Source organism: Bos indicus, chromosome 13, assembly GCF_029378745.1.
Source record: "Bos indicus isolate NIAB-ARS_2022 breed Sahiwal x Tharparkar chromosome 13, NIAB-ARS_B.indTharparkar_mat_pri_1.0, whole genome shotgun sequence".
NCBI classification, from domain to species: Eukaryota; Metazoa; Chordata; class Mammalia; order Artiodactyla; family Bovidae; genus Bos; species Bos indicus.
In genome coordinates this window covers 31,320,324-31,783,700 of record NC_091772.1, presented here as the reverse complement: position 1 = coordinate 31,783,700, position 463,377 = coordinate 31,320,324, and the positions used below count along the sequence as shown (strand labels likewise).

The window sequence follows — 463,377 nt, the reverse complement described above, 5'->3', positions numbered from 1 at the left end:
ACAAGGAGACAAGTGTTAAGGTATTTATTTCAGGGACTTCCCTGGCGATCCAGTGGCTGAGACTCTGCCCTGCCAATGCAGGGGACCTGGGTTCAATCCCTGGTCAGGGAACGAGATCCCATGTGCCGCAACTAAGACCCAGTGTAGCCAAATAAATACTTTAAAAAACAGTATCAGAAACATAAAAGATATTTTTTAAAGATACTTATTTCAATATTGTTTGCAGTAGCAGGAAGTTGATCTCCCAGGTATCCTTCTCTAAGGGAGTACATGAGTTAATTTTGATAAATACATAGTATGGAATACAGTGCTGTCAATTAGAAGCAACTTACTGATGTGTATAGAACTAGGATAAATCCTTACAATACAGCATAAAGGGGAAAATAAAAGTTATAGCACAATGCCATTAAAATATGTATTAGAGCACATACACATATATATATTACATATACACATACATATATATGTACATGGAGAAGGCAATGGCACCCTACTCCAGTACTCTTGCCTGGAAAATTTCATGGACGGAGGAGCCTGGTAGGCTGCAGTCCATGGGGTCGCCAAGAGTCGGACACAACTGAACGACTTCACTTTCACTTTTCACTTTCATGCATTGGAGAAGGAAATGGCAACCCACTCCATTGTTCTTGCCTGGAGAATCCCAGGGACGGGGGAGCCTGGTGGGCTGCCGTCTATGGGGTCACACAGAGTCGGACACGACTGAAGTGACTTAGCAGCAGGACCATATATGTACATGCATATTCAAAGACATATATTAAATGCTAGAAGAGTGCCTAATTAGGAGGGGGAAATGGGACTGGATTTAGGGATAAAATGGGAAATAAAGGGATAAAATGAATAAAAAATACAAGGAAAGGACCTCGCAGGGACAGCAGCTACCAAGTAGGCCATAAATGAAGAGCCTGATTAACAGCTCACAATCCAAGGCAAAATTAAAGTAACACAGAATGAATAGCATATTAATTTAAAAAGAGTAAAAGTTCTAAAATAGCATAGCATATTTTCTCCTTTGTTCCAAGCGGGAGAGGACAGACATCCTGTGGTAGAAAAATAGTAGTGCTAAGGAGGTATGTTTTACAGAAGGGGAAAGTGAAAGTGAAAGTTGCTTAGTCCTGTCCGATTTTTTGCGACCCCATGGACTGTAGCCCACCACTAGGCTCCTCTGTCCATGGAATTCTCCACTCAAGAATACTGGAGTGGGTTGCCATTTCTTTCTCCAGGGGTTTTTCCCAACCCAGGGTTTGAACCTGGGTCTCCTGCATTGCAGGCAGATTCTTTACCATCTGAGCCACCACAGAAGGGGAGACATGGTACAGATGAATAGGGAAAAAAAAAAAAAAATACACATATGGAAGTGAACATTTATATGGTGCCAAGTACTATACTGCCCAGGTTTGATCCCTGGGTTGGGAAGATCCCCTGGAGAAGGGAATGGCTACCCACTCCAGTATTCTGGCCTGAAGAATTCCATGGACAGTGGAGCCTGGTGGACTACAGCCCAAGGAGTCACACAGAGTCGACTAACAAGTACTGTGCTGGTTACTTATATGTGATATCATGTTTAATAAGACAAGCCTTTGATACATATGTTCTTATTCTCACATAACATACAAATATAGAAGATGAGACTCAAACAGGTAAGTAGCTTATGTAAGGTTACATTGTAAGAGTAGGGCTAACATTCAAACTTCCATGTTTGACCTTAAAGACATATGTTCACCAGGAAGCCATCTTCACAGTCAAGATATTATACATATCTATTATCCCAAAATGTTTTCTTATGCTTCTTTTACTTAGCATAATAATATTAAGATTCACTCATGTTGTTTGTGTGTAAATAGTTTATTCCCCTATTTATTGAATAGAAATCTATAATATGGATGTACAACAATTTGTTTATCCATTCACACCCATTGATACATGTTTTAGTTGTCTCCAGTTTTTGGCTGTTACAAATACTGCTCTCCTGGACATTCATGCACAAGTCTTTGTGTGGACACATAGTTTCATTTCTTCGGCTCCAGTATCTAGGGTTGGAACAGCTGAGTCTGTGGTCAGTGTATGTCTAATAGTTTTTAAAAATACCAAACTGTTCTCCAAAGTTGTAACACTTCATGTTTCTATCAGCAGTCTATACCAGTTGTGGTTACCTTATATCTTTGATAAAATTGTATATGTTCAGTCTTGTTTAAATTTTAAACATTCTGTTGGGTATATAATTGTTTCTCCTTATTTTAATTTGAATTTTCTTTATAATTATCTTTTCAGGTGTTTATTTGCTTTCTATGTATCTTCTTTGGTCAAGTGACTATTCAAATATTTTGACCATTTTTTGATTGAATTGCGTTATTATGAAGTTCTAAGAAAATTCTTGATACAAAGCTTTTGTCAGATATGTTTTGTAACTAGTTTCTTTCAGTTTGTGGTTTACCTTTTCTTAATAGTGCCTTTTAAATAGCAAAAGTTTATAATATCACTAAAGTTTAATTTAGTGATAATTTAATTTTACAGTTTGTGCTTCTTGTTTCAAATTTAAGAGTTCTTTGACAAACCCATGGTCACTAAGATTTTTTCCTGTTGTCTTCTAGAAGGTTTATACTTTGACTCTTGTATTTAAATCTTGAGTCACTTTGAGTTAATTATGTGTGTGTTCATAATGTGAAGTAAGGGTCACTGGATTTCAACTATAAAAACTTAATTACTTTAATTTTTATAGTTGCTTAAGGTAACTAATATGAGACCTATTTTTGTTTTTAACGTGGGAGTTAAGTGCTGTAGATTTTCCTCCAAAAAGTTTAGCTGCTTTCCACAAATTTTGATACGACATGTTTTGTTCTTCATGGAATTCAGAAATAATTTCTGACTGACTTTTCACTTCTTTGCACTGAATGTTATTTAGAAATATGTTATTCAGTTTCAAATATTTCTGGATTGTTCCAGATATACTACTGTAGATTACTTTAGATTAATTTCAGTATGGTCAATGAATATACTTTGTAAATCCACTTAACTTTATTATGACTTTTATGGACCAGAAAATGGTCTTTCTTGGTAACTTTTTCTCTGTGCACTTGAAAAGAATGTATATTGTGATGTTGCTGGGTGGAGTGTTTTACTAATGTCAATTAGATCAGCTCAGTTGATATTATTGTTTACATCTTCCGTATCTTTCTTTATTTTCTGTGTACTAGTTTTGCCAGTTAGTGAGAGAAGAGTGTTAAATCCTTGACTGTAACTGTGGACTTAACTATTTCTTCTTGCAGTTTTATCCATTTTTTCTTTGTGTATTTTGTACCTCTATTAATAGGTGCTTAAATGTTTAGGGTTGTTATGTTCTCTTGATAAATAACCTTATTATCTTTCTGAAATTATCCTCTTTATCCCAAGTAATATTATATTCTCTGAGATCCACTATGATACTATTATAGCCACTCCAGCTATTTTTAGTTATATAATTATCATCTCTCTTAGCATATCATTTTACCTTGAACTTATTTGTTTCTTTATACTTCAAGTTGTTTTCTTACAGACAGCAAATTTTGGTTCTTATGTTTTTTATTTAAACTGAACATCTGCCTTTAATTCATGTGTCTATATCATTTAGATTTAACCTCACACATTTTACTTCTACATATATTATAAACTGCACTGTGCTATATTGTATTCTTTGTTTTAAACTGTCAGTTACCTTTAAAAGTTTTTTTAAAGAAAATATTTAGTATTTACCCACATACTTATCATTTTCAGTACTCTGTATTTTGTGTAAATCTGCATTTTCAATGAATATTTTTCTCTGAAGGATTTTCTTTAATATCTCTTATAGGACTGGACTGCTGGTGATAAATTCCTTCAGTTTTTATACAGTTTTTGAAGACATGTATATTTCCCCATTGTTTACAATCTTTTTTTTAAAACTGAATTGACAGTATATGTTCTTTTAGTATTTTAAAGATAGTACTCCTCTCCCGTGTGGCTTGCATTGTTTCCAATGAGAAGTTCGTTGTCATTCTTACCTTTGTTCCCACGTACATGATGTTTCGTTTTTCCATCTGGTTTATTTTAATTATTTCTGTCACTAGTTTTAAGCAGTTTTATTAGTATGTGATTTGGTATAATTTTCTTTTTTGTCCTTGAGTTTCTTTGAGTATCTTGCATCTGTGGACTTGCCAGCTTTCATGAAATTTGGAAAGTTTGGGCAGTTACTCAATTATTTTCGAATATTTTTTGTCTTACCACTTTATTTTTGGGGAGGAGGGTCTGTTTTTCTTTGGATAGTTTCTATTCCATCTTCAAATTCACTCCTTTTATTTTACTGTTTCTAATCTGGTATTAATCTTATTTAGTATATTTTTCATTTTAAACATTGTGGAAGCTTTGTGTCTTTTTATACCTTTCATGTCTCTATATAGACATATACCTTTCATGTCTATATTTAGTGTGCTTGTGTGTTTATTTTTATAACTTCTGAAACATGTGCTGCTGCTGCTGCCGCTGCTAAGTCGCTTCAGTGTGGGATATACTTATAACCCTTTCAGTGTCTTTTTCTACTAATTCTATAATCTTTGTAATTCTTGAATCTGTTTCTACTGAGTTGTATTTTCCTGCTTCTTCAAATATCTGATGTTTTTTATTGAATGCCAGACACTGTACATTTTGTTTGGGTGTGTGTTAAATATTTTGGTATCCTATAAATGTCTTAAGATCTTTTTCTGGGAAGAGATTAAGTTACCTATAAAGAGTGTGTTCCTTCTAGAGACTTACTTTTAGTCTTCATTAGTTGGAATCATAGCCACACTTATCATAGACTCTACTCAGCGTCTCATGAATTACAAGATTTTCCTTTCTATTTGGTGGGAACGTGAATTATTCCTGGTCTTTTGAGTTTTAGGACTTTTTCCTTCTCTTTTCTGGTGATTCTCTCCCCAGATTCAGGTAATTTCCTCCCTTAAATGTGCTTGTCACTCCTCAGCTGTAGACCAGAGAACACCGCAGAGATTTCTCTCTATGAAGCCTTCTCCACTCTGTATCTACCTTGGCATCCCCAGGCCCCTGAATCTATAACATCTGTCTACTCAGAGAATCCACTGGACTCTACTTGAGTTTCCCCTCCCTCTGCTGTGGCCTAGAAAGCATTTGGCAGTAAGTTAGGGGAATTGTAGGACTTGCCTGATTAATATCCCCTTTTCTCTAGGATCACCATCTGGAGTTGCTTAACGTCCAGTGTCTGAAAACCGTTGTTTCATTCATTTTGTCTGTATTTTAGTTGTTTCAGACAGGAAGTTAAATCCAGTACCTGTTACTCTGTCTTATCCAGAAGGAGAAATTCCTGTATGATTTTATTTTTACATATAATTGACCAGGGAATTTTTGCAGAAAATTTTTGCCTGTGGACAGCAATTTGTTATATATATATATATATATGAATATTGAAACACTCCAGTCAATAACGTTTGGATAACAAAAGACAAATTAATACATAAATACATATCTGGTCAATAATATGTTTATAGTGTTTGCCACCTGTCTTTTCTTGGAGTTTCTGGGAATATTTTTGAGGATTTCCCTTTGCCCATCTGAAATTTGAGCCTGTTTTTAATTTCTTTTAACTTTTTATTTTGTATTGGGATATAGCCAATTAACAATGTTGTGATAGTGACATCAAAGGGACTCACTCATGCACATATATGTATCCATTCTCCCCCAAACTCCCCTCCCATCCAGGATGCCACGTAACATTGAGCAGAGTTCCCTGTGCGATACAGCAGGTCCTTATTGGTTATCCATCTTAAATATAGCAGTGTGTACATGTCAATCCCAGACTCCCTAACTATCCTTTCCTTTCCCCCAATCCTTCCCCTGGCACCTATAAGTTCATTCTCTAAGTCTGTGAGTCTGTTTCTCTTTTGCAAATAAGTTCCTTTGTATTTTTAGATTCCACATATAAGGGATGTCATATGGTGTGTCTGACTTACTTCACTCAGAATGACAGTCTCTAGATGCATCCGTGTTGCTGCAAATGGCATTACTTCATTCTTTTTGATGCGAGCCTGTTCTTTTAAACCCAAGGTGCTATAATAGACTACCAAGCCAGTGATATCCCATGGAACTAATTTTATTATGAGAATATAATTAAAATATTTAATTCAGTGGTTATTATACACTTGGCACCTATATAAGAATTTGGCTTATGTTATCTTATTTAAACCCAATCTGTGAGGTAGATTATATTGTCTCCACTTCATATATGAGAAAACAGGCTAACAGAGGCTAAGAAACATGCCCAAAGTTACATAGTATACAGATATCAGAGTCAGTTTTCAAGTTTAGGCTGTATAACCTAAGCTTGTATATTTAATTAATATTTTAATCCTCTCTTTAGTTTATTATGGTTGATGTTGTTTTGTTTGGAAAAATGAAAGTATCTAAAATTTTTAAATTTTAGAATTTTACCTTCACTCCTTTGGGTCTTTCTTAATTGTGTTATTCTTCTTGATAAATTCTAAATTTTTACTTTTCTAAATTAAGGAATTATGGCTCAGGCTTACACTGTAAATTTTAACATATTCTACTATATTCATTTTAAAGTTTATTGGGACATATTCAATATGTTAAATTCCCCTGAATTCTTTTTGAAATGAGCATTTAATGTGATTAATTTCTATTATCAGCCTGATTCTATTTTATTTGCTTTGAGGTATGTGTATGTAACTGTGCAGTGAAATCCAATAGTACCAATGCATTATTATTCTATTCCTTGTCTTTTGGGACCTCAAGGAGATTTAGAGTTTTTAGCCCAGCTATAAAAATGTGTTTGTTGGAGACTAGTATCATCAGTTTTATATGATATGGAAATGCAAGCAATCAGAAATTAAGGCTGTTAAAGATTTGCCAAAGTTAATTATTAGCAAAGTTAACAGCAGGTACTCAGTGTTCCAGGCAAGCAGCACCTTGAGCCTGATATCATTTACTGAAAGCTTGTGTTGTATCAAACACCGTACATAAAACTTAACTTGTGTTGAGAATTCTTGCAAGGTTGCAATGGAGCTGTCAATCTGATTTTCACAGGTTAGAAAATGACTTAGGAAGATCAGAGTGCTTTCAGCTGTAAATATCAAAAACCTCACCAAACTGGCTTAAATTCTGTCAAATTCTTGGCCACAGATATAGAAGTCCAAAGATAGGGCAACCTAAGAACTTTGGTTCTGGCTTCATTTCCCTGGGAGAGCTTTAGTCTGGCTCACTTCTGTGTGATGACTTCATCTTAAGACTGGCTGTTGAACAAAGCAGCACAGCAGGCTGCATTATATGTGCATCTGTACACCTGTACATACCCAGAGAAGAGGAGTCACTTCTTTTTATTTGATATTGGCATATAGCTGACTAACAATGTTGTGATAGTTTCAGGTGTGCAGCAAAGGGACTCAGCCATACGTATACATGTATCCATTCTCCCCCAAAGTCCCCTCCCATCCAGGCTGCTGCATAACGTAGAGCACAGTTCCCTGTGCTATACAGTAGGTCTTTATTGGTTATCCATTTTAAATAAAGCAGCGTATACATGTCAATCCCAAACTCTTTATCCCTTCCCCCAACTTTCCCCTTGGTAACCATAAATTCGTTCTCTAAGTCTGTGAGTTTGTTTCTCTTTTGTAAATACGTTCAATTTTTATCATTTCTTTTTAGATTTCTCATATAAGGGATGTCATATGATATTTGTCCTTCTCTGTTGAGAGTCACTTCTTAACATTGTCCCAGAAGATAGAGGAAGAGCTTTACCCAAAGCCCCAGCAAAACTTCCCTTGTTTCTCGTTTGTTCAGATTGGTCGCATGTACATTCCTGAGCCAATCATTGGCAGAGGGAATAAAGGGAATTTAAAGTTAACCTTTTTAAGAAGTCCTATGCCTGGGAAGCGTGGTTTTGAAGGGAGACAGGTGGTGTGTCTGAGAAAATTCAGAGTTTTGTTGGGAAGAAGGAAGAAAAGATTTTGGATGGACATCTAACCATATTTGCTGCAATCTTCCATCTACTAAGTGGCTGAACTAGAGTTCAGGCCCAGATAGTATGACTCCAAATTTCACATTCTTTCTCTCAAGCTCTGGAGACTTTTAGTACACCATCCTGCTGATCAAAGAAGAAAGAGACTTGTGTGACATTTAAAATTTTTTCATATTATCAGTTACTGGCAATTAGATGCTTTCACTTCAGGAGCAAGCCTTACTTGAATGATGCCTTTTCCATTTTCCTTTTGAACACAGATCCCTCTTCTCTGTTACTGAAAATGTAGGCTCCTGTATTCTTTATTTGTTTTACTTGTAAGACAATGACTTGATTAATTTTCATCCCATATGTGAAGTGAAATGTTTGCTCATGTGTGAAGTCTTATAAATAGCTATTAAGACTTTTTACCTTAGAGTAGACTTTCTGTGCTTCCTGATTTTGGGGTAATTAGAATATTTTAACAACTTTGTCTAAAGAACCCAAACCTGATGGCTCCCCAGAACAATATTTACCCATTAATTATTTACCCAAGTTGCTCTTCTAAGAATCATGAAATTTCCTATGTATCAGCAGCACCATAGTGGTTCTGGTCATAGAGTCTAGTAATAAACATTTCTGAAGAGAAAGCTTCCTTCCACTTGGTACCTAAGGCAATGAACTGAAGCAATAGTTCATTGAACATTTATTCTTAATACTAATATGTCCTAGTTTACCCAAGTAGTTCTAGTTTATCCCCCTTTATTCTCAGAGATGTCCATTTTGAATGTAACATAGTACCAAGTTCTTAGAAATTAGAATTTCATAACAAGATTGGGTGGGGCTGTAAACCATATAACTTAGTCAAAAGTTTAAAGTTCGAGTTTCAAAAACTTAGAGATGTAATATTTCCACCTCCCTGGAATATTGTTCTGGTGACAAAAAGGATGCAAATATTCTGGAATAGACATTATAGGGGGTGATGTAACATTATGAATATACTTAGTGCCACTTAAATGTACAGTTGAAAATAATAAATTAAACTTTAAGTGGACATTATATCATGTGCAATTTAGTATATGTAACAAAAAGTACACATTAAAAATGGACTTGGAGGGGAGAAAAGGAAGGCTTCGGTGATGCTACTGGAACTGGGGCTGCTTGTCTGGGATTCAAGAGAGCAGTGCTACCTGGTCCCATTGGAGGATAAAGTTCATGGGAACTTCACATGCTAAAAACTCCACAGTTTCAAGATAAATTCTAAAGTCTAACAAATTTTCAATCCATTCAGTCTCATTTAATAAGTATCTTTGGACATAGGTAGTTGTTTTATAATTAAACAGAGCACTTCAGTAATAGTCCACTTTATAATGGTTGTAGTTAACAAAAGTTGAATGCCATTGAGCACTTACAATTTTATTAAGGATAGCATCAGCATATTTTATTATCATAGTGGATGTCATGTAGGTGGGCCCTCAGCTAGTTCTAATTGACGAAACCAAAAATTTGTGATCAAGCATTAGCAGTAAATAACGTTTAAGATTTGTGTCATTACTAACTTTTTTGAGTTATTGTTTATTTCATTGAGTTCTTTGAGGATGTTACCAGCATTATTTTCATTTTACAGATGAGAACATTGAGGTTTCCAAACAGCAAGTAACTTGAACTGGATTATACAGCTGATAAGCAAAAGACAAGAGAAATGACCTTTAAAAATTTTTTTCTTTTGAATTATTTCAGCTTACAAAAAATGAACAGAAATAGTAATCCTTCATGTGCAATCCAACCATTGATTTAAGGGTAAAGTGAAGCTCTCATGATCCTTTACTCTAAGGTAGCATGTATTTTATAAAAACAAAAGGATAATTTAATTAGTAATGAACTTCAGGAAGCAAATTTCCTTCTTAACCAATATGTTAGATTGTCCCCCCAGTTTATGAAGAACAAGACTATTATTTATATACATAATCATTGAGTCCGTGTGTGGATCTTGATTCTGAGAATAATGTTCTCTAGTTCTTGCTGTCCTTTGGCATATTTATAGTCAAACAGCAAGTGCTACTGTGACTTGTCAGTAAATGTAGTCTAAAGACCGTTCTAATAATAAATAATTATTATTATTAGAATTCACTTTGAGTTGGCTTTTTAACAGCCTATATGGCCTCTGGAGGAGAAGGCAATGGCACCCCACTCCAGTACTCTTGCCTGGAAAATCCCATGGACGGAGGAGCCTGGTAGGCTGCAGTCCATGGGGTCGCTGAGGGTCGGACACAACTGAGCGACTTCACTTTCACTTTTCACTTTCATGCATTGGAGAAGGAAACGGCAACCCACTCCAGTGTTCTTGCCTGGAGAATCCCAGGGACAGGGAGCCTGGTGGGCTGCCGTCTATGGGGTCGTACAGAGTTGGACACGACTGAACCGACTTAGCAGCAACATGGCCTCTGGATGCAAATGAGGATAAGAGATGGGAGTCCACAGGTTTCTTCTTCCACAGTTTTATTCAGTAAAGTTACTGCTCTGAATCCAAGCAGAATCCTTGAGTCTTCAAATGTCTCTGACCCCTGTAAGCCTTCAGAAAATGTGAAGGTGGTTCATTTTGTCTCTGGCTTTCTAAGGGTTATGACAAAGACTGGAAGATTTTATGGTTCCCCAATCTTCACTCCCCTTCCAGAATGGTGAGCCTGGTTTAAATATTTCCTTGAGCAGGGAACTCTGAAATCTCCTAAAACATTCTAGGATGTTTTCCTTCCTCTCTGTAACATATGTCAGAACCAGTGCATTGTGACCTAGATGACTTCATAAAATATTCTGAGTCAAGCCACATGTTTACTACTATTTTGTGATCTCTCAACATTGCCACTATTGCAAGACAAGGCCCCAGAACAATCCAACTCTGCACATAATTCATCATAAGTGACAAATTGAACTTTTAATTCAAGTTCCTCAGTAGATACAGGGTACATGTGTCTGTATGGTATCAGACACTTAGAGGTATGATTTGTCAATCTCTGAGATACACAGAGTTGTAAAGCACTTTTTATTTAATAGTGAGCAGTGTAAACTGGCATTTTTTCTTTAAATATTTTAATAAAGTATAGTTGATTTACAATACTATGTTGATTTCTACTATACAGAAAAGTGGTTCAATTATACATATCTATACATTCTTTTTTATATTCTTTTCCATTATGGTTTATCCCAGGATATTGAATATAGTTCCCTGTGCCATACAGCAGGACCTTGTTGGAATAGCCTACATCTGCTAACCCCAGCCTCCCAATCCTTCCCCTGCAACCCCTTCTTGGCAACCACAAGTCTGTTCTCTATGTCTGTGAGTCTGTTTCTGTTTCATAGATAAATTTATTTGTGTCATATTTTAGATTCCACATACAAGAGATATCGTATGGTATTTGTCGTTGTCTTTCTGACTTATTTCACTTAGTATGATATCTCTAGGTCTGTCCGTGTTGCTGCATCAATGGAATTTCTGATGCTAAACATCAGTCTAACCTCAGACACTTCATATAAGGTAGATTCCTGAGAAGAAAGTGATATTTTATTTTTCATATATGTAAGATCTCAAAGCTTAAAGCTGTCCTTATCTTTGAGTTTCCAGTGTTTCCATTCCATATCAGACCCACTGAATTTATGAGCATGATTCCATCCCCCTAACTAGCAATTGCCAGGTCTCAGAAAAGATCTCAAGGATGTGTACTTATAGGAGTTTTCTGCCCTTCCTCTGAAGTTCTTTACTTTATCCCCCCCAAAATCAGCAAATGAGGGAAGAGTATTTTATCCAAGACAAGAATAAACAAACCAAAACAGGAGATTTTAGAAGCAAGGTAATCTTGAAATGATTTTAGATACAGCTAATTATTAATATTTCTTCAAGATGCCTTAAAAACTTTTGGAAGTAGTTGCCTCTAAACTGTAAATAAATATTTTTTTCTTCGACATTAAATAATCTAAGAGCTAAAATTAGTCCAAACTCGAGGAAAGAAGACTTCAAACTACAGTAAGAGAACATGTTGTTTTTTACTGTTAAATTTGTCTTAGGATGAGTTCTGTGATACTGCTTTTTTTTTTTTTTTTTGTCAAGTAACCATACACAGTTCAACTCCTGGGACTTCATGATAAGGACATTCTTTTACAAAGCTGTCTTTGATGGTCAAATACCATTTTCCTCCATTTCCTTTCTGAAATGTGTTGAGGTTTTAGTTCTCAAATGTAGTTGCTATAAGAACTAATTTTTAAATGTAGCATTGTTTTATGTGAGATCTAATGTCCCTTTCATTAATTTGCCAAAAGCTAGTAAAACATCTATCATGGGCTGTTTATAGGGATGCGAATATGGGACAGCTTGTTCTTTAAAAATTTAGATTCTTGGGACTTCCCTGGTGGTCTGGTGGTTAAGATGCTGTGCTTCCACTGCAGGGAGCATGGGTTCTATCCCTGGTGGTGGAACTAAGATCCTCAGAGAACTAAGGTCCCCTATGCCACATGACATGGCCAAAAAATGGAAAAAAGTTCAAATTCTAGGAGAAGGACTAACTTGTTAAAGAATTACAGTATAATGCAGTGAAATGCCCAGAGAGCTCTAGAAACACAGAAGAGGTGCTCTAACTATGCCTGGCTGCTGATTGGTAGATGAAGGTTTAAAATCCACGTAAAGGCACACGTCCAGGAATAACCAGAGGTTATGGACTCTTGCCAACCTTAAATTTATACTTATCTGCTCTAATACTTATTAGTAGCACAGGTGTTCATTCTTTTCAAAATGAATTGATTTTAATCCCACCCATGAAAGAGAGGCTCTGATATGGGTTTCACTTTCTTAAATTATTTTTTCTCCTCTCCCTTTATGACCCCGGTTTCGTCATCTCTAAATGTGAGAATAATAAATAATCAGGACCACCACACATGGCTTTGGAGGCTGTACACGGCAGCTCAGAGAGACATTATTTACATGGACCAATTGTGGGTGGCGCCCCCTGGAGTTTCCAGCTGGTATTAATAGTACTACCTACAGGGCCGTGGGGAAGGTTTTTCGTTTTTTAAAATATTGAATTATAATTGGTTTACAATATTAGTTGCAGGTGTATAGCATAGTGATTCAGTATTTTTACAAATTATACTCCCAAATTATCATAAGATAGAGGCTATATTTCCCTGTGCTGCAGGATACCTCCTTGTTTCTTATCTATTTTATACACAGTAGTTTATATTGCTTAATCTATCTTGCCCATCTCCTCTTCCCTCTCCGCAGTGATAACCACAAGTTTGTTTTCTGTATCTTTGGGTCTGTTTCTGTTTTACTATATACATTCACTTTATTTTTTAGATTTCACATATAAGTGATACTGTATGAAACTTGTGTTTCTCTGTCAGACTTATTTCACTAGGCATAATATTCTCTAGGTCCATCCATGTCGCTGAAAATGGCAGAATTTCATTCTTTTTATGGCTGAGTGGTACTCCATTGTATATATAGCACATGTTCCTTAATCATTCATCTACTGATAGACAGTTGAGTCGCTTCTGTATCTTGAATATTATAAATAGTGTTGCTGTGAGCATTGAAGGGCATGTGTCTTTTTGAAGATTAGTGGTTTTATTTTTTCTTGATATCTATCCAAGAGTGGAATTGCTGGATCATATGGTAGTTCTGTTTTCAGGTTTTTTAGGAGCCTTCTCCACACTGCTTTCCATGGTGGCTGCACCAATTCACATTCCCACCGGCAGTGTACCAAGCTTCCCTTTTCTCCATGTCCTTGCCAACATTTGTTATTTGTGGTCTTTTTGATGATAGCCCTTCTGAGAGGTATGAGGTGATATCTCATTGTGGTTTTGATTTGCTTTTCTCTAGCAACATGGAACATCTTCTTATGTGCCTGTTGACCATCTGTATGGTTTCTTTAGAAAAATGTCTGTTCAGGTCTTCTGCTCATTTTTTGTTTGATTTATTTGTTTCTTTGATACTGAGTTGTATGAATTATTTAATATTTTTAATATTGGCACTTTGTCAGTCATATCATTTGCAAATATTTTCTCCCATTCCAGAGGTTGTCTTTTTGTTTTGTTGATGGTTTCCTTTGTCATGCAAAAGCTTTTACATTTAATTAGATCCCATTTGTTTTTTTGCTTCTACTTGTTTTGCCTTATGGGATGGATTAAAAAATATCACAGCAGTTCATGTCAAAGATTAAATGATCTATGTAAAATGATAAGCGCAGTGGTAAGAACATAAGGATTCACTACATGTAGCCATTGCTGCTATTATTTATTATATTATTATTATTTCACATGCATTCTTTTTATATCTTTTAAAAATGTGAAATGGAGATGGGTCAGTGAAGAAATCCAAAAGCTGTTGATCATCAAATATAACTCTAATGAAATAAAGCCAATATTATGTGTTTTAAGAAACAACTCCGCACTTATGTTTCCATCACAGTTTTGACATGATTAACGTGACATTAATCATGACAACACTGTAAACTGTCTTATACTTTATTGTGGTGTATAAATGATTGTCTTATATTTTTTTATTTCCAAGTGGAGAAATTGTAGTAGGTGCCTAGAGCTTCTCCTACATTATTTTTGTTACAGTATAATCTACTCCATAAGTTTTAGAAATCTATACTTGAATTAAGTTATTTTTCAAAATAAATTAATAATAACTAGCTTCAAAGACATATTAGAATGGCTGAGTTTTTCACATATTAATATTTGAAAGAGGCAAAATGCATTGGTGCTGCTTGCTTTTAAAATATAAATCTGATATTGTTAAAATATTTCAGTAATTATGTTTTGTGCTTAAATTCTTGAAGAGCTATGAAAATGCATTTGGTTCATTATTGATCATTTCCTTACAACTCTGTGCCTATTTACTGATATTTTATTATCTGTGTATAATAATAATAAAGATGTGCTGAACATATTTTTGTGCTTTCATTGATGTAAATTCTAAAACAGAATATTTGTCTAATGAATTTTTCCAGGTATTTAATTTCATGAACTATTGTTAGGCAGAATATATTTACTCTCTTGCCATTTACATTTTAGGAAATTTCTGACATAAAGTACATCCAAGAAAAGTACATAAATACTTTTATCTGAAAATTATAAGAAAAAGTTAAATGAATTGGGAATGTTAGATACTTATTTAGGGTAATGATAGCAAGCATCATAAACAAACCTCAAGATGTGTAACGTTTCAAACAATACTAAAGTTTATTTCTAGTTTTTGTTAAGTCAATAGTAAGTGTTCCTTCCTACACTGCTTGTGGGAATGTAAATTGGTATAGCCAATGTGGAATACAGTATGGAAGTTCCTCAAAAAGCTGAAAATAGAGTTGCCATATGATCCTGCAATCCCATTCCTGGGCATATATCTGAAGAAAACTATAATGCAAAAAGACACATGCATCCCAATGTTCATTGCAGCAGTGTTTACAATAGCCAAGACATGGAAGCAGCCTAAATGTCCATTGGCAGATGAATAATAAGATGTGGTACACATATAAAATGGAGTTATTACTCAGCTATTAAAAAAGGATGAAACAATGAATGAGAAGGATGAAACAAAAGAATGAAACAATGCCATTTGCAGCAACGTGGATGGACCTGGAGATTATCATTACTATGTGAAGAAGTCAGAAAGAGAAAAACAAATACTGTATGATATCACTCATATGTAGAATCTCAAATATGACATGAAAGAACTTATCTACAAAACAGAAACAGACTCACAGACATGGAGAACAGACTTGTGTTTGCCAAGGGGGAGGGGTGTGAGAGAGGGATGGACTGTGAGCTTGGGATTAGCAGATGCAAACTATTATATACAGCTTGGATAAACAACAAAGTTCTATTGTATAGCACAGGGAACCATATTCAATGTCCTGTGATAAAGCATAATGGAAAAGAAAATGAAAAGGAATGTCACTATGCTGTACAGTGAGAATTAATACACATTGTAAATCAACTATGCTTTAATAAAATAAATTCTAAAACAAAAAATAATATGTGTTCCTGATTGGTAGGAAACTCACCTCCAAATAGTAATTCTAAGACTCTGACTCACTGCATTTTGCATTCTGCTGTCTTCAAGGCATGTTCTCTAAATTCACCCATCCACATTTATTTAGAGAAAAAGACAAACATAGAGAAGTGCAGATTTGAGTACTTTTTATGGGCCAGATCTAAATATGGTGCCCAGCACTTTTGCTCACATATCATGGGCATAGTTACCTGGCCATACCTAGGCAGAAGAATAAGAAGTGTCATCTTTCTAAGAAGGAAAGAGATTTGGGTGAGCAGCTGAAAGTCCCTACAAATCAGACATCTTTTGGCATACTTTTCCTCCACACAAAGAATACACTGTCTCCTCAAAGAAGCACAACCCAAAATATCATATACACATGATTTATGTAATATATGAAATATATAATATAAATAAAAATTATAAATTATATTATATAAATATATTAAATGTAATGGTTTTATACATATAAGTATATATTTATATGTAAATATATATATAGTTCATATTGTGGAATTCCTCTTTGGGGGATATATTGCTGTTGCAGTCTACTTCTTACACATCTAAATTGAGGAGATGAAGGACTATATTAAGGAATAAACAATCAAGGGCATTCTTTTACTCTGGGCTCCTAATAGTTCTTTGGCACTGTGACTCCTTCAAAAACTTAAGAAGCCTCTAATTTTTTTTTTTTTTTTTTTTTACTTCCAGTTAGTTATTTGTATTAGAAACCAAACCCAAGTTCTTTCCTGAATGTCATCATCAAGACTAATTTTTCTGCTTCCTCTCTTGCCTCTTACTCTCAACTTTTTTGGGGTTACCGGAGGCCACAAGGCACAGATATAGCAGGCTGGAAGGCTGGGAAGAACATCCTGTGGAAGAACCCAAACAAACTTCTTGGCCAACCCATTATATAGTTGTGGTTGAAACTTTTCACATTCATAAATATAATACTCAGTTTATTTAGTGATTGTATAAATAGCATAAGCATGTAATGAAATCTAATGTAATCTCCATTAGATGATATTTAACTGCCCTTATTATAATAGTAATCTGAATTTTATAGGTGATGAAAATGTATTATCCTCATCTGGGCATACACACACATGATCCCTATGGCCCATTAACAGTGCCACTGAGAAAGAATTTTCTAGATTACTTGGAAAGTGTGTTAGCATAAATTAGAACAATTATGTTTTCTACCAATTTCCTACTATTTGCCTCTATTAACGTACTTTAAAACCTCTCTCTGATATTTGTCTTTATTGCAAGCGTATTTCCATTTTACTCATAGGAAAAGTGACATAATAACAATGGATCATTTATTGAATGTAATTGATCTGGCATTTTACTTAAATCACTTAATGTTCACAATTACCCTCCTATATAGCTACTGTCATTCCCATAGTGGGCATGGTTATTTTGATTTTATTGGCAGGAATTTCACTTTAAATCTAAAAAAAAAAAAAGGAATTGACTGCAATTTATAATCTCACTCAAGAGCAATTTAGACCCATGTGTGAGTTAAACCAAGAAATAGAAAGCCATTGAATGTGGAGACAGCCACTTCTTTTTTAATTTAATTTTTATTTTATTTTATATTGGAGTATAGTTAATTTAGTGTTGTAATTTACAATGTTATATCAGTTTCAGATGTAAAGCAAAGTGATTCAGTTGTACATACATATATCCTTTCTTTTTTCAGATTCTTTTCCCATGTATTAATAGTTAAATACAGAGTATTGAGTCGAGTTTCCTGTGCTGTACCATAGGTCCTAGTCTCTTTTATATATAGTAGTGTGTATATGTGTATGTCATGTACACACTACTATATATATAGTAATCCCAAACTCTTAATTTATCCCCTCCCAACTTTCCCCTTTGATAAAGAGACGCTGCTCTTAACCCCTATCCTGAGACAGCCACTTCTTCAATCTTTGCTCCCTGGTTCTCAATGACATTGACTTTTATTTTTCTAGGGGTCCTGGTTTCCTTTCTCTCTGTTGTCTTTCTCTGCTTCTCCTTGCACGTGCTACCCCTCCCTTCTCTAGTTCCAGCCACAAGCAGAGACTTGTAGACTGCTACTCTATCTGAAGGATAACTTCCAGAGAGGAAATCTGATGGTCCAGGTTTGGTCAAGTGTCCACTCCAGGCATTAGGCCAAAACCTGGCCACTGATGCCCCAGTTCAATAAGGGGCAAGGAAGGGGCTTCTGTGCTCCAGAAGACATAAGCAGATATGCACTACAGCCACCATTCTAAAAATAAGGAAACTGAGACACCCAGAAGGTAAACAATTTAGCCAAAGCTGCTAACAAGAGGGGAGGCAAGTAGGATTTCAACTGACCTCCTTGTGAATCAGACACTCATATTGTTACATTTTGCTACTGTGCTTACCCTGCAGAGTATGACTCAGTACTTCCTTGAATCACCATCTTCTACTTTCAGTATCTTTATTCAGGTGATAAACCCTTAATGAATAAATAGTCCATTATGGTCATAATAATTATTACTAGAGATCTTAATAATTTTTCAGTGACCTGGTCTTCTCCTTTAGGATTTCTCCAACACAATCACACGCTGAAGATATAAAGTAAAAACTTTAAATTCTTTCTATTACCCTATAACCCCATGAAATTCAGTTTATTTCCCAGAAATTCAGTGCCAAAAAATGTTTAATTCATCAATAGGCAGAAATGTGACACCCTTTGAGTAAATGATATGGTTCCACATGAATCCCATTTATCCAGTGATTGTGTAAATAGCATAAACATGTAATGAAATCTAGAGGCTGGTTGTTGGTTATTGTTGGAACCTTGTAATTCTTACTTATCACCAACATGGAGGAATGCACTTTGAACCATCTGGTTTCCTAGTTAGGACACTTCTTTCCTGCAAGGGAAAATCAAGGTGAACATAGAGGGAAATGTTAACTGTCATCAGGAAACAGAGCTTGTATGATTCTGGGAAAATAAAAGTAAGAAGGGAAAAACCAGGTAAAGGATTGTGTTAAAAATGGTTCCACTTTTAATCGAACAAGGAGAGAAGTGTTCTGTGGTCCTTGAACCTGTCTAAATGGAAACAGGCTGTCCCATAAAATCAGCACGGATTCATATATATGATGGCTTTTTTATATGGATTTACTAGCCTGTAGGGCCCTTTTGGGACCGCACCGCCATCTCCAAAGCTCATTTCAATCAGACCCACGAACGAGAGGTGAAATGATAATGTTTCAGGCCATGCAGGTCTTCAGCTCAATCTTGCCATCAAGAGATTTTCTTCAATATGTTATTTGACTTCATCCACTCAGCACAGAACAAATATTTGAGGGATGAAGGAAGAGAACACAGTCATATTTTCTTAAGGGTGATTATCTTTTAGCTGAGAATAGCTATCAGGGGACCGACATTTCATAATCACCACAATCTCCTAATAACTTGCACTGTGGCTAAATCAGATTTGCTCTGAAATGAAGGATTAGCAGAGTTTCAGGTGCTGAGATAGCAATTTGATGTAAGCTGCTATTTTCTGCAGTTTAAAAGAGGTGAGAGTGGCCAGTCGAATGCAGAATGCTGACAGCTGCTTGGAAATGGATCTCTTCTATTGGATGATTCTTTCTTGTATGCAGAATGCTACTCACAAGCTACAGACTCAGAAGGTCTAACGGTTTGCACAGCTCCTTAGACTGCCATATTGGGACTCATGTAGAATTTAAACCACACTCTTCAGATCTTTAACCTGGTGATTTGGGCTAGTAGAAATTTGCAGTTTCTGATTTTCAGAGATTTCCGAAGATGTTTGAGTTTTCTCTGGATGCAGTACTCCTTGGTTCATAGGAAAATTAATTTCTCGCCTATATGAGATGGAGACAACTTTACACACTCAAATAAACATGCGGTAGAAGAGATTTCTTCCATATACTTGCTTTTGCTTATAGAGCCTCCAGGATTCATAAACCTCAGCTCACTTTTTATTGTAGACAACTAAGAAAATTTTAGCCTCTATCTCTTGAATGAAATGGGTCTTCTGTGTTATAAATGATTTAGTGAGAACTAAAAAATATTTATTTATTCTTGACTTTGTGATATGATGCAAGTGATGGGGAGAAATGAAAGAATAAATGCTTCTTTTAAAATAAAATAACCCTCAATAAAAAGAGTTTTGAGTTTTCCTTCCCACTTTTCACATGCTAGACATTATAATTCTATGATACTCCTGTCATTCTGAAATATAGTGTTCAAAAGAAATCTTTCTTTCAATCCACAGATGTTATGTTTAAATGTATGTAAATCACCTTTTGTGTTTTTTTTTAAAGACTTTTTTTTCATGTGGACCATTTTTTAAGACTTTATTGAATTCGTTAGGATATTGCTTCTGTTTCATGTCTTGGTTTTTTGGCCCCAAGGTATGTGGATCTTAGCTCCCCCAGTGGAGATCAAGCTTGCAGCCTCAGCATTGGAAGGCAAAGTATCAATCAGTAGACCACCAGGGAAGTCCCTCACCTTCTGTGTTTTTAACTGATTGTGAATGTTAGTAGCAAACTGATAGCAGTACATGCTGCAAAGAGTCCTTTGACTGGAATGACTAATACTGACACCAGGTTGTAAAAAACAGTGATCACTTCTTACCCTTTCTTTCTTTCTAGGAATCTTTCTGGGTGGTAATTCTTAGTAATTAAAAGAACAACTTTTATATTTTGACTTAAAAGGAAAAACTAACTCTACACCCCAACAATACGGACCCAATATTTTTTGAAAGGACTGTTGAGAGGGCAGATCATTTGGACTGGCCAAGGGTGTGTGCCAGTAGTCTCTTCCCACAGACGGTATCACATGCCCACAAGGAACTACAGACTCACCTCATTTAATTGCACTTCATTATGCCTCACAGATTTGCATTTTCTACAAGTTGAAGGTTTGTGACAACCCTGCCTCAAACAAGTCTATCAGTGCCATTTTTCCAACAGCATTTGCTCTCGTTGAGTCTCTGAGTTGTTGTCACAACATTTAAAAATTTTTTTATTATTATTCTATTTGTGACGGTGATCTGTGATCATTGATTTTTGATGTTACTGTTGCAAAAAGATTAAGACTGACTGAAGGTTCAGAGGGTGGTTAGCATTTTTCTTTTTTTTAGCAACATAGTATTTTTAAGTTAGGGCTTCGGGGATAGTGGGCAAAGAATCTGCCTGCAATCCAGGAGACACAGGAGACATGGGTTCTATTCCTGGGTCAGGAAGATACCCTGGAGGGAGGGCATGGCAACTCACTCCAGTATTCTTGTCTGGAGAATCTCATGGACAGGGGAGCTTGGCAACTACAGTCCATAGGATCACAAAGAGGCAGATACAACTAAGCAACTGAGCACATTTGTTTGTTTTTTTGTTTTAAACTTTTTATTTTATATTGGAGTATAGTTGATTAGCAATGTTGTGCTATATTCGGTTGTACAAATACATGAATATATTCTTTTTCAAATTTCTTTCTCATTTAGGTTGTTACATAATATTGAACAGAGTTCCCTCTGCTATACTGCATGTAGGTCTTTGTTGGTTATCCATTTTAAATATAGCAGTGTGTACATGTCAATCCCACACTCCCTAACTGTCCTTTCCCCACATCCTTCCCACCCAGTAACCATAAGTTCTATGAATGATAACTTAGAAAAAATAGTCTCAGTAGGTATGGAACATGAGCACAAACAATGAGATAGTTTCTTAAACACAGACTAAAATTTGTATTTCAAAATGAGCATTCTCAAACTTAGTTATATTTAACTTTGATCTTCGTGGAATATTTTTTTATTTTTTTAAATTATTTATTTTAATTGGAAAATAATTACAATATTTTGATGTTTTTCGCCATACATCAACATGATTTGGCCACAGGTATACATGTGTCCCTCCCATCCTAAACCATCCCTCCCCACGCCATCCCTCTGGGTTGTCCCAGAGCACTGGTTTTGGGTGCCCTGCTTCATGCGCTGAACTTGCCCTAAGTGGGCGTTTGTTTTACATATGGTAATGTGCATGTTTCAGTGGTGTGCTCTCAAATTATCCCACCCTTGCCTTCTCCGGGTGAGTCCAAAAGTCTGTTCTTCACATCTGTGTCTCCTTTGCTGCCCTGTATGTAGGATCATTGGTACCGTCTTTCTAAATTATATATATATGCTTTAATATACAGTATTTGTCTTTCTCTTTCTCTTTCTGACTTACTTCACTCAGTATAATAGGCTCCAGGTTCATCCACCTCATTAGAACTGATGCAAATGTGTTCCTTTTTATAGCTGAGTGATATTCCATTGTGTATATCTACCACAACTTCCTTATCCTTTCATCTTCGAATGGACATCTACGTTGCTTCTGTATCCTAGCTATTGTAAATAGTGCTGCAGTGAACATTGGCGTACATGTGTCTCTTTCAGTTCTGGTTTCCTCAGGGTGTATGCCCAGCAGTGGGATTGCTGGGTCATATGGCAGTTCTTTTCCCAGTTTCTCCATAGTGGCTACTAGTTTGCATTCCCACCAACAGTGTAAGAGCATTCCCTTTTCTCCACACCCTCTCTAGCATTTATTGTTTGTAGACTTTTTGATGATGGCCATTTTGACCAATGTGAGTTGATACCTCATTGTGGTTTTGATTTGCATTTCTCTAATAATCAGTGAAATTGAGTTTCTTTTCATGTGTTTATTCTTTAGTGAAACATCTGATTAGGTCTTCTGCCCACTTTTTGATTGGGTTGTTCATTTTTCTGGTATTGTGCTGCATGAGCTGCTTGTATATTTTGGAGATTAATTATTTGTCAGTTGTTTCGTTTGCTATTATTTTCTCTCATTCTGAAGGCTGTCTTTTCACCTTGCTATAGTTTCCTTCATTGTGAGCACATTTTTAAATTAAGGTGTGCACCTTGTTTTTTTTTTTTTTTTTAGGTATAATACTATTGCAAATTTAATAGACTACAGTAGTCTGTGTGTAAATATAACTTTTATATGCTGGGAAACTAAAAAATTCCTGTCACTCACTTTCTTTGTGATATTTGCTTTGTTGAATAGTTTGAAACTGAACCTGCAAAATCTCCTGTAGGAGGAAAGTGAATTTAATTTATTCAAACTAGAAATATTTATCAAGTACTTTCTGTAGTCTGTATCAACTCTACATCTAACTTGAACTCTTAAAAGGTGCATATAAAATGTTGATAGATGTATAAAATTAATGTTATATGTGTATAGTGTCAGATGGAACACTGGACTGAATGGACTGGGAAACATGGTAGAAATTAAGTGCACGCTACTATGCTACAGACTGTGGAACTAGCTTAACCTCATACCAATGTCAAAGAAGAGAAAGAATTTAAGAAGCAGGTGAAAACTTCAACTCCCAAGTAAATAGGAGCATGTAGTTGGGTCAGTAAGCTGTGTCCTCAAAAGGCACTAAAGGCAGCCAACTGAGTAACTGCAGTCACTGAGGAAACCTTGACTTCACACCAGGAGGCATTATGTATCAAAGAAGTGGTTATTAGCACTGAAATAAATTACAGTTCATTTCGAGTCATTTTCGAGTTCAATTAGGAGTCTCTAAACACCTGCAAGTATGTCACAACTTTGTACATTGATGCTATGAAAGTGCTGCACTCAATATGCCAGCAAATTTGGAAAACTCAGCAGTGGCCACAGGACTGGAAAAGGTCAGTTTTCATTCCAATCTCAAAGAAAGGCAATGCCAAAGAATGCTCAAACTACCGCACAATTGCACTCATCTCACATGCTAGTAAAATAATGCTCAAATTCTCCAAGCCAGGCTTCAGCAATATGTGAACCGTGAACTTCCTGATGTTCAAGCTGGTTTTAGAAAAGGCAGAGGAACCAGAGATGAAATTGCCAACATCCGCTGGATCATGGAAAAAGCAAGAGAGTTCCAGAAAGGCATCTATTTCTGCTTTATTGACTATGCCAAAGCCTTTGACTGTGTGGATCACAATAAACTGTGGAAAATTCTTCAAGAGATGGGAATACCAGACCACCTGATCTGCCTCTTGAGAAATTTGTATGCAGGTCAGGAAGCAACAGTTAGAACTGGACATGGAACAACAGACTGGTTCCAAATAGGAAAAGGAGTTCGTCAAGGCTGTATATTGTCACCCTGTTTATTTAACTTATATGCAGAGTACATCATGAGAAACGCTGGACTGGAAGAAACACAAGCTGGAATCAAGATTGCTGGGAGAAATATCAATAACCTCAGATATGCAGATGACACCACCCTTATGGCAGAAAGTGAAGAGGAACTAAAAAGTCTCTTGATGAAAGTGAAAGTAGAGAGTGAAAAAGTTGGCTTAAAGCTCATTCAGAAAACGAAGATCATGGCATCCGGTCCCATCACTTCATGGGAAATAGATGGGGAAACAGTGGAAACAGTGTCAGACTTTATTTTTCTGGGCTCCAAAATCACTACAGATGGTGACTGCAGCCATGAAATTAAAAGACGCTTACTCCTTGGAAGGAAAGTTATGTCCAACCTAGATAGCATATTCAAAAGCAGAGACATTACTTTGCCAATAAAGGTCCGTCTAGTCAAGGCTATGGTTTTTCCTGTGGTCATGTATGGATGTGAGAGTTGGACTGTGAAGAAGGCTGAGCGCCGAAGAATTGATGCTTTTGAACTGTGGTGTTGGAGAAGACTCTTGAGAGTCCCTTGGACTGCAAGGAGATCCAACCAGTCCATTCTGAAGCAGATCAGCCCTGGGATTTCTTTGGAGGGAATGATGCTAAAGCTGAAACTCCAGTACTTTGGCCACCTCATGCGAAGAGTTGACTCATTGGAAAAGACTCTGATGCTGGGAGGGATTGGGGGCAAGAGGAGAAGGGGACAACAGAGGATGAGATGGCTGGATGGCATCACTGACTCGATGGACATGAGTCTGAGTGAACTCCGGGAGTTGGTGATGGACAGGGTGGCCTGGCGTGCTGTGATTCATGGGGTCGCAAAGAGTTGGACATGACTGAGCAACTGATCTGATCTGATCTGATCTGAAGAATAAATCAGATACAGAGGTTATGCTCAAGTCCCTAACTAGCTAGCTGAGGAAATAAGATACATAATAACTAATTCACATAATGATGGGAAGTGAGATATGGCCTATGAGATATAAAGTGTGACACCCATGGAACGCTGCCCAAGTCTTCCCTCAGACCTTCCTTCTGGAAGTAGTGTGTGCAGAGGACCCACTACTGTTCTTCTATTCAGTCTTCCTTCCCCCTTCTTCTCTCCCCTCTCATCACAGGTACCAGACTCAAATCGTGGTCCAAAGTCTGCTGCCTTCTTGTGACCTCATTTCTTCACCTTTCACAGAGGATTCTCCTAATAAAGTTCTTGCATTTCTAATTCTATCTTTTATTGTGTGTGTGTTGGCTCTTCATTGCTGCATGTGGGCTTTCTTTAGTTGTGGTGAGCAGAGGCGGGGCACAGGCTTGTCAACACTGATTACACTGATTATAGCAAGATTCCTCAGTGAGATTCCATGAGTTATCTTTCCCACCAGGATGCTAGCAGACAGTTTACTTCAGTTTAGGGAGAATTAACTTCACTTCATGGGAAATAGATGGGGAAACAGTGTCAGACTTTATTTTTGGGGGCTCCAAAATCACTGCAGATGGTGACTGCAGCCATGAAATTAAAAGACGCTTACTCCTTGGAAGGAAGGTTATGACCAACCTAGATAGCATATTCAAAAGCAGAGACATTACTTTGCCAACAAAGGTCCGTCTAGTCAAGGCTATGGTTTTTCCTGTGGTCATGTATGGATGTGAGAGTTGGACTGTGAAGAAGGCTGAGCACTGAAGAACTGATGCTTTTGAACTGTGGTGTTGGAGAAGACTCTTGAGAGTCCCTTGGACTGCAAGGAGATCCAACCAGTCCATTCTGAAGGAGATCAGCCCTGGGATTTCTTTGGAAGGAATGATGCTAAAGCTGAAACTCCAGTACTTTGGCCACCTCATGTGAAGAGTTGACTCCTTGGAAAAGACTCTGATGCTGGGAGGGATTGCGGGCAGGAGGAGAAGGGGGCGACAGAGGATGAGATGGCTGGATGGCATCACTGACTCGATGGACGTGAGTCTGAGTGAACTCCGGGAGTTGGTGATGGACAGGGAGGCCTGGCGTGCTGCGATTCATGGGGTTGCAAAGAGTCAGACACGACTGAGTGACTGAACTGAACTGAACTTCATTTCTCCTCTTCTCCCTATTCCAAAGATAAGGAAGCTACAAAGTTGCGAAGTTCCAAAAATTGCTAGGGGCAGCCAAGGGACAAAGTGAAGGGAAAACATTCAACCAATGATCTCAGCCTGTGAAATACACAGGTGTAAGCCTTTGAGAAGGAAAGCATTAGTGGCTGGAACATCACTCTTCACTAATTTTCCTAAAACATTAATCACTTGCACAACAACCTTCAGTGGCTTTCCCTTCCCAAAAGAAGGTCTAGGGAGCACTAGAGTTTCAAAGTGCTCCTCACCTCCAAAAAGACATGTGTGGGGAGTTGTATGGTTAAATGAGATCAAGAAACATTTTGTACCACATCCTACTCTAGCTCAGAAAGTTCCAAAATAAAGGAAGTCATTCAGCTTCATTGATTCGAGTGTTTCCTAAACTTAATTGATCACAGAGTACATAATTCAGCTACTTCAAATAAATATTTCATAGAATTCTTGATTTTTGAGAAATTTCAGCTTAGAAAAGAAAGCAAAATTTACTGCATGCCCCCAAATGGATAAATAAATAGATATTTTTTGACATTTAATTTTTAACATTTTAAAATACTCTTTTCCATTATAGCTTATCATAAGATATTGAGTATAGTTCCCTGTGCTATACAGTAGGACCTTATTGTTATCCATCCTATATATAAAAGCTTACTGGATAGATGATTTTTTTTTTCAAAAAAAGGTTTCTGTTATTCTACTCATAAATAATATATATTCATTAATGCCCAAAATGGAAGGAAGAGAATTGAAATCTTCTCCTGACATCCCATCAACCTCCACCATTTAATATTGGACACTTTACTTTCACACATCTCTTTATAAATCCACACATATAGAAAATAATACAGAAATATCATACATACTATTTAACCTTGGACACCCCATCTGTCTCTCTCCCTCTCCTGCATCTCTCTCTGTCTCCCTCCCTGCTTTCCCCATTCCTCCCTCCCACTGTCTCTCTCCTTTTCTCTCACATACTGGCATTGCCCCATTTCTCCCCACCAGCTGAGTAGTGTTACAGATTTCTGTATAATCTTCTGCACTTTTCTCCATGCTTTTGTATAAACACAGACACAAAGTGGTTGTACAGGGTATGAAAGTATCAACATTTCTTTGACCACTTTGTATTCTTGGCACCCTTGTTGAAGATTAGTTGACTGTATATGTGGGTTTTTTCCCCCTGGGCTTTATATTCTGTTCCACTGGTCTATATGTCTGTTTTTATGCCAGTGCCATTCCGTTTTAATTATTAAAGTTTTGTAATATATTTTGAAATCAAGAAATGTGATGCTTCCAATTTTGTTCTTCTTTCTCAAGATTTAGTCTTTTGTGGTTCCATATGAATTTTAGGATTATTTTTTTCTAGGAAAAAAAAAGCCCTTGAAATTTTAATAGAGATGGCATTGAATCTGCATTGGCTTTTGTATAGCATAGGACATTTTAACAATATGAAGACTTCCAGTATATGAAGATAGGATGTCTCTCCATTTATTTCTCTAATTTTTCTCATCGGTGATTCATAGTTTCTAATGTACAAGTACAAGTCTTTCACCTCCTTGGTTAAATTTATTCTTAAGTATCTTATTCTTTTTTATTGTAAAAGGTATTGTTTTACTGTTTCTTCATGATTCATCCTTGATAGGTTGTATGTTTCTTGAAAATTTCTTCTATGTTATTTTTTTGGCCCTATTTTATTTTTAAAATTAATTCATTTATTATAATTGGAAGCTAATTACTTTACAATATTGTGGTGGTTTCTGCCATACATTGGCATGAATCAGCCATGGGTGTACATGTCTCCCCCATCCCAAACCTCCCTCTCACCTCCTTCCCCATCCCATCCCTCTGGGTTGTCCCAGTACACCAGCTTTGAGTGCCCTGTTTCATGCATTGAACTTGGACTGGTCATCTGTTTCACATATGGTAATAAATATGTTTCAATGCTATTCTCTCAAAGCATCCCACCCTCGCCTTCTCCCATAGAGTCCAAAAGTCTCTTCTTTATGTCTGTGTCTCTTTTGCTGTCTCGCATATAGGGTTGTCGTTACCATCTTTCTAAATTCCATGTATATGTGTTAATATATTGTATTGGTGTTTTTCTTTCTGACTTACTTCACTCTGTATAATAGGTTCTAGCTTCATCCACCATTAGAGCTGATTCAAGTTGTTCTTTTTAATAGCTGAGTAATATTCCATTGTGTATATATACCACAACTTTCTTATCCATTCGTCTGCTGATGGACATCTAGGTTGCTTCCATGTCCTAGCTCTTGTAAGCAGTGCTGCAATGAACATTGGGGTACACGTGTCTCTTTCCATTCAGGTTTCCTCGGTGTGTATGCCCAGCCGTGGGATTGCTGGGTCATATGGCAGTTCTTTTTCCAGTTTTTTAAGGAATCTCCACGCTGTTCTCCATAGTAGCTGTACTAGTTTGCATTCCCACCAACAGTGTAAGAGGGTTCCCTTTTCTCCACACCCTCTCCAGCATTTATTGTTTGTAGACTTGTGGATAGCAGCCATTCTGACTGGCATGAGATGGTATCTCATTGTGGTTTTGGTTTGCATTTCTCTCATAATGAGTGATGCTGAGCATCTTTTCATGTGTTTGTTAGCCATCTGTATGTCTTTTTTGGAGAAATGTTGTCTATATTATTTAATTTGTTGGTGTGTAATTGTTCTCAATAGTCTCTTAGAATCCTTTTTCTTTTTTGTGTGTGGCATCAGTTATAATGTCTGTTCTCTTTCTTTCTTGATTAAGCTCATGAGACTTTTTTATCACTCTCTTGGAAGAACTGTCTTTGAGATACATTTAACCTATTATTATGTATTTTTTGCTATTTCATTTGCCATCTTAATTCCTTTTTATGCTCTGTCTTTTATCTATTTCCAATTTCTTAAAACTCGTGTTATATTTCTTTATTTTATAATTGTGGAGGTATATGTGTGGAAAAGTGGTAACTTAGCAGGTCTGGCTGCTCAAGTTGTGCACATTCCCAAGAAAGATTTGCCTTCAGGAATGGCCCTTGGCGAAGATGAACTCTAAACCCTTAGAATATTCTGCCTAATCAGAGTGTTTTTACATGTTCAGGGCATTGGACCATGCAGTACCAGTTTAACCAGATAGTTTATCCTAACAATGTGATTTTTTTATGAATGCCTATTTTTGCTCTGAAAGGCTGGAGTCTGAGTAGCTGAGGTCAATCATGCAAGCACGATGTGCTTGTGTTTCTGACTTTCAATAAAACCCTGGACGCCAAAGTTCAGGTGAGCTTTCCCTGGTGGACAGCAGTTTGCACGTGTTGTTACACATTGGTGCTGGGAGATGAAGTGCCTGTGTTACTCTAAAGGGAGGGGACACATGAAAGTTTGCATTTGGTTTCTCCTGGACATCATCCTGTATGCCTTTTCCCTTTGCTGGTGTTAATCCAAATCTTCTCCCTGCAATACCTGTGTGATAGTTTGTCTGAGTTCTGTGAGTCCTTCTAGTGAATCATCCAGCCTGAGAGTGTCCTTGGGGCCCCCCAACACAGCATTCAAGGTTATAATTCCTCTGAATACAGTTTTCACTGTGTTCCAGAGGCTTTAGCATGCAGTGACCATCCTTTCATTGCTTCCTCTATCATTCAGGATTTCATTTTGACTGTTCTCTTCTAGCCAAGATATATTTAGAAGTAAATTTCTTATTTTCTGAGTCATAGGGGCATATTCTAACTTTTTCTCATTGGATGATTATTAGACAGTGTGATCTTTAAAATTTCAACATTTGTGAATGTTAAGTTTTTTCCTCTTTGTATGCAGTACATTCATAATCAAACATTATTTCTTTAGTATTATATGAAGATAGGATGGGACTTCCCTGATAGCTCAGTTGGTAAAGAATCTGCAGGAGACCCCACTTCAATTCCTGGGTCAGGAAGATCCTCTGGAGAAGGAATATGCTACCCACTCCAGTATTCTTGGCTTCCCTTGTGGCTCAGCTGGCAAAGAATCCACCCACAATGTGGGAGACCCCAGTTTGATTCCTGGGTTGGGAAGATCCCCTGGAGAAGGGCAGTATTCTGCCCTAGAGAATTTCATGGATTGTATAGTCTATAGGGTCACAAGGAGTCAGACGTGACTGAATGACTTTCACATATGAAGATAGGATACTATTACTTTGTATTAATATTTTGGACACTCTCTTTTGCCACTGTCTCCCCCCATGTACAAGAAACATGATAAATTTAGAATATATTTTACTTAACTCTCTCCTATTGTCAACTCCCAGGTTTTGCTGAATATGTAGCTTTTTAGTGTACGACAGTCATTAGCATTTTTGTCCCATTGTGTGGAAGAAAGAAACTCTGTGCTGAATATGGATCAGATCTACCAGAGGCAGCTTGAATTATTTCTATAGCTGTGGAAAAAAGAACCGGTGAGGGGGTGGGGAAAGCTTTCTGAAAAACAGGAGGACATTCAATGTGGTGGATTCATTATCACAAGGCCAGATAGTTCACATCCTGAGTGATAGGTTTATTTTTCCCAAGTCTTGATGAGCTAATTTACAACTGAAGTGAACAAAATCAATTTCCTATAACAATGTTTTCAAGATTTGTGGTTAAACCATTATATTTACAAACCTACTTGTCAAATACTTATATTTCTCGAGAAGTTTTGTTTTTTCTCTTAATGATCTGTAAATGTCAGGACAGCATCTCTTCCAGAGTTAGTTTAATCTCAGAGACCTTGGATCTTTCTAGGTAATTTCCAGCACTGTTTGTTTAAAGTATCTTGTAACTACCAGGATATAAATATTTTTCATCATTCTCCTTATGTTGCTAAGAAAAGCAGTATCAACATAGCCCTTGAAGAGTTATGTCATCAAAGATGACTTTCCTCTCAAGGCTTCTTATCAATTAAAAGTATAAATTAGTTTTCTATAATTAAGGTCAGTCAAATGAAGTCTCTAATTTCTAATCTTAATATTCGACCAGTCTTCATTTAGATTTAATGATTTATAAATTTGAAGGTTTTCTACTGATTACTGTTTTCTCTTTTCATCTTTCTGATCTCTATTCTGAATGTCTTATTATTTGACTGAAAGGTTTTTTTTTTTCTTAAATATTATCCTTGGATGAGTTTCATGGAATATGTTTTAAGCCTTGAATATTCATAAATATATTTTCCTCTATGGGTGAATGGTATCTTAGATGGAGGTGTTTCTTGGATTGCAGAGGTGTTCTTTTAACCAAAAGTCTACAGCCATCTCCCATGTTCATTCTGCAGATAAACTTTATGCTAGTCTGGTTTGTGTGTGCGTGTGTTTGAGTGTGTGTGTGTGTGTGTGTGTGAAAGAGAGAGAGAGAGAAAGAGAGAAAGAAAGAGAGAGAATTATGATTTTTCCTGTCTAAAATCTTGTAAAAATTTTAGTTTTAGACTTCAGGAATTTTGACAAGAAATGCAAATAGGGATGTCTCTAGAATTCTTACTTATTGAACTGTAGACTCAGTTAATTGGGTAGGTAAAATAATGGCCTCTGTAAGATGTCTCAATCACCAAAATCTGTGACAGTCTTATCACATCAGAATTAAAGATGTAGGTGGAATTAAGGTTGCTAATCAATTGGCCTTGCAGTGGAGAGATTATCCTGGATTATCTGGGTGGTCCCAATGTGACTACAACAACTCCCCTAAGTGAATGAGGGCAGCAAGAGGGTCAGAGTCAAAGACTGAAAATTTGACTATGCTGCTTTGAAGATGGAGAAAAGGGCCCAGAGCTAAGGGATGTAGGTACCTCTAGATGCTGGAAAAGGCAAGGAAACAGATTCAGCCTCCTTAATTTTAGCCCAGTGAGCTAAAATTTGATTTCCAGAACCCTAAATAAATAAATTATTATTGCTTTCTACTAAACTTGTGATCATCTGTTTCCACAACAACAGGAAGTTAATACAGTTGAGCTTGCATCAAGAGGAAAACAATCCTGCCTAAGCTTTTTCCTGTTGTCCTGGTCAGAGGTTTTGTTTCTGTCTTCCAGGTCTGCTTATGGTTGGCAGGTGCCAGACTGTGGAGAAATAGTTGGCAACTATAATTAGGAGGAGGACTTCCCTGATAGCTCAGTTGGTAAAGAATCCTCCTGCAATGCAGGAGACCCCGGTTCAATTCCTGGATTGGGAGATCCCCTGGAGAAGGGAAAGGCTACCCTCTCCAGTATTCTGGCCTGGAAAATTCCATGGATGGAAACAGATGATCACAAGTTTAGTAGAAAGCAATAATAATATATTTGTTTAGGGTTCTGGACTGTATAGTCCATAGTCCATGGGGTCGCAAAGAGTCAGACACTACTGAGTGACTTTCATTTTCATTTATAATTAGGAAGGGAGGGCAGCAAGAAATCACTCAAGTGTCACCTTGCTATTCTCATCATTGGAGTTTCCTGGTGGTACAGTGGATAAGAATTCGCCTGCCAGTGGAGGGGACATGGATTCGATACCTAGTCCAGGAAGATCCTACATGCTGCAGAGCAACTAAGCCTGTGTGCCACAACTACTGAGCCATGTGCCTAGAGCCTATTGTTCCACAAGAGAAAAGTCACTGCAGCAAGAAGTCTGCACACTGAAACTAGACAGTAGCCCCCAGCTGCTGCAACTAGAGAAGAGCTCGAGTGGCAGCCAAGACACAGCACAGTCAAAAAATAAATGAAAAAATAAAGTTTAAAAAAATTCTCATTATTTACCTTTTCAACCTTGTGTCCTGCCATCTCTAGCGCAATACCTTCACCTTAGGCTTCATTTCTTTAGTCAAGCTAGGCTACTTACTGTTCTTTTGCGTCCTTCATTTGAATTTTAATATTATAATAGGTTATAAATGTAGAGGTTGCAGGCAAAAGAGAAAGAGAGAGAAAAGAACTAGACCAGAGATACAAACAAAGCCATAGTCAGGTATAGCTTTTGTCATCTGGGAGGTAAAACTAGTACAATTACGGATCAAAGTGACACCCCCAGAACTCTATAGACAAAGAGGTCCTCTACCTGCAGTAAACAAATAAATTAGTCGAATAATTAACATGACCGATGGTAAAACCAAGATGAGGCTCAAGAAAAGAACTGACTGGATAGGGATAAAGCCAAGCCTGAGACTTCCAGTCGGGAATTAAAAGGCAACAGATCAAATTAAGTAGTCCAGCATACCGTTTAGATTTTGAATTTGCTTGTTAATTAGAAGCCTTGCTCTATTTGGCAGTAATTACTCATGGCTGGAAAATTTGCAAGATGCAGTAGTACTCATTTAATGGACGAAATGCACTTCTCTAGCAAAAGTGTGTGACACCAAGGGCAGAAATATGATAGAAGGCAGAGGAATATGTCCCAGGATGTCAGACTAAAGGAAAACAGCCGTTTAAGAAATGCATGTAGGGCTTTCCTGGTAGCTCAGTGGTAAAGAATCTGCCTGACTGTGCAGGAAACATGGATTCAATTCCTGGTCTGGGAGGATCCCACATGCTGTGAAGCCACTGACCCCGTGTGCCACAAATACTAAGCCTGTGTTCTAGAGCCCAGGAGCTGCAACTACTGAAGCCCATGAGTCCAGAGCTTGTGCTCCGCAGAAAGAGAAGCCAGCTCAATGAGAAGCCCATGCACCACAACTAGAGAGTTGAGTTCAGTCAGTTCAGTTGCTCAGTTGTATCCAACTCTTTGTGACCCCAGGGACTGCAGCACACCAAGCTTCCCTGTCCATCACCAGCTCCCAGAGCTTACTCAAACTCATGTCCATCGTGTTGGTGATGCCAATCAACCATCTCATCCTCTGCCATCCCCTTCTCCTCCCACCTTCAGTCTTTCCCAGCATCAGGGTCTTTTCCCGTGTGTCAGTTCTTCTCATCATGTGGTCAAAGTATTGGAGTTTCAGCTTCAGCATCAGTCCTTCCAATGAATATTCAGGATTGATTTCCTTTAGGATTGACTAGTTGGATCTCCTTGCAGTCCAAGGGACTCTCAAGAGTCTTCTCCAACACCACAGTTTAAAAGCATCAATTCTTCTGCTCTCAGCTTACTTTATAGTCCAACTCTCACAACCACAAATGAGTACTAGAAGAACCATAGCCTTGACTAGACAGACCTTTGTTGGCAAAGTAATGTCTCTGCTTTTTAATATGCTATCTAGGTTGGTCATACCTTTTCTTCCAAGGAGCAAACATCTTTTAATTTCATGGCTACAGTCATCATCTGCAGTGATTTTGGAGCCAAAGAAAATAAAGTCTCACTGTTTCCATTGTTTCCCCATCTATTTGCCTTGAAGTGATGGGACCAGATGCCATGATCTTAGTTTTCTGAATGTTGAGTTTTAAGCCAGCTTTTTCATTCTCCTCTTTGACTTTCATCAAGAGGCTCTTTAGGTCCTCTTCACTTTCTGCCATAAGGGTGGTGTCATCTGCATATCTGAGGTTGTTGATATTTCTCCCAGCAATCTTGATTCCAGCTTGTGCTTCATCCAGCCCGGCATTTGGCATGATGTACTCTGCATATAAGTTAAATAAGCACGGTGACAATATACAGCCTTGACGTACTCCTTTCCCAATTTGGAATCAGTCTATTGTTTCAAGTCCAGTTCTAACTATTGCTTCTTGACCTGCATACAGATTTCTCAGGAGGTAGGTAAGGTGGTCTGGTATTCCCATCTCTTGAAGAATCCACACAGTCAAAGGCTTTGGCATAGTCAATAAAGCAGAAGTAGATGTTTTTCTGGAACTCTCTTGCTTTTTCTAAGATCCAATGGATGTTGGCAATTTGATCCCTGGTTCCTCTGCCTTTTCTAAATCCAGCTTGAACATATGGAAATTCTCAGTTCACGTACTGTTGAAGCCTGGCTTGGAAAATTTTGAACATTACTTTGCTAGCGTGTGAAATGAGTACAATTTGAACATTGCACTAGTTTGAATGCAGTAGTTTGAACATTCTTTGGCATTGCCTTTCTTTGGGACTGGAATAAAAACTGAGCTTTTCCAGTCCTGTGGCACTGGTGAGTTTTCCAAATTTGCTGTCATATTGAGTGCAGTACTTTCACAGCATCATCTTTCAGGATTTGAAATAGCTCAACTGGAATTCCATCACCTCCACTAGCTTTGTTCATAGTGATGCTTCCTAAGGCCCACTTGACTTCACATTCCAGGATGTCTGGCTCTAGGTGAGTGATCACACCATTGTGGTTATCTGGGTCGTGAAGATCTTTTTTGTACAGTTCTTCTGTGTATTCTTGCCATCTCTTCTTAATATCTTCTGCTTCTGTTAAGTCCATACCATTTCTATCCTTTATTGTGCCCAGCTTTGGATAAAACTTTCCCTTGGTATCTCTAATTTTCTTGAAGAGATCTCTAGTCTATCCCTTTCTATTGTTTTCCTTTATTTGTTTGCACTGATCACTGAGGAAGGCTTTCTTATCTCTCCTTACTATTCTTTGGAACTCTGCATTCAAATGGGTATATCTTTCCTTTTGTCCTTTGCCTCCATCCATAGTTCTTCAGTCACTCTATCTATCAGACCGAATCCCTTGAATCTTATTTGTCACTTCCACTGTATAACTGTAAGGGATTTGATTTAGGTCATACATGGGTGGTCTAGTGGTTTTCCCTACTTTCTTCAATTTAAGTCTGAATTTAGCAATTAGGAGTTCATGATCTGGGCCACAGTCAGCTCCCACTCTTTTTGCTGACTGTATAGAGCTTTTCCATCTTTGACTGCAAAGAATATAATCAATCTGATTTTGGTGTTGGCCATCTGGTGATATCCATGTGTAGAGTCTTCTCTTGTGTTATTGGAAAAGGGTGTTTGCTATGACCAATGCATTCTCTTAGCAAAACCCTGTTAGCCTCTGACCTGCTTCGTTTTGTACTCCAAGGCCAAATTTTCCTGTTACTCCAGGTATCTCTTGACTTCCTACTTTTGCATTCCAGTCCCCTATGATGAAAAGGACATCTTTCTTGGGTGTTAGTTCTAAAAGGTCTTGTAGGTCTTCACAGAACCGTTCAACTTCAGCTTCTTCAGCATTAGTGGTTGGGGGATAGACTTGGATTACCGTGATATTGAATGGTTTGCCTTGGAAACGAACAGAGATCTTTCTATTGTTTTTGAGAGTTCATCCAAGTACTGCATTTCAGACTCTTTTATTGACTATTATGGCTACTCCATTTCTTCTAAGGGATTCTTGCCTGCAGTAGTAGATATAATGGTCATCTGAGTGAAATGCACCTATTCCAGTCCTATTTTAGTTTAGAACCTATTTTAGTTCACTGATTCCTAGAATGTTGATGTTCACTCTTGCCATCTCCTGTTTGACCACTTTCAATTTGCCTTGATTTATGGACCTAACATTCCAGGTTCTTATGCAATATTGCTCTTTACAGCATTGGACTTTACTTCCATCACCAGTCACATCCACAACTGGGTGTTGTTTTTGCTTTGGCTCTGTCTCTTTGTTCTTTCTGGAGTTGTTTCTCCACTGATCTCCAGTAGCATATTGGGCACCTACCAACCTGGGGAGTTCATCTTTCAGTGTCTTATCTTTTTGCCTTTTCATACTGTTCATGGGGTTCTCAAGGTAAGAATACTGAAGTGGTTTGCCATTGCCTTCTCCAGTGGACCACATTTTGTCATAACTCTCCACCATGACCCATCCATTTTAGGTGGCCCTACATGGTATGGCTCATAGTTTCACTGAGTTAGATAAGGGTGTGGTCCATGTGATCAGATTGGTTAGTTCTCTGTGATTGTGGTTTTCATTCTGTCTGCCCTCTGATGTATAAGGATAAGAGGCTTATGGAAGTTTCCTGATGGTGAGAGAGTCAATTCCTATGTAGGCTGATAAGAAGTCTGGGGGTCCCCAAGGAGAGAGGGGTCTGGAATTCTCAAGGAGAAGGAAAGGACAAACTTTTTTTCCCTCTACATTCCTTAGGATTATATAACAATAATGTATCCTGCTTGAAGACAGTCTCTGGAAAAAAACCTTCTGGTAATCCTGTTATCTTAAAATGTAAATTATGGGAGTGGGTCTAGTAAGGTCTTTGCATCCTCCAGACATTCTTTTGATTCATTGTAATAACTAATTAGCTAGCTAGCTAGCTAAGTCGCTTCAGTCGTGTCCGACTCTGTGCGACCCCATACATGGTAACCCACCAGGCTCCGCCATCCCTAGGATTCTCCAGGCAAGAACACTGGAGTGGGTTGCCATTTCCTTCTCCAATGCATGAAAGTGAAAAGTGAAAGTGAAGTCACTCAGTCATGTCCGACTCTTAGCGACCCCATGGACTGCAGCCTACCCAGCTCCTCCATCCATGGGATTTTCCAGGCAAGAGTACTGGAGTGGGGTGCCATTGCCTTCTCCAATAACTAATTAAAAGGTATATAACTCCATTGCTAACACTAGCGAGGGGGTACTCTTTCTGTCCCCTTCTGATGTCTATGTCAGAAGCTTTCTCTAGCCCTTTTATACTTAAATAAAACTTTATTACACAAAACCTCTGAGCGATCAAGCCTCGTCTCTGGCCCCTGATTGAATTCTTCTCCTCCAGAGGCCAAGAATACCGGGTCTTTCGTGATTGAGCAGCAACCTTTCAATGGGAGAGACTGACTGAGGGGGAAACTGGGTCTTGTTCTGATGAGTGGGGCCATGCTCAGTAAATCTTAAATCCGGTTTTCTGTTGATGGGCGGGGCTGTGTTCCCTCCCTGTTGTTTGACCTGTTGTTGTTTGACCTCCCTGTTGTTCATTACCTCCAAACTATGGTGGAGGTAATGAAGATGATGATGACCTCCTTCAAAAGGTACCATGCAGGTACTGCTGCACTCAGTGCCCCAACCCTGCAGCAGGCCACGGCCGACCCACACCTCTGCCAGAGACTCCTGGACACTCACAGGCAACTGTGGGTCAGTCTCTTATGGGGTCACTGCTCCTTTCTCCTGGGTCCTGATACACACAAGGTTTTGTTTGTGCCCTCCAAGAGTCTGTTTCCTCAGTCTTGTTGAAGTTCTGGCAGCTGTATGGTGGGGTTAATGGTGACCCCTCCAAGAAGGCTTATGCCATACCCAGGTCTACTGCATGCAGAGCCCCTGCCCCTGCAGCAGTCCACTGCTGACCCATACCTCTGGAGGAGACACTCAAACCCAGTTCTGGCTCAGTCTTTGTTGGGTCTCTGGGTCCTGGTGCACACAAGGTTTGTTTGAGCCCTCTAAGAGTCTCTGGCGGGTATGGGGTTTGATTATAAATGCTATTTTTCCCCTCCTACCATCTTGCTGGGGCTTCTCTTTTGCCCTTGGACGTGGGGCATTTTTTTTGATGGAATCCAACATTCTCCTGTTGATAGTTGTTCAGCAGTGAGTTGTAATTTTGGAGTTCTTGCAGGAGAAGATGAGCACACATCCTTCTACTCTGCCATGTCTCTAGAGAGTAGCTCACTGCAACTAGAGAAGGTCTGCATGCAGCAATGAACACCCAGCACAGCTAAGCTATCTTCCTACAGCTTTAAGTCTTTGAGTCAAATATTTTTATTTTTGAGCATCTTTCTACAGTCACAGAGAACTGTTTATTGGATATTAATGTGCATATCAAATTTCAGATGCTAATAAAACAAGATTGGAGTAGACTATAAATGTGATGTCTCAATGAAGCTTTCATTTGCTTGCTTTATGTTTCATCTCATTTTTATTCATTTTTCTTTATCAATTCAAATACATTTTATATTGTCTTTATTTTCATAGGAGAGCCCATGAGGTTTGGGTAATTATTCTTCTTTAGGGAAAAGCAAACAATAACTACAACATATTCCTTAATTTACCCAAAAATCTTGTGTAAAGAGAAAGTAAGTAACATGTCTGAGGGCATTAATATAACTCTTGGAGATAAAAGTCCTGAAAAATAATTTTCACAAACTTCCAAGTAACCATCACTATGCTTCATTTTTCTCTCTTTAACAAGAAACAAATATATAAAAATGGAATCTATCATAAGGTTAGTGTTTTAGGAGTATTGTGATCCTGTCAGTTTTATAAGAGAGAAATAGGACAACCTTTCACATTTTTAAAGTTCTTTTGAGACGATTTGAAATAAAGTACAAGAATGTTAATGGACTGTATAACTTTGACATGTTGAAAGTAATAGACATTCTGGGGTTCTGTGAGAGGAATGGTGTGTTCCAGGGCCAAGTGTGTGGAAGTGAAAAAATTATTTCACAGCCATATCTAGTGTTAGTTTACCTCCAAATTTGAGATACTCATCATCCCGAGACTTTCATATCTACAGCTCCAGACAGCTGTAAGGAGCAAGAATCAACAAAAAGACAGAGATAAATATAGAATGATTGTCTTATGTTTAGACCAATCATTGGGTAAGACCTCAGATTTGAAAGTAAATAATCTAAGACTAATAGGATTTATTTTTTTTAATTTTCCATCATGTTTTATTATAGAATATTGAATATAGTTCCCTGTGCTATACAATAGGACCTTGTTGTTTATCCATCCTGTATATAATAGTTTGCCTCTGCTAAAACTAATAGGATTTAAATGTTAAGTTGGAGAACACAGGATGAATTTTAAAGAACAAAATTAAAATTCTCATTTCTTACGATAAGGTGTAAAATGCTTATGAGTGAAGTGTTAGTCTCTCAGTTGTGTCCAACTCTTTGTAGCCCCATGGACTGTAGCCCACCAGGCTCCTCTGTCCACGGGATTCTCCAGGTCAGAATACTGGAGTGGGGAGCCATTCCCTTCTCCAGGGGATCTTCCCAACCCAGGGATTGAACAGGGGTCTCCTGCACTTCTTTACCTTCTGAGCTACCAGGGAAGACCCAAATCTTTATATGTCTAAATAAAAGAAGATTACATTGTTATTTTACTTGGAGTTTTTCTGATTCAGCTTCTTTGGGGAGCATCAAAATAAAGCGGGGATTTGAGTCCTGTCAATAAACTGGACTTTCTCCATTTGCAAAATAAAGAGCCCAAAAAACTGTGAAGATCATCTCTTCCAAACTTAGAAATTCATTTCACTTGTAAATCAAACGGCCCTCAAGTTTGAGGGAGCAATTAGAGGGTTTGGAGACAGGAAATAGTGTTTTGACTGAGCCAGTTTTCCTACTTATAATGCTATCATTTGGATTTAATCTTCTGGCAGTGTGGTTTATTATGCAGTAGACTTTAAGATGTTCTCAAAATTTTGAATATTTTTATGGAGTTCTTGATATGCTAACTGCAGGTTGTATCATGGTAAAATGGTTTTTATTTCTTAGGTTAAAATGGAGCTCTTCTTGAAGAAAGAAAAACTCAGCCCATTGATATTTTTTCACTCATACCTTAAGCCCTGCACCATCATAGTAAAACATGCCTGCTTCATTTTTTTTTTTTTTTGTATCAGGAGTGTTATGCTATAAAATACCTTTAATTATCCAGATAATAGAGCAGCAGCGGGATCTGATTGGAAATGGGGCTGTCCAGCTTTCCCATGTGCATTTGACAGGAAAAAACTGCCGACCCTAGCCATCCCCTCAGCTAAATGGATTTTATATCATTTCTGGGATGTTTTATGTACCACAATCACATGGAACTTGAAAGGGACAGAAAAGTTTGCTTGCGCTGGCAAATCTCTCCGTCCTGGATTATTTAAATCCCTCTTCCTCGGTCATTTCCTTCTGTGAGTTTTCACTCTTCAGGGGGTCATAAATCAGTCTTTTCTTTCTGATTTACTGATCATCAATAATAAGACATTAATGGGGTGTGGAATGTTATTCTTTTGGTAATTTTATGTATTAATATGTATCACCTCCAGAATTCCCTGTAGTCAGTGGTTGAGAATCCACCTGCCAATGCAGCGAACTTGGGTTTGATCCCTGGTCTGGGAAGATTTCACATGCCTTGGGGCAGCTAAGCCCACGCACCACTACTGAGTTGTCACCACCACTGACAACTACTGAGTCCACGGGCCTAGAGCCTGTGCTCCACGAGAGAAGCCACCACAATTAGAAGCCCATGCGCCACAACGAAGAGGAGGCCTGCTTGCCACAACTGGAGAAAGCCCGTGCACAGCAATGAAGACCCAGCACAGCCAAAAATTAATTAATTGGTTAATTTGAAATTAAAGCTATTCATGTCAATGTACGGCAAAAACCACTACAATACTGTAAAGTAATTAGCCTCTAATTAAAATAAATTAATAAAGAAAAAGAAAAGTAAAGCTATAAAAATACATTATCACCTTAGTCAGCCCACTGGGGTGGTTTTTCCTATCTTGCAGAAGGGGAAACTGCCCCTAGGTGAGGTTCAGTGTCCTCCACAACAACCCCACAGATGATGGATGGCGGAACCAGGACCAGTGTTGAGTGTTTAAGATGTCTACTAGAAATTGCCTGCAACATCATTGGTGTTAATCACTGTTGACTTGGGTCTAAAGCTTTAGCTTTCTAGTAGCCTTTTCTCCAAAGGAGCACTGCTATCTCATACAAGAGGGTTCTGTTTCATCTCTCCTCATAATCCAACAACCAGAAGTCTTCATCCTAGAGGTCCTCCAAAAGATCCTAAATTCTTTAAACCACAGAAAAGCTGTCCAGAGGAGAGCCAACAAGCCACCCGAGAGATGAGTTTGATGTAGAAGTATAGGACACGATTTGCTGTATGAAACGACCACATTAGCAAACCAGGCACAAAGCCAATGTCATGGTCTGTGCACGGGTTGGAAAAGAATGTCCAGGCATGAGGCAGAATGAGAGGAGAACAGAGTTTATTAGAGCTGGAGACATTGTTAGAACAGCAGACCAACCTTGGGGAGAGCTGACCCTTTCGTGGGTTAGTAGCCAATTTTTGTAGCCTCAAGACAAAGAAGGGTGGCATTAGGTGATTGGTTAGGGTGCAGTAGGGTAATAGGGTGGGTATTTTTACCTAATACGGGGTCAGGGAGTTGGCCAGTATAGAACAGAGGGCTCATGGCAGTGGTTGCTCTGGGACTCAGTTCCAGAGATGACCTTGGTACAGGATTCCTCATCTGTGGCCTTGGTACAAGGTCTTGTACCTGTGACCTTTGTATAGGGTTCCATAGCTAATGAAGCCACTAGAACTTGGTTTACCATTGGAGACTGAGGCTCTTCACAAGTTGTCTGATTTCCATTCTCCTGCTTCAAGAATCTGCATTTCTCCTGGTGGAGTGGTGAAGCATTTCCTCTTTAGGAAGGCAGCCTGCTTGTATCATCATGCCATGCCCTTTTGTGCTAGATGGTCCCATTAAAGGGACTCTCTGTCTCCTGCCACTAGATTGTCTCTTGTCTTAAGAGGTATCACCTTAATTGTTGTGATACATGCACACTTTGCCAGTAATGGTGAACTGTACAGTTTTCAAAAAGATGTGTCACCGTTATAAATTTCCTGCCCTACTCTGCTGTTCCTCACATATAGCTGTGTAATAATCGTTGACTGATTGGTGATTCATCTAAGATTCTCCAGCTCCTAGTGGCAGGCACAGACATAGGAAAAGTTTTAAAGATTGAGAGAGAGGTAATTGTTCTGAAATCAACTCTGCAGTCTACAAAAGTGAGGTCAAGGGAAGCCAGTTCAAACAGCTTTCTTTTTCTACAAGGATTGTTTACTTATCTAGAAGTGTCCTTATAACAAAGGATCCATCCATGGGAAATGATTCTCCTTGGTATTTTTAACTTGTGAAAGCTTATCTCAGAGTTAATATCTTGACATCAATTTCTAGGAAACAGCAGCTCTGAACCTGGCTACGCTTCAGACTTTGCAGAACACAAGTAAAAATGAAAGAACCATTCAAGGAAAGGGTTCCTTGAATAGTTCGTGTCATAAACCATCCTGTGAGACACGAACTGAACTTCCCTGAGGCCTGAAAGCTCTAAAGCTGACCTCTAGGCAGTTAGATATTTATACCTGCTAGAGTCCTCTATTAAGGCGGAAAGAATGGAAAAGAAATCAGATGAAGACGAAAATCTGGCTAGTTTGCTAGAGATAGAAAACTAACCTTTTTTTAAAAATCTTATTATCCATTTTGAAAACCTTGAGCAGAATTTCTTTTTTCAAAATGATCATTCCTTCTGATAAATTCCATTTCTAGGAACCACAGTATATGATATACCAAATTCATGAAATTCAGAGTCCATGAAATTTAGAGATGAACTTTAACTCTCAGATAACAGTCATAGCATTGCCGTTCCTTGTTAAGGAAAAGAGGAGCAGTAAGGAAACCGTATCTATTAAGATCTCACTGGGGAAAAAAAAGACCTTATTGAGACTGGCTGTGTGCTAAATATTTTCATACGCCTTTGTCTTCAAAGTGAAGAACAAGGCTTGAAGGGAGAGAACAAGCGGGTGGGGGGCAAACAGCACAGCATGCCTGCTTGAGTTTATAGCTTTATTGCAAGGTACAGGGTATAATCTTAAACCATAGAACAATCTTTCATAGTCTTCCCTTCTCTAAAATACAATTTCTATTTAGACAACCAATGGTCCTTAAAATGTCTCATCAAGGAAACTGCAAAATATGTTTCAAACGTAGAATTGTTTTCCCTTTCTTTTTTCCAGGTAATAAACACTTGACATTTAGGGAATGCAGTTCTAAATTTACAAAGCACATAGCCCTCTTCAGCCATGCTCACTGTCTTGTAAGGTGCCAGTCAAGTCCATCGATTTATCTTATCGAACAGATTTTTGTTTATTAGTGCGGCAGTATATTTTTAGAAGGATGTGAATGCTTGATTCACAGAAGGTGAAGTGGTATTCAAACTAAAATTTTTAAAGAAAAGATAACTACTTTTTAATTCTTTAGCATTTTCTGCATAGTTCCTCTTGTATATTGCACAGTTAGGAACGTTGGTGTGAATTGTGTTTGCTCGGCTCATCACAAGAGTCTTAGCAGTGGCTTTAGCAAAGAAAAAAATGTAAAAAGGATATTAATCTCTCCTGCAGTTAGTGCTAAGCAGCAGAATTTAAGTCTGGTTGTCTTCAACCTGAAGGGAACTTACTGGGATGAGAGCAGAGCTGGAGGACCTAGCTTGGAAAACAGCCAAGAAGCACAGAAGCGTGAGAAAGCTAGGCAGTAGGAACCATACAACAGGTCACACTGGAGTCTTGGACATGACTGAGCAATTGAACTAAACTGACTGATGGGTGATGAGGCCATGGCTATGAACTCTGGCCATCTCTCTGTTTTCCTAATCATCACTGAGATCCTGACAGTCAAGGAGAGTCTTGGTTCCCTGACTGCTTTGCTATAGAAAGAGGAAAGGCCTGGTCATGTAGGCTTCAGGAGAAAGATTTCCATACTATGGGAGATTTCCTAAAAGGGAGGATAGGAACTTACTTGGTGGTCCAGTGGTTAAGACTGCATCCTTTCACTGCAGCATTTCTATCCTTGATCAGGGAACTAAGATCCCACATGCCACATGGCACAGCCAAAAAATAAAAATAAAATCTAAGAAAAAGTATGCTAGTAGAAGGGTAATGTGGCTGTTGGACGACTCTTTGGATGGCATGTGTCCCCAGAATTTAAGGACAAGCTGATCTACAATGGCGACTATAATATATGCTCACATTTCATCTTATCTCCATTCCTCTGGCAGTGGCTGCTACCCTATGACCAATTAGAAATAAAAGAAAAGCGTAGATATTATCCAGTTCAGAGTCTTCCTTTTACAGTTCAAGTGAAGTTCTGACAGAGGGTGACTTGCCCACCGTCACTTTCCAGGAAGTAGCAGTGCCAGGAGTTGAACCCATGCCATTCAAGGCCACCAACAATGCCTTTATCAATTGGTCATGGTGACCAAGCCACAACCGTCCAATGTTAGGTTGCTATTTTAGTGGTGAAAACATGAAACCTTTTCATGAGCTCACTTAAATAGTACCTTTTGCCTCATAAATCTCTATTATTAATAGAATTTCAGAGTCAGGACACCTGAGTTTATTTATTTTGCCAACTCCACGGTCTTAAACAAGTTACTTAATCTTTCTGACCCTCTGTTCCTCTGTCCATGAAAAGTGCAAATATAGCCATCCTTACGACATTGCTGTACGAAATAATTGTGATAATATGTAGGAAAACTTGCTGTATGCTTTTAAAAATGGCATGTGACTAAAATGCAGTTTAATTGGTTAGGTTAATTAACTGGTTATAATAATAATTTTTGAAAGCCTGGCTCACACAGTTACCCTGTGACCAACAGATGGGGCCATAATTCCTGTCTCCATTTATAATTTACTAGCCCAAGGATATTATTTGATTTGCCTAAAATGCTGTGTATGGAGGTAGAGAAGTCAGAAAAATGAGTTCTAAAACCCAAGTCTTCTGATTCAGAATACAGTGTTTTTACCATTGACAGTAGTAATGAATAATTTTAAGGGCTTTTTGTGTCGGCTCTACTAACATCTCTAATCCTCAGACCACCCAAGTAAGCTGTAATTTCCTTGTTGTTCAGTTGGACCCTGATACCCAGGGATGTTATATAATGGTGCTGGAAGTTATCCCAGCTGGAGGTAGAACCGAGATTTTAAACCGAAATCTTGCTTTCTCCAAAACCTCATTCTGTGATATCCCATTGCCTGTTCTTTCTCCAAAGTGGCAGCACTATAATTATAAAACAAAGAGAAATGACAGCTGTGCTATTTTGTCATTAAAACAATAATAACAGTATCATTTTTCAAGCAGTATATATGCTAAGGCTTTATCTGTATTATAACATTTAACTTTTGTAGTATACTCTGAGAAAACAAGGGCTTAAACAGGTTTAGGAACTTCATCAAGACCTTGCAGATGGTGGTCAGGTGAGCTCCCCTGTGACTCCAAGGCCCATGATCTGAATCACTCACTGTGGCCAGGTTCTGCAGAAGCCCAGAATTACAACAGAACAAATTAACTGCTGGGCTTTAATTTGTCACACCTCTCTTATGGGGGTAATTTGATCAGAATCAAATGCCTCGTCTCTCTTATGAGAAGTGAAATCCATAAACTAGAAAGGTGTGAGAATGAAGATTTCACTTTTTCTACATCAGCCAAATTCATCTTCATTCAGAACATTTTTGTGCACTCTTCGTCCACGTATTGGAAAGAATGAAGTTTTCAGAGATATTTACCCGTATCTAAAAATTTTCTCACACCCTAAAGGAAGATAAACTCAAAATAGTTTAAAGGCCTAAATGTAAGCCCTAAAACAATAAAACTCCTCAAAGAGAACATAGGCAGGACAGTCTTTGACATAAATTGTAGCAATATTTTCTTGGACTGGTCTCCTAAGGCAAAAGAAAAAAAAAGCGGAAATAAATTGGACTCAATTGAACTAAAGAGATTTGGCATGGCAAAGGAAACCATCAATAAAACAAAAGGACAACCTACAGAATGGGAGAAAATATTTGTAAATGATGCAACCGACCGGGGTTAACATCCAAAATATATAAACAGCTCATACAACTCAATAAAAAAAACAACCCAATCAAAAAATCGGCAGAAGACTTGAATAGACATTTTTCTGAAGGAGACATACAGATGGGTAACAGGCCCATGAAAAGATACTCACCATCGCTAATTACTAGAGAAATGCAGACCAAAACAACAGTGGGCTATCACCTCACACTGGTCAGAATAGCTGTCATCAAGAAGAACACAAATAAATATCGGAGAGGATATGGAGAAAGGGAACCCTCATACACTGTTGGTGGGAATGTAAACTGGTGCAGTCCCTATGGAAAATAGTATGAAGGTTGCTCGAAAAACTGAAAACAGAGCTACCATAAGATCCAGCAAGTCCACTCCTGAGTATATATCCAGAAAAAAAATGAAAACACTAGTTTAAAGAGATACATGCACCCCAGTGTTCACAGCAGCATTATTTACAATATCCAAGACACAGAAACAACCCAAGTGCCCATCAACAGATGATTAGATTAAGAAGATGTGATGTATTTATACAATGGACTATTACTCTGCCATAAAAAAGAGCGCAGTGCAGATGAACTTAGAGAATACTATACATAGTGCAATGTCAGAGAAAGACAATTATCCATCATATGATGTCACTTATATGTGGAACCTAAAAAACAATACAACTGAATGTATGTTTAAAACAGAAATAGACCCACAGACATAGAAAACAAACTTATGATTACCGAAGAAAAGAGGAAGAGGGGAGGGGCAAATCAAGGATATGAGATTAACGGATACAAATTACTGTATATGAAATAGATAAGCAATAAGGATATACTGTATAGCACGGAATTATACCCATTATCTTGTAATAGCCTGTAATGGAATATAATCTGCAGAAATACTGAATCACTTTGCTGTATACCTGAAATTATTGTAAATCAACTATACTTCAATTTTTCTTTCAGTTTTTTTTTTTTTTTTTTTTGATGTGGACTATTTTTAAAGTCTTTATTGAATTTGTTACAATATCATTTCTGAGGTTTTTTATGTTTTTTTTTTTTTTTTTTGACGGCAAGGCATATGGGATCCTAGCTTCCTGAGGAGGGATAGAACTCTCACCCCCTGAACTGGAAGGTGATGTCTCAACCACTGGACAGCTAGGGAAGTCCCTATACTTCAATTAAAAAAAAGAGATTGCTTGGAGAGGAAGGCAATCAATAGAGGCCATCTCAAAACTCCTGACCACCAGAGGGCGGTAGACCCCACAGATCCTCGCTACTCTATAGCGCTGGACCAGCAGCAGCATCACCTGGGAGCTGGCTAGAAATTCAGTATCCCAGGCCGCGTTTCTAATCGATTGAATGAGAAGCTTCATTTCAACAAGATTTCCTGATAACTTGTATGCCAGTTAAAGTTTGAGAAGCACTCTCCCAAATTGTAGCTTGGTCAATCAAGAACCAAATAGCCCTAGAAAGTTTCCTGTTCTTAACATATGATAGCAAGTCCATTATTGAGTATTTACTGTGAGCAAGGCATTTTGTGTCCACTGCCTCTCATTGTCATCCCAGGCAGGTGTTCTTAATCCTCTTTTTATCTGGGAAGATTGAGATTCAGAGAGATTAAGTAACTTCATAGAAACTACAAAGCCAAATAGAGGTACCTTGGATTTGAACACAGATATATCTTCCGGCTGAGCATTATTATTTTCCATTGTTCTTGCTACTTTTTGAAGTACTGTTTGAAAAGGCATGTTTTCGGGTCATAAAAAGATAGAAAGGAATTCGGTTCATTTTACACTTGCCTTGACTCTGCTGTTCTCTTCCTTAATGTTTCAAGTATAAGGGTTCTATCTATCTGGTAGATAAGAGGACTATAATAAATAATAGGAAAATTCAGAAATGTTTTTAATGGTCATAATAAATTCATCTTTTACTTAAATAGTTCTGTGTCCAGTGGATATGTATCCATCCCTCCATTTCCATATAGCTCAATGTGGCCCTCGGACAAGCCCTATGATTTCTAGATCTACCAGTAGATGTCAGTATTTCTTTGGACACCACAATGGCCATTTGGGTTTTTGCCTTACCATTCTGTCATCAATGAATGAGTTTTGTTATTGTTGTTTGTTTGCTTGTTTTTACATTTTCACTCACAGCAGTCTTCTTAGCCTGGTATCTTCAAAGGTGTTAATGGCCCAGAAGCAGTTTTCTCTGTCTCTGTCTCTCTGTCTCTTTCTCTTACACACACACATGTCTTTTTATGGAAAAAATTCAAATAAAGGGTTTTATCCCAAGGAGCTCTTCCTGTGCCAAGGTTGGGAAAAAACATTTGAGGATACTAAAGCTAGATTTAATCGAGCTTCTGGCTTGTCAATCAAACCCACTCCACTCTCCAGGAATTAATCAGCTACTGTCATGTTCAATGCCAAGCCAAAAAGAACTGCCCCTTGAAAAAAGTGACTCAGAAATCAGCAGGACAGACAGCTCACTCTAAGTACTTTCATCAGAGTTACCTCGGGTAAGACCGTTGCCTCCTACCAAGGTTTTATTTATTTCTCAAATTATATTTTATATGCAGATGTTTTCTGGAACCTGTTTCAGAACTTTATTAAATGTGTAAGAAGGCTGAATAATTTATCAGGTGAACAGAAGGCTGGAATTTAAGTAGATGTGCATTTGATTTTAGACGCTGGTGTTTGCGTTGTGTGGCTTCTCCTGCCAGCAGTAGGTGTGCTACTAACAATTAAACACTTCCCAGCTGAGGGCTTTTTCTTGTCTGCTTTCCAAAATGATTTGGCTCCTTTTTTTACTTTTGCTTTAGATTAGCCACAGAAAATCATTTGACAGGTATCTGAAGAGACTAACTTCGCTAACAAGGGAGGTTATTAGTAGCTTCTTGGTAAGAAAAAAAAAGAAATCCTGAGAGGGATTAAATAAGAGTAACACTTTCTGAGTCATTAGGTGCTAGACAAGTTAAAATACCAGGAAAATACACTATAGCATTCAGTTTGGCACCAGGTAAGGACTTAATGGTTCTCTGGATTTCCCATATTCTGTGTGGAACATTTAAGCCCTTCAGAAGCCTAATTAGCAAGCATTTTAGTTTACATTGCAAAAGAGGACATGATCAGCTGTTAGCTGGCAAATTTTGAAGCACTTTAGGGTTACTTCATGATGTCTGATCTATATAGCAATTATATAGATGGATGGTGAGAGTTACTCTCTTCAAGAAGTTTGGAAATGGAGCTAGTTTAGTATTTTTCAGAACTCATGTATTTATAAGCTAGGTTTTGGGGTTTTGTTGTTGTTCTTAGTATTCAATAGTGGTTGAGAGCACACACTTTGTTTTTTGTTGTTTTAGCATTTTATTTTTTATTGGAATATAGTCAATTAACAATGTTGTGATAATTTCAGGTGGCAGCAAAGGGACTCAGCCACAGATACACATGTATCCATTCTCCCCCAAACTCCCCTCCCATCCAGGCTGCCATCTGAGAGCATAAGCTTTGGATATGGATTAAAGTCCCAGCTTTATAACTTACTGGCTGGATAGCTTTGCATTACTTAACTTTTCTGTAAACCTCAGTTTACTCATCTGCAAAATGGGGATGATAAGCCTAGTTAATAGGGTTATTGTGAGATCTCCAAAATCCAACTAGAAAAACATCTTTGCTCTAACTTCACCCCCTACTCTAGGGATTAGTTTTAGAGATTTCTGGGATAGTTGACCTGCCTAAGATTTGATATACTCATTTAATCACCATATATCAAACGTATACTGTGTGTCAGGCAAGTGTGTGCTGGGTATTAAACATATGGTAGTGAACAAGGAAAAAGGGATCCCGTCTGCCATGGAATTTACATTCAAATAGGGGATGGAGAAAACAGATCAACAAGCACACAAATATACGATAACATTATTCCCTGGTGGCTCAGATGGTAAAGAATCTGCCTGCAATGCAAGGGACCTGGGTTCAATCCCTGGGTGGGGAAGAGCCCCTGGAGGAGGGCATGACAACCCACTCCAGTAGTCTTGCCTGGAGAATCCCCATGAACTGAGGAGCCTGGTGGGCTATGGTCCATAGGGTCACAAAGAGTTGGACATGACTGAGTGACTAAGCACAGCACAGGGGACACAGAAAATGGATCAACAAATGCACAATATATAATAACATTATAGACAGTGAAAAGTGTAGTGGAGAAAATAAGGAAAAGGAACAGAAAGTGAAGAAGAAAGTCTCTTCAAGGAAGTGATCTTAAAGGAAAATGATCATTTAAAAACTTTAGCAGGGCCTTCATGAAGCTAAAGAGAGGCCATTAAGGTTCTTAATGGCCTTAAGAACCCTAGAGAAAGATGCTTCAGCAATAATTCCTGTGGCCTTCCCTGACGGTCTAGTGGTTAGGACTCAGTGCTTCTACTGCCAAGGGCTCGAGTTTGATCCCTGGTCAGGGAACTTAAGATCCCACAGGCCATGCAAGGTGGCTCCCCTCCACCTCCCCAAAACAACAACAACAAAAATGTTGATAAGTAAGTAATGGATTTCTTTACTCACATGCACACAAAACCAGGACATAGTCTGAAAAAGAAGAGAATGAAAGAGGGGCAGACACTGCTCTGTCTAATAATGGGATAGTTTCTTCTCTTTGGAGAGTTAGAGCATCTTTGCAGGTTAGGTTGCATCCAAGGAAATATTCTTTAACAAGAATTATTGTGTGGTCCTCGGTGAGGTGACCATGATGGTTCAAAACTCCCTTCAAGAAAACCTACTGTGGAACATAGTTGATTGTCTCCATCTGTCACTTTTTGAGGTCTACTTTGGAGTCTCCATTCATTTTCAGTCAGTGCTACCTTTAGGCCATTCCCAGACAATGACTGAGCATAACATGTGTGCTGGAATAGGACCATTTGTTGGATGCAGTACTTCTCTAAAAGATAACTTTTGCTCAAGACTCCTCATTAGCCTGGCCAAAATTTTTCTTAGAGCAGCACTGTAATCAAAGGCTCTTCTTACTCAATTCTTCCTTCTCTTTCTCCTTTCACAGATGCCAGACCTGCTTTGTAGTTTGAAGGTTCTCCCTCCCTACTTCTCTAGCTCCCTGTGTCCTTCATAGGTATTTCATCCAATAAATCTTTTGCATATCCATTCCTTTTTTGGCTTCTACTCCTTGGAAGATCTGAACAGACAAAGTTGGGACCAGGAGTGGTCAGAGAAAACAGGTGGTAAGATGAAATTTGCAGGCCAGGGCTCCATGAGGCAGACACAAGAGCTAGGTTTGTTAACAGACCTAAGGATGCAGACATGAAGGGTCCTGTAACCATTAGTAGCTATGAAGCCACAGTTACCATCATGGCTGGCAAGGTTGGAAGGGAAACTAAAGAGATTTGACCCACAGGAAATGGTGGAGATGGTTAATAGACCCTGGCTTCCTTATGAGCAAAACAGACAGTTACCCAACAAAGATGCTTCTTAATTTCTCCAACTCAAAGAAGGCAACAATGGAGGAAGAAAAGGCAGATCACCCATTAAAATGTCTTTAAGGTTTTTTTGATGTGGACAGTTTTTAAAGTCTTTATTGAATTTGTTGCAATATTGCTTCTGTTTTATATTTTGGTTTTTTGGCCTCAAAGCATGTGGGAACTTAGTTCCCTGACCAGGGATCAAACCCACACCCCTGCATTGGAAGACAAGGTCTTAACCCTGAACCACCAGAGAAATCCCCCATTAAAATGTTTTGATATCTTGCTCAATTCTGATTTGAGCCAGTGTTCAGATCTAGAACTCGTTGACTCTAAAGGTGGTTGGGGCCCTAGAGAAAGAACCCTGAGATGCTTCAGCAATAATTCCTGAAATTATCCCCAAGTCTTTCCTCTAAAAGGACCTCTAGTCATTTACTTAAGTGACTATACTCTGAGAAAGAGGAATAACCTGATTTTTTGAGGGCTTTTGGACACAGGGCATGAATTGACAATGGTACCGAGGTCTGAAGCAGTTTCATGGTCTCCTTGCTGGAATGAAGGATTATGGGGTCCAGGAGACAAATAGAGTCCTGGATAAAGTCCAGCTCACAGTGGGACCACTAGGTCTACAGACTCACCCGCTGGTCATTTTCCTGACCCCTGAGTATGTCATCAAAATGGACATCCACGGCAGTTGAACTGTGGCCTGAGAAGTGACAGCTATCATGGTTAGGAAAGGCCAAGTGAAAATAACCTCCTCTCCATTTTCCCAGCCAAGATATTAAGTCACAAACAATTTCATATCTCAGAGGGATGGCAAAGATTCATGCCACCACTTGAAACCAAAAGAATGCTAGGGTGGTGATGTCTATCACGTCCCAATTTAATTCTCCAGTATGAGCCTTGCAGAAACTCACAGGATCCAGGAAAATGACTGAAGACTATAGCGTGCTCAGCCAAGTAGCAGCCCCAGTTTCATGTATTGTGCTGGATAAAGCACTTTGGGATTGACTATTTTGATCTCACAAACTAGTGTGAGATCAAACTAGTGTGTGTTTGCAGTCCCACAACATTGTAAATCAACCGTACTTCAATTTAAAAAGTTGTTTATTTTGAAAAATGCATACTTCTCTCTCCTCTGGGCAGCTGGTTGGATGCTATACTTTATCTTCTTAAGCTTTGGCCTGAAGACAATAGTCCATCCTTGGCAGGAACATACTTATAACATTTTTTAGAACTTACACACACACACACACACACACACACACACACACAGTATTTGAAATTCAACTTTGTGTCATTTTGGTGGGCTCCAATTTTATGAACTCAAAATTTACTTACAGAGGTTATTTAAAAGAAAGTCCATTCACCAAATAATGTTAACACAGAGTTGTTTTGGAATAGATCACCTCAGATTTTTTTTCTGATCAACCATTTTAGACGGTTGTTCCCACTGCAAAATCTTGTTGCTGATTTTATCGGATACCATAAAATCTCATCAACACGGTACTGTCAAGAGGACTTCATGGTCAGCCAAGAAATGTACTGAAAGCCAGGCATAGGTCTGAGTACATCAAATTGTTGACCAGAACAAACTGGCACTGCCTGGATAACATTCTGCTTCAGCTATGCTCTGTCAGTTTGAAGCAAAAGAACTCAGTCACTTGTGGGCTTGAAAGGGCTTGAAAGGTGACTGCTCAGAACAGCAGGAGGGATTTGCTGAAGGACATGGCAGTTGGAACAAAAAATTGCCTGTTTTTGCCAAACCCCAGAGGGAGAAACATTTTGAAATATATTCTGCCTGGAGCTGATTGCATAGTTTCATAGACAGTTCACCCAATCTACCACCTGGGGGCAATCAACCTCTCTCTCCATATTTCAGTTCAGTTCCGTTCAGTCGCTCAGTCGTGTCCACTCTTTGCGACCCCATGAATCGCAGCATGCCAGGCCTCCCTGTCCATCACCAACTCCCGGAGTTCACTCAGACTCACGTCCATCGAGTCAGTGATGCCATCCAGCCATCTCATCCTCTGTTGTCCCCTTCTCCTCCTGCCCCCAATCCCTCCCATCATCAGAGTCTTTTCCAGTGAGTCAACTCTTTGCATGAGGTGGCCAAAGTACTGGAGTTTCAGCTTTAGCATCATTCCTTCCAAAGAAATCCCAGGGCTGATCTCCTTCAGAATGGACTGGTTGGATCTCCTTGCAGTCCAATTGCTCTCCATATTTAGTTCTCCCATAAACCACTTTATGACCAAAGAACCACAGAGGGAAAGAGTGATTGTCTGGAGATGGTGAGGAGCACATTCAATGATCTTACTCTACCCATAACCCTAAACTGTGTAGATGTGCTAAAATGTGTGTCCTTAGTTGCTCAGATGTGTCTGACTCTTTATGACTTCATGGACCGTAGGCTGCCAGGCACCTCTGTTCGTGGAATTTCTCAGGCAATAATACTGGAGCACGTTGCCATTTCCTACTCCAGGGGATCTTCTCAACCCAGGAATTGAAGCTGTGTCCTCTGTGTCTCCTGCACTGACAGGTGGGTTCTTTACCACTGTGCCCTGGGAAGCCTGTGGTCCATATTATCCATCAGTCAATTCAGTTACTCAGTTGTGTCTGACTCTTTGCAATCCCATGGACTGCAGCATGCCAGGCTTCCCTGTTCATCACCAACTCCCAGAACTTTCTCAAACTCATGTCCATTTCATCCTCTGTTGTCCCATTCTCCTCCTGCCTTCAATCGTTCCCAGCATCAGGGTCTTTTCCAGTGAGTCAGTTCTTCGCATCAGGTGGCCAAAGTATTGGAGTTTCAGCTCCAGAATCAGTCCTTCCAATGAATATTCAGGACTGATTTCCTTTAAGATCGACTGGTTGGATCTCCTTGCAGTCCAAGGGACTCTCAAGAGTCTTCTCCAACACCAAAGTTCAAAACCATCAGTTCTTCGGCACTCAGCTTACTTTATAGTTCAACTCTCACATCCATACCTGACTACTGGAAAAACTATAGCCTTGACTAGATGGACCTGTGTTGGCAAAGTAATGTCCCTGCTTTTTAATATGCTATCTAGGTTGCTCATAGCTTTTCTTCCAAGGAGCGGACGTCTTTTAATTTCATGGCTGCAATCACCATCTGCAGTGATTTTGGAGCCCCCAAAAATAAAGTCTCTCACTGCTTCCATTGTTTCCCCATTTATTTGCCATGAAGTGATGGGACCAGATGCCATAATCTTAGTGTTCTGGATGTTGAGGTTTAAGCCAACTTTTTCACTCTCCTCTTTCACTTTCATCAAGAGGCTCTTTAGTTCTTCTTCACTTTCTGCCATAAGGGTAGTGTCATTTGCATGTCTGAGGTTGTTGATATTTCTCCCGGCAATCTTGATTCCAGCTTGTGCTTCATCCAGCCTGGCATTTGGCATGATGCTGTCTGGGGAGGCCTTACAAATAGCTATGAAAAGAAGAGAAGTGAAAAGCAAAGGAGCAAAGAAAAGATATAAGCATCTGAATGCAGAGTTCCAAAGAATAGCAAGAAGAGATAAGAAAGCCTTCTTCAGCGATCAATGCAAAGAAATAGAGGAAAGGAACAGAATGGGAAAGACTAGAGATCTCTTCAAGAAAATTAGAGATACGAAGGGAACATTTCATGCAAAGATGGGCACAATAAAGGACAGAAATGGTATGGACCTAACAGAAGCAGAAGATATTAAGAAGAGATGGCAAGAATACACAGAACTGTATAAAAAAGATCTTCACGACCAAGATAATCACGATGGTGTGATCACTGACCTAGAGCCAGACATCCTGGAATGTGGAGTCAAGTGGGCCTTAGAAAGCATCACTACGAACAAAGCTAGTGGAGGTGATGGAATTCCAGTTGAGCTATTTCAAATCCTGAAAGATGATGCTGTGAAAGTGCTGCACTCAATATGCCAGCAAATTTGGAAAACTCAGCAGTGGCCACAGGACTGGAAAAGGTCAGTTTTCATTCCAATCCCAAAGAAAGGCAATGCCAAAGAATGCTCAAACTACCGCACAATTGCACTCATCTCACACGATAGTAAAGTAATGCTCAAAATTCTCCAAGCCAGGCTTCAGCAATATGTGAACCGTGAACTTCCTGATGTTCAAGCTGGTTTTAGAAAAGGAAGAGGAAACAGAGATCAAATTGCCAATATCCGCTGGATCATGGAAAAAGCAAAGAGTTCCAGAAAAACATCTATTTCTGCTTTACTGACTATGCCAAAGCCTTTGACTGTGTGGATCACAATAAACTGTGGGAAATTCTGAAAGAGATGGGAATACCAGACCACCTGATCTGCCTCTTGAGAAATTTGGATGCAGGTCAGGAAGCAACAGTTAGAACTGGACATGAAACAACAGACTGGTTCCAAATAGGAAAAGGAGTACGTCAAGGCTGTATATTGTCACCCTGTTTATTTAACTTATATGCAGAGTACATCATGAGAAACGCTGGACTGGAAGAAACACAAGCTGGAATCAAGATTGCCGGGAGAAATATCAATAACCTCAGATATGCAGATGACCACCCTTATGGCAGAAAGTGAAGAGGAACTAAAAGGCCTCTTGATGAAAGTGAAAGAGGAGAGTGAAAAAGTTGGCTTAAAGCTCAACATTCAGAAAACGAAGATCATGGCGTCCAGTCCCATCACTTCATGGGAAATAGATGGGGAAACAGTGGAAACAGTGTCAGACTTTATTTTCTTGGGCTCCAAAATCACTGCAGATGGTGACTGCAGCCATGAAATTAAAAGACGCTTACTCTTTGAAAGGAAAGTTATGACCAACCTAGATAGCATATTCAAAAGCAGAGACATTACTTTGCCAACAAAGGTTCGTCTAGTCAAGGCTATGGTTTTTCCTGTGGTCATGTATGGATGTGAGAGTTGGACTGTGAAGAAGTCTGAGTGCCAAAGAATTGATGCCTTTGAACTGTGGTGTTGGAGAAGACTCTTGAGAGTCCCTTGGACTGCAAGGAGATCCAACCAGTCCATTCTGAAGGAGATCAGCCCTGGGATTTCTTTGGAATGAATGATGCTAAAGCTGAAACTCCAGTACTTTGACCACCTCATGCGAAGAGTTGACTCATTGGAAAAGACTCTGATGCTGGGAGGGATTGCGGGCAGGAGGAGAAGGGGACGACAGAGGATGAGATGGCTGGATGGCATCACTGACTCGATGGACATGAGTCTGAGTGAACTCTGGGAGTTGGTGATGGACAGGGAGGCCTGGCGTGCTTTGATTCATGGGGTTGCAAAGAATCGGACACGACTGAGCGACTGAACTAAACTGAACTCTGCATATAAGTTAAATAAGCAGGGTGACAACATATAGCCTTGACGTATTCCTTTCCCAATTTGGAACCAGTCTGTTGTTCCATGTCTGGTTCTAACTGTTGCTTCTTACCTGCATACAGATTTCTCAGGAGGCAGGTAAGGTGGTCTGGTATTCCCATCTCTTTCAGAATTTTCCACAGTTTATTGCGATCCACACGGTCAAAGTCGTATCCGATTCTTTGTGACCCCATGGACTGCAAAACAATAATTTAAAATTATCCATATTTAATTGGAATATGGATAATTAAATATTATCAGGATATTTAATATTGTCCATATATAATGCAGGATAATTAAATATTATCCATATTTAATTGGAGTTGAAAGATGGAATTTGTTGTGCTGGGGAAAAACAGGCAATAAATGGGAAGAGAAAGCCTTTTGAGATTCTCAAGCATAGTACAGGCTTTCTAGATTTTACTTTAGACTATATAATATAAAATTCATTTCATTCAAAAGATTCATGCACCCCAGTGTTCACAGCAGCATTATTTACAATAGCCATGTCATAGAAGCAACCTAAATGTCCATTGGCAGAGGAATGAATAAAATAGATGCCATACATATACAAAGTGGAATATTACTCAGCCATAAAATGAATGAAGCAATGCCATTTGCAGCCAACATGGATGGACCTGGAGATTATCATACTAAGTGAAGAATGTCAGACAGAGAAAGATATCATATGGTATCACATGTATGTCGAATCTAAAATAATACAAATGAACTTGCTTACAAAACAGACTCACAGATTTCAAAAGCAAGCTTATCGTTATGAAAGGGTGGATAAATAAGGAGATTGGGAGTAATATATACACATTACTATATATAACATAAATAATCGACAGGGACCTACTTCAGGGAACTCTACTCAATACTCTGTAATAACCTAAATGGGAAAACAATCTGGAAAAGAATGGATACATGTATATGTATAACAGGCTTCCCTGGTGGCTCAGCTGGTAAAGAATCTACCTACAATGTGGGAGACCTGGGTTCAACCACTGGGTTATATGTATAACTGAATCACTTTGCTGTATATCTGAAACACACAGCATTGTAAATCAACTGTATCCCAATGTAAAAATTAAATTTTAAAAAATTTGTTTATAGATAGTGAACTATTAGGTATGGAATTTGTGAAGTGTCAAATCTTTGATAAATCATAAAGGGACATTAAAACCATCCAGTTATCCTCTCTTTTCCTCAAGTAAGTATACATTGCTTCAAGTTCAAGAAGACAGTGACTGAAAGACAAGATTGGGTCTCATTACAGAAAGGCTTAGGAAAAAGCTTTGTGTATACAATGGTGCATCTCCCCTTTAAGGGTCCTTTTCAAGATGATTTTCCAATTAATGTATGTTAGAATAATGCTCACTCTGTCATAAAGCGAATATCCATGCACTTGTTATGAACTGAATGTTCATGTCTCCTCAAAATCTGAAACCCCTAAACCCCAATGTGAAATATTTGGAGGGGCCTTTGGAATTAATTAGGGTTAAATGAGGTCATAAGAATGGAATTCTAACAATGGGACTAGTGCCCTTGTATGAAGAGAACAGAGAAATAGCTCCCAATTTCCTTCTCTCCTCCCTCCCTCCCTCCCTTCCTCTCTTTCCCTCTCTCTGTGCCATATGAGGATTCAGGAAGAAGATGGTCATCTGCAAACCAGGAATTGTGCTCTCACCAGAACCAGTTCTTGATCTCGAACTTCTCAGCCTCCAGAACTGTGGCATAAATGTTTGTTAAGACCCTCAGTTTATGATATTTTGTTATAGCAGCCCAAACTAAGATCCATGTTTTTTTTTAATTGGAGTCTAATTACTTTACAATATTACATTGGTTTCTGCTGTACAACAATGTGAATCAGCTGATGGTGCTAGTGGTAAAGAACTGCCTGCCAATGCAGGAGGCATAAGAGACATGGGTTCAATCCCTGAGTCAGGAAGATCTCCTGGAGAAGAGCAGGGCAACCGTGTCAGTATTATTGTCTGGAGAATCCCATGGACAGAGGAGCCTGGTGGCCTACAGTCCATGGGGTTGCAAAGAATCGGACATGACTGAGCATGCGCACGCACACACACAGTGTATATATGTCAATCCTAGTGGAGACAGACATCAAGAGAATATAATAGAGCATCCCAAATAATCCCGTGGATCTCAGGGAGGGAAGGAGAGGATGAGATCCATGGGTTTATTTGGGATACTCCATTATAGTCTCTTGATGTCCGTCTTCACACTGGTACTACACCATTATATTTTACTTTACCCCATCTGGTAAGACATATCTTTCTAATGCAGTGTTTATCTTATCTCAGAGAGAATCTTATTTCTTCTCAGCCCATTGCTTTTCTTTGCACATAATTTGTCTGTAAATAGTTTGGAGTTTTCTAAATAAGCAATAATATTGTTTGCAATTAATGACAGTTTCATCTCTTTTTCTATTACTATGTCTCTCTTTTTCCCTATAGTACAGTATTGGATAGGAGCAGGGATAGAGGTATCTTTGTTTTTCTTGATCTTAAAAAGAAGAATAATTATATTATTTCACCATTGTTTTTTATGCTTACTCTTGGTTTCTAATAGCTATCTCATATTGAGATAAGAAACAGCCTGTACAATCTTATTTTTGTAAAAGTTTTTATAATAATTAGAGGTTGACCTTTATGGATTTTTTTTTTAATCTATTAAGTGGATCTTATGATTTTCTCCTTTAGTATGTTAAAATATTAAACTCTGTTAATCAATTTTTAATATTAAAATAATCTGAGCTGTATTCAACATTTATTATTTTTATAGGTTTAGAATACATAAATATGTTTTTAGAATATATTGCCCGATTTGTATAAAATAGCATCACTGACTCAATGGAGAATAATTTGAGCAAACTTCAGGAGATAGTAGAGGACAGAGGAGCCTCATGTGCTGCAGTCCCATGGGGTGGCAAAGAGTCAGACATGACTTAGCGACTGAATAACAACAAGGAAAACACATCACTTCCATTTCCTGGTTCAAGGAACATAATTGACTGATAGCCCCACTATCATCCTTCTGGATTCACCACCACATTTGAGTCAAGGACACACTTCCCCTGGACTGCTCCCAAACCAATGACTGAACACGGTAAAGATACTAGCACTGATCCATTCTTGTGGGACAGGGACACCTCGAAGCAGCCCCGACTGACTTGTGGACCTTCCCTAGGCTCTCCTAAAACTTTCTTAAATCTGCACTGCATCCGAGACTGCTCCTACTATTCCATCCTTCTCTTTCCTTTCACTATTGTCATGCCTATGTTGCAACCTAAAAGCTCACATATCTCTTTCTATGTCTCCCTATTTATCCGTCAGAATAAAGCTCTTGCACACCTGATTCCATCTTTGGTTGTTCAGAGAACGTCAGCCGACACAAATTGGGTTTGCTGATGTTTTGTGAGGATATTTACATCTCTATCCATGAATAATGTTGACCAGTAGTCTCTACTGGGTTTTGTCTAGTTTGGGGATTAAGATTGTGCTGTATTCATATAAATAGAAAAGTTTCTCTTATTTTTATGATTTGAAGTGTTTGTGATGATTTGGAATGTATCCATTACACGTTTGGTGGAATTCAACTGCTGGGAATCTGTTCTTAATGTTTTCTTTTAAGAAAGATTATTCAGATTTTCTTTAACATCTTAAGTCAGTTTTGATTGGGACTTTTGATTTCAAACTCTATGGCAATCTGTATTTTCCAAAGATGGCTACAACATTCTCTCATTCCACATGCTGTTCTCTAATATGACCTTGCCAGTCTCACCTTGAGAGGTGGAGTCTATTTCTCCACCCTTGAATTTGGGTGGTCTCTGTGACTGATTTGACTGATGGAATGCAGTGGAAATTATGCTGTGTTATTTACAGACGTATTTCTTATCAAACCTGGACATTTGTGTGTCCTGGCTCTTAGCAGTGAGTCACACGGTAAAAAGTATTTCTATCCTCAGACCATGCTGTTAGAAGCCTAAATCATGGATTATGAGACGATATATGGAAAATGAAAGAGGCCATGGAACACTGAAGGAAGAGACTTAAGAATGAAGAAGTCATATTCTATGTCAAGTCCAATTAGGGCTTCAGATGACCCCAGCCTTCGATACCACCTGACAGTAGTTGCAGGCTCCCCAGCTGAGCCTGGTCAACCCACAGCAAAATGAATTATTGTTCTGAGCTGCTGAGTTTTATAATTGTATCATTCCTAGTGGCAACTGATAGCTGAGTACCCATCTTCTCCATGAAAATGACTGTAATAGCTGGAGTAAACATATATACACACTCATCCATGCAAGCAACTGTGTAAATGTTTTGAGGTCAACCAATACAGTCAAGAATGGAGCTTAATGGCTATATCCCTTGGGAGAAACAAAGATTCCAAGGTGAAACCCACATTCACTTGGTTTTTCCCATGAAGGCAATGTCAAAATGAGGGAGATACCGCAAACATAAAATGGTATTTTTTCTGGGCTAGGTTGACGGAGAAACATTCAAATTGTTGGCCACCTCCAAAGCTGTATATGTTCAGGGTGAAATTTCAAGAAACCCAGCAGAAAATAGCAGCAGGGAAACTAAAAGCTGGGCATAAATTTCAACACCTGCATAGTTCTGGAGAAACTATGTTTCTGCCAAAGTGGAAGGGCTTTGGGAAACACATGCAGGCTGTAGCTGAGATCCAGAAATGCCCCATCCTGAGGCTAAGGATCACACCTGAGAGATGAGGACCAGCACTAAGATGATGGGGTTAAAATAGTCGAGGACTAACAAAAGTTAAAACCAAGTCTTACCAGGATCAAGATGACATGCAAGTACTCTATTTGCCTATGAAAAGAAGACTTCTCTTCGTTTTTAGAGAATGAAAATATTGTCCAGAGCCTAAACAAGCATCATTTAAAATCTTCAGTATCCAGTAAAAAATAATGAGGCATGTTAAAATAATCAAAAACCCAAAACAAAAACCCAAAGAGAAAACAGACCCTATAAACAAAATAATACGTGATTCACATATTGACATTAGCAGACAAAGACCTTTAAACCAACATTACGAAATAGTGTAATTACATTTAGGGCTTCCCTGGTGGTCCAGTTGTCAATAATCTGCTTTGCAGCATAGGGGATGCATGTTTGATGCCTGCCTGGGTGACTAATATCCCACATGCTGCAGAGCAACTACTGAGCTCACCTGCCACAACCAGAGAGTCCGTGTGCTGCAATGAAAGATCCCACATGATGCAGTGAAGCTCCTGCATGCCACAGCTAAGATCCGATACAGCCAAATAAATGATATAATTTTCAATTAATGCGATAAAGGAAAATAGAGAGAAGTTTCATATTCTGGAGAGACAGGGGCCCATGTCAAGTTAAGAGCAACATCAAAGACTAGAAGCCACAGTCTGAATGCCAAGGACAGAACAAGGCCCTTCTCCTGGTTAGGTCAGCCTAAGGAGAGCTGAGTGGATGTTAAGTGACCTGTGTAGCCGCTTTACAACATCTGTGAAGTAAAATGCATCCAACACCTCATAACAACATCCCCTGTTTGCTTTAGTCAGTTCAGACTGCTATAACATAATACCATGGACTGGGGACTTAAACAACAGAAATGTACTCCTCACAGTTCTGAAGGCTGGAAGTCCAAGATCAAGGCACCGGCAGATCTGGTGTTTGATGAGAACCTGCTTCCTCTAGATCAGCAGTCCTCAACTTTTTGGCACCAGGGACCAGTTTCAAGGAAGACAATTTTTTCATGGATCTGGGGTCGAGGGGAGGGGCAGGGATGGATTTGGGATGATACTCATAATAAGGAGCATGCAACCTAGATCCCTCTTATGAGACTCTGATGCCACCACTGGTCTGAGAGGAGGCCGTAATGGGGAGTGGCTGTAAACACAGGTGAAGCTTTGCTTGCTCACTTGCTGCTCACTTCCTGACATACAGCCTGGTTCCTAACAGGCCTGGCACTTGTCCACAGACCAGAGCTTCGGGACCCCTGCTCTATAGGGCTTCTTTTTGTATCCTCACAGGGTGGAACACAGAATAAAGGGAAAGCAAGCTCTCTGTGTCTTTTTATAAGGGTACTAATCTAATTCAAGAGGGCTCCATTCATGAATTACTTCCCACAATTAATTAATCACCTTCCAAAGGCCCCACCTCCTAAAGCCATCACACTGGAGGTTAGGATTTCAGCATATGAATTTGAGGAAGGGACATGACCATTCAGTACATAGCTCTGTTCTTCTCCAGTTAATGGGTAGACTATTAACTCAATAAGGGAGCTGACTTTGTGATTGTCCAGCCAACACCCAGTGAGCGCCTGACACATACAGGGAACTTGAACTTCCTATGAGTCTGTAGCTTTAGACTAGTCTTCTTGGACTGAAGAGAATCTTCATCTGAGAGCAGCCTATTAGATTCTGTTGACTCCCCCAGAGCCTTCCATGGTTGTCTGCTCACCTTCTACTGTGCCCTAAAAGAAATACTAGCCTTATAGGATAACTGTGTGGAGCAAGTCTCCAGAGCATTTATCTTGAATTGTTCTCTACCATTAGGGGGTGTTTAAAAAAAAAAAAAAAAAAACAGAGACATTGATCAGTCACATGTGGCCACAAATCTTTAAGCAGTATATTCACCATCAGTGACTTTGCAAACTTAGGGCCTTTTGCAGACCTCCATCACAGACCTATTTCAAATACAGACAAGGAGAATGGTCTCCCAATGTTTAACAGTGACCCTGTTAAAGGCTGAATTTGTGTCTTTGTCCCCAGGTACCCCACCCCCAACCCATTCTGCTATTCTTAGGTTGGTGTCTTAATCCCCCATTAACTCAGAATGTGCCTGTATTTGGGCTTTAAAGAGGTGATTCTGATAAAATGAGGTCCTACAGGTGGTTCCTAATCCATTATGATTGGTTTCCTTATAAGAAGAGATAATCTAAGGGGAGAGTTCTCAGAAGAAACCAACACTGCTGGTAGCTTGACTTTGGATGTCCAGCCTGCAGAACTGTGTGAAAATTCATTTCTGTAGTTGAAGCCGCCCATTCTGTGGTACTTTGTTATGCCCCGCCCCAGCAGATATATGGAGACCCTTTTTTCAGCTGAAGCCTGGCAGGTTGGAGTGAGAGCCTTCTTTGGGGCAAAGTGTCTGCTTCAACCTTGTTTTCTTCAGAAAGAAACCAGGGGAAGCTACTGTCCCCCTGCCCTTCCCCCTCACCTCACACCCACCTCCCCCTCAGTCCCACAGCCTTTGGAATGAGATTGTCTCCTAGCTCCTTTGTCAGAGGCTGGTCATGGGGAGGTGGGGCTCACATCAGACTTGCTGTAACTGAGTCACACCGTTTGTCTCAGTCTCCAGCCACCTCTTCCATCTGTCACGATGGTGAGAAACCTCAGAAAGACTTAATTTTCACATTATTTCTGCAGACTGCACCATCCCCTTGGTCACTTTCTGGAGACTTCACACTTTATGCATCATTCTCGTCTCCCTATCCCCTACTATTTTTTTTTAACCTCCTTTAATCTAATGTTATGCATTAAAGAACCAAGCATTCATCTTTGTTTCATTGTACGTGGTGAGAACATCCTTTCTTTCTATTAGTTTTTCAAAGTGGAAGGTAAGGACAACGCTAACAGTAGGACTAATGATAAAAAGTAAAAAGACTTACATAGATTTGAATTCCTATAAGGTGGGCCCTGGGGTTTTTTGGTTTTTCTTTTCCACGAAAGGCTGGTTTCTGACAGTTGGAGATAAGGGAGATGAGCTCATCTTTTTCAGTTTCAGGGAGGTGATTTTTAGAAAGACCTGTAAGGGAATTTTGAGGATGGGGAGCCCACTAGTCTCAAGATACTTGGCAGAACTTGTCATCTTGGTTCCTTTTCCCCAGGGGTGGGGTTGGGGGGGGGGGACACAAGGGAAACTAAGCTTTATTTATTTGTTAATATGAAAGTTATATGCTTGAAGGAAACCAGTGTGGGCCTGGTGTCTTCCCTGCATGATCCTCATAAGCCAAAGGTAGGGTACAAATGATGAGACAGGAAAAATATGGCTAGGAGGCTGAGAGGGATGTGATGAAAATAGCTACAGAACAAAAAATCAAATAAAGTTTCTTCAGGGTCCAAGCACCTGGATATTTCCTCTGGTGATACATATGTCAGTTGTTCAAATATAGGGGTAGGGTGAGGTATGGGGTGCAGGACCACTCCAGGAATCACAGCAGTAATACCTTTTCCTGTGATATTATGCTAAGGGTAGGATGACCAATAGGTGGAATCTATTGTTCAAATTAGTACACTTGTGAGCCTGAAAAGGGGGCATTATTAATCAGTAAGCATAAACCAAGACCATCCCACACAGACTAGGATGTAAAGCAACTTGACTAGGGGTCACTTCCCAGGCCAATTCTTTGTTTACTCACGCAGTACCCACCATAAAAAAATGATGAAAATCACAGCTAATGTTACTTAGCACAGTGCCTGGCATTTGAGTAAACAAAGTGTAAACCATCTTACTTTCTCCTCCATCAACTCTATAGAGAGATAGATGTAAGCACTTAAAAATTACAAGGAGGTACTTCCCTGATAGACCAGTAGTTACGACTCTGCACTTCTGCAGGGGGCGTGAGTTCCATTCCTGGTTGAGGAATTAAGATCCCTCATGCTGAGTGGCCAAAAAAAAAATAAATTATAAGGAATGCCTATTACAGCATTCCTGGAGAAGAGATAATCACAGTAATACAGGAAATTGGGACTTAAAGAAGTCTAGGAACTTCTTATTGAGAGGAAATTTTCCTCCAGAACACACAATGGGCCATTAGAACTCATATTGCCTCCAGGCCAAACCCGCCCTCTTTTATTTATCTAACTTTATCCCTCTTCCTAAATTCTGCTCACATTGTGTGACCTATAGGAAGCTTTTCACGACCAAAGCACTTCATGCTCATTGTCCCAGATTTTGAAAGCTGATTAGAGATCAGCATCATTCTACCACTTGTTAATTTTATCACCCAAGGAACAGGTAAGAATTTTCCTTTATTGTGTGTCTAACATCAGTTTCTCAAGCACAAGTCTTTAAACATATCTGTAAGTAGATACGTGTTATATTAATACATTTGGGCTTCCCAGGTAACTCAGTGGGAAAGAATCTTCTAGCCAATGCAAGGAGACATAGTTCCATCCCTGGGTCAGGAAGATCCTCTGGAGTAGGAAATGGCCGTCCACTCCAGTATTCTTCCCTGGGAAATCCCATGGACAAAGGAGCCTGGAGGGCTATAGCCCATGGGGGTCACAAAGAGTCGGACGTGACTGAGCTCACGCATGCATGCAGATATATACATTTAGGCATCACATATAGATATACACACAGAAAGCCTGGGTAGTTTCTGGTGTTGAAACTAAATGAATTTGTTCCATTTCTATGCTGCTAATGGAAGATGCAGCCCTTACATCCTGGCTGTTGTCTACACTTTAACCCCCATAGTAGAGTTTGTGCCACTCACGCTGCACATACCAGAACGCAGTTTTCATTTTAGTCAGGTTTTTGTTTTGGGATGTCTGTTTGTTAGAACTGGACTCACACATGGATATGGACCTGGCTGAACTCATTTTATGAAAAGACCTAGTGTCATTGCGAGTTATTTTATAACATCTATTTGTAAGTTTAAAAAGCAACTGAATTGCAAAGAAGCAAGATCTACCTAAAATGACCAAATTTAAAACTCAGTTTCAAGCATAAAGTTGAATTTCTCAAGTTAACCTAACCTTGATTTTGTGGCAGTTTGACCAATAAATACTTGGTCCAATACTTGACCAAAAAATACTTAACCAAAACATAAATATTCTCATGAAATTTAGTGAATTATTTAGATATTATCAAATAAGTAAGATACCACCAGAGTTTTCCAAAGATTTATTGAAGCAGAAACAAGTTGGTCAGATACTTGATGGAAAAAAGCAGTTTTAATGGTATTCAAAAATACTTTTTAAAAAGTATTCTAGCACAAGGCGTCTTCAGTAAACTAGATTATGTTGTAAACTTTTTTCTAAATCTTTTACGGGTGTTGGTTCAAGAACTAGGGCTTATTCCTATTCCAAATCTATCTTGCGCTCCTGAAAAAACTGCAGAAAGGCACTTGAAAGCTGTTTCTTTAAGATATGGATTTTTTTTTTTCCTTCTTGCTGGTAGTATTTTGCTGCACGAAGTATGTGCAGTTTTTATTCCAGATCATCGTGATGCTGGGAAGTTTCGTTGATAACCTGTTAAGAAAAATAGAACTCAACTCAAATACAATACTACATACTAATGAAGAAATGATCCCATTAAGCCTGTCAAAGAAAAATCCTAGGATATGGATATCATTTATGGTGAAAATTGGAAGATTACATTGGTTCTTTATGAAAAGGCTCACAGAGTGGGGAGAGAGACATATGTAAGATGCTCTTCACCTATAGGCAAAATATGTATCCAATAGGATGCTATGACTTAAAAATACTATGTGTGTGAAGAATGCCCTAATAATTGTCAGCAGCAAAACTTACAGTTAAAGAATACTAAACTGTATAATAAGTACATTTGATGTGCAAGGGAAGATTACTTGAAGATTACAATACATTTGACCTTGTCTTTCCTGGCACAGAGAGGTAATGAGAAACTACTTAGCCATACGCCATGTCTTTGTATCACACCGTGACAAGGCCTAGGAGTGTCCAGGGAAGGCCCTATGTGCAGGATCAAAACATTCCTAATATTGACATAGTCGATATGAATTCATGACATAGTCTCATGAATCTAGTTTAGGAAATAACGTAAGGAAACAGTACTCCTATTTCAAATTAAGCACCAAAGTAAATCACTAATTTTGGACAAAGGCAGACTATTATCTCACCCTCGCAGCTAGGAGCCAAATAATTAGTTGGATGTGGGTACTGGCTGGAAGAAGTACTATGCTCCTTTTAGGAGACATGACTGAAACTGAAACATCCCAAATTAGCTAGCTGTATCTGACACAGATTTATGGATTTAAAGGCTTATCAATGCTGGCCTAAGATTATTTCTTTTTGATTTAAAGATACCAACCTGTCCATCTCTGGTTTCCACCGTCTTAATCAGAAGTGTCCTTTTTGAGTGAGTGTCAACCAGAGGGAGTGAATCCAGATTGGTTTCTGAATAAAGAAAATAGGTCCAAAATGAGTAAAAATTAAATTTTTAAAAAGAAACAATTTTGTCCAAAAATTATGTTTTTTGTTCATGATTGTTTAAGGCACTATTCCCAAAATAATTCTAAAAGATTATCACCAGTTTTCAAGCCCAGGGGCTAATGTTACTGAGATATCAGGATGGGATGGACTGTTTTAACATTTATTCCATCAGGAGGAAGAAAAATGGAGTTTCAATTTAACTGGAAGTACAGAATATAAAACAGTATTTGTTTGAAAATTATGGCTCTCCTAGAGAATTTTCCCTTTATGGTATTTTTCAATTTTAAAAATGAGTGTTTTATAAGCAGAATGGCTACAAGCTGCTAAAATGTTTCATAGGGAATTCCCAATGGTTAGGACTCCATGCTTCCACTGCAGGAGGCCCAAGTTCAATCCCTGGTCGGGGAACTAAGATCCTACATTCCACAGAGATTAGTCAACTAAATAAATAAATGAATAAAAATTTTCATAATGGATAATCAAATGCTTACCCCTCAGGTTCAGGGAAGAAAAGTTTGGAAGAGGCAGAGAAATCCTATAAAAAGAAAAACAGTCACATTTTTCATAAACAATGAGAAACAAATTTATACAGTTATTTTCATCAATTAAGAAAATTTATGCTTATAATTCATTGGTGACGGATTAGCTTTAGAAGAATTAACCCATGATTGGTCCCATTAGTACATTTAAATATTTTACTCCAAGCGTTTCCTACAAGGGACTGGAAGTACTGTAGCATGACTACTGGTTTTCACAGAATCAACTGCAGGTTCAGACCCCAGTTTAGGTGATTAACTAGAACAAGGAACTCAGTCTCTCTGAATTGAAGATTTCTCATCTGTAAAAAGTGGTCAGGAGCTACCTTGAAGTTCTGAATATGAAATGAATGGTGCGTGTACCAGCCCAGGGCAGCTGGAATTCACTCACAGGAGCCCTGTTCCCTACCTGCTCTCCTCTCCTTCCAGCAGCTTCCTGTAGGTGGCGATCTCGATGTCGAGCGCCATCTTGACATTCAGCAGGTCTTGGTATTCGCGCAGGTGACGAGCCATCTCTTCCTTCATGTTCTGAATCTCATCCTGCAGGCGGCCAATAGTGTCTTGGTAGTTAGCAGCTTCCACAGAGAAGTTCTCTTCCATTTCACGCATCTGGCGTTCCAGAGACTCGTTCTGCAGGAAAGATGAGAAAGGTGGCTGGTGTTATTTCCCAGAAACAAACAAAAACAGCTATTCCCCCAACCTCAGCGGTAAAGAATCCGCTTGCCAATGCAGGAGACTCAGGTTCGATCCCTGGGTTGGGAAGATCCTGTGGCAAAGGACATGGCAACCCAATCCAGTGTTCTTGCTTGGGAAAGGCCAAACGGAGTCACCATGAGTTGAAAACAACTGAGTGACTGAACAACAACAATCCCAACCATTCCAAACTATCTGCAATCATTTCCCCTCGTAGCAAATGGGAAAAACTCCAACTTTTGGTGGAAAATAATGTACCAGGTTCCTTCCTAGTGGAAACAATAATATAGGTAAATTAAAACCTTGGGATCTCCAAGTTCTTTTTGAATGAATCTGAACTAATTATTTTCTTGGGATTAAAATGCCAATTTTTCTCCCTTTGAACAAAGTTTTCTTCCAAGAGCACCCTCAGATTGGCCACCTGAATGGCTACAAGCTGGTGATCTGGCTTCTGTTCAGGAAGTACGATACTCACAGTCCCTTTGAGCGCATCCACCTCGCAGGTAAGAGTCTGCACCTGCCGGCGGTACTCATTTGACTCCTGCTTGGCCTGGCGCAGGGCATCATTGTTGCGGTTAGCAGCTTCAGAAAGGTCAGCAAACTGTCAGGGAGGAAGCAGAAACCCGGGTCAGCCACGGGCCTCATCCACAAATCCTCCAAGATTCTACGTGGCTTGGATAAATGAGAAAGCTTAAAGATGGTGAACAAAGAAATAAGTAAATAAGGTATGATGCCAATCAAATTTTACACTCAAAGTTCCAAACTCAACATCTTCCAGGATATGTTTAAATTTGTTTTGATAACCAGAGAAAATGAGGTGGAAGGCGGATGTTGAGATTTTCAAGCATAAATTCACTCTGCTGCCCTCATTTGCAGAGGGTGGAGGTCAAGAGCATAGTTTGGGGGTTACCTGGAAGTAGGGTGACAGATGGCAGTGGGAAACGATGGGGGAATGTGCAAAGCACAGCAAGACATAAAACTTGAACAAGAAGAAAAGCCAGCTAAACTAGGGAGCTAAAAGGTACTTAGGAACCACAGACAGGTACAGCAAACAGAATGGTTTCCATTTGTTCTGGCCACACTATCTTGTTTGTACCTTGGACTTGTACCATTCCTCAGCCTCCTGAAGGTTCTTGGCGGCCACGCTCTCATACTGCTGACGGACATCACGCAGGGCAGCCGTGAGGTCAGGCTTGGAAACATCCATATCGATTTGGACATGCTGTTCTTGAATCTGGGCCTGAAGCTCCTGGATTTCCTGAGGAAAGAAAGATACAAGGTCAGCTGTGCCAAGTACGGGAGCAGCTTCACCCACAATTGTTCACAGACAGTGACTCTTCTTACCTCATCATGCAGTTTCTTCAAAAAGGCAATCTCTTCTTGCAAGGATTCCACTTTACGCTCCAGGTCAAGACGTGCCAAAGAGGCATTGTCAACATCCTTTTGAAAAGAAAAAAAAAAAAACAGGACATGGAGGAAGATGCTATGAAGTCTGTGGCTTATCCTATTTATTCATTTTAAATGAACCAAACTTAGCCTCTTTACTATGAAAAGGGCATTGACAAATTTTATAACCTTTAAATAAGTTTGTAAATCACCCAGGGCTCCAATATACTGTTTTCTTCTCTTCATTAACCAACTTGAATTGTGATCCATTGAGTTGTACTCAAGGTGACCAATAAATATTTAAAAATAAATAACTGTATGCCAGCATGGCAGGCTGCAATCAATCATTACTGAGTTCATAGTTATCAGTGAAGTTTTCATTACTTTTTTAAATCTAGAAAATCAGTGTCACAGGATTTTAAAATTTTTTGAGGCAGGGGTAACATGGAATAATATTGATAGAATAACAGGAGCTGATCAGATTTCACACCTCCATGTGTACATGAGAACACAGAACAGAAATTTGTGCTCCTGAAGTTTCAGCACATAATACCTAAGCTCTCTTTTTGTCTCCTCAAATCTTCTGAAATTTTTTCTCAGGATCCCGAGCAATTTATCTGACATTCAAGTTACAAGCCTAGATCTTTACTACAATTCAAGATGTACACTGGCAAATATGTAGTTCAGCTAAATAAAGAAAAAGAAGTGTAACCCTGAACTGTATTTGCTTTGCTTTCTCTGGTAGATTTTTCTCCTGAAAGTCACCTATCTCATCCCACAAGGGTGTGTCCACATCTTTTTCACTTAGTACTATGTCAATTCAGTTCTTTAGCCTGTTTAAGAATGACTAATCAACATGCACATACTATATGTAAAATTTTTATTGCTCTGGTCTCCTATGTTTTCACCATGTGTAAACTGGTGGAAAGATTTTATTTCCCCTCAGGGAATGTCTTGAGGATTTTTATACCTCTTATCTTGTAAGCCAACTTCCCTAGCATCTCAGCTGGTAAAGAGTCTGCCTGCAGTGCGGGAGACCTGAGTTCGATCCCTGGGTTGGGAAGATCCCCTGGAGATGGGAAAGCTACCCACTCCAGTATTCTGGCCTGGAGAATTCCATGGACTGTCAGACACGACTGAGCGATTTTCACTTCACATATCTTGTAAGCAGTTATATTTGGAGTTCAGGTTAGTCTTAAAATGTAGACCTGTTTCTATCACCTTCATGGAAAAGTAAATGAGAAAGGGGTGATAATAAAATGATCAGTCTTGGGAAAAAATCATTTTTGCTTGTTGTTAATCACTGCAAAAGATAATTTACTATTCTCAATTTTCAAAAGTTCTATGTGTTATTATACTTCTTTGAAAAGAATATGAGTGGTTTTATTTAATCCCTAAATAGGAGGAACAATTTATACTAATATTATTTTATATGAAGCTACTACCGGGGAAGAAAACATTACAGACATGATGATCAGAAATGCTCAATGACTGAAATAAACCACACATTTCTGTGTTTAATTTGATAAATGCATTTCTGCTTCAAAATGTATTCTAGACTATCTGCCTGAGGGAGCTTTTAGAGCCAGTCCCAGTGAGTATTCAGGAGAAAAAAACTGCTGGCAACTAGTCTTCTAAAGTTGGGATCCAACTTTAAGTTAAAAATCCTTAAAGGCCATCTATCTTTGGAGCAAGAAAACCATTTTTCTTAAAATCCTATCCTTCATTTTTAGGTTTATTCTTTATGGAGAAAATGCTAAAGAATACAAGGATTCAAAAAAGGAAGGCCTTTCCAAATGTGAGGTAGGACTTCAGCTTTAAGAACTTTTCACATCACATACTTCGAGTCTGGGCCAGATATTAGATAACGGGATGTTAGCAAATACTTGTGTCCAATTAGAACAGTGCTTGCATCATTACATATTCAATAAGAATGTAGCCTGTTGCAAAGCGTCTCCAGGAATACAAAGACTCCTATTCTTTCTGACCAGAGCCACCACACTTGCCAGAATGTCTGTATCTACATTCCATAGTGAAGCCCATAGAAACCATTAATACCTTTCAGCCAAGGGGACAGATGGCTCCTTTTCATCCTTATTAGATCACAAATTAGTTGTGCATAGCAATACTCTGTCTAACCTTGGGGCCACAATAGAACTTGCCGGCAAGAAAAGAAAATTTCTGGCTGAAGTTCAGTTACACTAAGTTTCCGATCCTCCCATCCATTTCACATCTAAAACTACAGGGCAGAATTGTGCTTTTTGTGGCCTTATAAAAGGTAGTCAACTTTGGCAAAACCGCAACCTAAATCAAACTGTAACTTTTCAAAATCAAAATATCAACGTGTTGCAAACACGAAACGGAAAAAAAAATCATTTCTTGGGAAAAGAATCTTGAAACAAATTTAAAAATGTTTAAAGACCATGTCCTACGGAACGGTTTAATCATTCAAGGGCTTTTATCCAGAACTGCGGTCTCTCTGCCACTAGGGGGCTTGGCGCGCAGACGTGAAGTTTTGTATGATTCAGACTTGGGTTAAGGAACTTTTAGAATTGCCCATGGGTTGGCTGGGCGGGTGGCGTCCGGTGGCTTCGAGTAGGAACGGAATCTACCAACCTGTCTGAAAGACTGCAGAGTGCTCTCGGCTTCCTCTCTCTGAAGCATCTCCTCCTGCAACCTGCAACAGTTTCAGATTAACCACAGGGGAACCGGGAAACCGCCAGGGGCGGGGCGACCACACCCAAACACCCAGTCGTAGCGCAGAGACCCAAGAGTTGCTGCGCCACCTCCGCGCTCAACCAGCGACCGCGGCTTAGACCTGCTGTCCTAGGCAAGTTTTAGCGGGACCTTGGCCTCTGCGTGGAAAAGCAATCACTGCCGCCACCCCGACCTGCGAGACGCCCGCCACCACCCCACCGCGGAGGAGACTCTACAATCCCTTTGTCTCGCTCCCTCCAAGGCCCGTTGGCTGGCAGCCCGCCAGAGGGGGCCAGGAAACTTTTCTCAAAGTTTGGGGAAACCGCGTTCATCCTTTTCTAGGGCTTTAGCAGCAGCAGCAGAGTACACAGTGGTAGTTTTAAAAAGTCTGCAACTTGAAACGTGCGGTCTTGGGCAATAAGTAGGGGTAGAGGGAAAATGCTAACTTGAAAGATCTGGTTCAGGGCGGGGCCCGTACCGCTTAAGCCACAACCCTGCTCCCTCGCTGTCCCCCCGGCAGCCGCCGCCCGGGCCACATCCCCAAGGGCGTGGCAGCTCCGGTATCCACTTCATCCCTCCCTCAGCCCCGCGTGGGCGCCTCCTTACTTCTCCCGGAGCCTCATGATGTCTTCGGCCAGGTTGTCGCGCTCCACCTCGACGCGGGCTTTGTCGTTGGTGAGCTGGTCCACCTGCCGGCGCAGCTCTCGCATCTCCTCCTCGTAGAGGTCCCCCAGGCGCGACTTGCCCTGGCCCTTGAGCTGCTCGAGCTCAGCCAGCAGGATCTTGTTCTGCTGCTCCAGGAAGCGCACCTTGTCGATGTAGTTGGCGAAGCGGTCATTGAGCTCCTGCAGCTCCACCTTCTCGTTGGTGCGGGTGTTCTTGAACTCAGTGTTGATGGCGTCGGCCAACGAGAAGTCCACCGAGTCCTGCAGCAGCCGCACGCCTGGCACGCCGCTCCGCAGGCGCACGGCCGAGGAGCGCGTGGCGTACACGCCACCCGGGGACGAGGTGTAGAGGGTGCGGCTGGTGGTGGGGCGCAGCGCGCTGCCCAGGCTGTAGGTGCGGGTGGACGTGGTCACGTAGCTCCGGGTGGAGCTCGGCCGGCTCGCGGTGCCGGGGCCGCCGAACATCCTGCGGTAGGAGGACGAGGACACGGACCTGGTGGACATGGCTGCAGAGGGTGGTGGTGGACTGGGCGACTGCGGTAGCACGGACTGGCTCCGGAAGGAGAGGCGAGCGCGAGGGCGCGGTGGGTGTGGGCAGAGGGAGCGCTGCTGCGTCTCTGGCGCGGGGACACCGGAGCGAGAGTGGCAGAGGACAGGACCCCGCGCGGGGCGCAGTTTTTATAACCGCGTTAGGTAAGAGGGTTCCCTCCCACTGCCATCTCGGCGACGGAGTGCGCCAGCCAATGGGGAAGGCTGGGCGGGGGGTTGGGGCGGGGGCGCCCCGGAGCCGTCCTCCTCCCCCATCTTCCCCAACGGGGACTGAGCACAGTCCCGTTACTTCTTAGCTGGGCTGGGACTTTCAGGGGCTTTCCTGATGGTGGCCCGAGCTCTGCTCACCTCTGGGTGCTGATAAAGGAGGGGTCGCGCAGTGGTGGAGGGGGAACCCGCCAGGACTGGACCAGAGGGGTCCCGGGCTCCGCGCCAAAGAGATGTAGGAGGAGGCGCGCGGGTGGGAGGGGCGCGCCGCAACTCGGTTGCACTTTACTGGGAGAGAGTGAGTGCCGAGCCCCGCGGGCCAAGGAGCAGGAGGAGGGGGAGTGCAGGATCCCGCAGAACTGGAGGCGTGGAGAAAGAAACAAAGAGGGCCTGAGATTGGAGCGCGAGGTGGGGGCGCGCACAGCTCTGGACTCAGGGCTCGGGCCCCGCACAGGAGTGTGTGCACAGCCTGCTTCGAAAGGGGATCCGATGCGGACCCCGTCTCTCTTAGTCCTCTTGTCTTGGGAATTACTGTTCAGGGACCTAACGGGCTGGGTCCCCTTTGGACGGTGCGCGCTTCGAGGCGGCGGCTGAGGAAGGCCCGGGGGAGAAGGGTGGGGTCGCTGAGTCACTACACCCGGCTGTCCCGCCGAGGGCTCGTAGCGGTACAGGGAAACCGTTAGACGGGATTGACTCCAGCCTCCCCGGGCCCGCGCGCACTGTTTGTTCGAAGTTTTACACAACTTCGAGCTGGGCCTCAGCTTTCTCGTGAGCAGTTCGCCTGCGTGAAGACTAGCGCGCCCCTGAGTTCTTAAGAACTCGCCAAAGCCAGATTTTGCTCCGATGTACAGGCTTCTCTGTAGAAAGAAACTTCTGCACACATACTGTAAGCGCCGAACGCGGGTCTTGGGCATCACAAATGCACTCCGGGGAAGTTCTTGCCAAGTTCCCCCTCACTCTTCTCTCTGGTCTCCTCTCGGCTCTCCCCCTCCCCCCATAAAACCACACCCGGCTTTTAACAGGATCTGGAAGTTTGGGGTGAAGGAGGAAGCTCTGCGTCCGCAGCTGCACAATCAAATTGATCTCTGGTTTTTCTGCTGTTGCGGAAGTCATTCAAGGTATAAACCTGCATTAATTATAAGAATGAATTAGGTGATTCTTTAAATGTTTAATTTGATGAATGAAAGGCAGTTAGTTGATTAGATGATTAGTTAGAAAGGCAGTTAGTTAGCCTCAGATGATAGAATGTTTGCAGGAACTGGATTTATGTGTTCATTTTTTGTTTAGTGATGATGCACCCTGCAGGATTCTGGTGTCTTGTCGGGGAAAAGTCACTGGTCCGTTGGTCGATTTTCCAGAAGAATTCCTGCAGTTGGACTTAAAGTGAGAGAAACAAAATTGAGTACCGGGCAAAATGATTTGGTGTAGGGTGCCAAGGGAGTGCTCAGACTCCTAACACCAAAACCTTTCTAGATAAATCCCTCAACTAGGTTTTTGTTGCAATGTTCGTAGCACGAAGAACATAATGGTTACCCGCAAAGAGAGACAAAGAAAATCCAAGACAGTCTTTTAGTGATACCTACAGCAATTTAAAATTCAGAGGTTTTTTGTTTGTTTATATTTACAAGACTGAAGGAGTATTGAAAGGATTAACCCCCAAACCACTGTTAAAAGCATCTTGATTCTGTAGTGAATGGGGGGGGTAGGGTAGGAAGAGGTAAATCCTTTCCTCTGATTTTTGTTTGTTTATTTGTTCTGAAAGGGGAGTACTGAAGGTTACCTGGCATTTAAGAAAAATAGTTTAGAACCAAATGAAGGGTTTATTTCTGTACAAGCCTCTTTTAGGCAATATTTTGTTTACCACATTTCAGTTCTGTCAAATCGAGCTGACAAGATTGAGCAGCAGAAGCCCTGGTGGTACCGCTCCCCTGTTGAGGACATCCTTAACTCTCTCCTTCTCTGGAAGGCTGCGGGTCCCTCCTGAGCATTCCTGGGGCATGGCGCCCTGACAGACCCGCTCAGGCTCTGTGTTACCCTCTTACTCTCTGAGAGTCCTTTATTCAAGCCACTGCTCAACAAATGTCACCATTGTGAGTTTGCATGGAACCTTAGGATGAGAAAAAAGCCATCTCCCTCTGGGGGAAGGGAGGGTGAATCTTACTCCCTCCTAAAATGCTGATCCCAGGGCAATGCGCTGGTGCTGTCAGAGGACGCTTGCTGTCTGACTCACTACGGAAAATGAGGGCAAGGCCCTGGTGCGGTGTGGCAGGGTGCCCTGTTGGTGACCACAGCAAATTCCTCAGGCCTATGGTGGCTTCCTCTGGGGTGGCCGCTGGCCCTCCTCATCATCTCAGGGGCATCCCTTCTCCTTTCTAACCTGTCCCCTATCTGTATTCTCAGGATTGTGATATGTTCACTTGCTGTCTTGAGTAGACTGGGTGACTTAAGCAACAAACATTTATTGCTTCCAGCTCTGGAAGCAGAAAGTCCAAGATCAAGGTGCCAGCCAATTTGGTGTGTGATGAGAGTCTGCTTGCTGGTTTGCAGATGACCTCCTTGTTTTGTCCTCCCTTGGCAGAAAGAGTGCAGGTTGTGGTCTCTTCCTTTCTTATAAAGGACACTAATCCCACCTTAGGGGCCCCACCCTTGTGACCTCATCTAAACCTAATTACCTTCCTAAGGCCCCAACTCCAAATATCCACACACTGGCGATTAGGACTACAATATATAAATTGTAGGGGCCAAAAACACTCAATCCATAGTACTTGCCATACAGCACGTGTACACACACACACACAGATATACAGGATCCAATATGTCCTTCTCATTAGAAATTGCCATAGCTTGGGGTGGACTGTAGAGTGTAGAAAACTGAAGGTTACTGAAACACTTCTACTCAATTCATGCAGAATGCATGAGACTTTGGAAAAATTTTATTTCATTCTGAGGTAAATTATATACCACCCAGGATAGTGCCTCAACCAAGGGAGGATGGTCATCCATGGAAGGAGTCTATCTTTCTGAACTAATATCCTTGAACATGGTAACTAATCCTGCTCTATCTGCACCCCTGTGTTCTTAGTACCTTTTGGAAGTAAACAGTGCACAGATATCACTTTCTTGGTTTTCATATTTATTTTTTGATTGCTGTGAAAATCTATCTCCAGAGTATTTTTGAATGCTGGACTCTGAAGCATCTTCAAACACTGCGTGCTGCAAGTTGTCTGTAAATAAGGACACAGTGGACCAGTTTGTAGGCCAGGCATAAACATGACCAAATCTAAAGTACTCAACAGTGATTTTGGAATTTGCAAGCTGTGGTGATGTCAGTTGAATTGGGCAATTTGAGCTGACAGACCAGCCAGCCATGTGGAGAGGAGCTTAGTGGCCTGTGGAGGCTTTAGGAGAGCTGGGTGGCAGGAGGTCGTGCCAAAAGAGACCAGCTTCTAGCTGGAGCGCCTGGACGGAATGTCAGCAATGAGAAGATGTCTAATGTGACAGGGTGAAACCATGGCAAAATCTAAAGGGTGTGGTATTAAAGATAATAATAATACTCAGTAATGTTAGTGCTTTAGTTTTTGTGTCTATGGGATGACAGGAAACTTGAATTCGTTTAATTTAACTGAATGCTCTTCTAGCATACTGCAGGATATAGTAGATGGTCCATTTTAAAGACTAGGCAACTAAGAAGCAAGCCAAAAATCTGCCCATGGTGATATAACTAGCAGTGGAGGCAGGAAAGGGGCAAGCATTTTCTTTTAATTTTTATTGGAGTATAGTCACTTTAAATGTTGTGATAGTTTCTACTGTACAGCAAAGTGAATCAGCTGTTGTTGTTCAGTCACTAAGTTGTGTCCAAATCTTTGCCACCCCATGGACTGTAGCACAGCCAGGCTCCTCTGTCCTCCACTATCTCCCGGAGTTTGCTCAAATTCATGTCCATTGAGTCAGCGATGCTATCTAACCATCTCATGCTCTGGCGACCCCTTCTCCTTTTGCCTCCAATCTCTCTAAGCATCAGGGTCTTTTCCAATGAGTCAGCTCCTTGCATCAGGTGACCAAAGTACTGGAGCTTCACCTTCAGCAACAGTCCATCCGATGAATATTCAGGGTTGATTTCCTTTAGGATTGATTGATTTGATCTCCTTGCCATCCAAGGTACCTTCAAAAGTTTTCTCCAGCACCACACTTTTAAAGCATCAATTCTTTGGTGCTCAGGCTTCTTTATGGTCCAAGTCTCACATCTGTACATGACTACTGGAAAAACCGTAGCTTTGACCATATGAACTTTGTATCAACTATACATATACACATACCCCCTCTTTTTTGGAATTCCTTCCCATTTAGGTCATCACCAAATACTGAATAGAGTTCCTGTGCTATACAGTAGGTCCCCATTAGTTATCTGTTTTATGTATAGGGTTGATAGTGTATATGTGTCATTCCCAATTACCCTTTCTTCCCATCTTCTTTACCCCCTTGGTAGCCATACATTTGTTCTCTACATCTGTGTGTCTATTTCTGCTTTGTAAATAAGATTGCCTATACCAGAGAAGGCAATGGCACCCCACTCCAGTACTCTTGCCTGGAAAATCCCATGGACTGAGGAGCCTGGTGGGCTGCAGTCCATGGGGTCCCTAAGAGTTGGACAGGACTGAGCAACTTCACTTTCACTTTTCACTTTCATGCATTGGAGAAGGAAATGGCAACCCACTCCAGTGTTCTTGCCTGGAGAATCCCAGGGACGGGGGAGCCTGGTGGGCTGCCGTCTATGGGGTCGCACAGAGTCAGACGTGACTTAGCAGCAGCAGCATACCCGTTTTAGGGGCAAGCATTTGAATTGAGCCCTTTCTGACTCCAAGTGCACTTTTCTCATTGGCTTGATGACATTTTGCTTGCTATTAACTAATTTAATTCACAAAAATTATTTAGGGGCGTACTGTGTTTCAGGAGCTGTAGGAATAGGATAACTACCAGGTTATGTTGTGAAGGAGCAGCTTCCTAAAGGAATTTGACAGATCCTTAGAATATCATGTTTTACATTATTCAAATGATGAAACAGTGGTTCATAATACATAAGAAGGGAGTTTGGTTTTCACTTGGCTCTAAATTTTTACCTCGAGAGTGAAATATTTTCACCTAGATTTCTTTCTGTCTCTTCAAAGACATCATTTTCAAAGTTAGACTTAACTCATCCCACACTCTAAACCCCATGAACTACTACAGCTTCCCCTTCGAACTTCCCTCTCTATATAAGGCAACACAGCGAGCTAACAAGACTGGAAACTTTCATCCATCCCACTTCCTTACCCTTGGATGGCTCAGATCCCATGGGTGTCCTGTCCACTGCTTTCTGCACCCTCTCCTCTCTTACATCACTGTGACTCATGTCCAAGCCATCATATATCTCATCCCTGCAATACGGCAATTGGCTTCCCTTCTTCCAGGCTCTGCTTAATCCCACCAATGTGTCTGACTTTGAACCAAAACCTCTTTTTCTTAATAACTGCATGCTTAAGACTCCCTAAAGCTGCAAAGTGAATGATTCATTCCCTTGTTAGAAGGTAAACTCCATGACAGTAGAGACTTTTCTCTCTTTTGTTCACTATCTTATCTCCAGTGCCTACAGAGAAGCCTGGCACATTTATTGAATGTATGAATTAATGCATGAGTAGTTCATAGAGGAAAGGAGGAAGCGGGAGAGAAGAAGAAGGAAGGAAGGGTGGGAGGGAGGGAGAAAGAAAAGGGAGAAACAGAAGGCTAATACTAGTGCTGGTCTTTTTACACATGACCTCCTCTCATCTTTCCAGGGTATTATGATCCACAGCTTTCATTAACACACTCAGAACACATGTGTCGAATGTTTACCATGTTCCAGGCATCCTACTAGACAGTGGAGAATGTGGACAAGGCAGGTATAATCCATGTGCTCTTCGACGTAGAGCTGGATCCACGTATGCATGTGTGTCGTACAGAGAGACAATACTTAAGGAACAAATCAAACAATTACAGTTTGTAATAAATATAATGAAAGAAACATTTTTTTTTTCTTCAGAGGAGGTTGAGGCTCATCGTTTGACAGTGGCCTTTGAAAGCCAGGCTAAGTATGCCCATTCATCCTTACCTGCCACTGCTCCCCACCAGACAGTAATTTCAATGAGACCCTAAGCTCCTCTCTGTTCCATGAATACAGCTCATTTCCCCCTACCCTCACATCTTTTCTTATATTCCATTCATCAGACATAGGTACTTGTTTTTTTCACTGCTTGCAATGTTTCTTAATATATTCAGTAAGTTAAGAAACTTTTCATGCCTCTGGGGAGCTCATAGCCTTGAGAAAAAGTCAGGAACCACATGAAAGAGCTATATTATTAATACATAGCAGAGTGTGCTCAGTGAGTGCTCTGATGGAGGTATGAATAAAATGCTGAAGGGTTTATATGGAGACATGGTCACATCTATTTGGGTAAGATCAGAAACTGTATTCAGAAAAGATGACGTTTGAGGAGTGAGTGTGATTTCTACAGCTTATCACAGAGGATGCAATGCTGATGAAAACTCATAAGCAAAAACTGTACAAGTGTCCAGGTTCTGGGGACATGCAGGTAATAGTAAGAATCCCTCTCTGGCTGATTATGGAGCAGTTGTAAGGGAGAAAGGGAATGGAAAGCTGATATGGAACCATGTGTTGGAGGACTAAATGCCAAGGAAAGGAGTTTACAATTAATGTGGTGGGTAGTGGGATTTCATTGCAACTTTTGATGAGGAGAAAGACATGCTTGTGGCTGTGTTTTAAGAGGATTTTTCTGGCATATTGTGGAAGATGAAATGGGAAGAGCAGTCTGAAAGCTGTTTGCAATAGATTGTGTGAATGGTAAAAGCCTGATCTTGAGGGGGGTACAGTGATGAAGAAGGAGGGTGATTGTTAGACACTGAAGTTAGGAAGAGGGCAAGCAAGTCGAGGGCTCTGAGCTTTCTGGACTGATTAACTAAGAGCTGCTGCTGCTGCTACTAAGTCGCTTCAGTCGTGTCTGGCTCTGTGCGACCGCATAGACGTCAGCCAACCAGGCTCCCCTGTCCCTGGGATTCTCCAGGCAAGAACACTGGAGTGGGTTGCCATTTCCTTCTCCAGTGCAAGAAAGTGAAAAGTGAAAGTGAAGTTGCTCAGTCATGTCTGACTCTTTGCGACCTCATGGGCTGCAGCCTACCAGGCTCCTCTGTCCATGGGATTTTCCAGGCAAGAGTACTGGAGTGGGGTGCCATTGCCTTCTCCGATTAACTAAGAGAATAGATGCTTTATAGATGGAAGATATTTTAGGTGGAAAATTACTCTGAGATGAACGATAATTCACTCAGATCCATTTACCTGGAAGTACTTCCTTTCTGTAGTCTACATAGAGCAAAACCTCATGAAAAAGGTAGGGTATGGGGACTTTACTGGTGCCCCAGTGATTAAGACTCCATCTTCTAATGTAGTGGGTGTGGATTCAATCCCTTGTTGGGGAAACTGAGATCCCATGTGCTGCAGGATGTGGCCAAAATTTTTTTTGACGTTCCAAAAAAAAAAAAAAGGTGGGATATGAATTGGGTCATGCAGTTTACTCCTTACAATAGTTCTAGTCTGTTCACATAAATCAGTACTGATTCCCTTAGATTGTTCATTATATAATTTGAGTGTGTTGGTCTGCTTTCCACCCGTTGGTACAAAATTGGGAGCTTCTTCAGTTTCCTCTAACATAGTTTTGAAAAGTTCAAAGACTTGGAATGCCTTCCTGTCCATCACTTTTATGCCTCCAAAAAAGTTCCACAGAAAAAGAAGCTTGAAGACAAACTTCTAGAATTTTCTTTGAAACTTTTTTTGGGGGGAGGCAGATGATCATTTCCCTTAAAACTATATAACTACAAAAATATTATGGAATTTGAGCTTCGTACAGATTAAACATGCTTTTCTCATATCACAAATGATGAAAAATTGTTCTGAAACACTATTGTAATGTATTCATCTGTTACCTCTAGACCTTTAAGAGATTATACATATTTGTGTTTACATATATTTTGTACATACATATGTAATTTTGATGTCCTCAAAGCCTAGGGCACCATCTCTAACTAAAGAAAGAGAAGCTGGTGAGGACGTGGGAGGGACAGAGGGTGTTGACTGCCGCGTAGAGGAGAACACCTAGTGCAGAGCAATCGTCCAAACCCATGTTGGACAAAGACATGAAGCCAGGCTGTCGCTGTTGGTTCATGGGGTCCAAAAAGCGAGACAGAAGCAGCCCACGTATAAAAACCCGGACCTTATTGGAAAGAGAGCTAAATGATAGCATCAGAGTTTAGTTATGGGCTGAGTGAGACCTTAAGAGAACAAGCAGGTTTTGCCCTGTGTCCTATGATGTTGCCCGTTTTCATCAGAGAGAAGGAAGTCCTGCCAGTGTTAGAAAATCGGCCAAGTTGCTTTGGCATCATAGGAATTCACTCAGCTTATTTGGAGGAGGTCATCAAGTTCCTAAGGGATAGACTTTGTTCAGAAGATATTTTGGTAATGGGTCTAATTATAGTAACTTTGTTTAATAGCATACTTCTCTTTGAAAGAATTGAAGAATTAAAATAATTTTGAGTTCACCTTTATGATAACCTATGAAGTTGGGAAAGAGATCCTGACTATCTTATAGCCGTAGTCTCTTTGCGTATTTGGGAAGGATTAAAGAACCCCTTCCCACCTATCTCAAAACTAATGAATTGACCAGTCTTTCCAAAAATCTGGAGAAGCTTTAGCACTTCCATGTCACATTCATTTAGCCAGCAAAGTGATTTTTTTCAGAATCTTGAATATTTAACTTTGACTATGTTTGATAAACTCAGAGTTTAAAATATACCCCATCAAACTTTGGTCTCTGTGTGTGTTGAAAAAGATCAGTATGATTTGTCAGAGTTAGATATGAAAATCAGGGGGCTTCCGTGGTGGCTCAGTAGTAAAGAACCTGCTTTCCAATGCAGGAAACACAGGTTTGATCCCTGTTCTGGGAGGATCCCATATGCCATGGAGCAGCTGAACCTGTATACTGCCAACTACTGAGCCTATGCTCTAGAGCCTGGTTCCCTAAGTACTGAGCCCACAGGCCTCAACTACTAAAGCCCACACATCCTAGAGCCCATGCTACAAAACAAGAGAAGCCACTGCAACGAGATGCTCATGTACCTTGACAAAGAGCAGCCCCTGCTCATCATAGCTGGAGAAAGCCTGCCACAGCAACCAAGACCCAACATAGCCAAAAATAAATAAATAAATAAATATTAAAAATTTGCTGCATGTCTCAAGAAACTCAAACAGGGACTCTGTATCACCCTAGAGGGGTGGGATGGGGAGGGAGATGGGAGGGAGGTTCAAAACGGAGGGGTTATATGTATCAGATCAGTCGCTCAGTCGTGTCCAACTCTTTGCGACCCCATGAATCGCAGCACGCCAGGCCTCCCTGTCCATCACCAGCTCCTGGAGTTCAATGAGACTCACGTCCATCGAGTCAGTGATGCCATCCACCATCTCATCCTCTGTTGTCCCCTTCTCCTCCTGCCCCCAATCCCTCCCAGCATCAGAGTCTTTTCCAATGAGTCAACTCTTCGAATGAGGTGGCCAAAGTACTGGAGTTTCAGCTTTAGCATCATTCATTCCAAAGAAATCCCAGGGCTGATCTCCTTCAGAATGGACTGGTTGGATCTCCTTGCAGTCCAAGGGACTCTCAAGAGTCTTCTCCAACACCACACTTCAAAGGCATCAGTTCTTCGGCGCTCAGCTTTCTTCACAATCCAACTCTCACATCCATACATGACCACAGGAAAAACCATAGCCTTGACTAGACAGACCTTTGTTGGCAAAGTAATGTCTCTGCTTTTGAATATGCTATCTAAGTTGGTCATAACTTTCCTTCCGAAGAGTAAGCATCTTTTAATTTCATGACTGCAGTCACCATCTGTAGTGATTTTGGAGCCCAGAAAAATAAAGTCTGACACTGTTTCCCCATCTATTTCCCATGAAGTGATGGGACCAGATGCCATGATCTTTGTTTTCTGAATGTTGAGCTTTAAGCCAACTTTTTCACTCTCCACTTTCACTTTCATCAAGAGGCTTTTGAGTTCCTCTTCACTTTCTTCCATAAGGGTGGTGTCATCTGCATATCTGAGGTTATTGATATTTCTCCCGGCAATCTTGATTCCAGCTTGTGTTTCTTCCAGTCCAGCGTTTCTCATGATGTACTCTGCATATAAGTTAAATAAACAGGGTGACAATATACAGCCTTGACGAACTCCTTTTCCTATTTGGAACCAGTGTGTTTTTCCATGTCCAGTTCTAACTGTTGCTTCCTGACCTGCATACAAATTTCTCAAGAGGCAGATCAGGTGGTCTGGTATTCCCATCTCTTCAGAATTTCCCACAGTTTATTGTGATCCACACAGTCGAAGGCTTTGGCATAGTCAATAAAGCAGAAATCGATGTTTTTCTGGAACTCTCTTGCTTTTTCCATGATCCAGTGTATGTTGGCAATTTGATCTCTGGTTCCTCTGCCTTTTCTAAAATTAGCTTGAACATCAGGAATTTCACGGTTCACATATTGCTGAAGCCTGGCTTGGAGAATTTTGAGCATTACTTTACTAGCGTGTGAGATGAGTGCAATTGTGTGGTAGTTTGAGCATTCTTTGGCATTGCCTTTCTTTGGGACTGGAATGAAAACTGACCTTTTCCAGTCCTGTGGCCACTGCTGAGTTTTCCAAATTTGCTGGCATATTGAGTGCAGCACTTTCATAGCATCATCTTTCAGGATTTGGAATAGCTCAACTGAAATTCCATCACCTCCACTAGCTTTGTTCATAGTGATACTTTCTAAGGCCCACTTGACTCCACATTCCAGGATGTCTGGCTCTAGGTCAGTGATCACACCATCGTGATTATCTGGGTCATGAAGATCTTTTTTGTACAGTTCTTCTGTTTATTCTTGCCATCTCTTCTTAATGTCTTCTGCTTCTGTTCCATACCATTTCTGTCCTTTATCGAGCTCATCTTTGCATGAAATGTTCCTTTGGTATCTCTGATTTTCTTGAAGAGATCCCTAGTCTTTCCCATTCTGTTGTTTTCCTCTATTTCTTTGCATTGATCGCTGAAGAAGGCTTTCTTATCTCTTCTTGCTATTCTTTGGAACTCTGCATTCAGATGTTTATATCTTTCCTTTGCTCCTTTGCTTTTCGCTTCTCTTCTTTTCACAGCTATTTGTAAGGCCTCCCCAGACAGCCATTTTGCTTTTTTGCATTTCTTTTCTATGGGGATGGTCTTGATCCCTGTCTCCTGTACAATGTCACGAACCTCATTCCATAGTTCATCAGGCACTCTATCTATCAGATCTAGGCCCTTAAATCTATTTCTCACTTCCACTGTATAATCATAAGGGATTTGATTTAGGTCATACCTGAATGGTCTAGTGGTTTTCCCTACTTTCTTCAATTTAAGTCTGAATTTGGCAATAAGGTTATATGTATACCTATGGCTAATTCATGTTGAGGTTTGACAGAAAACAAAATTCTGTAAAGCAATTATCCTTCAAATAAAAAATAAATGAAAATCAAAAACATGATGATGAGGGGGAAAAAACCCAATACAAAAGAATCATATTTATATTCTCCTAATTACAAAAAAAGACAAAATATTAGAAAAAATAAACAAATCAGAGTAACCCTAAATGGAGCCATGTGACAAATGAAAGGACATATAAGATGGTGTAATGATAAAACTAAGCAGGGCAAAAGGATTAAGAAAATTCATTAGAATGATACAAAATAAGTAAAGAAAGAACATTCTGAGTTAACTGTAGCAGAATAAAGGGATTGGCAGCCCTCTCTGTAATTCTGCTGCAATGGTTTCCAAAAGATTGAGTAAGACTTTGTATCTCTAATTAGCCAAGTACTGGAAATATACTCTCTAATGGGAATCATATGGCTGTGTGGAGTAACTACAAAAATATGATGAGATTTGAGCTTAATATAGATGAAATATACCTTTTGGATCATAAATCATGAAAAACTTCTGGAACAATATTGTAATTTATTCATCTGTCATCTCTAGAACTTTAGGAGGTTAAAAATGTGTGCACAGAATACAATGCAGTCATATTTGCATGTCTAATCAGGGTTTTTCTTTTGCTGACTTTGGGTTGGTTTTCACAGTCCTTGATTAGTGAACTCCAAACAATGTTAATGATAACCAGGCATGATTTTGATGTTGTTCCTAGAATCAGAGTGTGGCCCAGATGGGAACGCTAGTGGTATTCATAATGATAGGTTACGTATATTGAGTGCTTTCTATTTGCCATGCGTTAACTTATTTAATCCTCACAACAACCCTGTTAGATGTATGAAGAAACCATGCAGCCACAAGACCCCTTCCGATTCAGAGAATAGGGTGCCCTTAATGAATCATCAGGACATTGATGGGCATTTTCGGGGTTTTCTGTGGAGATCTCATTTCTTAATTCTGACTCAGTTCACCAGAATGAAGCAATGATTATGACATATCATCCCCGCATGCAGTGAGATGAATGAAAATCTTTACCCACATTTGCTAGTGGAAAAGAGAGATGCTGACCACATTTTTGGAACACATCACCTCTATAAGTAGAAACAGCTTTTCCCCATACTTACTCTATTAGTTCACATTTTAGGGAGATTTATTAATGTTTGGAATATTGTATAGTCCAAGAATAATGAGAGACGTGTGAAATGAGAGATTTAGTGAACTACCCAATGACCGAAATTATTTTTTAACAATTTTTTGGAGTGTAATTGCTTTACAACATTGTGTAAAGTTTCTGCGATACAACAAATGGATCAGCTACATGTATACATACATCCCCTCCCTCTTGAGCCTGCCCACACCCTCTCCGTCCCCTCCAGGTCATCACAGAGCGCTGAACTGAGCCCCTGTCTTCTGCAGCGGCTCCCCATTAGTGCGTATGTGTCCCTGCCACTTTCTCCATCCACCCCACCGTCCCCTTCCCCAGTATGTCCACAAGCCCATTCTCTGTGTCTGCCTGTGACCAAGATTCTTAAGGCCAAATTCAGGCTATATTACTGATAACACGTAGGACCTTACCACCCAGTTTTAAACATTTCTTGCACAATATTAATCTCACTGCTGTTGCAGCTCAGATTTTTCCAAGAAATGCACACTTACACCACTCTCTGTTAAAACAGCATTGTTAAAGTGTTTGCTGTGGGGACAAGGGTGAGAACAACAAGCATCACAGCCGCATTGTAGATAGAAGGGGAAAGGATGTGTGAAAACATGCGAGCCTGATGAGATCTTAACTCAGCCGTGGCACCATTACCTAATAGATTGAAATGTTCCGAACAGAACCAGTGACCCCATTCAGTCAGTATATTTAGGGTCCTCCTGGGGGCCAGGCTCTCTGCTGGGCTCTAAGGACTCAGAAATGAATAAAGCATCTTCCTTGTATTCAGAGGGCATCTAATCCACTCTTGTATTCTCTGTGAAATCCTTCTGTCTAAGTCTTGAGTAATCGTTCTGTCACTTTGAGGCCTAGTTCAGTAGTTTCAGTAGTTCAGTTGATGTCCCCCTCAAGTCAGAAGGAAATAACAGCCACTTTCTCTGTGAAATCCATGGAAATGTCGAGTTTGCTGTTTTGTTCTCCCTGATAAAATAGAGCATAATGACTAGTTGCTGGGTTGCTACAGAAAACACAGGCCCCAAACGGCAACCGGGAAGAAAGAGTACTTAGCAATTAAGTAAAGGAAATGACTAGTGGGTTCGAAACCCAACCCACTGCCCGTGTATTTCTTAGCAGTCAGGCATCTGAGTTACTTAGGCAACTGTTATCACTAAGGAAGTAGTTTTGGTGACTCATGCTCATACAGAATAACTTCTTTGCAAGTCTGTGTATTCAGTGACCCTACCATTATCCTCATGTTTTCCCTTCTCTTAGCACTGGGACATAAAAACCACATTTGGATGACTTTGGTTTATCACTTAGAAGTGTTATCCTTCATCGGCTGGCTCATATTTTGAAATGTGATGGACACGAAGTGATTTGCAGGCAATAGTTCCTGCAGTATGTTCTTATATTAAAGGTAGAACTAACAGCTTTTCTAAGCAGAAATATTATATCTTGTTGTTTTTTATTGAAGTATAGTTGATTTACAATGTTGCGCCAGTCTCTGCTGTATAGCCAAGTGACTCAGTTATGCACATATATACATTTTTTTATATTCTTTTCTATTATGGTTTATGACAGAATATTGAAAATACTCCCTGTGCTGTACAGTAGGACCTTGTTGTTTATCCGTCTTATATATACTAGTTGGCATCTACTAATCCCAAACTCCCACTCCATCCCTTTCCTTCCTCTCTTCCCCTTGGCAACTGTAAGTCTGCTCTCTATGTCATGAGTCCGTTTCTGTTTTGTAGACAGGTTCACTTGTGCCATATTTTAGATTCCACATATAAGTGAATCACATGGTATTTGTGTTTCTCTTTCTGACTGCCTCACTTAGCATGAGAATCTCTAGTTGGATCCATGTTGCTGCAGATGACCTTATTTCATTCTTTTTACGACTGAGCACTATTTCATTGCTTATAAGTCCCACATCTTTATCCCTTCGTCTGTCAGTGGATGTATTGATTGTTTCCATATCTTGGCTATTGTGAATAATGCTGCTATGAACATAGGGGTACATGTATCTTTTTGAATTATAGTTTCATCTGGGTATATGCCCAGCAGTGGGATTGCTGGATGATATGGTAACTGGTTTTCTAAGGACTCTCCGTACTGTTTTCCATAGTGGCTGCACCAACTTACATTCTCACCAAGAGTGTAGGAGGGTTCCCTTTTTCTGCACCTTCTCCAGCGTTTGTTATTTGTAGATTTATAAGGAACTAAAAAGCCTCTTGATGAAAGTGAAAGTGGAGAGTGAAAGAGTTGGCTTAAAGCTCAACATTCAGAAAACGAAGATCATGGCATTCGGTCCCATCACTTCATGGGAAATAGATGGGGAAACAGTGGAAACAGTGTCAGACTTTATTTTGGGGGGCTCCAAAATCACTGCATATGGTGACTACAGCCATGAAATTAAAAGACACTTACTCCTTGGAAGGAAAGTTATGACCAACCTAGATAGCATATTCAAAAGCAGAGACATTACTTTGCCAACAAAGGTCCGTCTAGTCAAGGCTGTGGTTTTACCAGTGGTCATGTACGGATGTGAGAGTTGGACTGTGAAGAAGGCTGAGCGCCAAAGAATTGATGCTTTTGAAGTGTGGTGTTGGAGAAGACTCTTGAGAGTCCCTTGGACTGCAAGGAGATCCAACCAGTCCATTCTGAAGGAGATCAGCCCTGGGATTTCTTTGGAGGGAATGATGCTAAAGCTGAAACTCCAGTACTTTGGCCACCTCATGCAAAGAGTTGACTCATTGGAAAAGACTCTGATGCTGGGAGGGATTGGGGGCAGGAGGAGAAGGGGACGACAGAGGATGAGATGGCTGGATGGCATCACTGACTTGATGGACATGAGTCTGGGTGAACTCCGGGAGTTGGTCATGGACAGGGAGGCCTGGCATGCTGTGATTCATGGGGTTGCAAGGGGTCGGACACGACTGAGCGACTGAACTGAACTGAATAACATTTCTTGTCAATTATTTTTTATTTATAAGAAAGTACTATTTAAAATACTAGTCACACTTTTGACAAATAACCTAGAATACCAAAGTATTTTATACCATAACACAAAATGCCTTTGTCTTTCCCTAGAGAGATACAAAATGGAATTCCAGTTTACACTGAAAGCTTTCTAGAGATGATAATCACAAAAATAAAGGACCCCTAAGACAACTCCTTTAGTCAGCTTCTCTCTTCAGATTTTTGATCTACCTGTTTGATGTTCCAACCATATTTGTTTATGGACAATTGATATTTTTTTCTGTTAAAAGTAGTAGAGATGGTGTAGGGAAAAAAATGAGTTAATGAAAAGAGTTATGGATTGATGTGTTTGGAGAACTGTGTGGAAGAACTTACCGTTGACAGAGAAAAACCAAACAGAACTGGGAGCCAGGTGTCTGCGGTGATTGGGGTCAGGGTGTGACAGCCTGGCTGGGCCTCCAGGTTTTTCTGGTAGCCTCAGTAGTGCCAGCTTTCAATGTGGTCAGCCTCGGGCTCACCTGGGTTGTTATTATGTCTTTTTTCCTAACTCCAGAAACCATGCCATAAGTTCAAATTTAGACAGGATAACATTAGCTGTTTTCATTTTGCTTTCAATCTAGTCGTTTTCTGTTTTTAATTTTGTGGCTGGAAAAGCTTGAAAAAGGCTATGAGTCATGACAAATGTTTCTTTTTCCTCCAGATAGAAGCCTTAGCAGCTGAGTGCTTTTCTGTGGGAACCCTTTAAGGGACTATTTGGGAGAAATACTTGTCCGGTGGTTCTCTTAAAGTGTGGTACCCAGACCAGCAGCAGCATCACCTGGAAATCTGTTAGAAATGCCACCTGTCAGTCCCCACTCCAGATCTGACAAAATCAGAAACTGCGGGGCGGTGGGGGGGGGGGGGGGGGGCGGGTGTCCAGCAATCTTTGTTTTAACAGGACTTCTAGATGTTTCTGAGGAGTGCTAAAGCCTGAGAAGCTCTGTGCTAGTGAATTGGTAGTATTTGGGGCCATAGAGAGAGTGAAAAATATAGTGGTTGGAAGGTGGGAATATTTATGAGTCTTTGCTTATGATGAGATGAAGAATAGATAGGAAAGAATGCTTTAACTTTTGGAATTAAAGAGACCTGGAACTTAATTAGCTGGATTAATTGCTTGCATGAATCTTTGCCTTCTCAGAGAATAGAGATCCTGATGACTTGGTTACTGGGAAATATATTGGCATGGTTCTAAAGTTCTAGAATAATCTCTCTAGTGAGAAAAGGCATGCCTTCCCATTTTAGGACAGAAATTCAACTCAGTTTTGTAAAACCCTATAAGATTCTTGTATTCCATTGACTTGGCCAGCTCAGTTACTACTTGAGGCCCTAGTTTCTACATCTGAAAACTATATGCATTGTTACTTGCCATGAATTATCTCATTGAAATGAAGTGAGGGATTCAGTATCTGAAAGAGGATTTTGTAAGGCATTTTGGTGACTGAAAAATGCAAAGCCTAAAGATTAAGAGTGATTAATATGGATATTGATGCAAATATGGGTTGATATATCAACTACCCTTTGATATGTGCTCCCTTTAGTCTTGACTCTCATGTATTCATTTTTGGTGTTAAAACAGTTTTTGTTTGTATTTTTTAAAATATTTATTGATTTGTATTTATTTATGTGGCTGTGCCGGGTCTTAGTTGTGATATGTGGGGGTCTTTGATCTTCATTGCAACACGTGAAATCTTTTTAGTTACATCATGCAGGGTCTTAGTTCCCTGACCTGGGATAGAACCTGGGCCCCCTGCATTGGGAATGTGGAGTCTTAGCCACTGCACCACTAGAGAGGTCCCTAAATCATAGTTTTTAAAAGCTTTAATCTTCATTTCCTCATCGAAAACATAGTATTCATGATACATACTCATAGGATTATTGTGAGAAGAAAATCAGATGAAAATATGAAAAGGCAGCTTTTAAAGCTCAAACATTACAAATTTCTATGTTGTTGTTTTCATTGTTGTTATTTCATGTCCGGATTGAGAAAGCTTTGTGACTGTTGACAGAATGATATCATCCAGGAGTTTGCAGTAAGTGTGTACATCAGCAGATTTTATGGTTACAAACAATAGCTATGTTTACTTTTCTACTCATTCTCCTTCAGTGGAATGTTCCCATTTTCTCATGCTGTGGGGGAGATCCACATATGTTTTATTAAAGAAAGCAAGCCTGGTGTGTTTTATCCTTTGAACTGACAAGCCACATATCATTAATTCTTTTCAGGTCAAGCCATCTGGGTGAATTGCCAGTCCTTTACTTATTCGCAACAATGGATAAACCTCAGTTTCCTCATACGTAAAATGGGATGCCAATAGTAGAGATCTGTGACGCTGAAATGAGAAATGTATTTATAAAACACATCGCAGAGTGCCTGGCACAGAATAAACACTCAATAATGTGAGCTGTTGTTATGACTGTCATGATTAAACAGTAACATGAAGAAGAGGAAGAAAGGTCGTGTCTGAAAGTCAAGGGCAGGAGAGGATAAAAAGACAAGGGAGGAAGCTTTAAAAATGGTCTGATCATTTTGCAAATGACAAGTCAAGCAATTGCCATGATTTTCCTGGTCACTTTGATGAAAATCAAACACTTCCTTGGTTGTTTCAAATGAGAAAATTAATCTTGGTTGTTTATAATGTCCATGTTCATGTAACAATCAAAATCACAGCCTTACTTGAAAGTTACGTGTCTTCCCAGCAAGGAGCTGTAGGAAATGGGAGTCCTGGTTTCTCTCTGTGTGTGAAGTGCTATCACTCTTTCCTCAGCTTGGTAAATAGAGAAGTAAAGTTTGGAGGAGAAAATAAAGTTCTTACTTGACAAGGACTATTGATGAGGCAGTGCTTACACCTCTCCATTTGGCATGTGTTAATTTTTAAAATTATTACTATTTTTTGATGTGAACCATTTTTAAAGTTTTTATTGAATTTGTTGCAGTATTGCTTATGTTTTGGGGTTTTTTTTGGCCTTGAGGCATGTAGTATCTTAGTTCCCTGACCAGGGATTGAAACTGCACCGGCTGCATTGGAAGGAGAACTTCTAACCACTGAAGTGGTTGGCATGTGTTTAAAAGTTCCGGACATGTGCTTAAAACTGGCCTTTTTTCTAGTGGGTGCTTCTTTGTCTTCCAAAGTAACATTGACCTGAAGAAGTGAATTTGTATTTGGTCATCCGCAGCCTCTAGGAGTTGTATTTTGTTTTTTAAACTTTTTATTTTGTATTGGAGTATAGCAGATCAAGACCATCCCCATGGAAAAGAAATGCAAAAAGCAAAATGGCTGTCTGGGGAGGCCTTACAAATAGCTGTGAAAAGAAGAGAAGCGAAAAGCAAAGGAGAAAAGGAAAGATATAAGCATCTGAATGCAGAGTTCCAAAGAATAGCAAGAAGAGATAAGAAGGCCTTCCTCAGCGATCAATGCAAAGAAATAGAGGAAAACAACAGAATGGGAAAGACTAGAGATCTCTTCAAGAAAATTAGAGATACCAACATTTCATGCAAAGATGGGCTCGATAAAGGACAGAAATGGTATAGACCTAACAGAAGCAGAAGATATTAAGAAGAGATGGCAAGAATACACAGAAGAACTGTACAAAAAAGATCTTCACGACCAAGATAATCACGATGGTGTGATCACTGACCTAGAGCCACACATCCTGGAATGTGAAGTCAAGTGGGCCTTAGAAAGCATCACTACGAACAAAGCTATTGGAGGTGATGGAATTCCAGTTGAGCTATTTCAAATCCTGGAAGATGATGCTGTGAAAGTGCTACACTCAATATGCCAGCAAATTTGGAAAACTCAGCAGTGGCCACAGGACTGGAAAAGGTCAGTTTTCATTCCAATCCCAAAGAAAGGCAATGTCAAAGAATGCTCAAACTGCCGCACAATTGCACTCATCTCACATGCTAGTAAAGTAATGCTCAAAATTCTCCAAGCCAGGCTTCAGCAATACGTGAACCATGAACTTCCAGATGTTCAAGCTGGTTTTAGAAAAGGAAGAGGAACCAGAGATCAAATTGCCAATATTCGCTGGATCATGGAAAAAGCAAGAGAGTTCCAGAAAAACATCTATTTCTGCTTTCTTGACTATGCCAAAGCCTTTGACTGTGTGGATCACAATAAACTGGAAAATTCTGAAAGAGATGGGCATACCAGACCACCTGACCTGCTTCTTGAGAAACCTATATGCAGGTCAGGAAGCAACAGTTAGAACTGGACATGGAAAAACAGACTGGTTCTGAATAGGAAAAGGAGTATGTCAAGGCTGTATATTGTCACCCTGCTTATTTAACTTATATGCAGAGTACATCATGAGAAACGCTGGGCTGGAAGAAGCACAAGCTGGAATCAAGATTGCCAGGAGAAATATCAGTAACCTCAGATATGCAGATGACACCACCCTTATGGCAGAAAGTGAAGAGGAACTAAAAAGCCTCTTGATGAAAGTGAAAGGGGAGAGTGAAAAAGTTGGCTTGAAGCTCAACATTCAGAAAACAAAGATCATGGCATCTGGTCCCATCACTTCATGGGAAATAGATGGGGAAACAGTGGAAACAGTGTCAGACTTTATTTTGGGGGGCTCCAGAATCACTGCAGATGGTGATTGCAGCCATGAAATTAAAAGACGCTTACTCCTTGGAAGGAAAGTTATGACCAACCTAGATAGCATATTCAAAAGCAGAGGCATTACTTTGCCAACAAAGATTCATCTAGTCAAGGCTATGGTTTTTCCAGTAGTCATGTATGGATGTGAGAGTTGGATTCTGAAGAAAGCTGAGCGCCGAAGAATTGATGCTTTTGAAGTGTGGTGTTGGAGAAGACTCTTGAGAGTCCCTTAGACTGCAAGGAAATCCAACCAGTCCATTCTAAAGGAGATCAGTCCTGGATGTTCTTTGGAAGGAATGATGCTAAAGCTGAAACTCCAGTACTTTGGCCACTTCATGCGAAGAGTTGACTCATTGGAAAAGACTCTGATGCTGGGAGGGATTGGGGGCAGGAGGAGAAGGGGACAACAGAGGATGAGATGGCTGGATGGCATCACCGACTTGATGGACGTGAGTCTGAGTGAACTCCGGGAGTTGGTGATGGACAGGGAGGCCTGGCGTGCTGCGATTCATGGGGTCTCAAAGAGTCGGACACGACTGAGCAACTGAACTGAACTGATAGCAGATTAACAATGTCATGACAGTTTCAGGTGGACAGCAAAGGGATTCAGCCATACTTATACATGTATCCATTTTCTCCCAAACTCCCCTCCCATCCAGGCTGCCACATAATACTGAGCAGAGTTCCTTGACCTGTACAGTAGATCCTTGTTAGTTATCCATTTTTAAATACAGCAGTGTGTACACACCGATCCCATAACTCCCTACCTATCCCTTCCCTCTTCTTTCCCCTGCTGACAACCACAAGTTCTTTCTCTAAGTCTGTGAGTCTGCTTTCTCTAGGAAGTACACCCCTTGCTGCTCTTTGCTCTGGTGCCTTCTTTCCAGCAAGTCATCCTTGAACAGGATCTAAGACAGCTAGCTCTATGTTGCATCAAATCTAGTCCAAGGGAAATACTTTACCTTCAAAACCTCAAAGAGGGTTTGAACTTTTGCAATCCCTGGGTGGCCCTTTGAAGCTCTTTGCCTTACGCTTGCAAGTAAGCAAACAGCCCTGTAGACCTTCTGGTCAGATCCATGCAGCATGCTGGCTTTCTCCAAAAACCTTCATCTTCAAAAATCTCCTTGTACACTTCCATGTGTAAAATCGATAGCCAATGGAAATTTGCTGTATGACTCAGGGAAATCAAACTCGGGCTCTGTAACAACTCAGAGGGGTGGGAAACAGTGGGAGGTGGGAGGGAGGTGCAAGAGGGAGGGGACATATGTACATCTATGGCTAATTCATGTTGATGTATGGCAGAAATGAAACCAGTATTGTAAAGCAATTATCCTTCATTTAAAAAAAGTAACTTGAACTCGTTCTGCCTTTGACATGGGTACATGGTTTTAAGAGTTACATAACCTTCCTGGCATGCTTCCTTTGATAATGTTGCTTTGTATCGTGTTTCACTTTGGAATGTGGTGTCTAGTTTTTGGTATTTTAGTCAAAACTTGGCGCTTTAACTCCTGCTCAAGGTAAAAGGGAATAGGATTGCTTAGGGAAAGCTTTGACATTACAGACCGTCACCCCCAAGTTACTGGGCCAGCAGAGGAGAAGGTGGGTTATAGATGTGAGTGTTGTGCTTGGGAGCTTCATGAATACCCACCCTAGTCACAAAATAAAGCTGTAAATGTGCCTCAGTGGTTTTCCTCATAGAGAGTTGTTTGTTTTTTTTCTTTTAAGTAGCTGGCATGTCACTCAGGACTGATATATATTATTGCTTTGGAAAATAAGCATTTATCTAAAATGTGTTTTAAAAAAATAGTGTTTCCAAGGAATTCCCTGGTGGCACAATGGATAAGAATCTGCCTGCCAATGCAGGGAACATAGTTTTAACCCCAGGTAGTCCAGAAAGATTCTACATGCTGCAGAGCAGGTAAGCCTATGCACTACAACTACCAAGCCTGCACTCTAGAGCCCGCGAGCTGCGACAGCTGAAACCCACAGCTAGAGCCTGTGCACCGCAACAGAGAGCAGCCCCCAGCTCACCATGACTAGAGAAGGCCCTCACACAGCAACAGACTCAGTGCAACCAAAAATAAATTAATTAAAAATATAGTGTTCCCATGAAATTAAAAAATGATTAACTTTTATCAATTGGGGGATGATCCTAGACTCCCATGTATACTTAAATAAACTTGTCTCAAAACAAATTGTTATTGTTGTTCAGTCGCTAAGTCGTGTCTAACTCTTTGCGATCCCATGGGCTGCAGCATGCCAGGCCTCCCTGTACTTCACCATCTACTGGAGCTTGGTCAAATTCAAGTCCATTGAGTTGGTGATGCCATTCAACCATCTCATCCTCTGTCTCCCCCTTTTCTCCATTTCCTCAATCTTTCTCAGCATCAGGGTCTTTTCCAGTGAGTCAGTTCTTTGCATCAGGTGGCCAAAGTTTTGGAGTTTCAGCTTCAGCACCAGTCCTTCCAATGTATATTAAGGATTGATTTCTTTTAGGATTGATTGGTTTGATCTCCTTGCAATCCAAGGGACTCTAGAGTCTTCTCCAACACCACAGTTCAAAAGCATCAATTCTTTGGCGCTCAGTCTTCTTTATGGTCCAACTCTCACATCCATACATGACTACTGGAAAAACCATAGGTTTGACTGTACAGACCTTTGTTGGCAAATTAAACAAAATATATTCTGTATGGTGTTTAATTTTTTTTTTTCCTTAGCATTTCAGGCATAACTTTTTAAAATGTGAAAATGCGCATAAACGTATGTGTACAGATATGTGCAGCTCTGAGATCATGCCGCAAATGCCCGTGACTGCCTTGTGGTAGTTTTGGAGATGGGTATCTAAGTAGAATATGAATATGGACTTGTCATTGGAATGTCATGGAAGCCTCCTGGGTTTGTTTGTATAGATCCTAGATAATTGTTGTGAAAGTTTTACAGTCCTATTAAGACTTGCTGAGAATATGAACACTTGATATATTGGGTACTTTTCTCTAATAATTCCTGACTCCAATTTGGTTATTTTTTAAAATATGCCTGATTGGCAGGACAGATTCAAGGTAATCAAATCCTGAGATATGAAATACCTAGCTATGCATCCATCCATCCAAGGGAACTCCTGAAATATTAGAATTTAGTACAAAGTTTCCCTTCATTAAAAATAAATAACAACAATAATAAAAACCTTGGTATTAATTTGAGTTGAAAAATAAAGCTGAGTCTGTATTTTGGTTTCTAATTAGGAAAAATAAGAGGAAGATTTTGTCTTGAAATACTTTCTATTTTCTTTATTTAGTTAGGCATTGAGGTATAATTGCTTTAAAATGTTGTGTTAGTTTCAGCTGTACAGCGAAGTGAATCAGCTGGATGTATACATATATCCCCTCCCTCTTGAGCCTCCCTCCCTGCAACATCCTGCCCCTCTAGGTCATCACAGAGCAATGAGCTGAGCTCCCTGTGCAGCACAGCAGCTTCCCACCGGCTAGCTACTTTACATATGGTAAGCATATACACATCACTCCCAATTACATCTTTATTATAAGTATATGGGGACAATATTAGTGAGGTCAGAGCCGTACACCTTAGTGATGTTTTCTTTCCTCTCCTCTCATTTTGTCTTTCCTCCCCTCCAAGGTCCTCCTTTCTTTATTTTCTGGTAGTGGGTGATGTGCTCAAAAAGAGATGAAAGTACCTGGAAAGAGTCTCTGGACCGTGAACTCTGAGCCAACTTGAGGATGTGGGGAAAGAACCAAAAAGGAAAAAAAGAGAAAGAGAGATGGATTCTTCTCAATTTTGTGCAATGCTGTCATTTAAACAGAATTTAGGATTTAAACACAGCCTGTGCATCAAGTTTGGTGAGAAGATGGTGTACCAGTAGGCTTGAAAAGGGAAATACATAATAAGTGTTACATTAACAGGTTTTATTAAATTGGAAGCATCAAAATGGATTTATGACTTTAAAAAGCCCCCCCACAAAAGCTGAAAGAGTGGAAAGGGCCCCTGCTATCACACTGACTAAAGCTAGAAGGGATATGGGAAAATCACAAGCTTCTTGTGGCCTGGATTTCCATCTCTTCTGCTCTTCTTATGGAAAGGACCTAAGAATAACTGGTACCAGATGTTGGGAAAATATTGAAAGGAGCTTAGAATGGGAAGGCATGGCTAAGAAATGTTTGCAAAAGAAGAGAAATTGTGAAGCTTTCTATCAGATGTGAGAATGTATTATAAAGCTTGAGTAGTTACAAGTGTGGTTCACCCACTGACTTTTCCAAGAAGGAATGCCCTGTCCTCCCTCATGCCCATTCTTCCCCCTCCCGCTCCTCCGCCTCTCCTAGCCACGCCTCCCATCACAGTAAATTAGAATATGGTATGTAGAACCAGAAGTCTTACAAACCAATGTGAAAGGGGCAACTAGGTTTCTAGATGAAAGTTAGGTTTAAAAATCTCACTTTGCATACTGTATCAAAATAAATTTAAAAACTGAAACATAAGGAACAGAAGAACATGAAAGTGAATTCAGCTTATTTTTTCTAAGTAAAGGACTCTGGTGTGGTGCAATTCATGGGGTCGCAGAGTCTGACACGACTGAGCGACTGGACTGAACTGAACTGAACTGAACTGAAGCCTAAAAAGACATAGATAGGGTAAGTCACAAAGGAAAAATATGTGTGTTAGGCTGTAGAAGATTAAGTACTTTTGTTTCATATAATTTTATAAACCATATTTAATGGCAAAAGTGGAACTGGAAAGTGTTTTTATGATACATGTGGTTGATAGTTTTAAAATTAACAACAAAAATAACATTGTGATAATTCAGTAAGAAATGCCTATGAACCCAGTAGAGAAAGGACAAATATCACAAATCATTGACAAAAGAAAAAACTACAGATGACTAAGAAACATAATTAATCCTAAACATATAAAAATTCAGGTTTTTGTGTCAATCGCAAAAAGGGGAAATAAAAATGATATAGTCATTTTTGACGTAAAAAAATGACAAAGGTTACAACTAGCGACACTTCATAAGGATATAGCAGGGTACTATTCCAGCCACGGCTGATGGGAATTTGGGCTCTGCAGTCTTTCTGGAGATGACTTTTAATCAGCTGCCTCAAAGACTTAGGTCATAAGCTTTTATGACCCAGATAACCATGATGGTGTGATCACTCACCTAGAGCCAGACATCCTGGAATGCAAAGTCAAGTGGGCCTTAGGAAGCATCACTACGAACAAAGCTATTGGAGGTAATGGAATTCCAGCTGAGCCATATCGAATCCTAAAGGATGATGCTGTTAAAGTGTTGCACTCTATATGCCAGCAAATTTGGAAAACTCAGCAGTGGCCACAGGACTGGAAAAGGTCAGTTTTCATCCCAAACCCAAAGAAAGGCAATGCCAAAGAATGTTCAAACTGCTGCACAATTGCACTCATCTCACATGCTAGCAAAGTAATGCTCAAAATTCTCCAAGCCAGGCTTCAACAGTAGGTGAACCAAGAACTTTCAGATGTTCAAGCTGGATTAAGAAAAGGCAGAGGAATCAGATCAAATGGCCAACATCTATTGGATTATCTAAAAAGCAAGAGAGTTCCAGAAAAACATCTACTGCTTTTTTTACTATGCCAAAGCCTTTGACTGTGTGGATCACAATAAAATGTGGAAAATTCTTCAAGAGATGGGAATCCCAGACCACCATACCTGCCTCGTTTGTATGCAAGGTCAAGAAGCAATAGTTAAAATCAGACATGAAACAACGGACTGGTTCCAAATGCTTATTTAGCTTATATGCAGAGTACATCGTGTGAAATGCCTGGCTGGATGAAGCACAAGCTGGAATCAAGATTGCTGGGAGAAATATCACTAACCTCAGGTATGCAGATGATACCACCCTTAAGGAAGAAAGTGAAAAGGAACTAAAGAGCCTCTTGATGAAAGTGAGAGTGAAAAAGCTGGCTTAAAACTCAGCATTCAGAAAACTAAGATCATGGCATCTGGCCCCATCACTTCATGGCAAATAGATGGGGAAACGATGGAAACAGTGACAAACTTTATTTTCTTGGACTCCAAAATCACTGAAGATGGTGACTGCAGCCATGAAATTAAAAGATGCTTGCTCCTTGGAAGAAAGCTATGATCAACCTAGAAAGCATATTAAAAAGTGAAGACATCACTTTGCCAACAAAGTTCTGTCTAGTCAAAGCTATGGTTTTTCCAGCAGTTACGTATGGGTGTGAGAATTGGACCATAAAGAAGGCCGAGCTCCGAAAAATTGATGCTTTTGAACTGTGGTGCTGGAAAAGACTCTTGAGAGTGCCTTGGACTGCCAGGAGATCAAACTAAAGGAAATCAGTTTGAATATTCATTGGAAGGACTGTGATGCTGAAGCTGAAACTCCAATACTTTGGCCACCTGATGTGAAGAACTGACTCACTGGAAAAGACCCTGATGCTGGGAAAGATTGAAGGCAGGAGGAGAAGGGGGCGACAGAGAATGAGATGGTTGGATGACATCACCGACTCGATGGACATGAATTTGAGCAAGTTCCTAGAGTTGGTGATGGACAAGGAAGCCTGGTGTCCATGGAGTTGCAAAGAGTCATACACAACTGAGTGACTGAACTGAACTGAACTGATCCCACTTTTTGATTTGATCTGGTAAACATATAAGAATGTGTGAATATTAATATGTAAGAATTTGCATCTTAATATTCAGATATTACACTCACTCTTGATGTAGAAAACTAAAACCTCTTAAATGTTCAATACTGGAGAATAGAAAAAATGATTGTTTATGTACTACAGAAATGAGGCAGGAAAGATAAGAAATAAGGCACAAAAGTAAAGTGTTAAAAGTGGTTGTGTTTTAGGTATAAGGATAGAATCAAGATTTTATAGAAGGGAATATCTTTTCCCTTTCTTTTTCTTTTGTAATTTGTTTTCCTCCTCCAAATTAGCATGTATTATTTCTAAAATTCAGAAAAAATAAAGATCACACTTAAATATATATACCTCTTTGATATATGCATAATGAAGTACAGAACTGGTAATGGTAAAATGTTAGATGAAAAAAATTAGGGTATAAAGTATGTATACAATAAGTTTATGATTTTATAAAATATAATTAGTACAAAGACTAGCAGAAGAAACATCAAAATATTAGCCATAGTTCTCATCTGTGGGTTTCAAATTTTCTTTTTTTATATATGTCCTGATTTTCCCAATTGTGGGTAATGGGTGTAAATGTTTTATCCCTAGTAGAAAAGAGAAACAATAATCAGAAGAGAGATTCTTGTAGTTGGCTTGAGCTTTCCTTACTCTGGGTATTTTTAATATATGTTTACCAGGTCTCTTTCACTTTTAAAAAATATTTATTTATTTGGCTCTGCCAAGTCTTAGTTGTGGCATGTGGGATCTTTAGTTGCAGCACGTGGGATCTAGTTCCCTGACTGGGGATCAAACGCAGGCCCCCTGCACTGGGAGAGCAGAGTCAGCCACTGGACCACCAGGGAAGTCCCAGGTCTCTTTCACGTTTGGTGATAATCAAAAATTTGTTTTCCAAATAGTGGTGTCTCATGTCTATAGGGAACAAGAAATTTGATGAAACTGCAATCTGAACCTTTTGGAATTTAAAACTATAAATTCGGTGAGGATATATATAGAGTGCTCTTTGTTGCATTCTTTTCCCATCCTGTGCTGGGATTTAGACCTAAAATGAAAGAAGTGAAAAAAGATATGACATGCAGATTCCAGACATTCCTTCCTAACCAGAAAGATTTTTAACTGCTTATGAGAATTTTTTCCTCAAATATGCCAACTCTTCTATTTCATGTATTATTTGATGCCTTCCAGACTTTTTGTTGTTGTTGTTAAATACTGATACAATCTTCTAATTTCTCTTCCTTTAAAAATGTGCTTCTGTGATTTGCAAATAAATCTGTTAACTTGGAGAATATTGGTTTATGTGTCACTGAGAAAATCATGTGATGTTTTCTCTTTATTAATCTTTGTAATAAACCAGATTATTGAAAAGACAATCTGATAGGTCTAAAATAGATTAATAAGCATTTTAAACATTCATAAAGTTCTTTGAAACCTATAGGCCTATATTATCATATATAATTGATGTTATTCTATTATTAAAACTTACTTTCACCATCTACTGAAATATAGTCTATTTTACTTATTCCTAGTCTCCGAGTGACTAAACATAGAACAAATCCTTTTAGGACTTGTACTGTATTTTAACTTAGCAGTAATTACCTTAGATGGAAATGAAACACTAATAGTCTTGATCTGCAGGACTCAGTTCAACTCTAGAATATAAAGGTTAATGGCCTCTGGTGCATTCCAAGGGTGAACAGAAAGTTTGGAGGATAAGTTGGACTCATATAATGTTTACAGTAGTGACTTTGAAAGCTTAGAAGGTCAATTTTAACAATTTTAAATAAATATGAAGTTATTTTTCTTATATAGTGAGTAAATATAGTAAGTGCAGTCTCATGAGGCTGTTATTATATTTCATTTATTTTTATCAATATTGGATCATCTGAGAACTATTCTAAGTTTCTGTTATGTATCTAAACCACTACCTAACTAACAAGGGTAAAATGAAAAATCCTTGTGTATGATTTTTTCTCTGTCTTTAGTCCTAGTAACTGTAGCAATTTTTTAAAAAAGACTATGAAGAAGAAGCAGTGTATATGTGTGTGTGTGTGTTTTCCCTTTTCTTCTTCCTGATGCTTCTGGTTTGTGTGACTTGGTTACCTGAAATAGTCTGAGTATTTAGATACAGTACTAGAGAAGAGGAACACAGTAATAACAGCTCTGAAAGGCATTACATTTGAAAGATATGTATGTATTATTTATTTATTTGCCTGAGCCAGATCTTAGTTATATCACGAAGGATCTTCCATCTTCAGGATCTTTAGTTATAGCATCTGGGATCTTTTTTTTTTTTTTTTTCCTTTTTCTTTAGTTGCAGCGTGTGGGATCTAGTGCCCTGACCAGGGATGGAATCTGGGCACCCTGCATTGGGAGCGCAGAGTCATGGAAACTGGACCACCAGGGAAGTCCATGAAGGCATTACATTTTTATTTTTTTTTATTCCCAGCGTGAGTCTTACTTTCCCACCTGATAAAAATGCTATAATAGAAAACAGTAAAGAAAGACCTCTTGTTAGATAATATGTAAATTAGTCTCCTGGTAATATATATAAATATAAAACTTTTTTGAAAACTAAGAAAATAATTATATGTAATTGTTAGAATTACATACAGTGGGTTATATCTTCCATTATGATATAATTTGTTATTCAGCTGTTAACAAGTTTCAAACTGGACAAAGTGACAGGCAGATTCTTTACCCCTGAGCCACTAGGGAAGCCCTATGGTTTCTATGCTTCTCAGCAAAAAATCTATTATGAAATTTCCTTTTGATTGCAATTAAAAAAAGAAAAACCACACACACTTGTTTTTTTCTTTTCTTTCTTCTCAGATAAATGTAAAACAGTATTCACAATCCAACGTCAGTAGACTATTCTTCACAGCAGAAAAGTACTGTTCTTCCAGACACCAGGAAGTTCATATTTTTTCCATCTGTACTTTTTCTCTTAGAAATTTATCATGTCATTGATAGAACACACCTGCTGTTTCCTGTTTTGTTTCATTTTTCCTTTGTGAAAGGCCACGAATAAGGTGTCTGGACCCCAGAGAAAGAAGATGAAGGTTTGGCCACAAGGTTTGCTTTTCTTTGTGTTTCTTTTACTCCATATTTCAGGGGAACTTATTTTAAATCAGTGTTCAGCATGCAATAATTAAGCAATTGCTGCATGCTTCTTCAACACTGTCCAGTTATTGATGGGGTGCCCATGAAAGTCATAGCTTCAAGAGACTGTCACTCTTGAGAAATTCTGATCAATAGAACTTTCTGTGATGAAGGAAATGATCTCTTTTTTTTGTTTGTTTTGTTTTTTGCTGTGTTACTTGTAATTTGCCTTGGTGACTGATGAACTAAATATTTAATGTTTAATTAAGTTAGTATAAACACAAGTCACCAGATGTGGGTAGAGGCTGCCCTACTGGCCAGTGTAGCTCTAAAGAAACAATGAAATTGTATAAAATAGTCCTATGCTTAGAGAGAAGAAGATGTTAAATTGTTTTTTATTGTTGGCATTTTTTATGGTCAGAAATAGCAGATTTTAAGTTTTTTTAATGAAAAATTCTTTAGTACCTGGCACAAAGAAGAGTCAATAAATGAGTGGATAGTATTAAGTTTCACCTCATCTCCATCCCAGGTTTTACCTGCTCTTGCATCCTGGGTGAGGTCACGTTAACATTTTTTTCCCCTAAATCTGCCAGCTCTGTAGACACACCTTCACAGCTGCCGTGATCTTTCTGGGAGTTAAGAGGTAAGAGGGGGGCTTCTCTTAGGACATGTGCTGCTGTCTGTCTTCTGACTACCTGTGATTAGACTGTGCTCAGCAACCCCTCAGTCATGCTTATGGCTTCCTGAATCTAGCTTTATTTCATGCTGCTCCAAGCCCTGGCAACCCCAGGATGCTCTCACCTGTCCCACCGGAGCCCTTAGATACATCTGTGTCCGTCTGGAGCACTCTATATGATGATCTGACTTTGTCTGGGCCCCATGCTCAGTTATGTCTCCTAAATCAGGCATCACCACACTGGAGTGTGATTGACTCCAGGGGTCAGAGTCACGCCATAGGATCCACGTAAAGAATGTCATAGAGACACTGTTCATCACACATACATCTATGCACTGGGCACTGGGCGATGGGGCTTCCCTGGTGGCTCAGTTGGTAAAGAATCTGCCTGCAATGCAGGAGATCTGGGTGATCCCTGGATCGGGAAGGTCCCCTGGAGAAGGAAATGGCAACCCACGCCAGTATTCTTGCCTGGGAAATCCCATGGACAGAGCAGTCTGCAGGGCTACAATCCATGGGGTCACAAGAATCTGACATTACTTAGTGACTAAACCACTACCAGGCACTGGGCAAAGTGCTTTTAATTCTTGTAGAATCTCCACAGCAATTGCATGTTCTATTTTTACACATCTTAGATGCACTGCGGCTCAGAGAGGTTAAGTGACTTAGAGGCAGAGCTATGATTTCTTTTTAAAAAAATTCTTTTATTTATTATTATTTTGGCTGCGCCATGTAGGATCTTAGTTCCCTGACCAGGGATGGAACCCACACCCCCACACTGGAAGCTCAGAATCTTTACCACTGGACAGCCAGGGAAATCCAGAGCATTTCTTTTCTGCACTCTTTGGCTTCCAAGTCTGTATTCTTAACCACAATGCAGTTCATTGCAAAAGAGGGAGAGTTCTTCAAAATCAGTGCAGAGGGCCAATCGAAAAGAAGCTAGATTTTGGATGACTATAAAGAAGGCTTTTCTAATAATTCAAGCGCTTCACCGCCAAACACCTTACTCTGTGAAGTGCCCTGTGCGCCTTGTTAGCAGCTCACAAGCTTCTTGCTGGCAGATCAAGAACTGGTAAAAGGCATTCTGAAATAAGTGTCTGGAATAACCACTTGCGGTGGATAAATTCTCTGGGTCTTTCCATTTCAAATTTCATCTAAATATGGTCTCCTCTCTTGAGGGCATTTATTGGCAATTTATTCCCAGATGACTATTTTTAAAATTGTCCATGCAGTTCATAAAGACCATTCTTTTTCTGTGTAAAACCAGAATGTAATTTATTCGTCACTCAAAGTGGCATAAGCAGGCTTTTCTCTCCCTGTAGGCAATCCAATATAGAAACCCAGATCACATTTCACTGAGGAATAAAGAATGGCCTGGATCGTGGAAACTCAAGGATGGTTGCAAAAAACATTTCAAGCATTTGTCAGGCTTTATTTAATTTTGTTAGAAATTAATGATTGGTGACAGGTAGGAGATGAAGAATAAAATGTCATTAGATTTCAACTTAAACAACAAGCCTTTAAATAATTGAGAGTATGCTGTTATTATTTTACTTTACCCCATGGCAATCCACTCTTAGTACTGTTGCCTTGAGAATCCCACGGGCAGAGGAGCCCGGCAGGCTGCACTCCTTAGGGTCGAACTGAGTTGGATATGACTAAAGCGACTAAGCAGCATGCCCCTTGATATTCTATTCTGCCCCGTAATTATCTTTGATATACTTCATATGTGCAAGATGTTAACCATCATTTCGGTTTTTAAATTTTTTTTAAAATTTTTATTTGGAGTATAATCGCTTCACAATGTTGTGTTAGTTTCTGCTGTACAACAGTGGGAATCAGCTGTATGTATACACGTATCCCTTCCCTCTTTGGTCTCCCTCCCACCCCACCATCCCACCCACCTAGGTTGTCACAGAGGACCAAGCTGATAAAGCAGGATAAAGCAGCTTCTCAGTAGATATCTATTTTTAAATATTTCGGTTTTTTGACAAAGTGTATTTTCTGTTTTGAAGGAAAATGCACTGACTATCCTAAAAGTTCAACTTTTGATGTTTATTTGTATTTTCGAACTAGTGTTGAGCTTCTCTGATTAAAACATCAGCTCCATTGGACACGTCACTGAGGATAACTTAATCGGAAACTATAAGGTTACATAGCCAATCTTCTCCTCTAAGAACAGTTGAGAAAGAGTAGTCAATATACATTTTTTTTGTTTTTGCCACACTGCACGGCATGTGGGATCTTAGTTCCCTGGCCAGGGACTGAACGCGTGCACCCTGCATTGGAAGGTGGAGTCTTAACCACTGGACCATTGAGGAAGTCCCAATATATATCTTCTTTTTTCTTCTTTATCTGTCCATCCCACATTCCTCCTTAGCTACGCTGGATTGTGGCACCCCCAGCTCATGCAGCTTGTGCCAGGGTTTGGAAGACAGCACATACATGATTCACTCCGAGGGGGCTAACATCTTACAGGTGCTTCCATGGAGACTGTTGTAAATTGTGACTGTGGAAGAAGTTTCTGTTCTTGAAATGATTGTCACTGTGATAAGTTTTAGAGAGGAAGTATCAGGTAAAGAAAAGATGTGGCAGATAGGAGCTAGATGTGGCAAACTGGGCTAGAATGAATTGAATGGGTTGATAGGAACAGGTAGGATTTGTATTGCAGAAGACTGGGAGGCAGATGGATTGCAGAATTGAAGCAAGTTGGGGGTTTCCAGCCTGGGAGTCTAGAAGGAAGTGTCTGCTTTAAGTGTGGGTCTTGGAGAAGGCTAGGGTTTCTAGGCAGGGTGAAGAACAGAAGCAGGAAAGCTCAGAAATGGAGCATGTTTGGGCGATTGTGAGTACTCTAGGTTGTAGTGGCAGCAAAGAATGGGAGAAAGCAAACTTAGGGCAGAAAAGTGAGTCTGGAATTACATGGTGAACACCCTGAAGGATCAGAGTGAACATTTTGTAATCAGGCTGCATGGGGATGGGGTTCTACCATCTTTTCTCTCACAAAGTTGGTATTTTTCATGAACTCTTTCCTGTACTTGTTCTTCCTTCTTACAATGTAACATCCTTGGTCATATTTATTTTGATTTATAGCACTAATGCTTAACAGGTTCTAGATTTCATATATTGATTGTTAACTATATATAAATCACTGTAACTGCATAGCTCTATTTATATAGAAAGATACTAATATATACTAATATATATATTTATGGCACTGTATTATGTAATAAATATTAGAAAAGTTTGTTTCATGCATTATGAATGTTAGCATGTATAACATCACATGATGTTAGCATGTATATGATTTCTATAGGCTTAGTTGGTTTAAAAGTATATTTGCTTATAGCAGATTTTTAAAATGTGTTCTTTCAAGATCATTTCAGTTTGAGCAGATAATTAACATGTGGCCCAATCAGGACTCACTGCTTCAAATACTAATCCAGCTACAGAATTTTAGAACTAGAGGGCCCTCAACAATCATTTCCTCTTCTTTCTTCTGTTGTATTTTACAGATAAGGAAACTGGGCTCACCGCCAAGGCACACAACCAATTATTGGCAATGCCAGGGCTAAGACTGTGTTCTCTGATATCTTTCTACCACACTACCCCTATCAGTGGCAAATAAGAAAACACTCAAAGGCCAATACACATGTACCGTTAAAATATTTCATAGGACACATCAAAATGGATGTCAGGCATATAATTGAGACACAGTAGCCATAGTTTGTTAATAGTATTGCATTAGTACATGTAAAAGTTTCTATCCGATCAGTTATTTCAAGTTCTTGTGGTGGTTCAGTCATGAGTCGTGTCCGACCCTTTGTGACCCCATGGACCCTCCAGGCTCCTCTGTCCATGAGGTTCTCCAAGCAAGAATACTGGAGTGGGTTGCCATTTCCTTCTCCAGGGATCTTCCCAGATCAGCGATCTAGCCTGTGTCTCCTGCATTGGCAGGCAGATTCTTTACCACTGAGCCACCAGTTTTTATTTCTGTGTTTGAGTTATTAAGTCATGTCCGACTCTTTGCAACCCCATGGACTGCAGCACGCCAGGCTCTTCTGTCCTCCACTATCTCTCTGAGTTTGCTCAAACTCATGTCCATTGAGTCAGTGATGCTATCTAACCATCTCATTCTCTGTCGCCCCCTTCTTCTTTTGCCTTCAATCTTTCCCAACATCAGGGTCTTTTCCAATGAGTTGGCTCTTCGCATCACGTGGCCAAAGTATTGGAGCTTCAGCTTCAGCATCAGCCCTGCTAATGAATATTCAGGGTTTATTTCCTTTAGGACTGACTTGTTTGATATTCTTGCAGTCCAAGGGATTCTCAAGAGTCTTCTCCAGCACCACAGTTCAAAAGCATCAATTCTTTGGCGCTCAGCCTTCTTTATGGTCCAACTCTCACATCCATACATGACTACTGGAAAAACCATAGCTTTGACTAGACGGACCTTTGTTGGCAAAGTGATGTCTCTGCTTTTTAATATTCTGTCTAGGTTTGTCATAGCTTTCCTTCCAAGGAGCAAGCGTCTTTTAATTTCATGGCTGCAATCACCATCTGCAGTGATTTTGGAGCCCAAGAAAATAAAATCAGTCACTGCTTCTACTTTTTCTCCTTTTATTTGCCATGAAGTGATGGGACCAGATGCCATGATCTTAGTTTTTTTAATGTTGAGTTTCAAGCCAGCTTTTTCACTCTCCTCTTTCACCCTCATTAAGAGGCTCTTTAGTTCCTCTTCACTTTCGGCCATTAGGATGGTGTCATCTGCATATCTGAGGTTGTTGATATTTCTCCCAGCAATCTTGATTCCAGCTTGTGATTCATCCAGCCCAGCATTTCGCATGATGTACTCTGCATATAAGTTAAATAAGTAGGGTGACAATATACAGCCTTGTCGTACTCCTTTCCCAATTTGGAACCAGTCTGTTGTTCCATGTCTGGTTCTAACTGTTGCTTCTTGACCTGCATACAGGTTTCTCAGGAGACAGGTAAGGTGATCTGGTATGCCCATCTCTTGAAGAATTTTCCACAGTTTGTTGTGATCCACAGAGTCAAGGGTTTTAGCATAGTCAATGAAGCAAAAGTAGATGTTTTTCTGGAACTCCCTTGCTTTCTCCATGATCCAACGAATGTTGGCAATTTGATCTCTGGTTCCTCTGCCTTTTCTAAACCCAGCTTGTACATCTGGAAGTTCTCGATTCATGTACTGTTGAAGCCTAGCTTGAAGGATTTTGAGCATAACCTTGCTAGCATGTGAAATGAGCGCAACAGTACGGTAGTTTGAGCACTCTTTGGAATTGCCCTTCTTTGGGATTGGAATGAAAACTGACCTTTTCCAGTCCTGTGGCCACTGCTGAGTTTTCCAAATTTGCTGACATATTGCATGCAGAACTTTCACAGCATCATCTTTAAGGATTTGAAATAGTTCAACTGGAATTCCATCATCTCCACTAGCTTTGTTTGTAGTAATGTTTCCTAGGGCCCACTTGACTTCACATTCCAGGATGTCAGGTTCTAGGTGAGTGACCACACCATCTTGGTTATCTGGATCATTAAGACCTTTTTTGTATAGTTCTTCAGTGTATTCTTGCCACCTCTTCTTAATCTGTTCTGCTTCTCTTAGGTCCTTACCATTTCTGTCATTTATTGTGTCCATCCTTGCATGAAATGCTTCCTTGATAGCTCCAATTTTCTTGAAAAGATCTCTAGTCTTTCCCTTTCTATTGTTTTCCTCTATTTCTTTGCACTGTTCATTTAAGTAGGCCTTCTTATCTCTCCTCGCTATTCTCTGGAACTCTGCATTCAGTTGTTTATAGCTTCTCTCTTCTCCTTTGCCTTTAGCTTCTCTTCTTTTCTCAGCTATTTGTAAGGCCTCATTAGACAACCACTTTGCCTTCTTGCATTTCTTTTCCTTTGGGATGTTTTTTGTCACTGCCTCCTGTACAATCTTACGAACCTCTGTCCATAATTCTTCAGGTACTCTGTCTATCAGATCTAATCCCTTGAAACTTTTAGTTACCTCCACTGTATAATCATAAGGGATTTGATTCAGGTCATACCTGGATGGTCTAGTGGTTTTCCCTACTTTCTTCAATTTAAGTCTGAATTTGGCAATAAGGAGCTGATGATCTGAGCCACAGTCAGCTCCTGGTCTTGTTTTTGCTGACTGTATAGAGCTTCTCCATCTTTGGCTGCAGAGAATATAATCAATCTGATTTCGGTGTTGGCCACCTGGTGATGTCCATGTGTAGAGTCTTCTCTTGTGTTGTTGGAAGAGGGTGTTTGCTATGACCAGTGCGTTCTCTTGGCAAAACTCTATTAGCCTTTGCCCTGCTGCATTCCGTATTCCAAGGCCAAATTTGCCTGTTACTCCAGGTGTTTCTTGACTTCCTACTTTTGCATTCCAGTCCCCTATAATGAAAAGGATATCTTTTTTGGGTGTTAGTTTTAGAAGGTCTTGTAGGTCTTCATAGAACCGTTCAACTTCAGCTTCTTGAGTGTTACTGGTTGGGGCATAGACTTGGATTACTGTGATATTGAATGGTTTGCCTTGGAAACGAACAGAGATCATTCTGTCGTTTTTGAGATTGCACCCAAGTACTGCATTTCGGACTCTTTTGTTGACCATGATGGCTACTCCATTTCTTCTAAGGGATTCCTGCCCACAGTAGTAGATATAATGGTCATCTGAGTCAAATTCATCCTTTCCAGTCCATCTTAGTTCGCTGATTCCTAGAATGTCGACGTTCACTCTTGCCATCTCCTGTTTGACCACTTCCAATTTGTCTTCCATAGACCTAACATTCCAGGTTCCTATGCAATACTGTTCTTTGCAGCATTGGACTTTACTTTCAGCACCAGACACATCCATAACTGAGTATTGTTCCCACTTTGGTCTAGCAGCTTAATTCTTTCTTGACCTGTTCATAATTGTCCTCACTCTTCCCCAGTAGCATATTGAACACCTTCAGACCTGGGGGAAGACACAAGGGAAGCCATTAGTACAACTCAATTTCTCCTAACAATAGTGAACGTGTGTGGGACTTCTCTGGCAGTCCAGTGGTTAAGAATCTGAGTTTCTAATGCAGGGGGCACAGGTTTGATCCCTGGTTCAGGAACTAAGATCCCACATGCCTTATGGCATGGCCAAAAATAAATAAATAAATAACATTCGGTGGTAATGGGAACAATAGAAAACACTTCACAATGAGACCATTTCTGCTCCTCCCAATATCTGTGTTTTCTTAGTTTGTAATTGAGCTTCTAACAATTTGGTGATTAGATCATCTTGGAGAAGGAAGGCCACAGCACTTGAAGGGCCATAATTGTAAGGGAAGAGGACCCTAAAAGGCCTTCCTGGATTAGACCTCTTCCCCCATAGCCTCTGCTTTAGCTCCTCTCTGAAGAACCCAGATGATTAGTATCTGATGTATATTGTCTGAGTTTTTCAGATCCTGAAACTACCACAAAGTGGAAGAAAGTAACTACTTGATGATGATGAGCACTGGCTCCAGACCTTCTAGCACCTAAAGACTGACCACCATCAAACAATCTGAGAATGGTGCCCAGCCCTTACCTTGCCTTTAAAACTGCTTTGCTGAAACCCTTAGGAGAGTTCTGGGTTTTTGAACATGCGCCAGCTGTTTGCTTTGCTTCACCCTGCAATAAACCTTTTTCTGCTCCAAACTCTGACACTGTGCATCAGGCATGTGAAATTGCTTTCGATAACTTAAAAATAGTTCTAAGTTACATTAACAGCAGTTCCTATCTTGGGGCTATTTTCCAAGTTAAAATAGCTTGCCCCAGAGCTCCCCTGTATTAGCTCAAGGGGACCTCCGGGGCACCTGTGCTGGTTTCTGCCCCTGTAACTCTCAGATCTTCTCTGGGTAAGAGGCTGATTTAGTTCCCTCACTCAAGCTAAGGCCCAACCCCAGGCATGAGGTACATGTTCAAGCCTAATGGAAGAAGGGTTTGGACGCTTCTGGCTTTCAAAGAGGGAAAAGCAGCAAGCCTGAAAAGTGAGTGTTTGTGGATTCTAACCTCTGTTAATTGACTTTGAGGCACAGGCCCTCTAGTGTACCCAGGATTTTCTTTTTTCCTCTCAAGGTACTTTAGAAGGAAGATGGAGAGTAAATCAAGCAATGGAGTGGCTTTCATTCTCTTGGGATGCCTTGGTGCTTTCTGTCCCTTGTCCACCTGCCTACCCTTGCCAGTCCCTGAGCCCCAAGGCTGCCCTGTGAAGACCTGAGCCAGAGGCTAGGAAGTAAAGTGAAGTGAAGTCGCTCAGTAGTGTCCGACTCTTTGTGACCCCATGGGCTGCAGCCTACCAGGCTCCTCTGTCCATGGGATTTTCCAGGCAAGAGTACTGGAGTGGGTTGCCATTTCCTTCTCCAGAGGATCTTCCCAACCCAGGGATTGAACCTTGGTCTCCCGCATTGTAGGCAGACGATTTACCATCTGAGCCACCAGGGAAGTCCTAAGAGGAGGGAACTGAAAAGCCGCGGAACTAGAGATGAGAGAGCGGCGGGGCCGGGGGGAAGGAGGAGCCACGGGACCGGCAGGCCTAGCTCCAAGGAGGAGGCGGTGGCGGCGCGGGAATGGAGCCCTTGCGGGCCCTGGAGCTCTACAGCGGAATTGGGGGCATGCACCAGGCTCTCAGAGGTGAGACGGTACAGGGCGCCACTTCATCTGCGAGTCGGAGCTGGTCAGAGTTCGGGCTCTAGGGAGGGGCGGAGCGGCGAGGCACTAAGGGCGGAGACTGGAGGGGAAACGGTCTGTGGGGGAGGGGCGGGAGAGTTGCTCGGTTGTCTTGGAAACCGCCCGCGCGGCGCCCCAGCTGTCCCTTGGGGAGGAGACTCCCTTCCTCCGCCCGGTCCGAAGGGCGGGAGGGGTACCTGCTGGGAGTCGTGATCCGCATGGCTTGGCTGTAAAGTCGAACCAAAATGGTGCCTACCGAGCGGGAGGGGCGAACCCCCTGCCCTGTGCCAAACCCCAGTTCTGAGTGAGGCTGTCCCCGAGAGGCCTGGAAACTCTGTCCTTTACCCTCGAGGAACTCACACCGGGGGAGGGGAGGACGCTGGGCAGGTTCCTGGTGGTGAGGGCTTGGATCTTCCAAGTGATAACTACAACGCGAGGTAGAAGTTAGTGAACACTAAGTAGAACCGAAGGGGAAGTCTGGAGAAAACAATCCTAGTCAGTTGTGATGGTTGAAAAGAAACATTTTGTTACTTCTGGTCTAGATACATTTAGGCTCCAGAAGACTGAGTTCAAACTTCGTTGAAATGTGACCTTAACATTTTTGAACCTGTGTCTTGGTTTTACAATGTGACAAGTATTTCTTTCAGAGATGAAACGTTAGGAACCTTAAAGAAAAATTGTTTAAAATGTTTAATAATGCCTGGTACATTGTAACCACTCAAAATATTATAAATATTGTCCTCATGTACCTCTTGCATTTTGAGGTTTTAGATTTGTTTGGTGCTAAGTTGGAACTGCAAGGTTCATGTCGGCTGTTTGCACTCAGAAATGTTTACTGAACGAGCCCCTCTTCAGTTCCGGGTTCTATGCTAGGCACTGGAGTTGTAGAGTGACAAATAGACATGGAACGTATATGTTTATTCTTAAATTACTATGACGACCACAAAACTGAAACCTCCCTGCTTCCCTTTTTTAGTACCAAGGGTAACACGAGACTAGTACTGTAAGATACGGACAGTATGTCTTAAGTTGAGCACGTAAATTTTCTAAGCATATATATTGAGTGAATCTAGAAGAGATTAGTGATGATTAAATTTTTATTACCAATTATTTGATGGCTCTCTGTGTTCAGTTCTCTATGTAAAGTAACAAAATTTACCAGCGGGAAAACAAAACTAGCATTACTTGTGCTCTTAGTTAATTTTCTAAGATTGTCAGCATTTTACCCCCCTATCTTAAAGCCCCTTAAAGGTTACTTAGTGCTGTAATTCAGCCACTCCTTAAATGTTGGATGTTAATCCACCCCCCGCCCCCAGTTTTTGCAAGTTTAAATGTGCTGCAATTAATTATTGAGCATTAATCTTGGTTTTCTCTTTAGCATGTTTTCTAGAAGTCAAATTAATTAATGAAAGACTATGTGCTAGTTACTAAGTCAAAAATACTGAGAATTTTTGGACTTTTGGTGATACAGCAGGTTGCTTTTCAGAGAATTTGAGTGCCTCCTTCAACTACATTTTCCTCAGGATTTGTATTATCCATTTTTAACCTTTGTGAATTTGTTAGGGGAAGTTGTGTAATTTTAGTTTGTGTTTTTTGGGAGTTAATAAATGATTAGATATTTTCCCCCCTACTAGCCATTGCAACCTGAATTTGTCTATACATATTTCTATTACTACTGCTACCATCCCAAATCTAAGTTATGTCATCTCTCACTTAAAATATTAAAATAGTTTCCCAACTGCTCCCCTACTTTCTTCCACTCTGCTTCCTTGCGCCATCCTTTCTCCATTTAGCAACAAAGTGATCTCTTACCTGGTAAGCTGGATCGTGTCACTCCCTGGAGTCAGTGGTCTCCCTCTGAGGTTAGAATCACAGTCCCCTCTTCGTAAAAGGCCTGTGAGATCTAGCCTCCGTCCACCTCTTCAGCCTTATCTGCCAGTCTCGCCTGCTTCTCTTTTCCAGGCTTCCAGTTCTTCTTTCTCTTTGTTCCTCAGACCTTCAGAATTCCCCTTATGCTCTGGCCTTAGCTTTTGCTATCGTCTCCACCCAAGTGCCCTAACCTCAGGCTTTCATGCTGCAGCTGCATTTTGTCTTCCGCAGCTCAGTAACATGTGGCTGCTTCAGAACAGCCTTCCTCTGCTGACCCTGGGATCCACAGTACCCCTCCTGTGGCCTCTCCACCTGGACGTTCTATCATCTTTTGACTTGAGGTTGGCATATTAGGGATATTGCTTCTTGTCTTTCAACATTCATTTATTTGATGTACTAAAATTAAATTTTTTTTCTGTAATAAAATACGTTGCTGTTTTCCATGGGGTTTTAATTAATATATAATAATGCAAACTAGTAACAATGGTGGTTAGCTGCAACAATTACTAAGGAGTTTTTATATGTCATTCCCTTCTCCAGTGGACCACATCCTGTCAGACCTCTCCGCCATGATCCGCCTGTCTTGGGTGGCCCCACACGACATGGCTTAGTTTCATTGAAACAAGGCTGTGGTCCGTGTGATTAGATTCACTAGATTGACCACTTAAGTATTCTTGCCTTGAGAACCCCACGAACAGTATGAAAAGGCAAAATGATGGGATACTGAAAGAGGAACTCCCCAGGTCGGTAGGTGCCCAATACACTACTGGAGATCAGTAGAGAAATAACTCCAGAAAGAATAAAGGGATGCAGCCAAAGCAAAAACAATACCCACTTGTGGATGTGACTGGTGACAGAAGCAAGGTCCGATGCTGTAAAGAGCAATATTGCATTGAAACCTGGAATGTTAGGTCCATGAATCAAGGCAAATAGGAAATGGTCAAACAGGAGATGGCAAGAGTGAACGTCGACATTCTAGAAATCAGTGAATGAAAATGCACTGGAATGGGTGATTTTAACTTAGATGACCATTATATCTACTACTGTGGGCAGGAATCCCTTAGAAGAAATGGAGTAGCCATCATGGTCAACAAAAGAGTCTGAAATGCAGTACTTGGGTGCAATCTCAAAAATGACAGAACGATCTCTGTTCGTTTCCAAGGCAAACCATTCAATATCACAGTAATCCAAGTCTATGCCCCAACCAGTAACACTCAAGAAGCTGAAGTTGAACAGTTCTATGAAGACCTACAAGACCTTTTAGAACTGACACCCAAAAAAGATGTCCTTTTCATTATAGGGGACTAGAATGCAAAAGTAGGAAGTCAAGAAACACCTGGAGTAACAGGCAAATTTGGCCTTGGAATACGGAATGCAGCAGGGCAAAGGCTAATAGAGTTTTGCCAAGAGAACGCACTGGTCATAGCAAACACCCTCTTCCAACAACACAAGAGAAGACTCTACACATGGACATCACCAGGTGGCCAACACCGAAATCAGATTGATTATATTCTCTGCAGCCAAAGATGGAGAAGCTCTATACAGTCAGCAAAAACAAGACCAGGAGCGGACTGTGGCTCAGATCATGAACGCCTTATTGCCAAATTCAGACTTAAATTGAAGAAAGTAGGGAAAACCACTAGACCATCCAGGTATGACCTGAATCAAATCCCTTATGATTATACAGTGGAGGTAACTAAAAGTTTCAAGGGATTAGATCTGATAGAGTGCCTGAAGAACTGTGGACAGAGGTTCGTAACACTGTACAGGAGACAGGGATCAAGACCATCCCCATGGAAAAGAAATGCAAAAAAGCAAAATGGTTGTCTGGGGAGGCCTTACAAATAGCTGTGAAAAGAAGAGAAATGAAATGCAAAGGAGATAAGGAAAAGATACAAGCATCTGAATGCAGAGTTCCAAAGAATATTAAGGAGAGATAAGAAAGCCTTCCTCAGTGGTCAATGCAAAGAAATAGAAGAAAACAACAGAATGGGAAAGACTACAGATCACTTCAAGAAAATTTGAGATACCAAGGGAACATTTCATGCAAAGATGGGCTCGATAGAGGACAGAAATGGTATGGACTTAACAGAAGCAGAAGATATTAAGAAGAGGTGGCAAAAATACACATAAGAACTGTACAAAAAAAATCTTCATGACCAAAATAATCACGGTGGTGTGATCACTCACCTAGAGCCAGACATCCTGGAATGTGAAGTCAAGTGGGCCTTACAAAGCATCACTATGAACAAAGCTAGTGGAGGTGATGGAATTCCAGTTGCGCTATTCCAAATCTTGAAAGATGATGCTGTGAAAATGCTGCACTCAATATGCCAGCAAATTTGGAAAACTCAGCAGTGGCCACAGGACTGGAAAAGGTCAGTTTTCATTCCAATCCCAAAGAAAGGCAATGCCAAAGAATGCACTCTGGCACAATGCACCGCACAATTGCACTCATCTCACACGCTAGTAAAGCAGTGCTCAAAATTCTCCAAGCCAGGCTTCAGCAACACGTGAACCGTGAACTTCCAGATGTTCAAGCTGGTTTTTGAAAAGGCAGAGGAACCAGAGATCAAATTGCCAACATCCGCTGGATCATGGAAAAAGCAAGGGAGTTCCATAAAAAACATCTATTTCTGCTTTATTGACTATGCCAAAGCCTTTGACTTGTGGATCACAATAAACTGTGGACAATTCTGAAAGACATGGGAATACCAGACCACCTGACCTGCCTCTTGAGAAACTTATGTGCAGGTCAGGAAGCAACAGTTAGAACTGGACATGAAACAACAGACTGGTTCCAAATAGGAAAAGGAGTACGTCAAGGCTGTATATTGTCACCCTGCTTATTTAACTTATATGCAGAGAACATCATGAGAAATGCTGGACTGGAAGAAGCACAAGCTGGAATCAAGATTGCTGGGACAAATATCAGTAACCTCAGATATGCAGATGACACCACCCTTATGGCAGAAAGTGAAGAGGAACTCAAAAGCCTCTTGATGAAAGTGAAAGAGGAGAGTGAAAAAGTTGGCTTAAAGCTCAACATTCAGAAAACGAAGATCATGGCATCTGGTCCCGTCAGTTCATGGGAAATAGATGGGGAAACAGTGGAAACAGTGTCAGACTTTATTTTGGGGGGCTCCAGAATCACTGCATATGGTGACTGCAGCCATGAAATTAAAAGACGCTTACTCCTTGGAAGGAAAGTTAGATAGCATATTCAAAAGCAGAGACATTACTTTGCCAACAAAGGTCCGTCTAGTCAAGGCTATGGTTTTTCCAGTAGTCGTGTATGGATGTGAGAGTTGTACTGTGAAGAAAGCTGAGTGCCGAAGAATTGATGCTTTTGAACTGTGGTGTTGGAGAAGACTCTTGAGAGTCCCTTGGACTGCAAGGAGATCCAAGCAGTCCATTCTGAAGGAAATCAGTTTGAATATTCATTGGAAGGACTGATGCTGAAGCTGAAACTCCAGTACTTTGGCCACCTGATGCGAAGGGCTGACTCATTGGAAAAGACCCTGATGCTGGGAAAGATCGAGGGCAGGAGGAGAAGGGGACGACAGAGGATGAGATGGTTGTGTGGTGTCACCGACTCGATGGACATGAGTGAGCACACTCCAGGAGATGGTGGAGGACAGGGAGGCCTGGCGTGCTGCAGCCCATGGTGTTGCAGAGTTTCAGACATGACTGAGTGACTTAACTACAGCAGCAATAGAGTACCAGAGACTCATAAGAAATAGAAATTAATCTCTCACAGTTCTGAAGGCTGGGAAGTTCAAATCTTCATGATAGCATGGTTGAATTCTGGTGAGGGTTGTCTTCCAGGTTGCCTGCTCATCATGTTGTCACTTGGTAGAAGAGAGGGGAAGCAAACTATCTCCTTACTTTCAGGGCATTTATCCTACTCATGAGAGCTCTACCCTCATTCACCTACTTCTCATCCTAATGACCTCCCCAAAGCCCCACCTCCTAGCACCATCACACTGGGACGTGAAGTTTCAACATATGGATATGGGGGGAACATTAACATACAGTCCATAACACCAGTCTCCTGTCTGTTTCTCTGACAAACAAGCATGTTCCCATCTTTGGACCTTTGCATTGTCTCTCTTTTCTGGTCTAGAAGCATCTTTTGTCAGATATGTCCCAGACCTGCTCCCTCATTTTCTTCAGGTTGCTGCTACTGAGACATCCTCTAACCAACCTACATACAAATATAACCAGGTTCTTCTTCTACACTGTCTGGCTTACTCTCCTTTATTTGTACCATAGTACTGTTCATGATTAGGCATAGTATATACTTATATACTTACTTATTTGTTGGTTGACCCCCCCACAACTAGAATATAATTCCATAATAGGATAGATTTTGTCTAGAACATCACTTACACATATTTGTGGAATGGATAGGTGAACAAGGGTCACGTTTGCCATGAACTCTATAGCTTAAAGTAGATATCATTATACTGTGACAAATTTAAGCTTAGGTATTAAGTCTGAATCATGAAGGTCTCTCTCTCTTTTTTGTTTTTTTTGGATGAGCTAAATCGGCACTTCCCAAAGTTGATCCATGGATAACATTTTAAAGGATGTGAAAAGGTGTTATGCAGGGTATAGAACAAATTGTGTGTGTGTGTGTGTGTGTGTGTGTGTGTGTGTGTGTGTGTATGTGCTGGAGAGTGACCAGTTGAATAGAAGCATAAAAAGTTTTTATGTGTGTGAGTATATGTGAAATTTTAATAGATAATAGAGTTTTTTCTCTGTATCACATGATAAGACATTTGAACTTTTCTCAAAATAATCACACCTATTGAGAATAAGTTGGTTTTAACTCAGTGTAGAATTTTAATCATATGTTGTTATAATCATGAGATATGGTAAAATTAATTGGAAGTTTAACTTTATTCCTGTCAAGAAATGTTATTTCTTTGTATGGAAAGTTGAAAAGAAGAGGTTGATATATGAGAGTATATCTGTGAGTGACTCCAGAATGATTATTATCATAAAGGTGTATAAAATTAATATTACATGTAGAATTTGGTATTTTTTGGTGTCTGGAGCCTTCTTAGGATTTCTTTTGGCTTTTTGCTTTGCCATTGGGAAATTACTAGGAGTATATCTGAAGCGTGATCTTCAGAAATAGTGCCAAACTGCTCTCATCCTCCCTAAAAGCAAAATATATATATATATATATCTTCCTAGATGGCAGGAGATGCAGGTTTGATCCCTGAGTCAGAGAGATCCTTCTTGGAGGAGGAAATGGCAACCCAGTCTAGTATTCTTACCTGGGAAATCCCATGGACAAAGGAGCCTGGAGGGCTATAGTCCATAGGGTTGCAAAGAGTTGGACATGACTGAGTGACTGAGCATGCATGCCCATCTTTGGAAAATAAGTAGATTGTATGTTGAGATTTTAAAAATACTATAAATACCATTAGTTTACCTGGATCAATAGTTGCTCTTACCTTTTCACTAGTTCTTTTCATTCTGGGACTTTTAATTACCACAAGCCTAGCATAACTCTTGGACTAAGGTAAAACTACTCCATTAGAGAGTTAATTATAATAGTTTTTCAGCATCTATTAGTGACTTTTGTTCAAACTCAATAGTGAATTTAATAATCCCTTTGTTCTCAGTGAATGAGACTTCATTTAAGCAACAAACATCATAGCCTTTTAGCGCATGCATGACCCTCATAGACTATGGCATGTTCCTTAATTATAGGTCAATATCAGTCCACAAAGAACCCATAATTCAAAGGATTTATACACAGTTCTAGTAGGAGCACTTGAACTTTAATATTAATAGATCAAATAAGAGATACTAAATAAGTAATTTTGCCTTATTTACATTTTGTCCTAAAATCCCTGAAATTTAGATGATAATAAGGTTCCACAGTACTTTTAATTTCTCTGCTTCTTCAGAAGACATTTTGTTTTTGTGGCCTCATTTTATTTTTGTTATTATTTTCTGAGTTGTTTTAAAAATAATTGTTGATTTTGCCTTAATGCTGATCATTTATCTCTACTTGACTCTCCATCCAATGAGATTTCCTTAAGTTAATTTTGATTTGTCAGAATATCAGTGACCAGGCTTGAAGAAAAAATATGTGAATCTATAATGTTACAGTTTTTTTGTTGTTTTTTTTTTATGTGGGTTGGCATTTCAGTATTTGGCTAGGGAAGCATGCTGGAAATCCAGAGATCTGTTTCTCATAAAAGGTTGTCTTTTGCATTTCTCCCATGATTGTATCATCAAATGGCTTGTGATTTCATCAAAACCAAAACCCAAACATATATACATATGCCCTTAAATACATATTTGTCATAAATTCTTCAATGTAATATATTCATTTTCCCTCCAAAAACTATACTTTGGAAAGAGGATATGGCCTTATATTATAGTTCTCATGAAGGGTGCTGATATTCTTCAACTACCTTATTTTAGTTTGAACAACAAAGTAATAAAACACTGCTTGGAAAAGTTACATTAGCTTGAAAAAACTTAATACCCATTTAGGATGCTTGTTGGGGTCACTTGAAATTGGTGAAAAATGTTACAGCCAAATTTAAAGATTTAGAGATAATTTTGGGGAAGATGACCTTACAATTATAAGTATTAGATATCATTGTAAACAAACCTTCTAGAAATTGCATTACAAAGCAATACACTATGGGGTTACTTTGTGGAGATCACAAATAGCTAATGGGTAGTTGTGGTTGGCATAATATTTCCAGTGACATCATCATGCATGGACTCAAAAAAAGTGCTAGATCTTAAGTAACTTTGAAATTGATGTGCTGTTGAAAATTGTTAGATAACTTAAAAAGTGGCTCCATGGATGGTAAAGACCGTGATTTCAAGATGCATATTGAATAATCTTGTTTCATGAAATTTGAGTGGACAAACCAATGTTTCTAAATGAACATAATAAGAAAGTGTTATTTAAAATGTTTACGTAACTAAATTAATAAATTATATAATATGAAGTCATTTCCTTTCATCGTCTGTATTATGGAAATGGCTTTACCTCTCATTTTGGCTAGTCTTATGTGGAAAACGGGCAACTGGCTTTTATGCTAGTTGTCATATTTGGGCACATATGTACAATATTGCATGTGTGTGTAATGTAGATGAGTATGGACATAGAAAAAAGTCAGGAAGCATGCACATTGTCCCGCTTTCAGTGTTAGCTTCTGGGGTGGAGTGGGGCTGAGGGTCTTGCTCTCCAGCACACATCAAGCACATCACCACTTCAGTACTGTTGAACTTGCTGTTCCCTCTGCCTGGCACCCTGCTCCCCACATAGACACGTGCTTAGTCCCTGTGTTTACTCTTACGTCATCTTCTCATTCTTCCCTGGTCAGTATCAAAAACTTCTGCTCTGCCTCCCTGTCCCCCTTTCTGTTTGATTTTTACCCTGCTGCTGCTGCTAAGTCGCTTCGGTCATGTCCGACTCTGTGTGACCCCAGAGACGGCAGCCCACCAGGCTCCCCAGTTCCTGGGATTCTCCAGGCAAGAACACTGGAGTGGGTTGCCATTTCCTTCTCCAGTGCATGAAAGTGAAAAGTGAAGGTGAAGTCGCTCAGTCGTGTCCGACTCTTGGCGACCCCATGGACTGCAGCCCACCAGGCTCCTCTGTCCATGGGATTTTCCAGGCAAGAGTACTGGAGTGGGGTGCCATTGACTTATCTGGATTTTTACTATAAGCATTTACTATTACCTATCATACTGTTTTACTTGGTTATGTTTCTAATTGCCTCTCCTAAAATGGAATCTCCATCAGGTGGGGATGTTTCTGTGTCAGAATCTTGTTTGTTTTGTGTGTGTAGAGATTTATCTTGTTGACTGTTGTATCGTTGGCATCAAGAATAGTGCTTGCACAAAGCAGATACTCAACAAATATTTGAATGAGTAAGTTATAGAGCATGAGCGTTTTATTGACTGTTGATATTGTCAGGTTCGTTTTTAAAGGACATACCAGCTTAAATTTCATAGTGTTTGTGTGACTATAGATATACCAATATAATACCTAAGACTATATAATTTACTAGGTGAGATTATTTTAATTTTTTGATAACATATGAAGTTGAATATTTTAAAAATATTTTTACATTTAGTGCTCTTTTTATTTTTAACTGTGTAATACATTTGTTGAAAGTTGGGAAATACTGAGACCATTCTTATTCATTCAGGACATAATTGCTGACTGATTTCTAAGTTCAGTCGCTCAGTCATGTCCGACTCTTTTCGACCCCGTGAACCGCAGCACGCCAGGCCTCCCTGTCCATCACCAACTGCCGGAGTCCACCCAAACCCATGTCCATGGAGTCGGTGATGCCATCCAACCATCTTATCCTCTGTCGTCCCCTTCTCCTCCTGCCCCCAATCCCTCCCAGCATCAGGGTCTTTTCATATGAGTCAGCTCTGCACATCAGGTGGCTAAAGTATTGGAGTTTCAGCTTCAACATCAGTTCTTCCAGTGAACACCCAGGACTGATCTGCTTTAGGATGGACTGGTTGGATCTCCTTGCAGTCCAAGGGACTCTATAGACATGCTCTGTTCTCTCCTTCAGAGATTATAGTCTGCTAAGGAAATACCCATGCTGGACAAATGCAGAAGAAAATTTAAAAATTCTATATGATGCTCATGTAGGGCTAATCCTTGTTGAGGATTTAGATTTTATCTTTTCAATCTGTGTCCTACATGGGTCCATGAACACTAAAATAAATTATAGCTTTTTTCACATGGAATATCTTGAATTTTTCTTTGCCAGTAAATGTCTTTGTTAACTTTTGATATTTGATGGTTGTGTGACATTCCATTTTATGGAATGTCCATTCCATTCCACAATTAGGTTGCTTGTAATTTTCACTGTTATAAATAACATGCCATTGATACATCATATGCGTCTTTTCTCTACATCTCTGTTATTGCCTTAAGTACTAGTTTCCTGTTGCTGCTGTAACAGTTGACCATAAACTTAATGGCTTAAAGCAACACAGATATATTCTCTTAAACTCTGGAGGTCAGATGTCTTAACATCAAGGTGTTGCCAGGGCTGGTTCCTTCTGGAGGCCCTAGGAGAGAATCTCCTTCCTGGCCTTTTCCAGTGTTTGTAGGTCACCTGCATTTGGCTCGTGACCCCTTCCTCCATCTTCAGAGCCAGAAGTGTAGCATCTTCACATCTTTCTCCCTGACCTCTGCTTCCCTCATCACATCTTCTTCTCTGACTCTAACCGTCATTCATCCTTCTTGTGATTATACTGGGTCTATCATTATAACCCAGGATAATCTCCTCTTGATCCTTAGTCATATCTGCAAAGTCCCCATTGCTATGTAAGGTAACATTTCACAAGCTTCAGAGATTAGGATGTGGACATCTTTGAGGGGTCTTTATTCTATCTGCCATACCTTAGGGTATGTGCCCCAGTATAAAATTGGTAAGTTCAAAGCAGTTTTTAGACTTTAGATACATACGGCCAAACTCCTAAAACATTGAATCCTCAATTGATGTTCACATCTGCAGTGAAAATTCCTATCACACCTATATATATATATTTCAACGTTTGATATTCTTATTTTTAAAAGTCTTTGTACTTTTGATAATAGCAAACATTTATTGAGTGACCACTGTATGGTGAGCACAAATGTAAGAATCTTACAGGTATTAAGTAATTTAATCCTCAGGCAACTGTGATGTAGGTACCTTATTATCTCTGTTTTATAGGTGAAGACACTCAAGAGTTTGTTTAAGTCACACAGTTGGAAAGAGTGAAGCTAAAATTCAAACACAGGCAACGAGCCAACTAGGTATCCTATTCTAAATCTTTTCTTGGACTATGTGAACAGATGCACACACATGTATGCACATACACACATTTTGAATAAAAGATCTCTTAGGGTGTGCCTGTGACAGCCTTGATTATAAAAAATAATGGTAGCTAATATTTTTGAGTACTATGTGGCTTAGTGAAAAAGGTTTGCGTACAGTCAGGAGGAGTACGGAGGAGGAAAATGAGCAATGAAGTTAATTGAATGCATTTTCCTCTGAGGTCTTAGGACTAGCCTGTGCTTTCTGGTCTAGTGCAGAGTTATAAAATTTCAGTTCAGTTCAGTTGCTCAGTCGTGTCTGACTCTTTGCAACCCCATGAACTGCAGCACGCCAGGCTTCTCTGTCCATTACCAACTCCCACAGCCTACTCAAACTCATGTCCATCGTGTCGGTGATGTCATCCAACCAGCTCATCCTCTGTCGTCCCCTTCTCCTCCCTCCTTCAGTCTTTCCCAGCATCAGGGTCTTTTCTAGTGAGTCTCTTCTTTGCATCAGGTGGCCAAAATATTGAAGCATCAGCCTCAGCATCAGTCCTTCCAGTGAATATTCAGGACTGATTTCCCCCAAGATTGACTGGATGGATCTTCTTGCAGTCCAAGGAAATATCAAGAGTCTTCTCCAACACCACAATTCAAAAGCATCAATTCTTTGGCGCTCAGCTTTCTTGAGAGTCCAACTCTCATATGCATACTGGATGTTTTTCCTACTGGAAAAACCATAACTTGGATTAGATGGATATTTGTTGGCAAAGTAATGTCTCTGCTTTTTAATATGCTGTCTAGGTTGGTCATAGGTTTTCTTCCAAGGAGCAAGCATCTTAATTTCATGGCTGCAGTCACCATCCACAGTGATCTTGGAGCCCAAAAGAATAAAGTCTATTACTATTTCCATTGTTTCCCATCTATTTGCCATGAACTGATGGGACCAGATGCCATGATCTTAGTTTTCTGAATGTTGAGTTTTAAGTCAAATTTTTCACTCTCCTCTTTCACTTTCATTAAGAGGCTCTTTAGTTCTTCTTCGCTTTCTGCCATAAAGCAAAGAAAGACTCAGAATGGCAGGAGAGGAGTTTTAATCTTGGGGATCTTTATGATTGATAACATAATTACACTTTTACAACAAGCCTTTGTTTTTCCACTCACAACCAACTAGATACAGAGTACTGATGCTTATGTCATCTGTAAGTTCTTCATTGACTTGGTCAGAATGAACATGTCAGAAATTGTCATCTTTAAATTATGAGAAAGCATCACCAAAAACATGAACAATTCATAGATGTTAATTCACTCACAGCAAATTTATGTAAAATAGTCTTTGTTGTTTAAATCTGTAATAGGCTGCATTACATGTGTTTATTTAAATAAAATGTGTTTTTAAACATGGTTGTGCCTTTAAAGAGTTTAAGGTGAAGGTCTTAGATGTCATGGGGAAAGTGGAGAAGACAGATTTCTATCCCTTGAGTTCTGTTAAGTGTTTAAATAGGTGGGCTTCCCAGGTGGCTCAGTGGTAAAGAATCTGCTTACCAATGCAGGAGACTCAGGTTCCATCTCTGGGTCAGGAAGATTCCCTGGAAAAGAGAATGGCAACCCATTGTACTATTCTTTCCTGGGAAATCTCTTGGACCGAGGAGCCTGGCGTGCTACAGTCCATGGGCTCGCAAAGAGTCAGACACAACTTAGCAACTAAACAACAACAACAATATTTAAAGAGTTAGCTTTCAACTCATTATATTGGGTGCCATATGTTGATCTTTTAAAAACTATCTCAGTTTAATTCTTGTTGTTTTTTATTCTTTTGACTATTGTGTTGATGGGATAAAATGATGCATTGAGTTACAACTGTTTGCTGGTGTGTGTGTGTGGGAGGGCCTCTGTGTGTTTTGAGGATGTAGCTAGTGTAAAGAATATATTCTTGTCTGTTCTTGAAATTTACTTTTCTTTTGGTTTTTCAGGGTTATAACAGAGAAGTATTGAATTCTTTTTTTCAAGATAAAAATTTTTTGTTTGCTTTTTACTGATGATAAGTAAGTAAGTAAGTGTTAGTCGCTGAGTCGTGCCTGACTCTTTGTGACCCCATGGACTGCAGCTCACCAGGCCATGAGATTTTCCAGGCAAGGATACTGGAATGGGTTGCCATTTCCTTCTCCAGAGGATCTTCCCAACCCAGGGGTCAAACCCGGGTCTCCTATACTGCAGGCAGATTCTTTACTGATTAAGCAACAAGGGAAGCCCATTATAAAATATAAAATATTTTACTGATTATAAAATACATTATTATTGTAAAAAAAAAAATCCCACAAATAATCCAAGAAAGTTTAAGAAAGAGGTAAGAATCACCCCAGAATTACACATCTGCCATCAAGATATAGCCCCATTGACAGCTGGCTTTTTTTTTTTTTTTTTTCTTAATGTGTACACATACACTTTATATTTGCCTCAGTGTGATGATCTCTATGCCATATATGTTGTTGGCCATGGCATTATTTCATTCCTTTTTATGGCTAGGTAATATTCCATTGTATGTATGTGCCTCATCTTCATCCATTCACCTGCCAGTGGCCTTTAGGTTGTTTCCATGTCTTGGCTGTTGTGCGTAGTGCTGCTATGAACATAGGGGTGCATGTATCTTTTTAAATTATAGTTTTGTGTGGATATATGCCCAGGAGTGGGATTGCTGTATCTTACGGTAACTCTTATTTTTAGCTTTGAGGAACCTCCATACTGTCTTTCAATAGTTAATGTACCAGCTTACATTCCCACCAACAGTGTAGGATGGTTGCTTTTTCACTACACCTTCTCCAGCATTTGTTATTTGTAGACTTCTTCGTGATGGCCATTCTGACCAGTGTGAGGTTGGTACCTCCTTGTAGTTTTGATTTGTATTTCTCTAATAATTAGTGGCGTTGAGCATCTTTTCGTGTGCTTCTTGGCCATCTTTATGTCTTCTTCATGGCAAATAGATGGGGGGAGGAGTGGAAACAGTGGCAGATTTTATTTTCTTGGGCTCCAAAATCACTGTGGATGGTGACTGCATCCAGAAATTAAAAGGGGCTTGCTCCTTAGAAGAAAAGCTATGAAAACCTAGACAGCATATTAAAAAACAGATCATCTTGCAGACAAAGGTCAGTATAGTCAATGGTTTTTTCAGTAGTTATATATGGTTGTGAGAGTTGGACCATAAAGAAGGCTGAGCACCAAAAAATTGATGCTTTCAAATTGTGGTGCTGGAGAAGACTCTTGCAAGTCCCTTGGACAGCAAGGAGATCAAACCAGTCAATCCTAAAGGAAATCAACCCTGAATATTCATTGGAAGGACTGATCCTGAAACTGAAGCTCCAGTACTTTGGCCACCTGATTAGAAGTGACCCATTGGAAAAGACCCTGATGCTGGGAAAGATTGAAGACAGGACAAAAAGGGGGTGACAGAGGATGAGATGGTTGGATGGCATCTCTGACTCAATGGACATGAGTTTGAGAAAACTCCAGGAGATAATGAAGGACAGGGAAGTCTGGTGTGCTGCAGTCCATGGAGTTTCAAAGAGTCGGACGTGATTTAGTGACTGAACAACATCAATAATGTTTTCTTTGGAGAAATGTCTATTTAGTTCTGCCCATTTTTCAGTTGGGTTTTTTGATTTTTGTTGTTGTTGAGTTGTATGGGCTGATTGTATATTTTAGAAATTAAGCCCTTGTTGGTTGCAGATATTTTCTCCCACTCCATAGGTTGTCTTAGATTTCGTTTTGCTTATGGTTTCGTTTGCTGTGCAAAAGCTTCTAAGTTTGATTAGGTCCCATTTATTTATTTTTGCTTTTATTTCTGTTGCCTTGGGAGACTGACCTAAAAAAAAATTGGTATGATTTATGTCAGAGAATGTTTTGCCTATGTTTTCTTTTAGGAGTTTTATAGTGTCATGCTTTATGGTTAAGTCTTTAAGCCATTTTGGATTTATTTTTGTGTATGGTGTGAGGATGTTCTAACTTTATTGATTTACATGTGGCCGTCGAACTTTCCCAGCACCATTTGCTGACTTTTCCCTGTTCTATATTCTATATTCTTGACTCCTTTGTCAAAGGTTAATTGACATAGGTGTGTGGGTTTATCTGGGCTTTTACTCTGTTCCATTATCCATGTATCTGTTTTTATGCCAGTAGCGTTTTGATTACTGTAACTTTGTAGTATCATCCAAAGTCTAGGAGAGTTTTGCCACCTGCTTTGTTCTTTTTCCTCAGGATTGCTTTGGCAATTCTGGGTCTTCTATGGTTCCATATACATTTTAGGATTATTTGTTCTAGTTATGTGAAAAATGTCATGAGTAATGGATTGCTTTGGACAGGATGGCTGTTTTCACGATGCTAATTCTTCCAATATAAGAGCATGGATTATCTTTCCATTTCTTTGAATCCTGTTCTTTTTTGTTCATTATAGTTCTCAGCATATAAGTTTTTGATCAGGCTTATTCCTAATCAAATTTAATTTTTATTTAATTTTTTGGTATGATTTTTAAAGGAATTTTTTTTGCATTCCTTTTTGATATTTCATTGTTAGTGTAAAGAAATGCAACTTATTGTTATATTTGAAGTGTAAGAATCTTTAAAAAGAAGTAGGAAATATACTTTGGCGATCATTTTAAATTCAGAATCCTTGCATGTCTGTTTTTGCTAAATACTTTTTAGTTTTAATTAAGCTTGACTTTGAATGAAAAGAAATAGACATTTGATGTATTCAATTGATCTTCTATTTCACAACTAGATGTCAGTGTTAGCGTACCTGATTACATGTTTCAGGTTGATTATAATGAGGTAATTCAAGAATGACTCACCTATATGAGAAACAGTTCAGAAAAAAATGATAAGGAAAAGAAGAAAAAAAGCAACTTTCCTTATTTCAAAGGAGGCCAGTTAATTTTATATTTACATTCTAAAATGTTTTTTCCCCACATTAGCTATGTATGAACAATTTAAACTTTTTGATTTATTTGGTTAGGAAAGGCAGGTAGAGTGTTGTGCTTATACCTTTTACTCCCAACAACCAGAGGTTCTTCCTTGCAGCTTTTCCAGAAAGTGTGATCAGAAAAAGGAGGAAAATAATCACTATTCAAACATGGTGTGTATGTGTGTTTTTTGCCCACTTATTAAGAAACATATTTAAGAGCAGGAATTATGCATGTAATTCCAGTGACATTTCTAACATTTCACTTCAAAGTCTCTCTTGACATAACTAAATCTGCCTTTTTTTTACTTTAAGGCTCATGTAAATAGGAATATGATACCCTTTATCCTTTCCTTGTAGATCTAATCTGACAATTTTTAAAAATAATTTATGCTATGTTCATCTAATTATACAGTATCTCACCTTTTTTAAAATCTATGCTTCCTGTTAATATTAACAAATATGCAATCCATAATAAACCAGAAATATCATGAATAAAATCCAGGTAAAGCAATAGATCAAAATACTGAAAACATGTCCTTCCCTTCTACTTTCCCAGCAGATCCTGTGGATCTCTTTTTCCCCAACCCTCTCCCCTCTGAGAATGACTACTCTGGGACCATTTAAAGTGACAGGACTCCCTTGGGCAAAATCTACTGAATTATATTTGTTTGGATTTTTAAAACACTTTCAAAATCTGTGTATGTAGCTTAACAAAGATTTTTGGAGGCTATAGATTTAAAGTATACGGTAAGAAATATCAAGACAACTTGTCTTTGGAGCTCAGTTTAAGGTTTTGGTAGAATTGAAAGGCATGGTTTTTAAGAGTATTATTTAAGTAGTTTAACTTTTTCCTTAACACACTCATACCTCAAAACAATTCTGTTTTGAAAAGGCAGGGTGAATTAGTGTCAGGAAGATCTTAGTATGTTTATTTTTCATCATGGAAATAACTTTCTAGGTCATGTGGTAGATCGTAATTTTATTACAGTAAAATATGTGCACACAGTGCATTTGTTTATTGACTTTAAAAATCTATTGTTTTCTGAGAAAGAATTTTTGGTTCATCAGTTTTTGTATCACCACATAAAACATGCCTTTGGCAGTTTTTTGTTTTTTTTTTTTTTGTCAGTTTTTATGTCTTCCGGGCACATAATACAAGAACATAAAATTAATTATTGATTGTGGTACAGATTTGGCACATCACTGTGGGTTTTCAATCAGCCTATAAAAAGAGAAAAATCATATCAACTAACTCCAGGCATTCCCAGCTTGCTGTATATGTAATAGAAATGCAAGCAGGCGGCATCATGCTAATTACAACACTTCCTGTTTAGCAACACAGTGGAATAGTTCAATGAAATTTACTTAATTCCCAGCTCTCTTACAATGATTAGTAGTTGCTTAGTTCTTAACCTTGATTATAAGGTTTGTGATTTTGCAAATTGATTCTTACATACTAATTTTTGTTATTTGTTTAAAAGCCTTCTTCATTTATGTTTCAAGATCTCTCTGATACCTTTGACAAAGATATAATTTAGAACTTAAATTTACTTTATACGAAGGCAGATTAATTATTGGATTTAAACTCAATCAGAGGCAGCTGCCTATGATATTACTAACTGGACCGTGAAGCTTCCAGTGACCTATATACAAGGCAGCAGGGTACCTAGAGAGAGTTGGTCCTAGCCCAGGTTCTTGAGCCTGGTAGTAGACGTGTAGTAAATATTTACTTGGATGCATTTATCCCCTTGTTTCTCTCTGGCATCATCTTTCCTAGGCCTCAGTGTAGTGTTGTGATTGTTCCTGAGTGTGTGTTTGCTTCCTCTTTGCCCCATCTTCTGTGATCTGGTTTTTATTTCCAGGTCCTTGTTACATGCGGCCTAGCTCCTCACATCCTAATGTTTTTCTCTTTAATTTTTTGATATTTGGGCTGCCAAATTTAACTATTAAAAGAAATGGTTATTAAAGAAATAGCTATTTGGAGCTACTATTTAACTTTGTAATACTTTCTCTGATGATTTTCCTAAGACCTCTCCAATACTTTTATTTCAAGAACTCTTCACATTTTCTACTGATTTGGGACAGGGTTTACACATAATTGGGTTTGTATGTGTTCTGAGAAAGAAGTGCAAAGAGGGTGGTAATTGCAAAATACAACAGCAGTTACAAATTTTGACTGCTATTTTAAGACTATACCAAAATTCTCTGAATCTGAAAGCATTATGAAAACGCCTTTCTTCAGCTGCAAGACAGAGCAATGAAGGAAGACATACACTTGTAATTATTTTTCTTGCTCTTCTTATGTTCTCTCCTGATCTGTCAAAATTTTTAAATTTTGGTCTGTGAAATTTTTATATTTGGACACAAATTAATTTTTCATTCCATTTAAAAACTTACCAAAGCATCCAAGGAGTGAATTCTGTGATATGTGAGTTACATGTTAATAAAGCTATTAAAAAAAAATTTACCTGAAACTTACCAAAACTTACCTAAAAGTATTTCCAGTGGTAGTGGGAAGCACAACTGTATTAATGTTAGAAGATGAGGAACAAATTGTAGTTAATTTCTAAATTTCCAAGCCATTTGACTTTTAAGAATATCTTTCACTTTTATGTTTTTGGTTTAATTTAGGAAAACTTTCCATTTGACTCATAAATGTATACCTTAATGGAGGAAGGAAAGCAAATATGAAACATTTGTCTTATTTTTGGCACCAGAATGTTGTTGAGAGAGATGAACCAGAGGTACATAAATATTCCACTTCCCACCTGGTTCTTCCTGGCTTTGTTGTCGACTGACAACCTGAGATCTGACTAGATAATTGAGGAAGTGAGGAAATGTACTACAAAATTCTGTTATTTTAGCCCTTTTCTATAATGAACAAATTGATCTTCAGGACTTGACATTCTAAGATATTCCGTTTATCATTACAGAAAGCTGTATACCTGCACAAGTGGTGGCTGCTGTTGATGTAAACACTGTTGCTAATGAAGTATACAAGTATAATTTTCCTCACACACAGTTACTGGCCAAGACAATTGAAGTGAGTAACAATTATTATTCTTTTAATAAGTATATAGCAAGTAAAAATGTGATTGAGGAATACTGCAAGATACTGATTTTTGGTGTCTTCATTTGAAGATAAGTCATATATAAATAAATGAAAAGGTTTAGGAGAAGGGAATTAAATTTATATTTTTTAATTCTGTCAGAAGGTAGCATGTAATTTTTTTTCTTTTTTCCTTTTTAAAAATTTCTAGCTTTAGAGAGATAAGATCAGTAATTTGGTCTTGAAAGAATTGAAAAGTAAGCATATACTCTACTTCTAAATGTTTAGTTTTATAATGATATTAAACTTGGCTTAATTCTTAATTTTTAACCAGTACTCAGGTACAGTATGGAGAAGGCAATGGCACCCCACTCCAGTACTCTTGTCTGGAAAATCCATGGACGGAGGAGCTTGGTAGGCTGCAGTCCGTTGGGTCGCTAAGAGTCAGACACGACTGAGCGACTTCACTTTCACTTTTCACTTTCATGCATTGGAGAAGGAAATGGCAACCCACTCCAGTGTTCTTGCCTGGAGAATCCCAGGGATGGGGGAGCCTGGTGGGCTGCCGTCTCTGGGGTCGCACAGAGTTGGACACGACTGAAGCGACTTAGCAGCAGTAGCAGGTACAATATATATATAGCAGGAGGGAAAAAAGAGAAAATGAAAAAAAAAATCATTGGTTATATTATTGGGTTGGCCAAAAAAGTTCATTCAGGTTTTTCTGTAAAGGTGTAGGCAAAAACCGGGATGAATTTTTTGGCCAACCCAATACTTACTGAATGCTACTTAAAAAAAAAATTTTTTTTTTTTTATTTTTAATTGAAGAATAATCACTTTACAATATTGTGTTGGTTTCTGCAATACATCAACATGAATCAGCCATAAGTATACATATGTCCCCTCCCTCTTAAATCTCCCTTCCACCTCTCACTCCATCCCACTCCTCTAGGTTGTCACAGAGCCCCAGTTTGAGTTTGAGTCATACTGTAATTCCACTGGCTATCTATTTTACATATGGCAGTGTATATGTTTCCATGATACTCTCTTCTTGTTGACGCCTGTCAAAGTTAAAGATAGTTTTTTGCTTGTGATGAACTCAGCAGAAGTATTTAATGCATTGTTACTTTCAAAATACAGTGTAATATGAAATTGTGTTTTTTCTCCCAGTCTTATGTTGTGCAAAATTTTACACATATTTCTCATGAAACTGTAATTTATATGCAAGAAACTGTACTCTTTGTGTATAGTTTGAGTTTTGACCAGTGTCCATGGGGTTGCAAGACTTGGACAAGACAGCGCACACACACTCACACAACATCCGCTACCCTAAAATGCTCCTAAGTGTCAGTCTCTTACCCAGCCCTAGCAACCACTGATCTGCTTTCAGTCATTACAAATTAAATATTCTATTTCTAGTATACCATAAATAAAATCATGAGTGTAATTTTTCTGAGTGTGACTTCTTTTGTTTAGGGTAATGTTTTTTGCATTGTATTAATCAGTAGTTGCCTCTTCATTACTATTCCATGATATTCTGTATGTACAGGTATTTGTGGAAATTTCATATTGCAAAATGTGTATCCGTTCACATGTTTGACATTTAGATTGTTTCTAGTTTTTGACTATTATAAAAAGGTTGCTATGAAGATCCATGTATAAGTTTTTGTGTAGACTTTTTTTTTCTTGTGGGTAAATACCGAGGAGTAGAATTGCTGGAGTGTGTGATAGACTTCTTTAATTTTATGAGAAAATGCCAACTGTTTCACGTAGTGTTCATACCATTTTATACTCACACAGTCAGTGTTTAAGTGTTTCAGTTATTTTACATCTTTACCAAAAGTTGCTATTGTCAATCTTTTAAATTTTAGCCTCTCTTGTGAGCATACAGTGATATTATGATTTCAATTTGCATTTCCCTGGTGACTAATAATGTTGAGTACTTTTTTATTGGCCATTTCTATGTCTTCTTTGATGAAATTTCTTTTTTACTTTTTTTTTTTTTTAATTGGTATGTTTGTGCTTTTTCATACTGTTCATGGGGTTCTCAAGGCAAGAATACTGAAGTGGTTTGCCATTCCCTTCTCCAGTGGACCTAAACTGTGGAAAATTCTGAAAGAGTTGGGAATACCAGACCACCTGACTTGCCTCTTGAGAAATTTGTATGCAGGTCAGCAAGCAACAGTTAGAACTGGACATGGAACAACAGACTGGTTCCAAATAGGAAAAGGAGTACGTCAAGGCTGTATATTGTCACCCTGCTTATTTAACTTATATGCAGAGTACATCATGAGAAACGCTGGACTGGAAGAAGCACAAGCTGGAATCAAGATTGCCGGGAGAAATATCAATAACCTCAGATATGCAGATGACACAACCCTTATGGCACAAAGCGAAGAAGAACTAAAGAGCCTCTTGATGAAAGTGAAAGAGGAGAGTGAAAAAGTTGGCTTAAAGCTCAACATTCAGAAAACGAAGATCATGGCATCTGGTCCCATCAGTTCATGGGAAATAGATGGGGAAACAGTGGAAACAGTGTCAGACTTTATTTTGGGGGGCTCCAAAATCACTGCAGATGGTGACTGCAGCCATGAAATTAAAAGACGCTTGCTCTTTGGAAGAAAAGCTATGACCAACCTAGAGAGCATATTCAAAAGCAGAGACATTACTTTGCCAACAAAGGTCCTTCTAGTCAAGGCTATGGTTTTTCCAGTAGTCATGTATGGATATGAGAGTTGAACTATAAAGAAAGCTGAGTGCCAAAGAATTGACGCTTTTGAGTTGTGATGTTGGAGAAGACTCTTGAGAGTTCCTTGGACTGCAAGGAGATCCAACCAGTCCATCCTAAAGGAGATCAGCCCTGAGTGTTCATTGGAAGGTCTGATGTTGAAGCTGAAACTCCAATACTTCGGCCACCTGATGCAAAGAACTGACTCATTAGGAAAGACCCTGATGCTGGGAAAGATTGAAGGCGAGAGGAGAAGGGGATGACAGAGGATGAGATGGTTGGATGGCATCACCGACTCAATGGACATGAGTTTGGATAAACTCCAGGAGTTGGTGATGGACAGGGAGGCCTGATGTGCTACAGTCCATAGGGTTGCAAAGGGTTGGACACAACTGAGCAACTGAACTGAACTGAACTGATATTTGTGCTATTATCATTTAGTTTTAAGAAATGTTGACATTTTCTGGTTTCACATTGTTTGTCATAAATATTTTCTTCAATTCTGTAATTTGTCTTTCCTTAACTGTGTTCACGAAGTGCAGGAGTTACTTATCTTTTTTTTCTCTTTTATGGGACAGTTTTTCTGTCTTGCGAAGTCTTTGTTTACTCCATTTTTTCCTGTTAGTTTTATAGCTTTGGCTTTTACATTTAGGTTTATGACCCATTTAAATGGTTACGTTTTGTGTGTGGTCTCAGGTAGGAGTAATTTTTTTTTTAAGTGCATATAAAATTATCCTAACACCATTTTCTGAAAAGACTATCCTTTCCACAAATTCTTTGACATCTTTGTTAAAAAATAGCAGATCATATGTGTGTGAGTAAATTTCTGAATTCTCTCTTCAGTAGTATCTATGTTTTTATCCTTATATCAATAACACACTATTGTTTATTGTATCTTTATAATATGTATTAAATTCAGGCAGTGTAAGTTCTCAAAATTCTGAATTTATTTTTTAAGATTATTTTGGCTACTCTCTAATTTACATTTCTGTATAAATTTCAGAATCAGCTTGCCAATTTCTACCTAAAAAAGGCATTTTGATTGAAATTTCAGTGAGTGGTTTTGGAAGAACTGATCTCTTCATAAAATAATCTTGCAGTTTATGAATATGGTATCTCTCTTCACTTATTTAGGTCTTTATTAATTTGTATCAGCTATATTTTATAGTATTTAGTTAATATTTTGTAATATTTATTAACCTGGTATCCTGTAACTTTGCTATATTGAATTATTGGTTCTGATAACCTTAATGTTGATTTTTTAGGATTTTTAACATATACAGTTCTATTGTCTGAGGAAAAAAAGTTATACTTTTCCCTTCCAACCAGTATGACTTTTTCCTTGTCTTATTGCATTGTCTAGGACCTTCTTTACAATGTTGAATAAAAAGTGTGACATTGGACATTCCTGCCTTCTGCCAGATATTAGGGGAGAATTATTTAGTCATTTATCATTTAACATCTTAGATGTTAGTTGTATATTTTTCATGTATTACATGTTTAGAGGAACATGGATATTTAGAAGCAGGTGAAGAAAGGAGAAGAAGACTGGCAAAGAGGTTGGAGGAGAAATAGGTCTTGGAGTTTTAAGTGTCAAAGTAGGAGAGAATTTCAAAAACAAGAGAAGAATTGGTCAGAGGGATGGCAGTAGCTTTAGAAACTGGCTTTTTAAAAAAAAAAAAAAAATTTAAATGCTTCTGTGAGAGGAACCGGGAAATAGATGGGGAAACAGTGGAAACAGTGTCAGACTTTATTTTTCTGGGCTCCAAAATCACTACAGATGGTGACTGCAGCCATGAAATTAAAAGACGCTTACTCCTTGGAAGGAAAGTTATGACCAACCTAGATAGCATATTCAAAAGCAGAGACATTACTTTGCCAACAAAGGTTCGTCTAGTCAAGGCTATGGTTTTTCCTGTGGTCATGTATGGATGTGAGAGTTGGACTCTGAAGAAGGCTGAGCGCTGAAGAATTGATGCTGTTGAACTGTGGTGTTGAGAAGACTCTTGAAAGTCCCTTGGACTGCAAGGAGGTACAACCAGTCCATCCTAAAGGAGATCAGTCCTGGGTGTTCATTGGAAGGACTGATGCTAAAGCTGAAACTCCAGTACTTTGGCCACCTCATGCGAAGAGTTGACTCATTTGAAATACTCTGATGCTGGGAGGGATTGGGGGCAAGAGGAGAAGGGGACGACAGAGGATGAGATGGCTGGATGGCATCACTGACTCGATGGACGTGAGTCAGAGTGAACTCCGGGAGTTGGTGATGGACAGGGAGGCCTGGCCTGCTGCGATTCATGGGGCCGCAAAGAGTCGGACATGACTGAGCGACTGATCTGATCTGATCTGATGAGAGGAACCGGGAGACACAGGTTTGATCTCTATGTCGGGAACATCCCCTGGAGGAGGAAATGGCAGCCCACTCCAGTATTCTTGCCTGGGAAATCCCATGGACAGAGGAGTCTAGCGGGCTACAGCCCATGGGGTCGCAAAGAGTCGGACATGACTGAAGCGACCGAGTATGAGCATGCCTTTTATTAAGTTGAGGAAATTTCCTTTTATTTCATTTTCTAAGAATTTGTATTATGAATGAATAGGTTTTGAATTTTGTCAAAAACTTTTTTTCATCATTTAACACGATTATATAATTTGCCCTTTTATTCTGTTAATATGGCAATCATATCAACTCCTTTTTTGAATGTTAAGTCAATATTGCATTCCTAGGGTAAATCTGACTTTTTTATGATATAGAATCAGTTTTATGTTAAACTGCATCATAGTTGCTAATATTTTATTAAGTATTTTTACATTTATCTTTGTAGGTGACTTTTGTACTTTCCTCATAAAATATTTGTGTGGTTTTGATATTAGGGCGATATCAATACTAGCTTTATATTGGGCTGAAAGTTTATTTGGGTTTTCTGTAAGATGGTATGGAAAAACTCAAATGAACTTTTTGGCCAACCCGGTTGGCTTCACAAACTCTTATTTTCTCTAAAAGTCTGTGAAGAACAAGTATTAGATCTTCTATAAATAATAGCATTTCATCAGTGGAGCCATCTGGACCTGTAGTTTTCTTTGTGGGAAGGTTTTTAATTATGAGTAAAGTGTCTGCCTACAATGTGGGAGACCTGGGTTTGATCCCTGGGTCAGGAAGATCCTCTGGAGAAGGAAATGGCAACCCACTCCAGTACTCTTGCCTTTTAAATTATGAGTTTATTTATCTGTTATAAGACTACTGAGGCTTTCTATTTATTTTTCATTCCATTTTGGAAATTTGTGTCTTTGAAGAAATTTATCTTTTACTCTAATTTGTCAAGCATATTGACATAATGTTGTTCATATTTCCTTATTTCCATTGTTTATCATTCCTGATGTTAGTAGTTTTTATCTTTTCTGTTTTTTCCTCTACTACTAAAGCTAGAGCCTTACCAAATTCATTGCTTTTTTCAAGTAAACAGGTTTAGATGAAATTGATTTTATCTATTATTCATTTGTACTATTTCACTAATTTCTACTCATCTTTTTTGTTCTCTTCTACTTTGTGTTTAATTTACTCTCTGTTACACTGCTTGCATTGGGACTTTAGATGATTGACTTGAGTTTGTGTTTCTTTTTTAATGCAAATATAGAATGTCGTACATTTTCTTAAGTTTCAGCTAGAAATCACAAATTTTCATATGTCTTATGTTCATTTTCATTCAGCTCAAAGTATTTTCTAATTTCCCCTCTGATTTTGTCTTTGGCTTATGTGTTAATTTGTAAGAATGGCTCTAAAATTTCCAAATATTTAGGAATTTTTCAGATACCTTTCTGTTACTGATTTCTCATTTCTGTTTTATTTTGTATTTTGGTGTCATACTGTGTATGATTTTAGTTATTTTAAATTGGTTGAGACTTGTGTTATGGCCCAGAATTCACTCTGTCTGGTGAATGCTTTGTGTCCTGTTGGAAAGAATGTGTATTCTGTTTTTGTTGAGTGGACATTTATAAATGTCATTTGGGTCAAGTTAGTTGATAGTATTGTCAGTTTTTCTGTATCCTTACTGACTTTTTCCTATCAATTGCTGAGAGAATGTTATAATATCCAAGCACAACTGTGAATGTCTATTAACTCCTTTTAGTTTTTGCTTCATTTTATCCAGAGCTCTTTTATTAAGTGTATATGCTTTATGATTGTTTTCTTGATTAATTGACCTGTTTATCATTATGAAATATTCCTCTTTATCCCTCAGAATTATTTCTTGTTCTGAAGTCTACTTTCTTGATATTAATATAGCTTCTTAAATTAATATAACTTCTGCTTTCTTATGGTTAGTGTTTGTATGCATATATTTTATCCATCCTTTTAATTTTGCCTCTTTTTCTGGCTGTGCCATGTGGCTTGCTAGATCTTAGTTCCCAGACCAGGAATTGAATCTGTGCCCTTGACAGTGAAAGTGCAGAGTCGTAACCACTGGACCACCAGAGAATTCCCAGTCCTTGCATTTCAATTAGATTTATTATAAGATCCCTTCATATTCACTGAGACTGTTCATTTTTAGTCTATTCTACTCCATTTGCTTTGTTTTAGAAGCACACTATATTGCTGTATCTTTAAGAGGTTATTTTTGATATGTAACTGTTCATTTTAGATATTTTTCATTTCTAGAAGTTTCAATTAATTCTTTTTTATGTTCTTGTCTCCTTATAATATTTTCGTTTTCCTTTAAGTATGTGAACAAATTAATGATATTTATAATGACTGTTTTAAAATCTTTGTTAATTCCAGCATGTCATTGTTGGGTTTGTTTCTATTGATGGATTCTTCCTCCATTCACCCCCATTTGTTATGGGTCACATTATCTTGTTTAATTAGCATTGTAGTAGTTTTTTATTGGGAGCCTAACATTGTACGTTTTACATTTTTGAGTGCTGGAGTTTACTGTAATCTTTTAAAGACTGTTGGATTTTGTTCTCAGAAGCAGTTAATTTCAGATCATCTTGATTCTTTTTGAGGCTTATTTTAAGCATTTCAGAGTGTATGTGGAGTAGCCTTTACTGTAAGGGTAGTCTAATCTTTGGAGAAGGCAGTGGCACCCCACTCCAGTACTTTTGCCTGGAAAATCCCATTGATGGAGGAGCCTGGAAGGCTGCATTCCATGGGGTCGCTGAGGGTCAGACACGACTGAGCAACTTCACTTTCATGCATTGGAGAAGGAAATGGCAACCCACTCCAGTGTTCTTGCCTGGAGCATCCCAGGGACGGGGAAGCCTGGTGGGCTGCCGTCTAGGGGGTCACACAGAGTCGGACACGACTGAAGTGACTTAGCAGCAGCAGCAGTCTAATCTTACTATTAATATGCGACCTTTCTTTGATTGCTAGCTATTGGGTGTCCAATGTTCTCAACTAGGTTGTGGTGGTAACTCGAATGATCTCTTGCCCTGAGATCTGGGAACTTTTTTGGCTTACAGCTTCCCAATAATGGTTCTTTTCCTGGAAGTTGGTCTGTCAAGCATTTTGCCTGATAGATGCACAGGTATGCTCAGCAGGACACTCAAAGGGAATGTTATGCAGATTTCTGTATTTCATTACTTATGCAGCTTCTTTTAGTGTGGTAGTCTTGCTCTGCAAATTCTAGTCACCTTGACCTTGAATGCCAGTGTCTCTCCAACTCATCTTCTTTCCCAGGTACAGTGTGAGTGTCCTTTCCCTTCACTGCTGTGTGGAAATTATCTCCAGGTAGAAAGTCTAATTATCTTCAACTTTTTTTTTTTTGTCTTTTTCCAAGGAATGGTAGTCCTATCTGCCTGTGGTCCAATATCTGAAAATAGTTATTACATTTCTCCCAGTTTTCTAGTTAATTTATAGAAGGAAAGTAAGTCTCTTAGAATTTACTCCCTCCAGACAGAAGCAAAAGTCTCACAAATTTTATTTAAGTAAGATACAATTCATTATACCATGAAGTCCACCACTTTAAAGTGTATAGTTTTAGCATTTTTCTTTTTTCATTTACTGACAAAGTTGTGTAAAGATTGCCACTTTCTAATTCTAGTCCGTTCTCATCCCCGTAAAAAGTAATCTGGTGCCCATTAGCAGTGACTCCCATTTCTCCCTCCCTCCAGGCCCTGGAAGCCACTAATCTACTTTCTGCCTCTATGGATTTGACTTTTCTAGGCATTTCATGTAAATGGGATCATATAATACGTGGCCCTTTTTTGTCTGGGTTCTTGCGTGTCAGTGCTTCATTCCCCTTAATGGCTGAATAATATTCCATTATAGGGATGTACCACATTTTGTGTATCCAACAGGTTTGTCTTAAGCTTTCTTTTAGCTGGATATGAAATAGGGCCATTTCCTGGCTCTGTGATTGGGTATTTACAAGGTAAAAGTCATCTATTTATGTGTTGAAGAACATCTGTCACTGATATTGAGAACAGAATGTTTTTCTGCACGGGCCTCATCGAGAGAAGTACTATGGGTATAACATCACCTTTCCAGTAACTGGTAGAGTGCACTTCATGAACATCATGGCAAACTGCACTAAGTCTGCCAGTCTCATCATGGATGTAGGGCAGAAGTAAATACAGGGTCAGGAGAAACATAGCTGCTGAAAAGTAACTGGTTTGACTCATATGTAGGCAATCTGCATTTAGGTTCCAAAATTTCTGTGACATAGATTATGATAGCAAAATTTATTTTATTTAAAAAAGTTGCATCTAAGTTTAAATTTAATGTAAATGTTTAAAAGTTGATGCAGCCAAATATCCAATTCAGCAAGGGTTTTCTCCCACTGAACAAAATATGAAACAACAACACAATCTCAGTAAAGCACCCATTACGTTTGATGACTTAACCTTTTTTCTTTTTTACCTTCTAAGGGAAACTGTGAGACACTTTACATATTTGGGGTTCCCAACTACATGCCAGAAGAAATTTGGGGGCATTTGGAATAATATATATGTAACCATTTTTCTAGCGATAGCTCTATTTCAATACTAGTTTTAATAGATGATAATAAGTCATATTATCTGCATATGAAATAAGAATACTAGGGAGAGGAAAGAATGGAGATAGGTACCTCCTACTCATTTGAGAAGAGAGAATCAGTTCATTAAAACCATGTCTATGAGAAAAAAGTTGATGTGCCTTCCTACAGCTGTTAGTCTCTTCTTGGATGTTCTCTTCAGCCCTGTTCTGTAATGGAAAGAGTGTGTCATGTCCAGATCACATGTATCAGAAGTACATTGAGGGTCATGCTTAAAAAGTAGTTGGAAGTTTAATGGAGAACTTAGGAGTAATGAGAGACTTAAGAGATTTTAAGTTTCATAAGCGGGAGGAGAAGGGGACAACAGAGGATGAGATGGCTGGTTGGCATCACCGACTCAATGGACATGAGTTTGAGTGAACTTCAGGAGTTGGTGATGGACAGGGAGGCCTGGTGGGCTGCAGTCCATGGGGTCACAAAGAGTCGGCCATGACTGAGTGACTGAACTGAACTGAACTGAAAACAACATATTCTGATCAACTGAAATTTGAGAACATTGACTTCATGCAAGTTATTGAGCCCTTAGAGGAACACAGATATGCCTGAGAACTAGTCTTTACCTGCAGAAACTTACTGCTTAGTGCAGAAGTTGGACTTGTGAACAGTTTTCTTTGGGACTTCTGATTGAATGTGACAAAGACAAGATATTTCTATTCTAAAATTATATTTCTTTTCCTAATAGAAATAAGAGAAAAGAGGGGATGGGAAACCATTATGAATGAAAATAGGATTTAAACAGAAACCAAAACAAAAAAGAAAACTGAGAAAAATAATGTCAGATGTAGTGGCACTAAGACACAGTGAATGAAGATGGCAAAGTTGCATTCAATTTAGATCTCTCTGTGCGTCATGCAGCTTTGAGAAGGACAAGGGAGGAGACAAAGCAGACCCAGCAATTGTTTGTTCAAAGTGAAGAGAAGAGACATTAAAACATTCCGAATCACTGGGCTGAAAACATCACTGCAAGCTCTGCAGACTTCTTGCTCATTCTAAATGTGAGAACATGGTTAAGGACAGAGGCATGGTCTTAAGTTAGAGAGCTTTCTGGGTTCTTCCCAGAAACTGCAGTGACAAAGTACCTACTCTTTCTTTCATCTTTTCAGCAAATTTCTAGATTCAAGTGATCTCCATTAAAAAAATATATATCAGATCAGATCAGATTAGTCACTCAGTCGTGTCGGACTCTTTGCGACCCCATGAATCACAGCATGCCAGGCCTCCCTGTCCATCACCAACTCCCAGAATTCACTGTCACGTCCATCGAGTATTAGTAATTAGAAAGGAGCCTTTGAGGCTATGCTGATAGAGTACTTTTTGAAGGAAGGAAGTAACATAAACAAGCAGAATATTTACAGAAAAATTGTATGAAGAAGCAGAAGAAAATTACAAACACACATCTCCATTAGTTTGAAACCTTAAATAAAACTTGGTATCTTCAGGAACTCAAATAAATGTATTGTTGTTCAGTCACAGTCATGCCCGATTCTTTGCAACCCCATGGACTGTAGTGTGCCAGGCTTCCCTGTCCTTCACCATCTCCCAGAGTTTGCTCAAACTCTTGTCCGTTGAATCAGTGGTGCCATTCAATCATTTCTTCCTCTGTTGTCCCCTTCTCCTCCTGCCTTCAATCTTTCCCAGCATAAGGGTCTTTTCTAATGAGTCGGCTCTGTGCATCAGGTGGCCAAAGTATTGGAGCTTCATTCAAAAGCGATAATAAGACAATAGACTTGAAAACTATCAGTGGTCTGGGAAGAAGAAAAAAAGATGAGAAAAATAAAACCATTATAGAAATAAAAGCTATGTCAGAGTGGCAAACAAAAGACAGCAAAACAAACGGGGCAAAAGCATTAACAGAAGTAAATGAAAAACATTCCTGAAATAAAACCTCCAACAATTCATGAAGTGTATTACCTGTGAACCCTTATTGAAAAAAATGATTCAGTCACTTAATCTAACTAAGCAAGAGATGAATCAGAGTGGAAAACCCAGAAATAAAGCTGCCATGTTAGGAAGGAAATTATGGTCAGGAAGCAAGGTGAGAGTATCATAAATCTTTGCAGTGTAAAAATACTATAATTGGAGTAGGACGGGAAAGTGAGACTCAAAAAATATCTCTGTTCTTTGAAAGATAAATGAAGCTTTAGGTTTTTAGGACATTATTTCATGTTGTTGTCAGGAGCTCAGCTGAGCTGTCAGGGATCAGAGTAGCTGATTAAAGCAACAAGGCAAAAGTGAAAGAGTGAAGCCTTAATTACTTGCTATAGAGAAAATGTCTATGCCCTGCCCCCTGTTGTGTTTCCCTAGGGTACAGCACCCTGCTGGGAAGTTGAGTGGATCAGCAGACATGGGAGTCAGCTAACAGTTGAGGGAGCCCCTGGTATTGGAGGAGAGTGTGAGATTTGCTGCGTATAGTCATAGCAAGAGAAATAACTTCCAGGGCTCCTCCTCCTCCCAGAAGGAGGCCTTGGCAGAAATAGATGGCGGCTGAAGAGGACTCTGTGCCCACAGACAGAGAGACCTTGGAATGCAAATAAGTGAAGAGCATGACCTTCCAGGGGGCCGGAGACCTTGCACTTGCTCTCAGAGACTGCCAGGCACTGGCCTTGCACAAAGTCTGGAGTGGGGAGGATGACTTTGCCCAGCACCTGCTGGGTGAAGCCTTTGTCACAGCGATGTGGTCAGGCCTGAAAAGTGCATGTATGTTTTTAACCAAGAACAGGACAGTTACAAAGATAATTGGTAATAAAACTAAAATCTGGTATTTATCTAGATCAGATCAGTCGCTCAGTCGTGTCTGACTCTTTGCGACCCCATGAATTGCAGCACACCAGGCCTCCCTGTCCATCACCAACTCCCGGAGTTCACCCAGACTCACATCCATTGAGTAGTGATGCCATCCAGCTGTCTCATCCTCTGTCGTGCCCTTCTCCTCCTGCCCCCAATCCCTCCCAGCATCAGAGTCTTTTCCAATGAGTCAACTCTTCGCATGACGTGGCCAAAGTACTGGAGTTTCAACTTTAGCATCATTCCTTCCAAAGAAATCCCAGGGCTGATCTCCTTTAGAATGGACTGGTTGGATCTCCTTGCAGTCCAAGGGACTCTCAAGAGTCTTCTCCAACACCACAGTTCAAAAGCATCAATTCTTCAGCGCTCAGCCTTCTTCACAGTCCAACTCTCACATCCATACATGACCACAGGAAAAACCATAGCCCTGACTAGATGAACCTTTGTTGGCAAAGTAATGTCTCTGCTTTTGAATATGCTCTCTAGGTTGATCATAACTTTCCTTCCAAGGAGTAAGCATCTTTTAATTTCATGGCTGCAGTCACCATCTGTAGTGATTTTGGAGCCCAGAAAAATAAAGTCTGACACTGTTTCCACTGTTTCCCCATCTATTTCCCATGTAGTGATGGGACCGGATGCCATGATCTTCGTTTTCTGAATGTTGAGCTTTAAGCCAACTTTTTCACTCTCCCCTTTCACTTTCATCAAGAGGCTTTTGAGTTCCTCTTCACTTTCTGCCATAAGGGTGGTGTCATTTGCATATCTGAGGTTATTGATATTTCTCCCGCTAATCTTGATTCCAGCTTGTGTTTCTTCCAGTCCAGCATTTCTCATGATGTACTCTGCATATAAGTTAAATAAGCAGGGTGACAATATACAGCCTTGAAGTACTCCTTTTCCTATTTGGAACCAGTCTGTTTTTCCATGTCCAGTTCTAACTATTGCTTCCTGACCTGCATACAAATTTCTCAAGAGGCAGATCAGGTGGTCTGGTAGTCCCATCTCTTTCAGAATTTTCCACAGTTTGTTGTGATCCACACAGTCAAAGGCTTTGGCATAGTCAGTAAAGCAGAAATAGATGCTTTTCTGGAACTCTCTTGCTTTTTCCATGATCCAGCGGATGTTGGCAATTTGATCTCTGGTTCCTCTGCCTTTTCTAAAACCAGCTTGAACATCAGGAAGTTCACGGTTCACATATTGCTGAAGCCTGGCTTGGAGAATTTTGAGCATTACTTTACTAGCGTGTGAGATGAGTGCAATTGTGCGGTAGTTTGAGCATTCTTTGGCATTGCCTTTCTTTGGGACTGGAATGAAAACTGACCTTTTCCAGTCCTGTGGCCACTGCTGAGTTTTCCAAATTTGCTAGATAGGATATGGAAAATTACTAGTTACTGCAATATAAGTATGTGAGCTGAAAACTTGCTGGGTTTGTGCATCGTTGTATTCCCAGACCTATCACAGTGCTTAGCATATTATAGATACTCTGAAATATTGGTGAGTTAGATTATGAACATCATCTAATGAACTACATATTGTGCCTAGAAAATGGAAAAATGCCAGGCATAACAGATATTTCAGAACTGATATTAGATAAGATCTGTCTAAAGGCAAAATGTATTTATGAGTCATAGAAAATTGCTTTATAATGGGGATTAATACAATGAGCAAGAAAGTTCTGTTCTTGAATAAAACATGTAATTTTGAACAAATTATTCATGAACAAAACATCAGAGTTCATAGGGCAGAAAATAGTATGAAATATCCACTCAGTAAGTTTTTATTGAAGATTTACCATGTGCCACAATATTTTAGTTCTCTTTAGATTAACAATAAATTCACTAAAACAGTCAAAAGTTGTTGTTTACTAATCTACCGATTTCTTCCTAAAGTTTAAATGAAAATTAAGTGTAAGAATGACCAGGAAGCTTTTTGAGAAAAGAAGTAATAACACAAGTAGTATGACAAAGTTGCTCATCAACACTCAATAAATGAAGTACTGCATGAAGTTGATCTAATGTTTTCTGAAAGCAAAGATTTTTTTTTTAACTTGAATGCTCTAGTTATGAAAAAAGAATAGATTTCCATTAGTGTTATTATAAAATATCAAATTACTAGAGTTAATCCATGCATCTCTGTAACTACTTTCTTGAATCCTGTCACATACACTGACCTAGATTGCTAAATTAAAGATAGTTGTGAATGGTTTATTGAGTGATTATGTTTTGCATAACTTCTCTGTCATTTGGGTTGTGCTATTAAAAAAAAATCACCCTTTCCAAAAATCCTTTAAAATTGTAATTTTAAATGTCTAATTGCAGGTATTGAGTTATTAAGTGTTTACTTCTTTTAGGTTCTAGATTTAGGATGCTCCTAATGTTAAAAGTTGTTGTTTGTTTTTTATTTTAATTTTAGGAATTTAGCTTTAATCAGTCTACAGTCAGTTGTGAAGTCAATAAGTTGCTTTTATTAACAGCCCTGTGCTAACTAGCTCTCTAACTTAAGTACCTGTGATAATGGTACTGCTCTGCCCCAGGTTTCGTGATGCAGTTTGAGTGTATGATTTTCAGGTTGTTTTCTTTAGAACTCTGGGTTCTAGAGGTGCTTTGGGAACTTTCCACTATTTTATTTTCATTTCATTTTTCATATACATCGTAAACTACTTTTAAAAGCCTGTGATTTAAAAACAATAGACATGTACATTCAAACTTTAATACAATAGAGACAACTGATGTGTTCAACAAATTAACTCTTTTCAGAACTCAGAATAAAGCTTTCCCTGCTTTTTTCATGAACTGGAACTTCTTGGAAATGTAACTAGGAATGTTGGGATTCTGGGCTTGTTGCTTTAAATTTCTGGCTAACAGTATATGCTAACAGAGCCTAATGAGAATTGGCCAAACCCATGATTTGTATTTCTCTGTATTTGTCTTCTGATACTGTATATAAAGGAGCAAAACAGTACATCTTAAAACTGCTTAGCCCAGTAGGCATTGTTTGGTTCATCTTGTTTATAATCTTTTGAGGTGCTTTGACTACACACAACTGTAAAACAGTATGCAGACATCGGAAAGTGGGACCCTTGTCTGTTTGGTGATATACTGACAGAGACAGACAGGAGAGAAGTGGTGACTGGTCAATACATCGCATTTTGTAAATAAATAATATTAATAGAAAGGTGTTAATAATTCTCTAGATCTTTTGCTGAAATTCATTATGAAATAAAGTTCTCCATGTTTGATTCCTGAAATCACAGCAGTCTTAATTAGACTTGAGGTATCATAGAGGCATGAAATGCTTAGGATCTAACTTTCCAGCTCTGCTTGGGCTGGTCCTAGGGTTTGGCGGAAGTCACTTAATCTTTTATAGCTTCAGCTTATTGCTCCACTTCCTTCACAAAATCACTTTGGAAAGTTAGTTTAACTGAAGTTTATTTTAAAAGTATTAAATGTTTTATAAACTTTTAAGTGTTATAACTAAGCAGTCACAATTTCTGATATATTTAGTTGTAGTTAGCATGTTTCCTTTTTCCCCCTTCTACGCATGTTTTTATATTCTTTCCCCCCAACCCCAAATATTCATTCCTTAGGGCATTACACTAGAAGAGTTTGACAGATTATCTTTCAATATGATTTTAATGAGCCCACCCTGTCAGCCCTTCACAAGGTATGTATAATATATATTTCTCTGTTACGAAGAATACTTTTGAAAGATTCATTAAATCAAATATACTATAATTTCAGGCACGGACACTATAAAGTCCATTCGCTGCATTTCCCTAGTCTTGAAATTTTTCATGCATAATTCTCTTTCTCTATGCACATTTATAAGTCAGCATTAATGACGAGGAAAAGAGCAGTTAACTGCCAGATGAGCACAGTGATTTGGTCATAGTCATCGTAGGTATGGCGAGACTATGTGGTACCTCTTTAATACCTACTGAAGATAAAATATTTATTTCTGACCCAAATTACTCTGAATTACTTAAATTAATCGGCATTCAGGAATATCTTCCTAACATTGATTAATCAAAGTCAATTTTCATAATAAATATTTAAGTCCTAAATTACTTAATTGTAAAATTTTAAAGGTAGGCAAGAATGCATCTGTGAATTTTGCATTTCTCAAAATTGATACGTACATTTAATAATACATACAATTAATGAAATAGCTTTTTTAAAGCTATGTTCCAATTCAGTTTCTTCTTATAAGGTATTTATTTGACTATATTTCAGGGAATTATATTTGGTATAAAATCTTGATTAATCTATCTTCATTTAGATATTTTTAACAATAGTATTTTTAATTAAGTAATAATGGTAATGACAACCAACCAAATGTCTTACTAGATTTTGCCATTTAATTCAACAAGCTTATGGTATGTGCAGTAGTATACTGTCTTTTTATAGGTGAACAGCTGAATTGTATTGCCTCTGCTCACAGGATTAGTGCAGATGATGCTAATGTTAGTGAATGCTGTTGCCCATGGCCTGGAAAATCGCACTGCTAACCCTAGAAGCTGTATTCCGTGTAAACGTCAGCCCTTTGAACTGCCATTCTGTGCAGTTCAAAGCTCTGTGCAGTCCTGTGTTTTCACTTAAAGTTCAGTGGAAATTAATATTTCAAATGTTAACCTTATCAAGTGTGCCATGTTTATGGGGGAAAGGGTTATAATATGTCATCTCCATCCTGAGCTAGGATGAGATGCGTAGCTCCATCTGAGCTACGCAAGGGTGTGGCCTTTTTGACTGCCATGAGTGGGAGGCTCAGAGCAGAGTGCAGCCCCAGCACTGTGATGCCTCAGATGTCCCTGCAATGGGACATCTTCCCTATGATACCATTCTCGCTCTATATCAGCCCAGATCCAGCTGCTAATGGCCGCAGAGTCTGATTCTGCAACACAATCATCATTTGGAACTCTGAGGGGAAAGGGACTCAATGAGAAGAAACCAAGGTTTCTGAGGAATCTGTTCAAGTCCACTCTCCTCTCCCATTTGAACCTCAGATCCACTGATGATTTTGGACCTGCTGTCAGGCATGAGGAACTGATAAGTAATGTCAAGTAATTTAAGACTTTGAAGCTAATAGATGACAAGGTCTTAAATCCTAATCCCCTGTTATTATAATTTATGCCCAACCTAGTCTTCCTTTCTGCTTGGTTCTTGATCATATTGAATGTTACTTATAAGATTTAATTTCTTAAAAAAAAAAAAAAGATCTAATTGCTGAACCAGATACCACATTTTCACATGACCTGTTTTGACCTAGTTAGTCTAACCAAGTTGCAACACCTTTGTGTAGATTCAAGCCCTCACCTTTATTGTCTCCCGTGTACATTGAACAAGATCGTCCTGATCTTACCTACTATCTTGGTCTACTTGGATGTGATTAGTTTTCAGTGCCATCAACTCTTATGTTGCCACCCTGCCCAACCAGCTCATCCCTCTGAACTTTTGTCTCCCTTGGGGCAGAGCGAAAGGTGTCACCAGCCAATTTTGTGTGTGTGTGTGTGTGTGTGTGTTTCCTAAACAAGTTGATTTTAAGAGGATAATTATTTTTAATTCTTCATTAACTTCTTATTCTTCTTTGCTTCATGTAAGTCATTTGGGCATATTATTTTTTTATAAGTACTACATTTACTAGACAGACAAAGCTTTTTTTGTTTTAATTAAATGAATAAATATGTTTTGTTCTTTATAGCAACAGAGATGATCATATTTTTTGTGAGGACCAACTAATTGTAGTTCTCTGTCTTGCCTTTTTAAAAGTGACTTGATATCTTTATGTACAATTCTTGAACTTATTTTCTTATCCCTTTCAGAATTGGCCTGCAAGGTGATGTGACTGATCCAAGGACAAATAGCTTCTTACATATTCTAGACATTCTCCCAAGGTAAAAACTTAGGTTCCTGTACAAGCTTACCATAGGTGTAAAACTTTGCATCTGGAAGAATGTGATGTTTATCATTTTATAGAAATTAGCAGCTTCTACAGATACTATACATGCCATTTATTTTCTGCCATGACTGATAGAGTGACTGAAAATGTTTGTTGATTCTACAGTGCTGCTAAAGTGAGTGACAGGGTGTTACAGCCTAATAGCTGAATTGTATTGCCTCTGCTCACAGGATTAGTGCAGATGATGCTAATGTTAGTGAATGCTATTGCCCATGGCCTGGAAAATCGCACTACTAACCCTAAAAGCTGTATTCCACGTAAACGTCAGCCCTTTGAACTGCCATTCTGTGCAGTTCAAAGCTCTGTGCAGTCCTGTGTTTTCACTTAAACTTCAGTGGAAATTAATATTTCAAATATTAACCTTATCAAGTGTGCTATGTTTATGGGGGAAAGGGTTAAAATATGTCATCTCCATCCTTTGTAAAATTCTTTTCTAAAATCAGTTTGAACAGTTACCTCGTATTTCTCACAAGTAAGGATTTTCTTTGCTTCTTACTTCTTAGTATTGAGATGTTTGGAATTCTGTTTGGTTTTTTTGTTTGTTTGTTTTTGTTTTAGATTACAAAAATTACCGAAGTATATTCTTTTAGAAAACGTTAAAGGTTTTGAAATGTCTTCTACAAGGTAAGAAATGTATTTCTCTTGTGTTCATCTTAGAGTAGGTGTTTTATATAATAAGAGCTGTTGTGAAATAAAGGTCTGAAAAATAAAGGTGTACATTCTGACATTTAAGATATGTTATGTAGTTTATCATTAATGTAGTTTTCCAATAGTAATGTGAAGTATCACAAGGTTAGGGTCAGCTGATTCTCTCGCGTTTTGATATGTTTGAATTTTTCCAGAATGAGTAATACGAATTGTATTTCTCAGTTTTAGCTGCTTAAGTGGTGTCCATTTCATTAGAATTAGAAATGTTTTCAGTAAGAATTGGTCCTCTCATAGGCATTTTCTGTCCTGTTGGACTGAAGAAGCAAGCCCTGTGTCAGGGCCCTTTCAGGTGGCTGCCCCACGGGAGAGAATGCAGCCGACTGAGTCCTCGATTCACCTGCTGTCTGTGACAGTGTTGCCCTGTCTGATGGGCGACAAAGCTCCATTCCAATAACGAATTTACCATCAGTGGATTAGCAATTTTTTATTTATAATACAGATTATCTCTTTTTTTGAGAAATGTAATTTCTCAAATATTAGGCTTAAGACCCAGGATTTTTCTCTTTCTAAACAAGTTGAATGGAGGTATAGTTTTCACATAAAATGAAGTTTTATGTGTAATATTTTATATAAGAACTGCATTTTGAACTATAGAGTGAAAGCCTTTTTTCTTACCCTTTGTCTTTTCAGAGATCTGTTAATACAAACAATAGAAAATTGTGGTTTTCAGTATCAAGAATTTCTACTGTCTCCAACCTCTGTAAGTACCACAATTATAAACTTAAATAAATTTTCCCAAAGGGAACTTGATTCAATAAAAAAATGGATCCATTTTGAATAATATTATAGGCAAATCTTAAAATTAGTTCAGACATGGTTCCTTCTATATCTGAATTTTATAGCTATATGTGAATTTTATTTTTTTATGATTACTGTACTATCAATAATGAATGTAAGAAAATCTATGTATCTTCTTACCTGGGAAATATAAAGTGAAAGTGACTCGTAGACATATGATTCATCTGATTCCATCTTTATTTCGTTCAAATAAAGGTACAAAGTGACAGTTTAAAAGGTTCAAGAATTTGCTGCAGGGAAGTCTTGTGCAAATTGATAATGGAATTTTGTCTGGCAGAAACTAATGTAGACCTGATGTAAACTAATGTACAGTGTATGAGGTTTTTTTTTTTTTCCACTAGATGCTAACAGTTAGTGTAGATCACTTTAATTTCCCATAGCAACTACCTGTTCTGCTTCACTTTCAGCTTGGCATTCCAAATTCAAGATTACGGTACTTCCTTATTGCAAAGCTTCAGCCAGAGCCATTCCCTTTTCAGGCCCCTGGTCAGGTATTATTATTATTGTTGTTCTCATCATCATCATTCATCTGTTGTAAGTAGGTCTCAGGCTGCTTGTTTATTTTCCAACAGTACCGGTGGGGGTTCATGTGTCCTCTCACGCCTGTAGTAAAGAGCATGCATTCAGTCTCTCTTCTAAGCCTTTTGCCCCTCTTTATGTTGTTTAGTTGCTATGTCATGTCTGACTCTTTGCAACTCCTTGGACTGTAGCCTGCCAGAATCCTCTGTCCGTGGGATTTCTCAGGCAGGAACACCGGAGTGGGTTGCCATTTCCTTTTTCAAGAGATCTTCCCAACCCAGGAATTGAACCTGTGTCTCTTGTGTCTCCTGCATTTGCAGGGGGATTCTTTATCACAGAGCCACCAGGGAAGCCCTCCCATTCCTAATATGACCACTTTAATTGCTTGAAACAAAACCAGAAGCATTTCTTTCATCATTACAAAAAATAAGTTGAAAGTAAAAAATTACCATTACTGCTGTTATTAATGGTCAGAAGAGAAATTATTGGGGGGGAAATGAACCCCCCAATAATTTCTCTTCCGACCACTGATTCTTTTGCATCCATTATTTTTCTCCCTCAGTAGAAGCCATTGACCACTGTTGATAAAAATTCACATGTCGGTTGCATTTTCTTTGAAATCTATGCTGTTTAGCTTTAACTGATTAAAATATGGTAATGATTAGTACAAGCTAGGATGAAATGCACGATTGCTATGGATAGACTCTCTCATTATGCTAGCAATTTTACATGCTTCTGCTGAAAATTGACGTGGATAACAGAGTTTCAGTGGTTCAGTGAAGCTCTCTGTAATCATCACAGGTAAGAACTTAAAAGTCATGTCCTACTAACAGGGGTTCAGTAGTATCGTTTGAATCCCCGTGTAACACAATACCAGTTTTATGCTTCCCTGATGGCTCAGTGGGTAAAGAATCTGCCTGCAATGCAGGAGACACAGAAGACATGGGTTTGATCCCTGGGTCAGGAAAATCCACTGGAATAGGAAATGGCAACCCACTTTAGTATTCTTGCCTGAAAAATTCCATGGACAGAGAAGCCCAGTGGACTACAGTCCAAAGGGTCACAAAGAGTTGGACAGTACTGAGTGACTACACACATGGGTATTGTATTATGGGGCTTCCCAGGTGGCACAAGTGGTAAAGAACCCGCCTGCCAATGGAAGACACGCCTGTATTATATTATACAATTGCAATGTGTCTCCCTTTCAATGTGGATAGTTCCAAAAACAGTGTATAAAGTATATTAACCAAGATTTCATCATTAAAAATTCCTGGAACTATTTTATCCTTCTCAAAATAGGACTTTATACAAGGTTACCTGTTTTGTAGGAACAAGTTTTTCCTATGGGGCTCAGGAATAGAAATAACCTTTCAGGGCAAAGAGTGCTTATTTTAACGAAGGAGAATGGTAAGCTTTGATTCAAAACACATTTTTGGAAATGTTCCTGTTGCTTTCTCAACTTCTTTTCCAAATATGATATTGTCGGTATATTCATCCTACTTCCTATTATTTTGTTGAATGGTTTTATTACTAGAGAAAGCAGTAATTTCATGAAATAAATTATCTACAGACTGATGGCCTATCATTATATGATGAAAAACTTGTAGTAGCTTATATAAATTACTAGTAAACCTCAATGTCTATCTTTTTAATGACAGCTCAGTGAAAGCCAAAGAATTTTTTTGCATAATGTTGACTGGATATTATTAACTCATTTTTTATTTTTAAGAAAGCTTTTGACAATTTATATATTTTTATTTAATGCCAGGTACTGATGGAGTTCCCCAAAACTGAATCTGAACATCCCCCTAAATATGCAATAAATGCAGAAAAGAAAACTGAAGAAAAGAAAACTGGACCAAAGATTTGCTTTGATAGCAGCACACAGTGTTCTGGAAAAGAGGCCATTCTTTTTAAGCTTGAAACTGCAGGAGAAATTGACAGGAAACATCAACAGGACAGCGATCTCTCTGTGCGAATGCTAAAAGATTTTCTTGAAGATGACATTGACAAGCATTCATTCTTTTTACCACCAAAGTCATTACTGCGATACGCTCTTTTGTTAGACATTGTTAAACCCACTTCCAGAAGATCCATGTGCTTTACAAAAGGGTAAGTTTTAAAGAGTCTCTACTCACGACATACCCTCTACTTACGACATACCCAAAGTAACCAAGTTTTCATAGCTATTGTCTCTTTTATTTCTTCTGGAAACAAGGAGCATTTTATAGAATGTTTCTGCTAGAATGTGTTGGTTTGTTTTTTTTTTTCTCCCTTAATTGCCTGCCTTCCTGTTCCAGTAGAATGCACAAGTAAAAATTGCTTCTGGCAGAACATCATGTGCACAGCCCACGAAAGTGCTCATGAAAGGCCAGGCCATTGTTTGGCGACCTTCGAAGGAGCTTAATTACCCATGGTGGAAACATACCCATGGTGAAAACATGGTCTCTGTAGATGGCAAATTGCAAATTTTTTACCACCTTTCTTTTTGTGGTACCTCAAAAATTTCTGTCCACTTTCATAATCAGTGTACAAGAAGAAATTAAACTTTAATATCAAGAAATAAGATTGAATAATCTGGAGCACATTAGAGCACTTTAAATTTTCTTTAGTTTTTGGGTAAGTAGTTATATTCTCATGGTTCAAATTTCAAAAGGAACTGAGATTGTAAGACTCCTTTCCTCTCTGCCTCTTGTTCATCCAGTTTCCATCCCTACTGTCTGATCTTCCAGAGGTGTTGTGTACAGGGTATCTAAATATACATGTATATTTTTACCCCCTTCTTTAAGTAAATTGTAGCATATTATAATCATTATTATGCACCCATTTTTTTGACTGTACAATGTAATTTGGGTATTATTGCCTAAGAATTTTGCTATACTCATGGTATAGGTATATCATAATTTATTTTACTGGACATTTAGGGGATATAGCCTTTGGCTTATTTCCCAAGTGTTAATAAATGTGTTTTTCAGGTTTCTTTTTAAACCTAGAAAGAAGGGGAAATAAGATCTTTGGAGAAGAATTTATAAAAGATCCCTGCCTCTTCTTTGTTAATACCACTCAAACTCATTTGATAGGTAGTTTTATGATTTAAACATTCAAACCTTCTCTCTTTACTTGCTAGCTAGTTGTCTTGACACTCTGCCCCTGAGATAATCATATGATGCTTATCCTGATTTTCTCATACTCTGCCCTTGTACTTCTAGGGGAATAGGTTTATTGCTTCTTGCATCACCTTAAAAGACTTCAGTCAGCTGTTGTCTGTTTCCAAGTCTGATAGGTTCTCTTTGGGACTCTCATAAAGCAGGACTTATCACTTTTGTAACTAAAAAAAAAAAAAAAAAAAAACCTTGAAATTCTTTTGTAATTATAAAAATGGTATAAAAGAAGCTTTAATGTGAAATCTATTTTAGTGTAGATAATATAAGCAGACACACACATGATATATAAGGAAACAGCTTTTCTCTGTAGTGTTTTATATTTTTAATATAGTTTTTTAAAACAATAGTCTGACTGTTGCAGGATAAATAGTTAAAACATACGGTGTTACAGTAGGAGGTAGATACATGTTTGATGAGCCTGAGTCTGTCCTGGGCTGGAGAGAATAGGATTTTGGGTTCATGAGAAGAAATGATGGTTCAGGCATCTGAAGAAAAATAGCTGCTATTCATTTTCACCTTCATAACATTTGGTCTAATGTGTCAGGGATGCTAGTACTGAATAGTATTTGGATATAAAAGTTGTAACTAATGCATACTTCCTGTGCATTTAAATGTGATGAACATTTAAAAACTGACATTTTATAAAAATGACAATAATGCATAATGCAAATATTACTTACACAACAAAAAACTTTGTCAAGTTTAGTGTCTGAGAAGTTTAAATATGATCTTAAGTCTTTCACCTAATTTTTTTAATTACAAAGCATATTTATGTGATATTATTCAGAATATTTCAGAAAGATGTAGCTATGTAAAATTGATTCATTCAAGAAATATTTAAGAAATCTATCATTAACAAGCAGATGTTACAAAATATTTGTGTTAATTCTTCAGTTATGGACGCTACATAGAAGGGACAGGATCTGTGTTACAGACAACAGAGGATGTGCAGGTACTGTGCGTGGTTTCAGGACTTAAATATTTTGAAAATATTTTAAAATAAAATTTTATTTACTACTTAATATTTGAGAATGTTAAAAGAATTTTACATATTCAATTGGAATGAATATGTGTATAATAATTATTTACTATAGAATAAGTCTTTTTCTTGTTGCTAGGTATGGATATATGTACAAGAAGTATTTTATATTTTTACTTTTTTCCCTTACCTTTTGCCCCTCTTTTTATACTCCATTGAGGATAATTTGAAATGCAAAGTACAGTAGTTAATGTTCTCTAAGATTACACACAAATATTAAATCCTTCTTTTGGAGCACATATTATAAAAATGCCTTTTAGGGAAAAATAAATCTATTTTAGCAAGGCTGTTTATTAATACTTCAATTGCAAATTCTTTGAGGTGTCATGGTTGAATACAAGCTTGATGTATTGTAAGTTTTATATACGTCTGAATAGTTCTGCAGTGAAATCACATTATTTTCTTTTATGCTGATTTAAACTCTTTAACTGTTAATAAAACTTACCCATGGTAAAAACTGTATCAGAGGCAAACAAATGTCAGAATTTGAGAAATCATATTTATTAAATATATTTAATCACTTTAAGAAAATGTCTTAATTTGATAAAATTAGTCATAAACCTAAACATTCAAATGACTGTTTGCATTGTAAAACTGACTTACTGGTTGACCAAGTTCCTTTCACTATTTTTCTCTTATATTGTTATTTATTTGTTATTTATATTCTTATGAGTGAATTTTTGAGAGACCAAAAATGACAGACACACTGAAAGTATCCTGATCTGTTCAACATCAAGCTTTTGTTTGTTTTCAGAGTTTATCTTACCCTTGAAGAGCCAATTATACAGTTTATTGCACAGACTTTTACCCTGGGCTTCTGTGTGTTGTGGTGGACTATATGTTCATCATTTTTAAACTGCCTCACAGCAGATGATATTATCTTAACAAATTAATTGCATTCTATTAATTATTTATTACTTATTAGTTATCATGGATGTTTTCCTACAGATTGAGAATATCTACAAATCCCTTACCAGTTTGTCACAAGAAGAAAAGATAATGAGATTGTCAATGCTTCAACTTCGATTTTTCACTCCTAAAGAAATAGCAAATCTCCTTGGATTTCCTCCAGAGTTTGGTATGTGGGATACACGCGGACCCCAGCTTTCATTTATTAATGGTCTCCGAACTCATTAGGGACTCCTGTGTGAGTTACGAATAAACCCTTGCCCAGACAGAGGTGGAGAACCCTTCCTCTCCTGTTTATGCCATTTTGACATCTTCTCTCCTGTTTCTGCTTTTGTTCACAACCTGCCATTCCCTTCAGACTCAATTCTCCTCCTTTTACTCTAGTAATGTTTCCAGGTGCTTTGCAGGAACAGAAAGGCCAAATCAGCAATTCCTCAACTGTCCCCACAGATGGTTGTTAATAGCATCTTTCAGATGGTTGTTAATAGCATCTTTCTAAAATTTATTTTTTGCTTCTAGGAGTCCTGTTCATATAACCCGACACTAACTGTTGTGAAAGAATGCCTAGAATTGTCTTTTTAAAAAAAAATAAATAAAAGACAATTAAGGAATTTATTTTTGCGTGTGTGTAGTGGGAGGTATGTTATTTGTATTTTTCTCCTAGGAGGTACGTTCTTATCAATTAGACACCTTTTTCCTTCCCTACAAGGTTTAAGTGGAAAAAAGAGAAAGTGGAGAGGTGCTCTAGGGAGGAGCTTTCCTAATGGAAATTAAGGGTGACTTGAGAGCACAAATCCCAGAATTGACACCAAATTAGAGAATCTGAAGATGGAATCTCAAGAACAAAAATGAACATAGGGTTCCAGAGTGAGAAAGACGAAGCCCTGATGCCTTTTGTCATTGAGGAAGGCCAGGGATTGTTGTATTAGGAGACTGGATGCAGTGCCTTTGCCTCTTAGAGCTACTGCCTCTCCCTGACCCTGCTTCCTTGGCACAGGGGCTCTCACTCTGTGGATGCCATTGGTTTCCTAGGCAGAGGGAGGTGAAGGGTGTCCCTCGCACCTAGCTCATGGGAAGGAAGAGACAAATCTCCCTCACATTTCCTCACAAGGAGGAAATGTGTTTTTGATAACTTACTGGGAGCTTGACTACAGAAAAGCCAGGCTTTGCTAAATCTAATCTTGTTGTAATATTATTACAGTACTATTCTTAAAGAACATCATGGGTTAAATAGATCATGTTTTAAAATTTAAATAATGGATTTACACTTGATGTTTGGAATGCATCTTTTTTTTGCATGGAGAACAAACTCCAATAGAATTTGACTACCCTCTTGGTAATTGATTCCCCAAGCAGAGTCACAGCAACCGGGTTTGTTTTGTCCTCTGTGCCTTTTTCTTGGTGATCTCATTCAGTTTGAACTATCCCAGGGAATGTTATTTAAGAAAACATAGACTTCCCTTGTCTTAGTTTATGTCACAAAGTGAATGAGAACATCATCAAACAAAGAAGTGAGAATTGCACTCAGAAATTTATTTCCCAGTCTACTGTTACTTTTTTATCTTTCATTTTTAGGATGAGTCATCAAAGGTACTTTCCATAGTACTATAGAGAGAAAAGAGATTTACTGTCTAATAGCAACTAAGTTCTAAGTTTTAGTTCAGTGTTTATTTTTTCAAGTAGTAGTAGTCACTTTGGTAGTAAGGAAATTTAGCACAGACCCCAGAGACAGACAGACCATGAATTTTAGCTCTACCTAAGCCACTTTCTGCCTTAGTTTATGTGTCTGTAAAATGGGGGTGATTGCAGTACCAACTTCATAGGGTTGTTGTAACAGGTAAGTGAATTAACATATGTAACATGTTTGCAAACTATCTGATACCTAATACAAAATTTGTGCTTTTATATTTTAAATGATAGATGTTATAGCCTTTATTTCATAAACACTTTTTCTCAGTATTTAAAGGTATAAATAGGGTAAAATAGGATTTTTCAAAGTTCTGTGAAAATATATAATATGTGCGAGAAAACCTGATTTATTTATGGCTGTCCTGGGTCTTCGGTGCTACACAGACTTTCTTTGGTTGTAGTGAGCAGGGGCTATGCTCTAGTTGCGGTGTTGCGGTGGGCAGGCTTCTCGTTGTGGTGACTTCTTCTCTTGTTGGGAGCTTGGGCTCTAGGATGCTCAGGCTTCAGTAGTTGTGGCGCATGTGCTCAGTTGCATGTGGAATCTTCCCAGACCAGGAGCCGAACCCATGTCCCCTGCACTGGCAAATTGCTTAACCTTCTTTTAAAATGTGGTAGATGTGTGCAGTCAGTTAAGCCCCTATAGTCACCACCGAGTGGGCCTGTCCTTCACGTGGGCCTCTGACATCATTAATCCTGGGTCCAGAACAGGCGTTCTGGGAGCTGCTTGTCCATGGTAGTGATGGCTTTGCGTTGATCCTCCTGCACGTGTTGTCCTATTTCTCTTTGTGGCCAGTGGCCTGCATTTATGAGATAGCAGGCTTTGGAGGAGACAGACACTAACCTTCACTTACTGAATAATTGCTGCTATCTTGACCTTCTTAATTCTAGGTTTCTTTGTTTTGGAGAGGATTATTATTTTTAATGTACCTAAGTTTTTTAAAAGTCACCTTCTAGCTTTAAAAAACTCAAAATGCATTAAAGATCTAAACGCAAGACCAGAAACTATAAAATTCCTAGAGGAGAACATAGGCAAAACACTCTCTGACATACATCACAGCAGGATCCTCTATGACCCACCTCCCAGAATATTGGAAATAAAAGCAAAAATAAACAAATGGGACCTAATTAACCTTAAAAGCTTCTGCACATCAAAGGAAACTATTAGCAAGGTGAAAAGACAGCGTTCAGAATGGGAGAAAATAATAACAAATGAAGCAACTGACAAGCAACTAATCTCAAAAATATACAGGCAACTCCTACAGCTCAACTCCAGAAAAATAAATGACCCAATCAAAAAATGGGCCAAAGAACGAAATAGACATTTCTCCAAAGAAGACATACAGAGGGCTAACAAACACATGAAAAGATGCTCAACATCACTCATTATCAGAGAAATGCAAATCAAAACCACCATGAGGTACCATTTCACACCAGTCAGAATGGCTGCGATCCAAAAGTCTACAAGCAATAAATGCTGGAGAGGGTGTGGAGAAAAGGGAACCCTCTTACACTGTTGGTGGGAATGCAAACTAGTACAGCCACTATGGAGAACAGTGTGGAGATTCCTTAAAAAACTGGAAATAGAACTGCCTTATGATCCAGCAATCCCACTGCTGGGCATACACACTGAGGAAACCAGAAGGGAAAGAGACATGTGTACACCAATGTTCATTGCAGCACTGTTTATAATAGCCAGGACATGGAAGCAACCTAGATGTCCATCAGCAGATGAGTGGATAAGAAAGCAGTGGTACATATACACAATGGAGTATTACTCAGCCATTAAAAAGAATACATTTGAATCAGTTCTAATGAGGTGGATGAAACTGGAGCCTATTATACAGAGTGAAGTAAGCCAGAAGGAAAAACACCAATACAGTATACTAACGCATATATATGGAATTTAGAAAGATGGTAACAATAACCCCGTGTACAAGACAGCAAAAGAGACACTGATGTATAGAACAGTCTTATGGACTCTGTGGGAGAGGGAGAGGGTGGGAAGATTTGGGAGAATGACATTGAAACATGTAAAATATCATGTAAGAAACGAGTTGCCAGTCCAGGTTTGATGCACGATACTGGATGCTTGGGGCTAGTGCACTGGGACGACCCAGAGGGATGATGGTATGGGGAGGGAGGAGGGAGGAGGGTTCAGGATGGGGAACACATGTATACCTGTGGTGGATTCATTTTGATATTTGGCAAAACTAATACAATTATGTAAAGTTTTAAAATTAAAAAAAGTTATAAAAAAATAAAATAAAAAATTATGTAATTTTTTCCATAAACAAATTTAGATTTTAGTTCCTATATATGAAATACATACATGTATACATTGCATGTATATATATGTGTGCATTATATATATATAATTTTTTAAAATATTTATTTTAATTAGAGGATGATTACTTTACAATACTGTGATGGCTTTTGCCATACATCATTATGAATCAGCTGTAGATATACATGTTTTCCCTCCGTTTACAAATCTTGCTTGTTTTCAGATGTGTCTTCCTCATTGATACAATCTTGATATCACAAAGGACCATCCCTGGGATAGTCTTAAAGTTTGTTTGTAGGTATATTTCTACCTCTGGCTACTTTGAAGTAAATAACTTCTGAGATGACTAATGTTCTTGACTGAGACATTATCTTTATGATAGGAATTATATGACTGGGCACCACTGCAACTATAGTTTTATTATGGTAATCACTCGTATTTTATTGCAGGTAATGTAATGTCTAGTGTTGATGAAGCAACTTTATCAAGTTTTGAAGTTTTTAAAAAATAAATTTATGTATTTATTTTTGGCTGAGCTGGGTCTTTGTTGCTGTACTGGCTTGTCTTTAGTTGCGACAAGCAGGGGCTACTCTCTAGTTGCAGTGCGCAGGCTTCTCATTGCGGTGGCTTCTCTTGTGGGGAGCACCAGCTCTAGGGTGTGAGGGCTTCAGTAGCTGCAGCTCCTGGGCTCTAGAGCACAGGCTCAATAGTTGCACACGCAGCATGTGGAATCTTCCCGGATCAGGGGTTAAACGCTTGTCTCCTGCATTGGCAGGTGGATTCTTTACCACTGAGCCACGGGGAAAGCCCAATTTTTGCTTTTGTAATGCTCTTTAATTACTTCCTTTATTAACTGATTGCTTTTTTTAATTGCTATGTCAAAGGGTTCTGAATGTGAAGTTCTGGGATTGTAACTAAGATTCTAGTGTCCACTCTCATGCTTGGACAGCCTCTGATGGTGGTATGTGCAAGGTTTTGTTCCAGCAAATATAGTATCTGCAGAAGATTTCACTTTGAAAAAGGATGTAGCAAAAAGAACTTCAGTATGAGAATTTCAGTTTGTATAAGCAGAATATAAAGGACTTGTATCCAGAATATATTGCTAGAAAGAGGTCTCATGACTCAACAATAAAAAGAAAAATAATCCAGTTTAAAAGTGGGCAAAAGATTTCAATAGACGGTTCTCCAAAGAAAATAGATACATGGTCAATAAGCCCATGAAAAGATGTTCAACATCATTAGATATTAGGGAAACGTAAATCAAAACCACAGTATGATACCACTTCACAAAAAGACAAATAATAACAGTGTTGACAAGTCGTGGGGAAATCAGATCCCTGTACAGTGCTGGTGGGAATATAAAGTGGTACAACTGCCTTAGAAAGCATCCTGGCAGTTCCTTGGATGTTAGACATAGTTACAGTCTGACCCTGCAGTTTCCCTTGTGGCTTAGCTGGTAAAGAATCCGCCTGCAATGCGGGAGACCTGGGTTAGGAAGACCCCTGGACAAGGGAAGGGCTACCCACTCCAGTATTCTGGCCTGCAGAATTCCATGGACTGTATAATCCATGGGGTCGCAAAGAGTCGGTCAGACACGACTGAGCGACTTTCAGTTTGACTTTGCCGCAGTCTCACCCCTAGGTATATATCTAAGAAAATTGAAAAAAACCTTGCACGTGCATACATATGTCCATGTCCATAACAGCAATGTTTATAATAATAAAAAAGTAGGGAAAAATCCAAATACCTGTCAATGAATGGATGGATAAAATAAATATGGTATATCCATATGATAGAATATTATTCAGACATGGAGAGGAATGAACTATTGGTACACATGTTATAACATGAATAAACCTTGGATCAGCTGATTTTTACTGATAATGCTTGAAGTTTGAGTTGCACTATACTTTATAGTTGTATACAATACACATAATATTGTTAATACATAATGTTATTAATAAGTACTAAGATAAATATTAAACATAGAATACTTTGCGCTTTTTTAATATTTTTTTTACCACACCAGATGGCATGCTGGATCTTATTAATAGTTTCCCCAACCAGGGGCCACTGTGCCTTTGGTCCCTGTAGTTTGATATATCCACTAAAGAATATATCCTTTTGTCTCTGAAAGTTAATATTTCAAATGATTGTATTGTAAATCATTATCTCTCTTTTCTAGGATTTCCTGAGATGACAACTGTCAAACAGCGTTACCGTCTACTTGGAAATAGTCTCAACGTGCATGTTGTAGCTAAACTAATCAAAATCCTATGTGACTAATTTTTTAAATAACTCTGAAAGAGGGTCACAGTTTTCTGTCATATCCATATAGTAACTTTGAAATTCTTTTTTGAATTAATTTTGACAAAATTTGACTAAATTATCTTTCTCTTTAATAAGAAGTTTGGGTTGGTCAGGAAATGCCATTTTGTTTCCTTAAATTTATATTACTGTGTTTTGTAAGGTGAAACTTATGCTTCAGGAGAATATATTTTCATATGAAAGTAGTAAATATATATGTTAAACATTCCTTTTATAATATTATGGTATAGACAAGTTTAGAAACATTAGAATTTTAATGTCTACATGAATATTTTATAAAGTATTATAAAATAGTATATAAACTTGAGATACTATATATTTGTGTATGTTAATTAAAGTTGCTTTCAGTTCAGTCGCTCAGTCATATCTGACTCTTTGCAACCCCATGGACTGCAGTACTCCAGGCTTCCCTGTCCATCACCAACTCCTGGAGCTTTCTCAGACTCATATCCATTGAGTTGGTGATGCCATCCAATCATCTCATCCTTTGTCGTCTCCTTCTGCTCCCACCTTCAATCTTTTCCAGCATCAGGGTCTTTTCTAGTGAGTTCTTTACATCAGGTGGCCAAAGTATTGGAGTTTCAGTTTCAGCATCAGTCCTTCCAATGCATATTTAGGACTGATTTCCTTTAGGATTGACTGGTTGGATCTCCTTGCAGTCCAAGGGACTCTCAAGAGTCTTCTCCAACACCACAGTTCAAAAGCATCATTCTTCGGCGCTCAGCTTTCTTCACGGTCCAACTCTCACATCCATACGTGACTACTGGAAAAACCAGAGCTTTGACTAGATGGACCTTTGTTGGCAAAGTAATATCTCTATGTTTTAATATGCTGTCTAGGTTGATCGTAGCTTTTCTCCCAAGGAGCAAGTGTCTTTTAATTCCCTGGCTGCAGTCACCATCTGCAGTGATTTTGGAATCCAAGATAATAAAGTTTGTTACTGTTTCCATTGTTTCCCTATCAATTTGCCATGAAGTAATGAGACCGGATGCCATGATCTTAGTTTTCTGAATGTTGAGTTTTAAGCCAAATTTTTCACTCTCCTCTTTCACTTTCATCAAGAGGCTGTTTAATTCTTCTTTGCTTGCTTTAAGAATCTCTCATTTTATTTTAAGATGATTCATCCTATTTCTAAAATGATGATTCTAGCCTGTTTAAAATATTGAATAATTTTACTTAATTTCAGTTTTTTAAACATTATTTTATATAAACAAATGTGTAAAATATTTTAGAATAAATTATCATCACTCACCTTTTGCAACAGTCTGAAGAAAATGTCAGAAATAATAATCCTAGATTATTGATTACCTTTCCATCAGTATGCCATACTGATGAAAAATTTAGGTACACATTATCTAATTATCTTTAATTCTGCTTCCTTCTGAAAGACAAAATCCACCGTCCCTTCTTCATTTGTACATACTTACCTTTAGTTTGCTATTTTCATAGCTTGCTTTTGCCTTTTATGTGCATTTTACCACAATTAAAAAAGGCATAACTTTTAACTTTCTCTATCTCTCCCTTTCCATTCTTGGATTTAGGGCTCTAATCTGACTAAATCTTGCATCATAAATTCTGTGATTTTGGTTTTAGTAATAAAAGCAAGTGACAGGTAGAAGAGAAATGAAAAGAAATAAGACGAGATATTTATTCTCAAAAAACAATCATCCGGATGTGGAAAAATTGAAACCCTCTGTATTACTGATGGGAATGTAAGGTAGTGCAGCCTCTATAGAGGGTGACAATTCCTTTAAAAAATTAAACATAAAATTACCCATATAATAAAGCTATTCCACTTCTAGGTATATACCCAAAAGAATTGAAAGCTGACACTCAAATATTTCTATGTCAGTGTTCATTGTGGCCTTATTCATGATATTCAGCTATAAACAGGAAGGAAATTCCGATACATTACGTCATGGATGAACCTTGAAGACGTTTTATTCAGTGAAATAAACCAGACACAAAAGGACGAAGTCTGTATAATTTCACTTGTATGAGGTATGTACAAGAATCAAGTTCACAGAGATGTCGTTGTCAGGGCTCAGGGGACCAGAGGAATGGGCGTTAGTGTTTAATGGATGTGGAGGCTCTGGGAGGGGAGAGTGTTCTGGAGATGGAGAATGGCACAACAGTATGAGTGAACAACAGTATGAACGTACTTAATGCCACTGACTTGAATTCTTGAGAATTGTTTAAATGGCAAATTTTATGTGTGTTTTCCCACCCCAGTGTTCTAGCCTGGAGAATTCCACGCACTGTATAGTCCGCGGGGTTGCAAAGAGCCAGACATGACTGAGCGACTTTAACTTTCACGTGCATTTTACCACAGTAAAAAAGGCATTCCCCATAACCATTTTTCCAGAGGAACTCATAGATAAATATGGGTCTAAGGAAACTGTAGGCCAGTGCATGTTTATGTCAACTGTCACTGTCTACATTTTGTGTATGTGTTTAAAGATAAAGCTCAGTACAGATCTCATAAACAACAGTATGCATATCTGAAACCACTTTGGCACACTTTCACTAGGCTTTGCTCACTGATACAAAGATCCTTACCGATAAGAAGGTTCAGAGTTTTACTGTGATTATGCTGTAATTATAGTGTCCTTTGCCCCATTGTGCAATGGCGCACAATCTGTGTTAAGTTACAGTGTACCAGGTATAAACACATAAAGACTCTGTGCAGACTTGTGCTTATAAACTAGGAGATAAAACATAGCTTTGTGAAAAAATCTTGGCATACATCCATGGGCAGATGATGATTTTTGCCTTTAAGTTAGAACTGAAAGTACAGTTCAGTTCAGTTCAGTCGCTCAGTCGTGTCCGACTCTTTGTGACCCCATGAATCGCAGCACGCCAGGCCTCCCTGTCCATTACCAACTCCCAGAGTTCACTCAAACTCATGTCCGTCGAGTCGGTGATGCCATCCAGCCATCTCATCCTCTGTCGTCCCCTTCTCCTCCTGCTCTCAATCCCTCCCAGCATCAGAGTCTTTTCCAATGAGTCAGCTCTTCGCATGAGGTGGCCAAAGTACTGGAGTTTCAGCTTTAGCATCATTCCTTCCAAAGAACACCCAGGACTGATCTCCTTTAGAATGGACTGGTTGGATCTCCTTGTAGTCCAAGGGACTCTCAAGAGTCTTCTCCAACACCACAGTTCAAAAGCATCAATTCTTCACTGCTCAGCCTTCTTTATGGTTCAACTCACATCATACATGACTACTGGAAAAACCATAGCCTTGACAAGACGGACCTTTGCTGGCAAAGTAATGTCTCTGCTTTTGAATATGCTATCTAGGTTGGTCATAACTTTCCTTCCAAGGAGTAAGCGTCTTTTAATTTCATGGCTGCAATCACCATCTGCAGTGATTTGGGAGCCCAAAAAAATAAAGTCTGACACTGTTTCCACTGTTTGCCCATCTGTTTCCCATGAAGTGATGGGACCGGATGCCATGATCTTCGTTTTCTGAATGTTGAGCTTTAAGCCAACTTTTTCACTCTCCTCTTTCACTTTCATCAAGAGGCTTTTTAAGTCCTCTTCACTTTCTTCCATAAGGGTGGTGTCATCTGCATATCTGAAGTTATTGATATTTCTCCCGGCAATCTTGATTCCAGCTTGTGCTTCTTCCAGCCCAGCGTTTCTCATGATGTACTCTGCATAGAAGTTAAATAAGTAGGGTGACAATATACAGCCTTGACGAACTCCTTTTGCTATTTGGAACCAGTCTGTTGTTCCATGTCCAGTTCTAACTGTTGCTTGCTGACCTGCATATAGGTTTCTCAAGAGGCCAGTCAGGTGGTCCGGTATTCCCATCTCTTTCAGAATTTTTCCACAGTTTATTGTGATCCACACAGTCAAAGGCTTTGGCATAGTCAATAAAGCAGAAATAGATGCTTTTCTGGAACTCTCTTGCTTTTTCCATGATCCAGCGGATGTTGGTATGCACAAAACTCATAAAAATTGAAAGTGCTACTCTCTCAGTCAAGTTCAACTCTTTGCAATCCCGTAGCCTCTGTCCATGGAATTTTGCAGGCAGGAATACTGGAGTGGATAGCCATTCCCTTCTCCAGGGGATCTTCCCAATCCCAGGGATCAAACCCAGGTCTTCTGCATTGCAGACAGATTCTTTACAGTCTGAGCCACTGGTGAGTATCATCATTTACTAGTATCTATTTACTATACTATCATTTAGTTGGCATATACACACATGCATAATTCAGAATTTGTCATTTTATTGAATGCCCACTATATGTTATTGATAATAAATATGTATAAAATCTGCCTTGGAAATTCTGATATTCAGACTTACTGTAAACTTATTCAATATTTTGGAAAATATAGGCTCTCCTTTTAAAAAGAACTGGATGTAATTAAATCTCTGCCATTTCTAACAGGAAATGGATTTTTTGTTTTCCCTTTTACATCATGCATGCTCTTTTAAATGACTTTTATTTACCTGCCTCAAATTTTTAGTAAGTTCTCCACACTCAAATATAGTGCATGGGATAAATAAATCAATATAAACAGAATGAATCATATTGGAAAGTGACTTTGAAGAGGAGTTAGGTAGTCATAGGAGAAAGAGCTTGAGAATCCTTACTGGCAGATAGTAGAGCCAGATGATGGCTGGTACTGAGGGATCAGCTGACTCTCTTCAGGTTCAGAAGCCCCTGGACATTGTGTTCTGGCTATTAAATCAGACGTGCACAGGAGGCACTGCCTTGTGCCTTGAAAGTGAGTGGATACCTCTGACTACCAGCCAGTTTACTTTCCCCTCATAGAGTCTTTTAAAGAGACAAAACCAGTAGTTGAAATTGTGAAAGTTGAGAGACTACTTCTCACTTCTTTTTTTTTTTTAGATACTGGGTAGGATTCCTTACCCTAAAATGACAGTCTGTCTTTTGTTCCAACCTCAAACTAGTTGGGGTCAGCAGTTATTAAACTGGAGGTTTGAGGGTAGAGGAATGACGCTAAAGACAAATGAAACTGGTTTGATTCTAGCTCTCACAATCCAGAATAAAGTAGCAGCTGCCGTTTGAGCCAACCTCAACCATGTACTGAAGGATGCCTTCTGCAGGCCAGCTACCTCATCTGCCTACAAACTAAAGTGGGTCTTGTTGCTTTTTTTTGTTTGTATGTTTTGATAACTTTTATCATTTAAAATCAAAAGTTAAAATTAACAGCTTCCCAGATAAGCCAAGATAACACAATAAGAATCTCTCTTTAAGGCCATATTGACAGCAAAAGAATATTTTCCTGAGTTATATTATTGAAAAGAAGGGTAACTTTTCATACTTTTGTTTTCAGCTTAAATCTATGATTATTTGAGGCCAACAATTGCAAACTATCTTACTAATAGCTTTGACCCTTCAGCTTTCAACAGTTAGTTCTCTTACAGCCTGTGTTCAAACTAGTTTATCAAGACAGCCTTTGAACCTCCTTGTACTGGAGTCTCTGCTCAGCTTCTGATGTCAAAATGTGCTGCATACACCTGTCAGTCACCTTCTTAGCATGCATCTTTTTTGACCCACCTCTATTCTGACTGTCTCTTTCTCCTTTCATTATACTCACCAGGATGCCTACTTACGCCTATAATGTTTCACTTGGCAAAGTTTCTTTGCCTGTTTTATTAAAGAACAGTAAGAAACCTACCTTCTTCAACTTTAAATTATACTGGTCACTCTTTCTGCACCATTTTTCCTCTCCTGTTATTATTTCACCTTGCTACTAAAGGTTTAAACTTCGTGTTTGTTTGTTTGTTTGTTTTTAATCCATTTTTCTAACCTACCTCCTTGACTTCTAAGGATATTTTACACTAAGATACTCATATTCTTCAAAATCTTAAACAGCTTTGATTCAAACTATTTTGTCCTGATTTTTGAGTTTATTCCTTTTTAAATGTACTTGTTCAATAAATATGAACACATGCAAAGAACTTTTTTGGCTTATTTCTCATGTTCTCAAATTTGTTATATATTTACTGTAGGTTCTGAGTCTTACTTTCAGTTATATCCAACACTTATAACTCTCCCTCAGCTATACGGTATTTGATTCTGATTGCTTCCAAAATCTTATTTTTTACAAATCTGAATTTAGATAGAAATGTTCACACACCCAAAGAAAGATAGAAAGTTACTTTTCTCATTGAACTCTTCTTTGTAGCCCTAGAATGTTCTCATTTATTTGCTTGTACATACTATGGTTTCATTGTTTACTTCAATTATTTGCTCTGTATTTTATTTTGTTTGTATATTTGTTCATATCAGGGCAGACTTAAATTGTAACAGTCTAAATATGGAGCATGTTTATTTAGCCAAGTTGGCTCTATAATCGGATGAGATCACCTGAAGAGTCTAAAGAGAGGAGAGAGGTTTGGAGCTGAACTCGTATCTGTTTCCAAAGATACAGTCTTCAGATCTCTCTACCCAGCACTGTCCAAGTCATTTTTCACAAGAGATCTCACCCTTTCACCTTTTTTGTCCATAACACCCAGAAAATATACTTTTTACTGAAATAATTGCTATTTTATTTACTTAGGAAATGAACACAAGTACAGTTAAATTTTACACACATATGAAAGACTTGAAAATACATAATGGAAAGTGATACTTCTTGTGAAACAGATGTAAGGTGAGTTTGCTGCTTAAGAGGTCATCCTATGGATGAATAGACAATAAGCTGGATAGTTGCTATGATTTGAATTGGTTCAAAATGAAAAAATATTCCATGATTTATAGAATGTAAACTTCCAGGAGAATGAGGATTTAATTTTCCCTTACTGCTACCTTCCCAGTGACTGTGACAGTACCTGGCACAACTCAATAAATTTGTAAATGAGTGAATATAGTCATCATACTGGGTTGATACAGAAAATGCCTAAGGCTGTCATACTGTGGAATTTAAAATGTCTTTAGGCAATGGCACCCCACTCCAGTACTCTTGCCTGGAAAATCCCATGGATGGAGGAACCTAGTGGGCTATAGTCCATGGGTCGCTAAGAGTCGGACACAACTGAGCGACTTCACTTTCACTTTTTACTTTCCTGCATTGGAGAAGGAAATGGCAACCCACTCCAGTGTTCTTGCCTGGAGAATCCCAGGGATGGTGGAGCCTGATGGGCTGCCGTCTCTGGGGTCGCACAGAGTCAGACACGACTGAAGTGACTTAGCAGCAGCAGCAGCAAGAAGGCAACAGCACCCCACTCCAGTACTCTTGCCTGGAAAATCCCATGGAAGGAGGAGCCTGGTAGGCTGCAGTCCATGAGGCTGCTAAGAGTTGGACACGACTGAGCAACTTCACTTTCACTTTAAGTCACTTTAATTTGTGTTACTGCTACTTCCTCTATTAACAGAGGAATAGCCGAGAAAGGAATACTCCTTTGGAATACATGATTTAAAAAATAATTCTAGGATAGAACTTGTGCTTTTGGCTTTTGGGAAGTTATGCAGATATAAATTTTAAAAAATATTCTGAGTTGTCTGGAAAGAAGGGAGACTCATCCCTGCTTCCTCCTCCATGCTAAGCACAATGATCAATTCTCTATTTATATGATTATGAAATAATGCAAGAGCTATCAGAAAGAAAACTCTGAAAGGTATAAAGAAGAAAATAAACCAGCTAAGTACTCTCCAAACTGGAGGGGGAACATAGCTACAGGATGTCTTACCACCTCCCAACAGAATAAGGTAACCCAGTCTTGGTGTTTCCTGACCACCAAGCTAGCAACATACAGAAGCCCAGGATGGAACAGGAGTCCTGCCAACACCACCAGGTGAGTCTGATAGAAACCTCAAGGGCAGTGTGTAGGGATCCCACTGGCAAGTGTCCAAGGGAAGCACTATTTTCCTGCCAGCCCTGAGATTCCTTTCACTTGCTGAGAGAAGTGGGAAGCCGGAGGGCACTGGCAAGGGGCCTCCAACCATAGGAGTGTCTGACCCTGAAGTTTCATCACCATGGGCAGGAGACTCCCCCCGCCTAACCTAGACGCACCAGGTGACTCATCTTGGGGAAAAACTCTTCCCCCTAAAGTAGCACCATCTAAAAGCCACTATGAGCACCAGATAAATAAACACTGCAGAGACTCTGAAACTTAAACTGCCACTGGAAGCATAGACCAAAAGGTAGGCCAGGACCTGCATGCAAAACATACTGACTGTCTGCTAAGATAAAAAGATTAAAATAGGACCCATAGTCTTCTAACAGATAAAACACTCAGGATACAATCTAAAATCCCCTCTCATGCCAAGAAACAAGGAAATTACAAGTAAGACAGACAACTGATGACACCTTCAAAATGATTCAGATGTTGGAATTAGCTGACAAAAATTTTAAAATAACCATTTAAAAATGCCTTAACAAGTAATTACAAATTCTTTTGAAACAAAAAATTGGCTCAGCAAGGAAATAGCAAAAAGTTTTTTTAAGTTAGCAAAAGAACCAGTAAGGTATGTGCATTTTTGTCTCAATTTTAAAAAAAGGCAATTATATAACGGAAAAATACAATAAGCAAGCTCATTGGATCGGTTCAATAACAGGGTAGAAATGACATGATAGAATCAGTGAACTTTAAAATAGATCAATAGAATTACTAAATCTGAAGAACAAAGAGAAGAAAGACAAGGGGTGGGGGAGCGGAATGAGACTCAGTGACCTGTGGAATAGTAATAGACAACATTCATATATTTAGAGTCCAAGAAGTAGAAGAGAAAGAAAGAGCTGAATGAATATGAAAAGAAATAGTGGATGAAAACATCTCAAGTTTAGCAAAAGATAAGTATGTGGGTTCAAGAAGCTGCTGCTGCTGCTGCTAAGTTGCTTCAGTCGTGTCCAACTCTGTGCGACCTCATGAGTGGACTCCAAATAGGATAGGCTGAAAGAAATCCATGCAAAGACAGTTTATAATTGAACATGTAAAAACTAAAAGAAAAAGCAGAAAGGGCACATTACTATAGCAGAACACAATTTGAATGACAGCGGATTTCTCTTCTGAAACTATGGGAGCTAGCAGGAGGTGGCATAACATTTTTCAAGTGCTGAAAGAAAAAACTTATTTGAGGTGTTCAGTCTATCCTGCAGGAATAAGGGGAAACAGTGATATTCTCAAATGAAGCAGAACTAAAAATGTTTATTGCTAGCAAACCTACTCATTAAGAATAGCTATTGGATGTTCTTCAAACAAATGAAATTATAAAAGACATTTTGGAGCATCAGGGAGGAACAAAGAATAATGGAAAAAGCAGAAATATGAATACTTAAACTAGGTTTATCCACATTAGTTTTATAAATCACATTTGATGATTGAAACAAAAATTTTAATACTATCTAGTTCTCAAGACAATGATTTTTAAAAGTGGAGAAATTCAAGATTTCATTTCACTTAAAGTGGTAAAGTTCTGACACCAATGGACTGTGGTAAGTCATGTATGTATATTATTATACCCAGAGCAACCACTGCAAAAACTTTGCAAAGAAATGCACACAAATAAATTAAGATGGAATCCTAAGAAATCCACAGGAAGTCAAGAAAAGAGAAACAGAAATGAGAAGCGGAGGAAACATAGAAAACAAGTGATTAAATGGCACACAAGCTCTATCAGATCAATAAGTGTCTTAAATATAGTTGGTCAAAATATAGTAATTAAATTTCAGATATTGATAGAGTGGATTAAAAAGCATCATTTAATTATATACATTGATAAGAAACCCACTGCAAATTAAACAATTTAAGTAGGTTGAAGTAAAACGGTGGTGAAAACAGGACCCACAATGAGAATGTGCCATAATACAATTCAAAAGAACAGCAGGTAATAGGAATGAAAATATTAAACAGTGAAACTGTAAGCATATTAAATGTGCTGCAGTAGACAATACTGAGATATACGATAGTGAAACCAGTTATGCAATGAGTAGCCCCTTTGTCAAAGTTTGCCTATTCCTCAAAATGTTGTGTTATCCTATGACTCAAGTGTGCTCCAAGGCATATTCCAAAGAGAATTGAAAACATATCTACACACAAACTTTTACAAGAATATCCATGGCAGTATAATTCATGATAACCAAAAAGTGGAAACAGCAATTGTATTCAATTGATGGATGAATTTTTAAAATGTATCCATGCATACAATAGATTCAGCCATAAAAAAGGATCAAGCACTGATACATGCTACAACATAAGTGAATCTTGAAAATATTATGCTAAGTGAAAGAAGCCAGACTTTGTATATTGTATTCAGTGTAGTATAATTATATTACTTTTATTTTGTTTATATTACTTTTAAAATTAAAAATATTCTATGAACAAAACTAATGGAGGTTATGGAATTCCAGTTGAACTATTTCAAATCCTAAAAGATAATGCTGTTAAAGTGCTATACTCGATATGCCAGCAAATTTGGAAAACTCAGCAGTGGCCACAGGACTGGAAAAGGTCAGTTTTCATTCCAATCCCAAAGAAAGGCAATGCCAAAGAATGCTCAAACTACCGCACAATTGCACTCATCTCACACGCTAGCAAAGTAATCCTCAAAATTCTCCAAGCCAGGCTTCAACAGCACATGAACCATGAACTTTCAGATGTTCAAGCTGGATTTAGAAAAGGCAGAGGAACCAGAGATCAAATTGCCAACATCCATTGGATCATAGAAAAAGCAAGAGAGTTCCAGGAAAACATCTGCTTTATTGACTACACCAAAGCCTTTGAGTGGATCACAACAAACTGTGGAAAGTTCTTAAAAGAGATGGGAATCCCAGACCACCTGACCTGCCTCCTGAGAAATCTGTATGCAGGTCAAGAGGCAACAGAACCGGACATGGAACTACAAACTGGTTCCAGATTAGGAAAGGAGTATATCAAGACTGTATATTGTCACTGTGCTTATTAACTTATATGCAGAGTACGTCATGTGAAATGCCAAGCTGGATGAAGTGCAAGCTGGAATGAAGATAGCTCGGAGAAATATCAATAACCTCAGATATGCAGATGACACCACCCTTATGGCAGAAAGCAAAGAAGAACTAAAGAGCCTCTTGATGAAAGTGAGAGAAGAGAGTGAAAAAGTTGGCTTAAAACTCAGCATTCAGAAAACCAAGATCATGGCATCTTGTTCCATCACTTCATGGCAAATAGATGAGGAAACAATGGAAACAGTGAGAGACTTTATTTTGGGGGGCTCCAAAATCACTGTGAATGTTGACTGCAGCCATGAAATTAAAAGTTGCTTGCTCCTTGGAAGAAAAGCTAGATCAACCTAGACAGCATATTAAAATGCAGAGACATTACTTTGCCAACAAAAGTCCATCTAGTCAAAGCTATAGTTTTTTCAGTAGTCATGTATGAATGTGAGAGTTGAACCATAAAGAAGGCTGAGCAATGAAGAATTGATGCTTTTGAATTTTGGTGTTGGAGAAGACTCTTGAGAGTCCCTTGGACTGCGAGGAGATCCAACCAGTCCATCCTAAAGGAAATCAACCCTGAATATTCATTGGAAGGACTGATGCTGAAGCTGAAATTCCAGTACTTTGGCTACCTGGTGTGAAGAACTGACTCATTGGAAAAGACCCTGATGCTGGGAAAGATTGAAGGCAGGAGGAGAAGGGGATGACAGAGGATCAGACGGTTGGATAGCATCACTAACTTAATGGACATGAGTTTGAGCAAGCTCTGGGAGTTGGTGATGGACAGGGAAGCCTGGTGTGCTGCAGTCCATGGGGACGCAAAGAATCAGACGTGACTGAGTGACTGAACGGATTCTTACAAAACCAATTCTCTGCCCCCCATCTCTACCATAGGTAATCGAGCTTTAAAGTCACTATTTCATTTTTATCCTGATGGCAGACAATACCATCACCTCCCCAGAGTTTTTTCCTCCAGGGCAAAGCTGTATCTTCCCCAGTTCTGCCTCTTCAGCTCCTCAGTTGCTGACAAATAATCGGTACTTAATAAATAATTGTCCAATTAATCTGACTTATATATGAATACCGGAGAAGACAATGGCACCCCACTCCAGTACTCTTGGCTGGAAAATCCCATGGATGGAGGAGCCTGCAAGGCTATAGTCCATGGGGTCGCTGAGGGTCGGACATGACTGAGCGACTTCACTTTCACTTTTCACTTTCATGCATTGGAGAAGGAAATGGTAACCCACTCCAGTGTTCTTGCCTGGAGAATCCCAGGGATGGGGGAGCCTGGTGGGCTGCCATCTATGGGGTCGCACAGAGTCGGACACGACTGAAGCGACTTAGCAGCATATATGAATATACTGAGTATTATAGAAAAATCATATCTTTCATGATGAGGAATTGCTGGAATAATTCCATCAACCTAAATAAGAATAGCACATTAGATATCATAAGAAATGTATTTAATACCCAAATTGTGTATAACTCTAGCCAATTGTTTTATTATTATTGCTGTTATTTAATTTTTGATTATACCAAGAGGCATATGGGGTCTTAGGTCCCTGACCAGGGATCAAACCTGTGCCCCCTGCATCTTAACCACTGGACCACCAGCGAAGTCCTTTAATTTTATTTTTATAAGTGAGTGTTTATGCCTCCTCTGAAAACAGTCTAGGAATTGTTCAAAAACCTGATTTAGCAGTGTTTCTGTATAAATATAGCCCAAAATACTGTTTAAAAAAAAGAAAATACAAAGGGACAAAGACTTTGGTGTTTATAGATCTTAGGATAAAGACACTGAGTTAGATGTGAGGCCATCTCATCCTTCTTCCTGCCCTTGATGACAACACCCTATATCTTCCCACAGATCTGCATGGCACTTCAATTAACACACCCCCTGGAAATGATGGCCCTTTGTAAGGCATCAGCCTTGTTAAAACATTCCTCCCTTCATCAATCACATCCGTGAAGCAAAGCCTCCCCTCACCAGATAAAGATGCCTCTGTGCACTGCTTGTTTGTATCTCTCCAATTAAAAGTACAAGAGGCAGAATTCTGTAGCTGCCAAGTATCCTTAAATTCTTCTTCCTACCCTCTTCCCCACGGTGGCAATGTGCTCTGTTGCTCTCCCCCCTCATCAAATACAAAATACTGTTATAAAAGTGCATGCGTGCTAAGTCGCTTCAGTCGTGTCCGACTCTTTTTTTTTTTTTTTTTGAACTTTAAAGATCAGATTTATTGGAGAAAACAAGAAAACCCCAAAACCCAAAGGATGGGATTTTACATCTCAAGACATCTCCCAGGTATTAAGTCTACCGATTACAAATCATTTTCATAGAAGATATTTTGTACAAATTTTACATGTAATGAGGAGCGGGTCATAAATCCCTGTTTGTTCTAACAGGGTGGCAAGAGTAGAGGAATGGGGGGAAGAAACCAGCTTTTTTGTATACATCTATTTGGAAGGAGTAGACATGAAGAGGGCAAACCCTACCTTTTCAACATCTATAGCAAATGGTTTAAAAAAATACCCTCTCAACCTTGGGTATCTCTAAAAGCCACTTCCTAGCTACTAGCCACTCCAAGCCAATTATTTAAAATTACCTCACTTGGTATGTCCTTTATGTCCACTGGGTAAATGATTCATTACGCTCACTGCTGCAGCACGTGTCCGACTCTTTGAGGCTATGGACTGTAGCCCACCAGGCTCCTCTGTACATGGCATTTTCCAGGCAAGAATACTGGTGCGGGTTGCTGTGCCCTCCTCCAGGGGATCTTCTCAATCCTGGGACTGAATCCAGATCTCTTGTTTATACCTGCATTGGCAGGCGGGTTCTTTACCACTAGCACTACGTGGGAAGGCCCTATAAAAATACACTTCCCCCTTTTCAAAAGATTAGAGTAGCAACTACTTACTACCTATATTGCTACAGTCACTCACATGACGTGTTAATACAATCTGGTATTTTCTTTGATTACTGTATGAAAGGTGTCTAAATCTTTCACTTCAGTGGCTTTTTCAGAGAGTTTTGGGAGTCACCATGTAGAAAACTTACTTTGTTCTTTATAGGTTTTCTTGGAAGGGGATGTCAGGAAGGTTTCCCCATGGTCCTCATCAAAGACAATCTCCACTGCACAACTTGACACCTTCACAGAATCAAGCTCAGATGAATCCAGCAGAAGTGCTGAAGTCCTGTGTCCAGAGCAGTGGGAGGTAGAGACAACTGTGTTGTGTTTCCCCACTGGCTTTTGGAGCCATTAATTCCAGCACTGTATGTTTTCTCTGCTGTGTGTCCTATCCTTAACAGTCCATGTCTCACAGTGGCACAAGACTCCCCAGTACATACTTTATGTTTTCAGAACATGTGACATTAGTTTATGTTAATATACAGCCCTATGTGTATGTGTCTGTATATGTGCATTAGCACCCTCTGTTCCTTATGTGAAGCCCTATTACAGGTCTCCCTCTGGATACGAATTTCCTGGTTACAGCTTCTCTTTTTATTTAAGGATGATTGTAGTTATAAAAAGTATAAAACAAAAAAAGCAAAAGGTTCCTCCAAATTCTCAATAATCAGTAATAAAATGTACCTCTTCAGGAAAATCTCTGCCAAACCTGAATTATTCACATGGTAATGATTCACTCATCATTCTTTAAAAAAAAAAATTTTTTTTTTTCATTCTACTCAAGGATAATTGCAATCATTGTAGTAATGAGCCTGGAGAACAAATGTCTGGGTTGTGTTCCCTGAGACCACATGGCATTCAGAAAGGTCAGTTCATTGTAGCAGTGAATTTGGTAATTTCCTGGGAGGTAATGCATTTTGCATGAAATGAGCAAATGAATAGTTTTAAACTTTCATCAATTTCCATAATTATTTTATGTAATCTTTCATGGAAAATTAATAGACAATTGGAACAATAGTAAATTGTTCAGATCATTTGCAGAATATCACAAAAACTGGCCTATGTAAATGTACCTTTCAAGCAATGTGAGGTCCCTGAAAAAGAGTGAATTAAGTGTCATAAAGTTTGAAGCAGATCATTATGTTCACAAATGTTTCCAATAATGACTGAAAACAGATTAATTCTGTTTTAAACTGATATTAAAATGGAAAGGAACCATAGAAAAGCACCAAAGCCAGGTTGAAGCTATGAAATGCGATGGGTGCTGGAGTACAGGGTGTGAGACTCTTGCCTGTCTTCCTCCCAAGCACCTTTTTCTTTTAATCTCTCTCTATTCTTGTGACTCCTACATTCATCCAGGCCTACAGGTAAGTTTAGCTGGCCTGCCAGAAATATCACATAAGGATTGTTTCACTCAAGATACAAGAGCAGCTCCCTATTAAATAAAATAGATTAAATCACAATTCTTCAAACTGCCACTTAAGGCCCTTAATCAATGCCCCCACATTTACCCAACCACCTGTCCCTAAAATGACCCTCCTTGGTTTATAGAACCACTGTATCTACAGTCTGCCCAGACTGGGTTTAGGACCTCTTTTTCAGTTTGGTTCATGCTGTTTTCCTAAAAGCGTACTAGTATGTTATTCCATGTTGTCTCACCCTTCTTTATAACATTGCTTTATTACAGTGGTCTAGATTTATACATATGTCTTTATTGCAAGCCAGAGAAAGTCATGACTTCTGCTTTGAATTTCCCTCATTGAGGCTGTCATGTTTGCAATAAATGCTTATTAAAACTATAAAATAATGAAATTTAGATGAAACTAATAGAAATGAAAAATAAATCTTGATTTAGAAAATAACTTGTAAGAATTACATTAATATAGAATTGAGCTGCTTTTCAAGCATTTGGAAAAAAGATGGAAAACAAGGGACTAAATAAAATCTGCACACTAAGCAGTAAAATTTCCAGCGAACTTTCCTTACCCAGGTAGAAAACTGGAGTATTTTTTTTTTCTGAAAGAATTACATGTCCCCAGGGAAAAAATATCTTCAAAAATTGACATTTGATATTCCACAATGAAATTATCAGTTTGCCATTCAACCACCCCATGATAAAGTCTACTAGTTATGAACACTGACCATCACACAAAGCTTATCATCCACTCTTTAATGTCCTATTTTTAAATTTAAATAAGTGAAAAAGGATCAATAAGTATTTGAGGAAAGCCTCTGAGATGAAATAGATCTAAACAAGCAAACAGAAAAAGAACTTGGAGAAATCAAGCAAGCAGAATAAAACTTCAAATAGCAGCTGTTTTTAGAGTAATAGGAGATGTTACAACACAAAAGAATAAGAAAGTTTTTGAAATTAAAAATATAATGCCAAAAAAAATTTAAAACTCAATATACATTTTAAAAGATAAATAGCAAAGAATTTCTCAGAAATTAGAACAAAAGAAGATAAAGAAACAGAAAACAGAAAAGGAAGTTATGGAAAGTTAGAAGATCAATCTAAGAAAAAATAAAAATAGAGAGGCACCTGTGGAGACCATGTGCCTCTCTTCTTCTATTAAGGTGCCTTTACTCCCTGGGTCAGGAAGGGAAGGTGTTTGTAAAATGCAGATTTAGATTCAGTACATCTGAGGAACTGGAGATTTTTGCACTTCTGACACGCTCCTGAATTTGGCAATAAGGCGTTCATGATCTGAGCCACAGTCAGCTCCTGGTCTTATTTTTGCTGACTGTATAGAGCTTCTCCATCTTTGGCTGCAAAGAATATAATCAATCTGATTTTGGTATTGACCATCTGGTGATGTCTATGTGTAGAGTCTTCTCTTGTGTTTTTGGAAGAGGGTGTTATGACCACTGCATTCTCTTGGCAAAACTCTGTTAGCCTTTGCCCTGCTTCGTTTTGTACTCCAAGGCCAAATTTTCCTGTTATCAGGTATCTCTTGACTACCTACTTTTGCATTCCATATGATGAAAAGCACATCTTTTGGGGGTTTTAGTTCTAGAAGGTCTTGTAAGACTTCATAGAACCATTTAACTTCAGCTTCTTCAGCATTAGTGGTTGGGGCAAATTATTGTGATATTGAACCGTTTGCCTTGGAAATGAACAGAGATCATTCTGTCATTTTTGAGATTTCATCCAAGTCCTGCATTTCAGACTCTTTTGTTGACTATGAGGACTACTCCATTTTTTCTAAGGGATTCTTGCCCACAGTAGTAGATATAATGGTCATCTGAGTTAAATTCACCCATTCCAATCCATTTTAGTTCACTGATTCCTAAAATGTTGATGTTCACTCTTGCCATCTCCTGTTTGACCACTTCCAATTTACCTTGATTCACAGACCTAACATTCTAGGTTCCTATGCAATATTGCTCTTTACAGCATTGGACTTTACTTCCATCACCAGTCACATCCACAACTGGGTGTTGTTTTTGCTTTGGCTCTGTCTCATTCTTTCTGGAGTTATTTCTCTACTGTTCTCCAGTAGCATATTGGGGACCTACCAACCTGGGGAGTTCATCTTTCAGTTTCCTATCTTTTTGCCTTTCCATACTGTTCTCAAGAAAAGAATACTGAAGTGGTTTGCCATTGGCTTCTCCAGTGGACCACATTTTGTCATAACTCTCCACCATGACCCATCTGTCTTGGGTGGCCCCACACGGCATGGCTCATAGTTTCATTGAGGTAGACAAGACTGTGGTCCATGTGATCAGCTTGATTAGTTTTCTGTGATTGTGGTTTTCATTCTGTCTTCCCTCTGATGTATAAGGATAAGAGATTTATGGAAGCTTCCTGATATGAAAGACTGACTGAGGGAGAAACTGGGTCTTGCTCTGGTGAGCAAGGCCATGCTCTGTAAATCTTTAATCCAATTTTCTGTTGATGGGCTGGGCTGTGTTCCCTCCCTGATGTTTGACCTGAGGTCAAACTATGGTGGAGGTAAGGATGATAATGGTGACCTCCTTCAAAAAGTCCCATGCATGCACTGCTGTGCACGCTCAGTGCCCCTGACTCTGAAGGCCACCACCAACCCATGCCTCTGTTGGAGACTCCTGGACAATCATGAGCAAGTCTGGGTCAGTCTCTTGTGGGGTCATTGCTCCTTTCTCCTGAGTCCTGGTACACATAAGGTTTTGTTTGTGTTCTCTTAAGAGTCTGTTTCCCCAGTCCTGTGTAAGTTCTGGCAGCCCTATGGTGGGGTTAATGGCAACCTCCCCCAAGAGGGCTTATGTCATACCCATACCCAGGTCTGCTGCTCACAGAGCCCCTGGCCCTGTGGCAGGCCACTGCTGACCCATACCTCTGCAGGAGACACTCAAACACTCAAAGCAGGTCTGACTTAGTTTCTGTGGGGTCTCCTGGTGCACACAAGGTTTTGTTTAAGCCCTCCAAGCATCTCTGGCAGGTATGGGTTTGATTCTAAACATGATTCTGCCCTGGCTACCATCTTGTTGGGACTTAGCCTTTGCCCTTGGACATGGGGCATCTGTTTTTGTTGGAATCCAACATTCTCCTGCCGACAGTTGTTCAGCAGTGAGTTGTAATTTTGGAGTACTCACAGGAGAAGAAGAGCACACGTCCTTCTACTCCACTATCTTGTTTAGGGGAGTTCAGTTCAGTCACTCAGCGTGTCTGACTCTTTGCGACCCCATGAATCCCAGCATGCCAGGCCTCCCTGTCCATCACCAACTCCCGGAGTTCACTCAGACTCACGTCCATTGAGTCAGTGATACCATCCAGCCATCTCTTCCTCTGTCATCCTCTTCTCCTCCTGCCCCCAGTCCCTCCCAGAATCAGAGTGTTTTCCAATGAGTCAACTCTTCGCATGAGGTGGCCAAAGTACTGGAGTTTCAGCTTTAGCATCAGTCCTTCCAAAGAAATCCCAGGGCTGATCTCCTTCAGAATGGACTGGTTGGATCTCCTTGCAGTCCAAGGGACTCTCAACAGTCTTCTCCAACACCACAGTTCAAAAGCATCAATTCTTTGGTGCTCAGCTTTCTTCACAGTCCAACTCTCACATCCATACATGACCACAGGAAAAACCATAGCCTTGACTAGACGGACCTTTGTTGGCAAAGTATTGTCTCAAGGTGGTCTTAAATTGAAGAAAATTTAAGGGAAATAGGGAATTTAAGAAAATAGGGAAATTTTAAGAAAATAGGGAAAATCACTAGGCCATTCAGGTATGACTTAAATCAAATCCATTATTCCACTTATACAATGGAAGTGACAAACAGATTCAAGGGATTAGATCTGATACACACAGTGCCTGAAGAACTATGGATGGAGGTTTGTGACATGGTACAGGAAACAGGGATCAAGACCATACCCAAGAAAAATAAATGCAAAAAGCTTGTCTGAGAGGTGTTACAAATAGCTGAGAAAAGAAGAGAAGCAAAAGGCAAAGGAGAAAAGGAAATTTATACCCATTTGAATTCAGAATTCCAAAGAATAGCAAGGGGAGGTAAGAAAGCCTTCCTCAGCGATCAATGCAAAGAAATAGAGGAAAACAATAGAATCAGAAAGACAAGAGATCTCTTCAAGAAAATTAGAGATACAAAGGGAACATTTCATGCAAAGATGGGCACAATAAAGACAGAAATGATATGGGCCTAACAGAAGCAGAAGATATTAAGCTGCTGCTGCTGCTAAGTCACTTCTGTCATGTCCGACTCTGTGCGACCCCATAGACGGCAGCCCACCAGGCTCCCCCATCCTTGGGTTCTCCAGGCAAGAATACTGGAGTGGGTTGCCATTTCCTTCTCCAATGCATGAAAGTGAAAAGTGAAAGTGAAGTTGCTCAGTCGTGTCTGACTCGTAGCGACTGCATGTACTGCAGCCTACCAGGCTTTTCCATTCATGGGATTTTCCAGGCAAGAGTACTGGAGTGGGGTGCCATTGCCTTCTCCGGAAGATATTAAGAAGAGGTGTCAAAAATACACAGAAGAACTATTTAAAAAGATCTTCACGACCCAGATAACCACGATGGGGTCATAACTCACCTAGAGCCAGACATCCTGGAATGCGAAGTCAAGTGGGCCTTATGAAGCATCACTACAAACAAAGCTAGCAGAGGAATTTCAGTTGAGTATTTCAATTCCTAAAAGGTGATGCTGTAAAAGTGCTGCACTCAATATGCCAGCAAATTTGGAAAACTCAGCAGTGGCCACAGGACTGGTAAAGGTCAGTTTTCATTCCAATCCCAAAGAAAGGCAATGCCAAAGAATGCTCAAACTACCACACAATTGCACTCATCTCACACGCTAGTAAAGTAATGCTCAAAATTCTCCAAGCCAGGCTTCAACAGATGTGAACTGTGAACTTCCAGATGTTCAAGCTGGTTTTAGAAAAGGCAGAGGAACCAGAGATCAAATTGCCAATATTCGCTGGATCATGGAAAAAGCAAGAGAGTTCCAGAAAAACATCTAGTTCTGCTTTATAGACTATGCCAAAGCCTTTGACTGTGTGGATCACAAAAAACTGTGGAAAATTCTGAAAGAGATGGAAATACCAGACCACCTGACCTGCCTCCTGAGAAATCTGTATCCAGGTCAAGAAGCAATAGTTAGAACCAGACATTGAACAACAGACTGGTTCCAAATCTGGAAAGGAATATGTCAAGGCTGTATATTGTCACCCTGGTTATTTAACTTTATATGCAGAGTACATCATGCGACATGCTGGGCTGGCTGAAGCATAAGTTGGAATCAAGTTTGCCGGAAGAAATATCAATAAGCTCAGATATGCAGATGACACCGCCCTTATGGCAGAAAGCGAAGAAGAACTAAAGAGCCTGTTGATGAAAGTGAAAGAGGAGAGTGAAAAAGTTGGCTTAAAACTCAACATTCAGAAAACCAAGATCATGGCCTTGTTTCCCATCACTTCATGGCATATAGAGGGGTAAACAATGGAAACAGTGAGAGACTTTACTTTTGGGGGCTCCAAAATCACTGTGGATGGTGACTGCAGCCATGAAATTAAAAGACGCTTGCTCCTTGGAAGAAAAGCTATGACCAACTTAGACAGCGTATTAAAAAACAGACATTATTTTTCCAACAAATGTTCATCTAGTCAAAGCTCTGGTTATTCCAGTAGTTATTTGTGAATGTGAGAGTTGAACTCTAAACTGAGCACTGAAGAATTGATGCTTTGCTGTGGTGTTGGGGAAGACTCTTGCGAGTCCCTTGGACTCCAAGGAGATCCAACCAGTCAATCCTAAAGGCAATCAGTCCTGAATATGCATTGGAAGAACTGATGCTGAAGCTGAAACTTTGGCCACCTGATGCAAAGAACTGACTCACTAGAAAAAACCCTGATGCTGGAAAAGATTGAAGGTGGGAGGAGAAGGAGATGACAGACGATGAGATGGTTGGATGGCATCACCAACTCAATGGACATGAGTTTCAGTAAGCTCTGGGAGTTGGTGATGGACAGGGAAGCCTGGTGTGCTGCAGTCATGGGGTCGCAAAAAGTCGGACATGATTGAGTGACTGAACTGACAAGCTCGTGGATAAAGTCTGTGCTGGGTCCATTGACCACACTTTTGAGTAGCAAGATTGTAGTCTCAGCCATCTCTGAATCTTCCCTACAGCCACCACTGATGACTAAACCATTTGTAGAGTATGGCCATGTGACAGCAGGGCAGGGCAAGGGGAAGGGGGCATCTGTCCCCCAGGTATCTGTGCATCTAAATCTGAACTCTTATCTTTTCTCCAAAACCTCCTTCCCCTGATTATTATTAATCGATTCATGACACCTCTGTCCTGCCAATTTCTCAAGCAAGAAACCTGAGCATCACTTCCCTTTTCTTGCTTAACTGCCCCAATATGTATTTTTTTGTAGATCCTGTTTCCTAAATACCTCTCTCACTGTCTCCTGCTCTCTCTGCCAGTACTTCCACCAAGGCCTCCCCAGGTCACACCTTAGTTGTACCACAACTTCCTCAATGAGTCTGGGAATTAGACTTGGCTCTGCAGGGCTGTTTATAAAATGCAAACATGACCCCCTATCTAAAAACCCTCATAATTCTCCATTATTAAGGAATAAAGTAGAATCTAAACTCATTAAAATGACGTTTCATGGTCCTTCTTGATCTGACTTCCTTTCCATTTAAAAATGCATTTGCGTTGTAACCATACTTAGCTGTTTTGTAACTGGAAAATTTTAGATGTGCCCCTTCTTCTGTGTAAAACTCCCAGTCCCACTGCTTTGCCTGGAAAACTCATATATATTCTGTAAGATTCAACTGGCTCTTGGGAAGCCTGCATTGCGCTCCCCTGGCAGAGTTAATTTGGTTAATTCTGTTCTGTATTGTTTTTGTTGTTGTGTTTTTGTTTTGATCCTTATCAGCTTTGGGCTTCCCTGGTGGCTCAAGTAGTAAAGAAGCCGTCTGCAATGCGAGAGACCTGGGTTCGATCCCTGGGTTGGAAAGATCCCCTTGGGAAGGGAATAGCTACCCACTCCAGTATTCTGGCCTGGAGAATTCCATGGACTGTGTAGTCCATAGGGTCCCAAAGAGTCAGACACTATTGAATCACTTTCACTTTTACTTATCAGCTTTATGATTACAGTGATGCCTCTCAAGCAGCACTTACCCTCGAGTGAAATTCAAGTATCCTGGGATTTACCTTCATGTACAGTTTTGATGACTATAGAATTTTCCTCTGTGAATTGAGTCATTCATGAATTTCATTAGTGTGTTGTGTTGGGGATTACTAAAAACGTTGGGGACTTGGGTATTCAGATAGAAAAAGGAAGTGAAGTGGATGGTGCACAAGAAGCAAAGGTTGTACTAAGACGTTTTGGAAAGGGTAAAGGAAGAAAGAATAAGGTAGTTCTGATTCTTTTTTGTAAGGACGGAAAGAGAGGAAGAGAAGGAGCTGAAAATTCTGTGAGAATTGCTGAGGAGCTGGGAGGAGAGAGAGGATGGAAGGTGACATCCTGGGACAGGATTGGGAGCACAAATCAGCAGGTCACGAATCACTGATTAGTAACACTGCACTTGGAGGTGGAGGAATGGGAACAACCCTAAGTCCATGTACCACGTGTGACGTCTGCAACTAAGCAAAACACATTGAGATTCACCTTGCCGTAGATGCCGAAGGCTGGAAACCAAGAACGCAACAGACCTCGTGACAAACTTAAGATGTGTAAAAGTCGTGGATATTATTAGTGTCCTGAATTAATACTTTTATTTTAGTGAATGCAATAAAGTGTCTTATGGCTTTCTTAGGTGTCCTCTCACACGGTCCTCCCCGGCATAGAGCAGCTCCCGGAGCAAACCTTCTCCTTTCTCTGTTTCCTCAGCTCCAGCTCAGGGAAGAGTTTATTCCCTTTGGATTGTCTGCTCTTGGATATTCTTGGATTTAAGTCTAATGTTGCCTCCGCTCACCCATGTGGAGTGCTTCCTTGCTTCCTGGCACCACTTCGCCTGGTTCTCAGACATCAGTTTACTTTGGCCTCGGATCCCCAGCTGCAGTTCAGCTATCCTCCTCTTCACTCAAAGTCCTCAATGCATGTCCCTGTTCTGAAATCCTCTTCTGTAAAAGGGGAGATAAGGCACCCCCGATTTTCCTTGTGCAAAAGCTTTTTAAGTTGCTTGTGGATTCTTGCATCATTTCCTGCTTTGAGAAACCCAAGTTCAAGTGGTGGAAGAGGAAGGAGAATTGTTATATTTATCTACATGATAATCACAGTTTGTAGTTAGTGGACATTTATATGCCAGAGACCAGGTATGCTAAATATTTTGTACACTTTCAGTGTTGTTATTATTATCTTTTTGCTGATGAAGAAACAGTGTCATATGGTCAGACAGTGATGGAGCTGCATTTAAACCCCGATGAATGAATTTCCAAGCCCACGTTCTTACCCTGAACCCAGTGAGCTTCCCTAGAGCTGACTTTGGAGAGAAAAATCTGCGACATATCCCATCTTGCATTCCTGTCATTTCATAGACTGGCTAATACAAAAAGGGCATGTGAAGGATCTTTGTGGAATGAATTCTGATTTAGGGAGGAAATGGGAGCTTTGCCAGTCATGAAAGACAGGATTTCAGGTTTATACAGCATTTACTCTGGGAAAGGGAGACAGGAGATTATTCACCTTCTAAGTCTAAAGGTCATGGATTCTACAACTATTTTATTTTTATTGGAGAAATTCCAAATAAAGCCAAAAGAATGAATGATAACGCTGTGGAAACAGCGATTGATTTTTATATTGTTTCCACTGAGTCATCATGTGCAGACTGTCTGACTTATCTATTGATCTCAGCTAGAGTTGAGCAGGTGAACTGGATATAAAATTCCCTAACACGTCATCCAAAGTCAGTCAGACCTTGAAAGAATATTTCTTTTCTTTCTAGCATGAGAGTCAATTAAGAATTGGATAACTAGACTCAGAGTAGAGAAATTATCTTGACTTTGTTTTAGTAAGCACATTAGTAAAACAGGAAAATTCTGTTAAAAAATGAAGTTCTTTTTGAAATATGCTGGAGACATCTTTTATTGCTCTAAAAGATAGGCTGAATGCAGTAACCATTAAGAAAATAGAATCATGAAAATAGTTACATTATGTTCAAAGTTCAGAGTTAGAATGGTCCTTTATGTTGAAATATTCTAACACATCCTATTTTATCCTGTTCTTAAAGTTGACAACTATTTCACAGTCAAGATTTCCCCCACCCCTACACCAAATTGTTAAGCTTTTAAACAAACTTCGAACTAATGTAACTTAAAAAAAAATGTATCCAACCTGCAATACCATTGTTGTATGACACCCATTTCTTAAATAACAAAAGAACAAAGGACTCATCATTTGACCTCCAGTATCACCTAAAGAAAGTAGCAACTTGCAGCTGTTTTTGCTATTTTTGTTCTTTTGATTGAACAGAATGGGTATAAGACATGTTCCATCTCTCCATAATATCAAGCTGCAGAGCTTATTTAGAGGAGTAATTTTTAAGCTCAGTGGCATTACATACAGCACATACATTCACACTGTTGTGAAACCATCACCACTATCTGTCTCCAGAACTTTTTTTCATCTTTCCAAAGTGAAACTCTGTATCCGTTAAACAATATCTTACCATTCTCCCTACCCCCAGCCCTAGAAACCACCACTCTACTTTCTGTCTCTATGAATCTTACCACTTTAGGTTCTTCATATGAGTGGAATACTTTGGCCACCTCATGCGAAGAGTTGACTCATTGGAAAAGACCCTGATGCTGGGAGGGATTGGGGGCAGGAGGAGAAGGGGACAACAGAGGATGAGATGGCTGGATGGCATCACCGATTCGATGGACATGAGTTTGGGTGAACTCCGGGAGTTGGTGATGGACAGGGAGGCCTGGCATGTTGCCCTTCATGGTGTTGCAAAGAGTCAGACACGACTGAGTGACTGAACTGAACTGAACTGGCTTATTTCACTTAGCATAATGTCTTCAAGACTCATCCACATTGTAGCATGTCAGAGTTTCCTTCCTTTTAAGGACGAATAATATTCCATTATATATATATGTAACACATTCTGTTTTCCATTCAGATCTGTCAGTGAACATTTGGATGGACATTTGGCTTGCTTCCATGTTTTGGCTGTTGTAAATAATGAGCTATTAACACAGTTGTACAAATATCTCTTTGAGTCCCTGTTTTCAATTATTATAGCCAGAAGTAGAATTGCTAGATCATCATTCTAGGGCTTCCCATGGGGTTTTAGTGATAAACCTGCCTACCAATGCAGGAGAAAGAAGAGACTCGGGTTCAGTCCCTGGGTTGGGAAGATCCTCTGGAGGAGGGCATGGCAACCCACTCCAGTATTCTTGCCTGGAGAGGAGCCTGGAAGGCTACAGTTCATAGTGTTGCAAAGAAGTGACTTACAGTACACATGCATGGTCATTCTATGTTTAATTTTTTGAGGAACTGTCATACTGTTTTATAGTGACTATATCATTTTACATTCTCACCAGCAGTATACCAGGGTCCTAATTTTTTCACATTCTTGCCCAATATTTGTTATTTTCTGCTTTTGTGTGATAGTAGCCATCCTGTGAGTGTGAAATGTTATCTCACTATGGTTTTGATTTGTATTCCCCTAGTGATAAATGACACTGAGCCATCTTTTCATGTGCTGTTTGGCCATTTGTGTATCTTTTCCGAAGAAATGTTGATTTTCTTTGCCCATTGTTTAATAGGGTTACTTATTTTGTGCTGTTAAGTTGTGGGATTCTCTGTATTCTGCATATTAACCTCTTAATCATATATATGATTTAAAAAGTTTTCGCATTTTTAAGTTGCCTTTTCATGATCAATAGTGTCTTTTAATATATAAAAGGTTTTCACTTTGAAATAGTCCCACATACCACTTTTTTTTCTCTTTTGTTGTTTCTACTTTTGGCGTCATATCCAAGAAATCATTGTGGAATCCAAAATCATGAAGATTTTCCCCTATGTTTTTTCCTAAGAATGTCATGGTGTTAGCTCTTATATTTAGGTAGGTATTTGATTCATTTGTATTATTTTTTCCTATATAATGTAAAGTCTGGGTCCAACTTCATTCTTTTACATGTGGATATCCAATAGTTCCCAATAGCATTTGTTGAAAGCCAGTCACTTCTTAAGCAAGGAGACTCTTATATTTAGGTAGGTATTTGATTCATTTTGTATTATTTTCTTCTATATAATGTAAAGTCTGGGTCCAACTTCATTCTTTTACATGGGGATATCCAATAGTTCCCAATAGCATTTGTTAAAAACCAGTCACTTCTTAAGCAAGGAGACTCTTATATTTAGGTAGGTATTTGATTCATTTTGTATTATTTTCTTCTACATAATGTAAAGTCTGGGTCCAACTTCATTCTTTTACATGGGGATATCCAATAGTTCCCAATAGCATTTGTTGAAAGCCAGTCACTTCGTAAGCAAGGAGAGTTTTAGTGGATGTTTCCAAAGACATTTGCTACTGTTTCAAAGGTCAGATAGGTAATGATTAAGTTGTGCATCACTTAGAGGTAGATTTTGACCTCTCACAAGTTGAAGAGTATTGAAGATCTAAGATCATTTACATCCCTCAGGAAGAAAAAAATAACGTAGGCTTCCAGGGCAAAGAAGAAAGGACTGAAAAGTGTGGGACAATCCACAGGTCAGAGTACAGCTGCAGGCTTGGTTCTCTGGACTCCCACGCTCGGCCGGGAGAGCAGCCTCCCTGCTTCCTGACGACCCAGGAGGCTGGTGAGGAACATGTCCTCACTTTTTCTTGGGAGTTTGGTTATTTTATTGACGTTTGCTGCATCATACAGTGAAGATGGAGGACTTGCGCTGCAGAGACAAAAAAGAAATATTGACCTCCAACAGTAAGTACACACGTGGGTCATTTCTGCTGATGGACTTGGGTGGCTCCTCATCAGTTTTCACAAATAACCAGATAAGCAAAGGTATAATTTTTCTAAAGAAAAAAGATGATATTAAAAACAAACCAGGAAAAACAGTTGAGTTGATGTATGGAAGTACCTTTTTATACACAAACTCTTCATTTATCCCTTGGCAAATTAGGCAAGGATGCAGTTTACTAGGAGGCATATCCAGGAAATTTGCAAAGAAAGAAATGACAAGTGAGCAGGGAGAATTCAGCTGAGATGACCACAAAGCAAAAGTGTATGCAGTCCATAGCTATTGAGTGAGAAACTTTGTTCTCTAGACTTAAAAAACTGCATGTGATAATTACTGATGCATTCTCTGGCTTGGATTATGTAGGCCTCGAATGACAGCAGAGAGGGGAAACTTGGTGTTTCTTACTGGATCAGCTCAAAACATTGAATTTAGAACTGGATCCCTGGGGAGAATTAAATTAAATGATGAGGATGTCGGCGAGTGTTTCCATCAGGTAATACACTGGAAACATACTGAAGTAGTTTTGTTTATTCATACTGAAAAGGCCTATGTTAATCTGCACTTTCCTGAGCACAGGGAACATGACTGAGGTGAAACAACTCCATGTAGGAAACAATGCCCTGGGGTTAATGATGGGTACGGGACATAGTGCTAGCAGGAGGTGGCTCACTGTGTGGACTTATGTATTCCAGCCCAGAGAGGGTGCAGAGGGTGATACTGAGGCTGCTTCACAAGGGGACCAGGGATGGAGGGGGACCATAGAAAGATGTAGATGCGATCAGTTTATTTTTGCCACAGAACAGAATTGGCCAGTTATCCTATCCTGCTTACTGAATGTTTTCAGTGCTTATTGTTTGTTACGTCATACAGGTCTATTGATCATCATGTTAGGAGCTAGCATTTAGAGTTCATTATGGACTCTGCGCTGTGCTCAGCACTTTATGTGTATTATCTCATCTAACCCTCATGGCTGCCTATGAGGTGGGCTTTATCACTACCCCATCTGTAAGGGAGATAGAGGAACCCTCCCTACAGCACCTCAGCAATGTATCCAAGGACATACGTTAAATGGCTGAGCCAAGATTTAAAACCCAGTCTCCTTCTAAGTCAGGCCTCTTAAAAAGCATTCTAAACTGTTATTATGGGGAAAAAATGCAAACAGAAAATTCCTTGATACCTTATTACTGAAAGGGTAAATGGAATTATGCCATGGCTATTTTAGTCTGGTGTTTATTATACATGGCATTGTTCTGTTTTTTTTTTTTTTTTTAATAATAATGGCAAGGCCTTAGGGCTTGAAATAGAATACTACTCAAATTTAAACATTTTATTCTTATATACATAATTTTTTCACTAGCATTCTCTTCCTCCTTCTCTTCTCCCTTTGTTTTCTTCTCCTTTGTTTAAAAAAAATCAGATCCAGAAAAACAAAGATGATATTACAAACTTAAAAAGAACTACAGTCGGTCTGCCTCAAAATATTTCTAATCAAATCCATCAGCTTGATTCCAAGGTAAGTCTGACATCCACATCCTTGGGACAAATGGGTTCTCCTTAATTCAACTTTGTAAGTAATCATTTTGCAGAAGATATACCAATTTTGTATCCTCCTTAAAAATGTAGTGTTATAATTATGGACTTTTTGGTTAAATGACCCAGCCATAATGGAGGAGGTAGAGGTGTGATGGGCAGAGGTTGGAAATCCTGTGACAAGAGCTTGCAGCATAAGTTGGCTCTGCTCACGTTCTGATAGCCACCTCCTTATTGATGAGGTGGTTGGGTCACCATCGCTCAGGAAAATTCCCAGGATCACCATGCACAGACAGTCAATGAATCAACTTATCATTGTGTTGTACTTCTGTTTTTAAAAATATCCATGCAGTGGAAGAGAGAAGGAAGGAAGGGAAGCCTGGAGGGGAGAGAAAAGAGGAGGGGAAAGGCAATTAGACAAGGAGCAAACAGATAAAGTGAAGGCACTAGGGAAACAGGTAACAGAGTAACGTGGCACACGACGCGCCTTTGCTCCAGCTAACGGATGTTTTCTCTTCCCAACTGCTAGCTTGCGGATCTTGAGAGAAAACTCCAAAGCTTACAGCAGGTGAGTCCTATAACTACGAGACAGCCAGCATCTTTCACTGAAAATACACTAGAATCGCTGATGGAGCTGGGATTCTTTTTTTTTTTTTTTTAATTTCATTTATTTATTTTGGCTGCGCTGGGTCTTCGTTGCTGCGTGGGCTTTTCTCTAGTTGCGGGGAGCTGGAGGTTCTCTAGTTGTGGTGTGCAGATTTCTCACTTTGATGGCTTCTCTTGTTGCAGAGCTAGGGCTCTAGGGTGTGAGGGCTTCAGAAGTCATGACACATGGGCTTAGCTGCATGTGTCATGGCATGTGGCATGTGGGAATCTTCCTAGACCAGGGATTGAATCTGTGTGTCCTGCTTTGGCAGGCAGATCCTCTACCACTGAGCCACCAGGGAAGTCCAAATAGAGCCAGTATCCTTAAGGTGAATGGATGATCAATATCAAGGGCTTTGCTCTTTGCATAATTTAATTCTTATCACAATCAAAAACAGTTTTTTTATGGGCATGTAGTCCATGGAGTCACTAAGAGTTGGACACGACTGAGCAACTTCACTTTCACTTTTCACTTTCATGCAATGGAGAAGGAAATGGCAACCCCAGTCCGGTGTTCTTGCCTTGAGAATCCCAGGGACGGGGGAGCCTGGTGGGTTACCGTCTATGGGGTCGCACAGAGTTGGACACGACTGAAGTGACTTAGCAGCAGCAGCAGTTGATTTACAATGTTATGTTAGTTTCTGCCATACAGCAAAGTGAATCAGTTGTATGTGTGTATATATACTCTTTTTTAGATTCTTTTCCCATTTAGGCCATTACAGAGTATTGAGTAAAGTTCTCTGTGCTATACAGTAGGTCTTTATTAGCTATCTGTTTTATATATATTAATAACAGTGTGTATATGTCAATCCCAATCTCCCAATTATCCCTACCCATCTTTCCCTCCTGGTAACCATAAGATTGTTTTCTTCATCTGTGAGTCTATTTCTGATTTGTAAGGTCATTTAATTCTCATCACACATCATGCTTCCCAGGACACATGAGGAAAGTGAGTCTCAGAGAGATGAAGCTCACTGAGCATGTGAAGTCCTCTGACTCTCATTTCAGCTGTCCACGTGCTCTTCCTCTTTGCTATCATTTTTTAAACCATATAATGTCAGGCTAAAGTGTGCTGGAGCTGGTCAGCTAGTCACCACCCAACTTGCTTATTCTGGCATCCACGACTCAGTTTTCAAAGGGCTCACGTTTTCTCTAACATTGAACTTAGAGTCTAGGCTGTATCTCAGAATATTCCAGATCTTCTTAAAAGTATATCTGCTGGTGATTAAATTTGAACAATTTCTTAGAATAAACCATCCATAACTTTACTGCATGCTTGTAATTTTAGACTTCTCATCCCTTTTGTAGGGAGCTGATATTTTTAAGACTTTCAAGGGAGCCATAACCTTCCACACAGAGAAATGCATAGAAATGCATGTTTTAAATTTTGAATAAAAGTAAGAGGATTCCAGGTTCAGAGTCCCTGCTCTCATATTCTTGGTCTGTTTTTGATTATTCTTCAAATGTCCTCTACTCTGTTGTTTTAATTTTGGTGGACAAGTTTGCACATTCCTTTTCCTGGCTTTGATAAGAAATTGCCCTTTCTGCCTTTATCTTCTTAGAGAGTAGTTGAATAAATTAAAATGAGCAAGACAAACAGTAGTTCTCAGTCTCCTAGAGTGTTTCTTTATTCCTGCCAAAGGTCAAGAACTGGAGGCCATAGTCCAGTTAGCTGGGACTGGCCTCCCTCTGCCCATCCCCCCAGGAATAGTGTTTAGTAACTCTGGAGTAGAAACACCTCCATGCCTTTGGATGCCTAAAGTCCCATAGTTTCTACTGTCTTTCTCCTGACTGCTCACTGACTATTTACTGCTGGGTCCCCATGGGCTTCTGAGCTTTTAATCCCCACCCAGTGTTGTCTTACATGCCAGAAAAACCTCCAGTGAGTTTGTGGTTAATTTTCTTAACAGTGTCCTTTGATGAACAGGACTAATTGTGGTACTGGCACAGAGAGACAGAAAAATGAAAGAAAACAGAGTCCAGAAGGAGACCCCCAAATGTATGGGTACCTGACTTATCACAAAGGTGGAGAGAGAATGGGCTTTGCTCCACATGGTGCTGAGTCAGCTTGCCATTCTCTGCTCTCAGTTTCATCTGCAAACAGAGGGAACAGACTTGATTTTCTCTCCGAGAAAATCAAATATTTTACCAAATATTTTTCAAAAATGTAAAGAATAATTTGCCCCATTTTTATTTTTAAAACCGAGAATTAGACTAACATTAGGTGAAATTAATGGGATAGCTGTCCTTGCATGATCACTTGTCCTCTCTAAAGATGTTTTCTCTGCCCCAAAGGCATTTCAAAGCTTGCAAGGTGGGAACTAGTAGCTGATGGAGGGTAGGATTCCCCAGGTTCCAGAGACAAAGGCAGGTCTCTGTGTGTGACTCTGGTCTGAAAGCAGTCATGTGAGCACAAGGCTGGAGGGCGTATTTAAGCCTCAGGCCACATTTCCCACAAAGGGTCTTGGAGTGAAAAGAGTTCAGTCGTCTTAACCCAGGGGAGGAGTGTGGGGGCAGCGAAGATGATCATATTTCAAATGCTTATCTGGAGGTATCAAAGAGAAGAACAACAGCAAAGGAACCGGAATTTCCGTTTTATTTTCTTAGTACAATAGGAATTTCCATGTGGCTCCCACACCCACATCTTGACTCTTGCCACCATCATACGTTTGTCAGGTGAACAGTGTTTTTTCAGAGAGCAGAGTGAGAACTCTCACTCCTCACTTTTGCCTCACCCATCCGTGGTTAAATGCACGTTAGTAGTGAAGGAATATGGATAGGGCTTGATAATAGTCAACACTTTTCGGTTTCTCAGAAGACAGTTGACAGGAAGAAGCATTTACATAATGGATTTAAAGTCTGGAGGAAGACCCCTCCCTCCCCCCACCAGCCAGGAGTAAAATGTGTTTTGGTGTACACACCTGCTCTAAAACGTGGAAAGTATGACTGTCTCGCTGACCATCCTGTCTTTGTTTCAGACACTGGACAGGAAAGTTTGCAGCAGCAATCCCTGCCAACATGGCGGAACCTGCCTCAACCTCCCCGATTCCTTTTTTTGTATGTGTCCCTCACAGTGGAAGGTGAGTCACCTAATCCTTGGTTAAAAATGATGATGAGTCAGCATCAGTGGTTTGCTTGGAATCCTCCAGACCTATTTAATTCTCCATCCAAAGTTTCTAGGATTCTGTGGTCTCCTGAGTCAGAATGAATGACACCAGGTATGCCAAGATGCGAATAGCGGCCAGCATGATTCTGTCACCATTGAATCCTGAGCCATCTTAAGTGGGGATTTGCTGGACTAGATGCTACACGCTGTTCTGGCCAGCATGAATGGAAATTGCTCAGCATAACTAAATGAATCTTAATGTAGCCTGTGCATTTTCCTGCCCTTTTCTATTAATAATGAAAACATTCCTGACATGCACATCCAGAAGAAATTAAGTGACTATTCCTAGGCAGAGCTCCACAGTAAGATGAAAAGTAGCCCACATAAGGATTCTTCTCCTGTGACTGGTATGATCTATGAAGAGCTCTTTGGCTCTGTTAGGCCACACCTGAGTTGTAGAAGAAGCGTGGCTGGAGATGAGTTTTAATTTTATCATATTTAGCTTTACTGTCTGTTTGTAAATCCTTGAACATGCTGTGTGACTGTTCACCCAGATGTCTTTGCAACCTGTGGCACCTGACTTCGTGCTTTATCTAAACGCAGGGTCCTCTGTGCTCTGTTGATGTTAATGAATGTGAGATTTACTCAGGGACACCCCTGGGCTGCCAGAATGGAGCCACATGTATAAACACAGCAGGGAGTTACAGGTAACTTTTTTCTTTCCTTTCCCTTTTTTTTTTTTAACCAATAAACATTTATTTTTCATACTCACAGGTCTGCATATAAGCTATGGTGGCTCCACCTCAGTTTGGTTTGGCCTGTGGGTCTCTTTCTTACACCAGGGCTAGAGGTACCCCAAGCTGTTGGAGGAATGTCCTTCTTAAGTCCAAGGTCAAAAGCCCCCAGAGAGTTGAACAGAAATGTGTAAAATCTCCTAGAGCTATGGCTCCAAACTCGATGTCACTTTTGCCTGCTTGTTGTTGTTTAAATTAGGGTGTGTTTTTGAAGGACTAAGACACCCCCTGGTTAAGAGTATCCAAGGTTAAGTGCCTGTATTACCAGCAAAACTAGCTGTTCTCTAGGGAAGTCACGCGGTGTTTATCTAACATACACAAAGCTGTTTCCTCAGGTGGAGAAAACCTCGTGTGACCTCAACTCTCACCCCATGAAGAAACCTGTTCTCTGTTCTCTCTCTCAGGAAGGAGGCCCCCATGGCTAGTGTAGAGTGAGGATGGCCCGGGGCAAGATAAGGCAGAGGGGTTAGTAGGAATCAAAGCTTGAAGGGATGGCCATGGGAGAGCCTCATGTAGAAGAGGGACAGCCTGCCCCCCTCTCCCCTCCCCCGCCACCCCCACATTCAGTAGCTGAGAGAGCTGATAGATACAGTCAGGACTTCATTCAAGCACTGTGCACAATGTCCACCATAACCAGAGCAGGGTGAACCGAGGTTTTCTTCACGTGGATAATCCTCATTGTCTTTCTTCAATTAGTCATCAGGCCCCTCATCACAATCGTCTCCCTGCTCCCATCCGCCATCTTTTCTGCTGATTGACTGTCACAGGGCTCATCCGCCGCTTTCTCCCGCTCAAATCCCGCATCGCCCTCCGCAGGAAAACTTCCCTTCTCTTACAAAGCTGACTTGGACATCACAGTACCTCCACGTTCCCATCAAACTCTAGGAATATTGGTCTGTAAAGTGACACTGACTGATGTACTGTCTTGTTAAGTAATCAAGTCCAAAAACGTATGGCAGATCAATAACAAACTTCGGTTTCTGTAGTTCCTTAAAATCACTTAAAAAAAAAATCTCTAGACATTGTCTTTCCGCATATTTTGGTGGGTCTCCTATATTCTGTGATTATTAAGAGATAAAGAAATGGGTTCTGTTGTGACAGAATCTCTGTGTTTTCTCTCACTGGAATCAAGAGCAGCTATTCACTCTCTTCCAGTATCCCTGCTGTCCTATTCTTCAGTTCCTTTGTAACAACCCATTCTGTCCTTTCCAGCAAAAAAGAGTGCAGGAATTTTGTTTTTGACCTTGTCGTTTATTAGCACACTGTATTCTTAAAGAGCAACCACAATCTTTCTCTTTTATTGTTGTTCCTTTAATTCTTTTACTATGATCTTAAAAGTTTTTCCTCATTGCAAGTTACAAATTTAACTTATTCCGGCTTTTGGTGGATACGTCTTTCAGTTTCAATATCCTGCACATTGTACATCTCTGATGTCAATGAAGTATTACGTTATTAAAGAGCTTTTTGCTCTCCAAACTGTATTTCTCCTTAAGAATCCCCTGATCCCTGTTTTGATAAATACTCAAGCTTGGATCCAGAATGCAAGTCTAATCTTTCAGTACCTGATTTCTATTTATGAGCATTTATTAATGAAAACTGCTGCTTGGAGATAACACTGGCAAATGATTCCTAGCCTGGATCGTTCCCACGTTCCTGACGTCGAGGAATGTCCTGGAGTTAGTTCTCACTCTCTCTCCTTTTATCATCCCTGTCTTCTGGAGTCTTGCAAGCCAGCAAAATAACAAACGTACATCAGGGAGGAAAGATCCATAGATCAAGACAAAATTGTTTTTCCTTCCAGGACAAATTTGCCTTTTTACCCCTGAAAAATGGCAATGAAAAGAAAGGTTTAAAAATTTTTTGTTGTTGTTTGTGTTCTTGACATGGTATGTGGCATCTTAGTACCCCAACCAGAGATCAAACCCATCCTCCTGCAGTGGAAGCTTGGAGTCTTAACCGCTGGACTGCCAGGGAAGTCATGAAAAGAAAATTTTTAACACAATTATTTCCTGCATGTCAGAGGTTAATTTTTCCAGATAGAAATGAGAAGGAAGGAGGGAGGAAAGGAGGCGGGGAGAGAAAGAGAGAGAGAGAGTGCACACGAGCAAGTGAGTGAGCAAGCGAGAAAGAACAATTTTACTTGTTGAGAGTTGCCTAAATGGCAGATTAAACTTGGTAGAGGAGTACTGAATTATTCTCTCTTGCACCATCCTATCAGAGAAAACCAAGGACTGATTGTGCTGACTCTGGAAATGATTTGGGTTTCTAGTTTCTGCCCGCCACAGGTTCCCTGGAGGACATTAGGGAGCACAGTCTTTAATCTGGTTTCTTCTTGCTGTGGGGATAGTGTGTGAAGCCTCAAGAATTCCAGCTGATTATCTCTGACCTGAATACTCTCATTCAGGCATATGGTGAAGACTTTTTGAAGGAATAAAAGAAAATAGAAATGTGTATATAAGCGTAAGATTAAAAGGTTGTTTTGTGGAATCTATGTGGAATGAAACAGAGCCCTTTGATACTTTCTTGAGTTCTGTTCTTTATGGGAGGTTAAGTCTTTGTTAATCAGTAGCTTCCTTGAGATTAGAAACTCCTTCAGGAAACTTCTGGGAACAGTTGCTGAAGACATACTTGAGCCCTTGTTGAATAATCTGCAGTGGGCAGTTTGCTCTGGATTTTGCAGCCTCCTTCAGTCCCTAACTCTTGTGGGAGACAAAGGAGTCTTTATTTAAAGGGATTAATAACTTTTTTTGGTAAAGACCTTCGAAAGATAAGTGAAGTGAAGTGAAGTGAAGTTGCTCAGTCATGTCCAACTCTTTGCGACCCAGTGGACTGTAGCCCACCAGGCTCCTCCATCCATGGGATTCTCCAGGCAAGAATACTGGAGTGGGTTGCCATTTCCTTCTCCAGGGGATCTTCCCAACCCAGGGATCAAACCCAGGTCTCCTGCATTGCAGGCAGACGCTTAACCTCTGAGCCACCAGGAGAGTTCGAAAGATAAAGCACTATGCAAATACTAGTTCACTGAAAGCCCCATTTCACAGAAAAATTTCTGATAAAAATTCTCTTATTTTTTTAAACTTTTGATTTTATTTTGGAGTATAGCTAATTAACAATGTTGTGATAGTTTCAGGTGGACAGCAAAGGGACTCAGACATTTACATGTACTCAGCCATGTACATGTATCCATTCTCCCCCTAAACTAAAAATTGATTTTTGGAATCATGAGAATACAGCAAGGACAACCACTGTCTGTTTCCCCCAACTCCTGGGGCTCCCAATCTTTTTCCAAGTGCTCAGGCAGCTAACCGATAATATTTTGCCACTGCTCAATATGTTTTTACCTCTTTATTCTGAAGAATTGATTCTTACTGTTTCCTGCTGACTGTGGGTTTAAAACAGCCCATGGGATCCACATTTGCCTGCATAGATGGTGCCTGTTATATACTTCCAGCTCAGATCTAGAAGGCTTTATAGAAAAAAAGAAGTTAAATTTGTTGTTTGTTTTTTCTCCAGGAACACAATGGTGATTATCATATTTTATTTTACTTATTTTCATTTTTATCACTAGTGGGTTTTAAAATAGGCAGAGCTTAAACAATGAGAATCATCTGGTTTCAGCTCAGATGGAATGGAGTTAGATATTAAACATATGACCTCTTTTAGTTAGTCAATTATATTAATATTGAACCATAGACTGTAACACAAGTTAAACTATGACCATGGAAGTATGTGTGACCTCGTCTCAATGGCCAAATGTACTTGCAGTGTTTTTCAAGACAGAACCATCCCCCCCCCCCTTTTTTTTTTCTACTGGAACCAAATCAGCAATAGAAAGTCATTACAAAAGTTACTTCTTCAGTTCAGTTCAGTTCAATCGCTCAGTCGTGTCCGACTCTTTGTGACCCCATGAATCGCAGCACGCCAGGCCTCCCTGTCTATCACCAACTCCCAGAGTTCACTCAAACTCACATCCATCAAGTCGGTGATGCCATCCAGCCATCTGATCCTCTGGCGTCCCTTTCTCCTCCTGCCCCCAATCCTTCCCAGCATCAGAGTCTTTTCCAATGAATCAACTCTTCGCATGAGGTGGCCAAAGTACTGGAGTTTCAGCTTTAGCATCATTCCTTCCAAAGAAATCCCAGGGCTGATCTCCTTCAGAATGGACTGGTTGGATCTCCTTGCAGTCCAAGGGACTCTCAAGAGTCTTCTCCAACACCACACTTCAAAAGCATCAATTCTTCGGCACCCAGCCTTCTTCACGTCCAACTCTCACATCCATACATGACCACAGGAAAAACCATAGCCTTGACTAGACGAACCTTTGTTGGCAAAGTAATGTCTCTGCTTTTGAATATGCTATCTAGGTTGGTCATAACTTTCCTTCCAAAGAGTAAGCGTCTTTTAATTTCATGGCTGCAGTCACCATATGCAGTGATTTTGGAGCCCAAAAAAATAAAGTCTGACACTGTTTCCACTGTTTCCCCATCTATTTCCCATGAACTGATGGGACCGGATGCCATGATCTTCGTTTTCTGAATGTTGAGCTTTAAGCCAACTTTTTCACTCTCCTCTTTCACTTTCATCAAGAGGCTTTTTAGTTCCTCTTCACTTTCTGCCATAAGGATGGTGACATCTGCATGTCTGAGGTTATTGATATTTCTCCCGGCAATCTTGATTCCAGCTTGTGTTTCTTCCAGTCCGGCGTTTCTCATGATGTACTCTACATATAAGTTAAATAAGCAGGGTGACAATATACAGCCTTGACGTACTCCTTTTCCTATTTGGAACCAGTCTGTTGTTTCATGTCCAGTTCTAACTATTGCTTCCTGACCTGCATACAAATTTCTCAAGAGGCAGATCAGGTAGTCTGGTATTCCCATCTCTTTCAGAATTTCCCACAGTTTATTATGATCCACACAGTCGAAGGCTTTGGCATAGTCAATAAAGCAGAAATAGATGTTTTTCTGGAACTCTCTTGCTTTTTCCATGATCCAGCGGATGTTGGCAATTTGATCTCTGGTTCCTCTGCCTTTTCTAAAACCAGCTTGAACATCAGGAAGTTCACAGTTCACATATTGCTGAAGCCTGGCTTGGAGAATTTTGAGCATTACTCCACTAGTGTGTGAGATGAGTGCATTTGTGCGGTAGTTTGAGCATTCTTTGGCATTGCCTTTCTTTGGGATTGGAATGAAAACTGACCTTTTCCAGTCCTGTGGCCACTGCTGAGTTTTCCAAATTTGCTGGCATATTGAGTGCAGCACTTTCACAGCATCATCTTTCAGGATTTGGAATAGCTCAACTGGAATTCTATCACCTCCACTAGCTTTGTTCATAGTGATGCTTTCTAAGGCCCACTTGACTTCACAAGAGGGCATAAAATTCACTACTCTGTTTCTTTAAGGGCATATCTAGACACCTTGAGAATTTATTAATACATTTTGCATGTAAACACTGTTGTGTTAAAGGATATATAAAAAGGGAAAGTATTCAACTAACTCTCCCTTTCAGAAGGTGGGAATGTGATGTGGAAGAACAGTAGTACAGGAGTAACACTATCTTAGGTGTAAATTTATCTTCTGCCAATTGCTAATCCTGTGCCTTGGGCAATTTGAACCATGCCAATAAAATGGGATTAAAAATGCTTGTCTTTAAGTATCATAGTGAGGAGATTGCTAGTGTACCTGGCTTTCTTCTTCCTTTCAGCTTTCTACTTCTCACCTTGCTGTTGTTGAGTCACTAAATTGTGTCCGACTCAATAAGTTGTCTCTGACTCTTTGCAACCCCATGGACTACAGCACACCAGGCTTTCCTGTCCTTAACTATCTCCTGAAGTTTGCTCATATTCATGTCCACTGAGTCGGAGATGCTATCTAACCATCTCATCTTCTGTTACTTCATCACCCTTTCTCCTCTTGCCTCAATCTTTCCCAGCATCAGGGTATTTTCCAATGAGTTGGCTCTTCACCAAAGTATTGGAGCTTCTCACCTTATCTAAACTTAAATGAGAGAAGTATACTGTAGCTGTTTAGGGAAACCTGTAGGATTAAAATTTACTCCTCTCCGAATAACAATAGCAAGGGAGAAGGAAAAGAGAGATAAAGAGGGAGGATTTAACTGCAGGTCCTTGAACCAAAATCTCTGCTCAAATCTCTAGTCCTTTTCCAATAATAAAGCATTTAGTGATAAGAAAAACACAATTTCCTGAGCACTTCCTGCAGGAAAATGCCTTTAGACCCCAAGGTGAAAATAGAGCTCATAGCTTGACACTATTAATTTACAAGAAATGGAGGCAGAGGGAGTTATTATTACATTGTCTCAGGTGAAGAGTTAACAAGTAGCATCAAGATTTAAACCAAGGCTATCCTGTCCTGTGGGGTCTTGAATACTCAGACTTCTCATGCATCAGAGACTCAGAAAGCTAGCAGGAGTTGGTTTAAAGATTAAAAAAATTTATTTTTGGTGACTGCAGATGCTGGTAAGATAAACTTTTAGCAAGGAAGCCACCAGGTTCAAATCCTCACATATGTGAAGAAATGGTCTAAGTCCTATCACCTCCAAGAGTCTAATTAAATTCTCAGAATGCTCTGCATAAGGATGGGAGAGTGAATGAGAAAAGGGAAGAGAATATGGGAGGGGAAGTATGGAAAATGAGAAGAAGATAAATAGCTATGGGGAAGGAATGAGTAATTGAATTCCTTTATAAGTTTAATCATGTATTGCTATTAATCTCTGACCTTGTCTTAATGAGAAAGGCAACCTTGGAATGTTCAGAAATGTAATTTATTAATGGAACAGCTTTTACTCAATTATGTATTGATGTTGTGAGTTGCAGGGCTTCCCAGGTGGTGCTAATGATAAAGAACCCGCCTGCCAATGCAGGAGGCATAAAAGACACGGGCTTGATCCCTGGGTTGGGAAGATCTCCTGGAGGAGAGCATGGCAACCCACTCCAGTACTTTTGCCTCAAGAATCCCGTGCACAGAGGAGCCTTGGCAGGCTACAGTCCATAGGGTCACAAAGAGTGGGACATAACTGAAGCAACTTATCATGCACACATGTTGTGAATTGCATGGGATATACTTACAACAAAAAAGTATTTATCTGAAATCCAAATTTTAAGCTAGGCATCCTATATCTTTATTTGCTGGGTCTGGCAACTCTACTTGGTTAGCCTGAATGGTATTCACCACACTCTTAACTCTCCATTTCCAGCCACATTCACTGATCTCTTTCTTCCTTAAAACCTACTCAGAGATGCCACCCAATGGTTGTTTCTGGGGCCTCCATGGCTACACCAAGTTCTGTGCCCAGAGTGAGGCCCCTGGTGCTTCTCCAACAGCCAAACTCTCCTTTGCCTTGCTGCCAGTCACATGTTTGTTTTTACCCATGGACATCAGCTGAGCTTTTTGTGCCTCAACGTGTATTTTTAAAAAAATAATTAATCAGTGGCTGTGCTGGGTCTTCCTTGCTGTGCTTTCTCTAGTTGCACCGAATGGGGACTACTCTCTAGTTGCAGTGTGAGGTCTTCTCATTACGGTGGCTTCTCTTGTTGCAGAGCACAGGCTCTAGGCACTCGGGCTTCAGTAGTTGTGGTGCACAGGCTTAGTTGCTCTGAGGCATGTGGGATCTTCCCAGACCATGGATCCAACCCCGTGTCCCCTGCATTGGCAGGCAGATTCTTAACAGCTTGGGGGAAATCCTCAACACATATCACTAAAAGAGCTTCTTTACCTGGTAGAGTGACCCCTTTGCCAGAACACTCAGAAACTAGTTCACAGTCCATGGCCACACAGGTCCTCGTTCCTTGACTCTGACCCTTGGCCCCAGTGGCCAACATAGTTCAAGTCAGGCAAACGGTGCCAACCAGACCTGACTCTCACCCCGTCAGCTGTGCTCAGATGTGTAAATGAGCTCTGTGACTTCTCTGCCTCTTCCCTTTTCCCCAGCTGCTGTCTCACACCATCCATATTCCTTCTGAATCTTCCTTCTGAATCTGCAGGGTAGATATAAAACTAACTTAGCAACTTTAAGATTGCGATGGTTTAAAACAACTTTTGTTCAGTCACTAAGTCATGCATGACTCTTTGTGACGCCATGAACTGCAACATGCCAGGGTTCCCTGTCTTTCACTATCTCTTGGAGTTTGCTCAAACTCATGTCCATTGAGTCAGTGATGCCATCCAACCATCTCATTCTCTATCACCCCTCTTCTCCTCCTGCTGTCAATCTTTCCTAGCATCAAGGTCTTTTCCAAAAGAGTCAGCTCTTTGCATCAGGTGGTAAAAGTATTGGAGCTTCATCTTCAGCATCAGTCCTTCCAATGGATATTCAGGGTTGATCTCCTTTAGGACTGACTGTCCCTTACTGTCCAAGGGACTCACGAGAGTCTTCTCCAGTACCACAGTTCAAAAGCATCAATTTTTCAGTGCTCAGCTTTCTTTTTGGTCCAACTCTCACATCTATACATGATTACTGAAAAAACCATAGCTTTGACTATATGGACATTTGTTGGCAAATTGATGTCTCTACTTTTTAACATGCTGTCTAGGTTTTTCATAGCTTTTCTTCCAAGGAGCAAGCCTTGCTTGTTTGATTATTACTGAATTGAAATCTTAGGACAAAACAGCTAGGCTAGCTTGAAAGTGAAAGTGAAGTCACTCAGTCATGTCTGACTCTTTGCGACCCCATGGATGGTAACCTACCAGGCTCCGCAGTCCGTGGGATTTTCGAGATAAGAATACTGGAGTGAGCTGCCATTTCCTTCTCCAGGGGATCTATCTTAGGTGTTATGTAATAAATACATCTTGTGAGTGGCTATGTAAGAACTGTTACTATGTTAACTTATCTCTTATGGAGAGAAGAAATGTGGCCTTTGCAATATGATTATCATCATCAAAGATTCTGAGATGTGGATATACCACTGCCCATGGGGTTATACAAACCTAGAGTATATTCGAGAATTTACCCATTTGGTCAAGGTCACCTGTGCTCACTGGAGGAGCCAGCTGGGTGGCAAATGAATGGACACGATGATCCCTACCATCCTGAATGAACTCTATCCCCCTTAGTTCATAGCTGTCTGACCTGTGACAGTGCTGTTTGACCTGATAGCAGAAGAATTTATAGAGGTAGTTGTGCCCTCTCATCACGTATTTGAGATGACAGCACATTTACTCAATCTGCCACTTCAAGAGGAGCAGAGTGACTTTCTTCTAAGACTCCAGCCAGTAAATCTGGTTTTCTGGTTTATGATTCTATGTGCATATCACTGACCTGCAATCAGAATTATTGTTAATTTTTTAACTGATGCTAAGAAACGGGTCCTGAGTTGTGCTTTGTGTGACCAACAGTTGTCTCTGCTCACCTGAGACCCACGGCCCCCAGTGTGCATCCAAATATGATGACTGTGAGGGGGGTTCCAAGGCGCGCTGCGTGCACGGCATCTGCGAGGATCTGGTCCGAGTGAAGGCTGGAGAGGTGGGTCCCTTGCAGAGTGGGCCCCCTCGGGGATGGAGGGGGTAGGCTGGTTATTAGTTCCTCATTCTCTGTAGCTGTGTGTATACACACAGGACCCTGTGGGGCTGCAGAGGGGAGTCACGTCCTGCCCTTCAGCTGGGCTCAGATGAGGAAGGTGATGAGGGTTGTCCATAAGAAAGCAGAAAACGACTCCAGAGGCTGATTTCATTAAATTACTCATGTTTTTATTATTTGCCCATGACTCTCGCTGTGAGACATGATCTTCTCTTGGCCTTGTGAGTTTTAACAATGACAAGATATGGAAACACAAAAGTCCTGCCCTTGTTTGTGACATTCACTTTTAAGGAGCCTGCATTTGTCCTGGCCCCAGAGCCCCTTTGAGCCCACTTGTCTAAGTATCCCTTGTGCTGACCTTAATTCCTGGCCCAGAGGTCCTCCAGCCCTGGCCCAGTTGGCCCTCCTTGAGACCTTCAGGTATTTATTTTTACTTGTTGTTGTTGTTGTTTTTTCCCTGCCTATGTGATGGAAAATGGTTCCCTTCCAGCCATGGTGGGAGGGTAGTGTGTGTGTGACCTTCAAAAAGGAAAAAACAGAATTGATTTTCCAAGGTCTGTGACTACATGGATGTTTTTCCCTCTAAAAGCAGGCTGAGCTGATTGACTTTAATTATATTGACTTACAGCTCTTGATTGTTGTTGCTTTTTTCCAGGCATCTTTGGGGGCAAATTATAGGTTTCCCTTACTCTGAAATAAAGCCGTTTCTCTTTTTGCATGGTCTGGTCTAAATGCTTAATCATGTGGGAAGAAAAGAGAAGCCACTCAGTTGGTCTCATGGAAATGCACATTAGAAGAGGAATCAGTTGCAGGCTCAGTGAGATTTTTCAAAGGCTTTTCTTGCTCATCCTCCTTACTGCCTGCTTTCACACCTTTGTCGCTCCTACAGCCTGAGTACAGCTGCATCTGTGATGCTGGGTGGAAGGCCCCGTCGAACAGCACGGCCTGTACGCTGGATGTAGATGAGTGCAACCTCTGGCCTGCACCTTGCTCAGAACTTGTGCGGTGTTTCAACACCCCGGGATCCTTCTACTGTGGGGCCTGCCCCACAGGTATGTGGGTGTGTCCCCTCCTGGGCTCAGGTGCCAGGCTCCCCATGCCAGTCAAGCAAGATGGCAGGAGCAATTTCCTTTCACTGTCGAGGAATAAGAAAGCTGTTTTCAGGATGCTTTCCAATCCAGTTTCATGTCCTATTTCACTATATCCCAGTTCAGACCATCTAACTGCTATAGCAGTTTAATGAAAGAAATGGGTGGTTTGTCCCAAAGGGTGGTAAAGTTAAATGGCACAGCCAGGATTAGCTGTAGAGTTTGGGAGGTCAGTCATTTTATTGCTGTGGCCATGATCTTGATTAAATTTGAGATCAAAAGACACGTGCTCTGGTCCCACCTTTCATACAAGCCAGCTGTTTGTAAACTTGGGCAAATTGTTTCATCTCTGAGTGTGTTCACTAGTGAGGGTAAGGGAGCTAGAGAAGGCGAGGTTCAGAAAAAGAACGAGACTGGCACTTTACAGGAACAGATCACCTTTAATGAGGCGAGAAGGGGCAGCAGTCAGATTAGTGAGCTGCTGCCCTAACCCAAGAAAACAGTAAGTATATATAGGCATATATGTGGAAATCTACTGTCTTAAGGGGGCCTGTTCTTCTCCAAGGTTGTTTAGAGTGTTTCTCTTAAATGGCTGGGGCAGGGAATTCTGGAGATTGGCCAGAGGCTGGGACCCGTTGGGAGCTGGGCGTAATCAACCTTAATGTCCATTTTTTTTTCTTTAGGTGAGAGAGTTCTTTGTTTTGCATAGAATGGTGGGGAGGACCCGGAGGGGAGTTTTAACTCCAGGCTATTTTGAGCCCAGTAACTTTCCTTCAACTAGAGTCTAGTCGGAGAAGGCAATGGCACCCCACTCCAGTACTCTTGCCTGGAAAATCCCATGGACGGAGGAGCCTGGTAGGCTGCAGTCCATGAGGTCGCTAAGAGTCGGACACGACTGAGCGACTTCACTTTGACTTTTCACTTCATGCATTGGAGAAGGAAATGGCAACCCACTCTAGTATTCTTGCCTGGAGAATCCCAGGGACAGGGGAGCCTGGTGGGCTGCCATCTATGGGGTCACACAGAGTCGGACACGACTGAAGCGACTTAGCAGCAGCAGCAGCAGAGTCTAGTGGTCCTCACCTGGGTGTTATCATCGGAAAACCCTGTGTCTCTCTCCTCTTCTACCTTTTCCTTCATTTATACAGACACACAGACCAATATGCAGGTTTTAAGAAAAATTGTTTCCCCAAACTGTGATCATAGCTCTGCATAACATTTCTAAAATTCGATATTTCCATTAAAATATATATGGGAAAATCCTTCAGTGTGTGCACATATTACTAAAAATAGCTTTTAGCATCCATTGGTATAGATGAGTCATAGTATATTCAGTATATGTGACTGTGGACCATTAAGAGTTTTTTTTTCCCCATTAAACAATGCTGTGGTAGACTTACCTGCATCTTTATGAATGATAAACTGACAGATAAAACCTGATGACAATTTTATCATTGTAGAGTGAGTTTTCAGAAGTGGAATTGTTAGTCAAAAGTTATGTATTTTAAAATCTTTAATGAACACGGCTAGATCTGTTTTCAAATAGGTTTAATTAATCTAACTTCTGACTCTTAATAGCATATAAGACTACCAGATGTGCCCACCTATCTGCCGGAATTTGATTATAAGTATTTAAATCAGCTTTTGCCAATCTGAAAGGGAGAACATATACCATTTTAACCTATGTTTCTTTACATAGTTAAGCAGGTTTTTACGTGTTTTTAACTAATTTTTCAAACCTTCTGTTTTTCTAGGCTGGCAAGGAAATGGATACATTTGCGAAGATATCAATGAATGCGAGATAAACAATGGCGGCTGTTCTGTGGCTCCTCTTGTGGAGTGTATAAATACGCATGGATCTTACCACTGTCATTCATGTCCACCAGGTGCTACACCAAATTTCCTGATACCGTTACAGACACAACATGCATTTAAAATAGGATCTTGTGTTCCATTGTAAATATGACTTATATCTAAGGAAGCGAGCTGAGTAGTGCAAAAAGTTTGACTTCTGGATCCAGGATATATTAGAATGTGTTATAGGAAAGAAAGAAAAGTTACTTTGTATATCAATGGAAAATAATAAGCCTTTACCAACTGTGGGATGGCCTCTTGAAATAATGAAGAACTTGACAGGTTTTGTCTGTGGATCACAGATGTATTGTTCCCACAGTTTATTAATATAATGGATTCTTGAGATGTTTTCCATATAAAGTTTACTAAATACCAGACCTAATGATAGGCATATCATACACATGCATTTCCTTTCTCTTCCAGAAAGAAGTCATGACTTCTATTTTCTAATCTAAATTGAGTTACTATCTAAGAAGTTCAGGGAGTTCTAAGGGGCAAACTGAAACCCTGTATGTTTTATTAACATGAAACAGCAGTACTTTGGACTTTTCAAATAATTCAGCTCAAAGCTTTGAAGTCACTGTGATTGAAAAATGTCACTTCCTTAGAGTCAGCACTTTCTAAGTCTCTCCATAGTTTTCATATCTTTTAATTTTTATTTTTGTCATTAGAAACAACCCTGAACATTGTTTCCAAAATTAGGTGCCTAATTCTTGTCCATTTTCTTAACTGTGTAATTTTATTTATGACATATTTTATTTACATTTTCTGTTTTGATGATGGAAGATCTCTGGTTGGTCTGGGTCTTGATATTTGATTCTCAGATAGGGATTCTTCTTCTTGCATGTTGCTGACATTGTTTTTCACTTGCCTGCTCTTGCTGTGCTCAGGGTATCAGGGCGATGGGAGAGTCTGCACGCTCATAGACCGCTGCTCGGTCAATAATGGAGGCTGCCACCCACAGGCGTCATGCTCCTTGGCTCTAGGTAATGACTCATCTCTCCCTCTGGTTTGGGGTATTTTAGGATAACCTTCTAAAGCAAATCAACCTTTTAAAATCAAAATCCTCTATTTCCAAAATTCTTACTTTGGTCTTCAAACCAAATATCAATCCATGTTATAAAACTGTACAATTGGATTTTTTATGATCTGCTCTAGTTTTTGCAAATTTTCCCCAAGATAATTAAGCCAGCAGATAGATGCATGACTGTATTCTAGCAGCAAGGAGAAGAGGAGAAAGGAAGAACATGTCAGTTGTCTCTAAGGACTCTCCTTTCTGGGCCTTTGGCCTGACTGAGTGAGGTGGCTAAGTGTGGCTGCAAGGAAGGTTGGGAAATATAGTCTTTATTCCAGGTGCCCACACCCTCAGTTAAAGAGTTCCTAAAAAGTAAATAAATAAATAAAGAGTTCCCTACTAAGAAAGGAAAAAAATGGATCCAGGGCAAAAACCTTCAGGGTCTGCAGTGTTGCATAAAAGCTTCACCTACTAAAACTTTAAAAATACATGCATATTACTAAACTTTTTTTTCAAGAATAAATAATTTATTTGCTTATTAGCAGTCTGTACAAATATACATTTACCCCACCCTTGACAATAACGGGTACTACAGTGAGTTTTCATTTTCATCAATTTTATAGGCAAAAATTGCCTTCTCATTATTTTAATTTTGACTAAGTCAAAAAACTTTGATTAGTACTAATTAAATAATGAAAAATTTCATATATTTCCTCGCCATTTAATTTTTTTAAGGTCCTTTGTTCATCTGCTATCTTACTGATCTGTGAAATTTCATTTTGTACTATGAGGATATTATCTCATTGTTTTATATTTTATATATATTTTTCTTGGCGTGTGGTTTTTATTTTAATTTTATGGTAGTGTTTTCTATTTAGAAGTTTAAAATTTTTATGTGGTCAATAAGGTAAATCTTTCATTTTAGCATTTCTCCTCTTAGAATTTGGCCTTCCCTACCAAAGTCTTTGAAAGTCAAGTATTGACACATGGTTCTTTTTATTTTCATTTATTTTTAATATTAAAATATTTGATCTTTTCAGGATTTATTTTTATCTATAGCATCAAGTAAAAATCTAGTTTGATGTTTTTATCCAAATAGGTGTCTCCAACTCCATTTATTGAATTATATATCATATCTCATGCTATTTCAAAACACTGCCTTTATTTTACTAACTTGTCATATATATGCACATGTCACATATATCTCACATATATATGAGAGAATATAAATGCGTATGTATGCACATATTAAATATATATGTATGACTATTTAAGTGTTTGTTAAATGATTAACAGCCTACTGAAGTGGTTAGGAGTTGAATTCTGGAAGATTGCACTTTATTTTTCCCTTGGCTCTACCATGTTCTAGCTATGGGTCTGTGATCAAGGCACTTAATCTCTCTGTGCTTTGTCTTCATCCATAAACAGAGGTTTTATAATAGTATGTATTTCTAGGGCTCAGTATGTGTACAGATACCATCATTGCAGGAATGATCTTTCCTGCTGCCAACCCCTCCTTAATAGGAAACTCCCTTTCCCCTTGCTGGGCCTCACATTTTTTTTTTACAACTCGGGACTATGACATACGGACTGACAGCACCACTGTCAATCTGTAAATGAAGTATTGATAGTGTGTGCTGTCTTTCTTAGTCTTAAGATTAAAAACTAGGGGAGAAAAAGATTGTAAATCTTTTCACCTCACACTTTGTCTGCCCCAGGGTATGCGCAGACGTTGAGGATTCCTAATTTAGACCACAGAGCCTAAGTTTCCTTCCTGGGCCTGAGTGAAGGAGACCTGCACTTACATTTCCATTTCTATTTCCAAACAGGTTCCTTACTTCTTTGCACTTGTCTTCCGGGATATACTGGAAATGGTTATGGGCCAAATGGATGTGTGCAACTCAGTAATATTTGCCTGAGTCGGCCCTGTGTAAATGGACAATGCATTGTGAGTCCTTTGTTCTTCCTAAGGGAACTGAGTGCTGGAGAATAAATTTAGATCCCTTCTGTGCAATATGTTTTCTATGATTTATGAGTTTTAAGGTAATGATTCAAGCTTAAGATAAAGAGTTGTCAATAGCTTTCAGATAAAAGGTAGGTAATGACTTTAGTTCCCAGGAAAAACCAATGAGTTCATTTTTTTCTCTCAGTGATTTACAAAGCAGTAAAACAAAGCCTACAATTTGACCCAAATACATCTAATTTCTTATTCTTTGGAATTAACATTTAAATGAATTAGTAGTTAGGCTCCTGGACGATGCTTGCGGTTCAACACCTTCTCCTTGAAATACATAGCATGCTGTTCTTTATTACTTAGGTTGGGTCATGATTACTGTCTGTCCCTCCATTCTGTGACATGGTGTTTCTTCTTTCCTTAGGAAACAGTCTCTGGTTATGTTTGTAAGTGTGAATCGGGCTGGACCGGTGTCAACTGCACAGAAAACATCAATGAGTGTCTGAGCAACCCCTGTCTGAATGGGGGGACGTGTGTGGACGGCGTTAATGCTTTCAGTTGTGAATGCACACATTTCTGGACTGGATTTCTCTGTCACATTCCCCAGGAAGGTACACTCAGCATCTCTCATACCACAGAGGCTCACAGTTTAGCAGTGTCATCCTTGAGTGAGTCCTGCTGTAGCTTTTCCACTGAACAACCTGCTTTCATGTTCCGCTGCTCAAAGGCTTAGAACTAAGTCTTCCCTTGCAGAAATGGTTGAAATTCACAAGGTAAGATAAGGTGAATTCAACTTCAGCCATGCACATCTTTTCATAAAAGAAAACATTAATATTTTCCATTTTCATAATGTCCCTTTTGAAAGCAGAATATACTAAGTTATTGTAGTTTTCTAAAGGAGAGTCTCCTCTATAGCAGCCATTTCATTTCCCTGGAATATTACAGATACTCATGTCACTCTCCTGTTCTAGAGTATACAGTGGCTCCCTTTTGCCTGTTAAATAAAGATCAGGGCTAGGGTTTTTGTTTGTTTGTTTGTTTTGTTTGCTTTTTAAATTTAAAATAAAAAAAAGTCTTTAGCATACTGAGGAATACAAGAGGAGTATATGTGAAAAATATCTATGTATATATTCTTATAAATATATAAAAGAGCTTTTGCCCTCAAGGAGTTTAGTTGTGGAATAAAGACATTTAAAATTAAAATGATATAAAAGAGTAAATTATAGCACAAAGAAGACAACCTTTGGATTCTGCATTTCTGGGTTTTTCAGATTCTCCATTTAGTAGCCACAGTCTCAAGGAAGTAGCTTAATTTCTGAACTTCAGTTTTTCTTATTTATAAAATGGAGAAAACCATGTATACCTCCAAATACCAAATGAAGGTACTGAAGGTTACTAGATAACATGCAAATCATCTAGTGAAATGAGAGTTACTATTACACTGCGAATGAACCTGGGAGACTTTTTCAATCATCCTCTACAATCAAGCCTCACCCTAACCATCTAACCTTTTCTTCACTAGTTCCCTAAAAATATGCCCTTTCAAGCCAGACAGCTTTCCTTATCTCCTGATGCCGTGTGCCACCACATTTCTGCTGTGTTCCTTTATTTGGAAAATTTCCCTTCCCAAACCTCTCCAAAATCCTTCATTGCTTCCCATCAGAATGTATCTGTCCCCAAGGAAGGCTTCGTATTCAGCCTTCTCCATAAAACTCTTCTGACTGCTCCTCCTGTCCCTCATTCCTCCTGATTTTGAATCAGCACATCTACTGAGGCTTTATTGTGTGTTTAGGACTCTAGTAGACCCTGTGGAAAAATAAGGAAACAGAAAATAAAATAATCTCCACCTACTTTCAGCTCTTCTTCCAGTTGAGGACACAAGGTTGATATGGCAGAGGGGAGACAAGAATTAAAGATACGAATTAAATTGTGTGGGGTCAGGTGTCACAGACGCAGAGGGAATAAGGGCCAGAGGAAACACTGAGAGGCAGGGAAACTCAGGTGGAGATGAGGACACGTAAGCTGGACTCTGAGCACAAGGTGGGAATTGAGTAGATGCTGAAGGAAGAAGGAGACCGATGAGAAGAAAGAATGGCAGGCTTTTGTCTCCAACATGAATTACTCAGACTCTCTAAAGGCTTCAGGGGCAGAGTGGGAGTTGCTTGGCCTCTTCCTTCCCAGAGTCTCTGTAAAGCACAGTTAACTTCTTTTCCTCTGCAGTGTGTGGAGAGTCCCTCTCGGGGATGAATGGGAGCTTCAGCTTTGTGAGCCCTGATGTTGCTTATGCTCATGACATTAACTGCTTCTGGGTTATCCACACTGAAGAGGGAAAGGTAAATACAGCACCTCCCAGCCGCACTGTGTTTCATTTTTATGTATGAATACGTACTACATTTATATATTACACTATTTTACATATAATGATAATTCAACTATCATATATTGAGGACCTTGGGCAAGCTCCGGGAGATGGTAAGGGACAGGGAAGCCTGGCATGCTTCAGTCCTGGGGGTCACAAAGAGCTGGACACGACTTGGCAACTGAACAACTACAAAATGTTGAGGACTTTCTAAGTATCAGGCTTTGGGCTAAGTATTTTGTATACCTTTCTCGAAAACTTTTAACACTAACTCTTTTAATTGCAGTATTGGTATCCTCATTTGTGTAGATGAAATAATGGAAACTATGAGAAGCTAAGTAATTGGGAAAGCTTCCATTCATCCCCGAGAGGGACTCTCCACACACTGCAGAGGAAACAAAGTTGAACTGTGCACTTTGCAGTGTTTTTGAAAACACTCTTTATCTGGTAATTGGACTAGTTGGATTTTAAAGCCAAGTTTGTCTTTCAAAGCCTGTGCTTTGTCCAGTACAGACACTTCTTTACATGGGTTGGCTGACGGAAAGTCAGCCATTTGTAAAGTCATATTGTTACCAAACTGGTAGTGATCATTCAATGTTAGGTTGATCATTATGCCAAAATGGGGACTGCTGTTAAGATGGTTTCCTTATCTGACAGCACACTCTCCAGGTGTGCTATGTTCATTGCTTTACATATGTTTAATTATTGCGTTTTAACTCCCATCACCTCATTTACCCTTGAGCAGCTGAGACGTCTGTCCAGGGGTGTGAGGTCTTTAAGTGGCCTGCAGGGACCTGAACCCAGGGTGTTTGACTCCAGTGACTGGACTTCTGGGCAAATGGTCTTCAAATTAAGATCCTAGCCCAAGGTTTTTAGTGCTTTTATCTCCAGCATTACTCAGACTTTTCCAAATATTTACTTCTCAACCAACTCATGGACTCATTAAATTAAAGTTGCATATCTGACTAGCTAAGGCTTTCCCTTGAAATACTATTAACTTTTCCCAGCAAACTAATGTTGCAGAGGTCATTGTCAAGGTTAGAAATATTTTTTCCCTTGAGCAAGGATTCTTTGGGGTCTGGTGATCCCACAATAGAGTAAACTCCAAAGTTGATCTCCCATTGGGTATGTTATGTGAATTTCCTTCCTTCCATTTAGTTTTCATGAATTCTGTTTCCTGACATTGAAAACATGTTTCTTTCAAGAAAAAAATCATTTTGTGAAAAACTTTTAATGCTTTTCTTGTGAGCTTGTAAAAAAATTTTATGCTGTTTTTCTTGAGTATTGTGAATTTTCTTATCCCCATCACAGTTTACATAATACAGTTTATATAATATTGAAATAAGGATACTTCAATTTATAAACATTTATTTGATTTTCATTGAAATTGCTTCAAGGACAAAAATGATGTAATGTTGGGTAAGAGATATTAAAAGTACCCTAGCATAGCATTTCAAAAACATCCTGATTCCCTTTTTCACGAGCTGAATGCTGTGGTGGTTTTAGATCATAAATTAGATTCTTTCAACAACCACCTCTGATAGTTTGGCTGTTTCAGATGAGGTTGTCGGCACAAAATCTTTTATGTTTCTTTAGTCATATTACTATATTCAAGTCTGCGCAGTCTAACATTTTAACTTGGAGACATATTTATATGTTTATTCTCACCTGCTTGCATACTCAGAACTCTTCATAGTACCTTTCCCTGATGTCTGCTCTTGATATTTCTCATCCCTTAATGACATCCAAACACCAAAGATGAATACCCGTTATACAGGCCTACACCCTAAGCCATCCATCCAGGCTGGGTATCAGCTGAGAGGTTCAGAGACCCCTAATAGCTGAGAAAATAAGAGAAGTGAAAGGCAAAGGAGAAAAGGAAAGATATACCCATCTGAATGCAGAGTTCCGAAGAATAGCAAGAAGAGATAAGAAATCCTTCCTAAGTGCTCAATGCAAAGAAATAGAGGAAAACAATAGAATGGGAAAGACTAGAGGTCTCTTCAAGAAAATTAGAGATACCAAGGGAACATTTCATGCAAAGATGGGAACAATAAAGGACAGAAGAAGTATGGACCTAACAGAAGCAGAAGATATTAAGAAGACGTGGCAAGAATACACAGAAGAACTGTACAAAAACGATATTAATGATGCAGATTAAACACAATGGTTATCACAATGGTAAACCACAATGGTGTGATTGCTCATCTAGAGCTAGACATCTTAGAGTGCGAAGTCAAGTAGGCCTTAGGAAGCATCACTGTGAACAAAGCTAGTGGAGGTGATGGAATTCCAGTTGAGCTATTTCAAACCCTAAAATGATGCTGTTAAAATGCTGCACTCAATATGCCAGCAAATTTGGAAAACTCAGTAGTGGCCACAGGACAGGAAAAGGTCCATTTTCATTCCAATCCCAAAGAAAGGCAATGCCAAAGAATGTTCAAACTACCACACAATTGCATTCATTTCACATGCTAGCATAGTAATGCTCAAAATTCTCCAAGCTAAGCTTCAATAGTACGTGAACTGTGAACTTCCAGATGTTCAAGCTGGATTTAGAAAAGGTAGAGGAACCAGCGATCAAATTGCCAATGTCCAATCATAGCAAAAAAACAAGAGAATTCCAGAAAAACATCTATTGCTTCCCTGACACACTGAAGCCTTTGATTCACAATAAACTGATATGAGACCACCTTATCTGCCTCCTGAGAGGTCTGTGTGCAGGTCAAGAAGCAACAGTTAGAACCACACATGGAACAGTGAACTGCTTCCAGATTGGGAAAGAAGTACGTCACTGTATATTGTCACCCTGCTTATTTAACTTATATGCAGAGTACATCATGTGAAATGCCAGGCTGGATGAAGCACAAGCTGGAATCAAGATTGGCGGGAGAAATATCAATAACCTCAGATATGCAGATGACATCACCCTTATGGCAGAAAGTGAAGAAGAACTAAAGAGCCTCTTGATAGAGTTGAAAGAGGAGAGTGAAAAAGCTGGTTTAAAAGGCAACATTCCAAAAACTAAGATCATGGCATCCAGTCCCATTACTTCATGGCAAATAGATGGGGAAACAATGGAAACAGTGACAGACTTTCTTTTCTTGGGCCCTAAAATCACTGCAGATGGTGACCGCAGCCATGAAATTAAAAGACGCTTGCTCCTTGGGAGAAAAGCTATGACCAACCTAGACAGCATATTAAAAAGCAGAGATGTTACTTTGCCAACAAATATCCATCTAGTCAAAGCTATGGTTTTTCCAGTAGTCATGTATGGATGTGAGAGTTGAACCATAAAGAAGGCTGACTGCCAGAGAATTGATGCTTTCAAACTGTGATGTTGGAAAAGACTTTGGAAAGTTCCTTGGACTGCATGTAGATCAAACTAGTCAACCCTGAAGGAAATCAACCCTGAATATTCACTGGAAGGACTGATGCTGAAGCTGAAAATCTAATACTTTGGCCACCTGATGCAAAGAGCTGACTCATTAGAAAAGACCCTGATGCTGGGAAAGATTGAAGGCAGGAGGAGAAGGGGACAACAGGATGAGATGGTTGGATGGCATCACTGACTGAATGCACATGAGTTTGAGCAAACTCTGGGAGATGGTGATGGACAGGGAAGCCTGGTGTGCTGCAGTCCATGGGATCTCAAAGAGTCGGACATGACTGAGCAACTGAGCAACAACAAAGGAATCAGCATCCCTGGGGGTCACTGATGAATTATGAGTAGGCTGCAGGCTATTTATTTGTCAGTTAAATTTAATTCAAGGTAGATATTCATATTATATATGTTACTGATTTGGAAGCACTGTTAGCTATACATTTGGAGTGGCTTTGTTTAATGAACTTTACGATTAATGAAATCTAGGTAAATCTATTTCATTAACCCATTGAACAATAACTTAATGGGTGTAACATTTCATTTGCACAAGGTGATTAAGTTCTAGAGATCTGGCATACAATATTGTTCCTATAGGTACCAATACAGCATTGTACTCAAATGTAAGAAGGTAGATCACATGCCGTGTTCTTACAAGGAAGAGAGAGAGAGAAAAAATGAGAGAGGGAGAGAAGGAAATTGGAAGCTGTTGGTTATGTCTATTATATTGACTCCATTGATGGTGTCACAGGTGTTTACATATTTGCAAACTTCTCAAACTGTACACATTAAATATGTACAGTTCTTTGTACCTCAGTAAAGCCATTACAAATCTATCGTGTTAATATTGAGATTTTTGATATTAGCTGAAGTTAAGGTCTAAGCAATTTTTAACACAAGTTTCACTTAATATATAGGATTGTCGTACATATTTGTGGATAATTAGGTAATAGGAAATTATAGATCTGTCTCTTGAAAGGAACTCAATAGAAATGCTTCCAATTAGTAGGAGAAATTCTTTAGAATTAACATAGAAGTGGAAAATAATCTCTTATGACCTTTTTTCTTTTTTCAGGTACTGCGGATCACTTTCACTTTTTTTCAGTTAGAACCCACAAACAACTGTCCACACGAGTTTCTTCAGATTCACGATGGAGATTCCTCTGCAGCACATCAGCTCGGAAGATTCTGTGGCTCCAGCCCCCCTCAGGAGCTCCTCAGTAGTGACAACGCCCTCTATTTTCATCTCTATTCTGAACATTTAAGAAGTGAAAGAGGCTTTACAATAAGATGGGAAACACAGCTACCAGGTAAGTGAAAACATGGAGAGAAATAAAGCAAGCTCTTGAGGCTACATAAATTGTTGATCAGTATTAGACTTTTGGATACGTTAGCTGTTTTGAGATCTTAGTTCTATAATTATTTAAAAAAAAAAAAAAGAAACAAAACCCTAAAATGCAGTGGCCTTCCATTTTGTGTTCAGAAATAATAAAATATAGATGAACTGAAAGAGTTTAAACAGCATGAGTCTTAAAGGGTCCCTTATGACATTACTAAACAGCATTTTTATAATCCCTACTAGTAAATACCACGGGGGTGTTACTGAGGACTCTGCCTCTTCCTTCATTTAGTACTTTTCTTTTTTTTATCTTCATGTCATATGATGATTTGTTCCTTTATGGTTAGCTTGTTTTTGGTGCTCTATTTTTTAAACTTTTTTTACTATGAATTTTTTTTAACATATAAAAAAGTGAGAACAGCACACTGAACCTCCAGTTCATTTATCAATAAATTTGTGAATCTATTTCTGAAATTTCTCATCTTTTCTATTGGTTTATTTATCCTTGTGCCCCATTGGCTTAGTAGTGAAGCTTGAAATCTGGTTGTGTAAAACCTCTAACCTTGTTCTTCAAAATATGCTAGATCCTTACACATGGAACTTGTTAACTTCCCTCAACAATCTGCTGCTTCAATTCAAGTCTTGTTGAATCTATGATGAATTTGGGAAGAAATGACTTCTTAAAAATATTGACCCTGACAATCCATGAACATGGATTATTTCTTTATTTACTTAGTTCTCTTCTAATTTAGCAATGGTTAGTAGATTCCCATGCTTAAGTATGCCACAGCTTTTATTAATTTTTTCCCCTAGCTATTTAATATTTTGTTAAATGATACTGTTTTTCTAAAAAATTTTTTTCATTTGTTGTTAATATATAGAGGTATCCTGTGCATACTTATTTTAAAAATTTGGTTTTGAACCCAGCTGTATTGCTAATTCACTCATCAGTTCTAACCATTTTTCAGTAGAGTCTTTTGGATTTCTATACATACACAGTGATATTATCTGTGAATTTGTTATGCAACCTGTTTTTCTAATTTCTTGCCAGTCTTTGTAACCGTTATTTCTCTTCCTTGACTTATTTCTTTGCTTGGCCCGAATTTCTAATATAACAGTGAATGAAAGTGATGGAGTGAGTATCATTGTCTTGTTCCCAGCCTCATGGGGAAATGTTCAATATTCTGCCTTTAAATGTTGTGTTTTAGCTGTTAAGTTTTTGTAAATAACTTTTATCACATTAAGGAAGTTCACTCTGAATTATTACGGCTGGATAACATATGACACACAAATTTAGCATTGTGGAGCATTAATCATCTTATTATATTTCTGACTTTGTGGACCAGGAATTTGGAAAGGGCTCAGCATGGCAATAATCACTTGACCTCTTAAGCAGTTACAATCAGATATTGGCTGGGACTGTAGTCATCTAAAGGCTCAATGAGGCTGGAAATCCGATATGACTCAGTCATTTGGCTAACAATTGGTGCTGGCCTCTGGATGAGAATTCAACCAGGCTGTTGACTTGAATGCCTACCTGCAGCCCCTCTCCTGTGGTGGTCTTAGTAGTGGAAGGCCCTGTAGTGGAACTTCTTTCCAGCATTGGCTTCTCTCAGAACACGCATTGCAACAGGACCAGGCAGGTACCACCTAACTGTTACTGACCTTTCCTTAGAGGTCATGTTGTGTTATTTCTGCTTTAGTTTTAACTGGCTGAAGCAGTCACAGGAATGCGCTGGAGGCCCAGTGGCTAACAAAGACTGCGTTTTCACTGCTGAGGATGTGGGTGCAGTCCTTAGTTAGAGAACTAAGATCTCACAAGCTGTGTGGTGTGGCCAAAAAAGAAAAAAGAAAAGAAAAAAAAAATTGTTTGAAGCAGTCATAAGCCCACCCATATTCAAGAGGAAGAGCCACAGACCCTACTTCTCCGTGGGAGAAGTGCCAAAGAATTTACGAACATTTTCAGCTATCACCTTTTATTTCTAGCTTATTATGAATGGATGCTAAAACATCAAATACTTTTTCTAAATCTTTTGAGATATGATTTTCTCCTCTGCTTCTGTCATTTTTCCGCTCCCTTCTCTCCTTCTGGGTTTCAAATTACACACAGAGGTTTGGGCTTTGTCTCCTATTTCCTGTTGGTCTGCAGTCTTCCCCTTTGTGTTTTCAGCTTAGGCTTTGGCTAAGGACCCAAGGACACATTTTTTTGGATGCTATTTTCATGCAGCTGCCTTTTCTGTAATACTCTGTTCGCAAGTCCCAGCCACTTTCTTGGCCCAACAATCTGAGTTTCATTTCTTTCACCAGCAAGAATATTGCTGTTTCTGCTCTTTGGGCCCCACTGCCCTGCACTGCAGGTTGAGAAATGCACACAGGGAGTGTTTGATCAAATTCAGTTTTGTTTTTGCAAAAATAATTACGTCAGGAGGTACTTTTCACTTTTCAATGAACTCTTTGTTTATATCTCTATTCTTTTGAGAAGCTCTTCACATTTTAGGGATATTAACTCATTGTATTATATACTATGTTTTCCCTAGATTTCTATTAATATTTTGCTTTGCTTATGGCACTTTATTTTTTTTACTTATATGATAATTTTTTAAATACTAAAAAAGCTTTTAAAAAAGCTTTTCTTCCTCTGAGCAACTGAGATGTTTTCTCATTAGAAACAGTGAGAATCATGTAACTAAATTTGTTTTACTTTTGGCCTTGGTAGCGATATTTTTTTTTAATAACCTGCATAGTTATGTGAATTCCACAACTTGTATATGTGAAATGTCACTTTATTTTACTTTTTTTCTAATTTATATTTACTCTAGTCTAGATTTATATCTAGATTTCTGTTTGTTTTTTTTTTTTTTCCTATTTTTATAGTAACATGCAATAGCCACCACAGATGATATGCAATTTTAGGGGGTTAGTAGGATATAGTGGAGGTGAGATGGTGGCGTGAGTGTCAGAAAGCTGGATGCCATTCTTCCCCAACTCCATTCCTGGGAGGGTGGTTCAACCACCCATAGATATGTGAATTTCTTCATTTATAAAATCAATGGTCTGTATCTCAGGGTTAAGACTGCTAATCTTTTCAAATGAAAATTATGTAGCACTGAACTTTTCTAATGTATAAAATGACCTCGTTTGTTGAAAGACTTAGAGGCTGACAGAAGTTCCAGAAATTTTTAAGAGTTAATGCATAAAAGGGAAGCGTAGGGATAAATTAGGAGATTGGGATTAACAGATATACCCTACTATGTATAAAATAGATAAACAATAAGGACCTACTGTTAAAGCCAGGGAACTATATTCAATATCTTGTAACAACTTATAATGGAAAAAAATCTGAAAAAGAGTGTGTGTATATATATATATATATATTTTTTTTTTTTTTTTTTTTCTGAATCACTTTGCTGTATACCTGAAATTAACATTGTAAATCAACTTTACTTTAATAGAGTTAAGGTACAGGAATTATTCTCTTTCAAAGTGAAAAAATAAATCTGTCATCCCATTATTCATCACTCAGACAGTTCAGCACTGCATTTTAAATCGTATCACCACGAGATGGCTAATAAGCATGGAGCTTGATACACGGGTGATTCATTTATTTATCTATCGGTACTCCTGGTTTTATAACTTTATAAAACTGGAAAACAGAAAGTCATGCTTAATTTATGAGGGTGTCCAAAACTGCACCTTGTTATTTATACAAAGCCTTTCTTCTTGCAGTAAGGGCTATGATAATTCTACATGAATTATAAGTTGCATACAAATGTAAAGTTATTTTTTCCTCTTATTTCAGAGTGCGGAGGTATGCTGACTGGAACTTATGGTTCTATTAAGTCTCCAGGGTATCCTGGAAAGTATCCTCCAGGAAGAGATTGTGTCTGGAGGGTGATAACTAGTCCTGACCTCCTGATCACATTTACGTTTGGGACCTTGAGCCTGGAGCACCATGATGACTGTAGCAAAGATTATCTTGAGGTAGACCATTGTATTTATTTATTTATTAGTTTTGCTGCGCTGGATCTTCATTATTGTGTGCCGGCTTTCTCTAGTTGCGGAGAGCTGGGGCTACTCCTTGTCGTGGTGCATGGGCTCCTCATTGCGGTGGCTTCTCTCCTTGTGAAGCAGGGGCTCTGGAGCACGGACTCAGTAGTTGTGGCACAGAGGCTCCTGGCACAGTTGCTCCCTGGCGTGTGGGGTCTTCCTGGACCAGGGATTGAATCTGTTTCCCACGTTGGAAGGCAGATTCTTATCCACCGCACCACCAGAGAAGTCCAACAATTGGATTTAGATGGAATTTATCATGATATGATTAGAACTCAGGGAACCATTATTAACGATGCCCTTGGATGACCAAAATTTGTTAGCTTCAATAGGTAGCCGATGGACATCTAGATCTTGTAACTCCCTGTTTTGTCAGCAGTGAAAGTGTGGCGTCCTAACCATTGGACCGCCGGGGAATTCTCGGAAACACTCCATTCTTAGCTGTGCCAGCTTGTTGTTTCTTATGGGTTCCATTTAAATGTGGGAAACAGACTGCCCTGCCTTCCCCTGTCATTTCCCAGAAGCCCAGTTTCTTCCCATGGGAATAGCAGATTTTATGAAATCAACACCGAGGAACGGCTGTCTTCTCCATAGCAGATTCAAATCTTCAGTTGTCTGCTATAAACTGCCAAGGTGTTTCACAAGTTGACTCTAGGGTTCCATGAAGAAAAGTAACCTAATAGCAATTGTGTTTGGATTGCTGAAGGGTGTGCCTCACTGGCTGTATCGATATTGTCACTGGGAAGAAAGAAGTCATCCTCTGTCCCTCCAGTTTATCATTAGTAAAAGATTAAAATATGAAAGAGGAAACATGTGCCATTTGTTATATTCAAATGCTATAAGCATGTAGGTCTATCAAAAACATGGCTCTGTATTTGTAAACTTAAAAGATCATTGAGAAGATTGAATTCATATGTTGTTCCCATCTTGTTTACCACCATAAGTCTCTGAGTCCCTTGCAGCAGTGATAAAAGATAGTATGGTTTCCCAAGTCCATTAGAGAAGAATGGAGCATAATGGAATTACTGATAAAAATGGAAGTGTATGGCTGTCAGACAGGAATCTCCATGAGCTGAAGTCATTAGTAATTTAGCAAGTGTAATGGATTTGAAACCTTTGGGAATAACTGGAAAATCTCGGCAAGATAATCCTGTAGATGTTGACATTAAAGTAAAATTTTTTGAAGTTAATTTCAATATATTCTATTAATATCAAATTAGAGACAGTTTTTTCATTCCTACATGTTAATTCCTGGATATGCATGTAATGGAAAAGACCAATCATTCCAATAATATTGAAATGCCTCTCATTTCTCAAGAATATTTCAAGGAACTAGTTAAATTACTGGAATAAAGTAATGCTGCCCTATAACTTCGCTACCGGTAGAACAAATAATTTGAGTGGACAAAATTAATCATATTAAAATATGATTTCGTTCATTGGTGCCCTGGTATTCTATGCAGTACAGAATTTGCAATTACAACAGGATCATAGAATGGCTGGCATGATTATTTAACAGATTAAAACCCAGCCAGTAAAAAGATTTGCTAAGGTCAGTCATCATTAGTGCAGTACTTAATTACTATTAAAATTTCACTTTTTAAATTCACAAAACGGTTTTTATGTTGCATCTAAGAAGAATTGATGCTTTTGAACTGTGGTGTTGGAGAAGACTCTTGAGGGTCCCTTGGACGTCAAGGAGATCCAACCAGTCCATTCTGAAGGAGATCAGCCCTGGGATTTCTTTGGAAGGAATGATGCTAAAGCTGAAACTCCAGTACTTTGGCCACCTCATGCAAAGAGTTGACTCATTGGAAAAGACTCTGATGCTGGGAGGGATTGGGGGCAGGAGGAGAAGGGGACGACAGAGGGTGAGATGGCTGGATGGCATCACCGACTCGATGGACCTGAGTTTGAGTGAACTCCGGGAGTCGGTGATGGACAGGGAGGCCTGGCGTGCTGCAATTCATGGGGTTGCAAAGAGTCGGACACGACTGAGCGACTGAACTGAACTGAACTGAATCTCACATTACTTCCTTTCCCATTTCTGATCCTCCTAAGTATTTAGACCAAGCTGTGCATCAGTGGATATTGCTGGCATTCCTTCCTCTTCTGTTTTCTTTGCCTATATTCATTTCTTCTTCTCGATCATTAGGAATTTATCATTTCAAAACGAACATCTGGAGAGTTCCCTGGCATCTGAGTGGTTAGGACCTGGTGCTTTTGTTGCAGAGGGTTCATCCCTGGTTCAGGAACTAAGATCCCACAAGCTGCACGGCATAACCATAAATGAATGAATGAACAATTAAAAGAAACCAAACACTTGGGGTTGGGGGAAACCTAGGAAAGAAAATAATGAAAAATTTTCATGAGACACATTCAGAGTATACATTTAGCCTCAGAGTTAAAATTCAGAGCAAATGTAAGGCATCTGAATGATGGGAGGAGATTACCCTTCCCCGAACCCCAACTGTGTGGTGGATTCACAGGTAACAGGAGAACCTCCCAGAGCCATCACTTAAAAGACAAGTTTTCTAAAGTTAATGTACAAAATGGCTAGGCTTGTTAAAATCTGACCACGTTGAACATAATGACTCCTCCTCTTGTTTTAGATTCGAGATGGTCCTTTGCATCAGGACCCTGTTCTTGGGAAATTCTGCACCACTCTCTCTGCACCCCCACTCCAGACTACGGGTCCCTTTGCCAGGATTCATTTCCATTCTGACAACGAGATTAATGACCAAGGGTTTCTTATCACCTACTTAACATCACCTTGTAAGTACCTTGATGACTAGGAGCTTAATATCAACTTGAAGGACAGTGCTTTGCTCATAGCTGTTCTGTATTTTACTGTGGGGCTGAGGATGACTTACTCATACTGATTATGTGTATTTATAAATATTTCTTTCATTGCTACAAATTTCTTTGTTTTCCTAGTGTTCTATTATTAATGCTATAATACTCCTTAGCCCCTAAATTCGGGGATCCACTTATGGTAAATATGTGTGAGGCCCCTAAAATTAAATAATTCATACATTAGTTCCTTAGCTGTTATTGGGTGTGTTGTTGGGAGAAACAAAAGGGAAATGCAGTCTCTCTTGAGATATGTCAGATTTATAGCTATTTTATCTTTAACTTGCATTGCTACCTTAAAGCAAACCAACCAAAAAAAAAAAAACAGTGAAATGCTCCATCATTTTATTTTTTATTTTAGGTCTGTAGAGGATTTTGTTCTTCACATACATCATTGTGCCCTGATGAGAATTCACAAGAGAAACACCTTTTAAGTCTCAATATCAGGAAAGATAACAAGAAAAATCTTTTCACTAGTCTTCTTTCCTCATTTATTTTGGCTTCAGGCTGAATCTGCTGCTGACTTTCTGTAATTTCTGTAGCCCATACCTGTTTTCTGTGCGTAACAACTTCCCCCCCACCCCCGACCATATCTTGCTATTCTGTATTCATTATTCCTTTAATCCGTTTCATTTTTCTAGTTACATATTTTATTTTGTTACATATGTTATATAAACTGCCTCAAATCTCTTTGGCATGCAGGAAAGCATAAATGCATTTGAAAAGCAATTTATCTAAGAGGATGTTAGATTGAAAGTTAGATCACACATTTCTATAGCTATTTCTTTAGGCTGTCCCACAAATACATGTCAAGCTGAAAAATCTTGTAATGAAAAGTGTAAGTCTGTTCAGGGTGAATAGAGTGGGAGTATGATGGTATGTATGTGTGTATAATTTTTAAAAATTGTGTCTCATGCCTGGGAGCTGGAGGAATGTCTGTCTGCGTGACCTTTCCCTTCTCTTCTGTGCTGTCTTTAGCGGACCTACAATGTGGAGGGAACTACACAGACCCAGAGGGTCTTCTCTTTGCCGACTTGTCTGGACCTTTCATGCACGACAGACAATGCATCTACACCATAAAGCAGCCCCCGGGAGAGCAAATACAGGTCAACTTCACCGTCGTGGAGCTGGAAGGCCAAAGTGGCTGTTCTCATAGTTACATTGAGGTAAGCTTTGCTACTGAGTGACCCTTAGATAATGTTTGTCAACATTTTTTTATATTCTGTAGAGCCGAGGTCTTCAAATGGTTGTTGGGTCTACGGCGCCCAGATCACCTGGATGGTCTGGATGTTAGGTAGTATAAACCTGTGTCCTGTCCCAGACTTCCTGAATCAGTACCTCTAGGGAATCAGCTCAGCAATCTGTGCTTTCACAGATTCCCCTGCCCCCCAACCCAGCCAGCTGATTTTGTTGCAGGCTAAGGTCTAACAACACCTGTTCTAGAGAATATGAAAGAATTTTGCCAAAAATAGATCTACAGATGGTGAAACAGGAGATGGGTAATAGAATAGCAAAGGACAAAAATGAAAGCTGAGACTAGAAATTCATAGTAGTGCTACATTACAAGCTATTAAGTGTTAGTCACTCAGTCATGTCTGACACTTTGTGACCCCATGGACTGTAGCCCAGCAGGCTCCTCTGTCCATGGAATTCTCCAGATAAGAATACAGGAGTGGGTAGCCATTCCCTTCTCTAAGGGATTTTCCTGACCCAGGGATCAAACCTGGGTTTCCTGCATTGCAGGCAGATTCTTTACTGTCTGAGCCACCAGGGAAGCCCACAAGCTTCTAAACTGAGCCCTAATAACCAGGGTGAATGACAATGAGTAAAACGAATAGCATTTACTAATAGGATACAGAATTCAGAGATTGTACAGGACAGTTTTACATGGGAGGGAACTCACCCTAGAAGAGTAAAAGGATTTGCCTGGGTGAGCTAGATAGTCAGTGGCAGAGAGTTAACTTAAAGCATTGAATAATCTTTGTTTTAGAGATTTTTTTTTCTTCATCAGTTCTGCTTGCCCTCCTACTGAAAATTTTAACTCTGATTTAAATGTGTGTAATGGATGTAATAAGAAGACTATCTGAGACAAAAAGGCAGCTTTTGTTTGCCTCGTCTGGTATTTCACTGGTCAAGCCACAAATTAAAGTGTTGAGTAAGAGAAACAAAATACTTTTTGTTGGGTACAATCATTTTCAATAAACTTAGGGAGGCACTGACAATTATGTTTGCCCATGTAAGTTAGACCAATTCATTTTTCCAGGAAAAACCCAAGTAACCTCTTACCTTCTTCCCTCCTCCACATGTAGAGAGAGGAAGCATAGACTTCTAGCATAAGATCTGGACTTAACTCAATAATGAACAAGTACATTGACAATGAAACCACAGTAATATATTTTAAATCTAGAAGTTTTAAACTCAGATGGTAAATGTGTATATTCATTCAGTTTATGTTTTCTAAAGTCCCTCATAAAGTACATCAGAGTTTTTCATTATGAAGCAATTTTAGGCATTGTTATATAAATAAAAACTAAATTTCCAACATCTTTTTTTTTTTTAATTGAAGAATAGTAAAAATAGTTCACACTTAGAGAGTACTTACTGTGCTAGATACCCTTACTCCCTGGGGGAAACTTTCTGCAACTGTGATTATCTTCCCAGTTGTGGGCCACCTACCTGGTGTTATGGGTCTTGACTATATTGCATCTCTGCCATTCCTGCCGTCTCATTATGGTTCCTTATTTACATATTTAGTTGGGAATCTCTTCTGCTAGTCTTCAGGTTGTTCTCATTGATAGCTGCTCTGTAAATACTTGTAAATTTGGTGTCTCCATCGGAGGAACTGAGCTCTGGGTCTTTCTATTCCACCATCTCCACCCAACACTCTAAGTTCTTATTTTCGTTCAGTCCTGTGATGACTGTATACTGAAACTGGTAGTTGCTCAGTTGTGTCCAACTCTGCAACCCCATGGATTGGAGCCTGCCAATCTCCTCTATTCATGGAATTCTCCAGGTAAGAATACTGGAGTGGGTAGCCATTCCCTTTTCCAGGTGGACTGAATCCAGGTCTCCTGCATTGCAGGCAGATTCTTTACCATTTGAGCCACTAGTGAAGCCTTGGACAATTCTTTATCTACATACTTGAGTTCCTACTTCTGTAAGATGCCCTACCTTTCCTCCTACACTTTATAAGGATAAATCAAGGAAATAAATAAAAAAAGAAGCTTGAAGAATTAAAAACATTACAAATGCAAGTCTTTCTCAGGTCAAATTTCTGCCTCCTGCCTAGAATGCATTAGTTCAGAGACATCGGATGAGAACCTTTCATAGTTGGCCACTGAAGTATCAACATTCTAATGTGCACTAATAACCACAGAGTCTTGATCAAATGTCCCTCAAGGGTTATTGATGGAAAAAATAAAAGAACTTTGTTATCAGAAGGACAGGTCATATACAGTGATTTGAATAATTGAATAGACTTTTCTATATAACCTTGACTGTCCTACAGAAATACAGCCAATTGATTTATAGAAATTTAGCACCAGCAGGGTCTCAGAAGTCATTTAATAAAAATCCTTAATTTTACAAATGAGAAAATTGAGATCACAAAGGTCAAATTCTGGTTATTGTTGGAACAGGATTTAGCTGTACCTACATGTAGTAGTCTAGATAGATGTATACTGACTTAGATCAAAGTTCTGACCTTTAATCATATCTACCTACTGGGAAAATTTGTGAACTAAGCCCTTTTAGGAAAAGTATATCCAACACTTTTCATATGCTTTAGACAGTGGGTAAAGTGATACTGGAACCAAATTCAAATGACATTATTATGACTCAATATATCATTCTCCTCAATGTTGGTTTTAGTTTTAAAAAGTGTTTAAAATGACATGTTTAATCAAAGGAATAAACAAAGAAGTGTAGTATTTAAGGTACATTGCTGGTTTGGAAGAAGGATGATTTTGCCATTTATTAACTCTATTTGTATGAGAGAGAAGGACTCCCCCCCCAACATTTTAGAAAGGATGAAGAACAGAAAGGTAATTCTAGATAGGTGTGGGAGAATGATTATAGGAACTCTTCTTTTGAGTGGGAATAGATGCTGGGAAAGATTGAAGGCAGGAGAAGAAGGGGACAACAGAGGATGAGATGGTTGGATGGCATCACCGATTCAATGGACATAAGTTTGAGTAAACTCTGGGAGTTGGTGATGGACAGAGAGGCCTGGCAGGCTGCAGTTCATGGGGTCGCAAAGAGTCAGACACGACTGAGTGAACTAAACTAAACTGAGATATATTTCTAAGAATCCCAAATCTTCTCATTTATAACTCCAGATGTCTTGTTGCCATGTGAATATGTCCTTTAAATGTAGATTAAAATGTCAATCTCTAGTATGTCTCTTTCACATGTAGTGTGGTTTGGAAAGACTTTGTGTTCAGTAAGAAAGCTCCATAAACATTTATTTGAGAATAAAATTTAACTGCAAAGGATCATAAATGTGGTATTGCCACATTCAGTGTAGCATATCTTTCTTCTTTTTTAAACAAGAAACATACATTTATATTTTAATTCTTGAACTTATATCACTTCTCAGCTAAAGTTTCCACTTCTAAAAATGTATATTGCCCACAGGTGATGTGGCTTGTAACAAAAGAATAAGTACAGCAAGAATAGACCAACTGTTGTCCGCCTGTTTTGTTAAGAGAGCTTTTAAATTGTAGAGACTAGTTCAACAAATGTGAAGAACTATCTTTCCAGAATAAAAAGCAGCACCTAATTAATATTCCATAAGTGATGTAAGTCATCAGAACTCTGAGTGAAGGACACATAAGGTAGTAATGAAAGTTTAATTTTAATCCCAGAGAATCAAGTACTAGGCTGAATAATAATCTCAGAAGCTTGTGTGATGCTGCCAGCAGGGCTTGAAATGGGGTATGAAAGGAAATGAATACAGCTGTTCCCCTCACTAGATCTCCTTGACCCATCCCACATCGTCTGTTCCCTCCCCACCAAGACAGGAAAGGGAGCAGGAGGAGAGGGGCCTTCTGGGGAAACAGGAGGCTTCTGGGGAAGTTGTTCCTTCTTAGAAGAAGAAAGAAAAACAAAAACAAACTATGATTAATAAGACAGGGAGAAGTAAGTAACACTAAATTTGGCTTCTGAAATCTAAGGCATGTGTACCCATTCTACAAGTATCACTAATTGACAGATTAATCATATTTTAGACCTCTTGCCAATCCCAGAAAATTCACAATGCAGAAATTGTACATCTCTTTATAATGAGAAGCAAGTAGAAATAACTGTTAAAAAATTTAAATGTCCGACTTCTTGAAAACCTATAAACACTCTCCTGAGTAATTACTGGGTTAAGGAAGGAAATAGAAAGTGAAATGAAAGACAATGTAGAAAGTAAAAAGAAAGTGCTACAAATCAAAGCCAGATAAAATCTCTAAGATTTTAAAGAAAGAATAAAATTAATGGGGAAGGGGGAAGCACAGTCAGCTGGAAGACTGAAGACCGGTCTTCCCTCTGAACCTCTCATCACCTCCTACCTCCCTCCTTCCTCTCCTCCACTCCCATTGCTCCCGGCTGGGCCCTGCACAGATCTCCCCACTCCCCACAGGTCTTGGGATGACTTCAGATTCACAAAGGACCTCTTTTTACTCTTTGTCAGACAGCAGAGCTGTTCAGCTCCAGCCTCAGAATTGGGTGAGGGAGGTCTGTGACTTCCCGTCTGCCTCAGTTCACTGGGCACCCTCAAGGGGATGTGTTGGTCAGAGCCTCATGACTGTGATGATTTACAGAAAAGTCCTTAAGGACATAAACCCAAAAGACAGAGAAAGAGTAAGACCTCTGACAAATGAAGCTGGAATGCGGCTGCAGCAAGCAGATACACCAGAGTAGCATGTTTTCTAGTGAAGCACAGGTTGAAATCAATTTTAGTTCAAAGAAGTGTCTTTCCAGAGATGGCAGAAAGAAAGAAGACATCGGGCGATGTCCAGTAACTTGCATTCTTATCATATTGGATTTGGAGTTTTGGCAGAGACTAGAAACATTTGGCTAGTTTCTTAGCATTTTTGTTGTCAGCACAGTTTTTCCAAAATTGCTTTGTCATCCTGATGCCTTTTAATGAAGTGATAAAATATGCTTTTGTTCAGGTGAAAACAGTTCTACCCATTGGCACGGTGGGAGCCAGGGAATAGACTGAGATGGTAGAACCACCTAGGTTTGGAGTTTCAAGGGATTGTATGGCATAAATCCTTCCTGTGTGTAGAGGAGTTGTGTGCTCATGTGGAGATCACAAACCCCACGGAACTAGTGAGATGGAGAGCAGTGAGTGAGAAGAGGAGCTATGGAAATCAAGATCATCAGGAAAACTCCAGGGGCTTTCCTGGTGACTCAGTGGTAAAGAATTCTCCTGCCAATGAAGGAGATGTGGGTTAGATCCCTGATTCAGAAATATCCCACATGCCACAGAGCGATAAGCCAATGAGCCACAACTATTGCGCCTGTGCTCTAGAGCCTGGGAACCGCAACTAGTGAGCCCACGTGTCCTAGAGCCTGTGCTCCACAACAAGAAAAGCCGCTTCCATGAGGTGCCTGTCCACCGCAACTAGAGAGTAGCCCCTGCTTGCAACAACTAGAGAAAGCCCAGATGCATCAACAAAGGCCCAGCACACTCACTAATAAGAAAGGAAGGAAGGAAGAGAAAGAAAAAGAAAGAAAGCTCCAAATTATTGGAGCACATCAAGAGGATGGCTAGCGCTCTCTGATATAAATGGAACAATATTGCATGGAAACATGAGAAAGGACTTTGACTCTCTGTTTCACTAAAGGCAAGATATTTAACATCAGTTAAACTCAGCTTCTTCATCCATAATAGAAACAGTAAGACTACTCTTTAAAGAATAATTAGAAGAGGTCATTCACCCACTTATCTATTCATTCTCTGCATGGTTAATCAAACAAAGTTCATGCCAGGTTCTGTGTTGGGGATGGGTGTATAAAGCACAGAGATATTAAACATGCAAGCATACAATTACATACTTTCAAGGTGGGAAAAGTATCATGAAGGAAAGAAATATATGAGTGAAAATAACAGGACTGATGCCTTTAGTTGAACGTTAGAGGTAGCTTCCCTAAGGATGTCACATTTTGAGTCTGAAGATGAGAAGGGATTAGAAATGCAAAGATCCAGGAGAAGGAGGAACTGAGAAAAAAAAAATTCGACAAATATGAAGAACTGAAAATAGACTCTGTGGCTAGAATCAACAGAGGCGATGTAGAGAGAAACAGGAGTTACACAGGAACTAAATCTTGTAGGGCTTTGTACATGGATGTGAATGTACTGAGCTTTGCTCAGTGAAAAGGGAAACTATTCAAATGTTCTTAGCCTGACTGAGCGACTTCACTTTCACTTTTCACTTTCATGCATTGGAGAAGGAAATGGCAACCCACTCCAGTGTTCTTGCCTGGAGAATCCCAGGAACGGCGGAGCCTGGTGGGCTGCCGTATATGGGGTCGCACAGAGTCGGACACGACTGAAGCGACTTAGCAGCAGCAGCAGCAGCACAGTGTCTGGCACACCAGGAAATGAAAGTTAACATGACGGTGATTCCAATGATGACAGTGGGAGGAGGAGAGAGGGTGGCAGCAGCTGACATACTGGAGTTTTCAATCATGTAGGTCCGTCTAGTCAAGGCTATGGTTTTTCCAGTGGCCTCGTATGGATGTGAGAGTTGGACTGTGAAGAAGGCTGAGCGCTGAAGAATTGATGCTTTTGGACTGTGGTGTTGGAGAAGACTCTTATGAGTCCCTTGGGCTGCAAGGAGATCCAACCAGCCCATCCTAAAGGAGATCAGCCCTGGGTGTTCTTTGGAAGGACTGATGCTAAAGCTGAAACTCCAGTACTTTGGCCACCTCATGTGAAGAGTTGACTCATTGGAAAAGACTCTGATGCTGGGAGGGATTGGGGGCAGGAGGAGAAGGGGACGACAGAGGATGAGATGGCTGGATGGCATCACCGACTCGATGGACGTGAGTTTGTGAGAACTCCGAGAGATGGTGATAGACAGGGAGGCCTGGCGTGATGTGATTCATGGGGTCGCAAAGAGTCAGATGTGACTGAGTGACTGAACTGAACTGAACTGAGGAACACACTTCTAGGTAAAACTAGACATGTACTCCATGTTTTAGAAAAGCAGATTAAAGAAACAAAGGACAAATTTACTTTATTGGTAGAGATAGTAAAAGCAATACTATTTCAAGAGGCATAAAAAGCTTTAAAAATTTAACTATGAAATCACAAAACATAATAATTGTGAAAGATAATAACCTAAGAAAACTATTTTTAGTCCTTGTGGCTTCTGTCATCTCTTACTCCTCACCCTTTAATCTATCATTTGGAAGGGGGTCCCATTCCCCTCCAGATGAACGAAGGTTGGTCTCCAGGATCAAGTCTTTACTTAGCTAAGGGGCATTTCAGCTTGAGGCTCACGTCACTAGAAGCCACATGTTAAATGCTACTGTATAGTAAGGTTAGTAAGGCTCTGATTTTAGCTGTCTCAGTTGGACCAAGCCTAAGTGCCAGCATATTTGGTTTGCTTTGAATTAGGATGTGATACTTAACCATATTTTAAAAATCATTTTATCTGGACACAAATCTGGACACATAGCAGATACAAACAAATGAACACATGTATTAAGACCTTGCACTGGGACCTGATCCATTATAGATGTTAAAGCTTACTTGTCACTGGGCTCCAGACACACCCACAGTTCATATAAACTGTATTTTTAAGCCTAATTAGTTTTAGCTCTTTCTACAGGACATGGTTCTTTTTTTTTTTTAATTGATTTTTATTGGAGTATGGTTGCTTTACAATGTTGTTTTAGTTTCTGCTGTACAGCAAAGCGAATCAGCTCTCTATATACATGCATCCCCTCGTTTTTGGATTTCCTTCCTATTTAGATCACCAAGACACAGTTTCTTTTTAAGAACTAATTTTTTAAATTAAAAAACACACTTTTGTATGAGTAGTTTGTCATCAGGAACTAGATCCATCTGCTGAAGGTAAAAATCAGAAGCCATTTGGGCTGTCCTGTAGGGTTAAATCATAGGTCACAGGTTATAAATTCGATCTCTGAGCCTGAAAAAAATCAGTGTTTGCTGAATAAATAGCACAATCAATGAAAAATCTGGGCCTCATCCACAGAACAGTAAAATTTGAAATGGTCCTTGTCATTTCTTTGCAAATGTGACCTACAGTAAAGAATGGATTTGGTGTGGTGATGCCTCTGCAAGTGACCATGGCATGACTTCAGCTGACTTTTATTTTTGGAGGATAATTGCTTTACAGTGTTGTGGTGGTCTCTGCTATACACCAACGTGAGTCAGTCATAATTATGTGTGTGTGTGTGTGTGTATATATATATATATATATATATATATATATATTCCTTCTCTCTTATGTCTCCCTCCTATGCCCCATTCCACCCAGCTGACTTCTTAAAAAAAAACTATATTTTTGGTTCAAACCAGGCTCAAATATGAGTCATCTTTCTCTAGTTTAGATTTCAATAATGAAAAGTCAACAACAATAAAATCAGAAACAATAACGGAAAATTTCTATGGCTTACAACGACTTATGCTTATTCTCCACACATGTTAACATGTCAGTGTGGGGTCAGGGGCATCTCTGCTGATCTGGTCCCCTGTTCCATCTGTCCCTGGGACCCCAGCTCTTAGTCTTGTAAGAGCAGAAAAGAAAAGGTGGTTGAATTACGTAGTGACTCCCAAAGCTTGTTCTTGGAAACAGGCACATCACTTCTGCTCACATTCATTTGGGCAAAGCAAGCCCTGTGGCCAAGCCCAGAGTCAAGGACGAGGACAAGTCAAGGCCGTTTAATAATGGCCATAGGGAAGCAGCACAAGTCACACGGCAATGAGCTTGTGAGATATTCAGTCTCTTTCTGGAAGGATGTGAGTAATTAGAAAAATAACACATTCTGTCCCCTTGCACAAGCACAAAAGAAAGAGGTTTTTGTGATGTGCAAATTCACAAGTCCTCTGATATTGAATGCAGGATGTGCATTTAGTATCACTCTAGAGCATTCAGGGGTTGTGGTTATAGTATCGCCATGCCTAGGATCTAGGGAGAATACAGACTTTCAGAATTAATAAGGTTTCATTTCCACAGAGAGTGAGAGAAACATAGCCAAAATCAATTGTACCTTCTAGGTTTAAAGCCCTTGAGCCCTATAAGTTCCTCTTAAAACATTTGGGCTGCAACTGCCTTTCTCCTTGCCGAAGTCCTTGAATTTCATTAGTGAGGCCCAGGGGAATGGCCCACTTTAGCCAGCTCTGCTGCTATTTGGCTGTTTTTCTTCCGCCTTGTCATCTTCTAATGGGCAAAAGAGAAGAGAGAGACGTTCGCTGCAGTCTTAGCAGAAGCGAATGGCACCCTGGAGGATTCCAGAACAGGAAGATCTCTTACTCTGTGTTTCATGCTTTCTGGTTTCTAAGCACGGTAGTATGTCTCTAACAAAAATTGAACCATCATACCACGCCTTAAAATTAATGAATCAGCAAGCATCCATCAGAGTTATTAGCAGAGTTTCGTGTTAGAAGATGAAGGTGATACAGGAATTTTCTCTTCCCTAAGAGATCTGCTGTTTGGTTGGAGACCTATGTAACATAAATTAATGGCAGTATGTGAAATTTAATGTTACAGCTCACAGAAAGGAACTGGTTTGGGATGAGTCATTGGAAAGGCATGCAGTTTCCAACATCTGTGTAAGATTTTATCATATGGCTGTACCATGATTTATTCAATCACCCTCCTATTATTAGACATTTGGAATATTTTCGATTCTTATGTTTATAGAGCATATTGATGTGGAACCTCATGTGTCTTTGAATCTTGAATGATTTCCTTATGACAGAGTGTTAGAAGTGAAGTTACCAGGTCCAAAACTATGAACATTTCCAAGACTCTTGATATATTTGTCTAGTTACTTTCCAGAAATTTATACTCCCACCAGCTAAGGATGGGAGTAACATGTTACCGTATCTCCACCAGCTTTGGCTATGGTACTTATAAGCTCTTCCCTTTACTGTCCATTCCCCTTGACCTGGATGTTCTTTCAATTTTCAGTTTAAAAGTTATTTCTGCTGAGAAATATTCCCTAATTTTCTGTGGGAGTTCGGAGTATTTGGTTAAGTCAGTGGTTCTCTACACTTCAAGACCTTCCAGTGTGACTATTATACTATTCTGAAATGAAATTCATAGATGATATCAGTTCACATTGTATACATACATTATGTAAATAAATCTGTAAGTGTAAGATTTAGGAGAACTAAAGCAAAGTAAAAGAACTTATGTCAGTGTGTTAAAAGCCCGGGCAAGCTGCACTTGAAGACAGAATGAAGTCATAAATTGTTTGCTCCCTGATCCATATGAATGCTACACTAAAAATGCAAGCTGACATGGCCATGTGGGTTGGAGATGAATTTTCTGACATGGTGACCAATTCTTGACAGATTTCCAGGAATAAAAAATAACTTCTTTTGATTTACACTCTACTTGTAATCCTGGAAAATCTGGTACATACTAGAACTGAGCAGAAGTATTTTGCATCTGGTATATAAAATCGAGGTAGATTTTACATTTATAACTGTCACTGCAAAGAAGGACACACAGGACACAGGAGAACCCTTGTTTTGTGTGACTGTCTCTCACATTTCAGGGTGTTTCATATCTCCAGTCCCCAGCCACTAAATGCCAACAGCACCCCAACCACCTTCATGCTAGTAATTAAAACAAAGCCAAAAATTGCCTTCACAGATTTCCAGAATGTTCAGTTGAGGTACCTATGGAGAACCATTGTGTTAAGCAATATCAGCACGCTCTACATTCTCAAACATGACAGTCATGCTTTTGGGGGAAAAAAAATACACTTGCTTGTTGTGCGCTTCTGTGAGTGGCGACTCTTTCACAGTGACGTCACAGGCACAGGTGCTGGTGTTTGTTGATACCTTGATAATGTTAGCTGTGGGGGTGGAGCTATGTTTGGACAGGTAGCTCTTCCAAAAGAATTCTGTAGAACAAAAGTAGTTATGGATATTCATAGAAGAATTTCTGATTTGAGTGAGAAACTTCTGAAAGGTCAAGAATAGCAACAGTTACTCTTTAGTCCACTTTTTCTAGAACTAGGCATTTTGCTAAGGAATTCACGTGTTGGTTTCATCTATTTGATCCAGCTCCTTGAATGTGGCTTAGATTTAGTAGCTTGTTCGAAGTTATTAAGTGTGGAGGTTTGCCAGCGACAGAGGTGGGAATTGAATACAGTTTAGGACTCCACAGACCAGATTCATGGCCACCACACTATAAGATACTGACTGTTGATTTAAAATGCTGCTGCTAAGTCGCTTCAGTCGTGTCCGACCCTGTGCGACCCCATAGACGGCAGGCCACCAGGCTCCCCTGTCCCTGGGATTCTCCAGACAAGAACACTGGAGTGGGTTGCCATTTCCTTCTCCAATGCATGGAAGTGAATAGTGAAAGTGAAGTCGCTCAGTCATGTCTGACTCTGTGCGACCCCATAGACGGCAGCCCACCAGGCTCCCCCGTCCATGGGATTTTCCAGGTAAGAGTACTGGAGTGGGGTGCCATTGCCTTCTCTGTGACTTAAAATAGGTGGTCTTTATTATATAAAGGACACTTCTTTTTGCTCCTGACTTTCTAAGAGTTTTGCTTCTAATAAATAGAAATGCTGACACTTTTTGCCATCTATAGAGATAAAATAGTTTAGCTTATTGGATCTATTGGCAAGTTTAATTTATAATTTCTAATAGTCCTTGCATCACCCTTATCCTCATGTTTGTTTTGATACATAAGCCTACAAAGAAAGTGAATTCACTTTTCTTGAACTGTTTAGGATTTTTGTATCTATATTAATAGATGAGATCTACTCATAGTTTTCCTTTGTATTATCTGTGTTGGGCTTTGGTGAGATGATTCTGAGAATAATTATTTGGGAATTGTTCCATGTTTGTGGGTTCTTTAGAACAAATTATGTATGGGAATTGTCTTTTCCTTTAATGTCTAATTTAATTTACCAGGTAGAGCATCTTCTAGAAGGTTTTTTTGGGGGAAACTAATTATTTGTAATATTTTAAGTTTTATCCATGACTTATTATCTACTCAGATTTTATTTTTCTCCTTCTTGAGATAATTTTAGTAATTTAGATTTTTCTGGGGACAAACATTTCAAACATTCAACTATATTAACATAGTGTTGTCCCTAAAATTATTATACAAGTTTTTCAGAATCTGTGTATTTTTATCACCTTTGTCATTTTCAATTTTTTGTATTTGTGCTCATTTTCTTTTTTATTCTTTTTCTTTGTCGATTAGTTTCTTAATTAGGATTACAGATCCATTTTATTTTTCTCTTTAGGTTCGAGATGATCAAACCTTACTTGGAAAAGTCTGTGGCAATGAAACCCTCTCTCACATTAAATCCATTACTAACAGTATCTGGATCAGGCTTAAAATGGATGTTTCTGTTGTCAGAGCTAGTTTCAGTGCTGTTTATCAAGTGGGTAAGAAAATTTAATTTTTAAATGTCTCATTTGCATGATTGTAACATTTTCATTTCTTGAAATATTTTAGTCATTCTGTGTCCTCGAGTAGTAAGGGGAAAATTCTAATTGTAAGGTCACATTGCATTATATCTTTATGCAGGGTGAAACTCTGCAATAAAATTGAGGGCAACAGTCATTTATCTCTGGACAAATACTACTGTTGTTTTCATACTCACAGCTTGCGGAGGAGAATTGACTGGAGAGGGGATCATTCGCTCGCCCTTTTACCCTAATGTGTATCCAGGAGAAAGGGTCTGTGTGTGGACCATCCGCCAGCCCCAAAGTCAAGTGGTTCTTCTCAACTTCACTGCCTTTGACATGGGAGGTTCTGCCCACTGTGATACAGATTATGTCGAGGTGAGAGTAAAACACTTGAATATCTGCATTTGATTAGATGTTATTAAAAATATTATGTCATGTTATTCTCACTCAGTTACATGAAACAAAACTAGTTTATAGATGCAAAATCCTTAACAAAATTCTAGCTAACTGGATCCAGCAGCATATAAAGAGGATTATATAGCCCAGAAATGCAAGGCTGCTATACATCCAAAAATAGTCAGTATAAAATAAAGGGGGAAAATAACCACATAATTACCTCAATAGATGCAAATAAAAAGCATTTGACAAAGTTCAGTATCTATTCATGAAACAACACTCAACAAACCAAGAACAGAACTTCCTTAATCTGATAAAGGGCATCTATAAAAAATATACAGATGCAAAATTCTTTTTTCTTAATTTATTTATTATTTATTTATTTATTTTTTTTACTTTGCAATATTGTATTGGTTTTGCTATACATAAACATGCATCCACCACGGGTGTACATGTGTTCCCCATCCTGAACCCCCCTCCCACCTCCCTCCCCATGCCATCCCTCTGGGTAATCCCAGTGCACCAGCTCCAAGCTTCCTGTATCCTACATCGAACCTGAACTGGCAATTCGTTTCTTATATGATATTATACATGTTTTAATGCCATTCTCCCAAAGCATCCCCCCACCAAAGAGTCCAAAAGACTGTTCTATACATCTGTGTCTCTTTTGCTGTCTCGCATACAGGGTTGTCATTACCATCTTTCTAAATTCCATATATATGCGTTAGTATACTGTATTGGTGTTTTTCTCTCTGGCTTACTTCACTCTGTATAAATGATGCAAAATTCTTAACAAAATTCTAGCTAAATGAATCCAACAGTGTATAAAGCTAACATCATTTTTAATAATAAACATTAAATACTTTGCCTCTGTGTCATCAGTAAAAAGGCAAAGATGTTTGTTCTTACCATGTGTTTTCAACATTATACGGGAAATTCTAGTTAGGACAATAAGCAAGGAAAGGAGATAAAATGCATCTAGAATGGAAAGGAAGAAACATGATTATTTCAATTCACAGATAGTGTTGTCTATAGAAAATCTTAAGGAATGCACACACATACACATAAAATATCAAAACTAATAAATTCAGCAGGTTGTGGGATACAAGATCAAAATATGATAGTCGTATCTTTTTTATACACTAGCAATGAACAGTTTGAAAATTAAATCAAGGAAACAATTTCATTTCCAATAGCATAAAAAAGAACAAACATTGAGGAATATAGCTTTAAAGAGACATCTAAAATCTATACTCTTGAAAACTACAAAGGAAGGAAATGAAAGACCTCAATAAATAGAAAGACATCTCAAATTAATGGATTACAAGAACTAATGTTGTTAAAATGACAATACTACTTAAATTTATCTAAAGATTCAATTCAGTCTCTACTGAAGTCCCAGTGGGAATTTTCACAGAAGCTCATAAGTTGATTGTAAAATTCTTATGGAAATACAAGGGAACCACAATAGCCAGAAACATTCTTGAAAAAGAGCAACATTGGAGGAGTCATAATTATGACTTTAAAACTTAGAACAGAGCTATAATAATCAAGTGAGGATATTGCATGTATTCTTCAAGTAAGAATAAAAATATGGAGCAATGGAACAGAACAGAAAATCCAGAAATAAATTGCTATATCTTTATGGTCAGTTGATTTTTGAAAAGAGCGCCAAGACTTTCAATGGGAAGAAACGGTTTTTTCAAGTAGTGTTGAATATGCGCAAATGAAATTAGGAAACTGGAGCCTTTCCTTACATCATACAAAAAAATTAACTCAAAATGGATAACCGACCTAAATTTGGGAGCTAAAATCATGAAACTCTTGAAGAAAACAAGGAGTCAGTGTTTATGATTTGGGGTTAGGCAAAGCCTTCTTAGATCTGACACAAAAAATACAACAAAAGAAAAACTGAAAAATTTGAACTTCATTGAAATTAAAAATAAATAATTTTTAAATGGGCAAAGAATATGAATTTATATATTTACTTAAAGAAGATATACAAAAGATACTCAGCGTCACTAATCATCAGGGAAATACAAATCAAACCACAACGAGATGCTGCTTCGCAACCACTAGGATGACTATAATCAAGAAGTCAGATCATAACCAGTGTTGAAATTGGAACCCTTTTACACTTTCCCACCACTGGTGAACATGTAAATGGTACGGCTGTCGTGGAAAACAATTGACAGTTCCTCAAAAAGTTAGACATAGAGTTATCATTTGATCCAGCAATTCCACTTCTAGGTATACATTGAAGGAAAATGAAATGTACATTCACACAAAAGTTGTACCTAAATGACTACAGTCATTATTCATAGTAGCCAGAAAGTAGAAACAACCTAAATGTCCATCAATTGATATGTGGATTAATAAAATGTGATATATCCACGCAATGGAATATTATATGGTATTAAAAAGAAATGCAGTAATGATACACACTACAACATGGATGAACTTTGAAAACACTATGCGAAGTGAAAGGGGCTAGTTACGAAAGGCTGCATATTGTATGATTCCATTTATTTGCAATGTCCAGAAGAGGGAATCTATAGAAATAGAAAACAGAATAATGGCTTTGTGGGGCTGGGGCTTGAGGCGGATGGGGAGTGGCTGCTGATGGGGATGGAGTTTCTTTTAGGGCAACTAAACTATTCTCAAATTGATTTTTACTATATTAATAGATTTTATTAAAAATTATTCTTGAAGAAGTTTTCCAAAATAAATATCTAGGAGAATAAATTTGAACATATCTTTTTTACTTAGGTTGGCAGCAGTTCCATTTTGGGTTCTCTGAAAAATGAAAAGCATTGTGGTGCAGACATCCCTTCGTTTATAACATCCGTGTACAACTCTCTTCATGTCATATTCGTGAAAAGTTCTTCTGCTGACAACCATGGTTTTGTGGCTGAATTTAGCAGTGCAGCTTTGGGTAAGTGATTCTTCTACTTTGCCTTTGGGGCTTTTATGAGAATAAGTGAACAATGGAAATATATTATTATAGAAAATCAATCTATACTGTAGGTGTGTAGTCACCTATGCTGTAAAAATTTTAAAGTACACTTAAAGGCAAAGAAAATATATATTTCCTAATCAGCACATCTCAGTGGTTTATTGATACCTATTAATAAGAGAAAAATTTAGGTTATCCTAGGTGGCACAAAAGGAAACTTTTCCTTTTTGACCTTTTAAGAGGTTATGATCAGATTATTTTTATTTGGAATTCCAGGTAGCTTGTTGGTTCTAATTTTAATCAGAATTAAAAATAACTTGGATAATTATTATTACTTTTATTTCAACAGCATGTGGAAAAGTTCTTACAGAGTCAACCGGAAGCATTCAAAGTCCTGGCTATCCAAATATCTACCCCCATGGCATCAGTTGTACCTGGCATATCATAGTCCAACCTGGTCACCTGATTCATCTGAGATTCAGAGAATTTCATCTGGAGTTTCATTACAATTGCACAAAGGACTATCTAGAAGTTTATGACACTGGTTCTCAGACATTTCTTGGGAGGTGAGAATAGTTTATTTTTTGCTTTTTAACATGAAAGTTTCCTGCTTTCTTGTGTTCCTGCTTCTGTAGAAGATGTTAACATCCACCATGTTGTGTTATAAAAAATAAGTGAGATCAACACACTTCTCAGTGACCTTTTCTATATCATTGTTCACTACTGTGTAGCCTTCAGTTCAGTTCAGTTCAGTCGCTCAGTCGTGTCCGACTCTTTGCGACCGCATGAATCGCAGCACACCAGGCCTCCCTGTCCATCACCAACTCCCGAGTTCATCCAAACTCACGTCCATCGAGTCAGTGATGCCATCTAGCCATCTCATCCTCTGTCATCCCCTTCTCCTCCTTCCCCCAATCCCTCCCAGCATCAGAGTCTTTTCCAATGAATCAACTCTTCACATGAGGTGGCCAAAGTACTGGAGTTTCAGCTTTAGCATCATTCCTTCCAAAGAAATCCCAGGGCTGATCTCCTTCAGAATGGACTGGTTGGATCTCCTTGCAGTCCAAGGGACTCTCAAGAGTCTTCTCCAACACCACACTTCAAAAGCATCAATTCTTTGGCACTCAGCCTTCTTCACAGTCCAACTCTCACATCCATACATGACTACTGGAAAAACCATAGCCTTGACTAGATGGTCTTTTGTTGGCAAAGTAATGTCTCTGCTTTTGAATATGCTATCTAGGTTGGTCATAACTTTCCTTCCAAGGAGTAAGCGTCTTTTAATTTCATGGCTGCAGTCACCATCTGCAGTGATTTTGGAGCCCAGAAAAATAAAGTCTGACACTGTTTCCACTATTTCTCCATCTATTTCCCATGAAGTGATGGGACCGGATGCCATGATCTTCATTTTCTGAATGTTGAGCTTTAGGCCAACTTTTTCACTCTTCTCTTTCACTTTCATAAAGAGGCCTTTTAGTTCCTCTTCACTTTCTGCCATAAGGGTGGTGTCATCTGCATATCTGAGATTATTCATATTTCTCCCGGCAATCTTGATTCCAGCTTTTCTTGATTCCAGTCCAGTGTTTCTCATGATGTACTCTGCATATAAGTTAAATAAGCAGGATGACAATATACAGCCTTGACGTACTCCTTTTCCTATTTGGAACCAGTCTGTTATTTCATGTCCAGTTCTAACTGTTGCTTCCTGACCTGCATACAGATTTCTCAAGAGGCAGGTCAGGTGGTCTGGTATTCCCATCTCTTTCAGAATTTTCCACAGTTTATTGTGATTCACACAGTCAAAGGTTTTGGCATAGTCAAGAAAGCAGAAATAGATGTTTTTCTGGAACGCTCTTTCTTTTTCCGTGTAGCCTTGGGCATTAGTAATTACCTTTTGACATGAGGATATACCCATGAAGGCATCACCAAAATCAAAACAGTGCTCATATCCATCACCTTCACACCTTCTTCCTGCCTTCAAACCTTCTATAAGTCTTCATTTCTGCCCCTCTTCCCCAACCCCAGGAAATCATTGCACTGCTTTCTATCACTGTAAGTCAGTTTGTGTATCTGAAATTGTATAAAAGCAGACTCATTCTGTATATACTCATTTTTCATCTGACTTTTCTCAGTCAGCATATTTTGTTGAGTTCCTTTAGTCTGAGGATTAATAGTTTAATGAAATCTGAAAATTTGGGGGCTGTTAGTTCTTGAAGTGCTTTTTTAGTCTCTTTTGCCCTTGGAACTCTAATTGCACCTATCTTAGGCCATTTGATACTGTCCCACAACTCACTGATACTCTGTTTATTTGAGTTTGTCTTTGTGCATTTCATTTTGGAAAGTATCGCTCTGTATTCAAATGCACCAATCTTTTCTTCTATAATGTCTATTCTGCTATCAATCCTACCAAGTACATTTTTCCATCACAGACATTGTAATTTTCACTTCTGGAAATCCATGTGAGGCCATCTTTTATTTCACATCCCTACTTTACATATTAATTTTTTCCTTCTAGCATCTTAAATTGGTGGGATACAGTTATAAATATTTTGATGTCTTTGCTGATTCAGTCCTTCTCGCTATAGTATGATTGAGGAAGTTTTCTTCTCAATATGGGTTATACTTTCCTCCTTCTTTTCATAGTTGGTAATACTTGATATTCCCAATTCTTTGGAAAGGATTTTGATGCTGGGAAAGATTGAGGGCAGGAGGAGAAGGGGGCAACAGAGGATGAGATGGTTGGATGGCATCACTGACTCAGTGCACATGACTAAGAGCGGCCCCGTGTGCTGCGGTCCATGGGGTCACAAACAGCCAGACACGACTTAGCGACTGAACACCAATATTTGATAGGATGACAGACATTTTCAGTTTTGTGTTTGTGTACCAGACACTACTGTATTACTCTAAGTATTCTTGGGTTTTGTTTTTGGATGCAGTTAAGTTACTCAGAAACAGTTTGATCATTGTTATTCACTTGTCTCCTGTCTCTGAAGAGTTATTGTCTTCCACTGCTTGATATCTAGTGTCTTGAGAACCATTGTTTTTATCTATTTTGTCCAGGTTTTCAGTTGTTTCAGAAAAAAAGATTATGTAAATCTAGCCCCTGTTATTACATCTTTGTTGGGCATAGATATCTCTTGATTCCCTTTCCCCCCTTTTTTTGTATTTCATTTTCTTTTTCCTCATCCATTTTTTAAACATTTTTTTCCTTATCCATTGTTTCCTTACACTTATTTTTTCCCCTAACTTTATTCTCCCTCTTCATTTTTTTGCTCTTCCTTGTCTTAATCTTTAAACTTTTAGAATTCCTTCTTTTTTATGGTTGGTACTTGACTCCTAATCACTGAAAATTACCTATTTTTTGCTGAATGATATAAACTGTTGTTGTTGTTGTTCAAAAGAGAGACATATAGAATATTAATTCATCTACCTTTGTTTTGATTAAGATATTAAATCATTTTTACACTGAAATGGTATTATACACCATTTTCCCTCCTTTTTCTGCCTCAGAAATTAACTCATCCATTTCCCATGTTTAATACTTTGTCTTATTTTGGTTTCTATTTTTTCCTCCTGTCATTCCTTTGCTTTTACCAAGTGTTCTTTGAATTGAGATTTTGATTTTCTAGTCATTTCTCTCACAAGTGTTTCTAGATAAGAGCTCACAACATGATGTCTTATAGAATGGGTTTCCCGAGTAAAAATTGCTTTCTTCAGCAAAAATTTGCTATGGATTAGCAATCAAACTCTTACCTCTGCAGGGACCAGTATTGTAAAGATAGTAGAGTTCACCTGTATAAGGCTAACTATTCTAGACACTGTTCTAAGTTCCTTATATACAGTGTATTAACTCATACAATTCTCAGGACAACTCTTTGAAGTACGTCATATCACCATCCCCATTTTATAGATGGGAAAACTGAGACATCTGTCCAAAATCATAAAGCCTGTAAGGGATAGAGCTGACTCTAGAGTCTGTGCTATGAGTTTATAATACATGATTTTCCTTTGTTGTATAAGTAAGTTTATTATATTTTTATTAATAAGTTCATTAATATGCTATATGGTTACCTACTGTAGCTCAGAATTTCTAATTTCATTAAAATTATGTTATATGACATGTCACACACTTAGGCACATACATAAAACCGTCTAAAGGAAGTAGCTGTGAGTTTGGATGATCTTTAGCAACTTTGTATATGCTTTGTGCTTGAAATAAATTTGTTTTTTAAGGTTAATATAGGATATTATTATTGTGTTTTTTTAACATGTCCTAGTCGGACACGACTGAGCGACTGAACTGAACTGAACTGAATTTGGGGTATGTCATTCTGAGCATCCTGAAAGTTTTTAAATCTGTGTTCTTTCTTGGTTCCAAATAGATATTGTGGAAAATCTATTCCGCCCTCTCTTACCAGTAATGACAACTCAGTAAGGCTTACATTTGTGGCTGACTCTGATCTTGCTTATGAAGGCTTTCTAATAAACTATGAAGCAACTGATGCCTCAGCAGGTGAGAAAACAGCATTGTATGCTTGGTTTCACTTACTTTCTTACTAAATAGTACCATAAGAATAGTTTATGCCAAAATTTGTGCTATATAAAGAAAGATGCTTTTATAATAAAGTGTAGTGACTTAAGTGGCTTTCATGTTAAACATAGAGTAATGATAAGAGTATTTTATCAGTGCTAAATCTTCTAATTTTGGTAATTGTACTATGGTTGTGTAAGAAAATGTTTATGTTTTTAGGAATAATGAAGCAATGGGAGCAAAATATACGTATGTAGTAAATCTAAGTGAAAGGAATTTGGGAACTATTCCTAACAACTTTTCTGTTGAATTTAAATTTCTATCAAAATTAAATGTTACCAAAGAGACCAAAAATTTAAGAAATTAGAAAAAGGACAAAAACAGAGTTAGAAACCATTACACTACATGGAATTCTATGGCAGAAAATGGAAGTTTTCTTGTTAGAATATACATTTCTAAATTTGACCTAATGAAATTGAAACTTTTCAGCATTTATTCCTTTTATTATATTTTTCTATTACTTAATTCTCATCATTACTTTGCTCTTTGTCAATGCAGTGTAGGAAACAAGCACCATTTGCCAGCAGGGTCTTTGAGGTCATAGGTAAACCAGAGATGTTCCTAGCTGGCCCCAGAAACTATGGGTTTTAGGGCTTCCCTGGTGGTTCAGCAGTAAAGAATCTGCCTGCCAATGCAGGAGATGTGGGTTCGATCCCTGGGTCAGGAAGATCCCCTGGAGGAGCAAATGGCAGCCCACTTGTGTGCTTGCCTCGATAATCCCATAGACGGAGGAGCCTGGCAGGCTATAGTCCATGGTGTCATAAAGAGTTGGACAAGCCTTAGCGACCAAACAGCAGCAATAAACGTGTTTTCTTAGGTTCATGTTGCCACTGGGATATACACATTTTTAGGGAGTCTGGGTTTTCCTTTTGCATAGTATTTAGAAAGATAGCTCATGGAACAAAATACTGTGCAGTTATGACATATGGGGGTATGTGACTAAGTCTCCCAAGCATTTCACACCTTTGAATTGTCCCAGAAGCATGCAATTCTTTGTTGCTTAAGAAAGTACTGAGAGTGTTTCATTGTGCCATATGCGCTCCTGCTGACACTCCTGCATCCAGAAACCCCAGGCTCTCATATTTTAAAGCTCCCACTCCCTTTAAAAAAAAAAGGTAAGTTAATCTACTTGGAGTCCCTCTCAGTTTCTCACTTGTTTCTTCTCAGAGCATCTGACCCTGATTCTTTGTTTCAGGCTGTATTCTAATAGTTCAAGTTCTGTTTTAGAAGCATGGCTTTAGATTTCTCCAGGATCCCAACTGTGAGAAAGCTATACACCGTTCTCTCCTGTGGGTCCCACTCTCAAGGCAGTTTATTATTTAGCTCCAGCACCTGAGAAATTGAATCCCTGGCAATTCCAGTAGGTTACATTATATGATTGACATATTTACTGGACTTCGTTCAGATTTTTAACATCCACTGACCAAAACTGGCTTTTCAAGAAATCCTAGTATGCACACAATTTTCCATACTCCTGTGGTTTTATCTGCCTCATATATTTGGCCCAAACCACAGCTGAATATTAGATTCAGATTTGGAGCAAGTCACTTGAACTCTCTGGGCCATAGTCTTCTCATCTGTAAAATTAAGGGGTTGGATTTGATGATCTTTGGGATGTCTTCTGCCTTTAATCAACTGTGAACACAAGTTTAATTTGCTGCATGAATAAACTAGCTGTAACTTAGATAACAAACGATGCACGTGGGACCTCCTAAAATATTATGGAAATCTTTGTAACAGCTCGCAGTGCCGCTACAGTGACTAACACAGCTCTGCTAAAAATCACACTGATTTGTAAAGCAGTATCTAGTGCAATGGGGGTAATCTGGCATGGAGTATGATACATTTTAATTGAGAAAGATAAGAGACAGATAAAATAAGAAGGTTGTGAAAAAGGCAAGAAGCCTGCTGGACAGAACAGGAAACTGATAAACAAAGGGAAACACAGGTGAGGAAAGAGAAGGGCTTTCTGGGGCAGATAACTCTGCAGACTCTGGTCGGCCTCCCTGTAGGGTAATCACTACCTTGGCTGTTGCGTCCAGACAGGGCTGAAATCACAGACAAGGAAGTGCTGGCTTTCTGTTCCTTGGCTGAGCCTGAGTGAGCCTGGCTGGTCGCTGTGTGCCTGCCTTTTGCTGGATGATTTCATCGGTCTGACTCCCACAGGCAAATATTCTAAAGAGCAACCTGATGATTGTATCCAGGAAGCCATATGGCCCCTCATCTTACCATTTGAAGCCCGTCTCAGTTTCCCACAGACGAGGGTATGTGTGGCTGGCCCTCATGAATTGTTGAGGGGCCCCCGCAGGACTGCTCAGGGAAGGGCTGGACTCAGGAGACTGACCTGGGGGTCCAGGCAGCCGGAGTCTGAGTGAGCAGCCCACCTGGAAATAGCAAGGTCGTGGGGTGCTTTCTTTTCAGCTATCATATTATTTTTGATGTTGTCTGCAGGGTGCAACAGTACCAGGGAGAAGTGTCAATGGAAGCTCAATTGGTGGTCTTCATCTTATTTATTGCTTTAGCAAAAGTTATTTTTAGAGCAATCACAATCTTGATGGTGTTGGATTGTTGGCTTTTAGTCCTTCGGCTCTACAGGTGTGAGTTTCTCTGTTCAAGCCTTTCCTGTCTTCATCTGATAAAAGTTAAATTTCCTGACTTGAATCCAGTTACTTTCCCATCTGTAGTTTGTACCATGGGGCTATGATGTCAGCCCCTAAGTATGTGTTTGGGCGGAAAGAGATTGACTTCTGGTCATTACTTTGACTCCTTCTCTCATCACTGTTTCTGCCTCCATCCAGATGTGCCTGGGGTAAGAGAGACAAAGAACTAACAAGAAAATTTTTGCGGATAGAAACCCTCAAGGATATCTTAGCAACTGATTTATGAAACTGGATTTTAAATATTTGTTAATTTAAAGCACAAAATATTTTAATTCTGAGAGAATGTAATTGAGAGATGTACCTTTAGTTTTTTAACTGTAATTTTATTTTCTGTTAACATCTACTGCATATACATTACTATGATCCTACCGAGAGGACTTTAAGGGGATTTAAGAAAGAAGAGAGAAATGTACATGACACACTTTCCACTTTAACATTAAATGAAAGCTGTATAATGTCCAGTCTAGTGTTTTTCAGACATTGAAACAGTCATGATTCCTTAGTGGATCATGACATTATCTTATTAGATTGCTACCTACATTTGTTAAAAGTGTGGAATAAATGGGAGATTGAGATTGACATATATACATACTATATATAAAATAGACAATAGCACAGGGAATTCTACTCAATACTCTGTAATGATCCATATGGGAAAAGAATCTAAGAAAAGGTAGATATTTGTATATGCACAGTTGATTCACTTTGCGGGCAGGTGTTTAGTGCTGTTTTTCATCCATCACCCTGGAATTGAGCACAGAAGAGACATCTAAGAGTGAGAAGTCAAGAAATGATTAACAGAAGGGCAAACAAGGGTTTCTTTAGAAGACATGAATAGAGAGTGTTCTGTTTCTGTTTTAAAACTTCAGTCCAGTAGAGCAGTGTTCTCAAACTTGAGCATTCATTGGAAACTTGAGGTAGGGTTTTCTTCTTAAAAGTTCAGGTACCAGAGTGTGTGTTAGTTGCTCAGTCATGTACGACTCTTTGCAATCCCATGGACTGTAGACACCAGGCTCCTCTGTCCATGGAATTCTCCTGGAAGGATTGCTGGAGTGGGTAGCCATGCCCTTCTCCAGGGAATCTTCCCAACCCAGGGACTGAACCCAGGTCTCCTGCATTGCAGGCGGATTCTTTACCCTCTGAGCCACCAGGGAATCTGAGTTACATAGGTCTAGGGTAGGTTTTTAGCAATCTATTCAGATGGTTCTAATGAAACATGGCAGTTCATCAGAGATTCTGAAAGTCATGTCTTAGGACATAAATTACTAGAGTTACAACTGAGATCTCATAGTGGATTGGGCTGTAACTCCTCATGATGGAAAGTGTTTTCTATGATTTGGTGAAAGGACAGCTGAAGGTATAGTCAGAGCCTTGGTTCTGGTCCCAACCTTGCTGCTAACTTGGAAAGCTTGGGGCAAGTCACAAGCCTCTCTGATTCTTTCTGTGTTTTCTGCTTTGAGATATTCAGATATTTTCCCTCTGTAAAAGGTTTTTAGTAAGTTTATTGATCTTTTAAAGATTTACTTTCTCATTGGTCAGTATTTTCTAATATTTTTTGCTGTATGTATGGGTTTCCTACCACTCTCCAGCTCAGTAGATTTATCTTATTTTTTTTTTTTGAGATTTATTTTATTTTTTGGCTGTGATGGGTCTTTGTTGCTGCATGTGGGCTTTCTTTAGTTGCAGTGAGCAGGGAATACTCTTTGTTGAGGTGTGTGGGCTTCTCACTGCAGTGGCTTCTCATGTTGCAGAGCATGGGCTCCAGGTGCACAGGCTTCAGGAGTTGTGGCACGGAGGCTCAGTGCTTGCAACTCTCAGGCTCTGGAGCCAGGCTCTGTAGTTATGGTACTCAGGCTTAGTTGCCCCATGCATGTGGGATCTTCCTGGACCACATATAGAACCTGTGTCCCTTGCATTTCAAGGTGGATTCTTAACCACTGGACCAGCAGGGAAGCCTGATTTATCTTATTTATTATATTTCTTAGTTCTTAGAATAAACATGCTAAATAAGACATTTAATTGCGATATTCTTAGTTTCCTACTCACCTTCATTTCTATTATTTTTATAAGTCTTTATTGAATTTGTTACAGTACTGCTTCTGGTTTTTTATGTTTTGGGTTTTTGGCCTCCAAGCATGTGGTGTCTTAGCTTCCAACCCAGGAATAGAACCCCCACCTTCTGCTTTGGAAGGTGAAGTCCTAATCGCTGGACCACCAAGGAAGTCCTCTCTTCATTTCTAAATTGACATTCCATGCTTAAAGAAACCAGGGATTTTAAAGAACACAGGATTTGGAAAGGAAGGACTTGGATGTGAATTTTATCTTTGCTTTGTCTGAACTAAGTGATTTTCAGAGCCTAACCTCCCGGAGCCTCAGCTCCTTTATCTGTACCTTCATCTCTAAGAAGTGAAGGTTAGAATGTCTGGCTGTTTCATATAGTTGGGGAAGATAAAATGAAACATTTTCTGTGAAAAGTTCATAATTGCTCTAAAGGGCCATGACTGTGCCAGATTTAAAATAGAATTACTGATATTCAAATACAGTTTTACAATAGCTGCTTTAGTGATTCAGCTTGTATCCATATTCATTAGAATTGATCATTGACATGGGGAAAAAAGTCATTACTGTGACCACCTAGCAGAAAATTGTAGGTGAATGTTAGATTTGGGTTAGGGAGACTTTTTCTTTCCTAGTGGAGAAATGGAACCTGTAATTTTATCTTCTCTCAGGTCTTCATTGTGAGGATTGTTAAACCAAATATGCCAGTAGAAGCAGATGACAGTCCCAGGGTTAATTAGAAAATCTGAGGTCATAGGGATTCATGCAGACCCAGAAGTTTTGTAAATGATTTCAGAAAGCTCTGCCTATAAGGTTGCTCATGAATGTGACTGGCTAATCACATAAGTTTGATCTATGGTTCTGGAGAATACTCTTGAGAGTCTCTTGGACTGCAAGGAGATCCAAGCAGTCAATCCTAAAGGAAATCAATCCTGAATATTCATTAGAAGAACTGATGCTGAAGCTGGAGCTCCAATTATTTGACCATCTGTTGCAAAGGGCTCACTCATTAGAAAAAGACCCTGATGCTGGGAAAGATTGAAGGCAGGAGGAGAAGGGGATGGCAGAGTACGAGATGATTGAATGGCATCACTGACTCAGTGGACATGAGTTTGAGCAAACTCCAGGAGATGGTGAAGGACAGGGAAGCCTGGTGTGCTACAGTCCACGGGGTTGCAAAGAGTCAGACACAATTGAGCAACTAAGCAACGAAATCCCATTAGTTATCTCACAAGACAAAGCAGGGAGGTGGTAGAACAGCTACTCATAATCTAGAGTCTCCCTAGGAGAGACACTTCTAGCCACAGGATCAGTTTATCCTTGTCCTGTCACCCAAATCATATGTGATGATAGCATCATTGCTTTTGGAGTTGGAGGATTATCCATGTTTTTGAATTTCCCCTTTGATAATGAACTGAATGCTATGTTACTAAAACTTATTTAAAAGTGCTTAGTAGAGGCAGACCTACATTGTCATTTTTAGAAAAATATGACTTTGTGATTTTATGGTCATCCATGGAAAACATTTGTATACTTTCTTTTCTTCTTTTACTTTTTTTTTTTTTTTGAAGTTGATCAGAAAGAAAGCTGTGAGAGGCCCACTAATAGCTATCTTTGATCTTCAGAGATGTGCTTTTCACTGCTACTTCAGTTGAATATATTAGATGGAAGAAATCGACTTTTCTTTTTCATCAGTTTCTCAGTATTGTTAGACCGTAATAAAGGGCAAACTGCCATTGGGCATAAGTTTCCCTTTGGGTACACGAGAAATAAATAAAAGGCATTTTTCATGTTTGGATCTTGTATTGATGTAAGAAGCATCATGACAATATGTAAATATCCTTTTATGGGAATATATTTAACTTTAATTATTTGTGCTTTATTGCAAAGCATAGTAGGAAGCCAAAGCCTAGCATATTCTTATTACACTGCCTATAAACATAAGCCTACTCATACTTCTCAATATCAATGTTATTTTACAAAGAGCAGTTTACACTGTCATATGAACATTGTACATGTTCCAGTGTTAGGTAAAAGCACTTAGTAACCTTTTAAGAAACAAATAAATTTAGAGAACCACTGTTTTTCTCTCTGTTAAATTACAGACATGAATCTCATAAAAACTAAAAATATTAACATTAAATATTATATCATTTAATATTTATAAAATGTGTACTTTCAAAATATTTTTCTTTCTCTGTTTTAACTTTATTTATTAAATGTTAGATATCCAAATTATTTATTGGATATCCTTCAGAGAACTCAACTTGTCTTTTAACAGAACTTTCACCCTTTTAATAACCCATAGACTTTTATTTTGTAATTCCATGTAGTAAAATTCATTCATAGTTTTAGCAAGTGTGTATACCCATGTCATCACCACTCCATGCAAAATATAGAACACTTTTATCGTCTCAGAAGGTGTCCCGGTGTCCCTTTATAGGGGCTTCCCCACCCTCCATCTCGACAACTGCAGACCTTGTGCTTATCCCTGTGTATTCATTTTGCCTATTCAAAAGGCAAATATGAATGGGAACACACAGTGCATTCTTTTATGTCTGGCTTCTTACATAAGAAACATAATGCTTCTCAAATTTGTTCATATCATCCTGTTTATAAGTAGTTCTTTTCATTGCTGAATAGTCTTCTATTGTAAGGGCTGTATCATAATTTGATATCCATTCACTTGTTTTTGGATAGTTGGATTGTTAACGGTTTTTAGCTATTATGAAAAAAGCTGCTGTGAAATTGATGTATAAGTATTTTGTGGACTTAGATTATCAGTTCTCTTGAGTAAATTCTAAGGGTAGAATTTCTAGGTCTTATAGTAATGCTGTGTTTAATTTCATGGGAAATTTCCAGCTTTTTTTCCAAAGAGGTTATATCATTTTATGTTCCCATCTGCAATGAAAGAGAATTCTACTTTCTCCACATTTTTGTCAATCCTTGGTATTGTCAATCTTTTCATTTTAGCCACCAATGGTTGTGCCTCGTTATTGTTTTAATTTACATGTCCCTGATGACTAGTACGACTGAGTACTTTTTTACATGCTTATTGGCAATTCATATATTTCTTTTGTGAAGTGTCCATTGAAATCATCTTGTTCATTTCTGTTTATTATTGTCATATGTTATATACTCTACATACAATTATGTCTTTTTTCAGATAAATGTATGGCACATATTGTCTCCCACTGTGTGCAGCTGACCCTTTCTTTTTCTTAATGGTATTGTTTGAAGAGCAATAGTATGTCCTTTTTTCCCTTCATGGCTAGTTTTTCCTTTTTTTCTTTTTATGTTGCTTAAAAATCTATGTCTACTAAAGTTGTGAGGATTTTCTGCGGATTCTTCTGCAAGATTTTTGGTGTGAGGCTTTTACATTTATGTTTATGACCCATTTTGAGTTAATTTTCCTATGTAATGTGAGTTATGTATTCGAGGTTGTTTGTTTGCTTAGCAAATGATATTTAACCATTCAAGCACTATTTGTTGAAAAGAGTGTCCTTTTTGCACTGAATTGCCTTTGGATTGTTGTTGAAAACTAATTGTCCTTGTATCTTTGGGTCAGTTTCTGGAATGGCTGTTCTATTCCATTGATCTATGTATCTTTCCCCTATGACAATAGACTCTATTACTTCATATTATGTAATTTTATAGTTTATCTTAAGATCGGGAAGTGTAAATCATCCAGATTCTTCAAAATTGTTTTGATTATTCTAGGCTTTTTATACTTCCATATACAATTTTAGAATCATCTTTTCAATTTGAACTGAAGCAAAAAAACAAACAAAAGAAAAATACAAACTTGTTGGGAATTTGATTAAGATTGGATTGAATATATAGATGAATCTTAGGACAAAGGGCATTTTACAATGAGTCTTCCAATCCAGTATCATATTTACTTCTCTATTTATTCAAATCTTTTGAATTATCTTTCAGCTATGTTTTAAAGTTTTCACTGTAGAATTTTTGTTTCTTCCCATTAAATTTTCTGTCAAGTGCTTTATGCTTTTTATGCAGTTGTAAGTGGTATTTAAAATTTTATTTTCCAGTTATTGGAATAGTATTTGAAAATTAAATTGATTTTTGAATAATTATCTTATATCCTATAACCTTACTAAACTCAGTTATTAGTTCCAGTATCTTTTAGTAGATTTCTTAGTGTATTTTACATAGGCAATTGATCTTATCTGTAAGGACAGTTTTATTTTTTCCTATTCACTATCTGTTTGTCTGTCTCTCTCTATTTGCCTTTTGCCATAACTGGGACCGTCTATAACATTGAATAGAAGGAGTGAGATTGGACATACTGGCCTTGCTGTTTATCTTGACAGGAAAGCACTTGGTCCTTTACTACCCAAGTATGATGTTAAGTTTGGGGTTTTCATAGATGCCCTTCTTCTGTTTCCACTTTCCTGTCTTCTCTTTGGTTTACAGAATATTTTTAGTATTCTATTTTATGTCCTTATTTGGCTTTTTAATGATATCTCTTTTTGTGTTTGCTCAAGGCCTAGCAATATGCATTCTGAAATAAATTCTTAAAGCTATCTGAATGTGGTGTGGTCAGTGAGTCTGTGGTCAGTCTATAAGTTCATCAGCTCAAGGAGACTGTTTCACAGCCTTTATTTAATGTTCATTTGATCCATGAATTTTTATCTTAGTAATACTCCTTACTGGATCTGAAATACTTAATATACCACCTCTTCACACAGAGCCCTGCTCCTGCTTTCCCCTGCTTTATCTCTGTCTTTTCCCTCCTCCTTCCCTTCTTTCCTCCCTCCCTTTCTTCTGATCTTCCTTCCCTTTCTTCCTTCCATTATTCTTTGGCCCTTGAAGAAACATCTTGGCAGACTATAGAAAAGTATACAACATTCATCCCTGAAGTTAAATATCACCGTCAACTCCTTCAATAATTTAAGCCTTGATTACTTGCTGTTTAAAATCAAATAACCAACTATGTGGTAAATGCTTGTTATTCTGAGAGCTGTACATGATAGGAGAACCTGTAATGTTTTCTGTGCACCTCTGTGCCAATGGTTCCTTTTTTCTTTTCTGAGTATGGTTATACAGCAGCAACTTGGGGAAATAGCACACCTAACCACCCTCATTTTCTTTTTTTATTCATCATAAAATATAATAGTTTATTCTCCTCCAAAACCTGCCCATCAGGGACTTGTGTCTACTCCGGGATCCTAGATTTATGTTATTACCAGATACAGTTGAAGATACATTGAAACCAGATTTTCTTTCAGAAATACCTCAGACTTGGAGGGCATAGGAGATTAAGTGGGTTGGTCAGTGACTAGAGAGCATGAAGAGATGAATAGATCAAATTGAAACTGGTAAAGTAGAAAAGCTAGTAGTTATTTAGGAAATAAAATTATCCTATCTAAAAGATTTATATGAATGATCTCATTTATTCCTCATATTTATGCTCTGCCTTTCTTGCACTTCTCTATCCCATTTTAGAGTGTAGTGATGATCTCTATCATTTACTAAGCACATACTATGTTCAGTTCAGTTCAGTTCAGTTCAGTCGCTCAGTCATGTCCAACCATTTGCAACCCCATGGACCGCAGCACGCCAGGCCTCCCTGTCCATCCCAACTCCCAGAGTCCACCCAAACCATGTCCATTGAGTCGGTGATGCCATCCAACCATCTCATCCTCTGTCATCCCCTTCTCCTCCCACCTTCAATCTTTCCCAGCATAGGGTCTTTTCAAATGAGCCAGTTCTTCACATCAGGTGGCCAAAGAATTGGAGGTTCAGCTTCAACATCAGTCCTTCCAATGGATATTCATGATTGATTTCCTTTAGGATGGACTAGTTGGATCTCCTTGCAGTCCAAGGGACTCTCAAGAATCTTCTCCAACACCACAGTTCAAAAGCATCAATTCTTTGGTGCTCAGCTTTCTTTATAGTTCAACTCTCACATCCATACATGACTACTGGAAAAACCATAGCTTTGACTAGATGAACCTTTGTTGGCAAAGTAATGTCTCTGCTTTTTAATATGCTATCTAGGTTGGTCATAACTTTTCTTCCAAGGAGCAAGTATCTTTTAATTTCACAGCTGCAATCACCATCTGCAATGATTTTGGAGCCCCCCAAAATAAATTCTCCCACTGTTTCCACTGTTTCCCCATCTATTTGCCATGAAGTGATGGGACCAGATGCCATGATCTTTGTTTTCTGAATGTTGAGCTTTAAGCCAACTTTTTCACTCTCCTCTTTCACTTTCATCAAGAGGCTCTTTAGTTCTTCTTCACTTTCTGCCATAAGTGTGTGTCATCTGCATATCTGAAGTTATTGATATTTCTCCTGGCAACCTTGATTCAAGCTGTGCTTCATCCAGTCCAGCATTTATCATGATGTACTCTGCATTTAAGTTAAATAAGCAGGGTGACAATATACAGCCTTGACGTACTCCTTTTCCTATTTGGAACCAGTCTGTTGTTCCATGTCCAGTTCTAGCTGTTACTTCTTGACCTGCATACAGATTTCTGAGAAGGCATGTCAGGTGGTCTGGTATTCCTATCTCTTTAAGAATTTTCCACAGTTTTTGTGATCCACACAGTCAAAAGCTTTGCCATAGTCAATAAAGCATGAACAATGCCATGTTCAAGTCCTTTACTTGTATTATCTATGACCCTTGGGTGTATACTCAAAAATAGTTACATCTCCATTTTTGAGATGAGGCTCAGAACAGTGGAGCAAGTTGCCTAAGGTTGTACAGCTTGCTGGTATCTGAACTGGGCATTGATTCAAGGTCATTCCTATCCCCGGGTCTTGTCTCCTATTCATCCCCATGTGGCTGAGTACTGGTTTTGTCATTTCTCATAAATGCGTGCTTTGACAAAAACCATTTTGAAAGAAAGTTTGAAAGAACTGAATTATTACTAAGCCTTCCCCTGTGATTTCTGTAGGTAAGCCTAGTTTTTAATGTTTATGATAATTTGCATGGATTAGAAAAAATTAAAGTACTTTCAAGAACCAAAAAGTTGTGGTTACATGTAACTACTTCCACCATATAGCTTAGGTTTACTATTAGTAATTGTTTTTGCCTTTGAGATTTCGAAAACTTTGTTTTGAAAGGAAGTCATTCTTTGAACATCCCAGAATGGCATATTGAAAATCAAATATATTAGCATAAATTAATGATGTATATATAACTAAATGTCTTATAAATGTATTATCTTGTAAATTATTTTTCCTCTTGGGATCTGTTTCTTTTTACAGCATGCTTGAACGACTATACAGAAGAATCTGGGACTTTCACTTCTCCAAACTTCCCCGGTTTTTACCCCAACAACTTGGAATGCATTTATAGGATCACAGTGGAAAGCAGCCAACAGATTGCGTTACACTTCACAAACTTCTCCTTGGAGGATGCCATTGGTAGTACATGTGTAGCAGATTATGTGGAAATCAGGTAAGCACCTTTATTTCATCATAATCTTTTTTTTTTCTTATTTATTTTCACTTTTAATTTTTCTTGGAAAGGATAAGAAAAAATATAGAAAATATTCTGTGAAGCTCCTTTTTGTGCTCTTTCTTACAAGATACAAAGTTTGTCGTTTGGAACCTGACTTAGCAGTAGGAAAACAGAAAGGCTTGTGAATTTCAGTGCAAGGCTTTTTCGTTAATTCTTCATTGCTTTGAAAGGATGGGTTTTTTAAAGTTATATTTGCAGTAAAGGTGAGTTAAGGTATACATTAATATCTCCCCAGATTGTTATTGTTGTTTTAGTCGCTATGTCATGTTTGACTCTTTTGCGACTCCATGGACTATAGCCCACCAGGCTTCTGTGTCCATGGGATTTCCAGATCGTTGCAGTGAGTTAAATTAGACTAATAATTTGTTGCCCTTCTGTGTTAAAGGTTTTATTTGGCATTTCAAAAGGCTAGAATCTTATACTATTTTATAATAAATTTAGTTCTCTGATGTAAAGTAAGCTACTTAAACAGTAAATCACAATTCCCTGATGCTGGGAAAGATTGACGGCAGGAGGAAAAGGGGGTGAGAGAGGATGAGATGGTTGAATGGCATCCCCAACTCAATGCACATGAGTTTGAGCAGACATAGTGAAGGACAGGGAAGCCCGGCATGCTGCAGTTCATGGGTCTGCCAAGAGTCGAACATGACTTAGCGATTGAGCACCACCACCATATAATGCTAAAATAAGATGATTTTCTTAATTATCAGCAGTCATTGGTTGAATGAATCTTTTTTTAGGCTTGGAAAATACAGAATATAAACTATAGATAGTAAACTAGATTTAAGACCCCAAAAGTTCTTAGGGAAGGAAGTATTTTTAAAACTATGCATAACTATGTCAAATATATTACATTTTGAAAACTTTCAAATTAGAAAAACATTCAAGTTTCTCTGTAAAATTAAGCCACATTTGTTTATATTGTTAATAATTTTTGTTTCTTTATCTTTTGTTCTGTGATACATTTGGCAGATGCTTTATTTGAAAGAGAGAAGATTGAGTACTTTTTCTCTATTTGTAATTGGGTGTATAAAATGTCAGGTCAACAATAAATGATGGTGATTTTATTCATTGTTATTCACATGCTATTTAATAAAGTGAAAAACTGAAAGCTTGCAATTGTTTTCAGAATATTTTTGAGAGAGGTTGACTCACAAATGGATCTGTTTTTGATCTCAAAGTTAATTAATGTTAAATGTTTATATTATAACCTAATAACCTAATAAATGATCACACCTATATTTTGTCACAGGAATGGAGGCTATGAAAATTCACCACTCCTGGGGCAATACTGTGGTTCAAATTTACCTCCAAGAATCATCTCCCACAGTAACAAGTTATGGTTAAAATTTAAGAGTGACTTCTTCGGCTCTGGGCCTGGATTCTCGGCTTACTGGGATGGGTCCTTAACAGGTAAATGGCCAAGACTTGCCCTTTATTGGAGAGTCCAATCAGATTGGATTTTTCATTCTTGGATTGCTGTGCTGTTACATATTATTTTTTTCTAGCTGTATTTTGTCAGTACTATTTGTAATAAACTTCAACATTGTGAATATTTCTGAATTAACTCTAGCTGTTTTGTTTTTGTTTTTATTTTTGAAGGACATAGTAAGGGAAAATGTCATATTCCCTGGTATAGTTCATCAAGCTGGTCATCTTGGTTGGGAAAAGGAAAAGTACACTGATGTGAATTGACATTTTAAGCCAGCTAGTCTTTGGTGGTGCAGGGTTGTTTTGTTGGTTTTTAAGGGGAGTGACAGTAGCACCAGTTTGAAATAGACAAGAGAATTCCGTTTTACAGAAAGAAAAGACTGTGTGTTATCCCCAGTCTTTCTCCTGCAGGTTGTGGGGGCAATCTCACCACGTCCACCGGCACATTCACGTCCCCCAACTACCCGATGCCCTACTATCACAGCTCTGAGTGCTCCTGGTGGCTGAAGGCCAGCCGTGGCAGTCCGTTCCTGCTGGAGTTTGAAGACTTCCATTTGGAGTATCATCCAAATTGTAGTCAAGACTATCTGGCTGTATGTATGAAGTTTCACTTGTAGCTTTCACTGCTCCCATCTTGCCCAGTGCACGTTGATGCCTCATTTTTTATTTCTGAGATTCAGGAAAAGGGATCATTTAAACAATATCCACATTAAAAATTTAAACAAAATAAAAAATTAAAAGAAAATTTGATGAAAATACCTTGCTAAGTACAGCATATATTAATGAATGGCTTGGTATACTAAGTCTTTAAAATATATTGAATATAGACTGTTAAGATACGGTTAAAAATCTCCTGAAAGGGGTTATGAGATTTATCATAGTTATTATCTACATGATTTGTATATATGTATTGAAAACTAACAATCTAGAGGACTGTGTCAGAGGTTGAATTAAAGATAACTGAAGTCAGTAAAACAGGGCTTTTTACAGTACCAGTAAGTCACCATCTCCATTAAATAACCACCTAAATAAAAAATGTGTTAAAGTGTCATAAATGATAAACTATGAAATAAAAAAGCAAGGAAGACTACTGATAATAGCTATGGTCTCAAAAACATGTAACAATCCTTTATTTTCAATCTTTACATTTCAGGCTAGGTTCTTTCCCTTACCCTTATATACAGCCACAGCTTGAGTACATAGCTCAGGTTTATAGACATTTAAATACAATTTTATAAGATATTTGATTCAGGGCTCTTCTATTGTTATATCATTTTGTATTTCTTCCCCACTTATCAAGAATTGCAGAGTCATTTAGATAATGTTTACAGCCATAATCATCTGACATTTAAAATATTTTCTTGGAACTTCCCTGGCGGTCTAGTGATTAAGACTCTGCACGTCCATTGCAGGGGGCACAAGTTTGATCCCTGGTCAGGGAACTAAGATCTCGCATGCCTTGTGGCGTGACAAACAAACAAACAATAAAACGTTTTCTTAAAGGTCTATGATGGGTCAAGTACCAGCTCTCATCTGTTAACTCGGCTTTGTGGGAATGAGAAGCCATCTGTCATCCGTTCCAGTGGAGACAGCATGTCTTTAAAACTGAGGACAGATGAAGGCCAGCAAGGAGGCGGCTTCCTGGTTAAATACCAGCAGAGTAAGTGTGTGTACTGGTTGCTCAGTGACTGCAGTGGGTATTCAGTCTCTTGAACAAAGCAAATTGAAAGAAGTGTAACCCATTAGTTTGAGCAACTGAAATAAATCTTAGTTCCTTATGAAAAAGTTTAACTCTGTTTGATGGAGAAATGCTTACACATTGAGTACAATGTCATGTAACTAACACATGTGGTAAGCTCAGAAAGCTGGAAGAAGAATTTGCTTAGATAGTCACAATTTAAAGATTGGTGTAACTGGTTAGCAGCTAATGGGTTTTCATTTGAATTAAACATGATAGTCTTCTAATTGGGACTGTCAATAATGGGACACTATTCTATTATACAAAGTTATCCAACACTATTGCTTTTGTCTTCTATCTCAAAAGGTACTTAAATTTTATTAAGGGAAACTGTAGACCTCAATGACTTACAAATGGTGTCCCAGTCACCTGTCAAGAAGCAATGTAGGAGAAATGCAACTACAAACCACATTTTTCAGCGACAATTTTTCAATACATTTATTTTCCCATTCTCTTTTATTACACATCATACAATATGCAAAAGACTGGAGAAAAGGCATGCCTAGGCCTCATTCAAGTCATTAAGTTTGGTAGAATTTGGCAGTGGCTCCCAAGACTAGCCATACGTAGAAGTGCCTAGTACGGTCGTGTTGAAAACTCAGCTAAAGAAAATGCCACCATCGGATTGAAGACTTTTTTTCAAAATTTAATGTTTTCGTTTCTTCTTCAAATCTTTTACATTGCTTCTATTCAATTGAATCTTCCTGATGACTAACTAGAGGAATAACAGAGTCTTTATTATGAATTTCATGCTGACTTTTGAATGTTGAACAAAGCCATGTTGTTAATCATTTTTAGCACTCACATAGGACTTTGTGTTTCTAAACTGTTGAATTTAAAGGTCAAGATTTCTGTCTCTTCCAAATGCTAAAGTTAGAAAAACAGAAGCATAGAATGTTTAATATACTTTTCTAAACAAACAAATTAGACTGATGTGTGAGTCAGGCTATGCTATTCTCTGCACCAATTCACAGCAACATGATGCCAGTTTTAACACAGGCAATTTTCATGACACTTTAAAGTTTATGAATTCATTTAAATATTATTTCACATTTGTTCTAAATGGAGACCATTTCCATATAAAAATGCTGCACCAACTACCTGTGTATGTATGCGTCTATTTATGTGTATGCGTGTGTGTGTATTTGTGTATACACACATATATATGTTTCTTTTTAACATAGATATTTTCCTATAGAAAAATCATACACATCTTGGGGCAATTATGATGCGTATGATAGTGGTTAACAGTCATTGTTATTTTTCCCAGCATGTGATAACGTGGTGATTGTGAATCAAACCTATGGCACCTTAGAGAGTATACATTATCCAAATCCCTATTCGGTCAACCAACGTTGCAACTGGACCATCCAAGCAACAACTGGAAACACTGTGAATTATACGTTTTTAGCATTTGAATTGGAATATTACACAAACTGCTCCACTGACTATTTAGAGGTATGTGTTCTGAAGCTAAATAATCACTGTATTTTCTGTTCAAGTTAGCAAGCCAAGGTAAGTTATCATGCTTTGCAGAACCAAACCATTCACCCTGTCCTATATGTCTGTAATACGCTGACTATACATGGTATTTGGACAGATGTGTTTCAAGTCTCTTTCGTTGCATCACCTTAATAATAAGGGTACTTAATCCATTAAATTATATGCAAACCTTAAATTATATGAAACCTTAAAACTACCTGTGTTTTAAGGTTTCAATGTAACTTCTGGACTGAGTAACCTCATCTTACCTAAAAAATGCAGAAGCGGAAGAAAAACTTCTGGTTTTTGTTGGTTATTTTTTGTTTGTTCTTATTTATAAAGAGAGATCAGAAAGTATTTAAATATCATGACTTTAATACCTAATTAAGCTGATACTGGGAATCATGATTTTGATTCTTGTGTTTTATTTTTACACCTGAGTTCATTTCAATTAATTTTTCTGTTTGTAAATTGGAAGTTTCTATTTGTTATAATAATGACCACAAGTAGCATTTATTGAACTTTCTGTATACAATGCTATGCAATGAAAGTTGCTGGAAAATTAAGTACCTCCAAATAGAAGGTAATATGCTACTTTTAGGATAAGATATTTTATTTACCAAAGCTTTTTTGTTGATTTGAATATGCAACTTTGTGGAGGTATAGATTGAAAAGTTAGGTGGTTACTTATCTTTCTTTATTAATGTAATTATATAATCATATATAAAATTATATATTTTATAAGCCATTGTATTAATTTAGAATGTTAGTTTCCACTTTCATAAAACAATTTTACTCAGACTGTTTACATATATTTTGACATCTAGTTCTCATCATTAATAAAATCACTTTTGAGTCACTTAACACATCTTTATCTCCATCTCCATGCTAGCATATAATACTTCTAATCCATATATAATGTTTTCATTAGAGATCTTTTCTAAGAGGCCAGTCCCCACTCTGATAACATTAGGACATTTCCTGTATCCCTTCTATCCACAACTTAATAATTGAGTATCGTTCTCTTTAAGATGGACAGTGATTTTAGGAAGTCTTGCTTGCAAAGACTTTCACCATCCAGTGTGTGTAACTTTCAGGACATAGTCCCGGGGTTGGGGGGGACGGTGGTGGTGGGAATCACAGAAAAAGCCTTTATCTTTGTAAAAGTGTTTTAACCCTCTTTTAAAGCAATTCTTAAAAAAAAAAAAAAGCTAGCATTGATGGAGGTCATTTGAGATTATCATATCTTTTCCAAATAGCACTTTTGTTTTTCAAAGCAAAGAAGAGAAAGCTTTGAGAGACTTAGTGAGGTGCTGAATATTAATATATGGATTCCTTGCCTTTGAAGGATATTTTGGGGGGTTAAAAAAATCTTGCTTTATATTTAGAAAAACTCAGTATTAGAGAAATAGTAACCATAGTGTTTATCCACCAGAAAGTTATATTTACTAGTAGTCAAAGAAAACATGAGACAACATGAAACAAACATTAAAAAAGCACAAACTTGACAGAGATTTTAAAAATCCCTTTCCTTAATCTGTGGGCTTCCCTGGTAGCTCAGCTGGTAAAGAATCTACCTGCAATGCAGGAGATCCTAGTTTGATTCCTGGGTCAGCAAGATTTGCTGGAGAAGGGATAGGCTATCCACTCCAGTATTCTTAGGCTTCCCTGGTGGCTCAGATGGTAAAGAATCCACCTGCAATATGGGAGACCTGGGTTCAATCCCTGGTTGGGAAGAACTCCTGGAGAAGGGAACAGCTACACTCTCCAGTATTCTTGCTTAGAGAATTCCATGGACAAAGGAGCCTGGCAGGCTACAGTCCATTGGGTTGCAAAGAGTCAGACATGACTAAGTGACTTTCACTTCACTTTACTTTCTTGATCTAGTGCTTAGGTGGTCTTCACAAGCTTGACAATGGCATATTTGTCTCATTCCATTTACCTGGAGTGATCATCTTCTTTTCTTCACATGGTGAGATTTTGTTCATTCTTTAGGAAAAAATACAAAGGTTTCTTTCAAAGCCGCTTGTTCATACCACAGACATAAGCAGTTTGTCATATTATATTCTTACCGTGTGTGATTGTGCCCACACACCCTACTGGACTGTAAGCTTTATGAAGGTGAGAACTGTCTCCGGCTAACTTTGTAACCCAGGCCCTGATTATAGAATTGAGGTCTTATGGGAGTTCAGTAAGTTCAGGTTAAATTGAACATCACAGCCATATTTTAGCATCAGCTGAAAGATAAGCTATAAGAAAGAACTGAATTCCAGACTGGCATTTTTGTGTAATCTCTACACATTCACTACAATTCTACCACTTTGAGCACATACCAAAATAGAATTCATGGGTGTGCAGAGTACTGCATGTTTACCAATCTGCTGGGCGCCTTATTTGATAAAAAGCACAATGCAGAGAGCGGGGCCAACAGGAAGCTTTTGAACTGGGTTTTAAGGACGGCTTTGGCAGAAAGAGTGGGAGCAAATGAGATGAAACCTTTCCAGGGACCAGACTCCACCTCTTTGGACTTACTTGAGGGTGAAATGGTAACAAAAAGGCCCATCGGATAATTTTTGGAAGTGTTAGAAAACTTGTTCCAACAACAGCAGAGCCTCTCCACAGATGATGTTACAGATGGGCCATGTATCTTGTGCAACATTGATGGTGAAAGCCACAAAAATACAGAATGAGAACCAGAAGTTCAGCTAAGCCTTCCAAAGAATGACACTGTTGCCAGAGGGAGGAGATGTTTTCCATTTCTGTAAGCCAAGGGCAAGACCAAAGCAATCGCTACAATGGCTGGTTTATGATGGAAATTCTAAAAGCACAAATGACCATTAATGGAGAGAATAGCCACAAACATGAAACCTAGCTTCCATTATTTTATAACTTCTAGTTCAAGGGTTTTTTTCAAGTGATTTAGTCAAGTTCAAAGTGAGTAGCTGTGACTGCAGCCAGAATTGAGTTATTTTCAATTAACAGAACTGAAACTATGCAAGGACTTGATTAGGTGCTGGTGGGACACTGTGCCCAGCCTTGCTGAGACGTGTGGGTTGGTAAAGATCCCACTGGGAAACGAATCCATCCTCTATGCCTTTGTCCTCTGGGTGAAATGAAAGAATTCAGATTTGGAAATAAAATACTTAGTGGGAGGAAGGGTCATTTGCTTAAAGGAGTAAGGCTGTGTTGCCCCTGCAGTTTTAGGAAGTCAACCTTAGGATTCTTTTTGTATTTTATTACTTGATTTCGCTTTTTCATTTTTATTTTGAGACTGGGGCTGTATCTGGAAGAAGAAGTTTTTAAATCAGTATTGAAAATACAAACAAAAGTAATGGATTTGGGAAAAATCAGCACAGAAATGTACAGGAAATCCAGAGCCTGTGTTGGTTCTGGGAGCCTGTGGGTGGGGAGCCAAGGATGGAGGAAAACCAAGAGGTTTTTGTGTCATAGAAGCTGAAGGAAGAGACTGGGACAGAAGGTGACAGTAATAAGCAAGGAGGGATGCTCCCAAGGGTCCAGAAAGGTCAGCTCCCATGGGATCCCCTCTGCTTTGTGCTTGCTGGTATGTCAGTGTCTCTTCAAATGTGGTCCAGGATTGGATTCAGTTCTCCTACTAACTTGGCGTTGGACCATATTATCTGGTTTGTGTGCTCTAATAGGTTTGTTGTTAGCCACGTCATGGTGTTGGATGATATTAAACACTTGTGGTCTCCAGGTCATTTTTACATGAAAGGCAGTGACTTCATAGCTAAACATAGGATATTATTTCTAGTAAGTTATACTGGACTATTTTGCCTCAGAGTTCCATCTCATGATGATTCCTCTAAATCCTCTGGTCTTTAGAGTATTATTTATTTGCATGTAGACTCATTAGCTTATGACTTCTTAAAAAATAAATATCAGAAAATATAAATATCAGATAAATATAAACATTTGGTAAATATCAGAAAGATGCTACCTGTTTCAAGTATTCTAAAATGATAGGTTTCTTGGGTTAAAATGCTTCTGTTATTGAACACTTTTAGGAAAGCACCATTCAAACAAAGTTGGTAATAATAATAGCTTGTATTTGTCAAATGCATTACTTATTAGATAATTCTTGAAGCAACCGTGTAATGTAGGAAATATCATTATCTCATTTGACAGGTGAGGAAACTGAGACAAAGGCAGGTTGTCCACAGTCACACAGATTATATTACCAGAGCCAGGCTTTCCACCGGGCACTGTGGCTCCATGCCAATGCCCCAAGCCATGACACCACACATACTCTGTGTGTGTTCTCTTTCAGAATTATCACTCTCAGAGGTGACATGAGGGAGTTTCCATGGAACTCCCAAGTTGAGCACTTCAGTGACCCTGTCACCAAGAGAAATGTAAGCTATTTAGCATGACCTTTGCACAGGGAAACAGTGGTCATTTATTATATCTTTGCTTCATACTGACAACTTATGTTCAGGGTCCAATGTAGAATTTTTCCCTAAAATTACCATCCATCTTACTCATCTGTGAGATTCCAGAATAAATCTTTCCCACATTTTGGAAGTTAAGACATTTCCCCTTCAGACCTCTGGCATCTGCCTATGTTCCCTCTTCTGTCTTATACTCTTGGTTGTAGATACACACTCAAACTGACCCATGGGGAAAAGACTAGTGTTTGTGCAATGGCTGTTCCCTTGGAAAGTTTAAAAAGCCGCCTCATAACACACGGGACCGACTGAAAAGCTGGGAGAGGGCAGAGACTAAGAAGGCTCAGGAGTGACTCCCTTCTTCTTCTTTCTTCTGACTTTCTTGTTTCTTGCTGTGAACATAGACTCTGGCCTCCTTTTTCATCTCAGAAGCTTCCTCTGAGTTTCTTCAATTTCACAGATTTAACTTAAATAAGGGCACCCCAGCCATAACATTTCAAGACCGTGGGCCTCAGGTGCTTACAAACAACTAGACTTTCTCTTGGTGACAGGTTACGTCCTGTCACCAGGTGCTCATCTCTTTGAGTCTGACAACAAGGCAAGGATCTAGCTGTCAATGGATAAGTGCCCCTCTGTTCAGTATGACCAGCTCTGACCAGGGGCAGCAAGGTCTAGCCCTCTGGCCCAAGATGCTCATAGTTCATATCTGTGGAAAGAGACAAAACCTTTCAGCAGGGACATACATGGATTCTGCCGGTGTGCTAAAGCCTTTTGTTCTCTTTTTTGGCTATGACCTGCGGCTTGTGTGATCCTAGTTCCTCAACTAGGTGTTGAGCCTGGGCTGTCAAGAGTGAAAGTGTGGAGTCCTAGCCACTGGACCACCAGGGAGTTCCCCTGAAGTGTGGTTTGAATTGCCTATGAAGTGAGCAAGATTACACAATTTGTTCTGTAGTGACCATACCTCTCAGGACTGTGCGGTGTAATGCACTTAAGCATGGGAAAATTATTTTAAAGACACTGACAGACTTATCCTCTAAATTGGATTTCCTGTTTCTTCTCCCAGTTTCAAAATCACAAGAGGTGTCTTCTACTTCACCTTCATCGTGTTACACTGTCTTCTCCAAGCAGTGGTCCAACTCACATTTCCATCTTCTTTTGCCCCAATCATAGCTTAAAAAAATAGACATTTCTTTCTACCTGTGCCATATCCCAAAGTTTAGCTAATTTGTATGTGCGCTTATGGGATGGTCAGAAAGCTACCATGTACATCCATGGGTTTTTTTCTTAGACTGAGTTCTTCAGAGGGTTTCCCTTTTCTTACCTACCCCAACCCCCAAATTATTCCTGACTTTACGGACAGAGTTTAATTTTTTTTTTTTTAGAGTATGTCTTTTTTCTTGAATTTCCTTTCCTTTTTCTATTGAATTTCTTTGTTCTTTCATTAATTTTTTAATTAAAAAATTTTTTTGGTCCATGTGCTCATATCTCCTTTCAGAATCTCTCTCCCTAAAGCCTCATGCCCATGACTGACATGTCATCACAGATTCGGAGGAGATGGATCACTCTCTCGTAATGGCTTGTTCATTTCTACAGTCACAACCACGTCTCTGCTGATCAGGATTAGTTCAGGAGAGCACATCTCTTCACTCAGCACTCTCTGACAGAGTACAGAATATAAAGAATTCAGCAAACAGCATGCTTTTTTTAAGAACAAGACACCTGAGAGATGTCCACAAAGACATCTGACCTCTGCCATCCCTGGTTTCTTATTGCTCCACTGGTGTTGATATCGTTCCTTTAAAAAAAAACAACAAAAAAAAACACCTTCTGCTGAGGAAGAATGTGATGTGGAGGATAAAGCCCCCATAACTAGCTACTAAATCTGCCTTCATTCCAGAATCATTTAGGTAACTTGTTTAAAAATATATTCATAGACCCTAGACTCCACCCCGGCTCCATTCAGCCAAAATCCCCAGGGATCCCAATAGAGCAAACCCTGAATTAGCCTCAGTTTAGCAGCTGGGGCCACTGTCTGCAGCCCACTTCCATCACGACAGCACGTTTCATCCTCACTTCAAAACTCTCTCCTGGGAAGTCGTAAGGATTATAATAGGGGTCTTCTTAGCATATACCTTCAAGGGCTTTTCCATGTTTCTTTTTCAATAGGGCTTACTTTTCCATTGCTACAGCCAAAGCTGTACAAAATCAAGCATACATTGTATGCTTTGATTCACTAAGGCTCACTGATACTGTTATATTTATCTCAGCACATTAACATGTCAGATTCACTTTGCAGTGTCTGAATTCTGATTCTAAACTTCTTCCCCACCTTCTTTATTGGACACCTTTGCCACTATCATCTTCCATTATTTCAACATTCTTTCTAATGCCTTCCCTTTCCACTTATGTCCCTTTCAAGTCCTCTCAATTATGTCAGTGACTTCTGTCAAATGTATTTCCCTGTAGCCTTTATAAGATTCACTTCATCCCTTGCCAAATCCTCTTTCTGATGTCATCTTCCCCAGCTATTTATATCATTGCTTTTTGCACTTCCATGTCCTCCTTTCAGTGACAAAACAGTGCGCTGCTAATGAAAAGCGTCCTTGAGAACGTCACTGATGTCCGTCAGTCTTCCAGTCTTACACGCATGTTGTCCAAGTTTGCAGCCTGAGCAGTGTTTTCCGTAACTACAACTCTGCAGCATCAGGCCCAAAGGCCTGATTAAGGAATACTGTGGGCCTTCCAGATGGCTCAGAGGTAAAGAATCTGCCTGTCAATGCAGGAGATGCAGGAGACATGGGTTCAATCCCTGGTCAGAAAGATCCTCTGGAAATGGCAACTTGCTCCAGTATTGTTGCCTGGGAAATTCCATGGAAAGAGGAGCCTGGTGGGCTATAGTCCATGGGGTCACAAAAAGTTGGAGATGACTGAGCAACTGAACACAGGAAAGAATACTAGCTGTTTTTTGGAGAACTCAGAAATGCTCAGATGCTTAGTACAATACAAGTTTACTTCTCAGTCATGTTGGAGACCAATTCAGGTGTTCCTCTGCCTTCCATATAGTGGTTCAGGCATGCAGACAAAGGGGAACTGCATTTGGGGAAATCACTTAGCTCTCTCTGCCACACACGTTGACAGATGTCTTACAAATAGAGACCAGTGTTCTCATAAATTTGAGAAATGCTGAATCAAACACAATGCAACAGGATCTGTTTTGTTCTGTTTTTGCTGTAGTACTTCCTCAGGTTTTTACCGCCCTAAATAGGCATTGCTCATTTATTTATCGACTCATTCAGTCACTCAAATATATTTTAGACACATAGGCTGTGGAAATACAACTGTTTTAGCATCAGTTTTCCTTGTTTTCATGGAGGAGACAGATGTTAATCAATGTATTATTGTTACTGTTGCTGTTTAGTCGCTAAGTCGTGTCTACCTCTTTGAGACCCCATGGATTATTGCTCGCCAGGCTCTTCTGTCGTGGGATTCTCCAGGCAAGATATACTGAAGTGGGTTGCCCTGTTGTCCTTCAGAGGATCTTCCCAATCCAGAGATTGAACTTATGTCTCTTGCATTGGCAGGCAGATTCTTTACTGCTAAACCACCAGGGAAGCCCTTAGTCAGTTTGCAACAGTATACCAATTTAGTCACAAGTTGCATTAAATGCTATCAGGAATATTATCCAGGGTTCCTGGGGAAGAGTAACTGGACAAGATGTTGCAGAGCTGGAGGCTTCAGTAAAGGAAGTTGTGGTTGAGGAACTGTCAAAGGCAAACGGGACTTCCCTGGTGGCTCAGATGGTAAGTGTCTATTTCGCTTCAGTTGTGTCCAACTCTTTGTGACCCCATGGCCTGTAGCCTGCCAGACTCCTCTGTCCATGGGATTTCCCAGGCAAGAATGACGGACTGGGTTGTCATTTCCATCTGCAAGGGATTTTCCTGACTTAAGGATCAAATGCACGTCTCTTGTATCTCCTGCATTGACAGATGGGTTCTTTACCACTAGCACCACCTAGAAAGTCCAGTTAGGTATAAAGAAATTCCTAAATAGAGAGCATTTAATTCTTTAGGGGCTGAGATATAATTAATGGTTCATCTCCCAAGACATTTAATTTTCTTCTTGTTTTCTGTCTATAGCCTGCTTCCATAATGCATTTTGACAATTCTCACAAAGGATAAATGGGAAAGCCAACATTTTGGTCCACTTATTTCACTCCAAGCTCTATTAAGAAATATAATAAAGAAATGTCAATTCCATTGACTAACAGGAGTTTTGGGTGTTAGCACTGTAACTTAAAAAATTATTTTTGTTACTCTCTGTTATCACAGAGAATAAGGACTTTGCTGTTTTTTTTTTTTTTTTTAATTTAACAATTCTTATTTTTAAAACTAATTTCCAGTGAAGGAAACAAGAGCAATTCTTGAGTTGTTGATGCCTTTCAAAATGTTGAATTACTTCTCTATGCCTCAGTTTCCAGAGCTCTAAAATGGAGATAACAATACTATCTGCATAATAGGGCTTCTGGAATTTTAAAGTAGGTAATACATGGGGCTTCCCTGGTGGTCCAGTGGATGAGAATCTGCCTGCTGATGCAGGGGACACAGGTTCGATCCCTTGTCCTGGAAAATCCTACATGCCTCAGAGCAACTAAAGCCAATTTGCCACCACTACTGAGCATGCGTACCTACAACCCATGCTGCAGAACAAGAGCCACCGCAGTGAGGCCCCTGAGCTCATAACTGGAGAGCAGCCCCTCCTACCACAACTAGCGAAGCCTGCGAGCAGCAACCAAGATCTAGCACAGCCACAAATGAATAAAATTTAAAAATCATGTGGCCTTAGACAATGATCACTTCTCAATTCTCTCATTTAATAAGCTTGGAAACTTAACTAGAAGAGTTAAAAAAAATTTTTTTTAATGAAGTTTGGCTCAGTGGGTAAAGAAGCTGCCTGCAATGCAGGAGATATCAGAGATATGGGTTTGATTCCTGGTTTGGGAAGATTCCCTGGAGGAGGGCATGGTAACCCACTCCAGTATTCTTGTCTGGAGAATCCCATGGACAGAGGAGTCTGGAGGGCTATAGTCCATAGTTGCAGAGAGTCAGACATGACTGAAGTGACTGAGCACCAAAAAAAATTAGATAATACATGGAAAGGGCTTAGAATGATACTCAGCACAGAGTAAGTGCTAATAAATATTATTTATTATTTTTTAACATAAATACAATTTTATGATAATTTGTTGTTCTAAAACATTTTGCAGTAAATGAAAAGCTACAGTTTCCAAAACAGCCTTCCCAATGTGACTAGCTTAGATTGGCCCTGTGTTGAAAGCAGGGCTTCCCTTCTCTGGCCTCTCAGATTTCCTCCCAAAGCCACAGGGATTGGGCGTTATCTGAATCTAAGAGTGAAGTAGTTAAAATCCCCTTTGCTGGTCAAAGAAAAGCAGAGAAGTGGAGGAGATGGGACGTGGTAGCAGCAGTGGGTCTGCACTGACTATTATCGTGGCACCTCCTTAAACACTTCCTGGACAGATGAGTCATGCTTCCTGGAACTGTCTGTTAGAGGAAGTCTGCTTCTAGGATGGCTGGCATGTTGCTTAGAATTCAGAGATAAGCTATTTCAATTCTAAGGACAACCGCTATTCAAAACCACACATAAAAAGTGAAAACAGTGTGCCAAATGATTCAGTTGAGGCCTCTCTACCGGATATGAATCTAGTATTGGACAGAGCAGGATCTGGATTCAAAGGAGTTTAGAATGAAGCGTATCCATTGGTTAATTAAGCCAAATACTTTGTAGTGTCATTAATTATAATAAGAAGCATTTTAGAAGACTTTGAAGACTCCACAGTTGCCCAAGTAAAATGTGATTTTTTAAATTACAAAATTTAAAAGAAGAGATGTTTATCTCAGTATGACCAAAATCCCTTTCCTTAAAAAATGCTGATCATTTCTCACCATCCCTAACAAGGAAGAGGTTTCATGTAATTGTATTAATTTGCTGCTGTTAATGAGGCAAACACACTAGACTTCAAAAGACAGCCTTTGCTCTCAGGTTCAAAAGAAATTGTGTTTTCCCTCTCAATATCCTCTCAAACACGAAGGACAGGATCAGGATAAATAATAATCAGCCCTACCAATAATTTCCACACTACCTGGAAGCCAGTGAAAATGCCATTAGATGCTCAAAACTTGAAAGTGCTCTTTGCACACTTCCTTTCCTGGTGGTCCTCAGCTTACTTTGCTCCTCAGACCACAGGCATCAAGTGCATGCATGTAAGGCCCCGTCTACCATCCAACAGGCACATGGCATGAAGGCGAAGGTGTCGATCAGAAGGCTGAATCCAAAAGTTAGAAGTTGCTGTGAATTTTGATTAATTACGCTGATTGACTACTTTTTACAATGGGAACAATTTCCACCTGCAACATTTCAGAATTTTGTCAAAAATGGCATATTTTTAAAAAATTATTTATTTATGGCTGTGCTGGGTCTCTGTTGCTGAAAGCAGGCTCTCTATTTGTGGCCAGCAGGGGCTGCTTGCCTTTGTAGTCCTTGGGCTTCGCACTGCGGTGGCTTCAGCTGCAGAGCACCGGCTCTAGGTGCACAGGCTCGGTAGTTGCAGCGTATGGGCTTTGTTGCTCCATGCCTATGGGATCGTCCCAGGCCAGGGATCAAGTGTCCCCTGCATTGGCAGGCGGATTCTTAACTACTGTGCTGCTGTGCGGTGCTTAGTTGCTCAGTCGTGTCTGACTCTTTGTGACCCCATGGACTGTAGCCCACCAGGCTCCTCTGTCCATGGGATTCTCCAGGCCAGAATACTGGAATGGGTTGCCTTTCCCTTCTCCAGGGCATCTTCCCAACTCAGGAATCAAACCCAGGTCTCCCGCATTGCAGGTGGATTCTTTGCCATCTGAGTCACCAGGGAAACCCAAGAAGACTGGAGTGGTAGCCTACCCCCTCTCCAGGGGGTCTTCTCGACCCAGGAATAGAACCCGAGTCTCCTGCATTACAGGCAGATTGTTTACCAGCTAAGCTACCTGGGAAGCCCCTTAACTATTGTACCACTAAGCGAGTCCAAAAGTGACGTCTTTACCCTTCAGTTCTTACATGGACTTATTTATTGAACAAGCTTTCTTACTTATTGAACAAGCTTTCTTTTCTCGCCCTCCCTCAATGGGAACAGAGTGTGTGGCTGTGCTCTGGGTCCTTCCAGCTCCTGCTTCTATGGTTTCATGTTGCGTTATGGTTATCTTCCTGTTTCTGAGTCCATCTGTAGCAGATGGTGAGGCTCTTAGGAGGCAGAATAATTTTTTTAAATGTTGAATGCTTCACAATAGTATAGTTGGCAGAGGAAAGGCTGTGGTTCATGGAACTAAATGTTCATTGTACACACTAGGGAGAAACTGCTTGACTTCCAAAGCATTTCACTTCCCACTATGGAGGGAATTAGGTGCTTATTGGTCCATCAGTGACTATCAAAATTTATGTTAGTAAGAGCTCTTTAGTCCCTGGACAACTGAAAGGATGCTTTTTTAAAATACAGAATTAGTCTAATTAATAATAAAAGCCTAGTTATGATTTTAAAAAGGAAGCATTAGGGACAAAATATGGTTTTAAATTAATGCTGAAGATTACCTTATATAATAACATTTTAATGGGCTAATTTTCAGGGATAGTCTTGAAATACATGAAAAAGATTATGGAGACAGACAGTACAATATTTTTAGTAGACCAGCTGGGTATCTGAGAACCTAAAAGGGTATGAAATTCTGAGCCTGGAAAAATATTACAATACATATCTACCTTGCCATGTCAATAGGGTCCCAGAGATAATACTTTAAAAAATAAACTTATCTGGTCACATAGGAATACAGTCATTGCAGACAATGTGGAAAATACAGAAAAACCTAGATAAAATAAAAATAGCACAAATTATATCACTACTGATAATATTTGGTGACATTTACTTACTAAAGTCCCTCCCTATTTTATTTTAATATTCAAGGAGGATCATTTTGTATGTACCATTCTCTTTTTTTGCATTTTTAAAACTTTTTATTTCCTATTGGAATCCAGCTGATTAACAGCGTTGTGATAGTTTCAGGTGGACAGCAAAGGGACTCGAGTGCCCTGTGCAATGCAGTGGGTTATCCATTTTAAATACAGCAGTGTGTACATGTTGATCCCAAACTCCTTAATTATCCCTTCCCGCATTCTTCCCCCCTCCATCGTAAGTTCTCTACTATTATTCTTTAATGACTTTTTAAACATGTAACAGTAGCTTACAAATGTTTCTCCTTGTGATTTATTACACCACATCATTTGCAATATCAAATGTTTCCTCATCACAATTCAACTACCCATTCTCCTTGAGAAACACTTAGAATCTTTGCATATGTCCACTATTATAAACAGTGCTGAGATAAAATGTCTTTGTAGTTAAACTTTTGCATAATCCATGATTAAACAATGATTAAAAAAACAAGCAAACAAACCAACCCAAATCAGCCTTGGTGGCGTCTAAAATAAGTAATATATAGCAAGCAGAAATAAATATCCATGCACTATTAAGAGAGGACAGCAGCTAGCCACCACATGGATCGTGACTGTATGGTCTGTATTGGAATCCAACCTTTAATTCAGAGCGACACAAAATAATTCCAAATGTGGGCTTTCAGTGAGTTTCTTGGTCTCATGCAAAGCTCAGGGTTGTGAGTCATTGTTTAATTTTAGACCGGTACCTCATGCTTCCTGCCCCACCCTGCAGCACATGGCAATGGCTTTTCCTGTGCCTGGTGGGAAGGGGGGAGTAGGGGGTGGGCAAGATGTGCCTCTGTACCTACTGCACTGTGCCCACCCTTGTGTCCCATCCTGGAACCTTCACCCCCTCACCCCCCCACCCCCTGGGGTGTCACAGAGCCAGCAGTGCTCTGCTTATGCATGTTGATTTAAACATTTGTCTAATTTATCTTCCACGATCGGATTGCATGTTTACCACACCTCCCCACTGCAGTCCCTCCCTGCCCAGGCTCTTGTCATCCACACTGGGGGCTTTTTACCCTTCTAGATGAATCTTGCTTGGCAGTTTCTTCTGTTCTTACAAGAACTTCTCAAAGCCTTTCAGATTTAAAGTAAACTCTGAAAGTTCTAAGCCAGGAGATTTGCGTGTAAACTTGGGCAACAGTGTTCTCAGTAACTGTTTTAACAAAGCAGCTCCCATAGTTCCTGGTACAGTTGATGTTGGGGTGGGGAAAATCTGAAGAGGTGCACCAAGAATTCGGCAGTTCCTGGTCCTCTCAGGAGCTCCAGTGGCCAAGCAGCCGGAGCTGCAGGCTGGCCAGGCGGAAAGTGGGGTGGAGGCTGCAACAGGAAAAAAACACATGTATTTTGCTATCCAGTGGTTTCTCCCTGATCTGTCACCAGGGCAGCCTTGACAGATTGCCCAATGTCCTCTTCACCACCAGACCTGTGATGATTCACCACCTTCCTCCACCCACACACTCCATGCTTTCAGACTCCCCCACTGTATGATCTGCGCTGAGCTCTGCACCCCACATGGCAGGGATGGCCTCAGTCTCCACACAAACCAGGTTGTCATAGCAACACCCTGCCGGCCATGGGCCTCCATCTCCTCCCAAGTGATTCATTGATTTCTTGCTTCCCTGTCTGGTCTGCCAGGGACGATTTCTGAGAAATATTTTACATGAGTCAGTTCAAGCTCTTTTTACCCATCATATTATTTTCTGTCAAGGTTATTTCCAGTAGAGTTTCTTTAGAAGCAATGTTGGTTCCCTTTGCCACTGACCAAGAGTTAGAATAACATTTGAGTGCATATGCCAGGACTCACAACCAACCTATTATATGTTTTTTTTGGTATGCTAACCACAACAGCCCTATGAGACAAGTACCATTAAGAGGCCAAGTTTGCAAAGAACTCTTAGCTTATGGAGGTTAAGTAATTTCCGCAAGTTTATGTTCTAAGTGAATTTTAAGAGCTAGACTGGACTTTGAATCTAGAGGCCAACACTGGACATATTCAGTTCAGTTCAGTCTCTCAGTCATGTCCGACTTTGCAGCTCCATGGACTGCAACCCGCCAGGCTTCCCTGTGTATCCTGACCGCCTCTTCTCAATACCTTCTGCTTCCGCTGGGTCCATACCATTCTGTCCTCTGTTGTGCATGCGAATGTGTTCCTACAGTGCAATCACTGTCCTGCTCTCAGCTGAAACATAATCTTCTCCTAGTGACCTTGACTCTCAAAAGCCACGCTATGGACTCATGGAGTGTAATTCTCAGAAATGTAACTATCTCCTTTACATTGACCAGAAGTTTTCTTCTCTAAAAATATTAGGAACTCTCTACTATACCTAGAGTTCTCCCTCACAGCAGATGAATTATTTTACCTACATGCTAAACTCTAAAGAATAAAGTTCTTTTGGAGTTTTTAAAGATTTGTAATAGGAAATGGACCAAATTTTTTTTCCAGAAATGTTTGCATATTTTAACAATATCTTCCCCAAAAAGCTCTTGATTTGATTTCTTTGTATGAGTTATATTTAATTATTCTTAAAATTAACCCTCCACTATAAATATTATTTTCTTCCAGAAAAATTTCAAGTAAATAAGAAAAACAGTACTTAGAAAAGTATGAACTAGCTGCCAGTCTATAATAGAGAGGGCTTCCTTGATGGCTCAGCGGTAAAGAATCTGCCTGCAATGCAGGAGACCCGGGTTTGATCCCTGGGTTGGGAAGATCCCCTGAACACGGGAATGGCTACCCACTCCAGTATTCTTGCCTGGAGCATCCCATGGACAGAGGAGCCTGACAGGCTACCATCCATGGGGTCATAAAGAGTCGAACATGACGGAGCAACTAACACTTCACTTCACTTCTACGATAGAAAGGGTTGAGTTTTAGGTGTAATTCACTGTCATTCTAAAATGAGTTTAGAATAGAAGTCTGTCTATACATCCCAAGCTGAGATAGGAGTTAGTTATAATTTCATTCATTAGGATCACAAATTTTCAAAATCATCAAAGAATTTAGCAAACAAGCCGTGCTTGAAAACTACATTTCTGTCCTGAGCATCTTGCAGTTCATAAGGTTGATTCACACCGAGGAAGCAGATGACACTAGCTGACATTCCTCCAGACTTGCCAGTGATTCATAAAGTACCTACAGAAACCTTAATCTTACAAATCTCACTCTGTCAGTGGTGAGTCTTTGGTTTTCTGTCTTCCATTTGTATGCATGGGTCCATACTATTTTGGAGTCCACAGATCATTTTATGTTGCAATCATAGTCTGAAATCTCTAATGGTCTCCTCAGCCATGCAAGTACCAAATTATCAAACCCACGCAAAGGAAGTAGATAGAAATTGGTAAATGTGGCTTAGGCAAGAGATTTCCTTCCTCTTTGAGTGTCTTAAGAGTGGTTGAGATATTTCAGGGTGGTGTGAAGGGTGGAAGATCTAAAACACAAAAATCCTAAATGAATCTTCTCCTTAAGAGAACAGCTGATAAGATTCTACACAAGATGTTTTGTACATACAGTGATCCACATGTGGAGATACATTAAATGGCAACTTGAAAACCTGAGCAGCATTTTAAGTATTAAAAAAAAAACCCAAACCTTTAAACAGTAGTACAAATTTGATCTTCATATTCAAAGTAAGAATGTCAATCTTTCACTTCTTAATTTCTACGATTTTTCTTTCTATGGACTCAAGTCCAACCTCAAATACTGTTCAGAAGGAGTAAATCTTGAAGCTTTCTAAAAGCAGGGGAGCTGGTGCCCTTCTCGGGACCAAGCCGCGTGCTGGCCAATAGTCCCAATGAGTCACAGCTGGAATGTCCTGTGGTTAAGATTCTGCTCTGAAAACAAAATCAGGAGCAGCAGGCACCAACTGGTCACCATGGTAACCGGTATTTGTGTACTTTGAGAAATGACTGTTCCTTTTTGTGTGGTACATTTACGCGGGAATGAATTGTTGAGGTGACGTTAGCCATCTGTGTGAGGGTAAATAAAAAGTCTCTGATTTAATTAAGTGTAAACCTTAGAAGGATGTAAAATTAGGGATATGGGATTTTTTTTCTAGAGAGATTTTGTTCTACACTAATTAATTTATTTGACATTATATTTAAGCATTTCCATCAATGTCTATTTGATGCTTGTTTTGATGTATCAGTCTCTCCCCTCCAAAGGCAAAAAGAAACTAATTGTTATTCATCACTGTTTCTCTCAAACCCCCTCCCTTTGCCCCCACCCCCCTATTCCATTCACAATGTGTTATTTAAGAACCACTGGGATTCAGGGGCTCTCCTTCAATGGAGTAATCCCATCCGGAAGGAAGAAAAAAAAAAATCCCCTTCAAGTCATGTGAAAATGTCACATTTCTTAACCTTGCCGAGCTGGGAGGCAAAAACTCTACACTGATTCTGACCTTGAAGAATCTCAAATACGGTTCCTAACGATGTCACTACCTAGTGTTTCAGAAGATCCATGAAGTTCAGGGCGACTGTGGTCCTAGAGAAATCTTACCTCGTTTTGCTGGATAAAGATGAAGTAATTAAAGTTTTGGTCACTGCACTAAAACCCAAAGTTCAAAATGAGCCTTTTGGAGTGGAGAACAGAGGAGTGTTTTCTGGCTTATTATGCCTCGGCTTGGAAACAGTCTGTTTATTTTTGTATTAATTAGTTTTGAATTGGAATTCATACACTAGGTTTAATAAAAGAACTCTGTGGCTGAAATAAGCAGCCTACAGTGAAGCAGTAGTTTAGGAGTAAACAGATTGCAGCCCAGATGCCTTCCCTACCTCCACCTCCTGCAGTGGACGGTAGGGTCCAGATGGGAAGTGAAGGGCTTTTTTTGTTTCCTCTTCTTTTTATTCCTTCTCTCATTTCTACCCCTTCTTTGTGATTTCTGTCAGTCATCTACAACCTTAGAAGCTTGATCATAAATACACATATTCAAAGCAGCAGTATTTAAAAAATTAAAAGGAAGATGAAGGGATAAGACTATAAAATAAACCCCATCTTTATCGTTTGTATAAAATGCTTAGGTTTAGTACCTGAGGGTGAGTGAGTGAGTGTGTGCAGCTGTGGGGGAAGTGGTTGCAGTTCTTCACTGAAGCTATATCGGGAATCTACCCTGGACAAAGCCCTATGCTGGGCTTTGAGGGGATTTGAAAGGTGGTCTGGGATCTAAGGAAACTTGAATTCAGTGGGAGAGAAAGGCACACATCTCTGTCACCAGAATGTGACTATTTTCACAAAGAAGCACAAATGAAAAACTTGGGGATTTCAAAGGAAAGCTCATTTATGACTGTCTACAGGGATTAGGGAAGGCTCCATGGAGGGGATTTGTAGAATTTGATTATGAAGTTTTCTACGCTCGAGTCAGTATGTTTCAAACGGTATTTTCTATCATAACATTTCAGCTAATAAAAATAATTTTGTCAGTTTGGAATTTGTTGAATCCAGATGATACATTTACATACAAAGACATACATATACACTCACATGTACATGCACATGTATGTACTCTCCAAGGGAAGAATAAAGGAAACCCATGATCAGACATTTTCCTTTTTATTATAACAGGCAGCACATCCGAAGGGTAAGCGGAACAAAGTGTTTAATGTGGACACTAGGGAATGAAAAGAAAATACAAAGTTCTGAGTCCTAAGGAAGCAAATCTTCCTGGATTATCGCTATTTTTTCTGATTGAAGAAAGAGAGATGGCATAAAGTTTTTGTTTTTGTTTTAGTTTGGAGATGTGTCTAATGAAATCAAGCAGATACAGTGCACACAGCAGGGTACATAAATACCTGAGGGGGAAAATGGGCAAAGACCCCAGCAGGAAAGTCCCAAAAGAAGAAAAAGAAACGCACAAGAACCATGAAAAAAGTTCCAATCCCAAGTAACAAATTCAGACGACTACAAACAGAAAAAAAATTTACACTATTAGCCCCAGTTTTAATAATAATTTTAGTCAAAATTGCCAAAGTTGCACTGCAAGAAATATTTCCATAAACTTCTGGTGGGGGAATAAATTTGTGTAAAATTTCTGGTAAGAAATTTAATAATACATATCTAGAGCCATGGAAGATTCTGTTCTTTTGATTCACTCCCTTTAGAGGAATGTTTCCTAAAAGACACTTAAACTATCAAACAAAGATTTATATTTATTTGCCCTCAAATTGGAAATATCTTAAGTGAACAGTTGGAGAAGAAAATGGCAATCCACTCCAGTATTCTTGCCGGGGAAATCCCATGGGCAGAGGAGCCTGGTAGGCTGAAGTCCATGGGGTTGCAAAGAGTTGGACACAACTGAGCAAGTAGCACTAAGTGAACATAGCAGAATTGTAAATACAACATATTAACAGTATGTTATGCCACTCTTAAAAATGGTTACATAGCCTACTTAGTGACAACCTTAGTGAAGAACGGGGAACACAAATGTGTAGCCCAAATTGCTACACACATATTCACACATTTCCTTGCACATAGATGTACATGTATATATACAAATGAAAAAAATGTTGGTAAGAGAAGCTTCTGGTATTAACAAAATATTAACAATGGTTCGCTTTCAGTGGGATTAATTTTTGTATTTTCCTTTCAGAGCTTTCTAAACTGCCTGATTGTTTATAGTTAGTATTTATTTTTAAAAGTTACAGTTGTAATACTGTTATTCATCTAGCATCTCTTACATGTGATTCATATGTGAACGCTTCTCATCCAGGCCAGCATTTCCGTCTTCTGTGCCTGGATTATACCTTGGAGGGACCTCTCTCTGCATATAATTATCTATGTTTAATTCCTGGACTCAGCCCCCCTCAGTAGATTTGCCCTTAACTTTTGAACCAAGAAACAGCTTTAGCTGCATGCGTGGACCTTGCTCTTCATGCTGGTGTTTTCTCCCTCTGATTTCAGCTCTATGATGGCCCACAGCGGATGGGGCGCTTCTGTGGAACAGACATTCCACCTTCGGGGAGCACCACAGGCTCCAAGTTTCATGTGCTGTTTTATACGGATGGAGTCAGTCACCATGAGAAAGGATTTCAGATGCAGTGGTTCATCCAAGGTAAGCTCCCCCCCACCCCCTGGCTGATCTCAGTCTTATTTGGTAGTTGCTCTTTGACCAAGAATCTTTCCCTTTTCAATTCTACGTTTGAAAACAATTCCATCCACCAAAAGAGGAACACTAATGGTGCCAGGCTTTAGAAAGTTTACTCAGACGTTGATGGCTCTCGGAGAATGGAATCCTCTTGCAGTTAAGACAGGAAGTGAAGTCCAAGTGGACAGGATTGGGTATCTGCTTTAGGAGGTGCAGCAGTAACTCACTTATGAGAAGGAAGGAGCATCAGGAAGTTCCAAGGGCTGAAGACTTGAAGCTGGTTGTGGCAAGCAGACCACAAGGTGCGATGGAGTCTCTCAGGAGAGTGCAACAGAATGAGATTTAAGACTCACCTTGAGACTGATCAGAGAAGGAGTGACAGAGAAAGAAAGGAAGGAGTGAGTCAGAGAGAGTAGGTGGGTGAGGGGGAGGATTGGGCTGTGAGGGGACCGAGCAGAAAGCCTGAGCCACTGATGCACTAAGCCAAGGGCAGGCCATGCACTCGAGGAGGGTACCTGAGAGGCTTCTGCAAGCTGGCAGCTCTGCAAGCTGGCAGGCATCATCACTCCTGTGAAGAAGCAAATTTGTTTGAGACACAAGTTCTGAAACTTGTAGACTAACCTCATGTGACCCAGTGAAGAGGGAGAGGGCACCAGGGCAGTGCTTCTCAGAATGTGGTCCCCCAAGGCAGTGTCTTGTAAAATCTGTGAGAAATGCAGACTCTTGGGCCCCATCCGGGAGATGCCAAATAACAGACTATGAGGGAAACCCAATAGTCTGTGTCTTAACTAGTGTCCCTGGTGAGTACATTGGAGAATCACTGTCCTAGAGAGACCCAGACCTGAAAATGTAGTCCTTGTGAATATTTCATGAGCAGTTCTCAGCCAAGGGCAAAGGGCTTCCTTGTATGATTCAATCAATCTGAGAGAGAAGGGGAGTGGCCGTGTTACACTGGGGATCACACACAGACATCCTGAGCTGTGGTCCCACTGTCATAAACAGGGCGAGCCAGAGTGAGAGCACCCAGAGGTGTATTGAGGGTTTTTAACATCATGGAGCATTAATTACATGCTCCACAACACTCAGTTCAGTTCAGTTCAGTTGCTCATTCGTGTCCGACTCTGCAACCCCGTGGACTGCAGCACACCAAGCTTCTCTGTCCATCACCAACTCCCAGAGCTTGCTCAAACTCATGTCCATTAAGTCGGTGATACCACCCAACCATCTCATCCTCTGTCATCCCCTTCTCCTTCTGCCTTCAATCTTTCCAAGCAGCAGGGTCTTTTATAGTGTGTCGGTTCTTAGTATCATGTGGTCAAAGTATTGGAGTTTAAGTTTCAGCATCAGTCCTTCCAATGAATATTCAGGACTGATTTCCTTTAGGATTGACTGGTTGGATCTCCTCGCAGTCCAAGGGACTCTCAAGAGTCTTCTCCAACACCACAGTTCAAAAGCATCAATTCTTTTGAGCTCAGCTTTATTTAGAGTGTAATTCTCACATCCATACATGACTACTGCAAAAACCAGAGCTTTGACTAGACGAACCTTTGTTGGCAAAGTAATGTCTCTGCTTTTTAATATGATGTCTAGGTTGGTCATAGCTTTTCCTCCAAGGAGCAAGCATCTTTTAATTTCATGGCTGCAGTCACCATCTACAGTGATTTTGGAGCCTAAGAAAGTCTGTCACTGTTTCCATTGTTCCCCCATCTATTTGCCATGAGGTGATGGGACCGGATGCCATGATCTTAGCTTTTTGAATGTTGAGTTTTAAGCCAATATTTTCACTCTCCTCTTCATTTTCATCAAGAGGCTCTTTAGTTCTTTGCCTTCTGCCGTAAGGATGGTATCATCTGCATATTTGAGGTTACTGATGTTTCTCCTGGCTATCCTGATTCCAGCTTGTGCTTTATCCAGCCCAGCATTTTGCATGATGTACTCTGAATATAAGTTAAAGAAAGAAAGTAAAGTCACTCAGTCATGTCCCTTTGGGACCCCATGGACTGTCACCTACCAGGCTCCTCTGTCCATGGGATTTTCCAGGCAAGAGTACTGGAATGGGTTGCCATTTATTTCTCCAGGGGATCTTCCTGACCCAGGGATCGTACCTAGGTCTCCTGCATTGCAGGCAGATGCTTTATAGTCTGAGACACCAGTAGGGAGTAAGTTAAATAAGCAAGGTGACAGTATAAGCCTTAACATACTCCTTTTCCAATTTGGAACCAGTCCGTTGTTCCACATCTGGTTCTAACTATTGCTTCTTGACCGGCGTACAGATTTCTCAGGAGGCAGTTAAGGTGGTCTGGTATCCCATCTCTTTAAGAATTTTCCACAGTTTGTTGTGATCCACACAGGCAAAGGCTTTGGCATAGTCCATAAAGCAGAAGTAAATGTTTTTCTGGAACTCTCTTGCTTTTTCGATCACCCAACAGATGTTGGCAATTTGATCTCTGGTTCCTATGCCTTTTCTAAATCCAACTTGACCATCTGGAAGTTCATAGTTCACATACTGTTGAAGCCTTGCTTGGAGAATTTTGAGTATTACTTTGCTAGTGTGTCGGAGAAGGCAATGGCACCCCACTCTGGTACTCTCGCCTGGAAAATCCCATGGATGGAGGAGCCTGGTGGGCTACAGTCCATGGGGTCGCTAAGAGTCGGACACGACTGAGTGACTTCACTTTCACTTTTCACTTTTATGCATTGGAGAGGGAAATGGCACCCCACTCCAGTACTCTTGCCTGGAAAATCCCATGGACAGAGGAGCCTGGTAGGCTGCAGTCCATGGGGTCGGTGAGTCGGACATGACTGAGCAACTTCATTTTCACTTTTCACTTCCATGCATTGGAGAAGGAAATGGCAACCCATTCCAGTGTTCTTGCCTGGAGAATCCCAGGGACAGGGGAGCCCGGTGGGCTGCTGTCTTTGGGGTCGCACAGAGTCGGATACGACTGAAACGACTTAGCAGCAGCAGTAGCAGTTGCTAGTGTGTGAGATGAGTGCAATTGTGCGGTAGTTTGAGTGTTCTTTGGCATTGCCTTTCTTTGGGATTGGAATGAAAACTGACCTTTTCCTGTCCTGTGGCCACTGCTGAGTTTTCCAAAGTTGCTGGCATATCAAGTGCAGCACTTTAACGGCATCATCTTTTAGGATTTGAAATAGATCAACTGGAATTCCATCACCTCCACTAGCTTTGTTTGTAGTGATGCTTTGGAAGGCCCACTTGACTTTGCATTCCAGGATGTCCAGTTCTAGGTGAGTGGTCACACCACTGTGGTTATCTGGGTCATGAAGATCTTTTTTATATAGTTTTTATAGTTCTTCTGTGTATTCTTGCCACCTCTTCGTAATATCTTCTGCTTATATTAGGTCCAAACCATTTCACACACAACTGAAGATCTCTATTATATACTCAAGAGTGTAAGGTGTTCTGTTATTGTGAACTGGAGATTGAGACAAATATGGGAGTTTTGGGGCTTCCCTAGTGGCTCAGGTGATAAAGAATTTGCCTGCAATGCAGGAGTCCCAGGTTTGACCCCTGGGTCAGGAAGATACCCTGCAGAAGGGAATGCCAACCCACTCCACTATTCTTGCCCAGAGAATTCCATGAAGAGAGGAGCCTGGTGGGTTACAGTCCATGGGATTGCAAAGATTCAGACACGACTGAGTGACTAAAACACAAACACACACGGGTCAGTATTTAAAAATATCTGATGGTAAGCCACAGTATAATTGAAATATAGATTATGAATTCCCAAGCACATGGACTGTGATAATTAAGCTCGTGAAAGTTCTGCATTGTCCTCTTCATCAAGATTTAACCTTGGAATGTCAATTTTTTTGATCTATTAAATGAAGGGCCTGAATTGATTCATCTTTGTGATACAGCCCATCTTTAGTATTCTGTGATTCAGAAATAGGGTGACTCAAATGTCTGATTCAAAGGGAGCTACAGACAGTGTGGAAAGACCTAGAAGAAATAGGAAAATCTTGGAACATGACCCAGATTTTCAAGGGTAAGGGGTATTTTCCAGAACAGTGTTTTTCAAACTTCCTTGTGGATATGCATCATTGGAGATCTTGCTAAGAAGCAGATTCTGATGTACGCAGTGAGGTAAGGCCCATGAATCTGTAGTTCTGAGAAGTTCCTAGGTAATGCTGATGGGATATCTCTGTAGACCACACTTGAACAGTTTTCTCTTCTTTAATCTCTGAAGCAGTCTCTGAAGCAATGAGGTTCTTCCTCACTGGGGCCCCAGCTCTTATCCTTCCGACACTGAGACAGAAAGTGGAAAGTAAGAAATGCCAATCACAAGGCTTAGGGACTAGGGACATGGTCCTCAGCCCGAGATACATGGCATTGGAATTACCTGGAAGTTTTCCTGAGTACCAGTGCATGGGTTCCAACATGCAGAGATGGGATTCCATTGATCTGCAGTGGGACCTTGACTATCCTTAATTATATAAAGCTCCCTAAGGAATTCTGCCATGCAGCTAGAATGGACAATTTTAGGAGCAGTAATTTATTTTGCTGGCAGTATCCTTCTCTTCAGTAAACTGATTCCTCTTCCCTCCTGGCTCTTATAGCCATGCCAGCCCAGGGCCACACTGAGTGTGACTTCATGGTCATTATTGGCTACACTGCATAACTACATCACTAAGACCACACCAAGGAAGATGATTTAATGGATAACTTTGGGTACACTGGATGACTGTGTCATGGGTTCCTCCAGTCAACGTACTAGGCGTGGCTGAATCCTCTCCTGAAAGCTTTGGGTTTTCGTTGGGAAAAGCTTTTTCTTCCAGGTCTATTTGGAACCTGCCTTCATTTGGGAGAGTCAAAGACACCCTCTGTCTGTTCTCTTTTCCTGTTTATTATTTCAAAACTTACTCCCAATGGCTGAAAACTTGCTAGGCTTGGAACCAGAGTTCAGCAATATTTCGTAAAGCAATATTTTGCCAGATGGGGCCAGAACTGAACAATTTTTTTTTTTAACTCTGTGTTGCCCACTAGATATAAATTATGCTTGGGAAGAACTTTCTAGAAGGGGAACTATTAGTGATCTAGATCTGTGCAAAATTAACTGTCGTATTCAGTAGCTATGCAGCCCTGAGTTTATACTCTGCATCTGAACTAGGTCCTTAATTCAAGACAGCCCAAGAAGAGGGGACAACAGGAACCGCAAGGGTCAGGAAGGAGGTCTCTGATGGAGGCAGTTCCCTCACTTCTCACCCACTGTTGGTAAATTGAAGACATAGGTCTGAGTTTTAGTCATCCGTGTGTTCCTTCCACAGATATTAAGGAGCTGTTTGGAGCCAGGTGCTGTGCTAGGGCTGGGGACCCTGAGTGACTCCTGCCCACAGGCCTGGGTCCTGCTCTCAGAAGTAGCCATCTAGCAAATAAACGCACAAATCTATATAACATCAGCTGTGTGATGATGCCCCGGGAGCACACAAAAGGGGATTTGACGTGCACAGGAGGCTAGTGTATGAGGGCGGGACGTTTGAACTAAAACCTAAGACTAAGCAGGAGTTAAGCAGGCAAAGAGGAGAAGGGGAAGGGTTCCTAGTAGAAGAAACACCCTGAGGTGGGAGGGAGCAGGGTGAGGGGGAGGGGCCCACAGGCCAGGGCAGCTGCAGTCCAGTTTCACAGAGAACTGTGCTGGGGGAGCTGGAGAGTGAAGCAGTTGCTTTGGGTCCCCCACTGATAGGGGCTTGGGCCAGATAGGGGTCATACCCTCTCTTTCCGGCAAACCCTTTTGATGTCAGATAAATTTCTTTGCATGCATCTTTTTGGGGGAGATTATCTGGACATTGAAGCAGTTATGACCTTGAAGTATCACATGTACATACAAAGAAGAAAAATGAGTCACATCTAACCATGTTCACTTGAAATAATATGTTAGTTTTCAGTTCTTTGTTTTTCTTGTAACTTAAAAAAATTTATACAGTTTTTGACGGTTACTTTCCATTTACAGTTATTAGAAAATATTGGCTGTATTTCCCATGTTGTAGAATATATCTTTGAGTCTATCTTCCACCCAGTAGTTTGGTACCTTCCCCTCCCCTACCCCATATTGCCCTATTCCTTCCCTCCCTCCCCACCAGTAACCACTAGAGTTTGGTTCTAGTTCTGGCAACACTAGATGGAGTTTGGTTCCTCTAACTGTGAGTCTGCTTCTCTTTTGTTGTTGTTATACTCACCAGTGTGTTGTATTTTTTATATTCCGCATGTAAGCAATATCACGCAGTATTTGTCTTTGACTTCAAAGAGACGAGTTTTGAGTAGGATCTGGAAGCACTGAAACAGCGTGGTGTGTTGTGGGATTTTAATACAAAACAAAATGCAGAATAGAGGAAGAAACACAAAACAAGTACAAGAGCCAAACAATACAATTAGAAGTGAGTCTCAATTTTTTAAAGTACAGTAGAAATATTCTTGAACGTGTATGTGTATGCGTGCACGTGTGTCCACGAGTGTCATTGTCTGAGCGCAGCCCCCTCGAATCTCCATCTCAGAATCAGGATGCAGTGGCCAGAGCCCAGGACACCCAGGCTGACGCTGGCTGGGAAGCTGTTCTCGCTCACCTGATCAAAGCAACTGCCTCTTCCCACTAGAATCAAATCTCCTTTCAGGCCTCTCTCCCCTCCCACTCTCTCCTAAATGATGCAGTGAGAAGTCCCAAACCCTCTTCATCACGATTTCAGAATCGGCAGTGGCATCATTTCCTGACCATGGCTGCTGGAGGAGAACCCCATGCACGTCATTCATGTGGCCCACTAATCCATAAACCCACTCTCAAAATGTGCCTCTGTGTGGCCCACACAAATCTTCTATTTGCTCTGAGAAAATGGGCCCACAATCTGGGCTTTCTTTGTGGGCGCATCTTTAAAGCTGCGCTGTAGATGTGAGCCTTGCCTTTCTGCAAACCATCAAAGAGAATCCCACTCTGCAAAGAAAGAAATGGCCACAGTTGCCTGGCTAAACGGTCCACAGTATTCAGCGCTGACAGCATTGTCTGGGGGCTGCATTCGGCCCAGAGGCCTGCGTCTGGGTTGCTGAAGGAAATATAGAACTTTCTGAGTGCTGTGTGAATAGGGCCCCCCAGGCCAGCTGCGCACACCCCCTCACCCACTCTGGTCACCCCTCCCAGGGGCCCTCTTTCACTTGGCAATGGAATCCGGCAAACAAACAAGGTCAAGGAGCTTTGTGAGTGAAAGAGTGACGTTTGCCAAGGGAGAATCGCCCCACCCCCTCCAACTGGGAGCTGCAGCAGAGGAAGGGAGAAGGGCACGGATGGGAGGTGATGTCACCCTGGGCTCTCACAAAGGAGAGCCTGGCCTTTTCTTTGCAGAGACGGATGACATCAGCCTCTTGAATGGGGGCTGTTTCCATTTTATCATCTTTTTAGCTAGTAACGAGATTTCTCGAGCCTTGAGGGTTTTTCAGAAATTGGCTGAGGGTTTATGGAAGCCGTATCCTGATCCTGCAAGACTGGCTTTATTTGAACGTGAGCCAGCGCCTTCTTGACCACCTGTGGACATGCAGAACTGTGTCAAAGTGCTTCTAAAAAAATGCATTTTGAGAGTCCTGGCCAAGAACCTCCTTGAGGTCGGCCATGTTTCTTGTAAACCTTCCCTCTGTTCTCTCCCTCAGGAGGTCATTTCAATAGTCTTTGTTATTGTTGGTCTTTCAGGGGAATTCTTCTAATTTGTCGTTTTTATTCCTTTTGTGACTTAGACTTTGTGGGCTGGAGTTTCTGAGAGGCTCACCTTTTGAAGACAAAGGTTTTATCTTTTGTAATTCTGTTAGCCATTGGCCTACAGGCAATTGCCGGGCAATTGGCCCGAGAGTGTGGGACCCAATAAACTGGGCTCTGTGAGCAGATCCGTGGGTTTCCCTCCGAAGACTAGGCAGTTTGTGGTTTTGCATCATGTGGAGTGATTACTCTGGGCCTCTGAACAGGACATGTTTCATTCAGTCAACCAACCAGCGTATATTTATTCACGACCAGGATCTGGGCTTGGTGTTTGTAGAGTGTAGAGAGTACATTTGTTTGCTCAGGCCGCCATAATAGAATACCACACTTCGGGTGGCTTAAACAACAGAAATGTGTTGCTCGCGGTTCTGGAGGCTGAAGTTCAAGATCCAGGTGCTGGCAGGTTTGGTTTCTCCTGAGGCTTCAGTGTTTGGACTTGCAGATGACAGCCTTCAGAGTGATTGGCCAGAGACAGCCTGGAAACTAACCCATCGCCATAAAACCCAAGACTAAGCCACACGGCAGAGCAGTTCTCCGAGGTTCCCTTACCCTCCTTCTTTCTGCCCGGGCTCCCCATCAATGAAGTCTCCTGCTTCATCAGCACATGTGTCTCTTTGGACACTTCATTTCCAGGTGTTAGACAAGAACTCACTGTAAAGCCCTGAAAGGGGTCCTCCTTCCTGCTACATGTCCTTGCATGGCCTCGTCTACGTGAACCTAGTGATGTCTCTGTGTGTCCAAGTTTTCTATTTGTATAAGGAGGCCAGTCAGGTTAGATTAGGGCCCCCTCTGGGAGCCTTACTCTGCCTTTATCACCTCTTGAGTAGCCCTGTGTCCAAATGCAGTCACATTCTGAGGTGCTGCGGGTTAGTGCTTCAGTGGGTTGATTCTGGGGGCGCAGTGGGAGAGACACAGTTCAGCCCATAACAGAGAAGAAGGAGACGGCATCCTTGACCTCAGGGAGGTAGTCATGTGGTAGGGGAGACAGACAGACACAGGAGTGCAGAATCCATGACTGTGATGCCCTGGGGGCTGGGAGGAGACCTAGGCTGGCCTCAGGTCTCCTTTGAGAGGCCCTCCAGGCTGCTTTGATATGTGCGCTGAGTTTTAAAGAGGAAACAAGAATCAGTCAAATATCTGGGAGAGAAAGACATTTCTAAGCAAAAGCAGGGAGTCTTGAGTTGATGGTGCCAAAGGTTTTCAACAGGCAAATATTTCATGTAGAGCAGGAGTCCCCAACCTCTGGGATCCAATGCCTGATGATCAGAGGTGGAGCTAATGTAATAATAATAGAAATAAAGTGTACAAAAAATATAATGCACTTGAATCATGCCATGACCATCCTCTTCACCCTGGTCTGTGGAAAATTTGTCTTCCATAAAACTAGTCCCTGGAGCCAAAAAGGTTGGGGACTGTTGATCTAAAGCACAGGTTCCGAACACCAACCCCAAATAGCTTATTGGGATTCAAAATTGCTTCTTGAAAATATCTAATGGTTTATGTATAAAGCACATATACACAGAGCACAGAGCAGAAATATAGTATATCTGTGATATTAAATTTTTTGAGCAGTTGGGCAAAAAATATCCAACAGCCTCCTTAGAAGGGCAATAATGAACAAATGATTGAGAAAATCCTGAGCTGAAGGGAGGGCAGAAGCCAAGGCAGAGCGGATTGTCAGAGCCTAGTGGATAAGGGCCATCGGAAGAGCTTAGGTTTTATTTCGTGTGGTCTGTCCTGACTCTTGCTTCTGTGAGATGCAGACATCCACAGCAATCTGGAGGTGCAGTGCTCACAGGGAAAGTGATTTTTAATTGTGGTCAGCAGAGATTCCTGAGCAGGCTTGTAAGGCTGGGCTGTGAATCATACTGTCTGGTCCTCATCTCAGGCCGAGACCTTTCTCTCTGCTGCTGACGAATTGCTCTCCTGTGTCATTTCCTGCTGGGTTGTAATAGAATGTCCCAGAGAAAAGCGGTAAAACACTTCTCCCACTCTGCCTCGAAAGTAACTTCATCTGCACTCAAGAATGTGCCCTTTGTTCAGTAAATCTGTAAGCAAGCTCTTGATAAAGACAGATGGATAAAAGCATAGACTCCCGTGATTATGTAGTGTGATGAAGAAATCTTGTTCAGTTTGGGTCAAAATTTAAGTAAAAGAGAAACCTTTTAAAAACGTTATTCTGTTTAATTTAAAAGTTATTTCCCCAACTGTTAACTAGGCTTTCTTCTTAGCATTAGCATTTACACATGCTATATCCTGCTGTACTTATTCTGGCCACTTCAGCATATTTGCTATTTTGGATTTTTGTGTTTGTTACTCTTGGAAAACATTTAAGCCAGGAGATTGAAAGTTGTGTGCAGTCTTAGTGGAGAACCAAAGCACAGATTGTTGTATTATGATACTGTGTCTGATTTTTATTTAGGGCAGATTCTCACTTAACATCTTTTTTGGAAAGAGGTTCTTAATGGATAATTGTCATGTAAAAAGGAATCTGTTTGGAAGTTTGTAAAGTTGGGATGATAACATATGAAGAAAATCACCCAACTCTTCTTGCTTTGGTTTCTCAATTTTTCCAGCAAGATCCTAGTGATCAGAGGCTACACTGAACCTATGTAGACATTTCACTATGAGTGGAAAAGTTAAACCCTGACATTGTTTGCTTCCCTGACGACAACAGAAAAGACACATACACATAGTTGACCTTCATGCCATGTTGGCTCTGTGTCTTGTAACCAGTGGCGACCTTGTAGAAATCTGGCATCCCAGTTCCCACGTCGCTACTGTGTGAAAGGCTGAGCTCTATTTCCATCGCTCTTTTCCAAACAGTTAAAAAAAAAAAGTAAAAGTAACCCTCAAACAACCATGACCTTCCCAAATCATACATTGCACAACTTGTAATAGTCCTTGAGATTTGGGCCAAAAAGCAGGGCTTTCTCAAATCTTCTTATTTGTGTTCTGGTTCCTTGGCAACAACACCCCTGATGGACACTGCACACACTTTCCAGGGGATTCCACACTTTGCTATACAATATGAAAAAAGAAACCACACATTTTTTTTTTTATAGTTTCGAGTTTTGTAGCAGCCCCAAATGACTAAATCAACACAAAATAAACATGATGTTCTGTATAGAACATACTTTTTGCCCCCGAGATTTCTCTTTTTGAACGTTTACTTAAATATTGCCATAATTAGCTCTGACCTTGGGTGTCCAAGGGCTTGTATTTTTGTATATGCCCCTGAACATTCAGAGAAACTAAAGCCAGCCTTCAGTGGACTTGACTCACAAAATCAAGAATGAATCTCCAGTGTGAGATAGTAACTACATTCTAGAAGGTTTAATCTAATTCTGAATTCTCTGTTTAAGTAATGAAATTGACATACCTTGTCTCTGACTTCTTTCTCCTTCCTGTTATACTTACAGACTACTCACAGGCCAAATAATATAGATTTTACTACCTACATGTAATTTAAAAAAATTTTTTACATGTTTTTCTTTCTTTGGGCTTGCTGTGAGGTATATAGAATCTTAGTTACCTGACCAGGGATTGAACCTGAACCCCCTGCATTTGAAACACAGTCTTAACCACTGGACCACCAGAGAAGTCCCCCTAAACATAATTTTAAATTTATTTTAAGACATTAATGATGATAAAAATAAAACCATGTTGCCTTATTAACAGCAAATGAAAATATGCTTTACATGATTGATGCACTGATTTAATTGATACCTCATTTATTATTACTAGACCAAGTAATTACCTAAAATTTTGATACTATAATTTTTGAAAAGTTGGTGCTATCCTTTTTCCATGTGCTGGATCTTTTGGCTAACACTTTAAAAATACAATCTCTTTTCTTCTCTTACTAATTCTCTGAAATCAGCATCTCATCCCCATATTATAGATAAGAAAATTGAGAAAGGAGTCTTAGAAAAGTTAAGTAACTTCCCCAAGCTCACAGTGATGGAATGAGGACACGACTAAGTGTGTGGTGTTGCACACCCAAGCCTGTGTTTTAAACAGCTGCACTCTGCCTACAAGCAAATAGTTTTCCCCCAGTTTTTCATTGCAAAAAAGATGGAGTAATATTGCAATGCAGAGAAGGTCAGAGCTTATAGTAGGTAATTTCGCAGCTAAGTTCCCACTGAGGATAATGGGTGTTTTCAAATGAATGTCTGCCATCTTTCCCAAGTAAATAATATTCCAGTTCCAAGGTCTCCCCTCTAAATTGCACAGTTTCTTCTTTCTTCAAGGTCTCCATAGCAATGATGGGGTGAAGCTCATTACTTAGTTAACAACTAGTTCAAAATAGCTGAGACTGCTTGTCTGTCCTTCAACACAGTATCCACTTCTTCATAAAGTTTCTTTCTCTGGAGTGGCTGCATATGGTTGCAGTAATCATACAGTTTGAGCTGGGGTAGACCACAGAGATCATCTAATCTGTTACCATGGTTAAGTTATGCAAACTAGCTTACAAGAGAAGTGATACAAAGTGACAGTAGCTACCCCATAAGAGATTAGTTGGATGAAGTGAATGATGGGAATGGACTGGAGCTGATCTTCAATAATTTAAAAATGTCTCCTAAGAGAGAATGATTGATTTCTTCTGAATTGTAAGAAGAGAATGTCTACTGGGAAACCATTTTTTATCTTGGTTGGAATGAGTACATGAGATGAAAGACGATGTAGTCGAAAAGATGACAAGATCGACTATACTTCTCTGGGTCAAAAAGATTTTTATCCTTTCATATAAAGGAAATTAAAATTCATATTATGTGTTGTTGTTCAGTCTCTCAGTTGTATCCAACTCTTTGCAACCCCACAGACTGCAGCATGCCAGGCTTCCCTGTCCTTCAATATCTCCTGGAGTTTGCTCAAACTCGTGTGTCCATTGAGTTGATGATACCATCCAACTGTCTCATCCTCTGTCATCCCCTTCTCCTCCTGCTCTCAATCTTTTCCAGCATTTGGTGTCTTTTCCAGAGTCAGCTCTTCACATCAGGTAGCCAAAGTATTGGAGCTTCAGCATCAGTCCTTCCAGTGAATATTCAGGGTTGATTTCCTTTAGGATTGACTGGTTTGATCTTCTTGATGTCCAAGGGACTCTCAAGAGTCTTCTCCAGCACCACAGTTTAAAGGCATCAATTATGTGAAAAGTCCTAAAATATGGGTACATTGAGTTCATGTTTCTCTATGGTATAGTAAGCTGAAACACTTCAGATTCAGGACATCTCAGAGAGTCCAATGGCTATGATGATTTTAATTTTGAATATTAATATGACATGTGGGAATTTAAAAGTCATTTAAAAACTATGGACAGAATTGATTTTTGAGCTTCTTGTATAATCCTTGTATCTATTTTCCAGGTCATTAACTTCATGTTATGATCATATTCTTTCACTCTTTTTTTTTTTTTCCTGTCCCTACCATTGGAAACTGATTACTTCACATCCATTGCTGTATGGAACACATTTAGACAAAATGGTTATCACAAAATCTGGCAGTGATGAAATCACTGTGGAAGATGAAACTCTAAACAGTCACCCTAAAATCTAGAGTTGGAGTCTCCTAATGTGATACCTAGCCTAAGTTTGTCTCTAGTTTTCTCAACTTTGTGCTGAGTCTGAATGTTTCTGTCCCCTCAAAATTCACGTGTTGAAACCTAACTCTTATGGTGTTAGTATTAGGAGTGGGGCATTTGGGAGGTGATTAGGTCATGAGCATAAAGCCCTCATAGCTGGGATTAGTGAATTTATGAGACACCCCAGAGAGGCCTCACCCCATCTACCATGTTATGTGTACACCCAGAAGAAGGCCCTCAGCTCACTTCCTTGGGCGACTGTAACAAAATACCACAACTGGGTAGCTTAAAACAACAGAAATGTATTCTTTCACAGTTCTGGAGTCTTGAAGTCCAAAATCAAGGTCAGCCTGGCCATCCCTCTGAAGGCTCTAGAGAAGAAGCCTTCCTTACCGCTTCGAGCTTCTGCTCATTGCTGGGAACCCTTGGCTTTCATTGGCTTGATGACATGTAACTTGAGTCTCTGTTTCCATCTCCTCTATGTCTCTGTGTCCAAATCTCTCACCTCTTAGAAGGGCACCAATTATACTGAATTTCAGCCCCTGTCTAATCCAGCATGACCTCATCTTAACTTTATAACATCTACAAAGACCTTTTTCCCAAAGAAGGTCAGATTCACAGGTTCCTGGGGAACACCATTCAACCCAACACGAGAGCTTCTGCAACTTTGACAACTCTCCCCTCTCTTGGAGTCTCCAGCTTTTGTCTTCCTTCTAACTTCTTTTTCCCCTGGAGAATTTCCCATTCCTTGGTCTTTGTATTACCTGGTTTCCTTCTCTGATGTCATGTCATGATTGCTCCTCTATGTCGTCATAGAATCAGTGCTAACCCACAAAATCCACCCCCTCCCTGCCGCAAATTGTACTAACAAGTGAGTCAGATGCATTTGGGGGCCCCACTCATGGCTTTGTCTTCAAAGAGGGCTGTTGACCGGATTTTAGTCTTCTCTTTTAGGATGAACACCTATCATTTGCCTTTGTCCTACATCCCAGGACTGTGGCATATACTTTTACACTACTGAGGGATTAACTGATAAAACCAGTCACCTCTCAAGGTTTGCAGCAGAGAAAGTTTTTATTTTAAAATTATAGAAAAACTATTAAAATAGAAATCATTCATTTTAATGAAGTATATGAACATCCCCATTTGTTTAAAATTGATTTTTACTGTACTCTGGCTTTTCAGCTTCTTTTTAACACCGATCACTAATTTCTCAGACATTTCCCTCCAAGGTTAGAGGGTGAGTATGTGAAGATGTCCCATTTGGGTCCATTCTCTGTTGCTTTTCGTCCAACATCAGGGAGCTTGCGCCATGCCACACCCAAGCTGGCAGGTCTCCTGGTGCTCTTGGTTTATGGAACATAGTTTCAGGAAAATGCCAAGTTTAAAGAGGTTTGAGCAATTGTAATTGCAGGAAACACAGAATATGCTTTTAAAACTTTGTGCCTCTAATTCCATGTAACCCTTTCTTTGCTGATTTGCTTTTATTAAAACTCTTGTGTTAAAAGCAAAAAATAAAAAGACAACCAAACCACCCCAAACCTTGAGGGTGGGACATACATAGACTATGCTTCTCATTGCCATTGTTCTGGAATTTTATAACTCACTGCTTGTTTTAGATCAAACTTACAAACAAAGAAACCCCAAAACAGCGTTAGCAAAGTTCTTCTATGGAAAAGATTTAAGTTATCTTCACAAGTGAGCAGGTTTAACAACAACTTTTAACTCTTTCTTGTTATGAGTTCCGTTAGATCAGCATGCTTCCTGCTGATAAGGTAAGCGCTTCCTTTCAGCTGATGACTGGGAGTTTGAAGGAAAACAGAATCAAACAGATGATCAGTCACCAGAACTAAAAGCTTTTAAAGATTAATTATAACTGAAAAACATATGATTCTCTTCAGGGTGTTATCTTATTTAACTTCAGCTGATATCTATTCATATTAGTATATTAGGTTTGTTAGATTGGCCTCAAATTAAATGAAAAAGATTCTTACTTTATTATTTTTTTTCTGGTTGCTATGATGATATTTTGCCTTAGTAATGAGGGTGGTGTTGAACATTGTCAATCCAGGGCCTTAGGATGAAACGCCCAACTAGTCATAATGGAGAGAAGGCAGAGCCTGGGAGTAGCGGGTGGGGGACAGGTTGGGGGTGGCCGGGCAAGGTTGGGCCCAGAGCTGCCAGTACTGTGTGAGTTACATGTTCAGCAGCCTTCTTGAGCCTCACTTGGGCGATATGATCATTCTTGCTGACCTCGTAGAGTTGTTATGAATCTCAAATAAGATGATGTGCTCGTGAGAAGCACATGGAGAAACTGTTCACTACCATACAGATGTGAACTATCTTTATTGTAGCTTCATGAATAATTGGCTTCATATATCTTATTGGGTATTCACGATGACTCTTTAGCTGGTATGGTAGTTCCTCTTCAACTCTAAGTCTTTCTCTAGTCTTATCCCAGGTCTGGATAAACACTGGTTCAGTTGTAATACACAGTATATGTGGGGTGATGATCATATGCAGGACACTTGGCTAAAAACCATACTTTGGTTTTTTTCATTAAATCTATGTCACAACCCTATGAGGTTAAATACTAACACTGTTACAGATGAAAACACCAAGGGCTAGAAAGGTTAAATTAGTCATCCGAAGAGTAGCACAGTCAAAGCTGGAAGCTCTTTTGTCTTATGCCACAGCCTATGCTTTACTTGGTATGCTATTATATTTCCAAAAGTTTTGCAAATTGGTATGCAAATTATGCAACTATGAAATCATGTCATCTCCTCCATGAAAATCTTCTCTTACCAGTCGGGTACAAAGAGCCACCATCTCTCTCTTTCTTCTGAATATGTATCCTTCAAATCTCTTGATTCAGCACTCCATTGTCTACTCCTTGGTTTGTATTTTCATCGTTTAATTATTTTCTTTATATAGACCCCTGAAATGCTTTCTGAAATCACTGTCTTCTGTTTTAGAGGCCTGAAGCCCACTTATAGCAAACTTCATTATTTCCCTACATTTTATTATTCATCCAATGGGACAGACATGACAATGAGGAGGCTCTTGGAGTCTAAACATCACCTCCTATGCTATTTCCTGATAGTTGTTGGCTGATACAGCTTCTTTCATCCCCAGCCTTGTCTATCCTCCATCCCCGCTTTCTACTCTTCCTGTGACCCCCTGGTCACTGACCCACCGTCACAGACATGACTGACAAAGACATGGTTGTTTAAAATGACTGCATCACTTGCTGAACTGTATTTTTTCCAGCACTTTCATTTGTTTTAGCGTTTGCAGGTGTGTCTATCCCACTATTTCCACTCTAACTGAAATGTAAACACCTGAGATTTTTCCAGAAGCCGTGTCGTTTCCATCTCAAAAAGAGGTGATTGGATTTAGAAATATGTTTTCTTCTGTGACTCACTCAAGAGAAACTGTATTTTCACAAGAGATTATTAAGTCTAGAATCTCACACCAAGAGAGTACAGCGAGCAAAACAATGTTTCTTCTTCCTGGCCCAAGTAAATTTAACAGGAAAGTAAAATTAGGATACTCATTTTGTGGCAAGATTTTAATATTAGGCATCAGCAACCCTGAGAATAACTCCATAGGAAAAGCAAATAAGTAGATTTTTGAATTCCACTTTATTAAAAATAAAACTTGTCTCTACCACACAAAGTGCAGAAATAGTAAATGAGATAAACAGCTTTGCTATTCAGTATAAATAAGATGAGGCAGAAGTAAATCATTTTGCTTTTGATTCATTTCAGCATTTGGAGCATGTTCTCTCTCCTTTAGAATTACACACAATAGGAGTTTTTGGATTGTCTTGCTATTTCCTTTTATTGGTAATGGGACTGTATGTGTTGATATAGGTTCCAAATTACAGTTCTGTCTGTCCCTTTTTCACAACTAATTAAATGGAAATTGATGTATCAATACAATTCAAAAGACTCACATTATATATTCTTAAAAAAAACTCTACTATTTACTGTGAATTATAGTTGTTGTTTGTTTTCATTTATAATTTTAAAAGCTCAACTGTTGGTGTGAATTTATTATTTTTCATTTTTTAACCTATAATTATCCAATTCAAAATTCATGTTCTAATGTTTCACTGTGAGCTTAAAGGTGGCTTTAATTTATGAAGCAAATCATCAAATAAATTCATTACATGTTTAATTTGGGGGTTAACAGACATTTTCTTAATTTTGTCATGAATTTGTTTTTCCTTGTCACTTAAAGAACACATAGAAAAAATAGACATTACTCATTTTTTCAGATTTTTAAAAGATATATTTTGACATAATATTTTTTTGCCTGACACCAAGTACAGATTTATTAAAAAATCCTCAAATGTAGGAAAAAGATGTGATACCCAAGTGAGTGAGGCATAACTGGCTAAATGCTGATAAAAGTCTCTCATTTGTGGATTGAAACTAGTATCAAAAGGGAGTTATGCCAACACTGTACTGCTGAAACCAGCAAATTCTAAAATACCTTTTTGCAACTCAACATGATGATTTATTTATTCTTATTTATAATGTACCATCAATTAGCTTGTGAAAGATAAAATATAATTCACTTTTTTTCAAATCAAGACCTACTGAAATTACGCTTTGCAAACTGGAGGAAAAGCAAAAAGAACTTAATGATTTGCAGGAGGACTCCAGAAAGAATGAAGAGATGGAGCCAAAGCAAAAAGAATACCCAGCTGTGGATGTGACTGGTGATAGAAGCAAGGTCTGATGCTGTAAAGAGCAATATTGCATAGGAACCTGGAATGTCAGGTCCATGAATCAAGGCAAATTGGAAGTGGTCAAACAAGAGATGGCAAGAGTGAATGTCGACATTCTAGGAATCAGCGAACTGAAATGGACTGGAATGGGTGAATTTAACTCAGATGACCATTATATCTATTATTGCGGGCAGGAATCCCTCAGAAGAAATGGAGTAGCCATCATGGTCAACAAAAGAGTTCGAAATGCAGTACTTGGATACAATCTCAAAAACGACAGAATGATCTCTTCGTTTCCAAGGCAAACCATTCAATATCACAGTAATCCAAGTCTATGCCCCAACCAGTAATGCTAAAGAAGCTGAAGTTGAACGGTTCTATGAAGCCCTACAAGACCTTTTAGAACTAACACCCAAAAAAGATGTCCTTTTCATTATAGGGGACTGGAATGCAAAAGCAGGAAGTCAAGAAACACCTGGAATAACAGGCAAATGTGGCCTTGGAATACAGAATGAAGCAGGGCAAAGACTGATAGAGTTTTGTCAAGAAAATGCACTGGTCATAATAAACACCCTCTTCCAACAACACAAGAGAAGACTCTATACATGGACATCACCAGATGGTCAACACCGAAATCAGATTGATTATATTCTTTGCAGCCAAAGAGGGAGAAGCTCTATACAGTCAGCAAAAACAAGACCAGGAGCTGACTGTGGCTCAGACCATGAACTCCTTATTGCCAAATTCAGGCTTAAATTGAAGAAAGTAGGGAAAACCATTAGACCATTCAGGTATGACCTAAATCAAATCCCTTATGATTATACAGTGGAAGTGAGAAATAGATTTAAGGGCCTAGATCTGATAGATAGAGTGCCTGATGAACTATGGAATGAGGTTCGTGACATTCTACAGGAGACAGGGATCAAGACCATCCCCATGGAAAAGAAATGCAAAAAAGCAGGATGGCTGTCTGGGGAGGCCTTACAATTAGCTATGAAAAGAAGAGAAGCAAAAAGCAGAGGTGAAAAGGAAAGATATAAACATCTGAATGCAGAGTTCCAAAGAATAGCAAGAAGAGATAAGAAAGCCTTCTTCAGCAATCAATGCAAAGAAATAGAGGAAAACAGAATGGGAAAGACTAGAGATCTCTTCAAGAAACTTAGAGATACCAAAGGAACATTTCATGCAAAGATGGGCTCGATAAAGGACAGAAATGGTATGGACCTAACAGAAGCAGAAGATATTAAGAAGAGATGGCAAGAATACACAGAAGAACTGTACAAAAAAGATCTTCACGACCCAGATAATCACGATGGTGTGATCACTGACCTAGAGCCAGACATCCTGGAATGTGAAGTCAAGTCGGCCTTAGAAAGCATCACTATGAACAAAGCTGGTGGAGGTGATGGAATTCCAGTTGAGCTATTCCAAATCCTGAAAGATGATGCTGTGAAAGTGCTGCACTCAATATGCCAGCAAATTTGGAAAACTCAGCAGTGGCCACAGGACTGGAAAAGGTCAGTTTTCATTCAAAGGCAATGCCAAAGAATGCTCAAACTACCGCACAAATGCACTCATCTCACACGCTAGTAGAGTAATGCTCAAAATTCTCCAAGCCAGGCTTCAGCAATATGTGAACCGTGAACTTCCAGATGTTCAAGCTGGTTTTAGAAAAGGCAGAGGAACCAGAGATCAAATTGCCAACATCCACTGGATCATGGAAAAAGCAAGAGAGTTCCAGGAAAACATCTATTTCTACTTTCTTGACTATGCCAAAGCCTTTGACTGTGTGGATCATAATAAACTGTGGAAAATCTGAAAGATTTTACCAGACCACCTGATCTGCCTCTTGAGAAATTTGTATGCAGGTCAGGAAGCAACAGTTAGAACTGGACATGGAACAACAGACTGGTTCCAAATAGGAAAAGAAGTACGTCAAGGCTGTATATTGTCACCCTGTTTATTTAACTTATATGTAGAGTACATCATGAGAAACACAGGATTGGAAGAAACACAAGCTGGAATCAAGATTGCCGGGAGAAATATCAATAACCTCAGATATGCAGATGACACCACACTTACGGCAGAAAGTGAAAAGGAACTCAAAAGCCTCTTGATGACAGTGAAAGTGGAGAGTGAAAAAGTTGGCTTAAAGCTCAACATTCATAAAACAAAGATCATGGCATCCAGTCCCATCACTTCATGGGAAATAGATGAGGAAACAGTGGAAACAGTGTTAGACTTTATTTTTCTGGGCTCCAAAATCACTGCAGATGGTGACTGTAGCCATGAAATTAAAAGACGCTTACTCCTTGGAAGAAAAGTTATGCCCAACCTAGATAGCATATTCAAAAGCAGAGACATTACTTTGCCAACAAAGGTCCATCTAGTCAAGGCTATGGTTTTTCCAGTGGTCATGTATGGATGTGAGAGTTGGACTGTGAAGAAGGCTGGGTGCCGAAGAATTGATGCTTTTGAACTGTGGTGTTGGAGAAGACTCTTGAGAGTTCCTTGGACTGCAAGGAGATCCAACCAGTCCATTCTGGAGGAGATCAGCCCTAGGATTTCTTTGGAAGGAATGATGCTAAAGCTGAAACTCCAGTACTTTGGCCACCTCATGTGAAGAGTTGATTCATTGGAAAAGACTCTGATGCTGGGAGGGATTGGGGGCAAGAGGAGAAGGGGATGACAGAGGATGAGATGGCTGGATGGCATCACTGACTCGATGGACGTGAGTCTGAGTGAACTCTGGGAGTTGGTGATGGACAGGGAGGCCTGGCGTGCTGGGATTCATGGGGTCGCAAAGAGTCAGACACGACTGAGTGACTGATCTGATCTGATCTGATCTGATGTGGTAATGATACTTTTTTAATGTCTACAGATGTATTTTTTTTTTTGAGAAGCATTAAATACACCTGACTGCTTTAACACTTATACTATGGTATATACTCAACAAATACTGATTGAATGAATGGATAAATGAAGGAGAATTGGAAAGTTGTTCGTCTCTTTCAAAATTTAGAACTACAAAGAGGGAGTTAAATTTCTACCATACTTATCAGAATTAGCTTTTTATTTCAATACTTTATAGTTTTTACCATAAAATACCACTGAATTAATTTGCCCTACTTTGCGTTTGGTATGAACTTTTAAATCAAAGTTGTTACTTTTTGACAGATTAAACTTCAGAGGTAGTGAGATTATGTAGGAGAAAAAGAAAGCTGCAAAGAGTTTTCAAGCTCCAACAGTTTCCTTTTCTTCTCCTTACAACCACACAGTATTTTTCCCCAATATGGTATCATTTTGAATAATATTGGAATTTCTCTTTAGGAGACACACACATAAGTGCTATTCATGAGAAAAGAGCATGGCATACCTAAAAATAAAGCCGTGCTTTGTTTTTTGTAAACCTTGTTTATGTTTATTTTAAATCTTAGGGAAAAGTACACTGTGGGTCTCCAGAGCTGTAAGTGGGTAAATAAAGCAAGTACTGTAATTTTTCAAAGCATTGCTGACTGCCAAGAATCTGATATTATCATTCCAGCTTACAGCAACTCATTTAAGAGTATTAATATCCTGTTATTTGCAAAGGAATTCACAAGGAAACCTAAAACAATTGGAAAGACAATGGAAAATATTATATAGACTTTTAGATGAATCAATGATGATTATACAGACTTATAGATGAAAAATAATGAATTAGGTTTCTGATAAACTGAATTAAATAAAAATGCAGATGAGATAGTCAGGCTTCCATTTCCTTGTTCTTTTTTGTGTTTTGTGACCACAAAGTTATTTTCCTTTGAGGATTTTTTTTCATGGGATTACTTGTTTGGCACAACTGATACCAAGAACCATAGAAGCTGAAAATGGGGTGACAGCCTGGCCTTGCCTACCTATATTGTCCTTTAGTAAGAGATGATTTCTATGGGCCTCTGTGTTGCTCACCTCCAGGGAGCATCATTGGATGGAATGCTCCGAGACTGCTGCCCCCTGGGGTTGTGCAGTGGTGCTGAGCACAAGTACAATCTGTGCTGACTTTGGCTTCAGGAATATTTTCCATGGATGGTTGTAGTAGGAAAAACATTTTCTGATCTTCATGGCATTTATGTTTTTTTAACATTCCCCACAGCCTACAAACAATGTCAGCCCGCCTAATTTTAAATATTTTTTCTGCAGAACTTGAACCAGAAATAAAAGTAGAAACATGATAGGATAGATACCATCCTGTGCAACGAATTTAAAATCTGAAAGTGCAGAGGTTTTTTAAATGGTAGCAGGAAACTGGCCATTCAAGAAGATGGTAGCATATTGAGCTGAAATCTAATTTCTTTACACAATTAGGATTCTTCTTGGAATTCTCAGCTCTTCTCCATTAAGTGGAGATTCAGTATGGAGACTATTTCTTTTGAACTTTCAAAACACTTTTTTCCAAATCCCAGTACAGACAAATTTGCATAAGATGGGTAGTAGACAAGCCCTCAGGTTTAGTGCCTTATATTTTAAGCCAATTAAAGTGCAAAATGCACATGCATTCACAATGGAATGAGGAGTCATTGTCATTTTTAAACATGAAAAGCCTGAATTTCAGAAAGGAAAGGTGCTTGGAAGAATTTGCCAGCTAATTAATATTAAAAATAGAAAACAAAGGTATGTTAATAGAGAAATAATGTTTTTTTAATCACCAAAAATTACTACTGGGAAACAAGACAATTTATCTTTTTTTTAAATTTTATCTTTATTTTGTTCTAATTTTGTCTTTAAAATTTGAGTCTTCCTCAAGTTTTACTTCTGTGATTTTTCCTCTCCCTGTCCATTCTGAAATCTGAATTCTTACCAACATTGTTAGTCTGTAGAGTGTAGTATTATAATTAAGTACACTGGCATTGTGAATTGTGTGGATTGGTTGATAATGGGAGATTCTGTACATGGGTGACTCCCTCTCTCACAACCAGGGTTCCTTGGACAAACCACTTGACTTGAGCTTGTACTGATTTGAACATTTGAGAAATGAAGATAATCATAATATTTGCTTCGTGTGGTTCTTATGAGCAATAAAATAGGAAATATCTGTAAAGTGCATCTGAACACTCATAAGCAGTGCAGTATTAATTGTGTACCACATGTTGTAGCATTTTGATTTTTTTGTTATAATGATTCATGTTAATTACTCTCTAAGGTGTGATATATAAGCATTCATAAAACATATGCTGGCGTCTTTTTCCACACTTGAGTTTTATATATCAGGTTTTCCATTTCCCAGGGTCAGGACCTATATCATTTTTGGTATTGTTTTTAGTAGACTTTATTTTTTAGAAGAGTTTTAGTTTCACAGCCAAACTGAATGGGAGGTAGAGTTCCCATGTACCCCTGCCTCTACCCATGAGCAGAATCTCCCGTTATCAACATTCCCCACTAGAATGGGACATTTGTTATTACTTATAAACCTTTATTGACAAAGTCCATAGTTTACAATAGGTTCATTCCTGCTGTTGTACATTCTATAGGTTTTGACAAGTTTCTGACATATGTCCACCATTCTGGTATCGTACAGAGTAGTGTCACCTCCACAAAACTCTTCTGCACTCTCTCTCTCTCTCCTTCCCCTCCAGTCCCTGCAAACCACGTCATTTATTGTCTCCATAGTTTTGCCTTTTCCAGAATGCCGTCATACCATCAAAATGATGCAATACATAGCTTTTCCAGTCTTTCACTTCTTAATACACATAGACATTTCCCCCATGCTTTGTGATGGCTTGATAGTCCATTTGTGGTTAGTGTTGCAAAATAGCCCATGTCTAGGAGGACTACAGGTTATTTACCTAATGCAGCTGCTGAAGGACACCTTGACTGCTTCCAAGTTACAGCAATTAAGAATAAGGATGCTATGAACATCTATGTGAAGGCTTTTTGTAGACTTATATATATATATATTTTATTTACTAGAGTCTCTCATACAAAGGTAAAGATTTTTAACACTTAGCATTCCACATCTTAGGTCCGAAAGAACTTAAACATAATGTATTAGATACAAGCAAACTGAAGATCAAGTGACCTAGTATTGGTTGTTTACAATCAATACAATGTACCTCCTACTGGGAGGATTCTTTTCTCTTACTGGGAAACTGTCACCTAAATATAATGAAGAAAATCTATTAGAATGACATTTTGAAAATATTACCAAAGATTTGACATGGTGAGCATAAGGACTGAGAATTATTGCACCAAGTGATATAATCAATTTTTTAAAACTAATAATAATAAAAAATAGAAGCTGTAGCCATGATATTTTTCTCATTGTTTTATAACTGCTCATTATAATTTTATTATGACTTTTTTTCCCATAAATTAGGCATTGTGCATTTTCAGTTATGTTTTATATAGTTGGATTTTTGAATTTTTTCCAGTGGCTGATGCCCTCTGAACTGACTGAGTCTTGTGGTTTTCACAGGTTGTGGTGGAGAGCTGTCTGGGGACACGGGCTCCTTCAGTAGCCCCGGGTACCCTAACAGGTACGCCGCCAACAAGGAGTGTATCTGGTACATTCATACAGCCCCTGGGAGTAGCATTCAGCTCACCATCCACGACTTTGATGTGGAGTATCATGCAAGATGCAACTTCGATGTTCTGGAGGTAGGAATTCAGATTGTTTTTTAGCACGTTACAGGATTTGGGGTAGAACCAGAAATCACTCTGCAAAAATCCCCAAATTCTTTCCAGTGGCCAACAGTGTTCTCTTCTGGATGTTGGGGGGCAGGTAATGTGACTGGGAGGTGGTGCCAGGAAACGGAAAGGAGGGAACCAGGGAACCGGGTGAGGGGGACTGAGGAGGGTGAGCCAAGGAGGGGAGCTGCTGTTGTTGGCAACGTGGGCTTAATCCTGCTATGACCTTCCGAGGTCCCATGAGGTCTGTTCCTCAGAATCACCCTTCTCAGGACACAGGCTGAGGCATTGGTCCCCCATCTCCCATTCGCACTGATGGAGGGTGGCACTTGGGATTATCAGAACCACATACTTCCAGTCTGAGAAAGCTCCCTTGGGAAGGCAGTGGCTGGCAGAGCGTGGAGAAGAGGCGAGTGCTTGGTGGGTGGAGGGGAGCAGGACAGTGAGCCGAGGAAGTGCCTGCAACTGCTCCAACCCTGCCACCAGCACTGTATCACAGATAATGAAGATGGCCTTTGAGGATCAATTATAACCAGCTGTTCGCTGCAGGAATCTAGTCATCAGATAATGTCCAAGGACACGGGAAATTCCTGTCACCTCAACCGTAGGGACTGCATCACGACAAGGTTTAGTATCTGGTAGAACTCAAAACTCCATGAAGGCTGTGTGTCTGTTTTTGTTTTGTTTCTCTGCTATACCCTGGGGCCATAGAGCACTTGGCAGATAGTAAACACCTGATGTCTATTTGTGGGATAAATGAAAATCTCCAAGCTTCTGACTGCCATGCAGTGATAATGTACATTTATTGTGATTGCAAAGGGAATCCAACCTCCATTTTCCCACTTGAACGTTAACTAATCCTGGGAGGTAAGAGGGGAATTCTGTCCCCCTTTTACTGCTGTCAAAACAGAGGGTCAAAAAGGTCAAAAAGGATTTTTCCACAACCTTAAGGACAGCGAGTGGAAGAGCTAAGAACTGAACCTACCCACCACTGCACAGTCCACATCAGCCAGTGTCAAAAGACAGAGGTGGGCAAGACACTGAAATGAGCGTGTGTTTATAGGACTTCACAGGAAACTTTAACACTTGAAAACCTTAATTACAAACCGAGTTGTCTCCTTGAAAAGACATGGGGTTCTCAAATCATGCCTTCCCTGAGTGGGCTCAGAGTCAGCAGGAATGGCACTTAGCAGCTCAAGTCTGTGCAGAGGAGGCCGATGCTGCAGAAAGTGACAGAACAAGGGCATCCTTGGGTTCAGCCCAGACCCTCGTCTTCACGTAAGTCCTGCTGCCCAGTCACAACTCTATCTCAGAAGAGGACCAGGTTCTGTGGCGGAGAGAGCAAAGTGGCTCCCGAAATTGATGAAATTCAGCACTCAGAGTGTGAAGTAGAAATAAGGCTCCATGTGGAAGGTTGAAATGCTCCCTCCTGCTGACAAGAATCCTCAGTTGCAGGAACCCTCTTAACTGATACAAAGGGCTGGCTGCGGGGTTTTCCGCAGTAATGTGAAATGTTCCTCACCCTTCATTTTCATATTCCAAAGCCCATGTGATTGCTGCCCACTTGGCAGAATGTAAATGGGTTCATTGTGCTTTGGTTTGGTCACACCCAGTACATGAGAAGGCAAAGGGCAGACCTGATCCCTGCGAGCAGCCTCAGGGGACAGAGCGACAAACAAGGCCCCTGGGCAGCAGTGTTCAAGCAAGATCCCCACAGAAAACTGGAAGAAGAGGCTGCAGTTTGCTGGGGACTTAGTTTTATCCAGACAAGGTGGTTTCACGTGTTCCATCAAACCAGGATTTGAGGGTATACTTTGAAGCCCTTAAATATTTGGGAAAATTTTTTTAAGACTAAAGTGAGTAACTCTTGCTGTAACACTAAAGTGAGTAACTGACTTGCTCTCCTAAACCTTGTTTGACATCTCTGCAGATGCTCAAGAAAGTGCTGTCATCAATCTGGGTTAATTTCTGGAAAAAAAAAAAAAAAGAATTTTTTCCATCCCTCAGCACATGGATGCTGATAACATGTTATCAACAGGTTTCATTTTACCCCTGGCGGGTGTGTGGCATGAAAACACCGCCGGCTTTCTCCACCCATCTGCCCTCCCTCACATCCTCCTCTCTTGTTCTGAGCATAACCCAGTGGGTCTTGCTGTCACCAGGTATGGGCTTACTTGGGTTTCCCCTGATTTAACCAGAGCCGATGGATTTTTCTCTCAAAAACCAGTGTCCAAAGAGCGGCCAGTTGCATTAAGCAGCAGCCCTTTGGTTACTCATAACTCTGGAATGCTGACTTGATTGTAACAATAAATGGAGCTAACAGAGCAGAAAGAAATGTTCAAAACAGATTAAAACCGTAGGCTTTGAAATGCTTTCTATCCTGAGCATTGGCTAAAAACACATGTTTTAATCTCTGATCATCAGGCCAATTCTTTTCCCCACAACGTTGAGTCACACGCTGCAATCCAGCGGACCACACCCTGACATTCTTTCCATCATTTTCCTCTTTTGAAGAGTCATGTGCTAACCATAGGTTTTATTCGTGGAAGTGAAAAGTACCGTTCTTTTGTTTCGGTTAGAGAAACACTGGCCAATTCCACTTCAGTCTCTGAGAAAGGAGCCTAAAGGGGCACAGTGCAGAAAAGGAAAGCCACCCCTCAGTGCAAAAAAAAAAACCCAGACAATCGCTGGTTTTTCCTCCACTGTCTTTGTGAGCCTGACCCAGTAAGAGGGGAAGCGCAGAACGAAAGCGGCAGTGCTCACCCTTCTGGAGGCTTCTAGGCCCAGCCGACTCATTCCTGTTATGTTTGTGATCTCAAGGGGACCCTGAGCAGGGAAAGCAGAATATTTTGCTGACGTGCAAGTTTTCTTTGTTAGAACTAAACCCTTACACTCAGTGCGCTGTCCAAATATGTGCTGCTTGTGGGGCCAACAACTGGAAGCTCAGGCTGTGGGTTTCAGGCTCTGAGCTCTGCGCCCTGGGCCAGGGAGCAGGGGACTCTCAAGGATGCTAAACCAGCAGCAGTGTGGTTTCTGCCCTTTGCCTGTGTGTACGTGTAAAGGGCCACACAGGCCTCTTCCTCCAGACCCCCTCCGATGGGACTGAGGGGGTCGGGCAAACAGCGCTCCTCCTGAGGAAAACCAGCACCAAGCAGCCTGCTCGCTTCATTCCTCTGCAATTACAGCTCTTGTGCTCGGCCCTCCTGAAACAGCGGCCTCATTCATTTTGGCCTGTCCCGCATGGCTGGGGGGAATTAATCAGACAAAGAAATCATTATGGATTCAAATCACACGCTCCTCACCGAAAGTAGGCTGCTTGTTCTCTCCTTCTCTGGAGAACACTCGAGTGATGCCCGCATCAGTCAGCAGCCGCCCTGGGGTGGGCAGGGGCATGGGCCTGAGGATGGGGAGAAACTCAGGGTGGGAGAGCCACGCAGATGCAGGGGGCGAGGGGGCGGGGAGGGCATGGAGCCACGCTTTTCCAATTCTAACCTGAGTCTAGATTTAAATGGATGTTCTCGTGAAGGAGAGGGAAGGGCCCAGATACCAGCATGCCTGAAAACTGTCAGCAAAAAATTGGTCATTCTTCTACACATTCAAGTTTGGCAAGACTGAAAGTAGGGTCTCTGCATCTTTGTGTGATTCTTGTCTTCTTCATCTGCATACCCCAGCCCCCCACACACTGATTATCCAAGGGGCCCTTGAGAAGCCTGTGTGAGAGGCAGCCTGGGCCCTCGTCTCCCCCTCTACTGGGCGGGGCTACACGTCCTGCAAGATACTGGACATGCAGCCCAGAGGACACATGGGGGAGTAATGTGTCACTGGGGTATCAGGTCCAGTGAGACAAATAGTTGCAAGTTGGAGGAGCTGAGGAGGTCTGAGGACAAGTGAGAATGACATAGTGGGGCAGAGACCTGGTGATTGCTGAGCAGAAAGTGAATATTCTTCATCTTGCTCCTGGGAGTGGCCAGGCTCTGGGAGGAAATACAGAGAGGTCTGTAGGACTCCCTCCTGAGGACACCACAGAACACCCTGATAGAGGTTACATTTTCAGTCTCTCTGAAGGAGCAAAAGTTTCATATTAAATCCTAATCTGAAATATTCAGATTGCAAATAGAAAATCCTAAAAATGTAGCAGGGTGATCAATAGTCTTCAATGAACAAACAAAATGGCTTTGTGCTCAGACTATTCCCATGTGCCCAGAAGAATTAGCAAATCAGACGTGATGCTGGACTATCTGCAGTGCCTCTGCCAAAGAAAGCAGGAAATCCTATGCAGACTGGAAAAATTGAAGAGGCGCGATAAGAAGGTTCTGGAGTTATCTCCTCAGTTCAGCTCTACAGTTCTGTCTGATGGAACAAGCCAGCATTTTGTGGGTGGTTGAACCTGGGTGTTCCAAGGGCAGAGGGAATGCCTTTGAAAATCTAACTCAAGTTTATAGCTCCTGCCCACCCAGGGTGGCTGAGATTTCACTCTCTACTAATAATATTATAGAATCCAAAGGCTAGTGGTTATAATTGCTTACATATCTCTCTCAAGTTCTTTCTTCTCCATCCCATCGTAGATCTATGGAGGTCCTGATTTCCACTCACCCAGGATAGCCCAGCTGTGTGTGCAAAGATCATCTGAGAATCCCATGCAGGTCTCCAGCACTGGAAATGAGCTGGCCATCCGGTTTAAGACTGACAGTTCCATAAATGGGAGAGGCTTCAATGTCTCATGGAGAGCAGTCCCTGGAGGTGGGTGAACCAAGGAGGTATCACTAAATTCTTCAGTTGAACCTTTATTTAAAATTTCATGACATATTTAGAGAGTGTTATGAAGGCTACATCTTCTATTACTACTCTGACTTCCCTAATAGGGAGCATTGCTTTGGAATATACATTTCCCTAAAAAACACGATGGAGTTTAACTTCCCAAGAGTCACCTCGTGTGTGAAAACCAGCCAATGCAAGTATGCACTTCCATGGTAAAAGCAGAAGCAGGATGGTTGGTTAGACTCACTTGATCCCCGTGGGATTTCTGCTTGTTTACCAGCCACAATTTGGGCATTAGTAAAGTGGTAAATTACTTTATGCCATGTGTGTGGATGCTTATTAAATACCCAAACTGTAAATGTGAAATTTGCCAATTCCTAGGAATTATTACCTTTTGTTATATAGTGACTTTCTGCCCAAGATCTTAGGCTGTCTAAATAAATGGTTGCAGATTTTTAAACATAAAGTATTAATGCACAACTCTGAGCAGATGTTAATTGATACAACTACTAATTAAAGCAATGTTTACTGAACGCTTGCTCTGTGTCAGGCACTTTTCTAACTATTCCACAAAGACTGTCTTGTTTAATCTTCACAACCACCCACTAAAGGAAGTTCATTTCTTATCCTCATCTTACTAATGAGGAAATTGAAGCTTAGAGAAGTTAGTGGCCTGTCCAAAATCACACAGCTAAAAAATGTAAAAGCAAAGATATGACTCCAGGCTGCCTTATGGTCCTGCTTCTGCAGGTCAAAGGTAATACAGTAAGTTTATTAGGTCTTTCCTAAAGTTAATGATTCATGAATTTAATAAAAAATTATATTTACATAGTGTTTAGATTACCCCAAAATGATTCTCAGTTTTCAGAAAACAGCACTGAATTTTCCCTTTCTGGTTTATATTGTCATAAATCTGAGAAATGGTGGGTCACAAAATTAGACATTGATAGGTATTTGATTACATCATAGGAATTAAAAAACTTAATGGCTGTGCAAAGTCCAGAGTATCAAATTTTTAAAATTAGATGTTAAATTATTTGTAAAATTGTATACTGTTGAATTGGGCTTACCTGGTAGCTCAGATGGTAAAGAATCTGCCTGCAATGCAGGAGACCCAGTTCAATCTCTGGGTCAGGGAGATACCCTGAGAAGAGAATGGCTACCCACTCTAGTGTTCTTGTCTGGAGAATTCCATGGACAGAGGAGCCTAGAGGGCTACAGTTCATGGTGTAGCAAAGAGTCGGACATGACTGAACAACTAACACTCATACTTCACACTACTGAATTATCAAAATTCTTAGAACCAGATGTGTTATTCTTAAAGTATGTTATACTTTCAGAAAACAATGAAGAGGCATTTCATGGCTTTATGAAGACTTGATTTTATTTGCATTATTTTTCAATATTTTGAAAATAATGTGTGGCATCAGTATTTAAAGTATTTGAAGTCTTAGACACCCTTCTTAGTTTTGTTGGAATGCATAAAATAATAGTGAGTATTTAGCTCTTCAGAATGTTTACCAAAGACCACATTAAAATGGTGGTCAAACAAAGTAGCATGTTCTTCTCTGCTCCCAGATAACGGTGAAAAGTTTTGTGCATCAGAGATTCCTCTTATTATTGCATTGGGTCTTTCATCCACAGGTTGTGGTGGCATTTTCCAGGCTCCCAGTGGAGAGATCCATTCTCCAAATTACCCCAGTCCTTATAGGAGCAACACTGAATGTACTTGGGTCATTCAAGTGGAAAAACATCACCGTGTTCTCTTGAACTTCACTGACTTTGACCTTGAACCTCAGGACTCTTGTGTTTTGGTAAGTGACACAAATCTCAAGCATTGTCTCTGGTCAAACCTCTGTCGAAACACTGCCATGTCAAAACAGAGCACGTTTAGTGGATGTGTTGGCTAGGGATGTTTTCCATGTCAAATCATAGGAAACTCAACTATTAGCAACTTAAAATACAAGCACATTTATTTCTTACCTAAACACAAACCGCAAAGCGTCGGACACGACTGAGCGACTGAACCGCACTGAAACACAAACCAGGAGGTTTGTTTAACAGCCCAGTCTCTGCTCTACCACTCTAAGTGAAATGACTTTTCATTTTGTGTTTGTTACCTCTTGGTCCAAAACTGGCTGCAGCAGTTCCAAATACCCTGAGTTCAAATCTGAAGGAGAAGGAGTAGTGTTAGTTGTTTCCATCTTTTTTTTTCAATCAGGCAAGCAAAATTTTTACAGAAGCCCCCTTACAGATAATTGGCCAGAATTGGCTGCAAGAAAGATTAGGAAAGTGTAGTGGATTATGATAGTGAATTGATCAGAGCCACTTTCAGTCAATTATTATTAACTCTCTGAGGGTTCTCTCAAGGTTTCACTTTTCTTGAGCTCAGGATATCTTGATCTGCTGCTTGAACAAATCAGTTCGGGAACAGACTAGATGGTGAGATAGAGCAGAGGAGAAGAGCTATGGCTGTTAGTTGATTCAAAAACTTTCCATCACTGTCAACAACTTTAATACATTTTCACCTGAAACTAATGCCTAATGTGAGAGGGAATTAGGTTGTATTTTGAAACTTTATTTTCTTTACAAAAGATTTTCCATCTTTTATTTGTATTTAGAAAAATCTCATTCAAATATAAACCAGATCCTCTTGGCTAGTGGATCTTTCTGTTTTAGTTTCCTGGCAGTTTCTTATACAAATTCCAACTTGCTAGCTTTCAAATTTAACTCAGGAAAATTCAAAAGTTGTTTCATAACTTTCAAAGTAGTCCAGTCTAATGGAATGGTTTCGAGAATTATTTTACAAGATTAAATCATTAATCTACTTCAAAGTTCAATTGATTTATGGCTATGTATTAACCTTTTAACATGTGTCTTCAGAGTCTAAATTGGCAAAGCCTTATACGAACTTAAGGTGTAGGGCATCCACTTTCCATAATGGTAACTCTCCTGAAAAGGACAATTTTAAAAATTTGAATGCTGTTTTACAGTGTTTTCCTAATGCAACAGGAACTCACAAGGGTAGTGTGAAGTTTCTGAGTTAGTATCTGATAGAGGTATGAGCCTGGTATTTGAGACTGCTTTTGCCTCTGGGCACTTGCTGATCCAGAAGGAGTTAGCAGCATTTCTGAGAACTTTTCAGGGCAAAGGGGAACAAGACTTGTGTCCAGATCTGAATGGGGTAAGAGTACTGATTAAACATCCTGAATCGTAGATAGAATGGAAGTAAAACAGTCTTCACAAAGACCACATCCCAGCTTCCAGTCACCTGAGTGGCCCCCAAATCTGAAGCTATAGGATGAGAGCAACCTTGCGTCACTAATGCATCCAGGCCTTGAACATCTGACCAAAGCATTTTAAACTCTGCTTCAAAGGGAGATAAAAATCATTCCAGACTTCATTTCTACCAGTAATTTTCATATGCAAAGCAAGCAAATTATCAAAGATATTCATATACGTGAGGGATGATGTACTATAAATGAGATACAACATGAATAACAGACAATGGAAATAAACACACTGATATGCCAGGTGCTAAAATTATCAGGCACACAGCTTACTAAGCAACTATGCTTACTAAGATTATGGAGATAAAAGTCAAACTTAAACCTTCTGACAAAGACTGCAAATCGTAAACAGTAACATTGCAAATTGAAAAATACTGAAAATTTAAAAAGTGGATAAATGCAAAAGCTGAAATTAAGATCTCAGTGGAAGGATTTGGGGTTTTTTTGTTTGTTTTATGTTAGACAAATTAGAGATGAAGAGAGAACAAGTGATAGCAGAAGAATCTACCCAGAAAAAATATATATATAAGCAAAGGATGAAAAATACAGAACAGAGGTTAAGATATATATAGGATACATATAAAAGATGTAACATACATTGATAAATGGAGTAGTAGCAATATTTGAAGAACTAATGACTAAGGCTTTTCTAAAACTAATGAAAGACATCCGTTTATAAAACCAAGAATGCCAAGGAACCCAAACAGCCAAGCAAGATACATAGAAAGACATACTTACCTAAAAAAACTTCAAGATTTTAATCTAAAAGATCAAGAAAAAAAGATTACAATCAGCCAGGGGAATTGGTGAGTGGGGGAACAAAGTATCTTTTAGGAAGTGGCAGACTGAGTGCTGACTTTTCAGCAGTGATGATTGAAAGGGAAAAAGAGATGGTATTTTAAATTTGGAGCAATAAAATAACTACCAACCAGGAACTCTGTACTCTCTTAAAATAACCGTTAAATATGAAGGCGGTGAAACAATCCATTGAAACAGTAGAGGTGCCTTCAAGAGAAGTTTGAATGGACCAGAGACATCTTGTCTACCTTACAGTTGTGCCTCTGGTGGGTACTTCTCCATCTCTTTCTCCCTCCTGCAGTCTATTTGGTTCTAGGTACAGTTTCTTCTCTCTGGTAAAGTCCATAATACATACAATTCAATAAACAAATGTATGTGAAGAAAATAAAGCCTAGGTCAAAGGCACACCCAGCATGGCGGCCCCGTTTCCCCTTCTGTGGCCGTGAGTAGGATTTTCCACCTATTTATTACATAATATATAAATACACAGACTGGGTTTTCTAGTAACCGTGGCTGTATCTCAGCATGCAGCTGGGCTTGACTTCATAAAATGTAGTGAGAGGAAACAAAAATGAGGATGTAAAACCTCAAATATGATCTGGTCTTTAGGCATGAAGATAAGAAAATGAATCCTCATACTGGTCCTGGGAGGAGTCCAGTCTGGCAGATGTGCTAAAATACAAAATGTAATAGTCCACACAGGTTGTCAGGATCAGGGCATTCTGTGTGAAGTAGCTGGGGTCTCCCAGCCAGTAGGGGGATGGAGTATCAGAAGCAGATGCTGATAAGCCCTTGAGCCATACTTGGATGTAAAAAGTGAACTGCACCAGCAGTGTGGGACACCATAGCGCCATGGTTAAGAACTTAGCTCTCCCTGGTGCTGAGCCTGGATTTTGCCACTTTTAGCTGTGACGTCCGGGAGAAAGCTAGTCTTTCAGCTTCAATTTCCTTAATCTGCAATGGGGGCAGTATGAGTAACCATGTCAGATTTGTTGTTGGGATATTTAAGATCATATAGGTGATCTGCTTGTCACACAGCAAGCCCTCCCCCCAGGGCTTCCCTGGTGGCTCATTGGTGAAGAATCCACCTGCCAATGCAGGAGACATGGGTTTGATCCCTGGTCTGGGAAGATCCCACATACCGCAGAGCAGTTAAGCCTGTGCATAACAACTATTGAGCCTATGCTCTAGAGCCCAGGAGCTGGCACTAACACAGAAGTGGATGGAATCCTATAGAGGAGTATTTTTTAAAGAAGAAGGGATCAAGTAAACCCTTGGCCCTAAACTACCATTTAGGAGGAAGATGGGCTTCCCTGTGGCTCAGAGGTAAAGAACCTGGCTGCAATGCAGGAGACACAGGAGACATGAGTTTGATCCCTGGGTTGAGATGATCCCCTGGAAAAGGAAATGGCAACCCACTCCAGTATTCTTGCCTGGAAAATTCATGGACAGAGGAGCCTGAAGGGCTACAGTCCATAGTGTCACAAAAGTGTCAGACATGACTTAGCAAGTAAACGACAACAGGGAGAAACAGAAGACAAGGACACTGAGCATTACCCAAAAAGACGGGAGGAGAAGCAGAAGAGAGTGGTAGCACAGGAACTAAAAGTGAAGTCAGTTTTCAAGAGTGGGTGGGCAAAGGGACCAAGTCCAGCAGAGGTCAACCAGGACGAGGCTGAAAGGAAGCCCCTGGATTCAGTCTTTGATGACCTTGTAAGGAGCAGGACTGGTGGAGGTGGTGTTGGAAAACTCCAGATTACAGTGGGTTTAGAGATACAGGAGCTTCTTAGCTTTTTCTCAGAACAGTGGACATGAATGGTAGAGAAGGATAAAGGGTAATAGCCTATGGGAGGCAGGACCCATGGAAAGTTGTTATTATTATTTTTAGTTGTGAAGGAGCTTAAGCATACCTGGACTGCAGGGTGCTGGTCACAAAAGAGCAGCTGAGTATAAGACGTAAATGGAGGAATTGATGAAGTCAGTTACCAGGGCAGAGACCTTAGGAAGGACCTGACTGGTTCCGTAAATTTCATATTTTCAGAATGAGAAATTTGAACCTGTGGCCAACTGTAAGATTTCTTTTCAGATTGGCAAATTTATTTATATTTAAAATTGTATAAATCATACACAAGCTAAGTCATTTTTGTTTATCCAATTTGTAATTCACTTCCACAAAAAGAGGGCTTCCCTGGTGGCTCATATGGTAAAGAATCTGCCTTCAATGCAGGAGACCGGGGTTCGATCGCTGGGTTGAGAAGATTCTCTGGAGAAGGGCATGGCAACCCACCCTAGTATTCTTGCCTGGAAAATTCCATGGACAGAGGAGCCTGGCTGGCTAGTTCATGGGGTCACAAAGAGTTGGACACGACTGAGTGACTAACACTTTACTAAAAGATAAAGAAATGTGAAAAAGGACTATTCAGATAAGTTGGGGTAGAGCTCTGCTGGGTAGAGTTGTCAAGTGGACCCAATTATGGGAGTAAGAGGTTTGGACACGGCAGGCAATGTACTGGAAAGGCTGGGAGCTTGGCTTCAAGTATTACTGAGCTGTCCAGGGGTTCATGAAGGCAGGCATTGAGGCACCAGCCATTGCTCTTTATAGCTAGATGGACACTGGATGTGAAATGTCCCTAAAAGTCCAATATCTTACATAATATCTCTGTAGTCTAAGTTCATACAAAGCTAGTCATTCATTGTGGATACAGTCAAGTTAATATCTTAGTTCTGCTACTTAGAGTCATTAGTAAAGAGAAAAATATTCAACTGCCAATGATGTTGCCAGATAATGTTTGTGTTCATGGATTTTTAATAGATCTCAAGTGTATTATTCAATACCAAAGTAAATTATGCTTGAATGGGGCCAGCCATCAGGCTTTTAAACTTTCTTTAACAATTTGGATTGTCAGAAGTGGAAATATCCTTTTTAACAGTCATTGTGTTTATTGAATACATAGAATGTTAAGATTAAAAGAGGAGAGGTTAGAGATAATTTACTGTCATCTGCTTATTTGAAAAATAAGAAAATTTTGGTGCAAACAGGTCAGGATTAAGACCAGGTAGAAATTAATATCTGGAGAAGGCAATGGCACCCCACTCCAGTATCTTGCCTGGAAAATTCCATGGACAGAGGAGCCTGGTGGGCTGCAGTCCATGGGGTTGCTAAGAGTCGGACATGACTGAGCGACTTCACTTTGACTTTTCACTTTCATGCATTGGAGAAGGAAATGGCAACCCACTCCAGCGTTCTTGCCTGGAGAATCCCAGGGATGGGGGAGCCTGGTGCGCTGCCATCTATTGGGTCGCACAGAGTCGGACACGACTGAAGCAACTTAGTAGCAGCAGCAGTAGCAGCAGAAATTAATATCAGAACCAACACTACAATGCAAGCAAGCCTAAGTAAGAGTAAGTATTTTGGTAGAATATAACAATTGTGGTCTATCTGCAGAAGACTGAGTCACAGGATAAAGCACAACTGAAAAAATAGGAGGAGATAAAACAAGGGTTACTTTGGAACCATTCAGAACTTTTTCAGATGAACCCATACTTCATTTATTAATTTTGGGAAAAATGTTAGGATCTCAAACATGAATTCCAAAGTGGGTTTCCTTTGAAGTCAGTGGTCTGCATTCCATCAATCCATTTGGTCTTTGGTGTCCACTGTGTATGAGACTCTACCAGGAAGTCATGTCCAGGTTCAGCACCACCACTAACTCTCCATGGGCTGGGGATGCTAGTTTGCTCATTTATCAAATCAAGTGCCTGGGGAACCAGCAGAAAGAGGAGACCTTGGGGAGAGGATCCAGTTCTGAGTTGTGTTTGAAGAGGAGAATAAGGGAGGAGTTGGAGAAACAGACTCAAAGGGGCAGGTGATGTCAGTAGTGGATCCATCCCGGAGGTCACAGTCTGACTCCTCAGCTTCCGTTCATCCTCTGGGGCACAAGTCCATCGGCAGTGGTGGAGGGGTCCTCTCCACACTTGTTCAGAAGAGAGCTCTTCTTGAGGGAGGTCTCGTCTCCAGAGGTCCCCAGTGGACACAGTGTAAACCCAAGGGAGCCCCAAAGCCCCTCACTCTGGCTGCAGGGAACTAGAGGCACAATTTTCAGCATGTAGAAGAAACCGATGAAATGGAACAACAGAACAGCAATACACAGCCTCCATCCCATTTCACGGAACCCGCAGCGGCAGTGTTTGCCAGAGGATCGATCTGTGTGATGCATGAATGACTACCAGATGCATGGCTGAACACAGGAATATGGAAACTGTTGTCATCTCTGCTCTTACAACGATCAGTGCCTCAGTGGAAAATTGAAGACGGCACATTTGGGAGTGTGTTGAGTGGAATTCACCTCCTGGCACAATTGTTGATATTCAATCTCAATCTTTTGAGCCACATGAGAAGAACTTAGATAACATTGCAGGAGCATGTCTTCTAGAATTTCATGCTGCTCTAATGAAAACAAGAGAGAAACTGGGTTTTTTGACTGCTATTGAAATGGTGATGGCATCGTGGGGAAACTCATCAGAAAGCTCAGTTTATATTCAGGTTTCAACTAATTTGGTGATACAGTGCACTTTCTGCTCAGTCCCTTTGAGTGCCCGGCGTCGTTAACCTCTGGCTTCCCTCGATGACACACTGTGAGCCTTTCTTGCTCAGGCGACAGCAGGACCCACCGGCTGAGCAGAACTCTGTACAGTCAGCATGAACACGGCCCCAGTAGGTTTCCTTTCACGAAGGCCGAGGATTAAAGTGACCTCCGACCAACAGCTTAATTGCTTAATTAGAGGCTCTCTCCGGAGCCTTAAACTCACGTAGCTCTGAGAGCTCTTATTGATCTCGGAGAAATGCAGCAGTAGCGCGGCGTGAGATGAGAGGGGAAGGAGGGCAGCTGGGCAGCAGGACGACTGGCCCCAGAGACTCTGGCTTCTGATTCCAGCATCCTCTTTGCTCAGCACAATGGAATGTCCGCCTTGTGAGAACCAGTGGGGAGCAGACGAAAGCGAGCAGCCCACAGCCCTGATCTGGCCTCTCATCTGGAGAAAATATCCTCTAGGGATACAGGACCTAGGACCAAAAAAAATGCAGCACATGTTGAGTCACGGTTTGCTTTCTGAAGCTACTCTAGGAGAAAGAAAGCAAAATGTTGGATTTGAACTAGAGAATACCAGAGCGCCCCAACCCCCAACCCCACCCTAAAGCCACAGTGTTCTGTTTTTGTTCACATTACTTAACATTGAGGCTCAGGGCAGGCGAATGTGAAACACAGTATCTTTGTTTTTATTTTTTAAGACCCTACCTATAATGTGTTTCCTTTGAAAACATTCATTGTTTCTAAAACTGAGCAAAAAGACACAGGGATAAGAGAAGTCAGTGCTTCAAAGAAGCAACTCTTAAACAGTTCTTCTTTAAACATTTATTTTAAAAATAAATCCAGGACAGAAATCAATCTCTTTCCTGTCCTCTCCCTTTTGTATTTTCCCTTTCTCCTTCACTTCTCACCATAGAAAGCTAACTTTCCATTTGAGGATGATTTCTGATAATCTCTGTTAAACATTTTATTTTATAGTTTGCTTTTGGTAACCCATTTAGCCCTATCTTGCCTCCCGGCGCCAAATGAGTTACCAAAACTGTGCCGGCACTTTACATCCCCAAAGGGAAAAAAATTAATAATAACTGAATTGGAGCCAGTGTCCTTGGGTCTGTGGACCCAAGCTTTGTTTTGAGCTTTGTTTTGTTTGCATTTTAGCTCAGAATCTCTTTAAATTCTTGTTTATTTGTAAGAATAAAATGAGCTTCTTGGGTTTCTTTTCCTACCAACATTTCCAGTCATCTCTGAGTCCCTGCTTGCGACAACTGCAAATTAGCAGAGTTTATTGTCTCCTGTAAACTGTGAAGCTGGAGTGCCACCACGTAGAACAAAGACTCAGGAATAAGAGAGACCCGACACCAGATGTGTGCTGTGAATTTGCGATTTCATTTCAGAGGAGCATAGCTGGAAAATATCACTGACAGAGGAAACGGATGCTTCCTCCCCGTCCCCACCCACAAGAAAAGCTGCTATAATGAGTAATATTTCTATTTCCTTCCTTACCTACATTTATGGCTTTAACAGCTTGGATAATTTCCTGGCAGATTCCCCTCCCTATCACTTAATATTTCCTCGGTCTTGGCACAGCTCCCATTCCCTAATGGGGATTCCATTTGCAGCCATATTAGCTTCTTCTGTATGTATGGCACATGTGGATACATTTCACGGACTCTCATCCTCCACACTGACCTTGCACCCTGATGAGAATGATGTCTTCTGTACCCTTAGATCTTAGCCTCTGCCACACATTTTGACCCCGATAAGCTTCAAAGTAATCCAAGCAGTAGACACATGTTGCGAGAATGAATTAAATAAAGGCTAAAGACCAGGTTAAAAGCATGGGCGAAGTGAGGAAAGAAGCCTTGCTGGTCCAGGGAGGCTGTGTTATACTAGAAAAAGGGCAGGAGTGGATGGAAATCTGGATCTAAGACTGGAGCCAGGAGTTAGGAATCAGGGATTTTGATGTTAGGTTTAGTGATGAAATAGCATCACGACTCAACAGACATGAATTTGAGCAAACTCCAGGAGTTAGTGAAGGACAGAAAAACCTGGTGTGCTGCAGTCCATGGGGTCACCAAGAGTCGGCCACACAATTTTGCAACTGAACAGCAACAACCTGGCCCCTGTACCCTTTGTTCCAGCCTGCTCAGATAACCATGCCAGGAATCCCGCGCATGTGCAGTGGGTGGGATGCATGACAGCTGCCAACCACTCCAGAACCCACCCAGGCCTTGAATGAGACTTTCTGAAATGCCTTTAAGGATGCAAGCTTGTGGGTCCAGAGAAGAGAGACTTGAGTTCAACTCCGTTTCCCAGGATTTTTTTTAAGGAGACTGTGGACATATTACTTTAGCTTCTTAGAATCATAATCTCTCAATATTCTGTTGTCAATGAGTAAAACTTGATTTTTATATTTTTGGTTGTTTAATGATAGTTGATCAGACGTCAGGCAGAGGGGATTTGTATAGTGGCTCCACCCTACCCAGCGTGTGACTGTGAACAAGTTACTTATATCTTCTGAGCCTCAATTCTACCAGCTGCAAATGGAATTGTAAAAAAGAATTTGAAAAAATATACCTAAAGTATTAATCACAGTGTCTGGTACAGATAAGTGTTAGCTATTGCTGCTGATTTTTCTATTACTACTATTTCTAGTTTTGTTACTACTCATGCTATGTTAAAGGTCTTAACTTATCTTTTTTAAAAAACAATATTTATAGATTTCCTGGCTGCGCTGGGTCTTCCTTGCTGCATGCCGGCTTTCTCTAGTTGCAGCAGCGGGGACTCCTCTTTACTGCTGTGTGTGGATTTCTCATTGTGGTGGCTTCTCTTGTTGCGGAGCACAAGCTCTAGGCACGTGTGCTCAGCAATTGTGGAGCACGGGCTTAGCTGCTCCGCTGTATGTGGAATCCTCTGAACCATGGATCCATCAAACCTATGTCCCCTGCATTGGCAGGTGGATTCCCAACCACTGGACCACCAGGAAAGTCCCTTTATCTCACATTTTTGAAAATTATGAACCTTAGATACACAGACCTGGATCCATAATCCCCAGTTCATTGGTAACTATCTTGATTAGTTTATGAGCAGACTCATTTTATCTTAAAGTATTTTTTTAAAAAATCTTAAAATATATATTATAAAATTTTTGCACGCTCTTCAGTGTATCATCTCAGTGAATGTTTTCACTTCATAAGTGGGTTATTCTCATACCATCTAAAAGATTCACAAATGCGTTGCAAAGGAGAAAATGGTAGTGCAGTAAATGAAAATAAAAGCATATTCATATACATTCACAATTTGCATGGAAAGCATAACTCTGAAGTTAAGATGGCATTGGCATACTTTGGGGAATGTAAAACATGCTGTGTGTTTTGCTTTTGAATTAAAATAGTTTCCTTTGCTCCAGTTTATGCTAATTTTAACCCACATATATAGTGGGTTTATTTTCTCCCTGAGGAAGATGAAACTTAATAAAAGAAGAAGATAGATGCAGTAGAAGTACTTTCCCATCTCTACACACAAACATTCTGAGAGTACTTTTTCAAGTTTCTAGAAATGAAAATGCAAACATTTCTGAGGAAGCTACTGTTCATTTTCCCTTCGCCATGTGTGTGCTGTGACGCTATGAGCGCTGTGTTTCCGTGAGGACCACAACTCACCCCGTCACCAGGGCGGATCCTGGTGGAGCGGGGCTGTGGGCTGCACTTCTACACGTTGCATTTGGATCAGGCACTCTCCTTGGTTCTCAGTAAGGCAGAACCTGCGATGCTCATCTTTATTCAGTACACTTTACTTTTTTGAAAAAGATTTTTGATGTGGACCACTTTTAAGGTCTTTTTTGAATTTGTTACAGTATTGCTTCTGTTTTATGTTTTTGATTTCTTGGCCACAAGGCATCTGGGATCTTAGCTCCCTGACGTGGGATCAAACCCATGCCCTGTGCATTGGAAGGTGCATTCTTAACCCCAGGACCACCAGAGAAGTCCCTACTCACTATGATCTTAAAATGGACTGGGATACTCTTCCTTCCTTTTGGGTCGGGTGTTACATTTTAGAAAGCACATTGCATGGTGGTGATTGTTTGGAGACCGAATTAAAGGGGGACACAAATTCAGGCAGGGGGAGTTTCAGGCTGCTGTAGTGACCCAGGCAAGAGGGGATGAAGTCCCACAACAAGACACTTGGTGTGGGGGAGGGGAAGGGGTCCAGGAGACACAGCAGAGGGAGAGCTAACAGAACATAAGGCTCCATTCCATGGAGGGGATGAGGCAGGAAGTGAAAGGGGCAGGAGGACTTAGGGGGCGGGGCGAGGACTTCAGTTTGAGACAGTGATTTCCATGGTTGATGGGACATACCAGCCGTGTTGTCTGGAATGCAGTTGGATATCCGAGCCTAGAGCTTGGATTGAGGTCTGGACTGTAGTTGCAGATACTGGCCAGCTAACAGATGTCTTGGAGATCTTAAAACAAAAACCGTATCCTGGATAGAGTCCTGTCAGGCAGCAAAAGGCTAGATTAAATGGCATTAATGTCCATCTGGCTTTGATATTGCAGCTCAGTTATATGAAGAGCATATTTTCATGTCTCTGTGTGGGATCACTTATATGTCTGCCTGGCTAAACACATAAACATTTTTAAATATATGCATTATTTAAAATTTTACATGTTCCTCATATCAAATTTCTAAAATACAGAAAAGAAAAAATAAGAAATGGACACCATCTATAATACTGCAAAGCAGAGACAATTAACATTTTGGCTCATTTCCTACAGAAACACACACATGCAAGCAGCACACCCTTATACCCACATACACAAAGGGAGTTAAGAGAATACTGCACATCATTTTGTATCCTGTCTTTTTCACTTAGTTTATTTAATACATTTCTTCTTAAAAACAGTTTCTTTGGCCCTTTAGTCAGTTACATGAACACCCTAGAATTGAGTTAACCACTAGCTTATTACTGACCACTTGCTGCTGCTGCTAAGTTGCTTCAGTTGTGTCCGACTCTGTGCGACCCCATAGACGGCAGCCCACCAGGCTTCCCCGTCCCTGGGATTCTCCAGGAAAGAACACGAGTGGGTTGCCATTTCCTTCTCCAATGCATGAAAGTGAAAAGTGAAAGTGAAGTCGCTCAGTCGTGTCGGACTCGTAGCGACCCCATGGACTTCAGCCCACCAGGCCCCTCTGTCCATGGGATTTTCCAGGCAAGAGTACTGGAATGGGTTGCCATTGCCTTCTCCAACTGACCACTTAGACAACTTCTATTTTTTGCTTATTATAATAATACTTGGAAGAGCATCTTTGTATGTATATCTTAATCTACATTTCCTGTAATTTCCTTTATATAGATTCTCTCTTCCTTCAGGAAAACTCTATTACAAAATATGTTGAGTATACAGAGAAGACTACACAATGCACATAAAGTACAGCATGAACAAAAACATTCTCTTTGCTAAATCTCAGTATTTTACCATGCTTGCTTCAAGTTCTTTCTTTTCTTCCCCAAAAGAAATGAATTGCTGAGGACACAGTGAGGCCCCATGGGCAAACCACACTGATTCCAGTCCCTGCCCCTGGCGCAGAGGAAACCATTTATGAGAAATTGGTTTATGATTCCCATGGCTGTTTTGGTACTTTTTCATGGTATGTGGTTTCCACATACAGTATGTAGTATTGATCTGCATGTTTTCAAACTTGATGTAAATAATACAACATGACACCTATTCTTCCATTCACTCCTTTCATTTAACAACCTGGTTTGACCATTTTTCTACACTGTGCTGTATTCAGATCTAGCTCATCGTGTTTGCCACTATACAAGATTCTCCTCTATACCATGAGTCATGGACCCATTCTACTGTTAATGTACTTCTAATTCTTCTAATATTGTGCTGGGGCAACCCTTATAGCAGGGAACATTATTGTCCATATTTTTTAATCCAATCATACAAGAGTTTACCTCAGGTAGCTATCTGGAAGTGAAAGAGTTGGCTTTTACATTTCCTCTGTTGCCAAATTCCACTGAAAAATGTATACATGAGAATTTATGTCTTTTAAGTCACTTAATTCTGGTGAACAATATGTACTACAATTTTATGTCAGTCCCATTGTACAGATTAGGTGGCTGAAGGATAGAGAAAGATTTGTCCACAGTAACATCACATGGCATCTCTCCCATGGCAATCATTCTCTGAGCACCTGCCAGGGTGTTTTGCTAAATAAACTTACCTTCTGTTTTTTCTCTTTAAAAGGGATTCTGCCACCTGCTTTTAAATAATGCATACTCTTAAATAATATATATTTCCATCATCAGTAAGTACATGGAAAGGTGAAAGTTTCCCTTTGCTTGGCTCCTTTATTTTCTCAAATTGTCTCTGGACTCTGACCTTTGGCATCCATACATATCATCAGAAAGGAGTGCTAATCTCTAAGCTGAAAGGTTTTCCTTCCCATCACTTTGTGCTGGAGTTGACACTTTGAACTTTGAAAGGGGGTTGATATTTATTCAAATCTCCTTAACATTTAAAACATCAAGTATTGAAGTCCATAGAAGTTTGACTCAGTTCTGACTTCTGGCCACAGCTCAGGGCACTGATACTGGATACTCTGGGACCTGGGGTGGGTCCGGTGTCCTTTGCCACCTTCTGCCTTCCTACTTCTCTCGCAGTGCTGGTGAAGGGCTGGCATAGCTGGCAAGAGGGCACCTGGGCAGGTGCGTGTGGCTTGGTCCCTGCCTGACTGGAACCTCCTCCACTGCCCACAGGGCCCAGAAAGCAGTTCCTCTTGTCCTCCTTCCCCCTGTGAATGGCCTCTTCCCTGCCATCGTGCCTGCTGTGCATTTATACAGCCCAGTCCACAAGAGAGGAGCAACTTGTTTTCTTAACTCTGGGTTTTCCACACCCTCAGTCCTGTACTCTTACATGTATATTCACTTACTCATTTGTTCATCAGGCATTTGCTGTTTGTTATTTGCCTGGTTCTATTCTTTTTTTAAAAAAAAATCTCTTATTTTTGTATGGTAATGGTGAGCTCAGGTATTTTGAATGTGTTTGCTGGTATCTGGAAATTTGACAAACTCTGGATACTTTGTCAAGATACTGATTAACTTCCAGAACTTAGTTTACTACTTAACCAGGTCTGCCTCTGTTTTTAGAGCTCCTGTAGTTGGAACTCCAGGGATGGTGGCTACTTTTTCTTTTGTGGATTCATAATTTTATTCAAATTTTTATTTTACTAAAGTTACCTAGAAATGAGTTGGTTGTACTGTATAGTTTTTTGTTTGTTTTGTTTTGTGTATTTCTCTGACTTTTTCCACCTAAGCGACAGATCAGAAAATTAATTCCCAGGCCTAGGAAACCCTTGGCAATAGACTTCAATAAGACTATAATAAGACTTAAATAAGTTATACGAATATGTTATACATGTAGCCAATAATATAATTTGCTAACTTTGTTTTGGAAACTAAATGGAAGTAAAGGAAATGTATATTGATAATTTTTATGACTTCAGACTTTTTAAAAATAGCAACAAGTTTTCTCATATTTTCTTCCCTCCAGTTTCTTTCTAATTTTATAAATTAAAACTTGATTTAATATTACATGTGTTAAGAATTACTCTTAAATAAAAGAATTGCTCTTCCAAACTTAAAGAAAAAGACTCAGCTCTCTCCTTAATAACCTGAGGTCATATACTTTCATAAAATGGTAATTAGGAGCTTATAACTTAATAACTATTACACACCATTTAAAGAGAAGTAACGTGAAGTGATACAGCATTTGGAGAGAGAAGAATTAAGTTTCGGGCTCTGCCACTCACTGGCTCTTTGATCTTGGGTCACTAGCTTCCATTGCCACTGTTGCCCATTGGATGAGACAGTAGTTTATTAGCTAGCACACTTGGAAATCTCACTTTCATTACTAAAAAAAAAAATCACATAGTGTTGAAGAGTAGTTTAGAGGTATTGCAATGGTGCTTGTAAAATTACAGCATGCTAATCAAATGTAGGGTGTCACTGGTATATAATTTTGATGTAGGGACATTTGGAAACACTCATCTTGATCCATTCCTTGTGAAGCAATGCCCCAGCCATGTGAATTTCAGCCCAAATCCTGTGATTCCTGAATCTCTGTGTAGGAAGGTTGGAAATATGGAGACCTGCTAGAAAATGTGCTCTTTCAAAGAATCCCCAGGGAAATGGCTCATTCATGTGATTTTCTGAATTTTCTAATTCTATTTTTTTCCTTATTTTTTTCTTTTTTTTAATTAAAAAAATTTTTTTTGCCATATATCAACATGAATCTGCCACAGGTATACATGTGTGAATTTTCTAATTCTAATCTTCATTTTCTACTGTCCTTATTTTGTCTTAAGAGGATTGCAATCAAAAAGACAGCTTAGAAAGGGATGGAACAGTATCTGCTACTCACCAGGCCTCTGAATTTGGAGAAAAATAGAGGAAACTAGAAGAGTCTTGCCTTTGTGAGTTCATGGACTTGTAGAAATCCTCTAAAAGTGTGTGTACTGTTGATGATGGTATTTGTTCTTCTTAGGAACTGTGTGATTTGTGACATTAGTGAGGTCTCTGTGCATCTGTGATCTTATTCTTGAAAATGGAGAGTCTTGGGAGGAGAAAGTGATAGTATATGTGAAAGGCTGTGTCCAGTTCCTGGCACATAGTAAACATTTAATGAATGGTTGCTGTTACTAATATTATTGGCCCCCCCCCAAAAAAAAAAAAGAACTTATTTCCCCTGGCTTAAAGATTCATGGGCTTCTCTGGTGGTTCAGTCGGTAAAGAATCTGCCTGCAGTGCAGGAGACCTGGGTCTGATTCCTGGGTTGGAAAGATCCCCTGGAGAAGGGAACAGCTACCCACTTCAGTATTCTGGCCTGGAGAATTCCATGGACAGAGGAGCCTGGTGAGCTATAGTCCATGACACACAGAGTGCCAAGGCAATGAGAAAATTCAGTTTCACATACTGATTCAGCAATCTGGAGCAGGGGTAGCGGGTTGGGGTGGGGAGTCTGCAATGTAAACTCCATTGCACTGGCTCATATGGAAGGTCAGCCAAGTCCCAGCACAGAACTGAACAGACACAGAACCCTATATATTTTAAAATAATGAGGTAATTTTCTATTAATAATTCAGGCTCATAGAATTCTACCATTTCTCTTCTTGACCATAACCCTATGAAAAGCAAAAAGTTCCAGCAAATGCTGAGTTTCTGAAAATGAGTGATTCCTCATCGTTATTTCTCATGTATTTGCTCCAGTATTCATTCTTGCATCAGCACATGTTGTGAGAATGGTACATGATGTGACTGTCCTGGAGTCACAAGAGGATGAGAGCAGGGAAAGGCATGGCGTTTATAGACATCCAGGGATCTCATGGTGAGTTTCGCTGACATGAAAACTCCCACTGAAATCTTTGAAGAGTTCCTAGAAACGACCAAAGACTCAGACATTCTGATGGACCCGAGTGGACATAGAATAAAGCACTGGGTTCCAGCAAATGTGTTTTCTTTCTTTTTAAGAAAAAGCAATTATTATTATTTGGCTGTGCTGGATCTTCATTGTCGTGCATGGGCTTTCTCTAGTTGCTGCGAACAGAGGCTCTTCCTTTCAGTGTGATGGATTCTCACTGTGGTGGCTTCTCTTGTTGCAGAGCAGTGGCTCTAGTGCAAATGGGCTTAGGAGTTGTAGCACTTGGGCTTCGTTGCTCTGTGGCGTGTGGAATCTTCCTGAACAGTGATCGAACCCATGTTACCTGCGTCGGCAGGCAGATTCCTAACCAGGACCACCAGGGAAGTCCAGATGTGCTTTCCACTAGGTGCTGATGTGCATATAGATACTCCACAGAACAGGGCCTTGTGGATGCCGATCTGAAGTCCTGAGCCACCACGTACCCAGTTGCCTTTCTTTGTAGGCATTTGACGGTGTAAGCTCCGCAACCGCCCGCCTTGCCGGTGTGTGTGGAAGACAGCAACTGAGGAACCCCATCATATCTTCCGGAAACAGCCTCTTCTTGCGATTTCAGTCCGGCCCTTCCAGACAGAGCCGGGGATTCCGCGCTTACTTCAGACAAGGCAAGTTCCGTGTGGTCTCCCCAAGGCGCAGACCATCTGTCCTTACCTCTCCCTCTTGGTGCTGCAATAAAATGAGACTAGTCCTTGGACATTGTTCCCAGCTTTCTATTTAATGTGCGACACTTTAAGAAGAAAAAAGGAACCATGGTTTGCAATGATTCTGTCGGGACTTTTAACTCTGTCTTAGTCCTCCGGATCTCTGTATTCCTCAAACAGGTTGTCAGAATCATACTGAAAAGTGTCTTTAATATTAGAGACACTTGTAAAGAAGTGTTTATCTGAATTCATTCATTCATAGATAAATGACCTAGCATTTATCTAAGATTTTATGCTAAGATATACACTGCTATAAATTGCAAAACTTGTAACATAGAGTCAGATTCTAAGCCTTGAGATAGTGGTAGCCCTTCACCCGAAGAATCAATGTTGTTTTCTGTTGCCTTTTTCTTTTCTTTCTTTTTAGATTTTATGTGGACCTTTTTAAAAAAATCTTTTGAATTTGTTATACTATTGTTTCTGTTTTTATTTATTTATTATTTATTTTTGGCTAAGAGGCATGTGGGATCTTAGCTCCCCAACCAGGGGTCAAACCCACACCCACTGCCTTGGAAGGCAAAGTCTTAACCGCTGTGTGTTCACCCCCCCATACCCCGCTACATTGTCTTTTTCTTAAATCACCACTTTCTACTAGAGACCTTTCCATCCATTGCCTTTTGTCTTGTATTTTTAGAGGTTAACCCTTTACCCACCATCAGAGATGGAACCTAGAGCTGGAAGGGCTCTTGTCTGCTGAATATGCCTGTGATTTTTTTTTCAGAGGATTCCTGTCCTTTCAAATAAGTGTGGTCTCTTTAGTCATTTCATCTGTTTCAGTGGACTCGCTTGCTCATTTTCTGTAGTAAAGCGCCCTAGCCGGTGAGAGTTTTTGGATGGAGGTCCCCTGAGGTTGCAATGTAGACTGTGGAGCACGATTGATGGCAGAATTCTTTCAAAGAACAGTTTCTTAACACTTTTTCTTCTAACTAATCACTTATATTTCACTTCAGAGCAAAAAAAGTCCCCAGCAGGTCTTCTCTGGGCTACTACATCAGCGTCCTTGGTCTCACGTATTCCTCCGAAGTCAGTGTGCAGTAGCGAGTTCTGACCCTGACCTTCAGTGTACCATCGTCTGTCCTGGCTCTGCACTAAACAGGCAGTGGAGCCCCAGCTTCTCTGGATGTTCCCCATGGGGACGGAACCTGCCTGTCTTTTCTCAGCATTGCCCTGACTGTCCTCACGTGCCCCACACTTCAACCAAGTCTGTGTGATATCCCCCATACCCTCCTCTCTATCTTGTTCAGACTGCCCTCTCCCCAGACCACTCTTCCTCACCCCGACTCCTCCTTCAGCACCATCCCCTTTGTGAAACACCTTGTACACTCCCCAGCTCTCAGCAGGCACCCCCGTCTTCTGTTCCCACAGGGATCTGCACATCCCTGAAAACACACAACTGCCCATATGAAGTCTCCATCAATTGAGTATTTACGTTCCTAAAAATGAAGTCAGTTGTTAAGAGATTATCCCTGTGCCTATAATTTACGAGTGGGTAAAGTAAGTAAATCAATGCCAGAGTTCTATCAAAAGATTCAGGCAACTCATAACCATTTAATCTGTTCTTTGCCACTCCCCACTTCCTATAATTGAAGAATACTGTTGTAAATGTAGAGTACATCGCCACTTTCTCATGATTCATGTGCAGCTTCCTTGGCAGAGAATTTCCTTGATAAGCCCTTTAGAAATAAGGAAACATCATTCATGTTTTCATTCTTCAAATAATTGTTCTGAAGAATCAGTAGAAATCAAAAGTGTATGACAAAAGTGTGTGTCTGTGTGTCCCTCAGCCTGTGGCGGCCACTTCCTCACTGACTCCGTTGACACTATATCCTCTCCACTGTTCCCGAACAACTATCCAAGCAATCAGAACTGCAGCTGGATAATTCAAGCTCAACCTCCCTGTAAGTAACAAAAATAAAAAAGAATCCAGGATGCATGTGTCTGTGGGAAAGTCCAGCAATGAGTCATGTTCTTATCTCTTCCCTGGTAACAATTGATGGCCTTCCTCTCCTCCTTTGGGAAGCCCTAATTCCTCATGTGCACAAGAACAAGGGTTTCCTAATCTGGTAGGAAGTAATTTTTGCTCTTTATTCTTAATTAATTTTCTTTTTGTAAGTTTCAAGGCCTAGCAAAGGAAATAACAAAGCGAAAACCTATAACCTAGTAGAAATGACAGGCATTTGAAATTGGGGGTTAACAAAAATACTGGATGAATAAATAGTTTTTGACTGTTTGTCTTGACTGTGGTAGGTGCTCAAGAAGATGCTAAATGAATAAATGAACAGTAAGAACCATAGACTAGAAAGTTAATAACTTATACTTTGGGGATGCAATGCTATGAGCATATTGGTCTTCAGTTAAGGTGGAAGTTAATGATAAAGCCTGGTCTCTCTTGGTTATAAAATGTATTTTTAAAAGTCCCAGCATCGGCCTTGAAGAAGCATTTAATAAGTACTTACACTGTATTCTTTTTAGAATCCTAGAATCTTTCTGATCTGGTAACAATCTAGTGGTAAGGATTACTGTCCACATTTTACAGAGAAAATGAGGAGACCACTAAGAACTTGGGCAAAAACGACTGTGAGGAGGGTGACCCTGGGGCCATTATGAATCTTGTTTCAAAGGAACCCTTCCCTTCTTGAGGTTTTCAGGGGAAATTAATGACTTCAGACATAATGTGGGAAAAGCATTAAGTTCTTGACTCCACTCTCTAATTAATGACCTGTGTGATAATAGGAAAGTCACTTAGGCTCACAAAGCCCCATTAGCTAATCTAACAAATGAAGGGTTTGGCTTAAATATTCTCTAACATTTTTCCTAGCGATGTTAAACATTAACAAAAGGGTATCTTTATTGCTCTGCATATGATTTGGGGGTCAGTGATGTAACCCTTAGCCAAAGAAAGTAGCCAGCCAGCCAGGAACCAATCCTTGGATAAAGAAGCTCCCGGCCTTGAGTCCTGAAGCCTTGCACCTAAGGATAGTTTCTAAACAGTTGTAAAGCTCTTAGATGAAAGAGCTCACTGGTGTAAAGACAGCAAAAGGAAAAGATCCTATTCTAAAGATTCGAGACCCTGGAAGAAAACAAAAGGAAAATGGACCCAGACTCAGAGTATTTTGCAAGTAATTGAAAGCTTTCTTTAAAAATGACTGAACCTCCATGTCCCTGCTTCTGGACTTAAAAGTAACACAGAAAATGCTAGGATATTTGTGCCAGGGAGGAAAATGTGTCTTATTTACAAGCACAGGTCAAGAATCAGAATTTAAGGAAGCTATTAATAAAAGTATTTCTGAGAGAAAGACAGCAACAGCTGATACTTTCTCCATCATCCATGAAGTAAACCCACCCCAGGGTTCTCTTACCAGCACCAGCATTTCAGAGTCTACAGACATTTTTAAAAGCTTTTCAGTTACTCTTCAGACAAAAACCTTTTTGCACAGTGGCGGCTACTTCTCCTCTTTGCCCCTGTCGTCCGGTGCACATCTGACAGATTCATCAATTCTTTGCCAGAGCATCAGCAGGTGAAAGGATCAGGGTTAAAATCTTGTTCCCTGTATGTTTTGTTTGCCAGAATTTTTTAAACAGTCTTCCTCTCTTCCCTTACAGTCAATCATATCACCCTATCCTTCAGCCACTTTGGCCTTGAAAGCAGCACACCATGTACCCGAGATTTTGTAGAGGTGTTGGACGGCAGCCATGACGACGCACCCCTCCGAGGTATGCCGTGTCGCTCACTCACTTCTGTGGCCTGGGCTTTCTACGGTTTCTGTACTTACATGTGTATATGCTGTCATCAGAGGTTAGAATGTTTCCAATAACTATGAAGACTGTCGTAAGCCAAGGAAAGATACCGAGAGGCTGAGGAAGCAGGAGTCAACGTAGGGCTTGAGAAACTCAGCTCATTCATCTTCAAGGACATGAATGGTTTATGTATTTTTTATTAATTGAAAAGTTGCAACTGCTTTAAACAGTAGTAAAATGCAATCCATTTTAACATTAGATAGCATTCTGTGGGAAATTTCTTGTTACTGTTTGACCACAGTTCTCGTGTTCAAATTGAGGATGTTTCTTCTGGTTTTGTCCTCATTGGAAGGAAAGTAATGGATGGATGGATGGATGGATAGATAGATAGATAGCTGTAATAGATAGGTAAATACATATATATATATATATATATGTACATTGGATGGATGGATGGATGGTTGGATGAACAGAATAGATAGACAGACAGGCAGGCAGGCAGATATTATGGAGTTCTGTTTGTAAGACATCCCAGTAAAATTAAAGAATGTTGCTTATAGTTTCTGTAATGTTCTCAAACAAAATAATCTCAGGTTATTTTGGGAAGATCCCCTGGAGAAGGCAATGGCTACCCACTCTAGTATTCTGGCCTGGAGAATTCCGTGGACAAAGGAGCATATATGTATCTATATACATATAATTCCATGGACAGAGAAGCCTGGTGGTCTACAGTCTGTGGGTTCGCAAAGAAACGAACATGACTGAGTGACTTTCACTCACTCACTCATTTAAATGTTCTCTATGAGTCACTCCTATTTGAGCTTTGTCACTCAAGCTCCTTATCCTGCAGTAGAAGACAGGTTCCATCAGAGAAGGGACTTTGTTTTGCTCATGGCTATATTCTCAGTACACAGAACAGTGCCTGAGATGATAGTAGGCAATTGACAAATGCTCTCTGTGGACTTCTGCTTGTATTCTTTGTGACTTTTGTCTGTAAGCATTTGACCATTGTCAAGGATATATTATTTAACAGACACTTTTATAACCTTGCACTGAGCACTATTCTGAATTTTATAATAGTAAACTTTATAAATAGTACTATTTTTATAAAGTTCTATTTATTACAAAACTTTAGAACTTTATAAATAGTAACTCAATTCTTATACCCTTATGACATAGAATTTCATTATTACCCATGTACCTGTTTCTCAAGTGGAGAAACTGAGGCACAGAGAGCTTGAGTAACTTGACTCATGTCACATAGCTGGTAAGTGGCTGAGCTTGGAGGTGAATGCAGGTGTTCTGGCCCCAACAGCCGCAGTTTCTCAGCTATTGTGTGTTGCTGTTGAGTATTAGCCCCCTTCTTTGTGTAGGTGCCTGCTGCCCTGGAGAGTTTAACATTAGTTACATTTGGAAGTTATCTGTGTTTCTCTTACCTTCCCCTCGCAGTCTTTATCGTGTTTATAAATGTGTCCACAGTTTATTTTGAATCATCAGGCATCATCCCAAACACTGACCCTGACCTAAATGGTTCTCTAGTAGTGGTTTCTTCTGTTTGGTTTGGTCTCTTGTGATTTTAGTGAATACATGTTGGCATATCATCATTCATTCTCCTTGTCAATGTCATCATTATTTAGGCCGATACTGTGGCCCCTCCTTGCCCCATCCTATCACTTCCTTCAGCAATGCTCTGATGCTGAAGTTCGTCTCAGATTCTACAGTGAATTTTGGTGGTTTCCACGCCACATATGCTGCATCCACATCAGGTAAGAAATGTCAGCAAGTGGTGCTATTAGGTTAAGAGGAATGTGTAGAAAATCCTTGATTTATTATTTGGGATTCCTTTACATTTTGTGTTCTGAGCTAGTTTTGTAGATCTCCTCTGTGACTCATTTTACTGTCTTTCAAATTTGGTTAACATGCTTATAAATTCTAACAGCTGTGAACTCTGTACCACATCTTCCTTATCCATTAACAGACATTTGTTCCCATACCTTGACTATTGTGACTAATGCTGCTCAGGGTGAGCACTGGAAGTGGGGAGAATTGGTTGGAATGATCTTGGGTGACTTGCTTGTCAGCATATCCTTGTTCTCCTTCTTGATATGTTTGTTGAGGGAGCCCCTGATGGACAGGGTCCAGTGGTGTCTCTAACCGGTGGACAGCTGCCATTCTTCAGTCTCCCTGGCCTGACAGCTGTGCTCAGGCAGGGCTGGGTGTCTTCAGGGATGCAGGATGGACCATGGCATGTGGGGAGAAGGGGAAAGAGGAGCACCCAGTAAGAGGCTGTAAGCTAGGATAGTTCTGCTTGTCAGCTTCCTCATTATTAGCTGTTAAAAGCCTTAGAATGCTGGGAGATCTGTGCAGGTTTCAGTGCTCTCCTGAGAAGGAAATGTTGAAATATTGCTTTCTTTTCTAGGCCAGGGGTGAAAATCATCCTGGTCAGAAATACTGAGGATTAAAATGAGTCTTTTATTACATAGAGCTATAGTTCACAGGAAGAAAAGGCTTTTAGAAAAGAAACTACAGGGATTCCTTCTAATCCACCATACCCAGTGGCTTTTAGTTTTCAAGTTACAGAATCTTTTCCTTATTATTATATATGCCGTGGATTTTTTTTTTATTATGAAATGAAAAGAGTACATCCTCTGATGCTCCTAACAGCTCTTCTAGTGTTCTTTCTCTATCTTATGGTGTCTTGTATTTGACATTTACTCTGCCACTCACTTTGTTTCTCTTTTCTTCTAGCTTGTGGTGGAATATTCCACATGGCTGAGGGCATCTTCAACAGCCCTGGCTACCCAGAAGTTTATCCTGCTAATGTGGAATGTGTCTGGAACGTCGTCAGTTCCCCTGGCAACCAGCTCCAGCTGTCTTTTATGTAAATCCTTTTTTTTTCATAGTGTATTGTTTCGGTGAGAATGAATCTGCAGGAAGGAAGCACTGTTACTAATAGGATGGACAACTAATAGCATATATGTCCAAACAACTGTTAAGAGAATATGGTGGGAACTTCAAGGAAGTCTGTTTGCATATTTCCTCTGTTTTAGTCATAGTTTAGGTTATAAATAGCATTAAACTTCTCTTATGAATGGTTTTAGAGTCCTGCCTAACATTAACAAGAGTGCATGCCTGAGCTCTTAGCATGTTTTAATTTTTGGAATTCTCATCTTCAGATAACATTAATTTTGTCTTTTTTAAAAAAAACTTAGAAACATTTAGACTCTTCCAGAGAATCACTATCATTCTTTCTTCCAGCAGAAATCCCCGTCTCAATTAAGCCTTCTTTACTCATATACCTTATCTCTATCCCCAATCCACTTTTTCTTCTTACTCTTAGCAAGAAAAGGATTTTGAAAGTATTTGGAACTATTGGCCTGGCAAAAATACCTATTTTTGTCGGACATTGTTTTCCAACAAAGATGGGTTTATTTGCAATCATCAGAGAACTGCAGTTTGAGGCCTGCAACCATAGTGAGCCACGTGCAAGTCCCTGTATAGAAAGAGAAGGAGAACACTTCTATAGAGAAGCAAAGGAAGTTGAGAGGGCTACAGTAAACATTCTTCTCATTGGTTGAGCCCTTCAGGAAGAAAGAGAGGTCTTTCTTCTTCCTGCTGGACACTTCTGTTTTTGCAGGGCATGAGACTGCCCCCTTTTGGTATGTGACTCTATTTAATTGAGATTCTATTTATTAACTTTTTACATTTCCCCCTTTTGATCATAATATTTTTCTGAAAGCATTGCTGATCTAGAATCAGGGTTTCTAGTTTCAGCAGTTTTCTGTGTGTCCATGTCAAGAAGGACCTTTCCTGGTATAGTATCTCCTGTCAGAGGGAAAGTGCACACACTGGAAATCTATCAAGGTCACATTTGTATAACTAGGAGGAGTGGGAGGGAGAATGCTCAGGTACTTTTAATCTGAAGTGCATTTGATATCAAGATCATAGACACTGGAGATTGTCTGAAGCCATAGGTCATCATCAGAGGTTTGGCAACAAACGTCTAACAAGGCCTAGTCTGGATATCTTGGGAAACTGTCTAATCAGATGTCACCTGCTTCAATTCCAGAACATCTTTGCTTCAGGTCACCAGCTGATATGCAGGTCCAATCAGGGTTCAGTGATTTCTTTAGGTGAACCATATGAATCCAAGAGTCTACTCCTGAGAGCTTGGTTTCACAGGGTTGATTAGAGGTACCCAATAGGGGCCTTTCCAGTGAGGATGAAGTGAGTTCTTCTGGAGGAGTCTTTTCCAATTGACAGGTTTCAAGATGTAATGCTTAACGTCTTCATTTCTCAAAGGTATACTATGAAAAGATTATGCTATTAAAACATGGTTACTTTTACTACCAGCAATTAATCCCTTGCAGTATTGGAATATCTCACTTTTTATCAGTTGTGGGTCAAAATAAGTGAGAGCCAAGTGCATTGGAAATTCTGGGGCTATCTCAAAAGATAAGAGTATAAGTTTCAAAAGGGGAGGATCCAAGATTTAGAAGGACTGATAGCAATGTTTTTGACCAAGATGTTTGGAGGGCTTCTGTAAATTTGGCCAAGTCTTAATGATGCTGTTGGTTGTTCAATCAAATCGGAGGATTGAAGGTGGTAAGCACAGTGGAAGTGCTGTAAAACTAGTCAAACAGCAGACTTGTCAGAGTACCTGGCCAGTAGAATGGATTGCCTCAATCACTGTGAAAAGTCTGAGTGGAGTTCCCCAGGTAGGGATCCTCTTTTCCAAAAGGACTTTTGCCACAGAAGAGAGAGCAGCCTGTCTGCAAAGGAAGGCCTCAGTCCACTGTGGAAACATATAGACCATGACTAAAACATATTTATATCCATTAGAGGAAGAAATTGTATAAAATCCATTTGCCAGAGCTTGAATGGTCCATTAGGCAATTTAAAATGTCTGGGAGCAGCACAGACAGGCTTCCCTCAGTTCTACTTTGGACACGTGGGACAAGTGAGGTAGGCACTTTTCTCGACCTTGTTAATGTTTCCTCTGTAATATTGATTCATGAAGGCAATCATCTTGTCAGTAGAACAATGGTTTAATGCATGCATATAGGTGGGGAGTGGGAGTTTTAGAGTGTCTGGTAGCAATAAGTTCTTATTTGATGTGAACCAGAGCTTTCTCTTTTTATCAAACCAACAATAATTGAATTTCCAATCTTGTTTTCCCTTTTCTGAGAGCAATTTCTGGGCTTTTCTAGCCAGTTTTTCTAAATTTCCCTTTGGACCATGACGGAAGTTTGGTTGCTATTGGTTCCTTTAAGGGCAGCATTCCTTATAAAACTATTGTCAAGGTAATTTTCCTTAGCTTACAAAGAGTCAGGTTCACAATGTCCCAGAACCTTAATAATAGCTAAAGTGGCAAGGGAAAGTATCACATCCAGTAATTCCTAAACTTGAGGGGAGGCATTTAAAACTTTTTTGCCCTTGGAAGTAAGGAGGGCATATTGCTTAGTAAGGAAGATACATTGCTCCCATGGTATTCCAAAATTAATAGCTACTCCAAAAACTACTATCAATATGAGCTACTATCAATATAAATACTAGCAGTTTTATCCTTGGTTAAAGTATAAGCCCATGTTGCTGCTGCTGCTGCTGCTAAGTCGCTTCAGTCATGTCCGACTTTGTGCGACCCCATAGACGGCAGCCTACCAGGCCCTGCCATCCCTGGGATTCTCCAGGCAAGAACACTGGAGTGGGTTGCCATTTCCTCCTCCAATGCATGAAAGTGAAAAGTGAAAGTGAAGTCGCTCAGTCGTGTCCGACTCTTCATGACCCCATGGACTGCAGCCTACCAGGCTCCTCCGTGCATGGGATTTTCCTGTGTGTCAGTGTTCCATTCTCTTGCTTTTCATATAAAAAGGGAAAAGAAAATCCAGTCATTGGGATGCCCAAGGACAGATGAGTTCCTCAAATTGCCTTTAAGGCCTTGAAGGTTATGTTATCTCGTTTCCTCTTAAAATTGGGTTGAGGGTGTTATTGTTGAGTAAAACATACAGAGATTTAGCCATAAGAGAGAAATTTGGAATCCAGTTTCAGCAATAATCAACTAGCTAGAGAAAACTTCATAGTTATGCTTGGTTTTGGGTTTGGGGAATGTAGGACACCACAAAGTCTGTCTGGACCCAGGTACAACCCTTGTCCTAATAGCAGATACCCTAAATATCAAAGCTGGATTTGGGCAGACTGCAGTTTTCCTTTGGTGATCTTAGGTCCCTTTAAGGCTGAAAGCTTTAGCAAGTGGATGCAGTTTTCCTGTGAGGCTTGAGATGCAGCATGAAGAAGCAAATCATCCACGTGTTGCAGCTAAGTAGTTGAACCTCTAGAGAACTTTGTATGACCCAGACCAGCCTTCACGATTCCTGAGAAACAAGGGCTCTGAGTAACACCCTGAGGTGTTACTGTCCAGGTGAATTGTTCTTCTTACCAAGTAAAGGCAAAAAGGTATTGACTAGCTTCATCAACCAGAATGCTAGAGAATGCACTACATGGATCAATTGCAGTAAAGAATTTGCTTCCAGGTGGACTGATGTCAGTATCCTGTGAGAGCTGGGGACCACACGGTGGAACAGGATAACAGTGTTGTTGATTGTCTGGAGGTCCTAGATAAATCTGACCTTTAGCTTTTGTCACTGGCGAACTGGGAATGCTTCAAAGGATAGTACAAGGGATAATGAGACCTTGAGCTTTGTAGTTTCCTAGGAGGGCTTTTGTGTCTTGAAGAATCTTTATATTTAAAGACTTTTTATTAATTCAGGGAAGAGGTTTTGAGGGGTCTACCTGAATCTTCATAGGAGGTGTGTTGTGAATTGTGCCAACATCAGTTAGAGATTTTGCCCATAAGGAAGGTGGTAGCTGATTCAATAGAGACAGATAGTAAGTATTTCCAGAATCAGCTCTAGAACCATCAGAGATGGAAGATAGAAGATGTCAAAGGGTCATCTAATTTCCCTTGTTGGTTACTTTGATGACTCCTGTCAGAATCTTGAATTATTTCCCCCTTCTTGGACAAAAATATTCCAGCATGGCACTTCTCTAAGATGTCTTTACCTGACAAATGGGTAGTGCTAGAAGAACTAAGGGAAAAGCACATGTATCTCTCAAAGGACTTAAACAAAAGGGAATTGGTTCAGAGACAGGAACCTCCTGAGACTCGTTAGATCCCCACTAGTGAACTGTTTCTGTTCTCTGAGGCAGGGGCTTTTTTTTAATAGTAATGGAATTGAGCACCGAGAGTGTGGCTCTGGGGTCAGTTAGGATTGGAAGAAATCCATTCCTAAAGAAATGTTTCTCCACATGAGTTAAGAGGGAAGATTAGGAAGAATTCCTGTAGTTCCTCAGAGGCCAGTTAGAAGTGCTTCAGGCTGAAGATGTCTGAAGCACTTAGATTTGGAACAATCACTTTTCCAGTGTCCTGGCTCTGCAGTAATAGCGGATACTAATAGGATATGGTTTCACTTAGGAGCCTTCTTTTGCTGGGGTTGAAGATTAAGAATTTTGGCAGTCTTTCTCTGAGGTGACTCATTTGGAGTTGGAGAGAGCTGGTTTGCCACATTAGCTAAATCTGGGATAGACAGTTTCCCATTCCATCCTGATCCTTGTTACTAGAAGGGAAAAGTCCCAGTTCAGCCCATTAATAAACATAGTGTTAAAAGCTACGTGGGTGAAATCAACATCTACAAGAACATCAGAATTTTCCTTAAAAATGATACGAAGTTGATTGTAATAATCATGAACAGTTTCATCAGATTTTTGTGTGTGAGCCTGGATTTTGTTCCAATCAGCAGGATTTGGAGAAACCCCAGGAACAATGTGATGAAGCCTCCTGGGGATTGCCTGAGCCTGGTCATATAATGATAGCAGGCTGGCCTCCCAGCTGTAATTCTAGAAACCTTGCAGGATTTCCCGCAGTTAGTAGTTTTCATCCAGTGCTGATCCTAGCCTTCACTGCCCAGCATAAGGACTAGCTGATGTAAGGTTGATAAGTTTAAATAATTATATTAAAATTTTCCAGCAGTCTGTGAGTATCCTGTTACTTTGGGAAAACTTTTGACTATAGCTCTCAATTCAGCTTTGGTTCAGGGAATACAAAAAACTAACAGTTCAGCCTCTGGATTCTTAGAAGGCTTAATTTTAAACAGACATTCCTACATGTTCAGAGGAAAAGCGAATGAGAATAGTTTCAACAGGGAAGCTTGGTAAGAGAATTGGTATGAGGGTAATTGGCAGTACAGAGAAGGAGGAGACGGTATAGCTAGGAAGGAGGAAGATGGCCTTGGAAATGGGATCTAACCCATGAAGAGCCAAAAGAGAGAGACCAGATGGTGTTAGGGGCAGAGCCTGAGACAGAGAAGCTGAAGAAGAGGAGCCTGAGGCACTGGGAGCCGTTTTATCTCTCATTACTCATGTTTTCCTTAAAATCTTATTTTGTAAAGAAGCCATTCTAGACTCCTGATAATGTTGGGAAGCTTCCAAATACCAATCAGAGTAAGCATTCCACTCATTTCTGGAAATTTTGAGCTATTGTAGTCCTCTTTGTTTCTAAAAGAATTCAACTTTGGGAATTTCAAAAGTTCATCATAATGATCATTGAGATCCTAAATTGTCTTTGGTCAGGTTGGCCCATTTAGTCAGAAATGTGCATAAGGAAAGACTTCAGTTCTTAAACATCAAATTTGCCTGAGTCTCTGTTTGGAAGGTACTCTCACAATTCTTAGTTACCTGGGCTCTGATGTCTCAGAGGTTTTTCTGTAGAGTAAAAGAACAATTTTCAAACATTTTGCAGCATAAGCAGCTCAGTTCAAATAGCTCACAAGCCTAAAATACCAGCCAATTCTAAGGAAATAGCTTGGTCCTAGAGGAGCTTGGCCAAAGGCTTTTTTAGCCACTTTCCAGAGACTAGCCCTTTGCAAAGGAATAGGCTGAAGGCTGGACAAAAACAGGCACAGTTTCAGTGAACCGTCCCCTGTTCCGAAAGGAATGGTTCAAAGGCTAGTCTGTTTCAATTGAAACAGTCTGATCTCAAATCAGACAGAAGTGCCAAGTGAATACTTGTGTACAGAGCAAAGCATTGACCAGAAAGATGAAGCTTTAAAATAGATTCTGAATAAAACCTAGAGAGCTTCAAAAGCAAAGAGAATGTGAGCTCAGATCCAGGAGAAGGATCTTCAGACTCCAGATTTGGTGGGAAAAACAGTGAATGACAATGGGCTGAATTGTGGGTGCCACACCTGTTTGCTTACCGAACCACCAAAATGTGGGTCTGAAATAAACAGAATGTTACATATTCCTCCAGCAAAGACGGGCTTATCCAGGATCAGCAGAGAACTGCAATTCAGGATGCACAACGGTAGTGATCTACTGCAAGTCCCTGAACAGCAGGAGGATGATACTTTTTTTAGAGAGAAAAGGAAGCCAGGAGGGCAGTAAACAGAATCCATGGCTTTTATTGGCTGAGTCCATGCTAGGAGAGAGAGGAGTCTTCTTTCTTCTTCCTGTTGGGCTCAGCTACCATCATGGGGTGTGAGAGTTCCTTCTGGTTTCTCCATTCTTTATAATTAAAGTTTCTTTTTATTAATTTTGACAGAAATTAATGAAAAATCACTCTTATGTTCCTCATTGAACTGTAAGCCCTTTTAAATATGGACTATGGACATACAGTCAACAGTAGGATCCTGCCACATTCTGGGCAGTCTTAGGTTAAATTAAATAGCAATAATGTATTTTCTAGAAGTAGATAGTGCAAAGGACATGGTATGTGAAATGAGGCTTTTTAATCCATCAGTAGAGAAATACTTGTGACACTGGTAGTGCCACACTGGTAACGGATACTTAATAAATATTGGATAATAAGACATTGGTTTTTAAAACTAAAAGGTTTTTGTTTTACTGTATCACAGATTATTGGGCTTTGGTTGATGTTACTAATTCTGTTTTGAAAAGAATATAATACCTGACTTACTGTGGAGAGAAGAGGATGGTTTTGAGGACACTGCTCTGTTTATTCCAAAAACCTTGCTCCTCTTCTAGGCATCCCATTCTGTGCATCAAGAATGGATTTTTTTTTTAATGAAAGATAAGTCCTATTTCTGGACCATGTTCAAATATCTCAAGTTACTTTCTTTTAGCCTACCAGTCAATGCCTCTTTAGGATCCAACTGGCATTGTGTCAAAACAAAGACACCCTCTGAGCACCTGAAAGGCAATGCAAGTTTAAGTTGTCACATTGGAAAGAGGTTTTGTTTGCTTTTATCTTTACAAAAAGCACAAAGTTTTGTATGGGAAGAAACATAAGTACATATATATATACATATGTATTACATATATATACACATACAGCCATATATACATACATATGTATTTTTTATTCAACATTTATTAAGCCCCTACTTTATACAGGTAAGCTTTTGTTACACATATGTTAGATGCTTCATATATAAAGCACAATTTACTCTCTTAATAGATGCTTTATAGCCAATGATGAATAAAATGTGAACATCGTTCTTATGGTAAGTCCAAAGTCCTTCACATAGATTACTAGGCTTCATAATTGCTAAATTAAAGGGCTTTTTTTTTGTTGTTGTTGTTGTTTTCCTCTTTGTCCTTACCACATTCACATTCTTAAACAGTCTGATGTTCAGCAGTTATCAGGTACTGAGCTAGGTACTGGGAATGTTCAAGACAGACAAGATCCCATTTTTTGTTAAGTTACTAAGAAATTAATGTCAAGAAGCTATTTGTTTAAAACCTAGAGAGATTCATTTCATCTTTGGGGATAATCTTATCCATACAGGGCCATAGTTATGATTAGATATGTTAAATTTTAAATGTACAGCACAGGGCTGATGCATGCCTGATGTTCAATGAATGTTAATTCTCTCACCCTGCCATTTCTAAAGTCTCTTGTTTGGCAGTTCAAAATTAAAATTAAATGGACAACACTGAGCTCTCCTAGAGGACAGAATATAAACACAAAAAGCAATTTCATCCATTGTATTCTTTAATAGACACTAAATCCTGATTATTGTATAAACAAATCTAATGCTTCATCTTTTTCTCTTCTCATCCATGAGAAGTGAATTTTGATTATTTTGTCTTCCTTGCTTCAGTTTTATTTTTAAAGTATAATTTGTGGAATACAAGATGTTCCTCTTTATGCAGATGATAATGAGAAGGGCTTTATGGCAAGGCCTCCGAGTTATTTCTGCCCTGGTCTAAACTATATCCAGATGGGCACTTGGAGGCATTCCCCTGGGGTGGGAGAGAAGCATATGGAATATGTCAAGTTCTAAAACATGGGGTTTGAATTGTGGATACTGTGGTGAAATTGAGTAGGGAAAAGAACTGGAGGAATTATGGTTGAATCTGTAACACAAAAGGAGGGGGAAAATAAAACCCCCAAAGAATTTCTTTTATAAAACAGATATTTAAAGGAATTAGCAGAAAGTGTATTTTATGCTGGCAGAGTCCTTTTACAATGTGATTGATCTTGGTTCAAAAATCGAAATGAGATAATGAGAAACAGAGATCGTACTATTTTTGTTCCACATCATATTTTTACTAGCAGATCTGAGCCAAAGTTTTGGAAAGAAGATAGGTTTGCTTATAAATTGAACTGGCCTAAAACAGAAACTTCCAAGAACAATAAAACATTTTTAAAAGTTAAATTTGATTCTATCAGATATCCTACCATTGTTTCTAATGAAAAGCCTTTTGTGACATTTAGCATTGGATTACACCAGTCTGGTACAAAAACAGAGAAACCGAGCACTTAGTGATCTTCTGGACCCTTGAGTCAAACTTTAATGTGCATGTTGATCATCTGGGATCTTATTAAAATTCATATTCTGATTCAGTTGGTTGGTGGGACCTGATGCTTCATTTCAAACAAGCTCTGAGGTGATGCTAATGCTGCTGAGCCACATGCAACATTTTGACTAGAAAAGATTTAGGAGCAATTTTGTGTTAATTGGGTTTCTCTGGTGGCTCAGACCATAAAGAATCTTCCGTCAATGCAGGAGACCCGGGTTCAATCCCTGGGTTGGGAAGATTCTCTTGGAGAAGAGAATGGCTACCCACGCCAGTATTCTTGCCTGGAGAATTACATGAACAGAGGAGCCTAATGGGTTACAGTCCACGAGGTTTTCAAAAACATAACTGAGTGGCTAAACATTTTCTGTTTTTGGTAAATCACCTGTAGAGAAAAATAATCATCTTTTGTTTTTTATGAGAATCAGAATGCAATTTTAGCATATTTTACATTGTTGATAATATTATGGGTAATAAAACTGAGCCTGAATTTAAGAGCCAAACTTGACAACCATCCTAAGGATAGATTCAGAACAATTAGTTTCCAAAACTGATTGTTCAGTTCAATCTCTCAGTCGTGTCGAGTTTGACTCTTTGCGACCTCATGGAGTGCAGCAGGCCAGGCTTCCCTGTCCAATCACCAACTCAACTCTCAGTTGGTGATTGAGATAGATTGTAGATATAAACTGTCTCATGAAGCATTAAACTGTCAAGGAAGACAGTGGAGGTAAGACAAATGTGTGGTTCATTTAGCCTGATGTGGATCTTTCCTGTTTTTTTCTGCTACTCAGTTACGTCACTTGTTTAGTTGCTAAGTTGTGTCTGATTCTTTTGCAACCCCGTGGACTGTAGCCCACCAGCTTTCTCTGTCCATTACTTCTCCCAAACAAGAATAGTGGAGTAGATCCTCCCAACGTGAGTCTCCTGCATTGACTCGCAAATTCTTTACCACTGAGCCAGCAGGGAAGTCTTTGAAAACAGCCTGAAATATAGACTCAGGTGATCTACACGGTAATAACCCACCTTGTGGGATTATTGAGAGGTACAGACTCACTGTCCTGCTGGCGACCTACCAATGCTGGTATCTGGCTTGGCAAGCTGTTAGTGGAGCAGAGCTGACCAGTTTGCTCCTGTACTCTGGTTGACAATGAAGCCTCAGAGGTGTGCCTGATACATTTGATCCCCTAGTGGGGCATGAGGTCCCAGTAACTCCAGGCCAGTCAGCTGTTCCTGAAGCATCCTAAGCTGTTAGTTGAGAGAGAGCCCCCTAAGGGCGCTGGCTTACCAGCGTCATGGGAAATCCTGCTCATGTTGAGCAGTACCTGAAAGATACATAGCAGGGAAGTAAGTTTTCTCTTCTGGAGACACTTTCCCCCTTCCCAACAGTTTCTTTTCTTTCTTTTTTAAAAAATTAATTTATTTTTATTTGACTGCACTGGGTCTCAGTGTGGCATGCATCGTTTTAGTTTTGGCATGCGAACCCTTAGTTGAGGCGTGTGGGATCTAATTCCCTGACCGGGGTCAAACCTGAGTGTCCCACATCAGGAGTGCAGAGTCTTAGCCACTGGACCACCAGGGAAGTCCAACAGTTTCTTTAATCTTGCTAAGCCATTCTTTCTTCTTCTCTTTATCTTGTCCTTCTCAGCAAAAATTAATTACTTCTGAAAAAAGAAGAGCGTGCGCTCACTTCATTTACTTTTTAAAAAATCATTAAATTACCTTTTTATTTAAAAAATAATTTTACATGAATAAAATATTACGGGGCAGCAAAAGTTCCCCATCCATATTCCCATACCTTCTCATCACAGAGATAAACGGTGTTTTCAATTTTATGTTTATCACCTCTATGCAAGTTTATATACTGTTATTATATGTATATTTTATGTATATATATATCAGTTCAGTTCAGTTCAGTCACTCAGTTGTGTCCAACTCTTTGTGACCCCATGGACTGCAGGACACCAGGCCTCCCTGTCCATCGCCAACTTCCAGAGTTTACTCAAACTCATGTCCATTGAGTCAGTGATGCCATACACCTGTCTCCATACACACAACATAATATTGCTTTCTGTTTTATTCTTTACATAAGTGCAGTAATGCTTACTGATTTTGCTGAAATTGTGCTAAATTTATAGATTGATTTTGGAAGAATCTTTATATAGAGACTTTTCATATTAAATTTGGAATATCTCTCCATTTATTCAGTCTCCTTTTAGATCCTTCACTAAAAGTTTATATTTTTTCTATGAAAGTCTTATAGATATTTTGTTACATTTATTCCTAGGCATCTTATTTTTTATTGCTATTAAAAATGGCATCTGTTTAAAAATTATGGATGTACCCTGACCACCTTACTAAAATCACCTTCCTTAATGACTACACTTTTTCCTCCTAGAATTTATCACTGCCTCATAGTATTTCTATTTCTTTGTTTATTATCTACTTTTAGAATATAAGTTTCCCAAAGGAAGGAACATTATTTTCTTCATTATCTTGTCCCAGTGTCCCAATATAATAGAGAGACAAGTATTTGTTGTGTGAATGTTGACTTAGGTACAGTTCCTAAATTTTTGTTTGCTGGTTTAAGGAAACCGTATTAATTTTTGCCTATTATCTTATCCAGCAGCCATTCTATTTTCTAGAATGTCAAAAATTCTGCATCTTGTGTGCTTCTCTATCTTCAGTGCCTAGAAAAGGCACTTGGTGGATACTTATGAATAAATGAGTGCTCTTAAATGTTGATTGGCAGCACTTGCCTTCCAGTTCTTACAGCCATTTTCCCTTTCCCCAACTTACTGCCCTGAAGAACCCTTCAATATATCATGCAACAAAGTGATGAGAGCAGGCTTTCCTGTGTTATTTCTTATTTAAAAGAAATGTTTAAAAACTTCTACCTCTAAGTATATTTGCTGTAGATATTTGGTGGGTAGCTCTCATCCAGTGAGAAAATTTCCTTCTATTTTTAATTTTCTAGAGTTTTTATGATGAATGGATCTTCAGTTTTATCAAACACTTTTCTGCATTTGTGCAGAAAACATTGATTCTTCCTTTGTGTATTTTTTGATCTAACTTTCTCTTTTAATCTGTGTGTGTGTGTGTGTGTGTATGACAAATTGTTCTAAGATCTTTTCATCTTAAACCATTGTGAGTTTAACCTGATTAAAATATACATATCTTACAGATTGATGGATTCACTTAGCTAATATTCTATGTAAGATTTTTCATCTGCATTGTTAAGTGAGCAAAATGTTTTGAGTTAGCTAAAAGACACTTGATTGAAGTTAAAGAAAAAAATTTGACAAGTGAACAGGTCAACTCAGCAAGTAACTGAGGAGAATCCCCAAATTTAGTTGATCAATTTAACCCCTAATTTTTTTTTTGTCCAATCAGAGCCTTCCAGTTGGAGGAGTCTCAGGACTGCAGCAGAGATTTTGTGGAGGTCCGGGAAGGGAACGCCACGGGGCGCCTGGTGGGACGATACTGTGGAAACGCCCTCCCCCTCAATTATTCATCCGCTGTCGGGCACATCCTGTGGATCAGATTTGTCTCCGATGGCTCAGGCACTGGCATGGGCTTCCAAGCTGCATTTGCCAGCAGTGAGTTGGTTGTTTTAGTGATGGCTTCCAGAAGGTGTCCTACATACTCGGAAGGATAGCAGTGGTTTAAGTAATGCATTAAGAACAATTTATTTATTGTCTCTGTGGAATTACTTTATAATGTATTAGAAAAACTAAATTATATATGAATGGCTCATAAACAGCCAGGGAGAACATTCTCAGTAGCTCTAAGATTCTTTTTAAGCTCTAGTGTCTGCCTAATTTTAAGTTAAACTTTTTTATGAGAGTGTGTTAAAAGAGTTTTTTTAAATTATATTTTTGTTTCAGTTTGGTATTCTTATGTCAAATGTGTTTCATTTGATGCCATAAACTCTATAGTCTGCTAATTAAAAACATTTAGTATTACTTTAGGATACTCCTAAGTGCTCAGATGTTATAACAACAGGATATTTTTCTAATAAGATAAAGTATGAAATATTTTTATTTTCTAACTCAGTTTTTTCATAATGTGCTATATGGTATTCTACATGTGATTTAAAATGTCAGTTTCTCTTTTATAATTTTAAAACATATGTTTCATTCTTTTGTAAGCAAAATAAAGTAAACCAAAATTATAGAACAGGGCTGGTAATGCCCCTTGCCTTGTCTCCAGGTCCCCTGGGATCTGGGAACCCATTTTACATGGGAAGCTATTGCTTGTTTTCACACTGAGGAGCCTTCCAGGGAGATGGAATTCCATTCACAATATCAACTCTTCTCCAAGGAATTAATAGATAGCAGAGAAACCACAAGGGAAGCAGTATTTCTTTCAGTTTTGAGAAAAGAAATTGCAGTCAATTAAAAGTCCATCCTTTTCAACACCCCTTGCCTTTTGTTTCTTTCATTTGATTAAAAAGCTGCTCCAAGTAGGTCTGATTTACTACCCTGTTTTCCTTCCTAGTATTTGGCAATGATAACATTGTGGGAACTCATGGGAAAATTGCCTCTCCCTTGTGGCCTGGAAATTACCCCCACAACTCCAATTACCAATGGATAGTGAATGTGGAAGAATCTCAGGTTATTCATGCCAGAATCTTGGAGATGGACATGGAGGGCACACTTAACTGCTATTATGACAAATTGAAGGTGAGTTTTTAAGAGCAATTGATGTTTATACATTTTGGTGAATTGCTATTGGCAATGATAGATCCAAGTTATTGTCTATTCAAGCATTTGCAAATCATAGCAGATGGTCTACCCTACACCATGAATAACCCTGTTAGGTTACCCAAACATGGTAATTCTGGTATTATATTTGTTAGTTTTGATTCTGTAGCTAACTTTTTTCAGCATTATTGTAATTTTTCTGTTGGGCTTGTCTAAGCATGTATATTTATCTTAATTAAGTATTTATCCTATTTTATATCCCATTACCCTGTTCATTCTTATGTTAGAATGCTAAAAATTTGAACAATCATTTAAAAATAAGTATAAGTACTTATATTTAAGTATAAAAGTTGTGGTGATCATTGCCATTCAGACATTGGCTACTGCACCAATTCCCGAAGCACTATCAGATTACTTTTCATCCAGCTTTATTGAGATATATTTGACAAATAAATACTGTGTATATTTAAGATGTACAATTGGGTCGTTTCATATATGTACACACTATAAAATAGTAATCACAATCAAGCTGGTTGACACATACATCACGTCAGTTACCATGTTCTTTATTTTTGATGTGATGAGAACACATAAGATCTGCCCTGTTAGCAAATGTAAAGTGTTACAATGAACTGTTATTAGCTATAGTCACATTGCTCTGCTTTACATCTTTAGAATTATTAATCTTGCACTACTGAAACTTTGTACCCTTTGACCAGCTCCCTATTTCCCATTCACCCATCTCCTGGCAACCACCCTCTATTTCCTGCTTCTATGGATTTGACTTTTTTACTATCAGATTCTTGAAGGCCAAGATGCCATCTTATTCATTTTAGGTCCACAATGCTTCACATAGGATCCAGTACTTGATAGATGCTCAGTTTGTTGGACAGAATTATCAGATAATTTGAAATCTGAACTTACATAACAGCTTCAATTGAGAAATTTGTAATAACACTCATAACAAATTTATTCAAATTATTTACAAGATGGAGGGAAGGATGAAAAGTGTAATTGGATAGCATCCATTCATGGGTGCAGAAAACTAAACGTGCTCAAGACTATGTATTTGGAAATTGTCACAAAATATATCTCTAATTAGGTAATCTAACATTTTGAACCAAATGAAAGAGATTTCTTGAGCTTTGAGTATGCTGAACCCCTGCAAGCTATGATTCTTCTGTTGTTGCCAATTCTGCTTCTTTACTTCTTTGGAAAGAAACTCTGTTTCTTTACTTACCTGTGGACAGGTGAGCTCCTTCAGGACACCTGTCCACTTTCTCTCATGAAACTTTTCCTTTTTCTTGTTACTTTTCCCCTTTCTTCCCAATTCCTCCCTTTGAGGCCCCAGAGCACATTCAGTAAGCACTGTTGAGCAACTATCTTGGTTGCTACTTTTCTACCCACACATTTTACTGTAAATCGTATAGTGAGCTACATCACATGGAGCATGTTTATTAATATAATTCCGCAGGAATGAGAAGTGATTTTAAAACACATTTAATTGTTTGCAGTCATATTTTGTATTTCATTATACTTTCTTTTCTAAACTTATATGTAATGTTTGCTTATTTATGATAAAATTATAATAAATTATAATAAAAATATATTAAAAATTATAATAAAAATTATAATAACAAATTATCCTTTTGACTTTCTATTTATGAAGAAAATGGAGGCGATTCCCTAAGTTCAGTGCTTTGTTCTCTGTCTTTTCCATGCAGATTTACGATGGGGCTGGCATTCACTCCCGCCTGGTTGGAACCTACTGTGGTACCCAAACCGACTCTTTCAGCTCCACTGGAAGTTCTCTGACATTTCAGTTTTCTTCTGATTCTTCCATCTCAGGGAGAGGATTCCTCCTGGAGTGGTTTGCAATGAATGCCTCTGTTGGACCTGTACCTACCATTGCGACAGGTCTGTTAGTAATAAATGGCATTCTTTATAGGGGCTGATGTGTGTAGACTAATATCTCCAAGAGTCCTGCTAATAAAGGCCAAATACACAAATGAATAAGAATAATAATTGCAGTCTCAAAACCCTTCCTCCGTATGTTCAGATGTTCTTCTAATCTCATAAATACATAAAGATTACATGTTTATTCCAAAAAGTGCTGGTTTCCCATGATATTTTCATAATAATTAAGGGCTTAGGAAAACATTTTTTTTAATTAATTAATTTATTTGGCTGCTCCAGGTCTTACTTGCAGCACATAGGATTGTCCATCTTTGTTGGTTGTGGCTCGTGGGATCTTTAGTGGTGGCACGTGGGATCTTTTTTTTTTTTTAAGTTGGGTATGTGAATCTAGTTCCCTGACCAGGTGTTGAACCCAGGCCCCCTGCACTTGTAGTAGAGTCTTAGCTGCTGGACCACCAGGGAAGTCCTGATAATTGAGAGTTCAACATCCACAAGACATTACACTTACAGTTTCTAGAAACCACTTTAGAGATCTCTGAAAGTTTGGTTTGCAAATACCATGCACACACACACAATAGATAAAGATCAACTGATAGAAATATTTTCCTCTGTATTAAATATCCTTTATTTTTCCTCTGTTATTATAAGTGTGCCTTCAGAAATGCTTTTCTTGGTACTTAGCAGGTGATAAACTGTCATGTTTCAAGGTAAAGGTGGCCTAAATTGTAAGCTTTTATTTTATTTTCCTACTTTAAAGATATGTTAGACTCCCTCAGTATGCTGTGTTTTGGAAGACCGTTAAGCAGCTGAACGACTACAACAGTAGTCTTCATGCTTGACAAATAATAGACGCTCCATAACTGGGTGAAGTGGCAAAATGATGGTGAAAACAGTAGAATGCAATGTGTTTTTCATAAAAAATATGGAAATCACAGCTGTCTGAATTAGTGGAAAAATATTTATAAATTTCTTTGAGAAAATTGTTTGAATTTGGTTCTTTCAGTATAGGATTGTGGCTTTACACTTAAAATGCTACCTTCTTTTCTACCAGCGCTATTTCAAAGCTGTTGCTTTTCATTCTGCAGGTGCTTGTGGTGGGTTCCTGCAAACAGGAGATACTCCAGTCTTCCTCTACTCCCCAGGCTGGCCTGAAAGCTACAGTAATGGCGCCAACTGTATGTGGCTCATCCAGGCTCCAGATTCTACTGTGGAACTCAACATCCTTTCCCTGGACATTGAATCTCATAGCACATGCAGCTATGATAAACTTGTGATAAGAGATGGTGAGAAACATTTAAAAAGCAAAATAAAGCAAAAAACTACCTAGTTTCAACCCTGACACATATTTGGTTACATTCAGTTATAATCATACTTGTTTACTGCCTTCATCCAGTTTGTATGGAATCATGAGATACTAGAATTGGCTACATTTATGCAGAACACAGGCTTCCCTGGTGGCTCAGTGGTAAAGAATCAGCCTGCCAGTGCAGGAGATGCAGGTTCCATCTCTGGTCCAGGAAGATGCCCTGGAGAAGTAAGTGGCAACCCACTTGAGTATTCTTGCCTGAAGAATCCCATGGACGGAGGAGCCTGGTGGGCTACAGTCCATAGGGTCACAAAGAGTCAGGCACAACTTAGCAACTGGACAACAGCAATAACGACTACAGAACATAAGGAAAATATTAAATTGCCATAGCAAGATAATTCACACACTACACACTATGTCAGGGAGAGCATTAGGAAACATTATATCTTGTTTAAGAAGGAAATTATAATCTGAGTTTCCAGGTTGTGCTGCTTTCTCATTTAAAGGCTATGGAAATCAATCTTAATGTGTTGTATCTATGGCTTTAAGATCTAAGTATGAAAAGTACTTATAATTTCAATGTATTCAGTTTTCCATGTCTACTGAATCTCTGGCTAGAATGGGTTGAAAAGTGAAATTCACTCAGTTGTGTCTGACTCTTTGTGACCATACAGTCCATGGAATTCTCCAGGACAGGATACTGGAGTGGGTAGCCTTTCCCTTCTAGAGAGGATCTTCCCAACCCAGGGACTGAACCTAGGTTTCCAGCATTGTAGGCAGATTCTTTACCAGCTGAGCTACCAGGGAAGCCCCCAGAATGGGTAGTATTAAGGGCTAACAGTTTTCGTCTTTTCCTTGTAGTAATGCTAGACAGGGAATGAGAGGTGTGACTGATGCTATAGTGAAAGATGTAGAGTTGTAACTTCGCGATCTGCATGGAACAGAGAAGACGGAGGCTGTGTCCTCTTGTCAGTGTTTCTCACTGTTTGATCCCCAGACCAGCAGCATCAACATCACTTGGGAACTTGTTAGTGATGCACACTCAGTGCCCCACCCCAGATCAACTAAACTAGAAACTCTCAGATGGGTTCTAAATCTGTCTGAAGTTAAGGTCAAGATCAGGTGAGGAGAGTAAGACAGGATTGGGCAAGTACAGAGGCAGATCCTGTCTTCATTTAAAACTGGAATATTTTATTCACCTTACATTTCATTTCCATTTTTGAAAGATTGCACTAAAATATTTTTATCTTGATTCCTGAGGTCTTTGACATCTTCTTGAATTTTGCCCCCATTATATCTACTACTGTTGGCAAGAATCCCTTAGAAGAAATGGAGTAGCCATCATAGGCAACAAAAGAGTACAAAATGCAGTACTTGAATGCAAGCTCAAAAATCACAGAATGATCTCTGTTCATTTCCAAGGCAAACCATTCACTATCACAGTAATTCAAATCTATGCCCTGACCAGTAATGCTGAAGAAGCTAAAGTTGAAGAATTCTATGAAGACCTACAAGACCTTCTAGAACTAACACCCCAAAAAGATGTCCTTTTCATGATAGGGGACTGGAATGCAAAAGTAGAAAGTCAAGAAACACCTGGAATAACAGGCAGATTTGGCCTTGGAGTACAGAATGAAGCAGGGCAAAGGCTAATAGAGTTCTGCCAAGAGAACGCACTGGTCATAGCAAACACCCTCTTCCAACAACACAAGAGAAGACTCTACACATGGACATCACCAGATGGCCAACACCAAAATCAGATTGATTATATTCTTTGCAGCCAAAGATGGAGAAGCTCTATACAGTCAGGAAAAACAAGACCAGGAGCTGACTGTGGCTCAGATCATGAACTCCTTATTGCCAAATTCAGACTGAAATTGAAGAAAGTAGGGAAAACCACTAGACCATTCAAGTATGACTTAAATCAAATCCCTTACAATTATACAGTGGAAGTGAGAAATAGATTCAAGGGATTAGATCTGATGGACAGAGTACCTGAACAACTATTGATAGAGGTTCATGACATTGTACAGGAGACAGGGATCAAGATCATCCCCAAGAAAAAGAAATGAAAAAAAGCAAAATGGCTGTCTGGGGAGGCCTTACAAATAGCTGTGAAAAGAAGAGAAGTAAAAGGCACAGGAGAAAAAGAAAGGTATACCCGTTTGAATTCAGAGTTCCAAAGAATAGCAAGGAGAGATAAGAAAGTCTTCCTCAGTGATCAATGCAAAGAAATAGAGGAAAACAATAGAATGGGAAAGACTAGAGATCTCTTCAAGAAAATTAAAGATATCAAGGGAATATTTCATGCAAAGATGGGCACAATAAAGGACAGAAATGATATGGACCTAAAAGGAGCTGAAGATATTAAGAAGAGGTGGCAAGAATACACAGAGGAATTATACAAAAACAGATCTTCAAAACAAAACAAAACAAAACAAAACAAAAAAACAGATCTTCATGACCCAGATAATCACAATGTTATGATCACTAACCTAGAGCCAGACATCCTGGAATGCAAAGTCAAGTGGGCCTTAGGAAGCATCACTACAAACAAAGCTAGGGGAGGTGATAGAATTCTAGTTGAGCTATTTCAAATCCTAAAAATTGATGCTGTGAAAGTGCTGCACTCAATGTACCAGCAAATTTGGAAAACTTAGCAGTGGCCACAGGACTGGCAAAGGTCAGTTTTCATTCCAATCCCAAAGAAAGGCAATGCCAAAGAATGTTCAAACTACCACACAATTGCACTCATCTCACATGCTAGTAAAGTAATGCTCAAAATTCTCCAAGCCAGGCTTCAACAGTACATGAACTGTGAACTTCCAGAAGTTCAAGCTGGATTTAGAAAAGGCAGAGGAACCAGAGATCAAATTGCCAACATCCGTTGGATCATGGAAAAAGCAAGAGAGTTCCAGAAAAACATCTAATTCTGCTTTATTGACTATGCCAAAGCCTTTGACTGTGTGGATCACAACAAACTGTGGAAAATTCTTCAGAGATGGGAATCCCAGACCACCTGACCTGCCTCCTGAGAAATCTGTATGCAGGTCAGGAAGCAACAGTTAGAACTAGACATGGAACAACAGACTGGTTCCAAATCTGGAAAGGAATATGTCAAGGCTGTATATTGTCACCCTGCTTATTTAACTTATATGCAGAGTACATCATGTGAAATGCTGGGCTGGATGAAGCACAAGCTGGAATCAAGATTGCTGGGAGAAATATCAATAACTTCAGGTATGCGGTGACACCACACTTACGGCAGAAAGCGAAGAAGAACTGAAGACGAAACTCTTGATGAAACTGAAAGAGGAGAGTGAAAAAGTTGGCTTAACGCTGAACATTCAGATAACTAAGATCATGGCATCTGGTACAATCACTTCATGGAAAATAGATGGGGAAACAGTGGAAACAGTGACAAAGTTTATTTTGGGGGGCTCCAAAATCACTGCAGATGGTGACTGCAGCCATGAAATTAAAAGACTATTACTCCTTGGAAGAAAAGTTATGACCAACCTAGACAGCATATTAAAAAGCAGAGACATTGCTTTGCTGCCAAATGTCCATCTAATCAAAGCTATAGTTTTTCCAGTAGTCATGTATGGATGTGAGAGTTGGACTATAAAGAAAGCTGAGTGCCAAAGAATTGATGCTTTTGAATTGTGGTGTTGGAGAAGACTCTTGAGAGTCCATTGGACTGAAAAGATATCAAATCAGTCCACCCTAAAGGAAATGAGTCCTGAATATTCATTGGAAGGCCTGATGCTGAAGCTGAAACTCCAATACTTTGGCCACCTGATGCGAAGAACAGACTCTTTGAAAAGACCTTGATGCCAGCAAAGACTGAAGGCAGGAGGAGAAGGGGACGACAGAGGATGAGATGGTTGGATGGTGTCACCGACTCAGTGGACATGGGTTTGTGTAGACTCCGGCAGCTGGTGATGGATAGGGAGGCCTGGTGTGCTGCAGTTCATGGGGTCACAAAGAGTCGGACATGACTGACTGAACTGAACTGAACTGAACTAGTAGCGCAGGCTCAGCATTATGGGTTTTATTTCCCAAAAGATGCAAGAAGCATAGAGTTTTCTATGAATTTCCTAGTTATTAAATTTTGGCAATTAATGAAAAATGCTTCATAGCCTTTTTTTGGACCAAACAAATATATTTGCTATTGGTCCACAGGTGTCTAATGTGCATTTTTGTGTCTCCTGTATCTACTCAACCATAGACCACCCCCTGCTATTTATAGTGAGGAAAAATCAAATGGCAGAGCATCTTTGCTTTCCCGCTGTAGGGCAGAAGGTGAAGACTCAGGTCAATCATATAAACGTGTTTAGATGGTAAGCCATAACTTTCTACCTTTTTCCTATCAAAAGTCTCCTCTAAGCACATTGCCCAGAGGAAGTATCATCTTTCCTTCTTTTTTAAAATTCTTTCCTTAGAAAAAAAATGAAAGTCAATAGACCCAGCTCAGTCTCACTGAAAGATAAAATATACACTTATGAAATAAAGCTTCAAAATTTTCTGATGCAGATAATCAGAAATTAAGTCAACAGATTTGGGCTGAAATATATAGCAAACTAGTATAATGAAGATAAAAATGCAAGAGGAATTACAGATAAACTTCTGAATGATAAAATAATGCATAGTTACCAGAAGTCAGAACTCCTCTAAAGAACGCCACGTATTTATAGCTGTGCCACTACATTCGGGAACTTGTTTTCTAAACTAGCTAGTAATGTGTGAGTTTTAGGTTGTAGTCAATGTCAAAAAAGAATCATTTTGCTAGTTGAGTGAAAGGGTCGATTTCCTCATGTCTTACATTCTATTTTTATGTATTTTTTAAGTTTGAAATCATTAATTCTATGCCTTAGGGGAAAAAAGCAATGTATTTTCCCAGTCAAGGCATCCAAGTCTGTTATAATCCCCTTTGCTCCATTCAGGCTTTAACTGAAACAGCTGTTTTGATCAACATTTAAAATTGAGAGAAGCCAAAGGGAAAAGGGCCATGGGGTGACCCAGTCCTCAGTGGTGTTTCTGGAGTGCACACTTGCTGATGCTAGCTTTTTTTCATCTTCTGCACATGGACAGAAGTGTATTCATTTAATGGCAGAACAAACAATGAGCAACCAAGAAATGAAAAGGAAAAAGAGAAACCCTCTGAAGGTGAAGGCACACTTCTGGGCAAATGACCTTATAACACTAGCACTGGATCTGGAGATGAAGAATCAAATGTTTTGTTTTTTGGGTACTTGACCTTCAGCAGTCAGAATAGCTTAGTTTAGTGTCTGATGCACACATCAGCACTGGTCCTCAATTACTTCCCAACCCCACATCTTGTTTTGAGTTTTAGTTCCAGGAAGAACTGTCAACCAGTGTTTGGAAAGGCAGTGGAACTGGCAAAGAAGTCATTATTAAAGTGTAAAGAAAAAGGCAGGCAGCCCCACTGCAAACCACGATGATGTAACCCCTGGAGTGTACCTGTATCTGATAATCTCGTTGTCTCCTAGGAATGGGGGTGTTTTGAGAATAATGTACGAGGTGCTTCTGCTGGGTTGCACTGGTGGTGGAGCCGATTCTTTAAAAATGTTTTTCATTGGAGTACAGTTGATTTTCAATGTTGTATTAGTTTCAGGTGTACAGTAAAGTGAATCAGTTATCCGTATACGTATATTCACTCTTTTTAAGATTCTTTCCCCATATAGGTAATTATAGAGTATTGAGTAGAATTCCCTTTGCTATGTATTAATAGTAGATATTTATCGATTATCTGTTTTATATATAGTAGTGTATATATGTTAATCCCAATCTCCCAATTTATTCCTCTCCACTCCCCTATGGTAACCACAAATTTGTTTTCCACATCTGTTTCTCTCTTTCTGTTTTGTAAATAAGTTGTGGAGGTGACTCATAAGACAGCATGTTGTCACACTGACATTTCCTTTCCTTGGTCATAGGAGACAACAGCATGGCCCAGGAGCTAGCCGTTCTCTGCGGCAGGGAGGTCCCCGGACCCATCCGGTCAACTGGAGAGTACATGGTGATCCACTTCACCTCGGACTTCAGTGTAACTGGGGCAGGCTTTAATGCGTCCTTTCACAAGAGTAATATATTCTCTTAATTTGTTCTAATTCATTTCATCTCACCTCACCTATCTCTTGCTGTCTCTCTAACATACTCTGCTCGTTTTTCAATGCCAAGACACAGATTGTAAGTCAGAGTGCACAAGTCTCTGCCTAGCCTCTGGGGAGGAGGGGTTATCCTGATGTCACGTACTAAGTCCTGATCAAAAAAACAAACAACAAAAAAAAAAACCGGTCACATTGTACAGAAGGATCCTCTGCCTTCAGTTTTCTGGGTGGGACAACTTCTCTCCATAGTAAGTCTAAGAGGAAGATGTCTCAAGCAATATTTCAGCCCAGGTGATGGCTGGAACCAGAAGACAGTGCATATCCATAACACAGCAGAGGAGCAATAAGTCAGAGCTATCCTCAGTCTAAGAAATAACCAGTCAAGTAATATAGGAGAAATCGTTGTAAATCCCTTGGTTGAAATGATTCATTTAAAGGTTGGCAGGAAGAGTTTGCTGCTCTTGAAGTATGAATTTGGTGAGTCCAAGAAGATGCACAGGATATGGGAGGCTGTCATGTGGAGTGTGATCAAGAATTTGAATGCTTGACAAAATGTGAAGTCCAGCCACCATTTTCAGCCCAAACTGGATTAAAGTTAAAGAAGTAGCCTACAGAATGTGCAGGATCTGAAGATTCCCATATTTGTAACTGAAAAACATAATTTTAAAGTAGATTATCAATCTAGACATTAAACATGAACATTTCCCCCACTATTATGTATGGTTATTAGAGAGTAGGGAGCAATTGAAAATAAATGATCACCCTTACAGTCAAGGGGGCCTGGCTGTGGAATGGTTTAGGACAATGGGCTTTGGAATTAGATGGACCTAAGGTAAATTTCCACTGCTGCATTTTAGCTACTGGTGTGAGCCCTCTGCACTCACTCACTGATGTGCCAGTCGGTCCCTGATAGCTGGCAAATGCCTGACTTCACTTAGGATGTTGAGCTCCCGTTTCTGTCAGATCTCTGCTCAGATATAACCACAGTTACGTGGCCTTCTCTAACTACTCCAGACAATAAAATTCCATTTTCCCACTCCCAATTCATCTTTGTAAACTTATCACCACCTCACATATTACATTTGTGTTTGCTGTGTGTCTGACTTGTCTGTAAAGGAGGCTTCATGAAAGTTAAGGGAATTGTCTCTACTGCTGACTTCTACATCCCTATCTTACTAACAAAAGCACAATGAGGACCCAGGAGCATGTGCTCCAACCATACCTGTGCTCATTGTTTCCAACATTTTGGTCCCAAGTGAGTTTCAAACCTTTCTATTGCCTACACTTTGGGAATTCTCAAGACAAACAGAAAAAGCATCAAAATCCAGTTGCGAATGTTATCTAAATGCAATCTTTGTTTCTTCTTGGCAAGGTTGTGGTGGATACTTGCATGCAGACCGGGGAATTATCACATCACCCAGGTACCCCGAGACCTACACACCAAATCTCAACTGCTCTTGGCATGTCCAGGTCCAGAGTGGCCTGACCATTGCTGTCCACTTTGAACAGCCCTTCCAGATTCTAAACAGAGACTCCTCTTGCAACCAGGGGGATTACTTGGTGGTAGGTCTTTTTTGCTGCTTTTTCTAATTACTTTTTCTATACACTTCATAACAAATGATGATATTTTTCCTTTTGGGCTGTAAGTTGATAAAACCTGTATACCTTGTCTTCATCAGTATGAAGGTAATTGTGCAATTTTGATTTGTCTTTCCAGCTCAAAAATGGACCTGATCTTTCTTCTCCACCCTTGGGTCCCCATGGAGGAAATGGTCGTTTTTGTGGCAGTCACCCTTCATCCACTCTGTTCACTTCGGATAATCAAATGTTTGTTCAATTTATTTCTGATAATAGTAATGAAGGGCAAGGATTTAAGATCACATACGAGGCAAAGAGTTTGGGTAAGTGTTTTCACTGAGAATTTTGTCTGTACTTTTCCTGAAATTGCTTGGTCTTCCTTGTTTAGATTTCAGGAAAAAATATCTAGTTTTTTTTTTTTTTTTTTTCCCTGAACTAAGAATAATGATGTTATTAGGAATAGCTACCTATTATCAGGCACTTACTTTGTGCTGGATACAATTGCTACCTCATCATGACTACATCTTTTCATTGTTTCCATTCTCTAGATAAGTAAGGTGAGGCTTAGATTGTACAAGAAAATGAATGAACTTTTACATGAGTATAAATTGAGCTGATCTTAGTGATCCCTGAAATTCCCTATACTTTTCCATTATAAAATGTCTGGTCATAAGTTATATTTGGTTACAGAAACCTTGTAAGTATGATAATTACATTGTTTTATAATCATTTGTATGCTTCTTTTTAGATGAATGTATAGTCCTTTGATTCTATTATTACCCATCTAATTATATAGTCCAGTAATGGTCTGACTTAATTACACTTGATGGTAATTGTATTTAATTCTGCTGTAATGATTTGATTTTTGTGACATTTACTTTAGATAACATTTAATTGAATAAATAAGTAAACAAGCTTCAGAAAAAAGAGGGAGCAGTGTCAGTAGAGAGTGAGTCTTTGGTCCCTTAAAATGAGATAATTCTAATTTCAGTTTAATCCTATGACCTCAGTCTCATATTCCTGGATATATTTCAAAATATATATTCATCTAAATGAAGCCATATGTTTTATGGCACATTCTCGAAAGTATGAGAATTTAAAACATCAGCATAATTTCCTCCTCTAAGGAAATGGGGAGAGGAGAGGAAATAAATATCCACCAGCTGACATAGAAAATGATCTCATCCCTCCAGCAGGTTCCATGACCACCAGGAACATCCTTTCCTCTCTTCCCAGCACACATAACGCTGGTGCTTGGAGGGAGCTTTTAACAGCACAGCTTTGTGACACCAGCAGCACCACCTTCCAGGCAGCGAGTTTCTTGTCCCTCGCTGTCTCCACGCTCAGCTTTGCTGCTGAGTTATGATGGTCAGGATTTCACAAGGTCCTGAGACTTTACAGAGTCCTAGTGCCTTGTGTTTAGTAAGTAGACCCAGAACTCTGCTTTTCCATCTTTACCCAGGTAGACTCAGTCTTGAATTATATTTTCAAAGTCAATATTTAGTGGGAATTCATATACACTAAGGGTCTATTTGCAAACACTATAATTCTATCATTGCTTTGTGGGTCCTCTATTCACGAAAGAATGGTTATCACCATTGGTTATCACCACTTCCCCATCTTTCTGCCTTAATATTAGACTTAAAAGTCTTTTAAGATTTCAAAACTGGTTGCAATATGATCACTCTTGTTGATCTCAACTTTCTGATTCAAGCATCTCCCCCAACTATAGTCAGCTCTACTTCCCTGTCTTTCCACCACACCTACTTCTTTGCCACTCTTGTTTCTCAGCTTTTAACACATGTTATTCAGTGAACAACTTTTGGCATCAAATTAGCCTCATTCTGCACCATCAGCCTCCAATAACATCCTTCTATATGGTTGATGAGATTTCTGTGTCCCTGTGCTTGATGCTTTCTTTGTCACTAGATTAACTGATATTTTAATTTATTAATTGAACATTTACAAAGGGTTTCACACTGTCCAAACCACCAAACCACTGCATAATTTATTGGCTTTAAGAAGGAGTGAAATTTCTGCTGAGAATATATGGTTTAGCAAATTAAAAAAGAGCACACGTGGTAGCTCCCTTGATAGCAAATTCAAAATGTATTTGCTTAAAAAGAAAAGGAGGATGATTTCAGGTGAAAGGAAATTGAGATCGGAAATACAGATAGAGACTTTTTTAAATGAAGGTGGCCATTGCCTGCGTCCTCTTTCTCCAGACCGTAGACTGATTTCCCTGTATTTCCTGACAGCCTGTGGGGGCAATATTTACATCCATAATGCTGATTCTACTGGATACGTAACCTCCCCGAACCACCCTGACCATTATCCCCAGCATGCTGACTGCATTTGGCTTATAGCTGCTCCTCCCGGGAAACTCATACGACTGCAGTTTGAAGGCCAGTTCAGTATCGAAGTAACACCCAAGTAGGTCACCTCTGTTTAACTTTCCTGCTATCTGGAGTTGGTATTTATTTTTAGCTGTCACCTTTGAGAACAGTTTCCTACGGCTTTTTTGTCTTTTCTAAAAGTTTTTATGGAAATGTAGGAAATGTAATTCATTTACAATATTGTGTTAGTTTCAGATGTATAGCAAAGTGATTCAGTTATATATATATATATTTTTTTTTTTACATTCTCTTTCATGATAGGTTATTACGTGATATTGAAAATAGTTCCCTGTGCTATACAGTAGGTTCTGGTCCACCTGCTTTTCTCAGCAGCATTTACTGCTAAGGAAATCTAGGGGTGGGGAAGGGAAATGTTAACACCTCAAGCTGAAAACCTTGCCTGCCAGTCACCCTCCCGTCAGCTGAGCAGATGATGTAAACAGATACCATTCCTCCTGACCCTGTGCACATCCTCCATGAGACTCGGAGGACGGCTGTCTGAGATTTATGTCATCTCTTCTTCCTCCCACAGGAAAAATAGAGTGTCTCTGGTAGACAAGTATTTATTTGCCCAGCCTGACACTCGGTGTCATAAATGATAAAATGCCTCTTTAACAAATGGAAATTTGTGACACCAGGGGTCACCAGGGTTAGAAACAGGACTGGAAATAAGGACAGTCCAATTGCCCAATCTCTGTTTAATAAGAATCATTAAAGATTACAAACCAAAGAGTTTATGTCTTACTATGTTAAGCACAAAGAGATTGAAAAAAGATCTGTATTTTTCTCTTAGTTTAACAAAAGCATGTATACACTTGTATGCATGATTGTGTGGTGCAAAGCTTAGGTACGAGAGCTTTTGTTTACCAGTTCTGGACTCTTGATATAATGCCACTGTCCCCTCACTGAGCATTAATTGGCTGGTTGACTTTCTCAAGAAAGATTGGTTAAATACCTGTCCTCTTTTATGGACACAGAATTCTGGCTGAGATTCTCCATAAGCTCCGTTTACAGAGCTGTCAACAGAGTTCATCTTTGTCTCATGAAATGTGTCATAACATCATGTGAAACAAAATACCTGGGTTCTGAAATGCCTTGGGGTTGATTTTGGAGCTTCCCTGATGTCTCAGTGGTAAAGAATCTGCCTGCCAATGCAGGAGACGCAGGTTCGATCCCTGGGTTGGCAAGATCCCCTGGAGAAGGAAGTGGCAACCCACTCTAGTATTTTTGCCTGGGAAACCCTGTGGACAGAGAAGCCTGGCAGGGTACCGTCCGTGGAGTTGAAGAGTTGAACATGACTGAGTGACTAAACAAATAAATATACAACAAGGGGTTGATTGGAGAATGACTTTTACATTTCTAAGACTGACAGAAAGTGGAAGGTGAGTAAATATTCTTCAGTGTGGTAAATATAAAACCTGTCTTTTTGAGCTCCAAACTGGAGTGTGTTATGTCTCAGAAAAATATTCGACAGTGTTCTGAAGTGACACACCACTTATATAGACTCTGTTGTAGTGTCTATGCTGTGATGTATATCTGGTGCTACAGAAATAATGATCTTATTATGCCCTTGGAGAAAGTGAAGTCTTTATTATCAAAATATGTCAAAGCCATTGACTTTACAAATTAAACAGAATCTTCTTTCCACTTTAGCTGTACGTCCAATTACCTTGAGTTGCGAGATGGAGCTGATTCAAACGCACCGATACTTTCCAAGTTTTGTGGGACATCTCTGCCCATCAGTCAGTTGTCCTCAGGAGAGGTGATGTATTTGAGGTTCCGGTCTGACAACAGCCCCACTCATGTGGGATTCAAAGCCAAGTATTCTATAGGTAATGACATTTTTCTATTCAATAAGAAAGTAGTGACAGAATGATCGCATTAAAACTTTTTTAAAAATCATGCCATTTTTAAAGAAGTCTATCTGCCTAATTTTAACAGTTATTTTAATGATATAAGTAAGGAATGTGAATGTTTAAAACCACAAAGTCATTTATCAATTTAAATTTTTACTTTAATTTCCATCTTAAAACACTTTTTTGTATACTTGAATATTTTTATTTTTCTCTTAATTTTTATATATTCAGTTAAATTCTAGTTTCTTCCTCTTGTCATAAAATATATGTAATGTTACTTTAGATAGTAAAACTGTTTAGCAATCAGATGGCTAGTTTTTAGAACCATGACTTTGACCTCCTCAGCATTAATGGATAATCCGAGATGTTTTTCCCCTAAATCTCTAGCACCAAGTCATTCACTCGGTGTTTTGATTTCTTTCCTTTAAAAAATAAATAATAAACATGCATCCTGAAGATTCACTACAAGATGGTCACAGTTACATAGAATTTAGTATCTAATGGGTCTGAACACAAACCGAACATATTAGATACACTCAAAACTCGAAAAGCCTAGTTGTAACAATATTTAGCCTATACCATATGTCTTTTATAGCCTGAGGAAAATGGTATATAATTCAGTCTGTCACATCCAGCTGATAAGAAATAATAGGATAGTAATTTTCAAGGCCCCGAGGTACCCATCACTGCAGTAGCACGTTTATCTGATAAACTAGAAATCACAGGCATAACTAATCAACCACAGCATCATTTCTAGTTGAGCTTGAACTCAGTCTACAGAATCACAACCCAGGCTGCTAGGCAGCTCTTATCAATCTATCAGTTAGTTCTGGAAAGAAACCTGCTTGCAGTTAGTAGCTCTTACAGTGACCTGAGAGAATTCATGAGACATCACAGGATATGCTGTTCAGCAGTATTTCCATCTTCCCTTTCCCATTATTAGATTGGACTTGTGGTGTCATTTCTCTGTACATGGATAGCAGATTTCGTATAATAAGGGAAGCACAAACTAAACATTTCCACCATTTTTAAAACTTCAGTTTATATTCACTTGGCACTGAAAAGCTTTTCAATGTGCTGGTTAAATTTCAAAGAAACCGTTAAGAGCATATTGCTCTTTTTCTACAGCCCCGTGTGGGGGAGCAGTGACAGGGCAAAGCGGTGTCATTGAGAGCAACGGATACCCAACACAGCCATACACAGACGACTTATTCTGTGAGTGGCGTCTCCGGGGACCCTTGGGACACTATCTCACCATCCACTTTGAAGGCTTCAACCTTCAGAATTCGTCTGGCTGTGAACGAGACTTTGTGGAAATCTGGGAAAACCATACATCTGGTCAGTGAAATATGTCTGCTGTCTTTTGGGAGGTGTCTGTTTTCACCTGTTACTCATTCAGCCTCTGAAATACCCTCGTTTCCAAGAAAGGAAAGAGTTTGTTTCTTACAAAGAAGTGCAGATCAGTTAGCTATGGACTATTCAGCATTTCTCTTGCTTATTTCTTACCCAAGAAACAGTGGTGTCCAAAGCCCAGGGGTCATTGTAGAGCTTATCCTGGGACCACACTGAGAGAGCACTGTGTGGGAAGGCACCCTCTTCCAGGGGACTTTCCGGGGCCACAGCTAGATATTTGAGGGGCATCCTGTAAGGGAAGGAGAGGAAAGGAGAATATACTGGGACTTCTCTGGCGGTCCAGTGTTTAAGAATTTGCCTTGCAATGCAGAGGACATGAGTTTGATCCCTGGTCAGGAATTTAAGATCCCACATGCCACGGAGCAACTAAACCTGTATGGCACAACTACTAAGCCCGCACATTAGAGTGGAACTAGAGGAGCCTGTGCCATAATGAAGACCCAGCACAACCAAAACCATTTTTTTTTTTTAATTTTAAAAAAGGGTGATACACCGTGGAAATAATATGAGATGGATGCTTCCCACTCTGTCTCCTTGGACCATTTCACAACCAACTGAGCCAACCTTCCTCGCTGTGCTGATGCTCTTGGTTCTACCTGGTTGCTGTTTTTGTCGCTCATCTTCATATATTTGAATGTATCAATTTGTATTCTTGTTTGACCTACTTCTCTTGCCAGAGGTCACCATTTCTTCCTGGGCAGGGTCTAATCTATTATTATTTTCTTTGGGAATGCCAAGTATCTCAAGTAGAGGTTAAGTGAAATCAACGCCCGGACATATACATGCTTCATACTTATTTCACTCTCACAGGCACCTTATTGGGCAGATACTGTGGAAGCAGCATTCCCAGCAGCATAGACACTTCCAGCAATGTTGCTTTGGTCAGGTTTGTCACGGACGGCTCTGTCTCTGCCTCAGGATTTAGACTACGGTTTGACTCCAGCTTGGAAGGTAAGTCTGTTGATTCATTAAAAAAATACACACACACACATGCACATATATCATGTTACATATATATAAATAATAGGTTGGCCAAAAAGTTCATTTGTGTTTTTCTGTAAGCCATTATGGGAAAAAATGAACGAATTTTTTTTTTGCCAATCCAATAATATGTATTACTATAATACATATTAATATGTTTCTGAGCTGCTATACTGAATAAACACTCTACTTAGGCACTGGTGTTAAATAAGCTGGACAAGACACCATGGCCCATGGCTCCTTGAACCTCAGTAGCCTAGCGGGAGGTAGACAGTAATCAGATAGTCACACCAATAAATGAAAAGTCACAAATGCAATCAGTGCTACAAAGGATCTAATGCTGAGAGGGTGTGAGGAGGCAAGGGCCTTCACCACATCTCATCTGAAGAAGGCCAGTCCTTTATTGCTCCAGTCATTTAGAATTTGTGTTCCAAATTCCCTGACAAGCTCAGGTGAAATAAAAACCTTGTCATGAAAAAACTGGATGATCATTTAGCCTTGTGCTTTCAGACTCTGATGGTTACTACGCTTACTGGTCTCTCATAGTTCTTCAGTCATGATGACAAACAGCTGCCAGTGAACTATCAATATAATCTATGAAAGAAAATGAAAGTGTTAGTTGCTCAGTCATGTCCAACTCTCTGTGACCCCATGGACTGTAGCCCACCAGGCTCCTCTGTCCATGGAATTCTCCAGGCAAGAATACTGGAGTAGGTTGCCATTCCCTTCTCCAGGGGATCTTCCCGACCCAGGGATCGAACCCAGGTCTCCCGCATTGCAGGCGGGTTCTTTACCAGCTGAGCCACCAGGGAAGCCCTATGATCCATGGAAGCAGAGATTAAGTATTAAATATCAGAAACAGCCCTCGCATACTTACAGTAATAAATAAGAGCAATAATTTTGTCCAGTGGGGCAATTTAAAAAATGCTTTATTTTTGAGAACATTCTTTATGGGATCAGATTGGAAGCTCTCTTGTGTTTGTTTTGTTTTCCCTTCAGCGTGTGGTGGGGATCTCCAAGGCCCCTCTGGAACATTCACTTCTCCCAACTACCGGAGCCCTAACCCTCATGGCTGGATGTGTGAGTGGAGAATCACCGTGCAGGAAGGGAGGAGGGTCACCCTCACCTTTGACAGCCTGAGGCTGGAAGCCCATCCATTGTGCAGCAGTGAGCATGTGACCGTAAGTGTCCCCTGCAGCCAGGGATGTTATAGTCCATTGTTTAAGGAGCTTATTGACCCCGTAAATCACAGTCAGAAAACTAGGTCAGGAATATTCCCCTGCGTGCAACTGTATCTCACACAAGTTCTAAGTGTTTTAGATGAAACAAAGTCACAATAAATGTTGGCCAAAATATTTGTAAAAGCTGTTTTAGGAGACAGTTATCTCAGCCTATGTCAGGGTCATGGGCAGGATAAATTTTAAAGCAAATGATCATTACATATGGAAAACCTGTGTAAACAGAAAAGTTAGGACTTTGGGTAGCAAATAACTAACTGGGACTAGAGCGACAGAACAAGCCACCACCAAAAGTTTTAAGCAGATGGGTGGTCCTGCCTAATTATTGTTTGCTGGCAGATGTCCTGAGGTTGCCAAGCCCAGCTTTGAGGTTAAGAAAGCAAATGAAGTCCCTGAGTGTAAACTGTGAAATGACACATATATGTATGTATACTATATTAACTATAGATGAATATTAGTATATTTCTCCACCCAACTTTCCCTTTCTCCAGTCTTTGTTATCTCACTAAATAACTGTTCTAGACTTGTGGTTGCTCAGGTCCAAAGCCTTGATGTCTGTTTTAAAGTCCTTTCTCTCTCACCTGATACTGCATCCATAAGCAAGTCTTGTTCGCTGCATCTTTATAAGAAATCCAGAAACTAACTACTTCTCCTTACATCCACAACCACCACCGTCACTACTCATTCAGATTTATTTCAATAACTTCCACTTGGTCTCCCTACTTTCACCCTTGTCTCTCTGCATCTCAACACAGCAGCCCGTGTGATGAGTTTAAACCTAAATCAGGCCATGTTGCTTTCCTTGAAAATCATCTAATGACCTTTTATCTCACTTGGAGGGAAATCCGTAGTCTTCACGATGGCCCAACTGGCTGTACGTTATCTGCTGCCCCTTCCTTCTCTTATCCATGTTCTTATTTCAAATTCCCCTCCTCTCCAGCCACCCTGGCCTCCTTTCTGTTCCTTGATTTGGGCTACCATGTCTGTGTAACCGCTTCCCATGTACTGTTGCCTCTGCCTGGAATGCTCCTTCTCGCTTGTTCACGCCCTTGGTCCATTCAGGGGTCTGCTCAGATGACTAGATCTGAGAAGCCTTCCCTAAGTACCTTCATTAAATAGACCCCACCCCACTCTGGCCTGGTCCTTTTCTTGCATTACTGGTTTCACAGCACTTCACAACAGCTCACAGTCCACGTATTTATTTGTTTGTATATTGTCTGCTGCCCAGACTAGAATGTAAGCGCAGCTCACAGGGATGTGCACTTAGCTTCGTTCCCTGATGAATCCCCAGTGCCTCACTCATAAGAAACACAGCAATTGCTGAATCAATCAATAGTTAAAGGACTGTCACGTTCCTTTTTAAAAATGAGCCACCTTTGTTTTCATTTCATTGTCTCCTGCTGGATAGTGAATTTCAAAAATATGAAACATCGCTGTATGTTACTCTGTTTGTATCGCCCTAAAATAATCATATTCAAACTTCGGATTTTGCTTCTTAGATCTAATATCTGAAGGACCAAAATGTTGTCTTCTGTCAAATATTGAGAATTATGGAGCCCAGCGTCTTTTCTCTTATTTGAAAGCCAGGAAATTTTGGACCAAGCTTGCTTATTTTTGAAGGAACATTCTTCCTCTTGTTGAAGGAATAATACAGAAACAAGAATGAAGTAGAAAAAAATTTAACCACTCCCACTATACCATATTTTGAAGCATTTTCTTATGTACTTAGGTGACAGAAATTCATTTCTATACTAATTTTCATCAATTTTTTCTCAATATAAATACAGTGAATGCTATCGAATAATTTTTGTAGAGCTGAGAAAATAAAAAAACATAAAAATACTTGGAATCCCACACAACCATTACTAAAATTTTGAGGTTTATGCTAAAAGTCTTTTTTCCTTTGAGATCATATTGAAACATAATCATTAGAAATCTTACCAGCAGAGTATTCACATGCCCTACAGGAAAGATAATTAGAAGAGTCATAGTTTCAAAGCTCAAATAATAAAAGAAAATGTACAGCATCAACCACAAATTCTAAATCATGTCCTGCTTGTCATTTCCCCATCTCCGAATAATAAATGCCAAAGGCACCCTTTTCTACTCTTTCAGCTACATCTTTTGATATTTATGTCATTATTTCAAAATAATATTCCTATGCTCCTACTTCTTCTTTTTTTTTTTTTTTGTCTTAGACATTATCCACATCCAACTGTGGAAGATGAGGATTTAACTGTCTTCAAAAACCACCCCAGGATCACCACAAATGTACATGGGGGTACTCACAACTCAATTACCACCCCAACTACCTCCCCAAATACTCCTGTCACCGATTTTGTTTAAATTGTTACTCAGGGTTTACATTAATATGACTATGAAAACATCAGTCCCACTTAAATGAAGTATTGTGCTCTGGTAGCATTTGCTTTTGATTTTCCAAGTAATAATTGTGTCCTGTTTTACACTTTCATAGTTTTGTGTGTGTGTTGTTTTCTATGTTCAGTTCAGTTCAGTTGCTCAGTTGTGTCCGACTCTTTGTGACCCCATGGACTGCAGCATGCCAGGCCTCCCTGTCCATCACCAACTCCTGGAGCCTACTCAAACTCATGTCCATCAAGTCGGTGATGCCATCAAACCACCTCATCCTCTGTTGTCCCTTCTCCTCCCGCCTTCAATCTTTCCCAGCATTAGGATTTTTTCCAATGAGTCGGTTCTTCACATCAAGTGGCCAAAGTATTGGAATTTCAACTTCAGCATCAGTCCTTCCAATGAATATTCAGGACTCATTTCCTTTAGGATGGACTGATTTGATATCCTTGCAGTCCAATGGACTCTCAAGAGTCTTCTCCAACACCACAGTTCAAAAACATCAGTTCTTCGGTGCTTAGCTTCATTTATAGTCCAACCCTCACATGCATACATGACTATTGGAAAAACCAGAGCTTTGACTAGACAGACCTTTGTTGGCAAAGTAACATCTCTGCTTTTTAATATGTGTCTAGGTTGGTCATAGCTTTTCTTCCAGGGAGCAAGTGTCTTTTAATTTCATGGCTGCAGTCACCATCTGTAGTGATTTTGGAGCCAAAGAAAATAGTCTGCCACCATTTCCACTGTTTCCCCATCTATTTCCCATGAAGTGATGGGACCAGATGCCGTGATCTTCATTTTCTGAATGTTGAGCTTTAAGCCAACTTTTTCACTCTCCTCTTTCACTTTCATCAAGAGGCTCTTTAGTTCTTTTTCACTTTCTGCCATAAGGGTCGTGTCATCTGCATATCTGAGGTTATTGATATTTCTCCCGGCAGTCTTGGTTCCAGCTTGTGCTTCATCCAGCCCGGCATTTCGCATGATATACTCTGGATATGTTAAATAAGCAGGGTGGCAATATACAGCCTTGACATACTCCTTTCCAGATTTGGAACCAGTCTGTTGTTCCATGTCCAGTTCTAACTGTTGCTTTGGACCTGCATACAGATTTGTCAGGAGGCAGGTCATGGTCTGGTATTCCCATCTCTTTAAGAATTTTCCGCAGTTTGTTGTGATCCACAGAGTCAAAGGCTTTTTAGTCACTAATTCTTCCACACATTCCACACTCCAGGTGTATATCCCCACTTTATACGATAAAACACTTCTATTGGCTCCATTCATTTTCCTTAGAAATATCTTCCTTGAGCCTTTGCCCATCAGCTGCAAGTCTGATTCCTACTGCCATGCCCACATTTCCTTTCATCTTCTTATTTGCAAGTTTCTTCATGCATCTCCTGGACAGGATACCTGGCTTTATGATAATGAGCGTTTCCCATTCTTGGTTAATTTCCTCTTTGAGGTAAGGCTCATGCTCTTGTGGCTCTCTAAGGACATAGGCATGGGTGACAAAGTTCTTGAGTACATGTGTATCTGTAATTATTTATATTCTATCCTTGTTCTTTAGACTGTATTATGTATATCAAATATATTAATCATAATTTTGAAACGTTTTATTGCTCTTTTGGGAGTCAGTCTCCTTCAAGTCCCTCTTTCCTATTACATTGGTCTCTGACTTTTACATTGGATGTTTGCCTAAATGTCTACTGACCCTTGACTCTTCATTCCTATTTAAGTATTAAGTGCTAAAAGGCAATGGGAAGCTCTCTGTGTGTGATTGGAGCCATCAACTTCTGGGCTTCATGGCTGGGGGGCTGGGGGGGTCCTGGGGGGTGGGAAGGGGGTGACCAAGGGGGTTTCTGATTGTTAAACAGGGGAAACCACAAATGTCATATTACAGGTCTTCTCCACCCCCTCACCCCTGAGGTTAAGCATCAAAGAATCACTTTCAGAATAAATTTCTGAATCTTTAATACAATGTCCACATTCCTTTCTTTGAAATACATTTTTTTATGAGTTGCATGCTTGTGTTGTTTCCTCTTCATTCTGCTCCAAACAACAGGATGTGGCTTGTCTTCTATTTATCCTTTATTTGCTTGAGAACTTGACTGAAAGAAAGAAAGGAAGGAAGGAAGGAGGTAGGGACTCTTCCTGAGATCTACAGGTTGCTCAAGGGTGGCTTTGAGCAAGCCACTTCCAGAACAATACCTCATGCAGTAACCTAAGCATACCATTCCTCCAGACCAGCTGCGGGTCTCACGCTGTGCCCGGATGGAGAAGTGGGAAAGCCACACCATCCCGTGTGCAGAATAATGAGCCGAATACCCCATTGAATTCCTGTTTTTAGCGCATTTTATGTCCTGAATTTCACATACTTACTTCATACCTCACTGTTTTCCAAGAGTTTTAGTTTCTCAGTTCAAAGAGGAATAGAGGAGGAATGTGGAAACAGCCGTCTTGTTCCTCCTAAAAGCAGGGGTTTGCATGATAAATGATGCCTCACAATTCTTAGTCACTATGATTTTACACTCAGGGCAGATGCTGGGGAAGAGACAAAGGCCATTGATCATAGTTTTGCACATATTATCCTTGTAGTTGCAAATAATACCTTTTGATTCTGACAATGTGTTGCCCATTCCTGTTTTTAGAATTATTGAAATACCTCTCTCCTGTTTCCTATGCATTGTTTGGTGGTTTGGAATCAGAGGCATAATTTGAATCCCAGTTTTATTATTACTGGCTCTTTATACTGCGGCAAGTGGTATTATCTTTCTGAATTCTGGTGTCTTAACCTGGAAAACAGGGGTAATATATTGTGTCTGAGAGGTTAGTTTGCTAATTTGATAAGGTAATCCAAGGGGTTATTAGTAGAGTCTGGCATGCTGTTTGTGCTCAATAAATGATAAGAAATGTTGGGTCCATTCCTACAAGCTGGAAGACACTTTAAACCAGAAGCCCCCAAAGAGCTACATTTGATGATCAGTTACAGTAGACAGAAAAGCATACAGCTTTTGTATGGAATACAGTATCCACTTCCATAGCTCTTAATGTCATATTCAGCCTCATTATTCCTAATTGTAAGCCACTCCAATCCTTTTTAAAAGCAGAACTGTCACTCACTCTTTCATTTACTGTTTAGTTACTTCTAGATCTTTCTTGAGCTATCCTAGATATCCACTTGGTTTTGGACAGAAGTGGAAGAATATTTTGCCAATTATCATAACCATGTGCATAACTGGAGTTGTTTAATATTTTGGAGTCCACAATATTCAAATCCATTTTTAAAAGTTCAAACTTGCAAAAAAGTTGACGCTTTGAATGCATAAGTAATTAGGAAAGAACTATTATATTGAGATTGATTTTTTAAAATCACTTTTCAAGGCATTTAAAAATATTTGAGTTCTTCTATACTTCAGTTCATCAGAGACTAACCTGTAAACCCTCTTTGCCGATGTCAAAGGTCCTGATGCATTGCTAAGAAAAACTGCTCCCCAGTGAACTCTGTGAACTAAGACGTGAGCATGTTAGCATAGCTGCTTTACATTTTGAGCACAGATTCCAGTTGCAAAGAGCACAGCAGTCTTTTGTTTGTCACTATGTGGCAGGAGGGCATGACTGCAATGCTTCCATTTTCGTGCAATGACCCTGAGGGCACAAAATGCGCTGCGGGTGATGCGGTGGCTTGTGACCCTGGGTCAAGTGCCCATATTGTGAAATAATTCATTTTAGCTCAGAGTTTCCTTAGAAAGAAGCATGTCTAGGCTGGGAACATAAACTCCTAGGAAATACTCAGTAAGATGGGCTATGTCTAAAAGTTAAACTGTTTTTCTCAACAGGTATTTAATGGCATTAGAAGTAACTCACCCCAGCTGGAGAAACTGTGCAGGAGCATGAATGGCAGCAATGAAATCGAATCTTCAGGAAATACAATGAAGGTCGTTTATTTCACGGACGGGTCCAGGCCATACGGCGGCTTCATTGCCTCCTACACATCCAATGAAGATGCAGGTAATAGCAGCTGCTACGAATACACCGGTGTTACAGTCCACATGGCAAGTGCCCTGTAGCTGCTGCCAACAGCAGCGGAGTCATCCGTGTTCCCCTCAGAGATCAGGGTTACACCTAGAATCTTCCATGAAAGACAAACATAACCAGATAGAAAATCCAACCAAAAAGCCCAAAAATAAGACAAAAGCTTCTAGTTTTGGAAAGAAAACTGCTATTGTGAATTGGAAAAGTTAAAAAAATGCTGTTAGGAGAGCTTCCAGCTGAGTCCCATGCAGTGTCACCATTATAGACGACTGCCAGGCCCACAGCCCTTGGTCAGTTCTCTGTTCTGGAAAAGGACAGAGATCTCTTGGAAGGTAGCTTACTCCCAGAGGGTAACTAATGCAACTGAAGACAGATTGTATGGCTTCTGAGTCATCCATCTATCCAGATATAGACTTCCAGCATACGTGAATGTGGGGTTCACATATGATATGGGATATTTAAAATTAAGCAAGATAATGGCCTTTCTACTGTAAATATCCTCCTACTTTCTGGATTGGTGTTATTATCTAGGAACTTTAAACTTTAGGAAGACTGGAATTGAATTAAAAAAAAACTTTATTTCATTGATACAAAGAATATTCATTCCCTTTTAAAAGGAGCAAATTCATCACAATGCCAGTGTTAAATATTATCTGTTTTATTCAATTCAGTTCTCAGGTCAAGTGGAGGATTCCTAATCAGAAGCCATCAGGGCCACCATTATATTTGGATATTACTTTAAATGAAATATTAGTGAACAGTGGGCTCATATTAGAAGATACTGACTTAGCCAAACCTCACTTACCTAATCTACACCTTTAGGGAAATAAAGGAATTGCTTAATTCTGTGCATCTTTCTAAACCCACAGAAACAACTTCTGTAGTTGGTGTGATGAGCCAGCCCTTTGCCCACAACCCTGACTTCATCTGGAAAAACAAATCAAAGCAATAAAAAAAAAAAAGACTGCTGTGGTTATTATAGTTATTTTTTCCTGTCACATGTGTATCTTGTCCTATGGCGTGAGTCTGATGACTAGTCTTTGTTGCCTTCTGTTTCCTCAGTGTGTGGTGGTTCCCTTACAAGCTTCCCTAAAGGAAACTTTACTTCTCCTGGCTATGACGGAGTCAGTAATTATTCAAGAAACCTAAACTGCGAGTGGATGCTCAGCAACCCCAATCAGGGCAACTCCTCCATTTACATTCATTTTGAGGATTTTTATCTAGAAACTCACCAAGACTGTCAATCAGATGTCCTTGAGTTCCGAGTAGGTGAGTCCAGTCAAGGAACACGTTCTCCCATTCATATCTACAACTTTCTCCTTTTGCCTGGAGTCCAGTGACCTCCCAATGAAGGGAGTCAAAAAGAAAGTTACATAAATGACACCCGGTGCGTTGTTCTGCTCAGGTAATGCCGATGGGCTTCTGATATGGAGACTTTGTGGATCTTCAAAACCTAGCATGCCATTGGTAATGTCTGTATGTAACATCCAGAAGAACACTGTTCAGACAAAACCATCATTCTGCATGTGTCCAGCTGAGGACAATATTGCCCATAAACGGAATGAGATGGATCAGTGTTGACAGCTAGACCCTAGGTTTTTAAGGTTTTTACCAATTGTGTCTCTGTTTAAATATATGCTAAAAAATAATTATGAAGACATGAATTGGAGCAAAATGGTGCCTAGGATAAAGAGGTCCATACCGAAAAAACCATTCTTTTTCACCGTGTTTGAGGCCCTCTTTCCTTTGTAGTCAAGAAAGAAAGAGGATTTGTGAAATGTCTGCTGCTAAACCAGAATTTAAATGTGCATCAGTGAATAACTTGAAATGTTTTTTTATTATTATTACTTATTCTGATTGAATTTGTTGAATTATTTTTCGTAAGTTATATAAATGACACTCAGTGCGTTGTTCTGCTCAGATAATGCCGATGGGCTTCTGATATGGAGACTTTGTGGATCTTCAAAACCTAGAATGCCATTGGTTATCCCTTATCCAGAGGTATGGATACACTTTGTCACCAATGAGCGTGTAGAACATGTTGGATTCCATGCACAGTATTCCTTTACAGGTAAGACTGATGATAAGCTCTCCAACTCTAGTGCTAAAACAATACATAAATTTGTAAATGATATTTTCCAGAAAGATCTTACATGTATTTTGTTAGATTTATTTCTAGGTTTATTTGTTGGTTTTATTGGTAATGTCAATCAGACATTTTTATTTATACTTTCTACCCAGTTCTTTTTTTTCAGACAACTCAAAATAATGTTTTACTTGGCATCACAATTAAACAGAAAACTAGCAAGGATATATAAGGCCTGAACAACCGACTTAACCTGACATCTACAGAACACTTCCAGCAACAACAGTGGAATACATGCTCTTTTCAAGGGCACGTGTAACTTTCTCCAGGGCAGACAATATAGCCAGTTCTTATAAGCAAACAGTTGACTGGGGAAAGGAGTGAGATTTCTTATCCACTCAGTCAACCAGGTTGCCAATTGGTTCTTCTTCATCAGATTGAAAGAAAAGCATCAGACATCTGGAAGCATTACTATTTCTGTGGAACATCATACCATACTATGCTTTCAAAATGTATTTTTGTAAATTAGAAAATTTTTTTCTAACTTCTTCAACTTTCTGTGCTAATGTATACTCTGATAGCTGACTACAGTATGTGTGTTTATTGTCAAATGACAAAATGTTTAGTTATGGTACTGGTCATATTCTTCAAGCTTACATGTGTTTTCATGGGCTGAGTGTTTTTGAGAAAGCCAGTGTTCTTTACATTGTCCCTAGTGCATTTGTTGTCAGGCGCATTTATTGCATTTATTCTATGCTCATCCAAGTTTTTACCATTTTTGGTTCATACATCTTCCTTCTCCTTTGTATCAAACTTGAGCCCACCTTCATTGTGTGATTCCATCTAATTAACACTATATAAGATTCTGTTTGTTTCTAATCTTCCATCTTTTTACTTTTTACTTTCACTTTTACTTTGCTTTCATCTAATTTCATCTATTTATCCATTTATTGCCCCTTTTTAAAAATCATAAAGTACAGTGGCTATAAGCAGTATTTACTTTGGCTTTACAGAATTTTGTGGGTTTTTTCCTATCTTATTGAGAAGTTTACAAATCTAATTTCAGACTGTGGTGGAATACAGATAGGTGACAGTGGAGTGATCTCAAGCCCCAACTATCCAGCTGCGTATGACAGCTTGACCCACTGTTCTTGGCTGTTGGAAGCCCCACAAGGCCACACCATCAATGTGAGTACTAATGAGTGGGTGAAATATCAATACTTCTGAAACTACAATAAAAGTACTGTGTCCTGGGTGGAGACAGAGTTTTTTTTTTTTTTTTTTTTTAATAAGCAAGTGATTAGAATAGGCTTTAATTCTGCCATCAAATCATTTTCTCCCTAAAATTCTCTGATTGGAGTACATTCATTGACATCTACACATTTACAATTAATGAAGGATGAAATATATTCCATTCTTTTTCAAGCACAGGAGAAGCTTTCTGTAGAAGACCATTCTCCATCTGGAATAGAGATGCTTTCATGTTCTTAATATAAGCTGCCATCCCAGCCCAGGGGACTGAATATGATCCTAATGACTCCCATTCTGGGAGAAATATTCACTCTCAAAATTTCCAAGAGAAACTTCCATAAGAAAAAGTAGAGAAGGGCAAGGAGAATGAAAGAAGATATGTAAATACAAAATTATATAAATTAAAATGAAAGGATGCAGAAGAACTTCAGTCTAACTCTACATAGACAGGCTCATTTACAACTCAGAGTGTTTTCTCATTTCTTCTCTTTTCTCCTGCAGCTGACATTCAGTGATTTTGACGTTGAAGCCCATGAAAACTGTGCCTGGGACTCGGTCACTGTGAGGAACGGTGGTTCTCCTGGATCACCCATCATAGGACACTACTGTGGAATTTTAAATCCAGGGACGATCCAGTCAGGTTCCAACCAGCTGGTGGTGATTTTTAATACAGACCATTCGATACAACATGGTGGATTTTATGCTACATGGAGCTCAGAGACTTTAGGTAAAAGAAATACTGTCTGCACTTACTGTCTTTTGTCATCAATGTAGTTTTAAAATTTACTAACTAATCCAACAAGTCTATATTTTGTACCTAATCTTTCAGAATAAATTCTAAATTTTTATGCTACACATGTCATCTCATGTAACAACCTTCTAAGGAAGACACACTATCGATCTACATTTTCTCCACTTGCATGGGTGGAAGCAGGATAAATGGGTTGATAAACTGCCCAAGTCGTGTAGCTGATAATCAGAAGATTTGAGATTTGAGTAAAGACAGCAGAGCCCAGAAACTTTGATTTAAATACTTCTACTATGTTGCCTCCATAGGCAAAAGGCCATGGCACAGCTTGGGAATCACAAGTAATAGAAAATATGTGCTGGAATCACAAGTAGTTTAAAGTATTCTGAGCTTGGAGGCAGGATGCAGAGTGGTGAGTTGAGGTCAGGAAAAGCTGTCATCCATGTCCTAAAGATCTCCTGGAAAAGGAAATGGCAACCCACTCCACTATTCTTGCTTGGAGAATCCCATGGACAGAGGAGCCTTGTGGGCTACAGTCTATGGGGTCGCGAGTCGGACGCAACTTAGAGACTAAACCACTACCACCGCATCCTGAAGAGCCTTGGCTTCTGAATTACCCCTCAAGCAATGGGGAGCTAGTTGAAGAGTTTTGAGCAGCAAAGTGACAAGATAACATTTGTGATTTAGAATGAATGCTCTGTGCAGGGCAAAACATAACAGATCTGATTTCAAAGGATTAATTGTTGTACCTGCAAACTATGAACTTCATGGAAATCCTCAGAAAATGTAAGATTTGCATTGGATACTTTTGTTAGGATCCCATCATAGCCTTGGAATATCAAAGAGGACAGTTATTTCTAGAAGAGTCAGGGGGTGATTAGGAAGCTCTTTGTGGAAAAGAGCTTTGATTCAAACTGTCCCTCAGTAACCCACTGGTTGCTGTTGGACTCGGAAGGGTGTTTGAGATGAACCCCTAGTTTCCCTAGGGTTTAAAAGCAAAAGATACAAAGAAAACTCTAACTTCATTTTGTTTTAAGTTCACATATTTTTCTTTCGTTGTCTCTTAAGAACATATTTTAAATATTACAAAATAATTCTAGGTTTTTCTTTCTTTTAATCCCTGTAATGTAATTTTCATCCATTGGCATTTCAGTGTGAATGAACCAGGTTGCTTAATGAAAAGTTTTCCCCTCCTCAAAATCGTTTTGTCCTGTTTAAGTTAGATTAAAATTACATGTTACATATGTATGTTAGAGTAAAATTGCAAATAAGTATAGACTTGCACTCTCATGTGTTTGTGGCAGTAAAAAACAAAGCTTGAGATTGTTGGGCCACAAATATTAATCCACCAGAGCCTCAAGGGGAGTAAAAATTATTGCTCTTGTTTGATGACAGAGTGGAAGTCTATTCTCTTTTTGGCATGGACTAATGGGATCAGGTGAGTTCAGTACAGGGGTAACCAAACAGTAACAACTGAAGGTTCCTGTGACTTCACTGACCTTACATTTGCTGACAGTCCTTGCTGTGGACCTGCCCCAAGGGTCAGAGACTCATATGTAAGGAGAGATGCCCTGACATCTCATTTAGAAATGTGTCTTCTCCAGAAGCCTTGGGTTTACCAAAATTGTTACATTCTTCACAAGGTGATGACTATTTCCATGACAATTTTTCAGGCTGTGGTGGAGTACTTCATTTGAACAATGGTACAATCAGATCCCCTCACTGGCCTCAGAATTTTCCCGAGAACAGCAGATGTTCCTGGACAGTCATTACACACCAAAGTAAACACTTGGAGATCAGCTTTGACAACAACTTCCTCATCCCCAGTGGGGATGGACAGTGTCAGAACAGCTTTGTGAAGGTCAGTGTGCTTGTGTATTTAATGGGAGCCAAGCTGGTTTCAGGAACGTAAACGTTTAGATTAGAAATGACTCATTGCTCTCAAAGTAGGAGAAGGACAATTTCACTGCTTGGATTTCTTGAATGAAAAAGTGAGAAACCTCAACCACTGGGAATTTAAAAAAACGCTTTTTTGGATCTTATATGTTCTGTCTCTGAGGGCCTGTACACCTTTTAGTGGAAAGAACATTGGCCTGGACTCCACCTCCCTTGCATTTACCGCCTGCATGTTCCTCTCTGAGCCAAGTAAACATCTGGGTTTTAAATCACTCAACTGTAAAATGAAGAGAATAACTCCTACTTTAGTAGGAATGTTTTTAGCATTAGAGGTGATATGATACAATAACATATATAGTACTCAATACTTGGAATATAAAAACTACTCAATGAGTAGAAGTGGCAGCTCTGGGGAGCCTTGGAGTTGGAGCTGCTCAGTATCTTGAAGGTGATGGTACAGTAAGTCCCCTATGTATGAATGAGTTCCATCTGAAGAGTGTGTTTATAGGTCCAATTTGTTCATTCATTACAGTTCAGTTCAGACACTCAGTCATGTCCGACTTCTCATAACCCCATGAACTGCAGCACGCCAGGCTTCCCTGTCCATCACCAACTCCTGGAGCTTACTCAAGCTCATGTCCATCGAGTCAGTGATGCCATCCAGCCATCTCATCCTCTGTCGTCCCTTCTCCTCCCGCCTTCCATCTTTCCCAGCATCAGGGTCTTTTCCAGTGAGTCAGTTCTTTGCACCAGGTGGCCCAAGTATTGGAGCTTCAGCTTCAGCATCAGTCCTTCCAATGAATATTCAAGACTGATTTCTTTTAGGATGGACTGGTTTGATATCCTTGCAGTCCAAGGGACTCTCAAGAGTCTTCTCCAGCACCACTGTTCAAAAGCATCAATTCTTCGATGCTCATTGGACCATAAAGGAAATTGAGCACCGAAGAATTTCTTAATTGGTCCAACAGTTAGCCTAGGTACCCAGCTAATACAATCGGCTATATAGTACTGTCATGTATTAGGTTTATAAAACTTTTCACACAAATAATACATAAAAAAACAAACAAAAAATAAACATCTTTAAAGCAGAGACATTACTTTGACAACAAAGGTCCATCTAGTCAAGGCTATGGTTTTTCCAGTAGTCATGTATGGATGTGAGAGTTGGACTATAAAGAAAGCTGAGCGCTGAAGAATTGATGCTTTTGAACTGTGGTGTTGGAGAAGACTCTTGAGAGTCCCTTGGACTGCAAGGAGATTCAAACAGTCCATCCTAAAGGAGATCAGTCCTGAGTGTTCATTGGAAGGATTGATGTTGAAGTGGAAGCTCCAATACTTGACCACCTGGTACGAAGAGCTGACTAATTTGAAAAGACCCTGATGCTGCGAAAGATTGAAGGTGGGAGGAGAAGGGGACAACAGAGGATGAGATGGTTGGATGGCATCACCGACTCAATGGGCATGAGTTTGGGTAAACTCTGGGAGCTGGTGATGGACATGGAGGCTTGGTGTGCTGCAGTCCATGGGGTTGCAAACAGCCGGACATGACTGAGTGACTGAACTGAACTGAATCTTACAGTACAGTACCTTGAAAAGTACAATAGTCAACTACATCACCACTGCTTTTATGCTTGCTTCTGGACATCCTGGACTTTGAAATAAAGATGCTGCACTACTACACTCTATATAGTACTCTACAGTAAAATACATGAAGGCACAACCGCTTGTAGAGGATACAGGCAAATGACAATGTATGCTGGACATGTGAACTGACCTATGTGATTGGACATGTGAACACACATTCGCTCTTTAAAAGTTCACAACTTGAAGGTTCGTGTGTAGGGGACTTACTGTCTAAACTGGTGTATAACCAAATGTGCACACACACATGCGTGAATACAAGTGACACTGGGAAATTGAGAAAGACAGGTGGACTGTATCAAGTCCACCTCCTGGTTGTGATATTAATTATAGTTTTACAAGATGTCAGTATTAGAGGAAACTGGGAAATGTGTGCCAGGGATTCCTCTATGTCTTACAACTGCATGTGAATCTGCAGGTACTCAATAAACATAATTTTTTTAAAAAATCACTTGAGTGATAAAATATCACATGCAGCCAGGCTGAATTGTACAAACCTTAAGAAAAGTCAGAAAATTTCTGCCAGTTTTGTAACATTTTGTAGATCTAATATTTAAGAGTTCTAGGTCATAGAGGCAATGAAATGAGATCTTGACTGACACAGCAGCAATGAATATTTAATAACTCCTTACCATTATTATCATGATAAAACTTATGTTCTGGGCCAAAAGGTAGAGATGTCAGATCCATAATTAATGACTTCAGGAAAGCATACACCTTTGAGGATTCTTGAAGTTCCTTATTGAAGAAGTTGAGATGCTTTCATAAAAGTTTTAGCTCTGATCATTTTTCCTTTTCAGTGATGTTTGTAAAAGAGTATATGCAGATCTCTCAGTAAATCATGTTTATAATTTCACAGAGTTAAAAATACATACGGTACAGAAGGTGGGTAGAAAACTTCTGTATAGTGTTTCCCTGGATAGTTAAGGGCAGGGAGTGGGAGGACATAAAGGGGATGTTAGGAAAAATGTGGGTGTACATTTCTTTCCTAATGCTTATTTTGATCTTAGATATTTGGCAGAATATCCTCACTCTTGTTCTCAGTAGTTCCAGCCCCATGCACCTCCCATATCTCATACATGGCGAATATAATCTGACTTCAGTAAGCTGACTAACAGCAGGATATGCAGTGTTTGAAACTCACTTGAAATGATATGACCTTGAAGAGCTGATAGTAAATCTGTGCTCTGCATTTGGTCTCCCTCACACTTCTTCCTCTGGGCCAATTTGCTAATAGAAATGTCTATAACGGCTTGATGTGTTATGGCTCTGTTCAAGGAACATTCCTGCAAGTGATAAGTTTAGAATGAGTGATTCAATGTGAAGGAAATGTTGAGTAGTCAAGTAAGACCAATCCAAGCCCAATGCCCTTCTTGCCTTCTTGGGCTAGGTAATCCTTAGTTGGGCATTGGGCAAGTTCAGCTAAATCAGGTCAACTAGAAGTATGCAAGAGGAAATGGCCTAGCTACACAAAAATGAGCACAGTCTCCTTGGAAGAGTCAAGAATGGGCTGTGCTATTTAAAAAAAAAAAAAAAAAAGCTTTAATGGTTCACAAAAGAAAATACTGCAGATATGCATTTGTTTTATTTACCATTATGTTTCAGTCTCTATACATCTGAGTGCCCGTCGTGTTCCAGCCTGGGCACATTTAACCATTGACTAGGGAAAGCCTGGGGCATTAAGTCCTGTTTCTGGCTCTGTTAGGTGTGGGGGGACACTCAGGAGTCCAGCCAGACCCTGTTAGCCACGAGCTGCGGGAACGTGGCCCCGAGGCCCATCACCACGCCCAGAAACGTCTTCACGGCCGTGTTCCAGTCTCAGGAGGCCCCGGCTCAGGGCTTCTCTGCTTCCTTCGTGAGCCGTAAGTAGTACAGAACGAGGGGGTCCTTGAAAGGGCGTGGCTGCCATGGGCAGACCTGGGAAGGTGAGGGTCTGCTCCACGGTTGCTTAGGACCCTGGGGAAGGGCTTGAGTGAATCAATCACCTGATCCCGAGAGTGCACCCTTCCTTCCAATTCAGTGAGAATGGAACCGAATTCAACCGTAGCTCACTAGAGAAATGATGTAGAAGGCTTGAGTGCCACTCGCGAATGTCCAAAATGGACCCTGAAATCCGCAGGGGGGCAGGAATTGAGCAAAGTCCAGGAGGCTGTCATTAGTAGCCAATCAGCACTCCTGGCTAGCAGCACTTACCTGTCTGCATGGGACTCAGCTGGGGCTGTAAAAACACGGGCTTCACCCCAAGTTTGTCTGAATTCATAATTTCCCTGGCCAGGGACTTACATGTTTTAGTTTCTCACCCAGATGATTCTCATGCTCAGTCAACCTTGACAGTCACCTTCTTAAGGATTGTCTCTTCCTTCTCTGGTGGCTACTCCTACCAGGTAGAATAATGAGGCGTGGAGTTTTCAAGACTGAGACACAGTGGTGCATATGATTATTGACTGAGTTAAATCAGGTAGCCACTCTTTACAAACCACTGTTTAGGAAAAAGTTTGATGAAAGGAATTGGAGGAAATAACACAGTGAACAGGTATCCAGACTTGAATAAGAGGGTGGTGTAAAGGAATTAATGAAAGGCACCCCAGCCCTGATTTTAGGCCTTCACTTGGTTCATTGTATTTGTGTATATGTGTGTGTGTGTGTTACTAACAGCTTAAAAGAATACTGATGTTTTCTATCTATGTTAGATAGGAGTGTGTGGATTAACTAGTTAGTGGTTATAGAAAAATAAATGTCATTTTATTGGTTAAAAAAAAAAAAAAGGTAGTTCTCTTTATTTCTAACACCAGAGAATCACGTGAGAAATTGTTAAAGAGACGGGATTAGTAAATTTAACCATTTTATAAAGCAGGTATTATTTTTACAGCCATATTACAATGGTAATGAGAAGAACATGTTTTTCTATAATATAATACTGTACTTAAAATCTTCAGTGTATTTATCAGGCACTGGTCACTTCTCATCCATTTTATTCCTTTAGCTACATGAATCCCCTTCAATCTTTGCTAAGTTATCCTTTACCATCTTAAAATTGAGAGATTTGCAGTGGATATGTGGAAAAACTTCTACTTAGCCCAAAATTCTGCATCATTTTCTAAAAAACATATTGTTCTAATTTTGCATGCATACTTATTTTTAAATCAGAGCTCCATTCTTTTAGTTACCATTGCTTCCATTTGGAGTGTCTCAGAGAATATATCTTTAGAGCAGTGGTCCCCAACCTATTTGGCATCAGGGACCAGTTTCATGGAAGACAGTTTTTCCATGGATTGGCATGGGGGATGGTTTCAGGATGATTAAAGTGCATTAAATTAATTGTGCACTTTATTTCTATTATTATTACATCAGCTCCACCTCAGATCATTAGGCAGTAGATCACAGAGGTTGGGGACCCTGGCTGTAGAGAGCTTAGGAAAGTTGAGGCTTTCCTCACTGATGAAGAGTTACTGTCTGGGAGAACAAATGTTCTGAGAATACCTTTTTCTTCCCATGTAGGATGTGGGGGAAATTTCACGAGCCCTTCAGGTTATATTGTTTCTCCAAACTACCCAAAGCAATATGACAACAATATGAACTGCACCTACATCATAGAGGCTAGTCCCCTGTCCATGATCCTCTTGACTTTGGTGTCTTTCCATCTGGAAGGTAAGTTTATTTTTATGTAAATTACAGTTGGTTCTAAATAAGTGAACGAGCAATAAGTGAACGAGCAATAAGCAATAACATCATAGAGGCTAGTCCCCTGTCCGTGATCCTCTTGACTTTGGTGTCTTTCCATCTGGAAGGTAAGTTTATTTTTATGTAAATTACAGTTGGTTCTAAATAAGTGAACGAGCAATAAGTAGAGAACGAGCAATAAAAATCACCATTTGAAGAAAACATGAAAAATATGAGAGTGGAGTTGATGTAAACTTGAATAAAATTCCATCCAGTATTTGAAGAACATACATATCATCCTATATATTCCATCCAGAGGTTAAAAAAAAAAAATAATGCAAGAGCTTTAAGAACACAAGCATCATCACGTAAATGGCCTAAAGAAAGTAAGTCTGAAATCTATTACATGTTAATCATGGTTTCTAATTTATTCATTTGCATTTATTCCACACAGGTACATGTACCTACACACAGTCATACACATGTGTGCACACACACACACACACACACACACAATGAACTAACTAGCAAGAGAAACTTCACCACTGAGTCAGAGTATCAATAGGTACTCCGTAAATGTTGAGTGAATGAATTATTGACATTAATAAAGATCTGTGATCTAGTTTCGTGAAATATAACTGTGAGATACCCTTTCCTCTCCTTTTTCATCCTCATCAGTTCCACAGGGATTGGGAAATTGCTAACCATAGCACCCCTTTGGGCTTACTCCTGACTGTTGGCAAAGGGGCCAGTGGAGCTGTGGTTTGAGTTGGGTTCTGACTACATGATACAACTTGATATTTAATTGGGTGGTGTCACACCACAGAGAAAAGATGGGCACCTTCAACCACTCAGTCATCTTAATATTTTTTACAAATTAACTTTTCATTTCTAAATCACAATTAATTTGTACATTTGCCAAGCTTCATCTGTCCAACCAAAATTTGCTTCTGTTTGGGTTGGTCTCCCGTGGCATGTAAAGTTAAATCTGGCAACATGTTCTACAATATTCAGCCTCCAGAAAATTCATATCTCATAAAAATAAAAATGACATATCAGTACTCATATGTTGATAAATTACATGAAGCCTCTCTCACTGGATCCTCTCTCTATGATCTTGTTTTCCTATAGCTCTACATATTGTAGTTTCTGACAAGTGTTTGCTGGAAAATGCCAAGTATGCATTGATGTCTGTCACTGTAAAAATGGACTAAGAAGTAAGATAGAATCTTCCCAGCATTTCCTAGCACAAAATTCCAGTAATATAAAAAGATGTTCATGATTTATAAAGTATTCATATTAGGAGAAGGTAAAGCAGTTTATATAAAAATCCAATTTTTTAATTTAAAATGAAGTGTAGGAATAAAATCTGTAAGGCTATTAAGCAGTACTTTAAAAGTTGTTACTATGGTGTCATAGATTGATAGGTGATATTTATTTCCTTCTTTATACCTTTCTGTTTTCTTTTATGAGTTAAAAACTATCAAAAACTTTTTAAAAAATTGAAGTATAACATGTAACATTATATGGGTTTCAGGTGTACGGTGTAATGGTTTAATATTTATATATATTTCAAAATGATCACCATGATCAGTTCAGTTCAGTTCAGTCACTCAGTCGTGTCTGACTCTTTGCAACCCCATGAATCACAGCACACCAGGCCTCCCTGTCCATCACCAACTCCCGGAGGTCACGCAGACTCACGTCCATCGAGGCGGTGATGCCAACCAGCCATCTCATCCTCTGTCGTCCCCTTCTCCTCCTGCCTCCAATCCCTCCCAGCATCAGAGTCTTTTCCAATGAGTCAACTTTTTGCATGAGGTGGCCAAAGTACTGGAGTTTCAGCTTTAGCATCATTCCTTCCAAAGAACACCCATGATAAATCTAATTAAATTCATCACCATACATTATATCTTTTCTATTATTTTTCTAATTGAGACAAAGTTATTTTAATAAGATGGGCAGAAACATGTGGCTTGGACTGTGCACCTATATATGCATTTGTTCTCATTAAATTCCATAAACACGAGAATGTCATAGGCGGTGTAATTTAGACTAAAAAAAGATGATGCTGTCAAATATACTGTGTAAAATAGCCACACACAGCACTGCCAAAACCAATGGTATGTGTATGATTAGAAGGCAACCTGTATTTAGGGTGAACAGTAACTCCCTGAGTTTAGTTGACCAGGTAGGGTAAAGGGCTGAGCTTACTGTGGACTACCTGACCTGGGATGGGGGGTATTTTAATATTTTAGGACGGGTTTCAATGCCAGAATGGCCACTTGCTAATGACATGACTTTGTACAAACTACTTAATCTTTCTGGTAATCACTGTAATTTTTGCAAAAATATAAAATAGTACTTGTGAAAGTCAGATTGTGCCTGTAGAAACATATCTTGTGAATGATAATTCATCAGAGTGGCCATTTAAAAAATATTTATTATTTAAATTTATTTATGTGGCTGCACTGGGTCTTAGCTGCAGCATGCAGAATCTAGTTCCCCAACCAGGGATAGAATCTGGGCCCCCTATGTTAGGAGCTCAGGGTCTTAACCACTGGACCACCAGGGAAGTCCCAGAGTGGCCATTGTTTTGTTCTTTTTGGTGCCACCAGTCAGGATCTCCAGACACACCTTAATGTGAGTCACCTGCGAACAGATATTTGGTTTTTCCAGATTCAGTGATTTCTTCTTTACTGATGGATTTGCTCAGAATCGCCCAGTTGAAAAGATTACTTTGTATAAGATCATATCCTTATGATCATGTCTTGTGACATTTCTAGTGTTACACGTACTCAGCATTTCCAAACTGCTTAGTGAGTCATTTTCTGGCTTAGATTAAATGAATCATGATGATTCCCCAAAAGGGCAACATTAATCAGATTTATTTTGTAATTAGATTCTTATCATTAATCATATCCATACCATAGTTCATTGAATACCATCAGCAAGTTAGAGATCCATTAGCTACAGTAAAAATAACCTTCCACCCACTTCTAAATGAGCCTCAAGAATTCATGTGCAGTGTATTGTGGTAAAACAGAGAGAGAATTGCTCTCAAGGAAAATCAGAGCCTGTCTATAGGAGCATCTGTCTTCCTAGCTGCTAGAGGCCATAGAACTGTTTCTGAAAGATTCTGTCCAAAGTATTTCTGAGTCCAAGCAGCCAGCAGAGCCTGTGTTGACTGGGTGGAGATGAACATTCTATTTCTGCTTTTTTTTTGGTGGTGGATTGACACAAAAGTTGAATTTGTCAAGGAAAAAATGATCTATTCCAGGCTATGAAATACTACAGGGAAACACCCTTGTCCATACGCTGTCTACTAAACACTGACAACTGGTTAGGAAAGATTTTACCTTTCAGGCTAGTTGAGGGCTTTTTGAAGCTTTTCCTACAGAGAGGTTACAAATGTTCACTGACCTACTTTCTACTAAACTGAGTTGCTCTGAAAGCATGTTATGGTATTTTATGTTGGCCTAGGTTTCTCTTTCTCCTTATTATTACATTTCCAATACTAGTCATTCTATGAACCACATACTTTTCTATACAATCACTACTGAACTATAAAAATTTTAGGGAAGTCAAAAGTCATAGAAGAAATTTCTATTTGAGCTCTTAGAAGACTTTTAAAGTTACCTCAAGACTAAAATGGGTATTCTTAACAGTGCCTTCCAAAACTGTGAAATAAAAATAGAGATTTGACAAATTCAAAATGTTACTTTGCTCAAAAAGAAAACAGCAAAAACAGACAAAATATGAGAAAGTATGAGAGAGAAACCTCTAATGTTTACACTTATTTTGGAATCAGGTGTCATCAAGTACTCATTTTACTTTCCCAAATATTGAACAGTCTAAAAGTATGTTTTTCTGTTCTCATTATTCCCATGGCCAAGCAGATGCCTCCAAGGTGCCAGGAGGATTATAGGCCTTTTTTCTTTTTTTAACTTTATAGAAGAAAAAAAACACTTCACAGATGAGGTAACCTAAGGCAAACCTTTGCCTTCTGTGTCTTGGTTTCTCTATCATTAAAATTACTAGGCAAATTCTAAACTCAGTTTTTCTCCGATCCAGAGTATCAGTGATAAGAACTGAATAGAGAGTAGTCCCTTGACACAGAAAATGGGGAGAACAGCGCAAAGGTTTTCTGCTTTCTGTCTTCCAGAGATGGTCTCAAAGGTCCCACAAGTAACAGAGCTAGACTTCCAGAGCAGCCAGTTGGCAAATCCTATGTAGTGTTTGCCTTAATTTTCCTTCATTAACTTATAAGTTCTGGCTTACAAGCTATGCATAATAGAAAGCCAAAAGGAAAAACAAGAGAAAATTTGGTTTCAGATTTTTTTTTCCTTTTGCCCATTTTTCCCACCAAGAAGCAGGATAATTGACTTTCGTCCACCTTAGTTCACATTTCTCCTCCGTTTAAACTAATTTTTTTAAGTGGCATTATGCAGCTACTTACCACTTCTTTGCTTCCATAATTGTTTCTCAAGAAATCAAAAAGTAGGCCCATTTCACAATTCACTACTTTAGAAAGCATTGAGCAATGGTTCTTCTGAAATAGTTCCTGTTGATGTTTTATGCAGATTGGTCAAGCTCCAGCAGAGATGGTATAGTTGTGTGAGGTCCCTTGCTTGACTGCCTGACAAGACCTTGACCACACTCAGCCAAGCTGATCTCTGTACCAGGACCTGCTTCTCCTTCCCAGGGGATCGTCCTCCACTGAGGAGTCCAGCCTGAAGCTACTCAGAGCTGCCCCCAATTCACATCCCTCTCCTGAGAGCCCTCTGCTATTTAACTGGGAAGACTTTAGCATATCTATAATATTATACTATTTCAACAAAAAGGATTTCCCACTATTTCTAGTCCTCTCTTAAATCTCTGCCTCTCCATGACTCTGAAAGAAAATCGAAGTCTGCATCTAAATTCCACAAGTTTCTATTATTTGCCGAATTACTCATCCTTGGCTTCCTTTCAGTTCTCTCCAAGTTCATGGAATCATGATGAAATCCAGAATTGAACATGGCTCTCTGTAATGAAGCCCAGAATAATGTGATAAAAGTTGTATTTCAAGACACTAGATAGAGCTTTACCCATTTCAAATAATACATGTGCTTTACAGTTTTTCAGGAGGATGGAAAATAGACATAAAAACAAATCATGGAGGATTATTTTATACTCAAAGATTTCAATAGTAAATATTCATAAAATCACAGACTGAAGATCAAATTCAGAGTGGCTGTAGTGCCTTGTCCCATGACATGAGCTCTTGTCCATGTAAACAGTGTCATTCCATTTCAGGTAACTACTTTTCCTGACAAGTTTTCACATGTCTGATTGAATGCTACCACCTGGCCATTAACTCAACTTTGAAATACATCTTGCTCCTTGAAGAACTTTTTTTAAACCTTGACTAAGTTCTTTTTCTCTCCCTCGAAGACAATCATCTAGTTGCATTTAACTATATTCCACTTGGGAATTTTGCATATATTTTGATAATATATTCAATTGGTTCCCCTATGACTATGGACTGCAAGGAGATCCAACCAGTCCATTCTGAAGGAGATCAGCCCTGGGATTTCTTTGGAAGGAATGATGCTAAAGCTGAAACTCCAGTACTTTGGCCACCTCATGCGAAGAGTTGACTCATTGGAAAAGACTCTGATGCTGGGAGGGATTGGAGGCAGGAGGAGAAGGGGACGACAGAGGATGAGATGGCTGGATGGCATCACTGACTCGATGGACGTGAGTCTGAGTGAACTCCGGGAGTTGGTGATGGACAGGGAGGCCTGGCGTGCTGCGATTCATGGGGTCGCAAAGAATCGGACACGACTGAGCGACTGATCTGATCTGATGATTATGGAAAAGTGTTTAATATCATTATCTTCTTATGGTTTTGTCACCAAGTGTCTTCCCATTGAAGAATCAGTGATATTTTGATCTAATGCAGTGAGGTGATACGCAGAGCTCTACTGACATAGATTTGTGCCCAGTTACAAGCATTTCTATTCCACTGTTCATGGTAGAAGTCCCTTATCTATGTATAAACTTCGCTGTTACAGCCAAGTTTCTCACTAGCAGCACTTCAGCATTTGGGGTGGAGTCATTCTTGTGGTGGGAGGGCAGGGGGCCTGCAGTATCCATCTACCCCCACCATGCCAGTGGCACACCCCAACATGACAGCAAAAAAAAAAAAAAAATGCCTTCAGATATTTCCAGATGTCAATCAGAAGGCAAAATTGTCTCCTATTTATAATCATGGAATTAAAGGAGTCATTTTATAAGAAAGAAAATTCTGGATTGTTTCAAAATAGGATTTACCTCTTGTGAAGGTCTACCTGTTTCCTCATACCTGTGCTTACTTGGTAACTAGGGTGAAAGTAACCTTCAGGAAACTGAGTTAAATAGTGACTTATCAAAATGATTGTTGATTTTAATTTCTGTGTAAATTGCATGAATCTTCCTCACATTTTTGTGTGATCGTTTACATTGCTTCCGATTATTATTTATGTTGCTTCTGGTTGTTCCCTGCCCTGAACAGCTCACTCCGCAGTAACGGGAAGCTGTGTCAATGACGGCGTGCACATCATCAGGGGTTACAGCTTGTCTTCCACGCCTTTAGCGACCCTGTGTGGGGAGGACAGCCTGTCCCCTCTCACCACCTCTGGTCCAGTGCTGCTTAACTTCTACTCAAACGCACACACCACGGACTTGGGATTCAAGTTTTCCTATAGGATAACTTGTGAGTGACTGTAATGATGTAGTTTGGAATTTTCTTTTCTTTCTTGAGCAATTTCCACAGGAGATTTAATTGTGATTCATACATGACCAACTTGAAGATTCAGAGACTTTAAGGGAAAAAGTTATTAATTAGATACATGGTCTAAAAATACTTAGGTATTTTCCTTTTTAAAATGGGGAGGCCCTTTTTCATAAACTTTGACAGAACTACTCTTTGAAAACCAAATGGAAGATAGAGATTCAGTTTTGATCATTTTTATTTAGAATGACTAGCCACCTTTAGTTGTTTGTATGTAGCATAAAGTAACTTGTTTGACTTTAACTCTGGTGAAAGGCAATGCTTTATAAATTAAGAAAAAATGTAAGGGATGTTTTTATAGTCTCCTGGAAGAAAAGAGTTTTTTTTTCTTTTTTCTTTTTTTTTTTTTTTTTAGCAATATGTAAAAAGCACAAGTAAACAAAAAGGTTGATGTATTCAACTATGTGATAATTTGCAACTTCTCTATATCAAAGGCAAGATGAGAAGTCACATATTGGACAAAGATCTTTGTAGCTACCAAGATCTTTTCAGATTTTGGTAGACAGCTTGATCAATGTTTGTTTGAAAATCATAAGACTCCACTTCCCTGTTTTGAATGGTCTGTTCCTCTCCTGCAATAAACTTCATTGGTTTGCTAACAGCAAATTTTTCCCCCATGTCATCCCAACTCCAATAATGACATGGGCCAGAAAAAGATCTTGCAGAATGTTTGTTTGATCTTTACTTGACGAAACCCATTGCTAAAGGTAGAAAGTCAAATCATTTTCTTTAAAAAAAAAATTATTGTTTCCATCCACAGAGGAGACTGAAAATGTTTATTTACTCATGAAGAAGGCCTTCACAATGTGTCCACATTAGCTGCCACCCAAGTCCTGACTCCATTTGTAATGTATGATTTTGTGTGGCTCTGGGGTTCTGTTGGCACAAACAGAATAGAGCCATGGACATTCCTTCCCCCAGCTGTCTGCTGAGTAAGGATAAGGGGTGGTTTGTTTTATTCTTTTGCTTCAGCTAGTGTTATGGAGAGTTTCCTCCCTGCTTTATATTCTTTTAGTCTTCAATCCCTCATTTTCCTAAAACACTGTGTAAAGGGTTCATGTTATCTATTCTGAGAGTCTCCTTTAAAGAGGGTTATTGATATTGAAATTTCAGATCCTGACAATGGACAAATTTAGGAGTTATTTAGGCATAGTTTTCAGAGACCATATAATTGTGTACAAGATGAAATAGAATAATGGCTACACAAATCTAACATTTAACTCACTGCAGGTGTACCAAGAGGTCTCAGCACGTGAATTCTTATGGGCATAGAGGATAGCTTTCTCTGCAAGGTGGACTCAGCTAAGACAAAATAAACAAACAGACAAATAAATAAATAACCTTTATAACCTTAAATGGGAGCCACTATTTGGTTATCATTTCTAACAGAAGTAAATGGAACGCATCCGTTGACAATATATCATCAGAGTATAGTAACCTTACTATAATTTTAGAATCACAATATATAATAAATATAAACCTTTCTTGCTGCAGTGAGAATAGGGCACTTTCCATCACTGGGTAATACAAGTTCATCCTTCTTACATGCGAGGTCAAACAAATAAAAATTCTATGTTTTTTTACAATGGAATTTCATTCCATTTTTACAGCTGTTGTTTTATTGCCTAGTAGGAATAACTAAGGGTTGTGGGCTATTAATTGCTGGCCTCAGGGCAAGGGATAGGCCTTGTTTCTTCAGTAAAACTTGTGTAAATATGGTCCTTACCAGTCTCAGGACTAGCTAGAAATACACAGGACCCAAGAGTTATGCATGTGAGCCCAAAAAAGGAAACTTAGCTCCATTATTCCAAAAGTGATTTCTGGAACATCACCTTGTAATACTCTATCATGGACATAGGAGACTCCAATCTATATTATTTAAGATGTTTAGATCACAGTCCTTCCTGGGTTCATAAGCCCACGATGCGCCTTGCATTCAGCACACCTTTTCTAAACTTCCAGCCATCACTGTCATCTCTTTGCATCTGTCACTTCAGTGTAAAAGAAGGACGGTTCTATTCCAACACACGGAACATTCTCTCTCATTACCTTCACACTGGCCATTATTTTGGGCTCAGATTTATTCCATTCCAAGAGGTGCCTTGAAACATTCTTCCCTGCTTCTTACTGTTTCTTCCCTCCATGGCAGTGGGAAAGCATGAATTATTTGTAAACCCAATAAAGGGAGGTTTATATTGCTCTGAGACAAATGATTGTCTTCTCTCTTGGTGGTAACATAGTAAAGAATGTCTGACAATGACTTTCCTCTGCTTCGAGTCATAATCATTCTCTGCATATCCCCCACTTCTATCCCAGCCTGCGGTGGTGTGTTCAATCTCTCCACTGGAGTCATCAAAAGTCCTTTGTATACCTACTCCAACTACCCTGACGACATGCACTGTCTTTACACCATCACTGTCAGAAGCAACAGAGTCATCCAGCTCAAGTACGTAAGACGCATTACTTTCTTGAGAAAACTGTTTCAGCTCTGTTTACAGAAAAGATATTCCTTTAATGATGCAGACTACTGATGCTCATCAGAGGTACGTATGAGAATCTGGAGGAAGAGAAAGCGAGTCTGTGGTGTGGTCCTGGTAGCCTAGGACATGGCCTCCCTACCCTCCACACAAGCCAGTGGTCATGCAGGGAAAAACAGGCACTCCACCAGCTCAAACAATTGTTGGAGTTTTCCAACAGTTTTAAAGGAGTTTATACAATGGGGTGTAATGTTATAAGCCTATCTCAAAGGGTGTGGGGAGGGCAAGAGAAAGCAATTTTCATTTTGGAGACATATAATACATGAAGAACTTTAATGACCACTTGCACCATTCTCTTATTTAGTTCTTCATACAATCATATGAGGTATATATTATTAATCTCACTGTACTGAAGAGAAAACTGAAGCTCAGGAGTATCACATAACTTTTCCAAAGTGATACACTATTACATGAAAAGTCAAAAAAATCCTTATCAGATTTCCTCCCCAAAACATGTCCTTTATCCTTCCATATGCTCTCTCAAAAGGTAAATTTTCTAGCTACTTAAGAAATTCATTTTATTCCTGTTTCAGAATATTTCTAAACTGGTGCTCAACAAGGTATCTTATATCATCAGTAAATTCTCCCCTGATCCTGCCTACTTCCAACAAGACTGATTAAAGGAAAGTAACCTGCAGTTCTCCAAGTGATAAAGTTCACAATTGTTGTCATCCAAGATAATATATTTCTAACTCCTGTGTTTCAGTGATATATAGCATGTGGTGGAAAACTCCGAAAGTTGCTGTAGTTTATGGCAATATAGAATTTGTTATAGACGCTTAATGGGCTAGGACTCCTCCTACCTCTGTCCCTCCTATATGACTGTGATCACATTCTCTCCCCCAAGTCATAAACTCTCTGCAGTTTACCTCCAGAGACTCACATATCAAATGGGTCCTTGGACTGTAAGATGGGTCTTATCAGGGGAGGGGCTACAGGCTGGATCCTGAAGAACACTGCAGCTCCCACCAGAGACTGTTTAAGGACGCCATGGCCCAAAGCCAAAAATCCTCTAAGTCCTCAGAACAAAAGCTTAAACAACAACTGCCGGATGGCCAGGAGCAAGAGGTCTGTGAAGGGATCACCTGCTAAGAATGGAAGCTTAAGGGATAGTTCTTGTCATTTGCCATCATGGCCCAATATTTGATTCTCACATGTGTAGGATTATAGCATATGCTATAATATATATATAGGCCCTGGGGCTCACCATAGTCAAAGGTCAGAGCAGTATGTCTGGAAAACTATTTATTGTATTCTTTCTAAGAAACTATATTCTGTGAAACAGATACTTTCTTAGGTACCGCAGAAGTTGTAGACTGTAGTAAAACAGATTTTTCAAAGCTCTCAAAATAGGCCAGCTTCATGAGGTTTTCTGGGTTAATGGGTTTTTCCAGATACTTTCTGTGCTGTCATGGGAAAATGATACAAACCCGAAAAAGCTTTGAATCCCTCCTGGAAATTCAGGTTTTTATCTTTGTTCATGGATTCATGTTGTGGAAAATAAATGTATTGTCTATAGAAAATAAGAATGAAAAAAGTATTTTTGGAAGTTATCTAGTAATTGTTTTGCCCTCTTCTATTACAGGAACATTAAATGTTGCACATGGTTAAAGAAAATTAAGAAACTTTTCATCTTGATCTTTATCATCAGTTTGAAAACATTCATCCAACCAAAACATATTGTATCATTTTAACATACTGTATCATTTTTTCTTAATCCTCTCTAATCATGAGATATTTAAACAAGTATTCCATATTATATGCTATTTATTACAGAGGCTTTGCCAACAAAGGTCCATCTAGTCAAGGCTATAGTTTTTCCTGTAGACATGTATGGATGTGAGAGTTGGACTATAAAGAAAACTGAATGCTGAAGAATTGATGCTTTTGAGCTGTGGTGCTGGGGAAGACTCTTGACAGTCCCTTGGACTGCAAGGAGATCAAACCAGTCTATCCTAGATGAAGTCAGTCCTGAATATTCATTGGAAGGACTGATGCTGAAGCTGAAACTCCAGTACTTTGGCCACCTGATGCAAAGGACTGGCTCATCTGAAAAGACCCTGATGCTGGGAAAGATTGAAGGCAGGAGGAGAAGGGGATAACAGAGTAGGAGATGGTTAGATGGCATCACCAACTCAATGGACATGAATTTGAGTAAACTCCTGGAGTTGGTGATGGACAGGGAGGCCTGGCATGCTGCAGTCCATGGAATTGCAAAGAGTTGGACACAACTGAGTAACTGAACTGAACTGAACAGAGGCTAGCAAAAACACACAAAACAACCCACCAGATAACAAAAACATCTGAGACAGAAGAAGAACTTATCAAAATAATGACATGATATCAAATAACTTAAATAGATTTTTTAAAAAAGCTATAATAAACCCACCATAATTCTGAAGAAAATCTAGGAGAATATATACCTAAATAGTTGGTTCACTTTGCTGTACATCAGAAACTAACACAACATTGTAAATCAACTATACTTCAATAAAAAAAGAAAAGAAATACTATGTTAAGCAATAAAAAGAAAAGTCAGGGATGTATCTGTCAGGATAGGTTATAAGTGGTAACAAACAACTCCAAAGCACAGTAGCTTAACTCAGCAAGTTTCTTTCTCACTTGTATGAGTGTGTCCAGAGTGGTCTAGCAAGGAATCACCTCCTAACATGGTCACTCAGCCACCCAGGTTGATGGAAACTCATTTTACATTTGCTTCCATGATCATCACTGCAGTGGAAGGCAATGTGCAAATTGAGTAGTAGTTCTTAGAACTTCTTCCAAAAGGAATATGCATGACAACTGTTTACATTTCTGGGGCCAAAATATCTCTTAGGGCCACGTCAGACCTCTAGTGTTTGTCACAAAAAGACAATCCTAATAAATGTCAGGAAGGTCTAGAGCTGGGATGACTGGTAACATGCCCATGATGACTACAGTGATCTGAAATGTGAATTACTGCTTACCTCAGTAAAGTGACATGCAAGAGAATTTAATTCATTCTTTTGTACCATTGGTTTCTTATATTTTTTTTCTGAGGAATAACTTATTTCATATTCCTGGTTTTCAAAATCACAGAAATAATAATCTTTTGTTGGGTCTGTTCTTTTCCTTTTCTTTCTTTCTTTCTTTCTTTTTTTTTTTTAGCATCTTCTTTATGCCAGGTCTTCCTGGGTGGCTCAGACGGTAAAGCGTCTGTCTACAATGTGGGAGACCTGGGTTCGATCCCTGGGTCGGGAAGATCCCCTGGAGAAGGAAATGGCAATCCACTCCAGTACTATTGCCTGGAAAATCCCATGGACAGAGGAGCCTGGTAGGCTACAGTCCATGGGGTCGCAAAGAGTTGGACACAACTGAGTGACTTCACTTACTTATCCCAGGTACCCTAGTTTGGTTTTAGTTATATATAGCTTCATTTAACCTTAGAATAAAGTCTGTTTTAAAAGAAATAGAGTGTAAGAATGAAAATGAAGCTCTGCTTCTCAAACCAGCATTTTCCCACCCTGTTATATTAGCATCCTTCCCATAAATAAAGAATAGGATAATAGTACCACTTGATGTCACAAAAGTAACAAGGGAGCAGAGTAAATACCATATTTTTAATGAGACTGGGAAACTAAAGTGTTGCTCAAATGATAAATGAGTATCAGTTCAGCTTGTCAAAGCTTAATGTCAAAGAGACTTACTATGTCCTTGACTATAAAATCCTGGAAATCCAGAGCTGTGTCTTACTCATCTGTGTATTCCAAAAGCTTATCATCAGTTCAGTTCAGTCCAGTCACTCAATTGTGTCCAACTCTTTGCAGTCCCATGGACTGCAGCATGCCAGGCCTCGCTGTCCATCACCAACTCCAGGAGTTTACTCAGACTCATGTCCACTGAGTTGGTGATACCATCCAACCATCTCATCCTCTGTTGTCCCCTTCTCCTCCCGCCTTCAATCTTTCCCACATCAGGGTCTTTTCAAATGAGTCAGTTCTTCGCATCAGGTGAACAAAATATTGGAGTTTCAGCTTCAGCCTCAGTCCTTTCAATGAATATTCAGGATTGATTTCCTTGAGGATGGACTGGTTGGATTTCCTTGCAGCCCGAGGAACTGTCAAGAGTCTTCTCCCACACCACAGTTCAAAAGCATCAATTCTTCGGCACTCAACTTTATAGTCCAACTCTCACATCCATACATGACTACTGGAAAAGCCATAGCTTTGACTAGATGGACATTTATTGTCAAAGTAATATCTCTGCCTTTTAATATGCTGTCTAGGTTGATCATAACTTTACTTCCAAGGAGCAAGCGTCTTTTAATTTCATGGGTGCAGTCACCATCTGCAGTGATTTTGGAGCCCCAAAACATAAAGTCTTTCACTGTTTCCACTGTTTCCCCATCTATTTGCCATATTCTAGTCTCTCAAAAAATTTCCTCTAAACTTTTGAACTGATCAGTAAAATAGTATATTATTTCTAATGTTTCCTAGCAAGTGAATCGTGGATGCTTGTTAACCTTTGTCCTATCTTTTTTTAAAAAAATAAGAGCTAAAGCTATAATTTAATGGAAGTACAGAGAACATCGCTATTAACCAGGTTCATTTCACAGGTTCAATGATTTTGATGTGGTTCCCTCGGCTTCCTGCTCTGAAGACTACTTGGCAGTTTACGATGGTTCTAACATCAGCGATCCCCTTCTCGGCCAATTCTGTGGCTCCAACCTTCCACCAAATATTAGGAGCAGCAATAATAGTATGTTCCTGGTGTTCAAGACAGATTCAATTCAAACAGCAAGAGGTTGGAGGATAACTTTCCGGCAGACATTGGGTAAGAATTTTGGACCTGTAAATCTGTTTTTTATAACTGTTACTGTTCTGCTTTAATTTTTTTTCACCTGCCTAAAGTTGCTCTTCATTTAAGTTTAGAGGAATATGTCACATAAAATTTTGGTATTAAAAATTACATATAAGGTACGTTGAGTGAAAAAAAATGACTCAACAAATGTGTTTCTCTACTATTTAAAGATGAAGTCTGTTTACAGCAGTATCTCAAATGAGACTTGAGTCTCATTATCACCCATGAAAATAGTGGGAGTTGAGCCTGTAGGTAGCAAGGGCCAGATAAAAAAAAAAAAAGGCCTTGTGGCCTGCGTTGACTTTATCCTTAAAATGGTGAGGAACCTGGGAGAATTTTAAGTAATGCATGTCTAGACTCTGCTTCTAGAAGCTTCATAGTGGTAGCAGGGTAGAGAAAGGCTTGGTGCTATGTGCTTAACCGTTCAGTTGTGTCCAACTCTTTGCAACCCCATGAACTGTAGCCCACAAGGCTTCTCTGTCCATGGGATTCTCCAGGCAAGAATACTGGAGTGGGTAGCCTATCCCTCCTCAGGGGTTCTTCCCAACTCAGGGATTGAACCCAGGTCTCCCACATTGCAGGTGGATTCTTTACCATGTGAGCCACCAGGGAAGCCCAAGAATACTGGAGAGGGTAGCTTATCCCTTCTCCAAGGAGACTTCCTGACCCAGGAATCGAACCAGGGTCTCCTGCATTGCAGGCAGATTCTTTACCAACTGAGCTATCCAGGAAACTGAGAAAGACTCCGAGGACTCATTAACCTCTAAAGGAAGAAGCTCATTACAGAATTCTAGATGAGGAAGGTTGAAAGCTCAAACTAACACAGGGTGAATAGAAACAGAAGGAAAGGTGAAAAATTTCAGAGATACTCAGAAGGTAGAATACTCTGGAAGTACAGTGTTGGGAAGTTGATGCTTATTAATGAGGACATGAGTTGAGAATGACTTTTTGTGGGTAGCTCGCTGATTAGTAGGGGCTTCCCTAGTGGCTCAAAGGGCAAAGAATCTGCCTACAATGTCGAAGACCCAGGTTTGATCCCTGGGTTGAGAAGATCCCCTGGAGAAGGAAATGACAATCCACTCCAGTATTGTTGCTTGGAGAATTCCATGGACAGAGGAGCCTGGCAGGCTACAGTCCGTGGGGTTGCAAAGAGTTAGACATGATTAAGCGACGAACACTTTCACTTTCTTTCACTAGTTAGTGGTGCCTTAGGAGGCTGAGGTTTAGGGAAGAAATATTATATTTGGTTTGGATCATTTTGGGTTGGAAGACCTATGAGATATCTAAATGGAGAAATACAGGACGAAATTGAAGCTTGAGAAGCAATTTGGGCACAAGGTAGTAATCAGGGAGCCCTTTAAAGGTAAAAGAGAAATCCAGATGAGAGGCTCAATCAAAAATAGCACCCCTGTAATAGCACTGCTTCTGAGAAATAATTATCTGTAAATATGAGCTTAGAACTTTTTTTAAAAAGCTTTTTATTTTGTATTGAAAGGGTTAGTTGCTCAGTCATATCCAACTCTTTGTGACTCCATCAGTTTCCTCTGTCCATGGGATTTTCCAGGCAAGAATACTGGAGTGGTTTGCCATTCCCTTCTCTAGGGGATCTTCCTTACCCAGGGTTTTAACCAAGGTCTCCTGCATTGCAGGCAGATTCTTTACTATCTGAGCCACTGGGGAAACCCTATTTTGTACTGTGGCATAGCCAATTAACAATGTGGTGATAATTTCAGGTGAACAGTGAAGGGACTCAGCCATACATATACATGTATCCATTCTCTCCCAAACTTCCCTCCCATTCCAGGCTGCCACATAACATTGAGCAGAGTTCCCTGAAATATACAGTAGGTCCTTGTTGGTTATCCATTTTAGCTTAGAAGTTTAAGTTTATTAAAATATAAAGTAGCTAACCAGTTCTCTGTTTATCTGTACTTGTAGCATCAGTGGCACAGTCTAAGGTCATTTATATCTGATTCTGGGAAGTGTTCTCATTCTTCACTTTGAAGATAGAAGTGATCAATGTTCTAAAAACAAAAAGCTCACAAAACAAATCACTTACTGTGACTACTCAGAGAGACCTGGGGCGTTTTCTATAATAAGAATTGTACCTCAGTGTTCAAACTCTTTCTTTCTGTTTACCCCATGTTGTGCCAAACCTTCTTCATGCCTCTGATAGCAATCAGAGCTTACCTTCACCTTCTTTACATTTGGTATGTGATTTTTGTCATGCATTTCTCGAGGGAAGCAATTAGACGTTTGTGTTTTGAAGTCTTCCCAATAAAACGCAGACATTGTGACAAATGGAATCAGAAAATCAGAAACCCTACTTAGCTGTATCAACAATAACTTGAAAGCAAGTCTTATGGGTAGACAGGGAGCATTCATTTCCTTAATAGAATTGCCTAAGTGAAATGGCATACAAAACACGGAAGGCTATTTTGGGAAAAAAAAAAAAAAAACTTTCCTTTCCTTTGGAGCTTTTTTGCACAAAAGAACTCATCTATCCATACCTTTAGCACAGACTTTAGAATCAAATGACACGTAATTGCATAGCTCATTCTGCTGCTGCTACTGCTAAGTTGCTTCAGTCGTGTCTGACTCTGTGTGACCCCATAGACGGCAGCCCACTAGGCTCCTCTGTCCCTGGGATTCTCCAGGCAAGAACACTGGAGTGGGTTGCCATTTCCTTCTCCAATGCATGAAAGTGAAAAGTGAAAGTGAAGTCGCTCAGTCGTGCCCGACTCTTAGCGACCCCATGGATTGGAGCCTACCAGGCTCCTCGGTCCATGGGATTTTCCAGGCAAGAGTACTGGAGTGGGGTGCCATTGCCTTCTCCGTAGCTCATTCTACCCGCTTTCAAATTGTTTTTCTTTTTCCTAATATATTCTCACATGATCATTGAAGTCCTCTTAAAGCACTCTATATGGTTGTCACCTGCGTGAAGCTTAGTCAGTGTTCCCTAACCTCATGAATTATGATGTTTTTTCTCAGCCACAAAAAGACATTTTGGGACTTTATGTGATTTTACTGAACTGAAGTAGTGCAGAGGGAAAAATCATGCACTGTCAAAGCCCCTGCTGCTAAGTCACTTCAGTCGTGTCCAACTCTGTGCGACCCCATAAACGGCAGCCCACCAGGCTCCCCCGTCCCTGGGATTCTCCAGGCAAGAACACTGGAGTAGGTTGCCATTTCCTTCTCCAATGCATGAAAGTGAAAAGTGACAGTGAAATCACTCAGTCGTGTCTGACCCTCAGCGACCCCATGGACTGCAGCCTTCCAGGCTCCTCCATCCATGGGATTTTCCAGGCAAGAGTACTGAAGTGGGGTGCCATTGCCTTTTCCATCAAAGCCCCTGCGTACCCATAAACACTGGACACTTTCAGTCAATAACTGTTTTCCTCTGGTCACAGAGAGAAGGTTTACACGCAGAGAGCAGAAATGTGGTTTCATTGCTTACCAGCCATGTGCTACCCCTGCATGCCCATCACCTCTTCCTTTTTAAAAAATATTTATTTGGCTGCACTGGGGCTTAGTTGTGGCACATGGGATCTTTAGTTGTAGCATGCAGGATCTAGTTCCCTGACCAAGGATCGAACATGCACCCTCTGCATTGGTAGAACAGAATCTTAGCCTCTGGACCACCAGGGAAGTTCCCCTCTCACCTCTTCTTCATGTATAAATGCCATCAGCCACTTGGGAATATTTAAAGAATAATTTTAAGTATGTTTAGTGGTTTTTTATTTTTTTTTTTAATTTTATTTTATTTTTAAACTTTACATAATTGTATTAGTTTTGCCAAATATCAAAATGAATCCGCCACAGGCATACATGTGTTCCCCATCCTGAACCCTCCTCCCTCCTCCCTCCCCACACCATCCCTCTGGGTCGTCCCAGTGCACCAGCCCCAAGCATCCAGTATCGCGCGTCGAACCTGGACTGGCAACTCGTTTCTTACATGATATTCTACATGTTTCAATGTCACTCTCCCAAATCTTCCCACCCTCTCCCTCTCCCACAGAGTCCATAAGACTGTTCTATACATCAGTGTCTCTTTTGCTGTCTCGTACACCAGGTTATTGTTACCATCTTTCTAAATTCCATATATATGCGATAGTATACTGTATTTCTGTTTTTCCTTCTGGCTTACTTCACTCTGTAAAATAGGCTCCAGTTTCATCCACCTCATTAGAACTGATTCAAATGTATTCTTTTTAATGGCTGAGTAATACTCCATTGTGTATATGTACCACAGCTTTCTTATCCATTCATCTGCTGATGGACATCTAGGTTGCTTCCATGTCCTGGCTATTATAAACAGTGCTGCGATGAACATTGGTGTACACGTGTCTCTTTCCCTTCTGGTTTCCTCAGTGTGTATGCCCAGCAGTGGGATTGCTGGGTCATAAGGCAGTTCTATTTCCAGTTTTTTAAGGAATCTCCACACTGTTCTCCATAGTGGCTGTACTAGTTTGCATTCCCACCAACAGTGTAAGAGGGTTCCCTTTTCTCCACACCCTCTCCAGCACTTATTATTTGTAGACTTTTGAATCGCGGCCATTCTGACTGGTGTGAAATGGTATCTCATAGTGGTTTTGATTTGCATTTCTCTGATAATGAGTGATGTTGAGCATCTTTTCATGTGTTTGTTAGCCATCTGTATGTCTTCTTTGGAGAAATGTCTATTTAGTTCTTTGGCCCATTTTTTGATTGGGTCATTTATTTTTCTGGAGTTGAGCTGTAGGAGTTGCTTGTATATTTTTGAGATTAGTTGTTTGTCAGTTGCTTCATTTGCTATTATTTTCTCCCATTCTGAAGGCTGTCTTTTCACCTTGCTAATAGTTTCCTTTGATGTGCAGAAGCTTTTAAGGTTAATTAGGTCCCATTTGTTTATTTTTGCTTTTATTTCCAATATTCTGGGAGGTGGGTCATAGAGGATCCTGCTGTGATGTATGTCAGAGAGTGTTTTGCCTATGTTCTCCTCTAGGAGTTTTATAGTTTCTGGTCTTACGTTTAGATCTTTAATCCATTTTGAGTTTATTTTTGTGTATGGTGTTAGAAAGTGGTCTAGTTTCATTCTTTTACACGTGGTTGACCAGATTTCCCAGCACCACTTGTTAAAGAGATTGTCTTTAATCCATTGTATATTCTTGCCTCCTTTGTCAAAGATAAGGTGTCCATATGTGCGTGGATTTATCTCTGGGCTTTCTATTTTGTTCCATTGATCTATATATCTGTCTTTGTGCCAGTACCATACTGTCTTGATAACTGGCTTTGTAGTAGAGCCTGAAGTCAGGTAGGTTGATTCCTCCAGTTCCATTCTTCTTTCTCAAGATCGCTTTGGCTATTCGAGGTTTTTTGTTTTTCCATACAAATTGTGAAATTATTTGTTCCAGCTCTGTGAAGAATACTGTTGGTAGCTTGATAGGGATTGCGTTGAATCTATAAATTGCTTTGGGTAGTATACTCATTTTCACTATATTGATTCTTCCAATCCATGAACATGGTATATTTCTCCATCTATTAGTGTCCTCTTTGATTTCCTTCACCAGTGTTTTATAGTTTTTTATATATAGGTCTTTAGTTTCTTTAGGTAGATATATTCCTAAGTATTTTATTCTTTCCGTTGCAATGGTGAATGGAATTGTTTCCTTAATTTCTCTCTCTGTTTTCTCATTATTAGTGTATAGGAATGCAAGGGATTTCTGTGTGTTGATTTTATATCCTGCAACTTTACTATAGTCATTGATTAGTTCTAGTAATTTTCTGGTGGAGTCTTTAGGGTTTTCTATGTAGAGGATCATGTCATCTGCAAATAGTGAGAGTTTTACTTCTTCTTTTCCAATTTGGATTCCTTTTATTTCTTTTTCTGCTCTGATTGCTGTGGCCAAGACTTCCAAAACTATGTTGAATAGTAATGGTGAAAGTGGGCACCCTTGTCTTGTTCCTGACTTTAGAGGAAATGCTTTCAATTTTTCACCATTGAGGATAATGTTTGCTGTGGGTTTGTCATATATAGCTTTTATTATGTTGAGGTATGTTCCTTCTATTCCTGCTTTCTGGAGAGTTTTTATCATAAATGGATGTTGAATTTTGTCAAAGGCTTTCTCTGCGTCTATTGAGATAATCATATGGTTTTTATTTTTCAATTTGTTAATGTGGTGTATTACATTGATTAATTTGCGGATATTGAAGAATCCTTGCATCCCTGGGATAAAGCCCACTTGATCATGGTGTATGATCTTTTTAATGTGTTGTTGGATTCTGATTGCTAGAATTTTGTTAAGGATTTTTGCATCTATGTTCATCAGTGATATTGGCCTGTAGTTTTCTTTTTTTGTGGCATCTTTGTCAGGTTTTGGTATTAGGGTGATGGTGGCCTCATAGAATGAGTTTGGAAGTTTACCTTCCTCTGCAATTTTTTGGAAGAGTTTGAGCAGGATAGGTGTCAGCTCTTCTCTAAATTTTTGGTAGAATTCAGCTGTGAAGCCATCTGGACCGGGGCTTTTGTTTGCTGGAAGATTTTTGATTACAGTTTCAATTTCCATGCTTGTGATGGGTCTGTTAAGATTTTCTATTTCTTCCTGGTCGAGTTTTGGAAAGTTGTATTTTTCTAAGAATTTGTCCATTTCTTCCACGTTGTCCATTTTATTGGCATATAATTGTTGATAGTAGTCTCTTATGATCCTTTGTATTTCTGTGTTGTCTGTTGTGATCTCTCCATTTTCATTTCTAATTTTGTTGATTTGATTTTTCTCCCTTTGTTTCTTGATGAGTCTGGCTAATGGTTTGTCAATTTTATTTATCCTTTCAAAGAACCAGCTTTTGGTTTTGTTGATTTTTGCTATGGTCTCTTTTGTTTCTTTTGCATTTATTTCTGCTCTAATTTTTAAGATTTCTTTCCTCCTACTAACCCTGGGGTTCTTCATTTCTTCCTTTTCTAGTTGCTTTAGGTGTAGAGTTAGGTTATTTATTTGACTTTTTTCTTGTTTCTTGAGGTGTGCCTGTATTGCTATGAACTTCCCCCTTAGGACTGCTTTTACCGTGTCCCACAGGTTTTGGGTTGTTGTGTTTTCATTTTCATTCGTTTCTATGCAAATTTTGATTTCTTTTTTGATTTCTTCTGTGATTTGTTGGTTATTCAGCAGCGTGTTGTTCAGCCTCCATATGTTGGAATTTTTAATAGTTTTTCTCCTGTAATTGAGATCTAATCTTACTGCATTGTGGTCAGAAAAAATGCTTGGGATGATTTCTATTTTTTTGAATTTACCAAGGCTAGCTTTATGGCCCAGGATGTGATCTATCCTGGAGAAGGTTCCATGTGCGCTTGAGAAAAAGGTGAAATTCATTGTTTTGGGATGAAATGTCCTATATATATCAATTAGGTCTAACTGGTCTATTCTATCGTTTAAAGTTTGTGTTTCCTTGTTAATTTTCTGTTTAGTTGATCTATCCATAGGTGTGAGTGGGGTATTAAAGTCTCCCACTATTATTGTGTTATTGTTAATTTCTCCTTTCATACTTGTTAGCATTTGTCTTACGTACTGTGGTGCTCCCGTGTTGGGTGCATATATATTTATAATTGTTATATCTTCTTCTTGGATTGATCCTTTGATCATTATGTAGTGACCTTCTTTGTCTCTTTTCACAGCCTTTGTTTTAAAGTCTATTTTATCTGATATGAGTATTGCTACTCCTGCTTTCTTTTGGTCCCTATTTGCATGGAAAATCTTTTTCCAGCCCTTCACTTTCAGTCTGTATGTGTCCCCTGTTTTGAGGTGGGTCTCCTGTAGACAACATATGTAGGGGTCTTGTTTTTGTATCCATTCAGCCAGTCTTTGTCTTTTGGTTGGGGCATTCAACCCATTTACGTTTAAGGTAATTACTGATAAGTATGATCCCATTGCCATTTACTTTATTGTTTGGGGTTCGAGTTTATACACCGTTTTTGTGTTTCTTGTCTAGAGAATATCCTTTAGTATTTGTTGGAGAGCTGGTTTGGTGGTGCAGAATTCTCTCAGCTTTTGCTTGTCTGAAAAGCTTTTGATTTCTCCTTCATACTTGAATGAGATCCTTGCTGGGTACAATAATCTGGGCTGTAGGTTATTTTCTTTCATCATTTTAAGTATGTCTTGCCATTCCCTCCTGGCTTGAAGAGTTTCTATTGAAAGATCAGCTGTTATCCTTATGGGAATTCCCTTGTGTGTTATTTGTTGTTTTTCCCTTGCTGCTTTTAATATTTGTTCTTTGTGTTTGATCTTTGTTAATTTGATTAATATGTGTCTTGGGGTGTTTCTCCTTGGGTTTATCCTGTTTGGGACTCTCTGGGATTCTTGGACTTGGGTGATTATTTCCTTCCCCATTTTAGGGAAGTTTTCAACTATTATCTCCTCAAGTATTTTCTCATGGTCTTTCTTTTTGTCTTCTTCTTCTGGAACCCTATTATTCGAATGTTGTAGCGTTTAATATTGTCCTGGAGGTCTCTGAGATTGTCCTCATTTCTTTTAATTCGTTTTTCTTTTATCCTCTCTGATTCATTTATTTCTACCATTCTATCTTCTAATTCACTAATCCTATCTTCTGCCTCTGTTATTCTACTATTTGTTGCCTCCAGAGTGTTTTTAATTTCATTTACTGCATTATTCATTATATATTGACTCTTTTTTATTTCTTCTAGGTCCTTGTTAAACCTTTCTAGCATCTTCTCAATCCTTGTCTCCAGGCTATTTATCTGTGATTCCATTTTAGTTTCAAGATTTTGGATCAATTTCACTATCATTATTCGGAATTCTTTATCAGGTAGATTCCCTATCTCTTCCTCTTTTGTTTGGTTTGGTGGGCATTTATCCTGTTCCTTTATCTGCTGAATATTCCTCTGTCTCTTCATCTTGTTTAAATTGCTGAGTTTGGGGTGTCCTTTATGTATTCTGGCAGTTTGTGGAGTTCTCTTTATTGTGGCGTATCCTCACTGTGTGTGGGTTTGTACAGGTGGCTTGTCAAGGTTTCCTGGTTAGGGAAGCTTGTGTCGGTGTTCTGGTGGATGGAGCTGTATTTCTTCTCTCTCTTTTCGAAGAGTTGGGTTGCTTTTCTGGGTGCCTGATGTCCTCTGCCGGCATTCAGAAGTTGTTTTGTGGAATTTACTCGACGTTTAAATGCTCTTTTGATGAATTTGTGGGGGAGAAAGTGTTCTCCCCGTCCTACTCCTCCGCCATCTTTGGTTTTTTATTTTTTTTTACTGAACACCTGAGTATTAAAATTTTGTACTGTTTTGATCTTAAAAACCTTTCAAGACCGTACATATAAATTCACTGTTTGCTCTGCATAGCCTTTCAGTTTGATTTGGTTTTTGTTGTTTCTGGTGAGGAAAAGGGAGAGGAACCATTAAGGGTATGATGAATTCTAGGGTTTATAGGATATTTTCACTACAGGTCTAGATAAAAATCTTAAGCTTGGCTAATAAGATGCACTTTTCACCTCAGTGTCATCCATTTCAAACTGCCCTGAGCATTCTGTAAAGAGAGAAAAAAATGACTTTATGGATGGGACAGCGTATTTTTGTTTCCAAAACTGTTGGTTTAGCCTGGAAAGCAGTGTTTTCCCTGAATAAATAATTGATGTGAAATGGACGCCATTTTAGTCAGCAGCAGCTCACTTTCGTTCATCTTGACCTAAACCCTAGAGATTTACAAATTTGCTATTTCACTTCCACACTTGACAATCAGTTCAGTTTAGTTCAGTTCAGTCGCTCAGTCGTGTCCGACTCTTTGCGACCCCATGAATCGCAGCACGCCAGGCCTCCCTGTCCATCACCAACTCCCGGAGTTCACTCAGACTCACGTCCATCGAGTCAGTGATGCCATCCAGCCATCTCATCCTCTGTCGTCCCCTTCTCTTCCTGCCCCCAATCCCTCCCAGCATCAGAGTCTTTTCCAATGAGTCAACTCTTCGCATGAGGTGGCCAAAGTAACACTCGACAATACTTTATATAAATCTGCTATAATTTTCCAGAAGTCAGTTAAGTGCCGACTCATACAATTTTGTAATCATTAGGTAACTTCTCCTTGTACACGTGTTATATTTATATTGCTAATAGGTCAGAACAAATTTGAGGGAAATATCCCCCTGGTTTGTTGCTAATGAATTATGTGGTAAAATTGGGTCTCCTCTTTAATGGAGCTTCTGCTATGAAGGGCCACTTGCATGGAGTGGAAGGTAAGGAGGAAACAAAGTCAGCCCTTCCCGGGGGCTGACACTTTCCTGTGAAGGACACCTGCCTTCTCACTTTCCCCATCAGTCCTACTCTACATGAATAAGTGATTCTGGATAACTGATAACCAGGGACCTAGTCATCCTGAGCTCCTGGGATCTGTGGATATCTGAAATTATCTGCAGATCTGAGCCTTTCTCTGGAAAGAAGACAAATCTTTCATCCAGTTGTCAGTGGTGTCTGTAATCCCATGAACTTTAAACAGGCATCAGTCCTATGGATTGTGCTGAAGTGGGCAAACCCCACAGGGCACAGCTGACACTCATGAGTATCCATTATTCTGTCCACTTCTGCTTGTTTAGTTCTGCCCCCCCTTCATCGCCAGGGTTTGCTTCCACCCTGGCTGTGCTTACCTAAGTCACTCACCCAATGTTTCAGATCCACAGATATGCTTTTAAGTCATCAAAGCCCCCTTTTCTTCTTATTTTACTGATCTCACACCAGAGTACTGTCCAGTCAGTCTGTTTTTGACATGCTCATCACATTAGGCACGAGAATCAGTGATTCAAAGTATGTATACTGACTGTGTTGCACCATAGTCAGTACATGCTAAAGTGCTGCAGAATACATTACTTAAGAAAACAAGTTTAGTGACTATGTTCAGCTTTTATCCACTAAAATAAGATCAACTTGAATTATTACTATATTCTGTCTTTCAAGAATTTGATGGGGATGCAGTAGGTAATTTCTGTAAAGTACCTGAGATGTCAAAGAGGACTGATATATATCAGAAAGTAATATTAAAGCTCTGAATTTCTATAAGGTTCTATGACCTACCCCACTCTCTCTCTAAGGCAGAGGAGGGGAGATAGGGTTATTATTATCAACAGCACTCCTGGGTGCAATTATTTCATGTTCTTTTATATTCACCATGCACTTAAATCTAACCAGCAAACCCTAAAGTATGTTTTATAACTTAACGCCAAAATCAGAAGCTAAATTCCAATAAAATTCCAAAGCCTGGCAGACACCTGGGCTTCCTGGGTGGCTAGTGGTAAATAACCTGCCTGCCAATCTAGGAGAAGAAAGAGACACGGGTTCAATCCCTGGCTTGGGAAGATCCCCTGGAGAAAGGTTTGGCAACCCACTCCAGTATGCTTGCCTGGAGAATTCCATGGACAGAGGAGCCTGGAGGGCTACATACAGTCTGTAGGATAGCAAAGAGTCAGACACAACTGAAGCGACTTAGCACACCCAGCAGACACCTAGCACATAGCTGTTACTCTATCAATATTGGCTATATGAATGAATTAAAGAATAGATGGATAATGTAAAGTTACATTACATTATGTATTCTATGTATGTGTTATACATTATATTATATCTAGATTCATCTCATTCTCAACATGGAGTCGTGGTACAGACAGTTCTGCTATTACTCGGGGTAGTGACCTGGATGACTTTCATCCTTAATTAGGTCAGACTCAGCACTCGGGTCATGTGTGTCTGGTCTTTTGATTTTTACCTGCTGTCTTAATATTTGGAGAAGGAAATGGCAACCCACTCCAGTATGCTTGCCTGGAAAATCCCATGGACAGAGAAGCTTGGTAGACTACAGTCCATGGGATCGCAAAGAGTCGGACATGACTGAGCAACTTCACACTCACTCCTTAATATTTGGAAACTGTCTCTCAGATGTGCTGCAAGAAAACAGGTGGCAGTGGTGGGAAGAAGTTGAGGCAGTTGAACAAGAGTAACTTGTAAGAGAGGACAGGAGAGATGGAAAGGTATACACAGAAAGCTGATGACAGTCTGGGGCCCCAAAGATGGAAAATAAAACCACAAGGAGGCAAATGTAACAACATCTCAAATTCATATTTTTGCTTCTAGTTATTTGTAAATTTCATAGTTTGGGTGTTAAGTTTGGACTTTGAGAGGCATTCTAAAGTTCTATGGCTAAACATTAAAAAATAATAATAATAAATAAAAACATTTAGCGACACTAGCAATGTTTCTGTGTCTCTTTGGTCCTCCCTAGCAGCCTGATGGGAGAAGGCAATGGCACCCCACTCCAGTACTGTTGCCCGGAAAATCCCATGGATGGAGGAGCCTGGTAGGCTGCAGTCCATGTGGTCGCTAAGAGTCAGACACGACTGAGCGACTTCACTTTCACTTTCCACTTTCATGCATTGGAGGAGGAAATGGCAACCCACTCCAGTGTTCTTGCCTGGAGAATCCCATGGACCGAGAAGCCTGGTAGGCTGCAGTCCATGGCGTCGCACAGAGTCGGACACGACTGAAGCGACTTAGCAGCAGCAGCAGCAGCCTGATATTAGCTGCCAGGTGACATTACTTTTAAAAGTACAATTACAATAAGGTAGTTGAATTACTAAGTGAATAACTTTGTAAGCCACTACTTAGGTAACCCTCGGTTTAGCAGTAATGGGGATATTACACGAAAGCAGTGTTGTTTGTCTGTTCTCTTAAAGTCATTTGCTCCCTCTGATGAAGTCTGACAATGAGATGAGCTGAAACTGTAAACCCATTTGCAGAAAGCTCAACTAAGCTTATTTCTGCTCTTTTTAAGTATTGCAGCTTTCACTGGTGATTAGGTTCCTCTTGGGAGATGATGTCAAAGGCAAGGTTTCTCCTTTGTGGGTTTTATTGACAAGGGTTTTTGCTGAGCCCTGGATGTGGAAATATGCTAAAGAAACCACCAAATGCTTAGTTCACCAAAACCATACCAAAGCCGGATCAGCCAAAAAAAGGGAAAGGTTTTTATTAAAATGTATTCCAATATCAGTCTGTGTTCTCACTCTCCACCCGCCTCTTGAATGATCATATTGCTGCCCCTTGAAGGATAGGGTTGTCATTGGGAAAATAAAACCAGATGGCATTGTGAAAACCAATCTCAGTGATAAAATTGAGTTAATAGTAAATTATAACACTTTGAAAAGCACTGAAAAAAACAAGAAGCTAGCAAACAGTTATTCTGCATATCCAAAACTGCTCCAGCCCTTCTAAAAATGCACACCTCATCAGACAACTGGGTGTTTGGGGTTAAATTATTTATAAGCATAGGTTTCCTGTAATAATCATTATCCTTATTCACTGGTCCTGGCTTTGATATAGTATTTCCAGGAACATACAAGCAGACTGTCTTGTTTATGCCTGGTCAGCATAAACACTGAAGAAGATTCTTTGGTTGTAAATCAGTTGTTTTGAGATAAAACATTATCAGGGACTATATTCTTCTCTTTGTTCTGTTACCTTTGTGTGGGAGCTTTAATTTCAGCTCACTCCCAGGTGAAGAGGTCCTGGTTGTCCACCTGTCACTAAGCTTCTACAAGAGGTGCTTTGCATGGGTTTTCTCATCTGATCCTCACAACCACCCATGAGACAGAATGGATTATCCCATTTTCGAAGGGAGGAAAAGAGAAGTTAGGAGATTAAGTACTTTGCAGTCAAAGAATTCGTAAGAAGTAAAGCCAACCTTGGAATCAGGTAGGACTGTCTCCTAAATTCATCCTTTTTCTCATCTGCCCACATGGTTTCCACATAGATCAGTAAACACACTCAGGATGACAAGAGATTCTGGGGGTGAGTTTTCTCAAAAGCAAGTCATTTCTTTCCTCACTCTTTAGAGAGAGAGAACTATTGATATTTTTCTTCATTCTCATCTTCTCATTTGACTTTGCCTGCTTTCCAAATTGTACCTAGTCCTAAACAGAGCATTTAATTTACTAATGTCAGTGTGTTAGTCGCTCAGTTGTGTCTGAATCTTTGCAATTAATTGTCATGGACTATAGTCCACTAGGCTCCTCTGCCCATGAGATTCTCCAGGCAAGAATATGGGAAAGGGTTGCCATTCCCTTCTCCAGGGGATCTTCCCAACCCAGGGATTGAACCCAGATCTCCCACACTGCAGGCAGATTCTTTACCATCTGAACTGCCAGTTTAATTTACTATTACTATATAAATATTGTAGTAAGAGTCACTGCTTCCTCCTTATCAGAAGGAAAGGAAAATATATATTTTACTAAAATATACTGTTTATAAATAATGTATTATAGCAAAATTTTATATTTATATGAATATATTTTATATCATAAATATATTATACATAATATATATTTGTAGTATTTATATTTTAAGTAATACTTATATTTCTGTGTATACATATACACACATACAGTAAAAAGCCATTATCTTTCTAATGTTGACAAACATCACATCTATCATATCAGCTTTGCACATATGGCATAATGGTAAAGAATTAGCACAAGTATGTGGAATATAATTGCATTGGAATATAAGGGTAATAAATTTCTATATAACAAAAATCTCTACCTCCAAATTATAGCCTCCAGTTTAGTAAAAATTTCTCAAAATTCTCATGGCTAATAGTTGGTAAAGAATTCACCTGCAATGCAGGAGACCCCGGTTCAATTCCTGGGTTGGAAAGATCCCCTGGAGAAGGGATAGGCTACCCACTCCAGTATTCTTTGGCTTCCCTTGTGGTTCAGATGGTAAAGAATCCTCCTGCAATGTGGGAGACCTGGGTTTTATCCCTGGGCTGGGAAGATCCCCTGGAGAAGGGAAAGGCTACCCAATCCAGTATTCTGGCCTGGAGAATTCCATGGATTGTATAGACCATGGGGTCGCAAAGAGCTAGACACAACTGAGCGAATTTCACTTTCACAAAATTCCAGCAAAATTAAGGAATTTGGGCATTTACTTTTATGCTATAACCCTAATTGGCATTCTTACTATATGCTCTAGTTTACCAACTGGGAAACAGAGTTACATAGAAATTGACTTGGCAGGGTCTCTTAGCACATCTTGAGCAGAATTGGGGAAATAATCCCTGTGGCCATTAAATAGCTCTGCCATCAGAGTCATAGAATTTAAATATCAATAGTATAATGTGCAATCTAATGTATCACTGAGAACAGCAAAACAATTCCATGCCCTTGTTTACATTATTAGACGCTATTGTATATTTGGTCTGGATCGATGAATTTCACATCGTTTCTATTGTAACATATTATGACTGTTGAATGGCACACTGCTCTTAATCCTGCTCTCTCTAAATAGAACATTTTCTCATTTCTTTCTAGCTTTTGACTTTGTCAATGATGAGAAAAGTCATACTTCTAAGTAGTGTTGCTGCACGTTAAAGTGTCTGGAGTTTTAAAAATTTTTATATTTTCTCTGCCTTCTGAAATGCAGCATTAGGAGAATGGATTTTCTTAATAAACAGACCTAACATCACTTATAACTTCAAGTTTTTAGCTAAACAAGCATTTTCCTACAAAAAACTACCCCTTTGGCAGTGTTTCAAATCTTTTGATGATATTTTTTGATGTTGTTCTGCTAATTGTTTCTTCACAATGAGATATGCCACAAAAGTCAACTAAGTTAGCTTTGAAACAGGCTAATACATAAAACCAGAAAGTTATATATAGACATACACACACATGAACACATGCCTAATATGTTTGCAGCATAGTTACAGCTTTATAATTCAAGAAATATATTTAGCCCCAAGATTTCCCCTTATAAACTTAGATTAGACAGCAAAGATCCATCCAGTAAGAACTATCTATATATTCTCTATGCATTCCTTAATTGCTTATTCAATAGCATTCACCATTTTATATGCAGGCAGTGAGCTTTTCTTTGGGGACACAAAGATGAATTCAACAAAGTCCTGGTTTTTGAGAATCTTATTCAAGAGTCAGGAAAGAATTGTAAATTATGCATGGCAAATGCTTTTGTCAGAAGTATGTGCAGAGGACAGCAGAGGCAGGAAGAAAGGGATCTGAAGTACATTGAGTAAAATTTTTTAAAAACACAGGAAAAAAAAGTTCCAGAAAGCACTGCAGAGAATGATGACTCCTGACTTGTAGTTAGTGCTTCATAAACATAGTGCAAGCCCTAGAGCTAGATTTTCTAGGTTCAGATTCAGTCTTTACACGTCCCAGCAAGTTTGACCATGAACAGTCACTTATCCTCTTGACTTTCTCATCTGTACAGTGGGCTACCAATAGTAACTACCTCATAGAGCTGTGGTAGAGAGGAAACTAAAACATTCCCTGATACTCATTTAGAATGGAATACATTTTAGATACAAATAATAGTAAGTCAGAAGGCTGAGAAGGCATTTGTTGGGAAAATGGGCATTTTATGGAGAAGAAAAAGCTTGTACAAAGTTGCAGAGGCTTCCCATTTCAGAGGTTGCAGACTGGCCTGCTCATTGTTAGTAAAGCTTTGGGGTTTCTGGTGGAGGACAGTAGGGGCTGAGACAGGATAGACGCAGCGGTGGACATGCTGGGCTGTGTACCACAAGCAAAGAGAACCATCAATTGTCTGGAGGCTGGAGAGTCCTATGATCTAATATGATTTGGGTTAGAAAGCACATTCTAGCACTTGCGAGGAGGATGTTCTGAAGTCAGGTCAGTTCAGTTCAGTCCAGTTCAGTCTCTCAGTTGTGTCCAACTCTTTGTGATCCCATGGACTACAGCATGCCAGGCCTCCCTGTCCATTGCCAACTCCTGGAGTTTACTCAAACTTATGTCCATTGAGTTGGTGATGCCATCCAACCATCTCATCCTCTGTCATCCCTTTCTCCTCCTGCCTTCAGTCTTTCCCAGCATCAGGGTCTATTTTGAAGTAGGAGCAGCATTTTAGGCCGAGAAAATTTGGGAAAGCATTGCAGTCATTTAGGCAGGGGACGATGAGAACAGTGATAATGCAAAAATAAAGACGTTGAAAGGAGAAGCACTTAAGATGAAGAATCAAGAGGATGCAATAGTCTTTGAACAGGAATGAGGAAAAGGGAAAGCATGATGCTACTAAGGTTTCTGGGCAATATCCACTATTCAAATATAAACTTACAGGGGGGAACCAGGTTTCACAGGAGGAAATAAGAACTTTTGGTTTTGGTATGGAGAATTTGGTGACTCTAAGTCATCCAGTGGGTAGCCATATAGGACAATTAGAAGCTCAGAATTTTGGTCTTATTTTACTTGAGGCAATGTAATGTGTGGCACATCTACATTTAAAATTATTATGTCTTCCTGGTGAATTGACTCATGTCATTCTGCAAGGCCCTTTTTTCTTTTTGGCCTTAATGTCTACTATTGCTGACTTAGTATAGCTTTCTTTCCCTAGCTTTCTTTCAATTCATGACATATTTTTCAATCTCTCCACTTTGAACATTTCTATACTCCAAAGAATGTATTTGCGTTTTGGTTTCTTTGTCTTTCCATCGGAGAATGTATCATATTTACATCTGATAAAATTACTAACATTATTGGGTTTAAATAGACCACTGTATTGTTTTCTGTTTGTCCTATATGTTCTCATGTTTCTTTAGCTATCTGTTTTGGCTTTTTCTGAATTAATCAATTATCACTCTCTTTTAAATACTATTATCTATGTATGCAGTTTCTCTTAGTTATTACCCTAGAGATTATAACATTCCCCCTTTACTCATCAGAATCTAGTTTAAAACTAGTCCTTTTACCATGACATGACAAATGCAACATTTTAAATCCATTAACGCGCTTCCTGTCTTCTGTGCTATTAATAGCCATTATTTAATTATTTAAATTCTACATATGTTTTAAGCATATAAAACATTTTTATTGTTTTACATAATTAATATGTACCATTGTTACTGTTCTTTTCTTCCTGAATTTCTATGCTTCCATCTGGCTTAAATTTATTTCTTTATGAAGAACTCCCTTTAGTGCTTTGCTAAATTTATATCAAATATTCTGATAAAAATGTCTTTTGGCTTTTGTTTTTCTGAAAATAGCTTGATTCTGTCTTAAATTTCGTGGGGTTTTTTTTCTCTGAATATAGAGGTCTAGTTTGCCACTTATTTTCATTCAGCGCTTTAAGATGCTATTTCATTGTCATCTGTGTTCTATCATTTTGGTTAGAACGTTGTCAGAGAACACTTTCTGTGGTCCACACTCTGGTTCCCTCACTGTGCTCACTCCATTGTGGAGTGTGGTACTCTACAGTGAGCTATCGCTGAGTGTGTGTGCATGTAGGTGAGTATTTTAACCATTCTGACAGATGTGCATTAACATCTCATTATGATTTTAATTTATATTTCCTTAATGGTGAAGAGTTTTCATGTGCTTTATTTGTCACATGTATATCTTCTTTGGTGGAGTATATGTTCATAATTTTTTCCCATTTTCAAACTGGGTTATTTGTTTTTCCAGTGTTGGCTTTTGAGACTTCTCCATGTATTCTCAATAGTTGTCTTTTCCAGGTATGTGATTTGCAAACATTTTCTCCAGTCCATAGATTGCCTTTTTGTCTTCTTAACAGAGCTTTTCTTAGAACAAAAGTTTTTAATTTTGACAAAATCCAGCATATTGGTTTCTCCTTTTATGTACAGTGTTTTGATAACAAGGCTAAGAACTCTTTACTTATCCTGAGGTCTCAAATATTTTCTACTTTGATTTCCTCTAAAAGTTTTATGGTTTTACATTTTTCACTTATGTTTAGGATCCGTTTTGAACTAATTTTTATTTAAGATCTGAGGTTTAGGTTGGAATTAGTTTTTGCTTCTGAATGTCCAAATTCTCTGTCAGCATTTGTTGATAAGACTGTCTTTCCTCCATTAAATTGCTTTTGCATCTTTGTAAAGAATCACTTGGGCTTCCCAAGTGGCTCAGTGGTAAAGAATCCCATCTGTCAAGCAGGTAGGAGACATAGGTTCAATGCCTGGGTCAGGAAGATTCCTAAGAGAAAAATGGCAGCTCACTCCAGTATTTTTGCCTAGGAAGCCCCATGGACAGAGGAGCCTCATGGGCTGTAGTCCTTGGGGTTGCAAAAGAGTCAGACACGAATTAGCAACTGAACAACAAAGAATCACTTGGACATATTTGTGTGAACTAATTTCTGGTGTTCTCTTCTTTTCCATTAATCCACTTAACTTTCTGTTAACATCATACTATCTGGATGACTGTAGCTGTATAGTAATAGGTGGATTGATCCTTTCTAATTTATTCTTCTTTGTCAAGATTGTTTTAGCAATTCAAGAGCCTGTGCCTTTCAATGTAAATTTTAAAATAAGTGATCCTTTTACTGTCTCATTAGTTTTGCCTTTTCCAGAATGTCATCCAGATGGAATCATACAGTATATAGCCTTTTCAAATTGGCTTCTTTCACTTACTAACATACATAAGTTGTATATTACTATGTCTTTTCATGGCTTGATAGTTCATCTTTTAGCCCTGAATAATGTTCTGTTATCTTGGTGTACTACTGTTATACTATTATCTTGATGATAATAATGTTCTATTATCTTGAGCTTTAAAATAAGCTTTCTTAATGTCAACAGAAAAATCTTGCTGGGGTTTGGATAGGAATTACAATTAAAACTATGAATCATTTTGGGGAATAGTTGACATCTTTGCTAGATTGAGTCTTCCAATCCATAAATACATATGTCCCACCATTTATGTAGATCTTTAATTTTTTTCAACAATTTGTAATTTTCAGCATGTAAATTCTATATATATTTCATCAAGTGTATACCTAAGTATTTTATCTTCTTTAAAACAATTGTGTTTTTAATTTCACTTTCCATATGTTCATTGTTAGTTTATAGAAATGTGATTGACTTTTGTGTATATTGTACTTGTATCATGAATTCTTGCTGAACTCACTTGTTAATTCTAGGAATTTTTATGCAGAGTCCTTGGAATTTTCTGCATCTGCAAATAGGAGCAGTTCTATTTCTTCCTCTGCAGTCTGCATTTTTTTTTCTTGTCTATTATGATACCAAGAGTTTCCAATACTTTGTTGAATATGGTAGTGAGAAAAAGATGTCCTTGTCTTGTCCCTGATCTTAGGAGGAAAGTATATAGTTTTCATCCTTAAGTACCGTGTTAACTATAGGTTTTTTTGCATTGGATTGGCCATAAATTTTGCTCGTATTTTTCCGTAATAGCCTATGGAAAAACCCAAATGAATTGTTGGATCAACCCAATAGATGCTCTTTATCAAGTTGAGAAAACTCCTTTCTATTCCTAGTTTTCTGAGTTTATGTCATGATGTATGTTGGATCTTGTCAGTCCTCTTCCTGCATCAATTGACATGATTATATCACTATGTATTACTTAATAAGGCATTTTAAAAATTTCAAATTGGTGAGACTGATTTTCATGAAGTGCCCTTCATTTTCATGAAGAGACTATTAATGCATACATAAAGTGTTTTCAGTAATACCAAACTAATGCAAAATAAATTAAAAGTTAATGATATCCTTTTCCTTACCTTAAATTCTCTATGCATTGCATGGCTCTTTTTCTTGTGACTATAGCTCATGATTAACCACTGAAATTATGTTTCTGTTAGTATTTTAGCTTAATGTGTCCCAAATATCACAGGACTAAGTACATATTCTATGTTAAACTAGACTGAGTCTCAAAATGAGATGTTTAAGGTAAGTCAATCTGAGTGAAATTACTAAAAACAAACAAAAAGCCTAACTCAGGATACAGAAACCATTTAGAATTTAGATTTTTTTTTTCTTGCAAACATAAATACGACACTTAAAAGGTGGTGTCTGTTTAAGGTGGCGGTGGTTCAGTTGCTCGGTACTGTCTGACTCTTTGTGACCCCCGGACTGCAGCTTCCCTGTCCTTCACTGTCTCCTAGAATTTGCTCAAACTCATGTCCTTGGTCACTCAATATGCCAGCAAACTTGGAAAACTCAGCAGTGGCCACAGGCTGGAAAAGGTCAGTTTTTATTCCAGTCCCAAGAAAGGCAATGCCAAAGAAAGCTCAAACTACCGCACAATTGCACTCATTTCACAAGCTAGCAAAGTAATGCTCAAAATTCTCCAAGCCAGGCTTCAACAGTATGTGAACCATGAACTTCCAGATGTTCAAGCTGGATTTAGAAAAGGCAGAAGAACCAGAAATCAAATTGTCAACATCCGTTGAATCATCGAAAAAGCAAGAGAGTTCCAGAAAAATATCTATTTCTGCTTTATTGACTATTCCAAAGCCTTTGACTGTGTGGATCACAACAAACTGTGGAAAATTCTTCAAGAGATGGGAATACCAGACCACCTTACCTGCCTCTTGAGAAATCTGTATGCAGGTCAGGAAGCAAAAGTTAGAACTGGACATGGAACAACAGACTGGTTCCAAATTAGGAAAGGAGTATATCAAGGCTGTATACTGCCACCCTGCTTATTTAACTTATATGCAGAGTACATCAAGAGAAACACTGGGCTGGAAGAAGCACAAGCTGGAATCAAGATTGCCAGGAGAAATATCAATAACCTCAGATATGCAGATGACACCACCCTTATGGCAGAAAGTGAAGAAGAACTAAAGAGCCTCTTGATGAAAATGAAAGAGGGGAGTGAAAATGTTGGCTTAAACTCAACATTCAGAAAACGAAGATCATGGCATCTGGTCCCATCACTTCATGGCAAATAGATGGGGAAACAATGGAAACAGTGAGAGACTTCATTTTTGGGGCTCCAAAATCACTACAGATGGTGACTGCAGCCATGAAATTAAAAGATGCTTGCTCCTTGGAAGGAAAGTTATGACCAACCTAGACAGTATATTAAAAAGCAGAGACATTACTTTGCCAACAAAGTTTCATCTAGTCAAAGCTATGGTTTTTCCAGTACTCATGCATGGATGTGAGAGTTGGACTAAAGAAAGCTGAGCACTGAAGAATTGATGCTTTTGAACTATGGTGTTGGAGAAGACTCTTGAGAGTCCCTTGGACTGCAAGGAGGTCAAACCAGTCCATCTTAAAGGAAATGAATCCTGAATATTTATTGGAAGGGCTGATGCTGAAGCTGAAACTCCAATACTTTGGCCACCTGATGCAAAGAACTGACTCATTTGAAAAGACCCTGATGCTGGGAAAGATTGAAGGTAGGAGGAGAAGGGGACGTCAGAGGATGAGATGGTTGGATAGCATCACCGACTCAATGGACATGAGTTTGAGTAAACTCTTGGAGTTGGTGATGGACAGGAGGCCTGGCGTGCTGCAGTCCATGGGGTCACAAAGAGTTGGACACGACTAAGTGACTGAATTGTCCTTGTAGTTGATGATGTTTAGGGTTAGGGAGTAGAATGAAGTGAAGTGAAGTGAAGTGGTGAAGTGAAAGCTGCTCAGTCGTGTCTGACTCTTCGCAACCCCATGGACTATACAGTCCTTGGAATTCACCATACAAGAATACTGGAGTTGGTAACCTTTCCCTTCTCCATGGGATCTTCCTGACCCAGGAATTGAACCCAGGTCTCCTGCATTGCAGGTGAATTCTTTACCAACTGAGCTATCAGGGAAGCCCAGGGAGTAGAATAACAGCTCCAGTTTACTTTTAGTGAAAAAGGCAAGACATGTTCATATGAAGCTTAGTTGAACTTTTTAAATGAATTCACTGCTATAGGGCACTTATACACTGCAGCCTTGAAAATCATAGTAAGATATACTCAAAGACAGGATTATGGAACTCCCATTTCCCTAAGGCACCAGCTTTAAATGCGTTTGTGTTCTGTTTCCTGTGCTTATGTTCTGCTCCCTTCAAATACACGCTGGGGAACAGGAAAATGCCTGAAGTCAGGCTGATCCTTATCTGAAAGTCCAGCTGGCCCACGACTATCTGTCCAAGTAGCGGTTGTCCAGAGATGGATGGAGATCCTATCCAGAAGACCTCTATAAAATGTCAGCCTCCTCCAATGTCAGCTGCAGAAATGTCAGTTCTCAAGATAATTGTTTAGAAATGTATCTGCCTCCACTGAAGCCTTCCAGATGTTTTCTCTTAGATAAGATAGCTATTTCTTATCATCAGATTTATTCTGGCTTGAACTTCACTCTGAAGTTTCATAATTGGAGGGAGACAATTGAGGATTCAGTTACTGATTTTTAATTAAGTAGATCTGGACCCAGATCGCAATGCTTTCTGTGAGTTTGTATTTCCAATATTTCTTTAGCCAAACATTGTGCTTAGTCATTCAGTCATGTCTGACTCTTTGCAAACCCGTGGACTGTAGCCCACCAGGCTCCTCTGTCCATGTGATTCTCCAGGCAAGAATACTGGAGTGGGTAGCCTATCCCTCCTCCAGGGGATCTTCCCAACCCAGGAATCAAACCAGGGTCTCCCGCGTTGCAAGCAGATTCTTTACCAGCTGAGCTACCAGGGAAGCCCAACCAACATTTGCTTTCTCTTAAGACAGAGCTCTTTTGTAGGAAGTGTTTCTTCTTTGGTTAGGAGATTAGAGTGACATTTGTTCTCTGGCACAGAGTGGGTCTTCCAGAGTGCTTCTGACACAACTTGACTGACGAGGAAGTTGCTGATGGGTGGGAGCTGGCTGGACAGTAGAAACATGAGTAGTGACAAGAAAGATGGTGAGTTTGTGATGCTAAAGAACATGTCAAGGTTAAAGTCATAAACTAGCTCAAAAAAGGAATTCTAAAATACCAATATAGTAAACAAATATATGACACTATTTCACTGTTACAGAATTCTGCCTTTTTCTTCCCCTGTATCCTACTATTGTTGAAATTCAGAAATAGTTACATGGCAATAGTACTTTTTGGTAAAGAACCCTTCCTTTGATAATATTCGTCTTTATGTTTCCTCAAGACATAGGTTTCCACTTCCATCTTGCCTTAGGAGGGGCAGAAGCACAGAGCAGTTATGCTAGGTTTAAATATCAAAGTGGGGAATCAGAGCAAGTATAACCATTCCATTTCCTATGCCACAAACACTGAAAGATATTTACTCATATCATATTGTGTTTACCTCAATTATTCAACTATTTATTCATATAATATGTTTACTCATACATTGAATTATATAACTCACTCATATAATGTTATATTTACTTCAGTTATTTGACTATTTGGGCCAGGATTATCTGACAATAATTTTAGTTCTCCATTTTCTTTATTCTGTGTGTTCATTTTATGAGTCAATGTACTCTATTATAGTTTGATAACTGGAAAAAGCTATTTTTGTATTGGTCAGTTACTGCCACAATAATGCCGTATAACAGACTATCCAAAATGCAGTGGCTTATACCTGGAATATTAATTTTATTACTTATGGATCGTCAGGCTGGTTTGCCTGCATGTTTCAGGAAGCAAGTTGAGCGTGTTTGGCTCTGTAGTACAGGCTAGGGCTGGGTCTGCTTTCCATGCAAGTCCCCAGGGCATGAGCTCTTGGTGGATCACACAAGCACAAAAGTCCAAGGCAAAGAGCATCAGCACATTTAAATGTGCTCTTCCTACTTCATGGCCGCTGATATTCCATTGTCTCAAGCAAGTCACACAGTCAAATCTAGCATCAAGTGGACAGAAAAATATACTCTTGTCCATTCTAGAGCACTGCAGAGAGACAGACTGAAGAGTTAGGAATCACGCAGTCTCCCACTAAGCCTGTGCCAGTGCACATCAGTGAGCTGTGGATTCTGCTCTGGGATTTCCTGAAGGCAGGGTGTCTCTTTCTTAAGACATTAGTAGCAGTAGTAGCAATAGGAGTAGTCTTGTATCTAATAAGTGTGTATCTTATCCTGTATATATCAACAATAAGTGTGTATAACGGCACTTGCAGTGCTCAGTATAATTGTCATTCTATCCTTATTAACTTAACTAGTAACAATTAATAAGCAAGTGGTGATTAAAACATATAGCTTAAGTTTTTTAAAAAATAGCATTTAGTTGTTGGAGCTGATGTATTAATAGACTAAAGCCCAGCAGTCCAGTTTTCCTGAGTACAGACCTCCAATTCTCACTTCCCCTACTTCCTCCAGCTCAGACCACAGCCATATGCTCAGGTCTGGTTTCGTCTCCTCCAGATGCATTTCTAGATTGGACTTGATGAGAAAGTGCATTCATCCTGACCCTACCACTCCTCTGATCAAAAACCTTTCAAGTGAATCCCTACTAGCTATAGAATAAAGTCTATAGATCAAATTCTATAAATGTAAATCCTTGTCCATTTAACCTTTGGTTACAAACTCTTTCAGCCTGGACTTGCCAATACCAACCTCATTTCTCTATGGTCTTGTCCAGTTTATCCTTTAAGATACAGATCAAATGTCACCTCTTCCTTGAACATTCTAGATCCTCTTGGCCTGAAATAATAGTCTCCCTTTCTTGCAAAATTTACCTCTGCCACTTTTATGGCACCTGTGATTTCTAAATGGTATCATCATTATAGATATATGACATCACTGCTATCGGAATACCATTCATCTTTTCCCATCTCAACACTAAATATAAATACAGGTAACTAATAAGAATCTACTGTGTAGAACAGGGAACTCTACTCAATGCTCTGTAATGGCCTATATGGGAATAGAATCTAAAAAGAGTGGATGTATGTATACGTATGACTGATTCACTTTGCTGTACACCTGAAACTAACACAACATTGTAAACGAACAACACACCAACAAAAATTAAGAAATAATAAATCTATTTCCTTGACTAACAAAACGTTATTTAATAGGTAAATTAATTTCTCAATTCATTAATACCCTTAGTAATTGTTCTTCCGTGTCAGGCTTTTCAATAAGCTTAAGTGATTGCCTTTAGTAACAGTCAGTCCACACTGGAGCAAAAACTGTGCAATCTCCATTTCTTTCTTCACTTTGCAGACCTGTTGCCTAGGAATCCATAGTGGATCAGCTGGTAAAGAATCTGCCTGCAATGTGGGAGACCTGGGTTCAGCCCCTGGGTTGGGAAGACAACATGGAGAAGGGGATGGCTACCCACGCCAGTATTCTGGCCTGGAGAATTCCATGGACTGTATAGTTCATGGGGTCACAAAGAGTCGGACACGACTGAGCGACTTTCACTTCACTTTCATAGGAATAGAGTGATTAGCATTGCTTAGGGTTTCAGAATAATTTTGCTCCAGATGCTGCTTATGGATATATCAGGGACTGGACGTTTGGAAGCATTTCAACGCCAGGAAACACGTGAGAGCGCAAATAATCTGTAGTTGTACTTCACTTAGAAGCTGTGACAGGGTAGCTTGACTTACTAAATAAGGCGCCTATGCTGGAAAACGCCCTGAGCATTTGGTATCTTTTGCATCCCGTGTCGGCAGCCATTGTTTGCCTTTCCTGCCAAGAGCCAAGTCCTGAACCGTAGCGCCCCCTAATGTTGAAAGCAACCCTTTCACGTTTAACATTAACATTAATATTAGTATTAAATGAAATGAGACAGGTAAATAAATGGAAGACCACTGTCAGTGAATTTAACTATGCAACTTGTAATGCTGAGTATTTGTGTAGATTGCAAGCTTTATGAATACTACTTTGAATGCCTATTTCATCTCCATTCCTCCTAGAGCTGTTTTAACCTTAATTCAGTCTCATGTATTCATTTCAAAATTACCAATAAAGTTTTTCTTCCTTTCCAAAGCATCAACTTAGGCTGTGGAGTGGAAAAAACTAAATCCTGTGCTCTGAGGAGTCTGTGCCATATTTTTTTCATAACTAAGCAGTGAGAGTATTCTTATCTCTCTTTTGTATTTTTATTCTGAATTTCAGAGTTTTCATTTCAAAGTATATATTTTTCTCAAAGTTCCTCTTCTTCAGCTTCCCCATATTTTTGGAAAAAGAAGGATTCAAATATAGAGTACAGTTTAATATTAAGTGGAATGGAGTGTTAAATGCCTCTCAGCCTCTTCCTACCAGGCTATTTAAATAAAAGATATCTTGAGAGCCAATTTTCTTGGCATGTGGGGGAAATTCTTCTTAAATTCAGTTTTCAATCTGATAGTGTTCATGAAAGCAGAACATAAAGGTAAAACGTGTTCACAGTTTCCATCAGTTTTGTTATGCAAAATACTTTATTTTGTATAAAATTGGATTTTGCAAGGGTAGAAAAAATTCCGGTAAATCATATCAAGCGTTCTAAAAATGCGTGTAGGACCATATCTGTTTACCCACTTTTCTAGGCAACTAGATGTGAGTTGGTAGAGGCTGACAGATCAGTGATTGAAGAGGAAATAAATAACAAAGAAGCTAAGGCAGGGGGCACCCGCGCTTGCATAAGCTCGATGAAGCCTGCAAACAACCTGATAATGTTCATCAAAGTGTGACAGAAGACAGAAACTATATGATTTTAAAAATCCTCCTCATAAAATTTAAGAGTCACTTTCTTTGCTCTGCATATTGATGTGTCTTTTTTTGTTTTAACACAGGGCCTCAGCAAGGATGTGGTGGTTATCTGACAGGTTCCGACCATTCCTTTGCCTCCCCTGATTCTGATTCCAGTGGGAGGTATGACAAGGGTTTAAACTGTGTGTGGTTCATCACTGCCCCCGTGAACAAAGTCATCAAACTCACCTTCCATACATTTGCTCTGGAGGCAGCAACTACTTTGCGAAGATGCATTTATGATTATGTCAAGGTAAAGCTATTGTGTTCTTTAACAAGAGTCTTCTAATCCGACTTTTTCATGATGTATTCCAGTTTATACCACACATAAAGTCCTGAAAGTTGTGAGTACTATTAATTGTTTAAATGACCTGTTCTTCGATGATTAAAGCAGCAGTCTCCAACCTTTTTGGCACCAGGGATGGGTTTCGTGGAAGACAGTTTTTCCATGGATGAGGGCAGTGGAAGATGGTTTCAGGATGATTCAAGTGCATTATATTTATTATACTAAAGCATCTGCCTGCAGTGTGGGAGACCTGGGTTCAATCCCTGGGTTGGAAAGATCCCCTGGAGAAGGAAATGGCAACCCACTCCAGTATTCTTGCCTGGAAAATTCCATGGACAGAGGAGCCTAGTAAGCTACAGTCCATGGGGTCACAAAGAGTTGGACACGACTGAGTGACTTCACTTTCTTTCTTATTTCTGTTTTGTGGCAATCTCAGGATATTCTGCCTTGACTTTTGGGCTTAGGGTTCATGCTCCTATGAGAATCAAATCCTGCAGCCAATCTGATCAGAGGCGGAGCTCAGGTGGTGATGCGAGCCATGGGAAGCAGGTGTAAATAGAGATGAAGCTTCACTGACTTGCTCACTGCTCACCTCCTGCTATGTGGCCTGGTTCCTAACAGGCCATGGACCAGTACCGGTCCATGGCCTAAGGGCTGGGGGTCCTCTGATGTAATGAATGATACTGCAACTGTCCTATCTTCACATCAAAATAATCTCTGACAGGAATGAGTCAAAAATTTTGTGTAGCTTCTAACATTAGCTTTAAGATTCACTGTTCCTCCAAGCCTTGTCAAGAGATAATTTACTGTACGATGGGTCCTCTGGAAAGACATTATCAAAGGATCTTAGGCAAAATCTAAAATAAATGACAATGTCTATATGCAAATCATCACTCCTTCCTTCATCTATTTTTAAAGTTTGGATATTTACTTATTTAATATATTACTTTTAGATGTGAAAAATATCTTACTTCTGAAGTCCCATTAGAAGTAAATCAAGAAACTTTTTAATATTTAAATGACTCTTTAATATTAAATCATTGTATTTATCAGGCTATATGCATTTAGATTAAAAGCGCTAAGCAGCATCAATCAATATACTCCACTACACTGTTGGGGGTAAACAGCAGGCACTATTTTTGTTCAGGAGGAGCTTAAAGTTGGTTGCACAGTTAAAGGATGATACATGCGAATCAACACCAGGTAGTTCAGGAGAGTTGATATTCAAGTACACTGGGCATAGGCTGGAAGCCATGAGCAAGTTTAAAAGGGAGGATGGTTCATGATGATTTGGTGGGAACAAGAAAGATACATAGAATGAAGAGAACCTTTGTTCAAGTTGGGACTGAGGGCATTCTAGGTGAGGCAGAAAAGGCATTGAAGTTGAATGAGTGAAGAGGTTGACTTTATCAGGGCAGATTATTGTTAAAGCAGAGCAAAAAATAAGACTGGATAGGTGGAGAAATACCCAGATTATAAAGGATCTAGAACATCAAGCTAGTGCATTTAGATTTTATGTAGTTGGAAATAAGAAGTGATTGCACGTTTTCCAATGAGTCATAAGATGAGAACAGTATTTAAGAAAGATGACTCAGCATTCTGAGTGGATGGTCCGGGGAGAGGCTGGAGTTAGGAGCCCAGGAAGAAATTACCTTTAAGTGAGGAGGGTGCAGAGATGGTGCTGATGACAAGCTGGATGTGAGAGAAACTTAAGTTCAAAAATCATCTTAAATTTTGCAGAAATTGGTTTTAAAAGAAAGGGGAGAAAAGTCATAGACAAAATACACATTTGAGCACTTAATTATAAGAAAGAAAGAAAAGTCGCTTAGTCATGTCTTATTCTTGGCAACCCCATGGATTGTAGCCTACCAGGCTCCTCCATCCATGGGATTTTCCAGGCAAGAGTACTGGAGTGGGTTGCCGTTTCCTTCTCCAGGGGATCTTCCCGACCCAGGGATCGAACCCTGGTGTCCCACGTGGTAAGCAGACGCTTTACTGTCTGAACTACCAGGGCACTTAATTATAGACAGTCTTATATTTTCACTGTGAAAAGCACCATGCCCAGAAGACCAAAAGAATGTCAGTACTCTTAGGAGGAGGCCACGGTTTTGCAGGAATCAGTTTAATTTGGATGATGGCAGGGCCGACAAGTGAAATTGACCAGGGGAGAATGCCAGAGCTCCAGCAAGGGGGCAGTGGCATAAATAGAGAGAAGGCAGCAAAGAGAGTTTCTTAAGTCAGGAGAGATGCTTCTTTGAGAGAGACAGCATGGCACTGAACAGCCAGGCTCCTGCTCAACTCCAGGAAAGGTCCAGGGTGAGACAGCTGGAAAGGACAGAAGAATCAGGAAGAGAAACAGACAAGTCACAGAAAAATCTACCAACCAGGAATAATGCAGTTATCACTGAAGTCAAGGGAGAAAAGTCTTTTACCAAGGATGGATGGTCAGTACTATTAAATTGTAAATTAGAGGCCAGGAAAGGTTAAGATAAAGAAAAACTCATTAGACTGGATGACAACCATTTAAATAAAGTATTGGGACAGAAGCCAGATCAGAAGGAATTCATGAAAGACTACAGATAACAAGAAATGTCAGATCAGGGTGAATTCTTCTTGTCTGGAATGAGACCAGAGTGGCCAGAGCAGCAATGAGCTGCTCAAGGCTGTTCAAGGCTGTTTGAGTGCTAATTTTATCAGAGGATAAATACATTTTCAGGGCAGGTAATATGGACTCAAACCCAACTTTGCCACCTGACAAATTTCCTAATGTCCCTGATTCTCATCACTCCATCTATTGAAAAATGAACAAACAAAATCACACAATTGTACCTGTCTTGCAAGACTATTTTGAGGATAAAGATAAGGTATGTTAGAGCATTTAGCACTGTGCCTGTCATATAATTTGTAAATAAATTTATTTCTTTTTTCCTCACTTTGGGTAACTCTACATGGTCACGAAGTCTGTAGAATCTCCTTTTCTTAAAATATTATGAATAATTGATTTACATATACATTATTATGAATGTAAATACAAGGGGGATGTTTAGAATGTGGTTGTGCCAGGAGGAGGCTGACTGGATTTATTCTCAAGCTATGTTTCTATGTGTGATTTGATAATACAATTAAAAGAACTCTTGGAAGCTCCCTGACAGTCCAGTGGTTAGGACTCTGCTCTCACTGCTGAGGGCCCAGGTTCAGTCCCTGGTTGGAGAACTAACTAAGATCCCACAGGCTGTATGGGGTGGCAAAAAATTGTTTTTAAATTAAAAGAACTATTAATTTTATAGATGTTTTCAAGCTATTTAGGACAGACATAACAATATTGAAAACAAGGAGCTATTCTCTGGCTTCAATATAAAATGCCCTTTCTTTTTTAAAAGAAATTCTGTTCAGATCTACTTTTGTTTTTCTTTTTGGGAAAGCAGTTTCCCTCAATTGGCACCATTTCCAGCTTATATGAATCTGGCAGATCACAGGACAGTTCTTGGAATGTGAGGCCTGGAGGTACCTTTATTAAAGAGATTCACTATGATAAATAGGACACTGGGCTCATTTTTGACTGTTTCTTAGAGATTCTAATCAAATCACTTTTTAGAAAAGTTAATTTAATTCTGTAGGTAGATATTTAAGTGAAAACATGCCAAATCCTTTATTCATTTGTAATTATATCATTATTGTTTTGAAAGGGTTGACTTGGAAAGTTATTAACATAACTGCAGTAGGGGACTTCCCGACAGTCCAGTGGTTAGGAATTTGGGCTTTCACCACCACCGAGGGCCTGGGTCATGGAACTAAGATCCTGCAAGCCACCCAGTATGGCTAAGAAAAACAACTACAACAGTAGTACCAACAAAAAGATAACCGCAATAAGTAGAGAATTATGTATTTCACTGAGTGGTTGCTGTTGAAATTGACATCACATCCATTCCCTGAAGAGTCACATGGCATGATTATGTGTTGGGCATTGTGCCTGGCACTTGAGGTATGAGAATCAAAGATAAGCTTCAATCATGGAGCTGTAAGTGGATGAGACGGATAACATGGCAAAGCCAATACATGTGATAAACACAGAAAAATAGAGCAAAACACCAAAGTATGAGTGCTGTCACTCCAGGGTTCAGAAAGACATTCTAGATGGGATGGCTGAGCTGAATTTCAGATAAACAGCACAAAAGCAAGCTTCCAGTGGGTGATTGGTTACCACAGAGAAGTGGGTGAAGAGGGGAAGCAAGCTGCATGGTGTATACCCCGCTTCTGAACACCAGCCTATTCATCAGTTAAGTCATTCCTTTGTGGAGACCAGTGAGTCAAACAGCAAAGAGTACTCAGTTTTGTGACCATAACTGACATTCCTTTGCTAGGAAACATGAAACAGGAAAAGGAGGGGCTTCTTTCTAACACTGCCCAGCTTCTTCTCAATGCAGTCAGTGCCCCTTGGAATAACCAGTATTGTCTAATGATCCTTTGACCATCTGAAAGCTCATCTGTGCCATAGCCTAGCCACATATAATTTCAATTTACAATTATGCTAAAGGCTTTGAAAAGGAGAAATAAAAGGAAAATCCATAAAATAGTGTGTATATCAACATGTAAATGCTCTGATGTGACTATGCTAAGTCACTTGATTAAGTACTAAAATCCTGGAATCATGACAAATGCATACATAGAAATGTGGACTGGTATGAGTACATAGGCTCTATTTGCAACTTAAAAGATAATGGCAGTACCCATCCACAATATGAATTTCCAAAATTCAAATCAAATAGTTCCAGATAAAACAAACTATAGTCTTCCCTCAACTTATATAATAATTGCCTTCTTGGAAATTTGGTTCTTACTAAAGTAGTGCAAAATATTTTTGTGTTTATATACAGAATGAGCTTAGGTTCTGGGACCAAATGATTTTAAACAGTTTTCTTACACACGTGTCTGGCAGGACATTCATAGGTATGTGGGATATATTGCATATCTGTCCTGTGAATTTTGTTGGAATTCTGCAGTGTGGCTTCTAAACACTAAGTACCAGTTTCAGCCTCAGACTACTATGATGAGCCAAGAACACCACACTTTTGCAAAACACTTCCTAGATGATACCGTTCTCACGGAAAACCTTTGTCTTAACCCACTAGGCTCAACCATCAGTCTGTGATCAGCCATGGGAGGAGGGGGCTGTCCAGTTTTGGGGAGAAGGTCAGTAATTGGGCATCAGGTCTTCATCCTTATAAGATAGCACCTACTATCCATTTACTCATTCAATGAATGTTAATTTGAGTACTTACTATATTCCCAACACCGCCATAAGCACTGGAAAAGAGCCTGAAATTACATAATAATCATATTAATAATATTATTGATTTTATATAACAATACTACTTTTGTTGTTATATTAAAAACTCCTGCATTTAGAGCTGATTCTCTTCATTGCTCCTTTGCAAGCTCTTCTAGAACTTGGACCAAGCTCTAGAACCAGGGCACAGAGCACCAAGCCTGGCACATAGCACCGAGAATAAAAACGCTTGCTGGTATGAACATGATTTTATACAGGCAGCGATGGTTATAATAAAAACCTAGAACCACTAGGACCAAGATAACATTTTCCCCAAAAGATTCTATAAAGTATCCAAGTTCAACCCCAAACCTAAAAATTTACTCTCATTCTCATTCCAAATTATACCTAGGCCTGTTGTCCAGCAGACTCTGTCAGACGTTTCACAGTAAGATCAAAGAATTCATGAAGATACTCTGAGATGCTACATAGTCTTCAAATAAGACTATTAAAATTCTCTTGTTATCACATTCCCAGGAAAATGTTCAAAGATAAAGTCCTAAGGAAACTGATGTCTAAAATTATGAAAGAGAAAATGAAAGTGTTAATTGTTCAGTTCAATGTGTCCAACTTTTTGGGACCCCATGGACTGTAGCCCACCAGGCTCCTCTGTCCATGGAATTCTCCAGGCAAGAATACCGGAGTGGGTTGCCATTCCCTTCTCCAGGGGATCTTCTTGACCCAAGGATCACCAGGGAAAATTACGGAGTTAAATTTAAAAAGAATTAAAGCCCAATATCAAAACCTCTTGCCCTCATGCATTAAAAATTCATGTAAGTTAAAATTCCCAAATTTCCTTTCCTACTTTCTTTAGCTGCTCCAATCAGGGAGGATCTGGCAGTAGCTATCATCAGAAGTTATCTTCCACCAAATTATTTCTGCAGTTCCTTCAGGGTCTTAAATAGATTCTAACCTGCACCACTGTTAAAGAGGTTTAAAAGCTGAGAAAACATGGAATTCCTCTCAGCACTTTTCTCCATTCACAAGACTTAGAACTTAATTCAAGCTCCAGGTCTAGGCGGTATGGCAGTGACGTGTGCTCCCAGAATGCACCACGCAGCTGCTGGTGATGGTGTGGGGCCTCAGGGCGGTCCTCAGGACGCCATTGCTGACCTCGTCCGAGTAAGAGGCCCCGCCTGCAGCGCTGCACGGTGCACTTCCTGCAAGCCTCTACAGAGCCGCCCTGCCAAGTTTACGGTGGAGACGTGGCGTCGTCAGGGAAAAAACCCTGGCCTGGCCTACACAGGAGTCCAGAGCCTCTATCATCTGTCCTATTTCAGCTCCATTAGGAGAAATCTTACTGTGGCAGTGAGTGAAGTAATGCGAACACCAGCTTGAGGCTGGGCATGGTTATACAGTAAATCCTTTACATGCTGCTGCTGCTGCTAAGTCGCCTCAGTCGTGTCCAACTCTGTGCGACCCCAGAGACGGCAGCCCATAAGGCTCCCTCGTCCCTGGGATCTCCAGGCAAGAACACTGGAGTGGGTTGCCATTTCCTTCTCCGATGCATGAAAGTGAAAATTGAAAGTGAAGTTGTTCAGTCTTATCCGACTCTTAGCGACCCCATTGACTGCAGCCCACCAGGCTCCTCCATCTATGGGATTTTCCAGGCAAGAGTACTAGAGTGGGGTGCCATTGCCTTCTTTGAAGTCCTGTACATATGAACCTTCAAATTGTGAGCTTTCAAAGATGAGACTGTGTGTGCCAGCCCCTGTATGCCAGCTGTTATACTATATAAACCTCATACAGTACCAAACTATATAGCTGCTTGTGTTAATTGGGTACCTAGGCAAACTTTGTTGGACTTAACGAACAAATTGGACATAACAGACGCACTCTTGGAATGGAACTCATTTGTATGTTGGGGACTTACTGTAATTTCTTTCCATCACTTCGCCCACTTATCCATTTAAAACCCAAATCAGATCTTACAACTCCTGTAGGAGATACAAGGCCCTTCTCATGAAGCATATGAAGCATCGGCCTTGTCCCAGTGAACTCCCTGGCCCCACACCTGTTCTCTCACCTCAGGCCGGTGGGCCACAGGGCAGGGAGGTGTTCAAACAGGGCAGGCCTTCTGTCCTTCTGTGGCCTTCCACACCTGGATGCATCTGCCCAGGGTACCCTTCCTGTTGTCTCGGTCTGGAAGGCCTCTACTCACAGTTGAGGCGTCTGTATGGGGTCTGTCCTGACTCAATCGTATGAGTTCCCCTCATACACTGAACTCTTCTGCTATAGCACTCTTTTTTCTCTATTTTATGTATAATTCACACACACATATATTTAATTTATGAACCTCTTCTCATTAATCTCTGAGTCAAATTAGTGTCTTAAAGGTATGGGAAGTGCTTATGCATCCTTGTATAGACAGGACCTAGCTCAGAGGCCTGATACACAGCACCAAGAATAAAAATGCTTGTTGATATGAACATGATTTTATACAGGCAGCGATGGTTATAATAAAAACCTAACTTGTTTACCAGAACAAGTACACCGCCTAAAACTTGGCAAATCTGCTCTTCTGTAAAATGAGGGGATTAGATAACTCAGCCCCTCAGTCTCTTTCGGCTTTAAAATCTTACTAAAATTTTATTAAAATCATGTTCAAGGAGAGACACAGTGCCATCTAGTGGGAAATTTATTTTTGTGTTTATTTTGACAAGACTGTTTTTAACCATTTCTGTTTGATGTATTCCCAGCATTTTAAAATAATGTCAGGGATCATGGCGATGCTGAGGCTTAACAACACACCATGGTTCTGTTCTCAGTTCCATGTTTGGATCCACACAGATATGTGTTTTAGCAGTGCAATAGGGATTGCTCAGATGGAGAACACTTTGTCTTCTAGTGACGTGTTTGAGAAAATACAAGCACTCACTATTTCAACACATGCTGAAGGGCATTTGCTGAAGGCGCCTTTGCCTGGGGGTTGTACTGGGTGCTGGTGACATACAGGGAATAGTCAGAGGTCCCCTCGCCCACCCACAGGTTTATATGCTTTATGGGGGAGAGACCAGAAGAAGTAAATAAGCAATAAACAAGGTAGGTCTTGGTTATAGTTAGAGAAGAGAACAGGAAGATACTGGGGGAGTGCCCACTAGGTAGAGTTGGGCTCTGAGGGGGTGGCATCTGAGCGGAGACCCTATGATGAGGAGTGGGCCATCCAAGGGCTGAGGAGAGACCTCCTGGCAAGAGGAGCAGCTCAGAGAGATTTGCCAGGGGATGGAGGAGTTACAGGGAGACCTGGGTTCAATTCCTGGGTTGGGAGATCCCTGGACTCCAATATTCCTGCCTGGAGAATCCCCATGGACAGAGGAGCCTGGGGGGCTACAGTCCTCCATAGGGTCACAAGGAGTCGGACACGACTGAATGACTAAGCACAGCACACCTCAGAGGAGTGGGCAAGTGTGAAGAGCAGCCCAGGCCAGACAAGAGCAGGCTTGCAGACCATGCTAAAGAGGGTGAGTATAACTGAAGATGCAGTGAGATCCCCAGGGACATTGCAGGCCAAGCAGGATCTTTGCCTGTTCTAAGCTTACAGATGTTCAGGCGGCTTGGGGGAGAATGCTCTGTGGAATCAGGGCTATGAGAAATGTTACAACAGCGTAGGTGAGAGGGACCACTGTGGGGACACCGGAGATGGAGCCCTTGGGACAGAGGATGAAGGTGGAGCAGAATCGATGGCGGTTCAGAAGGAGGCACGGCAGTCGAGGATGGCTGAGGTGCTAGGCTTGAGCCATCAACTGACGCAAAGATGACTTGGGGGTGCTTCCCTGTGGTCCAGGGGTTAAGACTTCACCCTCCAATGCAGGAGGTGCAGGTTAGATCCCTGGTGGGGAAACTAAGATCTCACATGGGGAGGGGAGTGGTCAGGGAAGTCTACTGAGTCAGTGATGTTTGAGTCAAGACCTAAAAGAACAGAGGGGAATGAAACCACGTGAATAAACAGGAGAACATTCCAGGCAAAAGAAACAGCAGATACAACAGCGAGGATGCCGGAGCACCTGTTTCACTCCAGGAGCAGAGCAAACAAAGTGGAGGCCATTAAGAGTTCAGCTGGGGAAGTCCAGGAGTAGGAGTGGGAGCAGGTTCTATCAGGCCTCGGAGGCCCTAGTCATGGCTTTGAGTGGGTGGGGAGGGCTTAGGAGAGTTCTTAGCGGAGCAGCAACCTGGTCTGACTAACACTTAAACTGTATCCTCTGGCTGGTGTGTTGAGAACGGACTGTAGAGGGTCAAGAGTAGGACCGGGGGCATCCGTGGGAAGATGTGATGAGAATCAGGCAAGAGGTCGTGATGGCTTGGACCTGCGCTGTTAGGGAGGACAGAGGTGAAGGTGGTGATGGGTTTGTGGCTCTAATGACACATTATTTTTTAAATCAAATATGACTTTCCCAATGAGAAAAAAATTTTAGGCCATTATACTAGAATTTTACTGAAAATCATTATAGCGTAATTGATTCGATAACAATTCAGTTCCTAAATTAAAACCAGCATTAAGAACATTAGTGTAAGATTCTTAACTATGACCTCTTGTAACTTCATGCGCATTTTAGTGTAAAATATGCAACTTCTTTGTGACTAATGGATAACTAATGAGCTGTTTTTCTTTTCAGTTATATGATGGGGATAGTGAAAATGCCAACTTGGCTGGAACATTCTGTGGTTCCACCGTACCTGCCCCCTTTATCTCTTCTGGAAACTTCCTTACAGTTCAATTTGTCAGTGACTTGAGTTTAGAAAGAGAAGGATTTAATGCTACATATACCATCATGGACAGTGAGTAAACTGAGACATTTTTACATGTTATGAAACACATGTGTATTTATGCACTCAAAATAATGACATGATTATATCTATACTCAGTTAATTACTAACCTCAATGTTAATTACTAACCTCAATGTTAATTACTAACCTCAATGTTAATTACTATCTATGCGCAATGTCGGTTACTAAACACCCTATTAATTACTTTGTGTTTAATCCATGGTACAAATTTGGTACAATTCTTAGTCAAGAATGTATAATGTAAATCCTTCCTAGAATGATATAAATACAGCTCCTTTGGGTTGGAAGAACAAAGAAAATAGAATTTTAAATATTATATGTGTGATGAGTTACAAGTAAAATGTCTTCTAAGTTGTTTCTTATTTCCCATCTCAGTGCCTTGTGGTGGAACATTTAATGCAACTCGGACCCCACAAAGTATTTCGTCACCCAATTCATCAGACCCAGATGTCCCCCTTGCCACCTGTACTTGGGTCATTGAAGCTCCCCTGCATCAGCAGGTCGAGATAACTGTGTGGGCATTTCAGCTGCACTCTCAAGACTGCAACCAGAACTACTTAGAGTTTCAGGACCCACCGGAGGTAACAATTGTATGAATGACAGAAACATCTATAACCTTTTCATCAGAGTTTGCAGAACACTTGAAGTACTGAGGGCATGACTGGATAAGTTCTCAAAGTTACTTCCAGCCTAATGTGCTTTTTAGCCTTTTATGACACCCCCTATTTATAGGCATTAAGAAACCTGCACTTGGTCTGTAGGTCATGTGCCTATTTAACATCTGGGTGTCTTGGCAAAAGTGCCTGGCCCTGAAGTAGAGAACAGACTGTGGCCACGGAGAGGGAAGGAGAGGGCGGGATGAACTGGGAGGGTGGCACTGGCATATCTACAGCACCATGTGTGAAGTAGCTAGTGGGAAGCTGGTGCACAGCACAGGGAGCCCAGCTCCGTGCTCCGTGATGACCTGGAGGGGCGGGATAGGGGAGTGGGAGGGAGGCTCAAGAAGGCAGGGACATATGTATGCTCATGGCTGATTCACATTGTTGACCTGGAGAAGGAAATGGCAACCCACTGCAGTATTCTTGCCTGGAGAATTCCATGGACAGAGGAGCCTGCGGGCTATAGTCCATGGGGTCGCAAAGGGTAGGACACGACTGAGCTAGTAACATGCACGCACACACTGTTGTACAGCAGAAACCAACACATCATTGCAAAGCAATTATCGTCCAATTAAAAATAAACTAAAACAAAATAAAACAGAAAAGTGCCTGCTCTTGTGCCCCATCCTCAGAGACTGATTCCCCTATTAACCTGAATTTTTAAAAACTTTTCATTTTGTATTGGAGTACGGCTGATTAACAAGGATGTGATAGTTTCAGGCCATTAACCGGAGTTTTTGATGTGTGTCTCTGGCATTCTGCCTGCAGTGCTCCAAGCAGAAGCTTGTCTGTAGTCAGCGGGATCTGTGTGTAGAACAAAGTGGAGGGTTTGGTTAAGAAGCCATTTGGTACCAGTCTAAGGGGACTATATTCATGGTTTAAAAAACAGAGAAAAGTTGTTTTGTTTTTTTAAAAAATGGATCAGTCTGAATTGCTCATGGGGTAAGATGTTGAAGAGATTGTTGACCATAAAAGTGTGATGGTCACAGAATACCTGAGGATTTGGGCATCAACATCATGTGATTGACTAATTGTCTATGAGTATGGTTTCAGTGTGTCTGCCCTCTGATGCCCTCTTGCAACACCTACCGTCTTACTTGGGTTTCTCTTACCTTGGACAAGGGGTATCTCTTCAGGGCTGCTCCAGCAAAGTGCAGCCACTGCTCCTTACCTTGGACGAGGGGTATCTCCTCACCGCCGTCCCTTCTGACCTTGAACGTGGAATAGCTCCTCTAGGCCCTCCTGCGCCCGCGCAGCCACCACTCCTTGGAGGTGGGGTTGCTCCTCTCGGCCGCCTCCCCTGGCTTTGGACGTGGGGTAGCTCCTCCCGGCTGCCGCCCCTGACCTTGGACACGGGGTAGCTCCTCTTGGCCGTTCCTGCGCCGTCGCAGCCTGGCACTCTCGGCCACTGCCCCTGACCTAGTGAAGAGGAACTAAAAAGCCTCTTGATGAAGGTGAAAGAGGAGAGTGAAAAAATTGGCTTAAAATTCAATATTCAGAAAACGAAGATCATGGCATCTGGTCCCATCACTTCATGGGAAATAGATGGGGAAACAGTGGAAACAGTGTCAGACTTTATTTTTGGGGGCTCCAAAATCATTGCAGATGGTGACTGCAGCCATGAAATTAAAAGACACTTACTCCTTGGAAGAAAAGTTATGACCAACCTAGATAGCATATTGAAAAGCAGAGACATTACTTTGCCAACAAAGGTCCATCTAGTCAAGGCTATGGTTTTTCCTGTGGTCGTGTATGGATGTGAGAGTTGGACTGTGAAGAAAGCTGAGTGCCGAAGAATTGATGCTTTTGAACTGTGGTGTTGGAGAGGACTCGTGAGAGTCCCTTGGACTGCAAGGAGATCCAACCAGTCCATTCTGAAGGAGATCAGCCCTGGGATTTCTTTGGAAGGAATGATGCTAAAGCTGAAACTCCAGTACTTTAGCCACCTCATGCGAAGAGTTGACTCATTGGAAAAGACTCTGATGCTGGGAGGGATTGGGAGCAGGAGGAGAAGGGGACGACTGAGGATGAGATGGCTGGATGGCATCACTGACTTGATGGATGTGAGTCTGAGTGAACTCCGGGAGTTGGTGATGGACAGGGAGGCCTGGCGTGCTGCGATTCATGGGGTCGCAAAGAGTTGGACACAACTGAGCGACTGAACTGAACTGATCATGTTATTAGGTGGTTGACATAAAAAGAATGATGGGATTAGAGTGTAGGAATCCTGAACTGAGGATGCTGCCTGGTGGAGGCACCTGGGAATACATGGAATGTTTCGCTGCAGTTTGAGGAGCAACTCATACAGTGCAAGTTTGCTAAAGGGTGGTGAGAGAGGGCCAGGAACAGTGTTGGTTAGCCGTAGGGGCTTCCGAACAACGGAGATGCCCCAGGTGAACTGTAGTGAGCTCCAGCAGCCTGGCTGAGCTCTGACAACAGCCTAGCCCTTAGAGAGGACTTGGAGTGAGGGGGATGGTCCTGTTTTCAATAGGCAGGGGGCTGCCCTGTGGTTTCAGCAGAAACCTCTCCACTTCTCACCCAGCCCTCAGATGTGAGACATCTGTCAATTCCATGGCCAAGGTGACATCTTACTGCAGAGTGCTTTAAACTCTATAATTGGTCTCCATGGTTAAATATTTAAACTGTATTTTTATGTGCAGTTTAATTTCTGCTGTGGCCTATTCTCTTTTGAAACTAAACCTGCTGACCCTTGGCTTCCATTCCATTTCAGAGTAATGGAAACCCAGGAATTCGCTTCTGCGGTGGAAATGTGTCAGCCGTGCCCACGTTTTACTCCTCCACGAGCACCGCAGTCATCGTTTTCAAATCAGAAGTTTTCAGTATTAACTCTAGAGTGGGTTTTACCTATAAGATTGCAGGTGAGCTTGGGGATTTAATCTTTTATTCAGAAAAACTGCCATTATTACAATTACTGCTAGAGTTGACTCCTGTGAATAAATTAAGGTTTGTTGACACAAACCATACCCACGTGAAGTAAGACTTTACCAGAAGCCTTGCCCCATTTAGTAGATGACTAAAGCTGGCTTCTGAAGAGTTAAAGCAAATGAAATACTAATTAAAATGTTGAGAATGCAGGATATTAAGTTCATATTGTTAATTAAAAATATATACCAGTTACTATGTTAATTATGCTCTTAACCACATAGAGAAATCACTATGTATTAGAAAACTACTTTGGAAAAACCGAAGAGCCTTGAAAGAGTTACTTGTTCACTGTCACCGAGAAATTGATTTCCAGAGAACACTGTATGTAATGTTCGTTTCAAGCTTGATTAAAACCAAAGCTGCCTTTGATTAAAACAAACAAAAACACTCAGGGTGTTTTTACCAAAAATGGTCAAAAGCTATATCAGTTGTATCAGAATGAACAATTCATCAAAGTATTTGAGGAAACATCCTCAGACAAAAGTCTGTCTTGGAGGTAGAGTCTGTATGTCCAGAGTCTAAATGTCAGCCAGCTCTACCTCCGGATCATCAGAAAAGTGCAGAGAGTGCTAGAATGTTCATCTTCACAGGAGAGTCTTCACATTTCACATCTCACACTAGGATGTTTTGTGTTAAGACACTGCACTGCGTTTGCCCGGCACACTGTCCACCTCAGGTCTTGGGATCTCAGTCATCTCAGAGGTAAATGGAGGGGCTAGATTAGCTTTTTTCTGAAGTTTGCTCCGATTTAATAATTTTCTTGAATTACTCCTGTCAAGTTGAAGGAGAACTAACTATTGGGATGCATACATTAATTAAGATACTGTCTTTCCTCTAAGATTGCAATCGAGAATATAAGAAGGCATTTGGCAACCTACGGAGTCCTGGCTGGCCAAGTGACTACGCCAGCAACGTGGACTGCACAACCGTGCTCACAGCCCCCGACAACCACACCATCTCCCTCTTCTTTCACTCATTTGGCATCGAGGACTCAAGTGGCTGCACCCATGACTTCTTGGAGGTAACACGCGGCTGAATATCATGTAAATGAACTATGTAAAAGATGCTGGATCCCTAAAGATTTGTCACCTTTTCCTCTGCTACTGCTAATCATATTCCTTCCTCATTTCATTAAATTGTTCATCATCCCTTCATCCCCTAGATACCAACCATCTCCAAGATCCAGACATGGGAAATCCAGGAGAGAACAAGACACAGTCAGGGTTCCCCAGGGGCTCACAATCCATGGGAAAGACAAGACAGGAAGTAGTCTGCTCTTGTTGACCAACAGCCAGCAAGGTTAGGGGCACTTAACCCACCTGGGGACAGAGAAGGCATCTTGAAGGCACTGATATGTGGCTTGAGACTGGAAGGACCAGAGGAAGGTCAAGTGCAAAGTGCTAATTTTGGAGATGGAAGATATGTCTGACTTTAATAAGAAATGATACTAAATAGTTTACCTGATTTAGCTGATGGCCACAGTATGTTCGGGGCATCTTCAGTGTTCTCTACGGAGAGTGTCTCCTTGACCACCTGTTTGGCAGACACAAGAGGAGCGCTTTGTTTCTTCCTCCTCCTCTGAAGCACCTTTGCTCTTTGCCTGTCCTCCCCCACCACCCTACCCTCCTTCCCCCCAAACACACTGAGAGAGAACCCTCCCTTGTCTGGAGCTTAGCACCTATATTTTGCTATAAAAACCGCAGCGTTCTCTCCCGTGTCCTTTGCAGACTCTTTTGGAAATGTATTCATTCTTAGGAAGTAAACTGAGTTGCTGAGTAAGTCTCAGACGTACAAAGATGCTGAATCCCTCTGTGAATTGAATTCACACCTAAATCTTAATCCGAGAGTCCCTAAGTTGGCTGTGTTTCATGTACATGCGAATCTCTGGCAAGGTTTCCAAAAAGTTGGTTTGTTCCCCTAGACCTGTTATGGAGTTTTATTATCCTGGAAAGCGCCCCCCACCATAGAATTCATCTAAGTCCTTGGTTAATGACTATGCTCAACCTAGAGTGTAAAAGTTCTCAGAGGAAGCATATGCCTTTTCATGGGGAACCTTAGCCATGGTAGAAACTGGGAGGACATGGATGTAGCAGGGAGGAGATGAGAGAAGGACAGTCTTGTTGGCATCAATCAGGTTATTAAACTCAGCCCTACGTACGTACCCACCATGGAGGCTGAACAGTTCCATGGAGCATAAAGCAGAAGTGAGAGGTGGAGAGAGACACAGAAAGAAGACAAACCATCCAGACAGTTCAGAGTCACAGTGCAGCTACTCCTGGTTCACATCAAGCCCGAGTTGCCCGTTAGTGACTAGCGTGAACTCTGCTATTTGCCTCTGGATGCTGGGAAGCAAGGGCGACTCTCTAGCCGCCAAGCCTTAACCCATAGAAACGGGTCTGAAACTTCCCATCCAATAAGCAAAGACAGGAAACGGCAGCTCAGGCCTGCAAAGCCCAGCTGTTTCTGGTTTTCAGTGGGAAGATTCTGGCACGGTTTACTGCAGCCTCAGCATTCCGTTCATGTTAACGATGATGAGAATGGAAATTTATCAATGAGGATTCTGAATGTATTATACCCCTTGAAGGCCAAGCTCTCGACCCCATTTGAAATCTGCCTTTGCCTTCAGCAACCCTTTCAGGCTCATCTGCACTCCCAGAGATGCTCTCTGCTCTCCTGTCCCATTCCTCCTGTGCAGAGAGAAATGAAAAGGACGATTCATTGGCATATTCCGTGAGAATGAATATCCCGCTCCTTCTCTTAGAGCATCAACTTTCTAAAGAGGATCCAGAGGAAAAAGACCCATGTCCAGACTGGAGTAGGGCAGTTGGACTTCTGTCTGCTGACTGTGAACCCGCTGCTCCACCCACAGCAAGGCTACTTTGTATAAACACTTAGCAGAATAATCCAGAAAGGCATTTTTCTCTCCTGCTGGCTACTCTATAGACCTAAAAGGAATCTCTCCAGGGACTCCTCTCGTGGTCTAGTGGTTAGGACAGTGCTTTCACTGCTGGGGCCCAGGTTGGATCCCTGGTCGGGGAAGTAAGATCCCCCACAAGTCTTGTGGTAAAACAAACAAACAAAAAGTCAGGGTGGGGGATATCTCCTGAGCAACACAACCTGACCAGACTACCTACCACACCTCTGAAGATATTCTGTGACTTAAGACAACCAACAATTAACCACATGTTAAACTATGGGAATATAAAGGGAACAGAGGCACTTTCAGGATTTTAAATACAGGTATCAACTCAATAAAGTCAGCATCCCTCCAGGAGGGGCTGGATCCAGCCCAAACTCCTGAATCACGTGTGTTCATAGCCCTCAAGAGTCCTCCTCCAATTGGGGCTGATTGTGAATGTGTAGCGGGATCCAGGCTGGAGGGCAGAATTTGATTGAATTTGCCATGTGGTTACCACAGGCACAGGACAGCTCGTTTCCTGTTTTCATGTGTGTCTACACCATGCAATGATTTTCTCTTTTAGAAATCTATTCAGCTTCACAGTGTTTTTTTAAAATATATCTAAACAGTCAGAAATTTTATAGATTGTTTTAATTATGTCCTTTTCCCATATAGAAATTCATTTTGTTTTGACTTTATCACACTTTGTATGTTGTTTTTTCATGGTCCCGTTATAGTCAACCCATTTTTAAGGAGAGATAAAAGCATAACTGCAGTATGATGAATAGACTACCACAGAGTTAACTGGAAATGATGCAGATATTTTTCTCCCCGCATCTTTTTAAAGTTCACTTTAACTACATTCTTTGAAGCATCTCCCCAAGAACAAAGATATAACTAGTTTGTTATACAGCAATCAACTAGTTGACTTTATCAGCAGAAACATGCCTCCGTGTTTTAACTGCTGGAGATGAATACATATTTCTGAATCCAAGTGTAAATAGTTTTTGATCTACAAATTTCATGTTTCTCTCCTTTGCAAATGAAAGTGCCATCTGAGTGTAAATGTATATAAAAAGACAAAGTTTTTCTCAAAAAAGTTATTCAAATAGTCTCATGTCTTAATGTAGAGCAATGATAGATCAGAAAAGAAGGTACTATATGTCTAAGTGTCATCATTAATGGTGCATTTTTAAAGGTCAGAAACGGAAGTGAGAGCAGTTCGCCATTACTGGGCACATATTGTGGGACTCTGCTGCCAAATCCCATTTTCTCCCAGAGTCATGAACTATACCTTCAATTTAAGAGTGATGGTGCAACTTCTGGTCGTGGATATGAAATTATCTGGACCTCTTCACCCTCCGGTAAGACACTGGCACTTTGTCAGGGCAAGTGATGCAGCCGAGAAAAACATACAGTGTCTCATAGAAAAGACAGTTAAAGGGACCTCATCTTTCTCCCCAATCTGTGTACTTGATCATTTTCTGTTAAAAAATAGAGATTTTTTTTAATGATGAAATTATAGATTTTAAAAATTCTACTTGTATTTATTATTTCTCTAAAGAATATATATCTACATATGAGGCACAGATAAGGTATAAAGATTTTGTAATTAGTTTATACATTTTGATTTTGTCATATTTTAAAAAATTTTTATGTATTTATTCATTTATTTTTGACTGTGCTGGGTATTTGTTCCTAAGAGGGCTTTTCTCTAGTTGTGGAGAGCGGAGGCTACTCTTCGCTGCGGTGTGTGGGCTTCTCGTTGGGGTGCTTTCTCTTGTTGTGAAGCGTGGGCTCTAGGGTGCAGGCTTCAGTAGTTGTGGTAGGTGGGCTCAGTAGCTGAAGCTCCTGGGCTCTAGAGCACAGGTTCAATCATTGTGGTGCATGGGCTTAGTTGCTTCAAGGCATGTGGGATTTCCCAGACCAGGGAGTGAACCGGTGTCTCCTACACTGGCAGGCAGATTCTTTACCACTGAGGCACCAGGGAAGCCGATTTTGTCATATTTTTAACTTTCGGTTTGATCATCAAGGTGTACTTCTCTGAAAATTAAATAAAAGTTTGCCAAAAAGTTACAAACACATCCTTGAGTACATCTAAGCAGCTGTGTTCCTTGGAGGCCCTCTCATTTCTGAATAGTCCTGGAGATTAATGGCTCTTGCAGGGCAGTAAGCACCTTCCTGCAGTTTGGGTTGGCTGTTTACTGATGAGTGAAGGAAATTTAAGTCATGTCAATACATTTAACTCAAGAAAGAAGGAATACTTTTATGAAATGTCCCTGAAAATATCTAAAAGCTTTCAAAATAAGAATGTGGAAACGATTCATTTAAATATCCCGAGTGACTATAAAAAGATTCTATCAAGACAATTGTGGATAATGATTTCTTGGTACCTGCACAAAAGTAAAAGATGATCTCTATGCCCTAATTTTACAGATAAAGAAATAAAACACCCAACTGATGAGTTGCCTTAAACGCACAGCCAGACTGTGGCAGAGGCAGGCCCAAACCCCCACTGGTCAGAAACCCGGCTCTGTGCTCTTTAATTATGCTCTACAGTTTCTTCCTGCGTACAGCGTATCTGGATGCCCATGCCATCTGGTCTAAATCATGATAGATTTCCTGTGCAAACTGACAAACCGAAAAAATTAACACCGATACTTAAAAAGCTTTGGCTTTCTTTTTAGGAGGGAGGGGGAACTACCCTGGTGGTCCAGTGGTTAAGACTTTGTGCTTCCACTGCAGGAGGTGTGGGTTCAGTCCCGGGTCAGGGAACTAAGACCCCCACATGCCACACGACTTGGCCAAAAAAAAAAGAAAATAAACTTTGACTTTTTAAGCATATCAGTCTTGGAGCTATCAGTTCTATGCCTGGTAAAGTCACTTTTTTTTAGTAATTACTGCCTCGATGGACATGAGTTTGAGCAAACTCTGGGGGATGGTGAAGGACAGGGAAGCCCGGGTTGTTGCAGTCCCTAGGGTCACAGAGAGTCAGACACGACTGAGCTACTGAACAAACAACAAAAACAACAAATTACTGCCAAAACCTAAAATAAAACACCTGTTTCTGTGATCCTGCCCCAGAATTTCCCTTTTAATTTTACTTCACCCACATCATCACCAAGTCACTGCCCTTGAGTCAAAGTACTCAAGATCAATCCAAGTCCTATACCACCAAAGTAGCCAAGATTGACTTCACTCTCTCCTGCAGTTACTTTATCAAGATCTTGGTTTTCCCATTGCATTCTCAACTCACTATTTTCAAAAAACAGACCTGGAGGAAGTCGGTCCTAAGTGGTGAGCTGCAGGGAAAGGAATATATGGTGGAGGTGGGGATGGAGGGGGCAGGTGGTGATGGAGGAGAAGGATGTATGTAGCCCATGAAGGCACAGAAAAAGGGTTTCTGCCTCCACTTTTCCCGCAAGGAGTCTCAGCACCTTAGGAAAATGTTGCATTGTCTTAAGTGCACTAAAGCACAGTGGGTGGTTTCTGCGTGACTGAACCCAACTCCATGCTGCTGTTTCCTGGCAGGCTGTGGTGGGACTCTTTATGGAGACAGTGGCTCGGTCACCAGCCCTGGCTATCCGGGCACTTACCCAAACAATACTCACTGTGAATGGGCCATCCTTGCTCCAGCTGGAAGACCGGTCACCGTCAGCTTTTACTTTATCAGCATCGACGATCCCGGAGAATGTGTCCAAAACTACCTCCTGCTCTACGATGGACCCGATGCTAATTCTCCATCCTCCGGGCCCTATTGTGGCGCAGTGAGTAGAATAAGCTTTTAAAAAATCCAATTATCATTTCAGAATAATTAAAGTAGCTTTAAAGGGCATGTTTAAAGGCAGACATGCAATCACAGAGCACAACATACTTTCATTAATGCAATTCAGTTTTCTGACTTTCCTGTTTATTTGGGGAGCACGAGTGCCACCTAGTGGACTTTTCATTAAATTAATAATGGTGGTAGTGGTGGTTTAGTCTCTATGTCATGCCCGACTTTAGCCCACCAGGCTCCTCTGTCCATGGGATTTGCCAGGCAAGAATACTGGAATGGGATGCCATTTTCTCCTCTAGGGGATCTTCCCGACCCAGGGATCAAAGCCAGGTCTTCTGCATTACAGGCAGATTCTTTACTGACCCAGCCACCGGTATTATTAACCGTTACAAAACTTGACTGTGCATCAAAATTACGTATGCAGTTATTTAGCATCACAGACTTCCAGTCCCCACTCAGCCCATAGAATCAAAGTTTTTGGGGGAGCACTTGTGGCCTGCTGCTTTGTGGAAGTTCCATGTGTGGTTTAAAGGCACTGTCCAGGGTTGCCCATCCATGTTATTTCTGCGTGACTAGAATTACAGTCTTATCTCTGTACCTGCAGGGGATCGGTCCCATGGCCCCCCACAGATACCACATTCTCAGGTGCTCAGATCCCTTATAAAAACTGGCCTAGTGAGTACAGTCTGTCCCCCATATCGCGGATTCTGTATCCACAGGTTCTGTATCTGCTGGATTCTGTGGTTGGTTGAATCTACTATGTAGATTAGCAGATTAGTCAGCCCTCTGTCCTTACAGAGGGCTGACTGTATAGAAATGTTGGATGCCTGGCTCCATTCCATTCACCGCTTGCTGAAAATTGTGGGAACTCTTTGAAGAGATTCACAGGGATATTAACAGTTGTCCTGGGGACTGAGAGTTTGTTTTGGTAAATCTCAGATCTCCCCTGAGCCCTCCAGGAGATTCTGATGTTGACTCAACATTGCTGCATCCCCCCTCGCTGCCTTTTGTTTTATGTCCAAGTGGATGGATGTTTCCAGAGCTTCAGTGCGAGGGATGCATGACTACTGATGAGAAGTTAGCTGTTTCTTACTGTTTCGCTCTTTGCTCATTTATGCTTTCTGATCAAACTAACAGAGAATTGCCTCTGCTGGAAATCTAGAGTTTTTAGACTATAACTACAGTTTATAAAATTAATAGTATTATCAAAAATATTTTTTAAAAAACCACTTTTCTAAAACTCTGAGAATTCTCCCATATATTCTTCTAAACACTTTTGAGGAATATATTTCCATACACACACATATTTTATCCTGTTTTGTGGTTTGGTTTTTTTCTTCCACTGACTGATACATCATTAACATCTTAACCGTATCATTAGGCAAAGTGGTCTATCATATTTAATCACTGGGTGGTTTTCTCTTGCATGGGTGCAGCTTAATTTCTGGAACAAGGCTCCTCTGGTTTACAGACAACACATCATAAACTCTCTGGTAGCTCTGTCCCTCTACACAAAGCTAATTATTGAGGGAGAAATCTGGGTCACCTGACTAGTGGATACTGCCTTGCAGTTATTCACAGGGGCCCACAGAAAAGAGACCCCAGTAAATGAGTCACAAGTCAGATTTGGAAGCTAACTGGGCCGTAGACATTTAGTTGAGAGTTGTAGGAATTCCCCAGGGGTCTAGTGGTTAGGACTCGGTGCTTTCACTGCCATGGCCCAGGTTCGGTCCCTGCTGGGAAACTAAGATCCCACAAACTGCACTGTGCAGCCAAAAAAGAAAGAAAGAAATAAAGAAATTTGTGAAAATTTCAAAAAGAGATTATTTTCAAAATATAATTACTTTATGTCTGTATGACTTTTTTTTTTTTTTTTTTTTGGTTTTCAGTGACTTTCAAATATACAATTCCATTTGATCCCTGGACTTTGCAGATAAAAGAAAACTGAGGCACTGAGAGAGATTACGGCCATTTAAACTAATGTCACATTAAATTCAAGTCTGTAATTAGTTATGTCTCCTTTTCTTAACTATTGATGTTTGTATTATTTTCCCAGTTTTAAATTTTCTTTAGTAAATTTAGACCTAGTTTCCAGAGTAATTGTTTTATGATTTAAAGATACCATTGATTTAGTTAGTGTGTGAAGCCCAGCAGGGTCAGTGTATTTACAGAAAAACAGGGGGAGTCCCTCCTTGGATAGCTAGTCATAAAATCATTGGGAAATGTTTTCTTTTATGATAATTGTCATTGCTCACTGGCATCTGAGTTACAGAATCTGAACATCTAGAAGCATGGAAGAATGACAGGGAAGTAAGGAGGAGTTTACATTTTTTTAAAGAGAAGGAGTTTAAAATTTTTGTAATCTGCTCATACTAGTTTGTCAGCACAGAATAACAAGTAGAAATTTGGGAGCAGGTTGAAATGGAAAGAAAAAGTGTGTGCACACAGCAATTGATCCATATTGTGTATCCCTTAGTATCTCTTTTTAGGAAAAAGAATTCCTGTGCTGTGCTCACCTGAATAATTTCCTGCCTTGGAAATAAGTCTGGCTGTTTTTTGTTTTTGATGACTCTGGGTAGGACTGAGGCAGGGGACCTGAGCAGAACCAGAGGAGCAGGGCCCCAGACTGCAGCCTTGACCCTGTGTGATATGCTTTGCTTCTGTGCCTGTTACTGACTTATTTCCTACCTCACCTCTCCCACTGGGATGTCAGCTTCATGAGAGCAGGGATTTTTGCATGTTTGGTTCATTTTTTATATCCCTAGTGCTAATAACTGGAGAAGAAAAGAGACCCATCTACCCACTCTTTCTACGCACACAGATACACACAAACACAACTGTTCCCCACAAAGGATATGAAAATCATCCCCCAGAGGAAAGTACAGGTGTTGGTGAAGGGAGTAATATACTTTATTCAGATGTTCATTTTAGTTGCGGACATAAGTTGTGTTTCCCATCAGAAGAATGAAAATTTCAATAAGAACTTGAATTGGAAATTGAAAGTTTAGTGACAGTTTTATTGAAATGCAATTCACATACCATAGAAATCATCTACTTAAAGGGTAAAATTCAATAACTTTTAGTCAGTTCCCGGATCCAGGAAGCTGTTGTCACTGTGCTTGATTTTAGAACATTCTTGTACTCCAGAAGGAAACCCTGTATCCATTAGCAATCACTCCCCATTGCTCCTTACTTTCCGCGCCCCCCCACCCAGCAATATTCTTGTGTAAAGTCTCTACATTAATACTTAGCAAGATCACTTCTAGACACATATGAAGGTTTACTGAAAATTCTAGAAGGCTTCTTTATGTTGTACTTGTTTACTACTACTGACATTTCTGGGAAAATGTTCAAATTTTATATAATTTGTTACTTCTTTTCTTTTTCAATTTTAGGACACTGATATAGCTCCCTTTGTGGCCTCATCACATCGTGTCTTCATAAAATTTCACGCAGAGTATGCAGCCCGACCATCAGCGCTCCGGTTAACCTGGGCCAGCTAGACCAGTGAGGCCGGGTCTGCCCAGCACCTTGGATATTCCGCAGGGGCTGGACCCTCCGGCCTCACGCTGGACAGGATCCTTGACCCTCTGCCTGTGCCACTGAGAATAATCTGAACTTTTATGTGTTTCATCAAAGTACACGTGGAATCAACATTTGTACTTATTTTTTGAATGTAGAACATAGCTTCTTTAATCTAGTATTTTGAGCTGAAAATTTCTAGAATCCCTTAAAGGGTTGGAAATGATTATGGCCTGTGTGCTGTACACTTTCAGAAGTTGATTAAATAGAAGTATGGTTTTCTCTGTGAATGTCAAATTAGGGATGATAAACCTTACTGAAATCTCAACAGTAGCGCTGCATGTTCTTTTTAACTCACTGAAATTTGTCTTTCACTGTAGGTCTGTGTAAAACTTCAAGTTGAATAGTTCCATTTTGAGAAAGTGTATGACTCATTCAGGATAGGAACTCCAGAGCCCAGTTGCCTGCGTCTGAATTTTAGCCTTTCCAGCCACTTCCTTAACTCTCCGGCCCAGTTTCCCTATGTGCCACTTGTCTATTTGGACACAACTTCACAAGATGTGAAGTTATACCTAGTTAAGCATGCTTTCATCAAGTATTCTGCTATTTTAAATCTGGAAACATTAGGTTAAAAATACAAAGTTAAGTCTTATGAAGGACAAGGGACCAAATGAATGAAAGACATTATCAAATGTGTTACTTCATCTTCCTCTACTACTCAGATGCCAGGGGAATGATACCTGCACAGACTACAGAGCCACCTAAATGAGATAGTCTCAGCTTAGCTCTATCATGGTTGGATACATCAACTTTGTGGAGGACTCTATTGGAAAGAATGGTGAACATGATGAAGAGACCATCAAACCCAAGTTCTTGACAAAGCTGGAACAATGGACTGAAACTCTCGAGACGAAATTTGATGGGAATAGATACAAGATTTAGCTTTTTTATCTAAAAATGAATCACAGAGGTACAGAATATGGAGAAAGTTGAACAATAACCTATGAAATAGTAGTTTTATCTGAAAGCAAGATTAGCATATGCAGCTTTCAAACAGTAAGAGATGATCGGATCTGTGATTGCATCATTAGAGTAACAACGTCTACAAAAGTCATTTTTAAAGAGTTATTATTTCTAGGAGGCATGTGAGAATATTCAGAAAGTGCATCTATCAAGCAGAGATAGCATAATCAATCTTTGTATGTAATTTTTAAACTAATAACAGGAAATAAGAATATTTCCCCCATTCTGTAGGCCACAAATGGAATCCAAAAACAACAACAATGACCACATAATATAAAATGAATGGGCTTGAAGAGTGGATGAGGGGAGTATTACTTGGAAGTAAACGGAGCTCAGGAGTCAGGGGAGCCAGGCTTCCATCCACCATGTGATCTTTTCTCCTTTTCTTGTCTGTCTCCCTAAAGAGCTGGACTTTAGTGGGAAGAACTGAGCATCTACCTTCTGGTCTTCAAGGTTAAGTTAGCCGTCACTGGACAGTCACCCTCATCTGACCTTCAGGGAACTGCCTGGGATAAGTCAGCCAGAGGCCACCACAGGTCAGGGATCTCCTGGCACTTCAAGCACCTGTGAAGAAAACCCCAGGGATGGATGGGCCAATGTTAGTTTGGGGCTGAGTGATGCCTGGGTTACTCCTCCTACTTGTCATCATCTCCTAAATTTCAACTCTATTTTATTAGTCAATGGAATTTGTTAAAAATCCAGCACATGCTTTTCAAGGGAATAGTAACATAATTAATTTTATTAATAAAAAGGAGAACTCACATCAGTAGCATTTGCTTTATGCCAGGCATCATTCTCTCATCACTCATGGAAATCTAAGAACAATCACCTCCATTTTACAGTTGAGGAAAATGAGGTATGAAAAAGTTTGTAAAATCTCAGTGACGGAATGGTGATTTTAACCTCAGCAACCACCCAAGAAAGTTCCTCCCATCCAGCCAGAAGGATTATGTGTGAACGTATTAAGTATGAAAACCCGACTATCTTCATAGATCTAGTGACATTACTAAAAAATATGGCCTGAAAATTTTCTGATGCAATTGCTGTTATTTTAGTAAAAATGTAGAAATTATACGGAGTCAAAGATAGTGTTAAAGGAAGAAAATGTTTTACTTATTGAGACTTCAAATCACTCCATGGCTACAATTTAATGGGAAAGTTATTGGAAGAAACATGGTATGATAATTTTTGGATATTAATGAGAAATTGGCTTTTCAAATTTTAATTTCATACCTTCATATGTTTCTTTGTAAGTTGTTTATTATAAGCACAGTTTAGAGACTACAAAAGGCATTTAAAAAATAATTTTATTTATTTTTGGCTGTTCTGGGTCTTCGTTGCTGTGTGGACTTTTCTCTAATTGAGGTGGGCGGGGGCTACTCTTTAGTTGCACCGTGCGGGCTTCTCATTGTGGGCTTCTCATGTTGCGGAGTGCAGGCTCTGTTACAGCACAGGCTCAATAGCTGTGGCGCGTGGCCTTGCTTGCTCTGAGGCATGTATAATCTTCCCAGACCAGGGATTGAACCTGTGAACTCCTTCATTGGCAGGCAGATTCTTTACCACTGAGCCACCAAGGAAGTCCCTACAAAAGACATTTTCAAAATGAACGATTTATATAATAATTTACTTGAATTTCAACCATTGTTTTGTAGTCTGGGGTGCTGATACTGAGCAGGAACCTGTGGGGCTTCTGGGCCTTTCTGTGTGTCGGGCATTTCTTGATTACAAAAATAGGCTTTAATCAGCCTCCATGACCTTCCCTGTGCTCCAAGGAGCAGGTTCAAATAGTTGCTAATTAGGGAAGAGAGGGTTGTGGAGACTGTCTCTCTGTCAAGAGACAGTCAAGGAACTGTCAAGAAACAATAGTGTAGCCCTGGTCCACCAGGTGGGAGAAATTAGCGGTAAGCTGCCCACAAGCACGTGAACTCCAGACTGCTTGGAACTGGAAGGTTGATGAGGCTGACTCCCCTCCACCTCACCACCAGCCAATCAGGAGAATGTCCAGGAGCAGATCACACTCTCTTTGAACCATTCCTATTTCTCACTACACCCTCTAGGTTGGGACAGTTGATTTTTTTTTAATCACTTAATTTATTTGAATTGGAGGATAATTACTTTACAATATTGTGGTGGTTTTTGCCATACATTGACATGAATCAGCCATGGTGCACATGTGGGACACAGTTTTGAGGGCATTAGTCTGCTCTTCTCCCTTCTGCCTGGCAAACCAGTAAAGCTTTTCTATTTCACCCAAAACTCTGTCTTTAAGAATTAACTTGGTGTTGGTGTACAGAGGCCAGATTCAGCTTCAGTACCTCGGGGAACCAGGCATCCCCCTTGATTGTCCTTGACCGGCCCACTCTGGGGGCTCACAGGCAGGGGTAGAACATTCCCTCCAAAGGAGAATGAAGCACAGACTTTGTGTAAGTTGTTGGCAGTGACACTGCAAGGGCGATTTCAGCTCAGATAAATACTTTTCCTTGCAGGAATAGCTACCTAATATGCAGGGCCCCTGGTTCAAAGTGTTAAACATCTCAAGCTGGTGACATCAGAACAAGAAACTAACTGTGGGGCCTATTTAAGCCCGGAGTTTTCTGACACTGTGTACAGTTTGCATATCCAGGAAGCCAGTCCTGTTTCCATGTTATAAAAATCTGGAACGTAGGGACACATTTCATTAAGAATTGTACTGGTGAAAAGTGAAAAGAATGGAAGAAGGTTATAAAGGAGTGAAAACGAATTTCTGGAAAATTGGAAGTGAATGCAAACATGGGGAAGCACCCTTGTGAGGACCATCTTCTAACCTATGAAGAAATTTAACAAATAGCCTAGGAAAATTAATGATGACTTAAGAGGGAAACAAATACACATCAACAATAGAGGAGGAAGTAGAGCACACCAGCTAGCTAGGAAAATCAGCTCAGGTTTCATGCTTCAGTACAAAAGGAAAACCAGGAGTCAGCAGACAGAGGAAAAGTTACAGCAGCCATAATGGGAACGAACTAGATAAACTAACAAAAAATGGGACATGAGGAAACAATTTGGTAAACAGAAGAAAGGTTTAAAAATTGCTATCCTCAGAGATATTTGAGAAGAGTGTGCATTCATGAAACAAAAGCAGGGCACTATTAAACAAGGAGGGCTTAAGAAGCATATTTCATTAATAGTCAAAACAACTTTAAAAATTTTAATAGCTTAAAAAAAATTAACATCTTTGCAAGATAAAACAGAGAAAATCTTCCAGAACATTAAATTAAAAAGTGTGTGTGTTGTGGGGGGGGGGGGGCGGGGGTGTTAAATATATGAGGGGGAAAAAAAACCTAGCTACTGAAAACTGGCCCAGGAAGCTGCCATATGAAAAGATTTCCAAGAGTGATAAATCATAGAAAATGGTAGGAAATTTCAAAAGAATTAACTGAAAACAATTTCTAGAGAGGAAGAGAGAAATGAACCATCCTCTGAAAACGACCCAATGAGCACTGAACACAGATTAAACAAAAAAAGAGCTTCCATCAGAGAGATTATGGTGATGAATAATAAAAAGATCACAAATGCTTCTCAAGGGAAAAAAATGGTTTCCTGCAAAGATTTAAGGAGACGTTTCTGGGCATCAACATTGCAAGCAGAAGTCACTGGAACTATGCCATTGAGATTTAAGAGAAACTGATTTTGAACCTAGAATTCCATGTGGGGCATGGGAGAAAAAGGACATGTAAAAACATGCGACTTTGTGCCTCTTATACATCCTTTTAGAGAAGGTTACTTGAGAGTAGTTACTCAGCAAGGTGACTACCAGAAATGTCTGTTTAAACCCAGGAACCAAGTTTTAAAAAGTTACAATCTCTCAGCTGGAAGGACAAAGAATCAGTTCAAGTTACAGCAGTATATTAGTAGGTTCCTAAAGTCTTCAGGAAGAATCCATTGGATTTCAAACAGTGTAAAGAAAAGCTTAAGGTTATAAGAAGAAAAACAAATTCTAGTTAAAAGAAAAAAACAACACAAAATTGTTCGAGGAAATCATCATTCAACAGAAAGCAAACTAAGCTATGACATAGCATAAGAACACAGGGGTCACGTATTTATCATATGTCTATTCCCTGTCCTGTGACTCAAGGCTCCATGATTGCGACCTGGACGCCAGGGACACACAGACCATCAGATAATTCTTGCTTTCTGGAGCTCAAAATGTACCGGGAGGTACAACTGTGGGGAAAGGATTCAGGGTAGCAACTTCCAGTAAGTTAAAGAAGTAACACACTGAGAGACTATTGACTT

General features: G+C 39.7%; 3 protein-coding genes across 14 annotated transcripts; 2 read left to right on the top strand and 1 right to left on the bottom strand.

Moving 5' to 3' along the window:
* Positions 1–67,389: 67,389 nt before the first annotated feature.
* On the bottom strand, positions 67,390–75,311 carry VIM (vimentin). Its single transcript, XM_019973110.2, has 9 exons — positions 74,612–75,311; positions 73,925–73,985; positions 71,267–71,362; positions 71,019–71,180; positions 70,398–70,523; positions 69,639–69,859; positions 69,185–69,228; positions 68,572–68,657; positions 67,390–67,751 (listed from the first exon to the last, which is right to left on the bottom strand). The coding sequence occupies exons 1-9, from the start codon at positions 75,172–75,174 to the stop codon at positions 67,710–67,712; spliced, it is 1,401 nt and encodes a 466-aa protein (XP_019828669.1). The 5' UTR covers positions 75,175–75,311; the 3' UTR covers positions 67,390–67,709.
* A 1,211-nt stretch (positions 75,312–76,522) lies between these two features.
* Positions 76,523–167,459, top strand: TRDMT1 (tRNA aspartic acid methyltransferase 1). 10 transcript variants are annotated; one of them, XM_070800878.1, is made up of 12 exons: positions 114,718–114,857; positions 134,467–134,576; positions 150,706–150,782; positions 152,938–153,009; positions 153,633–153,698; positions 154,413–154,482; positions 154,988–155,071; positions 156,868–157,211; positions 159,158–159,215; positions 160,251–160,380; positions 164,408–164,478; positions 166,370–167,459. In XM_070800878.1, the coding sequence occupies exons 1-11, from the start codon at positions 114,794–114,796 to the stop codon at positions 164,434–164,436; spliced, it is 1,104 nt and encodes a 367-aa protein (XP_070656979.1). In that variant the 5' UTR covers positions 114,718–114,793; the 3' UTR covers positions 164,437–164,478; positions 166,370–167,459. The 10 variants fall into 10 exon arrangements, with proteins under 10 accessions (XP_070656983.1, XP_070656982.1, XP_070656981.1 ...); XM_019973111.2 differs by lacking the exon at positions 164,408–164,478; XM_070800882.1 differs by lacking the exons at positions 114,718–114,857; positions 150,706–150,782; positions 164,408–164,478 and adding an exon at positions 76,523–76,544.
* A 149-nt stretch (positions 167,460–167,608) lies between these two features.
* CUBN (cubilin) lies at positions 167,609–458,407 on the top strand. Of its 3 annotated transcripts, XM_070800875.1 has the most exons (67): positions 167,609–193,679; positions 194,080–194,209; positions 195,134–195,229; positions 195,776–195,814; positions 198,870–198,971; positions 199,601–199,704; positions 209,142–209,268; positions 210,212–210,374; positions 212,165–212,296; positions 213,155–213,250; positions 215,109–215,227; positions 215,658–215,844; positions 217,454–217,566; positions 222,050–222,284; positions 226,113–226,294; positions 228,973–229,135; positions 230,192–230,379; positions 242,678–242,822; positions 243,043–243,221; positions 246,012–246,177; positions 246,548–246,764; positions 250,584–250,714; positions 262,750–262,942; positions 264,258–264,418; positions 264,848–265,029; positions 265,940–266,096; positions 267,445–267,632; positions 287,004–287,154; positions 311,712–311,893; positions 316,489–316,663; positions 318,326–318,495; positions 335,286–335,445; positions 337,326–337,439; positions 339,145–339,255; positions 340,917–341,045; positions 342,028–342,160; positions 354,487–354,692; positions 355,594–355,778; positions 357,524–357,716; positions 358,802–358,999; positions 364,983–365,129; positions 366,529–366,719; positions 366,874–367,057; positions 368,993–369,167; positions 370,784–370,962; positions 372,115–372,324; positions 373,210–373,350; positions 374,380–374,561; positions 380,822–380,993; positions 382,080–382,286; positions 382,939–383,088; positions 384,170–384,291; positions 384,856–385,081; positions 386,776–386,963; positions 390,345–390,501; positions 392,138–392,287; positions 398,838–399,038; positions 401,433–401,562; positions 406,248–406,465; positions 433,922–434,130; positions 444,103–444,265; positions 444,651–444,856; positions 447,666–447,813; positions 448,720–448,901; positions 451,978–452,143; positions 454,311–454,546; positions 457,953–458,407. In XM_070800875.1, exons 1-67 carry the CDS (start codon positions 193,567–193,569, stop codon positions 458,058–458,060), a joined length of 10,863 nt encoding a protein of 3,620 aa, XP_070656976.1. In that variant the 5' UTR covers positions 167,609–193,566; the 3' UTR covers positions 458,061–458,407. The 3 variants fall into 3 exon arrangements, with proteins under 3 accessions (XP_070656976.1, XP_070656977.1, XP_070656978.1); XM_070800876.1 differs by lacking the exon at positions 340,917–341,045; XM_070800877.1 differs by lacking the exons at positions 406,248–406,465; positions 433,922–434,130; positions 444,103–444,265; ... (4 more) ...; positions 454,311–454,546; positions 457,953–458,407 and adding an exon at positions 402,187–404,604.
* The last annotated feature ends 4,970 nt before the right edge of the window (positions 458,408–463,377 follow it).

Bases quoted from the DNA above. Each gene is read 5' to 3' on its own strand.
- VIM (XM_019973110.2), bottom strand. From the start codon at position 75,174: ATGTCCACCAGGTCCGTGTCCTCGTCCTCCTACCGCAGGATGTTCGGC. The intron at 70,524-71,018 runs GTACAAACAAGA...CCTCCCTGACAG, and splicing joins AGGAATGGTACAAGTCCAAG to TTTGCTGACCTTTCTGAAGC. The intron at 67,752-68,571 runs GTTGGTATCTTT...TTTTCTTAACAG, and splicing joins TGGAAACCAGAGATGGACAG to GTTATCAACGAAACTTCCCA.
- TRDMT1 (XM_019973111.2), top strand. From the start codon at position 114,794: ATGGAGCCCTTGCGGGCCCTGGAGCTCTACAGCGGAATTGGGGGCATG. The intron at 134,577-150,705 runs GTGAGTAACAAT...TTCATTCCTTAG, and splicing joins TACTGGCCAAGACAATTGAA to GGCATTACACTAGAAGAGTT. The intron at 157,212-159,157 runs GTAAGTTTTAAA...TTAATTCTTCAG, and splicing joins TCCATGTGCTTTACAAAAGG to TTATGGACGCTACATAGAAG.
- CUBN (XM_070800875.1), top strand. From the start codon at position 193,567: ATGTCCTCACTTTTTCTTGGGAGTTTGGTTATTTTATTGACGTTTGCT. The intron at 335,446-337,325 runs GCAAGTTCCGTG...TGTGTCCCTCAG, and splicing joins CCGCGCTTACTTCAGACAAG to CCTGTGGCGGCCACTTCCTC. The intron at 357,717-358,801 runs GTCTGTTAGTAA...TTCATTCTGCAG, and splicing joins TGTACCTACCATTGCGACAG to GTGCTTGTGGTGGGTTCCTG.